Below are 468,022 nucleotides of genomic sequence, written 5' to 3'. Positions count from 1 at the left end.
TTTCGATATTTATAATCTTTATTATCTTTTTAAATTTATTTCCAAATTTTTTGTAATGTGTTTTTTATAGAAAGAAGAGATAATCCCGACGAAACCTCGTTGTACTTTTATACTTTCGAAACGCTTTCATTATTTCTTAATTAATAATTATCGTAATTAATAATAAACGGTTGAATTAATGAGAATATACGGTCAGTGCCATTTATCTCCTTACTATCCTTCGTTAATTTTTCCGTGTCTCGATAGATCGCGCCACTTTTCCATTTCCTAGTCGAAGGAAAAATAATTGCTTCTCCAATTTTATTGTTTCTTCCTTTTCGAATAAATATTCCGATCCTCAATTTTTTTTTTCATTCTTTTAAATCCTAACTGAAATTTTTATTTTTTAAATTCAATTTTTTTTCCTTTTATTAATCGTTACGAACTATCCTTCCAATTTCCCTTTTCGATAATTAAATCTTCCGATGATAAGTTTTAACTATTTTTTCATCACTTCGTACGTACGCATAAAATAAAATCTCTTCGTAAAATAGAAAATTTTTTCCTCTTCTTTTTTTCTTCATTTTTTGTCAATATTCTAATAGATTTTCTTTCCTCGATTTAGGCCGTCAATAATCCAAACTCCCAAATTTTTAAAAAGAGTTCATATTTCTTTATTCCTTCTCGATTTAAAATAATTCATTCGATGTTAAATATTTAAACGTTTCATTTCTTTCTTTCTTTAAATATATTATTTATCCTTTCATTCTTATTCGTTATAATTCCGATTTTTCCGCTTTCTTAAATCTAATTTTTTTTCCTTCGATATTAAATTTTTAATTTTTGTTAATCTCGTCTAAACCATAAATAATTCCAAATTATATTTCTTATATTTCCTTTCATGTAAGAAAAAAAAGATTTCTTTTTATTAATTTTGTTTCTTATAGTCGTTTTCTCTTTTCTTCTTTCTATTTTTCGCTTCTTTAATTTCTGCGTGCCGACAGTTTTCTCGTATTACCGCTAGACATCCGATACTTTTCCGCGCCATTAAGCTGATAATCTCACTTCGAGAGTAGCCGCGAAGTCCGCTCCCGCTTCCCGGGAGCAAAAGCCGGTACGAGTGACCCCGATGATATAGCCCTCCCCGTCTAATCTCCGTCGGTGCCTCCTGCAAAATTCGAGTCCGGCCCGAGGGACACCCCCCGGACCGGAGAGAGTGGTCTCCTGGGTGAAAAACCCCCTAGACCTGAGAGGGACTTCCCAAGTCCGTAGCGGGAGAAAGACACCGAGGGTCATTCCCTCGTGGCAAGTTCGGAAGTTGTCCGTCGCTCGCGAAAAAAACTCGAGTCGAGAAGCGAGTCTCGAACCCGAGTCTTTCCGCGTGCGGAAGAAGCAGCGTTCCAACTTAGCCACAGCCCCTCTGGCGAAAAATTTTAATTTTTGGCTATTTAAGGTACTCGAGAACGCTCTTCGCGAGTTTTTTTTTTAATTTTTATTTTCTTTTGTCTTTCCGAATCGTATTCCGTCGTTTGATCGCTAGAAAAACCGTTTTTATTAAAAAAAGAATTAAACTCCCGTACTATAAGAATCGAACCGACGATCATTGATGCGTCGTTTGTCAGCGTTCGTCCTGACAACCTATCTATCCCTTGCTTCCTTCGAATTTCGAATTCTATCTATTTTTTGATGTCTCTTCTAAAAAATTTAACTTTCATCGTATTTTTCTCTTTTTTTTCTTTTACTTCATCCATGTTCCAGTGAAAATTCCTCTATTAAAAAAGAAAAAATCATTTAAAATTATATCGAAAATTAAAACAAAAATCATAAATACGAATGAAAACATCGAGGGAAAAGATATAATAATTAAAATTATTAATTATCGTTAGAACTATTAAGACGTGGAAAAAAATTAGAAAAGAGAAACAACGATAGATTCGTCAAAAATGTATTAAAAAATACTTTTGCAATAAAAAATGAAAAAATAAAAAGCGTATCTATACTTTAACTATTTCTTTTATATTTATATTATATTATGTATATTTATATTATGTTATAATAATACCAACGAAAAATGATAAAAAAAATTAACAAAGTAAACAAAAAAAAATCATTAAACGTTTTTTATGCATCTTATAAATTAATTTTAATAAAAGGAAAATTAAAAAGGACGGATTATCAAAAATATTACCGATAAAAAAAATTAAACCGTTAAATTTTAAAGAAATGAAAAATAATAAAATGAACGTAACGTAACGATATAACACCGGTTGATAAAATAGTAAAATGAAAATTTTATATATTATTAGAATGTTATTATGAATATTATAGCGAACGTGAATCGTAAGAAATAATAACACATTGGTTATTGTACATATTATTATTATATATTCGTATATATTCGTAGTTGATTTCCGAACGCGGAATGAAACGAACGTGTTTCTCTCTGCTCTCCGAGTAAAGATCTTATCGCTGTGAATAAAATATTACGGTGTAAAAATTTATTAAATAAAATAAAAATATTATAGTATAAAGATTATTAACGAATTTTATAAGTTATATAATAAATTCCAGTTCCAAGGAGAGGAAATTTTTTAATCTTTAAAATTTTATAAACTTTGAACCGCTGTATCTCCGAAGATAATAGCTACGATTTTCTGATGTGGTTGCGATCGAGAAACGTTGCTCTTTCGATTTAATTTTCATTCGTTATTCTACGTCGAGGACGCTTCTACTTTGGACGCTATCGTCGTATAAATATGAGAATCTTTAGAATTAAACTTGTGTAAACTTTTGCTGTATCTCTAAAGATACAATAATGATACGATGGTTTGAGATGGTTGCGAGCGGAAAACATTACTCTTTATAAATCGGAAAAAAAAAAAATAACTAAATGTTATTAATAATATAAAAAACTTAACTAAATGTAAACGATTAGATAGATTTAAATGATACTAATAATTCCAACAAAAATAATCAAGAGATTAAGAAAAATAAAAATAAACAAAAATAATCTAAATTAAATCTTTCTTTACGCATCGTATAAATTAATAATAATGAAAAGAAAATTAAAAGAGACTAATTATCAAAAATATTATCGATATTAAAAAAATTAAATTATTAAATTTTAAGGAAACGAAAAATAACAAAATAACGTTAACGTAACATAATAATATAATAACGATTGATAAAATAATAAAGTGTTAATTAATAATATCGTATAATTAATAATATTATAACGAACGTGAATCGTCGTACGATAACGCGTCGATTGTTATTGTATATTATATCGGTTAAACATAGTCGTTTTCTAAATACGGAGTAAAATGGACGTATATGTTCGATTGTTATTATACGTATACGTATTGATTAAATGTAATCGGTTTCCAAACACGGAACGGAACGGATTATTCCTTTCTGCACTCTGAATAAATATTTTATCGCTATATGATAATGAAATATTAAAATATTAGTAAAAAGTTAAATAATTAAGATATGAAAATATAAAAATATAATTATAAATCAATGAATCGTAAATCTATTAAAAGAAAAACCAAATATTCATTGAATGTAAGAATACGATAAAATAAAAAAGAAAAAAATCGAAACAAAAAAAAAAATAATTTTCTAATCGATAAATGAGATTTTAGAAAAATGAATACAATAGAATACAATAGAATAATAGAATAAAATAGAATAATATAATATAATAGAATCGATAAAACAAAAATATAATTTATTTCAAATCATTTTCATTTTTTTTTTTTTTATTTCATTTACAATATTCACATATTTCTCTTTCTTTTCTTATATTTCAAACATTGAAATACCATTTGTGTTAATCGTATTAATCGTGTTAATAGTACAATATAATTTAATAAACCAAATTTATATTATATAAAATAAAAAAAAAATAAAAATTTCATTCAAATATGATATATCAATTGTAATTATTATTTGTTTTGTTACTCACTTTTTTTTTGTTTCTTTCACCTGAAAATAGAGAAATATTATTAATATTAAAATAAAATACATGTAAATTACAATTAGAATATATATAATCTCCAAAAATTTAATTTTCCCTCTTTAATCTTAAATTATATATAAAAATATATATAAAAATAATATACTGATTATATCTGATTATAAAATAATATATAATACTCGTTAATATCTATTAATTAACCAATTTAAAACTTCCTCAAATTCAATTTTCCCTTTTCGTTTATAATATTAGAAATTTAAACGATAAATTTTTATTAAAAAGAAAAAAGAAAAAATAATCTATAATTTAAATTTAAATCTTTACAAATGGAATACAAAATTTTTAAAGATTCAAATTTACCTTTCATTTTTTTTTTAGATATTAAAATTAAAAAATTAGAAATTTCCATTAATCCATATAAATATATAAAGTATAGAATTTAAAATTTCAAAAATTAAAATTCCATTTAGAGATTAAAAATAAAAAAAAATTAAAATAGTAATCCTTATATATTTATTATCTTTTAAATTGTACATGGTGTATACGTAGTGTCTACAATTATTGAATCAGCTGCTATGTAAAAAAATTTTCTACGATGTTACGATCTAAAGTTTCTCCATAAAATAATCAGTTTTACTTGTAAAGTCCAAATATTTTTTTCGATATTCGAATTATTTCGCTTATCGTTTATTTTGCAACTGTGTTATTAAATAAATAAAATTTAAATTTTATAATAATTTAATACTAATGAGAGAATTTAATATTACATTGAAAAATAATCGATTGAATTAAATCATAATAAATATAGAGCGAACTTGGAATTACTTGGAATTGCTATTATATTTGTCACGTAGTAAAAAAAGGATTTTCCGAGCGATCGATCGTAAATCATTGTAGAGATAATCTACCAAGATTTAACGAGAGTATAAACAAAAGATAGAAGAATAAAGATTGCGTTAATGAATAAATAAGCGGATACTTGATATAATAAATTCATATTAATTTATTTAAATAGCATTTATAGCATAAATAGCATATATAAAAGTTAAGTACTCTTTTTTTTTGATAGTTTGATAATATATCAAACATTTTAAATAGTTTGATATATTAAAAATTATTTTTTGTATAATACTAGATTTCATATTTTATTCCTTATTATTTTATTTTAAAATTTATCATTTTCCTTTAATATATATTATTGCTTTTTATGTATTCGACGATTCGATATATTGTATAATACGCAAAAATTATTATTTTAATTTAACAATATACATTTGCAATGTGTCGAATATTCTTCTAAATTAAGATATAGATTTTTCATTCGGATTCGGTATATGAATCAACATAATTTTTCACTTTTTTTTATTTTCTTCAAATCTGTTATTAAGTTTTATTAATTTTTATCATTTTATACAATTTGTTTCGGAAACTTTTTCAAAAAAAAAGAATAAAAGGATCTTGATCTTTTTTCCATTCCTTGAACTTTTGTCGTTGAATGCTGTCTTGAAAATTTCTCTTTCTTTCGATTCTTCATTAGTCTAAAATAAATAAAAAAAGCATTTATAAAAGGTATAGTACCTGCTGATATAAAAAAAAAAAAATACTTGAACATTCATCTAATTCAATCGTACAAGATTCTCATATATGATTTTATTGAGTAAATTATATAATTGAATTATTTTTTATAATTTAAAATTAGATTTTGTTTTATTTGACAAATATCTCTTGAAAAAGCTTATTGAATCAAATTCTATCAAGGTATTTAAGCTGGACTTTGTCGTAGAAACGTACATACTTAACTCTTGTGTTGGCATATTATTATTGTTGTTAATCGTTGCTTCGATGAGGAATTTAGTTTTCTATTCCTTGATTATAAACGTATGTATTGTAACACATTTGTTATGACACTGTCCTAAGCAGATTCTAAACATTTTAGGATAATAATAAACGTATCATCCTTGTATTCGCTATTGAAATTTTTTGTTCCTCCTTTCAAGCTTTTCATTGCTGTATTAATTTCTTCGATAACATCTTTCTTTTGTTTCCATATATGTCATATATCAATTTTCTTCTTTCTATTATTTACACGCATTCCCTGGGCATATTTTATCTTATTTTATCTACTTCTGCTAAAGTTTTAAAATCTGATTTTAATCTGAAATCAAAAAAAAAGATGCATTTATTTTTTATTCCAAATCGTAATAATTTTTACAATTCATCATTTACCTCAATTTCCTGTTTGTATAATTATATAAGGATATTCTTCTTTTTTTCATCATTGTTTTTTGAGGTGTACGTATTTTGTTTCATTAGCTATGCAACATGTCCGCTTATTTTATCTTCTCGTGAAATCACATGTTTGCATCTTTTTTTATCTCCTCGCGAAATCACAACGGAGTCACATCAATTTCATGTTCGTTAAAGTTACTATAAAAAAAGAAAAAATTAAAAGATTTTGTTGTTAATCATTATTATATAGAAGATATGTTCTTACTTTATAATATTCGGTCGTAACGCTTTTGACTTTTATCCTCGATTGTCACATGTCGTTCTGACTTGTTGACCGGATTGATGGTCGGTAAAATTGATTTCGTCGAGATGTCGCCACATGATACTTTTTTGAGAGTCGGTATTTTCGATATTTCAGAACGTGTGACACAAAATCCGATAAAATATTGTGTTCGTTCTATTATCTCTGATGAAAATACCTATACTTTTCGAAATACGATAATTATAGCCATAGATATCTTATATTACAGATTAAATATAAAAACTAATTCTTACTAGTTTAGTTTTATATCTAGTTTTATATCTGCTTAAAATATTTAATCTAGATAGTTCGTATTTAGCTTATGCTTTATAGTTTAACGAACAAGATTATCTTAATTAGTCAATAATATCAATAACGGTACAAATAGTTATCTGTTTAATAAAAATTAAATTTTCAACGATATTTTAACGTGAAATATTTAAAAAATATATATATATATATATTTATATTCTTTTATAATATTCTATTTTTAATTATATATGATTTATTAATTTTACGATATACGGTTTATTATTTGTATATGTGTGTGCGTGCATGCGTGTGGGATGTGCAATATCATAAATCATTGAATGTATTAATTTTAGAAATAACTTACTATTTTAAATTTATTTTTCTAAGAATATGTTTTTACGTATGGGAGAATGGTTGTTAATGGTTGTTAATTCGATTAAATAAATTTTTTTTCTTGTTCGATCAATTTCTCGAATGCATAACAACAGCCGATATATTCATCGTATGTCATGAAAAAAAGTAAAAATGCAATAATTAATGATTTAACAATTTTTAGAATTAATTGTTTAACTTTTCTAATAAATTATTGTACGATTGTTATTAAGAAAAAAATATAATTGATATGGAACTTTGAAATCTTCCTAGAATGGAAGACAAAAAAATTTATTGGATGTTATGTACGCGTATTTTGTATTTCATTTATGATTTAAATATTTTATACTTAATGACTTGATAGATCGCTTGATAAATCTATTCTCGTTTTATCTGCGAAAATATTCATATCGTACTAAACGTATCGGTTATAGATTGAATGAAAGATTTAATTTGTGCTTGTAGTCTTGTACATTTAGATGTCTCGTTGATCGTGATTGCTGTGAAATAATATAAATGGGTTGATAATGTTATTTCTTCGATCGTAACTTTGTGAACGAAACGATTATAAGATATGGAATTTGTTGGTATACAACGTGTACGAAGTCGAAAAAGAAGGAGACATTTAAAAAAGCAACAACGCGAACAAATAAAATTTGAGGTTAAGTCTGCAAAACGTTTGGGATTTATTTCAGAACGTTGTAATATTTTTATCTCTAAAGAAAAATTAATCACCGATACGATGCAAGCTAATTCCTTTTGGGAAAATTATACCGCTGCTCAGGAATGGCAAAAAAGGTTAGTTTATATATATTTATTAAAGTATAAAGAATGGTCAAAATTTTATCGAATATAATTTAAGAAAGCGAAAAAAAAGAAAAAAAGAAAAAAAAATATTTCGAAAAAATAAATAATATTAATTTTTAGACATAGTATAATTTGGTGGAAAACTCGATGTATTGCGTTGGAGCATGAAAATCAAATATTAAGAGATAAATTGAAATCTGTGATACGTGAAAAGGATCAACGGTATTCTCTGAATGTTAAAAAAAAAAATGATTACAAGCGTACGAATGTAGAAGAAGAATGCGAAGAAACAACATCGAGCGAAGAAAGTGGAAATATTGAATTTCATGTAAACGAAGAAATGATGAATTTCTTGGAGCAAAGCATGAGACATAAATTTGAATTGAAAAAATTGAGAGAATCAGAAATTTCTATTAAAAAGAAGAAAGAGGAAGAGGAGAATATGAATATTCAAGGTGGAGCAACATGGATGCATACAAGGAATAGTAATGCAAAATTGTTATATGGTGATGCGAGTTCCACAATATTGGCAATGGAAACTGCGCTTCAAGCTACGGTTGATAGACACAGGGATAAAGCGAAACCTCAGTATTGGCCAATTATTCCTTTAAAACCATAATATATATAATATATTCATATATATGTATTTTATAAAAAAAAAAAAAAAAAAAAAAAAGAAATGTAATGGAACTTTTTTCTGCCATTCATATGTTTCCTAAATTATCGAAAGATTCATCGTTTCTCGTACATCGTATTGGCGAGAGATGACGCTATGTACTTCTTTTTACTTTTAAAATATTTCGTACTAGTTATGTAACTTTCTTCTGCCTTCTATCGTATGTATATCGTATGTATATGATAACGACGCATGCACATAATGATCATTGATAATTTTTCGATTTTTGATGATGATAACAAGAAAACAAGTTATTCTTGTAATGTTTATAAATATGATAAAATTAGGTAGTACGACAAAATTATGAAAAAAAAAAAAAAGATAAAATATCGCAAGGTAGATTATTTGATTTGTTTTAATTGTTTTGATCGCGTGTCAAAGATAGAGGAGGAAAAACGGTATAAAAACAAAGAGAAGTGTAAAAATCGTGTTATCTTACGATCGATTCGCGGATGTGATCCGAGAAATTTTAAAACTAATTCCAACATCCTATCGATTTAGATAAAGTTTTTTCTAATTATAGAGATATACGCGTGTCACGTATATATTTCAATATTTTTATTTTGTTCTTGTATTTCTTGTATTTTGTTCTTGGTTTTCCGAATGATTTATTACCTTTTTTTTTTTTTCAAGGATGATAGATATTTAGAAAAAATATTTGGAATTCTACTAGAATAAATTTACCGAATCATTTACCATTTTTCTCCACTTGCCGTACGTAAAACAGGTCAAGGAAACTAACATGTAAATTTTATTCAATATATTTTTTTCAAAGATTCAAGTTATCGATCGACACGTGAATGTTTTATTCGATTTTTGTAACAAACCGGTCGTTCCTACGCAAAATGGACTCGGTACGCACAAGAGGCATTTCATATCCACCAACAACATTCATTTAGATCTTTATCAATCAACTTTCACCGTGTGATCGTATATGTGTATCGTATCGCTTTTTCGTATTTTGCCTTAATCTTGATCTTCTCATGAGAGTTTTCCGCAACTGCAATAACTAATATTTCATGTAATAAATATTAATTTTATTTCCATGCCGAACATTATTAATTAAAACGAACATTTTTCTTTTTTGTTTATCATTTAATATTTCATAAAAATTAGCGGATTATTCTATTCCGTTCTAGATCTTTAAAATAAATAGATCCGCGGAACATGAGAGAAGAATAAACGGGCAGAGTATTTGACGAGTTTTTATCGACTTTCTGATTCTTCTTCATTTCCGCGTAATGTAACTAAGTGTATACATTTATTTATTTTTTTTTTTTTTTTTGCGATGTAATTTCGTACGTTCGTCTCTGATCGCGCTCCAGGATCGTTTCGTCCGAGCATTTGCGAGCTCATTGGAACGTTTTAAGCCCTACCTTTCGTGTAACGCGTCAAGATAGCGGAGGAGGAAGAGCAGGAGATGGAGGGGAGGGGAGAGAAAGGTAGAAGGGGTTTACTTTTTATCGGGTCTGTGTCATTAGTGGCCGCAACGAGTACTATAAGTTGGTATCAAGAACTCAGAAGTTCGAAAGATCTTCGAGAGACGAGGCGATGATGATGACGAAGATGAGGTTGGGGATGAGTATGACGACGATGACGACGACGACGACGACGATGACGATGACGAGGATGAGGGCGAGGGCGAGGGTGAGGACGGGGACGAGGACGAAGATATCGAAAGTACCTACCACCGTTCGCCTTATTAGGTCTCATCCTCTCTCCCTTAGTCCTTTTTACCCCTCTCGGTCCCCTTCCTTCTGCTTTTAAAATCATAGCTGCACGTAACCGTCTACTGATTATATGGATTCGGCGATGATTTCTGATGATGCCCCCGACCCCCGAAATGGTAAAATAATACAGTGTCGTCTCCTAGCCTGGACCCTTTTGGGTCTCGTGGGCCGGTTCGTTAGCGGGGCCTTGGCGTGAGGCACCCTGTCATTATGCGGCTGGTCTCCATCACCCCCACCAGTTTCCAATTTTCAGTGCCCCTCTACTACGCCTCGACGAAATCTCTTACCTCGGTTTCTTCCTTTTGCTTCGTCTTCCCGGTCCATCCTTTTTTTCCACTCTCTTATTTAACATTATATAGTATAGTTTGCCGTACGAAGTGAACCGTACATGTACATATGTATATACCGTCACCAATCTGAAAATAGAAAAGAGACGAAGCAAAGAATATATAGAAGAAGATCAGAAAGATCGAAGATTCTGATCTTTCGTCCCACAAAGTTGTCTATCTATTGAGTTTTCTATTGCCCGTTTCGAAATCACGTTTTTTACGAAATCCGAGCGCGAAACTTTAGATCCACTCACACACGACTACTGCGGACATTCGAAACTGGTAACTCGATCGTACTCGGTCCGCTTAGTACCATCGTTGCACCTCACCTTAGCTAAGAAACATAGTTACTTCTCCTTTGTCTACTTCTCCTTCTTTTTGTGAATTTTCTTTTCCTTTCCTTTCTTTTCTTTTCTTTTTTTTTTCACGAACATCGGTCCTTGTTTTTAGCCGATGAAAGCAATCGTTGTGTCGTCGCGAAAAAAAAGGATAAATTCGTGATAGAAACAACGAAAAGAGGGTAAGGAAGGAAGATGATTAAAGAGGATAAAGATGGCGGAAGTTGAAATTCTCCCTTAACTTCTTTCTTTCAGAAAAGTTGGTAATCTTTCATCTTTGAACGACCTATGTCCTTGAAAGCAAGTTGGGGTGTAGGTGGCCCTCGCGACCGGTAATCATTTCGTTTAATGACGAGAGCTTTGTCGGTCCTTTCCACTCTTCGGCCTCGGATTATCGCTGCGTGCTCTTTTCTCGTATCCGCAGATCACTTTGGTTCTTTCCATTTCTTCTCTATCTTCTTCTTCTTTCTCCCTTTATTTCCGAACTCTGTAATTTTCCCCTAACGGCCATGCCACCGTGCCACTATACCACGCCGAAATTGGCGTACAGCGGAAAGATTTCGTAGAAATCCCTGACGTTCTTTAATGGGAAGGCGTCTGAACGGTGACAATGGCACTTTTTCTCTTTCTTTCTTTCTTCTTCGGAATGAAGAAGAAAAAAATATCGATCTAACGAGAGAGAGGGATAGAAGAAGAAGGAAGGAAGAATCGCAAAGTCGAGGAGAATTAGGAGGAGGATAATTGCGGGGCGAATAAAAAGATTAAGAAAAAATATCGCCTATAAAGAAAACGGAAAAAAATAAAAAAAAAGGATCGCGACAACGATGAAGAAGATAGAAAGGGGAAACGAAGGGGAAAGGAAGATGACGGAAAAGAAGAAGAAGAAGAAGAAGAAGAAGGAAAAAAGAACAAGATAAAAAAATTTTGATCGTCCATCGTTTGATTTTTCACAAATCATATGTATTACGGAAATATGCGTAATAGAATGTAGACGGGATTCAAAGACATTAAATTAATTTCCGTTCTAATATGTATTATGTGAACGAAATTGAAATTCGATGATGGAAGAAAGGTTGTTGTTCGCGTTACGCGTTTGTAGCGGATCTCTTTCCCGCATCCAGCACCTGCGAGAGATCGGGCCGTGTGGCCGATGGTTGAGCAAACAATACGGACGATGATGCACCATCTCGAGCGCATTGTCCGTAGCGAGTAGTAGTAGGCGGCGGATTTATCTGCCTACTCGTAGAGTCAGGTAGAGGAGCCAAGCAAGGTCCTCGACCCTCGGGACGCGTCGCGCGAGTCGACAGAACCCGATGGATCTTCCTTTCGTTCCAGCTCGGGATTTCGCACGGGAACGTTGACATTTCCGTCGATCGCTTTCGCGCTTCCCACTTCTTAGACGGAGAACAGATAGTCCAGTTTTCAATGGATTGGACGCGTTTAAACAGAGCTTAGAGCTGTTTCGCGATCCTGTCGTCGTTTACATAAGATAAAAAAGTAAGAGCGTTAGCGCGCGAGATATCGAAACTGCGTATAATTGCGCGCTAATCTGAATTCTTGGCGCATATGAAATTCCAGCGCGTGCCTGTATAGGAACTTTGTTTATTTGTTCGTTCTTTAGAAGGGTTGAGGGGAGGGGGGAGAGAGGGAGGAAAGGAGGAGAGAGAAGGCCGTGCTTTTAGATTCTCGGTCACACCACTCGCGCATCATGAGTCATCTGTGATGCACCGTGGAATTATTAACGCGAGAATTTATCACTTATGGTCTAGCTGCGTGCCGAGTGTAAACTATCGGTGATCTATGCACGAAATGCTGCGAAATATATTATCGAAGCACGCGATTATCTCGGAAAACGCGAGAGTTTAATATCGTCGTATCCAAGTATCTCGTGAAATCAACATCGATCTTTTGCCCTTTCAAAAGACGTGTTAACAGATGATCAAAATTAATGCACCGCTTCCCACTTTCCGCTTAAGATGCAAATTTCGTACTCTCTAAACGGAGATTGAAACAGTGCGACATAGTTGGACAAGATCTATGTCGCGTAAATACGCAATTCGTAACGAGAAAAGGAAGAGCGCGCGCTTCTATCAAAAGAAGCGTTCGCTCGTTCGTCGAATTTCAACGATTTCACTGAAAAAAAACGCGAAAGTTCGTACTCAGCATGCAAACTATCCGGAATCTCTCTCGTCACGTCACGAAATTCCAGGACCTTTGGCACAGGCGTAGAAGAGGCTCGTAGGGCTGAGCGCGGAATGAGCGTCGATGGTAAGTCGGTTCTTCGCATACCGAACTCTCAGGTAGGTTGGAAGGTGGTGAACGAGCTAGACGAGGAAAGAAACGAGAAATCTGTGAGGCGAGAGAAAGAGAAAGAATCAACGGTGAAGGGGAACAGAGTTCGAAACAGAGAAGAAAGAGTAAGAAGAAAGTGGGTGAGAGAGAAAGATACAGAGAGAGAGAGAGAGAGAGAGAGAGAGGGAAAGACATAAGCAAGCGGGCAGACGAGCAAACGGGCAAGCGAGCAAGTAAGCAGACAAGCAGGCAGGCAGAGTTTGGTATAGTTAGTCTAGCTGCTCGATGCTGCGAAGCGAGCTGAATGCCGAGGCTCCGGTATATCGAGGTACGCTGTACTACCGCTCCCCTCTCCAAGATGGCCGCCGTTTGGGTCCAGCCGGGTTCCCCTGACCGAGCCAGCCGAGTCGATCGTGTCAGGGGAAGGGTAGGCCTTGCAGGTGCCGCCATGTCAGTGCATGCCTAACCTCGAAGCCGCGCGGAACGGACGCTGGACCCAACAACGCCAACATCTCTCACGCAGTGTTTCCATTTTCATCAACCGTTGTTCATCGAGGCTCGTTGTTAAACCACAAGATCGAACATCTAAAATCCTCGCGATTCGCTACATTTCGTTCGATCGATCGCGTGTGCGCGAGATCTCAGATCGAACTTGTATAATATATAGAGGAACCGAGAAAGAGGTATCGAAGCGAAAGGAGACTCAACCTAGAGAGAGAGAGGATTGGAGTTAAACGTTCTATGATACGCGACGTGGAAAAGTCGTATCAAACGTGGTTTTGATATCTTTTTCTTGTAAAGTGATTCGCATCGTGTTCATCGTTCGTGGATCGCGTTGGTTGTTGGCCGTCGTGTAGGCAGTGTATCGCGCGTGACAGTTTTTGGGGAAAGACCGGCTGATGCTGTTTAGATACAAATACAGCCGCGAATCGAGGTGAGAAGTAAATTCACGGCAAAAAAAAAAAAAGAAAGAAGAAGGGCGATCAACGTACATTTCGATTCGTCTCATTTGTCCGTTAACAACATCCAAAGGAGGAAAGAGCGAACGAACGATCGATCGATCGATCGATCGATCATTTTTCGAATACGAGATTCAAGAAAACGAAAATTTGTATGCAAAGCGGTTAATGGTGGCCGATGAAAATGAGAAAAGAAGAAGAAATTAAAGGTATTATGAAATTAAAGGTATAGAGATCGGTTAGCGGAGAAAATCGTGAACGTCTAGAATGAATTTTTGAATCAGATCCGACGGAAGCCAAGAGATGAAGGGCGTTCCAGACGCGAAGCGATCGTGGCGAGTTCGCGACCGATCGTGTTGATCGTCGAGTTATCGGACGTGAATCTAACGCGAGGAATGTACGATATCTCGAGGCGAAGATATTCTAGAAGAGGTGAGGACAACGCGGATACTACGGGTTGTTAGAGAGAAAGAGATAGATCTAGGGAGAGAAAGTAAGAAAGAGGACGAGAGAGCACGTACGCGGTGTTAGAACGAAAGGAGGAAGAAGAAGAAGGAGAAGGAGAAGGAGAACCGCAGAAGAGGAAACGAGGAAAGGAAAGGAATAAGTGATTTGAAGAAGAGAAAAGGAGAGGAGAAGAAGGTGGAACGGGGTCGGATAAGCTCGCATCTACCGAAGGAATTTCCACGAGGCATAGCGAGTCCTGGCAAACGGCATGTTTATAATCTAGCACAGTCACCTTCAGAGACGTTGGTTCGTTGGTCGAAAGGATCGGCAGGCAGGTTATACACGGAAGGATAGGCGCGAACGCACAGTCGAACGTAATTCCTAGAAAGGAATGGTGGAAGTGTTTACGAGAGGAACGAGCTGGATAGAATCGTGATTGTGGTTGGTGGTGATACTGTTAGGTAGTGGGTGATCAATGTGTCGATTGATAGTGTATAAGCGTTCTTTTTAGCCGGTGAATTTTTCTAAAATATCGACGAAACGGACGAAACTTGCGTTCGGATTTTCTCGATTAAAAGACGAAAAGACGGAAAGACAAACTGAGACAGACGGATAGAGAGAGAAAGAGAGAAAGAGAGAGAGAGAGAAAGTAGTAGGCTTTTCGTGGCCGTATGAAGAAGATTCGGAGGCGTCATCTCACGATCGATCGTTCAGGAATGGAAAGAGAATCGAGATAATAGCGAAGGAGGGCGGAGGTGGAGGTGGAGGTGGTTGTGGAGGCCCCCAGGATGCGGCACCTGCTACTGTTCCTCGTCCTGGGAGCGACTCTCGCCCCGGGCACGCGTTCCGAGCTCGTAAGATACTTGGAGGTCTCGGAGAATGCCCGACCGGGTACCAGGGTGGGTTTCATCGACGCCGACAGTCCGCCGTACTTGATCGTGTCGGTTTCTGGATCCGCGGTCGATTCGGACTTGATAGTGGATCACGCGACAGGCGAGATAAGGACAAAAGTGGCGTTGGATCGGGAAACGAGGCCATCCTACAGTTTGGTAGCGTTGCCGCAGAACATTCAAGTGGTGGTGAAGGTTCTCGACGAGAACGATAACGCGCCAACGTTTCCTGTGGATCACGTGGACGTCGAGTTTCCGGAGAATTCTCCTCGGGACGCGAAACGAGCTTTGCCACCGGCCAAGGATCCCGATCTCGGCCAATATTCGACTCAACGTTACGAGATCGTGTCCGGGAATCACGAGGACGCGTTCAGATTGTCCCAGCATCGTGGCCGCGACGGTGTCCTTTACCTGGATCTGCAGAATTCCGGCTCGCTCGATCGTGAGGCTCGGTCTCGTTATCATCTGGTGATAGAGGCGTTGGACGGTGGTGCTCCGCCGCTTCGGTCCAGGCTCCACGTGAATGTGACGGTACAAGATGTGAACGACAATCCACCGATCTTCAATCAAACTAGATACGTGGCGAGCGTACCGGAGAATGCGACCGTCGGGACGCCTGTACTCGCAGTGAACGCGACGGACAGTGATGCAGGTGAGAACGGGCGCATAGAATACTCGATCAATCGGCGGCAATCGGATCGCGAGGAGATGTTTCGCATCGATCCGGAAACGGGAATGGTGTACGTGAACAAGGCGTTGGACTTCGAGTCGAAGGAGAGGCACGAGTTGGTGATCGTTGCGCGGGATCGTGGTGCCCAACCTCTGGAGGCGAGTGCGTTCCTCTCGGTCCGCGTAACCGATGTGAACGACAATCAACCCGCGATCACCGTTATTTTCCTCTCGGACGACGCGACCCCCAAGATAAGCGAGAGCGCTCAACCGGGGGAATTCGTCGCTAGGATATCTGTAAGCGATCCGGACTCGAGGACCGAGTATTCGAACGCTACCGTCACTTTGTCCGGCGGCGAAGGACATTTTGGCTTGGCTACAAGGGACAACATAATATACTTGGTGGTGGTGGAGAGGCCGCTCGATCGCGAGGAAAAGCCCGTCTACGATCTCTCGGTGGAGGCGACAGACGCCGGTACGCCACCTTTGAGAGCCGTTCGAACCTTTCGTCTGATCGTCACCGATGTGAACGATAATGCCCCGAAATTCGCTCGAGACAGATACGAAGCTCACTTGTTGGAAGCCTCCGAGCCTGGTACACCGGTTTTGAAGGTGACCGCGACGGATCTCGACGAAGGTGCCAACTCGGCTATCAAGTATTCCCTTTTAAATTCCACGTGGTTCACCATCGACGAAACATCCGGCCTGATATCGACCCAAACTCACGTGGACTGCGAGGCCGACCCCGCCCCGATTTTAGTCGTGATCGCGACAGACTCGGGTCGCCCTCCTTTGAGTAGTAGCGCGACAGTGCGTGTTACGGTGCACGATCTCAACGACAACGAGCCCATCTTCGAGAAACCGCTGTACAACGCGACCGTACCGGAGGATATGCCTGTTGGACGCTGTTTTCTCAAGGTAAGAGAACTTGCCAATTATCTTCGAACCATCCGTCGTTCGTTTACCGCATGTGTCGCATCGCGTTGCGTAATCTCTCTTTCCCGAGTAACGTCTCGAGAGATTGACGTTCGCGTCGATATTCGACAGATGAAGCCTCTTCTAATTGATCCGTCATCGTCGAGGACGATCGATGCGAGATACGAGGCGAATTAATAGCGCGAACGAATCTTCTCCCGGATTCGCGTGTTTCGATCTTCTTGCAACGAGCCGGTTCGATGTTTCGCGTAAAACCGTGTCCATGTTGTAAAAAGGTTTCCGGTAAATGCGCGTGAGTCGGCCGAAAGGGCAGCGGCGCCTGGGACCGGTCGCGCCGCAAGCCACGTATCCACGTTACGCTGGGAAACTCGTAATTGGTACCGCCGTTCCAAACGTTTTCTCCATCGCGCCATACCTCTGCCAATTAGCAGTACCGCGTCTTATACTATATCGTGGAAAATATTCTCGAGTATACGGTATACAATATACATATTCGATGAACGGACGGATTCCTCGTTCGATCTTTGCGTTGCTCGATGTTGGTGCGAACGTGATCGACGCGTTGATTCGATGATTTCAATGTCGTGGTCGAGTGTCGGACGATGCGGAGACGAAATAAATCGGAACGCGTTGATTCGCATTCGATGCGCGTACTACACTGTTTGCCACTGTGCGAACCAATCGAGGAATAATCGCGGACGTAAAGTAAGAAGAGATGAATGAGAAAGAGATTGGAATATCGAGAAGCGGAGTCGGTGGCCTCCGCTCGAAAATCGCGTTGCTCGTTGCCCATTGCTCGTCGTGTATACGCGTGCCGTGGAGACGAGTTCCGTTCGCGCGGGAAAACCTGGTTACGAGCGTTTTTTCTTTTTTTTTTTGTAACGGCTCTTGCGATGCTCTTCCCCCGAAGCGATGTAAGACAAGAGAACAAGTTGCTCTCGACATCGAGTTTGTATGGTGTGTATAAGTATTCCTCTGCCAATCCGATTGGACCCGCCTTCCTTCTTCATGTAACGCGGGGTCACAAAAAAGCGAAGAAACGATATCCATTCGTTCATCGTGCAAGTCAATCGATTCGAGGTGTCGCACGTTTCTGAAATTTGAGTCAAACCGCATAAGAGATTACGCGCTCGCGAATCACGAACGCAAACTCGGAACACTTTATTTGATGATCTTTTTGAAGAATGATCGTTTTAAGCTTCGCGAAATAATCATCGAAAATATACGGTATATCGTTAAATGCTCGTTTGTACAAGATAGCAAAATTGTTACGCGACTTTTTTGCGGTTTTATCCAACGAATCTCTTTCTTCCGTTTTGCAACGAAACTTTCTTCCCCAGTCACATTTGTATTTGGTGTATGTATATATATATATATATATATATATATATATATATATATATATATATATATTTACGTTACGTTGCGGTAATTTAGTTACAACTTTTTTCTTTTTTCTTCGTTCCGTATATTTTTTTGGATCCGTTCATCGAAACGGATGAAACGAAACAAACGAACCGATGCTCGAGCTGATGCGTACATCGAATGTCGAATGTCGATGGAAATATCGAGTGGAACGAAACGAGTATATTTTTCAATTGAATGGTAGGCGGCCGAACGGACATGGAGACGGATACGCGTGCACGATAAGGATACCGCGACCCGATCTTAACGACTGTCCCCCTCCCCCCCAACTTTCGTACGATATATATTTTATCGGCGTTTCGTTGCCTAGTTCAATGATGATTTATAATTGTTGGTCGCTCGGCTGTAATTATTATAATTACAGATTTTTCGACGGCCTCTCCCATCCGTCGGTTTCTCGAACCCGAACCGGCCGCTTCTTTTCGCTCCATCCCCTTTCGTTCTCCGACTCCACCCCTTTGATTCTTCGCCTTCTTTTCTCCTCCTTTCTCCTTCCTTCTTCACATAGCCTCGCGTGTCTCTCCTCTCCTCTCCTCTTCTCTCCTCTTCTCTCCTCTCCTCTTCTCTCCTCTCCTCTCCTCTTCTCTCCTCTCCTCTGCTCTCCTCTCCTCTCCTTTCCATTCCTTTTTTTTCTTGTTTTTCTTGTTTCTCTAGTTCGAGAGACCAAAGATACATGCGTGTATACATACATATGTGCATACGTACCATATTACGTTCTCGAATATAGCGAACGAAAACAAGTTTCGAAAGTATCATCGTGATGACGCGAGTCGAATCCTTTCGCGTTTCCCATAGAATTTCATCGATTCCTTTGCGATTCGTGTTCTCGCAAATCGTTTGGCTTATCGATACGAACGAAAGATACGAATTGCCATGATAAATCGAGTTTCGGTACATTCGTTTCATCTGATTGGCAAACGTAACACCTCTTACCTCTTCTCTTTGCGTTTTGTACGAATTCGCACGTGGAAGGGATCGCGTTGCTGCGCAAAACTATTCGTATCCATCGGTCGAGTGAGTATTCGTCTGCCCGTTGTGCGTGGCGAGTCACGGGTTCCGATTCATCTTCTTCGCGCTAAAGGCATCTTTCATTACCCGTCCTAACTAACTGGCAATCGCGAGAATCGTTAAACCGCGAATCCTTTTTTGTCCAAGTTTTCTTTCAAGGATGGGCGAGGAGGGCGATCGGACGGAAAAAAAAACGAAGGATCATCTCCGCTACGTTTTCGAAAATATCGTAATATCGGCAGCGAAAGGTATCGATGCCCGGTCGAAACGAGCGTAAACGGAATTTAGAGGTAAATGCGATGCGATGCGCATCGATCGGACCCCGGTACGCATCCTGTATCGCGGTACAAAGTGATGACCGTAATGACTCTAACCACCGTCTGACATCTGGCATTAGGCATTCGAGGTTTCGAGTGGCAACGCCCGCAGCAATTGTTGCCGTTTACGACTGCCGTGCACGCTCTCTTTCCCTCTCTTTTCCTCTCTTTTATCGCGCGTTCAGTCTCGTCCTTTGCCTCTTACTCGCGTCCACACCCGCTCCCTCGACCGTATATACCCTGCCTCTTCTCGTCCTTTCTTCGCCTCTCTGTCCGATCGTCGTCGTCCTTCTTCTTGTTTCTCTGCCCGGTCTACTCCCTCGGTTCGCTCTCGATCCTACGCGCTATAGACCGCATTCCCGAGTGCAACGACGAGGCAGAGATATATGTATATGCATTGGCGTGCACCGGTCGCTCCAGCCACCGCGTGCACGGCCTGCTCTCGCATCGCGCTACTCGCATTGCGATCGCGGCTCTATACCTTCTACCGGCCCTATCAACATCACCGACTCTTCTCTCTTCTACTCTCTAAAAGTCGTGCCGAGACCGTCATAAGCGTCTCCGTCTCCTTTTAATTGCCATTTCTCACCTTCTCATGCGCGAACACACGCGAATCTTGTCTCTCCCGCGTATCACGGATTAACAGATACGTATACATTCTGTACCTGACCTTCTTTTCGTATATTTCCCTTTCTCTCGTAGTTTTCGATTTTTTTTCACATCTCGCGAAATTAACGGATTGGTCTCTATCTCTGAATTTATGAATTTCGTATCTGGAATATTAAAGATCGATCGGAAGAAAATATTCTCGCATATTTCATCGAACGGATACGCGCCACGTTATTAACGAGCGAGATATTACGGGACCGCCGTGGTAGATCGATGGAAGAGGAATCGTAGGGAATCGTAGGTTAATCTCGGAAAACGAGATCGTCGCGGCGTGGCATTGTACGTGGAGATAGTTATTTCCACGTAACCGCGAATGGAACGAGGAGGAAGGGGAGGAAGAGGGGAGAGACGAGCGAGTTGGTTATCAAGTTTCTCGTGTGTCCCTGGATTACTCAACGTTCTCTTCCTCTGTTAGTGGGTGGTGAGGTACGAGACGATCGTCCGACGGTCGTTCGTCGTCGCGATTTCCACCGAGCTGGGAGATCTTTGCAAGGGCTACTACCTTACGGTGTTTTGTAACTTAACAAGAACAACCACGAGGAGCGAGTCGCATACCGATGAATACGATGACTGACCCTCGTGAGTGGTGTGCGTGCCGTTCTACGTATTTACTTATATACATACGTGTCCTTTGGTCGATCCCAGAGTTGCACGACACGCACGTAGTTTCACGCACGCACTTTGCTCCTTGCTCATCGTACGAGAAGGAAAAGATGATCAGTTTTTTTTTTTTTCATTCTCGGATTTCTTTTGTATTTTTCTCAAATCGAAAAGCATCGATAAATTAGGGAAATCTCATCGATTAATTGCTGTTTCCACTTTCCATATATATATATATATATATATAAAGAACGCGATAGCCGTTTTTCGATCGAACCGATTTTTTCTCAACCTCTCCGATTCTCGTCAATATCTTATTCGCGTTTTCATCGATGCGCGATTTACGTACGATGTTTACCTAAGATCGAAGGATCAATAGGATCCTATCGCGAGGCGTTTTACAGTCGCGAGAAACGTTGCTTTCTCCAACGATGACTGGTTTTTCCTTCGAAACTATCGTCGCGCGCTCGAAGGAGGAGTGTATACTATACGTCGATTCGTGGCGCATAACTGCACACGCAGCTTTTGATTGTCGATTCAGAGAGCGATATCGGTGACGACGATTCTGCACTTTGGATTTCGTGCTGCATGCCAAAGCGTGTACAACCTTGCCGGGCGTAGAGGGGAACGAGCGACTGATTGAACTTTACTCGAGGATCGTTATCGAAATTCTTTCCTAAGTTTCGTAAAACTTGTCTCTCAATTTCTCGATTCTCGTGAATGGATAAGACGCGAAAGCGTGGAATTGGTATTTGAAGAGGTGAGGATTCGTCGAATGATCGAAACGTAGTTTTTTTTTTTTTCTTTTCACGATACTCGGTTCGTTCGATCGATGGAGAAGCTGTAGATTGTCAGTTGTGTTTAACGAAACGATAGAGAAACGAAAGCGAGACGAAAGGGAAGTCGAATATAAATGCGTACGCACACTTATAAGTGTACGCACTATGCATCTGGAGGCGTCTGAAGAGAAAGCGAACGCTCGATAGGCAGATCGGTGCCAACTATAAGTCGGGCTAACCGATCGTGAAAAGGTGGTAGGGGAGGGGAGTGCTGCGTTCGAGCTGCACTTTCCAATGCACTTGGTACGAACGTTGTACCGGGAAAGTGCATATGCGTTCGACTGTCTCCGTTTGCCACGTTTCGCACGAACGCGCGAATCGTGATTGAAAATGTATACGCGTTCGTTCGTTCCCTTCGCGAGACGACATTCCCTTCTCTCTCTCTCTCTCTCTCTCTCTCTCTCTCTCTCTCTCTCTCTCTCTCTCTCTCTCTCTACAGGAGGAGGTTGTAACCTACAAAGATAGTAGTAAATTATACGGGGAATGTCGTCCCCTCCTGAAAAAACGATGCTTAAATCGATCCTGGTTTACGCGTTTTACACCATCTGCCACCAAGGATAAAACAAGGATCTCGCTATTTCGATTTCACGCGTAATTCCATTAGCGACTACCTCGATGCTCGTTCTAGACATTTTCTTCTTGGTTCTTCGTATCGTGTCTCCCGTGACTCATGTCGAGCCTAAGTACGTAAGTAGAATACGTAGAATCTGTATACTTGTCGCGAATTGTTCGACCGATTCGAGAAAATCGATCGCTTTCTGGGCATCGATTCGGGCAGAATTCGTGAGAATACTTGTCGCGCGTACTCGTTGGAAAATTTAGAAAATCTGTTTCTACGGCCGCCGATTACGAAACGCGATTCTCGGCGGACATAGTTGCCGATTGCTGTACGGCGAAACATTAGCGAGTCGAGCCGCTAGATAAGCGGTCAATTGGCGACTCTTCCGCGTTTGAAAAGGCTTGAGAAAATCGTAAAGGAAAGGTTGTTGGAGCTGTATATCGGCGGCACTCGAAGAAGGTACAGTCGGTGAGATGGGCCGAGTGACGACCTCGATTGACCCGTCGATCCGTCACGGCTCCCCTCTTGAACGGCTCGCACAATTAGCCGGGTGAGGTGCAAGAACGAAGGATCGCTTCACGTGCGTCACGTGGAAGCTAATATCGGGCTAATGCAGCGGCAAGTACGCGTTCGATAGATATGTTTGGTCGATCGATTCGTCCAACGATCGCGTTGATTCGGTGGTTCGGTTCTTCTCGAAGCGCGTAGCTGCGTGAAATAATACGCGCGAGACACGCGTGTCTCGCTAATGGATTCTCCTGGCCCGAGGCCGATTCGTTTTCGTCGCGTCATCCCCACGCGGAATTTGATTAATTACGACCGCACGACCGGCCCCGGTAATTACTTTCCGATAGGATCCGCGCCTTTCTTCTCACTCTCCACCAATCATCTCTCCCTTCTCGTCTTCCTTGCCTCCTCCTTCTCTCCTCCGTCTTTTTTAATCATCTCTTCCCTTCCACGGAAATTCGTCGTTACGCCGTTCGATCGATGCGATCGACGATAAGTCGACTTATCGGTTCCCTCTGAGAACGATGTCTGCATCTTTAGAGGTTCGGCGTACGCGATACGAAACACCGAAACCTTGGGAAATTCTCAGGAATATATATAACATGTTTCGTTCATAGAACCATCGATTTTCGCCAGTCTCACGATCGATCTTAATCATCGTTGATCTCATCGTTGAGACCTTTTTCTTTTTTCTTTTTTCTATTCGTATAGTCGAAACGAATATCACTCTCGAATCCACGGTAATCACGGGGAACGCGAACGAAATTTATTCCATCAGATTGTGTACGTTTAATAGTAACAGCCAGATTAATCGATAGGTTAATAGTTTATCAATTCATATTCGTATCCACGATGAATGTTCGTTCTTTATGCGATTATGTGAAAACAGGTCTGTATCGATTTGTCGGTTACCGCATAAAACTTTTTATTTTTTCACCATGACCAATTCTACCCGCCATTGGCCTTCGCCGTAATGGACTACGAATTTGCCTTCACGATAGATAATTATAGCGTAACGCGCGTTCACTACTACTTCCTGGGATCGTTCCTATATATTATCACGCATCGCCTCGATTCTCCATTACCCCCGATATCCCTTATTCCCCTTCCACTCCGGTAGCTCGATCTTTTCATGTCGGCGTTTGCGACACGACCACGCCACTGTAATTCCCTTCGCTTTCCCTTTTCATTTTCCATGGCTTTTCACTCGCGAATCCGCGAGTTTTTTTCTTCATTCTTTTCACATGGCCTCTCGACTTCTCGTTGCTCGTTCTCACAGTTTGATCGTACGTACCTACGCTCGTTGTACACGCAACACGGCCATTCGGTGGGATATTCGATCGAAGCAGCAGGGAGCGAAGGAGCGTACGTACATGTATTAACGGATTTTGTCGATCGAGTACTCGGTCGATGTACGAACCTTTCTACGAGCCGATGAAAAGGGTAATCCACGAACTCGACGTAGCTAATTTATAGGCGCCTAAGGCATTCTGATTATGTCGTTAGTGGCTCGAGATAGAGCGACCGGAGTACCGGAGTACACTTTTAACGCGGTTCAAATCGTTCGGTAAGCGAGACAAGTGCAAACGAGGACAGTGCCGTGCTTCTGAGGTCCACTTTTAATTAGACCGACTACCAATCAACGAGATATCATTCGAGTGCTCGCAGTCTCTCGTTTCGTATATTTCGTGACGATACACGAAACTCCTTTTTTCCTCCCCCTTCATCTTCCCCTGATACCTTCGGATCGGTTAACCAGAAATATCGGAAGCCGTTTCTTTTTTCTCTCTCGTTTCTCGAGAAATTTATTCGCTCGATAACCGAAATGAATTATTATCGATCGCGTAACGCGTCCTAGACACACGCACGGACACATGTCCGTAATTGGTTTGCGATAATAAATTTAACAGTCGGATCAACTGTTTCCGATTGTTAGGGAAGAAGGGGAAAATAAACGTTTAATGATGTCGTTTAATGAGTCGGATAGAATCGCGAATCAATCAACCGAATGCTGTTCGAGTAGATCGGTTGGAAGACAAAGATGGAGAAAAATTTCGCTAGGAGGAAAGCTCGTTTGAGAGAATATGCGTGAAATTTGACGCCCCGTTGATAATAGGAAGGGATAACTCGTCGTTCCCCATAAAGACAAAAAACAAACGACTCGATGAAACGAATGCCAGGGGCGAGGTCGACTTTTAATTAAATGGACGTTCAATCAACGGGCGTCTATGTATCGTTGACTCCGATTACTCTCGGCGAGTAACCGATGCATTTCCGCGTTCTCCGGCCACTGCAGCCAACAGTGGTGAAGGTTTCCGTTCCGTAGAAAGAGAGATATCGTCGAAAACTTATTCTCGGAGGTCAGTCCCCTCGATCGTACTCGAGTCACTTTTCCCTCCTCTTGCCCGCTCATCCGCTCGATTTTATTTCGCTCGTACGTTGTTTTTTCTTTCCGTCCTCTTCTTATCGACGATCCGCCACGAAAGCTGGAAACGTCGGTTGAAAATGTAACGAACGATTAGCACCACCTGTTTTTAATTAATTCGGTAAAATGAAGCGAGCCGGTTATTACATCGCGTCATCATCGCGTATCGAACGATTCGCGAACCAGTTGAACGATAAGCAAAAAAAAAAAAAAAAAAAAAGAAAAACAAAAATGGTACAACCAACCAACGATAACTAATTCGATAGTTTTCGTCTTTTCTCCAAGCTCGTTACATTATAGGAATCGTCGTTCGTTTGACTTTTTTTTTTTCCTTCTCATCTCTACTCCCATCCTCTGATATTCTCGTTTTAATATAAAATATATACTAGATAAAAATACGTATTGGATTTTTATCGAGATAACTTATCGTTACGATTCCTATCCTCCTCGTTCGTGTTCTTGATCGTGATCGAAAAATGCAAAGGAATCTTTTCGATCCGTTTCGATTTGTATTCTCGATTCTATTGGAATGATGTCTGAACGGAACGCGAAATGATTTTCTTTACCATGTTTCGGAAATATACATTGTTTTGCGTCAAACGTTGAAAGAGGTCGGGTCGTTTGGACGACCTTGCTGCGAGACCTCTCCGAGAGAGATTTCGACTTGCATAACTAGGCCTGGTTGATTCTGGCGGAACAGAAACCGCGCGTGATGCCGTAACACGTTTGAATAGAAGGAAGATTGGAGAAGGATCGGCGGAACACAGCGGAGGACAGCGGAAAGGGAAGGGAAGTGCAGTGGAAAAGAGAATAAAAGAAAGCGGTTGGGAGAGAAAGATACGTCGTGCGTCGGGGCATCGGACTAACAGCAGGTGGTTGGTTAGCTTATATGCCTTCCCGGGAATCGGTTTAATCTACACACGCACACGCTCGTACCTGCCACGATCTGTTACCTTCTCGTAGTAGACCGAGTCGCGATAGTTGAGCACCATGTAAATGGCATGCGTATCTTTCGAACGAGTATTACAATTGGAAGAACGTCGCTCGAAAGCGTGTTACGCGTAACACGACATTTCTGTGATTTATAACGCGCGCGTGGCATGAACGATCGTATCAGGCGGATGCATCGTTTTACTAACTCCCATCGTTTGTTAGTTTTCGAGTAACGAGTATATACTATCGTCCAACGTATCATCGAAATTTCAAATTCCCAATCGTTTTATTTTCGATTCGCGCACGGTATATCGGGTTGCAGGGCGAACCTTAACCAATCTAGAACCAGGAAGCTTTTCAAACGATCCGATGGTGGATGCTGTAGGCCGTGTAATATCGGTAACGTGAATACCGAAGTTTCTGCGAGAGATCGGAGAATGCAATTGCCCATGTTCGCCGCGGCTTAGGCTCACTCTTTCTCTCTTCCTTTCTTTCTCCCCCCTCCCTTTCTCCCTTCCCCTTCCCCCTCGTTTCCCATGGATTCGTTGATTTTAGACATGTATCGCGAACATGTTTCTCTCTTCTTGTTCTTCCATGCTTTCCAGTTAGGTACGCCTGTCCGAACGCCTATCTTACGATACCGTTTCGAGTAGAGAATCGGTAGAAATTAGCCAATTTTCAGGCGTAGTTCCATGCCATCGTAGAAGATAGCCCATCTTTCCTGCTTCTCTCTATCTCGATCCTTCCTTTGTTCGACACGAGGAATTTGACGGTGGAGGAACGAGGTGGGCAAAATCTTTGAAGTAGAAGGGATCGAGGGACCACCTGTCGCTCGATGTACGCTTTGTAGCGGACTCCGTTCACGATGTCCGCGCGCATACGTCACCTCTTTCGAGTATGTATCCGTGCGTGTGTATATCTCGAACACCATATACGTCACGCATAATATTCGCGGTTCGATCAAACTTGACGCGCGTCAGTATTTGTAAACCGGTAAGACGGGTAAGCAACTGGTACTCCTTTCGAGACGATATTTTTATTTAAATAGTTTTCAATAATACAGCGCGAGTAGTGTCGCGCGTAACGGCACGCGATTCGGTATCCACGGTATGCGCTTTGAAAATAATCTTTTCTTCGAGAAAACTTTCGAGACCCTGTGGAACGAGCCGTTATTAAAATATTTTTCCCCGACACGTCCGCGCCACTTTCTCTAGGATCGTTCCTCCTTCTCGATTATATCTCGGATCAATGGTCTTATGTCACACGTTCCTCTCTTCGTCGAAGAGCGCAACAGTTATTGTGTGGTCAAGGTGTAACTCGACCCTTGTTACTCCATCGTTAGTCCTGTGAAACGAGTCGTCGCAAGTAGATCGTTCCAGAGTTACACGACCTCTCTTTCCTTCCAAATTCCTAGAAAAACTCGAAATTACTAGCTTGGAAGAATATTCGTGTAAATGTATCGTCACGGTGTCAGAATGAATTTATCTTCCTCCGGATTGAATCTGTCCCGTTATACTAATGCCGATGGCCAGTGCCATCGGCATTGGTAATAATTATCATACGTGGGAATACGAATTCTTTTTCTCTTCTTTTTCTTAACATTTTCGAGAATGTGTAAACGCAAAATTTCGATTGAAGATTTAAAAAGAAAATTAGAAAGATTTTACGATATATAAACGAGTACAATACTCGCTGTACAGCGCTTTAACGCGTTCTTCTCAACGTCGATTCTCGATACGAGAAACGAGAGGCAAGAGAGTGCACGCCGCAACTGAACGCTGAATGAAACAGCAACGCGCATACCGTTTCCAACTCGTGTAACCCGAACTGAAAGTCACTCGGCCTATCTTACCTTTCTCTCCTCGTCTCTTTCCCGCTCGTTGAATCGCCCGTACCAGATCCAATGTGGCCGACCACATGTACCACCGTATCACCAAGGACTGACGAAGGGAATGCATGATTGTAGCGCGTGCTTCTTTCGTGTAAATAAGTATTTACGTAGTGCTTTTTCGATCCGGTCATTTTTCCCAAAATCGTTTCCTGTATATTAAATTCGCTTTTTCGTTTCTTCGAAGATTGTTATACGAGAAAACAGTAAACAAATAGATGGTAGATGGATATAAATGCGAGCGAATATAAATGTGAACGAGTACTCGTGTTCGTTGTCGAATTTGTCTTTTCAAAGGTTTCAACTTTGAAATGAAAACGAGACTTTCATTTTTTCATGTCACGAAATTTAAAAATTTAATTACACCTTTTTGACGTTATGTTACAAGTTGCCGTACAAAAAAAAAATCGTATGATGTAAAAGATGTCCGATAAAAGTGAAACGTTAACCCGAAATTATGGAGAGGAGAGGGAGATACGAGAATTAAAAACGGTGCTGACATTGAAGTATGAATTATTAATACACAGCGGTAGCTCGAGCGAGTAAGTTAGTCGTCGTTTTCGATTTTTTTTTTTGTCTCTTTACCGTTTGCTTCCCACGCGATCTAAGAAACTTTAAATCGCGATTAATCGCGTTAATAGGACACGCATACTTTTTCTAAAAATTTACATCTTGTATCGATCATATGTAATAGTAAAAGTCCTCCGAAAATGAAATTTTTTCCTCTTATATTATATATCATTTTTGCAAATTTCTAATTTTTTCTTTTTTTTTTATTATTTCATTATCTTTTATGATCGCACAACGACAATTTGAAAGAAATTTTGTAAAAAATTTGACGAGATATGTTCAAGGAAACTGTGTGATGATCGTGGACAAATGCGTGAGTAAAAATACCGCGTGGCATCGATTGGCGAACGTGCGGGGGGCCCCGCGTTGTCGAGAAAGGCCCGCATTCGTTCTACAGACTCGAGGAATACGTTGGAAATGCCGAGGATTCGCTATCAGATATTCGTTACTCACATCGAGCCCCCTAACCCCCTCTCCTTCCTCCCTCTATTCCGTCTGGCATCGGGATCCTCTCCTTTACGATCCGCACATGTGTTTCGTTTGTACACGGCATGTAACGTATGGGCCCTGTATTATTTATCATACAGTCTTAGCCGCCGATCGCGAATGGGATGTACGTTGTATTCAACAGGCCCTCCGTTTACGACGCTCGGCCTAATCATGTTAATTTTACCACAAAGACGTAAATTAAATCGCAGCAAGAACTCGCCTGTTTGAATTGTTTTATTCCCCTTCGAACACGCTCGATTTTCGTTTCTCTTTTCCATCGCGTTCCAATCAATCGACCGCGCATTTCCTACTCGATTCCAATACTTCCTAGACATTCCACGATACTCGAGGGATGTCGATGTTGAAGAGAATTCCGCAGTGTTTTCTCGAGTCGAGGAATACCGAGCTACCGTGATTCGCGTTTTTCGATTCTTTTCGATTCTTTCGAAAAACCATAACCATGGATAATGCGAATGACGATCGTGCGAGAAGGGAATTTAATGGACAAAGAGGAGAAGAGAAAAAGGGCATGGTGGATCAGAGAAAGAGCGAACGTCAATTTCACTGTCCATATTAATATTTCATCCCGATCGATGTGACGCATGCGGTGCAGCGCAGCACGGACAATTGACGAATCAATTTTTTGCTGTTGCCCAAGTTTCACTTGCTCAAATTCAACAATATTTGCCAACAATATCAAATTTATCGATCGTTAACTTCGCTCCCCTCATGTCATACCATGTCGCTCGATCTGAATCGCATATTTTTAAAAGATAAGAATTATATGCCTGTTCTGCTTTTATTTTGCGAACAGAGTCGAGAAACAGACTTTGATTTAGATTTGCTAACCGAAACGCGTACCGTGCGTTCTCAAGATTCTACGAAGAAGTTTTTTCTCTCTGGTACGGATGGTTCGCTTTGTGAAGATAGGAAAAAAGCAAGATTTTTGTTCGGGGAAAAAGTGAAAGACTTACGGAAATTGTCTTTGAATTTAACGATCTTTCCTTGCTACGGATTAAAGAAGGTGTCGAGGAATTTCAACTATTTAAAATCGCTATTTGAAATCTGTTTAAGTGGATTTTAAAAAAAATGGTTAAATTGGCCATATGATCGTCATCGTCGTTACCGTGGTCATCGTGGTCGTCGTCATCATCTTCGTCATCGGTCATATTAAAGTAATTAAAACTCGAGGGTGGGGAAATGGGCGGCAACAATCACGCACATCGTTGTCCGTGTAACGCTTTTCAAGGAGAGCCACGCGAAAACTGGAATACGATGAAAATAAAAAGATCTTGACGCGTCATCGGGGGGGAATTTAATTTAATTTTATGGACGCCGTATCCCTTTCGCGATTTTTTGCACCACTCTTTCCTTCGGCCGTACATATTATTCCCAATCTTCTTTATTTCATTCGCATTTTCTTTTCTCTTCTATTGGAAGCGTGGAAAAGCAAAGTTTTCTCAAGATGAATCAATCTCGAAACAACGTTTTTACTCGTAGAAACTCGACCTGGTCCCTCTACCAACTTTTCCTTCGTTCTTTCTTTTCGTTTTTCTTTATCCTTTACCCTTTTTTTCTCTCTCGCTTCCTCTCTTGTCGTCTTTCTTTTTTTCCAAACTGACCTGCGATAAGTTGAATTCCGGCCGACGCAACACCGAGACGAAAGGTAGGCGCGACCGATCCGAGAACAAGGCACGAATAAACATTGAGAATGGGAAACTGGGGAGGCCGAATGAGAGAGAGAGAGAGAGAGAGAGAGAGAGAGAGAGAGAGAGAGGGAGGGAGGGATGGAGAGACTAGTTTAAAAGTCGAATCGTAGGAGTACGCGCGATCAAAGGGATGAAGAAGGAAGAAAGGGGAAAAGAGATGGAGGGTAAGAGTGATTCTCGTAGTACACGTAGTACGGTAAGCAGAGTTTGCTTCGAACGCGAAAAAGAGAGTAGCGCTCTCGATTTTGCCTCCTTTAAAGGAACACGCCGGTTTTATTAGCTCGAACGGTTCAAAGAAATTCCCAAGAGTGAAAGGTAGTCGCGTTCTTCCTGTGTCTTCCGATCCCACCAATGCATTTCAACTAACGAACGTCGTCTTTGCTCCTTTGTTTGTCGTTCCTCAACGATGCGCGATGCGGATTACATTAATCCTCTGTGGCTTTAGGAATGAATACGCCTGAATAAAATGCCGACAGATTAATCTGTCACTTTCTCGAACGATTACGCGTGTATCTCTCAAAGCACGCAGGGAAGAAGAATCTATGTGTGCATGAGTGTGCTTGTGTGCGCGCGCTCGTGTGTATGTGTGTGTCTCGAGCAGATTCTTAGATTTGTTTCGCGGTGTTAACGATGATAACGATTTTCCCAAGAAATCGGCGAAGCGAACCTGCAAGCGAGTGAGCAACTTTCGTGTAGACGTAATAACCTGCAAAGTGCATTCGCCCTCCACTAAACGAATCACGTATCGTATTGGTATACCTCCGTTCGCTCGATTACGAAACAACTAAGTCAAGAGAAGAGAAAAGACGTTCCACCTTTTAAGGAGAATCATCTGATCCAGTCCTGATTTTTCTTCGTTCTCTTTTCGCGTACATACACGCACATACCCTCTCCCCCCTCTGCTTCCTTCCTTTTTCTTTTTCAATATTTTTTTTGTCTCGTCTTTGGAAAATGAGTTTTTTTTTACGATACGTTTTAGAATCATATATATGTATATGTATTTCTTTTTTTTTTTTTTCGTAAATGCATACATTTTCTGATAGTTTATTCGTGATTATTCGTCATCGATATTACGAATATTGACAATAATTTCGAAAGCGGACGAGGAACGTGACAAATTTCGTAGAAGAAGAATTAGAAGAGGATCGTTCTTTGTTTTCTTTTTTTTTTTTTAAGATGGGTAGCGTTTATATTTATGCGAGGTTCTCGAATAATACGGGAGCAATATTTTGAATCGATCTGTCAAAAGGCAGAACTCTCAGGTTATTATATCTGTGCGACACGTTCCTGTTCGGTGGTTACGCGTGCTCCACTTTCGGAAATTTTTCGGCGTAGATCCCCTGGAAGACGAGAAGACGAGCATCGGGCAGCAGGGGTTGTCGGATTCCTACTAGGACCTAGTAGGTGAGAGCATGGAAACTGGTCGGTCGGTCGGATGTGTACGGGCCGTGGAGGAATGGACGGGACGGGACTAGGTGAGGGGGAGAGAGAGAGCGAGAGAGTGAGTGGAGACGAGGGTGAATAAGAGGAGAAGGCGGAATGAGCGGCGAGGACGAATGAGCGGTAAAGAGGGGGAAGAAGAAAGAGGGGATAAGGGCCAAGAGAGTGAGACGACCGGCATTCCACGGGGCCCGTATTAATTATACCAGGCCTCGGTGATGCTATGCGAGCGCGAGCGAGAGAACACTCTACTACGTTCTCTTTTTCTATTCGTCCAGCTATCTCCGTCTTCGTCGTTCTTTTCTCGCGCTCCCAGTCAGAGCGAGGAGGATCGTCTCGGACCGGACTACTACACGGATAGAAAAGGAACGGTGAGGGGACGAGAGTAGGATCCTTCTCGACCGCGGTAGGAGTACGCTAATGCGGATCTACTGCCTCTCTAACAATAAGCCGGAACGCTTGAAGGAATAAAATGAGAGAGAGAAAGAGAGAGAGAAGGGATGTTACTACCTACTAGGTAGGCAGTGCTAAGTGACTTTGTATCGCGACAATTCGTATACGCGTGCATCGCCCGCCGATCGTACTTTTTAAAGAAAAAGATTGAAAAAACGTCCACGTTTTCCACGTTTGAAGCACGATTTACGATTCGTCCCGAAGCGTAGATATATAACGATAAAACTCGTTCTCTCGTTCTTTGGCGGACTTTGAGAAAGGAGCGAGATATATTTCTCTATTTCGAGTTTGCGTGGTATATATACGTGAGTTTAGCGGCAGGTATAGTTAACGCGTATCGAGTATAGCGAGCGCATCCAAGGGAAAGACGCAGAAGAGGTAAGGGAGAGTAGGAGGGGAAGAAAGAACGTAGCTGGCAAACGAAAGAGGATGGAAAGTAAATTACCTCTAGGAGGAGGGCTAGTATACGGGACGGGGGGTTAAGTTGGAGGATGAGATGGCACGAGACTGTGGATGGACTGAGAGGATTCGAGAAGAAAAGAAAAGAGCGGGAAGGGGAGGAGGATACAGAGAGGCAAACTAGAGAGACCGCTGACCGACGGTAGGCTAGCGAAATTGCACCTTTAAAAGTTTCATCTCATAACATAAGATCTTTTCCCTCTTTCGCGACGATAATTCCTGTTAAAAAAAAAAAAAAAAGAAAAAGAAATCTCTTTCTTTTCTATCAATACGATTATCGAAATATCATTTCTTCGAAGAAAAAATAGCAATAATTGCGCGAAATAAATGCGATGTGAGGAAAAAAATGTGCGTGCGTTTTTGCGTTTGCATAGGAAGGATCATCGGACTCGGATTGTGTGGATCGCGCGAGCGAGTTTCCGCGCGCGGTAGCGTTGCGTGCATGTTGCACGACGAAGAGACGGACGGAGTGGAATAGTGGCCACGCGAACGCTTCGGGCAAATCCTTACCTCCCGATTCTTTTACCTATATGTCCTTACCAACGTCTGGATACCAACGTTGGCTCCCTCGCATTGGTCGACCTTGAATTTGTTTCTTCCTATCTCGTGTAAGTGATTTTTGATTTTTCGACTGGTATCGATATCATTCGACACCTTACCGTTTCGTTTATCGTTTAACGTGATTCTCATAGTATATTTCTAAGAGAAGAACGAATGATCGTCGATATTTAAAAAATGAGAGAGAGAGGGGGGGGGAGAGAGAGAGAGAGAGAACCGACGTAAATCAGCTTACAATAGTTACCGTTCGAGTTTACGGCGGTTGTATTATCCTAATGTATCTTGACGGGTTGGTACCCCCCCGATGAATTTGAAAAAGGGTTTGGAATCTCGACGAGGTTGTCGTCCTAAATAAAAAGAACGCGAGGACCGAGAGGAATGGAAGACGGAGAAGAGGAAGAGGATCGGAAAGGACCGGCTAAAGGTTGTGTGCTTTTGTGAAAAATCGAAAAACAAATTAGTCCGTGCGTCGACGCCAGTCACGAACGAGCGATTTATCAAAAATTAATTATCCATTAGGCTTGGGATTGGGTAGAAAAGTGTAGCTTTGTTGCGCACAATAGTTGGCTGCCCGAGGCTTTGCCAGGTATAACGGGAAGAGAGAAAAAAAGATTCAGGGCGGTGAAGAGCGGCGAAGAGCGGAGAAGAGCGGAGAAACAGAGGAATGGATCGATGGGGGAGAGAGAGAAAGAGATTCGGAGTCGTAACACAAAAAATCGTCTACGCCTCCGAATATCCTGCGCCTCTGCGTTGTATCTCTCTTCCCAACGGAATGTCCGTGTTGTCGTTTCGCCTTCCATCATGATCATTTGAGATTTAAAATTTTCCTAATTCCACCATCACGACCCAGGATATTGGTATTATAAGCGGAATTGCGATTCGGTGATAGAAGAATGGCATATTTAGTTGGAACCAGGCTTTTCGAATCGAGTTCCCTTCTTACTTACCTTCAAATGCATAATTCAGGGGAAGAAGAGCGAGACGCGAGGTGGTCACCGGATGACCCGAAGGGTCAAGAATGCCCGAACCGCGGAGAACCGATCGGGATGGAGCGTGTACACTCGGTTCGGGACGGACCCGTGCGTCCATTTACGACAACGATTCGAAGGATTTTTCAAGGGGAGGGAAGCTGCCAGACATTTTAGCGGACTACGTTAAATCGTAGAATTAACTCTTTGGTTAGTTGCACGTTTCGTTCTTCGCATATCCGCGTATAATTTACAATATTCATTTCATAAACCTGATCCTCGCTTTGATTCTCCACTCTTATTTATATCGGCAGACATATATTCAATGTTTCTTTCACAGGTGTTGCTCGCAGCGATATTTTCCGATCGAATCGAAGAGAAAAAAATTAGACGAAAAGATTAACGAAAATTTTCTTCTTTCCTGTCTTCGATGGAGGGGGGGGAGGAGGGAAGGGAAAGAAAAACTCTCATTTCTTTTTCTTTTCTTCGTCTCTGAGAGATTTTCAGGAATGAGAATCATCGATCTTGGTGTAGGCTCTCGTTCCATCCATGAGCGAGTTGGTGAGGTAGTGACGCTTGTTGCATTTTTGTGGGTGGATATCGAGGAAGAGGGTCTTGTTGCCAGAGGGGACACGGGAGAGAAGAAGAAAGAAAGAAAGAGAAGTAGAAAAAGTACGGGTGGGAAAGAAGATTTTATTTTTGGTGGGTGGCTCGAGGTACGGTCTTTCTCGATTCCTTCTCCTCCTCCTTCTCCTCCTCCTTTTCCTTCTCCTTCTCTTCCTCCTCTTTCTCCTCTTTCTTCTTCTACTCTTTTGGCTGTTCGTTCTTCCGTGCCACCTCCAAGGATTCGTTCGAAGGGACATCGGATACGCGCAATCGGCTAATACTTTAACGTCTGTCACCGACGTGGACCGGCCGGACTTACCAACCTTCTCTCTCTCTTTCTCTCTCTCTCTTTCCTCCCTCTTCCTCTTCCCTTACCGTCATGAGAAAATAAAGTTCGTTTTTGCGATTCGCGCGTCTTACCTGAAGGAGGATTCGTCGTCGTTCGTCGCGAGTTATCCGAACATCGATTGGTCAAAATGCATTGACGGTTAATTACGCGCGATACCTTTTCTGGGGACAGATTTCGCGACGTCGGTCACCTTCTTATTCGGTTTTCCATTTCATCTCTCGACGTTTCATCTTCGAGGTTGCTTTTAATCTCGCTCTCTATTCGTCTATACGAACGTCTTTGTCGTTTCGAGAACACCGGTATTGAAACACAATGGCAGGTGTATCGTTTTATCCGCTATGTAGTATGGGATTAGATCGCGTTGGAATCTATTCGATATTATAATAGAAATCGCGCTTTCTTCTTCGCTCGTATTTTTTTTCAATGTTTTTTCAAAGTGTATAGATATCCTTGAAAAACATTTGCGAAATGAAAATTTATAATTCCCGTCTGGGTGGCAACCCACGCGGTTTAATTATCGATAATCTACTTAATCGTTCGTGATCCGAGGCGGCCGCGTGGGACGCAAAAGCCTTTAAATCGAGCAGACGGAGGCATATGCAGATTTTCAAGGTACGTGTGCTTGGATACCGGTCGTCCTACTTTCTCGCTGCTTGTCGCAGGTCGCGAATTCTCGGCTGCGCGACAGTGATTTGTTTCGCGAGTTGCAAAACAAGAGGTACGAAGAAAGAGAGGGGATGGAAGGAGATAAAGAGAAAGAAAGGTGAAGATCGAGTTGAAACGAGAGGAAGAGTCGATGAAGCGAAGGAACGAAACGAGTGGTCGCCGAGTGGAGAAACAGGACTGGGTGACAGTGCACGCAAGCGTGGCCACGTGCTAGACGAGGATCGAGAAATGAATTCGAATAACCACGTAGAGACGAAAGATGGAGGGAATATACTCGTATTTGCTTACTTACGTATGCCGATAGTATTTTCGCTCGCGTAAAAAAAATCGTTTTTAATCGCGGTATCGCGGATCGATATCGCGTGACAAAGTCGAACCGTTTCCCTGCTTCCAAGGAATCGTTGTTGTATCGCGATCAAAAGTAGGCGCGAGTTGTGTCCGGATTGTGTTCAGAAACGACGCCTTAGCTCGTCCTCTAGCTTCCTTCTTTTTATACTATATCGCTCTTCCTCGCTATACCGCTCTTTCGTTTCGCACGCTTCGCCTTTCTTCTCATTTCCCATCTCCTTCGTTTCTCTTCTCTCTTCGTTTCTTCATCGTCTTCATCCTTGTTGTCCCATTTTTATTCTTCTCTCTCGCTCTCGATATCTTAATTGCCCGTCTGCCGAGATATTTTCGCGAATCGCAAATTTATGGACCAGCCCCTCAATGGATCGCGCTAACGACGTACTCGTATACCTATATAGGTATGTACGACCGCGTACCGGCACGAAACTCAACGCGAGAAAGAGAGACAAGGACAAAGGAACGAGAATCGATGAAAAAATTCAAAGAGAGAATGAAAGAAAGAGAGAGGGAGATAGGAGGGAAGGTAATGGAAACGTAATCGTCGATCCCTCGCTGCGAGAATCGTTTCGTTAGTTTGCGCGTTCTGTTTCGAAAGGAATGAATCGGCATTTATCGCGATATTATCGCAAGGATTGCCTATAAATCGATGATATCGTTAAATCCGATGGACAATATAATTTTCTTACTCGCAAAAATGAATGTGGATAGAGTAACGATTAAGCGATGGAGTTTAGAAAAGTCTTGATGAATAGCCACCGAGATATTTCGGTGCTAATGGAACCGGTATAAATAGCGATACGCTTATTCGCGGTATCGCTTATTAATGCCAAAATATATCGTCCTCATTATAATTTTAAATTGATGAGGATATTAAGAACCATAATCCGAAATTATTTGGTACCCTCGACGAACGTTACGACGTTCTTTGGAAAGCATTCACCATAGAGAGCGAAGCGGAGAAGAGACGAGACCTGAGAAAGCCAGATCATCCATTCCGAAGGAATTCACGCTAACGGATTTATCGTGCTTTTTAATGGTCGCGTCAAATTCAAAAACTCGTACTCGAGCCTGAAACTTTTCTCGATTACCGCTTATCTAGACTTGTGGGGCGTAATAACGCGTGACGTTGCTTGACACAAGCGCGCGCGCGCGCGCGCGTGCACACATACACACCCATCCCTCCCTCTCCCTTCGTCGAGTAGAGTTTAGATAATATCTAAACGATGATTCGTGTTATCGTGAAGAAGAATTGTTACGTCTTCTCCGTATATAATATATAGTATATGGTATATATTGGAATTCACCACGATCAAATTTATCAACGATTTAACTTGCCGTGAATTCTCGAATTCGGAATATATAATCCTGGAAAGATGAAAATGGTCTCCCTGGTGGTTACCTGGTCGAAACGATTCCGTGTAACGAGGAGGCTGGGAAGGATTCATGGCGGAGATACAACAGTGACGGGAGAAGGAAAGAAAGGAAGAGTGAAAGAGAAAGAAAGAAATGGAAAGAAGGGGCAGGAAGAATTTTAAGTTGGAAACCTTGTCGCCCGTTCCTTTACCTCGAAACCACGAATACCGCTGATGCTGGGATCCCGTGTCTCGCAGAGTAGAACTACCTTTGACTTTCTTAAGTCGTGAATGAAAAAAGGAACGCCGAAGGTCGAGGGAAAAAGAGACAAGGGATGTTTCGTCGACGCCTTTGACCTTATTTCGTGGCGCCTTCTTCGCTTTAAAAATCAATTGTCGATCTCTCTCAATTTCGCTCGATCTCGACGATAATTAACGGAAGAGAGAAATCGAGCGAGCGAACGAGAGAGAGAGAGAGAGAGAGAGAGAGAGAGAGAGAGAGAGAGAGAGAGAGGGAGAGGCAGAAATTCGCGCAAACTTTCTATCGCCTCTTTTCCTTCGTTGTTGGTAGACGCGAGTTCGAGCTATACTTTACGACTGGATTCCCCCTCGTAAAATTAACAAAGCTCGAAGAATATTGGTTGCGGAACGCACGATCCTAATTGACGACACGCTAGCTACCTGTGAAATTGATTCACCGCGTAACCTTTTCTCGCTGACGAGTAACGAAAATATATTCTACGGAAGGTGTAGAAAACGAATTGCCACCGATCCAAACATTTAGATGTACGTTTCTGCGATCCGGGCGCCGTCGTACCTGTACTGTTACGATTTGCGATCAACGGGCGGCTCTCGATATTAGCCGGAAAGCGTCGACGCCGTGTATTACCCAAGGCTTTGTACCCACACGCCCACGATCGCTTCTCGATGCTTCATTCACCTCGCGTATTCCTCCCCCTTTAACAACTTCCGTTGCTTTTCTCGATTCGAGTTAAATCCTTTGCTTGATTTACGACCAACCGCTGCTGCATTTCGACTCGGCTTCGTACAATCGATGAAGCAACGATGGAGTCGGAGAAAGAGAAAGCTTTTCGCGGCCGTTAACAGGTGGTTTCGCGGGGATTTCGTATCGCACTTGGCGCGAGTAAGCGCGCACCTTTCTCGCGATTCGAGTTTGTGGACGATACGATTGGGAATATACGCGACAGGGAAAAGCGGTACTCGGTAAATGGTAGCGGTAAATGAAGCAAACCTATAAAAGTTGAATGGCACGGATTGACCAAGTTGTTGCCTCGATTCTCGCGGTTCGGTGAAAAATCGTTGGAATCGTTAACCGCCATAAACGGCGGTGGCTCGCGCGTCGATTAGAGTCGGTTTAGATGTATACTATGTGTAGCATGGTCTGTCTGGTCTCCGCTCGGATTCAAGGCTCGAACGAAGAGAGACGATGTTTCGCTCTGGTCACGTATCCTTGCTCGTATGCTTGGATCGATTCGAATCGATTGGAATCGCGCTCGCGCGTGTAATCCCTCCCCCCTTCCCCCTTTATCTCTCATTCTCTCCCCTCTCCCTCCCACCCCTCCCCAATCAACTTTTCGTTTAAATTTTATCGACGAAATTGCGAAAAGTTGCGAGTTTAAAATTTGCGAGCGAAACGATCCAATTCTCGGTGGAGGTAAAATGGGTTCAGACTCGAGAAGGCGATTGCGTGACGCGTGCAAGATACATATTTATACGCACTATACAATTCGCGTAATAGTTGGATGGAAGAGTAACGCGATATCTAAAACGTGCACGCACGGTTAACGGTTTAGCGCCGCTATTCTGCCAACTGGTTTCCGCGCTAGTTCAATCGACTAGATGACGCGTCACCGTCGATGAAATACCTCCCGATAAAATATAAGCGAATATAAGGAGGAAAGGTGATATTTTAACCGTAGTTTCGATTATCTCGCTGTTCGTGTACGATATTTGGTACTTATGTGTACGATAGTTTGTCGTTGTTAGACGGCGGAAGGAAATCGAGAAAAAAAAAAAGAGAAGGGAAAAGAAAATCGTATCGAAACGTAGAATCGTTGTCGCTGAAAGGTGGTCGATCGGGTCGATTTGAATCTGATGATGGATCGATGGATAGAGATCGAAATAGATGCGTGCGTATGGCGTTGAAAATCTCTCTCTCTCTCATATATGGATAACGATGAGACGGATGGTGCGGTGGTGCAAGCGTGCGCGAACGCAACGTGTACTCGGGACAGACACGTTTACGGAACGTATTATCCGGTTATACGTACGTAGGTACGCTCGACTACGTAGGTGCACCCTGACACCGCTCGCGCAGCGCACGGCTTTCAACGATGGCGACTAGCAGACTGTAAATATCGTTATGCACGTTCTCCTTGCCGGAGAGGCCGCTATCGACGCTATATATTGTCAGCAATTATTGCTACAAGAGATTATTTGTTGGTAGGCCGAGGCGGATAAATCAATAACCACGGTTGGGAGGCGCGGTGAACGTCGAGGGAACGAGGGATGGATCACGGTTGGACGACAGCCCTTTATCGCGGTCATTACCGTCGTTGTCGTCGCGGAATTTTTACCTTGGAATGGTTGAAGCGAACATGGTTGCTTTCGTTATTTTTTACCCGATTATTTTGCCCCGAGTAGTACGCGATCGCGATCGCGAAACGGAACGAACCGTAAATATCGGTCGGAGAGCGAACGACGCGCGAGAAAGCGAGAGCACACGGGATACCCGCGATGAGATACCTCTCCGCTCGAATAAATGTATATCTTACTCGTGCGCCCCGAAATCGAGGAACGACGCGTACAAGCCCGGGCCTGCAAAAACCGGCAAATACGTGCGACGTTTTTAAAGCAGTCCAACTGTATACGCTTGCGGCCGTGCGGAGGAGAGGAGGCAAGAAAAAGAGGAGGTCCACGGTCGTAAGATTTTTCTCATTTCTTTGTTGGCCGTTCAAGGCCGTTCCGTTGCTCGCGTATCCAGCGATAATCGATCGAAAATCCATCGAGAGAAGATATCCCCGCAACTGAGCGGGAAACGCGCCCTCGCCCACAGCCGCGATATCGCGCGTTCGTCTCTGTTCCATGAGAATCGAGGTTCGAGCTATCGGATCTCCTCGGTCGTACTTGTTCCCGACCTTGAAGCATGGAACGAGTTGTAACACGGGAAAAGGATGACGCGGGGACGAGTGGTGCACGATGATTGCAGCGACTCGAGCAACAACCTCCCTGATCTCTATATTCATTCTATAAAAGCTCGATCGTTTCTTATTTTCGATTCCCGTAATCGTCTCGTTTCGCCATTTTTCATCCTTTCCTCGGAAAATGGAACGCGGAATGGAACGCGGAATGGAACGCGGATCCCCTTTCTCTCTTTTCATTTTTTTTCCTCGAAATCGAAATGACGGAGGAACGATTCCGGCAAATGGATGAAATTCTATCCATTGCCTCGTTTCGCGCGCACACTTTTTTTTTATCCCATCCCCGTTGATTTGGTCGGCGGCGTTGACTATACCGCATGCAACGTGACACACGAGGAGGCATCGCGTATAATCATTCTCCCGTAGTTGTAACTCCTTTGACGTCGACGATGACGATGTTCTTTCGACTCCGATCCGCCGTATCCTCTTTTATCGCGCGCGGATTTGACGTCGCGCCTCCTATCAGTTTCGTTCTTCGGCTTGACGTAACTCGATGTAGTTCTTTTGCGGTTCCACTCTTTTTCCAATGTTACGAGGGACAACGAGTTCCGGCGCGCGTTTATTCTCGTCCCGCGATTTACCCGTCCTCTCTCTCTCTCTCTCTCTTTTCCCTTTCCTTCTCCTTCTCCCGATCTGTCGTATCACGATATTGGCGGCATATTGTACGCTCGGCATATCCCTTAAAGACGCGATTCCTTCGCTCGATACGCCGACGCGACCAGTGTCGCGAATCACCAAAGTCGAAAATTCTCGCGGCTCGCGAGCAAGAACATTCCCATCGAGAAGAAGATTGCCGAAAATGAGAGGAAAGGAGAGGGGAGGGATTATTGGAGGACTAGTGTGGTGGCCTTGGAACGAAGATAAATACAACACCCTCCGTCCTAGAATCCGAGCTCTAGGGGCCGAACGAAATCTAGACTCGGCTGCAAAGACGAAGCCACGTTACGTGGAGAGAAGTGGAACGCGATGGGACAAGGGTAAAGGAGGAGTTGGGCCCAGTAGAGAGAGCACGGTTATTACAGAACGTTGTAAAATTATGGATCGTTAAGCGGCTTTACGAGTTTGTTCTGTTCGTCCAGGCATCTCGGTTCTTTCTTCTCTCTTTCTTTTTCCACTCGCCACTTCATTCCTCTTCCTCGGTTATTCTCTCTCTCTCTCTGTCTCTCTCCTCTCCCTCCCTCTTCTCTCCTCTTTTCTCCCCCTCTCCCCCTCTCCTTTTCATGCTCACCATCACCCGAATCTTTCTCGATCGGAACAACAATCTTTTCAGATTCCCGATCGATCATTCTACTTTTAAATACGAAACGAGCGAGGATTCTCTTTCGCGAAAGCACAGATTTTGTTTTTTCATTCTGTTCGATCGAGAAAGAGGAACGACGCGGGAACGTGGATCGTATCTATCACCTGGTGTTTATCCCATGAATAAACGAGGCGCGATCGAAAATCTTGAAATAGCTGAAGTTCTTCGAGATGTATCCGCGAGAAAGGGAATAGAAGCGTGTAGTAGTAGAGAGCGTCGAAAAGGAGCTCGCCTCGAGGCTCGTCATTAGTCCGTGCGATCTGCCGTATCGTCGAGTCGGTCAGAAGTAAGAAGAAGAAGACGAAGAAGAAGAAGAAGAAGAGGAGAAGGAGGAGGTGGGAGAGGAGGGAGGAGGATGAAAATGTGGCAGAAAATGACAAGCAAAAGGCGAACACGTGACGCGGTGGAAAGAGGGAATGGAGATGGGAGCGAGCGAGAGGGAAAAGGAGGAAAGAGGTCGGAAGGCGGTCGATATCGTTAGAAGCGCGTAAAGCTGTTTTGTACCGAACGAAACAAAAGGCACAACACGGATATCATTGCGCCGATTCGCTTGGCTATAATGGAAGGGCTGTTCGCGGTGGACTCGTCTCATTTCTTCTCCCTTCCTCGTAATATCCTCCTCTTCCCCCTCCTTCTCTGTTCGCGACCACCAAACCATTTCTCTCCCATCCTCTTCTTTTCCATCTTCTCCTCTCTCCTCGTTTTTTTTTCTCGGAAGCGAAACCGTGGCTGCGAGGTAATTGTAGTGATTATACCTTCCTCTCTCTCCGACTGTCTATCCACCTATCTATCTCTTTTTATTCCCGGCTTCGCTCCGAAACCCATCCCCACGTTCTTACGCGGTGGCATGTCCCCTCTCTCTCTCTCTCTCTCTCTCTCCGATCAGTCGGAAAAAATTGTTTCATCGGCTTGTAAATTCGTGGAGGGAACGCGGTTCTGCTCGTTGCCCGTGAAATAGCGGAGAAGAGAGAGAGAGAGAAAGAGAGAAGAAGGAGGAGAGAGGCCTAGTTTCCATTTCGATCGTTCCACGGACGAGGCAAAGTTGGTGGTAACGCGGATCGGTAGAAAGTATCGGGCTACCGGTGCGATTTCAACTGGATGCCGTTGGAGCGAAAGAGAGTTTTGTCGGAAGGGGCGACGACGATGGCAGTTCGACGACGGCGGCGGCGGCGGCGGTGGTGGCGGTGGTGGTGGTGGTGGAGGTGGAGAGACTCAGGCGAAGGCGTTCGAGATGGCCGCGAAAGAGACGGCGGTCAGCCCCTTGTGGTGTGTCCGTCAGCCCGGCTATATATCACGTGTAAACGACTCGGGTATTAGCATATCTGTATCTGTCCGGTGGTTGTCCCTGCCAACTCTACCGGGGTGAACGTCTCCTCTACCCGCCTCCACCTCCGGACCCACCAGGCCCCCTACCCGAACCTACTCGACTCGGTTACTCGTCCCCGTGCGCGCTTCAGATGGACCAAGCAGATTCCGGATGGACCAACCGAGTCCTCCGCTTCGAGTCCTTTCGACGAGGAGGAGAGGAGGACGCGATGACGCGGACACGCGAAAACGCACCGTTCCCTTGTCGCTAACAGGGAGGCGTGCGGGAGCTCGGAGAACGAGCGGCCACCGAAAGGGAAGGACAGATAGCAGGCAGCCGAAGGATCGGTATCGGCCTTTCTTCTTCTTCTCCTCCAAACTTTAATTGGGAGCTTACGCGCTTCCCCGTTCGATGTAACTCACGACGCGACGCGACGCGACGTCCCCCCTCCTCCCGCCGGGAGGGGGAGAGTACGCTCGTTACGATCGTTACGTCGAGCGGAGAAATTCTTGGCGTTCTCGGTCACCGGCCGAGAATTATTTACCTATACGTCGGCCGTTGGATTCGCCATCGCTCTTCCGATTCTTCCCTCTTTCTCGGCGAAGAGGGGGCATTTCGTTCGAGGTCGGAGATACCGAGATACGGAGATAGGAGAGAAAGAGAAGGAGAGAAGAGGTGGAAGGACGAGCGAGCGGCCGTGCGGTAGAGACGATCGACCGACGACCATCCGACTTTTGACTCCCGAAACGAAGGGGGGGAGGGGGAGTGATGAAAAATAAGAAAAACGCGGGTTGGATGAAAAGAGGAGAGATGGAAGCGGAGGGAGGAGGGGCGGGAAGGGAGGGGAAGGGAAAGAAGTACGGAGGCCGCGCCATCGTAATAGCGGCCGAATCATTTTGCCGGGGTATTTTTCAAAATGACTGGGCACCGTAGAAGCGGTATGCCGTGTTCTCTCGCGATTCGTCTGGGGCTTCGCCGCTCCGAATTGCCCGCAGACGCGAGGGAAAGAGGAAGAAATGGGAAGAGAAGAAAGAGGGCGAAGGTGGCAAGGAGAAGAAGCCTGCGCACCAATGTACGCGATACGTCGTGGCCATCGTCGTGGTCGTGGCCGTCGTGGCCGTGTGCGCCAAGGGAAAGGGAGAGAAAGAGCGAGCAAACAAGAAAGCCGTACGTATCACGGCTGCGCCAATGAGATAAAAGAAACGAAACCGGGAGAAAGGGAGGATCGAAGGAGATTGAGAGCATGAAAGAGAGACGAAGGAAGGGTGAGAGAGAGAGAGAGAGAGAAAGAGGGAGAGAGAGAGAGAGACGGGCTACCGCATGGGCCACCGGTAAGAAAGGAGCCCGGTAATTGCGTACGCCAACCGTTTCTACCGCGGGGATGAATATTTCGATCTCTGGCAAAGTCTCGGCCTCTTCTCCGAATCACCGCCAGCGTGACTCGTTCGAAAGCAGAAATCCCGGTATCGAAAGAATTCGTGCCATTGGGAAACGGGATGCGATTCTCTTTTCTCTCGATAGATTCCTCTCCTCCTCCTCCCTCCTCCTCCCCTCCCCTCCCTTCCTCTTCCTCCTCTCCCCTCTTCTCTTCTACTCGAAATCTTGCCCGTCCCTCCCTTCGGGCTATCGATTTCGATCGGGAATCATTCCGACGAACCACGAATTCGCCGCATTTTCGTTCCTTCGAAAATGAACATTGGTCGGAACAACGACGAATCGTCGAATGATCCTACAGTTTTGGTTCCTTTGTCTTTGTGGCTCAAAGACGCGGCCAATTTCTATTTCCGAGCTATACTATTCTTATACGTCGTCTAGCCAGGCAGACGGTATAATTTGTCGGGTCGTGTCATTTACGAACTCTCCGCGACGCGAACCTCCCACTTTCCTGCGAAGGTTACCTCCGCGTTTCGATCTTCGCCTCTCCCTCGTCCCATCCCGCCGCTCATTATATACCTATCCATCGCGCGCGTGTCTCACTTTCCCCTCACCTTGTTTTTTCAACTGATCGTTTGCCAAATATTCGGAGCATTGCGTTACCACCTAGCGCTTCGAGAGAATCGAGACGAGGCCGAGAGCCCGAGGGCTTCGCGAACTCCGAATTCCTTTTCCTTAGCCTCTTTTCCACTCCCTTCGCTCTCCACAAATTTCGAGACTCGAGAATCCGTGGCCTTCGCTTCAGCTCGCGTTAACGGTTAACGCTGAATCGATAACGAGACCGTTGTTCTCACAGCGTGAATCGTGTATCTGAACGCGAAGATAACGCGATCCGTCCTCCTCTTGTGTTCGCGTTAACGCGAGACTTGCGCTTCTGCTTCGACCGTCGTTACCGTACGTATGCGAGTCCTGAAGAAATCACCACCACCACCATCACCGCTGTCGCCGCCGCCACCACCGCAGCGGCCGCTGCCGCCGCCATCACTACCACTACCGTGTTCGCCGTCTTGCCGTTCCGTAATTGCGGACGAGTCGCTAAACATGCAACGACATTCTCGAGCACGCGATCCGTCTCCGAGTTGCTTGCCTTCTACCTGGCAGATCGGTGAAACGAGTTGGAACGAAGAGAGAGGGAGAGAGAGAAAGAGAGAGAGGGAAACGGAGACAGGAGCTGCTGACCGAGGAGAGTCCAGTCGGAGAATCGTAAACTTATTCGACAATCGTCTGCACGCACGTTCGGCGTACGGCTGGGATGCATATCGTTCGGTGTACGATTCGGACATACCCCGGTAATCGTTGAAATGCCGCTATTATTCGTTTAAAAGCCTCGCTCGCGAATATAATTATAATTCATCCCTCGATGATTCAACGTACACGCGTCGAAAGAAAAAATTCTTCTCTGTCGAGGAGCGAACGATCGATCCTCTTTGGAACGGGATTCTTCCGTCTATCTATCTATCTATCGTTTCTTCGAATAAGTAATAGGGATGGATTCGTCGATAGTTAGTAATAGTCGCGCAACAAATTTGAAACTCCGCCCAAATCTCGATTCACGGAGTCGATTCTCGGATATCTCGGGTATCCGAAGAGGAGTTGGAGAAAGTTTTCTCGTATCCGAGGAGCGAGACAGGGGAATCGAAAACAGGGGAGGGACGAATAAACGAATCGAGTAGAGAGTCGGCGTCACGCGACATACGGTGGTATCCGGTTAAAGATTCGGCATTGGGGGGCAGCAGGGAGCGAAGGATGTAGCTGAGAGATGGCGAGAGTTCTTATTACGACGTGGCCGTTCGTCGTCCAATTAGAGCCGTCTAATTGGAGGCTCGTGGAGGCGCGGGGATGACGGAAGTGGCGATAAGGCCGGGTGCGACCCGTCACGGTGCAACCACCGGACGAAAGAACGAATCCGAAGAGAACGGTCGAACCGTGCCGCCGGTACACACCAGTGACGTATCCGAATGTACGTGCGGCCCTCACAGAGCGAACCGAGGCGCGAATATAAATCACGCCGCGTTATACCCGCGGCTGCTTCACGCACGCATGCATATATATATATATATATTGCACATATACGTATACGCGTACACGCGATCGCTACGATACTCTTTACGTTTCTTCCTTCCTTCTTCCAGTTTTCTTTTTTCTATTCTCCTCCTTTCCTTTCCTCCCTTCTCTTCCTCTTTTTCCAATTTCGATTTCGAAAGGAAATCGACGAAACGATCTAATCGGTAAAATTTTTTTTTTTTTTTTTTTTTTTTTTTTTTTTTTTTTTTTATTATTATTATATTTCGTTTCCTCGAGTTAGACTCGGTTCGCGTTTCAAGCGGTGTGTACTATGTACGCCTGCTAATTTGCACAATTTGCCGTGGCAAGCAACGAGCAATGAAAGTGTACCCGTGTCCCGTTTACCTATGCACTCGTCTATGAGCACGCATGCATGCACGATGTATATATACCGCTTTAGGGGCAGGCGTGTGCCTGGACGGAGCAGCTCCATCTCGAGCCGAGTGGTTGTTCACGAGCGTGCGATCCCTGATATTTGCTCTCGCGCGAATAAAGGGACCGGCTCGTTTTCCTTGTCACTTATTTCGCGATAGGGAGAGAAGGAGCGGGAAAGATACGACGGGAGGAGAGCGAGAGGACGGACAAGGTACAAGGGCGAATCAAAATGAGAAAGAAGATGGAGGTTGGGTGCGGAGAGATTGGATGGAATAAGATGGAAGGAGGGATACTCGTGTCCTGTGTTTCGAGTCGTAGAATATTCGCTGCTGGCTCGCTGTTGCATGAATAATTAAGATTATGTTTCGGTATTATCGGCCGTTCGCTAGCATCGAGTGGCCCATATACACGTAAACCGAACACCGAGCCAATAATATGCGTTAAGTATTGCGGGCCAGACACGATTATACTCGAATACATTGCCATAAACATTTTAAACGATCCCAATAATTTCCACCGACTTTTAATACGGTCAAGTAAGAGTAAGATATAAGCGCGGTAATTAATTCTCGACTCGGTTTTAACGTGTACCACTGGTAATTTATATCCGCCTCCGTAGGAAGCGGTTTCAATTTTGCTAGTCTATTATATCTCGCTTCGAAGATCGTTTAACGCTCGCTTCGAAAGAAGAATCTCGCGATCGTTGGTTTTAATTACGCTCGGGATAAACTCTGGCGAGCGCGTGTAACGCGTAGAAAGAGAGAGAAAGAGAGACAGAGAGGAGGGGGAGAGGGAGGGAGAGACGAGGGAAGGAGGATTGCTCGCCGTCCATTACGCGATCCAGTGATGTATGGTGCGAAACCATGTAGGCAGCTATCTATCGCCTTCACCTATGTACGCGTCTTACCGCGCCACACCGCCACTTCGAAACCCCTCGATCTCGACCGCTCGAACGAGCACCTGTCCGCTTATATCTAATCCTACATAACCTTGCCTATAAACGAGAATACTCTCCCCGCTACGTTTCTTGTTCATTGTTGCCTCGATAAACGCTTCCCCTTCTCGACTGAGTCTCCACGCGTCCTTCTCTCTCTCTCTCTCTCTCTCTCTCTCGTCTCGTCGTCGTTTCGTCAATTTGTACCACCAGTCGATCGCGGTTTGTTTCGTTTCGTCGCTCCTTTTCGCCGCGCTAAAGCGACTTTCTCGCTCGTTTCTTTTCCCCCGAAACCGAGACTTTTCGAGAAACGATAATACGCTTTCGATACGAGACGTGTTTTCCTTCGAGCTTTAGTAGGTCATCGAAGAATGGTAGATTGTGACGAAAGCAAGAGAGAAAGTGTGAGATATAGAGAAGAGAGAGGTTGTCACGAAGTCTGTAGTAGTCTGCATTCCGGTTTACCGAGAACCTATGCACCTGAGATGCATAACTCTGGTTGGTGTGTGGAGCGCGGGGGGAACGCATGCTTCGGCAGAGAGAAAGAGACAGAGAAAGAGAGAGAAAGAAAGACGGAAAGGGAACTGACCATTTTCATTGGATGCATTAAGAAACGTTTAATAGTCGAGTATTGCGCAAAATAATTTTTGGCGAACCACCGATTGCCTTTCGATGAGATATTTATCGTCTCGCTGCGTTCGTTGTTTTCGAGATATCGCCGTTAAATCGCAACCATTCTTTCGCCACATTCCTCGCAAATCGTAATTTGGCATCGTCCTTGTTCGAACGAACGAGAAATCGTCGATGCCATAGCGACGAATTATTTCCAAGGTTGATTGGCGAATCGTAATTCATTAAATGTCACAAGTGTCCATATTTAGGGACGAAATTCCTTCTTTCTTATTAACGCGTATCTTTTTCAAAAACTATGACGCGATTCCTCGACGAGGATTGCCACGGAAGGACGCATCGCGCTACGAAATAATTACGACGCTAATTGTTCCCTTCGTCATTTCGTAAGCTCGAACGATGCTCCTCGCTTTTTTCGTAATCCAACATCTTATGATTTTCGACGACCGTTGTTGCTACGTTTCCGTGTATGACGCGTGAAAGGATTTATTTTGATAGAAGACGCGATCGACGCGAAAAACGTCCCGTTGGAGAGTCGCGTACAGCGAGAATAGTGGGAAAGAAAAAGAGAAAAAATGTGATTTCCGTTGGTATTGGTTACAGCTTTCTCTCCGACACGTCGGTGTCGGCGATACAGGAATTTCGTTACTCCCGGGAAAGGGGAAGGTTAGAGAAGTTTCTGACTCGCCGTGATTTCTGGGACGATACACGCTCGACCGCTTGTCGTCGTGGATGGAACGAACGTGCATCGCACAACGCGACGCGATCCTATCGGTAATTGCGACCGGCTGTATCCGCGGGGAGTACGAGAGAGAGAGAGATAGAGAGCGGAGAGAAAGGAAAGGGAGAAAGGGAGAAACTCGGAAAGGAGGCGGAAAGGGGAATTCGATCGGGCGGCGATTTACGATCGGGAGAAATTTGTTGAAACCCAATTGGCGAGGAAAGCGGAACGCGACACGGAAAAACAGAGTTGCCGCAACGTAAGCGCGTAGCTTACTCGCAGGTGTAGTCGGATTGCTGGTAAACTGGTATGCTGATGCAATTAGTACAACTTACATCTATTCTCTCTGTACGCCTGTATCAGCATAACCCGCGCGAGTCGCGAGAATGGCTTGTGTAACGATAAAGTGAAGCGAGCGTGCAAAGAGAGATGGAGAGAACGATAAGCGGGGGGAGGGAAAGAATGGGAAGAGGGGAAAAGGAGAGAAGGAGCAGTGTTTATTAATGTGTGGCAACGGAGCGTGTCTGTCATGTAGGTTGGTAGGTAGTAGGTTGGTAGATAGGTTGGTAGGTGAGAGCAACGATGCCGATCGAAGAAGAAGGAGGAGAAGGAGGAGGCTAGTCGCTCCCGATGGTGTTGTTGCTGTCGGCGCGATCGCTGTCGTTGCTGGAACCGAGAACCGAGACCGGCTCCTTGTACGCGTGTGTCTTCGCTTCGATTCGCTTTAATTAGAGCAAGTTCGTGTTTACACAAAGATACGCCGCTTCCACTCGGGAAAAATCCGTAGGCGCGACTGCATTGAATCTGCCACGTCGTACTTTATTCTCGTCGTCGACTCGTCGTCGCTGCGGTTCTCGCGCGAGCCTAATTATTTCAGAATTCCACGCTTGCGCGTACATTGCCCTTCTTATCTTTTGCGAACGATCTTCCTTATCGTTGTCGTCGTTCAGGGCGGGGAGGGGGAGGGGGGTGGAGGAGGGTGAAGGGCATTTCTACGCGTTATACGCGTATTCGAAGAAAGAATCGCGATCGATGAAAAATTTTTCGACGATTCGATTCGAATTAGGATGCAAACAGGACCATTTATGCCACGATCGCGTATTTTCATCCTATTTAATTTTTCTCGTCCTTCTCCTTTCTCTCTCGATGACAATGATGCGAATAATCGCAATTAACGGAAAATGACGATGTTGTACCGGTTAATCGTATTCCTGCTCGTATAATAATTAGTTAGAGCGGAGATATGATTAGCGCGGCATGATCGTGCGAAATATTCACGAGCGAGATTTTCTTGGAACGTTGTTAGAAAGAATGCGGATGAAATAGTAGTAATTTCTCGAATCCTAATAGCCGTGTTTATTACGACGTAATATTTTTAATTATCGATATCTCGGATACTTTACCGGATTTTATCGGTTTCCCGTCAATTTTCCATTCCAACGCGCATTCTCGGTCACATTTTTTGCATCGCGAACGAAATTTTTCCGTTATTTTAACGCGTTGACATCTGTTCACCGATCGTGACCGTGAATCGCCGTTAAGGCGAAACTCGTAAAACGATGATGGATTAATTATCGTACCGCGATAACAATTACGCTGGAAAATTTGCGCAAACTAGTTTTCGCGTAAAGCTAAGCGTCTCGAGATATTATCGCGTTTTAATGGTCTGCGACTCTCATTAGGGACCGTAAAAACACCGGACGTTACGTCTCCGATAATTTTATTCCATTCCTAGGCATAACGGCGATTTGCGAGAATTTCTTCGCAAAAATGAGAATTTCGTAGATTTCGTAGATTTTGATAATTTTATCAAATTGTCTCGATAACTTTGTTCGAGATCGAGGGAATAATAGTAATAGTAATAATAATAATAATTAATTATCGTTGTTCGCGTTTGGTGAAATTTGGTGAATTACGTTTGGAAAGGGATAGAATTAAACATCGCACGAATAAGTCTCGAGCCATCCGTTCTTCCAAGAAAAAGCGGAGAGCCTGTTTACAGGCAAAATCGTGCGTCGGGCAATCGATCAATCGATTCTCTAGGCGTTGCAGGTTATTACGTGAAAAATTCTTGTAGCTCCGATAGCTTCTCGCCGCGGGAGGGTTCGGACCCCCAGCGTACTCCTCTCTCGCGCTCCTACTTCCATCCTGCTTTCCTCTTTCTTTCTTTCATCTTTCAACCATCGACGATCCTCATCTATCTTTTCCCCTGTTCGTTCTAAACTCCAATCCTTCCAGGTGTCTCCTTTTTCTCCCTTACTCTTCTCATCTTTTGATTTTTTTAACCTCTTCCTCCAAGATATCGCGATACAGTATCCATTCTATCTTTCCTATTCTCCTTTTTACCGATATTCTCTTTCACACTTTTAAATTTCTTTTCCACGTAAAGAAGTGGAGGAGGAAGAGGAAGAGGAGGAGGAGATTGCGTTTACGAATTCCTGGAAGAAGAAACAAAAGGGAGAGTAGGGTGAAGGAATGCAAAGGGCACATATATATATATGTGTGTGTGTGTGTATATCGTCTCGATTGAATCCGCGTGGAACGACGGAGAACAACGAGTTTGTAACGGCGCGAAAAACCAAACCGAACATAGAACACGATTTATCCGCTGGTCGCGATTTTTATCGGTACAGCTTAAAGGTTACAGTTACGACGTTAGATCTTGATTTGTTGGTCGGCGGCCGGTGGGAAGTTGGCGTACACGCTTGCACGATATTTACGCGTATTCGTAAGTATCGCGCGTTCGAGTGATTCGAATCGACGGTGAATTTCTCGTTCGACGCTGGATTTCGTGGCTTCGGATCTTTATCTCTTTATCGAGCATTGACTCGTGAGATTTTCAAAACCAGTTAGAGAACAGTTCCTTTCACGTTCTATCGTGAAAAATGCGCTTGTTGGGGACAACGTATCGTCAAAATTCTTCTTTACGGCGTAAATAAAATTCGCGTTTGGAGAATTGGCAGAATTTAACGAATTGTTGGATCGATCTTATTAAATCGATTGTTAAATTCGCAATTCTTTTTCCGAAAGAAAAATTTACGGAAAAAAAAGTTAAGTGGTAACGAGACGCGTTAAGCGATCGTGAGGTTAAAATAATTTATAATCGGCCGAGGTCGATTATAAATTTCGTGCGTGGACGTATGTAGCTGGTCGATATCGTCGTAAATTTCAGCGCGTCGAATGTAACAGAAACATCGAATGTAGGCGCATTAGGTATGCGATCGTGGCTTCGTACCATAACTCACGGCCATTGTTGTTATTATCGGTGTTCAGCTATTCGGATCGGCATTATTAGCTGCTGCAAACTGCTGCCGGTCATCGCTTGTTTCGAGCTCATCCGATTCTTGAATGAGTAGGAACGTCGACGAAAGACTACCAATGTTGGACCGATAATTTGTCGCGGATTCTCTCTCTCTCTCTCCCTTTCCGTCTCCCTCTCCCTCCCTCATCCTTCCCCCGTAAAAAGCGCGTATTTTTAAATAAAATATCGGGATCGAGCAAACTCGATCGTTTCCCCAGCATGGTGCACCGGCGCGTCTGTATTGAGCTGCAATTGCAAGAGAGCGAGCGAGCGAGAGAGAGAGAGAATAGAGCGCAAAGCTAGTGGCTCGGTCGTAAAGCGGTAAGGGAACCGTGGCGATGCATTCGGTTGCAGCGTAGCGTGTAACAGGCCGTTTAGCAGCCGCTTAGCGATCCGATTCTACCGATTAGAGGAAAAACCTTGCGTAAACGCGAGCCGCCGCGTTTGTTTCGCGCCGGTAGCCATGCACCGGCGTGCATTATGTTCGCCCGCTTGTCCACGGTATTTGCAGCATATTTACCACCGCCGCGGTTGATAACCGGTAATTCTATCTCGGTAATTACCGGCGTAGAACAAACTAGAGATATATAGTAAGGTTTCGTTCGTATCAGGATCGGTCGCGCTCGTATCGGGTTGTTTGGTGGTCGGAAAGGCGAACAGGATTGGGAAGGAATTTCGGAACGCGAATCGAAACGAACGGGTAGTATACATCGAAGGCGGTTCTGGCTGGTAGTTGCGCGTTTCCGCGATGCAAGTCGAATCCTTCATTAGGCGCTACCGATCGGATGGTAGAGAGCAGCGTTGCATGCACGCAAGTAGGATGCTCGGCAAAAACCGTTGGCTGCACGCGTGCAAAGTGTTTCGCAGCCCGAGGGTATACGGAGAGATTCCAGATTCTCGACACCACTTATCTTCCACGCAACTTTCTACCAGTGGAGCAGATGAGAGGCACCGATAAAAACGCATGAAATATATCGACAGCATTTTATACGGACACCGCCGATCGACGATCAAGTTATTAATAATCTTTTCGCATTTAGCTACCGTATCCACGACCAATGATTCTTTTCGGCTTATCACTATTACCACCACTATTTCTACTATTACTATTACTATTACTACTACTACTACTACTATTACTATTACTATTACTATTACTACTACTATTACTATTACTACTTCTACTACTACTACTATTATTACTATTACTATTACCACTACTATTACTACTACTACTATTACTACTACTACTACTACTACTACTACTACTACTACTACTACTATTACTATTACTACTACAATTACTATTATTATTATTATTACTACTACTTGGTCCGTGATTTTCTTTTTCTCCCCTCGTTTTCAAGTTTTATTTTTATCGCTTCGGCAAAGAAGAATTCGAGCAAGTATCATCTATCGATCGATCGATCGATCTGTTCTTATTCGCGAAGAAGAACGCTAAAAATTCTCGAGTTCTCTTTCTTTCTTCATTCAAACGAGAACGATGGGGATGACAAAGTAACGGCGGTTTCGTGGAATGGTGGATAAACGGTGGATTTTTCATTGGCGCGACGCCAATGCAACGTCAACTATTCAGCCAGACAGCCCGTTTATATGAGACGGTAAAAACCTCCTACCGTATACGCACGCCGAGAGCTGGTTTCAATCGCCGCCGGCTATACGAAGATTCCAGATTCTCGTCATCGTCCGTCATTCCGGTGTAACTTTGCTCGGAATAAATCGGCTCACGCGATGAAAGTGTAACGCGATAATTATAGTAAATGCCGAGCTTGTAAATATCGATGTTGAAACCGAAGCGAAACGGAACGGAATTGGAACGACGACGAGGCCTGTTTTCCTTTCTCGAAAACAGTGGTGGACGAGAAGTCCTCGCTTCGATCGATCGTAAATACCGAGTTATTCAAATTTTTCAATCGTTCGGTTCGGTTGGTACGTATTTGCACGGGTTAACGGTTTCGCGCAAACGGGTGGTGGTGGTGGTGGTGGTGGTGGTGTGCTTCGGAACACGGGGAGTCTGCGTGCAACGAGCGTTCGTTCGGTTGCCGTCTTGTGGGCATTTTCGGTAGTATGACGGATTCCCCAACGCCATTCATCTTTCGTTCGTGCGATCTTGTTGCCCGGAGAAACGGCCGATCCACCAAGGTCCGTCCTCGGCTTTGAAACGGTGAACGAGCGACCAAGCCACCTGCGTTCCAACAAATAGGCCGCACCCAGACAAATCGTCTCTTTCACGCGTCCCCTTTTCGTTTTGCCGCTTCCCCGTATTCTTCGCTTCTCCGTAAATAGAATTATTACATTTGTGTCGGGCGACGATCGTCCGATCCGCCGACGATAATTCTCCCCGCCGTTCGGATTAGAACGAGGTGCGGGGCTTCGAATTGAAAAGTAATCGCGAAGAGGAATCGCGCCCGACGCGGGACGGGTTGTGCTTTCGAACGAGTTCTCTCTTTCTCTCTCTCTCTCTCTCTCGGCGGAGAAAATAATTTGTGGGTGTCCGATGTTGGCGGTGTTTGCGGTCTTGGAGGGAGTGGAAGAAGGAGGGGGAGGGAGGATGTTGCGGTCGCGGAGGATCGTAGATGAGAAAACGGGGGGGTGATGGTGGATGGACGCGAAAGGAAAAAAGGAAAGCGCGTGGAGATCTCGCACGCACTTGTGGACTTTATTAACTCTGGCTAACGTTACACGATGGGAGTGTACGTGTACGCGATCGGTCGTAAATCGAGACACTTTTGCGGTGTCCGCGATGTCCGCGATGATGGCGGACCGAGCCGAAAACTGCACGTTTTCGAAGCGATTGTCCTCTCGAGAGAATGTCCCGTTACCGCTTGTTCGCGAGATAAAATCGTTGCCTTTTCTTCCTTTCCAACTTTGCAACGCTCGCCTCTTGGATTTCCTGGCACGAAGCAGTCACGGTTACACGAGTCCGGGACGAATTATTAACCGCGTCCGTCCGTCAGAGCGTCTCGGAACGCAGTTCGGTTGGATCCTCTATCCTCTATCGAGATTTCTCGATCGTGCCGATATTCCAACTAACCAACGATAACGAATGAATTCGAGGATCCGCGGTATTCGAGTTGGTCGCGTCATTTTTTGATTTCGCAAGATTTCGGAAGATCGGGAGAGCAACGTTCGATTTTTCGAAGGAGACGTGAAATCGCTGAACAATGGCGGGATATTCGTTATTATTACGAGAACGAACGGAGGATACAGGATTGGCTTCGGATACGCGTTAACTCGCATGCGAATATTCGAGTATGCGAACGCAGTAAATAGTCGTGCAAACATCGTGGTAGGGAAATAATAGCGTCAGCGTGGATGGTAGCGGAAAGAGGCTCGTGCGAGGCTCATCGGTTGTGTTGGATCGTACAAGAAACGCATTCCAGCATAAAGCACGCTATAGGTCCTGTAGATAATTATCTGTGTCCGAGAAAGAGAGAGAGAGAGAGAGTTGGACCGGTACCGGGACTCCCCCGGAACCTCGCGTTCGGACGCAGGCGGAACCTTGGTAAATCCTGAATCTCGTAAATGCATAAATAAGCTCTCGCCGCGCGTGACACCGGTTGATCTGTCTTCAAGATTCTCTCCTTCTTCTCCTCCTGTTTCGTAGCCGGTTAATCGTCCTTCGATTCTTTTCTCAGCGTTCGAGAGCTCCGTGTTCGAGCTTCCTGCCGAGCGACGAAACCTCGCTCCAAGATTTTTGCGTCACGATTCATACTCGATCGCGACAAAGTTCCCCACCTTCGAAATCCCTACCCTATCCGCCCCACCGCGTAACTCGCTTTTATCCGTTTCTGCTCTTCCAATCTCGCTGCTCTTCCCTTAACGTGCGCCTTAACGAAGGTATCTTGGCGAGCTTCTACGTTTTCTCGAAGCGGAAGAGAGGAGAAGGGTCTCGTTACTCGGGTGTCCGAGTCGGTTTCCTGTTTAGGTATTTCTGGCGGTTTGCCCGTGTATCGAAGCGACGCGTCGAGACACGTTGGAGGCGCGCGTTAATCGCGGCGCTGGTCGCGCGTCCCTATCCGACTTGGCGAGGGTGACGAGGGTGACGAGATCTTCTCCCAACGAGGAACAGCAGGTTTTCCCTCGGATGGCACGGCCAGGTTTGGTTCGATTGATTTCGAAAGACGGTAAGGAAGGACGGTTGACGCACTGCTGGGAACCTCGGACCCTCGTTTCGAATCGAATCGCGTACTCCTCGTACGGAGGAATGCGCCGCGTCACGCTCTAGCCAACGTCTCGAATCTATTCGATCCGACAACAACGCGTTCGTACGATAACGAACGATAAACGCGCGCGTGAAATCCGATCGACGAACGGGACGAAAATTTTCGGGAAAGAGGTGTCGTCGGGTTCCCGTTATTCCTATGCGATTATTAGAGAGAAAAGGAAAAGGAAAGGAGAAAAGAAAGAAAGAAAGGAAGAAAGGAAGAAAGAAAGAAAGAAAGAAAGAAAGAACGAAAAGATATATATACGGGTGGTCCGGCACCGGACAGGGTTCCTCGGGGCTGTTCACCGACAGCGGCACAAATACGCGATGCTCCCGATGCCGTTCTATCTACCAGTACGCGGTTCCGTACACACACGCGCGCTTCTGTGTCTCGCTTCCTTTCTTTCCCCGCCCTCTGTCTCTGTCCGTTCCTCCCTCGCAGATAGCTGCGCTCCTTCTCCCCGTCTCGTTCCGTCTCCCGGCTAAAGACTCGCAGCTCGCTTAACGTCAAAAACATTGCGATTTTATCACCCCTTTCAATTAACTTAACAATATGCCAGATACACAACGAGAGATAGGCAATAGTTTGGCGGTGGCGAGAGGTCCGGAGCCGGGTCGAGAGAGGCGATCCTGCAGCGGGGGGCATCCCGCGGGCCTGCAGCCGGCCAAAGTTTCGTCCTCGGCCATGTGGAATTTTGGGCAGAGTAAAGGGGCGTGACAGGGCAACGGAGAGAATTCGTATGCGCGAATCGGTCGAGTGACGACGATGCTCTGCCATTGAAACGAACCTTTGCTTTTCGCCACGCGCGATTCTCATCTCACCCGTTCGTTCCTCGTCTCACCCGTCGATCCCCCTCCCGTCTGCGCTTCGTCTACGCCTCGAACGGCGGAAAAGACGTTGCCATTGCCCTCGCGTCTAATCGGCAGGAGGCTAGAAACCGGGGCGACGATTTTTTGCTACGTAATGGAACGATCCCTCGCCCTTTCTAGTAGAGAAACGAAACGCCTCTCTCTCGTGTCGGGATCGCAGCGTCATTGTCGGTCACCGAGCATTCTCATTCCGCACGAAAATACCGTAGAATCGGTCGGGAAAGGAACTCGAGGCGGAACGTGTCGCGACTGAAATTAAGCATCGATCGGCGTTTAATTACGTACGAATTCCACGCCGAGACCGTTATCCGCGTACATTACGGCGCACGAGGAGTGGCGGCCGCGTGCCGAGCTCTCTGCCTTTTGTTGTCGCCTTCCGCGATTCCCGTTTCGAACCAGAGGCCCCGAAGATCGCGAAACAGCTATCGGTTGGTTCCCGCGGGAAGCTTCAGCCCAACATTTGCTTCAAATGCAATTATTTTTATCGTTAGTGATCGATTGCGTATATCGCGTAAACGAAATAACAGGAATGGAAGAAGTCGCGTCGCGATGAATCTCCGAATCCGTTCGGGTGAAAAATGACCGCGATATATATAAATAATTCGTGATTCGTTCTCAAGGACATCAATTGTTCGACCTGTCGCGATTCTCCGATGCGGGCTTGGAACGCTCGCGATCGAGTAATTTGCCGCGTTATTTGATCGGCGCGTTTCGTGGTGGTCAGTCATTCGTATCGTTGGAACGAATAATCGGCGATGATTCGAACGATTGGAAACGATTGGGAAAATGAACCGGTCGATCGTGGATCGAAAAGAAGAGAGAATCGAACGATCTATCGGATCTAAACGAAAACGAAAACGAGAAGGAAATGAGAGAAGAGAGAAGAACGAGTAATAGCGAAATTATTCCGGCGGTGGGGATTGCCGTGGAACGTGTCTCTCCTCGATAAAAATTAACCGTGTTACGCGTTTTTGTCTCTCATTGTTCAAAGTTTGGAAGGATTTCCTCATCGCGAGACGCGGTCGAATAGATAATATACTCGGTCTGGCGTGTGGTTGGTTGCCGGTGTCGCGATTGGTCCCGTGTGGTGGTTGCGGCGTATCGATACCGGTCGGCGCATTACCAAGCTATACGCGGTCTATAAACGACGAGGAACAAAAGTTACGGTGGTCGGCGGTGCGGCGTGGCGGTGGATCGTTGGATCGTTGGCTTGTAACTCGAGGTAATTAGAATCGGAGGTACGTACACCCCTGTTCCTTCGCCTCGGCTTCTCGGACCGTCTTTTCGCTCGTACGTCTTTTCCCTCCGGTTCGCGACTCGGCTCATCCTTTCCGCTCTTTTTCTTCTTAGTGGCCGACCACTCTGTCGGTCGTCTCGTCGCCCCATGTGGCGCGTTTGCATATACACGCACGCTCGCGCGCGCGCGTGAGCGCGAGTAAACGTAAGCGTAAGCGATGCGCGAGTCGGCTTGGCTCTCGCGAGCTCGCGCCCCTCCTCCCCCTCTCCTTCTTCGCTCCAGTCCGCTCGTATTTTCTCCGTCCCCTCGAAGGATATTCCCGGTCTTCGTCGCTGTTTGGCCAACCTCGTTGCACGCGATCGCGATTATTATCGATCTTTCGCGGTACCAACGGACAGATCGTGGTAATTCCACGGGATAGGGACGCTTTTCTCCCGCGGTGTTGGCTCTAGGTGGTCCGTTTCCTTAACCTTCGTCGTCGTTAACGAGCCATCCCCGACCGATTATCCGGACACGCGCGCGCCAATCGAAACGCTCGTTTATGCTATTTTCCAAATTTCGTTCTCGAAAGGAACTCGAGAGAAGATCGGTGAAATGAAAATCTGTCGATCGATCGATCGATCGATCATTCGATTTAAATTTAAATCGAGTAAATACGCAAGTTAGTTGGATTCTTCGAGAAAAATGCTCAACGAGAATTGTAATAAATCGTTAAGAACGAGAATGGAAAGAAAAAACTGTGGAAGGAAAGAGAAAGAAAGTTGTCGAATAATTGGGCGATTAAAGCAACTGCGACGGAATCGAGAATCGGTTGGCGAACGAGCTTCTAGAGATAGAGATTAAGAGATCGTTGACAGTCGCGCGTTTTCGGCCATCCGATTCACCAGCCGAATAATCGTTCGTTATCGTTCCTTAGTTCGAAAGACGAAAGAACGCGGAGAAGGCGCGTGTGTCGAATCGAAGGTCAACAGAGGTCGTCGAACGGCCGGCGTCCCCGGGTGTGGGTGGTTGAAAGAAGGCCAGACAAATTACCCCCGGCTTAATACGACAATGTGCCATCAACTTTGGCCTACACGCTGACAGTTACTATTTCATACACCTTCTCGGCCCTGCCTTCTGCCTTCTACCTTCTGCGTTTCTTCGAACCTTCTCGTTCTCCGAACGCCGCGGCCAACGTTTCCCGCCGCGTTTTTCTTCTTCTGCTTCCAATCGCGTGTCGTTCGTCTAGTCTCCCGATCCGATCGAGAGCCTCTCTCTCGTTTCGTTTCGCGCAAAGAACGAACGAACGAACGAGATCGCCGTGACGATAAAAGTCCATCCATCCGACCGAATCCAGAAACGAGGAAGAAATCGCGAAAAATGAAACGCCTCTTGGACACGCGTATGAAACTCGCCAACTTTGCTCCTTTCGTGTCGATCGATCTTTCTCTTTTTCTCGCTCTCTTTTTCTCTTCCCCTTTTTCACTTTCGATTTTATCTTTCTTTCTTCTTAATCGCACGAAAGATATCTCGGAATCAATAACGGCAATTAAAACATCGATCACGTACGAAGCGGAGGCTGGCGTAGTAGGAACGGAGGAACGCCTAGGCCAGGTTTTGAAAAGGGTTACGCGGAGATCCCGCGGAGGAGGGTGAAGCAAGAAGAGGAGGGGGAGGACCTCATGCGGCGAGAGCATATTACTTGGCAGGAGGCTGCGTAGATCCACCTCCTCTTTATCCAATCCTCTTTTCTTCGCTCTTTCCCTGCTTCTCTTTCACCTTCTTCGCGAGTCTTCGCGAATACCCTCCTCGAAGCGTAGCAGGGTTTCTCAACTCGAATTCAATTTTGGTCGTTTGGTAATCATTTGTTCGATTATCGGCGAATCGAGATGTCCGTCAATCATAAACGCGAACGAGAACGAAATGATGATAAACTGTGCCAATTTTCTTCGATTCTTCGGTTGAACTTTGAGTTCGATCTGATTCCGAGGAGGAGAGTTGATTCGCGTGCGCGTGATTAGCACGATAACGGCGGATGTAATTGGTCGGAAGAAAGGGGAGGAAAAATTGGAGCGATCCTTTCCCGAGAAAGATGGAGACCCACGTCGTGGTGGCTCGTGGCGACGGAAAGGTTCCGGTGCGAACAAGACAAAATGGCATCGCGAAAGGCGCGAACTGCCGTTTAAGGATGGCTGTATCGTAACCCGATGTAAACGGGTGGCCGGTATCGAAGAAAGATCTTTATCGTGGAAAGGATCAAGAGGCGAGCAACTCGTGCGATCGTCCGCATCCGGGTGTCGCGTTCCCATAGAACGAGCGAACCAACATCGAGAGTAAGAGAGAGAGAGAGAGAGAGATGTATCGACGCAGAGGGAAATGTGTGCACGCGCACGCTCTCTCTCGGTGGCGAAAACGGGAAGAGGGGAAGCGGACGGTGGTGGTGGAGTCGTAACTAACGGAGAGATGAGAGAATGCTAGAGAATCGGCCGTGTACGAATGCATAACACGAATGCATAATAATGTGGTAGCTGTGAGAACGACGACCCCCCCTGTCGACGATCGACGCGTAAACGCCGCTAAACAATCCCGGTAAGTGGCGTGGCTCGCCGCGAGAACACCTCTCCTATAAGCCTCGTGTAACCCCTCGATAAGGTATACGAGGCTCGGTGCGCGCGTTACGAATGCTTACGAAGGATGCGAGGCAAAGGTGGAACGCGGCGAAACGACTACGGGAGTGGATCCGGAGGGGACGATGAAATGCAGGGGAAGTGTCGGCAATCGTGTTGTCATTTCTCAACTGGTCTTACCGCTGCGTTCCATGGATCGGGTCATCTTTCGGCTCGTCCTTTCTCCTCCACCTTCCCCTCCACCCCCTCCCCTCTTCCCACTCTCGGTGTCTATCGAAGGCGAGCTCGCGCCGTGTCTCGAGCCGTCGGGCTATTTATTTAATATCGTCACGAACGAGGCACTCGGCGAGGTTGGAGAGATCGATGACGCGCGCGGTCGAAGCGTCGGAAGATCGGCATCGATTCCTTTCGCGTAAAGCGAAAACGCGTTCGATTATCGCGGGATTATTCGACTGACGCAGCGGCGACCACGCGTCGAAACTGCGTTTCGCCGATTCTTCGGTAAAGTACCGGTTCCCCAGTGGTTGCGTCGATGCGGAGAAAGAAGAGGCAGGGCACGAGCAGAATTGCCTTAAAAGAATTTAAATTGGTATCTGCCGGATAAAGAGTCGGGAATTACTGTAAAATTCGTCGATCCTCGCCCACGCGCGTTTATTACCGGCATCTCCATCTTTTTTTCCTTCGCGGTCCTTCCTTCCTTCCTTCCTTCCTTCATTCCACGTCTTCCACGTCTTCCACGAGGAAAGGTGTCCCCTCTTCTCCCTCGTCGCGGGGTTAGCGGTTTAGGTTAAGTTCGTGAGGGACGCGAGCCCTTTTATTTACTTTACCGGTCCGCGAAGATCGTATAGGCTCGATAAAGCATGGCCGCGACTCCGAAAGGATACCTTCCTCTCCTCGTCTCTCGATTCCTTCTCTCTTTCTCTCTCTCTCTCTTTCTCTCTCCCCTTCTCGGAGTTTCGCCTCTTTCCAATTGGCGAAAGTAAATTAACGCGAACTCGAGGTATTCGATTCCCTTGTCCGTTCCTTCCCCTTGTCTTTCTTCTCCGCCGCGATATTCACGACCTCCGAAACGAACGATTGCACAATCGATGGATCGTATATAAAGCGGATTGCATTCCACGCGGTTTTCATCCACCTCTCCCCCCCAACATACTCTTTCTCCTCCTCCTCTTTCACCTCCTTCCCTTTTTCTCTCCTGTGTTTGGATGGATCTAGATCGATCGGGAAACGGGTCGCGATAAACTCGTCGATCGTTGGCCGATCGATGGACGAGATCGCGATGGGATAAAGTTTTCTTTCTTTTCTGGTGAGTGGCGCGCGGGATCGGTGAATTTGGCGTGGATCTTTAAGAAGCGTGTCGGACGTAGGCGGAGAAACGGTCGGATGACTAGCCGTTCCTCGCGCCCTTCCTCGTTTCCGTCGCGTTATTGTCGCGGTCGAATTGTTTCTTTTCCTCGGGACCGTAACTCGCATCGACGAAAAGGAGATGAGAGAGAGAGAGAGAGGGAGGGAGGGAGAGAGAGCGAGAGAGCGAGGAAGGGAGAAGGGCCAGCGGTGAAATTTCAGCCAAACGCCGTTGCTCGCGGCCGACTCGGCTGTAAAAAAGGGAACCCGCGCGCCTCCTCCGCCCGATTCCGTTCGCAACGTCGGATAAAGACGGCAAGACCGATCGTTCCGCACTCTCCGTACCTTCCCTCTCGATCGATTCCCTCGCTCTCCTCCTCTTCTTTTTTCTTCTTCCGCTTCGTCTTCGTCTCGTTCGATCCTGCATCCTTCTCCTCTCTAGCTCGAGGAGAAGGAGAGGAGAAGGAGGAGCGCCACGACGGAACGAGGAAGAGGAACGATCGAATCGAAAGGAGAGGACGAAGAAAGAAGGGAGATGAAACGGGAGGGAAGATGGGCCCGACCTAAATGCGGGTCCAGGCGCGGGCGGCCAGTTGATATCGAATTTATCAGGTGTCGGGTTGCAACCGTTCATGCTCTGTCCTTAAGCACGCATCCGTGCCGTTTTGCCGGGCCAACGCGCGCGCAGGATCGGCCAAACTTCCATCCGATTTGCCACGCTTCGAACGACTCGTACACACACATATATATATATATACATATATACACGCGTGAGTGTAGATATTCCACTACTCGATTGAGGAACCGCGAATTTCGATTTCCTCGAACGTCGATGATCGAAGCGCTACGGTGAACGTAGTAGTAGCGTAGCGGGGAGGGGGGAGGAGAGGGAGAGGTACGAAAGCGAAGAAAGTCGCGGTGGTCGGGCGCAACTATCGGTCGTCGTTCCTCGAACAACCGGTCGAAAGAAAAACGGGGCATGGATTAGAATGGAAAGGAATGGAGAAGAGATCCGAGAGGAGTAGAAGGAGAAGAAGTTGGAATAGGTAGACGTTGATTAGGAGGAGCTCGAGGCGTGCTTTCTTTCGTTCGATCGGTCGGTCGATCGGGCGGTGTGTTCGCGCACACTCCTACCAGCTGAACTGGATTCCCTCTTGTCCCGTCTTACCTCTAGCCTATATTCCCTCTCTGGACGGAGCTCTTTTACCGTGGCTCGCCGTCAGTCTCGGCGAGTCGCTTCTGTTTTCAGACTCGAAGCACGCGATCCTCGTTCGCATGTATAACCGGCACGACCACCATCTTCGTTCGCGTTCCGTGTCGTCTTGCTCGCTCGCTCGCTCGTACGTTCGTTCGTTCGTCCCTTCGTCTCGTTTCGTCCTCGTCGTTCGTCCTACGTTCGTCCGTTACACGACAAAAGCGTGTGTTCACTCGGCGCACAACCATTAGGCCGTTGTACGCATCGTGTGTATCCGCCACCAATACCGTTCTCTACGTCACCGCGACCACTATTCTCTCTCTCGAATCGCCGCTACCCGATTTCGCCGCGCGATCGAAATTATTTCCACCGAATCTGATTCCCTCGTTTAATGGTCGCGGTGCGTTTCGACGAAATTCGATTGCAACGACGTGTCGGCAGTCACGATTTCGATACGCGTGCGTGCGCGCGCCGTCCCGCCAATTAAACGATGAATCGCGCGCGTTCCTAATTATTCATCACCGATTATTGTAACGCGTCAAACGATTTCACCCAACCTATAAATTACATTCTCCCTAGGACCATTACCGATCGAGTCCTTCCTTCATCCGGACGTTAATAGGAACCCGTAGAGTCGAGATATGATTAACGATCTTGCTTATAGTCGCCGTGACGATTTACATATTACGGGCCGCGTCTTAATTTGACAGCGAGAATTCGGCAGTCTCGAGTCTCTCGGTTTGGCGAACGCGATCGATTCCGCGAAATTTCATCGCTCTCTTTCATTTCCGATCCGATCGATCGCGTTTTTTCTTTTTCCAGGTTTCACTTTCGATCGGGAAAAAGAGAATTCAAAATTGTTTCGCCGCGTGGACGGAAACGATGCGATTCGTATGCGCGATACCGTGCGCGATCCTTTTTTACGAGCGCAACGAAACGAACGAAGGAAAGAGGGTGGAATGAGCGCACGAAACTCGCATCTTCTTCTCGTTGCCGCGCCGACCGGAAGTTAGACGCAGCTCTTTTATATACACCGTTTGAACGTAGTACGCGTACCGCGTGCTTGCACGTGCCTCGACCCACTCCGAAACCCTACCGACTGTTCCTTCCACGGAATTTTAATACGATACGTAAGCGAACTAGCGCCGTGCCCTGTAAATATATGCATACTTATACGTACCTACGTGCATACTTATATCTAATATTGCAGAAAGCGAGAGAAATTTGGTCTCATAACTCGAGACGACGCTTCGCGAATATATATATCTCGTAACTCGAAACGACGCCTCGCGAATATATATCGAGGGGAATTACGTTCATCGACGTCTGCTTCGCGTCGTTGCGAAGAGATAAAGAAAGATGGATAGATAGAGAGAGAGAAAGAGAGAGAGATACTCGTTTTCGCGGTTGCGATTTCTTTGAAGTAGATATGGATACCAGTCGGAGGAGAAGAAGCGAGCAGCGGAGGGTCTCGCGCGTCGATAAAACGGTCGGATAGTCGTAAATTTGTTTTTGCTCTTCTTCCCATCCCGAGCTCTTCCTTTCGCACCGCGGCGCGATCGGTAATTCTCTCCCTGCCCCCTTTCTTCTCCGCTTCATCTCACCCCTCGTCCCACCCCGTCTTACGCTACGCTTAAACGTACATCGACTTTGCACGCGAACCGACTTCATGGAAGGGAAGAATAGGAGCTGACGAGGAGAAGAAGCTGGAAAAGAAGAAGAAGAAGAGGAAGAAGAGAAAGAGGAGGAAGAAGAAAAAGATAAGGATGAAGGATAAAGAGAGGACGCGGACGAAGAGGAAGAGAAAGATGGGAGATACTCGTGAAATAAGATGCGACATCGAGAGAAGAGAAAGCGTGAGATACGAATTAGAGTATGAGGCGGAGGGGAAAAGGGAGGAGGAGAAAGAGAGATCGTTAAGAGAAGGAAATTACATCGAGAGTGCTTCGAAGTCCATTGGACTCCTATTAGCAATAAAATCGGGCAGCACCGTAGCCGAACGGTTTCCAATGATGGTTCGACATTCTTAAACGTCGTCCTTTAACCACTCGTCAGCGATAACGCACGCGGCAAGATCGAATCCAGGATGATGCATCATCGTTTCGCCCGATCCGATCCCCGCGATATATCTCCTAGTCGTTAACGAAATCTAATTATCCTTTTCGATATCCTACGAATCGAATGGGAAATGCGTTTTCGCGCGTTCCTTTCTTTCTTTCGTCGCGAGATCGATGCCCATCCATCTTTCGAAGCGAGGCCAGTGCTCGCGACGCGCCGCCCGACTTTGTTGTCATTGCCGTTGATCGCGGTGGCCTCCTACGTCGCGATCAAGATCGCCAAACGGTAATTTCGTGGCGTAATAGCGTTGTGTCTATTCGAGAAAAAAGCGGAAAGCCGGGGGAGGAGAAGGGGGCGGAACTGCGCGCGACGAGATCGAAAAGACCTCGCGAGCGGTCGGTCGGCTCGCGAAGCATCTCGATGGTATTCAGGAGCCGTTCTCTTCGAATGCAAAGGTTAAGAGGAGGGAGGAGGGATGGGAGTGGGACAACGAGCGAGGGTGGTACGGATATATAGCAGGGGGAGAGAAGGAAGAAGAAGGCTTTCCGACGCCGCGCGGAGAGAACCGAGAGAAAGAACTGAGAAGAGAGAGAAAGAGAGAGAGAGTCGGGGTAAGGTTGCTTTCTCGGTTTAAGCCGTGCATACGTAATATCTGATTCTACGTCCAAGGGAGCAGCAGGTCCCGCGATTGTCTGGTCGTAGCGTGTGCGCGCGCGTTGTCGAGAAGCGAGATGGGAAGCGTGGAGGGGATGCGATTCGGACGAGGACGAGGGAAGTCAGTAGCAGCCACGGATAGAGAGAGGTTAAGAAAAAGACGTGGAACGTGGGGAAGCGTGGAGAGAGGAGCGAAGAAAGAGAGAGGAAAAGAAGATCGGGGGAAGAAAGAAGACGAGTAAGGAGGAAGGCGAACGACTCGAAGAGGAGGGTGATTGTTTTACCGGTGACATGATAATACTTTGCTCGCGCGTTATTTAAAGATGGAGAAGACTTTCTCCGACTTTTTTATTCTTAACGTGGATGAGAAAAAGAAACCTGTTCGCTCTTACCATGCGTTCGTTATCGTGGTCGTCGTCGTGGTCGTCGTCGTCGTTATTGTTATTAACGTGGTAGAAAGAAACGGGAGGGAAGAAAAGAAAGAGAGCAACCGAAGGAAATAGTGGGAGGTGGGTTTGGCAGAATGTGGAAGGAGAGAGGAGTAACCGAGAGAATCTGGCGGCGGCGGTAGCGGCAGCGGCAGCGGCGACGGCGCAACCTATTGTCCTCGTGTCCACAGCCTTTTTCAATTCAAATTGAAGCCGCAAAAAAAGCGCAGAGCACACACACGATTCGGGGACCGAATGCGAAAGCCGGTCCCTCGTTCGTTCGATACAGCGGCAGGAGGACCACTCTTCTTCTTCCTTCGGTCAGGCTTCTTCTTCTTCTTCTTCTTCTTCTTCTCCTTCTTCTTCTTCTCTTTCTTCTTCTCGTTCTCGTCTACGTCGTACAGGGGCTGATTCTATCGGACCGTAAATATCACCATCACACAGACGCGGTTAACGGACCAACCTCCTTCTGCGATTGGGAGCACAAGCGCGCGCACGCACACGTATACCACTCTACTCTTGGCGAAGGAAGAGAGTACTAGAAACGACACACGCACACGTATTCTCTTTCTCTTTATCTGTCTGTCTTTTTCTCTCTCTCTCGTTGCTTTCGTACACCACGATTATACGTATTTTCCAAACTCGACGACGTCTCGTCGTTTGATGTCCGAATAATATAGGGAAGGGCCGATGGTACGCGGGACTGGTCCGAAATCACCGCTTTCGATCAGATTCACCGCGTCCTCTTCCGTTAAACGACCGTCCAGTTACCGAAGAAATACGCGGAATTCGTCGCGTTGCCTCGTTGTACTGCGAGTGCGTGTATTTTTCGCCTTCTTCGTGAGAATCGACAAGATCCCCGATAATTCTCGACTCTCGTTTGCAGTCGTTTCTCTCCGCGAGCTGGAGACTCGAATCCCTCTTAGGGAAAGGTAATTTAATTCATTCGACCGAAATCTCCTTTCTCTTTGTTTTCATTTCAAACTTATTTATTTGTTTATTTACGCACGTAAAAAAAAAACGAAAAAAAAGAATAAATCGACTAACTTTTTTTACTTTCGCTTTGATTTCAGGTAAGCTGATTTCGATCGATCGATCGATCGGGGAAAAGGGAGGGAGGAAGGATGTCCGTTTCCTGTGGAGAATCGTAAGTACGACTCGTCTCCTCGATCCATCCGTGGCAAATCTAGCCGTTCGCGGTTCTTTCTTCTTTCGGAACTGGTTTCCGAAACACGGTGCAAAGGTTAGGCAGTAGTGGGGATTAGCCCCTTTATACGAGGGGGGATGACACTTTACAAGAAACGGAATGATCGGCCCTGGGAACCAACGAGACTGGATCTTTTGAAAGAGTTATGGGTACGTAGGGTTCCGCGAGAGCAATCTTTGTCTCACCCCGAAAAGTTGTTGGTTCGTTTCGGTTCTCAAAGGTTGTTGGAAATACGCTCCCCTCCGAATCCGAGACGGTAGATAGTTTAAGGCGGTACCGCGAGGATCAGGGAGCAGCGAGGAGAGGAAAGGAAGACGAGGAGGAAGGATAGGAAGACGAAGAAGAAGAAGAAGAAGACGAGGACGAGGACGAGGACGAGGACGAAGAAGAAGGAGAAGAAGGAGGAGAAGAAGAAGGCCTTCGATCGCGGATCGTCGGATCGTCGGGGCCCGCTGCCCTGACCACAGTCCGACCGCTTTGCATTTGTTTCGGTGATCGGTCTGCGCTGCCGCGGCCCGCTTCCCCTTTCAGCTGTCTTCCTTCGTAGGTCCTTGTCATTCCTCCTATGCGCTCCCCTTTTTCCTCTGCCGCGCACTGTTTCGCCCCTCCCTCCTTCTTCCTCCCTCTATCTTCTCCGGTCGCTCGTTCCCTCGCTGGCTTGGACAGCCACGTCAGTCTCTAAATTACCCTGCCGCTGGGCCCTCGACCGTGTCTATCGGCTGCCAGGGACGGCCACCGAAGGGACGAAGAGCAATGCGTTTCGGCCTACCGTGCCCTCTCTCTCTCTCTCTCTCTCTCTATTTCTCTCTATCTCCCTCTCTCTCTCTCTCTCCGTTAATTGATAACTGATATCTCGAATCTTGGGACAGTTTTCGGTCTTTGGACCGAAAGGTTTCGCCCTTGTATCCGAAATCACCGACGACGAATCCACGGAAACGAAACGCGCCGTCTTCTTCCCCTCCTCCCTCCCTTCACTCCTCCTCTCCCCCCGTTCCCAGGATTCGCCAACTGTCTCGTTTCTTCCTTCCTTTTTCTTCCTCTCCTTCTTCTTCCGGCGTTCTTTCTTCGACCGTCGAATTCACCACTCGGAGAAAGAGAGAGGGAGAGGGAGCGAGAGAGCGATCTTACCCTCCCTTTTATTCGTCCATTTCGGGGCCATGGCTGGCGAGATGCGCGAGAGAGCGACGAAGAGCAGAGCTCGGCGGAGAAGGAGAAGAGAGAAGGGAAGAAACGAGGGAGGGTCGTGCGGAGAGGCAAGCGAACGCGCCGACTGTCGCGCACCTTTTTTTCTTCCTCTTCTTCTTCTTCTTCTGCCGCTGCAACTTGTGTTGCTGCTGCTACCGCTACTCCTGCCATTGCCTCCGCCGTCGCTACTCCGTCGCTTCTGTCTTCTTCTCGTTGTTCTCCCTTCGCTCTCTCCCCTTTCTTCCCTCCCCTCTTTCTTTTTTCGTAACTCTGCGCGACGACTTATAAGGCGATTCTTCGCGTTCCACTCGAAAAAAAATCCAAGTTCCGTGCTCGCCGGGCGTTAACATCCCTGGCCATCTTTGTCCCTGGATCCGGAATAACGTTCGACCCCGACGATGCCGAAACAGCTTCCCTTCGCTCCTAAACTTCCTGAATTCGAGGGGATCGATCGGCGATGAAACGAGGTTAACGCACCCTTTAACGCCCCCTCCCCCTCCTCGCCTCTTCCTTCCTTCCTTCCTTCCCTCTCCCTTCCCTTTTACGTAACGAGAGAAGAGTTTGGCGAGTTTCGTCGTGGGTAGCGATCATCGCGTCGTTTCGATCCTACTATTCGACGTTACCCGTGGAAACGAAGAGCCCCCTCGATAAGGGGCATAATGGAAAATTAGATGCGGTCGAGGCATTCTTAGAACGTAGAAAGTTTCGATCATAGAGTACGCGCAAAGTATAGGGTACCAGAGACAATGCATCGACGCGTAATGACTAGGTTAATGGGAAAAACAATGTGCAAACAAGGCACTGCGTCGAAGATAAGAGAAAGAAGATAAGCGAATCGCCGCGGCCACAGCGATGGCTCTCTTTCTCTCTCTCTCTCTCTCTCTCTCTCTCTGGATTTAATGATATCGCGATGTTTCGAACCCGCGCTACAGAGTCATCGGACAGTCTTCCTCCCCTCTCGCGATGTGATAACTCCGCGCGGTGCTATTCGACGAATACGTTACGAATACACGTCGTACGTTTACCGTGAACACTGGTATTACTATTAAAAGCGGAGTTTACTCGTTGGCCGGGATGGGCGCGCGTCGAGGAAAACAATTTTCCCCCGATTATATAGCCCGATCACGAGGCGATGTGGTAATCGCGGCGATAAAATGCGGTTGGCCACGGTGACACGACGCGAAGCGGTACACGTAAGCGGATATCGAAGCGTTTCGAGTCGTGTGTTTCGAGTTGGCCGGCCTCGGTGCCACGGATCTCGATTCTTCGGCAAGAAGGCAAAGACGGGGTGGTGGTGGTGGTGGTGGGAGTCGTCGGGTCTCGGTACGTGGCCCGCGAGGCCGGATGTTTGGCCGTGCAACAATAGAGGGTGATAAATGTGCACGTCAAGGGCCGCGAAGAGGGCTCCTTCTTCCACCGAGCCGCTGCTGCCCGAGGAAATTTCTAGCCTTCTCCTCGGAGCGATGCCACGGGATGAGAGGCAACACAGTTATCTCCATCTTGAAATGGGATACACGAGCACGCCCGCGCATCCTAATGTCGTTTTTCGGTCGGATTCGCTTCTCCTACGTTCCAGGTAGAATTGGGGAATTCTCGAGGGCCGAGAACTCGTTACCGCGACAACACAGCCGACGATAAAGTCACCAACATCGTCTCTATCCGGGATCGTTATCGAGCCAGCCTATTTTCTCGGATGTTATCGCTCTCGCGCGATAGATGCTGCGAGCGCGATTAACGCCGCCCCTACTTTTCCTTCCTTCTATTTAAAGAAACGTATCGTCGCCGAGCACGCGGTTAAGATAGGACGATAAAGGAAACTCGTCTAATTTCTAAGAAACGCGGCTATCGACCAGTTACGCGAATCTGATTAAATGGAAAGTATAGCGGTCTTTGGAGCGGTAATATTACCGCCTAGGCGATAGTAGCGCTCGATAAACCCGAGTAACATCGAGTACGCGAAAGAGTGGAGTATCGGTTACTCTCTGCCGATCATCCGATTCGCCGGGGTATACGTGTGTGCATCCTCGTATAATAAAAGGCGATCGTTTGGGCGTGACGGGAAACCGGCAAGAAAAAAATATTCCGTATTAACGGCAACGATTACGATTACTATCCCGACATACTTTGATTTTCTCCAACACGGGCTGTTTCCAACTTGGCGAAACGATGTAATTAACGACGATCGACGTTCTCGTCCTCTCGAACGAGCCTTCTTTTCCCTCGAACTCGAATCGAAAGAGAAAACGCCTTACGACGAATGCGGATGGATGTCCACCTCGTCGTTTACGAACGAGAAGAAATCGTACGGTGAGTCAATAATGGGAATCGATGTTCGACAACGATCGTGTCGAACAAACGATTCTGTTTTAATAATGAGAGATTAGATTCTCCTTCTCCTTCTTCCCCTATCCTTTTCCTCGTGTAATTCGATGGACAGGATTGACGACGCACGTGCCACGACAAACAATTCGCCACGCTCGAATAATTTTCGAAGCTCTATTCATCTCGTTCCTCTTGATTCTTCCCCGATCCTTGCGAGTTTCTCGTTCGGAGGAGATATCTCGCTCGATCGTTGGTAGAATTTAAAAGGGACAGAGCGATTCGGACCGTCGATAGAAGATGAGATACGTGCTTCTTTTACCAAACGAAAATTATTCTTCCCCCGGTAAGGTCGTTGAAGCTTTCATTCTCGCGCGTTTCCCTCCGATCGGTGTCTCGTATCCTCTCCGAACATCTCTTCGCTTCGTATATCGCAAATATAGGATCTCGTGGTTAGGATCTAGGAAATCTATACGGCGCGTGTATCGGGCTGTGTATCGTTAATGTTAACGTCCACGCGGAGAAGATGGAAGCGTGGGCGTTGATCGTCGCAGTTCATTGAAAATTCCAGCTTGTCTTCGGGGTCCCGTTAGAACCTCGCCAGGAGGGCTACCGTCCTTCTCTCGCATCACGGATTATTTAGTGGAGGCACGCGCTACCGCGCTTGATTTTCACCTACAGATAACTCAATCTTCGTGAATCCCTCGCGTTGATGGATCTAAAAGATCCGGGAAGGTAACCACGATCACGGAACGTGCGTTTTCTTGGATTTTATCGACGAAACCAATTATGTGGAAAAATTCGAAACGATGAATTCGGCGCGAAATGAAAAGAGAAAGAAATGGAAAGGATAAGGAAGGATGAGAGAGAGAGAAAGAGAGAGAGAGAGAACGCAGAACGAGAGCATCGGTATTAATTACACGGCGCGCGTCCGGCTCCCTAGGCCACCTACGGTTACCCGCTTTGCATAATACGTATATACACTTACGGTAAGGGCGGCGAGGGAGGATGCGAAGGAAGGTGGGGGCGAGGAAGAAGGAGGAAAGCCGGCAAAGTGTAAGGCAAAGACGAAGAGGATGGTTGACGCGGGAGGGGCAAGCGGGAGGATCTGGCGCGGATCGAAAACGAGGAACGGCGAGGAACGGCGAGGAACGGCGAGGAACGTGTTCCATTCCTACTCGGTCGGAACCGGAATCGCCTCCTCTTTCTTCTTCGTCGAGAGCTCAACAGCCTCGATGGTTCGTCTTCTTCTGTTCCTCTTTCTTTCTCTTTCACCGGGTCGAAGCGCGCCTGATTATTTAGGCAGCGAATGTTTAATCGAAGCATTGTATCGGTAGGGCCAGAGCTGCTGGCTGCTCGGTTGCCCGGCTCCTCTCGTTGTGTTTAGCCAAAGAGACACTCCGCCTTCTCCACCTCCACCCTTCGCGGCCTTCCCCTTTCTCTCTTAACCCTTCCTCTTTTTTCTTCCTCTTTCTCTTTCTCTTTCTCTTTGTCTCTGTGCCACTGCTCGAAACGCCGTCACCGTACCACCACCACCGCCGCCGCCACCACCACCGCCATCACCACCACCGCCACCGCCGCCACCACCACCGCCGCCACCACCACCGCCACCACCACCATCACAGCCGCCACCTCATCCTCTTTACGTTTATTCGTTTATTTGCTGGTGGCTGATACCTCATTACCGCGACAGATCCACCGATAAGCGTACCGTTCTCGGAAACACACAATGCGCCCCTCCTTTCTACAGGCTGCCGTTGCTGCTGCTGTTACTTCTGTTGCCGTAGCGAAAGAAAGGAAAGAAAGGGAGGAGGGCGAGGTGGCGGCATCGAGAGTACAATCCTCGCCCTTTCTTTTCTTCTTTCCTCGCCAATCTCTTCGTTCTTCCTACTCTCTCTCTCTTTCTTTCTCCTTCCAGTTTACCGAGAAAGTACTACTTAGATATCACCGTGGTCTCGTGTGCTTCGCGCATTCGTTTTGTCTCCCGCATCGTTCCATCTCGTCCACCTCCCCCTCCTCCCTCCTACGGGGGTGGAGTCCCGGTCGATACAACTCCATTTCAAGTTACGTAGCTCCAAGACCCAGCGGGGCTTTATCGCTCTATCGAGGACTCGCGAATCGAATTTCCATTTATTAGTGGCCTTTTAGAATTCGACCGATCCTACGGAAGTTAATCCGCCTATTTGCTTCTAACCAATCCCGAAACAAATCTTTCAATCCGAATCGCTTTCGCGCTAGTTTATTTAAATACCGCATTCAAATTGAAACCGCGTTCTCGATTCGAATAAAGGGATACCGTGAATTTCTATCGAAATACCATCGCCCACAATTTTATCGTCTTATCATCGATGTAGGACGATCTCTGCTGTTGGAAACGGAATAATCGCTCGTACCATTATTAGTCGGATCGTTGTAGATAAGAGGAACTGGATCCGTAAATGACGAAGAATTCGAACGAATCGTTGTATCGATTGACTTTCTTCTCGTCGAATCGGAATTGTCGATTCAAAGTAATCGAGCGATTCTCTCGATCTCGCGACAAATTTCCCCTCGTTGATCGGAAATCGGGTAGACGATAAAAGGGGATAAGGGATATAAATAGAGGATGTTGGAAGTAAAAAGACTGGAAGGGTTGTAAGAGGGTTGTAAAAAGAAGAGGGAAGGAGAAGGAAAGGGAGGGAAAGAGAGAGCGAAAAGCGAGGAGGGTTGGACGTTATTTATCGATAGCAATGAAAAGGTGGCGGTCGGCGGTTGATGCCGGAGGCTCATTATTCAGATTAACGTTACGCGCCTTTTTTCGCTGGCCAATACGCCGGTGAATATTACTCGATAAATCATGGACGTCACAGTGCTAAAGACCCAAAGAAAGGAGGGTCCTTGAGATTTTTCAAATCATCTGGCTTGATGAATGCAACATCGTTCCTCGGGCCACGAACTCGGCTGCCCGATGGAACACGGAGCGCGCACCAGAAAACATTAGCATGAGTTACCATCGCGTTGCATCGGCACGAGTTCAAATGGTAATGGTAACGCAATACATCGATAGCGCGGCTCGTGGAATCGTTTACAACCAGAATTGGGCCAAGTATTGAAAACGAGACGGGGAAAAAGCTACCGAGCTGTCGCTTAATGCGTTTCTCTTTAAAAAAAATAACGAATCGACGTAGTAGATAGTTTCGGATTCGAGACGGGAGAAGGTAGGTTTCAAAGTGGCGAGAAAAGAAATTGTAGAGGCGTTCGATGGCGTTTTGGAAGCCCAAGCCTCCCTTTTCATCGAAATTCGAGCGCCAAGAATAAAGGTTCGCGTCGAGGTGCATTATGCAGGAGAAAACTTTGTTCCTGGCCGAAATATGTGGAGCAAGGGAACTGGCGCATCGACGCTACCGGTATGTAATCGAGATTTATATCCCGATTATGGTAATGGGAAGGGGCAACCGAGTAACGAGCAACATTCTCGTTCGACCCTTAACATTATAGTTAACATTAGTATCGTATCGAGGAAAGAAACACGTTCGCGTAAATTTTCGGATCGATGAATGAAAAAAGGAAAGAAAGAAGGAAAAGAATGGAGAAAGACGAGAACGATTGGAAAAGGGAAAGGGATCTCGGGCGTGCTCGATACGACTCACTGGGTCACCGTTTATAGATATATTCGTCTAGCTCGTGACTGGGTAGTCGGAGAAAGGATATCGGGGAGTCGTCGGAGGGCAGCGGAACGTCGCCAAGCGTGGGATAAATATCTAGGGTCTGTGTTTCGTTTAATTAGCATCGGTATACCGGGATGGTCGCACTCGCGTACGAATACGTGTATATACGTGGAACGGAAGGGGAGGGGGAGGAAGCGGAGGCGCCGAGGATCGAGAGAGAGAGAGGACCGCATCGCGTCGATTTCGCGGGGGGGGGGAGAATTGGGTGGGGAAGAAGCGGTGTTCGAACCGCGAAGCTGAGGACACGGGGGACACGGAGGACGGAATCGGGCGGAGAGGGAAGGGGATAATAAAAGGAGAAAGAAGAAAAGGAGGTTGAGAGTTGGACGGACACGTTGACGAGGCACGGTAGTACCTCGAGGACTAATTAAATAAATCCGGGAGCGGCTTCTCGGGCTGCGATCGCGACCGTAACCACCACGACGATGGTTAGGGTCGTCGTTGCGGAGGCGTCTCGGGTCAAGCGGGAGGTCAGCACGCTGGCGGTCCATCTTCTCCTCCCTCCTCTCTCGCTCTCTTCCGCTTCATCACCGTCTCGCTCGCTCGGTGCTCCTCTCCTCGTGACGAGAAGACTAGCCGCCCGTCTTCTAGATCGCCTTCCGTCCTAGCTAGTCATGCTAATTTATTCGACGCCCGGCATAACGATCGTTTTCCTTCGCCTCCAACTCGATCTCGAGGGGAGGAAACTTGGCGCCGCAACTCTCGCCTCCATAACTGTATGTATGTATATATGTATATATATTTATACGTAAAATGTAACGAGGATGCGTCGCGCGTCGGAGAAATCGAAACGTATCTACGATTGGCCAATGAGAATTCGCAGGGATACGAGCGGATGGAATCGATGGAATAGAAACGAACGGACGGTGATGCGTACGTACCTTATGGCGGGCGATATTAGTCTAGGTGGCAGCTGTTGGCGAGAACCTCCTCTCGCAACCAATCAACGTACTCTCTTCGTTCTACTCCCTTCTCGGTTTTCCTTCTCGGTCTCGTCGTTCATCATCCACGGCCCCCACGCCTCACCGGGCCCCAAGTTTCTCCCCTTTCGGATCGTGAATGCAAAAGCGTAAGATTGGACGAGTCGTTACGATGGCGTAGGTAAGCTGGTTTCGATCTGTTGGATCGCGACGCGATTCTCTAATTTTCGATCGTGGAGAATCGAAAAGGGGGAAATTTTCATCCGGCGTGGTGGATGGTCGGCTTCGACTCGACAGCAGGCAATTTATACGTTAAACGGTTCCGCGTTTTTCCGCGAAGCTCGCCGGTACCAGTTCTTGCGCATAGATCTCCGCGTCGTGGTAGGTAGAGAAAGATGCGTGTATACGGATGCGGCTTGGACTCGCGTTCGGGACGATAAATATAATGCTCGTTCGTGTAAGGAAAGTCGACGCGGAGGACGAGCCGCGGCCGAGGATGAAGAAGAGAGGGAGACGAGAATCGCGAGAGCGGTCTAAGGGCATCGCAACCCGGCCACTTTGCCACGGCATGCCACTCTTATTCCTAATTAGCATACAATTTCTGTCATAGAGGAGACCGGTATAAGCACTAAATACTCTCGCGGAAACATCGCGCCGATGCGTGCACTCCAGCGACCGATCGACCGACCGAGGACAAATTGCCCTTTCCGTTCGCGTGTCCTTTCCTTCCCGTCTATCCCTTTATACTATCTTACCCACCTAGGACGAACGAATCTAGTTACTTAAGTGCGTGTAATCTTTGCGATCTCCGGCGCAAAATCGATCGAACGAAAGCCGTGAAGGGCGAAAACGTCTATGGGATCGAACGATCTCGCGATTAAACGAGGGAAGGAAACGAGACGGTTGGAAGGAATGCGAAGGAAGACAGCCCGCCCCCCGTGGTTCGTCGGTGGTAACCTCGGCCAAGTGCTCGGCATACGTCTAACGCGGTTTATTGGACGCCGGACGCGAAGCAGCGCCAACGAGGAACGAACAAAGCGAACGAAACGAAGGAGGATGCAGGCGTTTCTGCGCGATCCTGCACGCTGGGACTTATCTATATGCAGGAAAGTGCGTGTGCGTCAGACTATACCGTCAGGCATACATAATTAATATTTAAACGAGAAACATGGACACTGGCGGCCATGGTCGGGCCGCGGCTGCATAGCCTCCGTAAAACGTGCGGAGGGTAAATCCGCGTGGAAGGGGCGGAACGATTTCACGCTTTGTTCCTTGCTATCGGTCGATATTTCGTAGGGGAAAAAAGGAAGGGAAAGAGAAGTAAAAAGCGGCGTCGAAAATGTCTAACGGGTTGTGCGCGCGGCATTCGCAGGAAACGTTTAACGAGAACACCTGCCCAGTTCGGGGTGCAAATGTACGCGTCATTATCAACTAATAAGGCCCCGTATGGAACGATCGGGTATTACGGAGCCGTTGCGTCGGGAATCGAATGACCGGTGAAACTCGTTAAATCGTTACCACTTACCGCCATTGGTTAGAGCGTTTAAAGGTATTGCCGCGGTAATGCGGACAACGATTGGCCTGTGTTTCGCTTGGGGGAAAAAAAAAAGAAGAAAAAAGGAAAAAATTTTGCCACCGGAACGCGTATGCCAGAATCGAAAACTGATCTAGAGAATGGCGATCTTTCGAGAGCGAACTTTCCGGTATTTACTTGTGTGAATCGCGACCCATCGCTCTCGCCCTCTCCTTGGAATGACCACGAAACGAAAGGATACAAGGTGATTCCATATGGGCGGAGGGGTCGTGAAAAATAATAAATAAATATCGTTGCAGGGGACGCCCATTCTTTAATAATCAAGGGGCAGGACGAGTGTATATATATATATTATATATATTATATATATGTATATGTATATATATATTATATGTATTCTGTTATATACATACATATATACATATATATATATATATATATATATATATATATATATATATATATATATATATATATATATATATATAAGCGTTCGGACGATACCCTAAGGCCGGAGTGATAAAAGGTCCAACAAGAGCATCGAAGAGCTTCGGAAAGTTCGATTAGAGTTTTTGTTTGCTCCTCGGAGGCAGCGCGCGTTCATCCTCCCTCTCCGTTTCTCTCGGACGCCCTTCTCCCTCCGTCTCTGTCTCGTTCGAGATTCGTTGTTACGCTTCTCTCTCTTCTCCGTCCCGTCCGCTTCGAACGCGCCGATGGTTTGTCCAGGTGCGTGCTCTCTCGTTCCAACCTTCTCTTCTCGCGAACGGAGAGAGGCAAGATGGACCGAAGGGTACTCGCATTTTTTGCTTGCTCCATTCTTCGGTCCTCGTGCCGCGCTCAACCTCGAAAGAACGGAACGCGAGAGGGAATGAGAAACGTTCGGGAAGGGAAGGCGCGCACCAGAGAGAGAGAGAGAGAGAGAGAGAGAGAGAGAGAGAAAGAGAGAGTAGGGAAGGAAGCGAGAAACTAAAAGGGGGAGGAGACCTTTTTTGCATCTCGTAACCCCGTAACCCCCGACTCTCGACCGTCGAATCCTCCCTTCCTTCCCTCCTTTCTCTCCATTCCTCTTCGCGCATAGCTTTTTCCTCGTTTTCGAGGAGACGACTTATTCGGCGACGCTTTCGTCTCTTCTTCTTCTTCTTCTTCTTCGAAGAATAACCTCGATTTTAACGGAAAACGACGTTGATCGACGAGTGCGACGTATTTTTTCGATTTCGATTCTTTTCGAGAAAGGGGGAAAAAAAAAAGAAGAAAAAAGGAAAAAAAGAAAAAAAAGTGGAGCGACGAAGAGCGGCACGTAACAACCGCCTACAAGTTAAAGCACGTGGACACGTCGGTTTTTTCTTGGCGGCGGGGGGACCATGGATCGCTCGAGGCTTCAATTTAAGCGTACCCGGCTAAAACAATAGGCCAGGCCTCTTCCTTCCACGGCCGTCAGGCCGCCGTTTGGACAGCCCTGGAGGCTGGGTCGGAAAAAATAAATGGCCCGAAGAACCGAAACCCTCTACGAACCGCGGCGCTGTCCGACGGAACGAGCAGGATACGAGAAGGAAAAGACGGTTAGGTATAGGGAGAAGAGGCACGGCCCTGAGAGAGAGCTATACGTACACCGAAGATGTAAAGGTGGATGCTACCACGCCCAGAAACGACCTCGAGACCTCTTTCGCCCCGTTTCTCCTTCTTCCATCGACTATCTTGCGAACCTTCGGCTTCGACTCGTCACGCCGCATGCGTCCCTAGCCTAGAATTCTCTCTTCGCTTTCCAACCATTTCTTTTCCAAAAACTTTCCAATGTTTTTCTGGGAAGAGCGGAAAAGAAATCGATCGTCCGCCACGACGCGAACCAAAGATTCAGAAGCGTCGACGAGATGATATAATTATAATTTCTACAATTCTAATAAAAAACGAAAAAGTTCTCGAGAAAAGATAGAACTGCTTACGCAGTAAGCTTTTGTTTCCAACTTCTATCCTTTCTCTCTCTCGTCATCGGCGCTATCTTCTATTTCGAGGAAAAGCGCATATACGTGTATATCCTTGGCGAGCAATTACCGTTGCGTCGAACGTGCACCACGGCCGCTTCTAATCCCCGGCTAATGGTATCGAAAGGTCTCCGAGTGCGCGGTTTACCGGTGCCCCGTCCCCCGATTAGTCGTTACTTTACTCCGTGCCGCGCGGCACGATTAAATCATCGTGTAATTATGCTGGAAGAGTCGTTGAGCGAAAAGGGGAGGAAAAAGGAAGGATGGGGGGAGAGGGAACGAATCGTAGAGTCATCCTGCAGCGTCATCCTCCGCTAGGGGGACGGGAGGAAAAGGGAGAAAGAGAGAGAGAAAACCGGCCGTCTCATCGACCGATCCGGTATTCCGAAGATTCGGCATCGCGTGGTCGCGTTTCGTCCGCGGCGACATGGAAGAAAAATACCTCGCGCGACGGGCCTGAGAAATCCCTATCTCAGTGGAAAGAGAGAAATATACGGAGGATGCAGGAAGGTCTAATTGCGAGACTGGAACCCATTACGGGCCTGAAATTACAGGGCCGGTTCTTTCGTTCCATAGAATAGTCGGTTCACGGTGTGTGCTTAGTCCTCTTTTCGGGTAGCTGGTCGCGTTCCAAGAATAGTAAGGTTTATTATAGGCCCGTGACGATACATCGACGCAACGATACGTCCCGTCGCCCGTCTTTTCTGTATCTCGCCTCGCCGAGGAGATTTCCCCTCCGGTCCGGGGAAATTTAATCGGACGTTGTTCGCGGGATGGTTAAAAACGGGTTGCTCCGAGATTTTCAGAAAATCCCCGCGTGGTTGCGACACGGCCGATAGCCGATGGTAATTGAGAATAATAGCCGCGCCAGCGACTCTCTCTCTTTCTCTCCCTCTCTCTCTCTCTCCCCGCCGCTTATACGTGGCTCACGGTGCATTCACCCCACGCCGGCCTACGGCCGTATCTTCTATCTCCCTTCCCCTTTCTCCGGCTAGCGTTGTGCAAACCTATTTGCCGTAAAATTACTCCGTGGTGGCATCTCTCGCTACCTCGCCCCGAGCTCGTTCGCGTGTACAACCACGTTGCCCGCTCTTCTACTCAACGCCGTATTCCGAGATGACCACCGATTCGGAGTACCGACTCTTCCATCTCACCACCGTTCTTCCTTCCACGCGAGACGGTTTCTCCTCAAGCTCGCGGATAAATCGATTCGTTCCCCCGTGTCCCCTAGATTCGGACGATTCGCGGCCACGGCCATGCGATCCGATTAACCGCGACGCGTTGAAACGAATGCTCCGAATGCCGAACCGACCTGTTCCTCCCTTCCCTCTCCCCTCCCTGATCTCTCTCTAAGAAGAAGAAGAAGAAGAACGTAAGCGGCCAACGATCCTTAATCCAGGAGATTAAGGCGCAAAGCGCGAACCTGATATTCTCGGTTATTATCGCTATTCTCGATTCGTCATCGGGACCACCCTTCTTCTCTCCGCCCGAGGGGAGGAGGAGGACCATTGATCGGAGGGGGAAGGGATTAAACGGATTTAAAGGACAACGCCGAGCGGAAATACGTAACTTCGAGGTATATATGTGTATATGTGTGTGTGTGTACCGTCGTGTATGTACGTATAAGCCGCGGAACTAACGGTACGTAGGAATGGAGGAGAGACTCGATCGGTACGGCGGGAGACGGCGAGCAGGGTCGATGGAGAAAGAATCGGGGGCAGGGTCGATAGGATCCGACGCGAGAGAAAGGGAACGCGCGGGAGAGATAATTAGCGAGGAGTTAAAAAAATTGGAGGGGGGCGATGGAAGAGCGATAAAATACTTTTAGCGCGCGTTATCGCAATCGATAAGCAGTTGCGTAATTAAATCGGAATACTCTATTATTCGTCGCTTCTTTTGCGATCGAGTCTCGATACCTGAAACGTAATAATAGTCGGAGAATTTCGACATCCTCTCGAAAGGAGGATTTTTGAAACTTTGTTGGTGGAACTGGACCAATATTTCTGGGATAAAAGACCGGTTCGCGAACAATCTCGAATCACGAGATACTTTCGGGAACCGCGGATCGATATTTCCGAATTCTCTATCGATTATTGTCCGATTCGTTCGAAATCGTTGGTGATTACCGATTACGAGCCGATTCGCGTGTTACGTTATTTCGATGAAGCGATGTCGATTTGGGAGCAGCGGAGCAAAATGTATCGCCGCTCGCCACGTGAAATTTCTATTTGCACGAAGGCGCATCGAGCAGTTTCCAAGAATCGGTGGCGCCACGCGATCGTCGTTAAAATCAGGGCCCCGAAAAAAGCTCGTTTCGCGAGATTCTCCGTGTAATTTCGCGTATCGGTATACTTTTAGAAGCAACTGCGAGATTCGCCGGATATCTCGTTGTCCTCCCGTCTCCTCGTGGATCTCGTACCTCCCGGCGATCCTTTAACGATTCGCTCTCGTCGTTGCGTACCCTGAGACCGGTATTTACGTTTATGGCGTCTATTCGGTGGCCGCGCGATCCACCGTACACACGTATCGGCCTTTCTCTCGCCTCTCGTTTCTCTCCATTCGAAACTCGACCGCGCGAATGCCGTGAATTCCTTCCGATCTCTCGCTTCGTTCCCGTGCGCGCCTACCCGAGCCGATTCCGTCCTATCTCCGCGGCTGGTTTCTCGGCCACGGCGGCGTACGGGCCAGAGCGCGCCATCTGATCGGTATCTGGGATCGGCGGTAGCTGCAACGTCGCCTGGTAACGTAGATTCGCGCCAAACGATCGGCTAACGGGACGCGTGGCGAGGGAATCGTACGGGAATCGTACGGGAGTCGCGGAAGGACACGGATGCGCGTGGTTCGTTTCGTGTTCCGGGGGATCGAATGTCCGCTCGTCGACAGCTTTACGATCGTGAAATTTCACCGCGTTCTTCTTATCGACCGCCACTCTCGATCTCGGTAACGATTCGGAGATCGGATCGAGGTTTAGTTGAGAATCGAACGTTGCTTCGAATTGGCGTGGCGAGGGGAAGGGAGAGAGGCTCGATGCTCGGCGAAAAGCCGTCTAATTCCCAGGATTTCGCGCGTAACCGAGCCTCGATGGATCGCATCGATCGGAGGAGCGTGTGCGTGTGGAGAGAATAGGAGAGAAGGAGGAGAACGAATGGCGAGAGCGAATGGTGGGATTGGCGATGCTCGACGCTTGTACTCTTGGCTTACGTAGCGTTAAGTGTTACTACCGTTGTTAACGAAAAGACGGGAAATAATACTTGGAAGAATACGCGACAAGAAGGTAATTACAATAATCCATCGAGACTATAACGGATTTGGACGTTTCTTACTTTACAGAGAGGAGAAAATGGTCTCGTCGTTTCTTCGAGGCATCATTTTCGAATTAAAGGAGGCTCGTACGTTTCTAGCTCTTTGTTTTGAATTTGTTTTGATGGCGATCGATACGTACTTACGCGTTAAACGCGATTTTAAACGCGAGAGGGAATGAGAAACGTTCGAGAAGAAAAGACGCGCACCAGAGAGAGACAGAGAGATAAAGAGAGAGAGAGAAAGAGAAGCGATAATTTCGAGGCATCGAAAGGAAAGGGGCGAGGATGCTACCGGATACGGACGAAAGGAAGGAACGCGCGAAAAGAAGCGATCGTGTTCGAATGGACTAATAATGAGTTAAATGCAATTAGCCGTGTTGGCGATACGAGCGGTCGAAGCGTATATACGGGTGTGAGAATGAAATATCGTAATTCATTTGGTGCCCCCAGGCTTTGGCAGGATGCATTACCCATTCCGCTATGGCGCGATAGCGTCCAAAACTCGTGCGCCCGCAGGAACGTGCGCAAACGTCCGCACCCCGTGGTCCGCCGCAACGCGTGTACGTAACGCGCGTACGAACGAATGACCTCGGAGATGGATATCGGTTAATAGCTTTTTTCGAACGAGGTTGCAAAACGAGAGAACGAGAGAGAGAAAAAAGAGAGAAAAAGTTGGACAACTGGTTGCAGAACTCATCCCCCTCTCGTTCTCTCGTTCGGTTCCTCGCCGCGCCGGTAGCTAGCCACCAGGGACCAGGAACTGCTTAACATACGATAACGCCTTTGCTCGATTTTTCTCTCTCTTTCTCGTCCTTTCTTTTCTGCTTTATCGATAAGCGCGTGTAGGTGTGACACGTACCACCTTCCCGAGCATCGTCGATGTGTAGCAGCGCTCGCTATATAAAGCGGTCCGTGCACGCGACTGCTACGAGTTTCGAGACCGCGGTATATTATCATTATCATTCCGTCGCGTGACTCTGTCGCGGTAGATCGCGGGAAATGCCGCGTACCTTCGTTTCATCTCGCGTTTAACGGAAGGAGAAGCGTTTCTCTATGAGATTGGAAGCAGCCGTAACGGAGAACGAGGAATTTTTATTTCGGTTCGTTACGGTCCAAGTTAGATCGAAGAGAGAGAGAGAGAGAGAGAGAGAGGTGCGTATACTCGCGATAATTAGACGGGTTGGAGAGTTCTCCAAAACGGGCTTCGTCCGGTAACTCCGCTTACTAATGAAAGGGAGTGACTAACGACTGATTATTAATATTGCCTCGGATGATCTCGATCGCGCGCGCCTAGCACCGTGGTATAACGCTCCGCGGCGATATCGGCCTGCTGCGTGACGGCTAATTAAAGGGGTCAGAGGAATAGAAGACCTCGTTGAGGAGAGAGGGAGGTCGCGTTACCGCTCGTTAATCCTCGACAGCTATTGTACGTCTGTTTCTTTTATCGCCTGCAAACGTGTACGTAGTTTGGACAGTGTGTGTGTGTGTGTGTGTGTGTGTGTGTGTGTGTGTGTATGCGATTAAATTCAACGGGGGCTTTTATCGGGTGTAGATTTTTCGAAGGAGAAAAACAACGGTTTCGCGGACGGAATACCGATCGTCTAGGATCGAGTGTGTTTGTCATACCCGAGTTGAATCATGGCCGCGAGACGACGAGGAAAGGAAGGAAAAGAATTCGTAACGACATTAAAACGGTTGATACTAAATCTCTCGGTTTAATTATAACCTTTCTCGCTTGCACGCGAACAAGAAGAATAGATACGTGACCTGTCTCGCAGAATGAATTAGTCGTTTTCTCGACAGGGACGATGAGAAGTTGGCGGAGGAGGACGGCGAGGAGAAGAAGGAGGACCGTTCGTAGAACAGTCTCTCTCGCATCGCGCGAGCATCGGCTCATTAATCTCCACCGGTAATTGCGACCATATTCCAACGGAGAGCGCGGTTAAGACTCTCGTCTCCTTCTTCCTCCCCTTCGTTCGTCTTCCCCTTCCTTCCTCCTCTTCTTTCTCTCCACGCTTCTTCGTCTTATTCAGCTTCTTCCACGTCATCTGCGGCACAAGCGAAAAAGAAAAGGAAGAAAAAAAGGAGAAAAACGTAGAGGAGTAGAAGAGGAGAAGGAGGAGGAGTAGGCTCAGCGGGAGTAGGCTCTCGATACCTGTCCGTCAATCTCGATCGATTGCCTATAACCGGCAAGAGACTAAAAAAAAAATCTTTCGGCTCGATTTTCTCGGTTCTCGGCGCGATTCTCGATTCTCTTTCTACCTCGTTCGACGAAGCGTCAAGATCGAGGAGAAGATTCCGTGATCCACGCTGGGTTTCCCGATTTCACGCTCCGTGTCACGCCACGTCCACGATTAATCCAAGAATCCGGTAGCGGCACCGATCCATCCGAGTTCTCCAACAATTCTTAATTAACGCTTCCGTGCAAATTGATTACGACGGATCGTTCCCCGATTCTTGTTTCTCTTCCGTTCCGATCATCCGCGTTGCGCGTTAATTGTCCGCGTCGATAACGTTCCTTCTTCGAGACAATCCGTTTCCGTTTAACCAATCGAGCCAATAGATCCATTATTCGTAGAAGAGAAATCCGATTTAGTTAGGATAAAAGGTGTTTCTCATCGAATCGAGAAAAATGGATGGAAAGGAGAGAGAGAGAGAGAGAGAGAGAGAGATATCATCGATTCTTTCCCTTCGATACGAGATCGATTCGGATACGGTAAATGGAACAAGGTAAAGGAAAAGATGCGACGGCAATTGCAGCAACAGCAGCAGCATCAACATGAGCAGCAGCAGCAGCAGCAGCAGCATAGCACCACCCTCCTCGGCGTGTTGCCTCGGGGCCGGAACGAGCGTTGCACCGAGCAGCGTAGACCCAGCGATCGCAGCGTGAGGCGTTCCACGCACAACTCAGAGGTTGTTGACATAAACGATCCGGGACGTAGAACGTTTTAATACAAAGTTCTTTACGATCGGGCCGGAGAGTGCGCGTGCTCCCGCTCGCCGAGTTCGCGACTCGTTCCAGACTCGGCCCGGCAACGTTTCTGTCCGGTGGCCTCTCTCTCTCCTCAGATTAGGCCCTGTGGTGCGTATACGCGCCCGCATAAATCCCGGCCCTCCCATAAATTGCGATACGGTAGCATTAAAGTGAAAATAATGTATGAAATTTGCCTTTTGATCATTTTGTCGGCCGGGGGCGCGCGGCTTCCGCCTTCCCTCCTCCCCTAAACTTCTTCTCTCCCCCCTTTCCCTCTCTTGTTTTTCGTTTAACTCTTCTCGTCGATGCTCGCTCGTTTCGCAGGCGCCACTTTGCCCCTTTCCTTCCTTCCTTCCTTCCTTCCTTCCTTCCTTCCTTCCTTCCTTCCTTCCTTCCTTCCTTTCTTAATCGGTGTTCGCTTTAATCGACCCGGTCGATTAGGGGGATGAGCGGTGGACGCATCACCTTTAACAACTATAGAAAGTAACGATCGATCGGTCGGCCGATAAGCGAAACCGGTGAAATATTTTTCGTTTAAACCCGGACCCGGGAAGAATATCGTTACCGGATTACATGCTATTACTGTCACGTGTAACACGCGACTCCATCGAGGGGAAGGTATCTCTGGCGATAGGAGGTCGGTGAGAGGACCTCCTAATCTTGCATCAGAGCTGGCGGGCCCTTTCTTCGTGCCACGCTCCGCGCCATACACCGCGTCCTCGTGTGTCCGTGAATCGCACGCTCTCACCCTCTCCACCCCTCGCGCTCGCCCTCCCTGTCCTCCCTGGATACTCGCTACTTATTTGCCCCTAATACCCATCCTCCGGGCTCCGTAATCGACCACGATCCTCGAAAGCAAACGTCCCGTCGGATTATTACAGGAACGAAGCTGAAACGGGGAATATACGGCGATAATAACGATTTCCAAACCGTTCATTCGAGCCCGGTTAGGTGATTTATAAAACGGGTTTATCGATGCGATCGAATTCGTTCTACGGTTGCAAAAAGATCGTTTCATTGACACGCCTAACTAGCTCGGAACGCATACATAGTGCGGAATAACCGCCAGCTTCCGCGTTCACGGCTATTATCTCGCCGCGCGAGATGATCCAGATTCACGGGAAATCCAATCTTCTCCTCCTCCTTTTTTGTCCTCCTCCTCCTCCTCTCCTTTCGTTCCGATCACCGGCTTATTTTCAATCGGTCGAAGGTGAGGCCGCGTAGATCGGGATTTACGACCATACCAACGTTCGTTTCCCGATCGATTAGTAACGAGCACCGTCTCCCCAATTACGCGAAACGTGACGAATAATCCGACTTATCTACGCGGTGGATCTCCCCGCGATTGTCATCCTATTCGAATATAACCATGAATATTTACGAGAAAATCGACGTAATACGGGAGTGCGAGCGAATCCCGAGCGATTGACTCGATACGCGTGCAACTACGTGCATTGGATCGATAATAATAATTGCAGAGGATCGCGATAACACAACTCGCTTATCAATCTCTGTATTGCCTGATATAACTTGCAATACTTTCTCTTTCTACGCGCGGTGAAAAGAATTATTCCCGTCGTCTCTTCGATCGATCGATGGATCCGCAATTATCAATGGAACGAGCGAATCGGGAGATGCGACAGGTGAAGATCGGTTGGCCGATTTCCCGTGGAATCTCGGTAGTATCTACGCGGCAGGGTCGCGCGAATAACTCGGAGGAGACGGCGATAGCGCGGGGAGATTCTGTCTCGGTTGGATACCGCTGTCTAGTCGTTAAAGAACGTCGAGTACAGTTGTATAATTAATAGAAAAGTGGAAGCGACAGACAGCGTGGTGGTGTTGGTGGTGGCGCGCGGGCAAAAGTGTATAAGACGGAGGCAGAGAGATGACGGTGGCAGATAATCGTGGCAGGATACACGGTCTCCGTCCAGGTCCGGTGGAAATTCGAGCGAGAGGGAAACGGATGGAGCGCGGTGGCGAGAGCGGAGGCGGACGAGCCTCGGAGGAGAGGACATTCCGTGGAAGGGATTGAAAGTCTGAAACGTGTGCGCCGTGCGGAGGAACGCGCTTACGGCCCGTACCGTCCACGACGACTATCCCGGTTGTCGTGTACGTCCGCGACTGCGTGACAAATAAACGTTCGCTCGGAACCAACCGCATTTGCATTCGTACGCATAATGCGTTCGAGGCGTACCTCGCTCCAACGCGCTTCGTTTCGTTCTTCTTCTTCTTTCTTCTCTCTCTCTCTCTCTCTCCTCCTTTTTTTCACGCGTTCCCGCGAAAATTAAAGAAGAAGGAAGTTCGATTCGAAGAGGGAAGAAACGAGGTTTTGGACGAAGCGCGAGAACGATTCGAGAATCCGAAACGACGAATCGATTCGATGCGCGACGATTCTCTCTCTCTCTCCTCTCTTTCCCTCCGCGTAATCGGAATAACGCTGGGCAATAATTCACGCGGGCCGAGTAATTATTATCGCCCGGTAACCCGCGGTGGACGGTTACTCGATGCTCGGTAACGTTTTATCGATGATTTATCGCCGCGTGAAATTTCAACTAAATTTATCGCTTTTCAAATCGATTCGGGGGGATGATTGTTTCTTATCGAACAAACTCATTTTTTAATCTCTTCCAGAGTCTATTTCCTTTTTTCATTATTGTTTCATTATTGTTTCTTTCGACGAAATTTTTCCGTTCCCGTTAACGAAATAAATCTAAACGAGTTTTTTGAAATTAAAATCCCCGCGACGGAGGATTTTGGATCGAAGGATGCATCGTCACCTCGATTATATCGTCGGATCTTTACGCGGGTTTTTATGGTTATTTTTCAGATCTCGCTGACACATTCGGCGAGGTCTCGCAGAACGAATGAAAGGAATGCCGGGAAGGGTAAGAGCGTTTGCCCCATTCGAGAAGGTGAATCTCGGTCCGTCAAACTGGCCGTAAAGAGCCGCGAGATACGGGCTTTAATGGCCTTTGGTTACGACCAGACGAACTAGTTACATTTTATCGACCTTCCATTTCGGGCTGTACGAATGCGCTTCTCTCTTTTTTATTCGCCTTTCCTCCCCCCCCTTTCGCTTCTTCGACCTTCTTTTCGAACCATGCCCCCTCTCTCTCTCTCTCTCTTTCTCATTCCTGCTCCTGCTCCTGCTCCTCTCCTTTACTTAGATCGTAATAGCGCCATGAAGGAGAGAGGGAAGGATGACGCAATCGAAATTACAATAATTGGCCGGATAGGGCGAACGAGGAGCGGTAAACGGAATGTGGCGCGTTTCGTTTATTTCTATTTTGTGGGGATAATCGCGCGACAACGGGAGGAGGGGGGAGGAGGAGGAGGAGGAGGACACGTTTACGAGCGGACGCGCGAAGATGAGGAGCACGCGCGGCACGCCGAGATTTCCACGGGAACGATAATGTCAATGGCATGAGAATGTCGACGGGCAGGATAGATCGGACGCCGCGAGCCGTGCCAGTTCTGGGTGGGTTCCCCTCGACGTTCTCTTCTCTTTGCCTCAACACGGTCAACCGGCATCGATGACGCGCGCGCACGGTGGCATCTGTTAGCCTTCCACCACGGATACAACGACGAACAGAGACATCGATCGAGATCGACTCGGTCGGTTGAGAACGAAAGAGAGAAGAGAGAGAGAGAGAGAGAGAGAGAGAGAGAGTACGCGCGGCGTTAAAACGACCTTCTCCGTCTTTGGCCCCCGTACAGACGACTCTTTTACCGGTGAAACGTGGAATTCTTGAGATAAGGAGAATGCCGAGTGGCGAGATATTTCAATTCGGTGCCGTTTATCTACCGGTATACACACCGTTCTCGCTTCCTCGAGTAAAAAGCGTGAAGGAGAGAGGCTTTAACGTAATTACCGACAAATTCGAGCCACGATGGACGAGTACCTGGCAGGCGTCGAGAGATTACTCCGAGAGGCGAGCGTGTGAAGCAATAGAAAGAGTCGCGTGCTGTCGTAAGCTGTCGGCGCGGCGCGGCGTATCGACTACTCTCGCATAAATCACCAAACGGTAAATGCTTTCGCCGGAAAGGAAAGGCGCCCCCGTGCCATTGAACCAAACCTCCTCGTGTGTCTCCTTGCTCGATACGTACCGTATCTTTCTTCTCTCTCTTTCTCTCTCTCTCTCTATCTATTTTTACAAGCTGCTCGATTAACGCCTCGCGACGTATCTCAACGTTTTTTCCTTCTCGAGTCACGATAACAGGAAAACTGCGCTTCTTTCCAACTTTTCTTATCCGCGATAAATATTTTAGTACGCGCGTATAACCGACGAAACTTTTTCTTTTTTCCTTTTTTATCTCATTCTCACTCTCTCTCTCACTTCCCCCTCCTTCGACACCAAGGTTCGGCACCGAAGAATCCTTGCGCGTCGTCGATGCGGCGATCCTGTAGCATTCCATATCCTCTCGTCTTTATGGAGGGCTGATGTAAACGTAAATTAAAGAAACACGCGGTAGAAAGAGTGGCCGTTAAAGGTAAACGGGCGAGGAGCGAAGGATGAGAGAGCGAGAGAGAGGGAGAAAGAAAAAGAGAGAGAGAAGCGATGACGTGTAGGCGCGAGAAGAGAAGGTGAAAACAGTGAAGGCAGTTAGCGACGAGGTGTTAGCTCGATCTCGTCGAACGCCGAAACACGTTTTCGGCTGTGCTGTATCGGGCAATGCCTCTCGAATATCTCGAATTTACGCGCTAAACGCGCTAAAACGCGTTAAAACTCCGGTAGCTGTAAAAGCCACGCTTCCGACGTTCCGTTTCTTTGTTTACCGCGCGTACCATCGCACGGTGAAACGAACCTCGAGTGCGCTTCGAGGTTGACGCGGCATGAAAAGATCGCGGTGAGATGACGCGTCCTCGGTCGGAAGGTTTGGGAGCGTTAAGATTTAAACCGAGATTGTAACAATTCTCGTCGGTTCTTTTTGATCCCGGCCGTATTCTCGTATTTCCGTTTCGACTCCGCTTCCGCCTATAATCGCGACTCAACCATTCCTCCTCCTCCTTCTCCTCTTTCTTCTCTCATTTCGGTTTCGACGAATTCGAATCTCTCGAATCCTTTCCCCCCGTTTTACTTCACTGAACGTATCAACGTGTTATTATTCTTCTCCGTTGCGAGAGATTAATTGTAATTATGATATCGTCGAAGGTGTATATATATATATATATATATGCATTTAAAGAAATCGAAGGAGGGCGCGTTGGAGTTTATCCATCGACGTTGGATCCGGGGTCGCGTGTCAACGAACCACGGACTGCTCGTGGTGGGTCGCGTTTGCGGCCGAAAAGCGACGCGAGAGGATCGGAGTCGAGGCGGGCCGCGAAAAAGGAGGAATCCGAAGAAACGTAAACGCCGCTTCGTGTTTACAGCAGTCTTTGGGGGATAACCTCAAATATTTGGGCTTTTAGGCGTGTTTAAAGAGAAAAGACAGAGGCCGACTGCCGCGATACCCCCCTCCTCTTCCCCTCCGCCGATCCTGAGACTCGGAAACATGAAACGTTCTCTGTCCGATCGTATCCCATTTGCGAGCCCCGTTTGTACCTGGACCGCGCGCCACCACTCTTCCCTTTCTTTCTCGAGAACATAAGCGCATAAACCTTCTAACCGTTCCTCGAACAACTAATCACCGGGGAAACGAAACTTATTAATTAATTTTCCAGGCAAAGTGGTTATTAATCTAAGAAGAAAAAAAGAGAGAGACGAGAACGATCATTTTAGAGTAAGCAAACAGTGCGCAGGAACGAGATGTCCTCGATGTTTCTTACGCAACTTGCTCCGTTTCCTCTCTCTCTCTCTTTCTCTCTCTCCCTCTCTCTCTTCTCCTTTTCGTTCGCCGCACCGTTGCGCGTTATTATATACATTATCGTGATCTTCGCCCTCCTCTTCTCTCGCGCCTCCTTCTCCTCGCATCGGTCTTCCTCCTCATTTCGTACGGACCCATCGTCGTTTTCTGCCGGTTACCGATGCTTCCATCATTCTCGAGAAGGGCCACGCCTGCCCCTCCCTCGATCCTATCTCTCTCTCCTTCCTCCTCTTTTTCTTCTCTTCCTCCCCTCGTACACCGTGTACCCTCCTCTCGTTTAATTATCTCCGCGCTGATTGGTAGCGAGGAATTTCGTGTCGGGTAATTTTGATCCCTTCTCGCCCTTCGTCGTCTCCGGTCCTCCTCTTTCTTTCCTTTTCTTCTTCTTCGGCAGCAGCAGCACCAGCAGCAGCCGCCGCCGCCGCCGCCGCCGCCGCCACTGCCGCCCCTTCCTTCTCTAATCTCACGCATTTCCTTCTTCTTCCATCGACCTCTTATCTCTTCCCTTCGTCCTGTTACGCGTTAAACCATTCGAGCCGCCTTAAACCTTCGCCTTCGTTCTCGTCCAATCTTCGTAATATCGCATTCGAGCGACTCGATCGGTTTCTTTTTTTCTTCTTCTTCCTTCTCCTCCTCCTCTCTCTTTTTCATTTTTCCTTATTCCTCTCTCGTTCGACTACGCCTTTACCCTTGTTCCTCTTTTCTTCCCCGTCCTTTCTTCTCCTTTCTTGCGAGTTCGATTCGAAAACACGAGGCTCGCGACGAGTCTCGGAACGGGAAAGAAGAGCTCTTCGGGGCCGAGGAGGAGGGAGGAGGAGAAACAGGATCCCGGATGGAGGATGCGGCGGAGGACGAGGACGGTGCGAATAGTGACATAACTCCGAGGGAACGTAGCACGAGTCAATTAGGTTGGCGCGGTACCGTACCGTACGGACGGTTAGGATGGGAAGGCGGCGCATCGGTTACGAGTCACGATCCGCTGCACCGTGGATTTATACCTGGCGTGGCTCGCAGTGGCGAACCTGACACTGTCCCGAGAGTACCGAGAGCTGTATAGTAGTCGTCTCGCGTAGCGAGTAAACTCGTCCCCTCGTTGATAAACCGTTTTTAACCAACCGGTGACGCGAAGGGCGCCGCAATCTGCGGGTGAAATCCGCGTGAAATTCCAACTAGCTCCCGAACGCGATCTCCTTCTCCCTCGATCCATCGCGAACCGATGCAACGGCCCCGTATAATACTCTCGATAATGGGGAAACTCGGAAGCTCGCTTTGTTGCGCGTCGAATGGGCGGCGCGATTTTACGCGCATTTCTTACCTTACCGATGAACTCTAGAACCGTTTTAACGCTATAAACGCGCGACGCGAGTAATAGGCGAATACTTACTTGCCTCTGGTTTACGACCCCTGTGCGCGCGCCATACGTGCTAGCAGGAGCCGTGCAAATGGATACGGTGGAAAGATGGATCGATGGAAAATATACGGCGACGAACGGTAAACGATGCCGTTTCTCACGAGGGAGAATTGTCGGGAAAGCGGGACAACGTCGTGATGCTGCTGCGTCGTCGCCGTTGCATCGATCGCGTTGCTCGCCGGGCCTAACGAAGAACCTTCCTCTCCTCTCGTGAGCGTTCTTAATGGTCGATCGCGCTATCGGCAACCGGTGTATTACAAGCGGTGATAGTTACGCTATGCTGAACTAGCGTGTGCACGGCATTAGTGGCTGCTAATGAAACGCTACCCGTTTATTATCGCAATACACGCCCTCTTTCCCTCCGCGGCAACAACCACCGTGTACACTTGTCCGATCCAAGTGTAGCATAAATAGCGACATAACTCGTTCCGGTATAGCACGAGTCAATTAGTTGTACCGTGTAAAGGATAGGTTGCGTCTCTGCGGCTAATGGAGTCAAGGTGACCGCGTCTTCGTCGTCGTCGTCGTCTTCGTCCGGCTTTAACCTTTCCTCGCTAATTAACCTTACTCGCTAACTGAGAGTCCACCGATTTCCGCAAACGGAACGGAACTCTATTTTCGTATTTCTCTATCTCTCGATCGATCGATCACCCTCTTTCTCGAAAATAATAATTTCCCTCGATCCATCGTGGTAAATTAAACCGTGCGATAAAAATGCGGGGTAAGAAAGAAAAAAAGGATTGTAAATTATAAATTATTCGATACTCTATCGAATCCCGTGTATCGATCGACACGGAACATTCGCGATCGCGTTATCCGCGTATTAAGTCTCTCCGAACCGGTCGTCGTCTCGTTTCTTCGTCTCAAACTCTTCCTTCTGTATATCCTGTTTCTTTCGATATTCGAGTTTCTAAAAAGTCTAACGACTCAACTTTAATTAGCGACGGTCGAAAATATTAAACTCGAATCGAAAGTCGAAATTAGATCGAAAATGGTTTTCCGTTTCGCATACGTTTAACGTAAACGAGTATTTGTAATAATTCGCCGGTCGGAATTAGATCAAGCATAAGGGATAAAAGTCTCACGGTTCGACAGAACGATCAATGCGAATACGTGGAATAGCCACGGGAGACGAGATTTTATTTCGTATATTTCGGCTCGAACGAGATTCGATATTATATATCGAGATCGGCTCGTAGCCCGTGGCTATTTTACGCTTCCTTTCTTCCCATTCGATTCTACGGTTTATCGTCGGCCGAACGACGATTTTAATCGCGGCTGTCTTTTCGAAGAACGGATGGGCGGTCTCGATAACCGGGAACGCGATATCCGTTGTAATTAATTCGTTCTCTAAATTAATAGCGGTAATTCGATTGATTCGAGGATTCAACGGAATAAACACGGATCTCGTTCCCCTTAGCTGCAAACTTGGCGAAATTCGAATTGCGTCGCGTCGAAAGGATCGTAAACCGCTTCGATGGAACGGAATTCTCGACTTGTTTTACCTCAAGGTCGCAAACCTCGTTTCTTTTCGACTTCTCGTTCGAAGAGGAGCCGATGCTATACGAAGAGAATAATAAAGCGAAAAGGAAACGAAAGAAAGAGAAAGAGAAAGAGAGAAAGAGAGAGAGAGAAATCGTTCGTTCGAATCCCAGCTGGAATAAGAGGGTCTCGATCTAACCGGTAACTAATAATTACCCGTAATAAATCACAATTCCGTCGATATTGTTTAATTATAATCAAAATCGCGGCTTGAATATTGATTAAAGCGTGGTAGTGGTAACGCGCGTACGCGCGGAGGAGTGCTTCCGATCGAGCAGAATTCGTATTCGCGTTTCTCTTCCTCGTTCTTCGGATTCGCGAAGATTTTAAATCATTTTTCGATTTGCTGGGAAGATTTCGAATTCGCTCCTCCTTCCCTCCCCTCCGTTTGTTTCTCTCGCGAGCAGAGAGAACAAAGAAACGAGGTGATATCGGGTCGGGTGCAAAGCGAGAGCAGCGGTTAAGGAGGAAGGAAGAAGAGGGAGCGCGATAGAGGAGCGCGATAGGGGCTAGAAAAGGAGGGAGGAAAGGAGAAGAGAAAGAGGGGAAGCGCGTATAGATCCAATCAAGTATAGCCGCTCATAATTCTCCGTTGTAATTATCGCAGAGTCTCGAAGGGCAGCGGTCGGGCAAAGCGATCCTCTTATTTTATTGATTAAATTGCTATTACGTTATATACTCGATGCACCGTTTCTCTGGCGGGCAAGGATGAGACGGAGAGAGAGAAAAGAGAGAGAGAGAGAGAGAGAGAGGGGCTTTCGAGTATGCAACGCGTGTATGCAACGTACACTGGTATTAAACAGACGCGGTGATACCGTCGTGGCTGATCCACGATGCCGAAGCACGACGGGAAGAAGAAGAGAATGAAGAAGGAGAAGAAGAAGAAGAAGAAGAAAGAAAAAAGAAGAAAAGGAGGATGGAAATTCTCATAGAGAGGCGGGAACGAGGAACCCAGATAAATATGTCAGAGCGATCCCGGGAAAGAACCTCGATCTCCGCCGACTCGAAAAGGAACTCGTGTAAAGGATAACCTCGCGAGGTTCTTTGGATAACCTCGCTTTACAAAACGACAAAACGGTAGGAGGAGGGGAATTTGAGCGGCGGCGGCGAGGGAAGAAGGAGAGGGAAGGAAGGAGAGAGAGAGAGGGGGGGAGCATGATCGTTCTCACCTCGGCACAAGAAGGTGGTGATGGCGATGGTGCGTTTCGTCCGACGACACCACTTTTCGCCTCTCCCTTTTCTTCTTATTTCGCTCGGCTCGCGCGACGACGCGAGGGGGGGACACCGAAAGAAAGAAAGGTTCAATCGGAGGAAAAAATATCGTCGCAGGAGACCTTGCGGAAATTCGATATCGCGCCGGCTAGGGCCTCGCCCGCCGCCACCGCTGCTCCGCCGCTCTATAATTATTCCATCTTGCTCGCTTCTCTCGCAACTCTCTCGTGCAACCGTTCCTCTCCGTCCGTCTCGTGACGCGAATCTCGATCTCCTCCACCTCTCCCCGGCCCAGGGGGACTAGTCTGCCGCGGTTCTCTCCGCCGATGCAAAACACGTAATCCGATATGTCCTACTAGCATGTAGATAGAGTCACTCGTTCCTGCCCTCTAGACTTTGCCAGCTTCTCTCCGGTTCCGGTCCTTCTCTCTCTCTCTCTCTCTCTCTCTCTCCTCTCTCTCAACTCTTTCGTTTCCCCTTTCTCTCCCGAGTCGGCAGACAAATCGGTCTCTGTGACAAGTTGCTGCCGCGAGAAACGTCGCGACGCTGCGTGGTGCGAGTCTCGTGTCCCGAGATAACGTCCGAGCCGTGTCCTTGAACGATCTTTCTCTCTCTCTCTCTTCCCTCCTCCTCCTTCTTCCCGCGCACGTTGGCGAGACGCCGTTTCGGTCGAAATCGCGTATAAGTAAGTTATTCGAGTATCTCTACCGCGAATGCACCGGTTCCCCGGCAAATTGCACTCTCGTATCCCTTTTCGATTACGCGGCACTCGGCTCCTTCTTCGTATATTACTTCATAAAGTAACCGCGTGTGCTCCGTGTGCTCGACTCGGCACGTTAATTGACGGTCAAAGTCCGCTTATCGGTAGTCCGAAGGTCGTTTATTGGTCGCGCGGAATCGCGGGAGAAAACACCGATGCGTTGAGGAAGAAGGGGTCGCGGAGTGGGTTCGATCCGTCTCCTTGGTCTCGGAGAACTGGAAGAACTGGCCTCCCCGTCCAACGTTCGGATCTCAGCGTGACTGCGGAGAGGATTGCTAGAAAAGTTCGATAAATGTGGTGTACGTCGAGGCGAGAGAGAGAGAAGGAGAGAGGGAGAGAGAGAGAGGAACCGGTGCTTCTTCTTTGCGCGATAATGACACGGGGCGGTGCCGCCTCGTAAACTATCGCCGAATGAAATTTATGGGTTAAGGTGGATACCTTTTACTTTGCAAACTACCTTCCTACCGCTCTCTCTCTCTCTCTCTCTCTTCTATCCCTTCCCTTCCTTCCTCGTCTACGATACGCACCTACACTTATCGTGCGTGCAACTCGGGGAATCGGGTTATCGGCCTCCTTAGATATCGCGACGATCCTGTTTACCGATCGGTAGTGAAATCTAAGCACGGAGAGATCGAGGAGAAGAAGAAGGAGAAGAAGAAGGATGCATTGACTTTCCGATTCGAGGCGTTAAACGGTCGGTATCGGATCCGGATGAATATCCCGCGGAGCGATCGACGCCTCGTCGATACACCCAACCGTGCTCATCACAATTTCTTCCACCGTTTTCGGCCTCTCTCTTTTACCGAGTTTCCGAGAGACCGTAGAACGGAACGTTGCTGGTCCCGCGCACGGTTAATTGCGCGAAGGATAAAGGGAACGGGCAAATGCGATGTCGAGCCGTTCTTTTCTCCCCACCCTCCCTCTCTCTCGAGCGTATTAATTTTTGTACGCCACTTTGAAAGTTCCACGAGAAAATTATTACCTGAAGTCGATGGAACGCAGAAGAGGATACACCTCTTCCACGAGATAATTTCTTAAACTCATTCCGCGTCAGTCTTGGTCCGGTGTAATCAAGTCGTCATGCTTTAACGTTGCCTATTACGCGTTTCTTTGCTCCGCATCCAAGGGGGGAAATTTTGCGGTTTCGGGTAGAAGACGCATCCCTCTCTTTTTTTTCTCCCGTTCGTACGACGAGATATCGCCTTTTTTCCATCTATCTATCGTATCTAGACGAGTCGTATCGTCGACGGAGGGAGGAGAAAAACTCCGGATTCGATACGGGAAAGTAACGCGAAATTCTTTCGATCGTTCCTTGTTTTTTTTTTTTTTCTTATCTTTTGGATCGGCGATGTTTCCCCTTCGTATAATAATAATAAGAGCGCGAGTCGCGAAAGAAAATTGGTTTACCGTTGATAGAACGGAGGAGAAAAGCAGGATCCGTATCGCGTTCTATGCACGCGGGAGCAGGAGAGAAGAAGAAGAAGAGGAAGAGAGAGAGAGAGAGAACTCGTCCATATAATACGCGCGTCTCTGTATACCGATCGGAGGCCTGAGCTAATCAGACGGACATAATTGATCTCACTTGTGATCTTGAGATTCGAAAGATCGCGGACGGAGAGGGGCTCGAACCAATAATTATTGTTAATACCGGTCGTCCCTCGCCCTTCTACCTGCCGCTACCACCCGACATCGCCGCCACTCTATTTCGTCTCTTTCTCTCCCTTCTCTTCAATGGTTAGACGGTCTCTCGGTCAGCGATAGGGGTCGACGTCTTTGAATTCCCACCTCCTTTTCTTTACGCATACATACCGAGAAGGGAGAGGGGGGCGCGCTATACAACGCGTCGTGTTGTCCATCTTCCTCCTATCCTCCCTTCTTTCCCTGCTTTTTCGTGGGTCGTTCGCGGTACTCCTGCCTCGTCCACGGTACGCGTTTGCCCATCTTTGGCCGATCCCCGATCGATCCTTCCTATCGAGAAGGATCATCCTCTTCTCTCTCTCTCTCTCTCACTCTATAGCTTTTATTTATATTAATTTCGTCGGCTTTTTTGCTTTTCGACGGTTTCGGAGCCTCGATGAAGCGCAGAAAATATGAAATAATAATGATAATAATGAGCCATTTTGCGCGTAATAATATGGTAGAAGCTCTCGCGCGATTCGTCGGGCTAATAACGTCGGATGCCATAGCTTGCCATCCCCGTATCCGTCTCTCTGGATCCTCGCCGTTTCGTATCTATCCTATCCTTCTTCCTCTGCTTTCGCTCGCGTTTCCTTCCCGTTTCCTTCCCTCCTTTCACCCCCTCCTTCTCCTTCGTCAAACCCCACTCTCCATCCCCGGTAAAAAGTCGCCGGAGGAAACGTTCGCGAAGAAAACGAAAACGAACAAGAAAAAGAGGAAAAAGAAGAGGAAGAAGAAGAAGAAGAAGAAAAAATTGGGTTAACGAGGCGTTGATCGCGCTGCGATTTTAAATAATTGACCGAACGAATGCGATTGAACCACATCGGTTCACTGCAATCAAATTGATCCTCGTCTCCCGCGGATCAGACCAGTGTATTTTGCAAACTTTTTTCTTCACCAAGCGATTTCGAGATAGAAACCCGATAAAAGACTACTACTACTACTATATACTACTACCACCATTGCGCGTCGTTTATTTTACCTCCCGCCGCGCGAGCGACGAACGTCTATAAGAATTTTATGGGCCGGAATGGGATTTGGGTACACTTAGCGGTCATAAAGCGGCAGAGGTGCAAAGAGCTCCAAGTCGAGGCGGTCAACCCTCGATCGCAAAGTCGGCGCCTTTTATCCCGAGGGGATCGACGTTTCAGGGGGTAACGAAGCTTTTACACGTTCGAAGCCCCGCCCTTCTACCACCGACGCGGACCGAAGCTTCCGTCGATTCCTCCTCCTCCTCCATTATATCGGAGGGAAGGAGAAAGCGCGCCTAGTAGCGGTGGCGAGAAAATTTACGGCGTGGCGGGACAATTAGCCCGCTTTTGGAAAACGTGCACGTTCCGTCCCGATAAAGGGACATTGGGGTGGCGATGATGCGAGCCAACGATAATAATAAATTCGGGATGGATGGAAGGGGCGAGGAGCGAGGAGCGAGGAGCGAGGAGAGAGAGAGAGAGAGAGGAAGGCGAGGTGGCAAAGGTGGTCGAAGGTTACCGCGTCCTCGGCCTTGTTCGGTTGTTGGACGTTAGGGCGCTAGAGAGTGGCTTGTACCTCACACCCAATCAACTTAGATCCGCGGTTCCAGATAAGGTTTCTTCCCCCCTCGCGTCGCGAACAGCGAGCGAACCGCGCGTATATACACGTCGTCACCGTCCCGGCCGGTTAAAGGCAACCTCTCTCGGATGCCACTCGCGGGGGCGGCCTGCGAATACTAAGTCACCGGGCGCAAAATACAGGGGTGGGGGTGGGGGATTCCCCACCCGCCGCTTCTTCGTGTTCTCCGTCCCCCGCCTTCCTCCTCCCACTCTTCTTTTTCTTCCATGGCATGCATGCACCCGGGTAACGAGCTTTCATTAGCGACGCTGTAGGCTAATGAGCCGTGTTAGAGCCACTACGTGGACGGCCTCGAACGCGCCGCGCAACTCCACCGTCCACTCTCGCTTCTCGCGCTCTTCTCTCCCTCCCTCCCTCTTCCATTTCCTTCCCCCTCCCTTCCGGGAGGGCCGGGAAACCCGGACAATTCCACGGAAACGAATCGCGCTCGGATTAATAATATCGGGAGGAAAGTTCGTGACTGTGATCGGGATCGAAAAATTTGTCGCGGTCGCTGCCAACTCGATAACATTGGCGATTTGTCCGTGAAACGAGGCGAGGCGTGATAAATCCTCCGCGCGAAAGGCGAATCGTGTTTCGTGCGTATCTAGATACCGTGGAATATGTTTATGCGGATATATCGATTATTGGACGGGGAGCCGGCGCGTTAACAGGCATTGTGTCGCATTTATTATACACGGCTCGCCACTACGCCGCTCTTGTTTTCTCCCTTCTCGCGGAACGCCGTCGTCGCGTCGTGTCTCGCGTGATCGAAACTCCGATTTTCCTCGAGCGAATCCTCCGCTCGACTCGAATTTTTTTCTCTTTCTTTCGCCGCGAATTCTTTCCACGGAGGAGAGGATAAGAGAGATGGGAAAGGACAAACACGGACGGGAGCACGAAGGATAAGCAGGAGGAACCGCGGATCCTAGCGAGGAAGTCTAGCTGGTATTTATGTTAATTACCGTGGACGTTAATTAGAGTCGGTGCCCTCCTCGTGGTGGTGCGGCACGAGGACGATCGCGGAGAGGAATAACGAGAGCTCGAGGAGGAGGAGGAGGAGGGGGAAGGAAGGGAAGAGGAGAGATCGATCGAAGTTGAAACTCTTGGTCGCATTGTCCGCCACGGACGATCGGATTTCGCTTCGCGTATCGATAAGTACCGTAATTCTCTTGGTCAAGCATCTTAATGAGACATCTCTCTCTCTCGCTCTCTCTCTCTGTCCTGTTTTAGATCTTCCCTTCGAGTTTCATCAACGAATCGATCGATCGAATAATCTCGATAACACCAAGCGCGACAATTTTCTCGCTTAACGCGTGGACACGGTCGAGAAAAGAAAGAAACGGAAATGCAAGAAACGGTGAGAAGACGGTAATGATAGGTGGTTGACGCTCGATTACCACGGAGAACACGATGGCGTTTAACCGTCCATCGATTCGAGCCTCGTTAAATAAAAAAGATCGAGTTTTGCACGAGTTTAACCGCCAGTTTTCCGCCTAGTAGAATCCGAGTAAAAGTTCCATCGCAACCGGATAATGGCAAGACACGACGAAAAACGTTGACATTTTTGGAAATTTAATTGAAATTGGAAGCTGACGCGAGCGACTCGCGAAAATAAAGCGATCTCTACAAATATATTTGAGAAAGAAGAGAAAGAAAAGAGAGAGAGAGAGAGAGAGAAGCAGGAAGAGAACAAGGTATAAAAGAAAGAACAAGTTGGCTAGGAACTGGCGACGAAACCATCCGTATCTTTGCTCCCCGCGGACCGCGTGCGTTCATCTTGGGCTCCTCTTTCGCCGAGCGCGCGCAACACGTGAACAGCGCAACGCGAACAGAAAACCAGGAGCGTCCTTCGAGAAGGCAGAGCAACGAGTAGGATGAGTTTGGAGCGGGGGGCTACCGGGGGAGAGGGAGAGGAGAGGAGAAAGCGGTGCCAGTGGTGGACAGGCTTGTGTACCCGCGGGACAAACCAACCGACGGACATACGTAGCTACATACGCGGTAACATAGCTATGGAAAGAGTTATAGGGGAGGGGGGGAGGAGGGAGGACCGCGGGCGGACAGTTTATGATACGGTACGACTTGAATACTCAAACGTGCCGCTAGTCGTGTCCTCTTCCTCCCCCCTCTCCCTCCCCCAACTCCGCTTCCCTTTTGCGCGGCCACGACCTGTCTCTCTAACTCCGACTATCTGCATCGCGACTTTAACTTTTCCACCACGTGGGGACTACGTGAATCCGGTCCGGCCGAACGTAACCGCATCGATATAACCGTTCCCGGGGGAGGGAAGAGAGAGAAGGAAGGGAGAAAGAGAGAGAGGAATAGGATTCGACGAGCGCGCCTTTGGAAAAGAAGAGAAAAAGAAAAGGATCGCTCGTACGAGGGAAAAAAAGAGAGGAATACGGTTATTCCTCGACCGGGTATAATTATTGGCGATAGTTTTCCCTCTCCCTTCCTTTTCCGCGACTCGTTCGTGCGAAAGTTGGAACGTTCGAACGTTTCTCGATTAGGTCTTATTAGATCGATTGGAAAAATTCGTGCCACGCCCGTGTACGTTTGTGCATCGTATGTGTGTGTGTGTATGTGCATCGGCTCGCGTGGAAAAACCCGTTTTCAATCCTGACCAGGAACTCGTAATAATCGTGGCCTATTAAGCTGCCCGTTTACGGAGAAACGACGAACTCTGGTTGTGGAAGCTGTCGGTTGTGAACCCGGACGGCCCACGGATGTCTCAATATCGCCGACTCCCCGGCTTCCCATCTCGCGGCGTGTGATTATCGCCTATTTCGTTGGAAGCTAGCACGAACCGTCGTCCAACTACTAACTAGTTCGAACTCGCCCGTTTCATCCGTAACTAATTCGCAAGGATTCGTACATCCGCGCCTCTACGTAAATCTTAAAGTTTACGTAGGAAAATAGAGCGATTCGATCTCGAGGATCGGATCGAATTATATACGAATTACGCGGAATAACGGTTAGGCAAATCAACGCCAGAATCAAAAAGGTTTATTTACATGGAAACACGGATTATATGGAAAACGTCCTCGATCCCGATTTATGACGGTTCGCTCGAAATGTTGCGGCCGAATGCCGTCCGAATTTGCCTGCTTTTCAACGGATTAATCGCGTTATAGGGAGAATTATTTCGGCGGTCGATACGGCGGAAAGAATTTTCGGAAAGATGTTTATCTCTGATGTTGAAGATGGGGCGGTTTTATCTATAGCGTATCGGAGTGAATCATGGGTGTCGCGAGATCATCCGACACGCGATGTTTCGGACACGGGAAGGGAGGGAGAAATTGGCGGAAAGATCGGCGAAGGCAGGGCGCGTGGATTCCGCGCAATTAATTATCGGGATCGGGTTGGGCGGGGTGCGCGCGACGGAAAGTATCCGGTTACACGGAGGAGGAGGAGGGAAGAAAAGTGGATACATCCGCCGCGGACGTATTAAAAAGTTCGTCTGGTGGAATTGGATAAATTCGTCGGTCCGTCGGGTCCCGTGGATTTACGAACCTCGCAAAAATCGCGTCGCGCAGCGCGCGATATCGAATCTCGGATCGACTTCGCCGGGAAAAGCGGCGAACGGAATCGTAGCGAATCCTATCGAGCTTCTCCCGGGAGAATTCGGTCGGGAAAGGAGGGAGCGAAGAGGAAGGGGGGAGGAGGAGCGGTGTGGGAAGAGGAGAGGCTTTAAACTCAATTATCGAGGAAGGAAGCGAGGGGGGTCTGGCACGGGTTACGAGGGGGAACGTGGCGAGGTAGGTAGCGTGGCGAGAGCAAGTAGGCAACGCGACAAAAGGGGACAAAAGCGTGCAAAGCAAATGAGCGTAAATAACCGCCTACGCCCCGCCGCGAGACGTTCGACACCTTGGTTCGCGGGTACGTCGGTCTCGGTGCCATTATTTCATTAATTAGTGTCACTCGCGCGGCCAGCCGTAGACGCATAAACACGAGAAGTTCTGCGTACGGGCCGTGTTACCGCCACCCGCTTTGTTCACCTCCACCATAAACCCTCCGAGAGAAGAGGACCTCGTCTCTCTCTCTCTCTCTCGCCCGGATGTTCCTCCACCGTGTACGTATCACCTTTTCTCCGTTTCCTTCCATCCTTCGTTGACCCTTTGATCTCGCGTTTTATAGTACCTATATACCTAGAAGAGAGAAAGAGAGAGAGAATATCGCGAAAACTTCGTGACATTCAACGATCTTGGCAAAAATTTCTTCGCGCGGTTCTTTCGAATTGATTTCGTTTTTTTTTCTTCTTCTTCTTTTACGAGAAAATAATACGATGATTGGGAAAGTACTGGTTAAACTCGGTAGAGAACAATTGCAGGGGAAATTGTATGTGATTCCAGGGAACGATTTGGAGAGATGTGGTCGAGCGTGTTCAATCGTGTCTTTATTTAGAATCACGCGTTATTATCGTCAGAGCGTTTTCACGCGTTCTAAATTCACGCGGCGATTCCAACTAAGAAGCGTTTTCCACGATCGGTTGAAATTGTAGGAACGGAATCGCGCGTCGGCTATCTTGAAGATCGATACCATCGATTGGAAAAGTAGTAGCGTGTACCGTGTGTGTCGTAAGAAAGATTACAACTATCGGGTTTAACGAGATTTCTCGGCAAGATTAGAAGAGGCGAGAGAACGACTCGCGGTTCGAACGACTCGTCACGCGATCATCGAACGTGGACGTAACCACGGTGGTGGTGGTATGCGATGGTAGTGGCGAACGACGAATAAGACTCTTCGAGGTTTATTAAACGGGTGATTCGTAATCGAGAGGAGTTTTTTTTCCTCTTTTTTTTTCGCGACTAACGAACCAAAGGTTCGTCCATCGGAGTCCATGCGGAGAGCGAATTGGTAACAAGGCTGCAACGCTTGTAGCAGTGGCCGCTACAAGAGGCAAACAGGCTTCCTTTCATTACGATTCGTCAAGCTTTTTTTTTTCCTTTTTCCTCTTTTTTTCTTTTTTTTTTTTGATCTCGCGACGCAGTTTCGAGCTAATCGCGCGGCGCAATTCGTTGGTTCGCAAAAAACGACGACGACGACGACGACGACGACGACGTTTATATTATCCTCTCCACAGTTTTTATTTTCTTTCCGATCGAAAATCTATCGCGCTTAGAGCGATCATCATTTTACGAAACGTCGGAAACGCGACGAATCGAGAATGATGAACGTCGAAACGCGAGCGAGATTGAATCACGCTGATTATCTTGGCCGTGGAGAAAGAGAGAGAGAGAAAGAGAGAAAAAAAGAGCGTTCGTTTCGAGGTTACGATCGCTGTACGGGCAGAGAGTGCTCGGTTTGTTCCAAAAGGGAAGAGACGTTTATATTTTCACGCCTTAACGCGATCGTTCGGGAGTTAATTACCGAGGCTCGGTCATCGCACGGAGCTCCTCTCGGTCGTGTTGCCCTTCGGCGGAAATTTCGTTCGTGCACGAGATTCGTTCACCACGGCGATACAGAAAGCCAAAGTGTGCCCGTTGCGAAATCGATTCGGCCGGATTCGAGGGATTCGAGACACGTCGCCGACGGCCTTCCAATCCACCGGATTATTTTCTTCTTTCGTCAGAAACGATTCGTACGCCTCTTTCTTATTCTTTTCATATAGCGTATAGCGTTATCGCGTTAAATCATCCGATTATCAGAGGTTTCCCACGATGCCGTTATCGTGCACGCGTTATGCACCACCCCATTTTCCACGCTTGCCCCGAGAAAGGGACCCGTTTCCAAATCCCTCCGCCCCCTCTCTCTTTCTCTCTCTCTTTCGAGCATCTAACAGGAACAACGTCGTCTTCGATCGAAAGTGGATAGACCGCGTGGCTAATCGTAAGGTTTGTAAGGAACGGTGTAATTTATGTTATGTTCTTCCCTTCCTTTTCGAGATTCGTGGTGATCGTGGAAGAAGAAGATTCGTCGGATCCATTCATCTTCACCGATAAACGCGATTCCAGTGTGTGCACGCGTGATTCTCCGACTTATTCCTCCTTTTCCGTTCCTTTTCGGCCGACATTTTTCTCTTCTAATCGTTTACTTATCGTAAATTTTGAAGTTTACCGAAGTTTGAATAATAAAGCGGAGATTCATCTGGACGCCAATCTCTTATACGAGTTACAGGCATCGAGACGTTTATCGAATCGATAACCTGGCGGAGGGGAGGGAGGAATGGGGAAGGGCATTCTTCATGGCGCGCCGACATTCCATGCGCGTATAAAAAGCGTTCGTTCGTTCGCTCGCTCGCTCGCTCGTTCCTTTTCGCGTAGAGGAACGTAACGGTGTTGATCCCCGCGCGCGAATTCGGAGAGGGGGAGGGGGAGGGGAGCAGCGGTATCGAAGGGCACCGCACAGAACGATACATGTATTACGTACCGCGGCAAAAGATACATGGTATCGGGCGAAGCCGCGAACGCGCCGCGGCTTTCTCCGGCCGCCAAAAAGTTTACATCCCCCGCTATATCCCCCCCGCTATATCGAGCCGTCTCTCTCCCCCCTCCCGGCTCCCCAAAAGATTTCTCGTTACACGATCCGAATAAATCATGGTACCCCGCGGGTGACTTAATTAGGTGAGCGCCTGTTAAAGGGGAGAACTCGATTACGAGGCATGGTGAAAAAAGGGGGCGCGTGTAAAAGGTACCTATAACGTGCGTGCGTTCCCGAGTATTTTCGTCCGGTTGATTATTCGATACACGCCGGACACGCACCGCTCTCGCTTCCCTCCTCCCACCAATTCTTCCTTTCCTTCCGATGAATAATTGCTTTTTACCGCGATTCCAACGCCGGCTCCGATCCTAATAATATTCCCCTACGGTTTTTCTTTACCGTTCGTCTCGAACCATCGCCAACCTTCCCCGACCGTTGTGTTCGTGTCGGACGCTCCCTTGTCTCCTGCTCAGGTGGCGATGATCAAATTTATTGATTATTCTCGAGTTCGATTCGTCGATCGTTTCGAGTAGGTAAACTCGTTAAAAACGAGCATTATAGCGAATATTTATCCAAGTTTATCCAAGCCGAAGGAAAGACACGGCGGAATTCTATCGTTTTCAGAAAAGTTCGTTTGCCGTCGCTTTACGTTCGTTTCGTAGCTTTTCTTAATCCACTTCGAGGATATTCATTTTCTCGTCGATAAGATCCTTCTCGAGGTCGAAAGATTCGAGGTGTCAAGGGTCACGCGTCGATACGGTTCCCAGGGAGGGGGAATAAAGCGACGGTTGCGGAAGAAAGAAGGAAAGGGGAGGGATACGACTAATTAACGAACGTTGCTTCGATCGATTTACATTTACCGACTGCCCACACTTCCCCTTCCCTTGCTCTGTCCAAGGGTGCGAACGGGGGCAGCTTCGTTAGCGCCTGGGACGCGTGATTTCGAGGGGTCCGGTGCTCGCAACGCTTACATCGGAAATCCAGGCCTTCTACGTGCCGTGGAACACCGTACGAGGTTAATTCCCAAAGCGGAAAAGAGTGGACGGAGCGATCGCTTGCTTGCCCCCCTCCTCCTCTCCCCCTTCCTCGAATAGCATCGAACGAAGCGGAGGAGTCGACTCTAATCGTTCTTGTCGCCGCATCAAAAAGGGACGTTTATTTTATCTCGCTCAAGGACAGGTTTGGAACAGCTCGCAGCTAATTTTGCGGTCGACTGCTAAACGGCGAGGAAGAGACGAAAAGAAATTCTCCTCCTATCTTCCTCCGTGCCGTTTTACGTTCTCCTCACCCGGCCGCAAGAAAATGGAAATTGCCGCTCGCTTCGAAGCTCGCTTACGCGAAACTCGTAATACTAGGAATCTGATATTTCTTCCATCCTTCGGACATCTTCGGAATGGTTCACCGAACGGCCCATCACCGGACCTCCTATCTTCCTTCTCCCGTAATCAGTTTGCGCGCGTTAAGTTTTTGCCTTTTCCTTTTCTCTTTTTTTCCTCTCTTTCTTTTCCTTTTCTTTCTCAACGGTTCGAAGAACCGTCCGCCTCTTGGGAACGAGTCGAAGAGGAAAGGAAAAACGTGGTGGATCGAAGTTTTTACGTGCGAAATTTTTAGCGCGATTTCGAGAAAATTCGTGTCGACGTAATTCGTCGCTTGGAAAATGAAGTAGAGTAAGGAGTAGAAGAATTTGGTTGAAAGGGAAATCGTTAAAGTTTCTCTCCCTTATTTTCGCACAAAAAAACGTAACGTTTTGGTGAAATCGAGAGAGAAGCCGTTTCGAGGCGAAACGAGTATCGTTATTCTCGAATTTTGTTTTACTTTTACTTTACCCTTTTACCACGGTTTCGGTAGCATTTAATCTCCGTGGCTGCACATCCCCGTGTCGGAAATGAAAGGATTCTTCTTTCGACGGTCGGTCGTTGGGTCGGTCGCCGGGGCGCGCGATGCGTGAGGCCCGGCAAGGTGCAAATCTCATACACCTGGATCGTTACACCGTGAATCAGCGATTGCTTTTACGAAGCCGGGGATATTGAAATGGGGCTGGAAGAGGGACGTCGAAGACTCGATTTACGAAGATGAGGCGCGCTCGGCTTAACTCGCGTTCCCCGCCTCTGTCGGTGACGACCTCCGCCCGTTTCAACATGCGCCGATGATTATCGAGATGAAACGTATCTTTTTTGTATTTATATATTACGTATCATTAATGCGACTCCTTCGGTTACGTTAATAATAACGATCCTGCTCTCCTTCTCCTCCTCCTCCTCCTCCTCTTTTTTTCTTCCTCGTTTAATAAAATAGTAGTCGCGTATCGTCTCGATCGTGGACGGGAAAAAAGGAAAAAAGAAGAAGGAGAAGAAGAAGAAGGAGAAGGAGAAGCGAGATAAGAAGATATTATTTTTGGAGAACGAGATGTAACCTGGTAGGGGAGGGGCGGGGAAAAAAGGCATTCCATGTAAAAACGTGAATCTGGCCGTTGAAGGGGAACGTTTCGATCCTCGAAGGTGTAACTACGCACGGCCGAGAGCATCCTCGAGTATTCTTTCGGCCCGTTCGACGATCGATGGAACACCGGAACGAGGGACGAGGTAATAAATTATTATCGCGTCGATAAAGAATGTCGATGGGGCCCGATGATACTACGGGCCGCGCGTCTCGAAGAACGCAGCCTCGGTGGTTATCGACCGCCTAATAGACTCGTTTCCGAGTGTCATTCCCGATATCAACGGGTATGGTATGGGCCGATTCGATCCCATCCACGGGATCGTGATTTCGGTTTTTTGCGAGTCCGTTATTATTTCGCGCTCGATCTTATCCCCTTTCCCTTTTTCGAATCGAATCTATCGAGGCAACCGATTAACGCCGAATCGATCGATCCGAAACTTCGTTCGACGACTCTCGCGGGATCCCTTGGAAATCTCCCTTGGACGGGAACAGGAGATCGTGGTCGAGGTCTCCAGGTTGCGTCCCGTGACAAAGCGGTTCGATGAATCAAACGTATCCGAGGCTAATAGCCCTCGGCTCCAGGAAGCGAGCGAAACGAGCCGCCTTATCTCGCACCGGACCGATATTTGTCGAGAGCGAAGCCGGTCGATCGATCGTAATTGAATCTCTGCGCGCGCGCGCGCGCTTGTATACGTCTCCCTCCTCCCCTTTCCACCACTCCCCCCCGGTCAACGATGATCCCTCCTCCCCGTCCCTCACCTCGGTACCGTGAACGAAAACGTGATTCTGTTTTCTCGCCAACTCGGCCGCCGCGCTCCGTTTCTGCATTTTTCCACGTACGGTATTGTATGGTGGGGGGGTGAGGGGGGGGGGAAGGTTGGTCCGCGCGCCAAATCCATCCGGCGAACGGTCTTTGCGGTTGTAAAGCGGCGATCAGACACAACACTCGCAAGGGGCCATTTTCGGTGTCGACGTCCGAGGTCGTCGTACCGTTTTTAAACTCTTTTATCGCGTCTACCGTGGCCGTGAACCAAACTCCCCTTTCATTTTATTGCCCTCGTTCACGCTCGAGCCGTCGCTCGATCGTCACGACTCGTGGACGCACGCATTCTCTCCTCCACACGCGAATCACGAATGGAAATTCGTTCGTTTTGTTCGCGATCGCGACTAGTCCCACCTACCTACCTACTACCGGCTCTACCCAACATCCGTGCGAATCGAAGAGGATAACATCTACTTTTCTTCCAATCTTCGCCGATGATATTCGCGTTTTACGAAAAATCGAGACTCTTCTCGATCGGATCGTTAATGATTGGGAGGGAGGACGATCTCTTTTACGATAGTCGTAAAAATTACGGCGATCGTAATTCGTCGATCCCTTCCTTCCTTCTCGTCGGCCGATTAGGGCAGGAACGAGAACGACAACGGTGAGGTATCCGTGTTCGCGGCGCGTATGGAGCAGACGTTGAAAAGATTCTCGATCCGTGACACGCGTTCCGTAGTAGATCCGAAGGAACCTCTACTCTATCCTAGCTCTATCTCCGGTAGAATCGCGGGTTAGACAAGCGCTCCCGCTGTTACAATGTCCCGGTGAGCACAATCGGCGGCGCAGGAATGTAGACCAATCCTTTCACGCGTCTGGCGAGCGTATGTCTTAACACCTGCGCGCAACCATTCTCGATCAATCTCGGGCGTCGTTGATCGATCGTGCCTGTATTACATAAAATAGAAACGTTCGTCGAGCTCCTTTTATCGCGAGTCCCCGTATTTATTAATCCGTCGCCAAGTTTTTCGCCGTCGAATTATAAATCCCTCCCTTGCGGCTCGCGCGCAATTTGTTCGTCACGCGTCTCGCTTTATTCCCGGCCATTCGCCACGATCGGGAACCGTATGAATCCAATATGAATCCGAGTTGTAGTCGGAGGGGAACGATAGGAAGGAAGGAAGGAAGGAAGGAAGGCGCGACGAAGACGCGTGGCGCGCGTGTGCCAATGGGAAACGCGAAACTATGCGCCCAGTCATCGGCCAAGGACACGGTTCGCGTCGTCGTTGCAGCCGTTCGTGAAATCGTGGCGCTCGTCGAGGGTCAAGGGGCACGTAAAAACGGCAATTTATCGCGATCTCTTTTCACTTCTTCTCGCCGATCCACGATTATTGCACGCCGCGCGAGAAAAGCTTCTTTTCTTTCCGTAATCCGCTCGTAAGGGGACGATGCCTCGTCAGCTTAGTCCACGACGGGAGATTGGTCGAGTCGGCGACTTTAAATCGAGCAAGCGTTCCGGTTGCGTAGATCGCGAACGCCAAGTAGATACGCGCGTTCTATCGAAATGGCCAGAGTCGCAACGCTTCGCCGATGTTCTCGACGGGGGTTGCATCCTCCCCCCCTTCCTCCTGTTCCGATCCTGTTCGATCGTTGCGTGTTGAGCCGCAGAATCCGATCTTCCGTCCGATATGACAAGCAGAAGAGTAATCGAGTCGGGAGCGAAGCGCAATCCTAATTGGTCGATCGGGAATTACGCGCTTCCTTGCCTACGAGAACCGTAACCACGATAACGAAACGAGAAATCTCGTGGAAGAATGTTGTGGCAACGATCGGTTGAAATCTCCGTGTATCGCGGCTACTTTTACGCGGCGCGATGCATTAATTATTATTAATCTCTGGGAAGAAGAGAAGATGGCGCTCTGTGTTTCGCGCTCGATACGATCGCGTTAGATTACAGATTTTTATCGAAGGCGAAACGAGGTGGAAAAAACGGCGGCGTTTCGTTATTAAAACACGGCTCGTTCGGTTTTACTCCCACCCCCTCCGTAATCCCTCCGGGATCGAGATGCCATTGCGTCGGCGAGATCATCTCGTACACGTCCCGCGGTGTGGTGGTGGTATCCATCGCCGCGGTGGATCGTGATTCTACACGCTCGCGGGATTTCATATTTACGCGGTCGAGTCGGGACGAACGGGAAAGAAAAAAAAAAAAGGAGGGGGAGGGCGGGGAGGAATGAATAAATAAAGAAAAATAAAAAAGAGAGGATGAAAAACGCGCGCGGTTTTGATCGTCCTGCCGCGAAGATCCTCGGAGCGGCGCGTCCGCGTCTATCCATCCGTTCGTTATTAACTTTACGCTATCTTGGACGACCATCTTTACGCTGCCGGATCGAGTGAGGCGTATCTACCGAGTTGTTGGCCTACCGACATTACGTGGCCGCACACAAACGCACCCCCCTCTGTGTGTACCCAGCGCTGGGTATAACAGGCTTAGCTCCGTCTCTCTTCAAAATTGCCCGCCATATTTTTACCATATTACTTCATTTTTAAGCCACCTCCCGCTTACTGCCGCCATCTCCAGCTTCCCTCGTTTTCTCGCTTCTCCTCTCCATCTCGACGCGCTTGTCGATCCTCTTTCGCATTTACATCTTACTCGTCCCTCCCCCCTCTCTCTCTTTTTCCTCTCTCTCCCTTCCCCGTTTGGTCAAAGTCCGCGATAGGCTGCGATACCGCGATTTTACGTGGTGCCGGGTGTTTCTCTCCGTGTGGCCCTTCTTCTCTTCTTCCCTCCTTCGTCTTCTTCTTCTTCTTTCCTCGTTTCGATCGACCACCGCAACAACACGCATGCAATACGCTTTTTGTAGCAATATTTGGAGCGAATTTAAAATAATGATCGTCCCGCGACCTCGAACGTGCGGGCCGCGTCAGTGAAGCTGAAATCCGTGGAGGTGCGGCCGTGGAAGGGAAAAAAAGAGCAACGGAGCGGCAAAGAGGTGGGCGGGGTGAGGAGAAGGAGAAGGAGAAGGAGAAGGAGAAGAAGAAGAAGAAGACGACGACGACGTCGAAAAGGAAGGAGGAGGAGGAGGAGGAGGAGGGAAGGCCGACGTCTACGGGGCAAGTTAATGAGATCACGCGTAATCGAAAATTGTCTGGCGTTCGAATTTTATTGGAACGGCCGTTGCCCACGCAAAAATCACTCCCGCGGGCCCCTCTCTGGTAGCGTACTACGAGCGAGCGGCCGATGATGATGCTCCGGATGATAGGGGTGTGTGTATATATACGCGCGTAAAAGGGGGATCCGGGGAGGGGCCTTCTGCGCTGATCCACCTCGTACGTGGCGCGATAATAATAGGCAATCGCGCAAAGATACGTGCGTTTTCGAGTCGTTTCGTGTCACTACCACGTCGCATCGACAACGTTCTCCAACCGATCCGATCCGATCCTGCCACACCTTTTTCCCTTCTTCCGTTCGCGCGCGTATTCACCGATGATGATAGTCGACGCAGCTACGTCGAGTTAATTGGAAAGTCGACGATCGATCGGAGTCCGATGCCGCATGGTAATGACGGTACCTGCGCCCTCCCCCTTCCACGCCACAGATTCGACGGTATAATCGGGGGCCGGTTCTCTCCTTCAATAGCTATCATTGGGCGTGGATTTCGCGGCATTTACGTTTCATCGGCAAACTTTGTTATTTCCCACAACTCCGATTCCTCGATCGCGCTCGAAACGAACCGAACATCTATCGAACACCTGCTTTTACGGCTTGGATTAGGTAGATTAGCGAATGTTTTCGTCCCTCGTCGATCGAAACGCGGCGCGATGTCATCGAAGATTACGAGTTTTTCTAAATCCTTCCTTTTCGTTGCGAAAGCTAGGGTGATTTTTCTTCCTGGAAAGCGGTCGGTTGAGTAATCAAGTGGCGGATAAGTAGGTGAGCCAGGAGACAAATGCGTGGCGTGATATTCGACGCGAAATAGATGCGGGAATAATACGATACGATCCACGAAGGAACAAGCCGCAACGAACATAAGCGGGTTGTGGTTACGCGCGCAATTTTTTCACGCGTGCCACCAAATCGAATGATCCGAGGCGCGCGGGGAACGGTAATGATCGGCCGTGTTTTTTCTTTTCTCTCTCTCTCTACATCCCCGTTGGGAAGGGGGAAGAAGGGAAGAGGCGTCGATTATCGGCGAGAGGGAAAGAATCTCGTTTGATGGACGCTCGATCTCGAGTTTATAGGTTTTCGCGAGAAAATGCAATAATCGATCGCGGGCCGCGTTCGATACGGAAGGATGAAAAATGTGGATTCTGTCGGAGGAAACGGAGTATAAAATTATACTTTAACGACGCTCGCATATTACGTATGCCGTGGATCCAACCGAGGAACGTATCTGTCGGTCGTACCAGTAGTGGTCGGGTGTCGGAAGCTTTCGATCAAACGTGCTAGCGATGGTAATACGCGTAATGATAGGTTGCGTATCGACTAATCATAAGTCGGACTGTGAAATTTGGCCGAATTCGTTCCTCGCCGCTCCGGTGTCTAGAGGCGAGAAATGCCTAATGCGTTCGTTCCCTCCCGTTTTTTTCTTCTTTTTCTCTTCTTTTCCTTTTTTTCTTTTTCCCCCCTCTTCTCTCTTCCTCTCTCTCTCGCCCAATCTCTCTCTGTAGAGTTCAAAAAAATCTAGAATCCGTCTCGATCGAATTCGAACTCGGAAATTTGGAAGCGAATAGAGACGTTGGACGTTCGACGGGAGGAGTGAAGACGCGAGCGCGACGATTCCGTGGACGAGGAAACGTCGCAAGTGGAGGAAGTGGCGGGATACTTTGCGCAAGGCCAACGCCGTTCGTGGGGGCAAGGTAACGAGCGGTTAGCCGATAGGTACGAGTACTACAACAACAACGATGCGGCAACAACCTCCTGTAGGTAAGTCGAGGAACGCAGGAGGTAGGTAGGTAGAGGTAGGTAGGTAGGTAGGTAGGTAGGTAGGTAGGTAGGTAGGTAGGCAGTGTGTGGTAGTCGTCGGTGCTGGCTGGGCTGCCGTACTATATTATTAAGGCGGCCAACCGGTGTGATGCTCCGCGTCCCAGGAGCCAATGGCACCGCGTCTCATCGCGGCAGGAATGCGTCCACTCCTACCTCCGCTTTTGCCCTCCACGAAAACGAGCAGCCCCCACCGTTTCCGGCAAGATCGACGAATTCTCCTTCTTGCCTCCTCCCGCTCCCTCCCCCTACTCCGCTCTTTCACCATCACTCTCGCATCAACAACACCGATTTCCGTTCCCCCCCATCTCTCCACCGGATGTCGGTGTACCGCTTTATTTCGCCCAATCTCTTTGCCCCGTCCCCGAATCCACCATCCGTCACCTCTTCGCTCTTGCTCCGTTTTACAAGAAATTTGCGACAGTTTCTCGCTTCCTTCCTCTCTCTCTCTCTCTCTCTCTCTCCGCCCTCTTAATCATCGGATACGATGATTAATCCCCATCCGTCGTACGAGGCAAAAAGTAATTTTCGCAAGAATATTACTTTTCCCCGAACGATTCGATCGATTCCGAGAGAAAAATACAATCTTTTTTTCCCTCGCATTCGGATTATCACCGTGCGTTCTCGCTCGCTTCCTACCGATCGGTAGATCTTAATAAGATCGAACGATGGAAAAGACGACGACGACGGGGAATAGGCAGGGAGGAAAAAGGCGATCGGCGATGGTATCCGAGGCGGCGTGTAATAACCGAGGGTCTCGATCTTGGTGGACAATTTACGAGGATAAAGTGGGTCATAAATGTAATTATGGCATAAATTATGATTATATACAGCTACCCCCTTTGCTCGAAACGAACGATCTCTTATCGTTCGGTAACGAAGGGGAGAAGGTTTGGCGACGTTTCCGAATTTCTCCTCGAATCGAATTCCGTACATCGAGGGGCCGAGTTCATCTTGATCTTTCGAAAGAAAAAAAAAAGCAAAAATAAAAGGGAAATAAATGACTCATCGAGCGAACGTACGTACGGGCGGGTTCGATTTTCGTCCGCGCGAAAGATAAAGCAAGGGACGGGAGGAAGGGGAGGGGAGGCGAACGAGGATCCTTATTAAAAATAATTCCCATGCGGGCCGGTCCCTCCCCGGTCCCACCCACCCACCTCTTCTTCCCCCGTCGGCATTCCGTCAATTAAGAGAGAGAGAGAGGCCTTCCGATCCACCACCGTGGATCCAATTGGAAATAAAGATGATCCGTGCACGGCGCCGGACGCTTTCGCGATCTTTCGTAATCATAGAGTTTCGCGATATGCTTATTAAATCGAGGCAATCGGGTGAACAGATACCGCGATACGGATTGCACCGTTGCGCAATCGGGTAGAGCCCTCAGGATAGAACACACGGCTCTCCCTTCCTTTCTTCTTCCTTTCTCCCTCTCGACGATATACACTCGTAGCTCTTCCTTCGTTATTACACGTTGCGCGCCATCCGGACGCGTATCACGTCGGAACGAGACATCGATCGAGAACGGCGAGAACCGCTTATTATTACGGTTTTCGCGTTTCGAGGAGTCCTCCCCTCTTTCCTCGTTCTCACGCGCACGCGTCGTCGTTCGATTTCGCGTGGCGTCGTATCGCGTCGAAGAACGATAACGGGTGGTTGAAGCAAGGAGCAAGAAGGTGATCTTTAACAATTCTGCTACCTGCTCGGTTCGAAGGGGTCAGGGTCCAGGGTCGAGCGTGATTTTCTTGGCCCACCACCGCGTGCCACCGTCGCGGCTTCGCTCCTCCTTTTGCGTCCCCTCGATCGCGCCGCGCGACGATAATTTAGAATCGAGAGGAAGAAGCGCGTGCATCATCGCGGTGATGATCGCGGTAATAGTAGTAGTGGTGGTAATAGTAGTGGTGGTGGTGGTGATTGTATCGTTGGTATATAATAGTCGGACTTAAACGTTCGCCTCGAACGTGTAAGGATACGTTCGTGTAAGATACGTCGCCGGCGTGTGGAGGACGTTAACGCGGTGCTACGAACGCGGCAGGGGGTTCGGTGTGGCTACCAACCTCATTTTTATGATTATTTGGCGGCGTTATTGCCGCTTGACCCGCCATTAAACGGTTAAATGGGCCGAGCAGAGAGGGTTGCGGCCGCGTTCTTTACGACACTCGAGGACATTCGCTTCCGAGGTAGACCAAAGGTCGCATCGTGCATATCCTACTTAACCCTTTGCTCGATTTCGTCGTGATATTTCCTCCCCTCCCCTACTTCTTTTTCTTTCTCTTGTTTCTTCCTTCCTTCCTTTCTTCTTTTCTTTTTTTTTAAATAGATGGTACTCGACTGGGGAACTCCGGAACTCGGGAAATCGATTCGTTCGAACGACGAGCGTTTCTTTCGCTCGTCCAACCCTTTATCCGCGGTACCGAGGAGGAGCGCACAAAGACTACGACACGATTCCCCGCCTTAATTCCATTTATCGGTTCGCCATTTTTCGCGATCGCGGCATACATTAAGCCACCGTTTGCAACACGTAGCCTCGCGAATATACGGTTAAGCCCATGTTTCATTCATGAGCCATAAAGTTGCCGAGGACGATGGACGGTGGCCGATGGTTGGAAGCTTTTCGCTCGCTACGTTCGCTGCTTCCTCCATTCCTTTTTTCTTTCTTTTTTTTTCATCGCGTCAATTCCACCCGTGCGAATCGTACCAGACCCGTTTTTCCACGTTTCGACCTTCGAATTTTCATCCTTCTCCCCTCCTTCCTTCCAAAAAAACGAATCTCTCCGATTCCAAAGATTATTTTGTCCATCTACCTCATCGACGATCGTTGGGAGGAAGAGGAAGAGGAGGAGGAGCGCGTGGAAACGTCATCGATCCGTTGGAAGAAGCGAAGGATAGATACGAACGTCTTCTCCGGTGGCAGCGGTGGTTAACCGGTATCCCGGTTGTCTCATTTGCATTCACCCGGGAACTCGAGCGTCGCAAAGGTTAGAGAGATACTCGAAAGGAGGGAGATTCCCTTGCTCCCCTCGTGTATCTCCTCGTGTATTTGTTTGTAACTCCTCTCGCTTTCTTCTCTTTGTCCTCTCTCTCCCTCCCTCTCTCTCTCTCTATTATTCCACGATCCGAGCCTCCTGGTTTCCTTACCTTCCTCGTTCCATCCTGCCTTCCACGCGATTTCACCGCGGTTTTCGCGTTGCCGCAACGATCCGGGGCGCTGCTCGTATCCCTCGTAGGCGCGAGGCAATCGTAAGTAATCGAGCGAAGCCGGGCAATACGTTTGGCATCGGCGCGGTTGTCGTTGGCGGTGGTTGCTTCTGCCCCTTGCTCTTCGCGCGGCGTAACGGCACATTTGGTGGCAAACGGAGACAGAGAGAGAGAGAGAAAGAGAGGTTAGCTCCGGGTTTGTCGTTTCGAGTTACACGAGTTACTCGCGTACCGTGACCCACGACGCGGATTCCGGGACCGTTCGCGAGTTCTTATCTCGTCACCTTTCCCGTTTCTACATATACATGTATATAAACTCCTTCTTCTCTCGAGGAGTCCGTTACGACGATTCTACTTGTTGAAGCGAATCCGTACGCTCCAGTTTCGACATCCGGGATCGCGGATGGAACGTCCTTGGTTGGGTGGAAAAAATCGGTGGAAAGAAACGGATCGAGGCGTATGGAGATGGACGGAGTTTCGATGGCCGATAGTCGAGGAAGACGAAGAGGGCGGCGTGGAAAAGCGAGAGAAGGATAGAGCTTATCGAGATTCCCGACGGCCTTGCCCGTCGATTTATCACTCTCGCCCATAATAGGCCCGTTTTCTTCCCCCTTCCCTTCGCTCGGCCGTCTTTCGCGGCCACGGCCTCGGCCGGCCGAAGGGTGGCGGCGAGAACTCTTCCTCTCTAGTCGCTACTCTTTTCTCTCACGACTCGAGAAACTCGATCCAATCTCCTCCGAGGCATCTATGTAGAACGGACCGCTCATTTGTCTACCGTCCTTTTAAACTCGTATTTCGCGGCCAACCGTCTCGCTCTCCCTTCCAACTCCTCTCCTTCTCGGGCAAAGGAGCCAAAAGGCGAACCGGATGCGCTCTATCTTCGCCCCCTCCCTCCCTTTTGTCGTGTGCCGGCAAATTTTCGTATCGTCGTACGAGCAGCAGCCGGGGAAAGCGACCGCGCGGTAGATCAAAAGGAACGATTTGACCCGATTCCCACCGTTTCTCTCCCCCTTCTCCTCTGCTCCCGGTAGCGTAAGCGGAGGAAGTGTCCCTCCTCCTCCTCTCTCTCTATATATATATGCTCGTCCTTTAGTTCGTTTCGATCCGTTTGGATTCGCGAGCTGGTCGCGAAAGCGACAGCGGTCCACATTTCTTCATCCTCTCTTGTCCACATTTAAAGCCGATAAATATCTAAAGGAATCCCGACAAGCATATGCGCGGAACTTGCTCGCGTTCGCGGATGATCGAGAAGCTGTCGTCGTAGCTCGCAGCGACTTTCAACGATTTTATTTCTTCTACCACCACAATGTTCCGTGCATAGACGCGTATTTCATCGAAACGGACAGCCCGTTTCGCTACCGTGCATCCGCCGCCCTTGCCTCCAATCGTCGGATATCTCTCTCGATATCGATGCTCATCGAAAGAACTCGAATACGCGAAATCGAGGATTTAACGGTGGTACAGTAAGAGTGACGGAGGGAGGAGATATATATATATATATATATAATACACTCTGAGGGAATTATTCGGGATCTAGCCGAGGGCGACGAACAATGACACGCCGGCAAACGCGCTCGGTATCGTTGCCTCGCTCGCCGCCCCCCTCTTCCCTCCTTTCGTCCGTCGAACGCTCGTATTTTTTTGCGACCTACAATTATTCCTTTCAAATTACCGAGGCGAGCTCTCGATGGCCACGGAAAACTTATAATGCCCCAAAGTGGGCGAGCGGTCGCGCAAAACAAGAACGCGAGACTGCGGGCTACGCCTCTCGGCCAAATAAAAAGCGCGCGCGCAGCGCCCAACCTTTCGAATCGTTCCTTCACCACCATCCTTCGCCGCCATTACGTTTTTCTTTCTTTCTTTCTTTCTTTTTTTCTTAATTCTTCCGTGTCGGCAAAAGAATATATAGGAATTAGAATATATATATTTCTCGAAAGACGAATGATTTTTGGTTTTTGATTTTTCGGAGTTTGCAGCGCGAATCGATCCGAATCGATCGAATGCCGAGTTCGCGTAATACCGTTACGAGTAATTGGTTCTCTAGAACGCGATTGCTGGATTCCTGGTGCAAACGTATATAAAATACAAAGCATTTCCGTAATCGCGGAACACCACGCTCTCGCGTTCCTCTACGGCTGTTCGTAGCCGTAAACGGCGGCCGCCGCATTTCTCCGCCGATCGTTTCGAATCACGGTGCGAATCGGTAAAGAGGATCGTCCAAGGGGTCAACCATTCGCGCGCTCCCCACGATCCTTCCTCTCGCGACAAATCCTGAGACCTGTAAACGAAAAGTTCGAGGCGAATGTGAATCGCGCACGAAAACCAGTTTTCCCATTTTTTATTGGGCAGAGTCCTCTCGACTCGAAAGCATTTCGAAGTATTCTCCTCCTCCTCCTCTGAAGAATTCTGAAAGCAAAATCGTTGTCGAGAGGGATCGTAAAATTTTAATTAATCGTCGACGGGAGTGTAGATAGAGGAAAGACGATCGCGGATCTTAATCTTCGTTTCGTTCGCGAGACGAGGGAATGAAGTTGGTTCGATTCTCGATTCCGTCCGATTGGAGGCGAGATCGTTAATAAATTTGGCGGCGAGAAGAGTCGGTGGCGGTGTTGAATGGCCGCCGAGAGAAGCGAGAGGACGCGAGAGGAAAGAAGAGCTTGTCGTCGGGCAAGGTTGCGCGAAACGTGAGACGCGCGGTCTCATATTTGCTTTCCGCCGCTATCCTTAATGACGTTGTAACGGTCGAACGCGACAATGAGATTATCGCGAGATCTCATCTCGGACGCTTTAATCTCTCCTCGTCGTTCCCCCGTTTTTCCTCGATTTCTCGATGAAGCGATCGACCTCGAATCGACCGAATACGAGGAGGAGGCGCGCGCGTCGGGGTGCCACCACGCTGTCTTTTCTCCGCTTTACGAGACAAGGAAATTGGTTAAACGCGTAATAATGTTGAACGGGAGGGCAGCAGGGTCGCGAGAGGATCCTTTCCTCCTTCTCCTCCTCTTCCTCCTTCCTCCCATTCCTCGTCTCGTTCGCGTGTCCCCTTCCTCTTCCTCGCCGTCCCTCTTCGGCCCGCCGCCAGCCCGGGGGACCACACGCGGAGAATCGCGCTATCTCTTTCACGCTTCGACAACACGCTAACTCGAGAATCGTTTAGGCAGGTTATCGAGGGCCGATAACGGCCCACCTTTTCTTTCCCTTTGTACGAGTCGCGCTGCCACTGGTTCGCACCTCTCTCTTTCCTCTCCTCTCCTCCCCTCTTCGTTAATCGAATCGCGTCCCGCGAGAAGTATTTGAACGAATTTTAAAAAAATCCTCACGTCAATTCACGTAATTTGTTCGATGATTTAATATAAACAGCGATGAGATGCAGGTAGGATGCACGAGAGAAGAGTGGAAGGCAAGTTGGAAAGGTATGGATAATTATCGTTATTCTCGATTCACCGCGAATATCGTGCACGGCCCCGAGCTACGATACTAATTATAAAAAGAATCGTGTACTGTTATTATCGATAATTACGATCGAGTTAGAAATCGTTGCTTTTTGCCCGCCGCAAAAACCGATTACGCGTGCAGCGAATTATCCGCGAAAACGTTTTATCCATCGATTAGACCGGGGGCGGGGGGGACGCGGGCCACCGCGTTTTCCGCGAATTTACGGCTTTCCCGAGGGAATTGACGCGAGGCGTGCCTCGTTTCACGCGATATTTATCGCGTGCCGTAATTGAAACGTTCGCGAGGCGATACCTAACCAGCGTTTTTTCTTTCTGTTCCAGGTAAGACGAACGACGTTTGCCGCCAACCTTTTTCTTTCTTTCGGTGAGAAAAACACTCGAGAATCGGATTGGAAATTTTCGTTTGGAACACATCTTCTCTCCTTTCTTTCGTTCTTTCATTCGTTCCTTTCCTCCTTCTTGGTCGGTCGATTGGTTGCGCGCAGACTCGGTACGCTCCCCGGTTATTCCGGGGAAAGGAGAGCGAGCAGAGAGGTGAGCCGCACGTAGCGGATAGTATACGTGCAATGTAGCGAGGAGAATGAGATATCGGACACTGACCCGCGCAACGGCGACTACTGCTTCCCGATTCCCCGCTAGAGAATACATCGCCTCATACTCTTTGTACTCCGGCTATTGGATTCCCGGGCGGACGATCGGCCCATTTCGATAAATATCGTCGGGAAAAGAGGCACTTTCAAACCTAAAAGCGTTCCGGAAGGAAATAAAATTGGACATATCGTTACACACGGCGAAAAAGTTGCGGGTTCCGGATGTGTCGGCGGTGGAGCAACGCGAGAGATCTCGTTCCACCGATGCACACCGGTGGACACTGGTGCGGCGTGCGTTGGAAGTGCAAGGCGGCACGGCGAACGTGCGGTTGGATTCCACACGGGGTTGGGGATAGGCAGCAGCAGCAGCAGCAGCAGCGGCGGCGGCGGCGGCGGCGGCGGCAGCCCGAGCAGCAGGAAGAAGGCTAGTGAACGGTAGCTAGGTGGCCAGTTAGCGGCCAAGTGTCGTGTTTGCGTTGGCTCGTCGTAAACCTGCCGAGAGAGGAGAGAGAGAGGTTGGAGGCAGCCACCTCGGAGAAGGCTGCGCCCATCTTTTCCTTCCTCTCTTTCTCGGTCGTCGTTTCTCCCCGCGATTCGAACGGGTCCAAACCTTTTTCTCTTCCCCTTCCCCTCTCCTTTGAGTTTCTCCCGTGAGAATTTCGCATTCGTCTCGTATATTCGTATATGCCGATGATACGCTCCCTTCGATACGTTGATTTCGTGCGAATCGCCAAGACCGAGCGAGTCGAGCGAAAGCAGGAGGGAGAGAGGGGGAGAGAGAGAGGGATGGAGGGAGGGACGGTCGTGTCGCGGGGAACAGGTTTTCTATCAAACGGGCTGTGTACCCATCTCTCGGCTGGTTCGCACGTACCGTCTAGTCGACACCCTAGCGGATCGCAGGCAATTAATCAAGGAGAACAGCGAAACGATTTGTAGCCGAGAGTATCCCGAGTGTAGATTTTTGGCCGTAGATTTTTAGCGTTACGGTCACGCGTCTCGTCCCGTTGTTTATTTGCCGTGGCTAGCCGTATTCGAGCCTCGTGAATCGGCGATAGACGAATAATTAAACAGTCGCGGACCAAAACAGGTTTGAATTCGATGATCGGGATGGTGGAGAAAAACCGAGGGGGATTTTTCTTGCTTCTGAGGGGGACCTTGGATCCGATGTTCCGAGAGGATACAGGCGCATTCCGCGGGAAGAAAGTATCTCTCGATACGATTAAAAGTCACGGTGTGGTATATCGGTGATCTCATGAAAGTCGACGAGCGTGGATGTCGCGGACGGAGTCTGTATCGAGCGCGCGAATTCCGAGCGGAGCCGAGTCGAGTCGAGTCGAGTCGAATGGAATGGAGTGGAGTGGAGTGGAGTGGAGTGGAGTGGAGTCGAGTCGAGGAGAACGAAGAGGAGAGCGTCTCGACGATAGATCATATTCGATATTCGATGCGCAAGAGTGGTGGTGGTGGTACGGTTTCCGGTTCGTTGTTCGATTTCGACCGGATCCTTCTTTCTCTCCCTCTCTCTCTCTTTTTCTTCGAAAACGAGGCAAGAATGCGGGCGAAGCGAGCGCACACCGCACTGGTAATGGAAAACGCGCAGAGATCATTAAGGATACCGGTAAAAAAGAGAATTCTCGGTTTTTACCGTTCCCGTAAGTATCCTCTCGCGTTCTAGAGGGCACAGCGGAACGGACAACATTTACCGAAGAAGTTTGACGCTAAAGGCGACGACCACGCGAGGCGGCCTTGACGTATTTTCTTGCTCCCTCCGCATACTCGTTTTCGACCGCAAAAACACCCGCCGTTCGATCCTTCCTCCACTGACCCGACCTCGTTCCGATCGCCCTCGTAAATCCGTCCGTAAATTTTTCCTTCGCCCGCCGAGATATCGTCGCGCACCCCGATTTTCCCGCGAATTAATTATCCATATCCTTGGATATGAGAAAGAAAAAAAGAAGGAAAGATGAAAAGGAAAGAAAAGAAATCGAAATCGATGGGATTTCTAGGCGGATCAAAGGCGGACTCGAAAGAGAATCGGCTATGGAATAATAGGGCGAGGGAAGATGAGGCTGACGGGGCTGTTTTTTGTACCACGCTCGTCTCTTCCGATCTACCTAAAGGGCTGCTCGAAAATAATCCTGTATTCATAAACGAAGGTGGAACGATTAGCGAGCTCTCTCTCTAGAGCCAACTTGAATCGTGCCTCGAATGCGTGCATCGAGTTGCTGTTACGGGACGCGGAAACAGGGTGGATGCGTCCCTTGGATGGATGTTACGCAAGGAGGGCCACTTGTTCGCTTCCTCCACCTCCTCCACCTCCTTCGAAAATTTCGCGGTGGTGTTGGCGCGTCACGAGAGACACGAGCGTTTCGTGATTACGAGTCGTTAAGAAGGGGGCCGCCGCGAACCGGTCGCTAGCTCCGCTTTCGGCGAGTCGAGCTCGTATTTCAGCGTCGTTCGCCGCGGGACAGTCCTTCTTATCCTTCCTCCTTCCGACTTCCTACACCTCTTCTCTCTACATCTCTCTTCTCGAGAAAGGAATCGTCGTCGATTCCGGACGATTTTTCGGAGGCTAATGGGGAGCGATGTGTAAAACGGCGCGAAAGTTTCCGCATCGGGGGGAATAAGTTGGTGGCGGTGATGCGCGCAAGAAGATATTTACGCGAGGCCGCGGGCGCAACGTTGGCGCAAGAAACGAGCGCTCGCCTCTCCGCGACATTCTCCTCGGGACACTAGCTAATGTTCGCCTCGCATGAGACGAATCCTACCGCGAGTTGCGGCGGCAGATACGTACACCACTCACGACTCTCTGTACGCCGTCTATTTCTCATTAGCCGGGACCCGAACATCCCGAGGAATTTATTCCGCCTCCGTTGTTCAATCCGGCAAACTGGGATCGAGACTGGGATTTTTAATTTTTGGGACGGGGGTCGTTCGGAGGGCGATTAGGGGCGGCGATATTATCGATCGGCGAAAAGTTTGGAGGCAAAGAAATTTCGGGGCGGATGGAGGAAGGCGGTTATTTATAAGAGTGGAAGCAGGGAGCGAAAGAGCGACGCGTTAAGGGGTTTTTGCGGCGAGGCGAGTTGGAGCGGGATAAGAGTTGCGCGAAATTCGCAAAAACAGCGTGAGCGTTCGCCGCTCGAATCTCGCCGCGTTTATGGCAACGAACGGTCCGTTCGGAGGAGATGGACGCGAAGCGGTCGATCCGAACCGAGGACAACGTCCCTGAACTCCGCGGCGTGGCGAGCGAGCGAGCGAGCGAGCGAGCGGGAAAAAAGGGATGGCGAAACAGCGCGGATATTATTTGCCATTAAAGCGAGGGACAATTTAAAAGCTATTACTATTACTCACGGCCTTGGTGTGTACGCGGTCCGTTGCCCGACCGCCGCCTCGCCCGCTCTTCGCCGCGATCGCGGACACGCTCTTTCTTCGCCACTTGGATCGTTTTGCGATTTTCACGCCGCCAACCGTCCACCGTTCCCCCGTCGCGCCTGCCAAACGGAAAATAAACCTCTTCCAGTCCCCCCTCGATCGCTCCACATTTTTCCTCTTCCGTCGTAAACGTTGTCGATTTCGTCCCACCTTTCTTTATAAATCGACGATTCTCTCTACGAAGATACTTTCGATCGTTTCTTCTTCAATTTGGATCGGCCGCGCGGAATCGACGAAGAGGCATTTCGGATGACGCGAACCCTTTGTCGACTACCCTTGTGTGACATTATATCTTTCGTTCAAGCTCTGCTCTTCCTATAATTAGGAGGGTATAAGTCTTTCGAGGCGATATTCCTGTCAACGAGGCCGACTCCTTTTCTCGGTTATTCCTCGCGAGGAACGGAGGAAAAAGGGCGGAAAGGAAAAATTGCGCGCTCAAATTTCACCGCGATACGACGATGTGTTCGGTAGCCAGCGATAAATAATTGGTTCGGGGAGAATCTCGAGCGACCGAGTTATACGAATTAATCGAGGGCGGCGTAGAGGGGAGGAAGGGTGATGATCGAGTCCAGATGCTCGAGAGAAGCGGGAGGGAAGCGGAGGAAGGATCGCATGCTCGAACAGGTGCGTTGCACCTCGTCGTGGTGGACGCGGATCCACCGGAGACGGTGGAGAGAAGTTGTACGTGTACGTGTACCGCCTACGGTGCCGGATCGTGGAACGATACCGCTGAAACGACGAGAGATCGAGAGAACTCGATCGGGTTCGCCGCGCGCGCGCGTGTGTGTTGTTTCGTTCCTTTCTCCGCGGTGAGCGTTGCGTGTTTCGACTCGAATTCGCACGAGTTGGCGTTTCGCCGGCTCGTTCCCTCCTCGGCCCAACAAGTAGGAAGAGGAGGCGTTTCCGGTCGAATAAATTCGCCGCACGGCCCGACCTTGCGGACACGCCAAGCCGGATCGTGGAACGTGGCCGAGGAAAGGTGGAAGCGCGATAGTTGGTCGATTTTCGCGCGATGATTCTCGAGTCGAGGAATTTCGATGGAATAATTCGAACGACGTGCAATTGGAATCGCGCGCCTCTTTACGACCGAAATAAAGGAACCAGCTCGTAACCGATTCGTCAAACGACGCTCGCTTCGTCGGTCTATCCATCCCGTCGATCGTTATTCACCGCGCGTATCTCGCCGATCGCCGCGATGAAAAGCATCGACGAGCAAGCGACACTCGAGACGCGATGCTTCGTCATGCGGCCCTCGCAGTCCCGCGCGTGTCTCCCGACTGTCAATCGATTTATACGAATGACCTCTCGCCCGTCGCGTGTCGCCCGTCCATAGCCCTATCTACGAGCTCGTCGCGGTTGCGCCTGCTCGTTCACGCACCACCGCCACCACCTTCTTCCACCTTCTCGCGCCGATTCGATCGCGGGATTCGGATTGAAACGTAACGCGCAGTTACGTCGCGGTCGTGGTCGCTGCGATCGTGGTCGTGGTCGTGGTCGTGGTCGGACGTGGTTTTCGTGCGCGAGCTAATTAAATTGCCGATCGAGCGGCGGAAAGTTGATCGCACCAATTAGCGCGAGTGGAACGCGATGGCCTCGATCGTACGATAGGGCAAAGCGCGAACGATGACCCGAATAGGGCAAAAACGTGTGTTTCGCCTCGGTGAAATTGAGCGTATATTATCGAGTTTGCGCACGAGTTTCGCCCTCCATTCGAGGATGCATCGGAAACTGACGGCAAGCTTTCCTTTCGGCCAAGGTAATTAACCGTCCCTCGCCAGAGAGAGAGAGAGAGAGAGAAAGAGTTTATTCAAATCGTGATATTCCCGATCGATACGCGCGTGTCTTGGTGTCTCGTCTCCGATACGATTCGTCGCGGCTTTCGCTCGTAATTAACGTGACTGCCTGTTCCGTTAATTTGGCAAGTTCGTGGTTCGTCGAGGGTGAATCGAAGCTGCCGGTGATTACGGCCAGGGAACGAACAGAGAGAGAGAGTTTATTTGAGGAAAAAGCCGGGGAGAGAATTATTTCGTGGAACGGTGTATCGATACGCTCGATCTTCGTGGTTGACCATCGTGAGACGCTAGCCGCATAAATTAATTACCGAGGCGGATTTCTACCGTTCGCCTCGGTAAGTAACTCGGTGTTTAGAGAATCGCGCAGGTTTAATCAACCGCCGCCGGGTTTAAAAACCGGGAGGCGAGGTTTATAATGGACCAGAGATCGGCGACGATTGTTCCCACGACAAAAGGGACGATTTCCTCGTCTTCCTCCTTTTCTGTCGCGCGACGGAGGAAAAAAGGGAGAGAAAGTTTGGACGATTTCTCACGAGGTCGAATAGGCGAAATGAAGGAGGGAGGGGGGAGCTGTCGGTGGAGGCGCTCCGTTGTGCGCCGGAGGTTTTACATTCCGCGAGGATTTATCGTAGGAAAGAACGTGTTCGCCGGTGTAGAAGCAGCGTCATGAAGGGGACCGTGATCTGACTACATCTCTTATGCGCGCTATATATCAGCGTGCCGGCAGGCAAGAAGGAGAAGGCCAGGAAGAGAAGGTAACTACGCCGGTGAGTCGTCGTCTTGTGGCCACGAACGGACGTATATACTCTACGCGTTCATATATATATATGTGTGTGTGTATGTGTGTGGTGGAGAGCAGCCCCTCTCTCTCTCTCCCTCTCTCCCTCTCTCCCTTCCTCCACCCGAAAAGGGAGAGAACGCCGGAGGAAACAACGCCGCGGAGATTTTCGTATTATTTCTGGGAATCGTTGGGGCCGATCGTCCTAGCGATACCGCGGGACTCGGTGCCCTTTTTCCTTCCATCTTGGTCGGAGGATCCGAGATGGACAAGAGGAGAAAAACGAGGAAGGAGGAACCGGGCAGAAGACGGGTTCGGTGTAATCGAGATGACTCGTGGCTCGAACGCGGAGTTCGACGAGACTCGCCGCGACGAGGCGAACCGACGAACGAACGTCCTTTCTTTCCGCTCGATTCTCAAAACGGCGCGAGACGCTACGCTACGTTTCTTCTTTCTTTTTCCTTTTTTTCATCGGACAGGAAACGTCCCCAACATCGATGCGGAGGGAGAGGAGGGGAGAAATTAAGTTTCGTTCATCACGAGGAGGATTAGGCTGGGCGAATCGCGCGAATCGCGAGATACTCGTATACTCGTCGTTACACCTGTTTTTTGCTCGATCCAACGAACCAACCTCTTTCTCCTTCCTTCGTCCTCTCGCCGTTTCGCTCGTTTTTCCGCCCTCGTTCTCCTCCTCCTCCTCTTCTTCTTCTCGCTCCACGCCTTTGCACGCCAGTTTTTCTCTCCGTTCCTCGTGCTCTCCCCTTTCTCCTCCCTCCCCCCGTGTCGCCTCCTCCAGTGACGGTAGCTCGGCTTTCGAGGCCCGTAAACCTAAGCTTAATTACCAATTAGACGTAGCGCGGAGGCACGCTTTCGCCCGGTAAAATCGATTAGTGGCATGGGACACGACGACCGACGAGCATCGTCGTTGCACCTTCCACTCTCGCACCAATTTACCGATACAAAAGCGCATACTCTTCGCGGTGCATAAACTTGCGTCACGTGCGACACGCGGTGCAACCCTATATCCCCGTAATTCGACCTCGTTGTGGAAAACCACTCTCTCTCTCTCGCTCCATCCGATTTTTTCTCACTAGAAACACGTATTATGTTATATCGTTTCGTTGACGAGGCGATCGATGGGAAAGGAGGAGCGGAAGAATGGGAAGCGATTATCGACGGGGAAAAACGGGACGCTCTATTTTCCGTTCGATAGAGGAAAATTGGAAGCGATGCGTCGAACGCGGCGACTCGTGGACCCTGGGTATCAATTTATGCGGTGCAACATTGTTGGAACGCGCTTGGCCCTGGGCCTGCTGCTGGGGGGCAATGGGATGGGCCACACGGAGAAACCCTGTATTCGAGGAGAGTGCCTTGTAAGACCGTGTTGGAGGTCAACGATAATTCAGGCAGGAGAATACCAGACCGGTTAACTTTCGAGCTGAAAGAACTCCGCTTAAAATTATACTCGTTCGATTCGAGCACGGCTTCCTCCGTTCCTTTTCTTCTTATTCCCCCGCTCTCTCTCTCTCTCTCTTTCTCTCTCCCTTCTCTTTTTGCTCCTCTTTCTTCGCTACTTCTGTTTCTCTTTCCGCCCCCCCTCTCTTCCTTCGTTCCTTTCGCCTTCCTCGCCTTCTTTTTCCTCTCTTTCTTCGCTCCCTCCCTCGAAAAGGTGTCGTCCGCCGTTGGATCAATGACTCGTACGCACCGACGGATTCTACATTACCGTGGCGCGCATTTTGATTAATATCCCCCGACTCGAGGTGGACGGGCGGTGAAAGAGAAACGACTACGCGAACGAGAAAAAGAAGAAGAAAAAAAGATCGTCCTCCCTCTCTCTCTCCACTTTGTTTTTCTTCGGCCAAGGTTTTCGAATCTATCGATCACGCGTCCCATCCTCCGCGTTCGATACTATGCTCTCGAAACTCGATCCTCTCTTATTACGAGTTCCAACTCGGAAGCGGCGCATGCGATGCGCGCGAACGTACGTCGAAACTCAATTTGTCAACGAGGATGCGTGGTTTTGTTCCACGAACCGGATTCCGTTTCGATGTACATACGCGCGACGGGGGCAACAAAACACGGGCGACCGGGCACCCGCCTCGGCACGCTCGTCCGATTATCGAGCTTGCCTCTCCTCGCAACCACCACCACCTCTTTTCGTTTCCCCCTTTTTTTCCTCCTCCTCCTCCTCCTCCTCGTCCTTGCGCCGGGCCAGACCCCCTTGCGCGGTAGTATCCCTTCGAATTAGTCGACACGACCGAGAGCCAAACCCAATGAATATTCGATCACGACTTTACCCGGCGCAGCCGTGCGACGCCGCCGCCGCCGCCGCCTTCCGACCGACCGGATCGACCAAACGATTACGAACAACTCGAGCGGGGATTACGATTATTTCGGCGATCCTAGGGTGGAGGAACCTGTTCGAAGGGAGAATTCTCTGTGAAAATTTGAAACAACGTCGCCGGGAATGGCGACGACGAGGGAAGGGAGTTGGCAGCAGGAGCAGGACGACGAGTAGTAAAGATTCGCGATGAAGAGAAGCGGATGGAGAGGCGAGGCCCGGGGAGAAGAGGAACAGCCTCTTTGGGCGATTAAACAACTTAGGGACTGCGGCCGGGCAAAGGCGCCGCCTCGTGGACGACGCTGAAACGATTAAATAAATTAGTTGCTCGACAAAGAAGGGCAGCAGCGGGATGACTGGATGGGATCCGTACGAGGGTAATCCCCGTTGAATTCCTCCTAATTATGCACGCTTTACCACCATGGCTACCAACAGGCCGAGGATCGAGTGGCGCGAAAGGAAAGGAAAGGAAAGGAAAGGAAAGGAGAGCGCATCACGAGCGAACCGGGTAGAGAAGGAGAAAGAGAGAGCGGCGAGCAGCAGCGAGATGAAGAGGGCAGGATATTCCTTTCCCCCTTCCCCCCTCCTCTTCGCGCCAAGTGGCGCAGTTCTACCGTCGGCCGTTTTACTTACAAATTCAATAAGCATATATCATATTTAATGCACGCCCAAAGCCGGCAATGTTTTCGACCGCCCTGAACCACCTTTCTCCTCCTCTCTCTCCCTCTCTCTCTCTCTCGCTTTCTCTCTCCGCCATCGCTCTCACCCCTCTCCGTTTCCGCCCGCCGCGCCTGGATCCGCGCCTCGATACTATCCGCGATCGAGGGATCCCTTTTCATTCCGTCCTGTCTCGAAAATCGCGCGGCTCGCGGTTTCATCAACGCCGGGGAGCGGATCGGGGCCGATGTCAGCCACCGGGCCCGGCCGTCGGTATTCTTCGGTGGCCCTTGCCGTTCGGCTCCCCCTCTGCCTCTCCCGACACCTTCGTGTACGCGCTCGATATACACGGGTGTGCACACGCGGTCAACATGCCGGCGTACATGCGCGAACGGACAGGGAGCAGCAGCCGGTCGGTCGCCGCGCGGTACGTACGGTCGAGCGAGAGACCGATCAAGAAAACGAATATATATATATATGTATATATACGCACAACACGTTGGTTGGTCGAGATGGTTGAATGCGTTACCCAGGGCGGTCGAGGTTCGATAGAGAAGGAGATAGCGGCGCGTGGTACGGTGGGAGGCCGCGTATCGGGACGTATCTACTAATTAATTTATACAGGCCGTTCGGAGCGGGTCGCATTAATAGAAATGCTCGGACGTGGAAAAAAAGGAGGCGAGCAGAAAGGCGAAACCGCCCGTGTACCCGCGACGCCCCTGCTGAAACGGAGCCGAAGGATTCGTTCGAGTTGTTTTGGGGAAGAGCGCGGAAGGTTTCGAGTGCGTTTTTTATCGCGCGTTTTAAATCGACGAAAGGGGCGTTAATATTATTTATAACGATAATTAAGCCTGGGCATCGGCGATATAGCGGCGTACGCGCACCACGGGAGGCCATAAAATATCTTTAATGCCTTTCCGATTCAAATTTCACCCTAATGGTCGTAATAGCGATCGGCCGAGCGGGGACAACCGAGTCGAATCGGGCCTTGCACCTGTATCGATGCTTCCAAACCAGAGGAACGTACGAGCGTGGGTGCATCTTGGAACGGATTTCGAACGCCGATATTGAGACGCGTTGTTTTCCACAGCGGCGACGACATTCCCATCTGTCGTCCGCTCGTTTCGAGAAAAAAAGAGAGGGAGAGAGAAAAGGAACGCGGTTACCGGAAGGAGCGTAATTTGCGTGCGTAAGGGCACGCAAAAGGTGGAAGGAAAGAAGGGAAAAGAGGAGATATCTCGGCGTCACGGAGAGCGCAAAATATAATCCGGAACGACTCGAAGTCATGATCGACCGGTGGAGAATCGAAGGTTCTTGTCCGGCGACGTTCCTCCGCGTACCATCTCAAGGACACTCGACACCCTGGAATCCAGAACCCGCGTGGAACCGCGCGGTTGTCGCGGAACTTTTTCGTTCGCTCGCCGCCGTGGCGAGCGGAGAGAAAGAATCATCGCAACGGTATGGCGCGCAAAAAAAGAAACGCGCGTACGTAGAGAGAGAGAGGATTTAAATGGTTACGTAAGTGGCGCATTCCCCGCCTCTCCTTAAAACAGTCCCATTCCTCCCTCGGATCTCTATTATTCCCTTAATTGATCGACCGTGTGAAACGATCGATGACGCGACCAGCCGTAGAAAAATACGAGGCGCGTTCCGTTCGCTACGCGAATATATTCCTCCGCCGCGAATTGCCGCGCGCGATAAATATGTCGGATCCGAGGATTCTCGCGTTACCTGGGAATGAAAAAAAAGAAAAAGAAAAGAAAAAAGAAAAAAGGAAAAAGGAAAAAGGGAAGAAAAAAGAAAAAGGCAGCCGAAAAATATAGTCTCCGCAAATACAGATCTAATAACTTGTCCGCTCACGTGGCGCGAAAGAAACTTTCCAAAGCGATTTACGGCGAAATTTACCGGTATGTCGGGCACCGCTGCATAATTCATAGCGCCCTGGGTGCCGACCCCATCCATTCGGTCTGCGACTTCGCGTCCACCGGCGGAGAGGACCAGTTCGCAGAAAACGTTCGACCGCGCGCGCGCGAAAGAGAGAGTAAGAGAGTAAGAGAGAGAGAGAGAGAGAGAGATTTCTTCACCCGCGTGAAACGCGATCGGTCGCGATCCGCGTAACCTCGATTCAACGGTTGCGCAGTAACGCGTTTCGCGTTCAAGGACGATGATCGTTACACGAAGGATATATACGCACGTATATATACGTGTTGCGCATGCGCGCGCAGCGCGGTGCGGTGTGCGAACACCCTGGCGAGACGACCACGCGAAGATAGACTCGCGTTCCAAAATGGGCGGATGAGCGACACTGGTTTCAATAAGGCAAGAACACGGCGCTGCAAACCGCAAGTCATGTTGCTTCATTACGCCGCCCCACGTGAGAGTAAGATGAGACTTCGAAACTAACCTAAGCCGCTCTGATGGGACCCGCCTCGTGCGTACAGCCGGGCCCCCGATAGAGCTCTCGTATCCGAGGAGAGGCAAGAAACATCCACGATGGATATTCCACGGCCGCGTTGTAAATTCTTGCGAGGAATTGCGTTTACCCGTAGTACGTAGTACGCCGTAACGGCCGTTAATTAAAGCCTCCTCCCCTCTCCCCTCACTTTTCCGCGCGCCAACGTTGCGTAATCCTCCTACACCGACTACCATCTGCTCGATCGAGCATTTGCCCGTTGATTCGGTCGATGGAATACGCGCTTGTTTCTCGCCGTATTTAGAGAGATGTTCAAGGATAAACCTCTCTCTCTCTCTCTCTCTCGTTCGGAGAGATGTCTACGAAGGAATCGGGATTACGAAGCGTTTCGAGGTTAACCTCGAGAATGCAATGGCCCGTGTGATGGCGCGGTGAGCGATACGCAACCGATACGGTGGGGAGGAGCGTGATTAAACGGCCGATTACCGACCGAGATGCGGTCGGTCGTCTCTTCTAAGATGAGTTAGAACTGAGTGGTGGCGGTTACGTACGGCTAATTGGAATTTAGCTGTGGCGCGAGGCGGAATGGCAATTTTCAGATTGCCCCTCCACGCACACGGACGTGCGTTCACGTAGTGGTGAAACGTGGCGGTTTTCGCATGGGAAAAGTGTCGACGCGCGGAAAGCAATCGATAATCGTTCGGAACCTGGAGGGGAAGAAAAAGGGGAAGAAAAGGGGAAGAAATTTATCGTGTATCGGGTGAGGCTTAATTCGACATCGGGCTCGTAATTTTGCCGACATTGTGTTACAATGTACCGAAACCGAGGCGGCTGTAATATTTCACGGGATTCGACGCGATATATCATCGGGGAGATTAACTTTCGAATCCGATACCGATCGTGCGTAATTTTCATGAGGGAATTCGCGAATACGGGATTCGGGATGCGCCGCGTAGCAGCGGGCAACGATTCACGAGATGCCGTATACGTGTTGCCTCGGTCGGTCTTCCTCTCAGGGCCGACGATAGCAATCTACATTCTTAATTCCACAGGTTGTCGTGCCTCTGCCACGATCGTAAAGTCGAAACGTCAAAACGCACACCGGTTTCCCCTGTGCACCCGCCCACCCACGTATGCCCGCTCGCGTATACGGAAGCTCGCCTCCCCCTCCCCCTCCCTTTCTCTCAAAAACCGCGAGAACCGATCATCTCGACCACCGCGTTTGATTAATCGCGTCCCCTCTGTCTTCCTCGTCCGCAAATTTTTGCTAATACTTCTCTCTCTTTCTCTCTATAACTATTTTCCGCTTCGATGTTGTAAGTCGATTTTAATGAAAAGAAAAGAAAAGTAAGTTTCGATAAAACGAATTTTATTCTCGATTTCGTTTACACTTCGTTTCCTGCGCTTTTCTTTCTTCTTCCCCGCATCCCCGTTTCAATTATCCCTATCTTTCCCTCGGTTCCCTCTCTCTCTCTCTATCTCTCCTTGTTCCTTCTTCTTTTCGGGCGGATTTGAAAGTCGATCGGCACGCGTTGCGTAGCCGCGGCCAGAAATGGGAAAGAAGAAAGGGGGGAGGAAGGGGGAAAGGAAAAGAGGCGGACTGAAGAAGTTAGGTCTGGATGAAAAACTGGGGCTGACATGTTAACGGGTAACAAGAAACCGACTTTATTGGCCGTAAACGCGGCAATCTCTAAGCCGGTCTTATCCTAGTCTGGTTCGATGCGCTCCGACGCTACCGATCGCAAAAATCCTTCTCTTCTTCTTCTCCCGTCCGCCGTTCGCCGTTTTTCCCCCTCGAAACTATACGAGTTTCGTTTCTTCTTGCCTCTTCCTTCCTTCTTTTCCTCCCGTTCGCCGAACGAGGATGACGAACGGATGAAACGACGGGGAGATGGTTCGTTCCTTAATTAGAAACGTGCGATGAGTTAGGGTTAGTGTTAGGCGAACGGAATCCTTTATTAGGAAAAGTTTCTGCAGGTCGGTGAAAGAATTGGAGGGGGGATTCGGTTGATTATCGCGAGAGAGGGAGAGAAGGTGGTTGCAACAGCCAGCGAGATCTCTCCGGCCGCGAAAGGCCTGACATTAATCTTCGAGATAGTTAGCCGAGTACGAATACGAGATTTTAATGGCGCTGAAGATATCAGCATCTGCGTTGGATTGAAATTTATACGGGGAAATTAGCGCGAACAAATGCTCGGACAATACTCGTTTCACCGAGTGAAACGGCGTTCGTTCTCGGCGAATCGACGACGGTTTAAAGGATCGTTAATCGAGGGATTAAAAGAAGAGATAGATTTTCCGTTACGTTTCGTTGGAAACTTGGGCCGAGCCCAAGGAAGCCCGTTCGATCCGCGGTTCGAAAGCGTGCGGTGAAAGGCCCGGGGACGCACCGCGAGGGATCGGTGGACACGAGTTAACACGAAACAGGCTGCTCCTTGTACGCGTGTAAACGTCTACGCGCGGCTATATTAAACGGGGAGAAGAAAGAGGAACGCACGGGTCGAGTTTTCTCTCCTTTCCCACTACGGACGTCTACGGAGTATTTTTTTCTTCTTCTTCTTCTTCCACTCCTTCTTCCTCCTCTTCTTCTTCTCGGTTGCGACGCGCGCCATGACTTTTCGTATCTGCGGCTGGCCCGTGGAACATCTGTTTGACTTACAACGTTATCGCGTTCCGTGGAAAACCGGTTGCGGCATACCAATTTCGGTTATCCCCGCTTCTCGGCCGCGCTTGGAATTCGCGAGAGATGCTCGACGAATCGTTTTCGATCGACGTCGGATCGGTTTTCGCGACACCTCTCGTCATCTTCCTCGAATGAAAATCGATCGTTCAACACCTGTTACGCGTGAAAATTTATTAGAATTTATTCCTTCGTCTTCTCGAATTCTCGTATTTTAACGAGCTCTCTCTCTATCTCTCCTTCCTTTTCGCTCCGTTTCTTTTTTTTCTTCCAAAGGTATGCGCAATTACGAGAGGTATATCGGGAATATGGGGCGAGGAATGGAAGAGAGAGAGAGAGAGAGAGAGAGAGAAAGTTGGACCGAGAGACACTTTTGTCGACCACCTGTACGACCCTTGGTTCCGACGATCGTGGAAGAGGCGTGTACAAGCGGATCTGACGGAGCTTTATCTGGTGCAACCGCTTCGCGACATGACGGATCGGTGCATTAGCGTGTTGATTAGCGTCCTTTCTTCGTGGCCCTTGGTCCGGACCGGCGGTTGTTGTTCCTTTTTTCCCTTCCCTCCCCGACCTCTCTCTTTCGAGTATTCTCGCTCCTTTTTTTTCCTCGCATCGGCTTCGCCTCGATTCCACTTTCGTCGTTTGTCGAGAGAGGGGGGGAGGGGAGGGACGCGTCGCGAAGGAAGGAACGGTGACACCGCTACAACCAACGACGACTTAATTAAGGACGACCTCGACGAACGGTTGATAACGCGGTTGATTCGGCGGCGACGAAGATCGATGCCGCTACGAGACGCTGGGATTTCGCCGCGCCGTAAACCGTTTATAAAATTGCTCGAAATCCGTTTGACCGCGAGATGGATCGAGAAGGGGAAATGGGACGATGGCAAGGCACCCCTCGGGGGCTGCCGCGCGAGATTGACCAATTCCAGTGTATCTAGCATCTACTAATATCGCGTATATGGCAGTGGATACCGGCCAACAAATCTGCCAACAACTCCTCGAGTGTGCAACATAAATAAGGGGAATCGAACATGCCGTTGAAATGTTAAACGCGTCCTAAACGTGTGTGAATATGTACACTGTACACCGTAAATGTCAGTACAAGCTTGAACCTTTCGCCCGAGAGAGAGAGAGAGAGAGAGAAAGAGAGAGATCTTTTACGCAGCGTTAACCGCATCGGGAGGAATACAAATTTGCGACCAACAAGTGTACCGTTCGTACCTCTCTCTCTCTCTCTCTCTCTCGTATATCGGAAACCTGAAATCGGCAAACCAGTCGATGATATTAACGAGTCGTATCTCGCCGTAAAACAATCGAGCGGAGTGGCGAGGCGATGGCGAATAACGACGACGTTAGCGACGAGTTAATCGGAGGAGGAGGGGGGAGAGGAAGAACGGAAGCGACGAAAGTTGGGATGACGTCGTGGTTCGACGCGGTAACGCGCGCGACAACCCGCGCGTACACACTCGAGTTCTCGGTACAAGGTATAAGTTTTGCCGAGGGAATAAAAATAAATGAAAATTGCAACGGGCATAATTCATCATCCGGCGATATTAATGCGACTGCGGGCCGCGAACGTATACGCGGCGCGGCCCGCAACGCGGCCGACAAAGAGGAGATGAAACGCGAGGGGAGAGAGAAGGAGAGAGAGAGAGAGAGAGAGAGAGAGGAGCCTCGGGATGTTTTCGCAGATGAGAACCGATACCGCGAAACCCCTACCCCGGGCCGGGGAACTTTATTGATGACGAAATACGCAATCGGTGCGATCTACCACCGCGCGCTATGTACCTTCAATTATATATAAATAATTAAGTTTCCGCGCGGACAGACCGATTCGGTCCAATTAAATCCGCCACGGTGCAAATCGGTCGTGTACCGATCGATTCATCCTTCGCGTCGATAACTTTCGCGCGGTCGGAAACAACCGTCGGAATTTTAACGAATTTCGATCGCCGATCTTCCTCCCTTCCCGAATATCCCGATATTCGAGTTTTCTTTCCTTTTCTCTCGTTTTCCATCCACGTTACGCTCGGTTACTTCCGTTACTTTTCGTGCCGGCTCGAAAGAGGGAGCGCGAATCGAGTCGCTCCCGTTCGTAACTAATTACTTGGAGATAACGCAGGTGGAGCGCAGATAGCGAGGATCTCTTCACCTTTTCTCCTTCCTTCTTCGACGCACGTTACGAAAAAGAGAAGAAAAGAGTGTCGCTGCGTAACGGTTTAAAGGAAAACGTCGATCGATCGTATACGCGTACGTATAAGGTACCCGTTCTCTCGTTGATTATATTATCGCGTTGCGGCGCGAGGACGGGTCCGCGGTATTCTTCCGTCGATCAAGCATTTTTTAGCGAGATCTTTGTCGTAGAGAAAGCGGGTAGTATACGTGCACGACGGGGTATAACGAGCACGGCAGTTTCTCATTAGCGCGGTCGCTTTTTCTACCGACGAATTATGAATCGTTTTTATCGGTTTTAAAATTGCTAATCGACCGGTAAGGGCAGGCAGCCGGACTCGTTAAATATCGACCGTTGGTACGCGCCTCTCTCTCTCTCTCCCTCGTATCGATATCCCCGTGGAACGAAATCTCGAGATCGTCGCTACGCGTCGAAGCGAGCCATAAATTTTCTCGTGCGCACGGACTGCACGATGTTTTCACCGATTAGCATAAAGTGACGCGCAGTCACGCGTCCGAATCCGAGGGAATATTCGTTCCTTCCCCCCTTCCGTGGAAAACGGGAGACGGGAGTGGGGGATGGATCCGGTTGGAACGGATTCGATTCGTGCGTGTAATTAGTCAAGTGTGTTTGGACGTTTCCCGAAGGGCGGCCTATCTTCTCCGCGGCACGGGCGTGTCCGTGGAGTGGAACGTTCACGTGGGTCCGGATACAGGCCGATTCCGCGAGGTTGTCGACGGAGGTTCGGACGTGAGGTGATTGATCGGTTCCAATATAATGAGGGCCGATAATGACCGACACGGGACAAGGCCCGACGCAAACAGAAAACGATGGGTCTGCTCGATAGGGAGGAGTCCGAGGATGCGAGGTCCTGATCCTTTCTTCGGTACACACACACACACACACACATACGCGGGTCCAAAATCTACGCGGCGATCCGCCACATATTATGCATAAGAGGTTTCCTTTCGCGTCGCGTCGGAATGTCCGGAGTGTCGATTCCGATCCGAGTCTTCTTCTTCTTCTTCTTCTTCTTTATCTTCGTCTTCTTCTTCTTCTTCTCGATTCTTTTCTTACCGAGCTTGTCTACTATCTGCCGTACAGGTGGATATCAAAGAGAAAGAGAGAGACTAGCTTGCGAATTAATACGCGATCGATCGGCAGGACGGAAAGATCGGAGTCGTTTCTGCGCGGAATTCGTTTAAACGGTACTCGGTAATAAATTTAAGAAACGGAGCGAAACGGAATGGTTGGTTCCGCATGGACGGAGACCGCGAAGACGGACGGGAATATATCGAGCTCGGTCTTATTCCCTTTGGTCGGCGGCGATCGGCTCGCTACTTAAGAGGAATGACGTGTCAATTCGACCCCCGTCTCCTCGCCTCTCGCAGTCTTCTCCGCGACACCTTTCTTTTTTCTCTCTCTCTCTCTCTCTTTTCTCCTGTTCTACTCTCTACGTCTCTACTTGCGCGAAAATAAAAAGGGAGAGAAGGAAGGAGAGGATCTACCTATCAACCTACCAACCTACCTACCTACCTATCTACCTACCGGTTGTTACCTAGTGACGCGGCGAGGATTACGTTTGTACGATTCGCCGGCCGTGGATGATGTTGTCGCCCCTGGTGTCGGCGTTATCTCGACACGGGAGGGCACTTACCCACCGATAACCGTTACCTCTTTCTCTCCTCTCCTTCCGACCGTTTCGCCGTTTCTCTTCCGCTCCCCCTCCCTCCCTCGTTTCGTAGCTCGAAACATCTCGTCACCTCACCCCTCCCTACTCCCGGTCGAGCAGCAGCAGCAGCCTTCTCGCGAATTTCCTTCTCGCATCGTAGGGATGACGATAGGAGGAGGGAGGAGTCGGTGAGGGGACGAGTGCGCGAGGAGCGAAGAGATGGCCTTTGGGTGAGCTCGGTCGAATGAGAAGTCGATGGAGGGTTATCCCCTTACCCGGTGCAGCCGGGTACTGTTTATGCAAATTCGTGGACGAATCTCGTCCGGTAGCAATCGCTCCGGGAATTATCCCCGGATCGGCATGAAATGATTATTCCGCGGCGCTAAACTCGTCTCACTTCGGAAACCGGTAATTTCTTAACGGGTATCCCTCCCCCCCTCTTGGAAGAGAAGTCCTCGCGAGAATTTCAGAATTCCTCGCCTCGCCGTTTTTCCATTCTACTCGCTCCAACTCCTCTCTATTCGAGTCGCAATCCCTTAATTAAGGTTTTCGCCCCGCGCAACTTCGACGCCGTTTCCAATTAAGGTTAGGACGATCTTGGAGAGAACGAAATATGTAGGTAGATAGGTAGAGAGGAGGAGGAAGGTGGAGGCGACAAAGGGCAACGGGTTGACGAGGAGGGCTTTTCCTCGGCGAGGGAAGGGGCGAGGGAGGGAGGGAAGGATGCGGTCGAGGAGGCAGCAGCGTGGTCGTGGCCCATTAGGGACTATCGGGAGTCCGGTGAACCAGGGCATAAACATGCTCGACACCTCGCCGCCTCGCGGTAATGCGTTCGTAACTCCTGGCAATATCTTTCTCCCTCTCGCTTCCTCGCCTCGCCCTCTCTCTCTCTTTCTCCTCTGCTCCCTTTATCCCTCTCCGCGCGCCCCCCCCCTCCATACGGAGAGATCCAGCCATCTTTCCGTTCTTCTCCGCCGCTTTCGTTCGGCCTTGTTCTACCACACGAGGATGGCCGTTGCGCAGCGGTCCCAATGCGCTGGCGAATTTAGTTAAACGCATGCCCGGTAATTAATTCGGCCAAATTTATCGTAATATTGCGCCGAGCCGAAACCCGACGATGTTCCGCGTCGGTCGTTTCCACCCTAATGAAACGCTCGTGAATGCTGATGCTGATGCTGCTCCCCCGCCCTCCCCCCCCCCCCGTACTCGATAGACATCTGAATTCCACGCTCGGCCACGAATTTTCGACCACCCCGATCGATGTATCCCTCTTCCGATTTCTCGATCGTTTCTCTCGCGCTTCTTCGATCGCGCGTTCGAAATCTGAAGAAAAGGAGAGAAGAGAAAGGCAAGGAAAGATACGTCGGAAGAAATGCTAATAGCGACATTAGTCATTTCGCTGGGCCTCTCCTCGATACGCGAATATGGTGGCATCAATAAACGCGGGGGAGAGAGAGAGAGAGAAGGGAGGAAGGAGATGAACCGGTCAAACGCGCGCTCCGGATGCTTCTTCGGGTAGTGGAAAGCGTTTTAGCGTTTAGAAGGCCTGGGATAACGGCGGCAGATTAAGATTAAGATTCCATATTTCTCCTCGTCCTCCCGCTGTTTACCTCCCGGTCTTGGTACGGTGATTAAAGAGAGTCGGCCGAGATAAACGAGCATCGAAGGAATTTCGGCCTCCCTTCCTCCCTCCTTTCCTTCTAATCGTGTATAAATCACGTCCACCGATGTGCCGCGCATCCTATCTACTTTTAGAAAAACGGATAAACTTCGGTGTCGAAAGGTGTAATCGTAACGAATGGTTTTGGATAGACTCCTCCTCGGTCGGATCCGTTTACGATCTTCATCTTCTCGTCGCGTCGAAAAAAGAGGTTAGTCTCGAATTCGAGTAACTTCTTTCGGAGTTGGGTTAATGGACGGAGGAAGGGGGCCGCTGCTCGCCGCGTAGAATTACTCGCGAAAGATAAGAGGTGGTAAACGACAGGGCGCGTAAAAGAAGGAGAGGGGAGTGGACGGGCGAAAAAAAAGAGAGAAAAGCGAGGAGGCGATCGGGTGTAGTACGGTTCCCGGCCGCGTGTTAATTGGGATCGTGGAAAATGTACGAATCTAATCGCTCGTGGCGAGAGAAACCGAGAGCCGATAACCGCGCCGAGCGAAACCATAAATTCCGATCGGATGCATTAGCGTGTCCGCGACAGCGTGCAACAGCCGAGGAATTCAACGTTACCGTGTAAGTAGTTCGACTCGTGACTTATTCAACCTGTACACCGCTCGTGCCCCCCCTCCTCCTTCCGTTTCTCGATAATTGCCGTCCTCCTCCTCCTCCTCCTTTCCATAACGTAACTACACCTCGTCGATTACCTTGCAAATCAAATGTAAATTCCACCTTTCGCGATATTCCCCGCGTGAATCCGTTATCCGATATTTATCCGCATAGATGTATATATATATATATATATATTCTCGCAGAACCGATCGTTATTCCACCATTATTCCGCGTAATTACCGCTCGTACAAATTGTTTCTTATCCCCGGAACTTGCTCCATTCGATCTATCGCGTTATCGGTGTACGGGATCGAAGTTTCGTTTCCGCGTGCACGGAAAGAATCGTAAGCGTAAGAAAAAACAGAATGAGAGATAACGAAACGAAACGCGGTTGGGCGTAGCCAAGAATCGAATCCAGAGTTAATCGCTCACTTAACGCGTCGATCGTTCTCGTCGTACGTTCGTAAGAGGGAGGGGGAAAAAAACGACCGGTTTCGCGCTCGTTTTGGGCCGACGAGTAGGGGAAATTGGAAAGTATCGATCGTCTTTTCCCTTTTCGCGCGTCAATCGCGACGGACCGGTTTCGTTGCAACAACCGACCGAATCTCAACCACCGAGATATCTGGATAAACGTTATCGTTAATTTGGCGCCGACAACAAGTTCGCGAGTTAAAAATTAAAAAACAGTGTTTAGATCTATTCCGAATCTATCCGTGGCTGGAAGCGAGCAAATCGAATACCCGCGTTACAACAAGGCTTCGACAAGTAGATCGTTACGGTCCATTAGCCGGTGCAAGCGCGTGCGATTCCGATCCCAACTTTCGTTTCTCGCGAAAATGGCGGAGGGAGGTTCGATTCGCGCGAGAAAAGAAAAGAAAAAAGAGACGCGTAGCCGTGACAACATCTGAAAGGAAAGAAGGAGTAGAATTTACTTTCCGCTCCTCCTTTTGTAGGAGGACGAATATCGGTCCCTGGACGTGGGATATATATAGGTGTATCGGAGAGGTTGGACATAGATCACGATCTCCGGACACGGTGCTCCCACCGACAAATAGATCGTCCCGGTCCATTACGATACAGCGTGGCGCGGTGCGGTGCAGTCTACACCCGACCGCCTGCCGGTAATTAGGTACGGTCTGCGTGAACCGGCCTGGTACACGCGTGTAACAAAGCGCGATTCGACGGTGTAACTCACCACTCGACCCTCTTCTCCCGAGTTCGACTCGACTCGCCTCGCCTCGCCTCGCCTCGACTCGACTCGACTCGACTCGCCTCGACTCGTGACTCGAGACTCGAGAGAGTACGGAGAGTGCGTGGCCGAGAGTGCGTGGTCCGAACCCGCGATGCGGACTCGATTATGCGTATACTATACGAGCGTCGGAGAATCATGACCCGCCGCGCGAAACGAATCAGCTGGCTTAACCGCTTCGAAGGATTAAATTCAATTTCCGACGCTCGTCCCTGCCGCGGCCGACGTAACCGCGCGGAGAGGATAGTCCAAGGGGAACGGAAGAAGCAAAAGTATCGATGACGATATCGTCCCCCTCCCTTCTAACTCGGTCTCCAATCCACTCGTATCTTTCTTCTTCTTTTACTACTTTGTTTCGTTCTAATCATCGTTATGTTTCAATATATATATATTTCCATATATATAGTAGACGGAATGAATTTAATGAATTCGCGATGCGGATTGTCGGTTCCATTCATTTTGCCAGCACGCGTAATTAAACGTTATTAAGATTACGCGGATGATCAGTTAACAGGGGTCCGACAAGAAGTTTCCGCATTTCGATATTCGAACATGATCACGAAGAACCAGTCCTTCTCGTAAATAGTAACGCGATCGACGCGTTATCCGATCGAGCTTGAAATCTCTGCTCTCGAAATCCGCTTCTTATCGTCGTCAAGAGAGGAGTTTCGAAACGGTCTCGATTTCGTTTTTCTCCTTTGCGCGCCGACGAAACCGCTTAATAACGGCCAGGTGTTCGAGAAGGAAGAGGCGAGGAGCTCGTGCTCGGGCCGTCGAAGCGTCGATCGTTGGAACGCGGCGGCGATTCGAATCACTCGGGCGAAATCCGGCAGCGGGAGTGGGACGGAAAGGGAATCCGAGAGAAAGAGGGAGAGAGAGAGAGAACACTCGTGGCATCGATACACGCGAGCTTCGAGCCGGAGAGCGAGAAACCGGAAGAGCAAATTGACTTAACCATACTGCTCCAAAGGGTATAAATAAGCCGCGTATCCCCGTACGCGTTTCTCTTAAAATTGCTCGATCGAAGAAAATGGTCGAGGAGCCAACTCTCGCACGCGATTCGAACTCTCGATCGCTTCTCGATCCTTCCATCCTTCCAATCGTCTCGGGCGAGGGAATGAATTTCCCGCAAAGGAAAAGCGGAAGATGGCAGATCGACCTAGACACCTATCTCGTTACGTAGGTGGTGGTGCGGGTCTACGTGGGCCGGCGCGTAACCCGACTACGTCCGAGTACACGTTTCGCTCTCGGTAGGCAGAGGAGGGAGCGCGTCGTGGAAGCACGGTAGCGGCAGCCCCGGGCATCACCACGAAGGGCACCTCATTATTTATCGCGATATCAACCTATATTTCACACACATCTTCACGGGCAGGGAGAAGAAGGGGAGAGGCAAGGGATTGTGGAGAGAGAGAGGGAAGGAAGGAGCACGCGCTGCTCCCTCCTTTTGTCTCTCGTCCCGCTTCGTTGCTTTTTCTATATTTTCTACGCGATAGATGATATCGATACTTGCTTCTTCTTTCTTCTTCCTCGAACGTATGCACGATTTATACGTATTCGTTCGATTTGCACGCGCGTCACGCGGGGAACGTTGGAAAGGCTGGTATGCAAGGAGGAGGGGATGATGAAAGGAGAGGTGAGATGTCGCGAACAAAAGTCTCGGGGGCCGGGCCAGGAGGGAGAGACACACGGGCCCGTGAACGGACGAGCAACGGACCCCCCGCGGGTTACCGCGGAATGACAAATTGTTTTTCTTTCCACCCAACGAGCGTGGCTTTCGGTGGTGGAGAGAAAGATCCTCGCCGCGATAACGTTTTTTCGGCGCGGCTCGGCCGATTAGACGCGAACGACGTTGTTCGACGATCGAATTTTCCTTTTTTCTCTTTCCCTTTCCTCGATCGTTATCTCGTAATTCGCCGATATCGTCGCGCGGGAATCGTATATATACGCAAGTAAAGGTTTTTTCGACCGATGGATAGAACGCGCCTCGTTCGAAAACCGATCGAGAGAGGCGAGGTCCGAGAGAGAGAGAGTGAAAGAGAGAGAGAGAGAGAGAGAGGAGGATCCGAATGCGATCCAAATGCAGCACGACTGGTTCTCCTCGCGCGATCGCAGAGAATCTTAAGCACCTGCCACTTAAGGACCGGATTGCTCCGCGAGAATGAGAGAGTAGGCAGAGGAGCGAGAAGGAAAAGGGAGAGGGGAGGCAAGAACTCGAAAGATATCCTCGAGGATCGAACGATTTTCAAATCTCCGTCGAATATTCTATATCGGTCGAGGGACGAATAAAAGGAAAAGAAAAAAAGGAATAGGAGAGGAAAGCACTTTTTTTCGCGATATCCATTTGGAAGAGGAGAAGAAGAAGAAGAAGAAGAATCGGAACGGAAATAGTTCTTTTTCTTTTCTTTTCTTCTCCTCTACGAGATCGAGAAGACGGAGAAAAAGACGGGCAACAATGGGCTCGTGCTCGAAACTTGGTCTCTCTTTCTCTCTCTCTCTCTCTCTGTTCCCGCACTTCTCTCGATGCACTGGTTTAGCGGCGCCGTCGTGGCACACGGCACGACCGGCGATGAAATCATAAATTGGTGAACGCCAGCCCGCCGGCACTGATAGCGAACAACCAATAATTATGCTAATACATACATCGTAATGCATCCAAAGAGGCGGTCATTCGTACCGTGCACCGTAGGTAGGGTATCGCAGGGTCGTACTACTCGACTCGCGTCCTCCATTCTCTTCGAACGCGACGTTGACGCGGCGTTCATTCACTCCGAAACTTCCCTCCCTCTCCTCCCTTTTTTCCCCGATCAGTCGCGACTTGCGCACGTTGCGCGACTTTCGTCGAGGGACGAGAATGCGCCGCGGAGTTATCTGGCCGCGGACCGTTAATTCGACAAGATTAACGCCATTAACGCCTATGGGCTCGAATTAAGAGGATATTATCGGGACGACTGATGCCCCGTTCGTTCGCTTTGGTAATAGCAGTCGGCAAATTACGTCGAATGGCTGGCTAATCTGTTAAGATAAGCCAGTCTTCCCGTCCCATCCTCTTACCTTTCCGCGCGCGTGCCATCTCTCCGATTCCCCCATCTATCTCCGTATCCTATCGTGCTCCTTCTTTCTTTCTTCTATCGAGCGGATTTCGCGAGGGAAAATCGACGAAAGCCGCAATTATCTCGCGGATAAATCTGGTTGTCAAGTTTCCTCGAGTTTTCGAGGCTTGTTCGTCATATCGAGGCGCGATAATGGCGATCGAATCGATCCTCGATTCGATCGCGTGGGCGGACGACGAGTTCTCTACCTCCGTTATCGAAGGTATCGTTCTGTTGGCATGGGACGATAGAGAAAGGGGGAGAGAGGGGGGATCGATCGTTTAGATTACGCGACGACGTCTTCAGCCGGGGAAACGTTTGTTTACGATCATGCGCGAGATCGATCAATTATCTCGGGGACGAGCGACGATGGCACCTTCCATTAATTCGTTTCTCGGCAACGGCAACGAAGAATTCCGCGTATGCGTTTGAAAGGGGGGGGGGCGATCGCGGTTACCTGTTCCAAGATCCAGACGGAAAAAATAGAGCTGCCTTGGAATAAATTTAACGGCGGCGGGTAGCGGGTAACGTGGATCGATCGTTACCGATTTTTCTCGCCAAAGAGGTTCTTCGAAACGCGTTTCTCGCGGTTTATTACGGTTAAGGCGGATAGAAGAGGGAAAGGAGGAAAAGGAGCACCGTGTGTGTGCACGTACCGCGCTCGCGGAAGGAGCGAGGCTCGGGCCCGGTCGAGAGGCCGCCGGGCAACAAAAATGCGAATCAGGTTTCCCGTGCTCCCATTAATCTCGGATATTCTCGCTCGTTTCGAGCCAACCGTGCTTCCACGTATACGCGTGTAACTAACCACGCTCTCTCTCTTTCTCTCTCCCCTTCCTTTTGTTTCCTCCGATAACTATATTATATATCGTCCCCAAATAACCACCACCGAAGCAGTCTTGCCTCTCGGCCGTAAACCTAGCGTAAGAGACATCGTTTCCTCGTCGTTTTATCGATCCTCTCTCTTCCTCCTCCCTTTCATCGCTCGAATTGGCGAATTACGCACGATACACACGATATATTCCGAGAGTGGGTTCTTTCTCCTCTCCTCTCCTCTCCTCTTTTTTTCCCCCCGCTTTATTAAAATGCAAGGAATCGCGCACAGGTTGAAACGGGTTGTTCCGCAGCGGCCGCTGTCAGGGGGCGCTAGACAGCACCGATCGAGCCCGTTCGGGGAACAAAAAACGCGAGCTCGGACTCCCCTCGGTCCCATTAATCTTCAAAGTTCTCGCAATTCCACGAAGACGAACCGTGCGAAGTCGCGAGACCCGCGCTACCTTTTTCTCTTCTTCTTCTTCTTCTTCTTTCCCCCTCCCCTTCCTCTCGACGCGAAGCGTATCCCTCGATTATAAACGAGCGCCTATTACGCAAAAGGGGGCAGTTACGTGGCGTACGGGCGGTTACGACTAGGTCGGCCGTAATAAATTCGCGCGGTTCCGTTCGATGCCGAGGGAGGGAAACGGGTGGGGAGGAAGAAAATCTCGCCTCCGATCGAGCAGATTTTTCACCGCGAAACGCGAGAAAGGGAGGGAGGGGAGGCGCGTTATTCAGAGACGCGATTATTAATCGGTACGATCGATTAAATCGCAATGGGATACGGGCGATTGCGTGCGCAGGATCAATAATATCGCGGACGGACTTACAAGGCGCAAGGGGATCCTTTAATGCGAGGATAGGTGTATCGATTATTGCGATCTCGTTTATCCGCCCGTTCTTTCTTTTTTGCCAACCGCTTTGCCAAGACTCGAATCGCGCGCACGCGGCCTTCCACGATCTCGGGGATCCGGCCGTCGCGCAATTACTCCCGGAACGCTTGGAAATCCGATCGTTGGCATCGATCCGTTCCGAATCGATTAATACGTTCCGACGAGGGGGGGAGGAAAGGGGTATTTATCGTTGGCAAATTTGCGAAACGGTATCGTTATCGTTGCCCTGATCGGCGTGCACAATACAGGGGGAGGAGGAGGGGAGACGCGAAATAAAGTAACACGGGATGTTGTCGCTGAGCCGGGCCGTATTTTATCGGGTCAATCCCGACGACGGCAGAGAAGGAAGGAAGGAAGGAAGGAAGAGGAGACTATAGAAGGCACGGCCACGAACACCGGACAGCTATCTTAATCGACGACCTTTCTCTTAACCCGCCGATGCCCGGCACGCTCTCTCGGCCGACAGTTGCTTTTCCACGAGCTGCTCTCGAGGAAGGCCCGTCGAGGAGGGAGAGCAGCAACGTGGAGGAGGAATTCGAGAGGAGGAGGAGGAGGAAACGGAGGGCGAAACGAGATACGCGTAGGCGGTTGCCGAATAATAATAAACTGGTCCTTCCTCCCAGATATTCGCGCTCCTCTTTGTCTCCGTCCTCCGTATTATCCGGCTTTTCGTCGCCCCCTCCCTCCAAAAAATGTTCGAATTTCTGGCGTAAAGTGATATATTCGGGAAGAAATTGTCATCGATTTATTCCTTCGAAATAGAACGCGTATCGAGTTAATTGGCGGTGCTCGACTCGAGAGAAATACGAGTGGAAATACAAGAAGGAGGAGGATGGGGTGCAAAAGTTTCTCGGGAAATATTCCAATTATCGCTCGGCGTTTCGACTTTGCGTTAATAACCGCAAGTAGAAATGGAAGGAAAAAAAAAGGAGAGTGTCGCGGGGCGTAGAGGTATGCGTTTAAAGCAAGGGATTTAACTGTTGCCGGCATCGCCGCCCACGGCACGTATATACCGGCCGATTGTAAAGGCAGATTACTAACGAGCTCTTCTGCACCCTGGTATCCTTTGTACGCGGTTATGAGAGCGGGAGAACAACGATAAAAGGGAGAAACGAGAGGAGGCTAGGAGTAGCGAGTGAAGTGGCACGCGTAATAGTCTCGAGGGTAATAGTCTCTGTTCCTTGGCGATCGTGGAGGAGGGGGAGGAGGTGGGATCTTAACGAGCGTTGATGGTCGTTAAAATTCGATGACTATAAATTCAAGCGTAAAACGAAAGCGTAAAAAAAAAAAAAGAAGAGGAAGGAAGGAAGGAAGGAAGGAAGGAAGGAAGAAAGGAGATGGTTTCTTTTGCCTACGCGCGTGAATTATTCGACGGAAGGATCGCGGAGTGCGGTGACAAGGAGACAAACGGTGGCTATTAACGAATGCCGAATTTACGAAAAATAAAGATGACCCTCCCCGCGTCTAAGGGAGGCGATAACAAATGGGGGGACATACGTTGCGCGGATAGCTGGACAAATATATATTAAACTATTTTAATGAGAAGTGGCCACCATATCTCATCGCAATTACCGGCCACCGACCCGCCGCGCCGGGGGCCCTCGTTCCACGCTCTCTCCCAGCATCTCGCCTCCCCGTTCCACCGCAAAAACACGCATCCCGAGAGCAAAGGTTAAGAGAGAAGGTCCTCGTACACCTTCCTCCTCTCGGAACGCGTCGCGTCCTCCTCTCTCTCTCTCTCTCTCTCTCTCTCTCTCCATTCCTTTCCTCTCCTTTCCTATCGCCACGACCGATATCCGTCGCGATACACGCACCTTCACCTTCGCCCGACTCGACTCCCCGTAGAGGAGTCGAAACGTCGGGGGATGAACCCGTTTCTACGCGTGGCAACGAAGAGAGAGAGGGAAAGAGAAAGACGAATCGTCTCTCGCGACCGACTACTCCGCGGGACAACGGTGAGTGACAGCTCTATAGAGTTGGTCGGGTTGGTAGCATTGTCCGCCTTCCCCCCTCCTCTCACTTTTGCCGAGCCACACTCGGGATGATCGCGCGTATGTAAAGCGGCGTATCGACCTCGCCGCGGCCCACCGTTTACGACGCCCCGCGTTTAGTACCGTACGTCGTGTATCCCGTCTCTCGATTATTTTCTTATTCTCGTTTCGTGCTTCCTTCCATTCCGCGTATTTCTCTCTTCTGTTGTACCGAGAAATGGTTCGATCGTTGCTATTATCCATCGCTATTTCTTCGATCGATGCTGCGCATCGCGATGTAATTACCGCTGGACGGATATTCGAGTGTATCGGCGAATTCCAAAGGTGGAAAAAAAATGTGGAGAAGAAAGTTTCGAAGCCTCTACGAGAAGATAGAGTTTATTCTTTCGACTACTTTTCTTTCCCGTATTTATTCGCGGCCTACGTGCGCGGATACGTTCGAGAAAGTTGAAGGAAGGAAGCGCGTGAAGGAAGAGAGAGAAAGGAGGAAGGCGAGGATCGTGGAGGGGGAAGGAGCGGCGGACGAGCTTATATTTATTTATGCAAACGGAATAGGGGGATCCAGCTAATTGTGCGCTCGCACACCCGCGGTGACTCACGTGACGGCTACTCGGGCATCGTTTCTGCGTGTCAATTCGCGTGACAAAGGATCATGGTTCGTAACCGTCGTCCACCCACCGAACTTCCGCTTCGTCCTCTCTCTCTCTCTCTCGCGCGTATTCACGGATAAGAAGCGGCTCGCGTGCACGGGGGCCTTCCGATCGCGTGGCCGCGCAATTAGGCGCTCTTATGTGCAAATGACAAGAATTTTAAATGCGTCTACGCCGCGGATAAAAACGGGGTGCGTGCATAACGGTGAACACGGGTTTCCTGGAACCCGGCGGCTTCTCGGATTTTTCGCGATGCGAATCTCCTCGGCGGTTTATCGGCGCCACGCGGCCCAACGCGAGGAAGAAGAAGAAGAAAAGAAGGAGGAGGAGGGAGGAGGAGTTGTCAGTGTCGGCGATAGGAAAGAGGAAGAGCGAAAGGATCGCGGGGAATACTCGGCGACGGTGGTGGACGACTGTCAGTCCATCAGAGAGTCGGCGAGCCGGGAATACCGAGGATGGCTTCCCAGCTTACTCGACGAACAGCTCTATCTGTCGAGCACGAGCTGACAAAAAGTGGCGGCCCGCGTGGTCGCACGCACCACGGCCAACGGAAAGCACCGGGACGGCGGGGGGTTAGGACCCCGAGCGACCGAGAAAAACCCTCCGATACTCCTCTCTCTCTCTCTCCCTTTCTCTCTCCTCTCGCAAAGGCAAATGGTGAACGCGCGGAACTTTGCGCCTCCTCTTTGTCTCCGTCTCCCCCTTTTTCCCGATTATTATTCCGATACTCGGTTCGCAGACGGCGAATCTCCAAGAGGAAGGAGAGGAGATTGGAATCTCACGAACGCGCATCGCGTTTAATAACGCGTTAAACGCGGTCGAGGGATCCCCCCCTCTGCTCTCCCGATCATCCGGCTTTAATTAGACGAGGAAATATTAGCGGCTCGCTCCGTTAATGAAACGAAATAAATCGTTTAGAGGGGGAAAGGGAGTCGGGCGGCAAACTTGTTTAGCCTTTCCTTTCTAAAAATGCGCTCTGGACGACGATCGTCGCTCCAGTTCCCTTCGGTTTTATGTATCGCGGTGAAGGATTATACGAGCGTTCAAAAGGAAGATACTACCGCCTTCCGGAATGATTTAGTAACTCAACGATGCCAAGGATAATCGTATGAAATATCGTCACGTATCTCTCTCTCTCTCTGTCTCGAGCAACGTTACACATATAAGCGAAAGGCGAATGGCCGTGTGGTGTGCGGCGGCATCGTTGACCTCGGAGAATGCGAGAGAGGCCTTTTAAAGCTAAAACTCAACGTACAGGAATTTCATACGATATTAAGGGAATCTTTCTTTCCCCCTAAAGGGTATATTAACTCGTCGAATCGGTCGGTGGCCGATTAATCCGATCCTTCCTTCCTTCCTTTAATCGATCGAGACGAGACGAAACTAGAACCACGATCCAACTATAAAACGATCCAACTTGAAACGAAACGAAACGAAACGAAACGAAACGGACGTTATTAGATACCTATCTCGCGTACCACGTACCCGATTTAACTGTAGCGCATGATTGCAAACCGGTCTGTAGCAATTACGCGGCAGATCGATTGCAACCTCGTAATTGGTTCCTGTTAAACGCTCGAGATCTATGAAAGTTAATGATAATTTCTTTACGAATCTCTCGTCGAAGAGGAAAAGGAAGAAACGGACGGATCGACGTAGAGAGAGAGAAACAAAGAGATTCATCTGCGATTCACGGCGATAACTTTAGGGAACAATTTGTACAACTCGCTCGGAATAGACGGTGTTTCGTTCGAGGCGAAAACGAAGATGACACAGTGGAGGGGGAACGAAAAGAGGAGGAGGAGAAGCGTACTCGGAAGGCAGAGAGAGGCGCGACCATGCTGAGAGCCTTTCGAGGCACCGTATTTTATAACCGGTGTAGACAGCCACCGCACGTACGGACGATTCTCTCTCCACCTTTGTCGCTGTATCCTCCTCCCGTACGTACGTACACCGCGTATATAGCGCTCGTTCCTCGTCGGTCGCGGAGGAGAGAACGTGGGATCTGAACCGAGCTCGTGCCGTCGCATCCGTTTTTCCTTCTTTCCCCCTCCAAATCGGAAAGGAAACGCGATCGAAAATTCCCCCTCTCCTCCTCCTCCTCTTCTTCCCGTTTATGGAAGGAATGGATTTCTCTTTGTCCGGAGCGACGAGACTTTTTCTTGCGAAGAAAAAAAAAAGAAAAGGAAAGAAAAGAAAAAAGCGAACCGGAGAACTCGATTCGTAACGAAAGGGTGCAAGGTCCGTGCGCGCCGGTATTCACCGCGCTGTGAGCTATGGTTCACGGTGCTAGCCACGCCGGAGTGGAAGGCTTTTCGAAGGAAACCTACGGCGGGATTGTATTCCGTATACTACAAGAGGCCGATTGAAATCGATATTCCCGGCAAGGTCGGGCCGCAACAAAACCAGCGGAACAATGGATCGGCCGGTGTGTGTGTGTGTGTGTACGTTGGCCGGGCACGAAAATAACGGGTAGAACTGCTCGCGATTTAATACAGAGCTCTTTTCTTCGCCCGGCGGGTCGGCGACGGGTCTCGCGTGTCGCGTGCAATTGGCGAAAAGCGTGAGCGAAACTCGGCCGGTTTCGAGCGAGCTAGGTAGGAGGTAGAGGGGGGAGGGAGATGAGGTCGAAACAAGGATGGGCGCGTTAACAAAGGAATAATTCGCTCGCGGATTATCTGATACGTATCGCGAAATAGGAAGCGCGGGAATGCAATTTAGAGATGCAAATCTAAATTGGAAAATTATACGGATGTGTTTCGGGGTGGAGCGAGAAACTAACGCGACGAAACGAGTCGCGGGGAATTAATCCGTCGAAGGGGGATAGGGAGAAACTATCGTCGCCTGTTGATCGAAGAGGTTTTATTAGATTTAGCCGGGGAAAATTGTGAACATCGTGGCTGTAATAAGATACCCGCGTTCGAGACGTATCGCGCTCCGGCTTTAATAATTCAACGAACACAAACGCTCTCGATAACGCTCTCGACTCCCCGCCACCTCGGCCGTCGAATAGGCGATGTCGACTCGACTAAAGCGGTTTTAACTAATACGAGAGATTAACTAAAAGACTATGGCGTTAAGGACGAGCAGAGAAAGAGAGAGAGAGAGAGTGGAGTTACGATGAGAATTAGACGGTAATATTAGCCGTGATAATGGCCGACGATAATTCATTAGGATGATCGTTGGAACGAAAGCGAAACTTGTCGTTCCACTTTTTCTTCCTCCGTTTCTCGAATTTACATACGTAAATACCGTATACAGGGGCGAGGAAAGAACAAAGATTTTCTCGAAAGGGAAAGAAGATCTTTCTTTCCTTCGCTTTTTCTTCTTCCTTTTTCCCCCTAAAATAAATCGACGATTTTCTTTCTCGCCTTTCTCTCTTTGTTTCTGCCTCGTTCTCTCCATTCCGCCGCAAGAAACGATGCATGCAATGCCTCTTGAAGGTGGCAACAGTGTTGGCGGGAAAGTTATTCCACCGGGTTGCCGGTAAATCATTCTTCGCGGACTCCCGCTTTATTATCTTCCCTCTCTCTTTCTCTCTCTCTTCGTTCCACTCCAGTCTCTCTCTCTCTCCCCTTCTCTCCGTTCCCGCGCTGGAATCTTTCTGTATACGAGCGCATAGGTTGGTAGGCATGCTCGGTCGCGGGAAACGAGATGGTAGCACAATTCTCAAAGTGTTCTGCTTAATTACCGAGTTCTGTCCGTTCCGTTACGATTCTCTCTCTCTCTCTCTCTAAACGCGGTAAACTTTATCTTCTTATAAAAATAGGATGGCGTGGAAACGATTGGTAGCGACGACACGATCCGCCACTTAACGAGGCAATCGATCATCGAGTCGCGATCGCAATCGGATCTCGCGATTCCACGTTCTCGTCGAACATGGGCGGCTCGAACGATTTCACCCGCGACGGCGGTTAGATGCCCGTCGCGATACGTGCCCGAACGCGAGAAGAAACTTTAAACTGTCATTAAAGCAGCTCCGGCTCGGTTAAAGGGTTCATTATCGTTCGCGTCTCCATTTTTCCCCTCCCCATTCGATTTCAAACGATCGGTACCCAACACCGGCTACCAACGCTGCAAATTACCTTCCGCGTTCGCTTTGAATTTACGAGTTCTCTCCCTCCCTCTCTCTCTCTCTCTCTTCTCGTCGCGTTAACCCCCGCCCGATCTAAGCCAATTACCCATCGATCGGTCCGACTTAATCGACCGTACGACTACTTCCGACGAAAGAAAAACCCATTCGACGCTTTTTCTACCGAACAAGATGTACTCTCGCGTGAGAGAGAGAGAGAATGAAAGATAGGAATCTTGGAAATTTCTCGTTTTCCTCGATTTCGTTATTCATTAATTATTCGCATACGTGGATTTTGTTTCAGGTGCGGGCTACGGACCCGGATTGCGGCGTGAACGCAATGGTGAATTACACGCTGGCCGCGGGAAGAATGGAAAGCGAACAGCTGATGGTGCGCAGCGATACCGGGGACATTTGCGTCAGAACACCATTGGACAGGGAAACCGCTCCCTATCTAGAGATTCCCGTCATCGCTACCGACCGAGGTACGTATTATACACGTATATATATATTGGGTTGGCAACTAAGGATTTTTTTTAGAAAATCAAAGACAATTTTTTCATGGAACTAAATAACTTTATTCTGTAATGTGTTGCCCATTTTGATCAATGACCTTTTGCCATCTTTCAGGCAGCATCATAATCCCACGTTCGTAAAACTTGTGGTTTTTATTAGCAAAAAACTGAATCAGGTACGATTTGATATCATCATCGTTATTGAAATTTTTACCATTCGAGGAGTTTTGTAAAGATCGAAACAAAAAGTAATGAGATGGTGCAAGGTTAGGATTATATGGTGGATGTGGCAAAACATCCCAACTAAGCTCCAATAATTTTTGCCGAGTGACCAAAGATGGGTGTGGCCTTGCATCGTCACGATGGAATACAACACCTTTTCGATTTGTCAATTCGGGCCGCTTTTCTTCAACCGCATCGTTTAATTTCGTTAGTTGTTCAATATAGACAACAGAATTGATCGTTCGGTTGGGTGGTAAGAGTTCAAAATAGACAATTCCTTTGTAATCCCACCAAACTGATAACAAAACCTTCTTTCGACGAATACCAGCTTTTGATGTTGTTTGAGCTGGTTCACGTGGCCTGCTCCACCATCTTTTCTGCTTGATATTGTTGTAAACAACCCATTTTTCATCGCCAATTATCAATCGTTTTAAAAATGGATCATTTTCATTACGTTTCTTTAGCAAATCGCAGCTGTTAACGCGTTGCGTTAAATGCTTTTCTTTCAGTTCGCGAGGAACCCATGTATCGAGTTTTTGAACGTAGCCAAGTTGTTTTAAGTGGTTTTCGATGCATGTATGCGATACATGAAGCTTCTCTGCAATCTCACGAGTTGTACTGTGACGATCCGAATCGATTATTGCTTCGATTAGGTCGTCATCAACTTCAACTGAAATCCGCAATTACTTAGTTGCCAACCCAATATATATATATATATATATATATATATATATATATATATATATATATATATGTACGCAACTCGCGTGACCATCCGCAATACGATGTTACTTCACGTTGCTCGAGTTGGCAACATTCTTGGAGCAAACTCTGGAAAACTAACTCCTCCGATACGCCCGATCGATTAGCGTCTCGTAACGAATCGTGACCGAAATAGGGAGGGCAGGGATAATAAAGAAGGATGCTTTCGATCTCGAGGGGGGAGGGAAGCGTGTGGACGGAACCAGGAAGAGGAGAGAAGCAGAACGGAGCCGTTGGAGGAGCGAGAGCTATCGCCATCCCGGGATCTAGCAGCTCTGTAATGGGGTGTATGATTTATGTCGTGGATGCGGCGGTGGTGCGCCCATTTTCAACAGCGGCCCCCTTCCGCCTCGTTCCTTCAAAACGAGGTAGCGACCACGCGATTCGTTCAACGAAGAATTAACGCGAGAATTAATTGGGGGGAGATTAGGGAAGAAAGGAAGGGAAAGGAGCGGTTCTATTGTTGCGGCTGTTTTGCAAACAGGAGAGAAACACTCTCGTAATTGTCGCTTGTGTTGTCGATACGATCGTTCGGCTCGCTTACGCGCTATAACGGAGGACAACGAGGAGCAGAGAGGCCTTTTGCCACCTTTCCAGTGATTTATACGCACCTGCTGACGATCGTTGGGACTCGAGCGATGCCGTTATCCCTCTTCGAAACGATTTTACGAGCACGATTATTTTACGCATTCGAGGGCAGATCTATTCCATTCTATTATCCACCACGCTCGTTGCAAAGAGGAATGGACGATATCGGCGCGTTATCGAGTTAATGGTGTCGGATAAGAATGCGTCGATAATTATGAGTGCAGCTCTGCTTTGAATCTACAGATCCGCTCGTATTATGCTTCTTTGTTCGAGTTTGTTCTTCCTTCAACCGATCCCCTTCAACGCTTTGAATTTAATGCCGAATAAATTTGAAAAAGAAAAGAGAGAAAGAAACTCGAATAAACGATGCTTCACGAGATTTGACATCGCGAAAGAGACGTTATCCGCTTTCTGGAAATCTAGATACTCGACGAGAATCGAGAGAGAGAGAGAGATTAGAGATGGATTTGGCGTTGCTCGAGTCGTGGCTGGGAAGGAAGGAAGGAAGGATGGAAAAGGACGGAAGGGAGGAGGAGCGAGAGGAGCGAGAGGTGGGGGCAGGCCCTTGACGCATGACTCCAATGACACTCGTACCTATAAATCTCGCCGCGCTCCGAGGTCCGCGCGGTCGAGTCCATATATTACTATGAGTTACGGGTGTAAACCGTTTAAACATCGGATTACCCGTTTTACATACTGTCTTTAATATTAACACTTGCGTCGGGGTGTGCGCCTAAATCAGCCCGGGCAACCAGGAGTTCGCGTTATCGCGTCCGCGCCTCTCCCCATCTCCGTCGATTAATTAATCTCCTAGTTCGCCTTCTCTCTCTCTCTTTCTCTCCTCGATCGAGGAAGAGAGGTGGCGTTTCGACGAATAAGGTGATTTACGAATAGCGATCGAGGGGAGCAGTTATTACTTCCCGTCCGATCGTATATCACTTGGTTACGTAGGGAGGCGATACTTTAACGGGCGAACGAATTATCTATCAGCCGGCAACCGTGCTTCTTTTCCATTCTTTTTGATCGGGACAACAAAGAAAATCGATGTTCGCAATAATCGCTCGAAAAGCAACGAGAGGAGAGATCCTCGAGAAATTCGACGATTCCGTTTGAAATAAATTGGAGATTGGTCAGAGAACTCTGGACACGCGCTTCTTCGAATAATTCGCGGAGAAAGGGGACTCGGAGAGAAGGAATATCGGGAGGAAGGCTGATTGGCCGGGGAGGGGAAAAAAAGGTGGTGTGATTTATGTCGACCGGCTCTCCGTCCCCGTAGATTCGTTCCTCCACGCCGGCTAATACCCCTCCTCGGCGTTATTCGGCTGGATAAGAGGATTTGAGGAGAGCGAGGCAAGCAGAATTCGCACTTTTCCCGGCCGGGGGAAGCACCACGACTCGTGCTTATCTTCGTTTCTCACTCTTGTTGCAGGTGGCCTGAGCACCGTGGCCATCGTGAGGGTGCAGGTGACCGACGTGAACGACAACCGTCCGATCTTCGAGCCGAGGAGGTACAACGTGACGCTGAGGACCGACAGCTCGTTCCAAGGGGCAATTTTGAGGGTGGTCGCCACGGATTTGGACGCCGGATTGTTCGGCCAGGTGGCGTATCGGATCACGAGCGGGAACGAGGCGGGCGTCTTCCAGATCGACCGCAACACGGGGGAGATGGAAGTGGCTAGGCCGGCGTTCCTCTCCAGGTCGCCGTTCCATCAATTGAACGTGACGGCCACGGACGCGGCAGGCTTGAAGAGCATGCACGACGCCGAAATCAGGATCACAGCGTCCTCCCCCGGCCACAGGATCGCCAGCTGCGAGAAACCGCGCTACACCATCACCGTCAAGGAGACCGTTCCTCAGAACAGCGTGGTCGGAGGAGTGAAGGACGGAGCTTCGTCTGGTAAGTTTAAAAAAGAAAAGAAAATTTTCTTTCTTCTTTCCATCCATCCATTTCTCTCAGAAGAAAACGAAGACTCGAGGAAATCGGTTGGAGAGGTCGAAAAGGATTCGTTGGCCGGCGAGACTTGGATCGAAAACGTATTCCACGCGCGGCGTTACCGCGTTAGCATAGTCGCGTCACGAGAAAACGGCGGCGACGGCGCGACGTCCACGAACGCCCACGTGTTCGTTGTCGGTATACGTGCAAGCGCGCACAACGACCAACTCTCTCTCTCTTTCTTCCGCCTGCGTGGAACAGGAGGCAGAGAGACGCGTGTAAATCATAGAAGGGATGTCGCGATATCTCGAAAGAGTTGGGACGCGTAGAATTTGGCGAGAATCGAGGCGGAATGAAAGGGAGGGGAGGAGGATGCGGCGAAAGGGTAAGGTCGTGGACGAGTGGGTTGGTCGGTTCGGACGCGATTCTCCGAGGGTTAGGAGCTGAGGAGGGGGGCGAGGAGGGGGGGGGAGAGGTACGTATCCGTGTTTCCACACTGGTGGTACATCCGATGCAAGATACGGCGCGTCACGACCTGCGCTCGCCGCGCCATATACCCGATGCACCGTGTAAAGTGTCTCGTGGCGTATCGACCGCCACGGCCCTCTACGTTATACGCTCGAGGATGGTGAATAGTTTACACGATGGTGCCTTACCGGTGGTCGTATTGTTCGCCCGCCATGGCCCGCATATCCAGCCTGTTGCATATCAATGCGCGAACCTCGAGTATGTACTCCTTCCTTCGTCGAGGAACGAGCGACGTCGTGCCTCGCGCTCCTCCCCCCTTCCTTAACCTCTCCTCTTTCGCTTCGATCTCTTCTTTCGCGTTCCACGGAAAGGAGAGAGAGAGGGAGAGGGAGAGTGAAAAAATGCAACGGAACGATAAACGGTTTTTCGAAGTTCGTAGGCTCGCGGCTCGCTATCGGTTCGATCGATCGGTTCGAGGCGATTTCGAAGCGCGATCGGCCACGCGTCCGGCCGAGAGAACCTGTTCGCACGGGGGAAGATCGAGGTCTGGCATTCGGGCCCACAATATTTGACACACGGCAGCCAATCAGATTATCAGATTAAAGTCTAAAGGACGAGGCGAAAAGCGGCGGCGGCGGTCGTCGTCGGCACAGGTGCGATTCGTTTTGCGCGAACGGCGTCTCTCTCTCCTTTGCGTACCACCTGTACCACACCTACGGGTGAGAGAAGAGGGGGAAAGGGGAGGATGTTTCTAAATATTGCACGAGGGAAGGATCGTTCGTTCCACCGTGGCCATATTTGCATAAAATTCACCGCGCGGACATTAACGCCGAATTCATTAATTTCGTATTTATTACGGGACACGGTATCGCGTTATCGCGAATTGGCCCGACGAAAGGCAGCGCGAGAGGTGATTATCGCCTCTTTACGAGCACCTGTTTCGATAAGGATGGCCGGTTGTTTCTGAAATATACGAAAAACAATGGTATCGAGGGGGACGCGTGATCGGGCGAAGGCCGTTAAAAAAAAAAAATAAGGCAACGAAACGGCCCCCCCGACTTCTCATTGGGCAGAGATTCGGCCCGAGGAGAAGGGTGGAGGGAGAATCGTAGCGCGATCCTTCCTTCCATAAAATCTGGCGACAAAGTGAGGGACGCGCTTCATTTTACGGCCGAGTTTATGGTACCTGGCAGAGAGAATCATCGACTCGTGATCGAGTCGACTAGAGAGGAGGGGGAGGAGGAGGGGATCGGCCGCTTATCTTATCCGCGGAACGACCGGCCGCTCCCAACTTTTCTCGGCTTTTCGATGTCTCTCGTCATAGGGAGAGGAGGGGCGCTGTGCAGTTGGGCGATCGTACGAATAAAAATCGGAGAAACTCGAAAGAATATCGGTTGAAATTTTCGTAAGAAACGAGTTACGTAAGCCGGTAAAGTTTCTTCGATGCGGTTGAGTTTCGTTTGATCGAATTACGCGAGGATTTCTTATACGTAATAATCCTTCGATTCGCGGTTTTCGTAGCTTGGAATTCTCGTGTTCGAGAGAATGGGCATCGAAGGAAGAAAAGGGAGAAGATGGAGAAGGAGAGAGCATCATCGTCGTCGTCGTCGTCGTCGTTGTCTTCTTCTTCGTCGTCGAGGTCGCATAAATCGTCGCGAGTCGGATACCGGGCAGCCGAACGCAAACCGCCATTGTCCCAGACTTTTCTCTCTCTCTCTCTCTCCCTCTCTTCCCTTTTCCCTTTCTTCCTGAAGAAGAGAATTGCTGTTATGGAGGTGCACTCTTTGCATACGCTTTAAATATCACCGCTCCGTTCGCTTTGAGGAGTCCCAATACCGTGTCTTTCCCTCTTCCGTTCTCGTTTTCGAAGGTTCTCGAGTCCACATGCCGATGAACTTGGAAGAGAAAAAGTCGAAAACTCTTTCTCTCTTTCTTTTCTTTTTTTTCTTCTCTGAAATGCATCGATTTACGAATCGAATCGAATCGAACGAGATGAAATCACCGATACTCGAAGAGTTTTTCTTTCGTTTCGAAAATTCGATCGACCTTGGGAAAGCGAGATCTCGAGAGAGAAAGAGTAGGAGAGGGGGCGGATTAATCTTATCCGCGCGGCACGTCGTTACTCTTTAAAGAATTTAACGACGACATTACGTAAAAATGAACGGGCAATGGTATTTTTTTAAGGTGTCTATAAAGATACAGGGATCCATAATTCGGAGACCGTTTTGGAACGTTACGATCTCGACCAAAGTTTTATAATGGCTGTTTCGACGGCCAATTCCGACAACGATAGATAGAGCAAAGAAGAAAGGAGAGAGGAGTTCGAGGAACCGAGAAGTGTACGGATAATACGTTAGCTCCGTTTCCTCCGCTTCGATCTTGTTCCTTCCCTCCCCCTCCCGCTGGACTTGCAAATTTCGATCGTCTCCTCCGCCGCGCCGCGACTTTGCATCCCGATCGACCTAAACCGAGCCACCGAGATCCGCGCGGAAAGATAGCGCGAAAGGATTCTTCTTCTTCGTCCACGATGCTCTTATTTTCCTGGAATTTCACTCCGTCATTTCGACGAAAGGAAAATCCCTCTATCCGATTCGATCGAGAAACGAAGACGGGGATAGTTATTCATCACGAAGAAGGAAAGAGAGAGAAAGGGAGAGAAAGAAGGGACGAGAAATCGAATGGAAAGTTCCTCGTAGGAATGTGTTTTCGTGGAGTGCGATATACATCGATGGACATCGAATCGAATGGAAGGCAGGCGAAGTTACGAGGGACGGGAAAAACATATCGTTTTCGCGGCCGGTTACCGAGATGCGGCGGGAGATGGTTTCGAATCGGTTGGAAAAGTGGAGGTTGCAGAAGTGGCAGCGATGTCGCGGGGCGAGGTGGGGAGGGAGGAGGCGCGGACAGGTCCGCGTGTAAACGGTTCCCTGCGCCCCTTCGTGGTGTGCGTGGCGTGCGAACATATAGATGCACAGATAGAGGTGCGCTACGAGGCGCGATCCCCTTCTCGTGCCACGTTCAGCCTATGATGCGCCTTCTCTTATCTCGCGCCTCGTTATCGCCGTTTACCATCTCTAGAGAGCGAAGAGAAACCCTCTCTCTCTCTTTCTGTTTGCGATCTCTCGGTGCACGTGCACGTCCATACGTCTTTTTCTCGCTCCTTCTCCGATCCTCTCGATTCTCTTCGATCTCGATCGCCTTTTCCTCCGTCCCCTCCCCCGTCGTGTTCGCAACGAGGGAATAACGAGAAATCCGGTGGATAAAAATGCCATCTTTTCTTCTTTTCTTGTCTTCTTCTTCTTTTTTTGTTTCGTTTTCTCGTTTGATTTTCGATCGATTTGGAGAACAAGCTGTCTCGCGTCTAATTTGTCCGACAGTTTCCTTCCTTCTTGGAGGATGGAACGGACGCTGAGGATGTATACCCGCGTAAGGGGATACGAAGCACGGCGCAGTGGTAACACAACTGGTAGCTAATGTCATTTTATTTTTCGCTCGGTTGCAAGCTACGCAACCTTATTGTCGCCGTCCATTGTCTTGTCGTTCTTGCCGCCCTTCGCTCCTAAACCTTTTCTTCTTATCCTCCTCTCTCCTCTCCCCTCTCCTCTTCTCCTCTCCCTCGTGTACACTCGTCGGCCATTTAGCCGCATCCACGGACCGAGACGTTTTACGCGTGTACGAAGCCCTATTCGTTTGTTTACCGGTCTCGATGCTCGCATTTCTTGCGCTATTGTGCGCCGCGAACACGCTCGCTCCGCTCTCGTACTTGCCGCGTGCTAACCGGAAAGCGAACGTATAATCGCTCGATTCCGAGCCTCGATTCCTGGGAGAGGGAAGATCGAAAGGAAATTTTCGTCTCGAGTTAATCTTGGAATCTTTGCTCGAGAAGCGGCCATGCAGATGTAGCGTGTAAAGGAGAGAAGGGCGTTGATGCGTCAAAGAGAGGAGGCTGGAGGGGAAGATCGGAGAAAGGGGAAGGAGGACGGGTGAGAGAGAGAGAGAGAAACGAGACCCCCGTCAACGACAACATACCTTCACCACGGTATCGTTTCTTCACCGCATTCGTCGCGTTGCTCGACGCTACCACAGCTCGCGGCTAATCATCATTATTTAATTACGTGGCCGTTTTTCGTCGGACGGAGACGGAGTGTTGGCTCGATGTTCGTGGAGGCACGTCCTCTCTGCCGATTTTCGTAAATCCGTTTTACGAGCTTGCCTGTCCCGCGATCGGAATTCGGGACACGTGGTGCAGGACACGACGACAGTTTTCTCCGAGCGATTGTACCGATTTCGAGGCGGTGGGTGGAACGGGATGGATGATGGATCGTCAACGAGAGATCGGTCGAATCCGATCGATCCCCTCTCTAATTAAACGAACGGCGGGGATTCGATACGTTTTTGCTATCTCGTCGATCGAACGAACGTCGAGCCTATTACCTCGCCTAAACCTCGTCCAATTAAAAATCCACCAATTTATGCAAACGATCGGCCTTTCATTGGCCGCCGGCCGAAGTGGAATCCGTCCGAAAAGCGTGAAACCGGGGAGGAGGGGATATCGTGTAATACGGAACGGAAGGATATTCGGATCCGTTTTTCGGGGAGGAAAAAACGGGACGAGGCGACGAGGATCCCTGAAGCGGACCGGCCCTCGAGCGGGATGGGCCCGTTACGAGCTAATTAGCAAAATAAGAGAAACTCTGTGTGAGGTATACAGAGGCAGCCCCTGCGTAGGATAGCAGCAGCGGTTATAGAGAGAGAGAGAGAGAGAGAGAGCTCGCGCTTCCTTATACGGCGTGATCGAATCGTCGGCCCCTGTAATTTATCGCGAGTTTTCTTTACCCGGAATCCTCTACTCCACCTTGCGCGAAACTCGGTACACCGGTTTTTTCCCCCTTTTTCCATCTCCCGGCTTCTTCTCTCCCTTCTTTTCCGACCAATCGAGGGGCAATTAAACGCGATGCTGCCTCGACCGATCGATATGCTTCCTTCCCTCCCGCGTCCATACGTTTTTCCATCCCCGCGTTATAACGTCCCGTCGTCGAAAATGGTATAACCGCTCGCGATCCGATTATAAACGAGCGACCAAGGCCAACGCGTCCCACCGCTAATTACCGTTTCTAATTAAACGAACGAGACCTTCTTGCCGCCGAGCTTCTTCTTCTTCTTCTTCTTCTTCTTCTACTCCGCCGTTTTTTTTTTCTCTCGCAAGAACGCGGCCCGCCTACAAATATAATTCGGCCGCGTTCCCGAAAGTTTCGCGAGTTTCGAGAATTAGCCCGTGGAATTTTCGACCGAGATGGAAAAAGAGGAGGTCGAAAATTGAAGTCGGCCCCCTCTCTTCATCTTCCTCATCTTCATCTTCTCTGCCACGTATTACCGTTTCGCACGCGATCGTCGTCCAAGCTTTCTTCCCAAGAAACAACGTCGCCGTTTATTAACAACTACCTTCATCTCTTTCTCTCTCGTATTATCGTTCGATATCAAGTTTATGTACGAAGGTAAAATATTGTCTTAGGTGAAAAGAAGGGATCGTTCCACGAGAAAGAACGGAGGAGAAGAAATAGGATTGTTCGAAGTTGGATACAGCGCGAGAAAGGGCGAGAATCAATAACGGGGAGAGTGCGTTACGGGTCGGTTGGCTGGGCCGGGGCAAAAACTCGCTCTCGATTCGATCCACGATCCGAGTTCGAAGACGGACGCGCGAAGGAAAGGGGAACGAGGAGAGAGGGCCACGTGGAGGGGGGCCGGCGATCTCTGCGAATTAATCAAATACGCGGGCGATTTGTCTTCGTTACACCCACGTGGACACCCCGGAGGGACGCCTGTGTAAGCGGGGTGACGAAGCCCCTTTCGACTCGGCACCGCGGGTGAAAAACCCGTTCGTCTCGGGGACTCGTTCCGTTTCGATCCGTTGTTGCGCGATACCGATCTCGGAGGAGGGGGGCGAGGGGATGGAGCGGGTGGTTGGTTCCACGATCCGGCGTCGGATTCGCGGAAAATGTTCGGTTCCACGATCCGCTCGAACGATCGCCCTCGGAACGCCGATTATTAAACGGAGCCGGTGGTGGTGGTGGTCGGTTTCCTTTCGGACACGCGGCCGATTCGCCCGTATCGTAATTATATATACGGAGATAGTGGATGGATCCTCCTCTCGCGGCGAGACTCGACTCGGATGGAAAAAGATCACGCGGACGTTTAATAACACGGGAATGCCGAATGGGTGTAGTAGACGTGTAGTAGCCGCGGCGCGTCCCGTACCTTTCTACCACGCACTCGTGTACGCGCTTTCACCGATACTTTACAATTACACTTTTACGACGCGCAATTTCGTACAAACTCGCTTACATTTGCGCGCGCGCGCAATCTTGACGGCGTGCACGTACGCGAGCCACATTTACATGTGGCGGGGACGAGTTTCGCAGCAATTTTAATAACACGGCTATCGAGTGGCGGTAAGCACAAGTTTCGCTCTCTCTTTTTGCTTCTTCCCCGGATCGATATCGATCCGTGGCCTCGCGAGAAGCGCGAATTGACTTTGTTTCCCCGCGAAACTTCTTCTTCTCCTTTTCTTAATCGCCAATCCGTCGAGAAATTTTTTTTTTTTCTCCCGTCGAGACGTGCTCGATTTATCGCGGAGGATATAACAGGGGATTATTAGAAAGGGAGCGAAATGTGGAATGGCTATATAAATAGGGATCCATAAATTATGCGATCCACGTACGCGACCGAGTACCATCTTTAAGGCCGATGTCGTTCCACTCGTCTCGGCTCGATACGATGGCGGGGGGGAGGTATACACTCCCGGCCCCGATCTTACCGGATATCGTGGAAATGGAGGAGCTCGGCTACCTTCCACGTAAACGGACGGAGGCGGTGCTTATTCCTTATCCCCGTCTACCAGGTTTTTCCCTCGCGTCCGCGGGATAGGGGGAAAGGAAAAACTCGATCGGTTCCATGGGAGAGAGGATCGCGACGCGGTAGACCGCGGACGAAACCTAGTCGGGGAGGGACGTCCCGTTTTGGATCCAAGTGCGATCGATCGATCCGAGCAATTATCGACGAGCGTCTGGCCGAGGAAAAAAGAGGGGGAGGGAGGAAAAAAGGGAGGAGAAAAACTTGGAAACTTGCGCGTCATCGGAGTCGCGGAGACGGGTTCGAAACGTTTACGTACACGAAAAAATCGAGTATCGCAATGGCGACTCGAAATGTCACGAAAGATATTGGCGAGACAAAGGCTGTAACGGTTCTTTGGATAGGACGGGCGAAGACGATCCTAGAAGTCGAACGCGAGAACAATGCCACGTGGGATCCCGGCGGAACATCCCCGTAGCTGTTGGCGCGTGGAATGTGGGCGGACAGGAAAGGGCACTCGGGAAACGTTTCCTCCTCTCTCTCTCGTTGTCGCGCTAACGATTTCCCCGTCTGCTCGATTCACCTTGGAAAGTCGCGAATTCGATCGAATCCACCCAAGATTTTCGAGAAAGGAGGAAGGGAACGAAACGCATACGCGAGAACAAGTCCGAGTTATAATTAACGAGCAACTTGCTTCTCTCTCTCTCTTTCGTTCTTTTCAAAAGAGACGAAGCAGCAGTCTCGGTTCGCCGAGGTCGAGGGAAAAAAATTAATACGATGGAAAGATTCGAGCTTCCTCGGAACGATGATTATTTAAAAGTAGAAGAAAAAGCCACTTTGTAGCCACGTTTAACGAGGATAATAACTGTGTTCGCAGGTGAACGGCCAACCAGATTTTATTTGGCGAAGGAAGAACCGGATCTAAGTATAGATCCCGTCACGGGTATGATTCGAATTCGCGTCCCGTTGGACCGGGAAACGCGGGACAAGTACATTCTGAGCGTGGAGGCACGGAATGGAGTTACCACGGGCTACTGTCAGGTGAGAGTCGAACGAACGAGGTGGGATATCGTGGACGAAACGAACGTTCACTCGTGTCGATATTGGCGCACAGGTGGAGCTGAACGTGGAGGACGTGAACGACAACGGGCCGACGTTCCCGACGAGCAGCGTGCGAATATCCGTGGCGGAGTCGCACCCCCTTCACGCGCCCCTCTACGTGGCGCACGCGACCGACCCCGACGTGGTCCCCTCCCACCCGATCCGCTACGCGCTCGGCCAGAACAGCAACGACCTGTTCGGGATAGACGCCCGCTCCGGCGAGCTCTATCTGTCGAGGAGGCTGGATTACGAGACGCAGCAACGGCACGGCCTCCTGATAAGGGCGCTGGACGGCGGCGGCCTCTCCGCCAACCTGAGCCTCAGCGTCGAGGTGCAGGACGTGAATGACAACCCCCCAGTGTTCGAGAGGAACGAGTATCACGTGGAGGTTCCCGAAGGCGCCAAGCTCGATTCCCAAGTGAGAAAAATCTTCATTACACGCCCGTCACGCGGCCATTTGTCGGCCGGGGAGGGACGCGCGGTAGGATCCCCTTTCTCGGACATGGAAATGTTCACCGAGCGGAGAAAGAATAGGAAGGGTGGGGGAGAAGTTCTGGATCTCTGGGAGGATTCAACTCTCTCCTTCCCTTTTAACTCGTTCTCGAATTCGTCTTCCGCCGGGACGGAACCAACCCCCTCCATTTCTCCTCCCATTTTCGTTTCTCCTTCGATTAGTAGTAGACTCGCTCTTCTCGTGGACTACTATTCAAGAATTTTAACGATGATCCTATACGATAGATAATCGTGGAAAATTTCGAATCTCGATTGTTTCGAGGGTAGGGAAAGAGCGATTAGCTATTGGGCGCGGGGGAACAATACGTTCGTCATCCGAGGAGGCGATATCTAGTCGTGGAACGAGCGACGAACACCGATTCCTCGCGGTGGTAGCCACCGGTGGACGTAATCCACGAATACGAGGATACCGATGACGAATGGGCGAGAGATGGTTGCCGCGAGATAGGCCCGTTAAATGACGTCACATTTTTAATACAACGGATACACGAGGGTACGATAGGACGACCGAGGAATCGCCCCTCTCCCTCCCTCCCTCCTCCTTCCTCCTTCGATCTCTCGTTCCATCTTTCTCCCGGCGTACACGTATATATCGGTGGTACCTATCGGCGAAACAGATCTGTGAGCTGTCGGTGGTATCCAGACAATATCTTAGCCGCGACTGAGAGAGAGAGAGAGAGAGGAGAAGAAGGGGAGGGAGGGGGAGGGAGAGAGAGAGAGAGCCGCAGCTAGCGAAGCCGGCCACAGTGAGCGTAACCCTTCACCCGCCGCGAACTAATAACGTACAGTTAGACACATTACTGCCTGCTCCCACGTCAGGTTCTTCTTCTAATGGTGGCCGATCTCTCTCCTCCTCCCTCCTTCTCGGTGGCGGCACACCGTTTCGTCCTTCTCCCTTCAACCTCGCGTCGCCTTCTCTCCCCTGCTTCGCCATCCATCATTGCCCGTGCGCCAGCTTCGTGCACGGGATACCAACTTATATATACCCTCTTCTCCTTCTTCTTCTTCTTCTTCTTCTCCTCCTCGACCTCCGTAATTCACGATCCTCCCGCGCTGGAAAACATCGACCGGTTCGAACGCATTTAGGGTTCGCGGTGTTTCGATGCGTTTAATTAATACGGAACGACCGGATAGACTGGTCTCTTGTGTCTCCTCGCCGCCTCTTTCTCCCTCTCCCGCTCACTTTTTCGTCCATCTTTCCAGCCGAACGGAACTCTTTTTTTTTTTTTTCCTTGTTGTCGGAGTAAAATATTTATACATATATATAATCTCGTTCTATTATATATACATCGCAGATACTCCAAGTGACCGCGGTCGACCTGGACACGGGCAACAACGCTCGGCTGAGTTACCGGCTCCAAGGATCGACGGCGTTTCGAATCAGCCCCAACACCGGATGGATTTATCTGGCGCAAGTGCTCGATCGAGAGAGCTCGGATAGACACGCGCTCACGGTGCTCGCGACCGACAACGGTTCCCCCGCCGCGACAGCGAGCACTTCCGTGCTGGTCACGGTGCTCGACGACAACGACAACGATCCCCGCTTCGAGAAGGAGTTTTACGGATTCGAGCTGCTGGAGAACTTGCCCTCGGGTACGCTGGTCGGATCCGTGAGCGCCTCCGATCCCGATCTCGGCAAGAACGCGCTGCTCAGGTACGCGGTGGTCCAGGCCAACAGCAGTTTCACCGTCGACCCCGACACAGGTAAGACCTCTCTTTCCCCTATATATATATATATGTACTCGAGTGTTTACGAAACCTCGGCCAACAACTCCAACGACCAAATAGATCGTCCCACGCGAGGGGAAAAAAAAATATTTGCGAATCCTCTCCCCCTCTTTTGCGCGTTTCCATCTCGACGACCAATATTGAATACTCTCGCGTCGTATCTCGCGAAGAGAGAGAGAGAGAGTTCCTTCTCTTCCTTTGCTTCTTCGCGTACGTAGCACGTGGAACATCGGTTCCGATCGTTTGCGAGGTCCTTTTTTTTGGAAGCGGAGGGAAGTTTGGGCGAACCGAGTCCACGGGTTCCACGGGACGTGAGAGACGTCCTCCAGAGTTTGGCGCGCGCGCGCGCGCGCGGCCGTTGAAGATTTATAGCGGTCGAAGGAAGAAAAAGAAGCGGAGAAGCGTAAATTTATTTTTGATACGAATACCTTTAATTGGAGGACCATACAACGGAATATCGGAGATACGAACAGTGGCGCGATTATTTCGTTTTTGTAACATCTCCCCTCGCTTCGTGGATATCAAAGTATAATCCCGTAAGAGTGGTGCTTTCACCTTGGCGGCGTGTAACGAATCAGCGGAAAGGGCCCGGGTTCAGCGCACACCGCGAAACGAGCACGCACGCTGCCTCTCGTATGCTACGCGCATACGTGGTTTGATTGGCATGCGACACGAGAGTATTTGTGTACACGCTGGTTCGAGACCAGGCCGGCCGGCCAGCCGGCTCTTCCTCTCGTCGTATCGTACCGGAGAAGAAGAAGAGGAGGAGGGGGAGGAGAAAGAAGAAGAAGAAGAAGAAGAAGAAGAAGAAGAAGAAGTCTCTCGGCTGCCTGTTTGCGGAGGATCGAGCTTCTCGAGCCATCCCAGCGCGAAACTGCCACGGCTCGCAAATAAAAATACGATCCCCCTCTCGTTGCCGGAAGTATCAGTTGTCCCGTCGTACCGCTACCTCTCTCTCTCTCTCTCTGCCTCTACGCACACACGTCCGCGTAGGTGAATTTAGAAAGATGGATCGTTTTTCCCGATCGACAACGGCACGGCACGGATTTCCAAATATTAGAAGAAACGGCGGTTGGGAACGGAAAGAAGAACGGAGAGGGCCTCGGTCCCCTGAAGTTGGTCGTGGCACGGTCCCACGGTTAACACGAGAAACGCATTAGCACGCGTCCTACGATATACTTCTTATTGTTCCGCGATGGTATCCCTCGATGCCGGCGCGTTTGCATGTTCCTCGTCGATCGTTTGTCTTCCGAACGACGAGCGCGCACCGCTCCTCGTCTCGCGTCCCCGCGTCTCTAGCTACGCGGAGAATTCGTAGAGGCACGCGGCCGTCCTCTCTCTCTCTCTCTCTCTCCTTCGACCCTGTGTGTGTACACGAATTATTATCCCGACCCCCTTCCACGTTGGAATAGTTCCGACTAGGCGCTTGCTTAATTACCTATTAATGCGGCGACCGGTCCAGAGAAGACAGCTACCTTCTTTCTTTCTTTCTTTTCCTTCTCTCGGTCCCTTTTCTTTCGCGAGATACGCGGTTGCATCCGATTATAATATGAGAGGGAAGGACGAAATACGATATAGTCGAAGGCGCGAGCAAGGAATTCGAACGTTCTCTCGATTACGATTATTCTCCAATTAACCTGTTTCCGGCAAAAATTGTTCAGGATCTTTCTTCCACGCGATGATAATCCTCCTTTCGATTGTTTCCAGGCGAGATCATCACGAAAGAACCGCTGGACCGGGAAACGAAAGGGGTGCACGAGCTGGTTCTCGAGGCCAGGGATCAGGGAACTCCGTCGAGGGCGGCGAGGGTGCCTCTCAAGATCACGGTCCTCGACGTGAACGACAACTCGCCCGAGATCGTGGATCCTCAAGGGGACGTGGTCAGCGTGAGGGAGGAGCAACCACCGGGGACGGAAGTGGCGAGGGTCAGGGCTTTGGACACCGATCTCGGCGAGAACGCATCCGTCACCTACACTATTCTCAAAGGTACATATATATATATATATATTCTCTCTTTCTTCCGCGATCGAAACGAAATCGATTCTCTCGAAGCGAACTCTCGAAATACTCGCAAAATCGATATATACAGTCGGGTGGATACTTCTTAGATCGAGACTCGGACGGTTACAACGTTTTCACCATTGACCCGATCACGGGGATGATCAGGACGAAGGCGGTGCTCGATCACGAGGAGCGGAACGTGTACCGGGTGTCCGTGAAGGCGACGGACGCGGGCCGGCCACCCCGCCACAGCATACGCGCGCTCAGAGTGGAGGTTTTAGCGCTCGCGGACAACCGGCCGACCTTCACCAGTAGCAGCCTTACCTTTAACGTGAGTATCTCGCCACGATCTCGCGCCAGATGAAACTTTCCTCGTCGATTCGTCCTTCTCTCCCATCAGAGAGAGAGAGAGACGAGTCGAATTTCTCGGCGGATTATTAAAGGAAGAAGGGACGCGATCTAGGTACGGGAGGACGCGAGTATAGGACAAGCGGTGGGCTCGGTGTCGGGGGCGGGTCCCGCTGGGCGCGTGGCCTTCACCTTGGACTCTCTCACGCCCATCAGCGAATTTCCAGCGTTCGACGTGGACCGAAGCTCGGGCCAGCTGGTGGTCGCCCACTCCCTCGACCGGGAGAACGTGAGCGAGTACCACCTGGAGATCCGCGCGCTCGACACCACCTCGATCGGCAACCCCCAGAGCATCGCCGTCTCGGTGAAGATCGCGATCGAGGACGCGAACGACAATCCGCCCCGCTGGCCCCAGGACCCGATTACGGTCCGCGTGTCGGAGAGGGCTGCGATCGGCTCCACGATCTACAACTTGACGGCCGTCGATCTGGACAGCGGCCTGAACGGGGACCTGCGCTACGGCCTCGTGGCCGAGTTTCCGCCGAGGGACAGCTTCGCGGTCGATTCCCTGACCGGCGCTCTCACGCTTGCCAAACCGTTGGACAGGGAGGAGAGGGCGGAGTACACGTTGATCCTGAAGGCGTCGGATCGCGCGCCGCCCGGCGAGCGCTTGGCCTCCACCGTCACGGCGAGGATCATCGTGCTCGATCAGAACGACAACGACCCGATTTTCGTCGCCCCCGAATCGACCAAGATTCCCGTCACGCCGGATCTCTTGCCAGGTGAGGGCAACCCTTGTTTACGTCGATGCTTTCCATTTCCTTATGCTTCGTACTTATACTCTCTTGTGAAAATCGCAGGGGCGACGTTGGTGAGAGTGGTCGCCGTGGACAAGGACGCGGGCGACAACGGGCGCGTGTCTTACGTGATCACGTCGGCGAACGAGGAGGCGAGATTCTCGGTCGGCTACGAGTCCGGCATAGTGAGCTTGGAGAGGCCGATGGCGAGATCGACGGAGCTCGAGATCACGGCCAACGATCACGGTTCCCCGCCCCGCAAGTCCACCCTCAGGCTGACCCTCTCGCTGGCTTCCGGCCAGACCAACGGACCTCCCCGGCTCCTGCTCGCCAACCCCGTGGCTAGGATTTCGGAGGACCTGCAGGTCGGAGCGCCGGTGCTCAACGTCGCCGGCCCCATCATCGCCGACCAAGGTGAGCGCTCGTCGACTCAATGCGATTCTTCCATTCGCACCCGATCGGTATCCCATCGATAAATCCGATCCCGTGCGTAAAATACGAGAACGGTGGAAAGAGAAGACGATGGGAGACGATAGAGGCGCGGTTAACAAAAGCGGGGCGACTTATCGATCTCCACGCACACGCTCTCGACAAGGACGCGCGCGAGAGGACCAAAAATGGGGCCTCTACCCTTTTTAGGCGTTCCGCTCGCCTTATTGTTCGCCTCGCCGCTGGGAACACAGAAGGGGCTGTCAATTTAGCGCGGAACGTGAAATTACGTTCTCCTATCCCCGTATCCTATCACCCTCCCTCCCTATGAAGGTTCCGCTCCACGGGTTTTCGAGTTTGCTTTTCGCCTAGACCTCGGGAAGGATCGCTCTGGAAAACGAAAATATACGGCGAATTCGGCCTCCTTCCTCTCGAAGGAGGAAAAGAATACCACCGCTTCTGGTTTCGCGCTTATCCTGAGCGGCCGTGTATTATCGAGGAGGAGCGCGCATTAGCGCGTTCCGGCGAAAGGGGTCTCCCTCGAAGGACGAGGCGCACGAAAAGGGACGACGGGGCGAAACAATGGCCGCGTATATCATCGTGGCCGCCAGGTTGCCGCGGTGCACGCATAGGCAAATCACCCGGCCGAGCGTTGCAGCGTGTGCGTGCGCGGTAGTCCTCCCGACTGGGTGGAGAGAATCATCGTGAATAAGAAAGGATCGAAGAGAGAGAAAAAGAGAGACGTAGTCTCGATCGAATCTCGTTGATCGAATCTCGTTGATTCAGGTAACGTGAGCTTCGGTATCCCGAGCAACGCTGCCTCGGATAAATTCACCGTTTTGCCGAGCGGCCTGGTCACGCTTCGGGGTCCCCTGAACCGCGAGGAAGTCTCCCGCTACTCGGTCCCGATCCTGGCCAGATCCAGCAAACTGTTGGACATCGCCACCCTCGAGGTCCTGGTAATGGACGAGAACGACAACAGCCCCGAGTTTCGCCCCGGTTCGTGTTACACCCTCGCCGTGCCCGAGAACCAGGGGACAGCCGTGATTCACACGATCGCGGCCGCAGACCTCGACGAGGGAAAGAACGGGGAAATTTATTACAGCATCGTGGGTAAGCGACACATCTCCAAGGAATATTTCTCCTTCCCTTCTCGAGCATCTATTTATCGTTTATTATCGTGCAGGTGGGAACATCGGCGCCAAGTTCGCGTTGGATCCAACGAGCGGTGCGCTGTCGATGTCGAATCTGGACAGAGAGTCGGTGTCCAAGTACGCGTTGACCATCTCGGCCAAGGACAAAGGCAGGCCGAGCTTGGAGGCGCGGTGCAACTTGACGGTGATCGTGCTGGACGTGAACGACAACGCCCCGACGTTCGTTCAGAATCAGTACGCCGAGTCTCGGCCTCGAGGGGGCTCCTCGGTCCCCGGCACGGCCGACTATCCAGCTTTCGGCTTCCCCTACGGATCCTCGTCCAACTATCCAACTAGCAGCCATCATCCGGCCAAGTACGTGGCTACCGTGTCCGAGGACGTGGCACCGGATTCGAGCGTGATGACCGTGAGAGCGACCGATCCTGATCAAGGGGTGAACGGCAAGATCACGTACGCCATAGCCGAAGAGACGAGTTGGTTGTTCAGGGTTGACAATTTAACGGGCGTCGTTACCACGGCTGGGTAAGTTCTCTCTTTCGCGGACTAATTTCATTCGTTAATTATCGCGCGACTTTTATTACGCGTGGTCGCGATTAGGATCGCCGGGATGCTACGGCGTCGTAAAACAGAGAAGCAACAGTGGCAATGGTAGTAGGAATGGAAGGGAAAAGGAAAAGAAAGAAACGATCGGGGGAGAGGAGGAACGTCTAGGAACGTTGTAAAATTATAAAGTCGATGCGAGCGAACGATGCACCGCGGCCGATTAGCCGATTCCGTATGCATAACCCGTCGCCACGGATCAACGCGCTCTTCCTTCTCCCGTCCTTCTCTCCTAGCCTTCGCGATTCTACGCGCGATACACCATTCTCGTCAAATACTCTTTATACCCTTGCGTGGCTTCCGTCCGATCAAGGTCGAGTTTAATTAAACGGACCCATCTTCTCAGCCAAACTTCTCATCCTTCGTATCTTTCCTTGGTCGAGCGAAAATAAAGATAGAGACGAAATAAAGGGAGAGATCTATACAAGAGATCTATATATGCGTGTATATAGGTGTTGGTAGGGGGGAGGTAAGGAGCGCGACAGCCGTGTGTCATTTCAGGGGGACACCATCTGGCGTTTCAATGCATTATTTCAGCCGGCAAAAAGGCCGATATGCAGATCCCTGGCCGAGTCTTTCCCTCCCTCCGGATCGGTAGCCGAGGGGGCCGCCCATCGCCGTCGTGTCGCTGCGTCGCGTTGTCGTTGCTATCGCCGTTGTTAGCCGCGCTCCTTCTCTCCCCTCGTTCGTTCCCAGGACCACCCGGAAGAGATCGGGGCCGGGATAAGGGCAGCCGCGATAGCGGCCGCGACGATTCGGTATCGATAACGTCCCGATTACTCGAATCGTAGCGATCGCCGACACCTCGATTCCAACCGATATCGTCCCCGAGCATCGCGCTCGACCCCGAGTAACAAATATAAAGAAAGAAAAAAAGAAGAAGAAAACAAGAATACGATCGGAAGCTGCCACTCGTTACGATCGTAAATAACCGCGTCGATTATTTTCCGCGCTGTCGCATCGCATTGTTATTCCACGCTCGTTCAACGATTATTACGCGCGCGTACGAAGCAGGCGGAGACATCGGCGCATCGTTCGTAGGTCGGTGGCTCGCGAATTCACTCGCCTTTCCAACCGATAAACGAAGAATTATACTCGAAACGAGTAACGATCGAACAAAGTTCGATGACACTGTTTCTCTAGTGAGATGTTGTCTAGCGTTCCGTATTTCCTCGGCTTCGGCCTTCTCTTCCTCCTTCTTGAATAAGAGAAAAATTTGGAGCGAAACCCTTTTCCTTTGGGCAAACGACAGTTCAATGAAAATGTCTCGTCGGATCTATACTATATCTGATGGTTTAGCGTTCCTTATCTCCGTGGCTTTGGCGCGATTCAATCCTTCCCTTCCCCTTCTTGAACAAAAGAAAAAATCCCTTTGGAGCGAAATCTGTTGGTTCACAGTCCTTTGGACCGCGAATGGTAATTCGATGAAATGTTTCTTAGATATATACTATTTCTCTGCAGGGAAACTATGTCTGGTGGGTGTCTAACGCTCTTTCTTCCATGGCTTCAACCCTTTCCCTTCTCTTCCCCTTCTTGAACAAGAGAAAAAATTCCTTTAGTGCAAAACCTTTGTGGTAAGAGAATTGGTTCCTCTTTGGACCGCGAATGGCTCTTTCAACGAAAATGTCCCATTTCTTAGATATATACTATATCTGATGGATGTCTAGAGTTCCTTATCTCCGCGAGTTCGGCGCGATTCAATCCCTTCTCTTCCTCTTCTTGAACAAGAGAAAAAATTCCTTTGGTGCAAAACCTCTTTGGTAAGAGAATTCCTCTTTGGACTGAACGGCAATTCAACGAAAATATCTCATTTCTTAAATATATATCAGTGCAGAAAAGCTATATCTGTCATCTAGCGTTCCTTATTTCACTTTTGCTTTGGCAAAATTCAACCCCTTCCCTTCCCCTCCTTGAACAAAATCTCTTTGGAGCGAAATCCTTTTCCTTTAGATAAGAGAATTGGTCGGTTCCTCTTTGGACCACGAATGGCTCTTTCGACGAAAATATCTCATTTCTTAGATATATATTATATCGGTGCAGGAAAGCTATATCTAGTATTCCTTATTTCGCTTCTCCACGGCTTCGGCGCGATTCAACCTCTTCCCTTCCCCTCCTTGAACAAAATCCCTTTGGAGCGAAATCCTTTTCCTTTGGATAAGAGAATTGGTCGGTTCCTCTTTGGACCGCGAATGACAGTTCGACGAAAATGTCTCATTTCTTAGATATATATTATATCGGTGCAAGAAAGCTATATCTGTCTATCGTTCCTTATTTCGCTTTTCCATGGCTTCGGCGCGATTCAACCCCTTCCCTTCCCCTCCTTGAACAAAATCCCTTTGGAGCGAAATCCTTTTCCTTTGGATAAGAGAATTGGTCGGTTTCTCTTTGGATCGCGAATGGCAGTTCGACGAAAATGTCTCATTTTTTAAATATATACTATATCGATGCAAGAAAGCTATATCTAGCGTTCCTTATTTCGCTTTTCCACGGTTTCGGCACGATTCAACCCATTCCCTTCCCTTTCCTTCCCTTCCCACTTCTTGAACAAGAGAAGCGAAATCCTTTTCCTTTGGATAAGAGAATTGGTCGGTCCGCATATATATACTATATATATCTGGTGGATGTCGTCTAGCGTTCCTTATTTTCGTGGCGCGATTCAACCCTTCCTTTCTCCTTCTTGAACAAGAGAAAAAATCCTTTTGGAGTGAAACCTGTTGGTTCGCAGTTCTTTGGACTGCAAATGACAATTCGACGAAATGTTTCTTAGATATATACTATATCTGTGTAAGGAAACTATATCTAGTGGATGTCTAACAATCTTTATCTCTTTCTTCCACGACTTCAATCCCTTCCCTTCTCTTCTCTTTCTTAAACAAGAGAAAAAATTCCTTTGAAGTGAAACTTGTTGGTAAGAGAATTGGTTCGCAGTCCATTCGACGAAAATGTTCCATTTCTTAGATATATATTATATCGGTGCAAGAAAGCTATATCTGTCTATCATTCCTTATTTCGCTTTTCCACGCTTCGGTGCGATTCAACACCTTTCCTTCCCTTCCCTTCTCTTCCCCCTCCTTGAACAAAATTCCTTTGGATAAGAGAATTGGTCGGTTCGCAGCCCCTTGGACCGCGAGCGGCAGAGCTCGTACAAGTTCCTAGTGGTGGCGACGGACAGCGGCAAGTACGACGCGAGGAGCAGCACGATCCCCGTCGAGATACGGGTGAGCGACGTGAACGACAACGCGCCCGTGTTCGAGGAGTATCCTTTCCGTGCCCGTGTGTCGATCGGCACCCAGCCGGAGAAGAACATCGTGCGCGTGGTGGCGACCGACATCGACGAGGGATTGAACGGAGAGATAGTGTACTCGTTCCTGCACGAGCAGGAGAAGCCGAAATTCAGGATACACCCGAGCACCGGTGCCGTGACCGCTGCGTTGTCCCTCTCCCAGGACAACGGCAAGACCTACCACTTGGAGGTGGTGGCCAGGGACAAGGGGAACCCGCCGAGGAGCGCCCGAGGGTTGATCGAGCTGCGGGTCGGGGATCTGGCCGACCTGGCGCCCGTGTTGAAGTTTCAGAACGAGACGTACGAGGTGGTGGTGGGGGAGAACTGCGCGGCGGGCACCGAGGTGATCCGAGTGACGGCGGTGCGGTCGGACGGGCGAAGGCAACGCGTCTCCTACTCCCTTGGCTCTGGCAACGAGTCGGGGACGTTCGCGATCGACGAGGACACCGGGTCGATCCGTGTCAACGATCCCTCGCGGCTGGACGCGGAATCGTGGACCGACACGAGGGTGAGGCCCGCGGACGAGGGGGCGGAGGACGACGGCAGGACCAACTCGTGGGCGAGATCGTTGGAAGGCGTCGGGCAGCGGCCGAAGGAGAAGCCCAGGGAGAGCTCGAAGCACGTGTTGACGGTTGCCGCGAGGACCGCAGGCCCCGACCCCTTGGAAGCGTACGTCAAGTTGGTGGTGAAGGTGTCGGACGTGAACGACAATCCGCCCATCTTCACTCAGACCCAGTACTCGGCCACCGTTCTGGAGGGGAACGTGAAAGGGGATTTCGTGGTCAAGGTAAGAAAAGAGAGAGAGAGGAAGGAAGGAAGGGGAGAAATTTAATCTTGTCGATTACTTTTGCGCAGCTTTCGGCGAGCGACGCGGATCAAGGGATGAACGGTAGAATTCTGTACCATATCGTGGACGGGAATCCGGACAACGCGTTCACCATAAGCCCCCCTTACAGCGGAATAGTTCGGACGAACATCGTTCTGGACCGCGAGATTCGGGAAAAGTACAGGCTGACGATAATCGCGACGGATCAAGGGAATCCTCAGCTGACCGGCACCGCAGCGCTCAGCGTCAGGGTGATCGACATCAACGACAATCAACCCACGTTTCCGGAGCACAGTATCATCTCCGTTTCGGAAGGTAAGCCGTTTACGTTCGCTTCGAATTTCTTCGAAGATCGTCGGGAAGGGAAAAAGGAATCTCGGTTTTAAAGAAACGATACGCTCGAATTAATTAACATTCGGCCGCGTAACAATCCCGGAGCGAAGGTTGTTGAACCTGACGATTATTAGCCTCCTCCGTCCGTTGGCGTTCGAACAAATTACGACGCGAATACGCGTACACCTCTTTAATTTCGATCCGCGCTGTTGTCGCTCGCAATTAACTCGTTCGCGGCCAGGTTGCCGCACGATAACGACCTTGTTTTCTAACCTAATTGTCTAATAAATTGGAGTATAAACGGGATCTTCTCCTCCGAGGGAAAGATTCAATTTTCTTATTTATTACAAAGTTGAAACTGTTTACGATTCGATTTTGCGTAAAATTCGCCAATCTTAATTCGCCCGAGATTTAGGGACTACTTTCGTCGCGTGAGAAACGAAACGATCGCGCGCCAACGACGACGCGGAGAAAGAGAGGAGTGGAAGAGGCGAAGAAAGGGGAGAGAGAGTAAAAGCAATAGGGGGAAAAAAAAGAAGGAAGTATTTCAAGGTGGGAGCGCGTACTACTACTCTCCAAGTATAAAGTTAAGTGGCAAAGGATTTATGCCGGCATTAAAGTCCAACTGTTCGGAACAATCTGCATAACTTAGGCGAGGCTGCGAACGTCCGTTCGGATAACTCGCCTCTTCGGCCTCCCTACCTTCCTGTTTGTTTCCTTCTCCGTTTCGTATCGTTCCTCCATTGACAGATATGATTCAATGGAACGGGCGAGACCGAGCGGCCTCCGGTTTGACGAGCGTCCAACACGAAGAAAGTCGGATCGAAACGATTCGAAAAAACCGATCAGTGGAATAGTTACATGATCTCTCTCTCTCTTTTACCCTTTCGAGATTTAAACGCGCTTCGTTTAATTTTGTATTGATTTTTTTTGTAATCTTTTAATTCTAATCAAAGGAACGAATTTTGGGGCGTAAAAGAACGAGAGGTTCGTCCTTTTAGTAGCGCATCCAATCAAAGGATTGGATTTAATCGATCGAATCGGTTGCGAGAGTAGCGGCGGTTGACACGAGAAATGGAAACAATGGTAGACCACCGACGAGCGCATTTTCCGTACAAGGAGTACACTCGTATTTACGCGGCCGGTATCCTCGAGTCTCCGGGGACCTCCGGTAATCAGAATTACCGCGGTGTAACTTGGAGGGGGAGGGGGAGACGCGAATTTATTATTTCTACGCGTCTCGCCCTCCCAATATCGGGAGGTATACATACCCGATAGAGAGATCTTTGTTTCGGCTTCCACGCTACGAGCACGCGTTCGTTCGTAGGATCGTGCTCTCGAAACCGATTTACGCGACTTTAACGATCCACCCGTGAAATTTACGAGCGAGGAACGATGGTGGTGGTGGTGGTGCGCGTGCAACCTGGCCCCATTCCCCGTTCTTCTTTTTCACCTCGGGACTCTCGCGCGAAACTTTATTATTGCTCGGCCACGGGGATAGAGATTGGTGGTAATTTGGCCACGAGATTATCGCCTACGATCCGAGAGACCTACGAATCTTCTCCTCCGAGCGTTCTTCTTCTGCCACTAGCCAGAGATAGAGGCAAGCGATAAGCGAGGATTCGATGCATTTTAAACGCGACTCCCTCCAACTGTCTTTACCTTCGCGGAAGAGCTTTATATATATATATATACACACACGCGTATATACTTATCGCGAATGATCGTCCGTGTGTGACAAAGTGGTTCCAGGATGAGACACGGAGGATGAGAAAAGAATCGTAGGATGAAATCGGCAACATTTTTTTAAACTGACGGCACGTTTTCCACAGGTACGGCGGTTGGGACCGTGTTGACCACAATCACGGCCAACGACGTGGACAGTTCCCCGGCCTTGACCTATCGATTCGGCAACGCGACCGACCCAGGTCCGTTCAGCATCGATAGATACGGGGGCAAGGTCGTCCTCCGGAGACGCTTGGACGCCGAGACCAGGTCCGAGTATAGCCTCCAAGTGATCGCAAGCGACGGTATTCACGAAGCGACCACGGACTTGATAGTCCGCGTCACGGATCTCAATGACAACGCGCCGCGATTCCAGCAATCCGCTTACATCGCCACCCTGCCCGGTGAGTCTCTTTCTCTTCTTTCTACTTTTCTCCCCATTGTAATTCCATCCATAATTCCGCACGAAAACGGTGGAAAACTGTCTCTCGCGGGGGCGAGAAATTCTATTCGATCGACGTTGAAGCGAGAAGAGAAGAGGAGAGGAGGGGCGATGGCCCGAGGCGAGTCTCTCGGCGCGAAATAAACGCGAGTTTAAAAACTGGTTTTTAGTAGACACGCGTTGTCTTGTTGCCCGTGTTCCAAACTCGAATTGACACCGCGCCGAGATAAAACGCGGGAAAGAGAGGCGAAAGAGGAGCGTGACGAAGAGGACGAAAAAGAAGGGAGGGGGATCGATGAAAAGCTAGCTAGCCCCGGCAGAGCTACTCTCGAAGCGAAGGAATTAGGAGGAGGAGGGGGGACGAGAGCGAAAAGGAATGGGAAAGACGACGGGGACGACGAGGTTGGAGGGGGACGATGGGGGACGGAGAGAATTGCGAACGCCTCGCACATAAATAAACGCGGGGACACCGTTTGCGAGGCAGCCGAAAAGCCGCCTTCGCTGCAACCGCCACCCGAGATCGCCGGCTTCGAACACTCTCGAAACTTATTAAAAATACATAGGCCCGCGCCTAATGGTGCATTTGGGTGGGCGGTAGAGGGGTGACAAGGGGAAGGCCTGGATTGGCAGGAGGTGGACGTCGAAAGAGTGGACGGAGTGGGGGGTGGGGGAGCTCCCACGGCGACTTCTGCCTCGCGAATTTGCATCTTTCTTCTTGCGGTCGGTCCTCCTCCTCCTCCAGTAGATTCTTCCCTCCGCGAGTAGATTCTCGAATAGAGTGGGGAGGGAGAAGAAGTCGATCGAAACTTATCTTATCGGTCGTATCGCGGTGGTGGATGAAACGAACGATTATTATCGAAATACCGAGTATTAAATTGTCGACGAGGGAAGGTCGACGAAAGATCGAACGAAACGAAACGAAACGAAGCGAGAAGAGAATTCGTCCCATTCGTGTTACGTCGAGACGTCGATGCGATGCGCGTATATAACTCGACGATCATACGCACCTCGCGATAATTATAGAGTAACCTGTCTCTCACTTTCTCGGTTAAGATCCCCTTTCCTTCGAGGTCGTCTTACCTCCTCCTCCTCGCGGACATCCTCCCCAAAGGGCTGCGAGTTTTATTCCAGCCCCCTTCCCTCCTCTTCTTTTTTCGCTTTAGCTCGGAACTTGGCACATTAATGCCGAGTTATCCGACGATTTGAAACGCATCGAAATGATTTTTGTAGCCGCGAACCTGGCTCTCCATCCTGCTGGCCCCACGGCTCGGACCAGCGATTTATATAACTGGTTATTATTTCATACTTCCGTTCAGGCCGATGTCAGGACGGCTTATCCTCCTCTCCTTTACCGAGAAAAGAAAGAATCGTGGTCGGTGGTGGCGGTGGTTCTGCTCGAGGACGTGATGCTACCTCCGACAAAAAGAGACGAGGGGGGTACCTCGACCCCGTGCCCGTGATCCCTCCGTCTTTGTCCCGCTCCCTCGATTCCACGATAATCCCTCTCTTTCCTTTCCTTTCCTTTCCTTTCTTTTCCTTTCCTTTCGTTTCGTACGAACGCCGATCGATTTCCCCTCCCCTCCCCAATACGCTGCTATTCGACCTTTTTTCACCGTTTTCTCGCCTCTTTCGTTCTCTCCTTCTCTATCTTTTTTTCTTTTTTGCTTTCGAGCAGAGGGACGAGGAGGAGAGTTGCAAGAGATTGTGACGGTGAACGCGACCGACGACGATCTCACGGAGGACAACAGTCGGGTGAGATACCATCTGCTGAGAGCTACCAAAGGTTTCTCGGTGCATCCCGCGAGCGGCGTGGTGACGGTGAATCGCACCGCGATACCGCGGCCGTTGCCCAAGGAGGTTGAGTTGGCGATCGTCGCCGAGGATTACGGGAAACCGCCTGCCGCGTCCGTGTGCTCGGTCGTCGTACGATTGACCAGTTTGAAGAGCAGCAACTCGCCCGGCAAAGAGTACAAGATCACCGCCAAGGAGAACACTTGGAGGGGGACCACGCTGATGAGGTTGTCAGACGTGGACCTTTTGGACGGTAGCATCGTGGCCGGGGACGACGGTGGCACGTTCGAGGTATCGAGAGGAAGGTTGATCCTGTCCAAGCCGTTGGACAGGGAAACGAGGGACAAGTAAGGGATCGAAATCACTCCACCGATTTTCGCCGATTCTCTCTTCTCACTCACTCACTTCTTTCTCAGATACGTTCTACGATTGGGCTCGAGGGACGAGAACTCGACGACCGGATCCCTGGTGGGGGACGAGCCCGTTACGGTGATCGTGACGGTGGAAGACGCGAACGACAATTACCCCCGTTTCTCGGAGGATGTGCACCAGGTGTCGATCAAGGAGAACGCTGCCCGCGGGGCGACGGTGGCCGTGTTGCGCGCCAAAGACGACGATCTCGCGGGCACCGCGGCCGCCAATCTCGTCTACGAGATCACGTCGGGGAACGACGGCGGCCTGTTCCGCGTGGACAGGGCGACGGGCGCCGTCCTAGTGAACGCCACCCTCGACTGCGACCTCGAGCCGGACGTCCACAATCTGGTGGTGATGGCGTGCGACACGGACCCGGCCACCCCGTTGTGCGCCTTGACCAGGCTTCGCGTCCGCCTCGAGGACGTGAACGACAACTCGCCCAAGTTCCCGGTGCCCGAGTATCTCGAGTTCGTCGGGGAGAACGAGCCGGTCGGGACCACCGTGTTCTCGGCCCGCGCCTCGGACCTCGACCGCGGCATATTCGGCGCGCTCAACTATTCGATCGTGTCCGCCGCTGCGACCGGCTTCTCCGACATCGACGACAGCTGGAGGTTGTTCGCCGTGGACGGCAAGTCGGGCACGGTGACGACCCGCGCCGTCTTCGACTACGAGCTGCGCAACAGGTACGCGTTCACCCTGCGCGCGACCGACACGGGCGGTCGGACGGCGGCCGTCAGGGTGAGGGTGGAGATCGAGTCGAGGGACGAGTTTTATCCCCAGTTCACCGAGAGGATGTACAGGTTCGGGATGAGGAGCGGGGCCAGGATACTGGCGGGGACGGTGATAGGCCACGTGACGGCTACGGATCGGGACAAGGGACCGGACGGTCGAGTCGTTTATCAACTAACCTCTCAGCATCCGTACTTCAAGCTGAACCGTACGACGGGCGCGTTGATCGTGAAGCAGAAGCTGTTGCACCTGGACATGGACGTGGAGGAGTCGTCGAGGTTGGTGGTGAGCGCGAGCTCGGGCAGGCAGGGCTCGTTGTCGAACATGACCGTGGTCGAGATCACGTTGACGGACGAGAGCGAGGCGAACGAGGGGACGGCGAGGGGAGGCGCCACCGCTTTGGCAACGCCGAACGACGTGGGAGGAGGGGCTTCGGCCAACGGCGGCGACGAGGACGGCGAGGAGGACGGCGGGAAGAGCGGCGAGGACAAGAGGGGCAGGAGCAAGAGCGGGGGCAACATGGCAGTGGCGACGTCAGGCGGGTTGGCCGATTGGGCGCTGGGTCTGCTGATCGCTCTGCTCCTCTTGGTGGTCGCGTTCGGCGCCGTTTTCCTCTACCTTCACCTTCGAAACCGAAGGCACAAGAAGCCCGGAACCAAGCCCGGGTTGAACGGCGAGAGCAACGCGACCGCGTCCAACAGCTACGTGGACCCGAGCGCTTTCGACACGATACCGATCCGCAGCGTGGGCGGGGTGGGGGCCGGGGGGAACGGCGGGTCGGGGGCCGGGAGCGGGGGAGGCGGCGGGGCGTCGTGCCAATTCGCGCCCCCCAAGTACGACGAGATCCCGCCGTACGGCACGTCGGGCCAATCCGGGCAGCAGCAGGCCACGTCCGAGCTGTCGGGCAGCGACCAGTCGGGCTCGTCGGGGAGAGGGTCGGCCGAGGACGACGGGGAGGACGAGGAGATACGCATGATCAACGAGGGGCAGCAGACGGGCGACTCGGCCAGCGATCTCTCGGTGCACAACACCCAGGAGTATTTGGCTAGGCTCGGGATCGTGGATCCGCCCGCGGGCACGCCGAGGAGGCCGCCCGAGGCGCTGCCCCTCGACAGCTTGCACTTGTTCGAGGACGAGGCGGCCACCGAGGCGGACATCGCCACCCTGATCTACGGGAAGATCGGGGAGCCGGGGAGGCCGATGTCGGGCCTCGAAGTTCCGGGCGGCCCGTCCATGAACGGTTCCCTCAGCTCGATCGTGCACAGCGAGGAGGAGTTGACGGGATCGTACAATTGGGACTACTTGCTCGACTGGGGCCCCCACTACCAGCCGTTGGCCCACGTGTTCAGCGAGATCGCCAGGCTAAAGGACGACGCCGCGAGCGTGCAGAGCGGCAATTCGGGCAGCAGCGGCAAGACCAAGTCTGTACATAAAGCCCCGCCCCCCCCGTTGCTCACCTCCGTCGCCCCGAGGTCGCTAGCCGCCCCCGCGCTGGCCAGAGGCATCCTTCCCAGGTCTCCCATCAGCCACGACGCCTCCACCTTCCCCTCGGCCGCCCTCAGCCCCAGCTTCTCCCCATCCCTCTCCCCTCTGGCCACCAGAAGTCCTAGCATCAGCCCTTTGGTCCCACCCGCCACCCAAAGGTCCGGTCAAAGTGCCAACAGGGGTATTCCGGTTACCGACGCCGAGTTGAGGATTTAACCCTTTGTTTTTCTTTTTTTTTTTTTTTTTTTTACTTATACCCGTCCAATTATCCTCGCGTCACGTCGCGTTCATCATTACCGTGTTGTTATTATTATTATTATTGTTTACGCATCGATCCCGAATGAATTGTACATTTCGATGTAATAGCGATTCGTTAAAGTTGCGAGCGATTTCTTTTTTTTTTTTTTTAAGCAAGCGTATTATGTAAACGATCCAATTTTTCATTCGCGTAGAGGGTGTTGAACGATACGCTCGAGATTCCAATGCGTGATTTCCAATGCGCAGCGTGTATAAAATAGAGATTAGAGATCGTTAAGTTTGACTAACCTTCGCCGGGATTCTCGAAGGTGCAAAGGTGCATATATATATATATATATATATTTTATTTTCCTCGTGATAAAGTTTTACGCGCCTAGGTGTAGAATCGAAATATCGAGCGTTTGTAGATAATCGATCGTTTTTTTTTTTTTTATTATTTTTTCTCGTCCGCGTAAAGAATCGTAGCGTACCTATTGTTCGACAAGTTACGATTCGCGAGAGGCGCGATATTTTTCTAGAAAGTCTATCGTCTAGCTTGCCGTTTCGATCGCCGTCGCGTCGATCGATCGATAGTGAAAATAATACTCGATTTGTTTGTAAATAAAAAAAGAGTCCGTAAATCGACTCGTAGCTGTTAAGTGATCGTGTAAATAATACTCATTCGACGAATGATTAAGAAAAGAAAATAGGAGAAGAAGAGGAGGAGAAGGAAGAAGAAGAAGAAGAAGAAGAACTGCCTTTTATATATGTATATGTATAATCAAAAGATAGACTGTTCACTGTTCGATGCTCATACCTTTGTACCCGTGCCCGTTGAAACGTAAGACTGTGCGGTGACCTAATTTTTTTTTGTTTTAATCGTAGAACGAAACGGGAGAATCGATCGATCGCTCGAACGTATTTAACGTATCCCTGGAGCGCGCGATGCTGCGACGTTGATGTTGAGCTTTCGGTTCGAAATTGCGCCGTACGAGCGTATTCGATCGATTCGAAGGAGATCACCACCCGTTTCGTTTCGTTTCGTTTCGTTTCGTCACTTTTCGCGTTCGTTTTTTTTTTTCGGAGAAAAAGGATCCCAAGTGATTTTTTCAGCCAGGTACATACGCGTGTATACATATGAAATTAATTAGAAAATAGATGTGTCGTATTTTGTATAAAAGAAAGAAAAGGAAAAAAAAAAAAGAAAGAAGAAAAGGACAACTCTCTGTACAAAGACTCTTCCGTGAGCCAGCCCCGCCCCCAACGATTCGCCTCGCGGCGAATCTTAAATAAATGAATTTTTTAGGAATTTGATAAATTTGTGTTTATTTTATCTCAATCTAAAAGGTAAAAACGAAAATCGGGGAGAAATAGAATAGGAATAGAGGGGGAAGGAAAGAAGCGTATACGATACAACGGGTGTATCTCGTATAAATCTTGCACCTTGTAATACAACACGTTGAGCTTTACAAGTATATTCACACGTAGTCTTTCAAGTATTTTTTTTTTTTTTTTTTTTCGATAAATTCTTTCTCTCTATTTGTCTCCCCCTTTTTCGGGTTATTAGTGCAAAGCGCTCTCTCTCTCTCTCTCTTTCTCTCTTCCTCTCTCTCTCTCTCTCTCTCTATTCTAGCTACACGCTATTCGATCGTAAATAATAAACTCAACGTTGATGCGTGATAATTCGTGTTATCGCAAACTTTGAAAAAAAAATGGAAACGGTTCAACGGAAATACCATTCGATCGCCTTCGAGAACGGAAATAAGCAAGGAAAAAGAAACGCGTTCAACGGAAAAAACAGCGAGAAAAGCCGCGAAAATTATTCCAACTATTTCTCGATCAAAAAGAAAAAAAAAAAAACAAACAAATCATTCGATCGTTTGTTGTTCTTTCAAGCGACGAAAAAGCTCACTACGAAGCACACTATTTATCCAGTTAATTTGTACATTTAAACAGTCTCTACGAGAGAACACGTATCGACCTACGTTTCTAGTGCCTAAAAATTAGCGAATCCCTTTTTCAGAATTCTTCTATAACGATATATCGTAAGTAAATTCAAATGGCATGTCCAGTCTTAAAACTGCTCTTTCACGAGCGCTTCTATATCGTCTTTTCTTTTTTTTTCTTTTTTTCTTTTTTTTTTCTCGGATGTGTGTTACAAAGTTCGGCAAACAGTAACTTCGAAATACAAATTGGCCTAAGGATCAATCGAAAACACAGAGGCAGAAATCGTAGATGCGGTACCCTCGTCAGATCTTATCTCGGGATTGGAAAATGTTCCTTTGAATTCTTTTAAAAATGGTCGATCGTACATCGCGTCGTAGCGATCGACAGCCGAGAGATTTCTGTGCACCGATCTACACTTGTCCATGGTCCACAAGTGAAATTCGGTACGTTAAAAGCTAGGGGAAAAAAAAAAAAAAAAAAAAAAAAAACAGGAAATCTACTTTTTTTTCCTTCAAAATGTCGTCGGCTATTGGTCGACGTATTATCATTGGTAGTGTTCATAACGAACGTTATTATCTCTTATCGAACCGTATTAAACCGCTGACATTATCGGCATACACGTATAATTAATAAATTATTACATTATCGTGTTGTTACTCATAGCTAGACGATTCGATATCACGAATTTCTAACGCTACGCAAAAAACAGTTTGTTTCTTTTTTTTTTTTTCGCATATTCTTCCACGTAAATAATTCGATCAACGATCGATCGGATATTGATAGAAGGGACATCGATCATGCGTCATCATAAAGTCATCGTGGCGCCATGCAACCTTTCGCTCATTGTCTGTTCGATAACGAAGAAAAAAAGAAGAAGAAGAAGAAGAAGAAGAAGAAGAAGGTTTCTCGAATAATTAAACGTTTCGTAAAATTCGTATCATCGACTCACACATCGTAAAAAAGATTTTGTGGCAGTACAACGATCGGTCACGAAAAATATATATATATATTTTTTTCTTCTTTTTTTTTTTTTTTTTTCCACCAGGCAATGAGCAAACGTTGCCCTACGCTCGACAAAACGAAAAAAAAGGAAATCGAATTCTACTTTCGGATGGCACATGCCACGTTAAAATAAGGCACCACGTCCGACGCTGGATTCACGCGATCGTTCGATATTTTCAGAGTGCAACAAAAATCGATGATCTCGCGACATACATACATACATGTTTTTTTTTTCTTTTTTTTCCTTTTTTTTTTTTTAATCCTCCTCTCAACTCGCTCGAAGAAGCCACTACAAAAGTTATTGCTATGCTCGCATAGCACTAAACGACGATAAATCGCGTAGCGCACCTCCTCCAAGATATTGACTTTGCTTATTTGATATTCGTTTTTGAGACAGCAGTGGTGTCGTAATTCATTACGACACTACTCGTGAGAGAAATAGAAAAACATGACATTTTTTTTTTTTTTTTTGCTTTTTCTCTTTGTAGCCGCTTTTTCTTTTTGATCCCCGCAATGAACGCATTCTCTCTCTCTCTCTTTCTCTCTCTAGATGGCGTAACTTAAAGCTAAACTATGTTTTCGTAGCGAAGCCACAGGTCAAACTGTCTCTTCCGTCACGCTCCTCGGTATCTGCAACACGCTGATGCTGAAACGAAACAACAAGATCGAAATGATGATGCCCCCGCGTGCTAGCTAACGCGCTCGATTCGAAGCGGCACTTTTTCAACAAAGCGTGATGAGCTCGTGATGAGTACGCGTGTGTGTGATGTATGCGTGTGTGGAAGATGATCGCATGATGGAGGAATGAACGTTTCGAAAAAAAATGTTGCGGTTGACCGATGCACAGAATTTATTCTTCTCTACCCGAATAATTAATTTCGAGTTATTTAACTTAACTTATTTATATTTATCTCCCCCGAGACATTTCGAATTGGAGCGCAAGATACAACGACGATTCCTTCTCTCTCTCTCTCGTCGTGCAATTCGAGAACAATTCGTCGATACGAGAGTGAGTTGGATGGATCCTCTCTCCACGACAGATCGATAATTCGAACGCAACGCGATACAGCAAGGTATTATCCGGTCGATAAGCATAGCCCCATCGCGCTGATGATTCGAAGAGGTCGATAATATTGCGAAAAGGATTGTTGTTGCGCTTCCCAACAGAAAGAATTTCTTTCCCTTTTTTCTTATTCTCGGACGATGAACTCGTGTTATGCGTGAAATGGTTGGCGTGAAATGGTTGGAGAAAGAAACGTTTCTACGTACCGTGAGGAACGGCCTGGTATATATATATCGAATCGTTTCGCGAATAAATAATCTTTTCTTTTCACAGGAAATAGAAAAGCGACGAATAAAAGAGAGAAACGGAAGAGAAATGGTATCGCGATCGTTGCGAATCTTACAAAGTGATAGCCTAGCCCTACCAACAAGCTTGTTTACTTGGCGACGCCGGCTATCCTCGTGTCGTCTTGCATCTCGACGACGATGGTGTCGGGATCAGGTACCCTGTTTGCGGAAATGCATCCGTTCGCGATCGTTGTGGGCAAAACGGTTTCCGACTGAAACGGAAATCACATCAACGACATTACACCAATGTTTCACCATTATTCCCCAAGCGCGGGGAATAACAAGCGCTTTTAATTCCATCGCTTCGGTTTTCGTCTATCGATCGAATCGATTCATACTTGATAGGCTGCCGCGTCCAGCGCCATCAATTCCTTTTTCGACAACTGCTCGACCACGGCTGCGGCGTAGCAATCGCCCAACATGTTGTTCGTGGTACGGATGCGATCCCTGAACCGGCAAGGCAAGGGAAGGAAGAGACGAGAGAAGAAACGAAAAGAGAAAAAAGAGAAACAAACGGATGAGCGATCGAGTTTTGCTCGGTGGAAAGTGATTTAGAACTTACGTTACTTACACGAACCAATCGATGGTGAAGAGAAGGGAGACGTTGTAGACGGGTGCGTTGATGGCGCTCAACACGACCAGGAGGAGGACCAGTGCCGCGCTTGGGACCGACGCCGACGACACCGACGCAGCGGTCGAGGTTAAGCTTGAACGAGAAAAGAGGAGAGAAGAAACTCTTACACTCATATACACAGATAAATGGAGAAAATTTTTTTTTTACTCACATAACAGTTATGATTTCACCGAATCCCAAGGCGATCCCGTGCATCTGGGCGATGAATATGCTCGCCACGGCCACGAACAACGCCGTCCCGTCCATGTTAATATTGCAACCGATCGGCAGAACGAATCTGGTCACTCTAGGATCGACTCGAAGTTTGTCCGTCATCAGGCGGAAAGTAACGGGAAGTGCGGCAGCCCTGTACAAAACTACATTAGGGAGGATCGAGGAAAACGAGGCCGAGTCGAGTGATTAGTAGAAAAGATTATTTCTGCGTGCTGCGTAGCCGGTGTCCATGGAGGAAGGGGTCATTCTGGCATAGTAATAGTAATAATAGTAGTATAACAACGATAATTACGTGGTATTATTAATACGATTCGAAAGGAAATTTTCGTATTCTCCCGTACGTAGCCCGATACGAGCGTACGTGCGTGGATCGAGACGTGGAAATGAGATGGATGAAGCGAGCGAATCGAACGGAATCGGATGGAGGAAGTTACTCGATATACGATATCGCGCCTATATCGATAACGTCGATTGATAGAGCTGTCGGTGGCGTGGGCGACACAATTCGCATGTTTTTCTCTTTCTTTCTTTCTTTTTTCTTTTTTGTTTCTATTCTCTAGAGAGACTAAACGACCAGAATGACCGATTACTGAACTGAAAAATGAATGAAGGGTTAATCTCGGTGTCGATGATGGAAAAAGATGGCCTCTCTCTCGCGTCCATCGCATCTCTCTCGGAGGGAGGGAGGGAAAAGCTTTTTTTTTTAAAAATCCTGCAACAGACAATCGCATGTACCTTCATGTTGCGGCCATCGATTACTTACCAAGGCCACCCTCGGTCTCTGAACCACCTGCAAAAGGCCGCGTGCAGCGCGCGTTCTAATACATCATCATGATATTCATACAGTCTCTGTTCAGATACGCTAAGAGCTGTATCTCTCAGTCACAGTGTACGCACAGTTGTGTACGCTCTCTTCTGGAAAAAGTTAATCCACATAGAAAATAAGTTGAATTAGATATTGCAGGGGGCGTTTAATCTTGATCTTGGCCGCGCCGCGATGATGGGACGGAAAAGGTTTTGCGAAACAAGGTTTGCGTTGCAAAAAAAATCGTCGTTTACGCGAAAAATGGTACGCGAATCCCTTCTCTGTCCCACGATGCATCGGACGGAACGGGAACGAGAAGGAAGAGGGAAGAAGAGGAAGAAGAGGAAGAGGAGGAAGAAAAAGGAGGGAAGGGATCTTTTGATTTTTCTTCGGGATTCGATATCTCGGGAATAAACGCTTCTCGGATGGATAAACTGAAAAAATGATCGTTGCTTCGCGTGATCCGCGGCAATGAACGAAAATATATTATGATCGTGTGGTTCGGGTTCAGTTCTGGCCAGTTCTGGACGGCGCCGGCAAACCTGGAAGAGCGGGCTCGACACGAGCAATCAATATTTTTTTCAGCTTTCCTCTCTTGTTCGTGGAAATTATTATTTTTCCATCTCGACGTAATAATGAATAAATCAGATAATTTACGTGCTACGATTTTGACGATTTCGTCCTCCTCGCTGCCCATCTCCTGCCGCCCCGAGGACAGCAAGGGCAGGAAGATTCGGATCGGAAGATTTTTCGAATCTTCCACGCCAATCACCATCAGTCCAGGTGACACGGAGTCAGCTGATTTCCGGTTATCGTTAATCACGCGCGGATCTTTATTTTTTTTCTCCAACTTTATCTCTATCTTTCTCATTTCGTCCCGAGCGTCATCGAAATTTCGGCGAAATTTCGGGGGAGGAGGTGGAGATTAAACGAAAGAATATTTCGAAGAGCCGAAAGTTCGTGATCCGGAATGGAAACCGGGAGTATCCGCATCCTAAGTGCCACCCGGAACTGCATACCTCTCTCTCTCCCTTTCTCTCTCTCTCTCTATCTTTCTTTCTTTCTTTCTTTCTCTCTCTCTTATTGGTCATCACGAACGAGTCCCCTCCCCGCGAGCAACGCAGAAACATCAAAGAAACGTGTGTGAAAAAAGAAGAAAAAAGGTTTCGAAGAGGAGAGGGTTTCGAACGAAAGACGGGAGAGACGGGGGATATATATATATAATATCGTTCTCAACGTTCGACAACGGGTTGCGTTGACGTTGTGAAACGTTGCCCGGCAAGGATGAATCTAGGGAATTAGCGCGCGCGCGCGTGTGTGTGTGTGTGTGGGGATCAAGGCCTCCTCCCGGCTAGCTGAAACATATTGTCTCTATCAATCGATTCAGACCATGCGTCCACCTCGAGTTTCTCTCGAGTCTTGATCGCCTTTTTTTTCTTTTCTTTCCTTTCCTTTTCTTTTTTTCATTCATTTTCTTCGAGCTGGCGTTTTGCACCGACCGTGTAAAAAAGAAGAAAAAAAAAAAAACAAGAGACGAAAGACACGATAAGCACACAATAACCGAGAAAAAGATAAGAGATTTATAAATCTCGAATCGATCAACCCAAGAGGTTGGAGAAAAGAGTTGGAGAAAAATAAATGACGATGACGACCGAGGCCATGTGAGGTAGGCGATATGGGTAACTCTGAAGGTCGGGCTGAGTTCGAAGATCGACGACTCACGTTGATGCCATGGCGAAGGCGGTGAGTGTACCCTGGGCGAGGCCGGCGTAGAATTTAAAGGGGTTCTTTCTCACGAAGGCCAAATAGATCAGCTGCATGATCACCAGCTGATAGAAAAACACACCGATCACGATCGTGACGATGAACCAGGCGAGCTGCGACATCACCAACGCCAAGTCGGCGACGCCCAATATTTTCCCAGCTATCACGGAGGTGATGCCCACAGGTGTCATCCTGCGCCCGTTTCGATCAAATTAATAATCCGTCGCGTGTATTCCCCTTTCCAACCCGCCCAATATTGCAATATCTCATCTTTTTTTCTTTTTCTTTTCCCCTCCACTCACCACATTACCGTAGACACCATTCTCATGATGACTTCGAACACAGCTTTGAAGAAGTCGATCACGATTTGGCCTTTCTCCCCGAGGGTGCCCAAGAACGTGCCGAACACCAGGCAGAAGAAAACTATGCCCAGCGTGTTAGTCCCGCTTCTGTACTGCGTCACTCTCATCAGTTCCTCGTCGCCGATTACGGGATCCGAGGATATCGAAACCGAGGTGAGGTTCTGGAAGGGCGGCGTTTTTGGAACGTATACCGTGTGGGCCTGAGGAGGAGAAAGAAAATATTTATTTATTTATTTATTTATTTATTTAATTCACCTAAGAAGGGAAGGGAAATTTGTCTCGAAACGTACCTGCTGAAAAGCTGCTTGGAATATATTATCCGGAAACATATTTCTGTAACACATATATATATATTTTTTTTATAATAAGTATTCGATCGATAGATGGTCGTTTTATCGACGATACGGCGTATATAATTCCATTAGCGGATGGCATGCACAGCGAGCAAGCGTGGCTTAAACGGACTGGCAAATAAAGCGCTCGTATATACCCGATCGATATATTTTATTTTTGTCGTCCTAGCGGATAGACGGATATAGATATATATATATATATTCCTGCCAGAAGTTCACCGATCGTGAAATTGCGACGACCTTAATTCACTTCGATTCATCGATAGCCGTGGATACGTAATAATTTATAACGTGGCGTGTAAACGATGCGAAACGAGGGGGAAAACCAAAACGCTGTTGCCGCGTTATCGAACCACCATTAACGACCTGTTTCCCACAGTATTGTCGCCCAGAGTATATTTGATTTTGTTATCCTTCCTTCCCGGACGGATAGAGATCGATGAAAAATAATCGAAGATACGTTTCGTATTCCTTGCCCGTCGTGGAACAGAGTGGAACGAGTCGAGCGTTGCTCGTCCCACGACGAGCAAAGGATTCTACTTTTATCGTAGGAAAATTCCGGGGGAACGGCTCGTGTGTCCCCTTAACGTGTCGACGCAAAAGCACGGAAATAACGAGTTGATCGATTATCGAGAGAGAGAGCGCGATTCTCGCTCGAGAAGGGAAGGGGAAAAAGTGGGCGGGAGAAGGAAATATAATACCACCTTCCCAAATCGAGAAGGCTGTCCAAGATGTTCACGGCTCTTCCATTGTGCGAGGTCGCGATCGATTTCCTAATTCCAGGATTACCCGGATGAATGAGCAGAACCAGGACAACACCGAGGACAGCGTTCAACAAGGAGGAGAGTATAAAGTACACCAATGTTCGGACGGCGATCATCCCGTTCATCCTCGCGTTCAAACTCGCCGAGCCTGAAAATTATCCGTCAAAAACTTGATTCCATTCCATTCGATCCATCCTCGTTTTCTTTTTCTTTTTTTTTTTTTTCAATCCCCAATTTATTCATCCCCTCTCCCCTCCCGTACAACGCTATATAAAGTTACGTATAATTACCCGATATAAGGCTGGCAATCACCAGTGGTAAGATCATTAACTTTAACAACCTCATGAAGAGCTCTCCGGGATAACTGATTAACATAACTGCGTCATCGCCGAGGCCCAAGGGTCGTAAACCGAACCCTGAAAAAAATAACGAGATTACCGCACACTACTACTACTACTACTACTAATACTAATACTATGACAGTTGGTTCTAGAAGGCTTAAGGCTATTCAAGGTGAACGTGATGAAGTAACGTAACGGGGGATCGAAAACGGGTTCACCTTCTGAAATTCTTATCCGAGGAGGGAGAAAGAAAAAGGAGAAATTATATCCGTATGTACGGCGCGAACAACGAGGCTAAATGGATAAGAGATACGCACGAGTGGTGTAAATCTAGAGGCGGGCGATAAAATTGTTGGACGATAAAAACTTTTGATAAAAGAGAATAACTTTAAATTGTCGTCCGTAAGACGACACGAATTATAAAAGAAAAGGTAGGGAATTATCGATACCCGCGCGAATAGACAAATAGGATTTTAAAAAATGAAACATTCGAACGTACGTGACGTAATTGCGTCGTATGGGATAGAAAATTGCCTCGTGGCGATTAAAAGTCCAGGGAAAAAGAAAGGATTGAAACGCGTTTCGGATTCGTGCCAAGTTCTCAAAAAAAAAAAAAAAAAAAAAAGAAAGAGTTACAACTGGGAAAAAGAAGGGAGGGGGAGAAAAAAGGAAGGAAAGGAAATATTATCTTACGTAGGAAAGAGCTTATTCTTTCGGCTTCGGAAAGACACGTTAGTTAATTAGATGAGACTTTGGAAGGAAACCTCTCGCCAATAATTGGTACTTTCTAACAGGATAATATAGCCACGTTTTATGTAACGTACGTTAATTTCAAAAGGGGGATCGTCCATTCCGTCGATGATACTCTCCAAGCTTATTAAATCCGTTATACATGTTCTCCTTCCCGATTGTCAATTCCGTTTTTCACCACGATCAATCCTTCGTCTCTCGAGGAAGGAAACGTCATCGAACAAGTTTGTCGTATCGATCGAACGATTACGAAGCCCCGATCGTTAAATAACGCGATCACTTATTAACGTATTTTCCGTGACATTTGGACACGTGACGTTTCCGCGATGAAAGAAGGAAAACAAGTTCCATCCACGATTACGCGATCGATGGACGATGGAAAAAGTTGGATCAAACCTCGACCTTGGCACCCTTTTCCATAATGGACGAAAGCGTAGGGGATGCTTTTGGCATGGTACTATCGTTATCCAGAATATATATAACGTTTACAACGTATATACGTTCTACTCAACCCATTCTTCGTCCTATCTCTCTCTCTCTTTCTCTCTCTCTACACACACACATATATACATATATATCTCGAGTATCGAATTCACGGATGAAAAGTCCCTGAACCTGGGGCGCACTTTGTCGAACGAAAAGTTGATCGAAAGTTTTCTCTCCGTAGCGACACGTAACCGATCGACATTTACCTGACATATCGCGATGTATTAATAAACGGGGTCAACGGATGAAAAAAGAAAAGAAAAAAGTAATTAAAGACGAGGAAGGAAGGAAGGAAGGAAAGGAACGAAAAGATGGACGGACCAGAGGACTCACTTACCGAGTACGACGCCGAAGAGGACACCGGAAAGGGTAACTATGAGAAGAAGATTCTCCCGCATGAATTTTCTGGTGTCGGCGGTCACCTTACGGGGACCCTGAGAGGCCGACACGTCCTGGCCATCCATCTTGGCGAACAAGTACTCGGAGAACCGAGCCGAGGACTTCTCCTCCATTTCACCAGGCCGCCAGTAAGCGGCGTAGATGGTGGTGGTGGTGGTGGAGCCGGTCGCGCACGAGGAGGCCGATCCTCTGGGCGATCGCCCCGCCGATTCTGCCAAGTTCCCTTCTCGCGATCTCTCGCGGTTAACGGCGGGGCCCCGGCAACACCACAACGACCACGGGTTGCCGTTTTGGGGGTGTTTCGGAAAATCCGTGCGGAACGAGCAATCACCACGCGCTCCCACCGGACGTTCCAATAGGCTGCCGCCCTTCCGAGAGCCCTTCGGCGCGGAGATCCTACCGATATCCGGATCCGATTCGACGTTGTTCCGAGTCAACGTTGCCACCGATCGATGATCGCGTTGCTTCCTTCTCGATACCCTCCTCGCGTTACTCTATCTGTCTCCCTTCACTTTCGAACACTTCCAGCAATTTCTTCCACCGGATTCGCTCGTTCCTCTTCTCTCGTTACTTACTTTTCCTCGTCAATCGTTAACCCGAGCCCCGAACGTCTGGAAGAAAGGAGCGATCGATGTTGCCGCTTCGGAGGTCACCGGTCTCTTCGAGTTGATTCAGCCCGAACGTTCGCGTTGTTGCACAGGGTCAGTTACCTTTCCGAGCGGTAGCACCTTGCACCTTGAGCCGATATATAGCCGCCTGCCTGGCGTGATGATGCACCGGATATTCTCGCGTGACGTCGTTTTTCCTTCGTAAAACAAAGGAGGAGAGAATCGATCGAGAGTGGCGAGAGTCGAGGGAAAGGAAACGATCGAGCGGATGAAAAATGAATCCGGACGAATTTCGACGAGTTTCGGATCTCGATGCTTCTGTCGCGAAGGATGAGCCCCAACTGGCCGGTTACTAGCGGATATATACGTATTGATTTGCCGGGACTCCCTCTTTCTCCCGGCGACCCCTAGCCCGCTCCTCTCGATTCAACACGCTTGCGCGACAACGCAACACCGGTGGCTAAGTCGGTCGTCGGAAACGGACGGATTGTGTATAGTGACACCGATCGTATTCTCTATACGTGGCGAGAAACGCGAGTCGAAGGGGGACGATACAAAGGAATCGGGATGGGAAAAGGGATAGAGGGAGGGGAGGAGGGGTCTTTGATACCCCAAACGAGCCAAGACTCGTACGTATGACGCTTCGATGCTCGGGGAGGGGAGGGAATACTTTGTAAGCGAGAGCAGTACAAGATCTTTCTTCCATTCTTCTAATTATTTTCTACCAAACGCGACCTCGAAAATTAAAGTGTTTCGTACGAGTATTTCTCCTTTCCTTCCCTTCTCTCTATTCCCTCTGGTAAAATTTTTCCAATCGATCGATCGATTTTTAAACGGGGATTGTTTACCCGTTGCGCGGCTCCAGCATTGTACTCGGTAAATGTCCGACCGAGGACAAACTGAATCTACTTGTGCCCGACCGCAGTAGCTTTTACTACTGAGGATGGAGCAAGTAATTGTTGCCAATAACAAGAGATGGAAGCACCGCGCTTTGTTGTTCGTCGTCGGCCGAATTCAATCTGTATCGACCACTTCGATAATTGAACGTTACATTTTTAATAGCGGTGATAAAGGGGTGAAGGAGAGGAACGTGATTCTTTCGCGATCGAAACGTCGATCGTGCGAAGAAAATATGAAACGAAAATTCGTTCAATCGAATACAAGATGTGTAGAATCCTGACTCGGCTATCAAAATTCTACTAAAAATATCCGATCGACAAGGAAAAAATCATTACGAAATCCACGCTTCCTCTCACGGCGGAAAATTCGCAATGGAACGAATAGCGTTTATAATTCTCGATTCGTCCTTTACGTTTCGTTGCCGATCCAAGAAGCTCATTAGGGAGGGAGGATTCAATTTGAGCCGATGAGAGATATCAAGAGATACGAGCAAGTCAATTCTCGGAATTTAATTTTCACGTCATGCTCGAATGCTCGCATACGTGTGCCGGGTTAAAGTTGGGCGAAAGTCGAAACACCGTCTTAACGAACCTGTAACAGATACTACAACAACTCTTCCAGCGATATATATGTGTGTATGTACCCTTGATTAGAAGCAATGGATCTCGTCGATGCTTTGCGATCCAATTTCTTTCTCAGGAAAAAAGATAAGTCGATAAGTCAGGGATTAACGTAACGAGTCGTAAACGGAATTTAACGTGTAATATATATATATATATATATACACGTAATATGTAAATTTAATTTGACGCGTCGAACGCGCGGTCAGATTTAATAATCGATCGGCGCGATGACGCTGTAGTTTCATATTTGCATCACATTGTCGTGGCCATAATGCGAGTCCCTATTGTTTACTCGGGAACTAGCAAATCGGTTTAACGAGCGCAAACAGGGGGTAGTTAGGAGAACAAAAGCGATCAAGGCGCGAATACTCCAGCACCGCCACCGTCGTTAATCTTTCTTTCGCGCGTGGGGAAGAAAAAAACGGGGAATCGCCGTTGCGTGGTCCGATTGTCGGCGGAGGACAACGTATCCGGGTCGGAGGGGCGGTGTTGGAGGGAGAAACTGGGCCTGCTAAGTAGATTTAAGAATCGCGCCGGTGTCGTGGAGAAGTCCCTTCAAGCTTGAATAGAAGAAGAACTTCTGGTACTGTGGTGAAGACAAGGGCCATTATGTAAGGCACGTAAAGCGACGTCAGCCAAAGCTCGAGTGTCCGTTCTTTCTTGCATCTAGATTTCATTCTCTTTCTTCCTTTTTTTTTTACGATGTAGCCATACATACGACTGCTACTTCCATCCAGTCACGCCCTTCGTTCTTCACCTATTTTTTCTTCTTCTTTTTCTTCTTCTTTTCCTTCCTTTTCCTCCGATCAAAACTTGTCAACGTAGAGTACGATTTATCGCCGTTCCGTAATGTTCCGTGAAGAAAATCGTAATTAAATTTGTCAAGCTTAATTGTTCCCAAGTTGGTAGAAAATACCGATGTTTCCTCGACCCTCCTCTACGTTCAATTGCCGTCGAACCTTTCCAAATTATATTAATTTTTCCTCCGAGTTTCCTTTAGTCGGGTAAAGTGTAATCCAATGCTACCAACTTGCAAATTGTTCTATTCTCCCCTTCCTTTTTCTCTTTTATACCTCTTTATACAACCTGCCAATCTTTCTCACCGGGAAAAGATCGATCGATTTTCTTTTCTTTCTAATATTCGATTCGAAATCTTGAAAAAGTTACGCGCCCATCTTCGATTGAAGAACGAAACGTGGCTCCAACCTCGATCCGTGAATTTATTTAATTTCTTCTTTCAATTTAATTACTTTCACTCTCCCGTGGGAGGCGAGATAAAATTTGAAACTGTCGTCGTATAAAGCTAGTTGAAACGACGCGGATTAACTCGCAAATGGGTTAAAAACTAGAACGGTTTGTAAATTCGCGTCGAAAGGGAAGCAGGTATCGACTGGTTGTACGCCGAGAGTGGATAAATTTCGGGTGTTCGTTATCGGGATTATCCTTGGGATTTCGGGTCGGAGAGATGGTATTGTTGGTAGGTGCGTGCAACGCGTGCATTCATCGCCATCCACCCGCGTGCTCTAATTCACTTTGTACGATAAGCGATAAATTTCCTCCCTCCTCCCTCTTTCTTCCGACGAACAAAGAACGTGTTCAACAAGTACAACGTTCGTGCACGTTTAAAGATTCGTTTTCGATTCTCTTCTATCAGATCTCGTCGTTTATTATCGCAACACCAGTTTTTTCCCAAAATAAAAGTCGAATAAAGCACGGTCGGTCGAAAAGCGTGTCAGTGGAGCTTTTTACACGGAATACACGGCGCAATTTCAAGTTTCGCGCTATGGGAATTGCCTACTTGTTCCCATCTAATCCTTAATTACATTAGTCGTTTCGTAAAAGTTTGTACGAATTAATAATAGGGGGAGGAGAGGAGGCCGAGGATTCGTTGTAAAATGAAAGAAGGCGAGACTTTGGAGTGATATTATCAAGGGTAGTTCTACCCTCTGGGGAGGATGGATTCCAGTTTCCGTTTCCGAAACAAAAGTGGATGGAAAATGGATGACGAGTCGATCGAAAAATCTGGAACGAAACGATCGATCCAATTAACAGCTCGAGCTTGGATTATTTCCTCTTCCTTCGAGAAAATTCGAGGCGAAAAGATATAATTTCAGAGAAACATCGTCGCGCGTAATAATTGTACGTATTCCTCCGAAAATGATCGAATTAAAAAATTTTGAAAATTCGGTTCGACTAAGGTGATCTAACGCGATATTGAAACGCAAAGAAGCGAATTCAAGAGAAATTGGAGAAAATCGGATCGTATTGTACCTCGATAAAAGATTTCATTTTCTTTTTGATTTCATCCCGGATGTGGATACTCGAAATCCGAATTGTATCCAGTGGCGTCGAAACGTTCGTTTAAAAAAACTCATTTAACAATGTCGATGTATCGTTAAACTCGATTAAAAGTTACCTTCAAAATTACCGAATTCGCGAGATATATCTTAATTTAAAGCGATATTAGAATTAAAACCGGATCGATCCTCGATCTCGAAAATCCAATCTTCGAGAGATCCAACAAGCTTATTTCAGCGCGCGATCTTCGCAAATGAGTCCAGCGAGAATTGCCTCGGCGGATAAACGAGATTTACGCTACGGAAAGAGAGTTAAATGAGCGCGGAGCATTCGATCGTCGCCGAGGATTTATTTTTATCGGGGCAAGGGATGAATATTTCGTTTCCATCTACCCTTCGACTATAATTTTTTTCTCATTTCAAATTTCCCTCGTTTCCAGCCAATTCTCTATATATACATCGTCTTATTTCTCTCCTTTTTCTTTCTATCTTATCGAAATATTTCTTTACGCGATACAAAGAGAAATAATCTATTTTCCTATCTCTCCACTCTAACGAGACGAGAAGATGGGGAGGGAAAATTTCTCTCGCGTTTGCGACTACGCGACCAGAATAATAGATACCTGTTCTCGGTCACGTATCCGAAACACGGATACGAAAACGAGATAAGAAGAATTTCTCGAAATATACAACAACCTGTTTTTTCTTCCATAATTTTCTCCAGCCGATACTGCATCCACGAATTCTTCTTCGTTGTTTTCTAAGAAAATGAACGATTCTACGATCTTCGTTCGTCGATCGTTCATCGGTCGATAATTCGATAATCCGATGACACAAGCGCGGGGACAAAGAGAATCGGATTGTAGCAAATTGGTAACGGACGCCGAGGGTACAAAGGTTACTCTCTATCCGTCTATTCTCCAACAGGAGAGGATCCAAAGGAATCGCAATCGGCGCGAATAAAACGGTGTTCGATCGAGCGCAACGCCTTCGAGGTCTAAGAGGGATTTCGTTGTAACGGGATAACTAAAGGATCGAGTCGCATTATCCTCGTTACTCGAAAAATCTTTCTTTCGTTTCAACGAATCGTTTCAATCTCTGTAACAATGATGCGTGCATAGAGCAACCCGAATTCAGAGTACTCACGAATTTTGGATTCACTCGGCGGTGTAAACTAAGGATCGAGTGATATTAAATGGAATCTGAAATGGAAATTTGCTCGCCGTTTCAGTGGTACGTAAATTTGGAATTAAATTTAAAATTGGAGGTGTAATTATTTTTTGGTCGATAACGTTGTTAGAAAATATTCTGCAAACTTCGTGTCGAAACCATTCTCGTGTACAAATTTGCGTATATTTCCGCGAGAGCATGGATAATTTACCTCGGCGGTGCAATCGATGCTCCCTCGTTGCGTATATAAATACGTAACACGCTGATATACAACAATTAATGAAAACGCGAAATACTTAGAAAAAAGAATTCTTCTCTTTCGAGATTTCGACGAGATCGATAAACGTGATAAATCATCGATCGATTTATAAAGAATATTTTGAATAGAATGGACGAAGAAAAAAAAGAGGAGAGAGAAAGGATGAAAAAGTTCAATTTGCGAAGAAGCGATTTCGATCCCCCTTCTAACTCTTATAGCTATCTTATTTTTAACGAGTTTCCCGTAAAACATTTAAAGGTACGTTAAAGGTACGATCGTTAAAGGGCGGGGGTTGAAACAAAAGGGGTTGATCGAAACGGGTAAATTCGAAAATGGAATGGACGGATAAATAGCGGTTCGACGAACGAACGAAACGGTAGGTTTTGCTTGAAGGGAAAATGCAAGAGAAACGGAGAGTCTGCGCGTTAACGGGGGGAGGCCTGTCGCGAGAACTCCTAGAGGAGACAAGCCACGTAGAATTCCACGGAGCCAACAGTGCGCGAACCGCCACCACGCGACGCGGTTGCTCCGTCGCGATATCCCTTTCCGTGTATATATATATATATATATATATCTCTTCACAGTTCTTTCAGATATATATGTACATCTTTCTCAGGCCACTTTATACGTTTACTTTCGCGCCTTGTCCCACCAATTAAATTTCGATAAATTTCGAGAAGCACCGCGAACGATCGGCAAAAGAACTCGCCGACAACCTGATCCTTCGTTTCTCCCCTCGTTTCTTTATTTGGAAATAAGCGACTCGAGTCATAATCATCGTTTCTCGATTAAAATCATGAGGTATCGCACGCGTTTTTTCGCGTGATTCGTACAAGGTGAAAAATTAAAAAAGACGTAATCGAGTTAAAGATAAGATAGGAAAGAAGGAGGGAAATTTCAAAGGATCGATACGAGGATCGATTAACACTCTGGACGATTAAGACTCTCGATGGGTAGAAGAGAGAGGAATATCGGTGTTTGTACAAAAAAGACTGTGGGACGATTATTAGTTTTATCAATTATCGTGGTTCAATGGTGACACGTTTATCGGGGGGAGATTTATTTGATTGAAGAATTGGAGGGAGATATTCGGAGATATTCGGAGGAAATTATTCGGAGGCGTCCTGCGATTTTGTCGAAGAGAAATGCGACGTTTCGAGAGATATTACATTTTATGGTAATTCGTGCGTCTTTATCTCGTATTCCGAAATATAAAGGAAATATCGTGAGAGGAAAGCCAACTTTCTAACTTTCAACGACGATTTTTTTATTACGAGAACCTTCGGCCAGTACCATTTTCTTTTGTTAAGTTTCTGTAAAAAATAATAATAATAATAATAATAAAAATGAGAAAAAGCTGGTTCGATATTCGGTTCGCGAAAGTCCATTCAGAAGCATTTTCTTGTTTATCACCTTAAGAAAATATTCCCGAGTTTACAATCTATTTCTTTCTCAAAAACTTTCGCAAAAGGTATATATTTATCGAAGTTTGAAAGATTCCCCGGTATTTTACGATATTCTTGATACTTTCGATTAACCTTTCATTCCATTTTTCAAAATCCATCGTACTTTTTCTCTCTCTTTTTTTTTTAATCGCATTCCAACAACCAGTTAAAAACTGATCGCGAAAGCTCGATAAAAAAAAAAAACAAACGTAGCGAAACTCGAGGAAACGAAGCTTTTAAGACCGACTTTTCTTCTTCCTTTCGTGCCTTGCCGTTAATTCTAATAAATTCAATCGATTAGACCGGGTTGGACACAGCAAAACGTCCTCCTCGATAAATGTAACAAAATTTTCAAGAAAATTCTGTGTCCATCATCTGTCACGTTTACGGAGAATAAGGATTTAATCCTCTCGACTCAACGTCCCGTCCTCGAAAACTTTCTTTAATTCGTCCTCCGAGTTTCGCGAGTATTTAAACGAAGAGATTCGTCGCCCCCTTCGAGAAGTTAAAAGCCTTTAAAAGAGTTCAAATTTTCATTACAACGAATCGTTTGTAATTGGCAAAAATCTTACCTCGTAGTGACAGATTATAGATTATACTCATATGGAGAAAAGTCGTATTTGAAATATTACGGAATTTGAGATTCTCGTTCGCCGTTTTACAAAAAAGGAAAAGACATGATACAGCTTTGGAGGTAAAAATCGAACGAACTTTTACAATTTCATCCGTGTTACTTACGTTATTACTTACTCTCCCCCTCGCGTTTCTTTCCTTCCTCCCTTTTTCCACTCATATTTTCTTATTATCGAGAAAACGTGGCGTCCCTCGATTACGATTCGTACGCTCCGATTTTAGACAGAGAAATCATCGTACGTGGACTCTCGTTTCGAGGAAAGTAATTTTTCGCGGCAATCGAATTACGCCTTCGGATATTTTTTCATTTTTCAACGTAAACTTTACTCTTTTCTCCGTCCTCGTTTCTCGGACATCGCATTTTAACCGATACGACGAAATTGTTTCACAAATTCTCAATAAAAAGACATTATTTCCTTCGGGAGGAATCCATGCCTGTTCTTTCTCTAAATGCGTAAACGCAAACGAAATTGTTACCAAAGTGTATCGAATACAAACGAAATAAAAATAGTAGAAAAGAATTCGAAAGTAGCGATCCTTCCTTCGAGGGATCGGAATATTTTCCAGACGAGTTTTTCCTTTTAGAAATTTATTTCGCCCACAAATCTCGAAAGAAAATGAGCTTGGCAACTCTCGGATCTTTCGTGTTGTTTCGTATTCATTTTCCTTTTTATCATTTCGATTCTCGCCGAGAGGATTAACGAGAGAGAAGTTTGTTCGTTAACGCCAATCTCGAAGCGATCACGACAGAGAGGTATAGCTTTGGATAAACAGTTGGACAGCGTCGATACATTTATTTCTCTGCGATCATTTATCCCTTGTCCTTCCCTTTCCTTCGCGCGTCAGATTGGAAACAGAAGGGGGAGGCGAAATTTACGAGGGGGTGTGTCTTACATCAAAGCTTCCAAAGATCGAGCGAGGGCCTATCGAAAGTGTTACTCCGCTCTGCTTTGTTCCCTGCTCGCGATTCGTGGAAATAAAAGGACAGGAAACTGCTGAAAGTGTCGATTCGTATTCCGTATCGACGAGGATGTCGATATCCGGCTTAAACGCGGTTTACCGAGATCGACAGCTCGACCGACCAAGTCGAGGTACATTCGTTCGTCCGTAAGAAACTTAATTAAAAGAATTTAATTAACAGATGTACGAGGAAACTATCTTCTTACCAAATGTTAAATCGAAACGGTGTTTTTATATATATGTGTATAAAAATGCACGATAAGTTATAGTTGAGATGGACAATTCCTATCTTCTTATGAAAGGTTAAATCGAAACAGTGTTTATATATATAAAAATTGGAAAATTCAATCGGCACTTTCATGCAGAATAAGTTACACTTGAGATCGACCAAGTCGCGATTCGTTCATCCTTGAAATTTGTAAGATGCGAAATTTTAATTAAAAGAATTAAAGAATTGACAGGTGTACAGGGAAACTGTTCTATTTCTATCTTCTTATGAAACGGTGTTCTTAAATATATATATATCATATATAAAAATTGGAAAATTCGATCGGCACTTTCATGCACAACAAGTTACAGTTGACCAAGATCGACAGTTGGACCAAGTCGCGATACATTCTTGCAAGATGTAAGACGCGAAATTTAATTTGAAGAATTGACAGAGAAACTATTCTATTCCTATCTTCTTATGAAACATTAAATCAAAACGGTGTTTTTATATATAGATATATATAATTTATATATGTGAATAAAAATGAACAATAAGTTATAGTTGAGATCGACAATTGGACCAAATCGCAATACATTTTTGCGAGATTTTAATTTTTTAAAAGAATTTAAAAAATTAACAGGGAAACTGTTTTTCTATTCTTATCTTCTTATGAAATACTGAATAGAAACTGTATTTTTATTAAAAATTCGATCGGCTCATGCACATGTATTGTGCATGAAACAGTTGAGATTGATAATTATATCAAGTCGCGATACTTTCGTTCATCCGTAAGAAAAAAATTTAATTAACAGATGTACGAGGAAATTATCCTATCTTCTTACGAAATGTTAAATCGAAACGATATTTTTTTATATATATATCATATGCATAAAAATTGGAAATTCGATCGGCACTTTCATGCACAATAAATTACAGTTAAGATCGACCAAGTCGCGATTTGTTCATCCTTGTGAAATTTGTAAGATAAATTTTAATTAAAAGAATTTGAAGATAGGTGTACAGATTGAAACTGTTCTATTCCTATCTTCTTATGAAACGTTAAATCGAAATATATCATATATAAAAATTGGAAAATTCGATCGGCACTTTCATCCACAACAAGTTGGACCAAGTCACGATACATTCTTGCAAGATGTAAGACGCGAAATTTAATTTGAAGAATTGACAAATGTACAGAGAAACTGTTCTATTCCTATCTTCTTATGAAATCGAAATTTAAATATATATATTATATGCATAAAAATTGGAAATTCGATCGCACAACTTTCATGCACAACAAGTTACAATTGAGATCGACAATTATACCAAATCACACGACAATTATACATTTATTCATTCTTGTGAGATGTAAATTTAATTGACAGGTGTACAGGAAAATTGTCCTACTTCAATATTCTTATGAAACGTTAAATCGAAACTATATTTAAATATATATATATATATTATACGCATAAAAATTGGAAATTCGATTGCACAACTTTCATGCACAACGAGTTACAGTTGACTAAGATCGACAGTTGGACCAAGTCTCGATACATTCCTGAGATGTAAGACGCGAAATTTAATTTGAAGAATTGACAGGTGTCCTATTCCAATATTCTTACGAAACGTTAAACCGAATCGTACGTAATATATATATATATCGTATATATATTATATGCATAGAAATTCGAAATTCGATCGGCACTTTCATGCATAATAAGTTACAGTTGAAATTGCGGAGACCCGTATCGGTTGCAGTTTGCAATTTGAAAAGCCGCCACTTTCGAGTGCGTTAATAACGGGCGTTAGCAGTTTGAAAGTCAATCACGTTAAAGCTCGGGAGGGAGGTTGATTCGCGAGGCTTACGTAACGCGAAGGAAGACGAATAAATCCCATTGTTTGATCGCTGTCATCGTTTACGCTTACTTAATTCATTGGAGGAAGGTCGGCAGCTTCTTTAACGTATAATAAAAGGGTACTAGAGCTCATTAACATAACTCGTGCAATTGCTCGTACACGTGTCCCCGTTTTTTGCGACGTTGTAGACTGATCGGATTTTCCCTTTTCCACGATTCGAGAATAGTGACTTGATTATTATTATTATTATTATGGACATTATTTCACGACAGGTTCTCGTTCGGGAGGATAGATGGAATTTGTTAATCGCAACAACATTGGATATCGATATCGCGTTTCGTTGTCATTTTTCAAGCTTTTTATTCTCTTTTCGTATCTGCCACAAGATCCATCCTTTCACTCGAAACTATTGCTAAACGTATGTTATTTATCATACACGTGTTTTATTAATTCGTAAGGAAACTCATTTGATTTTTAATTACATCGAGAAAGTTTTCTCTTTCGCGTATCCTTATTCTATTTTATTTAATTTACAATAATTCTTGAAAATATAACATTTTGTATTCCCATATTATTCCAAAGAAACAAAATGCGATATTATGTCCGTTCCATCGCGTGTATAAATCGTGATATCGAAGTTGGTGACTCTGAAAAATGTAAAAAATATCCATTTCCAGCGAAATAATAACAGGTGGATTTTCAGATGAGCCGGCGAGACGCATCGAGTCGTCGAACCAGCGACGTCGACGGCGACTGATTATGACGCGCGTCCGCACGCGTCGCGATTTCTCTCGCCTCGTCCTCCTCCTCCTCCTCCTGCTCGGCCTCCTGTCCGCCCGTGGCGTGTTGCCGTGCGACGAGAACCGTCAAGCCAAGCATCGCGATGTCTCCGCGATGTCCCCTCATCATCGCCTCCGCGACATCGGGGAGAGGAAATATTTCCACGAGGGGCGAGAATGGACGAATGGGTTCGAGAACGAGATCTCCGGATGGTCGAGGAGAGGAGGAACGAGGGCGAGAAGGAGGTTGGACGAAACGCGAGTCGTGGCCACGTTCGCGCCCGAGACGGCCACCGATTTTCGCGCTCGCCACGAGAGGCGAAAGTTTCGCAGGAAGGATAACGATGGGACGATTTTGAACGAGAAACGTTCAGGCGAAGCGTTCAGGGCGAAGAGGAATTTTGGCAGGAGGCAGAAAACGGCGACGGTCAACTCTGCTTCCAACTGCGAGGGTTACGAGGAGGGGTTATTGTCGGGAAACGAGGGAAAGGACTCGTGGCGGGGGGCCGCGAGGAGGAACAGATCCGGTGACGGGGTGACGGATAATCCCGAGGCGAGGGGAAAGGACGGGAGTAATCCGGTCGATTGGGCGGAAGTGAACGGGAGTCTGTCGTCGAGCGAGGAACCGTTCACGGGATTCGAGGGCTCGCAGAAATTCCCTATAAAAGTCACGTACAAGCCGCCCGTGGCAGCCCAAGTGGAAAAGTTCGACAGAAGGCACTTCGGCCCGCCTAAAGTGGACGTCGGCGAGACCACGCTCGCTCCCACGTACCCATCCACCGTTTCCCCCGATCTTCCGAAGAGCCCAGGCAGGGACGTCCTTCATCGGCATCGCAAAGTGGACGAGAATACGGAGGAGGAGCGGAGACAGGAGGAGGGCGAGAGAGGGGGCGACGACGAAACGGACGACAGCTGGTTGCCCGGTGCGTCTTCCGGTCGGCGAGCCTCCAACATACCCACAGCTGGAAAATCTTCCCCGGCAGACGAGAAACGCGTCTCTTCTTCCACCTTCCCCTCTCCTTTTCCATCCACCGGAATCGACGCCAGGGATATCGAGCGAGAAAGTAACGGGACGGAGGTGAAATCGTCCGAAAAGATAAACGTAACCATCCTGGGTCTGTTCGAGATGACGCGAGGCTCCGAGCCTAGGCCGGAAGGGACCAGCGAGCTGCAAGCGGCGAGATTGGCCGTCGAACGCGTCAACGAAATGAACGTTCTATCCAAGTTTCGGCTGCGCCTCATTCACAACGATACCAAGGTAGGTACGGACCGATTACTCTCGTAGTAGATTTCGATGGAGAGTCAAACCGTTTCTATGTCAATTAGGAAAGATTTGGGACACGAACAATACGAGAATTACTCGTAATCAACTGATTATCGGAGAAATGATTTAATTATCCCGACGATTGACACGTATATAATTTTTCGTGTATAAATGTATACACGTTCCACGCTGTTGAATATCAAAGCTCTCCTCAAAGGTTTTATCAATTTTGTTTTCCTCGCGACAGAATTTTAAACAAACAAATTTATCCAAGTTGGATACGGATGAAAATTTTACTTGTAGAAATTAACGTGGTATTAATTTGCGAATTACGCCGGTTTTTAAAATTTTACTTCCAGCTTGTTTTTCGCCCTCGCTTCGCGGAGCGAATTCTCGATCGCAGCGACGATGTATGAAATTCGAGTTACGCACGCCATCTCTTTTTTTTTTTTTCGTTCCGTTACGTTATTTTTCGTTTCGTTAATATTTACACCGAGCCAAGTTTCTAATAGGCAGAGCGATCTCTGTTAATCCGATAATCGCTTTAATTGGAACAATGCGCGCTCGAATCTTGCTACATACTTGCTAAACTTAACTTTCGTGGTGGAAAAAGCGCGTTGAAAATTATTATCTCCTGCGATAATTTTCATTTATCCTTATTATTAACATTATTTCGACGTGAATTTTCAACCGAAAGGAGCGAAATAGAGCAATTGATTCGCTCTGGAAGAGAAGCGTGAATCGTTATAAAGAGGGCACAAGGGGATAGGAGGAAGTAGCGCGATGAAGAATCGATTCAACAAGTGAAAGTAACCGTCCTTTTTTTTTTTTTACACGCGAATTAATCTTTTCCAACTTTTATATTCGAATCGAATCATATCTTCGTTTCATTTCTTTTTCTAGAATAATTCAATATTAAGAGTTTCGAAACAGAGATTCGTAAAAGGGTTTTTACGAAAAACTTGGATAAATCAATTTGACGGAGAGATGGAAATAAAACATCGATCATTTTGTAGTTTCGATGTTCGTGGTTGATCCTCTCCTCTCCTCGGCAAACTCTCGTTACACGAACTCGGCAGCGTCATGTGGCTTTTATGTCTCTTTGCTGAATTCACCGTCGCTCTCCCTGTATGCGTATGAATATGAACACCCAGATGAAAATAGGATTTGGAACAAGGGACGAAACAACTCGTCGTTCCATGACTCGAAATAATTTGAATGATTTTTTCATTCGTGTCTATCCTTTCTAATTTATCCCTCGAAGAAAGAAAACTTCTCCGTCGATTTTCCCCAGATATTTCCCCGTTAATTTGCTCCCCGAGAATTTACACGCGTTGTCTCTCGCCAATTTTCGTTAATTACCACGCAGTGACGAATGAAAGCGTCGAATCGAGGTGCGAAAGAGAGATCCGTGTAAACGACGAAGACAGAGATGACAAACGAGCAAAACCTTACCTTTCTCGCGATATCTCGGAAACTGGATGACTGTTTATCTATCAAGATAAATAAGAAAAAAAAGAAAAGCTTAATTTTGAAGAGCATCTCTGTTCCGTTGAAATATGAATTTTCTTCTTAGGATCGAATAACAAGATATTTTTCTTAGCAAGACCGATTTTTAAATTATATATAAAAGGTTATCCGTTTCAATTAATAGTGTTGATGCTTGTAAAAAAAAATTGTTTTAATAAATAATTATTTCGAAAATGGGTTACATCTTTCTCTCTCTCTCTCTCGTGATGATGATTGGAGTAAAACTTTATTTCAGAAAGTAAGCAGCGTGAAAGATATGTCGTTACCGGTATTATCGGATTAAGTTGGGTATAAAGAGGATAGAAAAAAGGTGAAAAAAGTAGAATAACAAGTGTATATCCGACTTTTGTTCGAAATAGGAACGCATATTGATCGCGAACGCGCTTCCATAGTCTGTTATCAATTACAGTATTCCAGTTCACATTCTGAAAGATAAGATAGTTTTGAAACCGCGTCATAATCGAATAGTCTTTCCATAGAAGAGAAATGACTAATAAATTATATATGTATATCGAATCGATGTTTTGAAATCGTTTGGAAGAAGGAATTATAATCGAATAAAAGTAAAATAAAGAGATATCGTTCCCAATTATGGAGATTTGGAAATTGGAAAGACGTAAGAAGATTACAAAAACTTTTTTATTTTCATTTTGCTTTCCTCATTTCCTTCTTTCCTTCAATTCTTTCCCTCGTTAATTGCTCTTCGCAACTATTCGTCTAATCTTGTTATTAACTAATAAGGAAGGATGAAAAGTTTCTTTAAGAATTGAAAATTTTAATATCGCCTCTCTGTGAAATAATCCAACAGAAATGCGATAAATCAATGTTAAACGGTATTAACGATATTGATATATCGTGAATTTTTACGTTAAAATTGTACGACAATCGCAACAATCGTATCGTTCTCAAGCGTTAAAATTCTTCGTATAAAAAGAAATAACAAGGATTTTGTCACGAAAATCCATTCCAGAAATCAGTCGAGGAGATACGCGGCTCGAGACAATGGGGAACATTTATGAATGGATCAAATGACCTACATTTTTTTCTTGGAAACGCGTACTATGTGCGCCACTTTCCTTCGCGGCGGTCGCTTTATCCCATCGAATCGAGGTGCGAACGAAAGAGAGAGAAAGACGAAGACAGAGATGACAAACGAGCAAAATCTTACTTTTCTCGCGATATCTCGAAGATGTGTTTATCTATCAAGATAAATAAAAAAAAAAGAAAAGCTTAATTTTGAAGAGGGAATTATTATTTACAGAGTTAAAATTTTTCTTTAAGTTTCAATAGGGTTAATTGAGGGAAATTATAAATATATTTATTTTTAGACGAATATGGAAAAGATGGAATACTGAAGATTTCGAATAGATGTAAAAAGTTTTTTAATTCTTTTCTTTTCCTTTCTTTCGTTTCTTTTATACATTTGTTATCCGTGTAAACTATGTATGCGTGTATGAGAAAATATTACACGAAAATTTACATGAAAATTCACACGACACGTTTTCGAGATTGGAAAATTGCATATTTCTTCGCACGTGAGGAATAATTTTAGTAGGATATTTTCGTTTCGCGTTTCATTTACTTCAATACCTTATATTCTTCAAACGAGTATAAATCAGGATATATACGTAGAAAAAAATAGGATTCGATTGAAAGATGGGAAGATTCGAGGCGATAAAGCTATCTCGAAAAATCTTTGCGATCGATTATACGTACAAGTAGAAGAGGAAAGTGAATGGGCAGCCAGTGGACGAATAAATCAACCTGCTGCTGCTACTTCAAATATCGCTACCTTCCATCTTGATCTCGTTCACTCGTTTCGACCTTCTTTTTACGAACCTTTTTGATCTCGTCTCGATCGAAACATTCGTTTCGAACACATATTCGAAACACTTGAATCTCTTAATCACCGAACATGTATATCTCATCGGGTCGATGAGACAAGATGCTGGGAAAAATTGCATCATATCTAGTAATATCACGATATCCAAGTGATACGCTGCAGAGGCAGAAATAAAACGAGGGAAAAATACAAAGTGGAATAGAAGTGAGCTAAAAAAAGAAAAAAAAGGAAATACTCATTCGCGCATAGTTTATCCGCGGGAAGGGAACAATTGGGAAAGTGGAAAGAACAACAACTTTTTTAAGAGATAGTCACGAATATCGAGCTAGTTAGTTGCTGTAAAATTCAAAATTTATAAGTATACTTCTCATATTTTATCACGTTTTCTCACGATTCTTTTTTCTTTTTTTTTTCTCCTCCACGTTCAAACTTATTGCCAAGATTATAAACTTAGCAAGAGTATATACTTCCATCTGACGTCTCATCTTATTCGTACAAGTCCGGCCAACTGAATTTCACGACCAACCGCGATAGTGACAAATGAAAATTTTACGTGGATATATCGCCTAGTCGTAAATGATATATATACGTTCTCGCGTATGGAATATCAAAAACTACTAAATTTTAACGATTGCCGCGTTACCACAATTTTTCTAAAAATAAAAAAAAATGAACGAAAACGATTCGTAATTGCATCGAATACGCAATTACATGTAATATAATTATCAGTGTATGAAAATTGCTTTGCCACGGTTATTTAACGGAATAAGAGTTAAACGCGTGGTGGGCATGGATATAGACAACAAAAAATAGATTTCGTCGATAATCTCTCTCATAAAGGGAATATATTCGAATATTTGGGAAATAGTGAATCAATCTTTCGTACGAATTGAATCTACAAATTCGATCGATATTTCTTTCCCAGTTGTATATTATTTAATATTCAGAATCCTTGCAAGAGTGCAAGGATACTAAATAATGAATACTAGAAAAAAATATCAGTTCGCAAACTCGCAGCAACCAAGGATGTGATTCGAAGGATGTTTCGGAGGGAGATGCGAAGTCGTGTCACTCGGTGATGTAATCCTAGTAAAGTTGTATCTCACTTTTGGAAAAGTCAACTTTAATATCAAGTTGGTTCATTCAAGATTACAATGTCAAAAACTTGTACGAGCGAAATCCAAAAATTTCCCTCGAAAGGATACGGTTTTCGACCCTGGATTGACAATAAATTGAAAAATAAATTTTTCCGAGAAATTAATCCGATGTTTATAAAGAGAAAATATTTGTCAAAGTTGGGAAGAACGAAAGCCGTTGAAAAATTTATCTCCCGTTTAACAACGTTTTCGACGTCCCGCTCTCCATTACCTCGATAATGCCAGTTTATCCGGGATACGGATATCCTCGCAGCAGAGTTTCTCAAACTTTGTAACAACCTAACGCTTTACGCTCCGTACACGATTGTCCCCTGCTGGCCGGGAGCTGCCAATGGAACACGCTCCCCCATAAGTAACATTATCAAGTACACCTTGCATGAAATTATCTCAAGATGAAAGCAAGTTTATACGCGGATTTATACAAGGGTGAATTAAATCCGCGCGTATCTCGTTAAAATTGCACAATCCTCGAATGTTGTAACGGCGACGTTCGTTGATAAGTTTCGATTTCGAAAAGGTTGAGGAGGGGAGGGGAGGAAAGGTTGTATCGCACCCTTTTCATCGCTCGACGCCCACACCATTGTGACGTCGTTTCTCGGTTTCAAGAGGTGAGCGTTATCTATATTTATTTCGCCTCGACGAGTTTCATCGAAAATAAATAACTGGATGTGTCCTTTAAACGAACCCTTCGAATCGCGCGAGATTCCTCCGGCTTAACGTTACGACTTGGAAAAAAGAATGGATCATAATTTTCATCGATCTATCGTATCCATAAAATGTTATTCCGGAATAAACTTTGGTAGTTTTCGATTAATGGAACTGTATCCAATAATGGTTAATCAAATAACGTTTCAGCCAAAATCCTTGGTGAAACAGCTACGATAAATTCGGGATATAAAGGGATATCAGAGGTCGAGATAAAGATGGAAATTAAAATGGCCGATTTCACTTTGATTATTGGATAATCGAATTTTTTTTCTCCACTTTCGCGTAAATTTACGCGATTAATCGGGTGGAATAGAGCGATTCTATGCAAATTCCTCGAATGTCCCGTCCCAGGTTTTCCCTTTTCGATCGGGGAAAAATAAGAAACGCGGGGTGTCCCGCGCGTACCAAATTCCAATCGCGCCGATCGATTTTCGGTTAAAAATGCCAACCATTTAATTCACTCCTATTAAACGCATCGTTCCACGCTCGACCTTCCTTCTGCAAAACTTTCACGGCGTTTCTCCCCGTGATATATATATATATATATATATATATATATATATATATATATATCTAAAGGCACGCGAGCTTGTCATCTGTACCGCGATATTTGAACCCCTTTGTGAATTCCTTGGATCTCGAAACGTATAGTGGCGTAATTTTAATCTCCATATTTTTCAAACCCTTTTCCTTTTCAACGATTATTTACAAGCAACTTGAAACAGATAGAATCCCCATTCTTTTCTTTCCTTCTCTTACCCATATTCCATAACGTTTAAACGCAAAAGATTTGCAAATGACAAATAGGAAAATTAATAACTGTTCCTTATTTGAAAGATGAGGGTGATAGATGTATTACGAATAAAGTGGTGGAAGAATTTATTAGAGATTGAAACGGGGACGAAATTTGCGTGGAAGAAAACGAAAGTGTAACGAGACACTCGACGAGGAGGATCGAAAAGTTTGTATATATTTTATTCCGTGGTATCTCGGACGGACTCTTCAGAGTTCGTGCACGAGCTTTCGAGTCACCCTCTCGCGTTGAATAATTGCTCGTTAAGGCTCGTCTTCTCTTACCTCGGCCACACACGTACACGCGCATCGATCCGCGTGTCGAAAAGCGTTGGCGATCCTCTCGTTACGTCACGCCTTGTAATTGCTTACTCTCCATATATGCGGGACACGTATTCCCTTTCCTTTTTCCAAAAAATTGTTCTTTCGCCCATTCCATGTTAGTTTTTAAAGGGGAGAAAATTCATCGAAGAATTTGTTCATACAGATATATCTATCTTGTAAAAATTCTTGTTTTTCCAGTGCGATCCGGGGGTGGCGGTCGACAGATTCTTTCACGCTCTCTACTCGGCGAAGAAAAACGATCTGATACCGTTGTTGCTGGGCACCGCCTGCTCCGAGGTCACGGAAACCTTAGCCAAAATCGTGCGCTACTGGAACGTGATACAGGTCTCGTTTGGATCCACCGCACCTGCTCTCTCGGATTCCACCGAATTTCCGCTTTTCTTGCGCACGGTGGCGCCGGATTCCAGCCACAATCCCGCCAGGATAGCGCTCATCAAACATTTCGGATGGGACACCGTCACCGCCCTCTCTCAAACCGACGACATGTACTCCCTGGTAAGCAAGATTTAATCCATCGTCGTAATAGCCCTTTGTGTCTCGATATTGATTCAACAAAGAAGAAATTTTTCACGCGGTCAATTTCCACGATGTTATTATTTCTCGACGAGGAAAATACAGTTCCTTGATGTTTTTTCGTTTTCAGGCAGTGAACGATCTGGTCACGGAGCTGGAACAAGCGAATATCACATGCGCAGCTACCATCACGTTCGCGGAGAACGATTACAAGGAACAGTTGCAAACTTTGAAAGTAAAAAACACGCTTGAACTTGTTCAATTTTTTCCCACCGCTTTATTTATTTACTTTTTTTTTTTATATATGTATTTGTCAGCCGTGATTCACGACTTCCTTTCGAGATCCGTTTATCCACCTTGCTCTCCTTTCCTTGCGAAACAAATACGGATATCGAGTATACGTATTTCGATTTCAACGGTTCTTGTCGACACGAGAAAGATTCGGCAAAAAGAGAATTAATTGTGATCGAGTTGCACGAGAGAAGCTCGTGTCGAGTAGAAAATAGAAGAAGGGACGGATCTCGTCGCTGAGACGTAATTTTATACAATTCGATTGCAGAAATTGGACACGAGAATCATCATAGGAAGTTTTTCACCGCAATTGGCGTCACGTGTTCTGTGCGAGGTAAATATCCAACGAAATATGTTGTAATGCTGTGGATAAACTTTTTCCATTCCGGGAGAAGGGAGGGAAAAAAAACACGCGCACGCATATTTTCGTATAATTTTTCGTATAATTTTCAAGCAGGGAAGATTAACCGCGCAGTTTTATCGTTGTTTTCGTGCAAACAAAGTGGCCACGTTCACCGCATTCGCGTTACGCTCTTTGTGCAAATTTTATCTCGAATTCGCTTTTAAGATCTTAATCTTGCAATAGATGTCTTTTGTTGTCATTTTATCTTTTCTTGAACAGAAATCGGAATCGATTCGAAGATAAAAACTGTTGCGGCGTAATTTCGTTGAAAATCATTATCGTAAAAGTAAGGAAGAATATCGTCGAAGGAAATATTTTACACGGTTGCCGGCTCTTTCTTTTTATTTTCTCTCTCTCTGTCTGATAAAACGGTGTACCGAATTCCTTTAAAAATCCACGAAGATGGAACGATTCTCCTCGGCCACATTTTTACGAGCGTTCGGTTCAATTACAAAATTTTTTTTACGCGCCATTTTGGTGCCATGAATTTCCACGAAGAACATCGAAGAATCGAACGAATTTAACGAATGAAAATTGCGCGAGAAAGATATTATTTTTTAACGTTCACAGCGGCTTTAGAAATTCTGCCCTAATCGATAGATAGATGGATAGATAGATGGATTGAAATTTGTTCATCGTGGAAAACTTTACGCCTCGATTTTCCGGCGAAAATCGATGAAATGCAAACACATGGTCACGGTCCGTGTCCTCGCTAAGCGAATAATGAACATTGTGTCGAAGTAGGACACAATTGCTCTCTCTCTCTCTCTCTCGCCCTATCCCTCGCTCGCGTCACGCGTACACAGGCAGATATATTCTTCGTCGCTATTATCATCTCGATGGCTTTGTGCTTCGAGAACCAATCGTTTCGAGAAGCCATTTCGCCTTCTCTTGTTTATTCGAGAAACGTTTAATTACCCGATATGATCCAAATGATTCAAGAATATTCAAATTCCAAAAATCTTACGCGATAATTGGACCAGTTTTAAAAGAAATCACGCACGAGTTGCTTCGATATCTTATTGTCTCCTTGAAAACGAATTACGTTCATGTTTGGAAATTTTCATCCGCGCCGTTTACACGGTACACAAGTGGAACGAGTTTTGCAACGACGCGGCAACACGCGTGAAATTGGTTCGCCAGCAATTGGCGTTCGCGTGATTACCGTATCTATCGAATCCGAAACGAAATTCGCTATCCTCGTGTCACCTAAATTTCACGAAAAATTCTTATCTCGACCTCACCTTTCGAATCTACTTTTCTCCTGATCTCGCGTGTTGTAAAAATTCTAACGTTTCTTTGGATCGTTCTAAATTTGTACGATAAAAACGCGTAGGTTTTTTTTGATTTGTTCTCTCTCTCCTTTTATTCTCGTGTATTTTCAAGATATATCGCGTGTACAAAATTTTTATTGCGAATTTAACAAAGTGGTATTGAACAAGCATTGTTTGACTTTACGAAAATATTCTTCCTTATCGCGCAATCGAATAGAAATTTATCTATCTAGCGTAGGTTTTCGTAGAATCGATCGTATATCTATAATTTGTTCGTTTGGACGATTTCAATATTTAATACTTCCGGCTTGGAATTCGGCGTCGATATTCAGGAGGCGAGCTCTTTTTTCCCCTTCTTCGCGCACACTCGCACGAAACAAGGATACGTTTTTACTATAAATCAACCGAAAATAGAGATAACGCCTACACGTAGCTCGGAACGATACCGTTTATAAATAGCGAGTGCATCCTTTGTTTCGTGACGCGTTTGAACGAAATTTATCATCCAATTATTTTAAACATTGATCAATTTTCGAATATCTTTTTCTTCTTTTTCTTCGACGTGTAAATAAACGATTGATTAAAATTTATAATAACGTGTAAAATATATATTTCTCACTTTCATCGAAATATATTATTTATATCTTCAAATACGTTGCATACGAGAAAATAAGTAAACAAAATAAAAGCAAGGATAAAGAAACAAAAGAAATCACAAAGTGATACCTCGCTCTGAAAGAAATCCTCTGGCTAGTAAATATTTCTGGTATGCTTTGGTCACGATCGCCAGAAATACGAATTTAGACGCATTCTTAGGAATTTTTTTTATAGTAACAACTATTCGACAAATTCGACTCGACGAACACATGCCAATTATATTTCGAGAAGAATTTTCGTAAAACTAAAGCAAGCTAAACAAGCAGAGACGAAAAGTTTTCGATTGATTCGTGAATCTGGTGATTCTTCTTTCCGTTCTTTCGTGTTTCATTAGACTTGGAAGCTAGGGATGCACGGAGGAGACTACGCGTGGATCCTGCCAAGCGACACGATCGAGCAAGTGGCGAAAACGCCGGACAATTCCTCTTATTCCGAGGAATGCACATCTTCGCAGCTCGACCAAACCTTGAACGGCTTGATTATCGTCAACAGTCATGACTCTGCCTTAGAAAACGAAATCACTTCGTCCGGTCTGGTGAGTACTTTTCCAGTTTCCGCTCTTTTTCCCATTGGTTTTTTCATTTTTCCATGGCATTGTTATCCTCAATTCGAGCCAAAGTATAATTTTTCTCTAATAATCAGGTTAATTAATCAGGTCTCTGACCGATAGGTTTTCTTCGAAAAAAACGTTAAAGAAATCGCTCGCAGAAAATGTCGATGATGGAAGAGGAAGGCGAGAACGTGGGCGGAATCTAGTTTTCCACGTTCGAGCAATCGAGCTGACGACCAACTCGCGTGTCGTTAATTACATTTGACGGAGGGAAGAAGCCGACGAAACGTGACGCTCCAAAGTTCCAGCTCCTATACGTCACGTTCACGAATAATTCAATAATTCTTAATATCGAGTATAATTTACTCGCGTGGAAAAATAGATATAAGTGTAATAATAAAGAGGAAAAGAGACATCTCGAAAGATCTCTCTCTTCTTCTTTCTCCTTCTTAATAAATATCCAAGGGGATGATACTCTCTGCCGCAGACGAACAACAATTTCTTGTCGGAGTTGGGGAGCAGAGGCGTGACGTATTCAAAGTTCGCAGGGCAGACGTATGACGCAGTCTGGGCTATGGCGTTCGCGTTGAAAAAGACCGAGGCAATCTTGAACAGAGACAACATCAGTTTGGCCCAATACACGCACGCTAGAAAGGACATCGCGTTGCTGCTGTTGCAACAGTTGAAACTTTTGCGCTTTATCGGGGTTTCGGTAAGTACGATTTGTCTCCGAATCTTTCTTATCGATCTCTTTATTAAGAAAATGTCTCTTCCCTACTGGAAGAGAAAATGCTCGTTAGTAATTAACTGAAGAAAGAGAGGAGAGAGGTTTCTCTTGAATTGAATCTCGATCGATATTCACATTTCTTTCCGAATCTTTCTTATCGATCTCTTTATTAAGAAAATCTTCTCTCCCTTACTAGAAGAGAAAATGTTCTTAAAAAATTCGTAATTCAATTTTTTTTTTCAACCAAATTTCGATTAACTGAAGAAAGAGGGGTTTCTTTTGAATTGAATCTCGATCGATATTGGTTTCAGGGGCCAGTCTCGTTCGACGGTGCCGATCGAATAGGTATCACAGCATTCTACCAGATGCACGGTGAGTAAATCCTTACTTTTATCCCTAAGCAACGATAGACACGATAGGATTCGATATTTAACGGAATATTAAATACGTAAGAGAGAAAAGAGAAGGAAGAATTTGAAAGGGTTGAAACGGATTTTCGGGAAAGCCTTTGGCTGTGGATCTGAAACACGAAGCGAGATCGGCGTGGCGAGGTTCGTGCGAACACGAGGGGAAAAGATGTTTGCGTCCGTTCTGGCGGCCCGTACGTCGGTAAGAAGCCGATGAATAATTAATGAGAGAGGACCCCGAGGAATCGGCAGCGAGAAGGAGCGTGGCTGGGAAAGGAGAAAAAGCAGGGATGGAAAGGAAGGGGAGCCGGAATGTATTGCTCGGTATAGGCTGGTATTAATCGTGATTCCGGACGAGGGGAGGAGAAGGGGTAACACGGCCGATGAATATATCGTGTTAAACTTTTTTATACGAGGAATTTTATCTCGACAAATGTCAGCCGTGTAAATTGTCGGAAGTCGGATCTCCGCATCGGCCAACAGTTTCGACCAACAATCTCGGGGGATAAATTCTTGACGACGACGACGACGCAGGCGCAACGGCCTCGAAACGCCATCCTCCGCGAAACGGACGTGCAGGTCTTTGTGAAATTAAGCCTTCTTTCGAGCCGCGTGACCTCGATGCGCTCCTCGTACCCACTCGCCCTCCTCGCCATCCAAATTACTTCGTCCCTTTTAATTTCATTTCTAATGGACGACTATTTTTTATTCGACTTTGTCCCCTCCCTCCTTCCGTTGCCTTTCACGCATTATCGCGAAGATCAATTTCCTGCAAAACGTTCCTTCCGGAATTAAGAACAAACATTCTCTCTCTTTCTATCTTTTTTGCCTTCTCGTTCTCTTGCAAATTTCTCGTATGGATCAGTTTAAAAATTGTTCGAAAAATTGTTCGCCTTTCGAAAATAAATAATAATAATAATGATGATAATGATAACAAATTTCTTACTTTCTCACTTTGCAAATTTCTCGTATGGATCAGTTTAAAAATTGTTCGAAAAATTGTTCGCCTTTCGAAAATAAATAAGTGATAATGATAAAAAATTTTTTACCTTCTCACTTTGCAAATTTCTCGTGTGGATCAGTTTAAAAATTGTTCGAAAAATTGTTCGCCTTTCGAAAATAAATAATAATAATAATGATGATAATGATAAAAAAGTTGCAAAATTTAAGAAAAGAAAATCGCATTGCAAAGAAAGCTAGGAAATCAGGCGAAACGTTCCAAACATTTTTGCGCGATTTCATCATTCACGATTTAACGGTGGATTGTTTAGCTCGTTAACCTTGCTCGAGCTTCTTTTTCCGAGCCGCGTTTCTCAATTATCGATTTCTGATAAAGTCAACGAACTGGCACGAATTTCCGCCAACGATAGGCGGACCAAAGCGTTTCCCAAAGAAGGCTCGCCGATTCGGACAAATTGGATACCATCAACCGTTTCCTCCTTTACCTCCGCCTTCCCATTATTCTGTACATCTTTTTCATCCCAGCTTAACATTTTCACTTTCATCCATCCAACCGGTCGACAGTCGACGTCCTACGGTAGTAATCCATCAAATCTCGCAGCATAGACTCGCGCATTTACATAATTTTCAAGTGCAATCACAGCGGCAAGAGAAAAAAGAAAAAAAGAAAGAAAAGAAGAAAGAAAGAAAGGAAAGATTTGTTCTTATTTATTCCTTCCTTTACGCATTCTTCTTCTTCGCAGAGATTAGATTTCTTTTGAGAAGTCGTCACATTTGGACGATTCGATCGACTCGATACGAACAATTCGTTAAATGGGTGATGATTCGTTCGTTCGAGTCGAGGCAAATTTTCCCCTATTGTATCGTTTCGTCCTATTCTGCTTGCTCGCGAAAAGAGAAAAGGCTCGCTACGGACAAATGATAACGAAGAGCAAACATAGGAGAGTCGTAAAAAGCTGAGAAAGGCGCGCGACTGGAAAATATAAATCGCGAACGTTCATTTCACGTTTGGAGGAGAATTGAAATAGTCGCTAGCATTTATGAAAGAGAACGAAGCTATAAATATCTGTATTAAATTTCACGGTATAAATTTAGCGCGCGATAAATCATTGTATATTTTTTTGTTTCCTTTCGAAATGATCGATTAACGAAAGAAATAGAAAAACTTGGAAACTGATGAAAACTAAAATAAAAAAGCAATCATTGATTGAGATATTTATATAATAATATACGAAAACGTGTGCACAATTTTCTAAAATTTTATAAATAAAAGTTTGACGGCTGATCAAGATCTCGCAAAAAAAATTGGAAAAAATTGGAAAACTCGGTTATGAGTTGAGAAAAAAATATTTCAATATTTATTAAAATGAAAAATGCATCAAAAGAGGAATAACATAAGCATAATTTCCATAAACGCGAATTTTAAAAAATGATCGATCTTCTTTATCTTTGTAATATTGAAAAATAACCGCATATATATATACACAAAATGGAACGAAATGAGTATTATTATCCGATGTGCTGTCATTAAGCTGATGAGAAAAAAAATTCCAATACCGTCTCGGCTGTAAATCAAGAAGAAGATAGCTGGATAAAAACCTTCGAAAACTGGATATCGTACGATGAACAATAATATCCATCTAATTCTATTTCGGGAAAAATTAACGGGAGCTTGATATTGAAAATCAATCAATATCATAAATTCTAATTTTCGATTCGAAGCGATTTATTCGAAGCCAAGAATTCTAAACCTCGATTTGTCCCCTCTTCACAACCTCGATATATGTATTCAACTTTATCGAGCCGTGTCGTACGAGTAGAAGTAAAGAGGATATTTTATAGGATTTCGAACGGTTGAGAGAGGAATAGAAATTAAACGCTTTTTCGATAATTCCGCTTCTCCTTTTCATCCTTATATATTCCGTAAGGCGAAATAAATTTGCGAGAGGGATCGTCAAAAATTAAAATAATTGAAACACGAGCATTGGATCAAAATCCTCGACATTTTAATCTATTTTCACTAAAACTATCAAATGGGAGAAACGAAACGAAATGATGAAATTTCCGTGTCGTTCGATCGTACAACTTGACCGATCTTATTTGATCCTCGAGTGGCGGAAGGAACTCTGAAATAGAAGGAACAGAGTTTTCTATTTCTTGCAGGCCGCGTTAAGAGGAAAATAGCGATTTTCAGTCCAGAGGATGGAAAACTGGTGATGAATTGCTCGGAATGCGCAACGATGAGATGGCCGGATGGACATCCCCCAGCAGCTCGAAGGGTTTTCCGGTTTGTATCCTTCTTTCATCTATCCATCTACCCGCAATAATTGACGCATCTGTAAACATTGAGATCTAATTATTCGAGCAATTATATCGATTCCGTGTACCTTCTCGTCGCTCGCCAATTGAACGTTCGATCGATTCAAATATGGAACGGGTCGCTAATCGTACGTCATATTTATGCATTATTTAATCGTATAATCAAATCGTATCTTATATATTTAATTGCACGGTTAATAATAAATAGATGGACGTGTTTCAAATTTTCATCGAAGGAGACGATAAGGAGAGGATTCTTCTGTATAATAATCGATTCTAAGCGCTTTAATAACGATTTCGTTTGTAAGTTGATCGTTAATCGTATGCCATATTTGTGCATTATTTAATCAAATCGTATCTTATATATTTAATTACACGGTTAATAATAAATAGATGGATGTGTTTCAAATTTTCATCGAAGGAGACGATAAGAGAATTCTTCTGTATAATAATCGATTCTAAGCGCTTTAATAACGATTTCGTTCGTAAGTTGATCGTTAATCGTACATCATATTTATTTAATCATATCAATCAAATAATCAAATCGTATCTTATATATTTAATTGCACGATTAATAATAAATAGATCGTTGGACGTGTTTCAAATTTTCATCGAAGGAGACGATAAGAGGATTCTTCCATAATAATCGATTCTAAGCGCTAATAACGATTTCACTCGTAAGTTGATGCGACAGATCTGAAAAATAACGAGAGGAATTCGATGCAATAATTCGCAAAATTGATGGAAAATTCTCTTTTTCGTTGGACAGAATTTTTACAAACAAACGATTAAATAAAAATTACACTCTTATTCGCTAAAATTTAATTATGGATGGAAAGACGCGAAAATTTCAAGGATCGTAAAGAAATCGATTAGATGCGACTTTTGTTATCGCTTGTAAAGAAGAATGGATAGCGAATGGATTTTTCTTTTTACGGCCAGGTTAAGGGTGGTGACTGTTGCACCTGCGGCCTTTCTAGCGGTTACCTGCCTGGCCAGCATCGGCGTCACCCTAGCGTTCGCTTTCTTGGCGTTCAATTTGCACTTTCGCAAGCACAAGTAAGTCGGAAATATTCGCCGTTTCGGGCGCACATTGCAAACATTCCATTTCGAATGATCGACAGGAGTATAAAGCTTTCGAGCCCCAGGCTCAACAACATGGCCGCCTTTGGTTGCGGTTTGGTCTACGGTGCGGTGATACTTTTGGGCTTGGATCACGCCACCCTTCCCGACAGCAACGACTACTATCCTACAGTATGCACCGTGAGCATTATTTTCCTTTTTCTTTCTCGTTCTCGCCGCCTCTCTTCGTTCCCTTCTCGGGCGAAATCTTTCAATTTCCCTGCTTAAACTTTTATACCTCTCAGAGAAACGCTTCCCTCCTTCGTTTTCCAGGCGAGAGTGTATTTATTGTCCGCGGGATTTTCCTTGGCTTTCGGATCGATGTTCACCAAAACGTATCGCGTTCATCGAATTTTCACGAGAAGTAGAAGCGGCGTTGTCAAAAACAAGGTAGGATATAAAAAAAAAATTTCATACATAGAGAAATAAAAATAAAGTGATCTTGCTACTTGCAGCTACTTCAGGATACTCAGCTTATAAGCTTGATCTGCGTACTCTTACTGATAGACGGCCTCGTGGTTACCCTGTGGGTCACTTTCGACCCGATGCAACGTCATCTTCGAAACTTAACCCTGGAGATGAACCCGCAAGACAGAGGAGTGGTTTACCAATCTCAGGTGTCGAAACGAGGCTGAAAAACGAAGACAAACTTATAAAGGATGTCCCAAAATTAAATAATTGATTTGAATTAAATATAAAAGAGAGTTTTTAGATATTTATTTTTTAAGTGAATCGTAAAGGATTATTTATGGAATAATCGGGCTTTGCTGGCTTTCATGATCTTTCTGCATAATTATGGCTGAATTTCGTCGATGCAGCGTTTAATTTCCTTTTATAATGTACGTGTGGTTGTGGGATTGTCGACATAGACCTTTCAATTCGAATAACCCCATAAGAAAAAATCTAATGGCGTAAATCACACGATCACGGGACTAATTCTGATCACCGAGAAAGTACACGACCAGGAAATGTCTCATGCAGTAATTGAATCGTTTCATTGGCTGTATAGCATGTTGCACTGTCTTGTTGAAACCACATTTTGGCCACGTCAATATCATCCAATTTTGGAAGAAGAAAAAATTGTATTATCATGTCGCAATATCGAGCACCATTAACAGCCTCATTCTAAAAAAAGTATGGTTCGATGATGCCTCCTACCCAAAATCCGCACCAAACGGTAACACGTTGTGGATGCATTTGTTTTTCGCTAATCACATGTGGGTTCTCCGAATCTCAAACACGAAAATTTTGGCGATTAACAAAACCATCGAGATAAAAATGTATTTCATCGCTTAGAATTATTTTCTGACCGCCAAACTTTCATTATTTTTAAAATATTGTTCGATAATGAAGACACGTTGTTGTATCGTATAACGCTCCATTTTTACTAACCCTAAACTCTCAAACTGTCAAACTGTTCTTTTTCCAGGGTTGCCAACAACTTGATGCAAAAATGGCGGCAAATTCAAATTTCGCGTTAATTTTGGGACACCCTATATATACTCTTGGCCTCTTTCGAAGGCAAATTCGAACGAATCGCAGATCTAAATCGTTTCTTCTCGACGCAGGTGGAGGTGTGTCGTTCTCAACACACGAACAGCTGGTTGGGGGCGCTTTACATTTACAAAGGTCTGTTGCTCGTCGTCGGCCTGTATATGGCTTGGGAAACGAGGTAAAAATTCAATCCTCGAGTAGGGATAATTTTTTAATTACGATTTTCACGCACGTTTCGAGGAAAAGTTGATCGAAACGAACGCTTGGAATCCAGGTGGCAACTTGGAATTGGAGAGTTGAAATACAATTGGAGTTTAATGAGGGATGTCATTAAGGCGTTCGTTAGCAAAGATATTTCCTCCTTTTATGAAGAAAATAAACAATAATTAATTTTATAAATTAATTAATCATTGTTAAGTAATAGTATATATAAATTTATATACACGAATATTTTATCAAAATATTTCTTTTATCAGACATATTACTTTTATTAGATGTAATATAATTTATATTAATTTTTAAATACAATTTAAATGTTACAAAGAATTAACTAATATTATTCAATTTATTAATTTAATTAAAATTATAAAATTCAAAATTTTATGTGCTTAAGACACTAAAATAAATAAAAAGCGTTCTGGACAAGGGACGTTACGATGAAAAATATCGATTGTAATATAATTTATATTTATTTTTAAATGCAATTTAAATGTTATAAAGAATTAATCCAATTTATTAATTTAATTAATACTATAAAATTCAAAATTTTATATGCTTAGATACACTAAAATAAATAAAAAGCGTTCTGGACAAGGGACGTTACGATGGAAAATATCGATTGTAATATAATTTATATTAATTTTTAAATACAATTTAAATGTTACAAAGAATTATAACTAATATCCAATTTATTAATTTAATTAAAATTATAAAATTCAAAATTTTATGTGCTTAGACACACTAAAATAAATAAAAAGCGTTCTAAGCAAGAGACGTTACGATGGAAAATATCGATTTTTTTTTTCTTCAAAATTATAATTCGCAATTTTATGTATCCTTCTCTATATCTACAATACACAGACACGTGAAAATACCGGCTTTGAACGACTCCCAGTACATCGGCATGAGCGTTTATTTCGTGGTGATCACGTCGGGAATCGTTGTGGTGTTGGCGAATTTGATGTCCGACCGCGTAACTTTGGCCTTCGTTACGATCACCGCTCTGATCTTAGCCTCGACGACCGCTACCCTTGCGTTGCTGTTCCTTCCCCAGCTTACCAACATTCTGGCCGGCGAGAGGGCAGACCCTGTCGTCCAAAGCCTAGGTTTGAAGATCGAATGCAACACGAGGAGATTCGTGACCGACGATAGAACGTAAGTCTCTCTCTCCCTTCTGTTTTTTCCATTCCGTTTACGAATGGAACAATATTTTCTCGAATCGATTAAGAAAATATTAAAATTCTTCTCGCGAGAAACGATTGTCTCGTAAGCATTTGGAAGAATAATCGATAGATCGAATCCTTATCCGAATTTAACGATGAAGCGATATCGAACAGGGAGCTCCAGTATCGCGTGGAAGTGCAGAATCGCGTGTACCGGCGCGAAATGGCACAGCTGGAGCTGGAATTGGCCAGATTGGAGAAACAATTGGCGCAGGAGCCGGTCGAGCCGTCGCACGCTTCGTCGAGCGCGTCGATCCCGCAACGCAATCCGAGCATCGGGGGTGGCCTACCTTTGTTGTTGCTCAGCGTCCTCCCACCGGTCATCCCCAGGGCCAGCTGGCCGTCCGCCGATTCGTCCGGTGAGTGGTGGCGATTCCTCGCGACCCGTGCGTTCATCGTGCAAACAAATCTCTCCAACCGATCCTTTCCCTCTAATCCTTTCTCCAAAACCATTAATTTGCACGATGAATATGAAATTTATCGTCGAGGAGAGTATGAAGGATCGATACATAATTGTCCTATCATTTTTTCATCATCCAGGTGTAGGAGAAAGGTGACAGAATTCCGTTTATTGCACGCAATAATATTGCTTGAACGATCCTATCACATTTTGCCTGCCTGTCGAGGGAATTGGAATAAAATTAAACTTCTCGTTTTTCCCGAATTCGAAAAAAGAAAGTTTATACGAATAATAATTGCATGAGAAGTGGATCGCAACAAATTTTCAATCAGCAAATTCCCCACTCGCGCCTGCAACGAGGCTGGTCGCAACGAGGCGGTCACAAGTTTTGTCACCCTGTGTTTCTATAATACATAGTTTGCAACAAGCTTGAGAATGTAGCCCGTAACAGTTGTAATATATTAATCGCAATTCGAGATATTAGGCTGCACTCGTATTTCCCCGAGCTCCGAATCCCAAACCCCTTGACAAGTTCGGACAACTTCCCCTGACAGGGATACGTGTACAGCACATCCACTCTCTGCACGTTGAATTGCACGTTTCAAATTCACCGAAATCGTTCGTTCAATCGAAGCCTATCGAATCGATATCGAACAGATGTTCAAAGATTTCGAGCATGAAATTTCCCTTTCGTTTGCTTCTCCACCCACACGCGCGCATCCGTGGAAAGACAATTTTATTATTTCGCGCGTAGAAGAATTTGAATTCTCCTCCTCCTCCTCTTACGATATCTCGGCACACAAGCTTTCGCTTCTTTCGCATAACCCCAACCCCGAAATTCGACGAATGGATGAAGAAAAAGAGAGAACAATTCAACATTTTCCCGATTAATTCGATCCTTCGTTCTTCTAATCAGGGATACGACGCGGTACTGTAGCGTTTAGCAGTCAACCGGACTTGGAGCCGGACACGGGGAGGCGAAGCCTCGCGGACATTTACAAGCTCCACCAGCGGAGGGAGGCGGAAGGGGCAAATCGTTTAGGCGTTTTTCAACGATTCTTCAACCTTTTCGGCAGTCGTCCCAGCAGCAGGAAAACCTCGATCGCTTCGTTCACAGGTAAGAAACGAACGTGTAAGAAAAAGAGAAAAGAGGATAAAAAGCATAAAGATTGGAATCCCTCCCCGTAGGAGTGGCGTCGGCGTTACGGGTTCACATGGGCTACATCGCGGGCCTGGTGCCGGGCACGAAAGCCGCGTCTACCTGTCAGGTTAACGCCCAAGGCGCTCGTTCCCCTCATCCTCGATGCGGCTCAGGACCAATAATTAGTATTACTAGCGAGGAGGATCGCAGATTAAGCCTGGGGTTACGTCGCAAAGAGTACAGCGAGCCGAGAGTGAATTTCAGTTTACCACCGAGTAAGTAAAAAAAAAAAGAACTGTCCCCTCTCTTTTATTTTAAAATTATACAATCAATCCTAGAAAGATTCTTTTTTTCCTCGTAGAAGCGAGCACGAGCCAAACGTCGTCGTCGCGGGAAAAAATTCGGGGATCGCCCCGTTTTCCTCATCGGATAGTGCCGACGAACAGTTTGAACACGATTGCGTCGATGGGATCGTCGATCTCGAAATCTCATCGATGGCATTCCATGGAGGACGCGAGAAAAAGCAAGAGCACCGTCTGCCAACTCCCCCGTGGCTCGTCCTGCAGCCCAAGCTGCGACGTGTGGGCCACTCGTGAATTCGGGATTCCATTGAGCGAGTTGGGGAACGCTGCGCAGGGCAAAAAAGTCGGGGAGTCATTAGCCATCGCCGTTACGGCGGAATCGGACGTGAATCCGGACGTTGGCGCGAACGATTCGAAGAAAGAATTGTCGAAAGAGGGTGAAGAGGTGCGCGTCGAGTCGGACGTGAAAAATCCTCGTCCCGTTTCCTCCTCCTCCTCCTCGTCCTCCTCCTCATCCTCCGCCACGTCGCGCATCAGGACAACATTGAGCCATGCGACGAACGACGCCTCCTCGTCGAGAAACGAATCTGCACGGTTAATAAACGCAAACTTGGAGATCGAGAAGTCGGATCGTTCCTCCCGAGGAGATGGATAATCATACGAAACGCGAAATCGTACGAAAATCAACTGCCGCGTAGATTAAAGTGATAAGCGTGGGGGAAAATAACTTGCTGGATATTCTTTTGTTCTTCTTCCATTCTATTACGTTATTAACCAAGAGGGAGAAGAATACACTCTCTCGATGAAAAGATTGAAAACATGCGCGAGACAATTTCTAGAAAACGAATTCTCTGAAAACGCGTGGTTATATTTTTTTTTCTCTCTCGTTTCTCCTTTCTTGTGAGTTACATCGTTTAAAAGATAATAAACGGGTAAAGGGATGTGACAAAAAAAAAAAAAAATGTAATCATCCGTGTACATGACAATCCTCAATAATCGTATACACACGAAGGATCAAGCTCAAATTGATCGATGCGAAAAAAAATTTAGCGTGAGAGTTGAGAATATCGTCTCTTTTAATATTTATCGTATGTGTGTTCCTTAGTAATCGTGCCAAAGACATAAGACTATTACGGGGCCCGTAAAGGTATACGGTTGATCGGCATTTTATGGATTATCGCATTATGAAGGGACCAAAAATATAATAATAGCCATTTCTTGTTCGTTCTTAGACGAAATTGATTTTTGATTTGATCGTGCTCGAAAGTTTTAACAAAATTATTTGCCGATATAATTTTAAACGTATAATGATTCGAGTTGTATTTTCTTTTTTTTTTTTTTTTTTATTACTCTCTCTATTTTTTCGCGATATTGAACGACTTAATGGCGTAAAGTCGTTGAAGGAACGCTGAGAGTACTCTTACAGGTCCAACGTTAAAGTGTTCAGTATCCCCATACCTTTCCTCAAGTACCTGCACTCGATGTAATAAATGAAAAAGAAATATCTTCTCGTAAAATGAAAAACCGTAAGAATAAACGTATTGGTTTCCTCTTAAAAAAAATCATCAAACCTGACGTACTAATATTTTAACACTAGTACGGATATATATAAAGAATATATGTATAAATATATATATATATATATATATAGATAAGTGTAAGGAATAACGAGTGGAAATATTCTCCACGTACCTCTTCGAGTATCTCGATGTGTCAATCATTGAATTACTACTGAAAACTTTTATCGCTAAGCAATAATCTTTGTCGGTGCAATTAATAATCTATCTTGACTAACTGTAAAAAAAATATCATCATCATCATCGTCGTCGTCGTTTCCATTCTATCTATTCAAGGATAAAAGTAGAAAGAGTTTTTTGAAAGTAAATCAGAATATTTTATTTTTATCTATTTTTAGATATAACGATGCATATGAATTAGTAGAGTACAAAAAGTTATATTTTTTTCAAAACAAGGCAATTATTTACATCATATTGCAAGTACAGGATTTCATACATACGAAGGATGTATAATAGATATACATAATTATTTATGATTGGAATATGAAATTTTGAAGAATAGAAGAGTTAGGCTGCAAGATTTGCGTAAAAGTTAAGGGGGAAAAAAAAAAAGAAAAAGAACAAATTTTAACGATGTACATATATAATAGAATAACTCAATTATTTGAATAACAAAGAAATTCAAACAAAATAAATTATACATTTGTCTACAATTGTTTTTGTATATATATTTACAAAGATGTTATCTATTCCAGATGTTATCTAAGCAAATTAACACATTGCGTTTGGTTTGTAAGCATATGATATAACTATTACTATTATTATTATTATTACTATTATTATTAAAATAACAGAGCTATGCGATAAATCTAATAATAAAAAAGAAGAATTTTAGAACGCAATGTGTTAATAGTAAGTATATACCGAGCTGAGCATTAATCAAAGTTACATTTTTCTTTTTTTTTTTTTTGACGCTATACTATATAATGACTAACAACGTTATACTTTTTGTTATTATTTTTTACTATATAAAAAGAGGAAACGTTTTTTTTTTCTTTCATTGCTTAAACAAAACATTAAAATCACAGATTCACGATCATATTCATTAAAAACTAGAAATTATTAAATACGTGTATTTACTTTTCGATCGACACCGTTTTTGAAAATCGTGCCTCCATTAGCTATATAGTTGCCTGAAATGAAAGACAATTAAGATTCGATTTTTACGAATAATCGAAACAAATATATACATACATATATATATATAATCTTAAGTTACGTCTCGACTTACGGTAATTTTTTCCAATATAGTTTCCGCTGGTTTATCCTTCCGAACGAGTTCTTTCGGGCTTGGTTTAATCGGCGTACACTTCTCTTCCTCCAATTCCCCTTTTTTCTCCGGACTCTTCAAAGCATTTTGCGCCTCTATCCTTTTACGATTTAAAAACGCCATTCCATGGACTCGAAGATGTTTATCGACCGCTGCCTTGTCCTCGAAAACGGCCATGCAAACGTGACACTGATTCGCTTCGATGGACTTCCCACCAGTCTCGAGATCATCCACGTTGTCAGGCGCGTACAACGTATTTTGCGTCATGTACGTAATAGGATCCTCTATCCCGTGGAACGCTTTCAGATGCATCTGCAGGCTGGGGGCAACCACAAAATTATCCCCGCACTCCAAACACACCAAATATCGGCCTTTTATTCTGTGATTAGTAGCTATGTGCTCCCTCAAATTCGCCATGTTCGAGCAACGTTGATCGCACTTTTTACACCTGAAATTACCCTCGCTATCCTCGGCCGTTACTTGCTTCACGCACAACCCAAGCCCGCTAAAATTCGCGTGCTTCCCGTCCGTGTACTTCTTCGGGTTCCATCGCCGTCTCCTTTTCGCGTTCGATATGGAATTGTCCGATTTGCGTTTCTTGTTATCCAACAATTCTTTGTAACCGCCGTTAATAAATTCTGGCGATATGCGCAACAAGTTTGTAGTGATGGTCGACAATTTGCACTCTTGCGAGTGTTTGGTCTGAAAGTGATTACTTATGATCGATTTCGACGTGTTTATTAATTCTCCGCATAAATGGCACGAAAAATTGAATATCTCGTTCAAATCGGTTGGACAGTTGAGAGCGATCCGTCGAGGAATTTTCGGATTTCGTAAAAATACGGTCGGCTTCCCCCCTTTGCTCGACTGTCCGATCTTCTTCGATCGACTCGATTCGAACACGTGTGAAGGAATTCTGGCAAGCGGGGGAGGCTTCAACATCGATTCGTCGCACTGTTTCTCGACTTCGTTTTCTCCCGCCCCTGCTTCGATTGATCTCATCTTTTCCCTCTTCAAAGTGTCATTCCCACTTTGCTGTATTTTCATCATTCTTGGGACAAACGATTCAACGTCCAATATCTCTGAAATCGATTTATTATCCCGTGGCGTATAATCGCCACTTTCCTTCGATTCTATTTTTATCGTAGTCGTTACATTCTCTTCCAATGTAATTTCCGTCCTCGAATTCTCGATCCTTTTGATTATCTTGTTCTGATTCTCCATCTCTTCGCCCCCCTCCTTCGTTTTCGTAAATTTCATAATCCGATTTCCTTCCTCGTGTCTCGAATTATCCGACACCGAGTCGGCCATTGATCTGACATCGAGTATCTTCGGCACGGATTTGCTCAATTTCGCAGAAAATTCTGGGTTAACGATTTTCGAGCATTGGGGGGCGGCGTCTTCGTTTATCATTTGATCGTTCGTTCCTTGAGTCGTTCCATTTTCGAATACCTCGGACGTGATAGTTCTAGCATTTATGATCTTAGGCATCACGGTCCCGTCCTCGCACGATTCCGCGTTTGCGTTCGTGAATTTGTTCTGTTGCAAGTTGCTCTTCAACAAATTTGCCGCGTTCTCCACTTGCAAAACGTTCAACAACACCTCGTGACTTATAAGCTCCTTTAAACGCGTTACGTGGCCACTTTGCAAGTGAGACATAATCCGTTTCGGCTCTACGTGAATAAACATGCAAAATGGGCACTTGAACCATATTAATCTTTGCACGACCAGATGCTTCTCCATGTGCAACATGTAATCCTCGCAACGTACGATGCATCGACCAATTTTGCACAATACCAGCCTTATAGGATGATAATCGTCCCCATCCAAATGTTTATCCTTGTGATGTTTCGTGTATTCGGAGTACGAGGGTAAAACGATGTAGCATTTGTCGCAGACTATCTTATTGTGACTGTGCATAATGGCAAAATGTTTGGCGACAGATTCCATGTCCTGGAAACCATCTATTTCGCAAACCTTGCAACCGAGAACGCGTTTCTTCAACGTGTGGAAACAAGTGGTCCACGTGTGGACCTCCAACGATTTGAACGTGGTAAATTTGCGATAACAATCGGGGCATAAATACGGTTTCTCTTTGTCGTGAAACGTTTGATGAGCTACGAAACGCGTCGAGTTGCCTTGATAGGTTTGACATTTGTGGCACACGTGCCTGTAACAAGAACAATAAATATCGTTTTCCGCGGGTTTCGAAAATCCTGGAATATAATACTTGGGTTTCGTAATTTTATTACACGCTTTGCAAATAGGTTTTTCGCTCGTTTGTCGATACTCGGATTCCCACTCGTTCAACGGTATATCTTTTTCCTCCGTTTCGTCGCTCGTTTCGCTCGTACACTTATCGATGCAATGTTTCAACACGGTTTGCAATATGTGTACGGCTTTTAAATTTTCTTTGATCACGTTATCGGTCACGAAATTCATCACTCTCGATATTTCCTCCCCAATCTCCTGCAAATGATCGTAACGTTTCTTCAACTCGAAATAAGGAAGATGGAAAAATTCGTTCAACATTTCTTCCTTGCATTTCGTTATCATCGTGGATGTGTCGACAATGGTATAAATTGGCTTCTGGTTAAGAAATTTTACGTCGAGATACAAGTTTTGATCTTCCCCTTTGTGGAATGATAAACTTTCGAACGAATTGTTCGTGTTTTGTACATCGATGCCGATATCTTTATGTTCGATGTTTAAGAAGGATACATCGCCCTTTTGAGAACACTTCACCGACGAAGACGATTGTTTGGAATTAACGTCGCAACTGGAACTACTTGATAATTCCGACGGAGACGGTGAAGGTGTTAAAGGGGAAATATCGTTGTTATTAAATGAATTTATCTTTTCCTGATTTGATATATTTTCTATATCGGTGGAATTTAAAGGTATCAATGGCGGAATACTATTTGTAGATTTTGATTGCATCGTTCCTCCGACATCTTTTACCGCCGCTACCTTATTTTTTAAATTTTTAGCAGAGCCTGATGATTGTTTAATAATATATTTCCGCCCATTTTGATATACAATCTTGTTCGATAAAGCTCGTCCTTTGCTCTTATTAGCCTCATTTTGATTTTTCGATTTAGAAATATTTTTATTATAATCTTTGTTAATTTGCAAAAGTTTCTCATTTTCTAGATTTTTTTTCATTTCTAACAATTTCTCGTTATCATCAGGTACTAAGTGAACTACTGCTTTAGAGTGTGACTCTTTGTTATTATTATGAACGGTTGCATTATCAGAAGTTTGTCCTATAAAAACAATCTTTTTGTTGTTGATTATATGAGGTGGTAGTTGGTTAATAATCGTATTGATATTAACGTGCTTTTTGCTTTGAAACGTGACAACTTTTTGACCAGAATTGACGGTCAATGAATGTACATTTTGTTTAAATTTATCTAACTTGTTTTTACATGTGTCTGTTTTTGTTGCACGAGATGATTCAGATTGCAGTTTAGATAACGGTTCTACTATTAATAAATTATTGAGAAGCGTTTTATTCGTTTTATTCTTTTTCTCAGAGTCTATTTCTACGATATTGCTTTCTGTGATTATTTTAATCGGTGTACCATTATTAGATTTATGCGTCAGATTCTTCGATGAAGATTGTTTATTAGCAGGATATTTTGATAAATCTTTAACATCGCGTTTAGGCGTTATCATAGTATTGCCATATGACATAACCATATTGGGTGAAATACAATTTAATTGTGTTATTTTATTCCTCTTAAATTTATTAGTAACCATATTTGAAGATTGAAGAGTAGCGGATGAATCTTGTATTGATTTCACAGAAACTGTTAGATTTCTTTTTTTCTTAGTATTTAATGGAATTTCAGGTTCGAAACACTTTGATGTAGGCCCACAATCGACAAAAGTAATATCGTTTATCGTGCAAGGACTGTCTTCATTTTCGATCACACTTTCATCAGAGATGGAGACTATGGTATCTGTAGAAGTTGGGCTCGCCCTTTTATCAACATTTTCAACAGAATCAAGTATTTCAATATCGGAATACATGTTACTATTTTTAGGTGTAGAATGGACAGAATTCAAAATAGAAAACTGCTCGTCCATTGGTATTTCTAATGGCTTAAAGTGAAACCGGCCTTTATAACCTTTAAGAATAAGAGTAACTGGATTATTGCTATCTGCTCCTAATTGCCACCAATTGTTACTAATGGTTTTATCTTTTAACCAATCCATTATATGAACTTTTATTATAAACGTATGCTCCATGAGTGCTTCACAAGTTACATCTACTTCAGGATTCCAATCATTTATATTTGTTGGTATAGGCATTAACATTAAATCACCCATGTATACCAAATTTACATTATGGGTTTTCAAATGTGCAAAAAATTGACATTGATTGTAAAAGACTCTTATTACCCCAAATTTTTGACTTTTACGTAAACCTCTACTTCTTAAATATAAACGTTTCTCACGATCTGATTGCACACATGTTGAACATAATGTACCTTCTATAGAACTATGTTTACAATCGGTCACAAAACAATGCTGACACCAATATCCCAATATCCAACTTTTCCTTGCAATATGATCTTCCAAACTGCTTCGAAAATGGAAGCTAATAGAAAACGAAATTTCTATGTTAAATTGTTCTATGTTAAATAATTAAAATTTTTTTCTCATTAATAATTAATCTTATTATAAATTAAATTAAATTAATTATAATTTATTGCTTTGTATACATCAGTTTTATATAATAATAATAATAATAATAATTGTACAACATTTATAAAAGGAAAAATATATTGAATAATAAATGTATTAATAAGCTCACCAGTCTTTGCACTGTGTACACATATATAGTGTCTCACATTCTGGAACATGTTCCTTCAAAGAGGGGGGTGGTACTGTTGGCACATAAGGCTGTTTATGTGTTATAAAAACAGCATTTTTCACTGCTGTATAATATTTGACACCCCATCTAGTTTCAATTCTCCTATTCTTTCGTAGCTTTGGCATCAGACTTTACTTATTACGTATCACAGAATTCAGAGTATCTTACACATAAAATCCATAAGCATCAAATTGATACTTGAAAATTCATAAATAGAAATATGACTTTGATATGAGCTATTGTAATTACACAATTACTTATAACAATATGTTATAAAGATGGTAAGATATTCTATAATTTCTACTAATAGAGATAGAGAGTAATAATGTCTTCTGTTCCAATTATCATATACTTTTTTATAACATACAATGAATGCTATGAAGTACTATAGATATAAAGAGTACTGTACAAAATTTATTCACAATTGTGTCACAAATTTCACTATTAATTATTTTTTATAGCATAAAATTTATTAACACAACTCAAGATATTGTTCATCACAAAACCACCATATTCAGCCATGATATGTTTTGCTGTTTGCAGTTCGTCGGTAAAACAGAAATGTTAGTACGGCAAAATTAATAAAGTAATACATATATATATTAGGAAATATGCACATTTAATAGTATAAAATTATTAAACATTTTTTATTTATTATATAAAACGAATATTTTGATACTTGATATATATTTTATATCATTATATCATTTTCATAGAATTTTCTAATTATAACCATTGAAAAAATTATATATATATTTTTTTTTTCATTAATATTAAATATAATTATAAATTCTTAAATTATATTAAGAAATTATATTCAAACACTTTTGTTAATAAATATAATTTATATTTAAAATATAATTACATGTCTTCACATAAGTAGGTTAAATTTGTCCGAATGACAAGAATAAAGAAATTGACTATAATATATTTTTATTACTTTTATTATTAATAATTTTGAAATGATAATCCCTTTTATTATTTTTATTTTAGTTAATATTATATTCTTAATTCTATGACTTAACAAATTAGTCATATTTTCATCAATGAAATTCTATTTTATTTATTATATTTATTTTCACTATAAAAAATGTTGGCTGAACTTTAACCAAAACATTTTATGATATATGTCAACTCATGTATAATAATATATGCATTTTATATAATATATATACATATGTATTCTATCATATATATATATATATATATATATATATATATATATATATATATTTATATTAATTATTATTATATTTGTAAAATAAAAGTAAATCATAAATAATATATATTAATTCATAAAATAATATATATATATATATATATATATATATATACGTGTGTGTGTGTGTGTGTGTGTATACTTAATACATTCATTACATTACATTAATTCATTACATTTTACATTGTAAATTATAAAATAGTTTTGAAAATTGCAACAGTATTTCAAAATAAAATAATTTCAAAAATATATATATATTTTCAAATAAATATATTATCTATACGAATATTCTAATCATGAATCATTTCTTATATACAAATCACTAGATATAGTTTTAGTATATGATATAAAATGAAATAAAAGGAATATTTAATTTATAAAATATAATAAATTTAATATAATTTAAATTAAAATTATATGATAAAAATGTAATAAGAGAAATTATTGCTAATAATATCATTAAATAATTTATATTTTATAATCTAATTATAAGCTATTAAATTGTGTACATAAATTATACACAATCACATATTATTAATATTTTATATTAATAAATATAAATTATATTAAATTATATTAAAATTATATTAAAGTATTTGAATAAATTGAAAATAATCTTTGAGATAATTTAGTGAAATGGCCAACCTGCATTCTACCAACCTACATTAAGACAACCTACATTATACGTATAGGTTTACATACTTTTCTTTATTTTCAGTATTTAAAGTACAAAATCGTTACGAGTACGGGTAAGCGCCATTACAAGAACAGGTAAGTTACGTAAAAGGAGAAAATGTCATTCCATCAATTTAATGCTTTTACTGGCCGTTTAAAACAATCCACCCAATTACAAGCTCTTTATCCTTTAGTAAGTAATTAACAATAAAAATTAAACAAAATCTTTAATAGAATTGAAAATCAAGTGCTTCATTTTAATTATTAATTAATAAAATTTAATGTAAAGAACGTATTATTTTTTCTATCATATATTTTAAAGGAATTTTAAATATTAAATAATGAAACTATACTTTTACATAACATATATAACAAAAATTTAAAAATATTTTAATTATAAAAAATTTTAAGTATAAATTAAATACTTTGCAAATACTTGTATATTGTATATAATGTGATTTATAGTGTAATATGTAGCAATATTATTGTATAATATTATATAAAATATATTTAATAATTAATTAATTTATGTTATAGTCTCCAAAAGCATTAGAAAAAATAGAAACACCAAGAATGATGTTTGATTCTATTAAAACTAAGATAGCATCTACATCTAGTTCTCTCTCTAGACATCATTCTACAATACCTCAAAAAATGAAAAAATTACAACAAGAATGGCAGGTATGTATAATATATATTTTTTTAATAAAATTATATTAGTAAAGTAAATATAATAAATAATGAATTATATATTTAATTATAGGCTGATTTATTAAAACCAACATTTCTTTTACGAGGCGCATCAGATATGGCAATTTATCGTTTAACCATTGCAACAACCTTGATTGGTTTTGTTATTAATTTATATTATATAAATGAACTTCGAATGAAATTTCGATAAAATGTTTCTATGTTTAATATAGAAATATAATATAGGAATAATATATATTGTAGGAAGTAAATTATTATTTTATGATAATTATATCTTGAAGTCATATTATAAATAAATAATTAAATGTATTTATCCTATTAATTATATCCTAATCTTTAAATTTTCTTTCTAAATTATATGTATAATAATTCAAATTATTATTTATATAATACAATTTTAAAATTTTATTGTCTTTTATATAATTATAAATATATATTATTAAGTATATTATTACAGATGATATATAAAATATAGATCATTTAGATCAATAGATAATATTTAATTATATATATTAAATTATACTCATAGATTGCTATGAATAGTATATTTATATATGAGTTGAATTAAAAGTTTTTTAATACAACATAAAGGAAATAATTTCAATTTGTAAATTTTTTTTTAATTATTATATAAAAATAAATTTAAATATAATGCTATTAAAGAGATATTTATTTCTATATTTATTTTTAATATATATTTATAAATATTGTAATATAAAGAAAACATATTATATTTGTAATATAAAGAAAATATCGATGTTTTAATCATTTTAATCATTTAAGTAAAAAAGAGAATAAAATTAATCAGATATTGAAAACGATCTTTTGAGGAATATATATTATAATATAAATTTTTTTTTGCAGAATAAATATAGATTAAAAAAAAAAAGTAATAAGAGAAAGACGAAAATTGAAAAATATTAAAATCAGAATTTTTTCCAAAGTGTAAATAAAACTCATAAAAAGGATAGAAAATAGAGAGAAGGATAGAAATTATAAGACAAGAATTGCCATTTTTGAATATTAAAAATATTTCTTCAAATAAAATAAAATAGAATACTCGAAGAATACTTTGACAATTAATTCTTATTTTTTCTTTATTTTTCTCTTGTAATTTGCTTTATCCATCTTTCTTATCTTATCTCTTAGTTTCATTTGCGGTATCCTAGAGATGGCGTTGATTTCTCAAATTTTTATTTTTCTCCCACTATTTGCTCTCCTTGTCTTACTTTTGATACGTAATTATGTGACAAATTTTGCCTGCATGTTGTCTATGATATCATCGAATATCGTGATTATATGAAATGTCATTGATACGGAAAGAATTTTAAAAAAATTATTTATATTGAAAAAAAAGTTTAATATTTATAAATCAGTATTTATTCAAAATGGATGAAAATATTCCAACTGTAGTATTTCATCCTATTATTTCTTCTATACAAAAGATCGCTCTTTATGAAACAAAATCTGTAAGATTGTTTTATAAATATTTTATAAATAAATATTTTTAATATTTTTAAAAATAAATATATAATATTTATATTACATTTCAGAGATTTTATTTGATGGGATCAAATAATACTTTAACACGATTTCGAGTATTGAAAATAGATCGTATGGAATCTAAAGAATTAGTTGTTGTAGATGATAAAAGAGAATATACTCAAGATGAAATAAAGGATCTTGTAAATATGATAGATATGGGTAACCGTACACGTGCTGGACAAAGAAATAATGTTGGTGGAGTTGCCAGAATTGTTTCAGCTTTTGGAATTATTGGTAAGTAGTATTTTGTTTAATTATTTCTTTTTCATATAAAATTTCAATGCACATATTTGCTTTCACAATATTAAAAATTTTTATATTTTATAATAATTATGAATATCACATAATTATATAAGATATAAAAAAAAAATAATAATTTTTACACATATATTGATACTTTGTATTTCTTATTAGTATACAATTATATTGCAATGCTAATATTTATGTAATTTAAGTTTTTTATATTGCATGATTTATTTTTTTGGATATGCATGTTGATTGTATTCTAATATTGGACATACAAAATAATATATATATATATGTAGTAATACTGGAATAAAACTATTGCTGAAACATTATATAAGACTTAGTTTCTATATACATATTTGCTTGCTAACAAAGGCAGCATTCACAAAGAATCTACAATTGACAATGGTGTATCAAAAGAATCTGAACACCAAGAATGTCAGAAACCATTGCATAAACCAACTCAAACTAAATTCACCTGGAAAACAATGTGGCAGAGAGACATTTTTCCTCGTCTAATACCAGCTTTTGGTCTTCTTGGTAAGGACCATTGACTTTAATATTCAATCAAATGTCATTCGAAACAAAATAATTTTTAACAAAGTATTTAATGATTATTTAAATTTAAATTTAAATAATAATAATTTTATACAATTAAATTTATATTACATGGAATATAATCATGGAATTACATGGAAAATAGAAATATATTGTAAATATGATAATAATCATTATCATATAGTATTTTTCTTTAATAAATTAATAATAAATTAATAAATTATAAAATTGAGAATTTAATATTTAAAAACTTTTGTATTAAAGTACATTTTCTTGATATATATATATAAATTGTGATATTAATATTACATCAATATAAATATATTATGTATAAGATATATTATAGCACAAACATGCTTTTAGTATAATATAAAATTAAATTTGCATGTCATTTTATTTAATATTAAAAAATTATGCATGTTATATATATATAACACTTTAGATACATTATGATATATAAAATTAAAAAATTTATTTATATTTTAATAAAATAATTAATTATTAAGAAATTTTATTATTAAGAAATTATTTTTTAGGTTTTGTACGTTTCTTGGAAGGATATTATATAATTCTGGTTACTAAGCGACGTAAAGTGGCTGTAATTGGTCATCATACAATATATAAAATAGAGGATACTTCAATGATCTATATTCCAAATGATACTATTCGTGTTTTTCATCCTGATGAACAAAGATATGTAAAGATGTTTCAAAGCATAGACCTCAGTAGTAATTTTTATTTTAGTTATTCTTATGACTTAACTCATACTTTACAAAGTAATATGACTCCACCAAAACATATTAAACCTGATATATTTCATACAAATGCCAAAGATTTAAATCACACAGACAATAGCGATGCTGAAGATGCAGAAGATTTTTTTAATATATGGGCATTTAAAAAAAATTGGAATAATAGGTTTGTTATAATAATCAATTAATAATTTATAAAAATTAAATATTTAATAATGTTGATTATCTATATATATATATTTTTTCAGCAGTACAGAAAAATATGTTGATTATGGGATACGAAGTAATCCACATCGTCGATTTGTGTGGAATTCACATTTATTAAAACCAGTAGAAAAAGATTTGCATCGTGACTGGATTTTATATGTTACACATGGTTTTATTGGTCAATCAAATGTTAGTATTTTTGGAAGATCTATGTATGTGACTATTATTGCCAGAAGAAGTAATAAGTATGCAGGTACCAGATTCTTGAAACGTGGAGCAAATTTTGATGTATATATAATTAAATTTTATATATATATATATATATATATATATGTATATACATATGTATGTGTGTATGTATATTCCAATTATTATTATTGAAAAATAATTTTATTAATGAAGGGAGATGTTGCAAATGAAGTAGAAACAGAGCAAATTGTCCATGATTCTGGAGTAAGTTCATTAAGTAAAGGTCGTTTTAGTTCTTTTGTTCAAATGCGTGGATCAGTTCCTGGACATTGGAGCCAGGATGTTAGTAAAATGGTTCCAAAACCTACCATTACTTGTGATTTAGCCGATCCTTATGTAGAAACAGCAGGTATGAAAAATAATAAGTTATTATTTAAGTTATATTTTTTTCTAATAAAAATTAAATTTTATTATTAAACAAAAAAAATTCAGGTGCACATTTTAATCAACTTCTAAGAAGGTATGGTTCTCCCATTATAATTCTTAATCTTGTTAAAAAACGTGAAAAAAAAAAACATGAAAGTACATTAAGTGAAGAATTATGCATGGCTGTTAAATATTTAAATCAATTTTTACCTCCAGAACATCATATTCAATATATAAGTTTTGATATGGCTCGAATGAACAAAAGGTATAGTTATATTATTTTATAGAAATAATAAATAAAAATATCAAATAAAAGTATAAATTATAATAATATAAATCTTTTAGAAAAAAGTTTAATGTTATGGCGCGATTGGCAAATATAGCGCATAATGCAGTTTTAAAAACTGGTATTTTTCAATCGCAAAGTCCATATTATAGTCAGAGGAATTTATTTTCCCCTCAATCTAATTATAATAAAAAATATTACAAAATTAATTCAAACATGATTTCTTCATTCAATATGCATGATGTTCAAAATTATACAAATATTTTAACTGAGAATAATAATGATTTGTCTCATGCTTGTGATATTAATTCTAAGTTCGTCAAAGAAAATAAACATAATGGATTAAATTATATAGAAAATAGAGTAAGACAATGCTTTGATAAAAGGGGTACATTACAAACTGGTATTATTAGAACAAATTGCGTTGATTGTTTAGATCGTACAAATACAGCTCAATTTGCAATAGGAAAATGTGCTTTAGGATTCCAATTATGCGCCTTAGGTGTATTGGAATCTCCTAAATTAGAATTTGACTCTGATTGTGTGAGAATGTTAGAGGAATTATACGAAGATCATGGTGATACATTAGCATTACAATATGGTGGTTCTCAATTAGTCCATAGGATAAAAACTTATAGGTAAGATTGTATTATATTATATATATTTTCAATTATAATAGAAATATATATTAATGGTATGATTTAGAAAAACTGCACCATGGACTAGCCAGGGTAATGATATTATGCAAACTCTCAGTAGATATTATAGCAATACGTTCAGTGATCAGGAAAAACAACATACAATTAATTTATTTTTAGGTAAATAAATATATGTAATCAAATAGAATCGAAAAGATAAAAATAAAATTTATATATAGATATTGATACAAATATTACTTATACAGGTTTATTTATACCCGAAGAAGGAAAACCTCCAATTTGGGAACTTCTAACAGATTATTATCTTCATCATAAACCAGCTTGTCATTATTCTCGCAGAACAAAGCTTTTAACTCAATGGTGGGATAATACTGTGTTAAAGTGTCTTCCATACGCGTTAAATGAAATAACGAAAACATGTTCAGAAATAATACAAGTTCAAAATTCGATGGAAGAAATGATCGATGTTTATTATGATTATCATAGGTATCAAAATCTTATGATGTGAATATAACGTTATAATTCATATAAAAATTTTGAATTATTTTTTGCAGGCCATATGAATTATCTTTACTTTCCGAAGTTTACGCATATAAAATTAGTCATTCCGTTAGAGATTTTATGCCGCATTTTACAACTAGTTTTAGTCCATTTGTAGTACGAATACGACCAGGTAGAAGAAGAGAAGAAACTGGTAATAAAAATTTAAATATGAAAAATCCTTCAATGACTGGGCAAAGTAGTACCAGCAGTACGACGTCAAGTGCAAGGTAATGTAAAAATCGAATAAATAATTTTTTAGATTCGTTAATTCTAATGCACGATATTTCTATAGTTCCAGCGATGATTCAAGTTCAGACGAGGATGAAAATCATCAACATAATAATGATTCTCAGTTCATTATTTCGAAGGAAAATTCGGAATTTACATCTTTTGAATCATTATTTCCATCTATGAAAGAAGTATATGGTACTCAACCTGAATATCCTAAAAGAAACGATGTGATATTGTATAAAAGGTAATAATAATTTATTTTTATAAACATGATAGAATATTATTATTTTAATGTATTTTTAATAGATTTGCATTGATCGGGCGTAATGCAACGTATCCCTCAGATTACATGAAAGTACGATTAAAATTAACTCAACAGGTATCATTTCCTGAAGCAAAAATTATTGTAATCCAATTACCGACGGTAAAGAAATCTAATATAAATATATACGAACAATACGTTAAAAGAGCTAAGGTAAGCATAATAAGTTATTATAATAATGTGGAAAACAATTATACAACATTAAAATGATATATATTATTTAGGTAGGTGGTTCTTTACCAAATTCCAATGATATTAATTTGTACGAAAATTATACAAAACAACAGCAGTTAAAACTAATATATCCAAATTAAATACATGTAATTAAATTTGTTTTATTTTTATAAATATATTCATATAAATTAATATATAATAAGGCAATAAAAAAATTTAATCACATTCTTATGTACGTTTTATTAAAACCATCTTTTAGAGAAGAGATACATTTGTAAAATGAGTAAGTAGAAATTAAGTAGAAGTATATAGTTTACTTCAGTTTCTTCTTTGGTCGAATATTGTTTGTATGCCCACATTTCTTTTTACGACAATTCGTTGCACGTGGATGAAGGCGTGCATAACACTTTCTACAAATCATTTTATCACAATTATATTTCTGTGCAAGAATACGTAAAGTAGGTTCAATTACACCACCGCGAAGTCGAAGAACAAGATGTAAGGTGGATTCTGTTTAAAAACACAAGATAATTATTATTCTGGACTATGAAATGAAAGGAAAAATTAATTTTTTCTTAATTAAAAATAAAATCGCACAATACCTTTTTGAATATTATAGTCCGATAAAGTACGACCATCTTCCAATTGCTTTCCAGCAAAAATAAGACGTTGCTGATCAGGTGGTATTCCTTCTTTATCCTGAATTTTAGCTTTCACATTTTCTATAGTATCTGATGCTTCTACTTCAAGAGTGATAGTTTTACCCGTCAAAGTTTTCACAAATATCTGCATCGTGGTATACCTATTTAAAAGAAAGATCGTACACTTAATAAAAAATCATAATGCGAAGTAAAGAAATACAAAATTACACATTATTTACTAGGCAAGATCGTTAAGATGACAATTAATTTTTTATATTCCCAATTTCTTAAGTATCTATGATTTTTTAGTGTTAAGTTTAATAAAATATGTAGAAGTGACTAGAAAATTTCACAACAGACATTTCGTTTATAAACGTGTGTTCTAGCAACGTATCGTACTGCAGTTGTTTTTGGAACCCTTTTGTTTAATTGTTCGATTATATAATATTTCATCAATAAACGATATTAATTTAATTTACAGACAATTTATACGTTATAAGAAGATTTTAGATCATAAAATCTCTAAAAGATATTGAATTCTTACCGTTAGAAAAGCATGCATGCCACGAAAACAACCTCAAAAGACTTTGCAATGGCAGCACTGTAACTTCCGTTTACACAGAGTCGATTATACTAGCCCTCTCGTGGTGAATAATTCTACTATTTCAAAAAAAAATATGAGTAGAATTTATATACAGTGTACTTATATAAAGTGTGTAATTATTGAAAATTTATATCATTATTATTAGTGCAAATTTGAATGAATGTTAATCTATTGTGAATATTGTTAATAACTGATGATTCATTATTTATCTTTTAAAAATTATAAAAATATTCAATTTTATTAAAATGAAATGCAAATATAATGTAAGTACATGTCATAAATATCTAATCAAATAATTTCTTAAAAAAAATATAATATTTTATATATATGAATTGTATAATATTAATTTTAATCAATAGTTTAAGTTGTTAGTTAATATTTGTTAGTTAATAGTTAATATTTACTTTGAATTATATGTTTTTTTATATTTTATTTTATTTTATTTTATATATATACGTATTACAAACACATGTATGATATATGTATGTATGCGTATATATTATAGTCAATATATATATATTATTTTTTTTTAAAAATAAAGATCATGCCTTAAATCACGATTATAGGTGCAAATTTTAATGATAAATTTTAATAAATCTAAATACTTATTAAAATTAACTTATTAAATTTTATATCACAATTTTAATATCGAATAGAAATAATTTATTATTCGTATAATTCGTCGAATTTTTTAGATATATTTTCTATTTCTCATATATATATATATATATATATATATATATATATATATATGCTGTATGAATGCGTTTCATAAATTCGAATGAGTTTTGCAATACTTTAAAGAAGCATAAGAAGCTTTACGATATTCTACCACCTTGAATGCTTTTGCATTCATTGAACGAGAATCTCTTTATATTATCATTTTTATCGTGAGGCGACACGTTATAATAAAAAGATAAAGATAAGAAAGAAATATGGAAGAAAGTAAGGAAAATTTAATATAAATTCGATGAAAGTGAAACGCGTATGATGAATCATGAAATCATTGATACAATTCGATTATTACACGTTGATTTAAAAAACGGAATGCCTCTTAATAAAATGGAATTTCCGTTGATAACAATACAGTTTAGATGTAAACTATGTATATGCTTAGCAGATGAAATCGAGTAAACAACAAGCTTACTTTTATAATCCGTTCTGAGATTGCCTTATTGAGTGGTTTCGGTTTTTGTATAACGTTATTGAGAAGTTGTAAATCTCCATCGAAGTTTGTTATCGAAGTTTCCTCATTATAAATCCGGCGGTCGTTTTCTATATCGCAGCGAACACATCTCAATTCGTTGCATTGATCAACCGTGTTGTAGGAAGTTGTTTCGAGTTGTTGAACTCTGATAAAGTTAACCAGAATCTCAAGGCTATTGTGGAAATTGAACGGTAACTGGATTTAGGTTTAGATGGTGGACCAGCTATGCTTGATAATGCGAATTAAAATCTCTTATACGAACGAAAGAAAATGTTAATACGAATACACAACGTGGTGGGATATTCGATACTTTGTTACATAAAAAATAAAATCGTTACGATTTCGATTTTAAATCCACGTAAGCAGATGGAAAATTAATTTATGATTATTTGAAATTAAAACTTTTGTTTCGATTGCCTGCAAATTAATATTAGAGATCGATCAATTTGCAAAGTTAAACTTTAATTATAATATTATGCATAGTATTAATATATTTTGATTTTTAAAATTATATCATTGTTCAAAGATAATATGAAAATTCTATAAATTTACTATTAATTCTAGGAATATCGATAAAATTAATTTACGATTATTTGAAACTTTTGTTTCGATTGCCTGCAAATGAATAATATTAGAGATCGATCAATTTAGCAAAGAATTAAATTCTAATTATGCCATATTATTATTCATAGTATCGTTAAAAATCAATATATTTTGATTTTTAAAATTATATTATTGTTCAAAGTAGATAAGATAATACGAAAATTCTATAAATTTACTATTAATTCTAGGAATATCGATTCGTGTCTCTAATATTCGCAATTAGCTTTTATTTACGGATTATTAACGCACATTTACGGCCAATAATTCCGGATATTTTAGTTAATATTTATCTTTCCTTCCGAAGAACAGTTGACGTCCAACACAAATTGCATCGTCACCCGATGTCATCGTTCCTGAATGCAGTTGTGACTGCAAATGCTGCTATGACACTCGACCACTTGTCCTTGTTAGTGGATCTCTGTATTCCATGTTCCAGACGCGATTTCCATTTACATACGCTTATCTTTGAAGGTATGAATTAAACACTTTATGCATCAATACTAGAAATTTTGAGCGAAAGATCAATTGGACCGAATAGAAAATACGTTTCCATCAAGCTGTTAATTTTGTTCATGATTCTTCTATAACAATCATATATATATATAATCATTTATAGATATCACTCGTGACAATAAAATATTTTTTTCTCTGTTTATTTTAAATATTTTATCTCTTTCTTTTTCTCGTAGATTCTCAACACGGTGTTCCTAGTATTACATGTCATTTATCGTCAATAAATGATAATTTATCTTCCGGCATTTATTATATTATATCTTCTGTTCCAAGTGGAAAAAAAAAAAGATGAAAAAAAGTAATAATGAAAAAGCCCGACCGAGTTAGTAAGATCATTAAACTGCAGGGGTCGATATACAGGCTAAAATTGGAGTCTAACTCTAAGGTGAACTCGTTCAACTATAGTTAACCTTTCATGACACTTTGACCTCTACTCGTATACGCTTTTATCGAAGAATGCGCAAACCCCCGGTTTCTGGATCGAAAATCGAATTATCGATCACGCCGAGCCTAACTTTCGTACCTTTTATTTCTCTCCTTTTGCCCCTTTTCGCCTTCTACTTGGCCACTCTCTTCGCGTCCTTATTCTACCAACAAACTCCATTTTTCGTCCAGAGGAGAATCGGAGAAGTGCAATTAAAAGTTGTTATACGAACACGGCCCGAAACGAGGTTTAATCGTCGTTGTGCTTCTTAGCCGTAATTAGAGTTCATTGATGAATGAATCTACCCTCTTTTATCTCAAGCCTCGATCTAAGCTTTCGACTCCCCTTATATAATTTATTATCTCATACCTATTCGACGTTGAAATTTCATCAAGTGTTATTTAAACTCGATCTACTCTTTTGATCCTTCGTCGAAATCCTTGCTCTAAGAATACATAATGTATCGCGATAATATATCCCTTCGTTCGGATATTTTTTCTTTTTTAAATAATTTCTGGATCGTAAAATTCGTTAGGAGACGCTTGCTTCTCGTAAGAAACCGACCAACTTTCAGAAAATTTTATCGCCGGTTCTGTAAAATTTATATTTGCTTGTAATTTTCCCCCTTTCTGCGTAATAACTTTAACGTTTTCGAACATCGGTAACCGCGATAAAAGAAGCACGAAAACGAGCATGAAATACCATTTGCGATAAAACTTTTCCATCAAAATTCCCTGTTTTCTCTCGTGTCCCTGATCTAGCTTCCCTTCGCATTTCTTCTCGTCTCAAAATCACCAATCCTCCAAAACTTGTCTTTTATTTCGTCTTTCTCTCATTCTCTCTTCTCATAAGAAGAAACAAAGATACGCTTAGCCATTATTATTTTCTCTTCGTCCTATGGAGACAAATTTCGATCGAAATGGCGGATCATTTTTTTTTCTCCGCGAGAAGGCAAACGAAAGCGAAGGATTGATGTTGAGAACGCGGAGAACGAATCGAGAAATAAGGGGAATGTATTGGGTTGGCAACTAAGTAATTGCGGATTGAAGTTGATGACGACCTAATCAAAGCAATAATCGATTCAGATCGTCACAGTACAACTCGTGAGATTGCAGAGAAGCTTCATGTATCGCATACATGCATCGAAAACCACTTAAAACAACTTGGCTATGTTCAAAAACTCGATACATGGGTTCCTCACGAACTGAAAGAAAAGTATTTAAACGCAACGCGTTAACAGCTGCGATTTGCTAAAGAAACGTAATGAAAATGATCCATTTTTAAAACGACTGATAACTGGCGATGAAAGATGGGTTGTTTACAACAATATCAAGCGGAAAAGATGGTGAAGCAGGCCACGTGAACCAGCTCGAACAACATCAAAAGCTGGTATTCATCGAAAGAAGGTTTTGTTATCAGTTTGGTGGGATTACGAAGGAATTGTCTATTTTGAACTCCAACCGAACGATCAATTCTGTTGTCTACATCGAACAACTAACGAAATTAAACGATGCAGTTGAAGAAAAGCAGCCCGAATTGACAAATCGAAAAGGTATTGTATTCCATCATGACGATGCAAGGCCACACGCATCTTTGGTCACTCGACAAAAATTATTGGAGCTTGGTTGGGATGTTTTGCCACATCCACCATATAGTCCTGACCTTGCACCATCTGATTATTTTTTGTTTCGATCTTTACAAAATTCCTCGAATGGTAAAAATTTCAATAACGATGATGATATCAAATCGTACCTGATTCAGTTTTTTGCTAATAAAAATCACAAGTTTTATGAACGTGGGATTATGATGCTGGCTGAAAGATGGCAAAAGGTCATTGATCAAAACGGGCAACGCATTACAGAATAAAGTTATTTAGTTCCATGAAAAAATTGTCTTTGATTTTCTAAAAAAAATCCGCAATTACTTAGTTGCCAACCCAATATAATTTCGAATGCGGTAGGTGGAACCGTACAGGTAGGACACGCAATGCAGTTTCGTGGGAAATTGGGTCAGCGAGTTTTCGGGGCGAGACAGAGACTGTGGAGGCGAGCGAAGGGAGAACGGTGGAAAAAGGGAAGGAAGAGAGAGGGAGAGCGGAACTGAGGGGGTTGTTGGGGGAGCAGGGGTTGTCGTCATCGCGAGATATTATGGTTTAGAGAAGGATATCTCTACGTGGCTCTTGAAGCTATGGGGAGGAATAAGGGAGAAGGAAAGAGCAAATGTATGTAAATTAAACTGTCCCCCGACTTTATTTAGCGCGAGAGTTTTAAAGAGTTTGCTTTTCGTCGCCGAATGAGAAACTTTCTCGAATAATACGAACGGCTAGCGAGTAGAATGAAAATAAGACACGCGTGATCTACGATGCTTTATCGATTTTCTTTATAGATGTACGAATTTTCGGGACTTGATGTTTTTGATACTCATTCAATTATCTAGAGCGAATTTAACGTTTTTCACTTTGTTAAATATCTAAGGAAAACAAGAAAATCTTTTCTCAAAGTGTAAAGAAAAATTCATTTTGAATATATTTTATTTCTTTTTTGTTTGTATAATATTTTAGTAATTAATATTTCGGCGTAGAGAGGAGAATAAAGTCTGTTCGAAACCGGTTTCGGACGAATGAAACGGTTCTTTTGTCCTTTGATTCGTGAAACCAGACCGGAAGTCAGCAGCCGTACACCCGTTTCCGGTTCGAAATCGGATAACGCCCGAATTCGCGTTCGTTTCATCGAATTCTCGTCTCAATCGCAGAGCCGATTTTCTTTCGAAATCAATTACATTACGTAATAATAATAATTTTTTAACAACAAATCGAATCGAATTCAATTAAAATTTCCCTCTTCCTTATATACTGATCAATATTCTCTCTTTTTTATGGAATTTTATAACATATACACTGGAATATAATTCCAAGCTTTCCTTTCCTCGACTCTTGCGTCACTTTCCTTCTCTTGCGCGCTTCCTTTCTCTCTCCCTCCCTCTCCCGGTCTCCGTTTCTCTCGCATCCGATGGGAGTCGGTGAATGTGATGGAGTCGCGAAGTTGCGGTGGCGTATTACAAGCTGCAGCAGCTCCGTTCCGCAGGTTTCCTTCAATAATGGAGCGGGCCAAATAGTCTAATTTACTCGGCGACTAGTCGGCCAGTAGTCTGAATATGCATGTGTGCTATTCACTTGCTTCGAAGACGGCGCTCACGAGTCTAGGTGGAAAGGGAGCAGTCCGTGCACACAGCTATGCGCTCTCCGTGTTCCACGCCGTGTCCGGAGCACGCCTCTTCGTACTTTATTAGGCGTCGCATAACACGAACGTTGTCCCAGCATTTTCCAAATTGGGTCGGTGACGCAACGCGTGTCTGGAAATATGTCGCGTGCGTTTTTCTCCACGAACAGATAAATGGATTCTCTTTTCAATTTCTCCATTTCATTATATTAACGCATTTACTTTTATTGAATGGATGATGGATATACACGAATCTGATATTTTAATTTCTCGAGCTCTAAATTCGTTCTTATCGTGTTACTTCTTTCTCGAAACTCGTCAACTTGTCTCTTATTCGTTTCCTTAAACTCGATGATAAACTAAATGGCGGGTTAACTGCACAGTTGGCGCAACGGGACGAATGGCGGATCGGTTGGCGCGAGTTTGCGTGCAACTCGAAAACCGACTGCACCGACACCAGCCACCGCCGCCACCGCAGAATTTCAGTCCCGAGGGCTAGCATTAAACGAGTTTCTAACATACATTCCTAACTGCGCCACTTGTGCCTCCTGATCGGATATTCAATCAGGCGGCGCTAGGCGTTGGAGAATTTATGGGGCCGAATAGCAACTCGTGGACCAAGTTTCGCGATGTCTACCTACGAATCGCGGAAACGATACGCAAATATATATATATATAAATGTTTAAAATTTTCGATAAGAAAATCCACGAGATGTTAGCTCTAAAGGTTTAACCGACAATTTCCACCGTCGCGTCGAAACAAATAAATCCAATTTGGGAAAGTTTGGTCGTATAAAACTCGAGTTGGTCGCGTAAAACATTTAAGAAATGCGCACGAATCATGCCGACGTTTCGTTTGACGAAAGAAACTTTTCGAAGCTAGCATCGCCTCGGGCAATCCTCCTATATACCTTGTTTGTGTCTCGCCCCGAGTATTTTTTGCCCACCGAAATTACCAGAAATTCGATTCGGACTCCTTTGCCAATTTATCACTATACTTTTCTATATATATATATATATACACGCTTAAGTTAAAGTTAGAAGATTACCCGAAAATATCATGGTCGAGGAAAACTGCCAACTCTTCTCCCTTCCAATATCTCTCTTTTACGCGCCGAGAATAAAATTTTTCACGGTGAACGGATATTTACGTATCGACGAGTTAATAATTAAGACGGGGTATCCTTGTTTTCAGAGTGGAGAAGATGGAAGAACGGTACCCAGCCGGTACCCGGCCGGCTCGTGGAGAGAGCGAAAACCTCGTTCAGCCCGGGGAGTGGGGGGGGAAGAGGCGAGGCGAGGGCGAGGGAAGGGCCCGGGATCGGTGGTCTCTCCCCGTTGCGTGTCGCTTGCCTTCAACTGTGGATGCTGTGTACTCTTCGAGTATCCGAGTACCCACTCGAGTCTGTTGGCTGTGCCGGTCCTTTGGCCTTGGACGGGAAGCATTGACCTCGGCGTTCCACTCCGGGAGCACAACCGGTCACGTGGATCACAGTCTACTACGAAATACGTACTTACGCGCTTCGTCTTCTTCTTCTTCTTCCCCCTCCTCCCCTTTACGTCACTCTTCCCTCTCTCTCTTCCTTTCGCATCCTTTCGCCTCGATTCTTTTCGATATAATACGAATATACACACACACCACGGAGGGAATGTATGCGAGCGTTCTACGGTTACGTAAACGGTCGTCGAAACGTCACTCGTTTCTCCTTTCTCCAACGAGGAGAACCGGTGGATCCCTCTATTTTTATATATCGACCGATATATCGAGTTAACCGTTCATAACCATCGCATCGTCGGCGAGAGGGTATTTTTATTCGGTCAACGTCATCCTCACGGAGATTACGTAAAGGGGGGGGGAGGGAAGGGGCTCGCTTCATAAAGGTTATCAAATCTGGGTTATCTCCGCGAGAAACGTGGAAATTTGCGTCAACGAATTAAATTTGTTTCGATCGATTGATATATATATATATATGTATATGTGTGTGTGTGTGTATTTTCTGGAATACGATTTCTACGTTCTCTCGATCGAGCACGAGAGACGTGGAACCGAAGGACGATGTTCCGTCAGTGGTGCGGTGAAAAAGCAATATTGATCTTATGCTAATTTTCCACCGTGAGTTATGAAGGGTTCGTGCCGAATGGGATAATTTATTCCCTTGTTAATACCAACTTGTATACCTACAGTTGGACATGCGCGCTACCGCCCGATTACGGAGAAATCGCGAAGGTAGATGATGACTCCAACACTCGTTTATAATATATACGTGTGTAAAAAAGTATCTAAACATTTCGACAATTTTCTTTCCCCGAGAATAACGTCTCTAATCCCATCGATCGTTTTAACCTGTCGATTTTATTCGAACCATCGTAATGAAAAACATTGATTCCTTGATTTATGGATTATGCCGCAAAATATTGTTACATTGAATCTGATGTTGATCTGTGACGTAAAGTAGGAGTCAATCGAGAGTTTTCGAGGAAGGGAATAAGAGAAGGCGAAAGACGAAAGTGAATACCGGTGATACGGACGTGATTAGGGGTTGGTGCGCGTTGCAGACGAGGGGATTTGAGGTTAGAGGATTTGTAGTACAAATACGACATGTGGACCGACCAACCGACCACCCGTGCGCTATATAACGACCTGTATAGGGTGGTAGGTACAGGGGTGGTAGGAGAGGCGCATCAAGCGCGCGTAACACGGCTATGGTCTCCTCGTTACAGCCGCACAACTACCAAATTGCATTACTGCAGCGAGCAATCTCTGCGTTGCTTCAGACTTGCCGCGCCGAGTCCCTGACAGTCCCTGACAGTCTCCCAAAAGGATTTCTACGGTTCCACCCCTTGCCCCGGGCCACGTAGTACATGTTTCGCGACCTCAAAGGAAGCGCAGGGTCTAGATTAAGTTGCCGTTTCCTCCGATGACCCTCGACTCTCTATAATTATTATGGGCAAGGTGAGGTAATTTCGCCGTTTAGAAATCCTCCCTCCCCCCACAGTTTAATAATAAAACTCGCCCTTGCGTGTCTTTTTCGCAAAGATCAACACCGAGGGAACGTGTTTCCACATTGTTAAAACAGGCTCGAATACCGTTTGTTTGTTTATTTCTTCAAAGTAAACGATGCCCCGTAGCCTACGCTGTTTCCTCCATCTTTCCATGAGTAATCTAATGCATGTAGATTTATTCGTACGCTTTACCACTCGAATGTCTCGTTCGCCGTGCTTTTGTGCTTTCGGCTGTTATATCTTTCGGTAACGAAATATAATGTTATTTACTTGTTACAAAATATGGACGCGAAAAATCAAAATTTTTCTACTTTTTGTCTGCAATGTAAAAATCGGGAAATTATAGACTTTTCTCGTTTAGGTGAGACGGAAGAAGTGAGAAAAATTTGACACGGTAAGCATTCTTGGTCATTGTGCCTTGGAAACGGAAAACAGGAGGGTTCGGGCAATGGAATCATTAATCCAACGATAAACACATCCGTGGCGTACAGAGTGTTCCAGTGTTTGCGTAACAACAATAACGCCGCGAGCGTTGTGCATCTGGTTGCAGAGATATGGCGGGTCACGTACGTCATTATTGCGCGGTCGATGCAACAAATTTTTTGGCGGGTCAGCTCGATAAAGCCTGGTGTTTTTAAAATACGTACGAACGGGGCCAACTCGATAGCTTATCTTAAATAAAATGTAGAGTTCGATATGATTGAATATCTGGTTGCACTCCGACTGTACTCTCCCTGTATTTTGATTTCATTTTACGATCGGTATGCTCTCGATTCGCGAATAACTTCCATTCGTTTTGATTCTCGATTTACATTTACGCGTATATATATATATATATATATATATATATATATATACATATATGCGTATATAAATGCCAACGCTGGATAACAACGGAACGTAATAAAGGAAGAACGATTTCGTTCGATTTTTTCGAAAATTTTGAAGAGAGAGAGAGAGGAAAGTATCTCTTTCGAACTATCGAGAGAATGGATAATTTGGAGCGCGCGTGTCTATTAGTAGCGGTAACCATCCGTGGGATTCGTAATTTAGTTTCTAGTTTATCTTGGATCGAAGGTAGGATACGATTCGCGGCCGCGAAGGCGTAAATACAGGCGTAGGTAAACGGTGAGTTAGAGTTGCGGCAAACTTCGAAATGCCATCTGTTCTGCGGAACAGTTACGTATACTATATAGAGATGATAAATTGGAATTTCAAATTTTATTCTCCCTTCAATTCCGAAGCTTAATTAATTAACGTTCGAATTCCTCGCCAATGTAAATGTTTCAATTCGTTCGAATTGATTCGATTGTGTCGCAATGCAAGGTGAAATAAAATCAAAGACGACGCGGAGGAGGAAATTGGTTAATCATTTTCTCTCGCTCTCGCGCGCGCGATTAGGAGGATTGGAAGGATGGAAAGATTGAACGTAACGAAAGCACGCGTTCCGCTCCGAGAAACGCCGCAACGACGAAACTTTGTTATACGTTACGCGTGTTAAATTACCTTCGTAATGTGTACAATGCGCTATTACCCAGTTTACAAGAGGTACGAGTCAAGTTTCTGATTGCATTTACCAGTTTTCAGTTTGTTCGAGGAGTGTGTTTCTCCTCTTTGAATACCTTCAACATCTTCAGATATTTTCGCTCCAAGTGACGGCTGTTTTTTTTTTTTTTACAGCACGAACGAACGATTTATTATCGGCATCTATCGTTTCTCTCTCTCCATCGAGTGCATATAAATTTTTGGCGCTTGATATATTTAATCGCTGACTGTACACCACCGTAATTACCGGGACATTTTTCAGTCACGCCCTTAACTCTCGAAGCCGATCAAACCGGAAATCGAATGAATGAATCGTCTCCACCACTGTTACTCTTGTTACCGCGATCACTATCATCGCCCGTTCACCGACGTCCACTACCTTTTCAATGCATAACGATAGTCAATTCAATTTGAATCGCGGCCAAACTCGACAGGACAGTTAATTTCGCACGAATGACGGCCCGCTTTTCTGAATTTCCACTATTTCCATTCATTCAACCGGAATTGTATAGATTGCGCATATTTTTTTCTAATCATAATTTCTTACATCATACGGTTTATTACCTACCATATAGATATATTATAGATAAAATTGATTAAATTGAGATTTATAGAAATGAAGTTTAATGGAATTTAAAGTTTTCTTTGTTTATTATTATTTTTCACAATCGTTTCTTCACGAATAACGGTTTTCTGAATTTCCAGTATTTCTATTCATTCAACCGGAATTGTATAGATTGAGCATATTTTTTCTAATCATAATTTCTTACATCATACGGTTTATTACCTATCATATAAATATATTATAGATAAAATTGATTAAATTGGGATTTATAAAGAAATGAAGTTTAATTACGTTTAATGGAATTGAAAGTTTTCTTCGTTTATTATTATTTTTCACGATCGTTTCTTCACGAATGACGGCCCGGTTTTCTGAATTTCCAGTATTTCCATTCATTCATTCCTAATCATAATTTCTTACATCATACGGCTTATTACTTACGCATATATCATGGATAAAATTGATTAAATTAAAATTTATAGAAATGAAGTTTAATGGAATTGAAAGTTTTCTTCGTTTATTATTATTTTTCACGATCGTTTCTTCACGAATGACAGCTCGGTTTTCTGAATTTCCATTCATTCATTCCTAATCATAATTTTTTACATCATACGACTTATTACCTACGCATATATCATAGATAAAATTGATTAAATTGGGATTTATAAAGAAATGAAGTTTAATAGAATTTAAAGTTTTCTTTGTTTATTATTATTTTTCACTCTCGTTTCTTCACGAATAACGGTTTTCTGAATTTCCATTCATTCAAAATTGTATAGATTCAGAATTGTATAGATTGCGCATATTTTTTCCTAATCATAATTTCTTACATCATACAGTTTATTACCTACGCATATATCATGGATAAAATTGATTAAATTGGGATTTATAAAGAAATGAAGTTTAATTACGTTTAATGGAATTGAAAGTTTTCTTCATTTATTATTATTTTTCACGAATGACGACCCGGTTTTCTGAATTTCCAGTATTTCCATTCATTCATTCCTAATCATAATTTCTTACATCATACGGCTTATTACTTACGCATATATCGTAGATAAAATTGATTAAATCGAGATTTATAGAAATGAAGTTTAATTACGTTTAATAAATAATTTAGTTTTCTTCGTTTATTATTATTTTTCACGAATGACGACCCGGTTTTCTGAATTTCCAGTATTTCCATTCATTCATTCCTAATCATAATTTCTTACATCATACGGTTTATTATCTACGCATATATCATGGATAAAATTGATTAAATTGGGATTTATAAAAATGAAGTTTAATGGAATTGAAAGTTTTCTTTGTTTATTATTATTTTTCATTCTCGTTTCTCTCTCTCTTATTCTCCTACTTTTTCTCGATCATTCTCGATATCCTTGTCCCTCGTACGTACGATAGCAAATGGTTAGAATGGAGAATGAATGAAACGAAGGCGTGGCGCGAGCGTACGTTGATTCATAGTGTCTATCCGAGGATTGATTCGTCGATCGATTTCGCAGCAATTGATTTACTTCGATTCCTTTTTTTCCCGGATTAATCGCGAAGAAATGAAAAACACAGCAGAGATCACGTGCTTTGTGACGTCGTTAAATTGATTATATTCCGTAAATAATATCGAATTTTCTATCGCGAATTTATAGGATACTTTTTTAAACGCAGACAACGTTTTCAATTTAACGATGTATCGATTATTAAAGATCGCGCGATATTATGCGCGTTGTAAAACGAGTGTAACGAGGTTTCGACGGACATTACGTACCAATAACTCTTGGATATCGACATTCTCGTCATTGTAGCGAGAAGAGTTGGTTTGGTTTGGAGAAGTGCGGCGCATCGACTGATCCGATAACTATTTGAATTTATAACGATCGGTGTTGCTACATCGAAAGATCTACTCGATTCGAGGAGGTATTCGGAGGTTGAGCCATGGATCGAGGAGGTGGATTAGATCGATAATGCGGTTAATAATGCTCGAGGGGATAAAAAATGTTAATCGTAAAAACAGATTGGAGAAAGTATCGGATATATCTTTCGAAACGTTGATTAAGCGTTCGAAAACAAAGGCGTTATCTTTATGATCCGACGATATACTCGCGGAGGAAGGAATCCCTTGCTACATTTTTCCATTTTTTTTTTTAATATTCGTATCGCATTCTATACGTTATAAATTGCGCTCATTATGTTAGAACGTGTAGTAGTTGTTATGCTAGTTATTATATCGTGACTGTGGAGACACGTTTACAGTCGTTTTCCAAGAAAAATGATAGCATCTAAAATGGCGCGCGAAAAGACACGGTTCGATTTTTATTGCACGATGGTACACGGTGATCCGACAAAGTGAACAATTCTGTAAAAACGATTACTCAAAAGAAGGGGACGGCTATTTTTCTTGTTCAATGGAGAATAGATTGAAAAATGAATTTTCTTCTTTTTCTTTTTTTTTAAATTGAAATACGATTCGTGAGAATTAATTACTTTTTGATAATCTACGTTATTTCGTTCGATCCTTTCAAATGATCGTTTCGAAAAATTTAATCTTTACGAATAAAGGTTGAAAGGATTTTTTTATTTGGACAAAATTTCCTTACTTTTCGATGCATTTATATACATATATAATATACACGCAAAATTAAAAGGAGTGTTGGTTGATAATTTTGATAATTATTCGCGGAATTGACATCAATTAAATAACGATATTTTAATCGACGAATTTTGTTAAATTTTTGACGATATAATAATACTTTTCGTTAATATTAATTTAATTGAAATATTAATAAAAAATACTGATAAACGTAATTGAAGATAAATAATATAACAAATATATATAGTAAATATTTTTTCTTCTCAAAATTCGCTCGAAAGAATAGTTGAAACTACGAATAGTTGAGATAATATCTACAATCATCGAAAAAATTTTAATTTGCGAAAAAATATTAAAGAATAACGAGGCCGTGTATATATTCGACTTTTTACCAATAATTAAATAATTTATGGACGACAATTTGGATCGTGATAAGATTTTTTTAACGCGAGTGTTCTCCGTCCTTTCGTAGCCATTGATCAATGCGATCGCAGTGACGGCGCTTGACAGTTTGCACGGAGTGACCAACCGCGATACCACGGTTGTACAGTGAGCAGGGTTTGAGCGATCTCGCACGGTCGATGGACTCGCATAAATTAGAAGCGTTAATATGCGTTAGGACAATCCCATCTCGGTTATTGCCCAAGGGATCGCATCGCGGGCTCGTATTCCTATTGTATTTCTCGTTCCATCGCAATTTTCCAGGATATGAATCGTAATAATAAATCATAAATTATTATATTTTTCGGGCGGGAGCAATTAATAGCGGCAAAGAAAGAATGATCCATATACAATTTTTAATCGTGTTTAATTGCTTTTTTTTTCTTCGAATTTTTCCTTCTTTCTTTTTCTTTTTACGGAAAATTAATTCACATTCGACGTTTTATATTTTTTTTCGAACAATAGTACTTCGGATGGTAAAAATATTATACTTATTTACGATATTACGAAAAATTGCGCGATTTATACGCATCTCGTACATTGGAAAATGAATGTATGTAATTATGATGAGAAGAAAAATAATCTACGGATTAATATATATGTATAATAAAAAAAACATTACGGAATGAATTTGATTACGGCGGTTTGGCCGTAGCGTGTGTTGGCGATGCCGATGTCGCTGGTGCTGATTGGTCGAGTGGAACGCGGCGACAGCGCCTATTGGCCGGCGCGCGGAGGTGCGTTCGATAGCTTGGCTCGAACCTCCAGTACCCGGCAGAGCCTCGTACGGGAAACTACTTCGTTTATGTATCGTTAGAGAAGCACCGAAACTGCAAACCGCGTGCCTACGTTACTTTTCGCCGTCCGTTTCTTCTCGTTTTTTTCCTTCCTGTGTCGGCCTTCTTTTTGTGAACACGGTGATCGACTCGTCTCTCTGGTTCTGTTTTTCTACCCCACCGTATATCGGCTTCATTAACCGTCGCACCAGAGTCAAGTTTGCGACGCCGTTGTTTTTTTCCGGCAGTCAAGTCAACGACGTGAACTCTACGAATCTTCCGACCGCCGCCGGGTGTCGTTACGTGCTTTTATTGTGACTGAACTCTTTTGTGTTCCGCGAGCTTTCGTTTTATCCAGTGCCCTTTTCGTTGCTTTTTAAGGATTTTTCTTCTACCTTCTGCGAAATCGACTCGGGAGATTGCCTCTTCTCTATCAAGCTCGTTCCTGGTAAGTGTTTTTTTCTTTTTTTTTTTTTTAATCTTTTTCCCATTGCTATTTCGTTCTTCCTTTTTACGTTTTCTACGTTTCTCATTTACATTTTGTATCGCGTGCCTAGAATTTATCGCGTATTCATACGCGATGACGAACGATTGTTTATAGCATATAATGGAACGAATAAAGTAAAAATATTTATCAATTTTGCCATTGCTATTCGATCGCGAACGACAGATTGATGTTTACGTTTTCGAAATCCCATTATGTAATTGATATGCGAGGTCGAATAACACGAATTTTTCGATATCTATATACACAACAGTTATTTACTATAAAATACATTTCACGTGAAAAATCATGAACGTTTAATCTTACGGATTCGACGTAAAATCTATACTCAAAGAAGTCGTAAATATTTGTCGACCTCGAAAGCATTTCACTCGAGACGTTTCTCGACGTCGTTACCGCTTCCGCGTTGACATTTGTCATGCTTCGTTCAATATTTGACTTTTCCCGGCTACGATTCATACACACGAATTTTATCGGACGATTAAATCTACAATAAGAACGATAATCTTTACACAGAGACAATCCGGTTATTATCGGCTATTTTTATCGTTCGAAAAAGGTGCTTTTTTTTTTTTTCTTTAAATAAGTTTTTACGATCGATACGATTGGTCTTTTAATTGCATCCGGGAATGCGGAAGTTGGAAACTCGTAGAATCTGATCGCACATTTCTTGTCGGTTCATCGAACCTTCCTTCTCTTCTAACGTAGCTCATATGTATACTACTCGAGCCTCGTACCTGCTCTCTCGTGAACTGTACTGTTTCGAGATTTAAACCTTGCACACGTTCGCGGCGCGAGAATACCGAGGGATTTTCTGAATTTCGGGGATGTTTGTCGCGCACGTCGAAAAATAAGTCACCACGATAGCTTGCAGCGAGGAATCGGACTAGTAACTCTCAAACGTTTCTTTTTCTCTCCTTGCTGCGGCGCCTTGCGTCACCAAGGAATTCGCTTTCGGGAGAATACAAATCCCGTTGTTTCTCGCCATCTTTTATATCTTTCCACCGATATCCAAGCGTTTAAATTTTTATCATTATCATTATTATTATTATTTAAAAATACCAAACTCGATTTATTTTTTCTATAAATTTATACGCATATTCGTTAAATAAATTTTTGCCATTATAATTCATCTCGATCAGGATGATAGCGATTCGCAAATTTTTTTCTTTATTTATATTTTACACTCGCGCATACATTTCTATTCACGCGATTATACATTTTATCTTCTCGAAGTAGAAAATTGGCGAATGAAAAATATTCTTTTCCACGTACGGCGGTGAATAGGTTCAGGCTATCCTGTTTCCCATTACAGTTGTACGAATTATTTATAGAATATCGCTATATCTGCAATATGTAGATAACCACGCCGCATCGATATTGGTTTTATGTTGGCGGCGAACCTTGCTCACGTGTGTACGTATATTTGTTTCGAATGCAAAAGGGTTTGCGAGCCGGGTATCGAGCCAGACCGGTATTTCCGTATATAAATGTATATACGCGGTATCGTGCACGATCAATTTTAAGAATCTGGATGCGAGGCAACGGGAGGCATAAATTATTTTTTAACGAGATGGAAAGTCTTTCGATTTCGTCGGTAGAGATAGAGAATTGTTTGCAGGATCGTAAAGAAAACAGATGCGAAATGTTTTTCATTTTCTTCTTTCTTTCTTTTTTCCTTTTCACATCGCGCGCGTTACGATTACGCGTTAAATACACGGCGGAAAGTCGTTAAAAATCGTAATTTCGTTCAATTCTTTTACCAGGGAATAAGAAGTCTGAATAGGTGGAAGGAAGATCCATCCGCTTTAATCCTCGACTTCGTAATGGGAAACAATTAAAAGCGTAGAATTCTTCCAAGGTTTGTTATTTGCCGTGGCAACGAAACAATACGGAAAAACGCGTTATCAGAGGAAAAGGAAGGAGAAAGGGAATTGCTTTGGTGCCGGAAAGGTAAGGCGTCCGGAAAAACGGTTGAAGAATTCGTTAAAGTTTTCCCCCTCTTTCTTCGTTGCGCGACAGGAAACTCGGATTATATCTTATTACACGTGAGAACTCTGTTGCCGCGTACTTCAAGATTGTAATCGTATCCGTGAAATGCCGCGATAATTCGCGCTTCTGCATAATAATATCCACGTGAGAAAGCGAGGGACGTTTCATATACATTACATTTTCTTCGATCGAACAAGAAAAAGGGAAGATTCTTTTTCTAAATTTAAAATTTAAGAATCCTATTTTTAAACCACTTCTCTTACGCCTCTTTGTTCACCTTTCTTTCTCTCAGACACACGTTGCTCTTATTCAAGATTCGATTCCGATTTATCGATCAGTGAGAGGCCCTCGAGTTTAGGATAGGTTAGGAAAGAGGGTACGTGCAGAAAAGCGCGGCGGAGGAATTCAACGAAGCATAACTCTGGAGGAGGTTACTCTGGAGAGGGTGGGAGTGGAGGGCTCGTGGAGTGAATAGAGCAGCGGCGCGAGCAGGACTCGAAGAAGAAGTTGCGGGGAACCTAATTCGAGGACGTACGTACCGATAGCGGAGACAAGGGCCTCATGCATATTCAGCGTATTTGCGGTCAGAGAAGGCTCTGCTAACTCATTGTGCGCTCGGCATTTGCCTTACTACTATCGCGCCAAGGGTTGGAGCAGTGAAATTGGCGAGGGTTGGCGAGCGTTCGTTACTCGAAACCGACGCGACAGGTGAAAGGGCTGTCCGTCTTGCGTCTCCCCCCCTCCCAACCGCACCTGGCCCATTTAATCTCACTTTGCCCCAAATCGAACCGGCCTTGGGATCCCTCCATTCATCGTTTTTCTCAATTTCATCTTCCCAATTATCATAACTTTATTTATATTATTTCACTGGCAAATCGATGATTTGGAAATGGAATTTTTTTCTCCTTGCAATTTGTACAATTTGCGCGGATCCTCTGGGAACGGAAGGAAGAGGGAAAGAGGATGGGAAAGGAAAGGAGGAGATGCTCTTTTGTTATTTTTACCGTCATTTCATATTTCACAACACGAGTTTGTTCTTTTGAAAAATTTCCCTTTATTCTCTTTGCACTTATATGAACCGTTACATCGATCAACGAGCACGCTTCGATTTTCTTCTTCCAATCAGGAAAAAGAAACGATTATAAATGCGGAGATTTTGTGTTTCCTTTCCATTCTAGGATTCGAATCGTTTCAATCGAGTTTCGAAAATTCTCGCATTTGGAATCCTCGACTAGTGTTTTGCATATGTTCTCCCCGCACCAGCTGTCAGACCGCTATTTCCTCCGACCAAGGACAATTTTACACATTGCAGTCACGTAAGCGCTTCCACTACTCGCCCGCCCCCCTCACCTGATTTTCGATTCTTCGCCCCTTCTCGAGGTCAAAATATCACTCGTAGCTTTCCAACAGTCGTATCCCCTTCCGCAACACGCGATTATTCCTCCAACTCGCCTTATCGACGTTGCGCTCTTCTCCGAACGTCGTAAAACGTTGAAAAATTTGAATAATCGCTCTACTCGCAACTCGCAAATACAAATTTCTTCCCTTTCGTATATAAATTATACGTTCTCATGTTCGTTCGTCTTCAAATTTTTATATAGAAACAGAGATTCGCTCACGCGCTTTTATTATTCTTCCGTGGAATACGAAACGAAGAGGGAGAGGGAAAGAAGGTGGATGGATCGCATCGATTCTTCGCCGAGCACGGTTTCCAAACCTTCTCCTTTCCACTTTCGCTTCCTCTCTCCCTCGTTCGTTGATGGATATCCCTCCCTTTTTCGCGCAAATATTTGGGACGAGTGTGCGATATCGGCGAAAGTAGACAACCACTTTGCCCGATTGGTCTGCGTATATCGGTTGTAAAATGACAGGTTTTAACACTTTCGCTCGATCCTTCCAGTTGGCGGATCGAGAAAACTTTTCCCAAAACTTTGTCCCTGTTGCTTCCGGGAAAAGTTGTCGTTTACCAATTCCTTTGCGCGAATTTCCTCCTCTTTCTTCCAGAAATCGTTTATATTCCTGTTAATATTTCACGCGTTTCGTTTCGATAATGCAGGATTTCTCAGAGGATCTTCCAAAGGATCTTCCATTCGTTTCGTGAATACGATTTAAATACCGTGTATTCTATAATTATTGAGATTTTTTTATCCGTAATTTTATATATAAATTTCTCTGGAACGAGATTTAATTGTTGCGAAAAATTGTAAATTTTTCTTCAATCTCGTAAACTGTGTATAGATCGAGTAGCACTTTTCCCGATTAAAGAAAGTGGAAATCTTTTTGTTTCCTCCTTTTTTTATCTCCGCGCGATTTAGATTTTCGTTGCAAGCCTTCCTCCACGTTTATCGGAAAACGATGGTAGGTTTTGGCGGTGAGTAATTTGGTTAGATGAAGTATGTTTCTCAGCCAATATCAGGAGGAGTACGGTATATTTTCCCTTTAGCCCGACATTCTATTCGATATTCGAGGAATATTTCAACGGCTCACGCCTCCCCTTCCCCCCCTCTCTCCGTGTAGAAAGAAACATAATATCTGTATCTACGAGATTCTTCGTTTCTCGCGGTCGATGTTCGAAAAATCTTGATATTTTTCTTGAAAAAATCGTTTGTTTATCCATTTTTATATTCTCCCTTGTCCGCAACTTAACTTAACATCAGAAATCATTCGTTCATCCATTAACATAATATCTGTATCTACGAAATTCTTCGTTTCTCGTGGTCAATGTTCGAAAAATCTTGATATTTTTCTTGAAAAAAGAAAATCAAATCGTTTGTTTATCCATTTTTACATTCTCCGCAACTTAAGATGAGAAATCATTCGTTCATTCATTAACATTGATTAATGTTAGCTCGACTAAATTAAATATAATATTTGTATCTATGAGATTTTCGATTTCCGGCGGATGGTGTTTGAAAAATCTATTTGATATTTTTCTTGAAAAAAAAAATGAATCGTTTGTTTATCCACTCTTATATTCTTCCGCAACTTAACTTAAGATGAGAAATCGTTCAATCAATCGTTCATCCATTAATATTAGTTAATCTTAGCTCAACTAAATTAAATGTAATATCTGTAGCTACGAGATTTTCGATTTCCGGCGGATGGTGTTTGAAAAATCTATTTGATATTTTTCTTGAAAAAACGAATCGTTTGTTTATCCACTTTTACATTCTCCGCAACTTAACTTAAGATGAGAAATCGTTCAATCAATCGTTCATCTATTAATATTGGTTAATCTTAGCTCAACTAAATTAAATGTAATATCTGTAGCTACGAGATTCTCGATTTCCGGCGAATGATATTTGAAAAATCTGTTTGATATTTTTCTTGAAAAAACTAATCGTTTATTTATCCACTTTTATATTCTTCCTTGTCCGCAACTTAACTTAAAATCAGAAATCATTCGTTCATCCATTAACATTGGTTAATCTTAGCTCAACTAAATTAAATGTAATATCTGTATTTACGAGATTCTCGATTTCCGGCGGATGACATTTGAAAAATCTGTTTGATATTTTTCTTGAAAAAACTAATCGTTTGTTTATCCACTTTTATATTCTCCTTTGTTCATAACTTAACTTAAAATTAGAAATCATTCGTTCATCCATTAACATTGGTTAATCTTAGCTCAACTAAATTAAATGTAATATCTGTATCTACGAGATTCTCGATTTCCGGTGGATGATATTCGAAAAATCTCTTTGATATTTTTCTGGAAAAAAAAAATGAATCGTTTGTTTATCTACTTTTATATTCTCCGCAACTTAACTTAAGATCAGAAATCATTCATTCATTCATTAACATAATATCTGTATACAAGATTCTTAATTTCCCGCGAATGATATTCGAAAAATTTCTTTGATATTTTTCTTGAAAAAACGAATTAAGATCAGAAATCATTCGTTTAACCTTTCCATTAACATTGGTTCATTAATCTTAGCACAATTAAATTAAACGTAATATCTGCAATAATGTAACGTAATATCTCTCTCGATTTCTGGTGGATGATATTCGAAAAATCTCTTTGATATTTTTCTTAAAAAAATTTGTTTGTTTATCCGCTTTTATATTCTCCCTTGCCCACAATTTAATTTAAGATCAGAAATCATTCGTTCATCTATTAACATTGGTTAATCTTAGCTCGACTAAATTAAACGTAATATCACTTTGATATTTTTTTTGAAAAAACTAATTATTTGTTTATCCACTTTTATATTCTTCCTTGTCCACTTAACTTAAGATCAGAAATCATTCATTCATTAACATTGGTTAATCTTAGCTCGACAAATTAATATCTGTATTTACAAAATTCTCGATTTCTGGCGGATGATATTCTCTTTGATATTTTTCTTGAAAAAAAAAATGAATCGTTTGTTTATCCATTTTTATATTTTTCGCAATTTAACTTAAGATCAGAAATCATTCATTCATCCATTAACATTGATTAATCTCGACTAAATTAAACGTAATATTTATATCTACGAGATTTCCGGCGGATGATATTCGAAAAATCTCTTTGATATTTTTCTTGAAGAAACGAATTGTTTGTTTATTCGCTTTTATATTCTTCATAACTTAACTTAAGATCAGAAATCATTCATTCATCCATTAACATTGGTTAATCTTAGCTCGACTAAATTAATATCTGTATCTACGAGATTCTCTATTTCCAGTGGATGATATTCGAAAAATCTGTTTGATATTTTTCTTGAAAAAAAAAAGCGAACCGTTTGTTCATCCATTTTTATATTCTCCGTTGTCCGCAATTTAACTTAAGACGAGAAATCATTCGTTGATCCACGTTGGTTAATCTTAGCTCTAACTAAATTAAGCCGTTCGGCCGCGTAAATGAGCTACTACTAAATCGTTAAAGGCTTGACAGGTTGTTGGAGAGCGCTTAGCGAAAACATTACGTAGCCGTGTTCCACAACGTTTCCAACATTAATTTTAATCCGTTTCCCCGTTTAATCGATTTCTTCTCCCGCGCAAAACAACGGGGAAAATAGTTCTGGTCGATCGACGAGCTTCCTATTTCGAAAACGATATTGTTGTTTCGATAATGAAATTACTTGTTGGACGAGAAGGGCGAGGGCGATAATGGGGGGAGAATGATCGCGTTAAAAATGACGCGTGGGAAAAATCAAGGCAGGAAGGAAAGGGAGGGAAAAAAAGTCGTTAAACGGCACTTAAGTGGTGGAACAGGGCGTGTAACCATCGTACACCATCGTGTTCGGGATGACTAACGATGAGTCGGGAGGAGAAAGATGAGGCCTCCTCCTTTCCTTGGAGGAAAAAGACGCAAAGAAAGAAAAAGAAGATACATATATATATATATATATATATAGAACGAAGATAAAAGTGTCGAAATTTTGTTTTTCCCCGATCAACGCTGCGATCTGATAAACATCGATGTAACAAAGTTCGCGACACAAAGCGATACATCGTTCCATTGTTGGGAGATCTTGGAATCTAGTATCGGGTCACGTATACCGAGACATGAAATACCTTTAATTCGAGTCTCTCATTTTACCCGGAGTGGGGCGGACAAGGTGTACTCGTTCGATTCGACACGCGTGTAAACGTGACTAGACATTTCCCTTTGATTGCAGGCATTCAGAGGGCGTGCACTCTGATTTTTCCCAATTTTCCCAATTCAATACACTGATATCACGCCATCGTCGTCGTCGTAGTCGTCGTCGTAGTCGTCGTCGTCATCGGCCCTTATTCACCGGAGAATACCGGTTTACGGATCCTGTTACGTTCTTGCGCGAGAGAGAGATACGACGGGGAAGGAGAACGACTATAATAATAATAATAATAACACTCGTGATTCGGTTAAACGTGTCGAACGGGAGGAATAATGTTAAACGTTGAGAGAGAGAGAGAGAGAGAGAAGGGAATCGGAAAGACTCGACTTGATTGAACTCGGTCGCGACACTCGAGAAAGAAAACCACTCGAGGCAAAAGTTTCTTCGAATTTCAAATAATCCCGAATGGATCGCAATTTGTGGACCGGGGGATTCCGAGTTTCACAACTGGTAAAAACTTTTCTGCATCTCGGCTTTTCACCGCTCCAAAGATGCGTTCTTTCTTACTTTCTTTCTTTCTTTTCTTTTTTTTCTCTCTTCCTCGTCGATTCGCATAGATGTAACGCGCGATTTATAACGCGTGAAACTGGATCGATATCCGGGGAAAATTATTCGTTACGGATCCCTTTCGAGAATCTCTGTTTACGGCCTCTTTCTTTCCTTTTTTACCTCTGCGATACTTTCAGAAATAAGTAAAGCTTCTTTCTCCGTTGGATTCTTTTCAACGAACTCGCCTCGGCTGTTTTCGTTCTTTCTACGCACCTTTTCGACAAAGTGTCAAATAGTTATACGCCGTATCCTTCGGTGGGCGTGGTTTTACCGTGGTATCGGATCCTTCTTAAATGCTTTTCGACTTTCGATTTTCGGAAGGGACGGTTAAAAGATTGCCTTCGAGGGTGTTGGCCGGACGAATAAATTGGTGGCAGGTAACTTGGATATCTCGAACATCAATGAAATATCTCAACGCGCCGCCGGATCAATTAACAAATTGCTATTTGTTATTACATTCTATCGGTATTTCCCTTTTGTTTCCCGAGGGACGTAATTCTCTTTTCCGAGTGAATGCATATTTCTTCTTTTCGCGTGGATTCTGATACGCGAATTTACCAGCGACTCTTGGAGCATCCGTTAATCTCGAGATCAACGGATTAAACTTCGTATACACACATAGACGCGAGAGCAGCGAAAAGTACTCGAGATCTCGTAGACTAGCTATTGTACGCTATTCGCATGCCTTGCCGATTATATCTCGTTTTGCTTTCCATTCTGGAACACAATTGAATTATTATTATTATATTTCCACGATAATTTCTAATTCCAATGTTTACCGTTACAGAGTTGAACAGCGCTGCGACAACTCGAGTCGAAATAAAACTCGAGTCGCGTGTCTATTCTCCCTACTTACCTTCCGTCGACTTTGACGGAAACCAACTTGCCATCATCCACTTGCCTCCGGCCAGCTCGAGATCAACGGATCAAAGTAACCCCGTCCCGACTATTTTCTCTCTTTCCTTCCCTCTTCTCTCTCTCGTCTCGAGAATTTACCATCGAACAGCGTTTCGATTATTCCTCTCTAATCTCGAAACCGTACGTCGAATATCTCCCGGCTACTCCTTCATTTTACCGAATCAACACGGAGGGGAGGAGGAGGAGGACTATATTTGGTGTTCGATAGTAATTACGTAGCTGAATGAAACGTTTTGGTTATATATATATATATACGTGTATATAGCCAGGTTTTCCCAGCTCGGGATTAAACGCGTGCCTCGGGCAGGTCGCGTTCGTCAAACGTTGGTCCGGTCGGCAAAGAAGTTTAATGAAACCGTGTTTTCGATCCATCGTTGAAAAACACCTTTTACAACCATGGCCCGTAATAATGGAACAAACGAGATCGCGATTGTAAACGCGCGAAACTCACGAAACCTCGATAGATTTGCAGAGGATAGATATATTTCCAACATTATATATTTCGCTCGACGTTCGAGAAAGAATTAAGCGAGGAGACGTATCTGGATTCCTTCGACTCGTCCCGTGTTTGTAAACACGGGAGATTTTCCGGGGATCGTGGATTCTTCTCCCCTCCTTCCATAACTGTCCGATAAAAGTCGGAGAGGTTTGACGTTTGAAAAGAGAAGGAGAGAAGGATTTCGCAACGTTTTCGTGGAGGGGAGGGGGAACGTAAACGCGGGCAGTGGAGGGGGGAAGGATGAAAGGAGCGGAGGCGGAGTGGCGATCGTTGGTGGAAACGAGCGGAGCGAAGTAGACGAGGAAGAAAGACGGCACGGGGAGAGGGGAGGGGGGAGAAGATGTTGGGCGGATCGTGGAGGGAATCGTGGGAGCACGGATGGTAGGATCAGAAGCACGCAGATGGGCAAAGGGAGAAGGTTGGTTCCGCGATGGTGGTAGGGATGGAACGTGGTTTGTTCACTTTCCCGAACGATCGGCTCGCTTCCTCAGGGCGCGGTCGTGACCTCTCCTACCGATCCAACGATTGCTCTACCAATTTCTGTTCGATCCTCCCGTCTCCTCTCTTCGTTTCGATTTGCCAAATTTTTACTTTCGACCCGTTATTTCGTCTAAGCCTCGAGAAACTATCGTTCCAGAGCCGATTCCAAAGTTTAAAGGCCGAAGCAGCCAGTACGCAGGCTTGTGTCGAAACTAACTTTTTCGAACAAGTTTTTTTTTTTTATAGAGTTCGCGAGAGGAACTCGGTTTAAAACGGTAGGAGGGGGGGGATTCTCGAATGGCGTTTCTTGTATCCGCGTAGAAAACTTTGCAAATATGATACAATTTAAAAAACGTATCGAAACGAGACGAAAGCAAACGGTTTGGGGAGGACATTAATTTAGGAGTGTTGAGAAGAATCGTTTTCGGAATCTGGGAGACGGAGAAGGGAACCGGTTTTTTTAAAAATCGTGCAAACTCGAGGGCGAAACTGCACCTACCTGCTTCGTAGATGCCGTATTATTACCTGTAACGATCGTTGTCGGACGGAGTGGAAGTTGTAACGGCAGCGGTCGTAACCGTTGGTGTTAAAGGAACATCGAAGGGCGGGCACGGTGATGGGCACTCGTGGTCAGAATGGTCGAAACCAACTTTGTGGAATTGCCGAACCCGGTTACAGAGTTTCGACCGGAAGGAAGGAAGCTGTCTTCGCGGTTGAATGCTTTTCGAAAGGCCGCCGCTTAAATAATCGTCCAGATGCCGTGAATGTTCGTTAATGAACGAATTGTGCGCAATGTTTCTTTATTGCTTTAAAATATCGTTTATATAAAATATAAACGTTTGATATATATATAAAAGTTCTTTCGATTCTTTTTTCGTCTTCTTTTTTTGTTTTTATTTTCAAACGAAATTGTAAAAGGACTTGAAACGCTTTGTTCGATCTCGTCAAATCCCCTCGAGGGCTCGAAAATTTCGTCTGCCCGGCGAAAAGCTAAAACGCTAGTGGTTAACGATCGATGGATAGAAAGTTCATAGATTGTATTACGAGTTTTGATAGCGGTTTCTTTGTGTTTTTATCGCGTGTACTCTCTCTCTCTCTCTGTCCCTCGTATTTATTGCTTTTTCGTTTGATTTCACAATGGAACGGGCTCGTTATCGGATCGTTATTATACAGTGGCCATTGTCTCTTGTAAGAATTGGAGAAAAATTAAGGTTGTAAAGCGTGGTCGATGTAAAAAAAAAAAAAAAAGGACGGAGATTTTTATCGTCGGAAACGTCGGGTCGCGTCGACTCTCGTCTCTTCGCTGTTATCGATAATCGGTAAGATCGGATTGAATTATCCCGTTTTCGTATTAACAGCGAATTGATTCTCGGACGAGTCGAAGCGCGAAGCGAGCCAGAGTCGAGACACGTCCAAGGTGAACCAGTGTTCGAAGAGCAGCGCCGCGAATACCTAGAGGTACTACTCTACATACTTACCTGGTTGCGCGTAAACCTTAAGTCTCTGTTACGATTTGTATACATCGAGGATGTATAACGATCGATGAAATCCCTAGCGGAGATTACTGTTAAATTTAGATGCTTAGAGGAAAGAGTTATATTGTCCTTCGATTTATGCTCTTCCTAGTATATGTACTGTATAACGTATTCCACGCGCATAATGAGCAACGTTACGGTTGGTGAAAAGATATTGGCCTATCGAAACTTACGATCCCCCCCTCCCCTCCCTCCTGAGACGAAGGTCTCGGTATTTGGTAGAACCTCGGCAAATATCCCTTTCGGACGATTTATCACGGCCCCAGTTTCCGTACTTTGAAGACCAATTTTGAAGTTTTCTCCGCATCTTGCGGATTATTCTTCGAAAAACCAGTTTCCTCGTAAATCCTCCCGTACACGAGAATGTCGTGGACATGTTATATTTCTCCACGAATATATGGTCGAAGAAACGAATCCAGTTTTTTTTTTCTTCTCCTTCTTTTTTTTTTTTTTTTCGATCAACCGGATCGGCTGCACAAAAGAAAGAATTCGAGAAGAGAATTTTCCGAAAGGAGGAAGAGGAGGAAATTTTTGCGATACGCGTAAGAAAAATCATTTTGGCCTCCGCGTGATCCAGCCTCGGGACAAAAAGATCGAGCGTCATTTCCGAACGGATCGGGAACGATTTACGAGTGTGTAAATCTTTCCCCGGGGGGGGATTTTTGCGATGGACAGGCAACGAACCGTATGATAGGATGTGAACAGAGAGAGAGAGGAAATAGCGTTTCCCAACGATTTCCAGACGACGACGATTCGACGAGGCAGGCCGCGTCCGTTATAAATTCGTGTGTCCCGCCACCCATACTCTCGCCGCACCTGCACCTGCATTATCCGTGAGCACAGCTGTGAGCGCAGCGCCACGCCGCTGCTCGCCGCCGATAAATCGAGTTCTAAGTAATGGCCGATCGAGGAGGAGGCCGCGGCTCTCTGGGATAAAAGAAGGCTATCTCTCTCTATCCTACCGATACGTCGAAACGTGTGTGTATCTCTCTTCTTTCCCTTTCATTCCATTCCTCCTTCGTTGCCTAGCTTACGTTTCAATTTCCAAACCGAAATTTCGGCCAACGAATTTTACGCTAGTAAAAGTTTCATTCGGACGAAACGAAGGATAAACCGAATCCCTGGCGTAAAATCTTTCTAATTCGTCGCTCGTTCGAGAAATTTCTTCTTAAATAATTTATAACGAAATTATCGTCGTATTCGATCGTACGGATACGTGGGAACGTAAATGGAAAGCTCTGTCGATAAATTTTAAAACGTCCGAGCGAACGTGAGATTTATACGAGGATCGATGCACGATCGTTATTTTCTTTTTAAACCTTTTTCTCTCCTCCCCTCCTTCCTCGTGGAAACACGCGTTACTACACTCGCGTCGCGTTGAATCGGTAATTACGAGAGTAGCGGAGAGGTTATCGCGTCAATGAAAGCGGCGTTTGTTCACGACTCGGTCGGAGGACGTAGCAATCAGCGTTTTAAAGAGAATTTCCGGGGTACGCGACGACGACGATGTGACGTGACGTGGTAGCGGAAAATTACGAAAGCGGTTAATATTTTCCGTGAAGGGATTCGATCGAGATGGTGGAGTCGATCGATATTCGAAAGATCGTTTCGTTCAATTTATACGAACCTGGCCGCTACGTCATATTTTAATTAGCAGAATGCCGGTAGAATTACCATGAATCGCTCTGCAAATACCTATTATTCCGAGCATCGGCGTCAACAGCTGCAATTAATGTGGCGCAAATATTTAGACCGTTTGCGGTTTCGATCCGTACGTCGGTTACCAGTCTGTTTTCGGTTCGTCTGTTTTCAACCTGCATATTTTCTCTTTATGTCAGCGTGAAATTCGAAGTGATAAAGCGTCGTTCTTTATTGTCTTTTGATCCTTGAAAAAAGTTAAAAAAGGAAAAATTTCCGAAAGCAAGAATTTTTCGAAAGGAATATTTTTCAATATTCTACGCGACGAATCGCCATACTCGTCTCTTAAATCGCTTCTCGAGGATAACGTTAAGTGACCGTTAACGACATAAGCGCACCACGCGAGGGACGCTGTAATAATTTGCGTACCGTGCGCGATCAAATATGTCGCAGAAACTTGATTTCAATAAACTCTGACGAGAGCGTCAACCCTTCTTAACTCTATTTCCTCCCTTTCTCGTTAAAAGTCTGAAAATCGAGAGGCGAACGCGTCGATTCCCCGAACATCGCGTGCGAACAATCGTCGAATTAATTCCAAACGAAGTAACGTATGGACTATTTGGAAAGTAATTTCATTCTTTCACACGAGTGTCGCTAGTGGAACGTTTATCCAGCCAACTTCATCCTAGAGTAGAAATTATTGGGTTGCTTGCAAAGTAATTTCGTTTTTTCACACGAGTGTCGCGCTAGTCGAACGTTTATCCAGCCAACTTCATTCTAAACCATTGTTACATATTTTGAGAGTTGGTATTTCACGGTTTATTTATAAGAAAAATTCGTTTGATTCTTTGTGCAATTGTGTTTTTCGTGCGTGATAACAAAGATGGAAGATCGAAAGAAGCATTTTTCATTACCGAAAAGGTGAGAAAAAAGTTCAGGGAAGAAAAAAGTTGTGTGGAGAAGGTGTAAATAACAGTGTGAAAACTGGTTTTCAAAATTTCGTTCCGACAATTTCGACGTTAAACGTGCGCCACGTTCCGACGAAAGCTGGCGAAAACGAAATAAAGGCACCGATCGAAGGAGAAACCGACGAACGACAATTCGAGAAATTGTTACGAGATTGAATTTGTCGAATTCGACTGTTCATGATCACGCGAAACGATTTGGTTGGAAACGGGGAAAAATTATTTTCAACGGGAAATGAAAAATCCAAGCTCGATCCCTCAGTTGCAATAATATCGAGTTGCATGAGATTTCGCGAGCGCAGATTTATAGGGAGAATGGTTGCCGAGCAAACTATTCCCTTGCCCCCCGCCTCGGAACAAAATCCCGATAGATTCATCGATGTGTTTACTCCGAGGACAGAGATTTATCGTGGCGAAAGGTTTGCCTCGTCGTTCCGTACTCGTACGGAAGAAAGAAAGTAACGATAACCGTTGAAACCGAATCGATAAAACGATGATATCGTTGTGCGTGACGACATACCGATTCTGCCACTTTATACGGATTATACTTGTTATAAGGTCAATTGATCACGAGCGCGGGTCGTGATATATGTCTTTCATCTGTCATCAATCTTGCGAATGTATTCGCACACGTACATCGCCCTCGCTGACCCCGTGACTCGCTTCCACGCTCGCAGCTCGATCAAGCGATTAACTTACGAAATGGTATTTAAATTATGCGGAGGAGGAGGGCGCGCGGTTGTCCTCTGCTCTTATCGCCATTTCGAATCCAGCCTTTATCCCCCCTCCACGCCACGACAATCATTCGAATTTCCGGCCTTTTTTCGCCCCGTAAACGGGGGATCGGAAACGATGAGGAGAGAAGAAGAATCACGGGCGAAAATCGTGCTACGTCTGACGATCGTGCGACTTTTGCCGACGATTTGGACGATTGGACCAATAGAAGGTACAGGAAGAGTATCATTACAGGATTGAAGAGTCCAGTGGTCGTCTCTTTCTCGCCTTCTCTTCGCCGTTCGCCTCTGCTAGCTCTTGGTCATTGTCACGGTCATTTCCAATTACAAGTTTCAAGCCGGCGTTTCCTTTCGGCTAGTCGGCTCGCTCGCTCGTCGTCCCATTTTATCGATCGACGCACTCCTCCTCTTCTTCTTTCTTTATTCTACTTCTTTCTCCCGCAACGTTTCTGCCGTTCACTCGACTCGTTGAAACTCGATTAACAGTCGCAAATTTAATTACTCCATAACCACTTTTTCTCTACATTCTTTTTTTTTCTTTTCTTTTTCGCTTCTTTAATTTTCCTTCCGTTAGACGAATCGAGTTTCGCGGAAACGTAATCGATGGTAAAAAAAAAAAAAAAGAGAACGCGTTTCTGCTACTTTAAATTTCAAAATAAAATAGAATAATACAGAAGTAATTTCGTAATGCAATTTTACGGCGGAAAACTTTGGATTAATCGACGAAGTAGTGTAAATAATAGTTGAAAATACGTTCGCGGGAAAGATAAATATTGATTCCGAGCATCGTTAAGACTTTCGATTCTTTCCTCGTCGGATCTAAATAGTTGGCAAAGTGAACCCATCGAATCCATTACTATATTAGCGCGTTATATCGAACCGCGATATTGAAGCGCATAACAAATTTACCTTTCCTCTCGTGGCGCGGGGAGAATCGAAACGTCTCTCAATCGAATTATTAATTTATAGGAAATTAGGCGATTACTTTTATCGATTCGTCTTCTCGGATTACTTCGAAACGGCGTTGTTTCGCGGGAACGGGACAATAAGATGGGCGGGATAAGAAGAGATACGCGAGTGTGGGTAAACGACATAATACTTGGAGGGCCTGTATTCAAAAGCGGGGAGCGTAGTAGTCCTCGTTGAACAAGCAGCTCTTTACACCGATGATATCCGAGGTGGCGAATAGGAATCTCGCGTTAAGATTCGCGGTGGCGCCGTAGTCAGGGCCGTGTCAAGAGGGTGGCTGGCAAAGGCTCCGCGCCCGTGGGTAATATGATTATTCCGCTCTGCCGGATGGCCCGAATCCGTGCGGCAAACTTTACAAGTTGTGCGCGAGCACCGCTCCAAGATAATGAAACGATCCACAAGTTGTCGACCGTTTCTCCTCCACTCTCTCTTCCATCGACCGTTCCTCCGCCGTTCGCAATTTCTCTCCTCCTTTGCTTCCTCCCCCCTCCCCCCCTTCAGCAGAGATAAGCCAAAGGAAATTCATCCCGTTTCTTTTATCTCCTCCTCCTCCTCCTCCCGACAATGTCAACTTTTATCGCGTTGTCGAAACTCGACAAATTGGAAGATTACGTTTCCTCGAGCTCCTTGCTCGATATGCAGCGTGGTGAAAACATCAAAAGAAAACGCGAGCCGCGCTCCTCTGTTTTCCTCGACGTCTCGTCGATGCTTGTTTACCATCGCTGTCTGGAAAACTGGAACAACGAGTTTCCACTTATTATTCTCCTGTTTTTTTCTTTCTTTCTCTCTTTCTTTCTTTCAGTTTCAAGCAAGGGAGGAAAAATTTCGTTCGAGGAGATGTTAATTATCGATCCTCCGGATTACGATTCGCGATAACTTTCGACCAGAGAGTCTAATTTATCTTCCCTTCTTGGCGATTAATAATTTTAATTTTAGAGGCGTCTTGACGGTTAAATTTATAACCATTTCCACCCTTTCCTCTCGATTCGCTCGTATTCCCCGATCGTTGTATCACGTAGCGCAAACTTTTGAACAATATTAACGCAGCTTCTCCAATGATCTCCCCCTCCTCCTTCCCCGTAAACCTCGGCTGTCAGCGACATTGTTTCGCGCCAGTGGGTTTGTTACCGAGAAACTCGTTTAGTTACCAACTTTGACCCCATCCACTTTGATAGAAGTCTTGGCTTATTCCTCCCTTTAACCTTACCTCACCGACAAGTTAACCACGTATCATCTTCTTTTTCTCTCTCTCTCTCACGCGTTCCAAGATCGATAGTTTAACGACTTCCATCCTTTATGCTCGTCTTTTCTACTTTTGCTCCAAAAGAATTATAATTAAATAAAATAGAATAGCCCTTTTCGTTCAAGAAAATTTAATCGAATTTACAATATGAAACTCTTTTGGAATTCGAAATCACGAACGAAAAGAATATAATATTTTTGAACAGCAAGAAGTCTTAATGTTAACGTTGCCGATGATCGGACGAATCGGTCCAATTGTTATCGGCGACTAATGAGATCGATGTATTTATGCGACCCACATGTGCATAATGCAATAGCTCGATCCCGGCCCGTCCTGTGCAGACGCGCCGCGACAGCTGCGGTTAATGCATCGCGCCGTTGCTATCGCTCGTGTCTATCGCCGCTGGATTAATCCGTGGATTTGATCGGCCGCGATTAAATCGCGTCCGATGGAAAGAATTAAGGAATTTAAGAAACGTTCCTCTTCTTTCCTTATCCTCACGAAGGAAATGGAATAATACTCGGGGTGGAGGGGGAAAGGGGCGGTCGACGACTCGGAGTGAACGCACTCGCTCTCCTCCCCCCGCCGGGTGTGAGAATGCCACGCTGCCGGTGCGGTGGGAATTACGTGGCGTTGCCGCATTGTGCGCGGCGAATCTTTCAACCCTCCCCTCCCCTTTTCTTCGCCCCCGGTCTTTCTCTTCGTTCTCGTAATTAGCGAGATCAGTGGCGCGTGTGGCTGCCGCAATTACGTAACTGACGACGCGTCTACGCATGATGCTTCGAACTGGACGAAATTATTCACCGATTTCGTTTTTGGAGAACAATAGCGCTCTTTATTGCAATTTATCCAACTTATCTAAAAGGGTGTGTAATTAGAGATAATGGGATTAAATCAATTGCGTTTAATTAATGTGTATGGAAGGTACAAGTAATGTATAAAAAATACGTGAACGTAAATAGAGAGAATTAATAAGCGCTTAAATGAAAAGAGCAGAGGAAAGTTTTTTAAGCATGGAATAATCTGAAAAATAATAAAGAGGCATTAATGGGGAAAGATTTCGAGAATAATTCGATCCGTTTCATCCGTTTCCTTGCTTCGCACTCGCTCGATTAACCAGAACTCGCGGGTCGATAAAGTAATCGACTCGGACGGGTGTTATCGAGCGAGCCCGACTGGTTCGTGTCTGCGTTCAACTCCACTCAATACACACTCGTTGTTCCATACACGCGTTCTTCTTTTCGCTCTCGCACGCGATTGCGTGGGACGCGGCGAGAAAATCGTTATTGTCCCGCGACAATAAGATCGTTTGAAAGGGATGAGTCTCGCCCTCGTTCCATTCCGCGGCTAACAATCGCAAAGGTTCGCGTATATTTCACGGTCTCGCGATTCCACTCGGAGGAGGAATTGCGTAAGAGCGAGTTGCGCGTAATTCGATCTCAAGTTCACGGAGAGAGAAAGCTAGTAATAAACGTTCCTCCAACTCCGATCCAATCGATTCCACTTGTATTTTTCACGAATCGGTACGAATTTGTTCCGACTTTGCCAGAATTCTCCAAATTCGTTTTTATCCCGGAAGGGATAAGTCCTTTCTATCTCATCACGCTTGCTTGCATGGCATAACAAGTTAGTTGCACGATGAGATTGTTGTATATCTTCTTTCTCGCTTATCATTTTCAACAAGATAAATAACCCTTCTTATCCCTTAAGATTTACAGGGGTTGGATGAAATTATTATATATTAATATCGGACGATATTTTGAAACGATACAATTTGAGAGAAAGTAAGCTTATTTTCGGGAAGAACATTCGAGATGGGTGGCGCGCGACCCCTGTTTCGCTTCTCGTTTTCTAATTTTCAAGGGGGAGGCTAATTAACGAGCGTACGTAACGCGTGCGTAATTAAAAGGGAGGGGTAATATACGTTTGCCGGTGGGTGGTATCGCGAAGAAACGACAGGAAAACTAGCTTGGTGCCGCCTCTTAATATGCCCCTCCCCCCCTCCTTTCCTCTCTGTTCGCCAACTGTGCGAACGTCACACTACGTGAACACGGCGAGCGAGGTTGTAAGGGCAACGTTCGATGCAAAGGCAGAAAATCTAAATTTTCCCTCGCAGTTTCTACTCTTTATTCCACGCTTTATCATTTGTTATTACGCTTTTCGTGATTCGGGAATCAAAAGGTGTCCGGATATTTCCAAGTGGAGGAGGAAAAATGTCCTGATCTCTGATTCCACGATTTTCCAACAACGTCGGTTCGGTCGTCACTCCAGGACGTTAATTTACAGGATCCCGATACGAATCGGTATTAAAATCCATTATTAATGAACGAGCGAAACGAATCAATCCAACGTTCTACGTAGATTTCGACGTCGAAATTCGGATTCGTTTCGATTATACGATCTCCTTGAGAAGAATTAATTATTCGAGATCGTTATCGTTTTTCTGTAACTAATTATTATTATTAGGCTAAGAATTTGCTCCCATCTTCGTTACCTATTATTCTATTTTCGTTTCACTTTCGACTAATATTTGATTCATTCTTCTTTTTATATCTCGTTTCTTTCGAAACGAAATAAATTTGTAGAGAAATGGATGGATGAAAAGACAATTACGCGTGAAACGAAATTATTAACGCGTAAGGGATAATTCTCTTATTACCTGTGCCACGTTAAATATTTGAAAAATATTTTGCTTCCTCGTAATCGAATGTTTTATCCCACGATTATTTTCACAAAAATTTCCAAATTTCGCGAATTAAACAGTTTTCATGTATCAATCAATGCAGACTTGCAATATTTGATCGAGTTTTAATTTATTATTCTTATCCTTCGTTTCTTTCATTCCTTTTTTTTTACTCGCCGAATATCATCCTCTAATTACGCATCTTCTTCTTCTTCTTCTTCCGATCGTTTGAAATGGAAAAATTATTATTCCCGAGCAATGTACTTTGGCCTGAAAAGGCCAAGCGTTTCTCCAGAGTCGTGCAACTAAGAGCGAAGTTTTAATCAGTTGGACGCTCGAGGGAAAGATTATTCCGGACTTGGACAATATTTCAATTGCGAGATGAAAAGACGAACGAATGGAAAAAAATATACATTTATACCACTCTGTGTTAATTTTTCAAAAATTTCAAATATATCCGTCAAAATATTCTTCTCTTCCATTCCATCTAAAAATTTATTACAAATAGAGAAAAATGGAGGAAATTCTTACATGATCGTTGCATACAATCAATTTTTCACGACAGGATTTCGCGTGTCTTGGCTCGAATCCTGTTCTCTCTCGTATTCTCACGTGACGTTCAAAAGTCGGTCGTGATACGTATCTCCATCCTCTCCTAGCGGAAGAAAAAGCGAGGAGGAGGGAGGAGCAGGGAGAGAGCATTCCCTGTCACGGCCGTAATTTTCAACTATTATTCGCTCGCTTGCTTTTCCCGCGTTTGGAAAATATCTCTCTTGGTATAACACGCTTGTCGTGCACAAGTTTGATCCACAGGTGAATTTCTTTCCCCCCCCTCGTTTGGATCTCTTCTTCTTCTTTCGCAATTATAATATCTTTAAAAAGATTTTCACGAGCGTAAATAACAAACGCGGAGCGTGTTTATTCGATTCCTCTGGTTGTTAATCTCGGATCTCCCTTACGCCAACATCTCGAGTGAATGGATTTACTTTGGCAGCACGTATTCGCGTACGAACGAATTATCTGCCGTGACGATGAATGCGAGCATCAGAGACGCGCGAGGAACGTAAAAAACGCGCCCGAGTCGGGGTTGGTGGTTTAATTGAAATCAAGCTTGCATTGCCGGCATGTTCTTTTGGTGTAAATAGAGAGATGCTTTCGAGATGAGAGGGGGGAGAGGAAAGAGGAAAAAAAGAAGAAGAAGAAAAAAAAGAATGGCCCCTATTTAGATGCAGATGAAGTACCGCGCGATATCAGCAGCATCGAGCAAATTTACCCTTTAAATTATACTCGGGCGTTTCTGCTTTTTTTATTTTCCTCCGTTCCCCCTCGTGTTTCGTTTTCCTCGCATTTCCCCGAGATCTCGCATATTCGGAGTGTAAAATGTAAAATTATCCGTGCGCGTAATCGCTTTCTCGAATCGAAAGTGGATTTAAAAATTTCGCGACCCCGAACGAATTTTCGTTCGTTAAAATTCTTCCCTTCTCTCGCATCTTCGCTGGGAGAGGTGAAAAGAACGAAAGATATTGTGGTCAAAAGGCGGCAGGCCAGATTTTCTTCTCGCGACTCGTATTCGCCCGCGCTTTATTGCCCTATCTTTTTAGAATTCACCGGAGCAAGGCAAATCCTCAAGATAGAAGGCTCCGTGGATATTGCTCCTCTTCCATTTCTTTATCGCGAGGCTGGTCTTTGTCGATTTCGGTTCATCGTTCCATTCTCCCCCGCTTCCCTTCCTCGTGCCTCGATTTTTCACCGCCCGTTTCTTCTTCGTTCTTTGTCGTCCCATCTCTACTCGATAATAATACTCCATGTCGTATATTAAACCGTGGAAGTGTATACCGCGATACGAGAGAGAAAGAGAGAGAGAGAAGATGGTGTAGCGAAAAACGAGTAAGCAAGTAAGAGGAAGTAAATTTAGCTAGAAAATTAATTACAAACTTATCGTTGAATCGGCTCGAAACGTGAATTCGATAGAACGAAAATTCTCCGAGTGGCTCGAATTTAATTCAAACGATTCTATATTCACGGTAAAAATCTTTATATTCGTTTGCCAGAACGAATAGTGGAAAGGATGCTCGAGCGACGAAAAAACCTTCCGAGTTTACGTCTCGATCTCTTTTCTTCTTTGGCCTCCGTATCGCTACGCGGAGGTAAGTGCTTACACGACCGTTGTTAGATAGAACAAACTTTACGCTATATGTAGACCAAAAACCACGCTATAAAATACGAAAACGAGCGGAACTCTGTCTCCCTCTCTCTCGCTCGCTCGCGCTCTCTCTCTCTCTCTCTCGTTCATATTTCAGAAGCCCGAGGCTGACGCGGTCGTCGAGCGCGTCTCTTACAGAGTTGGCAACAACGCGTTTCTCCTAGGTCGTTAACGATGCCCAAGTTTTATCGTTCGGTTTATTCCAGCGTTGCTAATATTCCGGCTTCCGTGCTCCGTGAAGAATCGAAGAAGGAAGGAAACACGGCAAAGAACGCGTCGGAAAGAGAAATTAAGCGAAACTCGATTACGTCCGCACGATTTTTTTTCTTTTTTTTTCGGAATTTTAGATCGGTCGCGCGATTGTTCTTACCGACCGAGCGTAAGCGCGAGGAAAAACGTTGGTGTAACGCGGCGCGCATACGCAAAGAGATTTTTGCGAAAAGGAGAGTAGTGCGGCAAGTTGCGCGTTATTCTCGCCACGTCTGCCGTATTGCATCTCTGGTTGGATGGGAGGGGACGACGAGTACGCTTATATCGGCTGGAAGATGACGCAGGAAAGGGGTGCGGAATGGGGCTCTTTTAGAGTTAAGTGCATCCAGCCCTTGAAGCGTCTCGTTTGCCGTTTTACAGCAGCCAACCGTTCGTTCGTTCGAACCGAATTTTCACCGCGGTGAAAAGCTGAAAATCTCGCTCTCGAAGGAAAATATGTGTCGCGGAAAGGAAAGGAATCGATCGATTGCCATGTGTACGACCGACCACCGTAAGAGGAGGAAAAAGGATAAACGCCAAGTGTTTCAACGCGCGATTCTTCGTATCGATGACGATTTTAGAGATTCGAAAGGAACGCGTTTCGACGTACGTCGAAGGAAAATGGCTGAAAATTGTACGCTTTAACTCCCGAGCTAAGTGCACGCCGCGCTTTCCCGGAGGAGATCCTCGACTCGAGGCTCGCATCCCGGAACGACGAGTCTTGCGAATCGAATATCGTCCGATAAATTGTCAAAGCCAGTCTCTCGAAGTAGAATTGGCTCGACTCGACGTTGGGAATCGAAGCGACGCAGAAGCTCGATAGGCGCGCGAAACTGGATACACGTACTCGGGCAAACGTATCGCGTGGCTTCTCGTCTCGTCGAGAGGAAAGAATGAGAGAGAGAGAGAATATTCCGCGATGGGGCTTATTCCTTGTTTTATACATTCATGACGCGTACTTTTATGCATTCACTTTTACGTAGCAGAAAGCGACTTCTTATCCAACTGGGAGGAAGAAGCGTATATACTGGAGGGGGAGAAGTAGGTTGGAGGTGAATGGCTGTCTCCGCGTAAATTCGCTCTCATTTCTGTTTCGCTTTTCTTTACCCCTCTTTCAGGAACGTTGTGTTCCTTATCCTCCTCGATTAAAATCGCTGTGATTCTCGTTAACCGAATTCGAACTCGTACGTAATTTCTTTGCATTATATTATACGTGTGTATTACGTATTACCGACACGAAGGGAAAAGTTCGAGGTAGGCTCGCTCGGTAAGATAGAACCTTTATCGAGTGGTTCTTTGCCAGGCTTTCGCGATGGAAGGCTCGATCGTGGGGGATTTCTCATTAAATACGACTAAACGATCGAAACAAAAGGAGGCCGCGAGAAGACGAGAGAGACGAAAAGAGGGAAGGGGAGAGGATTGATTCAGTAGTTGAGGCAAATAATGAAATCAATCGCGCGTCTCTATTCCGATGGAAAGAGAGAGAGAGAGAGAGATATCTGGGTTGCGCTGAAAGCTCGTCAAGCTTTTAAACTTTAATCGATTTCACGTTTCAAATCTGATATCTTCGAAAGTAATGCGGGCCAGGAAAATTACTTTTCACATTATCAACGCGTATTTCGTTCGTAATAATTTTTCGAGGAATACGATAAAAGAGAAGTGGACGAAGCTTGAAAGAATCGATCCGCAAAACAAAACTCGATCACCTCGTTCTTTTTTCCTTAGAATGGATGGTGTAACGTTACCCAGCCGGGTGTATGTCGACACGTGTGCGTTCGTCTGACCACTTCCGGGATAGAAGCACGGCTTCTTCTTCTTCGCGGTGTCTCCAATCCTATTTCCTTCCGTTTTTTTTTTTTTTCGAACAAGAGAGAAGACAAGATTGGGGAAAATTTCACACGAACGGTGTCTCGTTATATTATTCAGGATGTGGTTTCTCTGGAAACTGGAAACCAAGTCGCAAGTCGTTTCCCAAGTGTTTGACGCTTCGCGTTTCCGATTCTTTTTTTCTACCTACTTTCTTATTCCTTCCCTGCGTAATTCATCCATTCATAGAAGAGAAGAAGAGAAGAATAACCGAATCGCTTTTTTTTTCTTCTCAAAGAAAGAATTTTCAACGATTAATCATCGCGTAATTTGCTGCTAGATCGATGAGAAATATGCTCGGATCGCTTCTGATTAATGTTTTTTTCGCCTTGATTTCTTCCTTTACACTCGCGATGATGTACGCGATTCGCTATATTCGGAATAGAGATCTGCTCGATCGACCGAGCCAAGTAGGAAAAGAGAGAGAGAGAAGGAGTAAAACGCGCGAAAAGAAAGAGAGGGTGTACGTGTAACTCTCTCTCGAGCCACGTTATTGCGGACGCGCCGATTCTACTCTGGTCGACTGATTTCCTCCCCGCTCCCCGCCGTATCACGATTGAACCCGAGAAAATTTCCTATCGCGCCGGATGCGGAGAAATGACGCGGAAAATCGGAGCCAATGCCCCCCTTTAGCCCGTTGCAACCTTTTAGCTTCCTTTTTTTTCCTCTTCCAGCTTGGCTTCGTTTTCCAGCCGTTCCTTCGCCCATTCTCTTCGAAGCGTCGCCAAGGTTACCGATCAACTTCGATCGTTCGTGGCAGAGATTGATCTCGTCGAATATTTTTCATCTGCCTCGTACCAATTACGAATATTTTCTTTTTTAGTTTTGTGACAAGCGATAAAACGAGATACGTCAAAGTTTTTCGAAATCGTGCGCGAAGGCATATCATCGATTGCCCGAGTTGTTCTCTCGGCCGGTTGGGAAGAAAGGGAAGAAAGGGAGGGAGAAACAAATGGCACCTCGGTGGCTCGATTTATCGATTCATTTGAATAAGTCGACCGTTGGTGGAAACCCTCTCGCTGTTGCTCATCCTCCCTCCTCCATCCCCCTTTTGTGGAGAGTGTTTCACTTTTGTCGTGGTTGTTCGAACAGCGGACATCTTTTCCTCCGTCTCTTCTTTAAATGCCTTCCGATGGAAATCGTTATTATACTATAATACCATTTTTCCCCTCCTCCCTCCTTTCTCCATCCACGAGAGCAGAAAGAAAGTACTTTTCAAACGCCGATTCCTACCCTCTTCGTCTTCTCTTCTTTTTTCGAGGATGGAATAGGAGGGGAGGAGAGTTTGGTCTCGATCTTCGAACGCTGTATTCGATGGCGGAGGATCGGATGAATATGGCGGTGGAGGAGTGATAAAAGTTCCTGTTTCTCCCGTGAATTCGCGTCCAAACTTGGATATATCTCATTGATCCCGACCGACCTCTCACCCCAACTAAGTTTAACGAATGCAAAGAACCGCATTAAAAGTTGAGACGAAATTATAAGCCGACTTTTTACAAATTATGGTAATAGAAGAAGGATGGAAATCTCTATGCAAATGTCCCGAATGTATTCAATTTTCGTTGCGCTTTCGATGCATATAACGGCGCGTATAATCGGAAGAACGGTGGAATCGAAGCTGGCTGTCGATCTTCCCACAGTTTCTCCCCGGGACTTGCAACTTTCTCTCCCAAAGATTCCACATGCAATATTCAAAGTTTGTACAAGTATCTCGTACGTATGTTTCCACGTTGTACAATATCGACGAATTTTCACTCTCCTTTTATCCTCTAAAATAATTCCAGTATTTATTTCAACGCTAAAAATAGTTCTATCTCTCGTTCGTTTCATATAAAAATTTCTAAAGTATAAAGTATAATTGAAATAAAGTTTCTAATAAAATTAAGCATCCTAAAATTAAATTTGCTGATAGTCGAATTGATAGAGTTGGAATAATTGATCTAATAAGTTCAATAATTACGTATAAAGTTTATTAAAAATACTGGAGAATTAAATTTAACTAAATGTCTTAAAAATGTCTAATACAATTATCGTAAATTAAATAAATTAAGAATCTGAATCATAGAGTTAACGATAAAATTATATTTAGTAACAAGTGTCTTAGTATAAAAACATAAATATATTAATCTAAAAATATTTGCAATTATAATATATATATTTGATATTTAGATTTTGAAACAGCTTTAAATTCATTATATACAAAATTTACTAATATTTTTATATAAATAATACTTCTCTCTATTGTTTCTTCTCTCCATCCCCGGCGAACTTATTAAAACGAAGAAGGAACCGCAAACACGAAATACTCGCGCACGGTTCAGTTTCTTACTCGGATCTCGTAAAACGAATCGTTAATATCGGGAGGGTGATCGCCGCCCGAGTCGAGGAAGGTAATTCTGTGTCGCGGTCACCCGCCAGGAAATCCACGATTGCTGGTCGATTTTTTGCGAGAACGATCGAAGGCAGCGAACCGCGTAATTCTCCCCCTCTTCTCTGCTTCCCGAGCAACTGCAATTTCTTGCTTAATTACCGCAACAAACCCGCGAGCTTTCTAAGTAATCTTGGTGTTGGACAAATTTCGATAACAATTCGTGCGAAGAGAATTCTTGTCCTTTTCTCTCTTTGGATGATCGCAGTTTACGCGCGATATTCGAAAAATTCGCACGATGAATAAAGCAGTTTGAAGCGTCTCTGGTGGATTTCCTCGAATCCACTAGGAGGTCCCCGGTCGTTATTTCCCTAGGAAAATAAGTATCCATCCCGCATTTCCACGGATCTCCTCCTCGGGGGAATTGTAAAACGGGCTACGATAATTCTGTAGGTGTCGAGAGAGGATTGGGAGGAAGAAGGGAGGGTTGGCCGAGTGCCCGTGGAAGTTGGAGGTGTCGCGCGAGATGCTGGCTCCTTCCAGCGTTTCCAGTGCGCGTATCTTTTCGTCTCCCTTCGCGAGGCGTGCATCGATGGCTTCTCCGTTTCACGCGTGGATAAAAATGGCAGGAGGGACGCTTTCTCTCTCTCTCTTCCAATCTCTTTAGTCGGCCTCGGGCTATTGTTAAGTTTTCCACCCTTTCCTCCCTTCGACATCGTTTCCGGGCGCAACCAGTTTCTTTTGTTTGTCTCTTTGAGCAAATATGCAGGCGCCGATCGCTCCCAGCTTTTCGCGCCCTCGATCCTTTTCTTCTCGAAACTCGGGTAGGGAAAAATGGCGGAATAAGGGGGACGTTGATGCGAAGATCGAACGATCTTTGGAAGGGAGATGAATATTATTACGTGATGTTATTACGATGTAAAACGAGATATTGGAATTTCGTTATCGAAACTTGGTTCCGAGCCTGGCCAGATCCATTTGAGTGACCGCGCTGCTCGTATTATACGACAACAAACTAACCGCCAGTTTAGTTAACTATTTGCATCTCATTGGTCGCCGTGCCGTAATACTCTGTTGAATACGCGATCGATGAGAAAGTTGCGCCTCCCCTTTCCATATATATATATATATATATATATATATATATATATATATATATATATATATATATATATATATATATATATAATTTCGACAATATCGTGTGTCGAAACCCTTTATCCTTAACTTGTACTCCTTCCTTACTATTTAATAATAAGAAACTCGTTCAAACTTGATGGATGAACAAGAAAGAGAGAAAGAAAGAAAAAACGGAAGCGTAAAAGCGATATCTTAAATATCCTTTCTCGCGATCGAGAGGAGAAGAGAGAAAAGAATTTTTTCCCGGAGAGGAGGAAGGGATAATAGTTGATAGAAAGCAAAGGTGAACTGTACATCGGCTTGGCAGGGGGATGGGAGAAGCTGGTGTCGGAGGGTCCGCGATACCAATAAGGGGTTGCTTCTCCCTCGGGCATCGTTATTCACAACTATGACCCGGACTAGCGCAACCCCACTCGAACGAGGGTGCGAGGATACAGGTTGCTGTAGCGAGATCACACTCTTCTATTATTCACCCTTTCCTCCAGAGGTCAGACCCGTCGTGTCCTCTCCAGTCTTGCAACCACGTTGCTCGAGCGTCTTTGATGGGGGAAAATTTTTTTTTTCTTCTCGCACTCGATAAGTCGTATCTCATCGGGATACTAAATAATATTAATAAAATTATAAAATTAATCTTTCTAAAATAATAAAAATTAAAGAAATTATTCTATTTAGAGAAATTATTGATCTAATTGATATTAAATCTAAAAAATGTTGTGGAAAAAAGGTTAAATTTATGATAAATTGAATTTTTAATCGTTTAATATTTAGTAATAAACCAATAATTAATGGGTATCAATGAATAAATCTTGAAATAAGCAGATACTGCTCCTGTTGAAAGAACATAATGAAATTGATGAATTTGATAATATAATTAATCCCCTAATAGCAATATAGTATAATGAAACCTAAAGATCGTAGAACTGAAATATTTAATTTTAATTTTGTTCCACGATATGTTGTTAGTCATTTTGAAAACTTCAATTCCTGTTGATACAGCAATAATTATCGAATATGTGTGTACACGACGTGTTCAAACTAAAAATCCAATACCTAATATTGCATAAATTATTCCTAAATACATCTCGTATGAATTACTATAAATTCTTCCTTTCGTTTATACGCGAAAAGTACGAAAAATTGGCTCGCGATAATTTTTTCATTCGTCTTAATTTCCCTTTACCCTTCCTTCCCTCTAATCCTCCCTACGCTTTATTCCACTTACAAGGGTGGTGGACGACGCCCTTTGCCACGACCTCTGCGTTTTCGGGCGACAAACGTTTCTCTCCCTCTCCTTTCTTTCCAAAACGAAGAGAACAAGATCTGGATTTCAAACCATGAGAACGTGAGGGGGATTATGAAAATATCTAGCATCGATGGAATCGTTTTGACCGGTTAATGAGATTAGACGCCGCGGATTAGAAGGTTATGGTTATCGTTATCGATCGAGAAAGAAAGAAAGAAAGGAAGAGAAGGGTGGATGCGGGGCAAAGGTAAACGAGCTGAAAAGTAATGGGGCGCGAGGGTTTATTCGTAACCGCGTCCCACCTTGAGAATGTTTCAGGAAGTGACTAACGGCCGCGGGAAATTTTACAGCGGAGCCATTATCGTAAAAAGCTGTAGTAGGCCTCTGGGATTATGAAAACGGGCGCCATAAGTGTACGTTACGCTCGGATCGTCGTCGTCTATCGCACGTGTGATCCGGTTGGGGAGGGAGGCCGGAACGAATTGGAATGGCGCGTAGAATTTAATTTAACTTTTCTACTTGGGCCGATGCCGCCCCTGTGAAATCGACTGTGCCGCCCCAACGACCGTTCGGCTTCATCCACGTCGCTTAATTTAGACGCTCGCCGAATACGCGCCAATTTTTTCCCCCCAAAACGCCCGAGGCTTGTTTCCGCGTATCGACGATATCTGCCCTATTAATTCTCGATCAATTTATATATATATATATATATTTATACCTTTTTTTGCGATTCCACCTTCCTTCTTTTTTTTTCCAACCGGGAATAAAACGCTTTTGTACCGGAATGTTCGCGACCTATTTTTTTCTCTTCCGATTCTCGAAAGATTTTTTTCAACACCGATCGAGCTTCTCTCGTCTTTGCGATTTTAAACGAATCGAGAAAGGGGAGAAATAATAACAACTCGATTATTTTCTCCCGCAACGTCTGTTCGGGATCGTTTCCCTACAGGCTACTTTATCCAGTTACGGGTGGTTAAATTTGCATATAAGGCGGTTTTCGTAGCTTCCTTTCGTAGGAAGGGATTGTTTCCGCCGTATAGACACAGCGCTGGAAGTGGCTGGCTTCGGACCTCGTTACGGAGTAACACGAGTTACCACCGTTTGTCCGTGTAATATGTATTGTCCGCAAAGGGAGAAATTTCATTTCAATCTGCTGATTCTTTGCCTCGTTTTTCAACGCCCGGTGCGAATCACAGTAAACACAAAAATCATTTAAGTGGATCGATCATCCAAACTTGAGGCTAAAATATACCTCTTTGAACATTCCACGCGATGATATAACCGATATTTGCTCGTTTTTCCTTTTAAAAGGAGAAGAATAGGAATAATTGGCGTGAAAAAAGTTTGGTTCGGTTTACGGATTCCAGATTGGAGAGGATTCGTAATATGGGGGCCCTCGGCTGTAGGGCGATCGTAAATCCTTACGACGTCCATCGCGGTTGGAAGAGGACCGGGGGCGGTTCGCGATACGAGAAACTTTCTCTGTCTTTCTCGCGTTCACCGAGAGCAGTGTCGTGGCGCACGCGACAGTAAAACTCGAACATCCTGCGATATTATTCGAGTCGGTTTTACGCGGAATTTGACCCGTCCGCTCGTTAAAACCCCGATAACGAGTTTCTTCTATCCTATATACATATATACATATGTGTGTGTGTGTGTGAATGTCATCTAAATCTTGGACTTTGTTGCTCGCGTTCGGGAATATCGAGGACGGAATCCGTTCCTTTTTTCGTCTCGTTTTTTTAAACGCTCTTCCAATTTCGGTCCTCCTGCATCCGGGAAATGGGATGGAAAATTCGAATTTTTTTTTTTTTTTTTTTTTCCCCCAAAAGCGATCGCCTCGCCTCGCCGCCCACGCCAACACGGGCAAATTATCTTTAGAAATAGAAGTGCATCGTGACCTCTGCCGCCTATTTTATACATTCTCACCCCTGACCTTTCTCCAACGTCACGAGCACATAGCGCGCGGCCTTCGCGATGGGTTAACTTCCCCTCCCCTCCCCGCGTTTTCATACGGTTTAGATTTTAGAGAAACGTTTTTCAATCAAAATACCCGCAGCGTTGCCACGCTAGCCTAGAGAATTCTAATCTCGTAGATCCCAGATAATTTTAAAATTGCAAATCCGATAAATACAATTCACGTTAAACCTGAATGATACTTTTTATTTTTATACTCGATTCCAAATAAATTAGGCGGTGTAATTGGATTAGTTATATCAATTTTAATTTTATAATAAATTTAACCTTTTTTAATAAAATTTAGGAAAAAAATTAATTGAATATTCTAATTAATTAATATATTATTTACAACAACTTATTTCTTATATTTTTTTCTAAACTTTAACCTAATCGAGGAGCGCTCTGCCACCGAAACAATTCTTCGAGTGTTTCATTTATTCAAGTTTAATATTATCAAGAATCGAGAGACGAGAAAGTAAAAGCTTTTGATTCGTGGATGTCATTGATTATCCCTCGAGTAAGCCTTTTCGATCAAATTCCCCTTTCTGGCAAAGTATATCTCGTTTCGCGCCTTCAGGATCAACCTTGGATTGAGGCAATAACTAATATTGAAGAATATATACATTTTCTCCCGCTTTTCGAATCTTCGTTTCTTCGAATATTAGAAAACACGTATAAATTATAAAAGATACGGTTTGCATCTCGATCCCTTCGTCGATATTTGGCTGTCCGCAAGAAAGCTAGTGTTAAAGGGGGAAGGAAGAATTTCTCGCCCTTTTCTCTCGCGGAACGTTTTGCATTTTTTAAAGGCGTACCGACAGGAGGGGGAGTCGAAAGGAAAAGGGGACAGCGAGAGGGGGCCGCGGAGATTAATCAGAAACACCTCTCGACGTTAGTCGGCGGGGAGGGGAGGGTGTTGGTTCTCTCTCTCTTGAGCCGTTGCCAGCTACCCTCTCGACAATGCAGACGCTCCTTTGTGTCTGCTGCTGCTTTGTTTAATGGCTGATGAGATGGAACTTTCCTGAGAGCCGCCTTCTTTCGCAAAATTTCCGACCGTGCTACGCTCTTCGAATGACCGATCGTCCCCTTCTCCCTCTTTTTTCCCAGCCGCGATTACGTTCCTCCTGTTCGTCTCTAGTTTTAGGAATCGAGAGGATCATGTTATGGAATCGAGGGAAGAAACGAAGCCAGAGAATTAGTTTACTTTGCGAAAGAATACGAGGACCGTATAATTTTTTCATCAGAAAAGCGCAGGGTAAGAGTAGCCGGTGGATCCGAGATTTCTTATCGGATTCGGGACGAATTTCGAGAGGCGAGATCGAGTTCCGTGTATATATATATACTACATATTATGGAAGAAACGAAGCTAGAGATGAAAGAGTTAGTGCGATAATTTTTTCAGAAAAGCGCAGTAGCCGAAGGATTTCGAAAGGCGAGATCATCTTCGCGCAAGTTTTCGGTATTCGAGGCGGATTGTTCCTCGTTGAACGAGAAGGATGGCCGGCGTCTGGTACCCATCTACTCGAGCACCCACTTATAATAGCCTCTCTCACGCGATCTTGAATTTAACCTATCGATCAGGAGCGGGAGTGGAGCGAGGATATTCGATCGCGCGAGAGTCGATTCTTTCCCATCCTGAAAACTCGAGAGAATCCGATTCTTTTTCTTTCGTATCCGTCAACGATTCGAAAATGAACCGAATCGTTTTTATCAAAATCAGAACCGTCTGATTAACGTTATTGCTATGGAGATTATTTACGAGCAAATTTCTTTGAGCGAAAATGATCGGTCGAAAATTCGATCCCCTTGGAGAAATAAACGGTGTTGACCGAGTGATCTAGCGGAACGAGCGTGATAATTGGTATTCATAGCGCGAGCGAGGTGGAGAAAAACGTGGACTTGTTGATTACGCAACGGCCGCAGTCGGTTAATTACATCGCGGTACGCATGGTTAATCGCGCTCACGTACGTACGTACGTACGGGCCCGAGGCCGACCGAAATCTTTGTCGCCGTTTAATTAAGTCGCAAATTTACGGCCGTTAATAAGTTAACGCGACTGTTGATCGTTTCGACGAAACCGATACAGCGCGCGTGCCACCTATTCGTACAATTTCTCTTTCGAATATTGAAATATTCCGCGCGAAGAGAAAAAGTTTTCACAGCGTCGATACTTTGCTTTTCCGTCGAAACGTATCTTTATATTTCGTTCGAGAAGCGAGTTAAAAAAAGAAACAAATCGTATCGTACATTTTGCCAGGATCGAATCCTTAAAAACTAGGGGAGGGGAGGGGAGGAGAGAGTGATTTTCTTGCGAAAAAATTAGGATCCCAAAGGGGATCGAGTTGAAGAGAAGAAGCTTCGATATCTCCCTTTTATATATCTTTTCTTTTTTTTACGCCTCTTCTTCCTTTTCTTCCGTCGGGTTCGTAGTAGTTGATTCGAGAAGAGAAAGAGAGGGGAATAGCGGTCGAGGAGCGAAGAGAGAGTATATACGTATCCGCTGTTGGGGCGAGAAAGAGAGGGGGAAAAAGGAGGGAAAGAGAGGAAAGAGAGGAGAGAGAGGTGGCACGCGACACGGAGATAAGCGGTGTGTGGTGTGCCGTTGGCGTTCGGGCACATTCGGTTATGCTCGTGGACGGTCGGCGGTCGATAGAGCAAACACGGCCGCGCCCCAACCCCCCCTCGCGGAGGTGAGCGCACGTAGATGCGCGGGGGCTGGCCGCCGGAGGGGATCGAAACCACTCCATCACGGAATATGTATCATAATTATTACAAGCGTTATGCCCTCGTGGGCCGATACAGCCTCTTACTCTTACAAGTATATATAAATCGAGGTAGAACGAGGAGGAACAATTGTCGAAAAATATTCGTCCGCTCGTATCTTTTGTAAAGAGAAAGAAGAAAGATGTATTATTTCACCGATTTACGCGATTCACAAACGCTATTTAATAGAAACGTTTCGTAGCGCGGCGACGCGTCGCGAGCGAGATTCCAGTATTATATTATGTCTAGTCAGCCGGGAAAGTTTGATACAGAGCGTGGGGCTTGATGCGCGCCTCTCCAACTTTCCGCGCGATTTCTGCAAAGTATTTCGCGTCTGTCGTATCGGTTACCATTGCAGCAAACAAGGTATTCGACGGTAGATTGGAAGATAAATATTTCCAAAATTTTTCCCCTCTCGAACGAGAGATAATACCGAGAGTGTTTATTTACTCGAGCGTGTTGGGGGAAAAAATCGGGCAGTGGCGGTGGATGATGAAAATAAACAGGATCCTCGGCTCCCCCGAAGTATCCAGTTCATCACGCTGTGCGTTTCTTCTCCCGGCGTGAAAGAGAAGGGAAGGTAGTGGTTTCTTAGACGATTACGGTAGCGCCGACTTCAAAGCGTTAACCGTGCTCGCATTTTTCCATCCTCGTCCCGTGCTCGTTTTCGAGCTTGATCCCCGGCTTTCGCCTTCACGTTCTTCTCATCGTAGGTCGGGGCCAAGCGGGCATGCGCGTCATGATTCGCTTCAACAGATTGCCAAGAAGATGCCGCGAACCGAGGTTGCCTTCCCTCTCTCAAAGAGCCTCGATGAAACCATCCGTTGGTATCGCAGTCCTCTGTTTACCCTGGCGAAAAGAGTGGAAGATAAGGCGTAAAAAAAAAAAAAAAGAAGAAAAAGAGAGAGAGAAAGAGAGTGGAGAAACGTTAATGCCGGAGAGAGGGAGGAATGGGAGGGAGGTAGGACGCAAATGGGATTGCCTCTCAAATTCCTCGAGGGCTCGTGCCAAGGACGAAGGAAGATCCGAACTTGGAGCGTTCCGTTTGTCTGCTCTTGATAAAAGTGCCTTCCCGGCCGAGGAAATTGTCTCGGAAATTAATTCCTCGAAATTAATCCCTCCTTCGACTCTCCTCGTTCGGACGAAACGAAAATTGGTCGCCAAACATCCGACCTTCCTTCTTCTTCCCTCGCTTGTTCCAAATTCGAATTTTTCCCAAAAGGCACGCGACCGTGGAATCCCTGAGACTCCTTTTTTAACGGAATCGTCGGGCTGGAAATCGTTAAAATCGTAGAAACAGGAGAAGCAGGAATGGAATCGACTTGGGAGCAGCTGGGCATAGATCGTTACGCGTATCGAAAAGTTGGGACTCGAAAGATTGTTATACGTTTTTTCAAATGTGACGAACTCAACCGAGGAGGAACGTATAGGCGAGAAAAATTGCTTCAAAGGCGATACTCTCTGTTTAAGAGTCGAGTTTCCACGGCACGTACTCGCGGACGAGAGTAAATCGAAGATTCCCTTTTCTTCAATCTTCTCGCGAAAGAAGTTGAACAGATTCAAATTATTCTTTCGAAAAAAAAACTTCCTCTCCTCTCTATCGCTCGCAATTATACCTCACGCGACGAAATCCCATTCTATTATCCGCACGATAAGTTGGTTAAGCGGTAATTGGAAACCATCTAAGGTTTAATTTACGTTATCTCTGTGGGAATGAAAGTGTTTAGCGGTACGTGCGCTATGCTTATCGAGCGAAATAACGTTCCTCCTTCTGTACACGAGGGATTCGCGCGAAAATAATCTCCACTCCTCCCCCGTTACGTTATAATTAAATCGTGCGACGAGATTGCGATTTTTTTTTTGCGTGTATCGGGAAAACCGGCGCCCAAACGATCGATACTTTGGATGCAACTCTATACTCGAAATCCAGGGAATCGTTCGATCCGACGTTGAAAATTGATCGAAACACGGTCGAAATTAATTCGTTTACCTCGGCGCAGGTGCGGCCGAGAGGTCGTCGGTCTCGCGTTCGGCCAACCGGTTGCACGAGACACCAGGCGAGATGGAGAGTAAGAATACGAGAGGAATAAAGCGAGAGAGAGAGAATACTGAGAAAATTTGACGTTCGATACATTTTCCCTTTCTTTCTTTTTTCCGGTGATTCGGAGAGGAAGAGGAGAAAACGGTGCGCCTGTTACTAACGGGCGCGGCCGCTCGTTTGCCTCTATTTATGTCGACACTGTGTTATCACGGGGGAGGGGAGGGAAGCGTACGCGAGAGTGGATGTGCGTACACCACGGGGAGGAACCGCACGGTGTTTGCACAGTCGCCGGCAAACATTGTAATCCGGTAACACTGCGAGGATTGGTCGAGAGAGGAGCGAGAGAGAGAGAAAAGTTAGGGTGGTGGAGGAGGGGGGAGGGGATGGATCACGCGCTACTTTGTGCACCGAGTGGCAGTCAGTCTGCGAATAAACGGACGAGTGAGCACATCCGGCTAAATCCGCTTCGAATTACGCGTTCAACATTAAAACGAATGCGACCTTTTTCATAATAGAATTACACGGAACAGAGACCAAACGCGTATCCGCTTCCTATTTTCTTCCCCTCTTTTTTTTTCCTTTCAAAAACCACCAACCACTGTTCTCCTTGTTTTTTCGATCCGTGAATATTCACGCGTCCCAAAATACATATATACATATATTTTTCTTCGAATCGTGTTCGATTCGTTTTGAACAACTGGTGGCAAACGGTAAATAAATACGAACGGAATTTCTCGGAATGGAGGGAAGTTGGTTTGCCTCGTCTAATCAAACATTTATGATAATTCATAGGATAGATAGACGCGGAAACGAAACAATGGGCTTGGCTCGGCGGAGCGCTCCGCGTTTCGTATTCATCGAGCCAAGGAATGGAATGCAGAATTATACGAGCGAATTAATCCCTCGATCTCGAGCGCGAACGGCATTAAACCGAGACGTTTGCTTTTTCGAGATTCATCTCTTCTTTATTCGATATCATTTTCCTTTCGATATTTTCCTGTTTCTTGAACCGAAAAAAACATATCGATCCTCGAAATTTGGAAAGGTAAAGGCGATATAACCGCTTCGTCTTCTGTTCTCCATCTCGATTAGGTTAAGATCGGCAACACGTAATTAACGGATGAAACGGGCGGGCAGATTTCGCAGAGAAGAGGCGAGTCCTCTGACGCGCGAAACGAATGGCCCCTAAACGTCCGACATTTGTTATCTTTTAACCGAAACGGGAGGATTGGACGTTGGGGGTGGAGAGATGGATTAGGTGAATGATTAGCGACACCTAATGGGAGGTGTACCGCGTGTATTATTCCTCGAACGCCTTTCTTTCTTTCTTTCGATTTCGAGACAGGCTTTAATCGGATCTCGATCATGTTGAAGTTGGAGATTATCACGTTGAAATATGGATATTTAAGAAAGGAAGGAGAGTTTAGGGAGAAATAAGTTTATCGTGTATAGGGTCTTAATGCACTAAAGCGTTGACGAGGCGAGGAAGGAGGTGGAAGGTGCGACACAAAGGAATGCGAAATTAAGGCAAACATTTTTTCCTCTCTCGTCCCGGTTTCCGCGGGCGCGTGGATATATCGCACGCTTTTTAATGAAACAAAGTGCACTTGTGTAGGGATACGGAGGGGAGGAAATTCCTTTGAACGAAGGAAGATGTCTCTTCGAAATTATTCAACTTGCTCTCGTCAACCTCTTCTTTGTACCGAGTCACAATTCCGTGAAACGTTCTATATAACCAGAGGAATCTTTTTTAAAATAAATAAATATATATATACGTAACCGATCGATCTTCGTTAATTGATACTTTGGAAGAAAGAGAGAGAGAGAGATTGAAACGAGAAATTGAATTCGATATAACCTTTAACTACGAGTTTCTCCGACTTTACCGCGATATTAAATATTAATAAAACGAGGTCTGTAACTCGTTCCGATCAATTCGATATACCATCCCCGATGTTGCTCGACCCATTTCCTTATCGAATCCTCCTCCGTCCCTATCGTTTCGAATCGATCTTGCCACGCGTTTAACGGAAACCTCATTGACAAGTTTACCATTGACGATGGAAGGTGTGACGATCAGATCGTTTCGAATACGTTTCGTGGATCAAAGGTCGACGAGTTTGCATCGATAATTAGCCCGCCACGGATTTCCAGTTAATTTACGTATACCAGGCAGAGTGGACGGGGAAACTGGATCATGGCTCGATTATCGAACTTACAATTTATTTGGGGAGAGGCGATAATTCGATATCCGGATTCGAACCGTCTTGCCTAATCCTCTTAATTTCACGAAATGTTGGTCCTCGTGGGGCAACCGACTCGTTCCGTTTATATCTCTCCTTTTATCCCTCGAACCGTCCGCGCTCTCTCGCCACCTGGACGCAACTCCAGCAAAGCCTTGGTCCTCCCCCGTGGGCCCTCCGATGGATTATCGGTTTATCGTAAAACTTGTATCCAACGTTGCGCGTATACTCCGTTATGAAAATCTCGGATTTCCTTCTTTTTCTTCCTCCTTCATTTCTTATTTTTATTTCACTCGATATCAGTCGATCGGTAAATGAAACGAAGAAAGATCGATGCATCGTTGTTGGCCAATACTCGAATTTTTACGATTCTTCTATTATTTCCTTCCAATATTTTCCCTTCTTTGACTCTTGTTAAAATCGGAGAATCGGCGGTGAAATTGAAATTACGAATAAATTTTCACGGTGAAAAACGATCGATCGTCGAATAATCTTTTCGAATTTTCGAGGAGAAGGGAGTCGTTTTTATCGGAGTTGCACGCTGCCTGCGCCGGTTGAAAGGATTTTAAACACCTTCCCTTAAACTTTCCCTCGACCGCGCTTCCTTTCTTTTTTCCCAGGGATGCTGCATTATCCGGGGAGAGAACGATTTCGATAGGGAGGGAGGGTTGGAAAAATCCGATTATCGGGCGAGCAAGGCCGAATGCAATCGGTACAACAAGTCTTGGCTAGGAAAAGTAGACGCGTTCGTGGCGTTGTAACCCTCTCTCGATGCTTCCTGACTTCGATCTCACTCTTTCACTAGGAGTATCTTATTAATTTATGCAAACCTAAAATTTTCTCTTTCTCCCTTTCGTGTTCCTTTATTTTTCTCTTTTTAATTCGAAGATTTTTTTTCTTCTTACTTTACATAGAAGAATCGATGGAAGAAAGATGTTGGCTTGGAAGATTTTATTCTCCGGGACAACGAAGAGAATCTTCGAAGGTGACGCGAGAATCTCACGACGATATTAGCCAGGGAATTTTCTATTTCAGATTCCATTTTTATCTTAAACTTGGTAATTCCATGCTATCCCTCCTTTCTCCCAAAGAATTCACTTTTTATTCTCACGGGTATTCTCCTTTCTTCCTTCTCCTCTCGAAACACCGTCTCTCGTCCGATCCTCGTCGAACGCGTTGACGTTTGCGCTTCTCTTTTTGTAAGATAGGAGAAAAAAGGAGCTATCGCCACGGAACGAATAAAACACGAGAGGAAGGTATTATTTAACGAGGTACAGGTGGAAATTCTCAGAGCCTAAAAGTGTAACGGGGAAGGTTTAAGGGAGGGAAAAAATACGTCATCTGCTTCTCCTCTTCGTGGGTCCATTGAGACTGACGCGTAACTCGTGCACTTTCCGCAATAGCGACGATAGCGCGCAAATATATTTTAAAATTAGTACGAGCTGCGTGCTCGGCTGCACCTGCGTTTATACTTGGACACTTCGCAAACACGCTCGACCCATTAGCCGCTACATTCCCTCGCCTCGTTTTTTCTTCTTCTTTTTTAGAGTATTCGACAGGGAACGTTCTTTTCTATCTTCGAGTAGAAAAGAAATTATTAATACGTATATGTTAGAAAGGAAAGGAGGAATTATTGCTTGCTCCTCGCATATCTTCTTCCGTTTCTCGTTTATAGGTGTCTTAAAATTAACGCAAGATTTGAATTTGCCGCCATTTTTGCATGAAAAAAGAACAGTTTGAGAGTTTAGGATTAGAATTTAGGATTAAAAATGGAGTATTATACGATACAATTTTTCAACGTGTCTTCATTATCGAATATTTTAAAAATAATGAAAGTTTGGCGGCCGCAGTTGGAAAAGATTAATTGAAAAATTCGTAGAGACTGGATTAAAGTTGGAGATGCTAAATACACCGGTCGTCCAAAAACAAGCCTCGTTCAAATGTTAATATTGAAGCAGTGCGTGTTGGTAAAAACCTAGGAACATTAATTCGGCATCGTGGACAAGAATCGCAAATTTCAAGAAACTCTCTACAGCGTATACTCACAAAAGACCTGTCTTCGTGCTTACAAAATTCAATCAACACGACAACCGAAGCCTAATGAAGAGAGTTCGTAGAATGGATTATTAATCATGAAAAAGTGGATGCTGTAGTTTTTCCAGCAAAATAATCCTAAGCGACGAAGCACATTTTCACCTCGATGGCTTTCAATCAAAATTGCCAATTGTGTTTGGAGTTCGAAGAAACCACGTGTGATTAGCGAAAAACAAACGCATCCACGACATGTCACTGTTTCGTGAATTTTGGACAGGAGGCATCGTCGGACCATAGTTTTTTCAGAATGAGGCTGTTAATGGTGCTCAAGTTCTTTCTGCCGAAATTCGATGATATTGACGTGGCTGATATGTGGTTTCAACAAGATGATGCCACGTATCATACATCCAATGAAATAATTCAATTAGTGCACGAGATATTTCCTGGTCGTGTACTCTTTCGTTTCGATTTGATTTAACGCCATTAGATTTCTTCTTATGGGGTTATTCGAAAGATCTATGTCGATAATCTCACAAGCATCCTATATGTGCATTGCAAGAGAAAATTAAACGCTGCATCGACGAGATTCAGCTACAATTATGCAGAAAGGTCACAAAAGCCAGCAAAGCTCGATGTGTTATTCCATAAATAACCTATTCTACGTACTTTATGATTCGCTTAAAAAATAAATATCCAAAGACTAAAAACTCTCTTTTATATTTAATTCAAATCTTGCTTAATTTTGAGACAGCCTTTATATCAAAATTCCTCAAAATCCCCTTTATTTAGGGGAGGATTGTCCAGAGTTTCAAACGTATCCGTATTCGGGAAGGAAGAGGGAGAATCAGCGAAGATGTACGACTCGTGGTCCTCTGACGAAGCTTGTCTCATAATCGAATCACGCAAGTAAGGCGCGAAACGCGGCTTAAATACTTCGCCGCGGGTCTCGAGCGAGAAAACGAGTCCTTTGGAAAATATTTATCGCGTATATACGAAGAGAAGAGGGGGAGATGACCGAGTGATTGGATGAAAGGGAATCGGTCGAGTGGAAGTTGGGCGTACCGCGAATAATCGAACGCACAGAGCTCTCTAATTTGGGTTTGGAGGGCGAGCGTAGCGCGCGAATGGAAATTTGCGCCCGTTCCAAGATCGAATCCGTATTTACAGACACCCGATCCGATTCGAATTTGCTCCGTTCTCAAAACCGAGGCTAATTGCACGAGGCGAGATTTAAAACCCGTTTGACGATATCCGCGTCGATTTTCCATCGCGTCGCGCGTCGTTGCACCTTTTTGTATTTATCCGTGTTTCTCTCTCTCTCTCTCTGTTTCTATATTTGACTTTCCACTCGCCGTCCATTCGTTCGCCGTGTTCATCCTTCCGTCGAAAATGCTGGGTCGAATGGGAAAGGGATGGGAGGGGAAGTATCGATAACCGAGGGGGAGGAAATTACGGGAACAGAGATAAAGTCAGAGATAGAAGAGAGAGAGAGAGAGACGATGAAAGGACACCGTACAAATCGAATCGCTTTTACGCCACTTGAACCCTATTCCTCCTTGTCGATGGACGAGGATCTCGGTTTCCACGGAATGCAGCGAGATTTAAAATTCTCGGTGACGTCGCCATTCACCTGGATTCACCGTGTTTACGAAATTTATGAATGCCCTCTCTTCCTATTCGGATAAAAGAAAAAGGCACGAATCTCGGCCGACCCAGATCTGGTCGAAGCGAGAAGGAGAAGAGGGAGGAGGAGGAGGAGACGAGAATCTTTGGGAGCCGTTTATGAGCGAACTGTTCTCAAACTGTTTCGTAAGAAAGATAAATAGACGCTTTTGATAAAACTTGCTCGACACCGAGGCGAGCGCATTGAATTTCATTATTAAACGAGTTCTGATTTATCGTCTCGTTGCAATTCGCCTCCCCGGATTAACCCGCCTCCGAGAAGCGAGAACCATTCAGATTCGTTTATCGCGATTCTCTTCACGAACGAGTGCGTCCCGATATTATCGGCCAGATTAAAAACGGACGGGTTTTGATATTTCGAAATACGGGCAAGCTTTTTCACCCAGTTCAAAATATTTTTTCCACGTCGAGTTATCGACTCGAATAAACTGTGGATAAACCGCCAGCTTACTCCATCCTTCCTTCGCCCACCTCGTTAATAAATATTTCTCTGTTCAACAAAATTTCGAACGTGGCGCAGACCTTTTCGATCGAGTCATTTTCGAATGGACGGCGAAAAGCAGGGTTTGGCGCGAAGACGAGGGAAATGGGCGGATTTCCATGGAGGCGTCGCGTTGCGCAATCGCTACGCGGCCACGCGTTGCGTCGCGACGCGTTGAAAACTCGCGTCATTTCGATCGATCGTTTCCGAATCATTGACATTGCCGCTCCACTTGCCGCTCCACCTCCGCTTGCTTTTCATTTCCGCCCCGTTGTTCCTACTTTCCTCTTTAATTTCCACCGCGCCTTCTCCTCCTTTATTCGCACTTTCATTCGTAATCCTCGCTATTTCTCTTAGTTCGTTGCCGTGATCCCAAATCACTTTTGCGGTTCCACGTTTTCGTCATTTCACTCCTCCCTCTTTTTTATTGGCAACTAAGTAATTGCGGATTTTTTTTAGAAAATCAAAGACAATTTTTTCGTGGAACTAAATAACTTTATTCTGTAATGTGTTTTGATCAATGACCTTTTGCCATCTTTCAGGCAGCATCATAATCCCACGTTCATAAAACTTCTGGTTTTTATTAGCGAAAAACTGAATCAAGTACGATTTGATATCATCATCATTATTGAAATTTTTACTATTCAAGGAGTTTTGTAAAGATCGAAACAAAAAGTAATGAGATGGTACAAGGTCAGGACTATATGGTGGATGTGGCAAAACATCCCAACCAAGCTCCAATAATTTTTGCCGAGTGACCAAAGATGCGTGTGGCCTTGCATCGTCACGATGGAATACAACACCTTTTCGATTTGTCAATTCGGGCCGCTTTTCTTCAACCGCATTATTTAATTTCATTAGTTGTTCAACGTAGACAACAGAATTGATCGTTCGGTTGGGCGGTAAGAGTTCAAAATAGACAATTCCTTTGTAATCCCACCAAACTGATAACAAAACCTTCTTTCGACGAATACCAGGTTTTGATGTTGTTCGAGCTGGTTCACGTGGCCTGCTCCACCACCTTTTCCGCTTGATATTGTTGCAAACAACCCATTTTTCATCGCCAGTTACCAGTCGTTTTAAAAATGGATCATTTTCATTACGTTTCTTTAGCAAATCGCAGCTGTTAACGCGTTGCGTTAAATGCTTTTCTTTCAGTTCGTGAGGAACCCATGTATCGAGTTTTCGAACATAGCCAAGTTGTTTTAAGTGGTTTTCATGAAGCTTCTCTGCAATCTCACGAATTGTACTGTGACGATCCGAATCGATTATTGCTTTGATTAGATCGTCGTCAACTTCAACTGAAATCCGCAATTACTTAGTTGCCAATCCAATACTTATTTCGATCTGATCTTTGAAGTTTCCTCGAGAAGGAAACGCGAGTTACTTCGAGATATAAAGCCACGCCTGTTCTCGCTCGAACAATCGGAAAAGAGTAATCTTTTAGGGGGAAGGGAAACGGATAATTAGCCGGTCGGAGGGATAAATTTTCGGTAGGTGGCGCTCGATTAAAACGGGAAACCCGTGTTTGGTTGGAGGGTATTGGTTTACCGTGAACAAAGGGAACGGGATTCCACGCGAGCCTCGTGTCAGCCCGTTAGTATACGTTGTCTTAAAAGTTCGGGTCGGTCCACCGGTCGGGCTGGGAAGAGCTTATGCGATCCGAGCTTACGATTTACCGTTGCTAATTACCGAAATTACCGCTCCTCCCCGTAATCGCTGCAATTATCCTCGTAATTCCCGGTAATCGCCACGGCGATTACCGAGGATTCGGATTTCCGAGGAGCGGGGAAAGGATCGATCGATCGATTCCTTCCTTCTTTTCTTTCGAGAAAGGAATCCCTTTTTTCGAAGTTCGATACGACGGATTTCGTATCGACTCGGTTATTGTTATTTCGTGAGGAGAAGAAAAAATTGGAGGAGGAAGAGTTTATCTTTGTAAGTTCATTCGATTTTTAAAAAGTAGGATTAAATCACGATTCTCGTAACTCGTTCATTAATTGTCTCATTCGTTCGAAATTTTTCGAACGATGGAAGAAGAGGAATGAGAAGATCTTTGATTTTTCTTTTTTTTTTTTCACCAGCTGGATTTTTATTCGAAATGAAGAGAGAATTGTGAGGGAAGAAAGTGAAGTTTCTTTTTTTAACGACAATCGTATCTTTGATCGCGAAGATTCGCGGAAAATGGGAGAAAGATTTTCGATTTTCTTATATATTTATCGGGACTCGAACGGCGCCAATTGGCACGTGGCCCCTTTCCTCGCCACCCTCTTCTCCTTCTCCGCGCTCGTCCCTCGAATCTCGAAGGAATTCGAGCCGTGTACTTATCCGCCGTTTATTCGGTTTCGCAAGGATCGAGTTCCCCCGATTCATCCTTTCTCAGATGGATAGATGGATGGACGAGTATCATCCAGTTTTATGGTTCCTTTCGATTGACGAAAAAAAAATTTTGGAGGAGAAGAATATCGTTGGAAATTTTGTTTTCTCTGGATTTTTACTCGAAATGAAGATTGTTGAAGGGGAAGAAAGTAAAATTTCGTATCTTTGATCGCGAAGAACGCGAAAATGGGAGAAAGATTTTCGATTTTCTTTGTCAATTGACGAAATCGATACGTGAAGTTGACATAATTTCCACGCGAGGAGGAAAAAAACAATTTTATCAATTACGCGCTTTTTCTCCCTTTTTTTTCAACTTTACTTTTTATTGAAATCGGGTCTCGAAATTGGCCGTCACATCGCAATCTCTGAACAATCACTTAAAACGGAGGGAAACAATGATTGGACGCAGCAACCGGTTGAATAATTTTAAGATTTCCTTCCTCCTCCCCTAAACGAAAAACGATCAACGATCAAAAAGGGGATTATCAATTGTTTGGATCCGCGCGTAAGTGAATTAAATCCTCGAATCCTCGAATTAAAAGAAAATCGAAAAAAGGACGGGAAAGGGTAATAAGAAGAGGGGGCGTACGCGCCCGTTTTCGGGAGGAGATCGATATTTATAGAGTTATAAGCCGAGCGGTGGTTTCAGTTTTAGCGTAGTTGGCGGCCACCGCAGCGAATCGCTCAACTCGAATTTAATATCGCGGGTCTTCCAATTTGGACGGAACGCCGTAAAACGATCCGAGCGAAACGTTTTCGGCTTAATTCTCGTGGAATTTCGCAGGCCCCCCCCTCTCCTCCTGTTATCAACTTTTCCTCCCGCTGTACCCCGAGAAACCGATCGCCTCCGAATAATCCCGCTCATTTACATTTTTAATTCCTCCGGCGTATCTGTTGCTGTAAAGAAGATTGATCCGTAGATTCTATCGTTAAAAGAACGAATTTAAATATTCAATCGTTTGAAGAATAGTAAAGTAAACTCTCAGAAAAATTGTTGATATTAAATATAATTTTCTATTATTTTTAAATTGTTAATAATTAAATAATAATGTCTTTATGTAAAACCTGAAGAAACTAGAACTAATGAATTTAGTGGAGGAATTTCCGTAGGATTGAAAAATTTAATATCTTTTGGTGATCATGTATTATATCAATTTGGATATTTGGAGAAATTGAAGAATGAAAAAATGTTTTCAGAAAAATAATAGATAAAATTAGTAATAAATAATGTACGTATACCTTGAAATATTCTTTCTCGAATAATATCTCGGAATCATAATCTTGAAATTAACGTTGAATTAATTAAAATTATCAATATTGAAATTGGTTTATAATTCTAAATTCAGAGGAGATTCGTATTTTTATTCTTTGACGCGTTATCCTTCGTTTCGCAATCGAGCTTCGATTTAAACGTCTCTTTCTCTCGATCCTCTATAATTTCTAATCTACTTTCCACTCCAAATTTTCATACTACTTTTCACACATTAACAAAATCTCTCGTTTCTCTACCACGCGGCTCTCCTCGATCGATCTATTTCTTTCGTCGAAAAGATAAAAAAAATTCCTTCCTTGAAAGAAACGAATATCGCGGAACGCAATGTCGATGCGAGTTTAAAAAAGGGAGAATCTTCTTCTCCTTTCGAAAGTTTTTTCTTTTTCTTTTTTCTCAAATAGGAACGATTATCGCAGAACGACCGCTGCAACGTAGAGCTAGAAAGAGAGAGAGAGAGGAATCTCTGGTAGCGGAAGAGAAAAAGAGAGAGAGAGAGAAAAAAAATGACGGGATGGAAAACGAGGTTGATACATTTTCACGAGGGAGAAGGGAAAGGTCCTTTTAAAGGATCTCTGAAAGCACGAATAAATCACGTCCCACGGGCTTCCCCCTCGTTGGGGAACTGGTATCGGCGAGAGGAGGGAGGGGAGAGGGTGGTTGGAAGCGAGGACACGGTACGCGCGTAGTACCGGGTGTGTCAAAAATAATGGCCGATGTCTGTCGGCTACACCGCTGGGGAGATAAAAATAAAAAAAAAGAAAGAAAGAAAGAAAGGGAGAAATAAAATAGAAAACGGGAAAAAAGCGAGTTGAGCTTTTCCATCCACGAGCGAATCGTTCTTTTACACCGCTCTGTTGTCGCGTCTCGCTGCATGGCAACGCTCCTCTCTCTCTTTCTTTCTCGTCGAACGATGGCATGATCGATCTCGTCGAAGGAAAATTGAACGACGTACGGGCGATTAGGCCCGCGTTATCGCGCGATTTCGACACGCGATCGCTTAGAAAAAAAGGAAAAAAGGGATTGGAGGGGACAAATACCTTTTTATTCTCAGATGATCGAACCGCCACGCGACCGAGTCGATCAATTTAAATCGCAAATGTCTTCGAATATTGGAACAGCATACTCGTTCGAAACTCGTGAATTATATCGTTGTTATCGAGAAAATCGAGATTGGATCGTTTGTCGAGGGAGAACTGTCGCGAAGTTTTTCGAATCTTTTGTTTGAACGGAACTCGACTCGAGGCTGGTGAAGAGAGAAGTTTGGCAAATTTAAACAGCGTGGGATATCCACAGAAGTCAAAGTGCGTTTCGAAAAAATAAACAAAAAAATAAACAAAAAAATAAACGATCGTATTTATTGGAAATGCTGTATCGGGAGAACCTAATATTAAAGGAATTAATCAATTTCCAAATCCGATTAAGAATGATATAACTATAAAAAAAGTTATTAAAAATGTCTAGTTACAATTGTATTGTAAATTTGATGATTATTAATTCATGATCCTGGGGATCTTAATTTTATACTTAATAATTAGTCTTATTGATGAACCAAGTATTCCAGACCATAAATCTAGAATAATATACAAGATTCCAATATTTTATTGATCGATATAAATCACTTTATAATTAAGATTTAAAAATTACTTTTTATTTTTAAGATTAATAGTTCCAATTAACTTAAAATTTTTTGAATTTAATAAATATTTAGAATATGTAACTAAAATAAAATAAACTGTAAATAAAGAGTTAAATCGATCCTTCCCCTCTTATTATTAAACCGAAAGATGTCACGTTGATTTTCCAGCCAGCAACTTCAGGGACACATTCGGTATTCGATTCGAACCAGTATCCGATATTGTATACAACGAAACGAATCGTTTGTTAACGTATCGATACCGTTAAAGTCGAAAATTGCGATCGATCGAGTACTCGAAGGAATCGGTAAAGGGAGGAGAAAAATATGGATCGATGGAAAAAAAGGATTGGAGATCGAGTCGGGACGATTTATAGGGGATAATATCCCGGGGGGTGTCGAATTTGTAATAATCGGGTGGATATTACGGATGGGGAGGGGGGCACGAGGAGGAATTTTGGAAGCGAGTCGGAATTATTTTATTAAAAGATCGTAAATTCGCGCGGGCCGTGGAAAAATGGGGGTTGGGTTGGTTGAAACGCGGGCGAAATTGTGATCGCGTCACCTGCATGCACCGTGCACGAAATTGATGCTCGACGTCGGATCGACGCCGCGATAACATTTGCATGCGCCACGTGGATCTGCGCGTGAACGGACGGACGGGCGCAAACGTAACTAAAATAACAAAGTTTATGCGCCAACATTTTCCAACGCCGCCCCGATAAATTGTTCTATTAAAAAGTTAACGTCGAGCGGATAAACCGACTCTTCTCCCCCATCCTCCTTTTCCTATTTTTCACTCCAAACCTTGTTCCGCCGATCATCCTCTTTTTTTCCCCCCTCCTCGAATACCTTTCTCGTATAGAACGAAATAAAAAAAAAAGAGAGAGAAAAAGAAAGAGGAAAAAACTCGAGGAGAGGATCGATCCGAGAAAACGCAGATCCCGTTTTCCCACGCTTCGAACAGCTCGGATCCTCGATAAACCGATGCTCGCGTTTAACCCGATAAATTGCCGGTAATTTGCCGCCTTTCGATAAACGGCCTCCACGTGCAAATCGCTCGTGAAGATTAGCGGAATCGGCCGCGAGAAAACGCCACCGCCAACAGCCTTCCCCGTATATCGATAGCGCTCGCGATTCCAAACCGTGAACCGGTTCGATATTTATCGCATCGCGCGCCAAGATAAAGGAACGTGCGAAATATCACGTGCCGTGCGCGATAACGTTCATTATCCGCTCCCCGTTTCGATCCATCCTCGTCCAGAATCCCTCTCTCTCTCTCTCTCCTTTCTTCCGCCATCGATCGATCGAGTAACGACGTCTTCTTCTTTCAGATGATCTCTGAAAGCTTGGATTTTTCCGGATCGAAAATCGGGAAGCGAAGGGAATTGGGTTAACGAAATATATGTCGAAATTAATTTGGCAACGCGGGTGACGAATAATCCTGGTTATATTCGAAAAATATATACGTTTCGTTGTGTATCTGGATGTTATAAACTGGATGTATAAATGATATTTGGTCTATCGCGAATCTATGTTATCGGTTTACGTGGCATCTATATAATATCTGAAAACGTCGGTGTCACGTACAGCCGCGTTAGAAGCACGTCGTCGCTACGACGGTCTACATTCGACTTCCGAACTCGTACACGCCTCTCTGCACCGCTTTATCGCGTCCCATCGTTGCTAAATAACCGTTTCAACACCTTTCCTCTCTCTCTCTTAAACGCATCGAACGTCGTTTACCGCGAGATCGTTCCATTTTTTTTTTTATAAAAAGACGCCGCACGATACGAGGCTTTTATTCCCCTGTTTCCATTCAGGGAAACGTTCGATATTACGCGTCTGTAAGCCGCGATAACTTTCAACTTCGCCACAGCGACACGAGTTATCGATCGTCGAATCGATTTGGGACAAATCCGTGGAAAATGCTCGAGTTATAAAATAATCTAACGAAAAATGGAACCGATTTCGTCTATCTCTCTGCTCGAATTCTCTTTACTCGAATCGCGATGAATATATATATATATGTGTGTAGGGAAGAGTAGATGGGAAACGTATCATGGTCGATCGCGGATCGAATCGACGAACGAGCGCGATGATATTACTGACCGCGGGAAATAACGAACAGGTCAACCGAGGCCGTCCAGTATCGACACTTGGCGTTCATTTACATCGTAATGATGGCAAAGTGTGAGTGGCGTCAGGCGCACGATAACTCGGCATTGAGCGGGTGACGGGAACCCTCCTCCCCCCGTGCGCGAAGGGTGGGGTCGGGTCGAGGGGCGGGAACAACGATTTCGCGGTTCGCTAAACAAATTATCGCATTTCGATAACGAGGCCACTAGTGTAAAGGGGTGATCGGCTGGCTCGAACTCGAATCGAGACTCGCGCCAAAAACTTGCACGGAAATAATAGCGGAGATGTTTGGAACGAGTCGAAGAACGTCGTCAGCTGTTGGTCAAGATATATACATATCTATATATATCGTTCACTGATGGAAAAAAGAAGAAATGCGGATCCGATTGATTAATTTGAAAGGAAACTATTTTCCATTTTTCTTTCTTCCATGTCACGTATATTAATCCAAAACGACGATCCGTGTCTAAACTTGACGCATTCTAACGTATCGAATAAACTAGACGTGCTATAGATAAATTTCGAAAATATTTCAGCTTCCAATCTTAAACGATTATATTAATTTCACAAGTGAAAATAATTTTTACGATCTCGAATGTTCTACCACTGTGTACTAGCGCGCGATGCGAGAATCGTCAACAAACCGTTTGAAATGGAGATAGGCGGTCCTAGCGAGGGCCCCCTCTTGCCCCTGTGCCGTCCCGCGAGACTTTTTTTGCTCGCCAGTGAACGATACATAAAAGCGTTCGCACGCGTTACCAGAGCACACGAACGTCCACGATGCTATCGACGTAACGTGGAAAGAGGGGAAAAAAGAAGTGGATCGCGGATAATTGGCATAAGTTTTGTTTCGCTTGGCGGCAGCTAGAAGGCATATTAAAATATTGGATGGAATGAGAGCCAGGCTCCCCGTTTTATTTGACGCGTTGCGACAAGTACGCGCGCACCGAAAACGTAGGCCGTGCACGGAATATATACGTGTGTGTATATATATATATATATACGTGTATAACGCGAGGATTTTATATTGATCGCGCGCGAGGTACGGTCGCGCCGTATATGGTGCAAATACACGGGGAACGTAATCAATGTATCGACGTGTCCCGATGTTGAACTGCTAATTAATTACACACGGTTAATACCTTGCGCGTGCGACGGAAGTGAGTTGCGCGTCATCGATGCCCCGAGCACGCTACGTTCCTGGCAACGACCCCTTACCCGGGCCAACTGCCGGTGCAGTGACGTTGCGGCGTGACGTCACCGAGTGCATCTGTGACGTCAACAGGGTGCGGATCACCGGAGTGGGGGCGAATCTCGCACAGGTGAAACATTTTACGAATCGGGTCAAGTCGCTTAAGCTCTCTCTCCTGCCTTTTTTCCTCGCTTACCTTTTATCTCTCTTCTCGACAGATTTTATCGTCCATATTTTTTTTTCTTTCTTTCTTTTTTTTTCTTTCTTTAACGTAGCATCGCGATTTCGTTTACCGATCCGTTTTATCCGTCCGTCCGTTGGTCCGCGCGAACCAAACGACTGGTCGGTGAACAAATATTTCGCGTCGGCATCCGGGCACAATAACCGAGCAAACTCCTTCTCCCTTTGGTTTCTCAGATTCTCCAGCTCTCCAAGCCGGGGAAAACCTTTGATCCGGTTGACCTCGAGCCGCTTCCAAGGGGAAGTGCGGGTCTGGGCGTTTATTGGGAATAAAAATACCCAAGTACGAGGTAAATTGAACGAGTCGCTATAAAGTGAGAAGAATGAAACGATTTCCTCCTTTTAAGGAGCGAGATAACTGCTCTCCTCGATATTTTTACAATCCACTCGACATACGCGCGCGTATTTAAGTATCGTATAGAAATTTCGGGATTGAAGATATTTTCTACCGGTATCGTAGAGATCATTCTTTCCATCTGTGCTTTCTTTCTTTTTTTTTTTTTCACTTCGACGTACATTCGCTTTAAAACAATAACACATTCATCTCGATTCCCTCGCGTCACCTTTTCCCTCCCCCCTCTTCCCTCTCGTCCTCCCATGTTTTTTCTAGACACGCTTCGAGTTTTTCTTCCATTTTCTTTCGCTCGTATTTCCATCGCAATCATCGTTTCGCTCTTTCTTCTTTTCCTTTTCTTCTCTTCCTTCCTTTCTTTCTTTTTTTTTTTTTCCTCTCTTGGAATCAATAACGATGCCTAACCGGGGCTGCTAGAGCGGGTCAAGTGGCCATCCGCGGTTGTAAAGCCTGGATGCTCGGGTGCGCCGAATGCCGGGTAATATTAGCGAGCTAGTTTCGGCTAGAGGAGGAATTGGCGAGTCAGCTCATCGGGATCGCGCTTTGTTCCGGTTCGGTTGGCTCCACGCGTACCGGAGAGCCATCCACCGTCTCTGCATTCTCGGCTTAGACGAGTCGCAGACTCTATCTTGTCCGTTCCCTATCGTTGAACCGCTTTAAGCGCTTTCCCAAATCGCTCGATTTCGTAGCATTACCTTCTTGCGCACGATCCTCGACTTTTCGGACGAGGAATGGACAAGAAAGGACCGACCTACATCGCGACACACCGGTTTTTGGCCCGCGGATCGTTCGCGGCGCAGCCGCACCCCGCCGCGTAATTGTTTCCTACCTACCTTACCTACTGCGCTCGCTGTTTTACCCCGTGTTTCGTATTCGCATGTTAAACGTTCTCGTTATCTTCGACGTTGCCCGCCCTTTCAAGGCGGAAACGTTAACGTACTCTCTTACCTTTTTCAATCTTTTATCATCCCTCTGCTCGATCGTTAGTATCGTTACGACGAAAAAATGAGAAAAATTTCGAGAAGAGACGTTGTTTGAGGAAGGAATCGTTTTTTAAAAGGATGGTTGATAATCGACGGGTTGTATCGCGAGTTTAACCGAGCGGAGAGTAGGGCAGCGGGGTGACGTCATCGGCAGGGAGCAAGGAGGAAGGCACGGGCGAGTGGAAGGTGGTTTGAGGTCGATCTGCCGTTGACGTAATACGCAGTTTGAAGAAGGGAGGGGACAGGAGGAGGTATGGGACACGACTGGGTGTCGAGCATCGGTATCGACCGACGCGGACCGTGTGGCGTGGCGTAGTGGACCGTTTTTTTTTTTTTTTTCGTTGAAAACTCTCGATCGGCCGGGCAACTTGGATAATCCTCGATTATTTCTGAATAAACCGAGTAGGAGACATCTCTCTCTCTTTCTCTCTCGTTAATCACGCGATTCCCGTTGACTTTTAATAAATTAGCGGCGAGGGGTTAAGGGTGGATAATGAATCACAACAATGGGCTGATGAATTATCTTAGCTCCTCCTCCCTGCTCCTTCGACAACAAGAACATCGGCGCCTCTTCCATCATTTCGGTCTGGTTGGAATCGGCGTCCGACCGCGCCGATGAAAAATTGCAGGTGCAGCTGACGACGCGTTAAAGCCTTATTAATTACGTCCGACCAAACTCTCTCTTTCTCTCTCTCTGTTTCCAGAGAGACATTTTTCAACCGCGATCTTTTCTCTGGAACAACGTCGAAAAGAATCGTCCCCGATAAGACGAAACTCGAGTCCCACAGGTGATCAAAAATTAGCTGGACGACACGGTTGAGAAGATGGTTGGAAAAATTATTCGTGAAACGACTTACGTAATTACGGAACAACGAAAACGCCTCGCCTGGTTGGCCAGAAGTGGGTGTATCGGTGGTGTATTAATTAAAAATTGAATTTTTTCCGCTGACTCGGCTGGCACCGAAAAGGACCGAGTGTCGGGCGAACTCGATGCATCGAGTGCCGTTACGTAACTCGATCGGTTAACATCCACCACCGACCCTTCCTTCCCTCCCTCCTTCCTTCCTTTCTTCCTTCTTTCGCGACTTTCGTCTATCGATCCCGTGACCCGATACCGAAAGAGTTTTTTTTTCCACGCGAGAAAACCAGAGATCTGAATCTGAAGAAGAAGACGAAGGAATTGGATTAATCCGCGCGATCGGCCCACGCGTTTTAATTTAATTAAAACGAAACGATTCAAATTTTGTTTTTTGTCGAAAAACGTTTCGCGAGACACGAGATCAAAAGTTATCTAATTACGGAAAGGAACGATCCCTCGGAGATGAAAAGAAGCGGAAAACTTTTGAAAACTCCTCCCTAGTTTCCTTCTCGAAATAATACGAGTTTGGCGAAAAGTCGAGCGGTATTTTCTCGTAATCTTACACGTGTCTCCCGTCGCGGGATTGCGACGCGCGAAATTGAAGGTGGAGGGAGGGGAGAGAGATCGACTTGGCTTCGGTTATCTCCGATGGGCGAATAATTAAGGATACCGAAACGTGACGGGGGTTCACTTGCTTAATTCGCACGTGGATAGGGCGACTACAACAAGGGGGATTCGAATTGGACGGCTTTGTAATCCCATCGGGAAATCTAATCGGGGAAAGTAAATATCCAGCTTAAGGGCACCGAGTGTCGGATCCCAAACTGTGGAGCCCGGGGATCGTCCGCCGTGGTTGTCTGCCGGCCGCGATATAAATTTCCCCGTCGGTGATTCTTCGACGAATTTCCAACGACGCGACTTTACCGACGATTATCGACCGATCGAGCCGAGTTTATCGGCCGCGCGGCTCCGATCAACGTGCACCGCCGCGCCGTTTTTATGTTTCGCACGAGAAACCAAGCTGCGCTCCAGTTGATTCGATATTAAAGATAGGCGAAGGGGTCAAAGACTATTAAGCTGTACGCTTACCTTTGCGCAACAACGTAATAACAGCTCCGTGCGAGAAACTATTAAACTGAGATTTCTTTCACTTTCTATTCACTCGCGTGTATATATACATATACATATCGTTTTCCTTTCGTAGAGTCGTCAAGTAACGAAGGATTCCCGCGCGATATCGATTTTTCCGTCGAGCATTTCATTCTACGTCGATCGACGCGCGTGTATTTAATTTGCTTAATGAAAGTTCCGATTGGAGGGAAAGGAGAATAATCGAAATTTCGAATAAGATTGTAATGTAACGAGGAATTTCAAGGTTTGTTATTTAATTTAACGATTATATTTAACGCGATTCCGTGTTGGGCGCGAGCGAAATGGGGACGGAGGGGATGTGGGGAATTGTGTGGGGATAAACTGAGGCGGAGATAGAGGAAACTAGATTAACATACTTGGAGGTTATCGTTGGTATTATCTTATTGGAACGCGGCGAGCGATATCTCACCGCCGTTTCGCCGTTCGTTGAAAACGCATGGAAAACGTATCAGCTGCGCGATATGGGGCGCGGCAGGTGTATCGAAGATCGGCCGGCTGCCTCGTATAACTGCGAGCGAGATTGATCTCGGTTGTCGCTATTAATAATTCCAGCTGGTGCCGCGCCACGAATAGAATCCGTTATTATTGATAATGCGCCCTCTCCTCCACGGAAACTGATTATTTATCGCTTCCTCGAGATCTTTGCCGCTTGCTAATCGACCCGATCGATGATCGGTTAAAATTATTCGTGTATTTATTAATATTATATCAAATTTTCGATTCGAAACTCGTTCTTAATAAAAAAAACGTTTGTACATTTATGCTTTTCACTCGTTCGAGATCGATTGAAATAATACACTCGTGACAAATTTATTATTAATTTACCTTTTCAAATTTCAATTGGCCCAGTTCGAACTCTTAATCGTTTATCTAAAGAAACGATATGTTTATATATTTATGCTCTTCATCCGATCTATTCGAGATAAAATATACTCGTCGCAAATTTATTAATGATTTATCAAATTTTCAATTCGGCTCGAAATTCGAAACTCGTTCTTAATAGTTTAGCTAAAAAAACGTTTATATATTTACATGTTTTTCATCCGAGCTATTCGAGATTTCATTTGGTCCAATTCAAACTTATTCTTAATCTAGCTAAAGAAATGTTTATATAAAATGTCAAATTTATCAATAATTTATTTTTCCAAGTTTCAATTGGCCCAATTCGAACTCGTTCGAATTCTTAATCATTTAGCTAAAAAAAATGATACATATATTTACATGTTATTCATCCAATCGTCTATTCGTCTATTCTAATCGTCTATCCAATTCGTTGTTCCAATTCGAATTTGTCAATTGGTCCAATTCTTAATCTAGATCCAGGTAAAGAAACGATATATTTATATATTTATGCTTTTCATCCGATCGTCTATTCCAGATCGATTAAAATATACTCATGTCAAATTTATTAATAATTTATTTTTTCAAATTGGTCCAATTCGAATTTGTCAATTGGTCCAATTCTTAATCTAAATCCAGGTAAAGAAACGATATATACATATATTTATGCTTTTCATCCGATCGTCTATTCGAGATCGGTAAAAATATACTCGTGTCAAATTTATTAATAATTTACTTTTTCAAATTTCAATTGGTCCAATTCGTTCGAATTCTTAATCTACATCTAAGTAAAGAAACGATATGTATATATTTACATGTTTTTCATCCGATCTTCATCCGATCTATTCGAGATCGGTTACAATATACTAGTCTCAAATTTATTAATAATTTATCAAATTTTCAATTCGTCCAATTCAAAACTCGTTCTTAATAGTTTAGCTAAAAAAAATGATATATATTTATATTTTTCATCCGATCGTCTATTCGAGATTCCAATTGGTCCAATTCAAACTTATTCTTGATCGTTTAGTCAAAGAAATGTTTATATAATAATCGTGTTTATACTTTTATATAAAATAATCGTGTCAAATTTATTAATAATTTACTTCTTCAAATTTCAATTAGTCCAACTCGTTCTTAATCTAGATTTAGATAAAGAAACGATATATATTTATGCTTTTCATCCGATCATTTTCGAGATCGATTAAAATATACTCGCGTAAAATTTATTAATAATTCACCTTTTTAAATTTCAATTAATCCAATTGAAATTTGTTCTTGATCTAGCAAAAGAAATGTTTATATAATAATCGTGTTTATATAAAATGTCAAATTTATCAATAATTTATTTCTTCAAATTTCAATTGGTCCAATTCGAACTCGTTCGAATTCTTAATAAATCTAGATAAAGAAACGATATATATATCTATATATTTATGTTTTTCATCTATTCGAGATTCCAATTGGTCCAATTCAAACTTGTTCTTAATCGTCTAAAGTTAAAGACATGTTTATATAATAATCGTATATACTTTTATATAAAATAATTGTGTCAAATTTATCAATAATTTACTTCTTCAAATTTCAATTGGTTCAATTCGAACTCGTTCGGATTCTTAATTAAAGAAATACGTTTATACACTTACCTTTTGGGAGAGAAGAATTTTGAACTTTTGGAAAGAAGAGAAAGATCGATGGAACGAGGGCGAGAATTATTGCGATTACGATATCTCGCAGCTGGTTTCGCCAAACTTTTCGAACCGATAAAGGCCCCGCTCTTCCAGCGGTGGCTACTTTTCCTTCGTTGCTCCGAAGAACTGCTAGCCGAGCCCGGTTCTCCCCGGATCGCCAGCATTCTCGAGAGCTAGCACCTTCCGCGCTCGTGCCTTCGGACCAACTTTGGGGCCGACCTTGTTATCCAAAGTCGCGGAGAGAGATGGAGAGACCGAGCAACGAGCGGAAAAACTTCGAGGCGAAAAACGGCGACAAGTCGGTCCTTTTATTCTCCGTTTCCGGGGGAAACGAGCGCGATTAAACCTGCTCCAGATAGATGCTCCCTTCAGTTTATCCTTCCAAACGTCTCCTAAAATGCCTACCCTCGATCGATACGATCGTTCGCGCTTCGACACTTTTCTTGTTCAAGAAGTGAAAAAGTTTCTTCTCTAGAGTGCCTATTCTTAATTCGTTATTTTCAAAGAAAATTATTCCTCGTCTCCTTGGACGTATTACGTCTCAGACAGGTTATTCCGCGATGCTTGTTCAAAGAGATCTGTCCCAGAATAGGAATTCTCCTCGGTCGTTCGCGGAACGTAAGCCAAATCCCTGGATGGCCTTAATTATCGGATAAAAGTAACGGTCGTTACACCGCAATTATTATCGGTGTCGTCGTAAACTGTACAACGAAAATTTGCATTTTTCATTCTCGAGAGGAAGAAGGGATGATTAACCCTCTAAGCCTTTTTCCAAGCAGCAACTCCACACGAAATTCGGAATTTTTCTTACAGCTAAAATCATTTCACACGTGCAAATCAACGTAAATAAACTTTTACTTTTTTATTTAGATATTTTATTTCATCTTTACTATATAAAGAAACAAAGTTCATCGAATATTAAAATCTATATTGTTATTCTAAAACAGATATTTTACGAAGCATACCAAGATGCATCCTCGGTTTGTCTTACTTTTTTTTTTACTATTTCATTAATAAGCTCATCAGTTGAAAATAGTTTAAAAAAATCTAAATCTTCGGTTCGTTTATATATTCAAAGATACTCGTAGATTTTACGATATCTTCGTTTCAACTATTGCTTTCACATTCACTATCTATTTATTCTTATTTTTCGCCTTCACATTTCATCTCCATATTCATATCCATTTCTGTTGCTTTCTCTGTTATTACGAATACAAGTAATTTCGTCATTCGATCAATCACTCATCCTCGCTCGAACTCGAATTTCATCATATTCATTTCATCCTATGCTCACAAACCTTTGAAAATAATACTTCTATCAATTATTAAACTAACGCCAAAAAATCCCATCCGAGGATGAAGTCGGTAAAGAGCTAAGAGACTTACTTACTTACAAAGCGATATATCGTAAAAGAATCAAAGAGTCGCCGTAGGAGCGCAAAGGATGAAGTCGATGGACAAATTCTGCCGATTCTTCCTTCCCCTTTTCCCCAATTCTCTCGACGGACGGAACGACTTACTTGCGAAGCGATATATCGTAAAAGAATCAAAGCTAGTCGCAAAGGATGAAGTCGATGGACAAATTCTGCCGATATTTCCTCCTCCCTTTTCTCCGATTCTCTCGACGGACAGAACGACGGACGGCCACTCGTTGCGAAATTTGGGGGATGTCGGGACAGATCTAATAGGAATGGTATCGAAAACTGGAAACAAAGCGGGCGAGGCGGGCGGACGGATTTTAGTTCGGTCCCCTCGCGAATTAAACTTAGATTCGGGGCGTGGAAAATTGGAAACTCGCGGGTTTAAAATTTTCCCGGACATTTATTCGCCACCGGGGATGGATAATAACGCCGCCCCCGTTTCTCCACTCTCCCCGCCACGTATCACCATTCATACATGACGCGTTAATAACGTCGAGATAATTTCACCGTCCACGTATTTCACCGGCGAATGAATGGATCGTTTCACGCGTCACGGGTCAAATTCTCTCTCTCTCTCGTTTGCTCGTTTGTCGATAAAGCGGAGGCGAAATACGCGGAAAACGGAAAACGCCGTTTCTTCCTTCCTCTTTGGTGGAAAAATAAACGGAACCTGGATGTGTTTCGAGTGTTCCCCGAAACGAATCTACGAACTCTGGCCAATTCCTTCCTTTTTCTCGCCTCGTTAACAGATACGAGGAAACCACGATCTTTCCTTGTCTTCTCTTTCTTCTTTCAGTCGGATGCGATCTTCGTCCAAGCGAACGAAATGGACTCTGCTCCGATTAGAATAAAAATCCGGGATTATCGAATAACGAAGGAGGGAGGGAAGAAATGTAAATCTCTAAGAAAAGAAGGAACTTTGCTAGCTAGAATCTTTCCTTTTTTTTAAAGGATGCGAATAATTCTCTTCCTCTTGAAACCTCTACGAGATATTAAAGAGAGGGGAGAGAAGAGCAGAGCTAAAGAAAATTCGAGATGGAATCTCAAATTGTAATAGCTGTTTGGGCGCGAGAAAGAGAGTTACATTTGCATGGAAATTTTTCTCCACTCGAGTTGTAGAGAGAGAGACGCATCGTTGTCCCATTTTTCGAAGAAAAGAGTATTTAATCCGCGAAACACGAGCGATACCCCTTCATTGATTCACTTCCTCCTTTTCTTTTTTTTCGAAAACTTTTTTTTTAATAATCCTCCTTTCGAAAGCACTCTTCTGCGTGTCTCTGCCCGTTCCCGGCCATTCGACTCGGTCGATGCACAACGTCGGCCACAATCGAGCGCGTCGATGCCGAAAAACCTCCTCCCCTCCTCCTCCCGTGTGTTTGCGTTCCAACGCGTCCCTTCGTTAACGCCGCTTCTTCTCCGTCCTTTTCTTTCTTTCTCTTTTTCGAGCGTGGCGAAAAAATATTTACGAGATGATAATTGACGGGCCAAAAAAGGATCCATGAAACGCAAATAGGCAACGTCGAATCGAAGGGGAATAATTCTAGAGAAATTGAAAAGAGAGAAGGGTGGTTGCTTGAGAAAAATTTCCCTCCTTTATTTTCTCCCCCTCTCTCTCTGTCAAATCGTTTTCCAAGTTAAAATCGCGCGGCGATTGTTCGCGGGTAAACACTCGAGCGACCGAGGTAAAAGGTACAAACCCCCTTTGATACTCACTTTCACCCCGAGCGGGAGGAGAGTGGAGGGGGCCGCGTCTGGTTTGCCCGAAAGAAAAGAAGAGCGGTGAACGTCGGAGGGGAGCGGACTCGCGTATGGAAATTTACGAGTAGTCAATATTTTATTTCTCGTCTTTCGAGTCCTTTATTATCGTGCAAGACAATAATGTAATAAAATAATATAAATAAATATAAGTATAGAGGAGAGAGAGAGGGGGGAAATAGCGCATCGCATCGATCGAGGAAAGAAGAAGGGAAAGGGGAACTAAAGGTACGAAGATAAATTAATACCGTGGAATTTGCGGGAGTTGGAGGGAAACTCGTGGTCGAGCCAGTTTACTCCGTCCTACTCTTTCCTCCCTCCTCGCCCCGTTCCAAACTCGGTCTCCGTGGAATCCACCGACGAAGCCCTTCCGAATCGAATTGCAACCAACTCCGAGAGAGAGAGAGAGAGGGGGAGGACGCGGAGTATCGTGTCCGTATCCATGTCCCGTGCCTTCCAGTCGCCATACTTTCCCTCGCCCCATCTCGCCCTCGATAACTTTGCTTTTCATTAGACTGATTAATAAAGCTTGTTATCCTAGGTACGCGTTAATCGGGTGGAAAGTGGATTGGCGATAGATATACTTTAGCCACGTACGCGCGGCAACTCGCGAGAGCCACGGTGGGATCGATGGAGGAAGAGAGAAGTTGCCGCGAGAGAGAGAAAGAGAAAAAAAAACGGGACGTACGTTACGGGGACGAATTCTTTGCCACGAATTCTACCGGTTAATTCCGTCGATGGTGGTGGTTCCTCGCGGCTGACTTTGAAATTAAATTTCGAGGAATTATCTTTTTTCGCCGGGCATCGAGCCGGCGATAATTCGATCGAGTCGCCTTTTCACGCCGCGTATATATTTCACGCGTAAACGACGCGCACAGATACGCGAGGGAGGGGATATTCATTAGGATGGAACGTGTAAAGCATCGACGTCTGCCCAATTTTACGGCCCCGATATATACGATGGAAGCTAATAAACGAAATTAGCGGGTATAAATGGTGGAGATATTTATTAATCTGCGCGCATTATTGGACGGGATGTGGGTTTATGCGCGTCGCGCCACATAACGTCGGGTAACGGGTTCCGGTGCAGTTTCATGGTTGTTTCACTGAACTGCGCGTCGCGGCTGCGCGGTGGCCGCACTTTTCTCAGTCGCACATGGATCGAGCAGCGAGACGCGCACACGGTAGCCACGCGAAATCCTCGAGGAGCAGAGCGTCGTAGCCGTTCATTTGCATTTCACTGCTCTTCGCTGGCCTCGAGCTCCATTTCCCATTTCCGGCCACGTCAACCGTCCAAATGAAACGTTCGTTCGAGTCGTCGTCGTCCCCCTTTTTCCTTCCTTCCGCTCTCCGATAATTTTTCCAACCTTCGGATCGATGTCCACGGGATTATCTTTCTATCCGCAAACGAGATAAGTGGCGCGAAATTCCATGGAAAATGTTCACGGAGAAACTCCGTGTTTCTTTTTTTCGTATTTATCGCGTAGCGCAGGGACTGAACGATGCGCCGCGAGGAAAGGAGGGGAGAATTAGCGGAGTTGAACCGAAATCCTTTGGACGTGGCCTGGGGCGATTGGTATCGGGCTGGTACCGTCCGGTGGGACATCGATTTCCCGGCGAGCACGATTCGATGCACGAGCCCCACACCGCGCACATCGAACGTACGCGCCACGAGAACCGGTGATGCGCATTATTAGGCGGCCGACGTGTATTCGAGGCGCGTTGTTACGTGTACTACTGGAGAGGCTGACGGATGGATTTATCTAAAATTAGAACTGCTCCATTATCCTTTCTCCCTCGATCTTGCCACTTTTTTTTTTTATTTTTACCATTGATCTTCTCGAACCTTTTTTTTTCTTTCTTTTTTTTCGAAATTTATCGCTCATTATCGATTCCTCGTCAATGGTCACGGTCGATCGAGCGAACAGTCTATTCGCCATTGTGCCACTCGCGACGCTGTGCGTGAAATGGGTTTTCGCCGCCCATTTTACGCCGCTTAATACCATCGGTTGGTCGGAACGTACATACGAGAATAGCATGCGAGAAGAACAAAAGGGAGCGGAGGTATTGGCGCTAGAGTTTCTCTAGAGTGAGGCGGGAAAACGATTAAATTGAAATCGGACCAGGTTTTTTCTCCAAACCTGTTCGCGTTTCGCGCTTCTCGAGTGCACTCGCTACAATCGTTGGCCCGTCACTTTTCGAGGACGACGATTAGAATTTGGAGTCGGCAATTTTTCCAGGGACCTCTGCTTTCACGATATCCAGATCTTCCACAATTCTACGGAGATTTAATAGACAAGCTCGAATTAGAGGAGTTCGATGAAGAAACGATTTTACGTTTCTCATCCTTTTCCTCCTGATAATCGTTTGTCAAGTTTCTTCCATGAAATATTTCTAGGAGATTCGAATCGATAAATAGGACGATATCGCTCACGCCCAAAAGTGCGTTTGAAAGAAACTCGATATCGATCGAAATTCGAATGATCCGAGAGAAACGGCCATCCCAGGCGAGACTCGCACCATCTCGAAGGGCGCGCCAACATCCTCCCCTCGGCTTCCGCCGACCTCGGAACGGCTCGGTTGCGGTCACGCGATCGTTCTTACGGCCAATTTTCCACGCTGTAAATTGCAAAAGTTTCTTCGTATATCCCGAACCTGGATACTAAACTAAACCTTCTTGTTTCAGATCCCGAGCCGGCGCTCCCCCTGCACCCGAGCGGACACTCGAGGGGTAAGTTTGAGACCGCCCTCGAAAATTAAAGATGACAATTTTTATTATATTATATTAACCCTTTGCGCTTGGATTCGAACGGTATTGTGCTTGATCTTGTAAAGGGTAGAGTAATATATTATCTGTTGGATTTCTTTTATCCCTAAATTGATAGTGGCGAGATAAAAGTATTATTTTCAAAGCTCGATTTTTATTATCGAAATTATTTCTATTCGTTAAAAAGGAAGAAAAGAAGAGGTTTGTTCTCTAAACTTTAATATTCTTTCCTTTTTAAAGATACGTAAAATATTAGAATACAAAAGTTTCACAATTAATTTGCACATGTGAACCGTTTCAGCTAAGAAATTCGAACTTGTCTCGAGCGCAAAGGGTTAATGTTATCGCGCGTAACATAATAACAATAACGTTTTCCGACTCGGCCTCGATTTTCCCCAAACTCCTTTTGTCCCTGTTCTCCAGCCTCCAGTTTTTGTATTTTCTTTTTGGGGATGGGAAAAAAGGGGAGGTTGAACAAAGATACGAGGCGAGTGTATAAATTTATGATGTTTGCATATGCATGAACGCAACGTTTTCTTTCCTTTCCTTTTACCAGTTCGTTTCTCCGTTAGATGTGAAGCGACGCCTATGTTATTCAGGGAATCGCTCAGGATAAACTTTTCCTTCTCTCCCAGGGAATGCGTTCTATCGAACGAAAACGTTACTCGATGACTCGCGTTTCGTCTCGAAAGTATCACCGAGATTTCTCTCCATTACCCTCTCCTCCACGTTTTCCAACGTTATCATTCTCTCTCTCTCTCTCTCTCTCTCTCTCTCGTTCGAGCGTATTCCAGAAAGTTGGAATAACGCGAAAGTTGGATTGGCGCGTTTGGATAGCGGCGAGGCGCGAAATTTTCACCACCTCGCGAGAACTTGCTCCTCCTCGCCATTCTTCGACTCGAGATCTTCGTTCCTTCTCCGTTGGGTCGAAAATTTAATCCAGCCGCGTTTAATCCTCGAAACTTTTTAATATCCGATATATATACACGTTTGTTCGTCGATATGGAGAGATTTGAAAGTCTCTACATGCTGTGAGAACAATCCGCGACAGGTTATCCTGTTCTTAAAAAAAGAGAGTATAGAAGAATTTGTTTCGTAAAGATAGGAGATGATCCGTCAGGATGGGAAGAGGAGAGAAAAAAGAGCGGCGGGGCACCTTGGAAAGTCGTTACGAGGCTGGATGCCGCCCTTCCGCCCGATCAATATTGCGTTGGTGGGGCCGAGGCAGGGAGGAGGAGTGGAAGCGGCGAGAGAGAGAGAGAGAGAGAGAGAGAGGGTTGTTTGGTGGGGGCGTTGGTGGCGCTCGAGAGGCAACGCACTGTGATGGCGCCGCGCACCGCCGCCAGCCGAGCGGTCCAACGTCGTCGAACCGCTACTCCGTGACGGGCCGCGGCCGTCTCTCTTCTCTCCGCCGTTTCTTTCTTTTCTCTTCCCTCCCGTGCGATCTTGGCGCGCGCGCGAATCGCGGTGGACGTTCAGGTGGAAAGTTGACGCGGCGGTGCGCGCGATCCTCCGCCGTTTCGCGTGTTGTGTTGTGACCGCGGAGTGGAGATATCTAGTGTGGTGTTGTTACGACGAGAAGTCATATCGTCGAGTGGATCGTGGAAAAGTTCGGTGTCGAGACTCGAGGTGGGAGGACGGAAGATCTCGCGGGGCGTTGGATCGATCGGGTCGGTGACAAGCGACTCGAGGCGAGGCGTCGAGCGAGCGAATGTTGGAAATTGGTGGACGGGAGCGAGGCGAATCGATGGCGCGGGGGAGATGGTGACACGGCACGGTCGTGGCAGCACGCGCGGTGTTGCGTCACGTGACCGAAGGCGGCTGGTAGGAAGGCGACAGGCGGCCAGTCCAGTGGGGAAGGCGAGCAGCGGATAAAGCGAAGAAGCGGTTGTGGGATCGTCGTCGGATGGGCCGTCGCCGGATCGCGAGATGTCCTAGCGAAGGCAGGGATCGCGCGTGTCCGACCCGATACGATCCCCCAGCGACGACCCCCTCCCCCCCGTGTTTCCAATCGCCCTCGCACGTCCCCCTCCCGCCCTCCCGGAACGCGCTCTCCCCGTGCTCGGATCGACGGGTGAAAAAAGGAAAGGGGGGAAAGGAGAAGGAAAGGAAAGACACGTGCGCGCGCGAGCGAGCTTCCTCCTTTCCGCGGTTCCTTTTCGAAATTTCGTCCCGATACGCGTCCCTTCCTCCGTCCCCTTTCCTCGTTCGTCGCGCACGCACGCACACATACACGCGCGCGGTTCTGCCTCGTTTCTCTACGTACGCGTATGCACGCGGAGACGAGCAAGTTTCCGAATCGAGTCCACCAAAGTCCTTGATCCTGTTGAGCAAGGGGTGATCCTGGGCCCCACCCGTGTGCGAAGGAACCACACCCCGGTCACCAGAAAAGGAACGGAGGATACCAGATTTACCGGGCGCCTCCTGGTAAGCTTTCTCACCTCCGTTGTGTGCTCCTCTCTATATGTATATATATGTGTATTGTATCGTTTTCCATCGCTCGATAAAGAAGAAACCGCGACGGGAAAAGATCGTCCCTGTTTCTATCCGCACGTTGCCTCCTCTCCTCTCCTCTCCACTACGTGTGAATCGAATGGCGCACATGGCCCGGTTCCACGCCGGACTACTCGCGCGCGGGTTAAGGTTTTAAGGGACGGAGAAGCTTCGAAATTTATAGATTATCCCATAATAAATTTTTAATGTAAAAATTAATAAATCAAATTTATTTCTATAAAAAGCTAGATATTGATAATTTTATCGCTAGAAAAAGAATTATGGCCCGGTTCCACGCCGAATTACTCGCGCGCGGGTTAAGGTTCCGGTTTTAAGGAGAAGCTTCGAAATTTATAGATTATCCCATAATAAATTTTTAATGTAAAAATTAATAAATTAAATTTATTTCTATAAAAAGCTAGATATTGATAATTTTATCGCTAGAAAAAGAATTATTGCCTGGTTCCACGCCGGACTCTCGCGCGCGGGTTAAGGTTCCGGTTTTAAGGAGAAGCTTCGAAATTTATAAATTATCCCATAAATTTTTAATGTAAAAATTAATAAATTAAATTTATTTCTATAAAAAGCTATAGAAAAAGAATTATATAAATTCCGGCCTTGATTCGAGTCCCTGCTTCTTCGTTCCTTCCGCTTGGAGGGAAGTTTGGGGGGAGGGAGGGGGAGATTAAAGGGGAGAACGATCGAAAGCGGGAGCGGATCGAACCGGGTCCGGGGATCGATGTTGCGGAATAGCGGTGGAAGGCACGCTTGATTTCATTGCTCCTTTGATGTATCGGCAAGGCAGGAAACGCAGGAACGGGGCGCGTTCACGGTTCGTCGGATCGGGGCAACCACGCGCAAACCTCGCCCCGTCGCCCCTCGTGCGCGACTTACGAACTCGCCGGCTATCAATTTCCCGTCTAATTTGCCCGCGCCGTCCAATCTTTCGCGGCTTATTTGCGCGTCCCCCTTCGAGAATCGGGGGTTTTCCATTCGATCGATGGAGGAATAATACCAGATTTGGTATACTTAAATTTGTAACGGCGATTTATTGCGTGCTCGAAATAATTATTCCGTCGTTTGCAGTCTCCCCGATTTAATTAATACGGTAAAAATCGATTCGACTCGGCCAATATCGTTAATAGTTCGAGTCGTTCAAAGTATTTCTACCAAGAAAAGAGATAGAAATTTCTCGTTCCATCTCTCTCTCTCGATACAGGAGGAAAAAAAGTGCTGTCGCCGCGGAATCGCGGTCACCGGTGTCTACGGGACCAAATTCGTTATCCGTCGAACGTGAAATTGCCTCGTCGAGCTTCCTTTCTTTTTTCTTTCGCGATCGATCGAACGTTGGAAACCAACAGCGTCGAAACTAGGAGGCTATCCTTATCTCGTCACATCCCTCGAGCGGATCGAAATTCGTAGAGAGATTCGTACTCCCGATTTGCAAGCACGCGATACACGTTCCCTCTCGAATTCGTAAGGGCAAAAGTTGAAGGTCTCGTCGAGCCTCGTCCCCCGCACGCTATGCGCCAGGTGGATAGGACTCGATACGGAGGGATGGAAACGCGAGATAACCTTGGTCCGGTTTCCAACTTTCGACTTTCGTAATTTCGATCGCCGTCCGAAAATATCCGCACGAAATAAATTTCGACGTTGGCCTCGCCGAGTAAACGGGAGAAGGGGATGAGTTCTTCTTCTTCTTCTTCTTCTTCTAGTGCGATGAAACCGCGTCGGCCATCGAAGGCCGATTTGCGCGTGGCTCGCGTGCAGACGTGCCCCTCGCAGATTTATCCGGGTTAACGGGAACGCGTTGCTTTATGGAAAATCGATCCTCATAAAAGCTTCAATCGCGCGCAACCCAACCGCGCGTGCTTCCCTCTCTTTCTCTCAAGTCGATCGCGATTCGAGTTTGATTTCCCGCTCGCGAGTTCCCTTTTTGGAAACCCTTAGTCGATTCTAACTCTCTGTTTTTCTCTCTCTTCCTCAACTTAGATTTCTCGCTCACGAGAAGCATTTTCCATTAAAAATCCTCAACGAGGAATCAAAGTTCCTTCGAAATCTCTTTTTGGAAATGCTTAGTCGATTCTAACCCTCTGTCTCTCTCTTTCTTTCTGCTTCTTTCAACTCGATCGCAATTCGATTTCCCATTTGTAAGTTCCATTAAAAATCCTCAACCAGGAATCGAGCTCCCTTAGAAATTTTTGGAAACCCTTAGTTGATTCTAACCCCGTCTCTTTCTCTCTTAAAACTCGATCATAATTCAAATTAGATTTCCCGCCTGCGAGTTCAATTAAAAATTCTCAACCAAGAATTCCTTCGAAATCTCTTTTTGTAAATGCTTAGTCGATTCTAACTCTCTGTCTCTCTCTTTCTCTCTGCTTCTTTCAACTCAATCGCAATTCGAGTTTGATTTCCCATTTGTGAGTTCTATTAAAAATCCTCAACCAAAAATCGAGCTCCTTTAGAAATTTTTGGAAACGCGCTTAGTCGATTCTAACCCTTTGTCTCTCTCTTTCTCTCAACTCGATCATGATTCGAGTTAGATTTCTCGCCCACGAGAAACATTTTCCATTAAAAGTCCTCAACGAAGAATCGAAATCTCTTTTTGGAAACGCTTAGTCGATTCTAACCCTCTCTCTCTCTCTCTGCCGGGGCGTTGTTCGAAAGTTGGAGCGAGATGATCTTGCGAGGTGGAGAGAGGGGCGGCCAATTCCACCTTAACGAGCGTTTAAGCGGAATTTAAACGTGCTCTTTCTTACGAGCAGCGTCGAGTATTAAAAGCGGGCTCGAAAGTTGGTCGGTTCTCGGGTGGTAAGTTGGCGCCACGTGCTTTGGACACGGCTCGTAGACGCTTAAGCGCGGCCATCCTCGTTCACTTAAGCTCGATACTCCATCGATCCTTCTCGTTCTTTGCTATACGAATACGGCCCATTTACCCATTACCTTAACCCCCTCCAACGTTCTTTTCCACTCGAAGATAATTCTGCATAAGGAAGAATCTCTGAGTCTCTGCAAGAGGCTTCAAAATCGAAGGATCTTCGACTCGGGAGGAAGATGGTAGCGATATATCGATCGACCTTGTGACCCCTTGTCCCGAGTCGTTTCGTTTCGGTAAACCAATGAATAAGTAAACGAGGCTCCAGCAACGGTGAAAACTTGATGAGACGACTTTGGATCTGTTCCACATTCGGCCCACGTTCGCCGCATCTCTCTAGATGCCTCGTCCAAACCCTCGACAATGGATTCGACGGAATCGCGAGAAATGCCGTGCAGGAAGGGGAAGGGAGAAATCGCGGAAGGTTTGGAATGGAAGACGGCGGAATGGACGGGGGAGGAGGGGGGGATGACCGCAAAAGTTTCAGTTATTTCGGGTATCGTTTCGCCGGGATGCCTGTACGGCTGGTCGCGCGTTTCGGTATTCCACGCCGGCAATTTTGCGGTCGAGTGCAGGCGACGAGGTGCAGTCGCGGCTGCCACGCACGAATCGCCGCAAACCGCTTTCTTTCCCTTCCCTCTCTCTCGTTCTTCGTTTTAATTAAACTTGGCGGGGAGAAAAACATTAGCGTCCACCCTCCTTTTCTCGAAGGAGATTTCGATTCGTCTTTCGAACTTTTCGTGATTCGCTTTGGTTAAGGAGAAGAGAAAAGAGGATGTATTAATAATTGTATTATGAGCATGTATAATAATGTATTAATAATTAATGTATTAAAAATAACGAGAGGGAAAAGTATTGGAGGATATGGTTTTTGGAAGAGACCAAAGTTGCAGCAAGAAATTACTCTCCATAGGGTTTATGTGCTTTGTAAAGGCACTGCTTTCGACTATGCCAGTTTTATATTTCGAAATAAATATATATATATATATACGTGTGTCGAATATGGGGACAGAGATTACGACGTATGGATATAGGTCAGCACGCTGTGACAGTATAGTTCCAGGGAGAATTTTTGTTTTCGATCCCAAATTCCATTGCACGGAATACGGGAAGGATGATATAGAGTGAGACAGGATTAGCATGGAATAAATTGCGCGGGAATGAAACGAGTCGAGATGTATTTGATCGAGGGAGAAGAGAATCTTTTTGCGTGCAGGGTGTTGTTCCCCTGGGCGGAGAGCTTAAACGCCCTCCGCTTTAAAGTCCATTCCTCCCTTTTCCCCTTCATTTCCCTCGGCGAAAACCCTCTTAATCCGTGTGTCTTCTCGGACGAGTAATCCAGTGTCGTCGAATCTCTTGTTACGAATAATCTCGCGGAACGAATAAACGATAAAAGATTCGAAACTCGATCGAAGGACGAGTTCGTGAAACCCCATTGAGTCGACGATCGTTTCTTATGATATTTTATTTGGAAGATTTTCGATGTCGCTTAATCAAAACTCTTGATACAATTGGTAGATTTAATGATTAAACTCGTTCGAGGAATCCAAATCTCGAAAAAAAGAATTTCTTTATCGTGGACAGCGCCTGCTTCCAAATTTTGTCCTTCTTCCAAGAGAGAAAGAGAAAGGAAAAGAAATTTTTTTATCGTGAAAAACGCCTGCTTCCAAATTTTGTTCCTCTTCCAAGAGAGAAAGAAAAAGGAAAAGAGGGAGGGGAGAAGAAAATTTGGAAAGAGGAGCAAACATCGGCGCGATAAAAATATAAGACAATCCTTATGATATTTTGCTTGGAAGGTTTCGATAGGATAAAACCCGAAAGTTTGCAGAGAAAAGAAAAAATAGAAAACTTAATCGAAACTCGATCGAAGTATAATTGATCCGACAGATTTAATCGGCACAGCGTGATTAAACTCGTTCGAGGAGTCCAAATCTCGAAAAAAAGAATTTCTTTCTAAGAGAGAAAGAAAAAGGAAAAAAGGAAAGGGAGAAGAAAATTTGGAAAGAGGAGCAAACATCGGCGCGATAAAAATATAAGACAATCGTTCTTTATAATATTTTGTTTGGAAGGTTTCAATATCGCTTAATCGAAACTCTTGATATAATTGGCTCGATAGATTTAATGATTAAACTAGTTCGAGGAGTCCAAATCTCGAAAAAAAATTTCTTTATTGTGAAAAGCGCCTTCCAAATTTTATATCTCTTCCAAGAGAGAAAGAAAAAGGAAAAGAGGGAAAGGGGAAGAAAATTTGGAAAGAGGAGCACACATCGACGCGATAAAAATATGAGACGATCGTTCCTTATGATATTTTGCTTGGAAGATTTTCGATGTCGCTTAATCGAAACTATTGATACAATTGGCTCGATAGATTTAATGATTAAACTCGTTCGAGGAGTCTAAATCTCGAAAAAAAGAATTTCTTTATCGTAGAAAGCGCCTGCTTCCAAATTTTGTCCCTCTTCCAAGAGAGAAAAAAAAAGGAAAAGAGGGAAAGGGGAAGAAAATTTGGAAAAAAGAGCAAATATCGGCGCGATAAAAATATAAGACGATCGTTCCTTATGATATTTTGTTTGAAAGGTTTCGATGTCGTTTAATTGAAACTCTTGATATAATTGATAGATTTAATAATTAAACTCGAGGAATCCAAATCTCGAAAAAAAGAATTTCTTTATCGTGGAAAGCGCTTGCTTCCAAATTTTATGTCTCTTTCAAGAGAGAAAGAAAAAGGAAAAAAGGGAGGGGAGAAGAAAATTTGGAAAGAGGAGCAAATATCGGCGCAATAAAAATATAAGACGATCGTTCCTTATGATATTTTGCTTGGAAGGTTTCGATGTCGTTTAATCGAAACTCTTGATATAATTGGTAGATTTAATAATTAAACTCGAGGAATCCAAATCTCGAAAAAAAGAATTTCTTTATCGTGAAAAACACCTGCTTCCAAATTTTCTCTCTCTTTCAAGAGAGAAAAAAAAAAAGAGGGAGGAGAGAAGAAAGTTTGGAAAGAGGAGCAAACATCGGCGCGATAAAAATATAAGATCCTTTTCACAGCGGAGCGACCTCGGTTTCGTTTCCTTCCCTTTTACGCGTGCAATTCTATCGCGGCTGCAGTTTGGCGAGGGAGCCTTGGCGGTAATAATTAACGTGCTCATCACTGCGGCGCGAGGACACGCGAGCAACGGATCTCGTGACGGATGGACGGCCGCTGAAAGGCCGCCGAAAGGGTCGACGTTGACGCGAGCACGGATCCTCGAACCGGCCCTTTCTTTCTCGCCAACCGAGTTGAACCTTCCCTTCTTTTCCAAGAAAGGAAGAAAACTGGAACTGCGGTGGTCGCGATCGATGAAACGCGAACGTTTCAATTTTTCGAAGGTGGGGATAGGAATGGAGATACGAGGATTGGATTAAGAAGGGGGAATTTGGACGGTGGCGCGAATTTTATATACCGCCGGCATCGGTAATTGGATCGATATCGCGGAAACTTTATATACCCGGGCGCAATTTCAATTTTGAATGGCAATCGTCGCGGGAATGGAAAAATTTTCATCGATCGAACGTGCAGCCTCGAATTACCCGTGAACGCTCTTAACGATTTAACGCTTCTCTCTTCGCCAATTATTTTATCGTTTAGATTAATAAATACATTGATCAGAACAGCAATTTACAGATCAGTTTCAATATTGGTAATTTTAAACTTAATTAATCCAACATTAATTTCAAGATTGTGATTCCGAGATGTTGTTCGAGAAAGAATTTTTAGAATAATTTTATTTATTAGAACTAATATTTTTTATCTCATGAACATTTTTTCATTCGTCAATTTCTCCAAATATCGTAATTGATATAACGTAACCACCAAAAGATGTTAAATTTTTTAATCCTGTAGAAATTGCATTACTAAATTCATTTTTGTTTCTTCAGGTTTTACATTAAAACATTATTATTTAATTACTAATAATTTAAAATCTAGTTTACTTTACTATTCTTCAAACGATTGAATATTTAAATTCGTTCTTTTGTTTTAATGATAGAATCTGGCTCAATCTTCTTTACAGCAATTCCATGGTTTACGCGTATTAATTGGATCAATTTTCCTATCAATTTCACCATATCGAATATTGAATATTCACTTTTCAAATATACACAACATAAATTTTCAGTTAGCTATTCGATACTGATCTCTTTTTCGCAATTGGATCGAATTCCAACGCGTCCAGAATATACATTTCGAGCCAAATATCCGACGTATTGTGTATCGCTCGAAAATTCTCTCGTAATCGTAAAATCGATATTATCGACGATCGGTAAAAGAAGAAATCGAAGCTTTTAAAAAAGATTGAGAGAAAAGAAATACTATATTATAAATTCGGTAGATTTCGTGACGATCGACAACGTCACGGAGAGGAACGGAGAGAACATCGGTGAATCCCACAGGCTCGGCGCTAATAACCGTGGAACACGAGGCCGAGTTGTGACGCGCTGGAATTGCGCGATGGACGACACGGTGCCGTTGTTCCTCCTCCTCCTCCTCTCTCATCGACGAGAAAACGTGCGATCGGTGAAAACGGTGTACTCGAAAGCGACGAATAATATCGGTGCGCGAAAAGGCGATAATCGCGAATTCGATCCCAAACCCCGAGATTACAATCAACCTTCTCTCTCTCTCTGTGAAATTTTCGATTCGATTTGATAATTCGACGAGGCGGGTTCAAAGGGGACGGTTTGATAATTATCCTCTGTGTTCCAAGACTCGACTCGATTCGATTCGATTCGATCCCCCCTCTCCTCCCTCCCTCAGGAATCGAGCCGATCCCCCGATGGTGCATCCGAGCACGTATCTCGCTAATCGATTCGATCCCGCGCCGGGCGGAATTTCAATCGAGAACGGGGGAAACCGTTTCCACTTTGGCTTTTGGAAATTACGTGTAATAAAGGGGGGCCGATGCTCGTTGCCTCTTTTCTCTTGCAGGTGATGACAGTGGCACGCCGCGGAGGCTAAGGTGGTGGGGGTGTCGCGGCGGGTGAAGAAGTGGCGAGGCTCGTGAAAATTGGGGCCGGGAACGGACGATCCGGGCAGCGGTAGTGGTGGCGGAACGGCAGGGGTAAGTGTCTTATCGCGAGTTTCGTTTCAGGATTTTTTTTTAATCGATCCATTATTCCGGAAGCTTTTTAATTTTTTCGTAACAGGTATAGTTTTTTTTTTCTGCGGTTTTTAACTTTAAATTTAATTCAAATCTAACGTGTCTTATTACGTTCGAGCAAAACTTTATCGATCGAAATAAAGACGATAAAGAGAAACAAGCTTTGTTATTCCGGTTGAATAAAATTCAACGGAACTCCTGGGATAGGAAAATTGTTCGAATTTGCTTCTTGTCCATTATGTTTTCAATCGTCCTGATTCATGATTTAAAATTATATACAAAGTCAATGGAATTTAACGCCAACTTGATCGAAGATTTAAAATCAAAGTAAAAGGAAATAGTAGAAAACTTTCTTTCCAATTTCATTCGATCTGTAATTATTAAAATTAATCATATTTGTTAAAATATTATTTTATCAAAGTATTTATTCAATAATTATTTTAAAATTGATAAATCTTTTCCAAAATTATTCTCGCAAATCGAAAGTGATCATTCATTGCACAAAGTATAATATATACAAGTTATAAATGTCGGTTAGGTAGAAATTTAACCGATCACTCGAGGCAATTTTCCGTACGCTCGGTGAATTTCTCAGCTAACTCAATTAAGCCTCCAATTAAATTTCGATACTTTACGTGTCTTTTTTCAAGGAGAGAAAATTCGTGGAATATAAATCGCCAAGATCATTCTTATTTCCCCCTCTCTCGATCCCTTTACTAGTAGAAATAATCTCGTTCGACAACGAATTATCCCATTCAACCTTTGAAAATAATATCCCTCGAAATATCGCGTCAAATTCGAACTAATCCAAGTTGCGATACATAAGATCATACACGTGACTCCAAGTGGCTGTGAAGAGTCGCCGTTCGAATTGAAATCGTTGAAAAATAAGGGGAAGAAAGAAAAGCGATCGAGACTATCGAATTGAGTAGCTCGGCGCAGAAATGCAACGTGGAGTAGAGCCGCTGTTTATCGAAACGTGCAATTACACACGCGAGTCGGAAATAGGCGATTAGGTACAATTTATTGGATTCGGTTCGATTTAATTGAAATACAAACGGAGTGGAGGCAGCACCGTCTCGCTTTTCCCGTTGTTAACGCTCTGCTCGATTTTGAGCTCTAATAAACAGTACATGCACATTTTCAAACTCACGAATTAAAGTATTCTTGAATATTACTGTATATTTATTGTGCACATTTTTCTACATTTCAAGTTTGTTATATACAAATAAAATTCACTTTACAAACTAACAATAATGTTTCGATATTCGGCATAATTTTCAATTACATACAGACGAGTTTCTCTCCTTTCTCCATTTTAAATTATTTCCTTTTCCAATTAATCTCTTTGCGTTCGTCGAATGAAGAAGAAAGGAATTTGGGAATTTGCTCGATGGAATAAATCCGCTGTTTCTTTCGATTTACAGGTACTATGGGAGCGGGGGTATGGGGGGCGGAGGAGGGCTGCAAGCCACGGACCTCCGGCGAAGGCTCGAGTCCACGAGGCGTTCGGGAACCACGACTCGTCGTCCCCAGAGTCCTCCTCGTTCCCTAAGGCGCGATGCTTCCCGACCGTGCCACGACGCCACCGATGACCAGGAAGAAAGGTGACTCCTCCCTCATCCTTTTCTACTTTTTCTCTTCCCTCTTGCATTATTTTCAATTACAAACAATACTGGACGAAATTTCTGTAAAAATTTCTCTAACTCTGGCAGAGTCGAGTTGCAAGCGACTCTGGCCTCCGGTCAGCCCACGTGCACAGGTTGGCGGGCGTGCAGACGGCAGGACGGGAGGAAGGAGGATGGAGAGGAGGGGGAAGGAGGGTGGAGGAGGTGGTGGAGCGGCGGATCAGGCGTAATCGGTTCGTCGGCGCGCGGGGCGAGGATCTTTGGCGCGGATCAGGACGGGAGGAAGGAAGGAAGGAGCGGGAAGAGGCATCGGCTTCGATGGCGTCGAGGGGATTTACGGTGGATCGCGGACGTGGCAACGAGGACCCTCCTCCTCGGCATCGTGCTTTTCGTTACGCCAGGTACGTGTCTCTCTCTCTCTACCCCCAAATCTAAACTTTCTTAACATTTCTCTTTTCTTTTTATTTCCACCCACCTTTAAGTCTGTATGGATTAGCGTGGGATAACGGATCTCTTCGAGCTCTCTTCTTTTATTGATAATTGGTAAATAATTTCGATTTTCTTCTTGTTCTTCGAATCACGATGGAAAGGTAGATCGAGGGTGTGGAAATGAAAAGAAAAGAAAGAGAAGAAAGATCGAAGTCTATTTTTCGACGTCTATCTTTCGATGTCTTTTCTTGATAATTAATAAATAATAATCGGATGGGATCATTTCGATTTTCTTCTTGTTCTTTGAATCATGATGGAACGAAAATCGATGGAAAGGTAGATAGAGGGTATGGAGATGATAAAGGAAGAGAAGAAAGATCAAAGCCATTTCGATTTTCCATCCGTACAATTCCACCCTTTTCTTCTTCTTCTTCTTCTTCTTCTAATCACGATGAAAAAGTGGATGGAAAAGTCGATGGAAAAGTAGATCGAGAATGTGGAAATGATAAAGGGTGAGAAGAAAGATCGAAGCCAAAGTCTATCTTTCGATGTCTTTTTCTTTGATAATTGGTAAATAATAATCGGATGGGACCATTTTGATTTTGCATTTGTACAATTTCACCCTTTTCTTCTTCTTCTTCTTCAAATCATGGAAAAGTAGATGGAGGATGTGGAAATGATAAAAGGAGAGAAGAAAGAAGCCAAAGTCTATCTTTCGATGTCTTTTCATGATAATTGGTAAATAATAATCGGATGGGACCATTTCGATTTTCCATTCGTACAATTTCACCCTTTTCTTTTTCTTCTTCTTCTAATCTCGATGAAAAAGAGGGTGTGAAAATAATAAAGGGAGAGAAGAAAGATCGAAACCAGATTCTACCTTTCGACGTCTTTTCTTGATAATTGGTAAATAATAATCGGATGAGATTTTCCATTCGTACAATTCCATGTTTCTTCTTATCTTTTCACTTCTTCTTCTTCGAATCATGATGGAACGAACGTGGATCGAAAGGTAGATGTGGATATTTATTCTTGATAATTGGTAAATAATAATCGAATGGGACCATTTCGATTTTCTTCTCGTTCTTCGAATCACGATGGAAAACTCGGAAAGGTAGATCGTGTGGAGAGAAGAAAGATCGAAGCCAGAGTCTATCTTTCGACAATCGGTGTAGCGATTGTGAAAAGGGGCGAGGTATGAAAAGCCGGGTCGCATTTAACCGATTTAACCGGAACGAGGCGAATAAAAAAAGGCAACACGGTCGATGCGTGCTCGTTCCAAAGCTTGTTTCCCCTCCTCCTCCTTTCTTTTTTTTTCTTTTTTAATTCGCGTGCACGGAACACGACCACCACCCCCCTTTCGACGCTCGTTAGTTTCATCGGCGAAAACAATTTCATTAAAAACTCCGGCCCCTTCCTCGCCCTGGAAAACTCGCGGAGCCCATCCTGCTAATGACGCGCGTATGGAAACGTTACGAATCGATGCGATTAAAACTCGATCGTCTCTCGCTCTTTCGAATAATCTGAATCGATCAGATCGAAAATCGAAGCTATTTTTCGAGGAATCTCTCCCTTGGATCGCGATTTTCCAAAGAAGAGATTAAAGTAAAGTTTGAGAAAAAAATAAAATTAATTACGTTTCCAACGAAATCTCCTTCGAGCCACGCAACAATAATCTTCCGCATCATTCGTTTCCATCGTCGCATTCCACTCTACTTTCTTTCCAATCTTTCTCGCCGAGTAGTGTAACTGTTAGAAATTTCTGCCCTGATTCGTTCCAACGTTCGAAAAGAAAAATGGAAGCGTCTAGCGGACAACAACTTTTTGTCCCGACTACTACTTCGAATAATCTCTTTGACAAACCATTTCTCTATTCCCTTCATAACGATTCAACCATTTTATTACACCAATAAATGTGCAATATCTTTCCAACCATCACAGCATCCTTCATAAGTAGTCGAATGGACGAATGACGTTGATTCAATCAGAAAACTTTCTCCATCGAATATGTTAATTCATTTTCACCGAATTTGTTTATTATAAATCGATTCGAGCATCAGAAAAAATTTGAAAACGAAGGATCTCGCTTGAAGGAGGAAAGGAAGGAAGGAAGGGGAAGCCGCGCAACGGTGGTGCGTTTCGATGGCGATTAAATTCCTGCTGGAGATTGCCGGGATTCTGGGGGAGGTCGGGGCACGGCATATGGCCGCTATAAATTACGCGTTGCTTCGAGGCATCCGCTCGCCAACGATCACGCTTTCCTTTCGAACCAGGCCCAGATGGCGAGCGATGAAACTGTCTCGTGTCTCCTCCTCCTCTTCTTCTTCATCGAGGGTACGTTGCCCTTGTGCCTAAAGGTCCGTTCCACGCGGAGACGAAAGACGAGCGCGCGATCGATCCAGCAGCCTGGTTGGAAAAAAAAAAAGTTGGACCGCGGTTTCGTGCCACCTCTCTTTCTCTCTCTCTCTCTCTCTCTCTCTCTCTCTCTCTCTCTCTCTCTCTCTCTCTCTCTCTCTCTCTCTCTCTCTCTCTCTCGCTCTGCTCGACAATTTCGCTGCCCGATAAACCCCCACGCTGCTGGGTCAAAGCTGAGGCCGTTCACCCACTTGCCCGATATATAAATATATATGTATTCCGCTTAACCGAGAACACCGTCCAATTACGCTAAATAATTAAAATCTATATATATATATATATATATATATATATATATATACTGGAAGCGAAAGTTAGTCTACGGGAGAATGCTCGTTAACCCGCCGTTAATTGCTTCTTCCGCGTCATCCCGAGCGGCGGCGACGACGACGACGTCGTCGATTAACTCGCGATACGTGTTGGCTTGCGAGCCGCGAATGGATCCTCGTTTCACGGCTCGCCGGTGATTGAGAATTTCGACGACGAAAGTGGCGACGTATCTCGTTACGCCTGTCCTATCGCGTGTCGAAACCGCTGAAAGTAAAAGAAGAAGAAGAGGGGGAGGAGATTCTTTCTCTTTTCTTCGATGGATGCGCGCCAGACGCGGATATTCGAAGCATTGTTTCCTACGGGCGAGTAGACAATCTCGCGCTTTTCACCGCGTGCGCTCTCTCTTTCGAAAATTCTCATTTGAGTGTCTCGGCCGACCGCCGGTTTCGTGTGTTTTACTTCTTTGTTCCACGCGCGTGGAAAGGATACAGATGGCGGTTTTCCTTGATTCTTTCTCCTTTTGTTTATATTATTATCCTCGATGCATGTATTTATATGGAATAAGATACAGGAATGAGAGATTTCTCGAGACAATTATCAACGAGACTATACTCTTTTTCCTTGTTGCGTCGAAGGTGGCGTTTTTCCTTGATCCTTTCTCCTTTGTTTATATCATCCTCGATGCATGTATTTATATAGGATAAGATGCAGGAATGAGAGATTTCGAGACAATTATCAATGAGACCACACTCTTTCGATACACTCTTTTTCCTCGTTTTGGCGTTTTTTCTTGATCCTTTCTCCTTTTGTTTATATTATTATCCTCGATGCATGTATTTATATGGAAGAAGATACAGGAAGAGAGATTTCGAGACAATTATCAATGAGACTATACTCTTTTTCCTTGTTGCGTCGAAAGTGGCGTTTTTCCTTGATCCTTTCTCCTTTGTTTATATTATCATCAATGTACGTATCTAGGATACACTCTTTTTCTTCGCTTTCGTCAAAGATGGCGTTTTTTTTGGTTTATATTATCCTCGATGCACGTATTTATATAGGATAAGATGCAGGAATGAAAGATTTCGAGACAATTATCAACGAGATCACACTTTTTCGATATACTCTTTTTTCTTGTTGCGTCGAAGGTGGCGTTTTTCCTTGATCTTTTCTCCTTTATTTACATTAATGCTGAATGCACGTATCTATATAGAATAAAAGGTTTCTCGAAACAATTATTAACGAGACCACTTTCGATACATTCTTTTTCTTCGCTTGCGTCGAAGATGGCGTTTTTTGTTTATATCATCCTCGATGCACATATGTAAATACGTGTATTTATATAGGATAAAATGTAGGAATGAAAGATTTCGAGATAATTATCAACGAGACCACACTCTTTCGATGGCGTTATTCCTTGATCCTTTCTCCTTTCGTTTACGTCAAATTAAAAATGTATATAATTGATATTTATTATAAAATATAAAATGAAAATTTTGAATATTAAATTTATTTAAGAATCTAATTGATAAAAAATAATTAATTGAATATAAAATGATTAAAATAACAAATATATATCTTTATTTAAATCTAGAATGAAAATAAAATAAAATGAATTGAAAATTGTTGAGCATGCTAATAATTTTTTTAGCGTATCAAAATTTATTTGCATAAAATGAAATATATATTCTATTTACAATTAAAAAGAATAAAGTTCACGAATTAATTTTAGTTATTGAAACTATTATATAAATTGGAATAAATTTAATCAATGTTGACATTAAAAAAATTTATTATTTCATAAGAGAAAATTATTATTCAAAAATGAAAAGGGAAAGTTCCAATTTTTAAGAAAAATAAAATTTGGATATATAAAATTAAAAATATCAGATTTAACAAATCTAATAAAGGATAAATATACAATAATTATAAAAGATAGGAAAATTCTTGAGATTACTACTAGTATATAGTAGATTAGTCTATGAATCGATGCACGTATCTATATAGGATAAGATGCAGGAACGAGAAGTTTCTTGAGATAATTATTAACGAGACCACACTCTTTCGATACACTCTTTTTCCTTGTTACGTTTAAGGTGGCGTTTTTCCTCGATCCTTTCTCCTTTGTTTACATTATCCTCAATGCACGTATCTATATAGGATACACTCTTTTTCTTTGCTTGCGTCGAAGATGGCGTTTTTTTTTTTGTTTATATCATCCTCAATGCACGTATTTATATAAAATAAGATGCAGGAATGAAAGATTTCGAGATAATTATCAACGAGACTACACTCTTTCGATACATTCTTTTTTTTCGTTTGCGTCGAAGGTGGCGTTTTTCCTTGATCCTTTCTCCTTTGTTTACATTATCCTCGATACATATACAATTATCAATAAAATCACACTCTTTCGATACACTCTTTTTCCTAGTTTGCGTCGAAGATGGCGTTTTTTGTTTATATCATCCTCGATGCACGTATTTATAATGGATAAGATGCAGGAATGAGAGGTTTCGAAACAATTATCAACCACATTCTTCCCATACACTCTTTTTTCTTATTGCGTCGAAGGTAACGTTTTTCCTTGATCCTTTCTCCTTTATTTACATTATCCTCGATACATATATCATATAGAATAAGAGGTTTCTCGAGACAATTATCAACGAGATCACACTCTTTCGATACACTCTCTTTTCTAGTTTGCGTCGAAAATGGCATTTTTTGTTTATATCATCCTCGATGCACGTATCTATATAGGATACACTCTCTTTCCTCGTTTGCGTCGAAGGTGGCGTTTTTCCTTGATCCTTTCTCCTTTGTTTACATTATCCTCGACGTATCTATACAGAATAAGAGGTTTCTCGAGACAATTATCAACGAAACGGTGACCATTTCTCCGCACTTTTTGTTAGCCACAATCTTTGAGGATCGGAGACTAAATATAAAAATCGATTATTGCCATTATTGGTTAAATATTCGGCAGCAGAAATTAGCTATGACAAAACTAGCTTTCGATCGAAGCGTTGTGGAAAGATTGTTGATCGAAATAAAAGATGTTGGAAATATGTTTCAGGTCTGTGCAACCAGGACGCGGTGCACATTACGGCGATCCTTGGGGAGAGCGTTGTCTTCAACTGTCACGTAGAGTTCCCCGGTGAGCACCCAGTGCCCTACGTTCTCCAATGGGAGAAGAAGGTAGGAGATGCGGTACGATATCGGAAGATACCCTCTGCTCTCTATATCCGTGAGTTAAATACGTGGGCCCCACTCGACGCTCGCCACCGATATTCCCCGCGTTCCGCCATCACCGCCGTCGCATCTCTCGCATCATCCCTCCTCTCACTTCGACTCTCATCGATCTCTCTCTCTCTCTCTCTCTCTTCCTCTTCGCTCTTCTTGTCGCGCCTCCTCCACCCATTTCGTCATTGTCGAAACTTTGTCGAAACTTTCTTTCTTTCTTTTTTTATTTCCCTTCGCGAATAAATGTCGAAAGGAAGCGGAGGAGGAGCGGTGTCGCCGCTTTGTCGCGTGGAGCGCGGTGATAGAAGAAACGGGAAACGGCGACGGGAAGTGGGGCCCCGTGAAGCACACATTACGTATCTTGCAGCATATCGCAGTGATTGTCGATGATTATTTTTCTCAATTGTCTTATATATATATATATATAAATATATATATACGTACATATATGTATATATATATATATTTTTTTAATTACGCTTACGTTTCTTTTTATCCTTTTTATTTTTTTCTTTTTTTCGTTCGAGATTCGTATTTTGGTATTTCTTGAATTTGGGATTTCGAACGGGACGGCGAACGGGACGCGCCTCTCGTTCCCAATATCCTTGTTCGGGATACCCGCTCAAAGTAGTAGTATTCTCGATTTTATATATATATATATATACAACGTTTCCTTTTTTTTTGTATACCGTATATTATATGAATATTATTTCGTATTATATTTTCACTCGATATATATTATGTGTATCTGATCCGGACTGGAGAGGGCAGAGAACGTTTTTTCTACAACGTCGAATTCGACGACGAGAACAACGACAGCTACAACAACTACAACTATAACAACAACGATAACAATAATTATTAATAACCAATTCATTCACATCCGTTCTCTCAACCACCTATAATATATCCCTCTATATATATATCGTTTCTCTCTCTCTCTCTCTCATTATTCGCACTTTGAATCCTGTCGATCATCCGCGATACAATTGGACGCGCCAACAATCTTTTCCTCCTCCCCTTTCTCCTCGATCTGTTATCGAAACAGTTGCACCGTTTCGAGAGAGAAAGAGAAACTCCCCTTTCCACCTCTTCTCTCTCTCTCTCTATTTCTCTCTCTCTTCCTTTCTTTCTTCCTTTAATACGCCCCTCCTCCTTCTCCTTCTCTCTCTCTCCCTAGATCGACGAAATTTCGATCGAAGGAGAGAGAGAGAGAGAGAGAGATAGGGGTAAGTTCCTCTCGAAGGCGGGGAAATGGAGAAAAGTTCACGTCTCTGTCTCTCTAACATCTGGTGCTTTTGCATGGAGAGCGGGCCTGGTCTGACCCTTTCCTCTTACAGAAAGGGTGAAGGATCGACGAGGCCCAGCGCGCGATGCATGATCTCTATAAACGTGCCGCAGCCGAGCGAAAGCTTTCTTAGCATTTTCTCGTTGGAAAAAAAACAGCTGTTCTGTTCTGTTTCTCGTTGGGGCGAGGCAGGTTGTTTCTCAGCACCTTGCATGCCGTAGTTTCTTTCCAGCCTAGAGAAGAAACTTGTCTCTCCCCTTCCAAGTCGAGGGAGAAAGACTCGAGTTTTGGAAAAGGTGCTTTGACTCGTTGCTCCCTCTCTCGGATCTTGGGATTGCTATTAAACGGGAGGGGGGCTCGATTACCGGGCGGTTTAGAGAAACGTATTAACCGTCGTTTCAATATTGACCGGGTGCAAACCCTGCGCGTCCATCCTCCGTGTAATTAATTAACCGGATCGATCCCGCCAATGCGACGATGATTGCCGCGGTGTTCCTGTTCCATTTCCGAGCAAATGGAATAAATTCGCCAGCCTTTCGAAAGGCAAAGGCCAAGAGTCGCGGTTAATTAACGAACGAGGGAGCGAAAAGTATTGTGGGTAGGAAGAGACGAATTGGAAATTCGAAATGGAGGAGTCTTGTTTCCTTTTTTTTTTTTTTTTTTTTTTACGCGAGCTATAAATCTGCGGCTGACACGATAATTTCTCTTCCACCTGTCTCTCTCGTGATTCGTGAGCAAAAGTCGGGGCGCGCTTGTTTCGGAACAAAGGGGAGGGGTTACGGTGCGTGGAATCGTCGAAAAGAAATGCGTTTCGAGATCGCTTCGTCTCGTCGTGGCTTGCGCCTTCCACTATGCAACCACGTACGCGCTGTTTGCCGATTCTCTCGGTTGGCTGGATGAAAGGCAAGGCATTAGGGATTTGGAAAGGTTGTTGCGTACGAGTTTCCACGAATTTCTCTCGTTTTCGTTTTTCCCTGGAATAGAGAGGAGAGAAAGAATTGGGAATAATAGCTGGACGAAATTATTTTCAGAGTTTGCAGTTTTGGGGATTTGTTAAAAGCGTGTGGAAGGTAAAAGTATGAAAAAGAGAAATTTGTACGATATTTGTGATTGGAACTTTTGAGCGCGATATATCTCGGATCTTGATTATCCTCGACAGATAAGTCGAGAGAGTGATAACTTGACAAAGTAACTTAAAACGATGAGATTGAAAATTATAAAATGGAAAAAGGTAATTTAACTTTAATTTATAATAATTTGCAACGATTTAAATGCTTCTTGACAAATTTACAGAATATTTCTCTCGATTTATCGAAAACATTCAAAAACAGTACAATTGTTACATTTTTTATACGAAGATTAATTTCTTTCATCCAATTATATACATTTTATATATATGTGATATCGTGTCTGCTAATTCGAACGAACCTTCCGTGGATCTCCGTCGAGATCTTACTAGTCCATTTACAAAACTTCGTAAACGTTACTACAAAGAGAGAAAAATCGAGCCGGTTACGTTCTCCAAAGAGAACGTAAAAAGGAGAAAGTTTTTGGCTCGCGCCTCGACAGAAGACTGAAGAAAAAAATAAACGCGAGGATGGGTGCAGCGGAGCGAGGGTAACGAGGCGAGTTTTTTCTTGCGCTCTTCTCTGCCGAAAGGGGTCGAGAGAAGGCGACGAGGTGGAGAGGAGGAGCGTAAGAAAAAGGCGAGACACGCGTGTGCGTCTCGAGAAAAAGCAGGGATACAACCCTTCTCTCTCTTTCTCGTTGCAATTCAATTTCTCTGTTCATCCCCACGGGAAACCCAAGTTTGCGAGACTTGGTCTCCCCCCCCCCTGGCAGGTTTCCCGCCCTCTCGAATATTTTTCTCCACCGCGTGGACGACGAATTAAAGGAAGGAAAAAAACTGGCCAATTATTTCCCCGATCGCGTAAACAAGAGAAACGTAAAATCCTACGTTGAAGCTCGGCCTGTTATTTTTCCCGGCCTGGGTTTGTTTTGTCTCGAACGGGAATTATTAATTAGGTAGGTAGCGAGAACGTGGAACGTGGACCAATTTCATCTCTCGCTTTCGGCGCTGCGTTTGATAAAAATCGCGTGTTTTCCTTCCCTCCTTCCTTCCTTCCTTTCTTTCTTTCTTTTTTCCAGGGGAGAAAATTCGTAGCGAATTCGAAACAACAAATTCGAACAACCAATTTTACGCTTCGAATGTACCGCAGTGCCTCCTTTCCCCGGGAATATAATTCCGCGATTAACGGGGAAAATTTCTCTTTTTCCTCTTTCTCTCGAAACATTCCGGATGGATTAACCGTTTTAGTGCCATTGATTTTTACCCATATCTAATTATTAAAATGCCAAAGAAATTTTTGTCCTGTTGATGCCATTTTTTCGTATTCCGAATTATTTTCGTATTCCGGCATTATTATGGAGATTCGAAAAGTATAATGATTATAATTTCAACTTTACTTAACACGAAGACAAATGAAAAATTAGTGATGCGTGCGAGCGACCTCCCCTACAGCGAGCTAAACAGCAACTGATTTCACGAGCGCGATGGCGCTCGTCGGCGCTTAGACGGTTAAAAAAATCGTATCGAAAATGAAAACACACTTTTTCGGGAAACGAAATTCGAAAGGAAGGAGAGGAAACCGAAGGAACGCCGCGTTATCGATCGAGCGTTAGCCGGTTAACCAGTGGTTAGGTTTAAAAATAGGACAGCGTAGACCGCCGCTCCGCCCTGACTTTGCGTTACATAAACCAGCCCCCAAAGGTTACGGCTCCCATTCCTCATCCCTTTCCTTCCTTCCTTCCTTCCTGCAACCTTTTCCACCCCTCTCTGTCCGAATATTCCTAAACTTTCGCTCGCGATTATCGCCATTTCTTCTTCGAATTGATCGAGGAAAGAGGGTGAGGGGAAAGGAAGCGACAGGGACGTGGATCGGGTCGAAGTGTTAGGAGTACGAGGTTAGGAGGTCTGCATGCATAATGCAGAGCTTGGAGAGGGGGGAGTAGAAGCGCTGAACCGTGTCAGGGTTAACCCCCCACGCTTGATTCCACGTGTGTGGATTTCAGGCTGCGCCATCCGTCTACCTGTTATTCATTCGTGTTTCCCGGGTTGCGTTCGCACGGCGGGTTTTCGGGGGCCTCGTTATATTCGCTAATTGGCGGCTTCGCCTTCTCCCCCTTTTCCTCCCATTCTTCCAGTTATTAATGCAGTCCTCGAGACGAGCCACTCCTAACGAGATAATTAGCGAAACCTTGCTCGAATCTCTCGCGTCCCCCCCCGTTCCAGCCGCTTCGAATCGAAATTCTAGGATCCTCCCCTCCACTCTTTAAGAACAAATAGTTTTTGGAAGAAGTTAGTGGGTTAAAAATTTGAAAAGGGATAGAAGTGTCGTTGTAGGATATCGAAATTCCAGTTGACCATAATTCCTCCCTCTCTTTAAAAATAAATAATTTTTGATAAGCTAGAAAGTAGTAGGTTGTGAAATTCGAATTTGTCAGAATAGTTTTTAAGAACAAATAATTCTTGTGAAAAAGCTAGTTAGCTTTGCTACAAATTTGAAAAGAGGATAGAATTCTCGTCGTTGGATATCGAATTCCAGTTGACCACGATTCCTCCCTCTCTTTAAAAATAAATAATTTTTGATAAACTAGAAAGTAGTAGGTTGTGAAATTCGAATTTGTCAGGATAGTTTTTAGAAGAAGAAATAATTCTCGTGAAAAAGCTAGTAGGTTTGGTAAAAATTTGAAAAGGGGATAGAATTGTCGTCGTTGAATATCGAATTCCAGTTGACCATTCCTCCCTCTCTTTAAGAATAAATAATTTTTGGTAAGATAGAAAGTAGTAGATTGTGAAATTCAAATTTGCCAGGATACTTTTTAAGAATAAATAATCTTGTGAAAAAGCTAGTAGGTTTATTAAAAATTTGGAAAGAGAATAAAATTCTCGTCGTTGGATATCGAATCGACCATGATTCCTCCCTTTCTTTAAGAATAAATAATTCTTAGTAAAGAAGCTAGTAGATAGTAAGTGTGCTAAAAATTTGAAAAGGGGATAGAATTCTTGTCGTTGGATATCGAAATTCGAATTTGGATACTTTTTAAGAACAAATAATTCTCGTGAAAAAGCTAGTAGGTTTATTAAAAATATGAGAAAGGGATCGAACGCGAATTCTCGTCGTTAAATACCGAAATTCGAGTTGATCATGATTCCTCCCTTTCTTTAAGAATAAATAATTCTCAGTAAAGAAGCTAGTAAATAGTAACTTTGCTAAAAATTTGAAAAGGGATTGAATTATTTTCATCATTGAATATCAAAATTCAAGTATCCCAGGTACTCCTTTCCTCCTCTTTAAGAAAAAAAATTAAATAATTCTCGGTAAGGAAGCTAGTAAGTAGTAGGTGCTAAAAATTGTGCTAAAAATTTGAAAAGGAAATCGAATTCTCGTTGGATACCAAAATTCCAATTGACCATGATTTCTCTCTCTCTTTAAGAACAAATAATTCTTGTGAAAAAGCTAATAGGTTTATTAAAAATTTGAAAAGGGGATCGAACACGAATTCTCATCGTTGGATATCAAAATTCCAATTGACCATGATTTCTCCCTCTCTTTAAGAACAAATAATTCTCGTGAAGAAGCTAAATAAGTTTGTTAAAAATTTAAAAAAAGATTGAATTGTTCTCATCATTGAATATCAAAATTCAAGTATGCCAGGTACTCCTTTCCTCCTATTTAAGAATAAATAATTCTCGATAAAGAAACTAATACGTATTTAAAAACAAATAATTTTCGTGAAGAAGCTAATAGATATTAGCTAAAAAAAAATTGAAAAGGAATCAAATACCATTGGATACCTTTCCTTAATTGAAAGGAAAGGAATCGAAGCTCAATAATCTCCGCCGAAGTGGAAAACTTGAAGATTAAAACTAAAAGGAATATTCATATGTCAATAATGTCGCGTGGGCGAATGATTATCGAAACCGATTCGGGCCGAAACACGAAGAGTTTTGAACGGCGATTAAGCGTGAATGGAAGGGGGAGGTGGAAGGTCGAGTTCTCTCGGCCATTGTCGTCTCGTTACATCGATTTCCCTTGTATACCATCCAGCGCGCGGGCCAATTCCAAGATACTTCTCTGGAAGGGGGGGAGGTGTTGGAGTTAATTGTTCCTCGAACGGAACGGCGATAAGTTTTCCACAACTCCGGACTCGGTTATTAGCGGGACGATTATCTCGCGTTCGAATATATAACGGAGATATACCCGTGAAAACACGGGTATAGAAGATACAATTGCTCCGCGATTATCGAAGTTTTTTCTCCCTCCAAACTGGAAAGAAGAAGTGGAGGGGGAGAGTCGTCAAGTTTTCGAGTCGCGAGCCGCAAAGATTCATTCTTCGAATGAAACTTTCCGAAACGAAAACTAGAAGAAATCAAAGGAAAGAGTGTCTCTTTGGATTACGTTTCCCACCGGTTGCCCCTTTCTCTTTGTTTCGTCAAAGCGTAAAAAAAAAAAGAAGGGGAGAACCACTGGATTTTCAATTCTTGCCTCCACCTCTCCCTCCGTTCGATAAAATTGCACAAAGAGCAAGGAAACTCGCCGACCAAGTTGACGATCGATTCGCCGTTTCCCCCTATTCGAGTTTTACATTGGATAAAAGTGTCTCGAACAATTCGAAAAAGAGAAAGAGGAACGAGTGGAAAACAACGCGTCGACGCTTCCCGAGTCGAGTCGTTTAACGTTTCTTGATCTCTCACAGCGAGGAGGAGATTACACCGTGCCGCTGTAAATTGGCCGGCCCGCCCGCCGTCCCGTGAACGATTCGCGTTTAAACTCGCTGCCTGGCAAGCCGGACGGAAGAAAGGACACGGAGGAATAAACGTTGGGAGGATACCGTTCCGGAAACTCTCTCACGCTTCGTTGACGTTTCGTTCGATGGTTAGCCACGAGTTTTAGCTCCATCTCCGGAGGAAAACGAGAACCCTCCCCTCTCCATCGAGATTCGCGAGAGAGTGGTGGGGGAAGCTCCCCTGACGTTTCTCCACGGAGCATTTTATTAAGCCTTCGCGCTCGACGTTCCGTGCGGCAACTCGAGCGGCTATAGCTCGATACAGGGGGACGATATAACACGGTATTCGTTCGTGCTAGATTTCTTTATTTCTCCTCGAATTAATAAGAGCGCGGTATCGATTTTTTGCCAACTTGGACTCCTCTTTATCCCTTCATCGGAAAATGTTACAAACTTTAATCATAGTCTCCAACTCTACGATCGTGAAAAGTATATTATTATATAGATAGTATAGATTCGTAAATTTTATAAGCTTTAAAAATATAAAATTAGCTTAAAGAGATTGTGTTGTGACGATTATAGCGATTATATCCCGTTTCGAGATTCTAATAACTCAGAATGGACTCGGAATCTGATCAACTTCGCGTCGAGCCCATTCGCGCATGCGCAAAATCGCATCACGCGAGTTGATACTTCGCTCGGCCGAAAGAAGTCGAAACTTTTCGACGAAAGAAGGTAGCCAGTGACTAGGAGCAGAGAACGTTTCTTGACGGGGTAAAATAAGGCAAACACACCTGACCCAGATACGCGTCGCGACCGCTCGTGCGAAGCCGTTCTACCGTATCACTTCGAATAAAGCTATATTTTTTCTTTTTCTTTTTTTTTCCCCCTCTCCCTTGCCGCGACATTCGATATTCGTTTCTTTTGGAAAGAGAGAGAGAAAAGAAACAAATAAATTAGATGGGATTTAATTTTCGTGATCTTCGAGCAGAAACGAAGGGTTGGGAATTTTTAGGGTGGAAGAAGAACTAATTGTTTTTTTTTTTTTTTTTCGTTCGAGACGTCTGGGACGCGGGAACGCGTTCGCTCATTGTTTCGGAGCTGTATGGAGCGGTGGAGCGCGACAACTTGCCACGAAATCGCAATATCGAACCAGCTCTCTCTCTCTCTCTCTCTCTCTCTCTCTCTCTTTCCGTGGCTCGAGGGAGAATAATATTGAAATCAGTGTGGTTTGCAAGCACGATGACTGCGACGCCGACGCAAGTAGGCCAGCTCGAAATAGAAAGCATCAACTGGGGCAGTCAATGGCCAACGTACGATCGTCACCCCACGTTTTTTTTTTTTCCTTCTTTTTCTTTCTCTCCTCCTCCTTCTTAGCTCGGTCTTTTCTTTCCCCTCTCACTCTCCCCTCCTCCGCCGTTTTTTTCCGCGCGCCGATAGAATCTGGCTCGACTCCACTGGCGGGGAGTGGAACGAGTCACCGCGCCGTTTCAGCGACCGATTTTTCGCGCCTCTCGACCGCCTTCTTCCCTCTCCGAACTCCGTCGATAAGCGAGTATCGAGTGGGCGACGGAGAGAGCATTCGTCAACTTTTTATCGACGCGTATTTATACGGCCCCGTTGCACGCAGCGAACTTCGAATCGAGCTCGAGTAGGATGAAAGAAAAAAGAAATAAATAAATTGGATGGGTTAATATAATAAATTAGATTGCTTCGATTTTATCCTAATGCGACTAACAATCGCAAGTTATTCGAAAATCAATTATATGATATAATTAGCCTAGGAATATTTATTCGAGCATTTTAATAAATTTTAAAGCAAGCTTATTCGGAAATTTTCAACCAATTTTTACTTCCTCGATAAGTTATCGCGCAACAAGAGATTGGAAAATTGTTTTTTGGAAAAGAAGGCACCGATTTCGAAAAAAAAAAGAACATTGAGATCCATTGATCGCAGCATGTCCACGGCTATATTTTAAGAGCTCCTCGTCGATCCTCGATCGAGTAGGACCGATCCAGGATCGAAAGGGGGGGACAGAGTATTCTCCCATTTTCTTTGCACGTGACGTAAAGCCAGTTTCGTGTATCGCCCGCTTTCTCTCTCTTCTGTCCACGCGCACGCTCTTTGCCCGACGGACATTCATACTTCTTTCATAGCGCGCCATACCGATCCCTTGTGCTGTTTGCCAGTAGAGACTTGCATGGAATACGAAAATTCGAGTCGAGCGGAATGCGAAAAAATCCAGCAGGATTGTTTGAAAGATATCATTGCGTTCGGCTCGAATTGTTTCCGCACACGCTCTGCATCCTCTGTCTCTTTCGTTCTCATTCGTTCTCATTATTCATTAATCGGCAGCTGGTGCGAGCAGATTCTCTATCGTTTCTCTATCCTTTTCTCCCCTCCCCTTCTTTTTTCAACGCCTTTCTTCTTTCTCTTCTTCTTCTTCTTCTTCATCTTATTCTTATTCTCCCTTCCCCCGAATCCGTGTCTCTAAAGCAAAGCGTCTCGCACCAGTATGCGACCAGCGCGTTTTATTTTCTTTTTTTTTCCACGACGATCCCTCGTTTATGTTGCGTGTTTGTGTTGGTGCAAGGGGCAGGAGATACCGATATACATATGGTACGACTCGTATCCGACCCACAGTGGCGAGGGTTACGAGGGCCGGGTCTCGAGGGTGAGCCCGAACTCACCTTACGGCGGGGCGAGCCTCAACCTGACCGACATCCGCGAGAGCGATCAAGGATGGTACGAGTGCAAGGTCGTTTTCCTCAACAGGTCGCCCAACAAGAACGGCACCTGGTTCCATCTGGACGTCCACGGTGAGTACACTCTTTCCTCTTTCCCCTCCGAATAGGAGGAACCGATCGAAAAAGCTGCCGATCGCTTTTCGACCTCGTTGACGACCGATCGTCCCGTCGAAAGTCCGAAACGCTGCTTCGTTAAACAATCGAATTTGAAAGAATTCGATTCTTCGAGAAGAATCGATCGATCAAACAGGGGAAGAGAAAAAAAGAAGAAGAAGAAAAAGGACTCGATTTAAGCGCGATAATGGAACGAGTTTCTTCAGGGAGTGGAATTTAAGTGGAAAGTTTTTAACCGAGCACGGCCAAGTTTTTTTTACATCGCTTCTAGCTCCAACCGGTCTCGTTAATATATTATCTCGCGCTTAAGAAGATTTTACGACCGCGACGAGTGCTTTCATTGGCCACTATCCCCTCTCTCCCTCCCTCTCTTTCCAACGGTCAGCCAATTTTCCTACCTTCGAACCATCGACCGACTACTCCCGTCTCGTTCTATCGCGAGCGAAACGTGGAGAGGAAGAGAGAGATGGAGAGAGAGAGATAAGATAAGATAAGCGTCGGTCATAACGGAGAAGGGAAGACGAGGACAGAGAAGGAGGAAGAGGAAAGAAACGAGACGGAAAGTAACGGTCCTATTCTCTATCGCGATATATTCAATTCGATCCTTTCGATGCGCGTAAATAAATAAAGTTTTACGCCAGGGTGTCGTGGGGACATTGAACCGAAGAATGGTGGAAAAATGGTGGAAAGGAAAACTTACCGCCTCGTTTTCTTTGCCCATAAACGACGGAGGAGGAAATAGCCGCGAGGAATAGATGCGTTTAGATGTTTTAGGAAACGGTACGGTCTTCCTCTCTTTTTCTCCTCGCGTCTCTTACTACGTTCGCCTCCCTTTCCTCCCTTGATCCCTCTCACTCTCTCTCTCTCGCTTCGAGTTCGTGTACATCGAGCCCACGGCTACACTCGACGCACGAGTAGGATGACGACGGCAACGTCGCTGCAGACCGATTGCGACGACTAAGGATTTGCCAACGGCGTCAAACAGAGAAGAAGAACCACTCGACCAAAAACGCTGCTCTTTGTACTTTTCAAATCGTTTCTCTCGCTCTGCTCGTTTACTCGTCTTCGCGCTTCTAAACTATCGTCCCTTCCTTCCTTCGTTCTTCTCCCTCCCTTTTTCGATTCTATCTTTCCGATTCGATCGAAGAAACAACGACAGGAATGCGATCGCGTATCCACTTGGCTGACTCTTCTTCTCTTCCTTTCTCTCTTTCTTTCTTTCTCTCTCTCTTACTCTCGTTCCACGTGGTCTACTAGACATGAGAAAAAAAAAGAAAACGTTCATCCCGTAAAATTTCAATCTACCTTTATCTTTCGACTCGACGATCGACAAGAACGAATCGCGACTCTGAATAAATAAAAAAACGTTTGCGCACTTTACTTACGGGCGATTTTCCGCGCACGGAAAAAAATCACGTTCCACTTTTTTTCGCTCGCGGTCTGCTTACAGTTCCAAGAGTGTCGAGGGAGGATAAAAACGATTGGTTGGTTTTCGTAGCGCCGCCAAAATTCAGCATCACGCCGGAGGAGATGATCTACGTGAACGTGGGCGACGCGATAATATTGAACTGCCAGGCGGAGGGCACGCCGACACCCGAGATCCTTTGGTACAAGGACGCGAGCCCGGTCGAGCCCTCGTCGACCATAGGGATATTCAACGACGGCACCGAGCTCAGGATCTCGACCATCAAGAGCGAGGACATCGGGGATTACACGTGCATCGCTCGTAACGGAGAGGGTCAGATCAGTCACACGGCCCGCGTCATAATCGCTGGTGAGTAGAGTACACGCGCGCTTTCCAAATTTCTCCTCTTCCTTTTTTTTTTTACGAGCCCCGCGAATAGGTTGAAACTGTAGGAATTTTCCACGTGCCGATAATTAATATAGGTCGGATCGGTGGGACAATTATCGAAGCGGCTTGTTATTAGAAGTTATCGGAGTATTTTCGTTGGTAATCGGCCGAGCTCCGATAATGAAATTCCGATAACCGCGTCGCTCGATGCAACCGGCTCGGTTTTTGCCCGGCCGATTCCCCGCTGATCGAAACCTCGTCCATCGATCCAAATCGGAAACCGGATACCGCCTCGTTTTTACCCTCACCCGAATCCTCGTTCCCGACAACAACGTTTCAAGTTTTTTTCACGTTTGGAATTTATTCCACCCCGGACGAGTATTTTGATTAACCGAAATTCTTATTATCTGGAAGGAATAATAATAATCTCCTCTTCTCCGCGATATATAGAGAAGAAAGGAAGAAAGAAAAATTCGTCTTTCCTCGATTTTTCGATGATCGAGATTTCGTCGATGATGAAATTTGCGTTAGGGATTTGGGGTTGAAACCAATTAGGATGTTGTTCGCGGCAAAACGGGCCGTCGAGTTAAAAAGCGATTTGTCTCGAGCTCCTCTTTCCCTTCTGCTCCTCCGGTATCGCAGATTTCTACGCTTCGTTACTTTGGCCGAGGGAACATTCATCTTCGTCATCGAGCCGAAATCTTTCTTCCCCCTCTGCGGTTAACCGATTTTCTTCGTCCTCTTCGTAATCGAGATCCGAAGATCCTCCGTTCCGGGCGAAATTTTCACGTCCTGCTTCGATCCGAGAAATCCGTTTTAATGCGCGAAAAAGAAAAAAAAAAAGATTCGTAAAGATAGGAGGAGGGAGGAGGAGGAGGAAAGTTCCGTGGAAAGTTTGTGGACTAATAAATCGTCGAGTCGTGGCGTGCAGTCACGAACGAACGTCCGAATCGTGTATGCAAAGTAGACATAGGCTCTCGTATAAAACACCGTTGACAGACTGTGCCATTAATGCGGGAGGATCCTCGAGCCCAACCGAACTTTGCTCCGCCCGTTCCCGTCAAACTTTTGAATCCGAGCTTTGAATATTTACCGACCTTCCCTGCTCCCAAATTCATCCGCCGCGACGTCCTCTTTCTCTCTCTTCCTTCTCGCATCAATGAAAAGCACCAGCACACCGACAACATTCACGATTTTGCATCTTAATAAAAACAAAACAGTTTCTCCAGCCTTTGTTCGTCTTAAACCTATATAATATATCCGCGCGGTGGCGCATCGATCGTGGTTTCGACTTTACACCTCCGCTGCTCTCAGATTCATTACTCCCGCGGGTTTGAAAAGTTTGAAATCTGGCTTGTGAATATTTATCGAGCGTCCGCTTCTAAATTCATCGCGTTGCCAATCCACGCGCGTCCGGATTTCGTTAAATTTCATCGTCGTCGTTTATCAACAAGGATAACTCCTCGCTTTCTTCCTCGTTTTCAACGCAGCGAAATTCTACCGTAGAGCTATCTGTCTTTTCACGCCCGTGGTTGCGGTTTCCGAAGCGAGGTCGATTCTCGACTCGTTTCATTGTTTCCAAGCATCGACGCTCGACAAATGCCCGCGCGCGGCGCCACCATCGAGATCCAATCGAACAACCGTCGTTGATTTTCAACCGTCAACCGTTCAACTTTGTAAACGAAGTGCGTGCGGGAACGAAGAATCGAAAAGAAGGAATGTGTTGCCGAATTAATTCCTCCTTCTGCCCTTTGTCGGATATAAGGATCCGTGGCTTTTGATCGTGTATTCGGAAATTGAAAGGAGTTATAAAACACGTACGTCATCCTTATCTTTTCTTTTGTTCGAAAGTTTGATCAAAATTTCATCTCTTGTCGCATATATTCTCCTGATTTGAATTTATATTTTGATTTTGTAACGAGAAAATATAAATTTTTAGCGATTATAAAACTTTCAATTTTAACTAGAGTTATATTTATTTCGTTTGTATTTACTTTTTACGTATTTACGTATTACGCTATAAATATATAAATAAATATATTAACTGGAAATATAAAAATATATTTGAAATACGAAATGTATAAAAACATATCCATATTTATATTTTCATACATCATACAAGAATATATATATCGATAAACATAAAAATATACAATCACCTTTTGATGTCAATCTTACGATTGGACGACTATTGCTTTTACCTCGTATCCCACACAATCTTCTTTCTCTCGCTAGGCGACACGTTTCTAAAGTAACAATTCGATCCATTATAGAGCCGTTCCATTTATCGGGATTTCTAAATGGAGAACATCTGTCTCCCTTTCCATTTGTTTACTTATCGACGGTCGGTCTCGCGCTGACTGCCGACACGAGAGCAACCGAACGATGAAATCTCGTTTCGCGACGCGTTTCCGCGTCTGGCCAAGTTAAAAGCTTCTGCCCCTCCTGTTCGTTTCGGCCAGGATATTGGTCGGCCGCCGTATTTCCGCTATCCTCGTCCAAACGCGAGTGATAGAGAGAGAGAGAGAATAGGAGTGACGTTGACAAGATGGCAGAAATCGGCCATTATCCCTGGTATCGTCGTTACAGGTGGAGCAGTGATCACCGTGCCGCCGATGAACCAAACGAAATTGGAAGGGGAGAAGGTGCAGTTTAACTGCGAGGCTAAAGCTCTTCCCGGCAACGTGACCGTACGTTGGTTCCGCGAGGGTTCGCCGGTTACGGAACTCTCGGAGCTGGACACGAGAGTGACGATCAAATCGGACGGTAGCCTGGTGATCAATCCCGTGAGCGCCGACGATTCAGGCCAATACCTTTGCGAAGTGACGAACGGCATCGGTGATCCGCAAAGCGCCAGCGCTTACCTAAACGTGGAATGTGAGTTGCATTCGATGCGTAGCAAGTGTAAACAAGCGAGAGAGTAAAATATAATAATAATAATAATTGGTGGAATTTGCAGATCCGGCAAAAGTGACGTTCACTCCCACGGTGCAATATCTGCCGTTTCGGTTGGCTGGCGTGGTACATTGTTACATAAAAGCGAATCCCACCCTTCAATACGTGACGTGGACGAAGGACAAACGATTGCTCGAACCTTATCAAACGAAGGATATCGTTGTGATGAACAATGGCTCCCTGCTTTTTACACGAGTCAATGAGAATCACCAGGGCCGGTATACCTGCACGCCTTATAACGCGCACGGCACGCAAGGAAGTTCCGGGCCGATGGAGGTGCTCGTGCGAAATCCGCCTGTGTTCACTCTCGAGCCGGAGCCGATCTATCAGAAAAAGGTGGGCGAAACGGTGGAGATGCACTGCGACGCTCAGGAAGCGGAGGGCACGCAGAAACCCACGATACAGTGGCACAGGGTATGGCGAAAGACGAATCCTTTTCCTTCCTTTCCTGCCTTTCTCTTTCTCCGCGATTCCTATTTCTTTTTTTTTTTGCAATTTTCAATTCTACGCCTCGTGTCAGTCGTTAAAGCCGCTTGGCATCGCGTTATTTAATTGCGCAGAGGGATGGCGCGTCCATCCAACGAAATCGGGCCAAGACCGTCGGCGGGAATTTAACGATCGAAAGCCTTCGCCGCTCGGATTTCGGCTTCTACCAGTGCGTGGCGTCCAACGAGGTTGCCACCATATCGGCCTCCACGCAATTGATCGTCGAAGGCACGCAACCCCACGCCCCGTACAACGTAACCGGTACCGCGACCGAGTTCTCGGTCACGTTGACTTGGCTGCCGGGATACTCTGGAGGGCCTGATTACAAACAAGACTATACCATCTGGTGAGTGAGCCTGCTGCTCTCGTGTCGCAGTTTTCGTCGAGTCGAATGTATCGAGTTTCAACTCTCTACTGTTCGCTGCTAGAAAAAAAAGTCTCGCGGGACGGCGCAGGGGCGAGAGGGGTCCTCCGCTAGGACCGCCTATCCCCACCTCAGACGCTTTGTTGACATCGCGCGCCACATAGCAGTGGAACAGCTATAATAATACGAAAGTCAAAGTCGTAAAAATTATTTTTATTTATCAAGTTACGTTCAAAGTCTAACTAGTGTGTCTAACTTATACGTACAAATATTATCTTAACTCGAGTACAAAATTATTGTTACATTTATAAATTATTGTCACAAATTATAATTAATGCATCGAGGTTTAGATATAAATCGTCGTATATGTGACAAATACAAATAGAAACAAAAGTGCGTGTGAAAGTAGGCGTTTCCTTTCAAATTAACCAATCAGACGCTGCGTTTCTTCTCTCCGCCAATGAACTATACGTGCGAAACTAATGTTTCTAATCGAATAGTATTCTCCGTTGTAACTTTGAACGTAATATGAACCACGATATTTGGAAGAAAACTCGTAATAAACGTTGCGCAGTTAACCTTGTCAAAGAATCCTTTAAAGCATCAACCGTTTCTGACTACATATATATATATATATTTTACGCAGGTACAGAGAATCGGGTACGTCGGAATGGAAGATGATTCCGGTAACTCCGTCGGGAAGCACAACGGTGACGATCAACAGTCTGACGCCAGGAACGCTGTACGAGTTCCAAGTGATAGGGAAGAACGCTCTGGGCGATGGAATGTTGAGCAAACTGATCACGATCAGGACCCTTGGTAAACTTCATCCTTTCAACTTTCGCGTAAAACGTGCCGTTAGTTTGCAATTTCGTTAGTTTCCGGAATCCTCCGTTTCGCTGCAATCGTCGCGAAATCCTTAACCGGCCGTTAACCGACTAACAAATCGTACCCTGTGCAAAACGTTTCCTTCTCTTTTCAATCGCTTCGCCCACGAAGACGTGGCACTGACGCATTCAGCGACTCCATCCTCGAACGCCGGCCAAGCTGCAGCCACGGACGAAAGCGGTAAGATTGTATACATACCACGCGTATTCGATATAATAATTTAATCGATATCCGCGGGAACGGACAGCGTTCAAACGAGTTGTATTTGGACGCGATCGAGCATAAAATCGTCCGATTCCAACTCTCCCTTCGTTCTTTCTTTCCCTTCTTTCTCCTTCTTTGTCTCTCGCCGACAACAAAGAATCCTCGGTCGAACGGTTTCGCAAAGATGCCTTTGCCCCTCCCACCCTCGCCTCTTCCCGGCCACCGATCTTTACGGAGGTTGGTTGGTCGTAGGTCGGAAAATACCGATTCTGCGCGAGAAGAATTTCGCGAAAAAGTTGGAGAAGGCAAAGGAGGAAGGGAAAGAAGATTTCCGTCGCGACTTATCGTATCGGAAAACCCATCGAGCCGTTCATTCTGTTTCCGCTTTTATTTCCTTCTCTCCAGTCTGCCGGGTCATTGGTTCCCATTTGTACACACCTTGATTTTTCCAACGCTCTCCAACTTGTACAGATTTTTATCCTATCTCTGAAAAGAGAAGAACTTTAATCCCCTCCTTTTTTTTTCGTTTTGCATCGGTAAATACGGCGTGAAACTCGGGTTCGTTCGCTTTTACGCCATTATTAATTATATTACGCGTAGGGATCAGAAATGACCGATGTTAATAATAAGTCGCGAACAACCGGTGAAATTCGTCCAACGAATCTAGATAGATACGTACACATATCCATTTATCCATCCATCCATCCATCCATCCGCGCACTTTCTTTCCCCGCGCTTCAATTTCTGCCTTTTTCCGTCTCCCCCCTCCCTCCTATCCGTCGCTGTCTACGCATCAGCGGTCTCGAAACTCGTTAGCCCGCCTCGAGTAACGCGATTAAAGCCAGCTTAACGAGAATTCCGGTGGATCGGATTCACGAGGATCTCTTTCCCGCCACTAATTATTAAGGCACGACCAACGTCACCAACGTCTCGTCCTCGGCTCTGATTTTTCACCTTTTCACGTTTCAGACATCTTAGATCATAATACACTCATATTACCGACCGATTCCACCGGCAACCCAGTGTTCCCGCCAATCATGCGCCCGAAAGGTATCAGTTTTCTTTTCTTTTCTTTTCTTTTTTATTACTTTTTACTTCCTCTACTTCTTTAATTCTATGATTCTCTTCCAGTTTATGTAAACGATTGATAATTAATATATAACATTGTATTTCTTTCTTTTCTGTACGTTGCATTATTTCTTTCGTTCTTTATCGATTATTTCCTCCCTCCCTGCCTCCCTCCTGTGTCCATGCATCGTGTTCAAACATCGCGCCTCGATCGGTAAGTCGAACGAATACAAAAGGTATATACTCTTACTTTTCACGCTGTACAGACTATTTTCGACTGTATACGCGAGAAAGAGAAAAGAAGAAAAAGATAAAAAAGAGTCGCGTAATCCCGTTAGCGGGGAAACACGTGCTCGGGGAAATAGCGAAATTCGCTTTTCATAGCGAATTCATCGGTCTCTCTCCTCTCGTGTTTGTTAGCAGCGTTGTTGTACCGAGTATTGGAACGAGCCGATTGTCTCGACTCGGTCAGACGAGCCACGCAAGTTTCGACGAACCGGAACTCTGCGAGTTTCCATTCGAATTTTCTTTTTTTTTTTATCTTTCGTTCAATGCGAATTTCCACGCGGTTTATTCGATATCCGTCAGAATTAAAAAAAAAAAAAAAAAAAGATACGGTAGGTATACACGCGAAATAACGAAACGATTCGAGGAAGAGCATTGTCTCCGTTGCCTCGATGCCTCGCTCGAAAATCCGTTTATATTTTTACGCGTGCGCGCATCGAAGGGGGGAGAAGCGCGTATTTCCTAATGCACGCGTGCAATTTATTCGATGCACGAGCGCGGAAATGAAGTTAACAAATAGGGGGCATTGCAAATACCGCAAAAACGAACACGTGTGTATTTTTCTTTTTTTTTCAATCGTGAAAATTTATCGTATCGTTTAACGGTTGCCAATAATAATAAAAATTTGTCACGTGTTTTTCCTCCCATTTCCTTCCAGAAGATTAAAACGAGAAAAGAGAAACCTGTTAACGTCGCAAACGATGTTGACGCAACTTCTCTCGATGGAATCGGAGACGCGTGATCTCATCTTCTTTCGTCACTACTTACATACATAATGTCACGACCTAATTGATTCGTTAGCTTTATTAGTCGTAATCCCAATTTCGCCCTTCTTCCCTCTTTTTCTCTCTCTCTTCTCTCTCTGTAAACTGTGATGAAGTAACACGTTGGAATAATAATAATAACGAACGGAAGTCCTCGACGAGAAAGGTGAATCACGAACGCGTATTATAAATCTCTCGATCGTTAAGAAAGAAAACTCGTTCGTTCCAACTCTGCCTCCTCGTCGACCATTATTATTAATCGATGGATATGAATCGTCAGGACCGAAGCCAGGTCCTCCGAAAAATCTGACGGTGACGGAGGTCAGTAACGGTTTCCTCATCACCTGGGAGGCCCCTGTGGAGCGTAATCACCTGATTCAATATTACACCATCAAGTACAAGACGGACGGGCCGTGGAAAACGCTGAACAAGGGACAGATCAGGGCCGAGGAAACCAGTTATTTGGGTATGTTTCTCTCTTTCTTCCTTCCTTCCTTATCTCATCTCATGATAGAATCTCGTAAGAATGATTAAACGAGGAGTTTTTTCCCCTTCCCTCCTCCCTCCCCCGTTTTTTCTGTTTCACGGCACGGCTGTTGACATCACGACACGGGTGCAGTGAAAAATCTGGTCGGTGGTAGGACGTATTATTTCCAAGTGTTCGCGAATTCGGCGACCAACTACGGGGCCAGCGATCAGGTGAAGTTCGCGGTCCCGGCGCGGGTGAAGCACAAGGCGATCACCGCGGGCGTCGTCGGTGGTATACTGTTCTTCATTGTCGCGATCATCCTCAGCATATGCGCGGTGAAGATTTGCAATAAGCGGAAGAGACGAAAACAGGAGAAAGGTAGGGCTGCGTCGCTGCGAGACGCGTCACTCGGTTCTATATATATATATATTAGATTTGTATCCTTTCGAGTCTGGCACCTGGGCTCGAGGTCCTCTTCTCTTTCTCAATTTCTCGATTAGATTTAGATTTAGATTTTTCTATTCTCCTATTATTATTATTATTATTATTATTAAAAATTGGGAAGGAATATGTTTCGTGGGAAAGGAGAAGAGAGGGAAGAAAGGGCCTGGTAACGCAGGAGCTGGGCGCAAGCAACCTGGTCAACCTGAGCCGCTTACTCATTTAACATAATCTTGTAACATTGTAGAACTGCTTTCAGCGTATAGTATGGTGGCCTGCCGGGTCACCGACGCCAGGAACGGCGCAGGGCAGGGGCCCCAGGGAACAGTGCCTTTGAAAAAGTGAGTGTCCGAAACTTTGCTTTTTGCAAAAAGAAAAAAAAAACAGATTTTTCTTACTTCGTTTTACGTAATTTAAGTAAGTCTCGATTCTTCCTCAAGACTTCAGGAAGGAATTTCGGAAGGAAGGATCGATTATGATCGGACAGAGATCGTACCTGTACTGTTTCTTCCTAATGGATTATTTTCCAAGACTTATAATTCGATGCAGCTACGATCTCCTATAAAATATATATATGTGTGTATATATACATATACACATGTATATATATACGTCGATCACTTAGGTTTAGTCAGAGCTAGCGATTAAGTCCACTCCACCCCCTCTTAACGAGAGCATTAGGCGACCGAAGCACCGCAAGCATTTAAGAAACCTCTCACGAGTAATCAATAGCTGACGAAATATTCGAAGTGTGTATATCCGAATATTGTTTATCGTTACGCGTGTGTGTCGGGAATATCGAGTAATATTAAACATTAATCGCGATCGACAGATTAATCGTATCGTTCGTCCATATCGATCGATCAAACTCGAGATCGTTTTCGTGAAAGGAGAAGAATCTTGTTCTTTTGGACGAGCGATACGCTTATTCTTTAATCTCTTATATTATCTTGGGATAAGTCAGTATGGAATAAGGGAGACTTTTACACGTACACGTGTATGAAATACACAGTAGGTCAAGTTTTAACTTTTTAACATCCCCATTTATAAACGCATATATACATGTATATATATGTAGGAAGGTAAACGCAAAAGCGAAGAATAGTACACGAACAACTCTCCTCTTTTGATCTTGCGCTATATACTATATATGAGATGGAAAAGTACACACGTATCATCGCGAGGGACGGATGAGTCTCGCGTGAGCGATTAAAAATCGGCAGACTAAACCGCAGCAGCAGAGGTATTTTGGACGAGGTTTTGGAGAAAAGAAAAGAAAAGAAAAAAAAAAGCGCGCATCGAAATATTTCGAGCGATATCTTTCCATTCGAGATCGGATCGAAGGTACGTACACATGCATAAACGCGATTCGCTCGTGAAAGACGCGTGCAGACGAGACGAACGCCGGAAAAAGAGAAAAAAGAAAAAAAAAAAGAAACGGAACAGAGAGAAACGGTTTAACTTAACGAACGGTGTAGCAAAGGGGAAATGGCTGGCCTAAAGTCGTCGCATTTCCTAACCGTACGTATATATATATCGTAAAATCGGCCTCGATATAACCGATGATAAAGGTATTCAGCTTTGAAATCACGCCAACCGGACTGCACGTATATATATATATATAGCGGGTACTGCTACTACTACTTACTACTACTTACTACAACTACTACAACTACTACCACTACTACTACTACTCAGCCGACTATTATGATTTCCATTTCGTGGCATCCAAAAGTCCACAATACGACTGCAGTGATGCCTATTCTGGATCGTATGTCGCCTTTGTTTCCCGCGACGAGCCGTTTCTTTCCTCTCCCATCCCCCCTCTTTTTTTTTCTCGTCCTCGCAATTTTCGACCGCTCCTAACCAGCCGTTTTTTTCTCTCTCTGTCTCTCTCTCTCTCTCCCTCGTTCGTTTACTCTTTCCCTCCTTCATTCTCATTCGTCTCCCTTCCACCTCTTTATCTATCACTTTTTCATGGCTTGTTTTCACGAATCTTTTTTCTCCACGAATCGTCGACACGTCCAATCGTTTTATCCTCTATATATATAATTTTCACCGGGCTTATCGCGAGAATTCTCCATTCGTCGTCGAATAGAGGAAAGAATATAAGCGTATATATATCGAATAAAAATATATTAATAAATATTTCCACGGATGATCGATGCTCGCGATAATATAGGAAATAAAAATTAGATTTGGATCTAATCTTGGTCTCGCGATAAGCCCTTTTTTATATCTCTCTCGATTTACACAAGTAAACGCGCGCTTAACGGATCTTCCCTCGTTTTGTGCAAACACAAACGTATCTCGCTTCGTGACGCTTCTCTTTCCCGGATCTTGGCCACGAAGCGAGCGGACCACGTTTGTATTTTGTACACCGATATTATCCAGAACGGGCTGGACGGTTCAGCCACTGCCAAGATTATCGCTTCCAGCTCCGGATTCGTAGTTGGATAGTATATATACACGCACACGAATACGGAGCTGACGTTCGAGGATCGCGATCAGAGCAAGGATCAGAAGAGAGCCAAACGCGAGTTTTACAGACTTTTTCCCCGGAGGTCGAGGGGTTTATGGAGGGAAAGAGTAACTATTTTTTCAGAAAGATAATCTTACACTTTTGTAAGCAAAAGTGGAATGGACCTCACTTTAACTCTCTCTCTCTCCATTCCTTTTTCTCTCCCTTTTCACACATTCTCTCTCTCTCTTTCTCTCTCTTTCTCCCCTATCGTTTCTCGTTATCACGAAGGGAATGAACAGAGCGAGGAAACTCGGTTGGAAAGGTTCGAAATACATGAAGCGAATATGAAAAATGGACGGAAGAAAGGAAGAAAGGGGAAGGAAGGGGAAAAAAGAGAAACAAATACGGAAGAAGAGTTATTAAAAAAAAAATAGAAAGAAAAACGTCTCTGGGCGTCTCTTGTCCTCCTCTCTCTCTCTGTGTTTTCTGTAGGTCGACAAATCTAAACGCGTGCGGCGAGTCAGTCTCGACGCTGACCCGTTGCAGCCCGTTGAATCCGCAACTACCACCACCACCACCACAACCTCTTCATCAACCACCACTTCCTACGCAAGTAACCACCCCCGCCACTGCCACCTCGGAGCCGGTCCACGAGCAGGCCCCCCCGAACCGTGATCGTGACCATCACGCACTCCACCTCGATAATCGAGATTACGAGAGCGTGTTTATCATAGAGAGGCGGAACAGTAAGCCTAACCTCCGCTAGCCACACTGAAAATAAACCAAGTACTATCACTGCTACTACTAATACTGCTACTACTACTACTACTATTACCATCACTCTACTACTATTACTACTACTACTACTACTACTACTACTACGTACCCGAGACAACGGTTGCTCCCGAGACCACGAAAATAACAACTCGCCGACGGTATACGTGTATGTGTTTCTCTGTGTGTCTAAAACAACCTAATATTGCGATCCATCGATCGGTCAACCGATTCGATCGGTACTCGCGGTTCGTCGTTGATCGATCGAGCGAGTAAATTGCCACTAGGACTTGTCCGTTACCAGAACTGTCGCTATTACTGCTACTACTACTACTACAACAACTTACTTACTGCTACTTATTACCGCTACTTACCTACTGTGCGAGACTACAGCTCTGCAATGTTACCTGCTAGGACCTATTAATCTACCACTACTACTACCATCTACTACTATCTACTACTACTACTACTTAGGATGATTGTCATGACTGTAGATGAGATCAGCAATACAGGCAATACAGCTAGGAGTCACACTAGTAAACCATCCAGTCAGTACCCTAAATACCTTCGTTCGGCGGACTTGGGGAGTACATAGATACGAGACGAGATGCGAAAATATTGATAGAATTTTTTTTAGAGCGATATCTCTCGAGAAGATTTCTCGAGATTTCGTTTTCGCGAGATTGGTTCGAGGTTGGTTAAATTTCTAAATTGTATATTAATTTTCGATCACACGCGTTATACTCTCTCATTCTCGATCTCGCCTCGCCAACAGTCACGCAGTATCATCAGATCGGAAATTTATTAATTTTGTTTCCTTTTTTTCTTCTTTTTCTTCTCTCTCTATCTCTATCTATCATTTGCCAATTGTTTCAGATTATCGTATTATCTTATTTTTTGGCATCCATTCACTTGTTTTCCATCCGATCGTCTCTCGTTGCGCTCACTCGCTCAATCGATAGACGATAATCGTAAGACACGAGCGAGTTCTCGATTCCTCGTTTCGGCGAATGAATCTATTATTCGTTTGTACATCTGAATTCTAAACGGTCGAGAATCGCTCGTGATTTCTTTGCTCGTATATATATATTTGAAATTTTGATAGATCTTCGCGCAACATTTCTCTATTCGTAGATGCACCATTAATAATTATTGAAATATAATTCAAGATTCTCGATTCAAGATCTAGCTTGCTTCATTTCTTTGAATGGACGCGGTCGGCCCGATCTTGCTCGCCATTTTTTTTTTTTTTTATCTCGAAAGAAATCGATCGAACGATTTGAAACGGCTGCGAATCTGTCGATTCGTCGCAAGATCGGTTCGTCTCGTTTCAATCTCACTCACTCACTCACCTTTCTTCTATCACACGAAATCACTCGAGTAAAAGTACGCGGGAATGAATCCTCGTGGGATCGACCCGTTTGCTTCTTCTTCTACTTCTATTTCTTCTTCTTCTTCTTCTTCTTTTTCTTCTTCTTCTTCGACATTTTTTTTTCACTCACACGTAGCATGTCACGCTTCACCGAGCATGACAATGGGAAAAAAAGAAAGGAATTGAAAGAAAAGGAAAGGAAAGCAAAAAAAAAGAAAGAAAGAAAAGAAAAGAAAGAAAGAAAGAAAGAAAATGCACGAACAAAATTTTGGCGGTGCGATAGTAATCTATTTTGGGGTGCTTTCGCTCGACAGAGATATTTTCTTAACCCAAATATCTTGTATCTTTCTTTTTGTTGTTTCCAGTTTATCGATTTTAGACGAGCCGTAAAAAGACGCGTTCACACTCGAACACACGGATATAAGAAAAGAAAAAGATAGGTAAGCCGCTCTCCTTGCGGCTCTACCCCTCTAAAACTGCATCTAACACACGATATATCTCATTGTATTTTATTATTACTCATTGTTGATCGTTTTTTCTTTCTTCTCCCTTTCCCTACGACGAATTGGTCGCTCCCTTCCTTATCGATCGATAAACGCAGAATTATTCTTTCTCGAATAATCGCTTCGAATAATTCCTTCCTTCCTCACACTTATTACACACACACACTTTTTTCCTGTTATATGATATCTGTATCATCGTTGCACAATGATCCGTTCTCTTTGACTTAATTTAACCGTGTTTACTCCTTGCGTTGCTCTTTCGCTTCGCTCCCTACTTTTTCGACTGCTTCTCCCATCCATTTACTTACAATTTCAGTTTTATTTCCATTTTGTTTCTATTTCTTTCTTCGTTTATCCTTCCCTTCTTTATTCTCTATTCTATTCCGTTGCGAATGCACGAGCGACTAAGGAGAAGGAGCGTCGGAAGTGCGCGCGACCCGACGGCAAGACGGAACAACGCGTTATCTATTTGCTCCCTAACATCACCGCCTAGAAGTAACGTTCGATTATTTAGCGATTTATATTTCTTATCATTATCGCCACGATATTGTTTTTTGTGAATGTAATCGTTGTGTTACAACATTCTCTCTCCCCCATCTTTCCTTGCTGCCGGACCCGAAGGAGGAGAAAAGGTGACGAGTTTCGGAGCACCTAAATCCACGATTGCTATCACTGAAAAAAAAAAAAGAAAAAAGAAAAAAAAGAAAAAAAGAAAAGAAAAGAAAGGAACGAAAAAAAAAGAAAAAAAGTAAAAGATTTGGGGGGGAAAAGAAAAAAAAAATTACGCAAAGAGAAAAAAGAGATTGGGAAAAAAAAAAGAAAAGAAAAGAAAAGAAAGAAAATTCCACTCACTGGCAACGCCCACCCACCCACGATCCACGTCACGCCCGACCACTCGTGCACCGGAATGCGCATGCGCATGTCTTCCCTGCCTGCATCCATTATTCGTTATTATACTTACGTACACGTAATTAATTCTTAATAATAATAATTATATTGTACGTATTTAACTTGTACGTATGCCTTTTCGTTGTTTTCTTTTCCTAGCTCCTCTTTTTGTTCGTGTTAACGTTGCGTGTTTTTTTATCGTCGTTGTTGCACGTTTCTTCTTTATCGTTGTTTCATCGGGGCCGGTCGTTCGACGTCGTCCAAGGAGGAGAAAAAAAAAAAAACTAGAATTTGTGACCACGACGGAACCGAATTCTAAACTTCGACTTACTCGATTCAAAAGAAATTGAAAAACTCTTCGATTCAAACCCATATATACATCCTTCGAGCATTCAATGTTTAATTCGGTACCGTCGAGAAAAGAAAAAGAACGAAGAAAAATTCCTTGGACGAGTTGTTGATCGACGTCCCCGACCACGCGGAGCGCCACTTCGAAACCGTCTAACGCTTCGTTCTGTCCCACCTGTGTAGACCTAGAAAAAGCCGAGTACCAGGTCTGAATCTCCTGAGGGAGATTCTGAACCCGGGCACGCCCGACTCGTGCCGCGGCCGACCACTGGGTAAGATCTCGCGGGCGGCGGACGGCCGCTTCGTGGTGGCCGACTCTGCCCTCAGCTCGGCCAACAACAGCATCCTGGACGCGTCGAGCAGCGACGACGGCGGTTTCCTGCCGAGGCAACGGTTGGCCAAGTCGTCGTGGAGGCGGCCGCTGGTCGGCACCAGCCAGCTCAGCCTGAGGTCGGACGGGAGCGGCGTCTCGATCGGCGGCGGGGGCGGCGGCGGCGTCCCCCCGCCCTCGATGCACCACCACCACCACCACCACCACCACCACCACCTGCACCACGGGACGGTGAACTCGTTGAGCTCGAGGGTAGCGCCGACCGTGTGCACGATCTCGTCGCCGAGATTTCTGGCGAGCTCGCCGAGCGGGCCCCAGGTGCCGTGGACGCCGCTGTACTTCAGCGACCTGAGCTCGGTCAGGCAGCCGTCCTCGGGCGGGGAGCGGTCGTTCCCGACGCCGCCCGACTACCTGCAGCTGCGCAGCGTGCACCAGCGCTACAGCCAGGAGCTGCCCTCCCTCAAGGCGATACACGCCGAGTCGAGGCGGTTCGTGCCGGTCCAGCCGCTGGCCACCTCCTCGCCGCCCCAGCCGGCGGGCAGGTCGAGGGCGAGGCTGCCGCCGAGGCACGCGAGGCACGCGAGGTCCGCCCCCGAGTTGGCCGCCTCGCCCGACCTCGAGACCTCGCCCGAGAGCAGGTCGAGCAGCTCGGGCTTCGGCAGCAAGAACACGTCGCAGCAGAACCAGAGCTCGAGGAGCGGCAGCACGGTGGCCGAGTGGAGGCCGCCCCCCTACAGGCCGCCGCCCCCGCCCCTCGTCGGCCGCTGGCTCGAGCTCCAGGATCAGCCGGCCAAAGCCGGCCACGGCCAGACCACGGCGGTGGACGCCGGCAGCGTGGACGGCCACTACGAGTTCGACCCCGTCTCCTGCACGCCCACCCCCACCTCCGCCTCCACCCCGACCAGGGAGGAGAGGCTGCCCGTCCACCAGATCCACCACCAGCTTCATCACCAGCCGCCGAGGTACAGCAGGGACAACATCGAGGCGAGGGTGCAAGCGATGAAGGCCGAGTTCCATCAATTTCGACAGCGGCAAGCGAGGAGAAGGCAGAGCGCTCATTTGGAGAGCGCTTGTTGAACGAGAGGAGAGCACTGTTCCAGATACACGTCGCATCATCGAATGGATCCCGGCTGTGACGAGAATTCGTATTCGTTCACGGAGACCAACCGTTAGAAAAAAGCACAACGAGGATCATCGCACGCGATTCCAGTATAGGAAAACTTCAAGTCAATTCTATCAGCTGGGCAAATCATCTCTGTAAAAATGTAGAAAGAAAAGAAACAAAAAAAAATCGAAAAAAAAAAAGAGAAAAGGCTGTTAACGACAAACATCAGCTCAGGACATTATTAAATTTTCATCGATGAACGAACGACAAAAACGTAGTAGAACGAATGCGTTTTGTTAAGAACCTGTCTATCGTTCGAGTTCGATCGTTGAAGATCCGAGAGGAGACCAACGAGCCAGTCTTTCTCCCAACTTCCTCCCTCTCTTACGTTCGAAGGAAGAAGCATAGCAGAAGAAGGAGAAGGAGAAGGAAGAAGAAAAGAAGAGAGAGACGATTCGAATTCGACGATCATTTATTATTGGTCATATCCCGCGTGGTACGCCTACGTCCAATTCGAAGGACCGCGATTTTTAGCGTTACTAAATATTAATAGAGAGTCGGGGAATGCGAGGAAATGAAAGTTTTCCAAGCACTGAAATTATTATTCCGACCGACAGACTGCGCGGCATACGATCGGCAAAATATTGAATACGCGCGAGGAGGTTTTACTTTAGAGGAGGAACGTTGATAAAAGAAAAAAAGAAAAAAAAAAAAAAGAAACGAGAGATGGCACGATGCTCCAAAGAATCTGTACCATGCTCCGATACTATACCTTTTAAAAAAACGACACGTAAGATTAACCTTAATCGTACACTGTAAGTATTACAATTAAAGGAAAACGGAAAAAAAAAATAATAATAATAATAAATAACGAAAAAAAAAAATAAATGCGAGACAACGGGAAAAAAAGAAGAGGAAGAAGAGGAGGAAGAAATAAGAAAAGACACGAGTAAGATAATCGAAGAATTACCACACACGTATACATACATACACACACAATGAGAAATTAAGTAATGAAAAAAGAAAAAAAAAGGAAAAAAGAAAAAAAGAAAAAAAGAAGTTTAAAAAAAGTAAATTATATCGACGAGCAAAATGGACTCGAAACGTGATATTAGGCCGAAGCTTGCCTGGAGATTGCTTAAGGACTCACTCGTACTGCACTGCCTGTTTAGGGTTTCGCTAGCGACCCAACATATTATCGGCACAATAATTTTTCTTAAGCAAACGTAAACGAGAATAAAAATAACGTTCTTTGAATCTATCGCGCGCGTCCTGACGGCCACGAGGCTTGCGTACACGTGCGTGCACGCTTTCCGCGATTATCGAGAACCGTACACCGCCTTTCCCCTTCCCTCTCTTCCTTCCTACGTCCCCTTCCCTTTCACTCGGGTCAAACCTTTCGATCGGATCGACTTTTGCCACGCGCGAAAACTTCCCCTTCGGTCAACTGCCAGTGAATACAATGACGATGACGATGACGATGACGATGACGAGAAAAAAAGAAAAGAAAAGAAAATCATTTTTTGATTCATTCCTGATTCATCCCGATTCCGTTGGTCCCGACGGGGAGAGCGCTCGCCACAGCAAAAGCTCCTGTGACTGATTAAACGAAAGAATAAAATAAAATAAAACCGAAAGGAGACCGCTGCTAATCGTGCACTCGCGTGGATGCATCGCCCTTCGAATGCCGTGATCCGTGCATTATAGGAAGAAAAAACAATTATACACGCGTACACTCGTATCGACACACGACGTTAAATACGACGTACATTCTTACACTACCTAAAAATTATACATACAGACGAAGCGAAAAAGGATGAGCGCGAGAGAGAGGATGAGTGAACGATGAGTGCGAATGAACACGGACACACGCGTAACACGAACACGTTCTTCGAGACCCACCTGATTTTCACCAAACGCATTTCTATTAGGGGAAAAAAAGAGAAAAAAACGGAAAAAAAAAAAAAAAAAAAAAAAAAAAAAAAAAAAAAGTAATCATCTCGAGTCGAGGACGAAGCTCGTGGTCGGCCCACAGAGTGTTCGAGATACGATGCGAAATACGGGCTAACTTCGATCGAGTTAATAGAAGAAAAAAAAACGCGACCTAAACGGAAATAAAATCATAAAGATCCGACGAGTAATTTTCCCGCGAGACGTTATGCGATAAATATATATATATATTAGGTACCGCGTTACCTTCGGTATTTTCAATCGGAAACCGCTTCCAATTTTCATTGCAACATTTTTTACTTTTCTTTACCTTTTTTTTCTTTTCGTAAATTCTAATTTGATTCCCTTTTTTTTTTTTTGTTATTAAGAATAACTGCGACCGCACGCGGAGCTATCGAATACTCTCTCGGCGCCGCGCAATTTCCCCTCGACGCCTCGGCATTTTAATTTTCTTTATAGTACAAAACAAACTTATTTATACGTACCTATTATACATACTTACTTATATTATATAAATATATATATATTAGCAAGGGCCCTACTCACGATTCAACTATACTTTTTACGGCGTAAAAACCCGACGAAAAAATGTAAAACGACGATGCGGACGCTGTCGCGCAGAACGCTCTGTATAATTTTCTTCGTAACATGTAACCGAATACGTTGTGGCGCGGGACGAATGCTGTGCTTGCGCGTTTTAGAGAGCGAGCGAGGATGAGTATGAGTTTACACGAATGTACTTACCTATTCGCGTGCCTGAGTGAGAAAGAGTGAAAAAGTAAGCGAGAGAGAGAGAGAGGGGCGACCAACGTTTCGAAGAAACGCAATAAAAATCTACAAACACGCGTGTAGCGATTAAATCGTGCGGAACGTACCGTCGGAAAGAGAGAGATAGATAGAGCGAAAGAGAAAGAGAGATAGAATCTATGTTGTGTATGTGCGTGAAAAAGAGAAAGAAAGAGAGTGAGTGAGTGAGTGAGAATGTGAGAGACTGCAAGGGGAAAAGAAAGAGTGCGGAATAAACGAAGAAGAGAGGATAGAAAGAAAGAGAGAAAGATGATGAAACGGAGATGACGCGAAAGAGTACCAATATTCTAAAGTAATTCTAATGATTGAATTAATAATTTGATAATTAATCGATATTGTACATCGTAAACGACGTAGCGTGTAGGATATTAATCAACGAGAACTACGAACGCGGCGAACGATAATTAATTCGTTAAATTAATTATTATTACTCGGAGGAGCGAGGAGAAGAAGAAGAAGAAGAAGAGGAGGAGGAAGCGTGATCGGGCCACGCTGCGATTTTCGATTTATTCGTTATTCGTTGTATCATAATAAAGTCGAATGTTAACAGGCGCGTCTCGATCAGGCTTGCTTTACGATCATCTATAAATAATCTACGCCGCAACTGTCCACGCGATGCCGTCTATCTAACGAGAAGAACGCGAATTCTCGCCGAAAAATATTGTCAAGCTCGAACATTCTCGTTCTCGAACGAGGAAAAAAAGAAAAAGAAAAATAAAAAAAAAAAAAATACTAAAAGGAATCGATCGGTAATCTTTTTATACGTCTAACGGCCATGATCGATTCGAATCATCCATCGTTTGTTCGTCGGAGCGGGAAATCGAGCTGGACGGAAGCACACGGCACCATGTGGAAAGTCGATGTGGAGTAACGTGTCTAACCGAAGGAAGAAGAAGAAAAAAAAGAAAAGAAAAAGGACAAGAAAAAGAAGAAGAAGAAGAAGAAGAATCGGGAACGTCGATCGATCGCCTCCGTGGATCGACGTTCTCGTCCATTTTTCTTCCTTCGTTTCGGGCTTTCGAGCCTGTTTAGAAGAAGAAGAAGAAGAAAAAAAAAAAAGAAAAATAGAAAAAAGGGGGAAAAAAAAAGTGGAAAAATCGAAAAAGCGAAAGAGAAGAAAGATCAACCAATCGATATAGGCGTATAAGTAAAAAGTGTAGATATATCATAGTTAGATACAACGATCTCAAGAGGACACCCAGTGTCGACGATCGCAATGAATCGAAAGGAAGTGAGAGGGAAACGGGGCATCCTCGACGATCGTAGAAGATGCCTCGGTTTACAAATTTTCAGCGTAATCTCGTGGCACGTAATTACCACGAATAATCGTTAAAGAGTCTGAGATTTAGCAAGGAATTATATATATAAATATATATATATATATATACATTACGTACGTGTACATGTATACAGAGATTGAGAAGAAGAATACGAGATTATTATAAAGGGAGAAAGAATTAACAGTTTCGCGCGATCGCGTGTTAAATGAACGATATGGTTGAATCGTGAATCCGTTCGTGTAACGTTTGTCATCGTTGCATTCATTCTCGATATAACTTGGTTTCCCATTCCGAAATGGATTTATCGTTCTCTTATCCTTTTTTCTTTTCTTTCTCGTTCATTTTCATACTTTCATCGCTCCATCGCCCATCCACACACACGCACACGTATATATATATATATACCCTCCCTCCTCCACTTTTTCTAACTTACCACCACGCGTTCCCCCCACTCCCATTACTCCCATCTCTTCTTCCCACCCACCCCCCCATCTCCACTCGGCGGCTACCTACCGAGTGGTTCGACACTTCACCTTCCTTCCTTTTTCTTTTCCTTCGTTACTCGTGACCTTAGTATCGTGTTATTTATTTAGAGTTCGAGCGAGTATAAACTTACCGCCGGATGTGGAAGAAATTAATTTAGGTATTCGCTCTTTTCACGTACCTGAAAGCCATCTGGCATAGCATATTTTTCCGAATCGCGAGTGAAATTCTTTATCGCTCGAAAAAGCAGAACGTTTAGTAGCGATAACACCACCAATGCGGGCCACGTTACTGGAACAACATTACCGATTCGCGGTCGAGTTCGAGATGGCGCGAGAGTCGGATCAATCGGTTAACCATCCAAACGATTTACGATTTATATTTTACTCGCACACCGCGTTTTTACCTATTATTATATTTACGATAGACTCGAAAGAACTCGCGAAAACATTGCACAAGATATATATATATATATGTATATGTATGTGTATATGTATGTATATGTATATATATATCGTCGAAGCGCGCGCGATTAAAACGCCTAGAGAACATCGGTTTTCGACTATCTTTTTTTACACAGCGTCACTCGTGGCTGTAAATCTAAAATGGCTCTCGGGTACTGTACCGTAACGCTTCACTTCACGGTGGTTGCGATCTTTTCTCATCACCATCACGGTATTCCGCATTCTTTCGACGCGGGTTTTCCTTCGAAAGTCGACGAAAACCGCGAAATCGATCGTTTGATGATGGAGAAAGAAAGAAAGAAAGGGAGAGAAAGAGAGCGAGCGAGCGAGCGAACGAACGAGCGGGAGAGAGAGAGAGAGCGAACGAGCGAGAAAGAGAGAGAGAGAGAGAGTGTGTGTGAGGTAAAGGAAAGGAATGGGATTCTAGCGCCGCCAAATGAACGATCGTCGCAGTTCCAGATACGAGTTTTCGAGTGTTCAAAGGTCCATCGGCATCGAGTACACCGACGACAATTTCTAGCACAACGTCCAATCGTTCGTTGAACCGTGTTCATTGTTCGTTTTCGTTTGATGAAAAAAAAAAAAAAGAAAGAAAAGAAGAAGAAAAAAAACAAAATCCTTTGATTTCCATTCGTACCGGCGTACGTATTCGTTCAATTCGCCGGATACGTGCATTCGTGCGCGCGTGCATCATCCAATGCAATCTTCTTATCCTCACGTATCTTCTGTATCATCTGTCCATCCCCTCGCTACTTTCGCTTATATGTATACATACACATACACATATACACACATACATATTTACATACATACATACACACACACGTGCATACGTACATACAAACAGACACATAAACGTCCGTTTTCTCGCTGCACGCGCGACATCAAATCGAGCAACAAAAAAAAAGAAAAAAGAAAAAAGAAATACGAGAGAAAAGCGAAAAAAAGAAAGAGAAGAAAAAAAAGAAAAGGAAAAGGGAAACGAACGAGAGGCGCGTTTTCGTTAGTCACATTCGCGAGTGCTCGCTACTTCACCTCCATTTTTCACCGTTTTATTGATTGACCTATGCTTTCTCGCGAATCTTCCCCCCTTCCCCCCTCCCTCCACCCACGAGAACTTCAAGACGTACTAACCTATAGGACAAATTGTAGACAAATTTATTATCAAATAAAAATGAAAAAAATAAAGCGACGTTTGAAAGGAAAAAAAAAAAAGAAAGCTGTGTCTGTGTGTGGGATATATATATATCTCTATCATTCATTCCAATCCCTTCTAGAAAAAAAAAAAGAAAAAAAAATATATCGTATATCGCGCGTAAAGCACGTAAGTAAATTCGTAAACATATAAAATTCATAGAGACGATACGATACGGCACGTGTGATCGATATCGATCGAGTAAAAGTTCGATTTACACGATATACGATATACGATCAATCGGAAAGAAAAACGAGGCGAGCAAATGATTTCGTTTCGTCGCATTAACGCGTTGCGACTTTTTAAAGTAAAAAAAAGTATATCGCATATATATCGCATAATTTATAATTTAAAACAAATTTATAATAAAACGTTATTTTAGAAATTTATCTTGGTCGCGATACTTTCATCGGTGACGAAAATACGGAGCAGCCGATTAAACGTTATATTGCGACGCGTCGCGAGGTTCGACGATCCCCCGGCAATTTGTCTCGCGGTACGCGAGATAAAATCGTCGCTCGCCCAACCTAACCCCGATTATCTCTCTGTCTCTCTCGAACGGAATTTTCAAGAAACCGACGAGGTACGGTTATTAGTATTGCATCGGTATTGGCCAAGGCAATAAGATCATTGCCAATTCACGGCGAAATCAGGCCGCAGCAGTGGTAGAGAGAAGCGGGCCGCGCTTACGGTGCACGCATATTTTCGTGGGCGGGAGAAGAGGCGCGGAATCTCGATGTTTGCCGTGGTGGCGATTCGTGACGAGAGAGCGCGCGCGTGTGCCTCCGCGTTATTAAACGCGCACGCGTACGGGAACGTTTGCGCAACGCGTCTACGCCGCTGATTACCGTGAATTAGCGCAATTTCCATGATTTCCCTCGATACCTCGATGCGTCGAAAAATCTGCGTGGATCGAGGCGGCTATATATATAAATATATATGTATTTCGAGCGATTCGAGGGAAGCGCCTTCGATCCTCGAAGGTCGCCGCAGGGAGGCGCGGTGGGGGAAAGAACGAGGCGAGGAAAAAGTACGCGGGGAAGGGAGGGGAGCGAGGGGTTAAGCAGCGAGAGAGGCGAAGGTAGACGCGAGGCAGACGAAGCGTCGATTCTCGCGTATTCCGGGCTAGGAATACGGCGGTCAGGTGAAGCAGGAACGTGTCCGTTCCCTTGTATAGCTGGTCGATGAAATAATACGATCGGTATCATTATGCGCGCATTTATTTCCAGTGTCCCGGCCACGTCCAATCCTGGATCGTGATCCATGCGAATGGATCCATTATCTCAACAGCGTGACAAGGCTGTGGGCAGTCTGCTAATGCGGCAAGGGACGGATGTGACGTAATCTGAGGTCACCCACGCAAACGGCGCGCGGCCGTGCCGGTGTGTAGTTTCGACGTCGCACCGTCCTCGTCCTCGTCGTCGTCGTCGTCGCCGTCGTCTTCGTTTTCATCGAGATTCGATCCGTCGATTCAGAATCGACGTCCTCCTTCGATTCTTTCGATTTTCTTTCTCGCTTTGGATTCACCGATTTTTCACATCCGTTTCGAATCGGTCACGACACGATGATTGATATTATTGTTCCGCTTTTGCTACTTTTTCCACGAGAATATCGATCGAGAGGATGTACTCGATTCGATGATCGCAATCGATGCTTCATCCTTTGCTTCGTACAACTCGAATCGTATCGCGCGGAATGAATTTGCATGACGAGAAAGAGAGGGAGAGAGAGAGAGAGAGGAGAGCCGGACGAACGTGAAACAATGTTAAAAATCCAGAGGCGGAAGTCGGCGTCTTCGTTACTCTCGAATGCGTAATTACGCTACGTGGGCGAATAAATAAAAGGGATCGCCGTTGCGTATCTCGGTTACACACGCAAACCTCGGTCCACTACGTTTCTCAGATCCGAGTAATCGCGTTTCAATCCCAAACTATCTATTCTCGACCGAAGAATTTCGAATCTCTCTTTCTTTCTCGAATCAAATATAATCATTTCCAAATATATAGCCACTGCCGATTCTCACCTCTGGGATTCTCTGACAGGTTTTTTTAAAGTAAATATAATTATTTCCAAAGTATAGTGGCCGATTCTCTAGGATTCTCTGATAAGTTTTTTTCGCGCATTACCGATCGAAGAATTTCGAATCTCTCTCTCTCTCGAATCAAAGTAAATATAATCATTTCCAAAGTATAGTCACGGCCGATTTTCTGGGATTCTCTGGTAAGTTTTTTTCTCGATCGAAAAATTTCGAATTTCTCTCGAATCAAAGTAAATATAATCATTTCCAAAGTAAAGTCACGGCCGATTCTTTGGGATTCTCTGGCACCTTTTTTCGAATCTTTCTCGAATCGAAGTAAATGCAATCATTTCCAAAATAAAGTTACGGCCGATTTTCTGAAATTTTCTGGTTTTTTCTCGATCGAAAAATTTCGAATCTCTTTTGAATCAAAGTTAATATAATCATTTTCAAAGTAAAGTCACGGCCGATTCTTTGGGATTCTCTGGCACCTTTTTTCGAATCTCTCTCGAATCAAAGTAAATATAATCATTTCCAAAGTACAGTCATTACCGATTCTCTGGGATTCTCTGGCAGATTCTTTTTTTTCGAATCTCTCTCGAATCGAAGTAAATACAATCATTTCCAAAGTAGTCATGGCCGATTTTCTGGGATTCTCTGGCAACTTTTTTCGCGCAAAGTAAATATAATCATTTCCAAAGTACAGTCATTACCGATTCTCTAGAATTCTCTGGATTCTTCTCAGATTCTTTTTTTTCGAATCTCTCTCGAATCAAACTAAATACAATCATTTCCAAAATATAGTCATTGCCGATTCTCTAGAATTCTCTGGCAGATTCTTTTTTTCCGAATCTCTCTCGAGCCAAACTAAATACAATCATTTCCAAAGTGCAACCACGGCCTCTAGGATGCTTTTTTCCCGCGAGATGGTGCGTCGTGGCGGAAAAAACAGCCTGTTGCCCCTTTCCTCTTCGTTGGAACGTAGACGAGAAACCGCGAGCGCAGGAATCGGCGTGGTACCTTCAGCGAGTGATTCTCCCTCCACCTCGAGCGGGCTGGCACAAGCGTGCCGCCCCTTCCCGCTCGCTCGTTACCGTTTCGCCGTTCGGCGTCGTATCCGCTCGGATTGAGCGAGGCGGAGCGATTACTCGTTTATCACCGCGACCACACTCGGCGAGAGAACGGACCGCACGGTGGACCGCAGCTGCACCGCATCCACCGCGTGATATATCCCTGCCTGTGCCTGCGGGGATAGATAAAAGACGTTGTTCCCGGCGATCGCATCGCGGGCGGATCGCTGGAAGAAGCGGACGAACAGATCGAGGCAGGAGGAGGCGTTGGAGGAGGAGGAGGAGGAGGATGCGTCGCGAGTGAACGTCTGTGAACGCGGCGGAGGATGTGCTGATCGATCCGGATCGAAAGTGTCGCGTCCCATTTAAGCGTGGCTGGCCGTGGTTCGGATGAGTGCACATCGGCGATGACACATGTGTTTCGCTCCCGTGTTTCGTACGCCGCGTTCGTCGTCGGCCACGAGCCGTGATTCGAATCATCATCTGCTGATATCTCTCGGACCGACGTCCTCGACGACGGAAGACAACAGCGAAATCATCGAGATTGTCGAGACTACGTCGCCACGAAGGAAAATGAGCAAAGCGATCCTTGGCGTTCACCGCCTGTTGATTATCTTCCTTTGCTATCAAGGTGAGTCTTGAATATCCCTCTCTTCTTGGAGGAAACTCGAAGATTCTCAAGCGCGTAACGCGTTGGAGAATTAACCAATTTGCTAAAATTGAGTCGAATATATATATATATATATACATGATTGTTAGTTGTCACGCGACGATATTCTTCCTTTCCTTTCCCATATAATCCTTTGCAATTTTTAATTTTTCCAGCTACCGGGCACAGCTTGATACTGGAAGAGGAGAAGGAGCCAAATTATCTGAACGCAGGAGTGGGGGAGTACGCGGTGTTCAATTGCGATTTGGACTTTCCCCACGAAACACCGATACCGTACATCCTTCAATGGAATCGTGACGTAAGTCCGCCATTTTCTTTCCAAAAAACCATCCTAGAAACCGTAGATATATACATTGGAAACGATTGTTGTATTTACTTCGATTCGAGAGATCGAGAAAGGAGAGAAGAAGAGGAAAGAAATCTCCCTTCATAACGCGCACATAAACTCGATTGATTGCGCAACAAAAGACGCGACAAACGATAGCCTCGTCGTTATTTCCTCCCCATTTGTTTACCTTGCGACTCGTTACTTCGGTTTCCCACAGAAATACGAGACTTGGAAATACGCGTTCTTGATTGTATCCTACGAGGAGAGGAAGAGGGAGGGGGGAGGAAGGCTTATCTCTCTCTTTTTTTCTTTTCCATTCTTCCAGCCCGCGGTGGGATGGAGATTGACGAGGCCGGATCGATCGAGGTTACGGTTAAAAGCGTACGGTGGGCATTTTGTCGGCGCGTGAGATCGCGGTCGGGGCGGGGCGTCAGATCCGCGAAGCGTTGTGAAGGAGAGTATTACAGTATTGGCTCGAATTCGATCCGCGTGGGAAGCGCGCGTGTCCCGATATCTCGATATCATCGCGGTCGCGACCGCGCCGATCTCGTCTCCATCCTTCATCCTTCATCCTCCTCCTCTTCCTCAAACTTCTGCTTCTACTTCTCTTAAAAGATGAAAATCGGAATCCGCGATTTTTCGTTCGATTTTTTTGTTCTTTCTTTTTGCGAAGAGATGCGAATTTAGAAATGGAAATCTACGTGAAGAAAAGGAGGGAAGGGGGAAGCGAATTTGGGAATGGAAATCTGCGTCGTTCGTTTTCTTTTTAGAATGAAGAGCGAAGGGGAACGAATTTGGAAATGGAAATTCGCGTCTTTCGTTTTTTTTTTTTTACGAAGGAAAGCAAAGGTGGAAGCGAATTTGGAAATCGAAATCCGCGTCTTTCGTTTTCTTTTTCTTTTTAAGAAAGAGCGAAGAAGAGAGCGAATTTGGAAATCGAAATTCGCGTTGTTCGTTTTTTTTTTTATGAAGGAAAGCAAAGGTGGAAGCGAATTTGGAAATCGAAATCCGCGTCTTTCGTTTTCTTTTTCTTTTTAAGAAAGAGCGAAGAAGAGAGCGAATTTGGAAATCGAAATTCGCGTTGTTCGTTTTTTTTTTTATGAAGGAAAGCAAAGGTGGAAGCGAATTTGGAAATGGAAATCCGCGTCTTTCGTTTTTTTTTCTTTTTAAAGAAGAGCGAAGAGGGGAGCGAATTTGGAAATCGAAATTTACGTCGTTCGTTTTTTTTTTTTTTTTACGAAGGAAAGCAAAGGTGAAAGCGAATTTGGAAATCAAAATCCACGTCGTTCATGTCTTTTTCTTTTTAAAGAAAAGCGAATTTGGAATTCGAAATCTATGTCGTTCGTTTTCTTTTCTTTTTATGAAGGAAAGCAAAGATGAAAGCGAATTTGGAAATGGAAATCCGTGTCGTTCATTTTTTTTTCTTTTTTTTTCTTTTTACGAAGAAGAGCGAATTTGGAAATTGAAATCCGCATCATTCGTTTTCTTTTTACGAAGGGAAGCGAAGCATCGTTCGTTTCTTTTTCTTTTTACTCAGAAAAGCGAAGGGGGAAGCGAATTTGGAAATCAAAATTCGTGTCTTTCGTTTTCTTTTTAAAGAAGAGCGAATTTGGAAATCGAAATTCACGTTATTCGTTTCTTTTTACGAAAGGAAGTGAGGCGTCGTTCATTTTTATTCTTTTTTTTTTCTTTTTATGAAGAAGAACGAATTTGGAAATCGAAATCCGCGCTATTTGTTTCTTTCTACAAAGAGAAGCAAAACGTCGTTCATTTTTTTTCTTTTTTTTTCTTTTTACGAAGAAGAGCGAATTTGGAAATCAAAATCCGCGTTATTCGTTTCTTTCTACAAAGAGCAGTAAAGCTCCTCGTTCGTTTCTTTTTCTTTTTACTCAAAAGAGCGAAAGGGGAATCGAATTTGGAAGTCGAAATCCGCGTCTTCCGTTTTCTTTTTATTCAGAAAAGCGAAGGGGGAACGAATTTGGAAATGGAAATCCGCATTTTTCGTTTTCTTTTTAAAGAAGAGCGAAGGGGGGAACGAATTTGGAAATAGAAATCTGCGTTATTCGTTTCTTTTTAAAGAAGACCGAAGAGGGGAGGCGAATTTGGAAATCGAAAACCGCATCTTTCGTTTCCTTTTTCGTTCCTTTTGCTGAACGAAGGGGGAGCGAAAGGGAGAGGGAAGATCTCGGAGGCGGATGTTGCATCGGGCGCGCGTGCAACCGCGGGCCGGAAACAGAATTGAACGTCGCGCATGGCTAGCGCATAAAATCAAGTGGAACTTAACCCGATTGGTCCCTGATGCGTATGCAAAACAGGTATGCTCTCTCGCTCCTTCCCCTTCCCCTCCCCTGTCGAACAGCACGGTAATTGGAGTACGGGACGCAAGGCTGCATTATATTTAGTGACGAGCCCGCGACACGAGGGGTCCAGCCTAGTGGGTCACTGCTAACGCATTGTCAGACGATTAGGGACGATTAGCGCCGTTTCGACCGCGAGGGGGTTCCACCGTTCTTTTTTCTCCTCTTCTTTCTTTTTCTTCTTTTTCCCCTTCATTTTCCACAGCCTGAGAAAGACGCACACACAAGAAGCGAAACTCGCCTCCTACGTGAAAGAAAGAGAGAAACGATTCGAGTCTTCTTTCCTTTTCCAGAGCTTTCATTTTTCAGAGCTTGAGAAAGACACACAGAAAGCAAAACTCGCCTCCTACGTGAAAGAAAGAGAGAAACGATTCGAGTCTTCTTTACTTTTCCAGAGCTTTCATTTTTCAGAGCTTGAGAAAGACACACAGAAAGCGAAACTCGCCTCCTCATATGAGACAGAGAGAGAGAAACGATTCGAGGGGGTTCCACCGTTCTTTTTTTTCTTCTTTCTTCTCCTTCTTTCCTTTTCCAGAACCTTCATTTTTCAGAGCCTGAGAAAGCCACAAAGAGAGAAAGAGAGAAAGATTCGAAGAGGTTCCTTTTCTTTTTTTCTTCTTTCTTTTTCTTTTTTCCTTTTCCCTTCAATTTCCAGAGCCTGAGGAACAGAAAGGAGGAGAAGAAACGAAATTCGCATCCTATGTGAAAGAAAGAGAGAAAGATTCGAAATTCCACCGTTCTTTTTTTCTTCTTTCTTTTTCTTTTCCTTTCATTTTTCAGAGCCTGAGAAAAACACAGAGAGAGAAAGAGAGAAAGATTCGAAGAGGTTCTACTTTTCTTTTTTTCTTCTTTCTTTTTCTTTTTTCCTTTCCTTCATTTTTAAGAGCCTGAGGAACATAGAAGAAGCGAAACTCGCATCCTATATGAGAGAAAGAGAGAAAGATTCAAACCGTTCTTTTTTTCTTCTTTCTTTTTCTTTTTCCTTTTCCCTTCATTTTCTAGAGTCTGAGAAAGAAACAGAGTGAGAAAGAGAGAAAGATTCGAAATTCCACCGTTTTTTTTTCCTTTTTCTTTCATTTTTCAGAGTCTGAGAAGAAACAGAGAAAAAGAAAGAGAGAAAGATTCGAAGTTCCTTTTTTCTTCTTTCTTTTTCTTTTTTCCTTTTCCTTTTCCAGAGTCTGAGAAAGAGAGGAAGAGAGAAAAAGGTTCCACCGTTCCTTTTTTCTTCCTTCTTTTTTTTTTCCTTTTCTCTTCATTTTTAAGAATCTGAAAAAGACACAGAGAGAGAAAGAGAGAAAGATTCGAAATTCCACCGTTCCTTTTTTCTTCTTTCCTTTTCCCTTCATTTTCCAGAACCTGAGAAAGACACAGAAAGAGAAAGAGAGAAAAGGATTCCACCGTTCCTTTTTTCTTCTTTCTTTTCTTCTTTCCTTTTCCTTTTCCAGAGCCTGAGAAAGACACAGAGAAAGATTCGAAGGGGTTCCACCGTTCCTTTTTTTCTTCCTTCTTTTTCTTTCCTTTTCCCTTAATTTTCCAGAGCCTGAGAAAGACACACATAGGAAGCGAAACTCGCCTCCTCGCGCGACAGAGAGGAAGAGAGAAACGATTCTCGGTTGATTGCAGGGCAGGACGATCTTCTCGTGGTTTCACAACGAATACTCGACGGGGTTGGGTTACGAGGGCCGCGTGCACCTGTTGGAAGACGCCGCGAGCCGTGGCTACGGCCAGGGGAGCATCAACTTGACCAACATCCGGGAGAGCGACCAGGGATGGTACGAGTGCAGGGTCATCTTCCCGAACAGGACCCCAAACTCGAGGAACAACGGCACGTGGTTCCACCTCGCCATAGATGGTAAGTCGCCCTTTCTCGCGACCGCGTCAACCGACGTTAACTCGATAACAACGGAGCCGTCAAAGGAATTAACGCGGCTAATAAACGCCGGCTGACTAACCCTGTTGCTCATTGAAACTGGCTACTGGACTACTGCTACTACTACCATCTATACTAATCTGCTGGATCGAGAGGAAAATCTTTCAGTGGATTTCTCTTCGCAGCGAAAGAGTAAAAGAAAAAAAAAAAATTTATTCGCCATCTTGCACCCCTTTTGCACCTTTCGCTCTCTCGAGAGAGAGAGAGGAGGCACGATTCTCGAATTCCGTTTCGACGAGGAGAGAAGATTAAACCGGATGATTCACTCGTTAACGGGGACGGAATTCTAGTGGTTTTTGCCCGCCAGAGTTCTGTTACGCGTTAATGGGGGATTGAGTCATCGCGGCGCAGTTGCGGCGCGCCCCTTCCTTCCTTAAAAAAAGAAACGAGAGAGATGAAACGCTTCGTTTCGCCTCTCTCTTAAAAAAAAGAATCACAATCGTGCCTCCCAAATTACGAAATAACATTAACAAAAAAAAGTGAGCATTGAAACGATTAATTATTATTAACCGACTCGAGAGAGAAAGAGAAAGATGATATAATAATTCCTTCGAAGCTGTCAAAACTAAAAAAAGAAACTAAGAAAAATCAAAGAGACCCGAATATTAAAACGATTAATTATTAACCGACTCGAGAGAGAAAGATAATGTAATAATATAATAATTCCTTCGAAGCTGTCGAAACTAAGAAAAATCAAAGAGACCCGAATGTTAAAATAATCCCGCTGACGCTTGACTAACCTGAAACCGGGCAGACTCGTTAAATCGTTCAACCCAGGTGCGTCGCCGTTTCCGACGTCTGTTCCAGGCGAGACTTTGCTGGCGGTTCCGCCCGTCAACAAGACAGTGATGGAGGGCGAGTCGGTTGATTTCGATTGCGTGGCCAAGGGGGAGAGGTCGGTCGTCGCCTGGCTACGTGAGGGGGTGGAAATCACTGAGATCGAGGTACAACCCGCTTCTTCTCCCCCCTCCATTTCATCGATTAGAAATAACTATAAATAGTTGCATTCGATCGCGATGGAAAATTCGTGCGCAGGATTTCAAGAGGAGGGCGTCGATCGGCGAGGATGGCACGTTGACGATCAACTCGGCCTCCATGGGCGACCTCGGGGAGTACAGTTGCGTGGTTACCGGCGAGACCGGCGACCAGCAGAGCGCCTCCGCCTTCCTCAACGTCCAATGCAAGTATTAGAAAAGAATATCTCCGCGAGTCTGGAATTTTGGGAGAGAGAGGGGGAATCGAAAAAAGCGACACGAAAAATTTCCCCTCGAACACTCATATTTATCTTTACTAAAATTAATTTCCAAATAAAACTTTCATTTATTCAGAATTCTCTATTAATTGTAATTTTACTTCAATTTTCAATAAATTTTTATATTTTACATATACAATTAATCAACACAATTAATTCAAAAACTACAATTTATAATTTATTTGAAATTAATTATTAATTGTTATTTAAATTATTTCTCATTTATAAAATTTTATTAATAATTAAAAATATTAGTATAATAATTTAACTTAATTTTTTAAAAATTAATTTTATAATCTATTTATTCATATCAATTTTATTTATAATTATATATATTAGTATACAAATTTAACATAAATTTAATTAAATTATATTATTTACAATTATTTTTTAAATATATTATTTATTCTATAGAAATATAAACATATATTTGTATTTTTTTTTTTATAATATTTATTTTTATTCAGTATGAAATATATATATAAAATCCAATTCAATATTCATATATTAATTTATAAATAATTTATAAATATATACTTATTTATATAAAAAGTATATTTATAAACATATACTTTTTTTTTATAATATTTATTTTTATTTAGTGTAAAATATATATATAAAATCTAATTCAATATTCATATATTAATTTATAAATAATTTATAAATATAAACATATACTTGCATTTTTTTTTATAATATTTATTTTTATTTAGTGTAAAATATATATATAAAATCTAATTCAATATTCATATATTAATTTATAAATAATTTATAAATATAAACATATATTTGTATTTTTTTTTTATAATATTTATTTTTATTCAGTATAAAATATATATATATAAAATCTAATTCAATATTCATATATTAATTTATAAATAATTTATAAATATAAACATATACTTGTATTTTTTTTTATAATATTTATTTTTATTCAGTATAAAATATATATATATAATCTAATTCAATATTCATATATTAATTTATAAATAATTTATAAATATAAACATATACTTTTTTTTTATAATATTTATTTTTATTTAGTGTAAAATATATATATAAAATCTAATTCAATATTCATATATTAATTTATAAATAATTATACATACATATATACATATTATACATATATATACATAAATAATTATACATAAATATATTAATACATAAATATTTATTAAATACAGACAAGGCGAAAGTGATCTACGCTCCCCGAGAGGTGTACCTCCCTTACGGGAAGCCAGCCCTTCTCGATTGCCACTTCAGGGCGAATCCGCCCCTGACGAATCTGCGTTGGGAGAAGGACGGATTTCTGTTCGATCCGTACAACGTTCAGGGTGTGTTCTACAGGAGGAACGGTTCCCTCTACTTCAGCAAGGTGGACGAAACCCACTCGGGAAGTTACACTTGCACGCCGTACAACGAGCTTGGGACCGAGGGACCCAGTCCGTCGATCACCGTGGCGAGTGATCAACTATTCTTTATGCCTCTCGATTATATCTCGTTCCGTTCTCTAACTCGAAGAAATAAATTCGAACAGATCGTGCAGAGGCCGCCCGTGTTCACCGTCACCCCCCAACACTTGTACATAAGGAAATTGGGAGAGAATTTGGAGATACCCTGCGACGCGAAGGATGGAGATCAATCTCACAGGCCGTCGATCGTTTGGTACAAGGTGAATTTATTTTTTCGGCTAAATTTTCTTCCCTTTCGATCGATAATAACACGTGGGTCTCGCGCGACAGGACGGCTCGCCAATACCGTTGACCAACAGAACGATTATAATCGGTGGCAACTTGACGATAGACAGGATACAAGAGCAGGACAGGGGGTTGTACCAATGCGCGGTGAGCAACGAAGCCGCGACGGTGGTCGCGGACACGGAATTAATGGTGTTGAACGTCCCTCCGAGGGCGCCGTACAACTTGAGCGCCAACAGCAGCAACAACGCTGTCACGTTGACCTGGGTGCCGGGATACGTGAGACCCAAGATGGAATACTCGGTCTGGTAATATCTATAAACATATAAATATTACCTTTGGTACGCTGGTGTAAATGATTGAGCGTACCAAAATTACTATTCCTCCCGTACGTGTACGATACAGGTACAGGCCAACCGACACGACCGAGTGGAGAACGATGAAGATCTTGTCGAGAAAAATCACCGAGGCGACGATAAACAATCTGAATCCGGGGCGGGAGTACGAGTTCATGGTGCTTAGCCAGGACAAACACGGGGACGGGATGTTCAGTAAAACGTTGCGTATATTCACCCAGCCCAGTACGTATCGCATTTTCCACGAGATATCGCGTCGAAAATTCTATGCGAGATATATTTCAGATTCGTTGGAGGAGAATTCGGCGTCGGAGTATCGCAGTCCTCCAGGTAAGATTTTATATACGCGACGCGTTTACTTTCCTAGCCTCGTGTATATTGATGTATATCTCTGAAAGACGATCGGATGGGCCCGCCGTTGAACGTGAGAGTGCAAGCGACCGTGCAAGGCTATCTCGTCACTTGGGAGCCGCCTGCTTACGGGAAGGAGCAAGTGAGATTGTACGCCGTTAGATGGTTCCGTGGGCCGTCCGAGCAATTGTACGGCAGAGCGGAAACGACCGACACTTACTATTTGGGTAACTCTCTCTATATATATATATATATATTCCGTGATGCTCGGTCCATACGATCGGTAACTCGAGTCATCGGACGATCGTTTACGTTGTTGCAGTTAAAACGCTGGAGGAGGAGAGTTACTACACGTTCGAGGTTGCCGCTATGTCTATCTCGGACGACGTGGCAACGAGCGATCGCGTCAGTCTCGAAGTACCGGCGTACCGTAGAAACAGAGCGATTTCGATGGGCATAGTGGCGGGGATAGGATTCCTGGCAGCTGCCCTGGCCGCGATATGGTGGGCGAGGAAACGTTTTTGTCAATCGTCCAACGAAAAATAAATACGGACAGTTAATGGGTCGAGCGAGGTTATCCTTCGTTCGAAATCCGTTTTTTCCTTAAAAAGTAGCGACATCGATAGATTAAGAAAAGAAGGAGAAGGAGAAGGAGTTGAAGGAGAAGGGGAAGGGGAAGATGGCATCTCTCGGCTCTCGGTCGTAACCGTTTTTATGTAACATAGGAATTATCGATCGCATAGATGGTCGAGGGAAGGGGGGAGGACCATTTGAACGCTGCAAAAAAAAAGTTTCTTCTCTTTATGTACATCGTGTTTTACGTAGATATAAGTTACGACTAATACGAGTGTTCTTGCGTTCTTGCATCGTGTCACATTATGTATCGTTTAAAAGCTTTATTAGATAAGTGCACGTTTATTAAGGATTAGATCTGGCATTTGTTCATTATTCGGAGGTATACACGAAGCCGTGAGGAGCATAGGGGTTCTTAACCCGGCGCGACGGCCGTTAATACGTAACGGCCGACCACGTCTCTCCCATATAATAATACTCGGCTAAACTGTTGTATGTATACACCCGATATGTTTTTCTATTGTAAATAAATTGTGTCGATTACGTTACTGTGCATTCCACCATACACATATATATATACACAATATACATTATGGTATACGTATACGCTATTTTCCTTCCCGTTCGAAAATTGTTTGAACGCGGTCGGTAATCGGCTTACCGCGCTATTCTCTCGTTTCGAGCCGAACTATTTACATACGTGGAGCGTGGTCTTGAGACTACAAGGACATTCGTAAGGCTTCGTAGGCGACCGGACGACGGTCGGCCAGCCGAGTCCAAATGACGATAGTCCAGTGACGGATAGTGTTTCACCGGGGAACGTTCCTGCTACAATTCTCTCGGTGTCGAAAGTGGGTAAATACGCTGGATTACGCGATGATTAATCATAATCATCGGATTAAAGCAAACTGAAGCGATACCCGTTACACACAGGTGATAAGATTCTTTTCTCATTTTACGTAACGATGACGAATGACTCGAGGGGGAAAGTTTTGGAAATTGTTCGTTCGAATCGGACGGAATCGTTGGAGACTATCGATCTCGGCCAAGAACGAGAACAGAACGATTATGTATCGGGTTAAATATCCGCCTCCCCACCGCCACTTTTATCGCTGGACGGATTATTACGTGGATCTGAGAATGAAAAAATTCTTTTCTCACCAACGTCTTCCACTACTTTTCAACTACTTTTCAGCGATGTGAACTCTCGAGATATCGGTAAGTTTTTTTTTTTTCTATCTAGTGTAAACAAAGAAACCAACAGTGAGAATCGAAATTAAAAATATCTCTTATATAATAATAATAATTATTATTATTATTGAATATAATCGAATTTGATCTCGTCGAATTTCAAAGTCACTTTTCGAAAAATTCGAAAATTTCGTGCGAATTCGAACGGGTAAACGATCGTTAATCGCGACGGAATCGTCGGGTCAATTAATGGACAGAAGCCACTACTCGCAAATGATTACGCTCGCCAATGAAGAGATCAACGGCTTTCGAACGGAGAAAGAGAGGGAGAGAGTTGAAAAAAGGGGCAACGAGGCACTTCTGTGGCTTACCACCTGTGCCGTGAGGGACAACCCTTCCTTTCTTCTCCCTCCGCGATAACCTCGACTTGGGTTTTAGATAGTGCATTGTCTCGCGGGTCACGTGATGGATCGTCCCTCGTAATAACGTTTCCTCCACTCCTTCCGTCCATGCCCTTCCATAAATATCGGATCGAGTAGTATCTCGAGACGAGACAGTGAGAATTCGAGCAGTGTCGGTGGTCAAGATTTAACCACACGTAAAATGAGTCGAGAGAGAGAAGGAAGGGAGAAAGAAAAAAAGAAGAAAAAAAAAAAGAAATAAAAAAGAGAGAAAAACGTATCCATATATCTTGTTCAAAGACGGTTAAGAGAAATATATTTTACTTACGGAGATAAGATTATATATATATATGTATGTAAGTCGCGTAAATAGAATTTTTCGTTGCTTCTTTTTTTTTTTTTTTCCTTTTTTTCGAATTGGTCACGCGTTATCGATTAACGCGATAACGAACGAAACTGTCCGCGCACGGATAGCTTTGCGAACGATAATTGTATCCTTGACTGAGAAAATCAACGTATACTCGAGTTAAATAATTACAGTAACGGTGATACGATTACTATATCAACAATTACGTTAACGCAAGTTGAAGTTCTAGACCGAACTGTGACGACGTTAAATGATCGCGCGCTTTTAAAAAAAAAAAAATTGTGATAATAACGAACGCATCATTAACCGATTTATTTATTCGAATGAACGATCGAAGCGATTATCTACTAATTATAATTTTCCCATTGTAAACTGATAAGCAGCGAGCACGCATCGACGATTAATTTAAGACGAAACTTGGCCTGTGCGCATGGCGCGAATGCGACGCTCGTATTTCGTGAGGCGAGCGGTTAAAGTTCGGTTGGACGGAAGTTAAAGTTCTGGCAGGCCGTGCCACTTGTACACCGTACACAGCTCGTACACCGACGCGCGTGGTATTCACACACGTAAACGGAGCGCAAGGGATTCGTGAACGCTTAGTTAAGAGGGAGAAAATTCTTGGAGAGTGTTTGGAAGAAGCGCGGGGCGGGTGAGCGGAGCGACGAGGGTATCCGAAGATACAAGCAAAGGAGAGAAATAAGTCCCTAAGTGGTGGGGATGCGGCCAATAGTCAGATTATATGCAGCCTGTTGATTCATTGGACGCAGCAGTAACAGCGGTACTGTATACAACCTCAGATGTTGTGTAGAGCCGAGGTGATTGAGCTTGATCGATAATCTCGTCACGGTTGTTTTGTTTCGCGTTATCATCGGTGTGTTTCGGTGGCCGAAGAAGAAAAAGAGACGAGCCCTCCTCCTCCTTCTCCCGTTCACATCGGAAGGAATCGCGGCGTGAAAACGAGTAAGTCGATCGTGTGTCGCGGTATTTTATTGTCATTCGGCCGCCTGTTAATAAACCTAATACACCCGTTTACATTTTCGACGAGAAACGTTGGAAACGTGACAAAGGGTAGTCACGTGTCAAAGTTCGTGTCAATGGTTGCCAACTCTCCGTTCGATCCGTCGCCGTTTCGTCGCGCGTTCACGTTCGGTGTATAATCGGTTTAATAATTGAAGTTTATCCGAGTTTAATATTCGTAATATATAATAACGACAATGCTACTAATAATAACAGTAATATAGAATATATAGGATACCACGTGTGTATTTATCTCAGAAAGGAAACGAGATGTTTTTAACGAGGAAACAATTTGTCAATTGGTCCGCGCCGAGAGGAACAACAACTGGCGCGGGAACAGCGTTGCCGTACGACGAAAAATCCTGCGACTCGGTCGATAATTCGACGTCTCGCTGCCTCGCTTACGAAATATCCAGGGACGATTCTCGTTTTATTTTTTTTTTTTTCTTTTCGAATAACCTTCCGCGTTATCTCCGTGTAACGCGAATTAGCGTGGAAACGTGAACGAGAAAAAAAACAAACTCGATCGGGAAGAAACGAGAGGTCAAGCGATGACACCGAGAAACGAAAACAGAACGAATCCCTGAACGAATTCGAAAAACGAATAGAAAAGAAAACGTATTCGGTTCGTGTGTTTCGTCGCGATATCAACCGTATTACACCATAGTGAATCGATAAATGAGCTTCCATTATGAGCTTTCCTACACGATGATACGTTGCTTCTGAATCTCTATCGCTCTCGATATATATATATAAACACGTACACATACGCACACAAATATTACGCATACTATATATTTGTTGTGCTCGATTCTCGCGTTCAATTACCTTATTTTGTCTATACATCGGTGTACCACTGTGCTCCTCGAAAGTTTTCCAATATATATCGCGCGATCGTAAGATGGAAAATGGATAAATGGATAAATGAGAAAGAAAAAAAGAAAAACGCGTCATGGCTGGAAACGGTAAAAAATACTTTGAAGCTGATACTTTTGAGCGTATACGGAAACGTATTGATGATTGATCCTGTAAAAAAAAGTCGTAAACATAACGCGCGTGCAATTTGTATATATTTGAAAAAAAAAAAAAAAATATATATATATTTGTCAAAGATCAAAGTTACATGGAATTTTTTCCACGCTGCATCTCGAAGATTTATTGGAAAGATTGGATGTATTGGGAAATTGTGTAAAGAATACGGAACATCGAATGCGGAATAAATCAATCGGAATCGTTTCTTTCACGCAGTCATCGTACAATAAGATTTACTATTATATTTTTACTCGTATTATTGCGCGTTAAATTTCAAGTTTGATCAAGTTAAACGATATATTCCGCCGATTGTAGGAATTTATATGGAATTATTATAAAATTAATTATCGCGTAATGCGTCGCGAAATTTATATTTTTCTCGTCCATTTTACATATTTTTCTTTTATATATATATACGCGTGAAAAAAAGAAACTTAATATTAATAAACGCTTGTGCGCGCTTTAATATTTTTGCTTCATCCGCATAAAATCGTTAAATATAGATTACACCGTTATTCTGTTCCTTTCTTTATGTGACAATTGTGCACAAACGTTGATTATACTTTTTAACCGAATTTAAAAATTGGCGAAAGAAGAGGAAGGATCAATTATCAAATCGACGAAATGAATTTAAAATTAAAAGGATAATCATAGATTCCAATTGAAGGCGACAAAGCGATGAATGATTCTCCAAGTGAAACGCTCGGGTAGCCGCGAGTTCGAATTCTCAACGGTTTTTACGGCCGCGGTTCCCTCGCAGTTCCTTTACGAACGCCAGAAGTTCTCGTTTCCAAGTGTCGGCGAGCGCATCGTGTATACACGGCACGCGAGGCATGAATCACACACGAGGGAGAAAAGAGCGTAAAGAAGAAATAGCTCAATGACTGGTTGATTAGATAAATTTTATGCTTGCTTCAGATTTCGTGGTGTGAGAGAGGAAGCGAGAGGAGAGCGACGCCGGCGCCAGATCCGATCGACGTAACACACCGCCTAGGAACGACTTTCCACGTGCACGAGCTTCGCTCACCATGAGGCCTTGGACCAACAAGTCCCTCGGCCTTGGTTTTCTCGGCTTACTTCTCATCGTGTCGGGCCTTGTTTTCTATTTCACTTCGCCCGCCATTTTTCATTACATTCTTCAAAAGGTGAGCTTCTTCCAGTTCCGTTCAATTTAATAAACGAATCCCTTCCACGTCGAATTTTCGAATCAATCGTTATTTCGTTTAATTAGAAACTTGTAATTGTGACGCTTTAATTTTTGCCAATTGAGAGATAGGATATTTTTATCTCTCTATCTTTATACGTTTAATCTTTATACGCGAGATTTTGTTTCCCGTTTCGATTAAACGGATAAAAATCGTTGCTCTCTTCTTTTTCGGATCGATGAAAATAAGAAGACGGGGAGAGACTACTTTCTCGGCGAACAACAAGATATTCTTAGTCGGTAGTCTCGCTTGTGTCTCGTCGTTATGTTCCCAACGCGATTGGAAAAGTGGTTGATTGTTCAATTAATCGTTCGCATCTCTTTAGAGTTGCGCTAGACGAATAATTTTTCATTGCGGAGAAACGTGCACAGCGTGTACAACTCCGGCAAGTAAAGGTCGCGCTCGTTCACAACAAACAACTCGTTTCATTTTTTAATCTCTCGACTTCGGGCTTGTGCGAATAACGAGCGTTGTTCATGCCAATTTAGAAAACATGTACATGATGATGATGATCTTTGATGGCGCTTGATTCGCGGAGAAAAAAAATTACAATTTTTCTTTCTTCATTTATCGCCAGGAGATACCGTTAACCACAACATCGAAAGCGTTCGAAGTGTGGAACGACACGAGCGCCCTCCCGCCCATGTATTTTAAAATTCGTTTCTTCAATTGGACTAATCCAGAGGAGCTGCGCATGCCTGGCAAGAAGCCCAATTTCGTCGAGCTCGGCCCTTACGTGTTTCGGTAAGCCAGCATACACGATTGGACAACGAAGAAGTCGAGTTAACAACGAAACGTTGTTAAGCGTCGAGCGCTTAGCGTGTGGTATATCGATTAATTATCATCGTTCGTTCCGACTTGTCGCGGAAATCGAAGAATCGAAAGGAGGGAGGGGGACGCTGCGGTCGAACCGGAAACCGTTGCGTAAAAGTAAATTGTTACCCGTGTATTCGATACGGAGGAAAAACACGGCGTTATAAATAGATGTAATCCTTTCGTATTCGGGCGAAAAAGGAAGGGAAACTCGTTTCGCGTGGGGAAGAGCAGACGTGGAATTGAATCGAACTTTTGACACGAGGCAGCCCCTCGACCTAATCACGATAACGAACGAACGTATCCAGTTAACCTCGTGATATTGACATCTTAATGAGCGGTGAAAACTCGACCAGTAACAAAGCGCGTAGGAGGGTTTAAACGTTGCACATAACGATTCCTCCGTCGGTAATTGCTTTCTCTCTCGTTAAAAGAATGTTTTTAATCGCTACGATTCTTTTCGAAGTCGTTCGAGTCGACGATTTTTTTAAGAAGAGAGAGAGAGAGAGAGCGCGAGAAAAATTGTGGCGATAAGGGAATGTTAGTGGATCGCGAGATGCGTCCGGCAACGATTGTCGCGTCAAATCTAATCAACGGTGCACGCAAGAATATATAGACTGAATCACAGTTTTCTAATCACGTCGCTTAATTGAGCGTTGCCCGGCCATCGCGCGACGTCCAACGCAACCAACCTATTCTCCCCCCTTGATTACGAGCCGTGACTCGTTCACGTAACTTTTCCCATTTTTTTCTTCACCCGCGCTTACTCGTGTAAATAACACGTTGCTCGATCCCAATTATCCGTAAATGTGATTACGAATGTTTCTTTTTTTTTTTTTATCGAAATACGCTTCGTTACTCGTAACGAATCCTCGTATGATTATCGATATACAGGAAGTTACGTAAGTAATAATAAACGTTCGATTTCGATCGCAATTCCGTGTCGCTCTTTTTTTTCCCTCGAAATAAATAAAATATTCCATTGTACGCGAATATGTTGGAAATTTCAGAGAGATTAGGCAAAAAGCAGACGTGGTATTCCATCCTGAGAATCACACGGTCAGTTATTTCAACCGTCGGTGGTGGTTCTTCGTGCCGGAGCTTACGAACGGTTCCCTGAACGATCGCGTCACGCAACTGAATACCGTGGCGATCGTGAGTAAAAAAAAATTGAATTTTCATCAATTTTGATCGATATCCGATATTTACAATGTCGCGTCGTTTTTCAGTCAGCGAAACACAAGGTGCGGTATTGGGCCGACACGTTGCAAAGCACCCTCTCGTTGATGCTCGCCACGTCGAACGTGCACATAACGAAGACGGTGGACGAGCTGTTGTTCCGCGGTTACGACGACTCGTTGATCGAAATTGGAAGAATGGCGGCCATAGCGGACGACATACCACCGTTCGACAAATTCGGATGGTTTTACATGGTAAGATTGAGAGATTCCATGATCGATCGAATAGGTGAATAGTAGTAAGTGGTAACTGTGAGATTGTTTATCTAATAGTGTCGAGGGCGTGCAGAAGGTCGAAGATGCGATTTGCGCTGTTGTAGCAACGGCATTGCAGCCGGCTATAAATTATTCGCAGCGAGACTTAAATTAGTACTGAATAGGACAGGTCACGTGTAGGTCGGTGAATGACAAATGAAAAGCAATGGGAGGCATATTATGTATTAATTTGTTACGTCACTCGTGTACCTACATCTGTGGCGGATTAATCCTACGATGTGTCTCATTCTATCCGCGCCTTTTCCCTTTCCTTTTTTTTTTTTTCTTCTTTTTCAAAGATCACTCTCAAAACGAAAGCTCTCCTTAATCCGCGTGGCCATTTCAGAGGAACGGCTCTACGACGTTCGATGGCCACTTCAACATGGACACGGGCACCGATAACGTGGCCAACTTCGGCCAAGTGAAGAAATGGAATTATCGAGACACGAGCAAATTGTTCAACAGCCCGTGCAACGTGGTCGAGGGAAGCGCGGGAGAGTTTTGGCCGCCGTACAGAGAGAAGGACGAGATCGTTTTGTTCAGCGGCGATCTGTGCAGGTCAGTCTGCGACGCGTGCCTCTACGCGGTCCGCGCTAATTAGTCTCGTCTGTCGAAACGGGCAAAATTAAACGCCGGCGAGAGCAAGCTTTGTTGCCGAGCATCCTCCTCGTTGACCTTCGAGAGACGCGTAAATTGGATCGTCCGGTAATCCCGTTTACGCGCCATGACTCTCCTCTCCTCCCACTGTGAGGACGAAGTTTCGATAAGTTTTCCATCGTTCGATTCGAATTCGATTCCCTTTCGTTCCGTTCCAGACCGTTGACGTACGAGTACGCGCAGACGAGTTACCACATGGGATTGGAGGGATATCGTTACGTGCTAGGCGAGAAAACGTTGGGAAACAACACGAAGCGACGCTATCCCCACGAACAGGCCAAGTATTTCGAGCAGACAACCACCACCGAGGACTTTTTCGATGCCGAACACTCGACCGAGACCACCGAACCTCCGGAACAGGATCCGGACGTGGTGAACATAGGCAACTGTTTCTGCAACGGGAGATGCAGTCCTGCCGGTTTGATGAACGTCAGCTCGTGCCGACACGGAGCTCCTGTATTCGCCAGCCTGCCCTATTTTAACAGAGGCGAGCCGAGCCTCAGGGAACGGATAACCGGACTCCTCGAGCCCAACGAGGAATACGATTCCTACATAATTCTCGAACCGGTAAGTTAAAACCGAGGTTTTCCCCCCTCCTCTGCCTTTCCATCCGTTTATATATTATTTCATACATCCAATTTGCCCAACTTCGTACATCTCGATTTTTAAACGACTAAAATACTTTATTCCGTTTCGTTCCACCGCGAAAACAAAGCGATCGTGTAAAGAAATAAATAGTGTTCGCTGGTGGAAAAAAGTCTCTTGGGACGGCACAGGGGCAAAAAGTGTCCTTCGCTAGGACCGTTTATCCCCACTCCAAACGCTTTGTTGACAAACTTAGCACCAGTACGTGTAGTGGAAGAGCTATATTCGAAAGCATAAAAATTTATGAAACCATGTTAGGATAATCGTTTAAAACTGGAAGGTGAAATATATATATTTTCGAAACTAACTATATCTATCTTATTTGTATACATTTTGCAATTATTATCTTAACTATTCGAACGTGAAATTAACATTTGAATTAAACTATTATTACAAATTATAATTAGTCTACGTATAAAAATAAAAAAATTTTTACATTATAATTTATATACGTTAGAATATTCTGAATTCTATATGTATATATAATTCTACGTTAATGCTTCCGAGTTTAGATACAGATCGTCCTTTTGAATTAGTATATGTGAATATCATGGTAGAGACAAAAATGCGTGTGAAAGTAGGCGTTTCCTTTTTCCGCATTAACCAATCGAAACTTTCCGTTCTTTCCGCGAGACTTTTCTCCGCCAATAAACGAATAAGCGATTAATTTTTTTCCAGACAACGGGCATTCCTCTCAAGGTTTCAGCCAAGTTTCAGATCAATATACTGCTAGAACCGTCAAAGACAGTGACGTAAGTGCGTTTCCATAAGATAATTAGATCGGACAGGTATGTATATTTACGATAGATTTCTGTTTTAGACTGTACAAGTCCGTGCCGACCATTTACTTTCCGGTGATGTGGTTCTCGTTGGAGGTCGAAGCGACCGAGAAGTTCGTCAACGATTTGAAGAAATTTCTGTCCTTGCCCAACGTATGCGTGTACACAGGCGTGATTATGATCCTCGTCGGATCGCTGATAATCCTAACAATGGTTATATTGTACCTGTTAAACAGGCAACGCGCCACTTCGATAGCTATCGACAAGGTAAGTGGAAATTGTTTAATACAAATTTGCGTATCCAGTATTTAAGATCTCTTATCGTTCTCGCGTTGACAGAGCGTGAAGCAAGAGATGGCATCGGCGAAGAAATCGGAACTGGTTTACTTGGACAAGAATAACACGGGCGACGACGTGCACGTGAGAAACGATCGGAAGTTGTATCCCAACTCGATCGAGTGTTTTAACATGGATCTACAATCGAAGCTGAACACTCAAAAATAGAAATAGGGAAAAGGAAACGTGCATCGATCGGATATATCCATGCTCGATAGATGCCAATTGACGATCGAAGGATTCTCTCTTTCGAACCGTGCGTTGTTTCAACGCTACGTTTGGCTATGCGAATTAAGCGAAGATTCTTGTGCGACGAGTTTTGATATATACACACATATATATATATCAAAATATAGGGAAGTAGAGAAAAGGAAATTTTTTTTTTTTAACTTGTTACACGAGGATCATCATTACACTTTAGGTTGACGTTTCAACCGGATTTTGTATCGAATTTAGAATCGTAGGCAAAATTAATTAATGTCTATATAACAGAAAGATATGGACGTGTATAATCGGATGCGAAGAATCTTTCGCGTTTTTCAATCAATTTTGACGATAAAAATGCAGTATCTCTCTGCTGAGCATCCGAAAATAGTTTGCATCGATTCGACGATAGTATGTACCTATCTTTATTATCCAATAAAAATCAAATATAATTATGTATTTGCGACGAGAGCGCGAACGATGCTTCGATGATTTATTGATAGAATTTGAAATCGGATATCGATTTCAAAATTGATTCTGCTCGAGGTTTAACAGCGTGCGTAATTATACATGTAAATAGATAGATAAACGGGACCAAGGAACTCTTAACTCTGCTCAACCGTAAATATCGGTTATACTCGTTTAAGCTACGATCAAAGATAACGAGACATGTCAATTAGGCCAAACTTTACTTTCACGGCCGTCGTTCAACGATCGTATTGGTTGTGTCGTGTGTGTCTACGGTTAGTTATACGAATGAATAATAATATTATCGCCGATATCAATGTTCCTATCTACGTTCCAAATACTACTTTTGTGCCAAACTTATCGAGAAACCTGTTAAGTTTTTTTACTTGTTCACCACTTGTTCGTAAGATTGCCATGAACGCCAACGATTTATATAAATCAAAACGTGATACATAAATTGCGAGATTTAAATCGATAGTTAGGTATTATCGTATAGATACATTAATGTAACTACAAAAAAAAATACGTCTGTCCATTATAAAACGATTTTGTATTGTATTTTAATAAAAAAATCAAAATTTTTATCGCCGTATAATTATTCAAACGTGTTGCGTGTGGAATATCGTTTTCATTCGGGCAAAAAAAATTTTTTAAAAATGGAAAACGGAGACCCAAGTCGTATGTTGCAATTATTCGTATGGTGCAATTAAATTATGCTTTTTTATCATCGATGGATCACTAAGTGCTCGAATATATCGTTCGTTGATAAAAATAAATTGCATTACGCTCGTGTATTTTCTCTTTTAATTTTTTAATCGAATCGCAAACGAGATACGAAACAAACGTTCAATCTGCATTTTTTTTATCTATTCGGAGGATCGTTACAATCGATACTTTTATACGTGTGGATGGGGACAAATATAGATAAGAAAAGGAAATAAGAGAAGGATCAGAGATAGAGTAAAAATTATGGAATCAGCACTATTTCATTGAATGTCACACAAATGTCGCTTCGAAAAATCATTTTCTGAAGATATTCAAGAGATGGCGCTGACCGTCAATTCTCATTTTCTTCCACTATATCTTTCCTACATATATTCTACATTTTTTTAATTGCGGTATTCTCGAAATAATGTTAATCTCATATCTTTTATCTTTCGTAAAATTCAAAAAATACTTCGATATCTTATTATTTTAATTTTTTTCGTCGTTTATTAATTAAAAATTTTTTTTATTCAAATATCGTAAATAAAAATCCACTTTTTTCCATAATTCTTTAGACATAAATTTATTTACTATTCATAGCAGTTATAAGAATCTACGAATATTATTTGATATGTATAATAATGCTGAAAATATTTATAAAAAATTCTATCGATTTTTGTGATTGAATATAATTTTTTTTACATCATTCCAAATGGTACAGGACACAGTAAATACTCTGATTTTTCGTGGTATTTCAGAATAAGTATTTCAGAATATGGTAGTTTTTTAAATTTGATTTGTCTTTGTATTCGTGATCAAATTTTTTATTTCTACACCGATAAAACACTAATTTAATAACAAATAACGTTTGTGCACGTCCTATACTATAAAAAATTCTTTAAGCTCTCTACAATAATATTATGCATTTTTATCTTCCGTTTCAATTACCTTTCTTCTTAAATATGTATTCAAGCGGATATCTCTATCGATGATTAGATAAAAAAAAGTTAAAAGCGGAATAGGGTTGGACGTGACTTCCAATATCAATTATATACGTCGTGTAAAATTTAAAAATGAGAAGAATTTTGAAAGAAACGATCGAAAAAATTGTACACGAGAGAAATGAGTTTTTGAAAATGACGAAGATTCGAAACTGATTTTTCAGCAGCTGGTAAGGGACGCATCGTTCCGTATTGATCTCTCGACGCTTATATAACATTCTTCGTTATAACACTAGCAATATTCAATATCTGACATTCCAGTCGAAAAGAAACACGAGCATTCGATCGATGTCGATTGAAAATCGTCGTCGATAAGTTTTAGTAAACCTTTCATTCGGGTTAACGATACGTAGAGGGATCGGTGGGAAGTGAAACGTTGCTACGTTGGAGGAAGGCGAGAGAAAGGGTCGAAGGAAAGGAAAGTAACACGGTAGGCGATTTCAAAATATTACAATACGCGCGACGAAGAAAAAATTACGGCCGGAATCGCGTTTTACGAGGTGACGAGGAATAAAATGGAGCGAATAACCGGTGGAACGAAGAGTTACGCGCGTACCGTACGTGTGAGTGTGAGTGTGAGCAGCCGCGTTGACCTCGAGTCCGTGTATCGCCGAAAGCCACGTAAGACGTGTTTACCAATTAATCGAATAGACACGAAGCGCCACTGTAACTACGAAACAAATTCGGGTCGGTAAGTCGACACAATTTTCTAGCAGTTGAAGGGGGAATCTTCGATCGAGCGAGAATTTGTTTGTCCTTCGTTTTCTTCGTTAAGGATCGGTAGCCTTCTCGAAATGCATAAAACAGGCATCGAAACGTTTAATCGTCACGTCGCGACGCGTCGGTTTGTTTCAATTCCGTGTACGACTTTAAAGAGGATATCTACGAGTACTCGAGTCGTAGTAAGAAGGAAGAGTGGAGAGTCGAGAAGCGAGAGAGAGAGAGACAGAAAGAAAGAAAGAAAGAGAGAGTATTCGACGCTCGCGCTACAAAAGAGAATATTCCCTATTGTCTCGGGGAAACTGCCATTTTCTATTGTAACTGAACAGCGCCGTCCCTGAGTTTGCTTCCTTCTACACAAGAGGGTGCGCGCGCGTTATCGTGTATCTACATACGCGCGTACACACACACACATATAGTGGGGAAAGAGACAGTGTCGACCTGGAAAATTTGGAACGCGCCGATGCATTTTCTCTTCCTTGCTCGCTCGGGAAACGAGTCAAGGACAAGTTCGGAAGTTACGACCGATTTAGGAACGACCTTTTCGCTGCTTCGTTTCGAGTATTTGCGAGGAACGATATCCTTTCGAATTTATTTCTCGCGTTACGTAATCGGGATATCGCAACGCCATATTAAATATTTATTCCGTCTTATTCCCCGACCGCGGTTAACGCGTAATGGAAACGGTACACGGAAAATGAATTTCCCAAGAGTCGATTATTTTTATTTCGTCACATAGCTCGACAAGGCAGCAATTATCGCGATGAAATAAATATCAAAATTAAATTCAACGTTTGCACAAGAAATAAAAGTAATTTCTTGTCCCCACTTTTTTATTACGCGCCAGTTATAAGTGCGCTCTTTTCCTTCCTTTTTTTTTTTTTTTTTAAATTTTTCCTTCGTGTTTTTTCCCCGTTTCGCGAATTTGTTTCTTAATTCAATGAAATATTTTTATACGCGATTTTTCTTTTTTTTTTTTATAAGCGATTGAGTTTTTCGTATATATAATCGAAAGAAATGGAACGCAGGAACGATCGGTTGTTCAACTTTACATACGCGTTCATAAGCGAGATAAGAATTAGTTTTTTTCCACGAACACGTGACTCGATTGACAAGCGTCTGTGTAATAACAATGCATCATCGCTTTGTAAATTTCCTCGGCGTGAAAGTATAACGAGATCGAGGTGACTAGATCGCAAAAACGTGGTCACGTACTCGTTTACCCTTCTTCGATCGCGAACCCTCGACAGATGTTTCTGCAAACCCGACCCTTCGCCGATCCGAGAAACGAGCCCTGTCGTCGGGTTTACGGCTCGATTAGGGCTCACGCGTTCAACACATGTCGCGTCGAACGATACGCACGGCTACGTACATCGTTTTTGAACGATAATTACAATCGCCTCGCCCGGATAAATTTTCGATAAGATGATATTCTTTCGATCGCGGTTGAACTATACGTTTTCGATTAATAGGAAAGTATCGATTATTCGAATCCCGCCCATCCAATGTCGAACTTTCGAAAAATTCGTATCTCTCGTCCAAATCCCACATAAGAGATCCTACGTTATTACGCATAATTTTAGATTTGAAAAATACATGGTTTGCACAGATGCATCGGTTAGCACAGCGTCGACTATCGATCCCGGGCCCGTTATCAATTACACGGGATATTTGAACAATTTTCCGATAAACGCGGAACGACACCTGGTTCGACTTAACTTTTCGAATTTACGTCTTACTTACTTACTTACTTATTCACCGCACGATAAAACGAACGAAGCGTTGGCCAAGTTATCGGAGGCATGAAAATTCGAAATTGAATTCGCGAGAGAGAGAGAGAACGCGAATCCTTTCTTCGAGCCGGCTTCTAATTCGATCCTCCCCCCTCTCTTCTATCCAGTATTCAAAGAGGGTGAAGGAGCGAGAAGAGGCCTCTCCCCACGGTCTGTTATTCACCCCACGTTTTATCCACGGTGTCCGGAAGCGTGAAGCGTGGGACACGCGTGCGAGGCTTGTGCGGCGCATCGGGAAACATGGACAGGGAAGGCAGGCGCGAGTCGAATGGAATCGAACGGGGAGTCGAATCGAATGGTGTGGAATCGAATGAGCGGAGAGGAGCGTTAGTGAGGCGGAGTGGCGCGCGCGCTCGGCTCCGTGTTGCACGCGGCTCCGCCGTATATTGTGTATACGGAGTTGGATTTCGAGGATCGATCGTGGACGGTACGGGACGACCGACAGTCAGGTACAGTCAGTCGTTTCGAGGCTACCGAGCTAAACGGGTGTCGTTCGACGTTCAGAGCCGCGCCGGTTCTGCCCTCTTCCTCTTTCTCTTCCAAACTGTTAGCCTGCTGCTCGTCGTTTCGACCGCGCGCACTGTCTCGTTTCTCTCTTTCTCCTCGCGCGATTGCACGGTGCACGCTTCTCTTCGGAGACCATGAAGAGTGTCGTAAAGACGGCGTCCAGTCTTCTCGCCTTGGCAGTGATCCGTAAGTTTTTTTCTTTCCCCATCTTTTTCTCTCTCTCTCTCTGTCGTTTCTTGTTTCTTTCGTTCGAAAGTCAAATATCGTGCGATACTCGAAACAAAACCGTGTGTGTTCGATCGCGTTTTCCACTGTGTCGCGAATTGACGCAATTAAATCTCGTCGCAACGAGACGAGATTCGGTTCGAACGAAACGAAACACGGTCCATTTCCCAAATTTTATTCCCCCCCTCCCCCTTTCGCAAACGAATACTTCGCTCATCGATTTTCTTCTTCATCTTCTTCGTGGATTTAAACTCTGATCGACCAGAAGCTTCTTTCGAAAACGGGGACCATCACCGATTATGCTCGCGCTGAGAATAACGGACGTTTCGCACGATCGTTCAACGACCAACAGATCGATCGATTTCTAACCTTTGCGTTAACGTTGTGTGCGACTCTATATCTCGAAAAAAACCGACGACTAACAACTCGAAACGCGAGGGTACACCCTGGGCGTAACCCGATTCTTCCGTTGATACTCGTAACTTCCTTTCCTCTCTCTCTCTCTCTCCTTTATTTTCCTCGTACTTTCGCACACGCGTTTCCTCTCTCTCCTTTATTTTCCCCGTTGACGGGTCGGCGTTTTCCACTCGTATATATCGCGAGCCACTCTTAAAAATAGACTGCCGTTTCACACGATGGTGCGGTATGCGAGGCAACCAAGTATCGCAAAATTTCGCGTCCGAGAGAAAGAGAAGCGAGAGTTATCGTTTCCACTTTGGACGTTTTTTGCGGTCTGGCCTGCGAAGGAAGAAGGAAGGAAATTATCGTTCGACCGTATCTCTGCTCGCAAAACCGCAACTCCATGCGAAACAAAATCGGATCTCTCTCTCTCTCTCTTTCTCTCTCTCTCTTTCTCGCCAGCCAATAAAACGCGGCAAAATTTCGAACTTCACCGAACTTCTCGAGCGCGTTTGACGAAATAACGCGCAAGTATATATCGAGGCGACGAAAGTACATTGAAACTGAAAACACCATTCGACGTTCGAAAAGAGCATTGAGGCGAGAACAAAGGGGCGCGTCCGCGGAATTCCCCGAATAATTATTCCCCACGAATATGGGGAAGGGAACGGAGAAGAAAGTCACGCAAACAATTAACGAGGAAAAATTAAATAATCTTCGTTCCCATTACGGAGGGAACCTATTAAGTAGCTCTAATTAGACTAATCGACTTGTGGCGGGATCGATACGCGAGATTTTCTATTTAACAACGATAAACAAGAAGCACCAGTTATCGGTAGCTAATTAACGAGCGACCGTCACTTATAAATACAGGCCGCGGGACAAACGTCAAACCGTCCGACCACCGTTTCTATCGTTTGCCGTAAATATTACCGGGGATATGTGAAAACACGCGGATCGTCCGCAACTGGGAGAGGTCGCTTGATTATTCCGGCGGGAATACGGCGTTACGGATTCTATTCTCGACAAAAACTTTTCAAACTCGTTTCGTTTTTACGTTGAAACGAAATTTGCGGAAAAAGTCGGATATAGCCACGCGCAACGGGAGAAAGTTGTTTGTCCGCTACGAATTATGGACATGCGAGCCGAGCAACGAGCAATCGAAAGAGAAAAGAAAAAAAGGAGCGACGAAAGCTCGCCGGTGTGCACACACCGGGGGGGGGAAATCGATAAGATTGATTCAAGTTTCTCGGTAACTTCTCTTTTGAATTTGCTTTTAATCGGTACGGCTGACACGAGCAACGTCATCCCCGCGATTATTCTTACAGGCCCGATTATAGCCTGTAAGATTATTATTATACCCGTTTTCCGTCGTTCGTATCCTTATTTAAATACACGTATCGGGGAAAAGTGACTCATGAAGCAATTCTCGATCGTGTTATCAGTCTCGAAAGCTGTACGCTGTAAAAATATTTGCCTGTGATAAGATTCTTATTAAAAAATGTTACGATCCTATAAAATAATCTAACTTTATGAGTATTATACATATATATATATATAAAATTATTTACCATATCGTTTGAAATATCCAGATAAGAAAATACAAGAAATTTTTAATTCCAATTCGCCAGAATTTACCAGATAAAAAAATAAACGCCTCGTCGATTTCTCGCGAATTTTTCGACAATTATATCAAACTTATCGCTACGTTGTAAATACGGCCAAGTTCAACGGAGAGAGGATCTCTCGAATCTTTCATGCGTTCGGTCGCAGAGTTGGGACACTTATCGATCAATTATCGCTCGATCGATAAGGAGGGCGGAAAAAAAAGAGAGAATGGGGAGGGGGAGAATTTTTAATCCTTTTCTATCCGATCGCGTGTCATGCGGTACCAACAAACTCGTAATGGTATCGCCTCGTGGAAATAAATCACGGCGCAATCTATCGCGTTATTATCGTATCAAGACTACTTTGTCATCAACAGGGTTGCAGTTGCAGTTCTCTTTCGACGACCACGATGCTTTCGCGTCCACGATGCTTTCGTCACCGTTGTCCAAGATTCTTTTTTTTCTTCTTTTTCTTTTTCTTTAGCCGAAAACACGATGTGTTTCTCGAATACATTGGTATTTGTACACCCGCCGTGTTCACGATCTCTGCTACGTGACCAACATCGATATCCGCTACAAGGGGCAAGGTTACACGCGTAGGGACTGGCGATCGTGGCTCGACGTGGAAATTGGAATTTCCGATAATTTGTGAACGAGAGAGATTTCGATTATCGGCCCGACGGAAATAAGGGGATTAATTCCGGGGGGAAGAAATTTCAGTAGGGAAACCTACTCTCTGACTCGAGCTCTCCAACTGGAAAGTGGACTGTGTTCGCCAACTTTCACTCGAGATCACTCGAAACTAGACTAGAAGAAGAAGAAGGAGAGGACTAATTTCGAAAGTGCGATAACGAATTTACTTACCGTCCCCCGATAATTGTTCCCAGGAAAGGCTTGCGTTCGAGAAAGATTTTTCTTTCTTTTTTTTCACGCAATTCGAGGAAACGAAAAGAGACGCGGAGCACAACGCGACGAGGCGAGGGATCGTTGGAAATCACGTAGGAGACAGACGATCGATTGTTCGACCGGTGGCCGTCTCGAAACCTCGAGGTTCGAGGTTCAAAGAACGCGACCAGCCATTAGCCGGAGGAGGAAGAAGAAGAAAGAGAGAATGGCTCGTTCGATTCTTTCTTCTCTCGCGAAGCTGCCGGTTCGACGACCGTCGCCGCACCTCGGCAATCGATGACTCGGACGACTCGCGTCGCAAGTCGGTCTGGATCGTCGCCACGTCGAGGGGGACACACGTCGTTTCAGCTTCGAGCCGATTCCGCTCGAACGGCCACGATAATGGCGCTCGCGATGTACACATTCGCGCGCTTCCTCCCCACGTACTATTATTTATACGTCGGTCGATATACAATATTCCCTCCCTCCTCTTTTTTTCTTTTTATCCTCCTTTATAAGTTCTTTTTTAACTTCGAACGTGGCAAGGTAAACACAAGGTGATTTTGAGAAAGAAGAAGCTCGTAATTGGCTCGATGAAAGAAAAGGGGGAGGAAACGAACGGTTTCTCCCGTGGCTGGACTCTATTCGTACAACGCCGTCAATCGGAAACGGGTCGGTTGAAATTGGGAGTCGAATCCCAGGTTATCGATTCCGCGGAAACGAAGCTAGATTTTCCACGAGACTACATCGTCGCTCTGCGAATAGTCATAGAGAGAAAGAGAGAGAGAGAGAGAGAGAGAGAGATATGGAGAGAGAGAGAGAGAGAGAGAGAGAGAGATATGGAGAGAGAGAGAGAGAGAGAGAGATATGGAGAGAGAGAGAGAGAGAGAGAGAGAGAATTTTTATAATATTGAATTTAAAATAGTTTTATATGTTATCAAAATCACTTGAAACATCCTATTTTTAAAGCTCTATAAATTTAAGTAATTGTTATTATATTGTTATTATAATTTAAAAATGCAAAAATAACTGTTGACAAAATAATTGTTGATTATTATAAAAAAAAAAATGTTAAAATATTATATTCATAAAATTTTTATTATTAATATTAGAGAGAGAGAGAGAGAGAGAGAGAGAGAGAGAGAGAGAGAGAGAGAGAGAGAGAGAGAGAGAAGTAGTGGTGGTTGAAAATATCGCGACACACACACACACACACACACACACACACACACACACACAGAGAGAGAGAGAGAGAGAGAGAGAGAGAGAGAGAGAGAGAGAGAGAGAGAGAGAGAGTGTAAGGAGCAAACGTGATTATCGATCTCTGGAGGCACAATGAGCGAAGTAGGGCGAGATTCTCCGTCATCTCTCCCCCTCCCCCCTCGCACTATCCAAAACTACCCGAATCTTGCTCGAACTGGCCTCGCCTGCCTCCCGAGGAATTCGCGGTTCAATTGCGGAGGGAGTATTATTGGGTCAAAGGGAAGGAGGAGGGGGAGTTATCTCGAGGAGTATTGAGATGGAAAGACGTTTCGTGTGTTCCAGACTCTGTCATGTGCGCATCCGTCACGGAAACTGTGGCCAACTTCTTCCCCGAAATCGAGGGGAACCTCACCAAGATCAGCTGGGCACACGCAGTCAACGACAAGGCAACGTTGAACAAAACGTTGGAAGGTGAGTTGGATTTTTCGATTCGAATTGATCGAATCAATGGTGATTCGAATTTTTTTTCCTCGTCCGGGTATGGCGAGAATAGAATAGGATGCAGAAAGAGAGAAAGGAGAGGGAAAGGGGAAAGGATCGTTTTCCGAAGGTTTTCGCGGCGATCGTTTATTAACACATCATTGGTGAACGAAAATGAACGTTCAAAGACTGTGTTCCATTTTTAATCCCTTCTCGATTCTCTCGCATCGCCACCTTCTCCATCGATACGATGCACGATATCGATAAAACAGAGCAAGAATGAACATTTTCTCCGAGGCGAATCGCTGTGTAATAATGACTTTCGTGACCAAGTCCGTTTGACGAGATATCCTTGTTCGGGATAATTCCACGAAACGATTATTAATATTCGCGGAGAGGATTCTTCTTGATCCTCGGTCGATCAATCGAACCGGTGGAAAGGAAAATTCAATAATCGAATAAATCGTTACTTTGATAATTTTTCTCGTTCGAAAGAATAATTGCAAATAAATAAATAATATTTCACTTAGAAAGCTTAACTTTATACGAAATTTTTGACTACTCATTTTTTTTTACGGGTTAACGGCCGCCTGAATAGGTCGTCTATTTTCTAAACTCTCCTCCCGAACGCGTAACAGAGAAGAGTTTGAATCGCGTCGTTCCGTGACTTAGGCGTGATCGATATTCGTTGCACGTGTCCACGAGTGCCGAGACTAGCCGATTTTCCGTCTCTTTTTTCGCCACCGCTTCGTCTCTTCCCCCTCCACGCCCTCCTCTTGCGGCGAGATTGCACTCGGCGTACTACACCTTCCTCCTCCCCTTTAAGGATTCTCTTCTTTTACCATCTCTCTCTCTCTCTCTCTGTCTAACGAACTCTCCTCTTACCTCTTCAAAGGGAGCGCGATGATGCTGGAAGCAGACGTTGTGCTTGGCAAAGTAACAGGACAGGACGGAAGCGTTCAACAACCGATAATGGCCCATCCACCGGCGAACGAGAGCGATCTGTCGCTCGAGAATTTCCTCAACACCGTGATCGAGAGGAAGGGGATCAAGAAGGGCGTAAAGCTCGACTTCAAGAGCGTCGAGGCGTTCAACGCGAGCAAACCTATCCTGGACAAGGTTCGCGGTAACGTACGTATTTCTAGTTCTATTTATAGAATGTAGAGGGCCTCGAATCGTCTCGATTCGAGCGTTTTCGTTTTCGTTTCAATTACCGACTCGATTACCGATTTCTTTTTTTTTTTTTTTTTTTCTCCGTTCTTTCTCAGTTGACGTTCCCCGTGTTCCTGAACGCCGATATATTGGAAGGACCCACTAACGCAACCGCCACACCGGTCGATCCGAAATTCTTCGTCGGCCAAGCGAAGGCGTATCCGAAGTACACTCTGTCGGTCGGTTGGACTACGAGGTAATCAACCAGAAAATATAAATAAATATACACACACACACACTCACTCACACATATATATATATACATAAACATCGAAACGAGACGAAAAACGTAAATTGTATTTCATTTCAGTTATGCGAACTCGGAGAACAACACGGAGAATATCGACCGGTACACGGAACAGCAAATTCAACGGATGATCAATACTCTGACAGAGCAGCAAGTTACCCAGTCGGTAACTTATCCCGTAAGAGCCGGCCTCGCGGCCAACGATATAAACGTGATGAAGACGTTGATGGAAAATTCGACCGCGTCTGGGATCAAGAACGCGACCTTGACCGTGTGGTCGGGCGAGGGGGACAAGGTGAACGCGGAAAAATTGTCCCAAATGATACGGGAGATAGGGGTCGAGAAGGTTTACGTCGACGTGCCGAAAGAGTTGTTGGACAAGCTTCGATTGTCGGCCGCGTCCAGCCCGGAGAGGCCGGCCACTCTCGTGCTCGCTGCCACGCTTTTCCTCGCCGTGTCGCTCTCCACCATGTTGTGAACGATCCCAACAATTTCGCCCGCCCCGTTTCGCGCGCTTCGCTCCCCGCCGGGTTGGGCGGCGGGGGCGGCGGGGGGGAGGGGGGCCTCCTCCTAGGACCACCTTCCGCGCGCCCCCTCCCCCGCGCCCCTCCCCCCGCCCGCCGCCCGGCGACGAGAGGGAAGGGGCGAGGCGAGATCGATGACGGGACCCACGAAATCGAGCCGCGACCGATCCGATTCGTTCCCGTTTCTAGAACTCGTCGAGCCCCCCGACGTCGAGCCTGTGTATGTACTTGTTTTTTTTTCTTTTTTCTTTTTTTTTTCTTCTCTCGTACCGGTAGCGTCAAGCTTATCCGCGAAACGGACTTTTTTCTAAGTATTCTAAGGAAGCTTTCCGCTAGAGAGCACACAGATTATTATTATTATTATTTTTATTTTTATTTTTATTATTATTATTATTACCCTCGCGACCACCATGCTTTCGATCGATACTCTCGATGTTTCTACTTTTTCTTCTTATTCTTCTTCTTTTTCTTTTTTCCTCGCGATCCATAATTTTAGAGAGAGAGAGAATCTTTTTTTTCTTTTTAGAGAATCATAGAGGCGAGGCGCATTTTTCCTTTCGTGTCTCGATTTTTAAGATTAAAAAAAAAAAGAAAGATTAAAGAAGTAATAATAATAATAAGATAGAGTAAGTAAGATATAAGATATGTAAGAGTAAGAGGCATACCTAAGGCGGAAAGTATCGCAACGATAGATTTTGCTTTGATAATAATTAAGAGAGAGAAACGTTCCTTGTTGTTCGTACCGTTTCTTTTTTTTTTTTTCTTTTTCTTCCTTTCTTTTTTTTCTTTTTCCTCGATGTACTCTACACACACACACACGTACATACACATACACGCATACGTTTTATCGTATTATTTTGACATCTCGTCACAACGCAAGCGATTTAATCGATGACCGCGGTCGACGAATCGATCGACGAATCTTGGAGGAGGGATCCGGTTCGAGATCTTTCCTCGTTGCTCCGCGAGGAATCGTGCGTAGTGCGTTATAATCGTACCTATTTAGTGTTCATCGACGTATCTCCTGTACCTGCCTTCGACATATCTACAGACATAGTTTCAGGAAATGCAGAGTAATAAGAAACGAACAAAAACAAAAAAAACAAAAAAAAAAGAGAGAGAAAAGAAAAGAACAAAACGGTATTAAACTTTATCGAAGCTGTAACGCTGTATGTCTGCAAGCCAAAGGATTGTGAATGCGATTGTGAATACGGTGCACCCGCGCACCGCGTTTGATAACACGAAACAATAAAATTATGCGCAAAATTGCAATCCGACGTTTCTTTGCTCCCATTCTAACTTTCCTTCCTTTTTTCCACTCTCTTTCGAGGAAGAGATTTCTCGAAGAACGAATTTCTTCGTCTTTTGCGGGTGGTCCACGTTCAGCTTTTAATCCCGCCAATCGATGGTCGTTCACGCGGCTCGAATACGCTTACGATTCGCTCCAGATTCCATTCATCGACACGAATAGGAAGGAAGGGAAGGAAGATCGGATTATGGAAAATTTCGAACGTTTAAATCGCGAGCAATCTGTGATGCATCGATTTACAACAATTTATGTTTGTAAATATTCGTTTCGTTCCAATCTCTCGATCGATTTATTCGTTAAATTGACAAAGATAACGCTGGTTGCGCGCCAATCACCGAGGAATCTCATTGTTTATCGAGGGAATTTTTTCGCGACAACGTTCGGTGCCAAGGTAACACGGTGAAAGAAAAGAGGTGGGGGGAGGAGTAAGAGGAGGTAGGACGGTGGTGGGGGAGATGTCAAGGGTCACGATCGCTATTATCGAAGCCTTTGGAAAAAGACGTTCCGGAATTTTCATTTTTCTCTCTCTATCTGCCACTTTTTGTAAACACAGAAATTGAGAAAAGAGGAATTGGTTGACACTGCCGAGTTTGCGAGCGAACGAGTAACAAAGTGACCTATAAGCGCAATCTGGCGAGATAACCCCCGTGAACCTGGGCAAAAGTTTTTAGACCGAAAGCGAATTCGAATCGTCGCCGATCTATTAATTTTCTCGCGATAGATTCGAGTTCGATCTGTGATGAACCGCCCGTTTCCTGTTCCAGATTAACGACAGAGTTGAATCGACGCGACGCATCGATGGAAATCCCCCACGCGATATAATTTCTACGCTACGAGAATGAGATTCCCATTCCTCAGAAACGACGAGCGGGGAAGGGAGGGGAATCGTTTGGCATCAACTCGAGGACGTCGTCTCGTACGACGCGGGATAATAATGGGTAATGCGTAAAAAAAGGGGGGAAAAAAATTGCATACCACGAGCACACGTACATACATTTGTCGCGATAGCAACGTTGGATGATCTCGCCTCTTAAATTTTCTCGGCACGCCGCGTGGAAACGACCGCATTCCACGGGAGTGTCTTACACGCGGTCCAACTCGACTCGTCATTTATCCGTCCCTCTTATCCGGCAGCCCGATTACGCGGGCATCGAGCCACGACCACGCAACAGCGGGTGCGAATTTAATTGCTCCGATTCGACAAATCGAGTCGAATTAAATATATATATAGCGCACGTGCCGCGTCACGCATCTTCGAGTAACGACGGGAGGAGAACACACCGAGCTATCCTGTCCCGAGCAGGGAGGAGAACGATGGAACGGGGGCGGGTTTATCGGGAATCGAATCGAAACGGAAGCCATCCGAGGGGGGCTACCGTGTTTATTTATCGCGGCGCGCACCGGACCGGGCGGTTTAAAAGGAGGATGGGAGAGGGGGAGGGACAAAAAAAACAGGCGACGACCTCCAGTACGCGACGAAAAACCAGTCCTCGTTGTACCGGTTGTAAGACGCGATCCTATCGACCTCTCGTTCTTTCTCGCGTCTCCCTGCCGGATTTCGTGCGATGCGTACACGTATATATATACACGCGAGCTGGACCCCGCTCGATCCTCCCCGACCAGTATCTTTGAATGGCGACGCGAAAGTGAATGGGAGGCCGAAAAGGGCGACCGGTCACCGCTTTCCATCTCTCCGATCGAATCGTGAAATCGCGATTCGATCGACTTGGCGTGCGACTTTGGGTTCGCGGTTCTCGATCGATAACAAGAAAAAAAAAAGAGAGAAAAAGGAAACGGAAGGAAGAATAAAGAAAAAATATACAGCGCAATCAACGGGGAGCACGTGGGTGAAGTGGTCGGGGGAAGAGAGAATGGGCGCGAAGAGAAGCGATCGGGAAGACGATATCGAGTTTTGGGAGCTTGTGTACACACGCATGGATGGAAGGTGCGCGTGGCCGTTGTGCACACGAGAGCAGCAGCAGACAGGTAGTGAGTAAGGGACGAAGGGGAGGCGGAGAAGGCGGGTGAGGGGCGGGAGAGAATATCGGGCGCACGCATGCGCAACGCGTTCCGCGATCTGTGAAGCAGCGCGGCCGGCGGAGAGGCTGGCCTCAGTCGGCCGCGACATTCGGTCCGCGATACGATTCGCCGTTATCTCGGTCCCGTCTCAACCGAACTCGAGTCGAACGAAGCGGTGCGCGCCGGCATTCGGCGACGAGTGAGCAACGGTGAGCAAAATTTTCGGGATCGAACTCGTCCGTCGAAGGGGAGAGATGACGAGAGACGTTTCGACGTGTTGACAAACCGTCACCGCCTTTTCCTTCTTCGCCCACGAAGGGTTCGCGAGAACGGTGGCGCGACACCCGCGCGAACGACGAACTAGAAATGTGCGAAACGTGAACGGAATCGTTACTCTACGCTAAGGTCGTCGTTTCCCGTTGCTGGGATACTTTGTGCCGGGGAATCGAGCGAACTGGAACGTGGCCAACGAAAGCAAACGTTGCGGGACGTTGGATGGATGGATGGATAGATAGATAGGACAGATTCCCGGGTTTCGCTGACATCCAACCATCTATACAATATCAAACCACCACGTGGCTCGAGGGAATCCGATCTTCTCTCTCACCCCCCGTACCTTCCTTCTCCCCTCTTCCCTCCCTTATTCCCGACGCGGGCCATCGAAAATTCGCCCATCTGGATGTCTCGAACGTGGCCACCGACGACACATCTATCTCGTTCGATCGAGGAAACGAGGAAACGAGGTTGCGCGTCGCGGTCGCGCGATGCATCGCTGACAAACTTTTGAGATTTTTCTCGATCTCGATCTCGATCTCTCGGACGATAAGATGTAAGGGTGAATCGAGGATTCACGGGAAGAAGACGAAGAAATGGCGCGGTACGACAGGAGGCTGTTGTTAATCCCGATCCTCGTGATAGCTTGCGCGGTGTTGGCGTCCGAGGCGTCCAAGCACCGTCCCAACGAGGACGCCGCGTACGACGCGAGGCACAGGCACAGGCACAGGCACGAGCAATCCTCCTCCACCTCCTCCACCTCCTCCTCATCCTCGAGGAGGAATCGTCATGACCTCGTGGACAGGCGATCGTCGTCCTGGTCGCAGGAGCTCGACTACTACGAGGACGACTCGTCGTTCCTCGACCGGGAGGAGCATCGAGCGGGCGAGGGGGGGGAGGAGAGGAGGAAGCGGAGGAGGAAGGAGGAGGAGGAGGAGGACGAGGAGGAGGAAGTAGAAGTAGAGGACGACGACGCTCATCCGTATCACGAGAGATCGTATCCACGGATCTCGAGGACCCACGGGCGGATGTTGGCGGCGCGTTACCCGGCCAGGTATCGGCGAGGCGGTTATCGCGAGGCGGCCGCCTGGTACCACGAGAAGAACGAGAGGCGCAGAGGATACGGGGATCGAGCGTATCCCAGGCATCCGAGATTCGAAGACAGATCTCGACGAAGGTTGAGGAGTCGCGGCGAGCCGGACTATTACGAGGACGAGGTCGATTACGAGTCGGCCAAGCCGCCGAGCCACGACCACAACGAGGATATCCTGCTCGAGAAGCATAGATCCTGGTGGAGGAACGTGGCGGGCAGGAAGCAGAGGAGGCTCGCCGTCTCGAGCCACGGTTGGCGCCCCCACGAAGCTAGAAGGAAGAGATACCGTCATCCCGACGAGGCCGCGTCGAGGAGGCACGAGGACTCGATACGAAGGAGATTCAATTCCACCGGCCGCTACTCGAAAACGGATGGAAAGAGAACCGGTTATTTCGGAGACTACGAGTATCGTAGTGGCGTAGACGAGGTGGACGACGTGGACGACGATCTACGGGAAGAGCAAGAGGAGGAGGAGGAGGAGGAGGAGGAGGAAGAGGAGGAGGAGGAGGAGGAGGAGGACGAGGAGGAGGACGAGGGATACGGGAAGGATGGGAGCGAGGATCGAAACGAGGGAGAGGAGGAGGAGGAGGAGGAGGAGGAGCTGGACAATGATTTTTACAAGAGCGAGAAGAAGAGGAAGAGGAAGAAGTCACCGTTGAAAACTTACGACGAGATCATACGAAAGTTGACGTCCGACGATCCGACCACGCCGAGGTCCGCCATCAAGAGGGATTACAGGAACATACAGATGGACAAGTACGCGAGACGCGACGGGTCGTTTTCGGCCAATTTCCGATACGAGCCCAAGAATCTGACCAGGCCGTTGCTGTCGCGCGTACACGGGACGAGAAACTCGTCCGGTTATTATTACCAGCAATCTCTGCACGGGGCGAGCGGTGAAAATTTGGCCGGCTATCTGTCGACCGGCACGCTGGTGGAGCGGAAAAAGGGCGCGGAGAACAATGCCGCCAGGGCCTCGTCGAGGGTGGACGATAGTCAACCGAAGACCAAGAGTCTGGAACAGGATTACGACGAGTACCTGAACACGTCGGACAACGAGAAGGAAGAGGAAGAGAAGGCTGGGGGAGTCGAGGACGCGGGCACGCAAGCGGACGTCGCTAATACGGTTAGTCGTCTTCCTTCTTTTTCAACGTTCGTACACGTACGAATAAATACGAAGTAATACGCGCGTACCGGATTATCGGGATTATTGTTGGTCGACGATAAACGTTGGACGGGCGAGGAAAGAAGTATTCGGATTATTACGGACACGTTTCGATAAATATCCGTTTCGATCATCCTCGAATTCCCGCTCGTCGACGCAGAGATTAAACATGAGAATCGTTGAGAATCGTTCGCGGATCGCGAAACCTCTCCACGAGTTGTCCGATTCTCGGAATTATTTCACTGCGCTTTCCAGCAGCTGGCCGCCCATTAAAGCCCCAACTGCTATCGACGAGACGAAACATCCCTTGCTACCTACTGCAAGGGGGATTAGACCGACCTTGGCAATGTAGGCAACAACCGACCGCAAACCGCTTTTATTCGAGTTAATATTCTCGACCTGACATCCGCAGGTACGAGAGACCTCGAGAGAGAGATAGCTTGGCTGAGAAATCGACACCGCGCGAGGTCGGTCAACGATACCGCTGATTCTCCCTTTACGAACCGAGACTACTAGTTGATCAACCTCGAGGATATTTTCCTTCGAAAGGAACCGTCTATCTTTCTTTCTTTTTTCATATCGTACGATGATAAAATAATCCTAATTTCTATATTTCGAACTTGCTCAGAATCAAAATTTCGACTCGAATTCGTTGCTCGAGAAAATAAATAAATGTAGAATTATCTTTATATAGAAGCTATATACATAACTTGTATAAAAAAGTTAAACCGAGTCAGTTTCATCGCAAAAATGAAATTAGCTTCTTGGTGGAGACACGGTTATCTCGATAGTTTTATTATATTATATAGTTTAGGTAACGGCGAGTGGCCAGTCGCGCTGCGATCTGACGTTTTTTTACCGTGCTATGAGCGATAGAGACCACACGTCTCGCCGAAAAAACCGTCACCACTAACGAACCACCACTCGTACCACGGCGATAGAAATATAAACGCTTACGTGTAAAAAACTCGTTCGGTCCCAACGAACGAAGAAAACGCTTAAACGAGAAATCGAGATGGAGAAGATATTAAGAAATTTAGGCGAGTTTCGTTCCCTTCGTGTGCTTCGTGCGCGAGTTTACACGACGGAGTGCGTTAATCGAAATGCGCACAGCTGTTATCCATCGCGAGGCGACGGACTAGATTTGCGATTCCAAGGGATCGCCACGTGCCGCTACAAAATTTAAAACAACGTTTCTATAATCGATGTTGAAACATGTCAACGATATATATATTCGAAAGAATCACGTTGAAAAATACGGGATAGGGAAACGAGAATTAAATTAAAGAGTGACTTGGAAACGAGACTTCCCGCGGAGGAGAATACGTTAATTCTACACCGTAGCGAGGGAAAGAGGAGGGAAAGAGACGGAGAGAGAAAAAAAGAAATCGCGTCGTCGCGATCTCTCGCTCTTTTTGTGCCAATTCGCCACAAAGGTAAACCCGCCACGTTCCATCGGCGATTTACTTGTACGTGCCGGCCACGGACGGAATTATCCCCGCGTGGGGGGAGGCAGGGAGGGGTAATTGAGCAATCCTACGTGCAGTTGCTTCTCGGCGCGCGGTTTCACCGATCTCTCTCTTCTCTTGCGCGTCGTTATCGAAATTCGAAATGCGTGGCGGAAATTCGAGGGAGAGGACTCGATCGAAAAAATGGAAAGGCGGACGACGAAGAGAGGAGAAATACGGACGGGGCAGGGTGAGGCTCGGCTCGCGAGAAACAAAGAAGGCCGCGACGACGAAGAGGGAGCTAAATGCTTAGATAAGGAATAATCGTCGTCGCTCGTTAATCATCGTTCCGAATATAGTTGCGGTTTTTCCTTCTCGTTGTATATATATATATGTGTGTAATATATATATATATATATATATATATTCAGACGGCGCGATCGTTGTACTCGCGACAACGATTGACCTACCTACCTTCCTTCCTTCCAATCGGGTAGAAGAAAACATCATTACTTAATGAGATCATCGTTACGCGCGGGAGAAGGCGATCGCGCGCGTGTTTCCAATGATTAATTCGCCGTTTCAACATCGTTACAACAGGCGAACAATCGTCGGCCAACCGACATTCGATACCGGCTCTCTATCGGTTCTACGACCGTGTGTAAAATTTTAATGCCGATCGTTATTCTCCGCTAACTGGTCAGAACGAATACGCGTTGACACCCGCGCGAGATTGCTCGAAACGCGGTTTAAACTCGATTAAACGGCTCGCGATCGGTTTCTCTTCCTTTTTCTCGTTAACAATTTTTTTTAAAAACGGAGAAGAAAATTTTCGAGAAACCATTCGTCGATTTCTTTGCCTCCATACGTTGGGCGAGTATTGTTTAATCGAGTCTTTTATTTTTTCGAGAATTTAATAGTCGAGGTAATTCGATAATTTGTCGAAGTAAATGGAGTGAGATACAAGGGAGATTGATTAGGTAATAGTTAGGGATAAATTTTAAGGATTGTTTCAATTTTTTAATAACTTTTTCGACTCAACGAATGGAAAAGAAAAATAGACTCGATGGAGGACGATTTTGCGGATATCGCCACGTAATCTGGCGAGACGAGGATGATTCATCGACGCGATCGTTTAATCATCGCGGCTAAGCGCCGATAATTTGCATTCGGATTCGATGAATTGAAAAATAAGTCGTATCATCGTGCCGCATCGATTCATGGCCGGGTATGCTAATAAGACGCCTTATTACGATTTAAATTAGCGCGAAAATAAAGAGAGGAAGGAATTGGTAAGCGGCCGACACCCAGCCTTGAGACCAATGCCGTCGTCGTCGTCGTATCGTAGACACGATCGATTTTACGTCTTCCCAACCCGGCCTCTTAAACCTGTCATCGTCGTCGGTTAAACAGGAGAAGGAACGTCGGGGTTGATAAATGGCGGTTTTCGAAAGATTAAAAGTGGAACAATGTCGCGGGACGTTGTTAAATTATATTGGCCGGCCGAGCAGTGCAGTGTATCCGCGCTCTCAAAACACGCGGTGAAACGAAATTGCCCGTATATTATAATCGATGATTCGCACGGATTTTCATCGGTAAGTAAGTACCGTGGTAACCGCGAAGCGAACACAGCACACGCGGTATTACAATTAATTCCCAAGAAAGTTAGTCAACGGAATTGTTTCACGGATGCTGTGTTCAAATGCGTTCAACGCATCCGTGAATTTGTGTATAGCCGAGAATTTGGACGCGATCCAAAGACGCGATCGAATACGAACGTAATACCGCCGAGTTATTTAACATCCGCGGTATTACCGATTGTCGGTAAACGCGACTCGCCCGCTATTATTCGTCCCCGCGCGTCCAATTTATACCCGCTCGGGCTTATTAGAGATGTTTGGCCAAACGCGGCAAATTGGCCGTATCTCGAAATTTCCAGGCTTGCGTTAAACCATGCAAAACGGTGTGCGCGTTGAAAATTTGGAACGGTTCCAGGTCGATCCAGCGATCACTTCAACCGTGCGCAGGTATCGCGCAGGTCGAATCTCCCCGCGAATAATTTCATTCCATTCGATAACCTTCGACTCTTCGTTCGAATCATCGAAATCGTTCTCGTTTATTTCGCGATTAATAAGATTCGACGAGTAAATTTCCTCTCTATTTCTTTTCTATCGCGTATAAAATTATTTCACGTTAGAGACTCGAGATGCTCGCGCATGCGCGGCAAAATCAAAATCTTCCGCTACGTCTTCCTCCCAAGAACGGTTAAAAAAGTTTGTATCGAAGTTGGAAAATTCGGGTCGTCCTCGTTTTGTTCGTTTTTTGGAATGTTTCCAAAAACCGTACCGATCGAATCCAAAAATATTTTCATAGCCCGCTCGTGGGCCAAACGCGAGGGGAGGGAGGAGGAGGAGGAGGAGGATGCTAGTCACCGTGGATCGAAGGAGGGGATTGGAAATCGGTGGATGATAATTAAACGCTTGATTTTGTTTACATTCGCTCCATCTTCCTCCCCCCTCCTCCTCCTCCTCGAGCAGGAGGGGAGGGAGGGAACCGGTCCGTGTCAGAAATTTCTATTAAGCGGCGAGCGGAAACGAGTTGGAAGTAATTTCGTTTGGCAGGAGGTGCGCGTTAAAGAAACGATCGGTTAAAATAACACGTTCTTCCCTCTCACCCCTCCCCGTCTCCCTCTCCTTCCCTCCACCGAGAACAGGGATGAACGGAGTCGTTTCGTTCGAAAAAGCATTAGGCCGAGTTATCTGGAAGGATGGATCGTGTAAGAAAAGGAAGAAAGCTTGTTTACCTTAACGGGATCTTAATAAGGTTGGCTTTATCGCCAACCTCGCAGGATCATTACGGATCCCATATACGCACGGACCGAGCGGCGATGAACGCCGCGCTTTTGCCCGGCCTCCTCCAACCGTTAATCTACCGAGGCTGGATGGATGGATGGATGGATTCTTCATCATCTTCTTCTTCTTCTCGAGGAGAAAATTCGGGAGAAGGATCGGTTGGTGAAAAATCGGCGTGACGCGATTCGGAAGGAAGGAGAGAAGGATTTCGCGTGACGTTCCATTCCTCGAACGGATTAAAAAGGGATCCGCATTATTCGTCCCTTTTCGAAATGGAAGAATTCGTTTTCTTACGGCGATCACGTCCTCTCGAATACTATCCACCGAATTAAAATTTGAAAATGTGCCTGTTTACGAGAGAAAATAACAGGGGGAATGACAATGGGCCCGAAAATCCCGAAAGGAATGCGCGCGCAGACGGCGGCTGCATAACTAGCAGCCGTACAACCGTCAACGATATCTGGCAAACTTTCAGAGAGAGAATTCGATTTAACGCAGAATTTGATTTACACATCTTTCCATTTATTCTAGATTTTATCCTTTCTAGATTCGTTTAATCCACGAAGGAACGAATCTCTTTTTCTTTCTCGAAAAGAAGAAAAAAGGATATATATATACACTTGGTTTTCGCCGTTTAAATTGGTGGCGTGGATCGATTCGCTGGACGGCGAGACCACCGCAGTTCGAAACGGTTTTCACACCGAGGACGCAGCGTTGCCTCTTTAATTTACGACGAGAGGGATTATTTTCATTGGCCCTCGTTTATCGCGCTATATCCCCTCCCCTCCGCGACTGCCGGCCGTCGATTCAGGGAACGGTAAGATTTAGGAGCTCTAAACAGTCATCGTTGCTTAACGAGTCTTAATAAAACGTTTCGGTCGGTTGCCTCGATTTTTCTCTCTCTCTCTCTCTCTCCCTCTCGTTAACCGGATCTTTCGAGAGTTCTCAAGTCGGATCGAAATTTTTTAAGAAAAATCGGGGGATCGACTAGTGGCGCCGTAAAGCGTGATTTATTACTCGAATCTCCCTTCGCCTCGCTCGTAATTATCCCGTACAGCGCGATATATTATCCAATTTATACGACGCGGTGCTCGTCAAGTGGTCGCGACTCGATGTAATTCGCGCAATTTACCGGGACTGATTAGTCGCGGCTGTCGCTAATGCGCGCACCAGAGATATAATTATAACATGGAGCGACCACCGCTATCTACCGACAGGTGGAATCGAGAGATATCGCTGCTCGACGTAACGGTGCGTGAATTCTTTGAATCGTTAATATTATATTATATCGTAAAAGAAACAAAAAAGAGAGAGAGAGAGAGAAAAGAAGAAGAAAAATAAATAATAATTTCGCGAAAGGAATTAATTTTAACAAAGATTGGAATAATGCCTGGTTGTTAGCCGGTTCATAGTCCGTCCCGATAAACAGAGAGAATCGTGACACGTTTCCCGTAATAAACCGTCTGTGGATCAAATATCGCGTAACGAGTTAAACGCTCGAGCCGGGATCCTTATTACTGCAACAATTTTCGTAAATTGTGGAAAAGTCGGACAGGATATTTATTTGGACTCGATCTGGATGCGATTGATGACGCAACGTGACGGGTGCTAAGAGCGTAACGTTTACGCTCCTTTCCACGACAGAAGAAGAATAAGAAGAAGAAGGAGAAGGAGATCTCGAGGCGCGATCTCGGAATGCGGCTTCCAGAAAACACGTGCTTCTTTTACACCGCTGTCCGACGACGGTGTTTACATAGATGTTCAACCGTCTGTTTGCTCCTTCGTCGTTACATACACGTATGTATATGGCCCGACGCTACTTTACGACGATACTCGCGCTCGTTGGCACGCACGCCCAATATTTATGCAACACGGTCGGATCACTCGGGTGGGAGAAAGAGAGACGTGCCGCTTTATCTCGCGCGCCAACATTATTATCCGATAAGGGGGAGTTTTGTCTTTGGCGACAACTCGATTACGTCCTCGGTATTCTCGTGCTTCATCACCGCATAGATATGCTTTTTTTTTTATTTTTTTTTTTTCTCTTCTTTTTCCAGTCGCGAAGGTATTACGATTAAACGAACGAGCTCGTTTAACTCGAATTCTTATCGATCGAAGACGAATCAACTATTTCCAAGTTTTTTTCTCTCTCTCTCTCTCTCTGTCGACGCGTCGATCGATTAAAAAACGTACGCGTGTATACATACGTGTGTGTGTACGTCTCGTAAATAATTCATACGAGAGCACGATAATTTATATTACGCGGTACGTTAAGCGCCAAGAGAAACAAGTTACACGCGTATCTCTCGTCGAGCTTGTACAAACGCCTCGTTCAATCGCACCACCGATAATAATAAATTTTCGATCGAAACAAATTCGTGAAATCCCATCGCCCGTTCTGGATCTTCTAGAAAAGAATAAGATAAAAAGGAAAGGAAGATGCATCTCTCGTCGAGCTTGTACAAACGCCTCGTTCAATCGCACCACCGATAATAATAAATTTTCGATCGAAACGCAAATTCGTGAAATCCCGTCGCTCGCTCTGAATTCTAGAAAAGAATAAGATAAAAAGGAAAGGAAGATGCATCTCTCGTCGAGCTTGTACAAACGCCTCGTTCAATCGCACCACCGATAATAATAAATTTTCGATCGAAACACAAATTCGTGAAATCCCGTCGCTCGCTCTGGATCTTCTAGAAAAGAATAAGATAAAAAGGAAAGGAAGATATAAATACAATAATCGGCGGAAAATACGTCCGTCGAGGTTGTCCTCGAATCGCCATTTAAAATCATAATAAAACGGTAATAAAACGGAAGATTGTTTCGTAACGAGAGATTGAGTTCTCTCAGCTTGCATTCTTTTCGAAAGGAGCAAAATAGAAGGATGGAAGGAGAAATGTGATGCGTTTGCGAAAATTGCAAAGAGGTTGATCGAGATTAACTCGAAAGGTAAACGAAAAGGATCGATCCTGCCCTCGATCCTTTTCGTCGTTTTTAACTATTCGGATCGCGACACTCGCTAAAGGGGGATGGTTTCACCCTGTTTTATTTTATTTATTTACATAAATTCAGCTGGATAGATGGATGTTGAACGAAGAAACGTTGGATTAAATTGGCCCCCGCTACGAGGACGCGTTAATGAAACACGCGTTTAAAATTAATACCCATTCGTTCGTGATTACCTCCTCGAATGGAATTCTCACCTTTGACATTTGACACCTCGCGTGTCCCACCTTTGGCGCGTTCCACACCCAACGATCCACGATCGACGCGTGAAAATCCTGATCGACGGATAGGGGGAGACGCCGCTTTCGACTTCGAGGGGGGGACGGGGTTGCGTAATCGAAAGAAGAAGAGGAGGAAGAAGAAGAAACTTATATACGCGGAGAGATTTCACAAATTTACGACTCGGTTATTTTTCTCTTGGTTGGCAGTTTTCACAGCCGATTCGGCTGGTCGTAAATCGATATTCCATCGCCGTAAATTGGCGATCGTTTCCCGCGAGGAAAGCGACACGGCGAAGTCTAATTGGTTATCGCGATCGCATCGGCGTGCTCAATTTGTTACGCATGCGAAGGCCAATTAATGGGTTAATTAGCATAGAATTCGAGGGAAAGCACGAGCCGATCGAGTCGCGCGATTACCGCTCGCGGCCGCGATTAATCGCGGGACGTCCCCGATTAAGGGGGGGGAAGGGGGTCGGTGATCGCTTTTTCGAATCGGCGACTTTCCATCAATGCAATCAAACGGACACTTTTCGTTATTCTTACATCTGTGAGACCGAACGTTTGATTCAAGCGACAACGATATTCGTGTGATCAATGCTTTAAGAAAAAGAATGTATATAATAAAATATGTAAAAACATTAATGTAATTTATCAGAACAAATCCGGCAAATAAAAGAAAAGGATAATTAATCATCGTATCCTCGCTATTACGCTTCCATTTCGCTCGAATCACGAATCGAAAAATTCCGACCCCGATCGAATGGAAATTGGGAACGTTTTATTACGTACAGGATGTATATATCGAAGCGCGGTATCCTTTTGTCTCGGAGTGAAAAAGAAGACAACACTTTTCGTCCACATTATTCTTATATCTGTGAGACCGAACATTTTATTCAAGCGACAACGATATTCGTGTGATCAATTTAAGGAAAAGAATATATGTAATAAAATATATAAAAACATTAATGTAATTTATCAGAACAAATCCGGCAAATAAAAGAAAAGGATAATTAATCATCGTATCCTATGCTATTACGCTTCCATATCGCTCGAATCACGAATTGAAAAATTTCGAATGGATCGAATGGAAATTGGGAACGTTTTATTACGTACAGGACGTATATATCGAAGCGCGGTATCCTTTTGTCTCGGAGTGAAAAAAAGGAAAAATAAGGATCTCGAAAGAGAGATTGGCATTCTCGGTCGAGGCGTCAATTCCTCGAAGCTGTTTCAACCCTCGGCGCGAATATTAATCGGCGCGAATCGGCCGATTGAGAGGAAGAATGGAATTTCGATGGACGCGTCATCGGCGCATGCCGAATACACACGCGAGTCGAAAATAAATGCGAAACGTTTCGGCGCGCATCCCCTCCACGGAGAGTTTCTTGCAATGTTGGCGCATGCGCGAGATGCGATCAGCGGCGAGATAGAAATTTTGTACCTGGCACGCCTCGCGTAACAACAGGCCTCGTTGCCCTTCCGTACGTGCTGGGCGCGGACACGGTCGCGGCTTAATTGCTTCATTGTTGTTGTTAAACGCGCGGTTACACGCCGCTTTTCTTCTCTCCTCGAGAAACCTGTTCTCCTGTTAACGAACGAGGACTCACCACCTTTACAGCCGTCGATAATGCAAACGGCCTCTTTCCCGGATGCGTGTCCCTTTCTTTCTTTCTTTCTTTCTTTCTTTCTTTCTCTCTTTCGCGGAGAGAAGAAGTTTTGATCTTTCGCTTTTCCCCTCGCTTTCTCCCTTCTCCCGTCGCGCGCACAACAACAACAAACAAACGTGTCAGAGGTGAAAACACGTACACAGAACAGCGTGGAAAGGTGCCATCCTCCACGCTGTGTACGATAATAGCGCACGCGACAATGGTAATTTTCCACGGAGGAGGAGGAATAATCATCCGTGTCACCGATTATCATAGCGGAACGGGAATAGCTAGGTGGAGAGGCAAAGGGGAGGGGGAGGAGGCAACGACCCTCGTCGAATTTCGCGAATACATTTTCTTGATCTGCTCTTGTTTGTCCGCAACTACCCCTAAATCGGACGAATATATCGAAGGAAAACGAGAGAGAAAGAGGGAGAGGATGGGTTGATGGCCACGTGGAGAAACGCGCACTTTTTTCCACTCGCTTCTGACTTGAAAAGCCAGCTTTCGTTGCGTCACGGGCGCATGATTAGTCACGCGGGATATTTCCAAACCCGTCGAGCAATGGAACAGCCTTGTAGTATCCGTCGGATATTAAACCCTTCCTCCTCTCCTCGTTGGAAGCCTCTTGTAAAAACCGCGATAAAGCGGTTGATGAATAAATAATAACGGGCTGAATATATACGGGTGGAAGAGGAGAAAGAGAGAACTTTACTTTACTTTACTTTATTCGAGGCACGAATATCGATACTTTCGAGAATAGAAGTTTCTCCGAGACTTGTAAAGGAAAAAAAACGTTAGATGAAAGGTCGAAAAAAGGTGAATGAGCGCTACACGATATACGATATATTTATGAGAGGAAGAGAGAGGAGGGGGCGAGTGTCGTCGAAGAAGAAGAAGAAAGCGGTAATTACCGGGCGGCATAAAATACGCATGGAGAAAGGTGCGTGGAACGGGCGAAGGGAGCGTGTAACGCGGCGTGTAACTCGGCATTCGGAGAGGCGAGCTCGCGGAACAATGGCCCCCATCGGCATCGATTATCTTAATTATCTTCTCACGCCACCACAGGCAGTAAATCGCGAGTCCGGCTGGACGGACACCTGCTCGAGCCGCGGTGGTGGGGGCGGTGGTAGCGGCAACACGGGGCCCCGCGATGCGCGCGCATCCTTATTTCACGGAGAGAGAGAGAGAGAGAGAGATCGCGACCCTTTATTCCACGACCCGTATATATTCGATATTTATCTCTGCCATTGTTTAAATTACCATCGGCACGGGGGGGTCAATTGGATTCGATCGTGGAGAAAACGTCATCGTTCCATTGTCCCGGCCGAATGGGAACGGGTGCTGCTTCCACTCCGATCGATTGAATTTCGATGGATGCACGTATTATTCGTACATCCGCGTCCAGACATTCCTTCCATCGTTCGAAATTTCTCTCCTTCCGTGCAAATTAAAGGAAGGAGAAGTTTCGAAATATTCCATTGGAATCGAATTCTTCCTTCCGCTTTACGATCCGTGCGGATAAATTAAGAGGAGAACAAGATTCGATTATCCTTGAGCGACGGTTGAAGAAGGAAAAAGAGGGAGGAAAAAAGGAAAAGAGAATGAATAATTTAATCGCGTCGCGATGGAAACTTTTCGAATGCATTAAGAACGCGCAAGAGAGAGAGAGAGAGACTTACCCGCTGCTCTCGGGGCGGCGAGGGAAAGCGTGGCGCGCGATGGACAACGACCGGGAGAGGACGTCGCGATGAGATAAAAATAGTTGACCCGGTTGAAAATGCACGCTACCGTTTTGAAAGCGCGCGATCGTCCAATTGGTCGGAACCGTGGTCGCCTCGAATCGGAGACCGCATTCGCGCAAGCCGTCATCCGGCTGCTATGAATATTAATAATATCGTAAGAGCCGGCCTCCTACGACACGCGTTTAATATAATTTTCCCTCAAACTCGTGTTTTTTAATTCGATCGTAAGAGCGGGAAACGGGATCGTATTTATATTTTTTCCTCCCTTGGATGGGGAAGGATTTTCGAAATTGTTAGAAATCGTATACGTACACGAGGAGACGGTTATATTTCTAAAACGCTAATAGATATTCCGCGTTCGATCGTTCCGAGACAGAATGAATGGAGCGACCCTATTTGGCCCGAGGAACGAGTTCTTTCATTGAAAACCACCTGAACGAATCCGCTTCTCTCTCTCTCTCTCTCTCATCCGTGACCCTTCTCTCCTGCTGTCGTCGCTTCGATCGAGTACGAGAAACTCGATGCGAGCCAAACAACAAAAATACTACGCGGTGTTTCATTCAGTTCAGCTGCGTATTCCGCGCGTGTCGATCCCGATCGAAGGTGGAGAAAAGCTTGGAAGGCCGTGTATATTGCGTCCCACACCGCGGAATGCAAACGCAATCCGGTTAATTAAGGCGAGGACAAGGCGAATCGTGGATGGTTCCACGGTCGATACTCGGTCGGTACATCGGTAGCGGTGTGACCGATCGAACGGATTTTCGAAATATAATTAAGTAATCGAGATAAAGGATCTCGACGACGGAAACGAGACGACGACGACGACGACGACGACGATGATGACGTTCCACGATAATTTTCGAAGCTACGAAGTGGCGGCTATTGTCCTCCCTGTTGAGATCGATCGGCCGATACACACACGGCCGAGGTCCCGCGATAGATTTATCGTGGCTGGTATCAAAGAAGCACGGATAAATAAATCTCCAGCCAGTTTATTTATCTCGAGGACTTTCTAAGGAGTGTCGACGGCTTGTGTGTACCGTGGTCTACAAGGCGTGAATACGAGATGATGTCATCCACCCGTTGCACCTTCTCCCTATTAACGGGCCGGCAACTGTGCGTCGGAGAACTTCTGGATGATCTCATTGGTCGGCGCAAATGAACCGTGTCAAAGTGCACCACGCTACTTGATTCGTTTCGTTTCGTTCGATGGACGAATGAGTCCCGACGAGGGCATTTTTCCCTCGTTTTCATTGTTCCCATTATATACCCTTTAATCGCGATAGATGGGGAGAAAGAAAGAAGGGGGGGAAAAAAAAAGAGAGATCTGCTCGTGGAATTCGGGAGTAGATTCATCACTCTCCAAGATTTATGAGATGTTTCGCAAGCGTTGCAACCGTCCCCGATTTAGCCTTTGCCTTTGAGATGGAGAACACCGAGCGCGTCATCCGTGTTCCGAGAATCGGAATAATTCGAAAAATTGACATCAGAGGTATTTCGGAAGGGTGACGACGACGACCAAAATCGACCATTTCTATCAATTTTTTTAACGCGCTTCAATCGGAAATTAGAAAGGATTCGTTACGAGAGAAACGAGTTGAAGATACGTTGTTGTCGCGAGGGAAAAGAGAGAATCATAAATTATCTGTGAATCGTAAGCTCGCGAGACTGTGACTAACGCGGACAATCGATCGATCGCCGCGAAGAGCTGTAAACCGTCCTTTCCGATTCACCTTTTGCGAATTAAAATTCCGCGTACCGAACACTCGTGGCACGCAGAATGAAAGAAAAAAATATGTCCCGACTGGTAGGAAGCGGGTGATGGAAAAAAGCTGTTTGACAAGTACATCCGGCGAGAGGCCACGTACTCCAAGAATCGAGTTTCACGTGACGAAACCGATGCGTTCCTATTATATTACGCGTACTACACGCGTATATATCCATCGCATCCTTATTAATTATATCTTGTCCTATCGATTCGTATATAAATAAATAAATATATATATATATATATATATATACAGATTCGAATATTCGAAAGTGAGCAACACTCGTCGATTACGTGTTCTCTAATTTTTTCACGTTCATCACACGAGCAAGGACAAGCACGAGCAGCGCAGCGAATTATTAACGCTGTTACGATCGACAAAGTCGTTCCACCATAACGGAAGGAAGCTTATTCGAACTTCGGCTTCGCGACGCATTTCACTTTCGCGCGTTTTGGCACGGAGCCAAGCTTCGCGGTTCGAAAGTACTTTGCTCTTATTTAACGACTTTTTTTCCCCACGAAATTCTTCGTACGGACTCGTTTCTCTGCCGATCGTTATCTCGTAATTAACGCGCGACAAAAAACGTTCAAAACAATCGCCACAACAGAACTCTAGTAGCAGAGCTCCTCGAAGCGAGGGAAAAACAAATGTGCCACGATCACGAACCAATGTTTTAAACGTTTCGACTATAGATATATATATCTATAGTATATATACGCGTATAGACGGAACGGCTGGTATATTACGGGTAGCAAGAGCGTCAAATAAATCACTCGTCCCGGCCACGATAAGACAATTGCTACTGTACCAACCTACCTATCGATCCTATCATAAAGAGTTGTAAAGGGAAAAGAAAGCAGGTTGTAAAATATAGGTTTTCCACGGTTAATCGATCCGGTTATTGGTGGTTCGCACGGTGATTCAACAGGTGTGAGAGGTATGATTCGAGACGATTAAAGTGCCCACCGGTGTCCCGGCCGATCGTCATTCATATCGATTAGCCTGGTGGGCGCGAATCCGTTCGCAGAACTTACGACAATGCATTATCAATGACGATCATGGTCGGTATATGGCCTCCCATGTTCAATGGTAGCGAGTCGCCGGTGGTAGACAGCCTGGCAGCCAGGCGATCCCTTTCTCGGAACGATCAACCTGCCATTCGTATGGGAATCACACGTATCCATCCCTTCCCCTTTCCATCCACTCGCTTTCCTACCTTTCTGCATTTTTCTCCTCTCTCTCTCTCTCTCTCTCTCTCTCTCCTCGTTATTGTAATTCTCCCTATATGTCTTTCCGCGAGTAATACCTCGCATCCTTAAAAATATCGATAAAAAAAGAGACGTAAGAGGGAGTAACGTCATTTCCCTCTCTCTTCCCCTTCTTGGCTTCGAAAAACTCGGCTAGCCTTCGTTCGAGCCGCCGCTTTCAATTTTGATCATCAAACTTGACGTCATCTTCGAATATAAATCGAGAGAGAGAATTTTGCATTAAGAATAATCGAATTAAAAATGAAAAATTAAAATTTAGACGTATTTTTTTTTTTACGCGAGCCAAAATTTTCATAATTAAGAATAATCGAATTAAGAATGAAAAATTAAGATTTAGACGTTTTTCTTTTTTACGGAAGATTTTACGCGAGCCAAAATTTCCATAATTAAGAATAATCGAATTAAGAATGAAAAATTAGGATTTACACGTATTTTTTTTTTTTTACGCGAGTCGAAATTTCCATAATTAAGAATAATCGAATTAAGAATGAAAAATTAGGATTTACACGTATTTTTTTTTTACGCGAGCCGAAATTTCCATAATTAAGAATATTCGAATTAAGAATGAAAAATTAGGATTTACACGTATTTTTTTTTTTTTATGCGAGTCAAAATTTCCATAATTAAGAATAATCGAATTAAGAATGAAAAATTAAGATTTAGACGTTTTTCTTTTTTACGGAAGATTTTACGCGAGCCAAAATTTCCATAATTAAGAATAATCGAATTAAGAATGAAAAATTAAGATTTAGACGTATTTTTTTTTTTTACGCGAACCAAAATTTCCATAATTAAGAATATTCGAATTAAGAATGAAAAATTAGGATTTAGACATATTTTTTTTTTTTTACGCGAGCCAAAATTTCTATAATTAAGAATATTCGAATTAAGAATGAAAAATTAGGATTTACACGTATTTTTTTTTTTTTTACGCGAGTTGAAATTTCCATAATTAAGAATAATCGAATTAAGAATGAAAAATTAGGATTTACACGTATTTTTTTTTTTTACGCGAGCCAAAATTTCCATAATGCAAATAACGGGGTTTCGAGGATGTTTAAAGGAGGACCACCGGGACTAGGATTATTTGGGTGGTCCGGCGGTCGGAACGCGATGGTTGGCTCCGATATTTAATAACAGGAGATGCGGCAAGAATACGGTTGTTAACGTTCGAGAGCGAGGGGTTGAAAAAAAAATATTGATTCCGGTGCAAATTGTTGGCAAAACGTTGTTTGCGAACTCGAGTTCCGGAATGGACGAATGGGGTTCCGGTTGGGAAAATGGGCGGCCGATACGTTCGCATTTCAAGCATGAAAACGCGGACAAATCGAAAACGCGCGTACGAAATGTAATCGTTAGCGTTGCTTTCGCAAAAGTCACAGTCGGGACACGCCGTGATCTTTTTCCAAGGGGGATACACGCGCCTAATATTTTATAGCGGCGCGAAGACAATGCGCGATAATGCAGTTAACGACCGTGCTCGTTCCTACACCCGGCCGGTATGCATATAAACCAGCTTGATCTCCGTTCACGATCTCGCCATTCCGTATCGATCGATGCGAAAGAATTTTCCATTAAATCGGCCGCTCGTTCCGGCTCGTTCCGTGCAAATCAATCGGGTGCAATTTCACGAATCGGGTATTTTCGATGAATCGTCGTCGCGAGAGCCTCTCGCAAATTGGCAGGGAAATCGATGGGAGTGTGTCTCAGTTTCGAGTCGGCGAAGATGGTTATCGAAGTTGGAAGAAGGAGCGCGAATTCCTCGGCGAATGAATGGGCGAACCCTCCCCCCCCCCCTCTCGGGATCGATATCGGAATAAATAGCGCGTCGACGACCGTCCAAGAATTTTTATCGCGAATTTTCACGAGCTCCGAACGACCCTTGACTCGGCTGTTGCCGTTGTAAAACGCGGCGGCCGCTCGATTCTTCGAAATTGATTCTCCTTTTACCGCCGTTTTATCGCCACCGTTTACCATTCAATTTAATTATTCTCCAACGGAGACTGGTATCTAATCACGGCCGGGCTCGATAATACCCCCCCGTATTTACTCATCCGTGTACATAACAAAGTTCGACGAGCGGAGGAATAAAGTGGAGGAGAGGAGGATGCGATCTCGAAGAGTAAACACTGAGAGCGAAGGTAGCGAAGGTTTGCAAAGAGAGAGAAAGAGAGAGAGAGAGGAGTTTTTAAATTCAGCCCATATCTCACCTCTTCCCTGAGTCTGATTCCCCGAGTATCATTTATACGATACCACTAGCACTAATTTATTCACGACCCAATTCGCTCTCTGCTTTTTCCGCGGGATCAAAGAGCGTGGACGATACGATATCTTTACGTTTCATCTCGTTCGTACGGCAGGAAGGGGGATTCGAAATACTTTCGGATCAAAGAGTGGTAAGGTTGTTTTTCTTTTTCCTTTTTTTTTCGGCGATTAAATTCCTTTCGAGAGGGAACGATGTTAAACGTATATAAATATCGCGATGCGAACGGACAGAAGCTGCATCTATAATTGCGATAACAACGTCGTTATTCACCGACCTTTCGAAACAATCTCCTCGAGGAGATCCATCTTTTTCCGTCCAACGTTCCGCGAGGTGAATTACCGCGTGTATCGACGCGGTAGAACGCGAGAGAACGCGACGTTGCACAACCGACGGATACATCGGTTTTCGAGTAATTGGACGCATTGTGTGCACGTCCGAGAGGCGAACGAGTCAATTCCACCCGTCTTTCCACCGTTTCCCTCGTATAAATTATTTCGAGTTTTATCCCGGCCGGCTCTTGCCGCCGACACGCTCGTTATCAGATCCGAGTCACTCGGCAAGGGATAAGCGAAAACATACGATCGTTTCTTTGCCTTCGAATCGTTTCCGTTCGATTACTCCGAGCCAGACATTTATTTCGAGCGCACACTCGCCACGCGCGCGGTGGTGGCTGTGCGCGTTCGCACGTTACAGAACGAAATGAAATTTTCGTGAGTCGAGGTCGTTTTTTGCTGCGGCTGCGCGCGCACGCGTGACCCGCGCAAGCGCGATCGAATCGGGATATCTCGAGTGCGGCATAAAACGTACGTGGCACGCGAAAAAGAAACTGGGCAGACTGACACGAGTTTCGAGTGTCGGTCGATCGGATTGACGAGAGGCTCGCAGCTGGCAGCCATGCAAAAGCCGTCGACGGGGGGAGGACCGAACCACGGCATCCACGGTGAATTTCTCCCTGGATTCGTGTGACGCGTACACGCATACACGCGGTCACAGGGATTGTTTCTATTAAGCGGCTCGAGATCAAAGGATCCAGATGTTGCGCACCGCTATTAAGTAGGTCTCTGTTCTCCTTCCGGACGGCTCGCTCCTCGAGAATGCCGCGTCGCGATGAGATGCAAATTCGTTTATTAACCTTATCTTAGCCAGGAAATCTCCACAGGCCACGGCCAAGGGAGTGTTGGCCCACCCACGGTCCCACGAAAAAAGCATCGCGATTAATATTTTTTGGATTCTTTCGCTCCTACTCTTCCAGTTTATCTCGCGAGCAAATCTTATTTAGTCAGTGTTTCAAACCGTAACTTTCTCTCTCGCAGAGAGAAAAAAAAAAAAGAAAGAAAAATTCATCGAGATTTGTTTCTTCATTCAGGACTACGCCGAGGACGAGGACGAGAACGAAGACGAGACCTCAGCCTCGACCACCCTGTCGAAAATGATGAGCAGCAGCTCGACGACCACCACAACGACCAGCACCACCACCACCACCACCACGGCCAGGCCTGTGGTTACTCAGAATTACGATTATCGGGACCCGAGAGCGTACGAGGGTGATCGTGGTGGGACAGGAGCGCAGTACAACGGGTACCAATCGAGGAACGACTATCCCCCGATGTCGGCGCACAGCGTTCACAAGTGGCAGACTCTGGGCACTCGAGAGAGCGTCAAAGAAACCAGGGGCAACATGCAGCAATATAATAAGAACGGGAAGAGTAAGTTGGCTTCGATTTATGCCCTCCACTTGTACCTTTGGCGAAAAAAAAAAAAAAGAATACACGCAGAATCCTCGATGAGAAAAATTATTCTTGTCCAATATCGTAATCGAAATTCCACGCTGTCGATTTATGCAAATATCGATGATGTGTTCCAACCCCTCTCACTCTTTCTCTCTCCTAACCGTTATTGATCGTTATTAAATCGACGATGGTGGTCTCGTCGACGCCATCCTTCTCCCCAGCTTCCTCCAATAATTATTCCACCGATGCAAATATCGATGAGGGGGGAGGGAAAAAACGGGTCAAAAAGTCTAATCGAAATTATTAATTTTTTTTTTTCTTGCAGATCCCTTTTTTCCAGACCCCTCTATTTATCTCTCCTCGAATACAATAAACAGTGCGTTATGGCAGAGTGTATGCACAATTACGTTATTGCACAACCGCGTCTCCAATGATTCTTCCTCTTCGATCAGCGCGCCAATGCTCACTTACACGGACGACCTATTAATATGCAAATTAATTACGAGTATTGCGGCAATCCCTGTTTGCCCTCCGACTCCGACTTTCTCGCGCGTTACGCGACGCGCCCCCCGTATTCTCCCCGCGCCAATTCGTATCGAGCCGCTCGAATCGATTTGCCGCGCTTTCGACGCGCTGTCTACCGCCGATATACATACCACTCATCCCTCCTCCTTCTCTTGGATGGGATTCCGTTTTGGAAATTGTAGAATGGAAACGGGAGGGAAAGGGGACGAAGGGAGGAAATCGGATCTCGTCCCCATAGATCGTTTCTTCGCATTCCGGATTTGAATATATTACTTTGGATGTTCGACGTGCGAGCGACGTGGTTTAAACGGCGGTGACGGCCGTGCCTCTATTGTAAATGCGCCGATATAATCTCTGGCAAGCAGCGGCACGGCCGCGCGAGAGCAACGCCTACGTTGGAAAATTAGCATACAGCAAGTGATCGTTGGCAACGATTAAAACCGGGGGAAATAATTCCACGGACACGACGAACTTCCTCCTCCCTTTCTTATTCGGATTCGATCGATGAAATTCGCGTCGAGATTCTCCTCCGTTCGAAATTATCCTTCCTTTTCGTCAAACCGAACGGGACGGGGCGACGAGCGACGTTTTACGTGGAAGAACAGAGCCGCCGCCTCTGCTATTTTACCTTACTTTCGTCGATTGTTCGGATGATGGTTGGAAACCAAGGAGGAATAAGATAACTTCCTCGAATAAAATAACGAGGAGCGGACGTTCTCTCGTTAAACTCTCTCCTCGAGAATCGTTTCCTCGAAACGAGGTTTCAAGTGTTCGCACAACCCTCCGTTTTATCCGCGATTCAAAGACTCGATTCTCGTTACGGCTCGTTCACAATTGGCGGACGATAGTCGGTTAATCGCCTCGCCTCGAATCTCCAAGCCCGAACTTGGCCCCGATGGTTTTAACGTAAACGTGGCAACGTGGCAGACCTCTAGTCCGCAATTACACCGTCGATATTTGCTTCGTAAAATAAAATCTTCTGCTCGCGTCCTGGCGACAGTCGGTGTTTTATCGACCGGGATCCGTCAACGTTCCTCCGCGAGATTCTTTCACGGCATTTTCGATACAGTCCGTCCGTCCGTAGCGTGATTAATCGATTCTCAGATACAATGTAATTTCTCCCATACGAATAGCCGAGCCCATACAAATTGCAACGAGAGATAGCCGCGGCATAATTATCGACGCTGCGTTAAACGCGTAGAAAGCGATTAGAGGTATCCTCGCGTTGAATCAATAGAAAGCTCGCGTGATTCGTGTCACCGTGCCTTACAGATTCGTTTCGAAATGCCGAGCCGAGTCGTCGCTTCGCATCTTCCCTCCTTCCTTTTCCTTCCTTCTCGCTAGAATTTCCTTTACCGACCGTGCTCTCCTTCGGGGAGAAGAAAAAAAGTTAATTCTTCCGCACGGAATTTTTTTACGTTCCAGCGGCGGAAATCCGAGAGGCTCTTCAACACGCGATCAAGGTGTCGCGGGAGGGGAGCTGCCAGTGGCCACGGCCAAGGGTGATTCCAGTTCGCGACGTGTACCCGAGCCCGTCGACCACCTACGTCCCGCACTGCGCCATCTTGCACAGGTGCTCGGACGACACCGGGTGCTGCAGATCGGAAGCCCTCACCTGCGTGCCCAAGCACTCGCATCGAGTCGAGCTTTCCTTCTACGTGAGTACTTGACCACCGTTGCTCGTCGATCGAATTCGTATTACGATTCCGCGGCGTGTTACGAGCGCGGATAAAATGGAAACGAGGAAGAGTTTATCGCGAAAGGAGAAAGTACGATTAATCGCGTTGAACGTGTTAGAGGAGAAGAGGGGAGGGGGGATTTATTAGCTCGCGTGTATTTCGGGTAAAGGTAATTTACGGAACGCTCGTTTTATCGAAAACGCGTATCTCGAAACGATTCGCGAAACATTGTCGGCGACGGGCGAGTTTTCTATCTCGAGCGCGCCGTGCCGGTTAATGAATACCGACGTTATCGGCTGAACCGCGAATTCGATGACTGAGCGAGACTGCGCGGTTTATCTCGCGCCAACTAGGGGAAAAAATCGATCGCGTAAATTTCTCGGCTTTCATGCCTGCCCATTAGTGTCACGGAGAACGAGTAGCGGAGCGCGCGGTCGAAGCGATCGTTGGAATGCCGCTGCAATTCCCATTTTTCCCCATTTATCCCCGGAGCTGTTCGATATCGCGTGTCAGAATTTATCGTGCGTACAACCGTAACAACTATCGATGATCGATCCCACGGTGTTATTTGTACTCCTCTCGCCCGCTTCTAACTCGATTCGTAAAGCTGTACCGTATTACCTATTTGAAACGCTTCACGATTGTTGATCGAACGACACGCGCCTCTCCTCGACGACGGTGGTCCATCGCGTCGCTATGGATACCCGTGTATTATACTCCTCTCTAAAAGGAATCGCCAAATTTACTGTATCGATATTTATATCTTGCTCTAAATTTTAAATCTTTTATAATTTTATAATTTTAAATCTAATAATTAGGAATTAGTTGGGTCATTCGTTGATATATATATATACATAAGATCGTTTCGATGATAGATTTCCAAGGAAGAGGAAGAAGAGCGGACTCGACTAATTAAACTTGGCCAGTTGGTCTTAACGAATCGATTAACTCTGATGGATCTATCGCATTGCCCCCGCGATCTGTATGCGTGGTCGATTGGATATAGAACTGTAATTTCTTAAACGATTCATCGAATCATCTCCTCGTCCGTTTACTTTTCGCGTCGTCATTCGATACTCGGAGATCGTTACTATTATATATGGGAGAAATTTAATAGTTGAATAAAGTTCACTTCGATTTATTTATCGTTCGATAAATAATAATAATTGCAAATAATCGAGTAACGTTTGAGGAAGCAGATCGTAACAGCTACCGTAAAGCAAGTTTGTTTTCGAAATTTTTAACCAGTTATTTACTTTTTCGATCTCCGTTGACGGAGAGAGTCGAGTCCTCGACAAGAAAAATCATCGCGATATAAATCGTCGATGCGACACAGACGTATGCGCAATATAATCGCGGAGGATGCAATTTACATTTCGCGGTAATTATCGTCCAAGCACACGGCGATCCCAAGCCGTGACTTCTCTCTCTCCAACTCCTGAGAAAGAGAATTGCGCATTGTCAGTTATTGAAATCATCGAATCCGCGTTTCCCCTTTAAACACAATCCATCCAATCAATCCGTCGATCGCGTCGTAAACGCGGGAATAATTCATAAATAACTTCATGTATATATATATATATATATATATATATATATATATATATATATATATATATATATATATATATAGTGTTTCGCGGCATGAATCGTAACCCCGGTGAAATTTACTTGATTTGACAATCGTTCACTTTCCCCTCACAAACCGGAGAAAGAGAAACAAATGAGAATCTTATTGTCGTTGATTCGACGTTGGCGAGCGAAACGCTAAAAACGTTTCGTATAAAACGTGGAAACCGTTAATTGCAAACCGTCCGGTGGCCGTGCACTTTCTAAAGCGGTGTAGCGCTATATCTCAAGGCAAGGATCGGTCGGTATATAATATCGTCGTTGGTCGCGGTGAACACCCACGCGGACCCACGCGGGCCAATCAGCGGCCGAGAACCGATCGTGATCGATGAACCGATTGTCCGATTGCCCATCGAGGATCGCTCTCTCGGGCGGAGGAGGGGGGAGGAGGGAGCAGATAAATTTAATGAGATACACTTTTTTTTTGCGACTCGGCCACAAGCCGAGTTACGTAGCTATATGGAATGCGAGCAATCTTGACCTCGGTCGGTAATATACATATATCGCGCGATGCTATTGAACCGTTATACGTGAATTATAGCGCAACTTGTGCCGCGATTATACGAGGCGGGCAAAAACAAACCGATGATGTAACCTGCCTCCGGATCGATCGATGGTAAAAAAGCGTTCGGTCCCGGCGCGCTCCAATTATCGATTAGTCGCGTTAGCCGGGCCATCCCTTTTCTTTTCGCAACGAGTCTTTCGCTTTCTCCGCGCGCGGGTCAAGTTGGCCGGGTATCAAATTCGTCTCTCGCGCGTCCAACGACGACGCATCGCGCATACGCCTCGCCGTAGCTACTTACTTACTTACTTACTTACTAACTTACTTGCAGATGTGCAACTAAGTGCGACACGAAACTCGGGGGGATGTATTAATAGGCAGCCAGCGTGGCTTCCGCGATACCGAAATACGCTGATTTATAATCTCCCAGACTAAAATCTCGGGGAGAACTTTAAACTGGGTTAACGTCTGTCGATGGCCAAACACCTAAAACCGTCGTGGCTCCATTATAATAATGGACGTGGACGTGAATTTGTCAGACATCGTTACTCCGAAACTTGGTAACTTTATTCGAACAAAACGAGAACGAAATTGGTTTCGTGGTATATAATAGGAGCTAACCTAGGGACGAAATTATTTTCTTTTCTCTTCAGTTTGACAGATACGTTTAAGAAAAAAAAATTAACATCGCGATTAATTGTAGTATAGGGAGAAAAAAAATACACGGTAATAAACGTGGATAGGAAAATATATGAATATTTATGATTCGAATCCTTAAGTAATCGCGCGAAAAACTTGTCTGCGGCCAATTAACTTGGAAAGCGCTTCGAATTTGACGAGCGTACGGGTAAATTGAACCTTGAGAATTGGAAACGGTGTTCTAAAGAAATATATTTATACGGAGAGATGTCCTCGGCTATTTCCATCGGCAAATATACAAATTACAAGATAGATATGCACCAGATATGGGCCAAAACGGTGATAATTTAACAAAATAACGATAAAAACGAAGAGAGACTGAAAATTATAAAATAAAAAAAAAAGAAGAAGACTTGGACGTGGAATGGAAAATAAAAAAATTATCTAAACTGAAGTTAGAAATATTACTTTTACTGCTTTCTCTCCAAAATAAATTAAACACAACGATATATTAGAATACATTGTGTACGCACAAGAGGGAAATTAATCCATAAACATTCAGTGGCTAGATTAAAAGAATGCTTTAACGGTGGCGACACATGCGCCCGTATGTGTCACGCGGCCGTAAACGTTGAAATTAATATAGTTTTGCAAAGTTTTGCGAAACGACTGTGACGGTAAAAAAAAAAAAAAAAAGGTAGAAAGTTTCTAAATACATTCGACTCTTATCGCATGGAACGTATATAAAAAAAGTATTACATCGCGTGAATTTCTAATACGATGTTAATGTTAATTACTTGACTTTAAAAGATTAATTTGCAATAAAGAGAAAAAAAGCAAGAGAAGAAGAAAAAACTTCTATCGATAATTTACGATTTAAAACAGATGTTTTATTTACAGAATATTTCTCAACTATTGAAACGTGACCGATTCACTTATCCCATTGCTTGCGTATTTCATTTAATCCGTGAGCGTTTAAAAAAGAGGATTTAAAATTTCTATTTTTTTTTCTAATTTACAAGAGAATGCATGCAATGTTTATTTACGCGTTCCATCGAAAATTATTTCTCATTTTTAGTTGAATTTTGTCCAATCGTATATATATGTATTCCACGTGGACGATGCGCACTGAGCAATTCGAACGGAAAAGCACGAACGTTTCCGAAACGAACCGAACATTTCGAACGGAAATGCACGAACGTTTCCGAAACGAGTCGAATTCACCTCGTTTGCACCGGATTGCCGTATTTCCCGCGGAAACCGAGGTTGATAATGCGTGGATAACGCTTCCATTTTTTTACATTTTTCTCACGCACAACGAATTATCAACGCGGAAATGCAGACCTAACGATTTCTCTCTCTCTCTCGATCTCGAAAGGAAACGTTACGTGTCACTCGCTTGCGTCAATTTTCGCGAGAAAGTGATCAGAGGAGAAATCAAAAGAAAGATGAGCTCAGTCCAACGAGTGGAAAGTGTCGTATCGGTTATGTAGAGCGATTCGATCGTAAAAGACGAGTTTTTTTTTCTTTTTTTTTGACAGGAAATTTTTCGAATTTCCCAAAGTTCGGTCCTCACGGACAGATAATAGCTCAGGTATCCGAGATTCTTCAAACCCTTTCGTCCCCCCTATCGAGACTCTATTTATACCTTTGGTTACCATTAGTTATCGCGAAAGCTTTAAGAGAGGTGCCTTTCGGACGGCGAAGCGCCGATATTTCGTGCCTCCTGTAAATTGATCGTAAAAGAAATATTTCGACGAATTTTTTTCTTTCTCTTTCCGAATAAATTTTGCTTTCTCTTTTTTTTTTTCTTCTTTTCTTTTACGAGCGCGTAATTCCACGATCCTCGAAATATTCGGGAAAATAAAATAAATATCCTCTCTCTCTCTTTTTCTTTCTCGCTCGAGGAGCAATTAAATAACACGGACAAGCTTTTCATGGAAATTTCAATGAAAATTCGCGTTTCTTTTCTCCTTGAGAAGACGTATCGAAGCTCGAAAAACTCCATAGATTATCGTTTCGTTCGAACCAACCACCTCAGCTGTTTCTGTATAACTGGAAACGCAAGATTAACGATTGTGAACAAACGGACCGAGAATATGGAGGAGGAGGTCGCAGACGTGCGTCGTCATTTTAATGGGACGCCTCTTATTTTCGGAATTACAACCGAGTTTCTCGACAAGTGGAGGGGAAAGAGGGTGGAGGGAAGCAGAAGAAATGCCATCCCATCTTCTTATCGCGTAAGCCTCTTACGCGAGAGGAACAGCCTTAAACGGTTCGAAATCCTGAAGGAAGGAAACGCGATTTCGTTTCGATTGGGGGTATATCTCAAAAGCGGACAAAACTTCCCTTTTCACGAGTAACTCTTCGAAATGAAACAATTTTTTATATAAATTACATAAATTTATGTAATATTTATATATTATATTAATATATTAATGTTTATATTTATATATAAATTTGACCCACAAGACAGTACGATTTCTTTTTTTAAGTAGTTACGTTGAAACCATTTAGATTTTATTTAAATTTTAAAAAAATTAAATTAAAAAATTAATTATTATGCATATTATTCATGTTTGTTTATTTATGATTTATATAATTAGTATGAAAAATTAAGTTAAATTTTGGATATTTTTCAATTTTTAAAAATATTTTTAAATAATAGTATAATATATATATATATATATATATATATATATATATATATATATTTAAATAAATATATAATATATAAATATTTAATGAATATAAATATGGTCGATCTCCAAGAAATAAAATTATTGTTTACGATATTTGCTATTTTTTTTTAATTCTTATTTTGATATTTGCGATATTTTTTTTTTAATTATTATTTAATATTTTTTATTCTTAATCTTAATTTTAAAAAAGAGTTTTAAGAACAAAATATTTCTTTCTCGAATCGTCGTAAACGACGAAGCCTTTTAAGCTTTGAAATGAAAAAAAAAAAATTACCGAGATAATTATAATTTTTATTATTATCGATACTAAAATAAAAAAAAAAAAGAAAATTAGCTCCCGACATAATCGTAATAAAATAATCGTTTGTATAAAATTATAGTGAAGATATATCGTGTTTGATATTATTCTTGAAAATTTACTTTTTCATTGCTCTTCGAGTCTAACTTTGAATATCAGGAAAAAAAGTTTCAGTTTCTCAAGGTATATGTGAAATGAAGTGGCTCACATTCAATAGGTTTAAAAAAATTTGGATGGAGATGATGATGTACACGTACTTGAAAATACGAAAATCTTTTAAAGATGGATCTTTAAGGAATCTTTCAAGATTCTTATATATATAAAAAATTTATCAGTTATTAATTTAGTTAGACGGATTAAATTATTTCATTAAATTGAAACTTAACTTAATCATTATATTATTGTTATAATACAGCAATATAACAATAATATAAGGATATAATAGTGCAGTTATAATTTAAATTAACTTTAAGGATTAATAATTAGAATTAATTATTTTGCGAAATTTTATGAAATTTCGAATTAAACTGTTGAGAAATTAAATTATAAAATCATCAATACCATTTTAAAAATTTTCTTACAAATTTATCAAAATACGACGCAGTTATATCAAATCAAATGCAACATCATGAATTTACATATACGTCATAATTATAATAAAATTTTATATGATTGAAAATTCTTAATAATTCGTTCATAAAAAAATTAATTTTTATCAATCATTTTATACTTCGCAAGCTCGCGAATAATAATAGCGTATATAAATATACGATTTCGGTGGAAAAATAGTTTTTCGAGTGCCGTTGTTCGATAACCGCTCAAGGAAACGTTCTTTTCCTTCCCGTTTCATATTCGCGTATATTCGTGGCGTGCGAGATCAGGTGCGAGGGAGCATCTGGATCGATATTCCCGTCTCGTGTTGTGCGGGCATGCCCTTACATGTTAACCACATCGCGCAATGTCTATTTTCGTCGGAATAAGCGCGGCGGCGCATCGTTCATTTCCCATTCCGCTCGTTCGTGGAATGGTGCCTCGCTCCCATCAGATACCCTCGTTTCACGCCAGTCAATGAAAACTGCCGTTTACAACCTGCTTTCGATGAACTGGAACATCGATCGACCGACGCAGAATTTTCGAGTCGAAGGGACGGGAGACGGTCGTCGCGAGACGTGGTAATCCTTGCTCGCGATGAAAATTCTAGATAAGCGAGCTATTGGATTTTGCTGCGCTCTGCTGTGCGACCCTTCTGCTTTCGGAAACACTGTTGTGAAGCGAGCGTTTATCGACGGAGTAGACGCGCAACATGCGAATATTAAAGCGAAAGAGGAGATTCGTTTTCAAATTTGTAAAGAATAATAATTTTTCGCTCGGTTTCGAGATTGGAATTTTTCGATCCCTTAAAAGTTAAACGAACAATCCGAAAATTAAAAATAAAGAAAATTAATAAGATTGGACAAAGTACATGGGTATGTAGCTAGACAAGTGATAATCGATAACTGATTTCAATAATTGAGAAATATTCTGTAAATTTATTAAAAAGCATTTAAATTTCAAATTTATTTAACGGGTACGATATCTCTAAACGTCTTTTTAAATTTGAATCGTTATAAATTATATTAAGTTTTTTGTTCTATTCTGAATTAAGCTTAAAGTAATTACTTCGTATTAGAAACTTTCTACTTTTTTTTACAGCCATATTTGATTCGCAAAAATTTGCAAATATATTAAAATTAATTTAACGTTAATTTAAATCGTTATAATCTATCGATAAATCTTTTTTTTCTTGCAAATTAAGCTTAAAATAATCACTTCATCATTCTTCTTCATTCAGAAATTGACAGATGCGATGATGAAAATTATACTAAAATTAATATAGATTAATTTCAACCAATCTTATATTATAATAACTCATTTATATAATTATTCATTCGCTATATTTTGGAGAAACGATAATTTTCCTAACTTTAGTTGGCAATTTTCTTATTCCGTTCCATCTTCCAACATTTATTCTACTAATCAATGTTAATTTCTCTTATTACGTTTATACTTTTATATTTTATATATATTTTTTAAAAAATAACAAATTCATAATAAAAAGCAAGAATTAAATCTCCGTGTTTAAATCGGGAATAAATAATCTCGAATCTATTGTTCGAAAGCAGCGCGCGCCATCTAGGTCGAGTCATCTCGGATGAAATTACGGCCTCTCTCGATTCGCTTCTGCAGCACGGGCTCGCCTATGTCCCCCCTTTGTCGAAAATTACGTTGTCCCTGCGCCGCCGTGTTGCCGCGAACACGTGGCAACGGTTGTCGCGTGAAATTTCAAGCGACAACCGGTCGTTTTCCGTGTGTGTCGCGGCGCTGTCTTTCTCCCCTTTTCTTTTTTCTTTTCCCTCTTCCTCGCGCCGTCTTTCGTAATAGACACTCGTGCCAAGCGGATTAGCATAAGACCGCTCGACGATGCAATTTATTTGCAGCTAGTGCCACGTCCGCCGACCGATGCCCCACGCTCGAATAAAGAATCGCGAAATCCGCTATCTTCCCTTTCTCCCCCCTCCCTCCTCCCTCCGTTTCCTTTATCCATCGTTCGCTTCGGAAATCGAGCGAACGAATTTTTCCCCCTCCACTTACGCTCCTTCTTCGTCCGCGCCAACTTCACTTCTCACTCGTGTGAAGTTGTCCATCCATCGACCGAACTGCAACTGTCTTTCGCGGTCGGAAAGAAAATATTCGAGAAAGATTCGGGATTAATTCGAGAAAGGGAGAAAGAAAGAAATTCCTATCTCGGTTATCGAGTCGCTTAAGATAGCTTATCGTCCAAGTTCAAACAATGGCATCTCGCCACCTTAAACTTTTACGTCGCCTCAAGTGTCTGAGAGAGAGAGAGAGAGAGAGAGAGAGCACGATCAACCACTTGCACGTTCTGGAAAACGAATACGCGCCCTCTTTCAATTCGGGAAAAACGGAAGTGGGGGTAAAGCTTTAATTCGAATGGAAGAAATTCTTTCCGCGAACGGGGTCTAAATTTGCCTGCCGAAACGACCCAGCGCTACGTTTTATGAATAAACCATAACGAGACGCGTTCTTCCTCGGCTGGAGAGAGAGGGAGAGAAAAGCATAAGAAATTGTTCGTTCCATCACAGGTTGGATCCACGACGGACGTCGGAGACGAACGGTCATAAATCTCGGAGGAGAGAGATCGAGCAAGGAATCCAGTTTTGCGACTCGATAGTTTTCCTATCCGCTCGATCTAATCGAAATATATCGTTGCGCGATACGTAACTAGGAAAGGAAATATCGATCCGTTCTCTCGGAGTTAATTCGTGTATCCGCAATAGTTTGAGCAATAATTTTATAACACGCGGAAAGTTTGGCGAATTCGAACAACGCGAGAGCGTGGCTCACAAGGAGACGATAATAAATTTTCCAACTCGTTGCTCGTCGTCCGTTTTCTTCCTCCGCTCCTTCGCAGTTCGTCAAAACGTCGCAAGAGGCGTGGCCGGCGGCTTCGTTTCGGCCGCGTACATAATTCAGAGGAACTTCCTAGTAGTCGCTCCTGGAGTTGGAGGCATTAACCCGTTTCAGAGAATGTAATCAATTCGATCCAAGGTAAATCTTGTAATTGACGAAAATTCGAAACTCAATGCCGTTGCAGAGTTTCAAGCATTAAATCCGATTGAAGAAGCAATTAGTTGGAAATTTCGAATTAAGTTTAGTTACTTGTTAAAATATTAAACGTTTCTCGTGTAATCTCCGTTCAAAATATTACAATTGTTTGCAATTATTATTCATGTTTCTAACGTCTAAATTATCGAGGCAAAATTTCTCCATCTTGTCTGCTTCTACCTTTCCCTCGGAATAAAATAAATTTCATCGAAGCAAAGTTCGATAAACTGTCGACGTTCGATATATCTCCGAATATCTCTCTCCCTTTGATCCTTGACGTTTCGAAGATTTTTTAATTTAATCGACGAAGAAGGATATCGTCGAGTATTTACGCTCAATAGATCGGCGACTAACCTCGGCTAACCCCTGATTGCGGCAACCGGCCACGGACAGCGAACGTTCGTTAAAGCTTTGATCATTCCACGAGTTAAGTTGCCGGCATTGTACACGCCGCGCCCCCCTCTCCCTCGCGCACGCTCGAGCACGATGGAGGGGGAAGTATACGAGCCTGTGCAGCATTTCGCGGCCCATTCGTTCTATGCGACCTTTCTCGCTTTTTTCGACCTCCCGCCACAACGATAGATTCTCGCCGTTTTCCCTCGCCTGGAAACGAATCCAACCGATTTATCTTCCGAAACAAATTGATTCGAATCGATTTAGTAGTAGAATGGGAGGAACTCGACGAAGGTCTCTACCGTTCAGCACGATTTTCGAAAACAGCTGTGTAACAGCTTCGTTCGCTCGATAAAACAGAGTGCGGTGTGCCAATGGCCGAAACGATCAGATCCTACAACAGTTTTCCGACAAGATCCGACAATTTGTCGCAATTATTCCATTTAACGGATACGATTTAGCCGCGAGGGATTTCCAATTTACACGCTAATTAACGTAATTGTTCCATTAATTGGAATAGAGAAAAAGTAGATAAGTAAGTTTATCGATCGAGCAAGTTCTTAAAACAGGTTAAATTTAACCTCTCCAATCGGTCCTTTTTTATCTCGTCCTTCGCTCGCGAATTCGTCGATTGTATTAGCGACAATGCCGAGTCGGCTAATTTATAGCTTATTCCCTCCTCGCTGAATATAATAACCGTTCCACGCCTCTCGAGCTCCACACCTTTTCTCTCTCTCTCTTTCAACCGTGTCCCTCGAATCTTCGCATCCGCTCAATGAAAAGGAAAACGAAATCGGCGTCGTGTGCTGCCCTCCACGCTCCTCCGTTTCGTTCCGTGTTCCAAGACACTAAAACTGCGTTGCATTATTCATTAAGCTTGATTCGCGAGAATATATATATATATATTTATATATATTTAAATAACTACTAAATATATATATATATTTATATAAACTACTGAGAGGCTAGGATGGATTTTCTGAGCGCGAAAGCTAACGAAAATACTATCTCCCTTTAATCGATTCGCGAGCGTTCGTCCCATTCCCGATGCATTATGCATGGGTATGCGATTCGTCGATACCTGGGATCATCCCATGGGGATATCCTCCTCTCTTCCTCGATATTCTCTCTTTTAAGCGAACGAAAAAAATCGACGGAGGAAAAATTAAGCGAATTTTACTTGATTACTTAATTTTGAATCAGATTCGATTCGTTTAAAATTGAATGGAGAGAACGAACCGAGGCGACGATTATAAATCGACTCTCTCTCTCTCTCTCTGTCTCTCTTTCGACTCTCCCCGTGGAGAATCGTGCAACAAGATCCTTAAAAAAAAAAAGACAGCTCCGCCTCTTTTTCAACCGGCCGAAGATTCTTCGAAATCGCCTCGCATCAAGGCGAAGAGGACGCACTCGACGTTGAGCTCGGCTGACGGATTTGTTACATTTGTTGCGTCCGTTTCGTATCTCGAGAAGGAAAGAAAAGAGCGAGATTCGAGGAAAAATTGGATCGATTTCGAAAGGAGAGTGACGAGAATTAATTACAGATGAATTTTCCATTGATCCTGAAACTTGCTAAAATCGCCAGTATTTTCAAGCATCGTCTCTTAACATTACGTAGGCGGGGATGGAAAAAAGGTTGAGCGCGAAAACAGGTTGTTTTTATTCGAATTTCTCGAAGAAACTGTTGCCCGTTTCCATGCGACTACCTAGGAGCTCACGCGAGCACGTCACGACGTCAGGTAGTACATACACATAATGGTGGAAGCACCCACGCCTTTTCTCTCCACACCCACGAGAGACGGCGAACGCGCACGCGCAAACAGCCTCGTCGGCATTTTTCCACGCGGGGCGATCACGCTTTGTTTCCGATCGGTACGCGTCAACGCGAGAGAAACGTTTTCTCGATCGTATAAATATCGAGATAACGGCGAGAGGCACACGACACACGGTTGCCGCGACCCCTGTTGCGAGCCGCGATACGTATCTTCGTGTATATCGACCGAGAGAGTCGAAAGGCCGGACGGAGGAGAATCCGGGCGGAGGAGGGAGGCCGAGGTGAAATTGACGCGATCCGTCCATAGGTAAATCCGAAGCGTGAAAAATCCGAAGAATGCATTTGGAAAGTTGGAGTTAATATATCTTACGACGATTCGACGTTTATCCGTTCTCTTAAAGTGCTCTCGAACGCTCGATTAATGGACTGCGGCGCGAGAAGATAACGATCGAGTGGCTCGTCCGTTTCGGATAGATTCGAAATCGCGCTGCGCGCGCATCCTCGGCTCGAACGCACCAGCCAATCGGACAAAATTATTTCTACCCGTGTATAAAACGTACGGTGTAAAAATATGATTGAATGCGTTTAAAAAGAAATTAACATCGCGTTTAATACGGGATAAAAAGGAGGATGGGTGATAATAATCGATGTATAAAAAAAATATTTGTGACTTGAGCCTTTGAACAACTGCAGTAAAAAAAGTATATATGCAGATGATGTGAAAGAAGTTGTAACAGCCAATTAACTTGGAAAGCGCCTCAAATTTGACGAGCGTACGGATAAATTGAACCTTGAGAATTGGAAATGACATTCTAAAGAAAGTTAGAAATATTATAATTGCTTGTTTCTCCTAAATACAATAAATTAAACAACGATAAAAACGCGTCTATTATAATATATATGTAATAGATAGCTTGAAATTAATCCATCAAATATCAACGATTAGTTTAAGGAACTACTTCTTTCTAGTGGCGAACGATAGTTCGATCGAGCCCGTATGCGTCATACGATCGTAAATGTTGAAATTAATATAATTTTTGCAAACTTTTGCGAAACGAATATGACGGTAAAAAAAAAAAAAGTAGAAAGTTTCCGTGAATTTTTAACGCGAAGTAATTACTTAATTTTAAAAGATTAATTTGCAAAGGAAAAAACAACAAACTCATCGATAATTTATAATGATTTAAAATGGATGAGATTTAAATGCTTCCTCGATAAATTTACAGAATATTTCTCAACGATTGAAACGTGACCAATTAATTGTCTACACATACGTTTAAAAATAGGATTTAAAATTTTTTATTTTTCAAATTTATAAAGAGATTCTATAGTCGTTACATCGAAACAATTACTTTTCATTTTTATTTGAATTTTGTCCGATCAACGTGCATCGTAAGGAACGACGGTGTATACTGCTCGGTCGATAACATTGATCCGGCACCGTCGTTTCGCAAAAGTTAGCTTCGCTTACGTCCGCGAGGCTAATTACGTTTTAATTGCGGAGGAACAGTTTTCACGGGCAAACCGCGGTCGTGGAAAAGAAAGAAAAAGGAAGGAAGATTCAGTTAGCGTGCGTGGGCGATAACGACGAGACGGGACACGTGCGCGCACGCCCCTTTCGTCTCCCTTATAATCTACCGTCACATTTTTCCATTCCTCTTTTTCCCGCTTCTTTATGATCGATGGTTACGTTTCGTTTAGAATGAGTTTTTCCCTCATCGTTTCCCTCGTCACCACTGTTTTTTTTTTTTTTTCATGAAATTTAAAATACCGTTTATCTCTTCTGAACGTCGTTCAACGGACAATAAAGTGGCTGGCAATTATCCACGCATACCTACGTACGGGCAGGATAGTGGAAGACACAGGCCAACGATAGATCGCAGGTGCATCGCGTTAAAAAAAAAAAAGAAGGATGTTTTCTTAGCAGCGGCTTATCGAGGAGTGCCTTTATCCACCAGCTCCTCGCCAACCTATTCATACGTTTTCACTTACGTTACCACTCGACTCTCGCGCTCACCTGTCCTGTTCGTTAGGCGAGTCGCGCGAGGAATCGAGGGAGAAAGATGCGGCCCGAAAAAAAAAAAGAGAAGGAGAGCGATTTATCATCGTCGCGCAATGGCCGTGAACCCTACGCTCTTTCTTTCGCCTTTTTTTCTTTACAACCACGCTGCTCGATTTCACGAGACATTTTTTTGGCCGAGTATCATCGATTTATACCGATTTATCAGTTCAAATGACTTTCTGAATAGTTTTCCATTTTTTTTTTTGTTTGAGTAGTATCCGGATATTTTTTTTTTTTTTGACTTTCTGAATAACAAGTGTTTCATTTTTTTTTTTTGTTTGAATAGTAACAAGTATCCGGATATTTTTTTTGACTTTCTGAATAAGAAGAGTTTTTCATTTTTTTTTTTTTTTGTTTGAATAGTAGCAAATATTCGAATATTTTTTTTTTTTTTTGGCTTTCTGAATGAAGAGTTTTTCATTTTTTTTTTTTATTTGAATAGGAAGGATCCGGATATTTTTTTAACCGATCATCGATCTATACGAAGTCATTAGTTGAAATGATTTTCTGAATAAAGAATTTTTCATTTTTTTTTTGTTGACTTTCTGAATAAAGAGTTTTTCATTTTTTTTTATTGACTTTCTGAATAAAGACTATTTCATTTTTTTTTTTTGTTTGAATAATAGCAAGTATCCGGATATTTTTTTTTTGACTTTCTGAATGAAGAGTTTTTCATTTTCTTTTTTTTATTTGAATAGGAAGTATCCGGATATTTTTTTAACCGTATATCATCGATTTATACGAAGTCATCAGTTGGAATGACTTTCTGAATAAAGAGTTTTTCGTTTTTTTTTGTTGATTTTCTGAATAAAGAATATTTCATTTTTTTTTTTTTTCGTTTGAATAGTAGCAAGTATCCGGATATTTTTTTTTGACTTTCTGAATAAAAAGTTTTTCATTTTTCATTTTTTTTTTTGTTTGAATAGTAGTAAATATCCGGATATTTTTTTGGCCAAATATCATCGATCTATATGAAGTTATCAGTCGAAATGACTTTCTGAATAAAGAGTTTTTCATTTTTTTTTGTTAACTTTCTGAATAAAGAATTTTTTATTTTTTTTTGTTGACTTTCTGAATAAAGAGTTTTTCATTTTTTTTTTTTATTTGAATAGTAACAAGTATATATTTTTTTGGCCGAGTATCACCTATGTATACAAAGTTATCAGTTGGAATGACTTTCTGAATAAAGAGTTTTTCATTTTTTTTTCTTTTGTTTAACTAAGCAAGCATCTAAAAGGTTGAGATTTATTTTAAATAAGAGAGAACTCGGTCGGTGAAAAAATTCGATTCGAGATAACCTATCCCGGATCGATCTCATCGTCAATCGTTATCAGCGATTGATAAAAAAAAAAAAAAAAAAGGAAAGAAAAAAAAACACGAGATTCCGTTTAAAAGTACAAGTACTCGCTATCTACAATTTTGTTCACGCGTCGAAAACACCGCCGGAGCCCCGTTCCCTCGGCCCTCGGAGCGGGAACACGGCTCGTAAAACGTGAAGCGATGTAATTCCGCGAATCACGTTCGCTCTATCGGACCACCGTGCGCGAAATTACGCCTCGTCGCGATTCTGCACGCCCGACGCGCGATTGCCACGACTCGTGGACTCGTGGAGGGGGGGGGAGTGGATCGATGCGCCCGACCCGAGAATATAACAACACGAAATACGCGCCGAAAACCGCGCCGAGTTTCCCTCCGGGTTTCGAGTCGGTTTCGAGCCTCCGAAGATATATTCCGCGTGAGTCAGCCCGAGGCTGACGTTAAAGTTGCCGGGTGCAAAGATCCGCCGCGGAAAATAGTACACCAGGACCGGGTGTATAACCGAGGCAGCGGCCGAGTTTCCAACTTTCCAACGGGTCTGAGGGGACGAGAGGAAGACGAAGATAAAAACTCACCCTCGAGTATATATATATATATATACACGGTTAATCGACACTTACTTTCTCGATAATTACTCGTAAAATTTATTCGATATTAGCTCGAGAGGGGGAGAAGAACGGGCTCTCTTGTTGTAAACGGTGTATAAATGTAAAGGAACAAAGATCCTTTTATTATTCCCCTCGTGGTTTACGAGGCTCGTGACTTTACGCGTTTAACGACACCTTTATTACACTCTCCCCCTATGGATTCGCGACCTGGGTCACTTTATTCCTTCGAGTGGAAAACGCTCGATTCGAGGGGGGCAATACTTGTAAATAGAGAGAGGAAGGAAGGAGGGATAAAGAAAAAGAAAGTAAAGGAAAAAAATGAAGAGGAAGAAGAGGAAGAAGAGGCAACGCATCTTTATGCGGGGCACGCGGGACAATGAGGACATTGTCGCTCCTCTGGACGACGTAGTACAAAGCTAACCGGAAATTCATTGTTCTTCCTCTGGCTTCGGTTGAGAAGAGAGCGATCACCCTCTCTTCTTCCCTCGCAGGAATTCCAGCGTCGCTAATATTAACGCGTTGTTACCACCCGGTTCAAGTACATCGTTCTGCGCAAGCCCCCTCGCTCCCCCCTCCCTCCCCCCCGACAATCTTCCTTACGGACTGCTATTTCGATCGTTCGCGCGCGATACGCCCTTTCGCGAAGCTTCAAAACTCCTTCGCGTGCCTTCGACGTTCCCCTCGCTCGAGGAGGAGAGGGAGGGGGGACAGGAGGAGGAGAAGACGCGAAAATCGAGGATGGGTGGGGAGAGGGTTTGCGAATTGTCGATTAAGAAGCGGTGGGCAATTGCGGTCGGTCGATCGATCGATGGCGTGCTCGGTCGGTAAAAAAAAAGACGGATGTCGCCCGATATATATATATATATGTGTACTTTTTTCTACAAGTCGATTTTTAAGTCGATATCGAAAGGCAAACAGGGGCGGAGGGAGGAGCAGAGAGGGGAGGGAGGGAAGACTTACACGAGCCGGTATGTACATAAATCTCGCGGGTCATAGCGATTAATTACGGCAGGAAGCGGACCCCTGTAATTAGATCCTCCTCTCGAGTGCCCTGCCTCTCTACAACCGGCTCCAAATCTCGATCGAGCTCCATTTACACGCGTTAGTCTCCGTTCCGAAACTCGTCGCAAATCGCCCGATTCCTTCCTTCTCTCCCCTCTTTGATTTATCATCTGCTCGCGTTCTCCGTGTTTCCGCTACTTTTTTCCCCTCCTATCGTTCGGGCAATCTCCTCGTTTCTTTCGAAAGGGATGGCCGAAAGGAGAAAACGCATCGCGCGTCACCGATATCTATCATCTCGTTCGTTGACAAATTTTCTCGAAGATTGAATTATCCACGTGTTCAACTCTGTCGATAAAAGATCGAAAAAAGTATTTTTGCTTCCATCATGGTGTATTTGTCACATGCATCAGTCTAAAACGATTGATCTGTGATTTAGAATATCGACGCATTAGCGTAGATATAGAATCCGGAAAATTCTAATGCGTCGATACGATATAAAAGTTTTTTTTTGTCCCTCATAATATGCGTAGGCTTGTTACGATTTGTAACGGCAGTTTAAAATTTGTAAGTGTAATTTCGTATTCGAATTAAGATAATATCGAAGTAATTTTTACGATTTTATTAACTGATGGAGACAAGCGATTTCAACGAAGAACCTCTCTTTCCCTTGTGCCGCCCCTTCTTTCCACCAGTGAACAGTAAGCGAGGTAGCTCCGCGCTAATTAATAAAGCAGGCTGTGTCAAAGCGGTAGAGACGGTGTCGAGATCGACAACGGACGGCAACGTGATCTGTGCCGATGCGTGCAAACGACCGAGATAATCCGGTGATAACGCGTCGACGACTAGTATTAGTTATAATCCGACGCCGCTTTCGAAACACGGATCCGCTTCTCCATACCCGCTTCGTTATCGTTTCGAATTATGCAGGAATTATATATCCAAGCGGGAGGAAAATATGATCCTTCGGTTTCTCTCCCCTCGAAAAAACGTTTAGATTCGGCGAATCCCTCGTTGGACACGCTCGGCCGACAAATTGTCGCGCGAGAGATGGATCGTTTTTTTATTCGTCCTCTTCTCCAAAGCGGAGGACGCGCGCAAAAACTGGCCCAACCGCCAGGATTGACTTTCAAATTCGAAATTCCTCGATCGGTCTTCTTCTCGCCCTTCCACCATCCCCCTCCCCCCCCCCCTCCCCATCATTTGACGCGTGCGAATGCCGTACGAGATCTATTTCATAACTGAAAATCGTTCAACCGAGCACGCGATACGCTCGTTTGGAGAAGAGTCTAAATTTCCACTCGCCACGCGGTATAAGAGATATCGTCATTTCTTCCCTGTTCTCTACTACCGTCCAGCGACACGATATTCTTCCGGATAAACGCGAAAACTGGTTCCCTCGAGAGTCGAGGGGAGGGCAGGGAGAGTTCTATCGAGTTTAAAATGGATCGGAGAGGCGATCAGGCGGGGAAAGGCCTGTTGGCTAATTTCTAAAAGGCGTTGTGTCGTTATTACACGTGCACGCGATGTACGTACACGACTTCTCGCCGCGTCGCGAGGCGACGACGGGTGGGAGGTGGGAGGCGGAGGTGGTGCGCGGTTCAAGACCACATTCCATGCCCGTGATGGCGCAAAAAACGGTGAAATGTTCGTCCGCTTTACTTCTTACCGTGTTAACCACGCGTGCGCGCGATACCGATGCGCGATCACGATGCGCACGAGCGAAACGTACGTTATTCGTTGCTGCCCTCTTTCCGAGCCACCTTCTAACCAATATTTTTCCAACGGTTTTAAAACCGCCACCGATTCATCCTACTTACGAAGTACAGTCGGTAAATAGTAGTCCCGATCGAGTTTAATTTCCTTCGTATTGTCGCGAATCGCGAATCTTGGCACGAGCGAACCGACCAATCTTTCGCGGCATTATATACTACTAGCTATTAGCCTCGTGTATAATGTTAATTAATCCGCGGCATGACTCGAGTCGATCGTTATCCACGTCACGATGTCGAGGGTAAAGAATCGATATCCCGGATGTATATCGCGTCTCTTTTCCTCTCGTTCGCTGCATTCGACACGATACGTCCCATTATGCTTATGAGACGCAATCCGTGTTATTTCCAATTCGTCACTTTTTAGAGATTATTTCTCGAAAGAAACGTAAGGTAAGGAAAGGTAATCGAAGCCGAGCTTTCTTCCTCGATCCATGGATTCGATCATTCGGAGGAAAGGTCGTAAACGCTTTCACCGGGCCACGATTAAGCGACGGGGACGAGAAGCGAAATCGTCGATCACGTCGTCCGGGTGGTTAATGATTATCGCGAGGGGAACTCGCCTCGAGCGATCCGAATCTGCAACTGGTTTCGAGCAGGTTGAACACGGTGGCCGCCAAGATTTATACACTGTTTATCGGCCGACAAGTAAAATTACACGCGACCTGTCATCGGGGGGAGGGGAGAGGACAAATTGAGACGCGCCTATCTCCGCGCTTCCGGAAAATGCGTTTCGGTCGATAAATCGATAAACCGATAAAAAGCGTCAAAGATGAGTGTAATCTTGTTTCGCCACGCTTCCGATAGAGATCTCGATTGGTCGCGGGGAACGCCCACCGATAATCGAATGCGAATCGCTGGTTACGCGCGTGCCGCCGGTGAAAAACTGCCACCGCTGTTTTACCGACGGGACTTACGAACCGAATTATTCGTCCTTTTCTTTCTCTCTTGAACAATATACCGCGCGCGAGCACGGAATATATATATATCCACCTGGAACGGTATTAGGCGAGTTGACGCTGTCGATAAATCCGCATGCCGTGCAAACCGTGACCATACCACGCGTAAACCGATCCGTGTAGCGGCGGCTCGTGCGGTTCGCGCCAACGTACGCCTCGACGCGATCGAAATTCCCCGTGAAACATCTTCATTCCTTCTCTCTCTCTCCTTCGCTCTCTGTCTAGCCAACTGTAATAAGACATAAGATCCCTTCGTCGATTTGTCGTTCAACCGACGTGAAAAGATTAAAGATGAAAGCTCCCTTATGAACGGGAGCTTAAACGATAGAATGGATGAAAAATATCGGCGTTCCACGAACGGGATATATTATTTCGAGGAGGAAGTTATTAAATGTTGAAAAGAATCGTGATCGTTCTATCTTGGAAGCGACGTGGACTCGAGGCAATTACACAGATAGAATCGAAGCGCGCGCAGTAAAAACCAGTTCACGGTCGAGCATATCCGACGGAATATAATCGAGCGCGTAGGTGACGGTTGTTCGCATGCTAGTCACGAATTAATTATCGTTTCGCAACACTTTTCGAACGATGATTCGATTAATCGTTACGTCGAATCGCCGAGAGAAAGCTTTTTGCAGAAACTCGCAGAAAGCATTCCCTCCGACAATGCTCGCACGTGCGCGCGCGTTTAATCGCATTCCTAGAAAGAAGATCGAACTTCCGGGACTCCTACGCTCGACGAATTTGCCTCGATCGATCGATGCTTTCTCGAGGCGAATCCACCTTCCTCGCCTAAACTCGTTCCTTTCTACGTTCCTTTACAACAGGACCGGAATAGCTTCGATGTAACGAATACCAAGCTTCGTGTTTATCCGAGTAACGAGATCGCGTATCGTCGTGTATCTGTTGGCGCCTATGCGTCCTAACAAGCATCGTTATCGCCACCCGCGACGATAAGGGAGAGATCGAACCTCGCGAAAAATCCGATAAAACTGTCCGCGGTCGAATACGCGATCGAGATCTCACGCGCGAAGATAAACGAGTGGGAAGGATCGCGAAAGATACACAAACATTGTCCGAAGATGGAGGACGGGTGGGAGGGCGGCGCCGTGTAATTCTTTCTCAGCCAAAACATTGGTTAGACTCGCGCCCCGAGTCGATATCTGGTCCTGAGAGTAGTAGGCTTTGAATGGGCCGGCCGAGTATATACACTTATCTCTCTCCTGCGAGGAAAGGAGAGAGAGAGAGAGATACGCCGCTTCTTGGAGTAATAACGGCGAATCGATCGACCACCCGCGAGACGAGAAAAATTTCTCTCTTTCTCTCTCTCTCTCTCTAGTAGTTCGCCGATGGTGGTCAAATGTTGGCTGGAATCGGGAAGGCGATTCAACCGCCATCTCGTATATATTATACACAAGCGGTTACAACCGAAACGGTAATGGAAGACGCGAGCTTCTACGTCTTATTCGAGTCACGAACTCGACGCGCCGTCCCGAAAATTGCTGGAAACAGAGCACGAAATATACAACGATAGAGACGGTTCACCGATCCCGGGATCCTCGTGATTTCGTGCTCGTTTCCCCGCGTGTTTCATTCACGAGTGGATGCCCCGAGCGAGATACCGGGGAATGTTAATGAGAACCGGCCGGTCAGCTGCTGGTCGTGATTTTACCTACGAAAAACGAGAATTCGATTCGTTTCCCCGATTTCCTCGCGTGAAAAAAGCGTGATCGGTGAAATTGAATACATTCGAGTTACACTATATAACACGTTATAACCTATAAGCGGCATTCACCGCAAGTAAGTTTAAAATCTCCTTTCGTTCGCGAAGGCAAACAAGCTAATGCACAAGCAACTGGAAATACTCGATTGCAAAGATCGCGTGATTTTTCAATTCGAGATTTTTATCCGGCGGGAAAGAAACGCGGAAAAATTCGGAACGGAAAACTCGTCGCGAGAAGATAGCGCGCCTAGTGGCCATTATATAAATACTTTACCGAGTGGATTGAACGGCAGAGCGCGACAGTGGCGGCAGCGGCGAGCCCGCGTACTTCCTCGATTCAACGGATTCTCCATTGAAGTCCCCCGTCGCGACTTGCTGCGCGGAATAAAAGGGAAAGGAATTTTGCTCGAGTCGAATATCGAGTATCGAAAAATCTCGTCGGCTATGAGAAATCGCTTAACGATAATCGATCGTTGGATCGTTTTCGATTAAATTCGCGACCGTTACTCGGTCGTGAATTCAACCGGTGTACGCCACTGGGGAATGAAATTTATTACCACGGCCAGGCTATTCGTCAAGAACGATCGCGAACCTCAATCTCGGCGCAAACGTATTACGAAGATCCGGCAAGAGATCGAGAGGAGAGACCGTCCTTAACTCTTCGGATCGATTTGTCCTCCGCGATTCTTTATTCACCCACGACCATCGATTTTCTTCCGCTCTCCCTCCCCTCCCCCCCTTTATCCCTCCGACTATCTGTCTTCGAGCAACCGCCGAGGAATAACATTAACCAACGTTCCATGAAATTTCATCGTAAAAAAAAATAAAAAAAAAAAAAAAGTCAACCTTCCTTCGCTCTCTCGCGCTAATCACCGATCCCCCTTCACTTTTGCATTAAAGCAACGAGTATTTATTAACCTAGAACACGTTGAATCCCCTTCTTCTTCTTCTTCTTATAAATATATATTTGCCCACGTAACAAGGATACACGAAGGCTGAGAGAATTTGCTCGATCAATAATCATAATTATGATAAGCGGAGAGGGGAAAAAAAAGAAGCTTCGAAACAAATGATCGTCAAGTGGCTGTCCATCAAATCGGATCAAGAAAAGATCGAGAAGAAGAGATCGAGTTACCCTCGGACAAAGTGATCGCGACGTCTCGTTCCGCCAGCCTATTGTATCGTATCTTGATCCTTGCCACGATCCGTAGATGCTCGACCCAGTTAAACCGCGGCTCAATTACGCGCACGACCTATCAGACTCCTCCTCGTTCCCGCTTGTCGCTCGGATCGAGAGACCGATGCCTCGATCTCGAACCAGTTGCGTTTCGAGAAAAAAAATGGAGAGAGAGAGAGAGGAAAAAAAAAAGAACGCAGTCAGACTAATCTGTATTCCCACGGGAGATCGGCCATTTCGTTCCTCTTCTTCTTCTCCCCCCTTTCCTTCGTTCTCGTTAGATTTACGAGCTTTCTACTCCACATTCCCGATACCCGATGATGAGAGAGAGAAAAGAGAGCAATTGAAATGCAAGACAGATTAGAATTATCCGCTACTGGCTAATTCCGAGCGCGTCGATAGCGGTAGCAATTAACGTTGAACCAAACCAACTTTTCCAACGATCCCACTTTCAAAACAATGTCTTTCGACTTCTATCCATATTTCGCTCGTATCCGTGTCCCGATTCCCCCGTTTCGCATGTATCGTTAATATAAATTCGAATCGACGATCTAACCTCAACCGTCCGACCGATCGATAAGAATTAAAAAATTGGATAATTAAATGTCTTTCAATTTCTATCCATATTTCGTTCGTATCCCGATTCCTCCGTTTCGAATGTATCGTCAATGTGGACAAGTTTGAATCGATGACCTAACCTCAATCGTCCGACCGATCGATAAGAATTAAAAAATTGGATAATTAAATTGTCTTTCGACTTCTATCTATATTTCGTTCGTATCCATGTTCTGATTCCTCTCAATCGTTCCCTAATCTCAATCGTCCGACCGATCGATAAGAATTAAAAAATTGGATAATTAAATGTCTTTCGACTTCTATCCATGTTTTGTTCGTATCCGTGTTCCGATTCCCTCGTTTCGCATGTATCATCAATGTGGACAAGTTCGAATCGACGACCTCAACCGTCCGACCGATCGATAAGAATTAAAAAATTGGATAATTAAATATCTTTCGACTTCTATTCATGTTTCGTTCGTATCCGCATTCCGATTCCTCTCAATCGTCCCCTAATCTCAATCGTCCGACCGATCGATAAGAATTAAAAAATTGGATAATTAAATGTCTTTCGACTTCTATCCATATTTCGATTGTATTCCGATTCCTCCGTTTCGCATGTATCGTCAATGTGGACAAGTTCGAATCGACGACTCAACCGTCCGATAAGGTTAAAAAATTGGATAATTAAATGTCTTTCGACTTCTATCCATATTTCGTTCATATCCGTGTTCCGATTCCTCCGTTTCGCATGTATCGTCAATGTGGACAAGTTTGAATCGATGACCTAACCTCAATCGTCCGACCGATCGATAAGAATTAAAAAATTGGATAATTAAATGTCTTTCGACTTCTATTCATATTTCGTTCGTATCCGCGTTCCGATTCCCCCGTTTCGCATGTATCGTCAATGTGGACAAATTCGAATCGACGACCTAATCTGAACCGTCCGACCGATCGTTAAAAAATTGGATAATTAAATTGTCTTTCGACTTCTATTCATATTTCGTTCATATCCGTGTTCCGATTCCTCTGTTTCGCATGTATCGTCAATGTGCACAAGTTTGAATCGATGACCTAACCTCAATCGTCCGACCGATCGATAAGAATTAAAAAATTGGATAATTAAATTGTCTTTCGACTTCTATCCATGTTTCGTTCGTATCCGTGTTCCGATTCCCCCGTTTCGCATGTATCGTCAATGTGGACAAATTCGAATCGACGACCTAATCTGAACCGTCCGACCGATCGTTAAAAAATTGGATAATTAAATTGTCTTTCGACTTCTATTCATATTTCGTTCATATCCGTGTTCCGATTCCTCTGTTTCGCATGTATCGTCAATGTGCACAAGTTTGAATCGATGACCTAACCTCAATCGTCCGACCGATCGATAAGAATTAAAAAATTGGATAATTAAATTGTCTTTCGACTTCTATCCATGTTTTATTCGTATCCATGTTCCGATTCCCCCGTTTCGCATGTATCGTCAATGTGGACAAATTCGAATCGACGACCTAACCTCAACCGTCCGACCGATCGTTAAAAAATTGGATAATTAAATTTGCGGCGGATCCTAAATAATATATGACAAGGAGGGATCCTCGGTTATTTTTGCAGACCACGAATGTGGGTGGCGGTAGCGTGGTGGAGAAATTGTCTTTCTACAATCACACGGAATGCGAGTGCCGAGAGAGAACCGAGTACGACGCGAGCAACGAGAAATCCTTGGAGCACAGAGTCTACAGACACCATCCGTCCTCCTCGCAGCCTCAAAACATGAGAAGGGCACAGCCGAGAAAACCGTGAGTTCTTCCGCCTCTAATCTTTTGAGTCTAAAAGAAAAAAAAAAAAATTAATTAATCTGCAATTACGAATGGATCAGGTGCCGGTGTCCCTCGGAATTCACACCGAGGATCACCGTCGATGGCGTGTGCCAGTGCAACTGTTACGAGAACCGTCAAAACTGCATCAAGATCCGACGAGGGAAAGGTTACTTCTCCCTCGCTGATAGATTGTGAGTAATGCTCTTCCGATTTGTCACGATCACGAATTCTCGAGTTCGAATCCTCTGCGTTTATTTACAGGTGTATACAGAACGAAGAGTGCGCGATGCCTAGCTGCGAATTTGGCGAATACATGAGGCGACAAGGCAAGTGTCCCAGGAAAAAGGACAAATTCGACACGATTGTTAATCATTACACGAACCATCACCGGTACAGGAGCTAGAGGGAGGTAGGAAGAACGAGAATAATCGTGCCAGTGGGAAGAAGAAGAAGAAGAAGAAGCCATGGAGGAAGAGGAAGAACGTGAAAAAAGCGCGACGAATAATCAACGGTGCCATTTTCCTTTCCCAGTGCCTTTTGCGAAAGACTCGATATATACATATGTATATGTAATAATACTCTTCGAATCAATTTACATGTATTTTCACCCCGGACATTACCGCCATTATATTTTTCTACTGCTATCGTAATTAATAAATCGAAAAAGAGGTACTTTGATCGAAACGCGAAGGTTCGTCGAGTGGTTCGAGATTATCGCATCCCCTCGTGTTAATTCTGTCTTCCTTTGATACTTCGATCGGTGAAATTTCGTCGTTTCGATCCCAATTCAACGTGTGGATTCAAACGTGTCGAATCTTTCGATCTTTGTAAATCGTGAATAATCGTGATTTGCTCGGCTAAAACTTGTTACAGATCTGAGAGAGGGATGGAATTACTCTTGATATAATAATAGACTCTATTGTCATAGGACGACGAGCCTAGTCCGAGATCCTGTCTCCATTCTGCGCCAGACGATTCCCCTCGAGAGTTCGATGAACTTATACAGTCAATCGCCCGTGCGAAGGACACCGACGGTCGTATACCAAAGCGAGGAAATATAGTAAACGCGAGAAGTAATTGCGCGCAAACTTAACGTAAATCTCTCGATATTCTCCTACGATTTTATGTTCACGCGTAAATGTGCAAGAGATACTTGTGTTCATCGAAGAACAAATCGAAAGAAGCGAAAAACGAACGATACGAACCGAACGCGTACAAGCGAGAGATATAAATAACATTTTTTCCCGATGAACCCACCGTAGGATCATCGCCTATCTGTACAGATGATGGATCTTGCGAGTATACGAGATGAGAATATTGTAAGTTAAGTATACGAGAAGAAAAAGAAGAGAAAGGAAAAGAAAGGAAGTAAAAGTACGAGTTGTCCGATCGCATCCTTCGAATCGTGAGTGTTTCGTATCGTATTCTCCTAATCGTGTTTTCTACGCTTTATTATCGTAGTATGTACTTATGTACTTACGTATCTAATAGCCAACTTAATCGTGAAACCGATTTGACAGCTTGCCCAGCATTTACGAGCCAATCGAAACATCGTGTACAATTGTGTATACATCGTGTATAGATTTACGTTTTAAGATTTTACTTGCATTGATTTTTCATTTTCGATTACTTTTATGCACGTTCATTTTCATATTATGCGAAATATAAAACAAATACAAATTCGTACGGATGGCGTTCAATCGTGTCATTTTCCGCGCAATCACCAATTTTTTTTTTAATTTTGATCTATCTATGATCCAATGTACGTGATAAATCAAAGGCGTTCTTTCATTTTTTTCTGCCTAATTTTCTACTATCGATCGTGAAAATGTACAGAACGCCGTTTAACATTCAGCTTGCTGTTGTACTCGCTACCAATTCTAGCCAATATACATATATGTATACATATATAAATATAGACGTAGTCAATAAACCAATAAAGTTGTATAAAAAGATTCATGAATATATATAATTTCAATAAAATTATAACTTTAAATAAATTTTTTGTGGAATTTTATTTTATTCGAGAACACTTTAACGTTACTACTCGCACAAACACTAATTATATATTTTTTATAGAAAGAGAAGAAACCCGTGTTAAGTATCATCGGATCACTATGGCCATCTAGTAGTTATGTTAGGAAGCGATGCTTTTTGCAATTCACTAGACGATTCAACGATAGATCCTATTCTTTAAATTAAAGCATAGATGAAAAATAGAATAGATGTGACATCTTACGGAATTTTGCATCGCATATTATAACATATCGACTTAAAAATATTTTATAATGTAATACGCTATAATTTAAGCAGTATGTACATTAATTATTTATGTTTTTCGAAGCACTTTCGAATGACTTTTTTTTTTAAATGAAAATTTAAATGAAAAGAAAAAAAAATCAAAATTTTTAAATAAATTTTTAAAATGAATAGAAATAATCGATTCAGTTAAAATAAATTTATTATCATGCACAAAATTCGTAATTATTCGTAATCGTCAAATAAATGAATAAAGAAAAGTAATAATTTAATTACCAAAGAATTTTCAATTAAAATAAGAAATATATATTAATCGCATGTTAGTGTATGAACGATGAAGAATAATTATAGAACTGAATACTCTGTAATAAATCATAATCTTACAAAAAAAAATGACATCTGAATATGATAATTATCACACTATAATTATACTTCACATCGAATATCGTATTATAACTTGTGAGGGAAAGGGACACGAGTCGAA

At 44.6% G+C, this 468,022-nt stretch overlaps 13 protein-coding genes, 2 long non-coding RNA genes and 2 other non-coding genes across 58 annotated transcripts; 11 read left to right on the top strand and 6 right to left on the bottom strand.

Moving 5' to 3' along the window:
- Positions 1-5,432: 5,432 nt before the first annotated feature.
- Positions 5,433-6,606, bottom strand: LOC100576929. Its single transcript, XR_003304557.1, has 4 exons — positions 6,456-6,606; positions 6,188-6,388; positions 5,757-6,116; positions 5,433-5,499 (listed from the first exon to the last, which is right to left on the bottom strand). It is a non-coding gene; the product is annotated as an uncharacterized LOC100576929 (long non-coding RNA).
- Positions 6,607-7,056: 450 nt separating this feature from the next.
- Positions 7,057-8,598, top strand: LOC726086 (gem-associated protein 8). Its single transcript, XM_001120652.5, has 2 exons — positions 7,057-7,913; positions 8,043-8,598. Exons 1-2 carry the CDS (start codon positions 7,690-7,692, stop codon positions 8,539-8,541), a joined length of 723 nt encoding a protein of 240 aa, XP_001120652.1. The 5' UTR covers positions 7,057-7,689; the 3' UTR covers positions 8,542-8,598.
- A 4,916-nt stretch (positions 8,599-13,514) lies between these two features.
- On the top strand, positions 13,515-188,753 carry LOC408767 (protein dachsous). Of its 5 annotated transcripts, none has more exons than XM_026440137.1 (17): positions 13,515-17,170; positions 156,471-156,651; positions 159,683-160,150; positions 168,381-168,544; positions 168,618-169,022; positions 170,413-170,821; positions 172,553-172,831; positions 172,954-173,177; positions 173,310-173,976; positions 174,055-174,405; positions 175,207-175,533; positions 175,607-176,096; positions 179,290-180,244; positions 180,313-180,598; positions 182,449-182,745; positions 184,459-184,921; positions 184,991-188,753. In XM_026440137.1, the coding sequence occupies exons 1-17, from the start codon at positions 15,482-15,484 to the stop codon at positions 187,416-187,418; spliced, it is 10,083 nt and encodes a 3,360-aa protein (XP_026295922.1). In that variant the 5' UTR covers positions 13,515-15,481; the 3' UTR covers positions 187,419-188,753. The 5 variants fall into 5 exon arrangements, with proteins under 5 accessions (XP_026295922.1, XP_026295925.1, XP_026295924.1 ...); XM_026440140.1 differs by lacking the exon at positions 13,515-17,170 and adding an exon at positions 123,001-123,639; XM_026440139.1 differs by lacking the exon at positions 13,515-17,170 and adding an exon at positions 123,682-128,392.
- Positions 188,754-188,960: 207 nt separating this feature from the next.
- Positions 188,961-199,102, bottom strand: LOC408769 (excitatory amino acid transporter). 6 transcript variants are annotated; one of them, XR_411484.3, is made up of 11 exons: positions 198,548-198,870; positions 196,924-197,049; positions 196,574-196,781; positions 195,807-195,849; positions 195,457-195,716; positions 195,113-195,346; positions 192,524-192,718; positions 192,310-192,444; positions 192,077-192,135; positions 191,816-191,950; positions 188,961-191,034 (listed from the first exon to the last, which is right to left on the bottom strand). XR_411484.3 is itself a non-coding variant. In XM_016911734.2 (11 exons), exons 1-11 carry the CDS (start codon positions 198,720-198,722, stop codon positions 190,986-190,988), a joined length of 1,653 nt encoding a protein of 550 aa, XP_016767223.1. In that variant the 5' UTR covers positions 198,723-199,102; the 3' UTR covers positions 188,961-190,985. The 6 variants fall into 6 exon arrangements, 4 of the variants coding, with proteins under 4 accessions (XP_016767223.1, XP_006569327.1, XP_006569328.1 ...); XR_411485.3 differs by having other exon boundaries at positions 191,832-191,950; XM_016911734.2 differs by having other exon boundaries at positions 191,832-191,950; positions 192,077-192,185; positions 198,548-199,102.
- Positions 196,324-196,417, bottom strand: Mir9874 (microRNA 9874). The gene has a single exon (NR_127355.1). It is a non-coding gene; the product is annotated as a microRNA 9874 (primary transcript).
- Positions 199,103-199,110: 8 nt separating the features above from the next.
- On the bottom strand, positions 199,111-199,725 carry LOC113218721. Its single transcript, XR_003304525.1, has 2 exons — positions 199,320-199,725; positions 199,111-199,220 (listed from the first exon to the last, which is right to left on the bottom strand). It is a non-coding gene; the product is annotated as an uncharacterized LOC113218721 (long non-coding RNA).
- A 5,216-nt stretch (positions 199,726-204,941) lies between these two features.
- LOC410979 (gamma-aminobutyric acid type B receptor subunit 2) lies at positions 204,942-234,128 on the top strand. Of its 3 annotated transcripts, none has more exons than XM_016911732.2 (19): positions 204,942-205,643; positions 210,279-211,612; positions 218,171-218,488; positions 218,637-218,741; positions 219,066-219,131; positions 221,466-221,666; positions 222,169-222,393; positions 222,720-222,780; positions 225,939-226,062; positions 227,037-227,153; positions 227,219-227,348; positions 227,490-227,606; positions 227,672-227,833; positions 228,785-228,888; positions 229,791-230,084; positions 230,267-230,511; positions 231,469-231,669; positions 231,741-231,968; positions 232,055-234,128. In XM_016911732.2, the coding sequence occupies exons 2-19, from the start codon at positions 210,335-210,337 to the stop codon at positions 232,648-232,650; spliced, it is 4,572 nt and encodes a 1,523-aa protein (XP_016767221.2). In that variant the 5' UTR covers positions 204,942-205,643; positions 210,279-210,334; the 3' UTR covers positions 232,651-234,128. The 3 variants fall into 3 exon arrangements, with proteins under 3 accessions (XP_016767221.2, XP_016767220.2, XP_026295927.1); XM_016911731.2 differs by having other exon boundaries at positions 227,219-227,357; XM_026440142.1 differs by lacking the exons at positions 231,741-231,968; positions 232,055-234,128 and adding an exon at positions 230,693-230,705 and having other exon boundaries at positions 227,219-227,357; positions 231,469-231,642.
- A 319-nt stretch (positions 234,129-234,447) lies between these two features.
- On the bottom strand, positions 234,448-240,325 carry LOC100577272. The gene is made up of 3 exons (XM_006569278.3): positions 239,665-240,325; positions 234,804-239,448; positions 234,448-234,705 (listed from the first exon to the last, which is right to left on the bottom strand). The coding sequence occupies exons 1-3, from the start codon at positions 239,847-239,849 to the stop codon at positions 234,694-234,696; spliced, it is 4,842 nt and encodes a 1,613-aa protein (XP_006569341.2). The 5' UTR covers positions 239,850-240,325; the 3' UTR covers positions 234,448-234,693.
- Positions 240,326-241,611: 1,286 nt separating this feature from the next.
- LOC551541 lies at positions 241,612-242,651 on the top strand. The gene is made up of 3 exons (XM_625251.6): positions 241,612-241,811; positions 242,156-242,299; positions 242,382-242,651. Exons 1-3 carry the CDS (start codon positions 241,737-241,739, stop codon positions 242,517-242,519), a joined length of 357 nt encoding a protein of 118 aa, XP_625254.1. The 5' UTR covers positions 241,612-241,736; the 3' UTR covers positions 242,520-242,651.
- Positions 242,652-243,511: 860 nt separating this feature from the next.
- Positions 243,512-248,833, top strand: LOC410980 (polyphosphoinositide phosphatase). Of its 4 annotated transcripts, none has more exons than XM_394455.7 (14): positions 243,512-243,798; positions 243,883-244,108; positions 244,496-244,660; positions 245,215-245,596; positions 245,679-245,925; positions 246,040-246,235; positions 246,319-246,517; positions 246,598-247,176; positions 247,244-247,356; positions 247,443-247,683; positions 247,752-247,967; positions 248,033-248,215; positions 248,278-248,446; positions 248,518-248,833. In XM_394455.7, the coding sequence occupies exons 1-14, from the start codon at positions 243,718-243,720 to the stop codon at positions 248,605-248,607; spliced, it is 3,087 nt and encodes a 1,028-aa protein (XP_394455.4). In that variant the 5' UTR covers positions 243,512-243,717; the 3' UTR covers positions 248,608-248,833. The 4 variants fall into 4 exon arrangements, with proteins under 4 accessions (XP_394455.4, XP_006569343.1, XP_006569344.1 ...); XM_006569280.3 differs by having other exon boundaries at positions 243,514-243,798; positions 245,682-245,925; XM_006569281.3 differs by lacking the exon at positions 244,496-244,660 and having other exon boundaries at positions 243,514-243,798.
- LOC725943 (ubiquitin-60S ribosomal protein L40) lies at positions 248,688-249,768 on the bottom strand. 2 transcript variants are annotated; one of them, XM_001120521.4, is made up of 3 exons: positions 249,653-249,768; positions 249,070-249,269; positions 248,688-248,977 (listed from the first exon to the last, which is right to left on the bottom strand). In XM_001120521.4, exons 2-3 carry the CDS (start codon positions 249,257-249,259, stop codon positions 248,781-248,783), a joined length of 387 nt encoding a protein of 128 aa, XP_001120521.1. In that variant the 5' UTR covers positions 249,260-249,269; positions 249,653-249,768; the 3' UTR covers positions 248,688-248,780. The 2 variants fall into 2 exon arrangements, with proteins under 2 accessions (XP_001120521.1, XP_003251367.1); XM_003251319.2 differs by having other exon boundaries at positions 249,348-249,692.
- A 9,913-nt stretch (positions 249,769-259,681) lies between these two features.
- Positions 259,682-259,800, top strand: Mir3728 (microRNA 3728). Its single transcript, NR_039515.1, has one exon. It is a non-coding gene; the product is annotated as a microRNA 3728 (primary transcript).
- Positions 259,801-264,571: 4,771 nt separating this feature from the next.
- On the top strand, positions 264,572-375,865 carry LOC408770 (protein turtle). Of its 20 annotated transcripts, none has more exons than XM_026440465.1 (18): positions 264,572-265,039; positions 327,759-327,803; positions 338,174-338,306; positions 339,773-339,952; positions 340,061-340,374; positions 346,158-346,291; positions 355,997-356,222; positions 357,715-358,038; positions 360,646-360,933; positions 361,016-361,425; positions 361,572-361,843; positions 362,508-362,680; positions 362,861-362,929; positions 363,923-364,003; positions 365,351-365,536; positions 365,690-365,917; positions 366,228-366,321; positions 372,513-375,865. In XM_026440465.1, the coding sequence occupies exons 4-18, from the start codon at positions 339,792-339,794 to the stop codon at positions 373,735-373,737; spliced, it is 4,185 nt and encodes a 1,394-aa protein (XP_026296250.1). In that variant the 5' UTR covers positions 264,572-265,039; positions 327,759-327,803; positions 338,174-338,306; positions 339,773-339,791; the 3' UTR covers positions 373,738-375,865. The 20 variants fall into 20 exon arrangements, with proteins under 20 accessions (XP_026296250.1, XP_026296254.1, XP_026296253.1 ...); XM_026440468.1 differs by lacking the exon at positions 264,572-265,039 and adding an exon at positions 267,031-267,049; XM_026440467.1 differs by lacking the exon at positions 264,572-265,039 and adding an exon at positions 279,198-279,216.
- A 7,184-nt stretch (positions 375,866-383,049) lies between these two features.
- Positions 383,050-393,096, top strand: LOC551628 (protein borderless). Of its 4 annotated transcripts, none has more exons than XM_006569293.3 (12): positions 383,063-383,662; positions 383,857-383,999; positions 388,010-388,238; positions 389,124-389,260; positions 389,352-389,496; positions 390,756-391,030; positions 391,109-391,243; positions 391,314-391,576; positions 391,674-391,849; positions 391,910-391,954; positions 392,023-392,202; positions 392,298-393,096. In XM_006569293.3, exons 1-12 carry the CDS (start codon positions 383,446-383,448, stop codon positions 392,519-392,521), a joined length of 2,169 nt encoding a protein of 722 aa, XP_006569356.1. In that variant the 5' UTR covers positions 383,063-383,445; the 3' UTR covers positions 392,522-393,096. The 4 variants fall into 4 exon arrangements, with proteins under 4 accessions (XP_006569353.1, XP_006569356.1, XP_006569355.1 ...); XM_006569292.3 differs by having other exon boundaries at positions 389,094-389,260; XM_006569290.3 differs by having other exon boundaries at positions 383,050-383,662; positions 389,094-389,260; positions 391,674-391,954.
- A 231-nt stretch (positions 393,097-393,327) lies between these two features.
- Positions 393,328-403,738, top strand: LOC410982 (protein croquemort). Of its 3 annotated transcripts, none has more exons than XM_006569296.3 (10): positions 393,328-393,766; positions 397,475-397,701; positions 398,339-398,505; positions 399,585-399,729; positions 399,804-400,007; positions 400,414-400,625; positions 400,883-401,291; positions 402,048-402,121; positions 402,190-402,415; positions 402,488-403,738. In XM_006569296.3, exons 2-10 carry the CDS (start codon positions 397,585-397,587, stop codon positions 402,650-402,652), a joined length of 1,719 nt encoding a protein of 572 aa, XP_006569359.1. In that variant the 5' UTR covers positions 393,328-393,766; positions 397,475-397,584; the 3' UTR covers positions 402,653-403,738. The 3 variants fall into 3 exon arrangements, with proteins under 3 accessions (XP_006569359.1, XP_016767260.1, XP_006569358.1); XM_016911771.2 differs by lacking the exon at positions 393,328-393,766 and adding an exon at positions 395,067-395,285; XM_006569295.3 differs by lacking the exon at positions 393,328-393,766 and adding an exon at positions 395,067-395,467.
- Positions 403,739-405,111: 1,373 nt separating this feature from the next.
- Positions 405,112-415,933, top strand: LOC725548 (protein FAM151B). Of its 3 annotated transcripts, none has more exons than XM_026440453.1 (5): positions 405,112-405,292; positions 412,544-412,672; positions 413,577-413,812; positions 413,950-414,089; positions 414,204-415,933. In XM_026440453.1, exons 2-5 carry the CDS (start codon positions 412,552-412,554, stop codon positions 414,616-414,618), a joined length of 912 nt encoding a protein of 303 aa, XP_026296238.1. In that variant the 5' UTR covers positions 405,112-405,292; positions 412,544-412,551; the 3' UTR covers positions 414,619-415,933. The 3 variants fall into 3 exon arrangements, with proteins under 3 accessions (XP_026296238.1, XP_026296237.1, XP_026296239.1); XM_026440452.1 differs by lacking the exon at positions 405,112-405,292 and adding an exon at positions 407,663-408,068; XM_026440454.1 differs by lacking the exon at positions 405,112-405,292 and adding an exon at positions 407,710-407,824.
- Positions 415,934-418,069: 2,136 nt separating this feature from the next.
- LOC100577397 (trichohyalin) lies at positions 418,070-467,234 on the top strand. Its single transcript, XM_006569299.3, has 6 exons — positions 418,070-420,484; positions 438,111-438,450; positions 440,425-440,657; positions 465,074-465,258; positions 465,339-465,470; positions 465,541-467,234. Exons 1-6 carry the CDS (start codon positions 418,862-418,864, stop codon positions 465,680-465,682), a joined length of 2,655 nt encoding a protein of 884 aa, XP_006569362.2. The 5' UTR covers positions 418,070-418,861; the 3' UTR covers positions 465,683-467,234.
- The last annotated feature ends 788 nt before the right edge of the window (positions 467,235-468,022 follow it).

Source organism: Apis mellifera, linkage group LG4 (genome assembly GCF_003254395.2).
Source record: "Apis mellifera strain DH4 linkage group LG4, Amel_HAv3.1, whole genome shotgun sequence".
In the NCBI taxonomy this organism is placed as follows: domain Eukaryota; kingdom Metazoa; phylum Arthropoda; class Insecta; order Hymenoptera; family Apidae; genus Apis; species Apis mellifera.
Note: the sequence above shows the minus strand (reverse complement) of the source record. Positions and strands in the feature narration are given on the sequence as shown.

What these genes read in the sequence shown, in the direction of transcription:
- LOC726086 (XM_001120652.5), top strand. Translation starts at nt 7,690, where the DNA reads ATGGAATTTGTTGGTATACAACGTGTACGAAGTCGAAAAAGAAGGAGA. An exon ending in GCTCAGGAATGGCAAAAAAG is followed by an intron (nt 7,914 to 8,042) that starts GTTAGTTTATAT and finishes ATTAATTTTTAG; the next exon opens with ACATAGTATAATTTGGTGGA.
- LOC408767 (XM_026440137.1), top strand. Translation starts at nt 15,482, where the DNA reads ATGCGGCACCTGCTACTGTTCCTCGTCCTGGGAGCGACTCTCGCCCCG. An exon ending in TTACCACGGGCTACTGTCAG is followed by an intron (nt 168,545 to 168,617) that starts GTGAGAGTCGAA and finishes ATTGGCGCACAG; the next exon opens with GTGGAGCTGAACGTGGAGGA. An exon ending in CACCGTCGACCCCGACACAG is followed by an intron (nt 170,822 to 172,552) that starts GTAAGACCTCTC and finishes GATTGTTTCCAG; the next exon opens with GCGAGATCATCACGAAAGAA.
- LOC408769 (XM_016911734.2), bottom strand. Translation starts at nt 198,722, where the DNA reads ATGGAGGAGAAGTCCTCGGCTCGGTTCTCCGAGTACTTGTTCGCCAAG. An exon ending in TCCAAGCAGCTTTTCAGCAG is followed by an intron (nt 195,717 to 195,806) that starts GTACGTTTCGAG and finishes TCTCCTCCTCAG; the next exon opens with GCCCACACGGTATACGTTCC. An exon ending in TTCACCATCGATTGGTTCGT is followed by an intron (nt 192,186 to 192,309) that starts GTAAGTAACGTA and finishes TTGCCGGTTCAG; the next exon opens with GGATCGCATCCGTACCACGA.
- LOC410979 (XM_016911731.2), top strand. Translation starts at nt 210,335, where the DNA reads ATGACGCGCGTCCGCACGCGTCGCGATTTCTCTCGCCTCGTCCTCCTC. An exon ending in TCATTCACAACGATACCAAG is followed by an intron (nt 211,613 to 218,170) that starts GTAGGTACGGAC and finishes TTGTTTTTCCAG; the next exon opens with TGCGATCCGGGGGTGGCGGT. An exon ending in TATATGGCTTGGGAAACGAG is followed by an intron (nt 228,889 to 229,790) that starts GTAAAAATTCAA and finishes TACAATACACAG; the next exon opens with ACACGTGAAAATACCGGCTT.
- LOC100577272 (XM_006569278.3), bottom strand. Translation starts at nt 239,849, where the DNA reads ATGCCAAAGCTACGAAAGAATAGGAGAATTGAAACTAGATGGGGTGTC. An exon ending in TGTACACAGTGCAAAGACTG is followed by an intron (nt 239,449 to 239,664) that starts GTGAGCTTATTA and finishes GTTTTCTATTAG; the next exon opens with CTTCCATTTTCGAAGCAGTT.
- LOC551541 (XM_625251.6), top strand. Translation starts at nt 241,737, where the DNA reads ATGTCATTCCATCAATTTAATGCTTTTACTGGCCGTTTAAAACAATCC. An exon ending in TACAAGCTCTTTATCCTTTA is followed by an intron (nt 241,812 to 242,155) that starts GTAAGTAATTAA and finishes TTTATGTTATAG; the next exon opens with TCTCCAAAAGCATTAGAAAA. An exon ending in AATTACAACAAGAATGGCAG is followed by an intron (nt 242,300 to 242,381) that starts GTATGTATAATA and finishes ATTTAATTATAG; the next exon opens with GCTGATTTATTAAAACCAAC.
- LOC410980 (XM_394455.7), top strand. Translation starts at nt 243,718, where the DNA reads ATGGATGAAAATATTCCAACTGTAGTATTTCATCCTATTATTTCTTCT. An exon ending in ACCAGCTTTTGGTCTTCTTG is followed by an intron (nt 244,661 to 245,214) that starts GTAAGGACCATT and finishes ATTATTTTTTAG; the next exon opens with GTTTTGTACGTTTCTTGGAA. An exon ending in CATAGGATAAAAACTTATAG is followed by an intron (nt 247,177 to 247,243) that starts GTAAGATTGTAT and finishes GGTATGATTTAG; the next exon opens with AAAAACTGCACCATGGACTA.
- LOC725943 (XM_001120521.4), bottom strand. Translation starts at nt 249,259, where the DNA reads ATGCAGATATTTGTGAAAACTTTGACGGGTAAAACTATCACTCTTGAA. An exon ending in GGACTATAATATTCAAAAAG is followed by an intron (nt 248,978 to 249,069) that starts GTATTGTGCGAT and finishes GTTTTTAAACAG; the next exon opens with AATCCACCTTACATCTTGTT.
- LOC408770 (XM_026440455.1), top strand. Translation starts at nt 279,179, where the DNA reads ATGGAAGATCGAAAGAAGCATTTTTCATTACCGAAAAG. An exon ending in GGCCCGCGTCATAATCGCTG is followed by an intron (nt 358,039 to 360,645) that starts GTGAGTAGAGTA and finishes TCGTCGTTACAG; the next exon opens with GTGGAGCAGTGATCACCGTG. An exon ending in CGCTTACCTAAACGTGGAAT is followed by an intron (nt 360,934 to 361,015) that starts GTGAGTTGCATT and finishes TGGAATTTGCAG; the next exon opens with ATCCGGCAAAAGTGACGTTC.
- LOC551628 (XM_006569290.3), top strand. Translation starts at nt 383,446, where the DNA reads ATGTGTTTCGCTCCCGTGTTTCGTACGCCGCGTTCGTCGTCGGCCACG. An exon ending in CCAGTCCGTCGATCACCGTG is followed by an intron (nt 391,031 to 391,108) that starts GCGAGTGATCAA and finishes AAATTCGAACAG; the next exon opens with ATCGTGCAGAGGCCGCCCGT. An exon ending in GGAGTATCGCAGTCCTCCAG is followed by an intron (nt 391,955 to 392,022) that starts GTAAGATTTTAT and finishes TATCTCTGAAAG; the next exon opens with ACGATCGGATGGGCCCGCCG.
- LOC410982 (XM_006569296.3), top strand. Translation starts at nt 397,585, where the DNA reads ATGAGGCCTTGGACCAACAAGTCCCTCGGCCTTGGTTTTCTCGGCTTA. An exon ending in AACTGAATACCGTGGCGATC is followed by an intron (nt 399,730 to 399,803) that starts GTGAGTAAAAAA and finishes GTCGTTTTTCAG; the next exon opens with TCAGCGAAACACAAGGTGCG. An exon ending in TTCAGCGGCGATCTGTGCAG is followed by an intron (nt 400,626 to 400,882) that starts GTCAGTCTGCGA and finishes GTTCCGTTCCAG; the next exon opens with ACCGTTGACGTACGAGTACG.
- LOC725548 (XM_026440452.1), top strand. Translation starts at nt 408,017, where the DNA reads ATGAAGAGTGTCGTAAAGACGGCGTCCAGTCTTCTCGCCTTGGCAGTG. An exon ending in GTTGAACAAAACGTTGGAAG is followed by an intron (nt 412,673 to 413,576) that starts GTGAGTTGGATT and finishes ACCTCTTCAAAG; the next exon opens with GGAGCGCGATGATGCTGGAA. An exon ending in TGGACAAGGTTCGCGGTAAC is followed by an intron (nt 413,813 to 413,949) that starts GTACGTATTTCT and finishes GTTCTTTCTCAG; the next exon opens with TTGACGTTCCCCGTGTTCCT.
- LOC100577397 (XM_006569299.3), top strand. Translation starts at nt 418,862, where the DNA reads ATGGCGCGGTACGACAGGAGGCTGTTGTTAATCCCGATCCTCGTGATA. An exon ending in GAGTCGAGCTTTCCTTCTAC is followed by an intron (nt 440,658 to 465,073) that starts GTGAGTACTTGA and finishes TTATTTTTGCAG; the next exon opens with ACCACGAATGTGGGTGGCGG. An exon ending in TTCTCCCTCGCTGATAGATT is followed by an intron (nt 465,471 to 465,540) that starts GTGAGTAATGCT and finishes GTTTATTTACAG; the next exon opens with GTGTATACAGAACGAAGAGT.